This window comes from Hylobates moloch, unplaced genomic scaffold (genome assembly GCF_009828535.3).
Source record: "Hylobates moloch isolate HMO894 unplaced genomic scaffold, HMol_V3 SCAFFOLD_22, whole genome shotgun sequence".
NCBI lineage: Eukaryota > Metazoa > Chordata > Mammalia > Primates > Hylobatidae > Hylobates > Hylobates moloch.
This window is the reverse complement of record NW_026652297.1, coordinates 33,386,218-33,914,957: the sequence shown is the minus strand read 5'-3', so window position 1 is coordinate 33,914,957 and position 528,740 is coordinate 33,386,218. Positions and strand designations below refer to the sequence as shown.

General features: G+C 41.0%; 4 protein-coding genes across 21 annotated transcripts in view; 2 read left to right on the top strand and 2 right to left on the bottom strand.

Moving 5' to 3' along the window:
* The first annotated feature begins 13,222 nt into the window (after window positions 1-13,222).
* Window positions 13,223-140,097, top strand: KIF13B (kinesin family member 13B). Its single transcript, XM_032143565.2, has 36 exons — window positions 13,223-13,276; window positions 15,659-15,751; window positions 17,709-17,889; window positions 22,246-22,333; window positions 24,018-24,152; window positions 26,643-26,755; window positions 27,869-27,980; window positions 36,532-36,744; window positions 38,347-38,457; window positions 43,217-43,351; window positions 48,239-48,369; window positions 53,689-53,775; window positions 55,304-55,494; window positions 56,468-56,678; window positions 57,533-57,695; window positions 61,780-61,926; window positions 63,467-63,616; window positions 63,893-64,021; window positions 69,852-70,022; window positions 71,589-71,746; window positions 73,353-73,485; window positions 76,702-76,848; window positions 77,459-77,488; window positions 79,851-79,950; window positions 80,483-80,609; window positions 81,331-81,386; window positions 83,354-83,478; window positions 85,473-85,649; window positions 88,937-89,029; window positions 92,474-92,626; window positions 93,031-93,108; window positions 94,351-94,404; window positions 102,976-103,084; window positions 109,345-109,478; window positions 135,135-135,831; window positions 136,665-140,097. The coding sequence occupies exons 1-36, from the start codon at window positions 13,246-13,248 to the stop codon at window positions 136,925-136,927; spliced, it is 5,226 nt and encodes a 1,741-aa protein (XP_031999456.1). The 5' UTR covers window positions 13,223-13,245; the 3' UTR covers window positions 136,928-140,097.
* A 13,919-nt stretch (window positions 140,098-154,016) lies between these two features.
* Window positions 154,017-328,446, bottom strand: HMBOX1 (homeobox containing 1). Of its 14 annotated transcripts, XM_032143950.2 has the most exons (12): window positions 328,163-328,440; window positions 327,051-327,081; window positions 245,460-245,539; window positions 238,820-239,296; window positions 229,268-229,353; window positions 198,793-198,903; window positions 189,092-189,245; window positions 161,809-161,891; window positions 159,804-159,899; window positions 158,233-158,327; window positions 157,920-157,991; window positions 154,017-156,259 (listed from the first exon to the last, which is right to left on the bottom strand). In XM_032143950.2, the coding sequence occupies exons 3-12, from the start codon at window positions 245,480-245,482 to the stop codon at window positions 156,122-156,124; spliced, it is 1,335 nt and encodes a 444-aa protein (XP_031999841.1). In that variant the 5' UTR covers window positions 245,483-245,539; window positions 327,051-327,081; window positions 328,163-328,440; the 3' UTR covers window positions 154,017-156,121. The 14 variants fall into 14 exon arrangements, with proteins under 14 accessions (XP_031999841.1, XP_031999838.1, XP_031999843.1 ...); XM_032143947.2 differs by lacking the exon at window positions 327,051-327,081 and having other exon boundaries at window positions 328,163-328,446; XM_032143952.2 differs by lacking the exon at window positions 327,051-327,081 and having other exon boundaries at window positions 158,233-158,324; window positions 328,163-328,446.
* Window positions 328,447-328,478: 32 nt separating this feature from the next.
* Window positions 328,479-446,482, top strand: INTS9 (integrator complex subunit 9). 3 transcript variants are annotated; one of them, XM_032143945.2, is made up of 17 exons: window positions 328,479-328,968; window positions 358,852-358,979; window positions 369,341-369,401; window positions 373,005-373,067; window positions 380,228-380,367; window positions 382,620-382,706; window positions 399,861-399,981; window positions 401,026-401,160; window positions 416,832-416,943; window positions 419,479-419,659; window positions 427,272-427,332; window positions 433,120-433,291; window positions 436,132-436,256; window positions 438,162-438,329; window positions 443,035-443,133; window positions 444,096-444,233; window positions 445,816-446,482. In XM_032143945.2, the coding sequence occupies exons 1-17, from the start codon at window positions 328,960-328,962 to the stop codon at window positions 445,990-445,992; spliced, it is 1,977 nt and encodes a 658-aa protein (XP_031999836.1). In that variant the 5' UTR covers window positions 328,479-328,959; the 3' UTR covers window positions 445,993-446,482. The 3 variants fall into 3 exon arrangements, with proteins under 3 accessions (XP_031999836.1, XP_058289266.1, XP_031999837.1); XM_058433283.1 differs by lacking the exon at window positions 373,005-373,067; XM_032143946.2 differs by lacking the exons at window positions 328,479-328,968; window positions 358,852-358,979; window positions 369,341-369,401; window positions 373,005-373,067 and adding an exon at window positions 377,656-377,685.
* A 10,293-nt stretch (window positions 446,483-456,775) lies between these two features.
* The window catches only part of EXTL3 (exostosin like glycosyltransferase 3), a 132,514-nt gene continuing 60,549 nt past the window's right edge, over window positions 456,776-528,740 (bottom strand). Inside the window, exons 1-7 of one of the 3 annotated variants that reach the window (XM_032143943.2) lie at window positions 510,387-510,644; window positions 498,365-498,458; window positions 493,691-496,312; window positions 480,647-480,774; window positions 474,350-474,494; window positions 469,655-469,783; window positions 456,776-462,196 (exon numbers count right to left, since the gene is read on the bottom strand). In XM_032143943.2, the coding sequence (XP_031999834.1) occupies window positions 461,987-462,196; window positions 469,655-469,783; window positions 474,350-474,494; window positions 480,647-480,774; window positions 493,691-495,838 (2,760 nt within the window). In that variant the 5' untranslated portion in view covers window positions 495,839-496,312; window positions 498,365-498,458; window positions 510,387-510,644 and the 3' untranslated portion in view covers window positions 456,776-461,986. Of the gene's footprint in view, window positions 462,197-469,654; window positions 469,784-474,349; window positions 474,495-480,646; window positions 480,775-493,690; window positions 496,313-498,364; window positions 498,459-510,386; window positions 510,645-528,740 lie in introns of those variants that run through there. The other 2 variants (XM_032143944.2, XM_058433478.1) reach the window with 2 other exon arrangements.

The window sequence follows — 528,740 nt, the reverse complement described above, 5'->3', positions numbered from 1 at the left end:
AGGGACCCACTTTAGGAGGCAGTCTGTCCGTTCTCAGATCTCCAGCTGCATGCTGGGAGAACCACTACTCTCTTCAAAGCTGTCAGTCAGACTGGGACATTTAAGTCTGTGGAGGTTCTTGCTGAGTTTTTGTTTGTCTGTGCCCTGCCCCCAGAGGTGGAGCCTACAGAGGCAGGCAGGCCTCCTTGAGTTGTGGTGGGCTCCACCCAGTTCGAGCTTCCTGGCTGCTTTGTTTACCTAAGCAAGCCTGGGCAATGGCGGGCGCCCCTCCCCCAGCCTTGCTGCTGCCTTGCAGTTTGATCTCAGACTGCTGTGCTAGCAATCAGCGAGACTCGGTGGGCATAGGACCCTCCGAGCCAGGTGCGGGACACAATCTCCTGGTGTGCCGTTTTCCAGGCCCGTTGGAAAAGCGCAGTATTAGGGTGGGACTGACCCGATTTTCCAGGTGCCGTCTGTTACCCCTTTCTTTGACTAGGAAAGGGAACTCCCTGACCCCTTGTGCTTCCCGAGTGAGGCAATGCCTCGCCCTGCTTCAGCTGGCGCACAGTGCGCTGCAGCAACTGTCCTGTACCCACTGTTGGGCACTCCCTAGTGAGATGAACCCGGTACCTCAAACGGAAATGCAGAAATCACCCATCTTCTGTGTCGCTCAGGCTGGGAGCTGTAGACCGGCAGCTGTTCCTATTCGGCCATCTTGGCTCCACCCCCTTTTTTTTTGAGATGGAATCTCCCTCTGTCACCCAGGCTGGAGTGCAGTGGCGTGATCTCGACTCACCACAACCTCCGCCTGCCAGCTTCAAGCAATTTTCCTGCCTTATCTTCCTGAGTAGCTGGGATTACAGGCGTGTGCCACCATGCCCAGCTAATTTATTTTGTATTTTTAGTAGAGACGGGGTTTCATCATATTGGCCAGGCTGGTCTCGAACTCCTGACCTTGTGATCTGCCTGCCTCAGCCTCCCAGAATGCTGGGATTACAGGCGTGAGCCACTGCACCTGGCGCATTTTCTATCTTAATGTCGTGTGTTTCAGTTGTAAATATCTCCAAGTTTCATTGAACATGGAAACATTGTTTTCTTTATTGTTTTGGATGTGATTTTAGAGACAGAGGATGGTGGTGGAAGTGGTTTTATTTTCCCCATAATACTTCTTCGAGAGTAACATAGGATGTTTAAGAAAGATAGTATCTAGGGAACTCATGATTAAACTGAGAAATTTAATCATGAGTTTAATAAATGAATAAATGAAGTTTAATAAATGAATAGGAGTTAGCCTCTAGAGTCCAAGACAGAAATAGTCATGTATGAAAGCCTTGAGACTGAAAAATCGGTACCTGCGTCAGTCCTACGTGGGTGAAAGGAAGACCAGTAAAAGATGTAGTTGGAGACAGAGAAAGGGGCCAGATCACTTGAACAGCTTAAGAAATATTTGCAGAATAAGCAAAAAGCCTTGTGTTGGACATTCCTGTAAAGGAAGAACACTTTGTTCTTCAGAAGCTTATGGTCTAGCCGAGATGACATGTAAAAGTTTATTCTATCATGAGACAAACCAAGTGGTCCTACATAAGCAGTAGAAACAGTTTCGGCTTTATGTAGGAATTGGAGAAGGAAATCACTTTTGTATAGGGTTCATATGCATGGATGCTTGAGGGAGATAAAGTATGATCTGAGCCTTTCTCTTGTGGGTGGGCCTTGAGCAAGCAGAATTGCTAGGGGGAATGGCGTTACCTAAGTTAGGTATATGGAGGACAGGGGAGTGACATGGCTGTGTTGGGGGAGATGACGCCTGAGCCTCCAGTGGTCCACAGGTGGCACTGATAGGGATGTTGAAGGCTCACTACTCCTTTTCTTATTGTCAGTGAAAAGAGTTGAACAGTGAATCCAAGGCAGCTTCACATTCCTTGTGCCAGTTCCCAGCAGATGCTTTCTGCTCTCCGCTTAGACATTCCAGTGCTAGGGGAACGGGCTGTCTCTTGAAACAGTGTTAATTATGCTTATACTAAAGAAATAACCCACTTCTTATGATCCCAGCACTTTGGGAGGCTGAGGTAGGCAGATCACCTGAGGTCTGGAGTTTGAGACAGCCTGGCCAACATGGTGAAACCCTGCCTCCACTAAGAGTACAAAAATTAGCCGGGCATGTTGGTGGGTGCCTGTAATCCCAGCTACTTGGGAGGCTGAGGCAGAAGAATCGCTTGAACCCAGGAGGCAGAGGTTACAGTGAGCCAAGATCTTGCCACTGCACTCTAGCCTGGGCGACAGAGCAAGACTCCGTCTCAAAACAACAATAAAATAAAGAGATACCCTACTTCTGGCAGCTTTCCCCAGTAGATCTTACTGAATGCAGCCCTGGAAGTGACCTAAAACAAGTTAGCTTCCCTGCCAGGTATGAGTCCCCTCAGCTTTGAGGGTGGGCAGCCTATCTTCCTCTCATCTTACCCGCTCCAGCTACAGGCATTTCCGCTTCTTTCACTAGTAGAGTTTTCAAATCCCCCCGCCTCCTGAATGCTGTTATTCTCCAGTCATACTCTACTTTATCAATGTTGCTGTTAGAACGTATCCTTCAAAAGTGAATGGAAAATTCTAGATATTGAGGACACAACAAACAGGACTTTTTGTGATATTTGTACTTCTTACGGAGAGTTGACTGGAGTAAGCAAACGTTGAGAAGCTTTTGTTGTGAGTGTAGTCACTTTCTAAATTTCAAGTCAGCTCGGCTTCATTCCGTATATGGAAAGTACATTGGGGGAGGAGTGACAAAGAAAAATATCATACTCACCACACAGATTGTTGTTTGGTTGCTGGTAGTGCCAGCCAAGTTCAAAAAAGCAACAATATCATGACGTAGTATGGCTGTATTAGAATAAGCTCTTTGTGATGTATACATCCGTTATACAGTGGGTTGGGGTGGGGTCTTGTTGAAACAGAGATTCCAGATATTTCAGTTGTGAAGATTTCAGCAACTCAGACCTTTAGAATTAAAAGAGGTGATGGGATTTGGATTCAGTATTTGATTTTGGTAGTTGACAACAGTAATTGATCTATAACTTTCCATTCTACTGACATTGTTTTGTGTTTTACACGTATGTGATACTGTGTGGTTTACTTTTGGACCCAGTATCAATTTTTTTTGTGTCATGGACAGAAGTATTACAACATTTTCAGAGGTGATGAGTTTATAAAATTTCTTGTTCGTATTTTGGCATTCTAGAGATTACAGATATAATTTGATTTCTTTGTATGATGTGATTTGTTATTCAAATGAGAAGGGAGCACGAACCCACAAGCCAGATCAGTAAAAAGGAGGAAGAGGTTAGTTTATTCATAGATAACTGTCTTTATCCCAGATATGCAGCCATATTGTTTGTTGTTTCCCAAGCTACCTGCTTCCAAAAAAGCACATTCATCCATGGTGATCCACCAGGGCTGGGGAGGTCTCCAGTAACTAAACAGTCACTGTTTGGGAGATAGTAATTGTTGCAGGCAAGAATTATAAGTGGGTGCTAAAATTTGCAGGTGAAAGTATGATGATGAGAAACAGTGTTTAGTCTCAAAGTTTATCCCCCACATGATTCTTATTAGTTACAAAGGGAAAAATAGTAATTTTACTGTGGGAAACTTCATAGATCCAGCCTTGACCAAGTGATCAGAATTAACATGATCAGTAAAGGCACATGCACCTCACATGCCTCTTGGTAGAACGCACCAAGGAGGGCACAATGTTACTTCTGTGATAGGCTTGCCAAAATGCACAATCTGGATTTAGTCAGGAGGAAGCATTAGGCAAACCCAGATTGAGGGACATTCTACAGTACTCTTCAAGTGTCAAGGTCATGACAGACAAACTGCCCCAGGTTGGAGAAGACATGACAAGTATATGTAACACAAGGCCTTGGACCAAAAAAAGGACATTAGTTGGGGTAGTTGGCAAAATTTGGAAGAAGTTGTCTATAGGTTATTTAATAAACTGTGTTGATGGTTATTTCTTGGTTTTGGTCATTGTAGCTGTGGTGATATAAGAAACATTTGGTGGTTAACATTTGAGGAAGCTTGGAGAAGGGTGTACAGGATTTTTTTGTACTATTTTTGGAGCTTTTTGTAAGCCCGAAAGTATTTCAAAATAAAGTTAAGCAACAACAACAACAAAAATAATTCAACTCAGTTGAGAAATTACAGCTTTAGTGCTTGTACTTTGAGACATTTCTCTGGATTGGTCAGCAGCTGCTTTTGCTTCCTGAATCTCCACAGTGATCTGGATAGTTGAGGTTTCTAATTAAGGGATCTTGGGATGAATGAGACATGGCTGTATTGAATTGCAGCTACACTTTGACAAGGTTTTGTTTAATTAATTTACTTATTTATTTTTGTACAGGGTTGTAATTACATCTTTGGGTGTCCCATGCCTTTGCAGGTTATTTGAGCTTTACTGTCATAGCCACCAGAATCCCTAGCTGCAAACTTAGCTCTGTAATTAATTTACTGGTTTATTTCTGTTTTTATTATGATGATGTGAATTCAGGTTAATCCCATGGATTCTTCTGCTATGTGTCATGTGTTATTGAATTTCGTACTTGTTGTTTGTCTCAGGAAGAGTTGATATTTTTGGTATAAAAACATTTTATTTAAACTTGAAATATCGTACTAAATATATATTTTTCCCCTCAGAAAAGACACTTTGGAGTTTCTATAAATAAAATGAATAGTAAATGTACTATAAAGTAGAGTAAATGTACTCTAGCATAAGCACCAAGTGCTAACCTTTTATTAGGTAATCATTAGAATGGGAGAAATTAATACATTGGGAAATGTTAGCAGGAGCAGTCGTTAATGTGTAATTCATAGATTGTTAAGTCGAGAGTGTTTTGATCAGTGTGGGCAAGAACGTGGACTCTGGGAGTCAGAAGACCTAGTTTTGAATCCCAGATCCATCCTGCTTATTACAGGTTGAGTATCCCTTATCCAAAATGCTTGGGAAGTGTTTTGGGTTTGGATTTTTTTTTTTTTTTTTTGGATTTTGGAATATTTGCATAAGGGCAATGAGCATTTCCTTTGAACATGACCTTTTGAGCATAATGTTGGCGCTCAAAATGTTTCAGATTTTGGACCATTTCAGAAAGATTTTGGATTTTCACATCAGGGATGTTCAACCTGCAGTATGTGCTAGACGGGTTGACTTTTCTGAGCCTTACTTTTTGCATCTGTAAAACTGGAATCCTAATAGTACCTTGCAGAGTTATCGTGAGAATGGAGTCATGTAGCATGCAGTGCACCTGGTCTAAAGTGGGGCCTTTCGTCCATGTTGAATTCTCTTCTTACCTCCCTCTAGGTTTATAACAAAGCCACCTGCAATTGATGAGAAACTGCTTTGCTTATAAAGACAATAAAAAGATGATAGCATGTCAGTAACCTCTCCAGTATTTCAGAAGTCTTTTTTTTTAATTTTCAAAAACTTTTTTCTGTTTTTTAAAAAAATTTATTTTTTTATTTTAATATCTTTTGGGTACAAGTGGTTTTTGATTACATGGATGACTTATACAATGGGGACTTCTGAGATTTTAGTGTACCCGTCACTTAAGTAGTGTACATTGTACCCAATATGTAATCTTTTTATTCTTCACCCCTCCTGCACCTCCCCTCTTCTGAGTCTCCAAAGTCCATTATATCACTCTGTATGCCTCTGCATGCTCATAGTTTAACTCCCACTTATTGGTAAGAACATGCAATATTTGGTTTTTCATTCCTGAGTTACTTCATTTAGAATGGTGGCCTCCAGCTCCATCTAAGGTGCTGCAAATTGGGAATTGTGTTACAATAAACATACATATGCATGTGTCTTTTTCACATAATGACTTATTTTCCTTTGGGTGCATACCCATAGTGGGATTGCTGGATCAAATGGTTGATCTACTTTTAGTTCCTTAAGAAATCTCTGCCTGGGTGCCGTGGCTTACGCCTGTAATCCCAGCACTTTGGGAGGCCGAGGCGGGCGGATCAGTTGAGGTCAAGAGTTTGAGACCAGCCTGGCCGACATGGTGAAACCCCATCTCTACTAAAAATACAAAAAATTAGCCAGGCGTGGTGGTGCGCCCCTGTAATCCCAGCTACTCGGGAGGTTGAGGCTGGAGAATCACTTGAACCCAGGAAGCAGAGTTTGCAGTGAGCCAAGATCGCGCCACTGTACTCCAGCCTGGGCCACAAGAGTGTAACCAACATGGACAACACAAAAAAAAAAAAAAAAAAAAAAACAAAAAAAAAAAAACTGCATGCTATTTTCCATAGAGGTTGTACTAATTTATATTTCTGCCAGCAGTGTATAAGTGTTTCAGAAGTCTTTTTGTCAGGAAATTCTTCTACATCTCTTATTCCAGAGAAATTATTTTCTTTTATGTATTAGCCATGTTGGATATTACTCCAAAATCTCTTAAACAGGTATCACTCATTTGCTAGACTTTCTGTGGTGTTTTAATGTTCTTGTCAGAAATTATTTGATACAAATAAGTATTAAATTTCTTTTAGAAGAAAATCTTAAGAGACAAAGCAACAAAGAGATGGTCGAAGACAATTGGAAGCAAACATTTTCATGTACAGTCTCCTTTCAGGTTTCAGGCCCTGAAAGTTGAGTTTTGATCCTCTGAGAAGGGCCAATTATTATTGTTCCTATTTTATTCCAGTTTCAAAAATACTTTCCTTTATTCTTAAATTGTCTGATTTCAGTATTGCCCTGTTATTATGTAAGTGAATATCATCGTTTTTAGGAAGTTTAGAAAAGCTTGTCCAACCTGCCTTAGTTTGTTGTGGTGGTGTTCTGTTTTGTTTTAGGCTCTTAGTAGCCTGAAGCCATGGTCTTTAGTTTCTATCTCTAGTGATAAGCAGAAAAGAGGGATGAGGAAGGGGCTTTACTGGCCCAACCAGAAACAGAAACCATGAACCCATGACTATTTTCTCTGTTTTGGACACCCGGATTGTTAAAGAGGTATGTCTGCAACTTACCTTCAAATGGTTCAGGAAAAAATATATGTATGTGTATGTGTGTATTTATTCATATAAATCCTGGGGGGAAAGGGAAGGAGAAGGAGAAAAGCAAAGCAGTCATGGCAGTGTTAACAATTAGTGAATTGGCAGGAAAGGTCTATGGGCATTCTTTGTACTTTTTACCACTTTTCTCTAAGTTTGAAACTATCTCAGGATTACATTGGCTGTATACATTGAGTTATTTTCTTGTCCCCTGATGAGATGTCAGTAAGTGGCAGTTTCAGTGGGAGGAAGGTGGGAGGTTAGAAGTGCTTATGTGTGCAGAGAGGAATACGTAGTGAGTAATTCAGTAAGTACAGGTTGAGCATCCCACATAGAAAATCCAAAATGCTCCAGAATTTGGAACTTTTTGAGTACCCATGTAACACTCAAACAAAATGCTCTTTGGAGCATTTTGGAATTTGGATTTTCGGATTTGGGATGTGCAACTGTTAAGCATAATGCAAGTATTCCCACATCCAGAAAAAATACGAAACCCAAAACACTTCAAGCATTTTGGATGAGGGATACTCAACTAGGTTAATTCACTGGCAAGAAATTAGTGGTTTCTTTAAGTTAGCCTTTTTCCTTAGCCAGAATAGAATTCATTGTTTTGTAGAGGAGCCTGTAAAGATAAGAGAGTAATCTGTTGCTTTTTCAAAGCAGAGAAAACTACTTGGAACTGAAACCAGATGATAAAAAAGTAAAAGATTAAAAAATATATATTTATAAGACATACACAAAGATAAAAGCAAAATCTATAAGGCAGAAATATTAGGACTGTTGCAATTGTTTTCTGTGCTCAGTCTGCCTTCTGCCAGAGAGACACAAGTTGGCTATGATTAGCAGCCTATCTTACTAGGTAATAGACATTCATTTATCCTTTAAATTACTATGTGGCTTCAAAGGTAGTATTTTATATTCTTACTGTGAATTTACATAATGTTTATTATTTTACCCTTCAAAAAAAGTCTTCTAAACTAACTATTTTTTTTTTTTTTTTTTTTAACTTTCATGTCAATGATGACATCTGTTTTGGGAGCTCAGGGGCCAGCCGAAGGTAAGAGATTTGGTTTGTTATGTGATGCTTGTTGTTATGTGCATATTGTTGAACTCTTAGAAGTTTTCTTCTCAAAAAGGAAAATATTTTCTGTCATTTTATACAAGTAATGCAAGCTGTCAGCCTACTCACAAATCTGAAGCCATTTATTGGCATGGGAAGGGCTGGAGGTTTATGGAAAAGCTGTATTTGCACTTTGACCACTTCTGGCCGGTCTCCTAGCAGCTACAACACAGATTCCTTTTGTGCCATAGATTGGCTCAAGACTGGTAGTTCCAAACTGTGGTCAAAGCCGACTCATCGTCTCCGCTCCCAAGACAGCTAGGGATGCATTCCCGGCCAACAGAAACCTGCGTGGCCTCAAGCCACCTCCATAGATTGGCTCAAGACTGGTAGTTCCAAACTGCGGTCAAAACCGACTCATCCTCCTGGCTCCCGAGACAGCTGGGGGTGCATTCCCGGCCAACAGAAGCCTGCGCAACACAGCCGCCTCAAGGGAACATGCTTTCACCTCTGTCTCTTAGGGAATGTGGAGCCCTGCTTGAAGTGGGCACAAAGTCTGTTTCTTAACTGACCATGAAGTTACTTGGAACTTCCAGGAAATTTACATTTCCATCTCCATTCTTGGGGTTTTGTTTTTTCTTTAGAGTCCGTGGCTGAATTGTAATTCAGTTCGCTACTATTTTTGCTAAAATGTGTATTATAGACATGGCTGTTTGGGACTCTGACTTTTTAAGATCATTTATTTATTAATTTTTTTTTTCCCTAACCACAGGGACTGAATGACAAACAGAAAGTCACCCTGTCAGTATAAAGCATTATTGTGAAAAAGCCAAATAGGGCACTGGTTTCTTTATATATGTAAACTTTCTCTCATCTTTTCTACTGAAAAGGTGCTGGATTATTTTCGTTTTCTTATTTTTATGTATATTTTTTGAGATGGAGTCTCGCTCTGTCGCTCAGGCTGGAGTGCGGTGACGTGATCTTGGCTCACTGCAGTCTGCCTCCTGGGTTCAAGCGATTCTCCTGCCTCAGCCTCCTAAGTAGCTGGGATTACAGGCACCCATCACCACACCAGGCTGGGTTTTGCATTTTTGGTAGAGACGAGGTTTCACCATGTTGGCCAGGCTGGTCTTCAACTCCTGACCTCAAATGATCCACCCGCCTCAGCCTCCCGAAGTGCTGGGATTACAGGCGTGAGCAACCGTGCCCAGCTTTTTTTTCATTTTTATTGGTGGAGAGGCTGGAGGTTGCAGTGAAGATATGAAGGAACCATTGCCTGGTGACTTAAAAATTGTTCATATTTTATTTAATTCAGTTGCATGTTTAGAGAAAATGTTGTGTTGACTAAAATACATGGGCGGTTAAACACCTCAGCTCTGGGGAGAGGTGTACTTGTCGAACAGGGAGACCTTGATTTTTCCTTTATGCTTCTATGTTATTCAAATTTGTTACAGTGTTTACTTGGAAAGAAAAGGCTTGTCCAGTTTATGAAATCTTTGCCTGGAAGTTACCTATAATAATTTATGAAATTGCTAAGCCTTAAAGAGGACCATTTAGTGCTGTAGTAAATAAAAAGTATGTGTTTATTAGTCCCCAACTTTGTGCCAGTCTGTGGCACTTTCATATTCGGGAATAGAGCTTGGCTAGCCTAGTGGTGCAGAGGAGGAACCTTAGAGCCAGACTGTGGGCTGGAATCCCAGCACCCCAACCTGCTAGATGCAAGGCACTTACCTTCTTTGTTCCTCAGGTTCCTTTGAACAGTGTCGAGCACACAGGCTTAGCTCCATTATGGTTACTTTGGTGATAGCCTCTCGACTCAAATTGGGAATAAGAAATGTCACTGTTAAAGAAATCCCTAAAAGAAAGACAAGTAAAAAAAAAAAACCAATAATAATGGAGAGGAGAGTGCCATTTAGAACCTATCTCTGATAAATATACAGTCGGCCTTCTGTATCTGTGGGTTTCAGATATGTGGTTCAACCAACCACAGATTGAAAATAGTTTTTAAAAAACTATGAAAAATAATACAACAATAAAAGTAAAAATTTAGGGCCGGGCACGGTGGCTCACGCCTGTAATCCCAGCACTTTGGGAGGCCGAGGCCGGCGGATCATGAGGCCAGGAGATCGAGACCATCCTGGCTAACACGGTGAAACCCTGTCTCTACTAAAAATACAAAAAAAAAAAAAGCCGCAGGTGTGGTAGCGGGCGCCTGTAGTCCCAGCTACTCGGGAGGCTGAGGCAGGAGAATGGCGTGAACCTGGGAGGCGGAGCTTGCGGTGAGCTGAGATCGCTCCACTGCACTCAAGCCTGGGCAACAGAGCAAGACTCCGTCTCAAAAAAAAAAAAAAAAAAATGTAAAAAGCAGTATAGTATAACAACTATTTACATAGCATCTACATTGTCTTAAGTGTTTTAAGTAATCAAGAGATGATTTGAAGTATATGGGAGGATATGTGTGGGTTATATTCAAATACTACACCATTTTATATAAGGACTTGCACATCTGCGGATTTCGGTATTCATGGGAGGTCCTGGAAGCAGTCCCACTCAGGATACTGAGGGATGACTGTATACACATGTGACGGGGCTTTTGAAGTGAGAACTAAGCTTACAAGAATCAGGATGGTTTTTACTTAGCCTTATTAAGAACAGAATTAATTAAATAAAATTATGGAGATAAGCGTGGAAAGCTAGAACAGGAGAAACTTCGTTTGAGCTCCATGTTTTATTTAATCCTACTCTGTAATAATTCTCACTATGGGTGACACCTGGAGTTTGCAAGGCAGCTCCCCCCAATTTGATGCCCAGTCCTTTGGGGCCATCTTCCATCTTCCTCCTTTTGCTCCTCTCTGTTTGAAAATGGCTTAGTGAGCCACCACTGCTGATAGATATACATTTTAGCTTTGGAAAAACATGGAGGGTGAGCAGTGTGTAACACAACACTGCAGCTGGATGACGTCTTCTGTGCCCAAGGGCTCTTAGGGGCTGTCAGCCGCTGGGGGTCTGCTTTCACTTCCTGGCCTCGCTTCCTCCTCACAGCCCCATCCAGGGAACACGTGTCTCCCCTGCCTGCTGTTTCACACAGAGACGCAGGTGTGCCGATCCTCACCTGTCCAGAGGTGCTGAGCCAGTCGTCCTCTCGGTTGCTGCCAGGGTTATCTGCCTGCCCCTTTAGTTGCCCTCCTGGTACCTCCCAGAACTGCTCACTGGCTTTGCAGCCTGTGCTCTCCCTGCAGGCCCCCACCCTTACTCCCATCAGTTTCATCGGAGCTATTTTTTCAGGAGTTTCTCAATTCTGATCCAGGCACAAGCAAGCACTCTTTGTTTCAAAACCTTGTTCTTTCCCCCTTCTCTCCCTTTTTGGCAATTTCCCCACTTCCCCCATCCCCTGTCATTTTGAGTTAATTTTAGCTGGGTGATGGATATCAGTATGCATTCTTAATTTACCATCTTAACCTAATTTTCTTTCTTAAAAGAAATTAACCTTTTAGACTTCTGGTCCGGATAATCTTGTGAGTTTACACAGAAACATTCTCCTGCCAACACCAAAATTATAGCAGAGACAGATAAAATATTTTAGAATGTGAAAATCATGTCATCAGACTCAAAAACAACGTATTTAGACTGGGCATGGTGGCTCATAGATGTAATCTCAGTACTTGGGAGGCTGAGGCTGGAGGATTGCTTGAGGCCAGGAGTCTGAGACCAGCCTGGGCAACATAGTGAGACCCTGTCTCTACACAAAACTAGGTAAACACAACAACAACATATATAACTTCAAGGACCAGCAGTAAGTGAGGGCTGAAGTGACATATTTCCAGGGCTTTGGAATCAGACCAGGTGCCTGGAGGTGATTGGAAGTTCAACTCTTGCCGACTAATGGGGGCACTGGTGTGTGGTTGGGGACTGGAACCAAGCTCACCACGTGAAAACTGATTTAGGTGAGCCTTCTCTGTGAGTGAAGGCTTACAATCAGTTTTTGGCCACAAACATTGAGCTAATGTCTGTGTTAATAGGAAGGGATAGAGACATTGGGCCTTGAGAAGACCAAAATCTGGGCTTCAGTAATGGAAATGACAACATAAACTAGTCATGGAAAGGTAGCCATCAGGAGAGGAAAAAATAAGCAATCATGTAAACCATAAAATAAACACTCCTTGCTAAGATGTACCTGCCAACTAACATGCAAACCATCATCAGAAAGCATAGCAACAGACTCCCAAAGTGGGAGAATGTGACAAAATGTGAACTGAGATGCATTTTAAACCAATTGCACTTAAAATCTTTACGGAGGTAAAATCACAAAACACAAGTAAGTAGATTTGAAACTGACAGAAATCAAAAAAGTGAAAGATGCAGTCAGTGAAAAATTTGCCTTTGCTTAGTTGGTTTAAAGAAAAAGAAATAATTAGTGAAAAGAAGCTTTTCAAACAGTGCAAAAGAACTATGTGGTATTCTAGAAAGTGGTGATAAGGCGAAAGATCAAAACAGGTCATCTGTAAGATCCCACCAAGTAGCATTTCAATACAGATTGTTCCTGCTTTTTATGCATATAGTTTTTTGGTACAAATATGGAATCATACTCTAGACTTTTATAACTTTTTCATTAACATAAACTTTTTTAAATCAGTAAGTCTTCTATACCCTCAAATCTGTACTTGCACATGGCTGTGTCATAATTTATTTAAACATTTAATGCTATTTTAAGCTATTTTGGACATGCTGTAGTGAGCATCTTTAAATGTTATTTAAAAAATATCTTTGACTACAAAAATAAAAAATTGAAAAAATATAAAAACATAAAACAAAGATCACTAATTTCACTGCAAAAAAATAAATTTTATAGCTGTAACTGTGTGTGTGTGACTGTAGGTGCATGTGTGTGCAATAGCCATTTTATTACACATTTTGTTTTGTAACCTCTTTTGTCACTTACCGTTGTGAATAGTTTTCCATGTAAAATATAGAGTCATATCACCTATAGGGTGTTTAGTTCTCATTGTAAGCCTCTACATACATAATTAATTCCCATTGTATGACAGTAAGTTGTTTTATTTCACTATTATGACCAGTTTTATCAGTTATGGTTTATAAGTAATGTTAAGGTTTTCTTAATACACACTTATGTTCATTTTCAACAGGTGTTTGCTTATGATCATTGTTTCTGGTCTATGGATGAATCTGTTAAAGAAAAGTATGCAGGTAATAGAATCCAGCAGCCTGTCAACTACTGATGGTATAGAAGGAGGTGTTCAGTATTTTTTCCTTTACACGATTGCTTGGCAAACTCCCCAAACTGTGTGTTTCCTCTGCTGTCACACCACAATAACAGTCATCAACACAGAAGATGACTTAATGTGACCAAATGTTGGGGGGGTTTTCCCTGCACCCCAAGCAGCAGACACTGGCTGGGCATCCTCTCAGTTCCGATGCTCTCTACCTGGGGACGGCGTCAGCTCCACAGACTGAGGGCTCAGTCCCACAAGACCGCTCCCTCCTTCCTACCAGCGCAGGTCCAGGCCTCTAGAACTTCTGACCTACTGGTTTCCAATTAGGGTTCCCACAACCTCCTCTTTGGGTTTGATTAATTTCCTAGAGCGGCTCACAGAACTCAGGGAAACACTCGTGTTTAGGGGTTTATTATGAGGGATTTTCTTTAAAGGACACAGGTAAACAGCCAAATGAAGAGATACAGAGGGTGAGGTCTGGAAGGGTCCCAAGTGCAGGAGCTTCTGTCCTCATGGAGGTGGCGCGGCGCCCTCCTGGCGTGTGGATGAGTTCTTACCTTCCTGTTTGGCCCTGTATGTTTAGCAATCCAGAAGCTCTCTGAACCCTGTCCTTTTAGGTTTTTATGGAGGCTTCCTTATATACGCATGATTGTCAACTGATTAGAAATGTGATTGGACAAAAAGCGTATGATCTGAACACAACACGTCCTGTCTGTTCAGACTTTTCTTGGCCATTCTGTGTAGCATTCCTTCCTCTAGGATATGAGGCAAGACCTTGTGGAATGAGAAGCTCTTGACCCACAATCAGATGAGAGTCTTGCCTCCAGCAGGTGAAAGGAGGGCAGGAGATCAGATAGTTTCCTGAGGCCTAAAGTGCCCCAACGATGTAAAAGACTGCAACAAGGGTTAATGAGCCAGGAACCGTGGATGGTAACCTACATCTATATAATTACCATAGGATATATATGAGTACGATAGGATTATTTTGCATAACTGTAGAAAGTACAGACAGCACCCTCCCGTGTTTGCTATTAGAGTTTTTAATGTTGATTGGAAAATGGGAGATTCACTGTGTGCCATTCTTGGTATATGTTGATGAAATTCTATGACTAGCACACACAGTGGCTATTCCACGCTCACACGCCCAGCTCTTACATGAGGCCGGGAGCACAAGGTCGCCACTTTGATTGCCCTGGAGGCCTGAGACTGGGCCGGAGTGACAGGATGGCATAGTAAAAGAAGCGGAGCACCGGCCAAGGAGAAAAGGAACCCTAGGCTGCAGGCCCAGCCCTGCTCCTTACCGCCCCTGGGCCTTTCAGTAAATCAACTCACCTGTCAGAGCTTCAGTTTTCTCTTTTTAATGGAGAGGAATATACCATATTCTCTCTAAATTTTCTTTTGGCTCTGGAAGTCTGTTACTCTATTATTCTTCTAAATGATGACTGTCTCAAGCCACATCTCACCACAAGTTTAGGACTACAGTGACAGCCTTTGATTGCCTATATTCCTTACTGCTTTTGTCACCTGTTTTTTAACAATCTCTTTTAAATATTAAGCATCATATTGTTTTGGCTTCTGTTATGAGAAAGATGAATATTATGGCTGTTTTGAAGTTAAGATTCATTTGGTCTAAGTGGCCCAATATCAGAAGTATAAGTTAACTGGTATAAAAAAAAAAAGGAAGTGAGACATAATGGAATATCCTTGCCATAACATAAAAGCATCCAGTTCTTCCATGTGGTATTGAGACTAAGTGAGGTAGGGTGACTTGTCAGATTCACATTCGATTACTGAGTAGTGATATATCGCATTTGGCCTGTCGGGGAGAACTTGACTCTGTTCTTTATGTCCATGATTGAAAGCTGAGGGAAATTTCCAGGCTCTGACTCCCTGTCCTAACTGGTATGTATTGTAGATCCTGTAATTAGAAATTGTCACTGAGGGAAAGGAGAGGGGGTTGGTACATATGATTATTCTAAACTCTGGTACCCACTGAATAAGAGCATTGCCTGAGTGGTAAATAGTTAAGTCCAGGTACACCTGGTCCCAAGTATAAATTTCAGATATTTATAATCATTGATTATAAAGTGAGCAGCTCATTGGCTCTGCATTGCAGGGGATTCTTAGTAGTGTTTATTTATTCAAGTATGTAGTACAGGGAGCTGATTTTCCCTCATGTGCTAACTAGAAATAACCTGGAAGGCGTAAGCCTTTGGGAGCATTCGTCAAATTTAAAAATCTTGTTTGGAGATAAATAAGCAGATTATACATTTTTGAGATTTTTGTTTTTGTTTTGTGAATTGTTCACATGTAGTTTTGGCTTAAAATATCTTTTCTCTTATTCTCTCTCTCTCAGGTCAAGATATTGTTTTCAAGTGCCTTGGGGAGAATATCCTGCAGAATGCTTTTGATGGCTACAATGCATGTATCTTTGCCTATGGACAGACTGGTAATGTTAAATAACATGAAATCACATAAACAACCATCTATGAAAGAGAAAATAGAACCATGTTTATTTTACTGAGTAACATTGCTGATTTATTCCTTGTTGTTTTTGCTTTCAGAAAGTACTGTAGATGTTGAAGGTAGTCAATAACATTATTTTAAAATGAGTGTAATAAAATTAGGATTGGGATCTTTTATCTTTACTGATTTGTCTCACAAGGCACTGGCAGGGTTGTTTTTCGAAAAAATACAGAGCTATGACTGTTGAACATATTACTAGCCATGCCTATAGATCATGCTTTTTTAAGGCTTTCAGAATCATAACAGAGAAAATACCAAAAAGAACATACTTGTTAATATCTCACCAGTAATAACTAAGAAGCTTTTTGGCTTTTGAGTCTCTGTGGTCAAGAAAAGAAAATCTATTTGAAGTGAACTAGTTACTTTTATAAGAGTAAAGTATACAGCTTGTCCAGCTAGAAATGTTCTCACAGAAGAATGTGTTGGATGTTTTCAAGAAGCCTCATGTGTCGTGTTGAAAGGGCAGAAAGCTGGGGCCAGGCGGCGACAGCTCCAGTCCTGCTTCTGCAGCTGGCCAGCGGAGAGACCTGGGCAGTTACTTAACCTCTCTGCCCTTCATCCTTATCTGGAAAGGCTGATGATCATAGACCTTCTTGTAGGGTTGTCATAACGAGTTCCCATGTGCAAACTTTTTACAGAAGTCCTGGTACTTAGGAAATGTGGCACATTAGCTTTAGGTATTATGATAACAATAAAATGTTGCATGACAAAAGCAGCAACTTGTAGGTTAAAAGCATATTTGCAAAAACACTGCTACTAAAAACAGAAGGAATTATACTTAAGTGTCAATAGTTACTGGTTTTTGGGCAGTAGGACTATGGTAATTTAAGTTTTTCTATTTTCCTGTGTTTTCTAAATTTTATTTAATATATATTTCTTTTACAATGGAGAAAATATTTTATTTTGAGACAGAGTCTCGCTCTGTTGTCCAGGCTGGAGTGCAGTGGCACAATCTCTGCTCATTGCAGCCTCTGCCTCCCAGGTTCAAGTGATTCTTCTGCCTCAGCCTCCGGAGTAGCTGGGACTACAGGTGCCTGCCACTGTGCCTGGTTAATTTTTTTGGTATTTTTAGGAGAGACGGGGTTTCACCATGTTGGCCAGGCTGGTCTCAAACTCCTGACCTCAGGTGATCCACCCACCTTGGCCTCCCAAAGTGCTGAGATTACAGGCGTGAGCCACTGCATTCAGCCGAGAAAATAATTTTATATAAGAAAAAAGATTATTCTTTAGTTTCCACACTATAGTGAAAGGGTAAGTGAGTTAATTTGCTCTGGGGTCCACAGGGAGAACCTATATTTTTTGTGCTGTGATCACTGGTTGGGAGCAGGCACGATAGTATTAAGTATATGGTTCTTTCAGCTTATTTCGGAAAACTTTTAGACCTCACTGTTTCTCACTTGCTTTAGATATTTTCTTAAAGTATGAGGATGATTAAATAAGTTTATTTTTCTTTCTTTCTTTAGTGGGAATCTCAGTTGTACCTCTGCCTCCCGGTTCTACAATCTCTGCCTCTTGTCGGATACTAGACAGCACGTCCACCCGGCTATTTTAGTAGAGACGGGGTTTCACCTTGTTGCCCAGGCTGATCTCGAACTCCTGAGCTCAGGCAATCTGTCTGCCTTAGCCTTCCAAAGCGCTGGGATTACAGGCATGAGCCACCGCACCCAGCCTATTTTTCTTTCTAAAGGACATTTGCTTTTCACTTTCGCATGTGCAGTAAGAAAGCTTCTGTACTTATTATTCTCATTATATTTGGGTGTATTTCTCACTGCATTTTGGCGTTTTGCTAAGTGTTTATAATTTATTATGAGCAACAGAAAGAGGGTTATGTATTTAACGTCTCAAAGAGACAATAGTAACTCTGATTTCCATTTTTTTAGGATCTGGAAAATCTTATACCATGATGGGCACAGCTGACCAACCTGGATTAATCCCAAGACTTTGCAGTGGACTCTTTGAACGAACTCAGAAAGAGGAAAATGAAGAACAGAGTTTTAAAGTAGAAGTGTCCTACATGGAAATTTATAATGAAAAAGTTCGAGACCTCCTTGATCCCAAAGGGTAAAGGACTTTGAGACTTTAGTGTTTCAGCATTGTGAACTGAAACAGACTTAAATTGGCTTAAGTGCAAATCTTACTGTTTAATTTTTTAAGAGGGTCTCGCTCTGTCACATAGGCTTCAGTGCAGTGGCATAATCATAGCTTACTGCAGCCTTGAACTCCTGGGCTCAATAGTTTTTTTTTTTTTTTTGAAACCCAAGAAATTTCAGGTGGGATTCAGCTCTTTGTGGGCTGTGAGGTGAGGGAGAGGCATAATCAGAGAGATGAAACGTGGTCTTTAGGACAGTGAATTTTTAAAGATTCTCAGGAACAAAAACAAGTGCCCATGATTTCATGGCACAGACTTGTAAAGAGAATTGGATTGGAAGTCTTAGGAGGCCTTCACAAATTCTGGTTTGCCTCTACAGCTGTAACTGAGTGAGGAAAGTGCACAGTATCTGGAAATCTGTTCATTCCACAGAGAGTTCTTCGAGTTCAGATGTTAAGGAAGCGCAACAGTGGAGAAAGATGGAGATAACGACCACAGCCTGTAGCTTGTTGATGTAAAAACAGCACTAGGAAGGTCAAAGAGCCAAATAAGCTGAGGCCTATAGAAAGTTTGGAGGACAACAGGAGGACATTTAGTTTTGCTGGATGAGGAAGATGATCAAGGAAAAGAGGATCTTAGAGGCAGTGAGTCATAGTGACTCTCAGTGAAGAGCAAACAGAATCCTCAGCTCCTCTCTGTTGTCAGTTTTCCTTGACCAAAAATAATCTTTAGGATTCTCACAGGGAGATTGAATTGATGCTCAGTGCTTCTGTACGAACTTTACTTAACAAACATCTATTGAGTGATCATTACATACCAGGCACTATGCAAGAACTCACAATGTGGACAGAATGAGAGTTTTGTAAACAAATAATTAAAATACAACGCTATCTGCTTTTAACTTGTGAAGAAGGCTGCTACAAATTAGAGAGCAAAGGGACAATGACTTATCTTGCCCCGAGGAGAAGGGAAGATTCCAGAGTGTACTTGCTTGATAACATTTGTGCTGAGTGGGAAGTTGGTCCACTGGGAAGTTGGGTGAGAACTACTCAGAAAGTTGGGCACTTGTTTTTGTTCCTGAGAATCTTTAAAAATTCACTGTCCTAAAGACCACGTTTCATCTCTCTGATTATGCCTCTCCCTCACCTCACAGCCCATAAATTAATCACTTTTGGAGAATGATCCAGCAGTTCAGTGTGGTCAGAGAGTAGGATGCACAGAAGTCAACATGGAACAAAAGGAGGCCAAGATGGAAGGATCGCTTGAGCCCAGGAGTTTGAGGCTTCAGTGAGCCAAGATTGTGCCACTGCACCCCAGCCTGGGTGACAGGATGAGAGATTCATCCTGTCTCAAAAGAAATTAAAAATAAAAAATGTTCCAAAACAAAGAGGCCAGAGAGTACCTTACGGCCCAGGTACCCACATCCTACTTAATATTATACCCCTGTATATTTTTTTCTTTGTTCTGCCTTGGAGACTTTTTCTTGGACTTTGACCTCTGCAAAGATCATCACTTTTCTGAGATCCAGCCCAGACCTATTCTTTCCAGAAATTCTTAGCTGACTGACTTCATACCTGTTCATTCTTCTGCTTAATCCAGGGTGCTTGTATGGCATCTTTTCAACTTATCTGCACATGTACAGTCTTTAGTAATTTATCCTGTGTTTGTCTTGGGTTTAGGTTAGTAATTAACAGCTTACTTACGATAATTCCTTACAGTAATTAACAGTGAATTCTGAAGAGCTTCGGATTTGCATAGCTCAGGATCTAGGTCCTCTACTTGTTACCTATTGAGCAAGTTTCTTAAGCTTTCCAGGCCCAACTTTTCAGCCTCGAGGGAACTTGAAGAGGGAAATGATAGGATACAATTATCTCAGAGGGCTGTTATGAAGATAGACTGGGATGATACACCTGAGGTCTTAGAACATTTGCTGGCGTACAGTAAGTGCTCAATAAGTGGTAGCTGCTGCTGTTATCTCTGCAGTGAAAATTTTTTGGAAATTTTTTTTTTTTTTTAGTTTCTGAAGATTCAAAGTAAATGGATTAAAATCTCTAAAGGTGATCTCATTTCAGTCAAAGACCATTTGAGAAAACTTCATTTTTTATTCACGTACTAATTATATTCAGCATCTAGTATATAGTAATGTAATTATGTTGTTTTACTCAGGAGATAATAGAGGATACATTAAGAAAAAGGAAATAAAGGAAAAAGGTGAATAATAGAATATATCGTGGGGTGAGAAGTAAATCAAATATTCTATATCTACTTTATCCAGTTACATGGTAATAAGTGACATTTTTAATGCTTGATCCTAGGGTACTATAGATTTTAGATTTAAGAGTAATTTCCTTATCCCCTGATTTTACTGTTTATATGAAGGGTTATTCTAGAACTATCCTCTTCTTGCTCTCTTTATTATGAGTGTTAGTGATTGAATGTGGTTCAGCTTCTGTGCTAGTCATTCACTGTATGTGTTCAACATTTCTTCCCTTCCTCTCCTGCCTTCTTAGTTACTAGCACTCGCTTTCCAAATGACGGAAGCTAACACATTTGGAGTCCTCACTGTCACCTTAATCTCTCTCATCTTCACTTTGTTAGTGAAGTCTGTTCATTCGCTTAGTGATTCTTATGTGCCAGGACTTGTGCGAGGAACTGCAGACTCCCAAAATAATTAGACATTATTCTTGCTGTTCTAGAGGCCAAAGTTTATTATAATACAAATGGATAGAAGTAAATTAATTCCTGCCTAAGGTGAGGATAAGGAGAAGCTGACTAAGAGGTGGTCAAGAGCAGATTATAAAGGAGCATGCGTATCAAGCTGAGGAGTGTGCACCTCTCTTCATAGGCATCAAAGAACCACCAAAAAACTTGACTCATTGGTTGGGCACGGTGGCTCATACCTATAATCCCAGCACTTTGGGAGGCCGAGGCGGGCGGATCACCTGGGGTCAGGAGTTCGAGACCAGCCTGGCCAACATGGCAAAACCCTGTGTCTACTAAAAATACAAAAATGAGCTGGGTGTGGTGATGGCACACCTGTAATTCCAGCTATTCAGGAGGATGAGGTAGGAGAACCGCTTGAACCCGAGAAGTGGAGGTTACAGTGAGCTGAGATCCTGGCACGTACTCCAGCCTGGGGGATACAGCAAGACTCCATTTGGGAAAAAAAAAAAAAAAACTTTAAGGGTTATAATTTATTACTTATTTTAAAAAAGATTTTGTGTAGTTCAAAAGTGGACACACATTTGTGGTTTAAAATAAGGATAAACAAAAATATAAAATGAAAATCACCAGTAACGTCATCATTAACACTCTTTTTTATAATTTGATTTTTAATTGACAAATGAGAATTGTATATGTTTATGGAGTACAATGTGTTTTGATCATGTATATATTATGGAATGATTATATCAAGCTAATATATCCATCACCTCACACACTTACCATTTTTTTTGTGGTGCAGACATTTAAAGTCTACTCTCAGCAATTTTGAAATACACATTATGTTACTGACTATAGTCACCATGCTGTGCAGTAGATCTCAAGAACTTACTCCTTCTAACGGAAACTTTGTACCCTTATTTTTTGGTTTATTCTTAATATTTTTGGCTTATATTCTTAATATTTTTGGTTTATATTAAGTATGCTATCTGTGCTCTACATTTTTCTCAGATGTCCTTTATGGGTTTATTAGATCCTTGTTTGCTAAGAGGGGTTTTTTAAAAAAAAAAAAAAAAAAAACAACTTATGAACATTTAATTTTAATTTTATTGAATCTTTTTTCATGCGTTTATTGAAATGATCATACTTCCCTCCTCCGCCCCCTTAGGCTGTCAATGTGATTAAAGTGTATGGATCTTTTTTCCAATGGTTGATAGCCTAAAAGCCCTGAGATAAGCCCAGTTTTGTATTTTGAAATCATTAGATTCAGTTTACTGTCTTTCGTTTGTCTTTCTTCATGACTGAGACTGGTCTGTAGTTTTCCTTTCTTGCACAGTTAACATTTACTGAGTTTCTGCTCTTTGTACCACATTCTGTGTAAGACAAATAGATTGTTCATATTTATTTGACTCTGCATTCTTTGTAGTGAGTAAATAGACATCCCACAATGTACCCTTTTGAGTGATGTGATATTTAATCACATTATAAAGTTTTCTTCGCAGTGAAGATTTTAAAGTTTGGTTTAAATTCTTCTTGGATCAAGTCAGTTGGTTTTATTTATTTGGGGTCTTTCTTGAATTCATTGTATATTTTTATGGAGCAGAGCTTGAGTCCTTTTTAAAAACAGGCTATTGTTAAAAAAAAAATCATTTGTTTTTCATGAACAGAAGCCGTCAGACATTGAAAGTCAGAGAGCATAGTGTGTTGGGACCTTACGTCGACGGACTTTCTAAACTGGCTGTCACAAGCTACAAGGTAACAACATCCTGTGTGTGAACTGCTTAAATTTAGTGTAGTAGGGTGGGGCTCTTTTTTTTTCTTGGCTTAATTTGTTATTTTTAAAATTGCATTATACAATAGCATCACTTAATAAATCACTTTACAAAAATCCTAAAAATGAGATAGTTGATCAGAGACAGGTGAATAAATATAGACTAAATAGGATGAGGCTTTTAAATGAAAAGTTATCAGACTTAGTGAATCTAAAGTGGGTTTGGAATCAATCTAGAAAATTGTGAATTTTATCTTTTGTTGTTGTTTTCCCATTCTGGGGCCCACTTATACTTCCTTTTGCAGTTAATGTTTTTACTTTGAGGCTTTTTATGTATCATGTTGAATTTTTTTGTAAACATTATTCTTATAATAGAAAATTGTGATTTTCAGTTTTTGATGATGTGTGTCAGTTAGGATTGTGTTCAGTTGCACATAACATTAAAAAAATGTAACAGAGTTATTTGAAACATGGATTATTATCTGTTTTGTCCATTATATATTCTCAGTGTCTGAAAAGTACCTGGCCTATGGTAGGTGATTTCAGTATACATTTGAAAGTATGAATGAATGAATGGTGATTGAAACAAGGCTTTTCATGGAAAAGAAATATGGAGGTAGATTCTCCAGGGCTGATATGGTGGCCCCAAATATGTTATTAGGGACCTAGATTCCTTCCAGTGGTCAACATAGAGAGGTGTGGTAATGTCCTTATTCCCATAGTTCAAGATGGCTCTTAGAACCAACACGTGATAGCATGCCTACTCCCTTAAGGAGAATTCCCAGATGGCCTATTTTAATTTTAAATCTTATTCACTAAAATGTCATGTGGCCAGAGTGAGCTGCAAGGGCCTCTGGGAAATGTAGTCTCTTAGCTTGGCCATATGTGCCAATTTGAAGATTGGGCTGCCTTATTGGAAAGAAGTGAAGACTGGGTAATGGGAAGCATCTAGTCAACTTTTGCACATACCATTTTTCTCACTCCTCATTAAGATCCTTGTAAGGCAGATGGGTGTCATAGCTCTGCATTGTTATTAATACAATTAAAATCCAGATTGGTTAACTGTTTTAGAGCTTATAACATTAAAAAAAAGAAAATCCCTTGACCTTCCTATTGTATTTTGTTGTTTCTCTTTTTTAGTAGTAGTAGCAACCAAGTGGTAAATCAATGCAGAAAATTAGTCTCTTGAGGTTCTAATTTTTAAAACCAGGTCTGCTAAGATAGTGGTAGTCGGTGATATGCCTATATGAGGGGACAAATGACACAAGTTATTTAAGTTATTTGTGTTGCTTATTTGTATAATCTAATTTGTTTTAACAATAAATTTGTATTGCTTCTGTATTAAAGAAATTAAGTTTTTTCAAATTTCTGTATTAGATGAGGGTTGATGTGGCATACTTGTTCATCTCGTGTGACCAAAGGTGTAGCTTCTGAACTTTGAGTCAAAGCTGCCACCTCTGTACCTGTAGCAAATGATGTACTTTGAGTTTTCAGAGACAGTATTGGCTATTGTACTCCATGGGGCTCAATATTCATTGAGAAACAAATGTTAACTCCAAATGTTGTTGACTAAGTAGCAAAACTTGTAATGCATTTTGTAGTGTAGCAGGATTTTAGTGTGTATTACACAAGTAATGAAACGTGGGTCTGTGACTTGTTTCCACTTAGGATATTGAGTCGTTGATGTCGGAAGGTAACAAATCTCGCACAGTTGCTGCAACCAACATGAACGAGGAGAGTAGCCGATCTCATGCAGTTTTCAAAATCACCCTCACACATACTCTCTATGATGTGAAGTCTGGGGTAGGTGTTCAGATGCATGACCTGTTTTTATATTTCTAAAGTGGATTGTGGTTTTGTTTTTTTCCTCTTCTGGTGTTAGATGAATTAAAGTCCTGGCTAGACTTGTGTATCAATGAGGACTCTGGAAAAGAAACAGAAGCCCCTCTAGGTCAATAGAAAGGGATGTCACGTAGGGAAGCAGGTGATTCCAGGGATGCTGGGACATCCGAGGAGGACCAGGTTCTAGACTGCCTCTCAAGGAATAACTTTCTGAACAGCACACATCTGGCTACCGGGGTGGTGCCACCTCTGAGGATACCTCTAGAACTCTGAGTTCCAGGCATACCCATAGCTGTGATCCAGGAAGCAGGAATAGAGAAGTTGCTTCTGTCCATGCTGCTGCCTCGTAGCACCCTGGAACCTGGAGAATGTGCTTGCATTTCCCCAGTCCCGCTGCCAGCAGAAAGAGCCAGAAAGGGGCAGCAGGCAGCCTCTGCTCTACTTCTGCCTTCCAGCCTCTAGCAAGTGTATCCTGAGCCTGGGCGGCCAGGGAGTCTGAGAAATGTGGATTTAAGCTTCCCGTCCACTCCCACTAAAGGAAGGTGGAGCAGAAGTTAAGTGCACCGATGGCCCACTGTCTGCCTCAGCAGTTTTTGAGTTTTAAACTGTGATGGCTAAGCATGAGCCAGTGGTAATGCTCTCGCTTGCCCAGGCACTGTGCCTCACACCTGTAATCCCAGCACTTTGGGAGGCCAAGGTGGAAGGATTGCTTGAGCCCAGGAGTTGGAGAATAGCCTGGTAACATAATGAGACCCCATTTCTACAGAATATTTGAAAATTAGGAAAGTGTGGGTGGTTCATGCCCATAGACCTAGCGACTAGGGAGGCTGAGGTGGGAGGATCGGTTGAGCCCAGGAGCTTGAGATTGCAGTGAGCTATGATTGCCCCACCACCCTGGGCAACAGAGCAAGACCCTGTCTCAAAAAAAAAAAAAAAAATTCTAGCTGATTTAGCAGAGGTTCTTTTGCAGTGTTGCCTTCTGTGAAACACTGTTAGAAGGAATAAATGACACTGGGGAAATTGTACTATAAAATCACTTGCTTTTGTAGAATAACTTTTTGAGTGGTTGGTTTTGAATCTGGTGAAGAGTAAACCCAGTTTGCATTGCAAACGTCTCTGTTGCCTAGTATATTTGCATTTTCCCTCTTTTTATGTGAATTTTACATATTTTATTATGATGCCTACCCCCTAGTGTGTCCATTTCAAATACCAAAAGGTAAAATAATCACCCTGGCAAAGTGCTATATTTTGGCAGGATTTTCATCTGCTGAAAGCATATTTTTCTCCTTTTACCATCACAGCAAGATTAGTGTAACAACAAAAAGTTCTTTGTTTCTTATTTCCTTTTCAGCATAAAACAAAAAACATACTGAAGACTTTTTTTTTTTAAACTAAAAGTACTTTTGATTTGGGACGGTGAATATCCTTTTGTTAACAGCATGTTTATTTATGGAAATGTCTATTTTAAAGGAAAGCTTTAAAAATGATTCAGTCTATAGATTTTGGTGTTGGTTTCCTACATTTCTTATGTTGCTATTGAAGTACGAAGTATGTTACATGTATGTGCTTGATAAGAAAACACTTTTGATAAAGATATCTATATATCTGTATGTATATAATATCTTAATTAGAAAAAGATGTAAGTCTAACACCCAACATGAAATGGAATTATGTATGAATAAGATGTAAATGTTACAAAATGTTTTGAGATTTTGAGGGGTTCTTCTATTGTATAAAGGTCAGATTATTTTTTTTTTTATGTCAGAATTGCAAGTGTTTTGTCTCAGGATTATTGATAAATATCCATGAAATTTTAAACACAGTTTCCAATAATAGTAAAATTTAAGTCTTAGAAGTACTTTTGTATACTGCTCTGGAAATTTCATTAGGCACCCTTCAAAATGGCCCATTTTGGAGGCACTGTTTTTCTGAGATAATTAGCTTTCATCCTGGCTGGATTAGTAGAGTTTTATAAATTTTCTGTGTCTCCACCATTAGATTGTACAGTTTTCTTACAGTGTGTTATAGCAGCACAAAATAATTTTGAAGTAACAGTAAATACTTTTAATAAAGGGTTTAGATCATAACCCATTTAGTTGTGACAGAACTGCTTTTTGTATTGTTTTTTAAGAGACAGGGTCTCACTCTGTCACTCAGGTTGGAATGCAGAGGTGCAATCATAGCTCACTGTAGCCTGGAACTTCTGGGCTCAAGTGATCTCCCACCTCAGTTTCCCAAGTAGCTGGGACTATAGGCACACGCCACCATGGCCAGCTATTTTTTTTTTTTTGTGGAGACAGGATTTTGCTGTGTTGCCCAGGCTGTTCTTGAAATCCTGGGCTCAGGTGATCCTCCTTCCTTGTCCTCCCAAAGTGCTGGGATTACTGGCATAAGCCACCACACCTGGCCCTGTGTTCCTGTTGATTAGTATTGATTGATTTTCCTTTGTAGACATCTGGAGAGAAAGTGGGCAAACTGAGCCTGGTGGATTTAGCTGGCAGTGAACGAGCAACGAAGACAGGCGCTGCAGGGGACAGGCTGAAGGAAGGGAGCAACATTAACAAGTAAGTGCTCTCGAAGCTTATTTTTATTGCTTTATTGATTTAATAGCCAATAGGGGAACATCTGTGGTTATTAAAATAATAAGGTGATTTGGAATTTTTTTCTGGTATTTTCAGTGGGCCTGGGCTCATTTTAGGTTTTGTTGAGATGCCTGGTGGGGCCGAAGAGCACAGCCTCAGTCAGGTCAGGGTTTCTCAGCAGTGGCCCTATTGCTGTTTTGGGTCAGGTAATTCTTTTCCTGGGAGGGGTGATCCTGTGCTTTGTTGAGTGTCTAGCCGCATCCCTGGCTTCTCCCCACTAGATGGCGATAGTAGCTGCTACCTCTTCCCCCACCCCCAGGTGTGTCAACCCAAACTCACTTTCAACAACCGGCAACCATGGCTGTTCCCTGTGGGGACACAGTCACCCTCCAGTTGAGAACCACTGGTCTAAGCTATAGAGAAGATCAAAGATAATTGGTCTCTCAGAGTGGAACTGTTGATCTTGACCTGCGTGTTGCTCTTTGAACAAACATGTACTAACCACATTGAGCTTTTCCTTTACTAAACACTGTCGTGCTTGTCCAAGTCCAAGACTCTAAGACTTTACAAAGTAATATTTTGTTTATCAGTTCCTTCATGTGGGCTCATTTTAGGTTTTGTTGAGAAGCCTGATGGGGCCGAAGAGCACAGGTCGGGGTTTCTCAGCAGTGGCCCTATTGCTGTTTTGGGTCAGGTAATTCTTTTCATGGGAGGGGTGATCCTGTGCTACGAATAATACGAAGTAATATTTTGTTTACCAGTTCCTTCATATGGACTTCACATTTTCTCCCTCAAGCCAAATTGTTAGCTAATTATGGGTAGGAAGCTTTTCTGTCCTTGGATCCCAGAAGGACACATAGGAGTCATAAAGAAACCAAATGGAGATGATAAAACACTGTCACCCAGATGCTATCCTATTATTGAATCTCATATATACAATTTTTGCATTGTACTATGGTTTAATTATTGAGTTTCTGGCTTCCTTTCTTAAAGACACATGCAGGTACAAGGGCATCTTGGTGTTCAATCTGTGCTAAAATGTGACATTTGATATATTTCATTTTTGTAATTATTTCGGTTTGTTGCACCATGCAGGTCCCTCACAACCCTCGGTCTGGTTATCTCAGCTCTTGCAGATCAGAGTGCTGGCAAAAACAAGAATAAATTTGTTCCATATCGTGACTCAGTTCTCACTTGGCTGCTCAAGGTAAGTTTTTTTTTTTTTTTTCTTCCTGGCATAGTTTTGGTGGTTGGCAAGAAGGAAGAAAAAAGAGTAGACTAGTAATCCCTTCCAGGTATCATTTCCTCTATCGGTGTGCAAATGTATAATTATTAGGCTCTTACGGTAATGACATTTTTGATGGAATAAACATAGGTTTTTTCCTAGCAATTCACATCCCAGCTTACTAGAACCTGGATGCAGTGGGGTTGCCAGATGCACACGGAATCACATGATTGCTTCTGGAGATTTGGGGGAGTAGAGAAAGGACCTCCTGCTAATCTGACCACTGTGTGAGTCATGGAGGAGGAGCCTCCGCTGGCCTCACACTCAGCTGGGCCACCCTGGCCTTCCACAGACTCCTTTTGTTGGGCTAACATTTTGGAGCTTGTTTTCTGTTTAACTTCAGGACAGTCAGACCTTGGTTTCGGTTTAGCTTTACTCAGGATGGCTTTAATTTGCTTTTGGCTTCTTAAAGGTGTTGTTAGAGGCTACAGAGTAGGGCACACAGTCATTCATTAATCGATTGATTCAGTATGAACAAGAGCAATGGAAGTGAGAAAGAAGAAAGCCACTGTGCTGTGGTAGGAGGAGAACGTAACCTCCATTTTAAAACAGAGGAAAACAGAGGGTGCTTCTTGCCCTCTCTGGCTTGTAAGGGAGATAAGATGTGCACACACAATATTAGAACATGAGTTTGTGATAGATCCATGACAGAGATGGTGATAACATGTAACAGGAGTCTGGTGAAAAAAGAGAGACTTATTTCCAGCTTCCTCCAGTCTTCCAGAGCCCCTTTAGTCTTCATAAGGTGGTGTGGTGAGTTGGATATCGGACTGGGAATTAGAGGATATAAGTTGCAGTGACAATTTAACCCATTTATGGAGGTGTCACCTCAATAAATCCTTTAATAGTCTTTTTTTTTCTATTTTTAAAATGGAGAAATAATTTTATGTGCCCTGTTTAATTTTGTGATGTTTTATTTTCTTATTGATCAAGAATTTGTTGAACACCTGGCATGCGTTGCATTAGGGGTTCAAAATACTAAGATGAGTTCAACACGGGCCGCCCCAGTAGCTTAGCAGAGGACATAGTTACTGATTTAGTCCATAGCATGTTTAGAAAAAGGCCTTTGTGAAATGAAGTAGGGGTTTCTCCTGGTTTCTTCCTCCTCTCAAGAGTTACTAGTATTCAACTTTTTAATTCAAAACTCCACACACTATTTGAATATCTTTTGTTAAAATAAAACATTCTTTACCTAAATGTCAGTATGTTCTTTCTTAAATGTAATGCTAAAATTCAGTAAATTTTCCACAGTAGAATATCAGGTCCATTACTTCCTTTGGCCAAAATGCGGACTGTTAGAAATTTAAACAAAAGTGTAAACAAGTTGTGATAATTAAAATGACTTGTAAAGGTTCGTCATGCAACCTCACAAACATCAGATAGTAAGGGATAATTATTAGGAACAAAATTAAAACACCTTGGCCCGCCGTAAAGACAATTCTAACCTTGTCTTTTAAAATAGAACATTATTATTCAGATTTTGTTATTTGAATCACTGACGTCAGCCTACCTAACTAAATACCTCAGTACTTTACCCTAAAAAAAAAAAATTTACTTTTCCTTCCTGTCTCAAACAGTATAAGAACTTCTACTTCTGTAAGACTAACAAAAATGTCTTGTAGTTTTTTTTCTGTAATTAGAAAAACAAGCAAACTGCAAAATTCAAGACTTTGAAGGATGAATATAATTATTCTTTTTCATAAAAGCCATTAAAATGATAGAGTAAATAGATATCTTTAAAAAACTGGTGAATAAACTTGCAGTTATATAGGATATTAAGTCTAGAGATCTAATGGGCAGTCTAAGGACTATAGTTAATAACATTGTATAAAAAAATTTGCTAAAAGTATATTTTAGGTGCTCTTATCACGAAAGATAACCACATAATGTAATGGATGTGTTCATTTGTTTGACTGTAGTAATCAATTATATTACTATGTTTACATATATCAAACGTGCTCTACACCTTAAACATGTATTAAAAAAAATTTTTTTTAAATTGTTTCATTACCAAAGGAATTTTTTTTTTTTTTCTTTTGAGACGGAGCCTCGCTGTGTTGCCCAGGCTGGAGTGTAGTGGCGCAGTCTCGGCTCACTGCAACTTCCACCTCCTGGTTCAAGTGATTCTTCTGCCTCAGCCTCCCGAGTAGCTGGGATTACAGGCGTGCACCACCACACCTGGCTAATTTTTGTATTTTTAGTAGAGATGGGGTTTCGCCATGTTGACCAGGCTGGTCTTGAACTCCTGACTTCAAGTGATCCACTCGCCTCAGCCTCCTAAAGTGCCAGGATTACAGCATGAGCCACTGCTACTGGCTAGGAATTTTTTTTTTTTCTTTTAATTTTTAGTAGAGATGAGGTCTCACTATGTTGCCCAGGCTGGTCTTGAACTCCTGGCCTTAAGTATCCTCCTGCCTTGGCCTCCCAAAGTGCCAGGATTACAGCTGTGAGTCATCATGCCTGGCCTCTAGAAGAAATCTTGAGAAGATACTTCTTCCTCAAACTTTCCACAGAAACATTTCCTGATCATATATTGTCCTTGTTTCAGTGTTGCTACTTGAGTCCATTTAAAACAACAAATATCTTTTGTTGGCAGGGCGTGGTGGCTCACGCCTGTAATCCCAGCACTTTGGGAGGCCAAGGTGGGAGGATCAGCTGAGGTCAGGAGTTCGAGACCAGCTTGGCCAACATGGTGAAACCCCATCTCTATTAAAAATACAAAAATTAGCTGGGTGTGGTGGTGCATGCCTGTAATCCCAGCTACTCGGGAGGCTGAGGCAGGAGAATCGCTTGAACCTGGGAGTCAGAGGTTGCAGTGAGCTGATATCGTGCCATTGCACTCCAGCCCAGTGACAGAGTGAGACTCCCTCTCAAAAAAAAAAAAAAAAAAAAAAAAGCACCAACAAACAAGAAATATCTTTGGTTAACTTAATCGACATAGTGAAAATGGCATGGGTAATCACTGAGTGGCTTCGTTGGCCTGGAGGCAGGGAGCCCCTGTTGTAGGAGTATCTGGTGCCATGCCAAGGGCTACATGGGTATCGTCTCCTTTCCTTCTCAGAAGGGAAATGGTGGTGTTCCCAGTGGTCAGATGACACAGAAGTTGCAGAACTAATGAATGGCAGGATCGGGATTGGAATCAGCGCTGACTTGACTGTGCAGCTGTTTTTGCCAAGGCTATGCTCTTCTTATCAAAGGTTACTTTCATTATTACCAGTCCTTGATAGAAAATAATGAAAAAAACTGTTCACAGTACTTGAACTTGAAGAATGAAACCATAAACATTTTTTAAAAGGTCACTTAATCTGCTGTTTGGTTAATTTAGGTCATAATTGCAATTTTCATGTATTAAAAATAAGTCATGTGTTTACTGAATATTTGTCATTATTTTTTTCCTTAAAAATGTTTGTGATTGGCCGGGCGTGGTGGCTCACACCTGTAATCCCTGCACTCTGGGAGGCCGAGGCAGGCAGATCACGAGGTCAGGAGATTGAGACCATCCTGGCTAACATGGTGAAACCTCGTCTCTACTAAAAAATACAAAAAAATTAGCCCGGCGTGGTGGTGGGCGCCTGTAGTCCCAGCTACTCAGGAGGCTGAGGCAGGAGAATGGTGTGAACCTGGGAGGATCAGGCCAGTGATCCAGCCTGGAGACAGAGTGAGATCTGTCTCCAAAAAAAAAAAAAAAAAAGATCTGGCTGGGCATGGGGCTCACTGAGGCCTGTAATCCTAGCACTTTGGGGGACCGAGGTGGACAGATCACCTGAGGGCCAGGAGTTTGAGACCAGCCTGGCCAACATGGTGAAACCCCATCTCTACTAAGAATAGAGAAATGAGCTGGGAGTAGTGGTGTACACCTGTAATCCCAGCTACCTGGGAGGCTGAGGCAGCAGAATCGCTTGTACCCAGGAGGTAGAGGTTGCAGTGACCAAGACTGTGCCACTGCACTCCAGCCTGGGCGACAGAGTGAGACTCCATCTCAAAAAAGAAAAAGAAAAAAAAATTATATGATCTTTTTTTTAATGTCATTTGGCCTTCACAGAAGATCGTAAATAGGGGCAATTTTTTTTTTTTTTGCAAAACATGTTCCAGAGCTTAAGCAGTTTTCCCAGAGCTCCCTCCAAATTGGTTGAAATGCAGATCCTTTTCCTTTAAAGTGGGTTTTAGGTCCCTGTTGCTTTTTCCTTCTTAAATTCTTGGTCTGACTCACCCAGATGCTAGTTTGACATGGGCATATTTCCTGTGTTTTCCAACATAATTTCCATTGAACTTGTAAAATTGCCCATCTTCTATAACATTTTCAGTTTCACAGAGTCTTTTTTTTTCTGCCTCATATTTGCATTGTAATTGTGTTGTGCTCTTAATGTGTGTAGTATCTGAGAATGAGAGAAGCTGTGGCTTTTCTTGGTGATTTGGTCTAGGATAGATGTGGGTGCTCTTCTCCTAGGGAGGATGGAACAACCATTAAATGAGGGTTACGCATTCGCTGAGTGGTCACTGGAGAACTATTTCATATTAAGATGATTTTTGGTCCTCTGAATAGCCATCTAAATGTGGCCTCTTAACATGAAGTAACTTCTGGTAATGAGTGCTCAGATAATAAGTATCTTTCTAATTCATCTCCCTCTTGTCGTTCCTACTGTCACCTCCCTAATGAAGGCCACTTTTCATCTGTCACCTGGATGACAGTCATCTCCCTCGAGCTTTCTTAGTCCAGTCCTTTCTCCATGGTTAGGTTGCAGCATGTTTCTACATTAATACTTTTAACCCTCAGTCTTTTCAGTAACTGTCTCTAGGCCCTTAGGATAAAGTCCAAGTTCTTTTTTTTCTTTTTTGTATAAACAGGGTCTCACTATGTTGGCCAGGCTGGTGTTGAACTTCTGGACTCAAGTGATCCTCCTGCCTTAGCCTCCCAACGTGCTGAGATTACAGGCGTGAGCCACTGCGCCCAGCCATAGAGTCCAAATTCTTTAATGGCGTGTGACTTACAAGGTCCTTTATGAGCTGACCCCCTTTACTTTTTATTGTTCATCTCATGCTTCTTGGTGTTACAAATTCCAGTTAAGTGATGAGTGTGGTCTTACCTCTAGGACTTTACTCTTGTTCCACTTGGAACATGCCTTCCCCTCCCATCTCTTCAGTCTCTCCTCCCTCCTCTCCCCTCTCCCTTTGCCTGGGTAATGCTTCTCTATCTTTGGGTCTAAAGTGTCACTTTCGGTGAGAGTCTTCCTTAACCTCTCTCCTTAACAGAGATTTGGCCATATTGTATTTATCCCTATCATCTTAGTTCCTGTTACATAGTATTGCTTACCAGCATCCTCCCTAGTGGTGAACTCCAGGAAGAGTTGAGTGAATGAGTAATTTCAGCTCTGTTCTGAATCAGCTCTGTGACCTTTGAAAAGTCTGTCGTTTTCCTGGGTCTCACTTTCTCATCTGTAAAATGAAATAATTGGATTATATGTCTTCACAGAGTTATTTCAGCTTTTAAAAATTCTGACCTCCAAAAGTAAATTCTTTCCTATGACTATTTAATTTGCAGTTGCCATCTTTGAAACAAACCTCATCTGATTTGCCTAATTAAACAGTTAAAGAGTAAACAAGACACTTTCTACTTTCTCCTTGAATGAGTGCCAGTTCTTTTGTTGTGATTTCCTTTTTGCTGATGGCATGAGGTCATTTTTAACATAAGGGTATTGTTGCTCCATGAACAAGGGCTTTTAAAATATCAAGCATTTGTTGTTTGCCAGGTTTCCTTTTCTCAGCATAAATTGGAGCACAATATACATGCTTTTCTCCTTTGGTAGTTATTGTTACAAATCCCCTTTCAGCTGAGAGCATTTGCCGTTCACGTGGGCTGACAGTGTGCAGTGGTTCTCAGAGGACAGTGCGATGCTGCCAGTGAACCAAACGGCAATGAGATTGAATTCCTGTGCTCTCGTTATATCACACTTGAATTTCATTCATGTGCATGGGACTCTTCATGAATTTTTTCTGGAAGTTGCCAAATCTGGAGCACCAGCTTTGTGGGATTAGTGTCTAGAAGTGAAGAGCAAAGCAAACAGTCATGGCTTTTACCTCCTAAATTAGTTATAGTTCTTTCCATGTCATGCATTAAATTATATTTTCTTCAATAATATAATTAATTTCTTCAAAATTATAATTATGTTTTCTGTGGAAAACCAAACTTTCACTGGTATATGAATAAGGGACATATTGTCTGTGATCATATTGACCTTTTAATAACACCTTAGGAATCATTTTGTTTCTGAAACTAGGGCAAGATAATTTGGAAAGATGTCAGGTCACCTTATTTAATCTTCAGGCCTGAACTTTCTCTGTGTTACCAAATGTGTATTGTGGGCAGCTGTTGGGGAGTGGAAATCATGTTGGACTTGAAGGCAGAATCTAACTGGGCTAGGATATTGTTCAACTTACCAGTTCTAGATTTTTAGGCAGAGTGCAAGATTTAACCTCCATTGTCCGAACAAACCTGTTTTCTCACCAGTAAAACCAGGCTCTGTGATAAATTGAACTCACAAAAGGTGGAGACCTAAGTAAAATAAAGTGTGTGCACAAAGACTGGGGAAATCACAGATTGTTCCAACGCATTTTCGTTGTAATAAGATTGGAAAAGGCCGGGCGTGGTGGCTCACGCCTGTAATCCCAGCACTTTGGGAGGCCGAGGCGGGCAGATCACGAGGTCAGGAGATCGAGACCATCCTGGCTAACACGGTGAAACCCTGTCTCTACTAAAAATACAAAAAATTAGCCGGGCGAGGTGGCGGGTGCCTGTAGTCCCAGCTACGCGGGAGGCTGAGGCAGGAGAATGGCGTGAACCCCGGAGGGCGGAGCCTGCAGTGAGCCCAGATCGCGCCACTGCACTCCAGCCTGGGCGACAGCGAGACTCTGTCTCAAAAAAAAAAAAAAAAAAGATTGGAAAAGCCTTGTATCTTCAAAAGCAGTTTTCCATAGGTTAATGCTGCCCCAAAGTAGAGTTAGCTTTCTTATGCTCTAGTGAATTCCCCATTACTGGCCTGTTGGAGTGTTCCCTTTCATCTTGAGAGTCTGTCATTCAGTGACATTCTGTTCCTGAAAAGAATATATTCAATCTTTTTGTTTGTTTGCTTTGATAATTTGTCTCAGCCTGGGTTGGTGTCCTAATATATGAGTAGTTACTGTTGATTGTAACAGATTACCCCCAGAATGGAACAGCTGCAAACAAGTCATTTATTGTCTCAGGGTTTCCATAGGTCAGGACTCCGGGTGCATGTGGCTTAACGACGTGGCTCTAGCCTGGTTGTTTCACGTGGATATAATTAAAGTGTTGGGGATGGGGGGTTGCTGTCATCATTATCTCAAGGCATGACTGGTGTCTGCTCACTTACATGGTTGTCAGCAGGGTCCAGAAGATCTCCTTCCAAACTCGTGCCTGTGGGCCTCTCTTCAAAGGGCCGCCTCACTTTACGGCAGCCCGTTTCCCCCAGAGTGAAAGAAAACACCTGAGACAGAAGCCACCATCTTTTTTGAATCTACCCTTAGAAGTGACATGCCATCACTTTCATTCTTTGGAGACCGATGAATAAGTCCTGGCCATCCTCAAGGGAAGGGGAGAGTACTAGGGTGTGGGCGCCAGAAGGTCGCCTGCATAGGCAGCCTTGTCTGTGGTGCAGCAGAGCGCAGTGGGCTTAATGCCCCAAGTCTAGTTTTGTGCTTGAGTTACATCTCTATTTTTAATGTTCTTAAGCAAGGGTTGTTTTTTCATTCAACTGGAAGCCAGTCAGTCCTAAAGCCATTTCACTGTACTTAGCAGTTGGAGTATCACGAAGACAGTATGTCTTCTCAGGACCATTGTCTGAACGGTGGAAGTGCTTCTGTAGAACTTGCAATCTTAGTAGCTTTTGAAGTGCTATCAGAGCGAAGAAAATGAAGTTGCTTTAACATACTTTTTTGTAAGACTATAATTGTACCTTATGTTTTAAAAACTTTACAAGGTGCTTGATAGCTTGTAATAGCAACTTTCTGAGCCATTATTAGGCTTCACGGAGACTCCCAGTACAGGGGGTTGTGGAGGAGTTTGCCAAATGAGTATCATGCTTGTTCCTCTGAGGAAGATGTTGGAGGCATTTAAGGAGTCCTTTTTTATTCCGAGTAGTCTGTGTTCTTGTGGTATCATCTTGCCTATAAAATAGGGCAGATGGCTTAGAATTAATTTTTATTAAACCGAAATCAAGGTAGGTTTCACGACATTTCCCTGTCCTTTATCAAAGGCTAAAACTCCCTCTTTTTAGTACAATGGCTTGGCAGAGAAGAAACAGCACAAGCCTCGAGTCTGTACACCTGCATTTTAGCCCTGGCTCTGTCGTTGAATGTGTTTGACCTGGGAAAATTGTTCACCATTTCTGATTTCAGGTTTCTCATATGATGTCTTCTTCCAACTTTAATATGCTACTCAACTTTCTGTTTTCTCCTGTAGGACAGCCTTGGGGGTAACAGCAAGACCGCCATGGTGGCTACTGTGAGTCCTGCAGCTGATAACTATGATGAAACCCTCTCAACTCTGCGGTATGCAGATCGAGCCAAGCACATTGTTAACCACGCTGTGGTGAACGAGGACCCTAATGCCCGAATTATCCGAGATCTCCGGGAAGAAGTTGAGAAACTCCGGGAGCAGCTGACCAAAGCAGAGGTAGGAGGCACCACTGCGTGTGCCCTGTGAGTCCAGAAAGAGGAGTTAGCCTAGAGCTTGAATTTTCTTCCCCTGGGCTGTGAGGGATGAGTACTCTACTTAAAATTTGTGGATTTCTTATAGCAGGAGAACTTTGGGATGAGAAATAAAGGAAGGTTGTCATATTAGGACTCCAAAGAGGCTTTACAGATGTTAAAAAGATTGAACAGGAGCAAATAAAGAAAATTGAGAAAATGTTTGCATTTCTATTCAGGCGGCAGACAAAAGAGAGGGGTATAATGGAATAGGAAAGGAAGAGAGATGCTGGAGACCATGTGTATATAATTTTAATTTTTGTGCAGAAAATGATGGAGAGCAGGATTTTTGTTGAATCTCATTTGTTACCTGGTAGAAGTCAGAATGAAAATCTTGAATCTTCTACACCTTCATAATCTAGCTTTTCCATGTTGTGGATTAATTACGTTTGTAGAAAATATTTTATAGTAGAAGTACCCATGTATTTAGTGTTACTCTATTACAGCTGTCTTCTGTGTATTCTGTAATGGGTAATGTTGCATTAATAAATTTGAAAACCTACCAACTCTGACCTGCAATCCCAAGTGCTCATCCCTTTGGGAAAGTGGAATGAAATATCAGATTCAGGATTCCTACTTTTTTTGAGATGGAGTTTCACTCTTGTTACCCACGCTGGAGTGCAATGGTGTGATCTCGGCTCACTGCAACCTCTGCCTCCTGGGTCCAAGTGATTCCCCTGCCTCAGCCTCCTAAGTAGCTGGGATTACAGGCGCACGCCACCATGCCCAGCTAATTTTGTAGTTTTAATAGAGACAGGGTTTCTCCATGTTGGTCAGGCTGGTCTTGAACTCCTGACCGCAGGTGGTCTGCCCGCCTTGGCCTCCCAAAGTACTGGGATTACAGGCGTGAGCCACCGCACCCGGCCAGGATTCCTACTTTCATTAGCATTTCTATTCCCACAGTTACTCAGCACTATGGGGCTCTCTTTCTGGAATTTGCTTTCTTTCTCATACCTGTTTTCTGGGAATAAATCAGTAAGAGACATGGTCAAGATGATTATCTTGATCATATTTTTACCTATTGAATTTTATCCTGTTTTTATAGGAATAATTTTATAGTCCATGAAGACTGTTGTCTCCTTGGTGCTAATAACACCATCCAGTCTGCAACATGTACACATTTAGTCTGTATATATGTGGATAAATTCCTGAAGTCATCAGTAAGGGCTAGAATGAATCATGTGTCTGAGTGTAGATGTATAACCTGTTGGGATTTTAAAAATAAACCCTTAGAAGCTTTACATTTTTGCATCCTTAAATGTAATTATATCTTCACAATAGAGTGGCAGAAAAGGAAAAAGCCTTCTTTTTGGGCATATTTTGGATAACTCAATGAGTTTGTGGTCCTCAGAACAGTTGAGGTGCTGGGCCCAGGAAGGCCCATTGTTATGTTTCAAGTAGATGTCAGACCTCAGCATGACATTCAGCCGAGAGGAGGCAGATTGTTACTTTTGTCCTATTAGAGTTGGCCACTTCTTTTTCCAGGGTGTCGTCTAGACATTTCATGAAATAAACATTTTGCTTGTAGGCAATGAAATCTCCAGAGCTAAAGGACCGGCTGGAAGAATCTGAGAAGCTAATCCAGGAAATGACTGTGACCTGGGAGGAGAAATTAAGGAAAACGGAGGAGATTGCACAGGTTCGTGTTTCCTGATGAGAAAGTTCATGAAACCTCATGGCAGTTTGCACAGTGGGACACATAGTGTTTCTGGTTCTTTTTTGATCTTCAGCTTGGCTGATGGCAAATCTCACACTATCATTAGGAATCTGAATCTAAGAGAATCTATACTTTGCAAAATTAATTTGAAGGATAAACAGGATATAATTGCACTTGATCGTTTATGTAAGAATAATTTTTTAATATCACTAATCTTTAAAAAAAAATTTAATGAAATAACTCCTTTGTAGCCCCTGGCTCTTAACACCCCATTCTATTAAGTGCTTTGGAGACCTAAGGAACTTCCTGAAATTACAAAATTAATCCAGTGCATGTGGCCAAGAAAAAAAAAATACTGCTAATAGATATTAGGCCATGAACTTCTTGGTTCCATGCGAAAACCCAGTGAAAGTAATATGAAATTCCTAAATCTGAGGTGACTCTCTCTCACCATTTTCTAGTAACAGTGCTAATTATGAAATCTTAGGGTGGTGGCTGGGTGTGATGGCTTACCATGTAATTCCAGCATTTCAGAAGGCCGAGACAGATGGATCACCTGAGGTCAGGAGTTTGAGCCCAGCCTGGCTAACATGTCAAAACCCTGTTTCTACTAAAAACACAAAAATTAGCTAGGCGTGGTGGCACACACCTGTAGTCTCAGCTACTTGGGAGGCTGAGGCACAAGAATCACTTGAATCCGGGAGGTGGAGGTTGCAGTGAACTGAGATTGTGCCACTGTACTCCAGCCTGGGTAACAGAGCAAGACTCCGTCTCAAAAAAAAAAAAAAAAAAAAGAAACCTTAGGGTGGGAACATTAGAATTCGTCTAGGAAGATCTAGTTAAGTTTAGCATTGGGAGAAAAAGTCTGTCTGCCTAATAATAGATTTACACTGTGGCTTTCCTGTTTCATGATTTTCCAACTTCTGTTTTAGAAATACATATGGTAATGTGGAGCTCAGGACCCCATCTAACAGGCTTTTCATGATCAGACAACTCTAATAGTAGTGATTAAATCAGTCTTTTATTCTTTTACTTCTACTCACTGGCCCTAGTTTGTTCTTTTGTAGCTAAGAGCGTAAGTGTCCCACCCAAACACAGTAACTGGTGATGGCAGTAACAGCCAGCGTTTATTGGATACACTTATGTATTCAGCCCTATGCTAAGCACTTTTAACTCCAGTACTTGATGTAATCCTCTCAGTAGTCTTACAAGATAGGGACTGTTACTACCCAAGTTGTTCATCTATTTAAAGTCATCTCTCTGCCTCTTCCTCTTTTCTAAGTTAAAATTCTCTGTTGTTTTTAAACTGTTCCTTGTATTAGAGAATATATAGAACTTGCTCAATCTGTTTTCACTCAGTAGATTCCATCTTGAAATGTGCTCTCCAGAATCAATCTGTATATCAGATGTTGTAGGATGGTACTGTTGTTACTTTGCATAAAGTGGGTGTTATATTAGCACAGACTGGGATTAAAATAGATTTTAAAAACATTTTTATTGCAGACATTTTCAAAGTAGATAAAAATTAGAGAAGAGTATACTAAATCCACAGGTACCCATCACCTGGTTTCATTAAAGATCAACATATGGCCAGTGTTGTTTTTGTGTCCCTATATTGGCTTATCTTAAAGCATATCCCTCAAATTATAGAGAAGAGATCAGTGTATAAACTGTTTCTGATTACATATCTCCCTGTGTTTTTTATAAATTATAAGTCATTCTAGTAATTGTCCAGTTCGGAAGCTACTTTGTCTGAGCCATTCTGAGCTGCTCCAACAGTAAACATTTGTTGTCATGAGTCGTTGTGCTGATAGAAAACAGGGCAAGTCTAAGTGAGCCTGCATCTCGGGGAGCTTTAGTGTTGGCACCTTTTCTTTTCCTCTCTCAGGGGTCCCTTTTGGGGGCACTGCCTGATTTTATTCAACAGCTCCTTCAATGCCTTACCTTCCAGAGCTCCCAGGCTTTAGTGCTGCTGAATGTTTTTCTTTGCTCATTGAAAAAACCTGGTCTCTTGATCACTTACCTCTTCCTAATCCAAACTGCTATCTTCCAAAATCTATTTCTGACAGTAGAGCCACAAAGTGTTAATAAGTCTTCTAGAAGATGACTTGAGACATGTCAGTTGACATGGTCCATGGTCAGATAAATTTGGCAATTTCCGGGCAAACCGAATTCAATGAATTTCTTTTTTGAAGGACTTCTCACATCATTCTGGGGGCAGTTGCAAATTAGCTGGGCTCTCCATGGGTCCTCCGGGCTCTGTAACATCTTCCTGTGGGGTGCTAGCCCTCGGATGGCCCTGCCACAGAATTCCCTGCACCCTTTGACCCTTACATCATACAGTACTTTACCATTGTTTAATTGTTATGTATAGTTTTAGTCCCTATTGAGTTTGTAAGTTCTTAAAAGACTGTATCTTTTAGTGTTGTATGCTCAGTAATATTTCTGCATAAAAAGAACTCAAGATGAGTATTTTATAATTCCAGTGCCATATCTGCTATACCACATTGTCCCTTTTTATCTTTTATGTTCCCATTAAAAGATACACACTTAAGTGAAATCAAAACCTTGAGATAGATCAGGGGTTGACAGACAATGCATGTGATTTAAAGCTGGTCTGCCACTTGCTTTTATAAATTTTTTTGTTGTACAGCTGTGCTCATTTGTTTATGTATTGTGTATGGCTTCGGCAGCAGGAATGAATAAGACAGAGACCCCATGGCCCACAAAGACTAAATATTTACTATCTGACATTTTATAGGAAAAGTTAACCAACCCCTGATTTCAGAAGCAATATTTGATGATATCAGTAAACTGTATTTTATCATATAGTACTTTGTTATGAGCTGATTCCTAGATGTTACAAACATTTGTAATTTTTTTAGATGATTTAAAACTTTAGTTATTGGTGGCAAATGCAATAATGAATTGACAGTTTTCCACCATTATGTCTCTTTTGGCTTAGACAAAAATTTTGTAGTGTTTTTACCGTTATAGAATCTCAAATGACAGAAACATGCACAGGGAAGTAGCGTAAAACAGTGATAACTAGGATAACTTAGAGAAAGGTATAGGTAGTTACTTCATCTTATGGACGTGAGTCTTTATCAAGGAGAATCAATTCTTGGAATTGAGTGCAGAAAACTCTGATGGTTAGTGTTAAATGACTCAAAACTTCTGAAAGAACCCTGTAGTTCTTTTTGTTAGAACTGGATTTAAAGACTTGATTTGAAGACCCAGGACCAAAATACACATTTCAATTCTGTGGTAGTATACTTCTAGGCAGGATATATTGGCTGAGTTGCAGTGATTGTATAAATTACGATGGCATGCCTAGAAATAGCAAAATTGTGAAGCTTTATTTTAATTATGCTGCAAACTTACTGTGTGTCTCTAGTTAAATGACTTAGTTTGTCTTGCCTTTCCCCAGAATCAGAGGTCTTGGGTGATTGACTCATTGCTACTTGCTATTTACCCATAGTTGAAGATACCCTCTCCAGCCCCGACTCTACCCTAACCACAGAGCATCTGGTTGTGAGATCCACGCCATACCCTTATGATGTACAGATGTTTGTATATTGTATGGGTTCAGAGGCAGGCACAAAAAAGGAAAGGCCCATTTTATGAAAATAATGCTTGAGTGCATATGCAAGTTTGTTTGTTTTTGGATAAATTCACCACACTGATGTTTTGAGTGCTTGCCATGTGTCCTTCACTGTGCTAAGTGCTGGGAACACAACAGTATATGAGATAGGATCCGCACACAGCACACAGTCCCGTGTGAGAGAAATGGCCCGGTAAACAGTTACGAAGTAGAACACGTCTGCTCCAGATAGAAGAAGGAGGTATAAAATCTTTTCAGCTAACGAGAACACAGAGAACGTTTGTTTTGTTTGTTTTTTGTTTTTGGGTTTTGAGATGGAGTCTCTCTCCGTCGCCCAGGCTGGAGCGCAATGGCATGATCTCGGCTCACCACAACCTCCACCTCCCGGGTTCAAGTGATTCTCCTGCCTCACCTTCCCAAGTAGCTGGGATTACAGGTGCCTGCCGCCACACCTGGCTAATTTTTATATTTTTAGTAGAGATGGGGTTTCACCAGGCTGGTCTTGAACTCGTGGCCTCAAGTGATCTGCCTGCCTTGGCCTCCCACAGTGCTGGGATTACAGGCATGAGCCACCACACCCAGCCCAGAGAACATTCTTAGCACTTTCAAGGACCTGGAACTTGTTTCATGCAGTGCCAGGTTTGACAGGAGTGAGAAGACATGAAGCCAGAGGGGAAGCAGGCCAGATTGAAGGGCCTTGTGATCTTTACTGAGGGAGTTTGGCCTTTATCCTGATTGGGAGATCGCTGAAGATGTCAGGCAGGAGAGTGTACTGATCCTCCTTTGCTTTTAAGAAGGATCCCGGTTGAGGAAAGTGCACACACCTTTGCTTATATATACAGAGTTATATGAGATGAATTCAAGACATTAGATATTTTCAAAAATGAAAACTGAGAATTCACTAGTACAATTAGTTACTATATGTAATAGACTTTATTTTTCAAAATAAAATTACAATTAACAAAAAAACATATAGTTTGGAAAGAGAAAAATGCAATAAATCTATAATGCCATAGCCTAAGAGAATATCTTTGAATTGCAACACTATTGAATAATTGTAACATTGTAATGTAAACACTTGGATATCTCACTGCCTCAATAGCTGTGAAATTAATACTTCTCTGATAACATTTACAGGAACGACAGAAACAGCTTGAGAGTCTTGGAATATCTCTTCAGTCTTCGGGAATCAAAGTTGGGGATGATAAATGCTTCCTTGTGAATCTGAATGCTGACCCAGCTCTGAATGAGCTTCTGGTGTACTATTTAAAGGTGAAGTAATCTGCTTTGCTACTAGATTCTTGTTACAAAATAGGACAATATTTCACAGTACTTTAGTAAACTTGGGGAACCATGCTTACTCAGAAGACAGCAAAAAATTACGGAACCATCTTGGGTTTCTGGGCTCAGTTTTCTTTTTTAGTCTTTGATGCCATTCAACCGGACAATATAAAAAAAGATACTCTGATATTATTTCCAACAAGATAAATAGCTCACCTACCATTATTTAATGTGATTTGTATCAGGGAATTAAGTAGATAACTTTAAAAATGGATGACTTTGAAGACTAAATGATTCATTTAGTAAGTATACGGAAGCTTTTATGGTTTATGTGAAGCACATTCTTTTGTAAGCAGTGTGTTAGCTCACAAGAAAAAAATGTATAAATAAAGTTCTTAGGACCAGTTGGTATGAAATTTATGTTTCCAGTAACTCTTAGGAAAAATTAAAAATTTGGGTTATCAATCTATTAAAAAAAAAGAGAGAGTATAGGTTACTTAGAGACTGAGTGAGTCAGAGCACAGAACAGAAAAGAAAACAAATATTGGTATCCACTGAAATCTATAAAACATGGGCTATATTAGTAAGGTAAGAGACAACTTCAGCATAAGCCTGAACCCTGAGACACCACACAGATTCGAGGAGTGCCCAGAATGGGCTGTGTCAAGCCCAGAGCACAAATTACTTATTATATATGATGGACTACACGACTCTAACACAGGGTTGATAACTGTTGGCACACAGTTTCTTTCCCCTCACATGTGTGGGTTTAATGAATGTGACCAGGAAAGTAAGGCTAACAAGCTATGTGGGAAACAGCTCTAAGAGAATTGTGTGGTTTCATTTCAGAAAAGCCTGGAGAGATCCTGGGGCAGTGACTCTGTGTCATTTTGAGAAGCCCCGTTGTTAATAAGTATCTTATATGATGTGTTGTCATGCTGTGAGTTAGGCTGTGTCTTTGATGCATATCTTCATGTGTGCATGTCTCAGGTGTTGTGGTTCAGTGGCGGCAAAGCTGGGGTAGGAGGGAGTGACCTCTCTCTCTAGTGTACGGCCAAGCCCTTTGCCCCCTCTAGTCTAATTCCTTTGTAAATGGAGGGAAGTGTCTGGCTACTTTGCCAGGTTCCTGTGAGGGTTGGAGATGCAGAAGCACTTCGTAAACAGAAGCACTATACAAATAGAAAAGATCCCACATTCCGCTTTTTTGTTTGATACCTGTATGGTTTCTTATACACATATTATCCTTGCCTATTAAAAAATGATGTATTATTGGCCAAGCGTGGTGGCTCACACCTGTAATCCCAGCACTTTGGGAGGCTGAGGCGGGCAGATTACTTGAGGTCAGGAGTTCAAGACCAGCCTGGCCAACATGATGAAACTCTGTCTCTACTAAAAATATAAAAGTTACCCAGGGGTGGTGGTACATGCCAATAGTCCCAGCTACTTGAGAAGTTGAGGCAGGCCAATCGCTTGAACCTAAGAGGTGGAGGTTGCAGTGAGCTGAGATCATGCCACTGCACCCCAGCCTGGGCAACAGAGCAAGACTCTGTTCCAAAAAAAAAAAAATGTATTATCACATTACTTACTTTGCCTCTGAACAGTGCTGGTAGCATTTCTGAGTTAGGATGTCAGCTGGGGATATTCATATGAATGTGACCAGGAAGGTAAAGCTAACAAGCTGACTATGTGGGAAGAGATGCGATGTTAGAATAGGACCTAAATATTCTGTCCTTTTCTCAGAACTAGAAATTCTTTTTCTTTCCATTGTAGTTCAAATTGGAACACACAAACACACACATCAAGAAAAAACTCTGATTCATATCTGCTCCTTGACTAAAAACTTAAACAAAGAAGCTGTTTAAAGATGTTTGGAGAGTCATCAAATGTTTCTGGTCATCTTGTGTGGAGGTATTTGGGTTCTGTTTCAGGCTGTGTGGCCAGCCCTGTTTGGCTGAGTCTGAGGCAGTGTTGATTTGTTGATTGCCCAAGCTAACCCCACAGCAAGCATATCTTCAAGACAAAGCACATTCAAAAGGATGATCTCAGTCCAAGAACAGTTTTAAGGTGGAATTTGGAGGCTGAACATTTTTTATTACTTTGCCTTCCAATTCAAAAGTCAGTTTAGATGTTGGGCAGATGACTTCACGTCTCTGGATGACTTCAGCCACTCCATGTGTAAGTGAAGGCATTGGATTAAAACATCTCCAAAGTTCTTTCTAGTTCCAACTGTACAGTTCTCTTACTCTTCTAGAATATAACACCCCCTTTATTTATCCTGGAATATTTTATAGTAGCATACTTCAGAATCATTATACCCATCTATCAATAAAGAGACTGAGATGCTATCCCTGCTTAACTTTATCTTATTTTGATTACCTGGGCACACAAAAGGAAATGATTGTGCATTTATTTTTATATTTTTTTAATGCCTACATATGCCAGGCCTTTGTTAAGTGCTTGGAATACAAGATGGACAGTAAACCCACAGTCAGTCAGTGTCATGGAAGGAGTTAAAATACGGCAGAATGACAGTGGCTTTTTCCAATTGTGAGCTCAGGAAACACCTCTCTGAGGATGTGACTTTAAAAGCTGAGATAGAAATGATAAGAAATGACCCATATCAGGATCAGGGGAAGAACATTTCAGACAGAGGAAACAGCTAGTAAAAGGCAGTAGGATGGAAATAGGCTCAGTGTGCTCAAAGAACAGATGGGAGGCCGATGTGGCTGGCACATGCTCTGTGAGGGGAAGATGGTGAGCGTGAGGGTCAGAGACAGGCAGGGACAGGTTGTAGAATGCTTTGTAAGCCTGGGTAAGAATTTGGGCTTTATTGGAAGTTCAAAGAGAAGCCACTAGAAGGTTTTAGTCTTAATTTTTTTTGTTGTTTTTTGTTGTTGTTGTTGTTTTTGTTTTGTTTTTTTTTGAGGCAGGGTGTCATTCTGTCATCCAGGTGAGAGTGCAGTGGTACGATTATGGCTTATTGCAGCCTCAGTATCCTGGGCTCAAGTGATCTTCCTGCCTCATTTTTATTTTTATTTTTTTGAGATGGAGTCTTGCTCTGTTGCCCAGGCTGGAGTGCAGTGGCGTGATCTCAGCTTACTGCAGCCTCCACCTCCCAGGTTCAAGCCACTCTCCTGCCTCAGCCTCCCGAGTAGCTATGATTACAGGCATGTGCCACCATGTCTGGCTAATTTTTTTGTATTCTTAGTAGAGACGGGGTTTCACCATGTTGGCCAGGCTGGTCTTGAACTCCTGACTTTGAGTGATCCACCCACCCCAGCCTCCCAAAGTGCTGGGATCACAGGTATGAGCCACCGTGCCTGGCCACAATTTTTTTTTTTTTTTTTTAGTAGAGACAGGGTCTCACTGTGTTGCCCAGGCTGGTCTCGATCTCCTGGGTTCAAGGGATTCTCCTGCCTTGGCTTCCCAAATTGCTGGGATTACAGGTGTAAGCTACCATGCCCACTCTTAGAAGGTTTTAAATAGGGGATGATGTGCCAGCTGTTGTGGCAGGAGTGGAAGGGCGTGGCATGCAGTGAAGACACAGTAGGAAGTTCCTGTATCCACAGGCAAGAGATCCTGGAGGCTGAACCTAGGATGTGGTTGTGGAGGTGCGGAAAACAAGCTTATTCTTGATAGACCTTGTAGGAAAAGTCTGTAAGATTTTCCCTGACTGACATGGGGTGGGTATGGGCTTGTAAGAGAAAGAAAGAGCACTCAAGAATCATATCTAAGCTTTTCAGTTGACTGACTGGTGGTGGTAGTGCCATCCATTATTATTGGAGAAGGAAAGAGACTTCTGTTGGGTTAGGGGAGATGGGAAGAAGAGTTTAGCTTTGGCCCTTGTTCCCTTTGATATATCTTCAGACATCCAAGTTGTGTCAAGCAGGCTGAGTATGCAGAAAATAATAGTGGCTGAGGCTGGGCACAGTGGCTCACACATGTAATCCCAGTACTTCAGGAGGCTGAGGTGGAAGGATTGCTTGAGCTCAGGCATTTGAGATCAACCTGAGCAACATAGTGAGACCCTGTCTCTACAAAAAAAAAAAAAAAAATTAGTTGGTCAAGGTGGTGCCTGCCTGTGATCTCAGCTACTCAGAGGCCGAGACAGAGAGATTGCTTGAGCCCAAGAGGGTGAGGTTTAGTGAGCATGGATAGTGTCTCTGCACTCCAGCCTGGGTGACAGAACAAGACCCTGTCTCAAAAAAAAAAATAAATGAATAAAAAATAAGTGACTAAGACTGCGATAGTGGTTGTGGAGGTGGGGAAAAAAAATGGAACTAAAGTATGTAGCTCTAGGGTGGTGATGGAGATGTAGTTTATTTGTAGATGGCATTTAAAGCCGTGGGTGTAGGTGAGTTAGTCTAGGTCAGGGTCAGCCAATTACTTTTCACAGGCCAAATCTCGCTCCCTTCCTGTTTTTGTTTCAACCATGCCTGGCTTCATTTGCTTTTAAAAAATCTTTTAGGCCAGGCGTGGTGACTCACGCCTGTAATCCCAGCACTTTGGGAGGCCAAGGCAGGTGGATCACTTGAGGTCAGGAGTTTGAGACCAGCCTGGCCAACATGGTGAAACCCTGTCTGTGCTAAAAATAAAAATGAGCTGGGCATGGTGGTGCATGCCTGTAATCCCAGCTACTCGGGAGGCTGAGGCAGGAGAATCGCTTGAAACTGGGAGGCAGAGGTTGCAGTGAGCCAAGATTGCACCACTGCCCTCCAGCCTGGGGGATAGAGTGAGATTCTGTCTCAAAAATAAAATAAAAATAAAAAAATATTTTAGCAAAGGTAATAGGACAATATAAGAGGGCTCAGTGTAAACGATTTCGATTGTGTACATGTAAGAATACAGTATTAATCGGTGAATTTGATTTTTTCTTAGGAACATACATTGATAGGGTCAGCAAATTCCCAAGATATCCAACTGTGCGGCATGGGAATTCTTCCTGAACACTGTATTATAGACATCACGTCAGAAGGCCAGGTTATGCTGACTCCTCAGAAGAACACCAGGTAACATACTTGAATTAGTGTTTATATCACAAGAGTTTTTCAGAGGAAGAAAGTACTCTAGTGGCGACAGTGGCCTTTGTTGCTTTTAAGTTGACCACATTAAGTAATCCAGTTGGTTGGGTGGGCCCCTTACATTTAGCTTTAATGTCTCTCACACCCATTCCTTCCTCTCTGTACCCACTGTCATGGCCTTACGTATTTAGGCCCTCATCAAGTCTTGATCAGAGCCCCTGCCAACACCATGAGCTGCCTCCTGGTTCACTCACCACAGCCCTAGAAGGCTTTCCTCTGTTTGTGATAGAAAATCCTTTATAGCCCCCCAGTTTATCTCCTCCTCCTCTGTACCTGCCAGTCCTTTGACCTGCTAACTCCTGTTGGGTCTGCAGGGTTAAGTGCTGCTATGATCTCCTGTGGGGAGGTCCCTGTTTGGTCTGAATGCAGTGCCCTTAGGAGGTATCGGACCATCCCCCTGTTGTGGCAGTGCTTCTTACTGTCTCCTTGTGGGCTGTGAACTCTATTACCCCATTAGACCGTGAGCTGCTTGAGGACAAGGGCCTTTCTTTTTTTGATTCTCCATTCCTGGCACATAGTGTGAGACTAGTACACAGGAACTTAATACGCCATTGAGGAATGAAGGGGCTCCACATTTTATGAATGACACGTTTGTCACTTTGTTTCCTTCAGCTATAGAGCTGTTATCCCTTTATGGAGTTGGAAGTATAACAGTCTGTAACTGTTACAGACAGTGGTTAACTGAATTATGTTGACCTTTCAAATGCTGATTTGTTTCATTTTATGATGTCAAAAAATCATTAATATCACTGATTTTATCCATAAAGTCTTCAAGTATTGAGACACTATCAAGCTCTGGGGAAGGATCAAATGAGAAAACAGGAGCAGAAGCTGGTGTGGCCCTCACAGCTGTGTTGTGCTGTTCTCTAATGAGGCCATAAATAATCACACAGAACCCCAGCTTCAGGCAAGGGTTCTCCAAGACCAGGATGCAATAAGACAGAGTAGGCCACATCATCGTTTCATTTAAGCGCAGGCGAAAACATGGTCACCGTGCCATCCAAAGAATACCCTTCTCTGAACCAATATGAGTGACTGCTACTTCTTCACCAGTTACAGCGTTATTCTGTTCTAGCCTGAAGCCATGGATACAATTTTGTGAAATACCCATTCATAGGATTACTCCCACTTTCTGACAGTACCCAGCATATGTGGAACCCCTACCTCCTTAAATTCTCTCTGAAGTCATCCACCCAGAGCCAAAATCTTAAAACAGCTGCTTTTTCACACTGGCTCCCTGCCTCCCTGCCTCCCCTCCCCTCTTCCCCTCTACCCTCTTCTCTGCCCCACTTCCTTCCCTCCCCTTCCCTTCTCCCGATCCCTTCCCTCCTTTCCTTCCCTCTTCTTGACAGGGCCTTATTCTGTCACCCAGGCTGGAGTGCAGTGGTGCAGTCATAGCTCACGCTCACTGCAGCCTCCAAGTTCTGAGCTCAAATAATCCTCCCACCTCGTCCTCCTGAGTAGCTGGGACTACAAGTGCATGTCACCACACCCACATAATCTTTTAAAAACTTAGTTTTGTAGATACAGGGTCTTGATATGTTGCCCAGATTGGCCTTGAACTTCTGGGCTCAAATGATCCTCCCTCCTTGACCTCACAAAGTGCTGGATTACAGGCATAAACTACTGTGCCTGGCCAAGATCCAGTTACTTTTAGTGTGTAAAAACCTGCATCATGAATGAAATCTAGATAGGAAATAAAATTTTGCATGTATGCATACACATAAATCACGAATACTATATCCCCAGGTAAATGCTCCATAGTTTTACAGAGTTTAAAGAAACTAAGATACTCTAGGTTGGGGTGATTGGCATCTCTTACAGAGGGAGTAGAAACCCAGCTGGGCTTGGATTAGAGTAAGAGTAGGAGGATGAGAGGAATGGGAACCTTTATCCAGGTTGTAGGACTGATAGGGGCCTGCATTTGGAGGAAGAGTCGATCATGTGTAGTGTACAGAAAATAAGCCTTTTCTTTTTTTTTTTTGGCAGGAGTTAAGAGGCCTTCCTTGTGGGAGGAAGAGCCTTTAAAGTTAAAAAAAATTGTACTTGATATCCTGTATCTTAATAAACGAGTCCTTCAGCAGGAGAGGGGCACTATGACACTGGTGTCCCAGGAATATCAGTGTTACCATGCTATGCATACTCTAATTATTTCCTGCCCTTCCAAATTCTTCCCTTAGTGGTATTCTACCCACCACTTCTGTTGAATGCCATTTTCACGATAAGCAGCACAGTAGAACTGGTAAATCTTCCTTATATTGATAGGATGTGATCATTTTCCTTGCTATGGGAAGTTACAGAAGACTTTAATATAGGTCTCATTTCTCATTACTGATATCAGGAGACGTTTCTAGAGTCTGGTTGTTTGGTTCTTTTCATTCACGTAGATTGGACATATTTGTTTTTGTTGTATATTGCTACCATCTTTTCATTATTGGCTGTAATGGTTCCCTGTTTACTCCTTAAATATACTATGGAACAAATTTAGAACTTTTAAAAATGGAGGTTATTTATTGATCTGTAATACTTCATACCATAAGCATCTTAAGTAACTACATAGCACTTGGAACTTTGAAAAATGGGGGATAATAATCTATTATACAGGCATATGTTGGAGACTTTGCAGGTTCGGACTTCCACAGTGAAGCAAATATCATAGTAAAGCAAGTCACCCAAATTTTTGATTTCCTATTGCATATATAAGTTAGGTTTATACTATAGTCTACTAATTGTGCAATAGCATTATATCTTAATATACATTCCTTAATTTAAAAATACTTTGCGGCTAGGTGCGGTGACTCATGCCTGTAATCCCAGCACTCTGAGAGGCTGAGGTGGGCAGATCACTTGAGGTCAGGAGTTCATGAGTAGCCTGGCCAACATGGCAAGACCCTATCTCTACTAGCCAATAATCCCATCTACTCAAGAGGTTGAGGCAGGAGAATCGCCTGAACCTGGGAGGCAGAGGTTTCATTGAACCGAGATTGCACCACTACACCCCAGCCTGGGCAACAGAGAGCAAGACTGTGTCTCAAAAAAATTTTTTTTAATTAAAAACTTTGTTGCTAAAAAATCATTGGAGCCTTCAGCAGGGGGTAGCCTTTTTGCTGCAGGAAGGTCTTGCCTCCATGTTGATGGCTGCTCACTGATCAAGGTGGTAGTTTTGCTGAAGGTTGGGATGGCTGTGGCAATTTCTTAAAATACGACAACAGTGAAGTTTGCCACATTGATTGACTTTTTCTTTCAAGAATGATTTCTCTGTAGCATGCGTTGCTGTTTGGTAGCATTTTACCCACGGTAGAACTTCTTTTCAAAATTGGAATCAGTCGTCTTCAACCCTGACGCTGCTTTATGAACTAAGTTTCTGGAATATTCTAAACCCTCTGTTGTCATTTCAGCAATGTTCACAGCATCTTCATCAGGAGTAGATTCCATCTCAAGAAACCACTTTCTTTGCTTATTCATAAGAATCAACTTACCCACTAATGTTTTATCTTGAGGTCACAGCAGTTCAGCCACGTCCTCAGGCTCTACTTCTTATTCTAGCTCTCTTGCTATTTCCACCACACCTGCAGTTACTTCCTGCCCTAAAGTCTGGAACCCCCCGAAGGCATCCATGAGGGTTGGACTCCTTCCAAATTCCTGTTAATATTGATATTTGTACTTCCTCCTCTGAATAACAAATGTTCTTAATGGCATCTTAGAATGGCGAATCCTTTCCAGAAGGTTTTTAACTTAGTTTGCCAAGATCCATTAGAGGAATCACTGTCTATAGCAGTTATAGCCTTGTGAAATGTATTTTTTAAATGATAAGACTTGAAAGTGAAAATTCTTGATCCATGGGCTGCAGAGTGGATGTTGTGTTATCAGGCATGAAAACAACATTCATATCCTTGTACATCTCCATCAGAGCTCTTGGGTGATCAGGTGCATTATCAATGAGCAGTAATATTTTGAAAGGAATCTTCTGAGCATTAGGTCTCAACAGTGGGCTTAAAATATTCGACAAATATCCAGGCTTTGTTCCATTTACAGAGCACAGGCAGAGCTGATTTAGCATAATTCTTAAGGGCCCTAGGATTTTCAGAATGGTCAATAAGCATTGGCATCAACTTAAAGTCACCAGCTACATTAGCCCCTAAGAGAATCAGCCTGCCATTGAAGCTTTGAAGCCAGGTATTGACTTCTCTTCTCTAGCTAAGAAAGTTCTAGATGACATCTTCCAATAGAAGTCTGTTTCATCTACATCAAAAATCTCATCAGCAATCTTGCTGCAGCTTCTCCATCAGCACTTGCTGCTTCACCTTGCACTTTTATGTTACAGAGGTGGCTTCTTTCCTTAAACCTCATGAACCAACCTCTCTAGCTTCCAACTTTTCTTCTGTTGCTTCCTCACTTCTCTCAATTCATAGAATTAAAGAGAGTTAGGACCTCGCTCTGGATTAGGGTTTGGTTGAGGGAATATTGTGGTTGGGTTGATCTTCTATCCAGACCACTGAACTTTCTCCATATCAGCAGGAAGACTGTTCAGCCTTACCATTCATGTCACTGGAGAAGCACCTTTAATTTCCTTCAAGAGCTTTTCATGTGCACTCACAGCTTGGCCAACTGTTGGTACAGGAGGCCTGGCTTTTCGTCCTTTCTTGGTTTACGATGTGATTCCTCACTGAGCTTAATTATTTCCACCTTTTGAGAGATGCGTGACTCTTTCTTTCACTTAAACAGTTAGAGGTTATTGTAGTTATTAATTAGCCTAATTTCAATATGGAATAAAGTGACCCGAGCAGAGGGAAAGAGTCAAAACCCATACTACATTTATTAAATTTACCATTTTACATGGGTGCAGTTGACGATGTTCCAAAAACAATTAGAGAGATGAGGTCAAAGGTCCCTGATCACAGACCCCCATGACAGATGTGAAGTGAGCACGTGCTGTTTGAAAAGTATCTCCCATAGCCTTGCTTAACAAAAGGATAGCTACAAACCTTCAATTTGTAAAAAATGTGGTATCTGCAAAGCACAATAAAGCAAAGCGCAGTAAAATGAGATGTGCCTGTGCTTTGTACCGTAAACATTTTAGGTGAATCAGCAAAGGAGTAAATGCAAATATTAAAATTCACCAAGAACAGGTTGTATTTGGGGGAATTATTGTTTTCCCTAGTAACTATATCTCTATGTTATTGGGAAATTAAAGCAGAAGACATGATACTGTACTCATCATTCACATTTGATCTCTTCTCCTTACAGGACATTTGTAAATGGGTCATCTGTCTCCAGTCCAATACAGCTACACCATGGGGACAGGATATTATGGGGAAACAACCATTTCTTCAGGTATGATGTTGTTCATGTCTCTTAAGGAGATTGTTGAAGATTGCTCTGAGATAGAAAATACATATTAAAAAGTAAACCTATCTCTACAACAATTATGTTATTGTGTGTGTACGTATATATTTGCTGCATGTATATTATATATGTGGGGGTGTGTGTGTGTGTGTTCATTCACTGTATATGGTCTGAACCCTAGGGACATATAAACAATATACTCTGGAAAAATACTGAGTTTACCTACATAGTTTTTCCCTTTTATTTCCCACTGGAAGATGATTCTTTTGCCGTGTGGTGTAAGAATTTATTAATGTTTCTCTGACATGTTTATCTTTTTATTTATTTTTTTTTTTTTACGGAAACGTAGTCGTGGTTTTAGTTTCTTTATCTATAAAATAAGGTTGATATTTCTTTTAGGAATTCTTTTCAGCTCTAAGTCATGGCAAATTTTACTGTGATGGGTTAGACAGATCATTTATTTCCCTGACAGAACCAGAAATCTAAAGGAACATGGTTGTTAGTGTTGGCTAAGCCTCTCAAAAAAAGTCATGGCTAAAGTCTGGTCACTGTCTTGGCATCTCTCTTGGCCATGCTGCATTGCCGTCAAAGTAGCATTCAGGTATAGGAAGAAAAAGGAGAACTGTAGCTGCACTAGCCCTGACTGTCCTGTTCATCCAGAAAAACAGAGAAGTCTTCCCAGAGTCCCCAGCAACCTTCTCCTTCTGTCTCCTTTGCTAGAATTTGCCTCTTAGCTGCAAAGGGGGCTGAGAAAGACTGTGTCTCACCTGGGGCTGTACATGTGGTTTCCCAAACAAAATTGATGTTGTGTTGACAGGCAGGCAGGCTGGATATTGTAAAAAGTTAACATCCTGGTCTCTTGTTAATGTCACTGGTCAGTGTGCTCCAGATGTCATACTGACTTTTCTGTAGCTAACAGAGATCCTTTGCCATGGGCCAGTGATATTTTGGTTACTGAGAAAAGGGTAGATGGGCACAAAGAGCATGGAGCATTTTTTTCTTTCCTAAATTAAATGTCACGTAAACTGCTTTGCTTTGTGTTCAAAACCCTCATCGTTTGGATTAAGCTGATCTTTCCAGCTTTAGTTCTAGTGTGCTATACAAATTTTGAATATCCCGTTGTTTACTCATTTCTCCAGAATATGAACGTTTCCATTTTCACATCTTTTCCCACGCTGTTCCCTGTACCCTGCTTTCTCCTTATCCGTGAAGACTCAGTTCAAATGATTTCCTCCTGTCGTACCTTCCTTTATCACCTTGCTCTGAAAGCATCCTTGGCTTTCCTTTAACTCCGAGCTTGTCACAGGCATGTGGCCTAGTGTCACACTTTCTGTTGTAAGTTTTCCTGGCACATGAGTGTCTTATTTCTATGACTAGATTATCAACTTCCTAAGTACAGTAATTGCATTGTACTTACATGGTGTCCATTTGGCTTCTAGCAGATACCAGTACTAATGAATGACGTGAATAAGTGCCTATCTTAACTTCAGAAAATAATACTCTTTTCCCCCCTAAGACTCAATTTGCCTAAAAAGAAAAAGAAAGCAGAACGAGAGGATGAGGACCAGGATCCCTCCATGAAGAACGAGAACAGTTCTGAGCAGCTGGATATAGATGGAGACTCCTCCAGCGAGGTGTCCAGTGAAATTAACTTTAATTACGAATATGCACAGATGGAGGTCACCATGAAGGCCCTGGGCAGCAATGGTGAGCAAGTCAGGCGTGCACTTGAGAATCGGTTCCAGTTGGTAGAGGCTGAGTTGGGAAGATCGCTTGAGCCCAGGAGTTCCAGGCTGCAGTGAGCTGAGATTGTGCCCGTGAATAACCACTGCTCTTTAGCCTGGGCAACATAGCAAGACCTTCTCTCTTTAAAAAAAAAAAATGGTAGAGTGTTAAAAATGTTTATGATTGGGGACTTTTAAATGTTAACAAAAAGGAAAACCTTTATGTTGCTATTCTCTGTATTTTGTGTCTTCGGCTTTAATTTATATTTATCAAAATGTTCTGCCTTAATGTGCAGTCAGATCACTTTGTTCTCATGGATAGAATCTCTCTTGTTTATTTTATTTTAATTTTTTGAGAGAGAGTCTCTCTCTGTCGCCCAGGCTAGAGTGCAGTGGCACGATCTCGGCTCCCTGCAACCTCTGCCTCCCGGGTTCAAGTGATTGGATTCTCCTGCCTCAGCCTCCTGAGTAGCTAGGATGACAGGCGTGCATGCCACCATGCCTGGCTCACTTTTGTATTTTCAATAGAGACAAGGTTTCGCCATGTTGGCCAGGCTGGTCTCAAACTCCTGACCTCAGGTGATCTGCCCACCTCGGCCTCCCAAAATGCTGGGATTACAGGTGTGAGCCACTACGCCCGGTCAAATCTCTCTGCTTTAGAAACTTGCCTATCATTGGCTTATGATTGTATTTCTGGAGGATTCGCCATGTCTTAGATTATGTGTAGAACATAGAATAGACCTGCTTTTTCTGCAGGGAAGATGGTTGAGGATATGTCTGAGAATAGATAGCAACATGAGTGATTGAAAGTCAGGAAAGCTAAGTTTATGCCAAATTGTCTTTAAAGTATTAGGTGGTATAGTTAACATGACAGACAACATTACCATATAGAACAACATTTGAAGTTTATTATGTTGTAACTCTCGATCATGCCTCTTTTTTAAAAATGTGTTTAGATCCGATGCAGTCCATATTAAACAGCCTAGAACAACAGCATGAAGAAGAAAAACGATCCGCACTGGAGCGCCAGAGGCTTATGTATGAGCACGAATTGGAGCAGCTCCGGAGAAGGCTGTCGCCTGAGAAGCAGAACTGCCGGAGCATGGACAGGTTTTCTTTCCACTCACCCAGCGCTCAGCAACGCTTAAGACAGTGGGCTGAGGAGAGGTAGGTGGCCCAGAGGGGCCTGTTAACCGTATAGCTCAGGCTCGCCAACCTCTAACACACCTAGGGAAAGTGTCAAATGGAAACATTGAGATGGTGCTTACAAAAAGAATTACGTTAAAAGATAAGTGTTACAGCCAAGAACCACTTTGCATTTGTTTTTAAAAGGGGAATTGCCCATTTATATTGCATTATTTAAAACTGTTGATGTTAGGTGCTGCTCCATTTTCAGTTGGTATGGCTTTTGGATTTGGATATAGAAGTACACTTGATCATTGTATTATGCTTTAGGTTCTGAAGCTTGGGTAGATGATTTTTAGAAAAACAGAAAGTTGGTTATCTGGACTGATTAGCTCAGGTAGGTAAAGCATGGTGCTGATGAGATGTAGATTGCAAATTTGGTCTCTGTATGGGCTAATTAGCATTGCATTGAAATGCCTTATCCCATGGTTGCAGACTGTACTTCACTAACCTCATACTATTTAAAGTTTGGTCTGCAGGCAGGCAGCTTCCCTTTCACCTGGAGGTTGATAGCAATGTAGAATTTCAGGCCTCCACCTCAGACCTGCTGAGACAGAATCTTGAGTTGATGAAGATCCCCTGATGATCTGCATACACGGGCACTGCCCTTATCTACAGCCGGCTTGCTGTGTGGCTGCATGCCAGTGCATATCATGTAGTTCAGGTTCAAGCGCGTGCATGGGTCAGTGTCAGCAACACAGTCCCTGCGTGCAGACGACCATGGAAAAGCTCAATTCACACTTTGGCAGTGATGTACTACCACTGTATGATTTTCTGACTAGCTGCTTTGTGTTAATCTATTCCCTACCTCTACTGCTTCTTTATTTATTTTTTAGAGAAGCAACATTGAATAACAGCCTGATGAGGCTGAGGGAACAAATTGTTAAGGCCAATCTGTTGGTGAGAGAAGCTAATTACATTGCTGAGGAGCTGGATAAAAGAACAGAATACAAAGTTACCCTACAGATTCCAGCCTCCAGCCTGGATGCCAACAGGAAGGTAACGGCAGTTACTTGAAAAAAACAGAGATCTCATTGGATAAGATCGCCTGATGTTTCCTGGTGTTATTTAAGCTTCAGATCCCTGTCTATGCCTGCCCCAAGTCCAGATCCTTTGTCCTCCTTGCTTTTGGGTAGAATTGACTTCCTTTCCATTCTCTGCCTTTGAGTGTATGTATATTTTATCTGCTAGGGGAATATACTCTCCATCTCACCTGGCCCTGACATTTCATTTTACTCAACTTTCTTCCTTCAAATCTGTTTAAATTCTTAGAAGTCTTTTCCGATTAATCTTCCCCAAGTGTCTTTTTTTCCTCCCTTATGCTGCCACTCTACAACCCCTTCCCCACAAGTTAGGTGTTCGTTTTGCTTATGTTATTTTCTACTTGGAATAGCTTGCTCTGTAAAACTGCTCATTAGTTGTGTCATGGTGTCATGTATATATTCAGGATCATACTTTTTTTGGTATATAAAATGTGGGGGGAAAGTCCCATCACAATCTTCTATCTTTGCCATTCAGTTGGTTTTTTTCCTTCTTTTTTTTCTTTGGAGGTTCTTTTCTAGCTCTTGATCACATTCATACATAATTTTTGATGGATTAGGTAGAATTTTCTATTCAGATGAATTTTTTGGTGGTCCATGTGTTCTGTTTATCCTACAGTAGTCAATACAGCAAAGATCTAATTGATCCGTCTTGGATATTCTATTTTTTTTTTTTTTTCCTTTGAGAGGGAGTCTTGCTCTGTCACCCAGGCTGGAATGCAGTGGTGTGATCCTGGGTCACTGCAACCTCCGTCTCCTGGGTTCAAGCGATCCTCCTGCCTCAGCCTCCTGAGTATCTGGGATTACAGGTGTGTGCCACCACGCCAGACTAATTTTTGTATTTTTAGTAGAGATGGGGTTTTGCTGTGTTGGCCAGGCTGGTCTCAAACTCCTGACCTCAAGTGATCCACCTGCCTTGGCCTCCTAAAGTGCTGGGATTACAGGCGGATATTCTAATTTGATAGCAAGGATTACATCTTTCTTTCCCTATGACATCTTAGCATTGAGGTCAGTGTTTTGTACAGGGTTAGATATTTAGCAAATATGATTCTTAGTATTTTGAGAAAGGTATTATAAATATGATCATTACAGATCATTGTTTTTGTATACTCTGTATGTATTCTGAAAAATTTTACTTAATTAGAACACTAGTATTTGTAGGGCAAAGTCTGGGTACAGTAGGACTCACCAAAAACCGAAGAGGAAGGCCAGTCACAAGGAAAAGGTTCAGGGCCTAGTTTCTTCTTGAAGGCTGAGAAGTACAAGATCCTCTTTGATTTGATAGTGTACGAGTTGAACAAAGCAGAACAGGTTTTTCCCCAGTAAGCATGACTGCAGCGCTTTTCTCCATAGCCTGTTCTGGGCTTTGTTGAAAGGGGTGGCCCTGCTTTGCGGTAGCCATGTCAACACCCAGAAGAACTCACGTCACCTGGCATCTCTCCTTACTTAGGCTGAGTCTGTAGTCGTTAATGCAACAGGCTATTTTTTGGTATTTGAAAACTTGTTTAATGTCGTGTCCATTCTGTGAACCCTCTTCTCTGGTGAATCTTTTTCTTATTTCCAATTTTGCAAGAGGGCTAAGTTATGGTAGCTGCACCGTATTGCCCGTTGCTATTTAGTCCCAGGTCCAGCATTCTCCCCCAGGAAAGCTACTACCCACACAGGTCACAAATGGGATTTTTGTATTTATTCACTGGCTGGCTGAATATAAGGTAGGAGGGCCTTTAATTTAGACTGTAAGATGGCTGGGCGTGGTGGCTCATGCCTGTAATCCCAGCACTTAGGGAGGACAAGGTGGGTGGATCACCTGAGGTCAGGAGTTCGAGACCAGCCTGGCCAACATGGTGAAACCCCATCTCTACTAAAAATACAAAAATCAGCCAGGCATGGTGGTGGGCGCCTATAATCCCAGTTGCTTGGGAGGCTGAGGCAGGAGAATCGCTTGAACCGAGGCAGAGGTTGCAGTGAGCCGAGATTGGGCCACTGAACCCCAGCTTGGGCGACAGAAAGAGACTCTGTCTCAATTTAAAAAAAACACACACACATTTTGACCATAAGAATTCTCAAATGTTTGTTTTATTATTTAAATTTTTTTTCTTAGAAAATGATTGCAGGCAAGATGTTAATGAAACATCAGTGTATTTCAAAGTTACCTTCAGTTTTAAGTAGAACATTTGAAAAATTAAGCCAGTAAACCTAAATTGATTAGATAACCAGTAGATATGTCTCCCTCGGGGAAATGTGTAGGGGCTTTTTTTTTTTTTTTTTTTAAACTTTGTGGTTTTTAAAAGTTCTAAAAATTTTTTCTACATTAAAAACACATTGCTCAAGTTCTTCTACTCTGAAAAAAATCCACATTGCTCTTATAGGCTGGAAAAACTTCAGAGCATACTTTTCTTTGGGGGGGGTGAGATTTGCATAACAACATTATTATTTTATTTAATTTTATTGTTATTATTATTTTTGAGACGGAGTCTTGCTTTGTTGCCCAGGCTGGAGTACAATGGCGCGATCTCGGCTCACTGCAACCTCCTCCTCTTGGGTTCAAGCGATTCTCCTGCCTCAGCCTCCCGAATAGCTGGGACTATAGGCGCCCACCACCATGCCTGGCTAATTTTTGTATTTTTAATAGAAATGGAGTTTCACCATATTGGCCAGGCTGGTCTCAACTCCTGACCTTGTGATGTGCCCGCCTTGGCCTCCCAAAGTGCTGGGATTACAGGTGTGAGCCACCGCACCTGGCCAAACTTTACTATTTTAAAATGAACAACTCAGTGGCATTTGGCACGGTAATAATGTGGTGTGAGCACTGCCTCCATCTAGTTCTGTATGATCTTAATAAGAAACCCAAACAATGCATATTTGGAAACTGGTATCATTAATTTCTTCCACTTGGGTGAATTGGGGACTTTTCAGTTTACTCTTTTAAGTGTTTCATGTTTTATACCCCATGAAGATGCCATCCATTACAATAAAACAAAATTCACCCTCTGAGAGGTAAAGGGACGTTCTTCCCCATACACTGCAGCAAACTTTCTCTCTCTCCCCATTGATACGTTGTGGTCATATGGTGGCCTGGATAAAACACTTTTATTTCAACTTGCTGTTAAATGTGGTCTTTGGGTTTTAAACTTAAAATCATTTCCAACTACAGTCAAAATTTAAATGTGGTGGCTCATGTCTATAATCCCTGTGCTTTGGGAGGCTAAAGCAGGAGGATCACTTGAGGCCAGGAGTTCCAGACCAGCCTTGGCCATATAGCAAGACCCTGTCTCTATGCAAAACAAACAAAATTAGCTGGGTGTATTGGCATGCACTCGTGGTCCTAACTACTTGGGAGGCTGAGGCAGGAGTATCACTGGAGCCCAGGAGTTCGAGGCTGCAGTGAGCTATGATGTGCCACTGCACTCCAGCTTGGGTGACAGAGTGAGATGCTGTCTCTTAACACACACACACACACACACACACACACACACACACACACACACACACACACACATATATTTATTTTTGAGAGTCTCATACTGTCATCTAGGCTGGAGTGCAGTGGCAAGACTTAAGCTCACTGCAACGTCTGCCTCCTGGATTCAAGCAATTCTTGTGCTTCAGTCTCCCAAGTAGCTGGCATTACAGGCACGTGCCACCACACCTGGCTAATTTTTGTATTTTTAGTAGAGAGGGGTTTCACCATGTTGGCCAGGCTGGTCTTGAACTCCTGACCTCAAGTTATCCACCTGCCTTGGCCTCCCAAAGTGCTGGGATTACAGGCGTGAACCACCATGCCCATCAACTTCCCCCCAAAAATTTTTAATGTAAGTTTATACTTAAACTGAAGTTTATAAATAGATTTTGATTGCACTTGGGTATGAAGGTATTATGTTATAGCTTGTAAGACTTTTGGGAAGCTTTGTAATCAACAGATTAAAGGATGATTGCCATTTGAGTTTTGGTGTGATGACATTTGACTGATGGGGGTGGAATTTTCAGCTTTGACTTCCCCGCTGCCTGTGTGTTTCTCACGGTCGTTCTTACTCTCTTTACAGCGAGGCTCTCTTCTTAGTGAGCCTGCAATCCAGGTGAGAAGAAAAGGAAAAGGAAAGCAGATTTGGTCTTTGGAAAAACTGGACAACAGGCTGTTGGATATGAGAGACCTTTATCAGGAGTGGAAAGAGTGTGAAGAAGATAACCCAGTAAGTTATTTAAGAGAAAATCACTTAATTGGTAATTATGGAAGGAGCTAAGCTGGGATGAGCCTACCCATTTCAGGGGAAAATTGTTCTTTTTCCAAAATTATAATCTTATTTCTGGAGTAAGGTTTATTTTAATCCCCTAAATTGTTTAGCAAATTAACAATTTTAATAATCTCTCTTTCTGGTATCTTCTTTTTTCTTCTCATTTCTGTCTTTTAGATTTCTAGCAGAATTCTCCACTTTCCGTTCTGACTTCTGTTGGTGTGCGGGTGTCTGTCTCCTGTGCTCTCTGGGAACCTCTTTAGGACAGAGGCCAGGCCTCATTATTTGTCTCTCCTCCCATTGCTCAACCCGTTTAACCTTGCAGATAATAAACCTACAATATATGTTTTGTAAGTTGAACGTCAGTGGTATCTTAATATTTACAATACGAGGAGCATTTTTGAAGAAGTTTTGATCATAACATAAATGCCATAAAGCTATACATTGGTACTCTGTCCTCAACTTGCAGGTTTTCTTACTTAGATCAGCCGTGTACTCATATGTATTTAAAAAAGAAATGCATATTACGTATGTCTGAACATATTTTCATTACCGTTAGACCTGTTTCCGCATAGAGTTGTTTACTTCCTTTGCCTTTTGTTTTGTAAAAATGATTTTTCCAGATTGTAATCAATAAAAATGTTTCTTATCGTTAGGTGACGTTTTTGCTTAAAACATGTTTGTCCCTTTGGTACCCCTCTGCTATTTCAACTTAGAAATAAAACAACAATAATAAATACTAAAGAGCCACTCCCATAAGGGCTCACCTTTCTTTTTTTTTTTTTTTTTTTTAGACAGAGTCTCGCTCTGTCACCCAGGCTGGAGGGCAGTGGCACGATCTTGGCTCACTGCATTCTCTGCCTCCTGGGTTCAAGCCTGCCTCAGCCTCCCGAGTAGCTGGGATTATAGGCACCCACCACCGCTCCTGGCTAATTTTTGTATTTTTAGTAGAGACAGGATTTCACCACATTGGGGCAGGCTGGTCTCAAACTCTTGACCTCAGGTGATCCGCCTGCCGTGGCCTCCCAAAGTGCTGGGATTATAGGTGTGAGGGCTCACCTTTTATTAGCAGCAGTTGTATCTGATGACTTGCTAGGAATAAGCAGAGCAGATAAGACTGTCTTCCCCAAAAGAAAGGTGAAGTGTAGTTTAGCACACTCTACTTCTTTTTCTGGTCAACATATATTGTTTATTTTGTGGCAAGATTTCCATGTAAAGGAGAATAGCTGATAAAAGTAATGACCTGTTACTGGGATCGCTCTGTCATGGGTGGAGGATGCTGACCTCCATTGTGAATGGGAATGAGGAAGAGTATGTGTGGGAGTAATGCAGTGCTGTGCTTTAGCAAAAACTTTAGAATGTTTTACTCTTAAAAAATACAAGAGTCAGGATGATGAAAGTTAAGTTTAATGACCTAGAGTGCATCAAAAAGCAGTAGGTTGAATGCGTTTATTGTAACTGGTTTTTCTAAAGTTGTATGTTCTCAATCTCTTTACAGGTAATACGATCGTACTTCAAACGTGCTGATCCATTCTATGATGAGCAGGAAAATCACAGTCTCATTGGGGTGGCCAATGTCTTCCTCGAGTCTCTTTTCTATGATGTGAAGTTACAATACGCGGTTCCCATCATCAACCAGAAAGGAGAGGTTGGTTTTCTCTTCCTGCCTTGTTTCCTGTAGAGAACAGTTTAAGAAACAAGAGGGTGGTGATGGGATATTGTTGCTATTTTTTGTCAGTAACGTGTCTTATTAATACCTTGTGTTTCCAAGGACTCTGAGGGCAGAGTAACTGTCAGAGACTAGGCCTCTAAATTCCCATACAGCATTAACCTGACAACTTGACTGTAAAAGAGAAGAGAGGTCATCTCGAGGGAGCACGAACCAAATCTGGAGAAATGTTTCTGCCTTCCCCCATTGCTGCAGGTGGCAGGTCGGCTGCACGTGGAGGTGATGCGAATCAGTGGTGATGTTGGGGAAAGGATCGCAGGAGGCGACGAGGTGGCAGAGGTCTCCTTTGAGAAGGAGACCCAGGAGAACAAACTGGTGTGCATGGTAAGTCCCATCTTCATCCTAGTATTACGTTGATACAAAAATCATTGCAGTTTTTGCCATTACTTTTAATGGCAAAAATCACAATTACTTTTGCACCAACCTAATAGCTGATGTTGAGAACTGCAGGTCTTTAGATGGTAAGTATTACGTTCCTTTTCAAATTTTGGAAGTAGAGCAGAGCCTCCCCCACTCATGATAATGCAAAATCGCCTCCTCCATTTCCAAACACCTGCTAGTGAGCCAGACCTGCTGGTGGCTGAGAATCCCTGCAGGAACCAGTTCTTATAAAAAGAAGGTGCTGGGGGACAGGAAGTAAGCAAGGGGCGTAGGTGCAATGTACAAGTGAGAAGGAGGTGAGGTGAAGCGAAGAAAGCCTAAACCTGACTCTTAATTCATAGCTCATCCTAGAAGCAGTCCTCTTTCTCAGTAAACATTTCTAGAATCGAAGCTGATGTTGAAGGGAATAAGTTACATGGCAGCCACAAGGTAGCAGGAAGCTGGAGCTGTTGGAGTCGGACTGCTTTCTGTAAGGCTTCGTGTATATTGAGAGGGCTTCTGGTGGAATCTTAATTCACTGAAGGGTTCATTTTTATTATATTGTACTTGATTTCAGGGCAGCTCCTTTGAGTCATGTGATGATCAGAGATAGAGACATAGGGTTGATGACCCCACAATGGCCCATTTTAAAGGTGATGGACTAGTAAATGCAACTCTCAAATATCACCTTCTGCTATTAAAGTAAAATAACATACAAGGGCACTTCTCACTTGGGACATTTATCCTTATTATTGAAAAAAAGTAGTACATTCCGAGTAATATGGGTTTCTTAAAATGAGATTAAAATACCATGTTTTTTAATGGAAGATCTCAAACATACATAAAAGTAGTGAGAAATGTGTTACCGATCCCCATTGACCTTTGCTCCACAATTATCACCTGTGGTCAACCTTGTTTCATTCATACACTCAGCCACTTCTGTGCTGCCCGCTCCCTTAGCACCCCAGGCGCACCCCGGCATCATATCTTATCTGTGAATAGTTCAGTGTGTGTCTTCAAAAAATAAGTCCTTAAACCGGTATAACCATAATTGTCAAAATTAGTAATTTGTCAAAAATTAATAATTTCTTGATATCGTAAAATCGTCAGTTTCCTTAATTGTCTTGGTTGGTGTGTCTCTTGGGTCCGTTCAATCTTTAGGCCCTGGTATGCTCGTGCTGTCTGACTTGCTTGCTTTCTCTTTTTGCCTCTCTCACTGAACCTGCAATTCATTTATTGTAGAAACTGGGTTGTTGACCTGCAGTTTCCCATAGTCTGGATTCTGCTGATTGGTGTTACTTAGCATGTTAAGATGCATTTGCTGAAAATTGGTAGTTAGGTATACAGGTGTTACCTGGGGGAGGGAGGCAGCCAAGGTGCTTTGTAGGTGGTGGCCTGTGTTCTTCCATCAGGAGCCACATCTTGTCTAGTTGTTTGTCTTTGAGGGATGATCAGCCACTGATGATTCTTACCTAGATGCATCATTTTGTTAGGAGTTACAAAAGAATGGTGCAATAATTCTATTGTCATTTCATTTTTCTCCAGAGAAAATCTTCCTATTACCAACTGTTTTGCTCTACAGAGATAATTTGTATAGAAAAGGAAGGATAAATGTTCCATCTCTCCCTTTATTTACAATTTTTATTTATTTTATTTTTGAGGCAGAGTCTCGCCCTGTCACCCAGGCTGGAATACAGTGGTGTGATCTCAGCTCACTGCAACCTCTGCCTCCCGGGTTCAAGCGATTCTCCCGCCTCAGCCTTCTAGGTAGCTGTGCCACCATGCCCAGCTAATTTTTGTATTTTTAGTAGAGACAGGGTTTCGCTATCTTGGCCAGGCTCGTCTTGAACTCCTGGCCTCAAGTGATCCACCTGCCTCCTCCTCTCCAAGTGCTAGGATTACAGGTGTGAGCCACCATATCTGGCCTAATTTTTAAAATAATGAATTGGTTTTCCAAAATGTGACAAGTTAGTTTTTTTGTCCTTAGTCTTAACAGCATGATTATGAACTCTTGGACTTAACCGTATTTGGTGTGTGTCTATCTGTTGCATTCACTACCTGTATTTAAACACAAATGTTGCCATCTTTGGCCAGTGGGAGCCACTTCAGTTGGCCCTTGAGTCTTGTTGTCATAACTCTAACCTTCCTGGACTGGGGTAGCTTTCTTGTTTTCTGGTGTGATGAATATTCTGATCTCATCTTGTGTATTTCCTGTCCCAGACCTGGAATCAGCCATTTCCCAAGGAACCTGATTCCTTTCAGTGGGAAGTGGTTTTTAGAGACCATATACTGGCATATAATGGCCTTTTATGTAAAAAGGATGAGGACAAATAAGCTATATGACAATAAATAGAACACTGGTAGAAAAACAAAAGAAACCAGCCTGGAGACAGTTAAGATATCATGGGTGATGAGTATAATTAGCCCCCAAAGAAGTCTGGATTTGTTTTTTTGTAACAAGGCTATATGCACATGTTAACATCTTCATGTTTTCACTGATATGAAGTAAAGTTTGTATATTTAAAACCTGGGCGCAGCATCAGTGTCTGCAGACATTCCTGGGCTCCTCTGTCTTGAACAGCTGCAAGTTGAAGTCTGTGGTATTCTGACACCTTGTGGTAGTTTTAGTTTTTGTGTGCAAAAACTTTTTTAAAAACCCCACAAAACCCAAACAGCCTGTGTTCATTTCTTATGGCTGATAGTCTTCATTCCTGGCAGTTGCATTCCTGAGAGGTTGCCTGTAGATGAGAGTTCAGCATATGAAATCTTGTTTCTTGTCTATTTTAACATTAAAATTGTGATTAATTTTGAATGGAAAAAAAGGTATTCAGATGGAATTTAGTCACAAAGAAGTATGTATTGAACATGTATCTACTCAATACCTGTCACAGGGCCAGGCATGGTGGCTCACGCCTGTAATCCCAGCACTTTGGGAGGCTGAGGGGGGCGGATCACAAGGTCAGGAGATCGAGACCATCCTGGTTAACATGGTGAAACCCCGCCTCTACTAAAAATACAAAAAAATTAGCCGGGTGTGGTGGCGGGTGCCTTTAGTCCCAGCTACTCGGGAGGCTGAGGCAGTAGAATGGCGTGAATTCGGGTGGCGGAGCTTGCAGTGAGCCAAGATCGCGCCACTGCACTCCAGTCTGGGTGACAGAGCGAGACTCCATCTCAAAAAAAAAAAAAAACAAAAAAAAACCAAAAAAACACGTGTTACAGGTCTCTTTCATTTCATTTCATTTCATTGGTGTGGTCAGTCTCACCCCTGTAGAGTAAAGTAGCTACTGGTATTCCCATTTCACCTAGGAGAAAACTAAGCCTAAGAAAACTAAGAATTTAAGTAATTTGAGCCAGCACACAAGCTGATAAGTGGGCAAGATTTATTTTATTTATTTATTTATTTTTGAGACGGAGTTTCGCTTTTGTTGCCCAGGCTAGAGTGCAACGGCATGATCTCAACTCACTGCAACCTTTGTCTCCCAGATTCAAGTGATTCTCCTGCCTCAGTCTCTCGAGTAGCTGGGATTACAGGCACGTGCTACCATGTCCGGCTAATTTTTTTGTGTTTTTAGTAGAGACGGGGTTTCTCCATGTTGGTCAGGCTGGTCTTGAACTCCCAACCTCAGGTGATCCGCCCTCCTCAGCCTCCCAAAGTGCTAGGATTACAGGAGTGAGCCACTGCACCCGGCCGAGATATTTATTCTATTTATTTGATGTAACTCCAACATCTTGTAATCTTCCCAAATGCCATATTGCCACACCTTAAATAATATAAATATTTAAAAACATTTAATGAGAAAATGATGGATTTTAAAAACTTTGTGGAAAAATTAATTGCAGAGTACTGTTTGCTCAGTTTGGTTTGGAAGAATAAAATATGTCAGCCAATCTGTCTTTCATAGCCTGTCAGGAAGTAGCTGTCTAGGTGTTTCAAACTCCTGTTGACATCACAGAAAAGATGAATTATAATGGGGGTTCCTGTTTGTTGCTCACCCATTATATGTCTAGTATGGAAGAATATAAAATTATCTGGTTTGTGTAATTTTGTGTGTCATCAATACTTCCTGAAACGTGTTTTTGTTTGTTTGCTTGTTTGTTTTTTGAGACAGAGTCCCTCTCTGTCACCCAGACTAGAGTGCAGTGGTGCAATCTCTGCTCACTACAACCTCTGCCTCCCAGGTTGAAGCGCTTCTCATGTCTCAACCTCCGGGAGTAGCTGGGACTACAGGCATGTGCCACCACATTTGGCTAATTTTTGTAATTTTAGTAGCGTTAGGGTTTCACCGTGTCGGCCGGGCTGGTCTCAAACTCCTGACCTCGAGTGATCCTTGGTCTCCCAAAGTGCTGGGATTATAGCCTGAAATGTTAAGATTATGTTTGTGGTTTCTGAACTACATGAACTCTTATGTCATATATTCAGATTTATTTTCATTAAATGTATTTACTGGAGGTAGATTAAATCATACAACATGCAGAAAGTGACCAGGTGAAAAATATGATTTATGATTAATGCTCAGTCATGTGAAAATTGGTTTAATCAGTTATAAAGTCAGAATTTAGCTTAACTGACTTCAGGATTTCGTTTTCTTCATAGTAGGAGAAGTTTTAGAATATTGCAGTTTATCACCAAAACTCCAAATTAAAAATCAAACCAAGCCAGGCATGGTGGCTCATGTCTATAATCCCAGCATTCTGGGAGGCTGAGGCAGGAGGATCACTTGAGCTCAGGAGTTCAAAACCAGTCTGGGAAACATAGACCTCATCTCTACTAAAAATAAAAAAAATTAGCTGGGCATGGTGACACACACCTGTAGTCCCAGCTCCTCGGGAGGCTGAGGCTGGAGGATGGCTTGAACCCTTAAAATTGAGACTGCAGTTAGCCATGATTGTGCCACTCACTCCAGCCTGGGCAACACAGCAAGACCCTGTCTCAAAAAAAAAAAAACCAATCTAATGCTGCCCACCAAAAGAAATATTAAGAATATTTGGCTGCTTAGAAACTGTTATAGGTATTTCTTCTGGGGCCTTTGGGTCTGATTAGACATGTATCTCCAGTTGCACTTTGTTACAACCACACCCTGCCCTCCTGGTCCAGAGCACGCTTCCTTTGATACGCCTTCCCCCCAAATCTGCATAGAGAAGGCTTTCCGTAAACGCTGCAGAAAATGGTCAACATTCACCATCTTCACTTCCCTTCCTTCTCCCCCCACATCTTTAAATTATACATTTCTGGTGCTTTTAAGTTCCCCCAAACAATGTTGTAGTATTGTGTAACATTTTCAGTTGAGAACCTTGTTCCTTTTTATACTTTAAAATATCAAATCCGTGTTTTGCTCTTTCCTTGATATTTGCTGTTTCTTGGCACATACACTGATTTTGTTCTTCATTCGCTGTGCCTGACAATCTTGTTCTGTTCTGTGGCATATCCATGGTTAGCCAAGTTCGTATCATTGAAGAGTGCTGATGTTTGAGATCTTTCTTCATCTGAATTAATGATGATGATGATGCTTATATTCTGAGAAACTAACATTTAAATGTTCTTAGACTTTACAATGTCCACTTCTGTAGTCAAGGTCCTTGTAACCCTGCTTCCAGCCTCTCACTAAATATAATAATTGCTACCACTATTTCCCAGATGCAGAAGTCCAGTCTCAGGGTGAAAGGGATTTGGCCAACATAAACATCATAAGCACCTAAGTTAGTGACAGAGCTGGGACTGGAACCTGCAGCTCTGACTCTGAGTGCTTGTTGGAACCCTCGGATTTCAAAACACACAGCCTTCTTTTTCCTTCAGGTTAAAATCCTCCAAGCTACTGGGTTGCCACAGCATCTGTCCCACTTTGTGTTCTGCAAATACAGCTTCTGGGATCAACAGGAGCCGGTGATTGTCGCTCCTGAAGTGGACACCTCCTCCTCTTCCGTCAGCAAGGAGCCGCACTGCATGGTTGTCTTTGATCATTGCAATGTGAGTTTGTTTTCCGGAGTAGGTCAGCATTTAGATTACTCATGTAAAAACAAAACAGAAAATTAACCTTGTTTCTTTGAATAATTGTGCCGGTATATGTCTTGGAGCAGTTTCTGTAGAGTGTGGGGATTGATTAAAAAGTGTCAATGCATCTATACTCCTCCACAACCCAAAGGTGACTTTTGCATGAGAAGCAAACACATATGTATGTATATATGCATATTCTTCTCCAAAGAAAATCTATGTCCTATATTAGGTTACTGGAGAAATGATCTAAAACAGTTAGAAACTTGTGTTTTAGAGAAAGTGAACATAGGTAACAGAGAAGAACTAACTTTATTGACCACCGAATGTTCTGTGAAGCTCTTTGTTATTCTTTCATTTGGATCCTCACCATAGTTATCTTTGTTGATAGTGCATTTTTTTGTGTTTGTTTTGTTTTGAGACAGAGTCTCGCTCTGTCACTCAGGCTGGAGTGCAGTGGCATGATCTTGGCTCACTGCAACCCCTGCCTCCTGGGTTCAAGCGATTCTCCTGCCTCAGCCTCCCAAGTAGCTGGGATTACAGGTGCTTGCCATCTTGCCCGGCTAATTCTTTTGTATTTTTAGTAGAGACAAGGTTTCACCATGTTGGCCAAGCTGGTTTCAAACTCCTGACCTCAAGTGATCGGCCCACCTCAGCCTCCCAAAGTGCTGGGATTACAGGCATGAGCCACAAAAACCAGCCAATAGTGCGTTTTTTGTTGTTGTTGTTGTTGTTTCTTCCCAGCTGAAAACACAAATCAGAGAGGTCATTTTGCCCAAAGTAGTTCTTCACTGGTTTGTCCATGGCTGGTGACCAGCAGAATGTGGACTGTTGGGTCCCCAAGTCTTTCTTGCTCCTGCACCACACTTGATCCATTTCATCTCTTTCAAGAGAGAGGCCTCTTTCTAATCTGTTTAAAACCAAAATACTTCACTACATTAAAGATAGATAGAGAGGGGGAGACAACAACAGAGATAGGAGATTCTGTGATTTCTTTAATAAACTGTTTTAGAGCTAAATCCTAATTGCAATGTGCTATCTTATAATAAAGATGGACAGGCTGGCAGAATTTTCACAAATTAGGTCTTTTTTTGGTGCTAATGATTTTATTTCCTTACTCTCCTAATAGAGATAGTTAATTTTCTAAAAAGTGGGGAAAAATGTTTTTGCAGCACACTACCTTATTGCATATAACTTTTATATCAACACATTGTAGATCGGTGTTGTAACACTTTATACAATTATGCTTTTAAAAATAGCTCCCAAAATATTGCTAACAAAATAGAATGCAAAGGTGGTCTTACATACTAGACTTTTGATGTGAAAAGTTTTAAAAAATTCAGATTTATAGTTATGTTTAAAGTCAAAAACCTTTTGCCATCTGAGCATCCATTATGGGTTTTAGATGATAGTTCTGTATAACTAAAACTTTCCATTTTCTATTTTTTTCCCTGATATAATTAAGTATGTGACGTCTGGTATAAACAATCATAAGATTACCAGAAAGAGTTTGCTCTTCTGTAATTAGCTATTGTGTTTCAGGAGTTTTCTGTTAACATCACCGAAGACTTTATCGAGCATCTTTCCGAAGGAGCATTGGCAATTGAAGTATATGGACATAAAATAAACGATCCCCGGAAAAACCCCGCCCTGTGGGATTTGGGAATCATCCAAGCAAAGACACGTAGTCTTCGGGACAGGTGAATATTAGATGTTCATCTGATTCCATTTATGTATATATGTAATTTTTTTTTTTTTTTTTTTTTGAGACAGTCTCATTCACTCTGTCACCCAGGCTGGAGTGCAGTGGCACGATCTTGGCTCACTGCAGCCTCTGCCTCCTGGGAGTAGGCAATTCTCTTGCCTCAGCCTCCCGAGTAGCTGGGATTATAGGCATGCACACCATGCCTGGCTAATTTTTGTATTTTTGGTAAAGACGGGGTTTCACCATGTTGGCCAGGCTAGTCTTGAACTCCTGACTTCAAGTGATCCACCCACCTCACCCTCACAAAGTGCTGAGATTACAGGCATGAGCCACCATGCCTGGCTAGATTCCATTTATAATTTTTAAAAATTGCTAGAGATTAGTACTGCCATTTATAGAGGTTACTATTTTCTGAGCATGACCAGTGTTCCCTGGAGGGATGGCAGTGTCTCCAGGGTATTAATCACACAATTAAACTTCCTTAGGGAAGTGGACTGCAGAGAATGATGGAAGAAAGTTCAATTTGTAGCTGGTTAAGAAGAAACAGTGAAATGAATTTTGGAGAACAGTGACTTACCGTTATGAATTACTTTTAATTAATCAGCTGTAGAGAGGATGGATCAAGATTCACTCTAGTGTTGTCTTTAGCTCATAGCTCGGAGTGGCATCAGTGTTGGAAAGAGGTAGGCTTCTTTGTGGACTTAAAAGGAAGCATTAAAAGGGACTGATGAAATTGCATATGTTTGTGCTTTTCATCTAATTATAGATGAAAACCAGATTTTCTTTTTCTTTTTTGCATTTAGATAGTTTAGCAAATACTAAATTAGAAAGTAACATTTGAGATTTTTTCCTTGATTCTCTTACTGACCTGAGAAAAATACTTGGCACATCACTGAAGCATATGGCACTACCTTTGTCTGTCTACGAAAAGACAACCCTGTTGTCTGCACCCCTGTCAGGAGTACATGTGCAGGTTGTTTACCTGGGTATATTGTGTGATGCTGAGCTTTGGGGTATGATTGATCCTGTCACTCAGGTAGTGACCATAGTACCCAGTAGGTAGTTTTTCAACCCTTGCTCACTTCCCTGCTCCCCACCTCCTGGGAGTCTCCAGTGTCTGTTGTTGCCATATTTTTGTCTGTGAATACCCAGTGTTTAGCTCCCACTTATAAGCGAGAACATGGGGTTTTTGCTTTTCTATTTCTGCATTAATTTGCTTAGGATAATAGCCTCATGCTGTATCCAAGTTGCTGCAAGGGACATGATTTTGTTTGGTTGTATTTTTTTTATGGCTATGTACTTGCTGCTTCTGTACATCCGATTCGAATTTCCAATTTTTGAGTAATGGCTTTGAGATAGATTTGTCATTACATCTTTTTGAACAAAGTAAAGGAGCCATTTCTAGTTCTGATATTGTGAGTTTAACTTTGCTTTCCATTATTCTTGCCAGTATGTACATGCATGGTACTCGCTGAACTACAGATCATTCTGAATTACTCTGGAGGTCATTTTCATTGTTAATTCTTATGTGCGTAGGACCCTAAGCTGCCTGTAATGAAATAGAAATGTATGATTTTCCAAGAACTTCGCCTATTTCCTAGATGGAGTGAAGTGACCAGGAAATTGGAATTCTGGGTTCAAATCTTGGAACAGAATGAGAATGGTGAATACTGCCCTGTAGAAGTGATTTCTGCAAAGGATGTCCCAACAGGAGGAATCTTCCAGCTCCGGCAGGTAACAAGATTGTGAATGTTTATATTAGATTCTTTGGTGCCAGAAAGCTTAATATTGGCTTCTTTTTAGCGGAAATGTTGGCAATAATGAAATCTAGACTGGCCAAGTCCATTTCTTACGTTAAAATTCTCCTATCTCGTGTCACAAGTATTGCTATTAATTTTTTTTTTTCTTTTAATACAGTAGAGAGACAGAGATCTTGCTTTGTTGCCCAGGCTGCTCTTGAACTCCTAGGCTCAAGCAGTCCTCCCGCCTTGGCCTTCCAAAGTGTTGGAATTACGGGTGTGAGCCACTGCTCTCAGCCAAATATTGCTATTTATAATATTTTAAAAACCAGTTCTGTTAGTGTTAGATAAGAAAAAAATAAACTTTAAAGGAAAACTTAGAATTGATTTGTAGGACATAAACCAAACATATCAAACAGCTTTAGAACATCTAGGAAGACAAGGAGAAGCTATGTGACATGCCAGAAATAATAAGCATTCAGACTGTAAAATGCTTGGGCTCAATTCTGGCTCTCTAGTGTCCTAGCTGTCTATCCCTGAGCAAGTTCAATAACCTCTTGCCTTTGCCTGTTGTGTAGACATGATGATAACACCACCTTCATAGGATTACTGTGAGGATTAAGAGAGATGCATGTTTAAAGCACAGGGCCTGACATGCCAGGTGTTAAGTACACGCAGCTGGGTAGATACACATGCCAGAAGCCACAGAGCAGAGAAGAATATGGGAGAGGCCACTTAACCCCACATGCATCCACAGAGTCTGTGCTGCCAACTGTGAGAGGGAAATTTTTAATTTAATTTGTATATAGGATTTGGATTTTTTTTTTTTTGCTATAATTTAATGCATTGTTTCGGAGACTGCCATATTCTGTGAGTTTCCATACTTTAAAACAGTAGTAAAATACTAGAATCGCTCTAGAAAATGAGTGTAGAAAGCATTCAAAGCAAAATAGAGAAAATTAAAGGAAAGAGAACATTTGCTTACATGCTGAAGTTTCCGAATGTTTTAAGAGGAGTATGATGATAAACACTTGTTCTCTGACCCCAGCAAATAAATTTTAGCAAAGTGAAAGGAGATTAGTTTAAATGAAAGCATGTGTTATACACATAAAATAGAAATCTTAAGGGTGTGAAGAACATCTTTCTCTAGGCATCCGTTAAAAAAAAAATATATCTTCTTCGAAGCCTTAGAAATTCATCTACTGGAAGGCAAGACTGGATAATTTATGATTTAGTGTAAATTGGATATTTAAGTATTTGTCATACTTCTGAAACCCTTTACTAAAAGTGTTCAAAGAAATGTTGGTTTATCAGGAAAGGGCTTTTTGAAGGATATGCCTCTTTACCTTGATGCTGAAAAAATCATGCAAGTTCTGAAAGGATTTTTCTTATATGATGGCAAAAACCGCAATTACTTTTGCACCAACTTAATGGCAAGCATAAAGACACAGAGGCCATAAATTAGGTCCATTTGGATAGAAAGTCATATGGAGAAAGAGCTGGAAAACAGGAAGAGAAGAGGTTGCAGAAGCTTGTGGCAGCTGGTTTCGGAGGGCCTTGAATGCTAGACTCATTTGAATGTAATATGTTTGAAAATTGGGTTGTATTGTTCTTGAACAGGAAGGTGGCAGAGGACAACTGATTAGCTTTAACCATGTGAAAAGTGCTGTTTTTGTAGAAATAAATGGTCAAATATGAGCAGTGACAAGAAGTTCTGTCTAATAGTTTAAGTGTACTTTTAAACGTTTTTCTGTGGAACAGTAAACCACTGCCAGATCCTTTCTCTCCTTTTCTTCCCTCTCCTTAGGAATCTTCCCTTAAAGTGCACACGTCACCCTTCACACTTAGGCACAGATTCAAAATAGATCACTTTGGAAAGTGCTTAGGCAAACTAAGCAAATAAAAGGTAGCTAATTGAAATGACAAAACTGTTTAGGCTATTAAAATATTTTCTTTAGGACTTTTCCCACAAAATATCTGAGGCTTAGTCCTTGATGATATTAAATCAGAAAACATCTGTATCCCAACCACTCAAATGGAGCTTGATAGGATCAGTGGTTGCCTGAGCTGATTTTCCTGATCATGCAGAGCTCTTGGGAACTAAAATCTGATAGAAGAGGGCAAGAGTAATTGACTTGCAATTGAACATTTAAATTCCATTTTTCAAATGCTATTTTACATTTCTAAAATTTATAAACCAAGTTTGAAGTCAGTAATTTGGGAATACTGTGAATTCTCTTTTAAAATATTACTTCATTGTAAATATATACCAAGTCTCACATGATAAACAGTCTAAACAATCATATTTACTGATTATTTTTTATAATTATATATTCATATTTATATTAATGATATATACTGCTATATCAGTAAATTATATTTTATATATTTGTATACAAATTTTATACATATTTACTGATATATTTACTAATACTGATTTTTTTATATTTACTGATTTTATATTTATATTTATATTTACTGGTACTTTAACATGTCATATGTTTTTCTACAGTAATACTTTAACAACTGTATAGTGTTTCATTATATGTTTCACAGTTTAAAGTTATTGTTTTGTATAAAGCAAATAATAAAGTTATTGAATGTATAAAATATTACACATTCAATTTGTGTCTTTTTTTGTTCTTAAAAGTGCTTAAGATTTTTTGTGTATATGTATGATTATTTACTTAGCTCTCTAGAAAGTTGAATGGCTGGGTTAAAGGAACTTATATTTTTAAGTCAAATTGCCTTGCAGAAAACTTGCACCAATTTAAATTCCCACTTACAGTGTATGAAATTGTTTCATAAATGTAGGACATTGGAAATTCCTCTTTTAAAATATAATTGGCAATTTAGGAAGTGAAAATACAGGTGTATCATGCTTTAATTTAATTTGTATTTATTTAATTATCAGTAAGTTGAACTTTTTTATTGGCCAACTGTTTGCATTTCCTTTGTTAGAATTTTTTAATGTTAGTTCTTATTGAAAGAATATGTAAACATATATTTATTGTGTTTTTTAGCTCACTTAAAAGGGAAATGATTTTTCCCTATTAGTTTTTAAATTTGTATTTTAATGCTTAACAATAAGGTGTGGTTACAGTGTCTGAATTAAACATTTTTCTCAACATCAGCCTGTAGGGGTCTCTCTAAACCAAATTTTTGGAAATCAAGAAACTGATTTTAAGACTCTAAATTGTCTGTGACCCAGGGGCAGTCCCGGAGAGTTCACGTCGAAGTGAAGTCGGTGCAGGAATCTGGGACTTTACCACTGATGGAAGAATGTATACTGTCTGTTGGCATTGGATGTGTCAAAGTTAGACCGCTCAGAGCCCCCAGAACACATGAGACCTTCCATGTAAGTTTCTATACCTGTTATGTTCTTCTTGAAAGACAAAATCAGACCAGAGTGCCTTTTGGAACCTGTACGAAAACTGCTTTCTGTGAACAATTCTTTCCATGAATCTCTTTGTTTACCTTTGCTGTCTTTTTTTGTGTCTTGCATTTTCGTGGAATCACTGCATCGGACTGTATTACTGGTTTTGCCCTGGTGTAGGTGGCAAGCTGAGGGTTAAAACGTCTCAGCCTCCACAGATTCCACAGTGCCTGCTAGTGATTAACTCCTCAACATCACCCCACCCCTCTGGAGAAACCCCCTACTGGCTTGTAAAGTCTATTTGCCAGCAGGTGTTTGATTTCCCCTGGCGAGTGGGACTATAAACCCAGCAGGGAGAGCATTGCACTGGTTCCTGAAAAGGTCAAATGAGTGTGCTTCACTCTTCTGTGAGCGGCTCCAACTTCCTGACAACTGTAAAACCCAGAGTGAGGGTGTGGGTAGGTGGGAGATGAAATAGTATATTAATTCAATTGGAAAATATAAATTATGGGTAAGAGTCAGAATGTGTAGCATAGCCTGATTCTTGGAGAAATCAATAATTCAGTTCTATTAATGTGTTTTTTTCTTTTAGGAGGAAGAGGAAGACATGGACAGCTACCAGGTAATTTAGCACCTGTTAATCTCATCTCAAATAAGCATGATTAAAGTATATAATTACACATTCCTGGATCTGGCTATACTGTTATTTAAGGATTAAACAATTCATACTGATTTTTTTGTTGTTGTAAAGTAAAACAGAATAGGGAACATTGAGTGTTGTTTCATAGGCCGTAAAGTGTGTTAGGAGTGGGAAATCATTCATGACTGAGATCCTTTTCCAAACCTGGAGTTCCCCAGCCAGGCTCCCTGAAGATCCGTTTCTCTGGATGCTCTTCCCTGGACATTTTCTCTCCTGAGTGAGTCACTACTCGTTGCCCCTATTATAGTTGTCTCATTCTGAGCTTCAGTCAACACTAGGTGTTTTGCATTTTTTTTGTTTGTTTTTGTTTTTTTGTGTGTGTGACCCTGTTGCCCAGGCTGGAGTGCAATAGTGCGATCTCGGCTCACTGCAACTTCCCTCCTGCCCCAGCCTCCCAAGTAGCTGGGATTACAGGTGCACACCACCATGCCCAGCTAAGTTTTTGTATCTTTACTAGAGATGGGGTTTCACCATGGTGGCCCAGCTGGTCCCGAACTCCTGACCTTGTGATCCACCCGCCTTGGCCTCCCAAAGTGTTGGGATTACAGGCATGAGCCACCGCACCTGGCCGAATTTTGCATTTTTTAAGCAGATCTTTCTTCCCCACTTCCTGGAATCATACAGCATTTGGAATCTTTTTTTTTTTTTTTCCTTTCTTTTCTTTTCCTAACCTCCTGCAAGACTTTGTTTCTGTCTGTGCAGTTTCATCTGTTAGTCATCGTTCAGGACTGTCAGGGCTCTTTGGAGCCTGATTATGTCATCTGTGTAGTCACTTTCCTGGTTTTGCATCATTCTAATTTGATAGAAATGTCTGCTTTCCTATAAGTCGCTGATAAAAACACTGTATCAGATAGGGTTAAATACAGAGTCCTATGGCATAACAATAGAGAGTTTTTTCAAGCTGACATTAATCACTGTTCTTTGATGTGATATTTGAGTCCTCTGTGATTTCACTGAAGTAGATGCATCGCACGTTTCTCCATCTTGTCCACAACAATGTCATAGGCTATTTGGTTAAGTGCCCTAGTAAAGTCCAGACACACTATATCTGCAGCATTCCACTGACCTACCCAGTCTTGTAACCTTATTAGAAAAGGAAATGAGGTAAGATTGATATTCATGTAGGTGTTGACTGGTGGGTTGTTATTCTGTTGATGACAACCCCATCCCCTCTTTCCCCTACCTGTCGCCCCACAAAATGCACAAAAACAAGTGAGAGAAGCATTTACATGTTGTTGTCTTCAAGAGCCTATGTTGACATATAGAAAGTAGAAGTTACAAAAGTTGAAAGATTCTTCTGATTATGCTAAGGTATATAAATTGAAAGTGGTTTTTTGTTTGTTTTGTTTTGTTTGTTTTGGAGACAGAGTCTTGCTCTACCACCCAGACTGTAGTGCAGTGGAGTGATCTTGGCTCATTGCAACCTCTGCCTCTCAGGTTTAAGTAATTATCTTGCCTCAGCCTCCCAAGTAGTTGGCATTCAAGGTGAACACCACCATGCCCAGCTAATTTTTTTTTTTTTTGGAGATGGAGTTTTGTTCTTGTTGCCCAGGCTGGAGTGCAATGGCATGGTCTCGGCTCACTGCAACCTCTGCCTCCCGGGTTCAAGCGATTCTCCTGCCTCAGCTCCCAAGTAGCTGGGATTACAGGTACCCGCCACCACGCCTGGCTAATTTTTGTATTTTTAGTAGAGATGGGGTTTCACCATATTGGGGAGGCTGGTCTCGAACTCCTGACCTCAGGTGATCTGCCTGCCTTGGCCTCCCAAAGTGCTGGCATTACAGGTGTGAGCCACCGCGCCTGGCCAATTTTTTATATTTTGAGTAGAGACAGGGTTTCGCTGTGTTAGCCAGGCTGGTCTCAAACTCCTGTCCTCAAGTGATCCACCTGCCTCAGCCTCCCAAAGTGCTGGGATTACAAGTGTGAGCCGCCACGCCCAGCCATATTGGAAGATTATTGAGTCCTATTTATGGGTTTTAGCCAGCAAAGAGACCTTTTAGAAGATTTTTGTTGCAGGTGCTTAAAGCTCTACCTCCAAGCCATTAGAAATAAAACTGGTTCTGGATACGTGAGAATGCCCTTTCTGTTCTAGAAAATAATGCTTTAAATTCTGAAAATAGCTGTTTTGAATGATGGGTGCAGTCAACTGGTGGTAGCAATAAAGAAATTATTGTATACTACCTTACCTTTCCAAGGCATAGTAGAGTAAGGTGAGATAGAGCATCAGTTTCAGATAGATTATCTTGACATTACATTGAATATGATTTTCCTTGCTTGCTTCCAGGATCGAGATTTAGAGAGACTTCGTAGAAAATGGCTAAATGCATTAACAAAACGTCAGGAGTACTTGGATCAACAATTGCAAAAGCTTATCAGTAAACGTGGTAGGAAAAACAAATAGAATATTTTTCTCCTCTGCAAATCAATGCATAATTAATTATTCTCCCTTTGTAGCCACATCAGTTAAGAACCAGATGAACACATCAGTAATGGGGATGGCAGGAGCAGATGAGTGTTACTCTTTGTTTATGTCATATCCTTTACCCAGCTGTCATATCTTGGTGGAGGTCTTCCTCCCACTCCCCACAAAGAAAGAGAAAATACAGTGCAGAAAGCATACATGGTTCTTCAAAGATAACGTAAAGGAAGGTGGTAACTTTTCTTACCCAAAGGGCTCAAGTCCTCTGACTCTGGACCAGTCACTCTTGTGCGGTCCCTCTGTAGGCCTTCCAGGAACTGAAGATGGCCTCTCTGCAGGAGCCCACCTGACCTCTCTAGCTGTGGGTTAGTTTTTTATCACTGGGGAGCACTTGTGAGCTAATAATTGAAATATAGGCAAATCCAGTCTTTACGCAGGACAAAAAGATAAATGGCAAGTGAAGTTTTGGCATTGAATCCTCATTCTTGATGTTCTAGATAAAACAGAGGATGATGCTGACCGCGAAGCGCAGCTTCTGGAGATGCGGCTGACCCTAACTGAGGAGAGGAATGCGGTGATGGTCCCCTCTGCTGGCAGTGGTATTCCAGGGGCCCCAGCAGAATGGTATGAACCCTGTGGTGCATCTTGTGAGGTCTGAACGCTCACCAAGCCGCTTGCTTTTAGCTTGAATTTTGCGTGTGCTACGGTTAATGGAAGAGTCATAATAGCATGGGGGGAAATGTTGTTTAAATTAAAGGAACTGTTAAATTATTTTCATGAGTTGAATAACTATGGCCTAAAACTGTTTTATTAAATAATGTTGTTATTGGCCAAAGTCATTAAGATTTCTGAGAACTTAAATCAATATTTAATACCACTGCACTTAGCATTAAAAAAATAGTTAATATGTTAATTACTTGGGTCATTCCCTTAGAAGACTGTTCGGTCATAAGAAAATTGCATCTCCACGCGATTTTGGTTTTGGTGCTGGCTTAAACTGTACTGTCAGCAAATGTTCTGTGCTACTTTATAGAAATTAAAAATAGTAAATTTAGCCAGAGGGAGCCCTTAAGTATATCATTTTATAAGAAAGTAGGTTTAAACAAGAGAAGTTCACTATAAACAGGTAGAGTCTTACAAGGCTAAGTTCAAATGTCAGGGTATGAAGCAGCAGCTACAGTGGAGGCTTTGTGGCCTCTCTGTTTCTGGATTAGAGTAAAATCAGGGCCAGGGTTATTACCTCTTTGCCCTGTAACAGCCCTGAATGCCATTAAGGCTGTGTTCCTAGGTGCATGCCACTGAGAAAGTAACCTGATGCAGATGCCATTTGTTCTTCATGTTTTAGGACCCCAGTACCTGGGATGGAGACACACATTCCTGTTATATTCCTGGACTTAAATGGTAAGTTAGGAGGTGTGTTCTGAAGGCTTACCTCTGAAAATTTAGTGCCTACATAACATGTAGATTCCAACCAAGTGCATCGTGAGGCAATTCTGTCCCCCTAAGGCTAGAGCCAGTTTGACGTATGTCCATGTCTCCTGGTTGCAGATGGACTGATTTGTGTGTCATAGTCTCATGTTTATGACAGTAATAGGCATGCTTTACCATACTCCTCACCTCTCATCCCTGCAGCTCACGGTGCCATGTGGATGCTCTGCTCTCCTGGTGTTAGGATGGTAGCAGTGTTTTTCTGTACTGAAAATATTTTCTAATTTATTTTTTTTTTATTTTTTTGAGACAGAGTCTTGCTCTGTCACCCAGGCTGGAGTGCAGTGGTGTGATCTCAGCTCACTGCAACCTCCACCTCCCCGGTTGAAGCGGTTCTCCTGCCTCAGCTTCCCGAGTAGCTGGGACTACAGGCTTGTGCCACCACGCCCGGCTAATTTTTTGTATTTTTAGTAGAGACGGGGTTTCACCATGTTAGCCAGGATGGTCTCGATCTCCTGACCTCATGATCCGCCTCCTTCAGCCTTCCAAAGTGCTGGGATTACAGGCGTGACCCACTGCGCCCGGCCTCTTCTTTAATTCTTGGGGAAAGATTTCTCTCTGGAAAGGACGAATAACTAGCAACACTTATGAAGCATGTTTCCTTCTTGTGGTGTTTTCTTAGCATTATCTAATAAATATCTCACTTTTTCTAGGAGTTCTTGTGCCATTCATCCCTGTATTACCTGTTTTTTAAAAAAAAAAAAACTCATTTTTCTGTTTCCCACTCACCACCATGTAAAATATTTTGGGCCTGGATACATTTTACATATATTCTGCCGGTAGGAGTTCTGCCTGTAGGAGGGAAAATAGAAAATGGAAAGGTAGATTAAGGATCTAAAAATAAGTTAAAAGTCAGCAGTTAAATTCCTAACACATCTGCAGAACTATGTATTAACATTAACACTCCTTAATAGATGAGTGTGGATGTCCTCCGTGGTTTACTCCCACCTAGCTGACAGTGAGATGCAATCTCTGAGGCATTTAGGATCTCCTGCCACTTAGCTTATTTAAATGGAAGATTTTTCTATGCATAGAGTTAGAGAATCATACCAAATAATACAGCCACTGTCTGTTTGCCTGATGGGGGGTGGAAGGTGTTTGTTTTTTAATGTTTGCCACAAGTCCTTATCCTGCTGTGATGTTCTGAACTCGGCACCCGAGGGTGATTCTGGCCTGTTCTTCTGTTAGACTTCCTATGTAGGTGAGGTGCTTGTATTTGGGTGCAGGCAGGGATGTGCATAAGAAAGTGAAAGACAATAAGCTTAAGGAAGACATGTTAGTCTGGGCATTTGAGGGGATCATCAGGACTTTGGTCAGCATGGTACATGTTCTCAGTCCCCCCATGCCCACCTCCTAGAAAAGGAACTTTGGAGGTCTGCCCACGAGCTCCAGGTGAAGGGGAGTGGGGAGGGCCAGGCTCAGGCCTGAGGAGCCAGGGGGCCATGGTGCAGTCCTACCATTTCCAGCCCATGCAGCCAGTGGAACCTTCTGCTGAGTGTCGCTGTCAGGTGCCTGGAATCACCCTTGCTCATTTCTGACTCCTTCAGTGCACTAAATGGTAGGGAATTTGTGTTATAACCCGGTCACTGACATTGATGAGATGACCTTGGGTAACGTCTTAGGTATCTTGGTTTCATTTGCCTTCCCTATAAAATAAGGCATAAGTGTAGCAGATTGGATGAGATCATTTTTTGAGGCACTTTCTTATCTCTAAGATCTGTGAACTTTTAAGTGGTCATCTTCAGTGTCATGTAAGATTTCAGAGCAAAAAGCAAATGAAATTTGAAGCAGAAGAATTTTAATAATCACATTGAAATTTAGCTGGTACTGGTTATCCTTGAAAATGATCTCAGTATTTAATGGAACTTCTTTGCTTTTAGCTGATGATTTCAGCTCTCAGGATAATCTTGATGACCCAGAAGCTGGTGGATGGGATGCGACCTTGACTGGGGAAGAAGAAGAGGAGTTCTTTGAATTGCAGATTGTGAAGCAGCATGATGGGGAGGTAAGGAAAGTGTAACTTGGAACGATCAGATGAAAAGTGGTTTCCTTAACCTCTCCTCAAGCTTTTTGAAACAATTAATAAGGTAATCATGCCAGTGCATGTTTGTTTTTTAATGTTTGCCACAAGTCCTTATCCTGCTGTGGTGTTCTGAACTTGGCACCTGAGGGTGATTCTGGCCTGTTCTTCTGTTAGGCTTCCTACGTAGGTGAGGTGCTTGTATTACATTTCTCAAAATACATAAAGGAAAACCTTTCATCATGACTTCCAGAAGAATGGAGCTTGAACATCATATTACATCCATTCACCTTTTCCTTCCTTTCCTGGTAACTTGTACTGAGCTTGTGTGAGCAGTTCAGATCAGCAGCGGTCGGGAGCTTGAGGCTCTCTCTGTTCCTCAACCAGTGAGAGATGGAAGCAGGGGCTGCGAAAGTGCGTGGAGGTAAAATGGCACCAGGTTTGGGATTTGCTTTGGGATTTTTTTGTTTTGTTTTTGTTTTTAGATGGAGTCTTGCTCTGTCACCCAGGCTGGAGTACAGTGGCAGGATCTTGGCTCACTGCAGCCTCTGCCTTCTGGGTTCAAGTGATTCTCCTGCCTCAGCCTCCCAAGCAGCTGGGACTATAAGTGTGCGCCGCCATGCCTGGCTAATTTTTTTTTTTTTTTAGTAGAGATGGGGTTTCACCATGTTGGCCAAGCTGGTCTTCAACTCCTGACCTGAAGTGCTCACCTGCCTTGGCCTCCCAAAGTGCTGGGATTATAGGTGTGAGCCACTGCGCCTGGCTGGGATTTGCTTTGAAATCATTTTGTAAGGACTTTTTAATTTTTAAAAAAAATTTTTTTTTATTGAGATGGAGTCTCGCTCTGTTGCCTAGGCTGGAGTGCAATGGTGTGATCTCAGCTCACTGCAATCTCTGCCTCCTGGGTTCAAGTGATCCTCTTGCTTCAACCTCCCAAGTAGATGTGAGTACAGGCGCATCCCATCACGCCTGGCTAATTTTTGTATTTTTAGTAGAGATGGGGTTTCACCATGTTGGTCAGGCTGGTCTCGAACTCCTGACCTCAAGTGATCTACTTGCCTTGGCTTCCCAAAATGCTGGGATAACAGATGACAGACATGAGCCACCGCGCCCGGCCAGGATTTATTAAAAAGGAAAAGAATAGGTGAAACAATGTGGTGACATCTTGATTTTAATGGTTGAATCTGAGTGATGGGTATCTCACAGGAGTTTATTTTCTAATTTTGAGTATGTTTGAAAAATTAAGAAATATATTCAGGAAGGAAAGCTGATACGTGATATTTGAGGACACGTCATTACTTAATAGTGTCCCTAAGAAGCGAAACTTGAATCTTAGCAGTGAGGAGTCAGTCCGACACAGCGGCTGTGCATTTTATAGAATAGTGGGCCGGCACCCTTCCAGTTCAGCAGGGTCAAGCGTGATAAGGAAGGGCCAAGGAGCTATTGCAGATTAGAGTAGACTAGAGAAACGTGACAACTAAAGGCAGTGTGTGGTTCCGGGATGGGAAAATTGAAAAATTTGAATATGGATTCTATATTAAATAATAGTGTATTGCTGTTAAATTTCCTAGATGCGATATGCAACTTACTTGAAAATGGTTTAGCAAAAGTAATAATGTGTGTGTGTGAGTTGTGAGAAAAAGAAGCAAAAGTGGCCAAATGGTAGCAGTTGGTGCATCGTGATGAAAGGGGTACAGATCACTCGACTGAATTTTTCCAACTTTTCTTGACATTTGAGCATTTTTTAATACAAATTTTAAAAGTAAGCCAGCCAGGATCATCATGCTCTGTACTTTTCAGGCTAAGGTGATTGTGGCCACACTGTCACACTCCATTGTCTTTTCAGGGCAGCTGTGATACTAGAACTTTGCTGGTGACTGGCATGTGCCCTTTCAGCCTGAGCCAAGGTGGTTTCCTTGAAAGAGTTTTCATGTTTCTGGAGAAGAGAGAAATCTGTTTCCTCTCTGTCTTCTCTGCAGGCGAAAGCAGAAGCCTCCTGGGACTCCGCAGTGCACAGCTGCCCTCAGCTCAGCAAGGGCACGCCTGCGGATGAGCGGTTGTTCCTGATCGTGCGCGTGACGGTCCAGCTCAGCCACCCTGCTGACATGCAACTGGTGTTACGCAAGAGAATCTGTGTCAATGTTCACGGCCGGCAGGTTAGTCTTCAGTGGAAGAAACGACTCTAACCACAGTTGCAACCTGAGGGTAGGGCCGTGCAGTGCTTGCTCTTAACTTCTGTCCAAACAGGCTCCCAGAAGCACTGAGCTTTTCTTTTCCAGGTGACTGCTGCTGTCCTGTACCCATGCTTGCTTCAAGCCCCAGATATGTCACTTGCTCCTGGACAGTATTCTTACACTGAATCTTTCTTAGGGTAGATTCACAAATCATGGTTATTCTTTTGGGTACCACACAGCCCTGTCAAGGGCAAGGTCAGTGGTTTGGTTGTTGCCTTTTCATCTGGGCCCTGTCAAATGAGGAGTTTCCCTCTTACTCTGCTCTTTCCAGACTTTTTTTTTAAGACAGAGTCTTGCTCTGTTGCTCAGGCTGGAGTACAGTGATGCGATCATAGCTCACTGCAGCCGTCACCTCCTGGGCTCAGACGATCCTTCCACCTCAGCCTCCCCAGTAGCTGGGATCATAGGCGCGTGCCACCACATCCGGCTAATTTTTTGTATTCCTTGTGGAGACGGGGTCTCGCCATGCTGCCAGGGTGCATTCCAGACCTTTTACCTCTTGCAGTCTTTGATTTGTATATTTGGCTTTGAGATAAAAAGGTGAATAAGAAATGAGCCCAGTGCAGTGGCACGCACCTGCTTTCCCAGCACCTCAGGAGGCTGAGGCAGCAGGATTACTTGAGCCTAGGAGTTTGAGTCCAGCCTGGGCGATGCATCTCAAAAAACAAACAAAAAAGAAGTCTGTGTCCTTAAAGAGCCAAGTTGATCTGCGTAGGTAGATACGTAACAGGCAACTACTCTTGGCCTGAGCTGAGCACGTGGTGCAGGTCCTCATCACTTGTGGTGAGAATGCAGGTAAGAGAAGGAAGAATTCAGCCCCAGGGAGTCGGGGTGGTGGGGGCGCTTCAGAGAGCAGGGCAGCATTTGAACTGGGACTTAGAGAGGAAGGGCTTTGGCCAGGCAGAGCAGGAGGAGATGCAGCTCCGTGGATAGGAGGAAATACACATGCAGAGAGAGTGGGGAGGGTAGGGCAGGACGGGGCAGGATCAGGGACCGCTAGGAGCTCCATGTGCTGGGGGTCCTGCCTGTGCCAAGGAGCGTGGCTCTCGCATAGTTGGAGCTGGATTATGAAGGTCCATGTGCCATATGAAGGGGTTTAGTACAAAACTTCTAGGTAAGAATTTAAGGCCAGGTGTGGTGGCTCATGCCTGTAATCCCAACACTTTGGGAGGCCGAGGCAGGCGGCTCACCTGAGGTTGGGAGTTTGAGACCAGCCTGACCAACATGGAGAAACCCTGTCTCTACTAAAACTACAAAATTAGCTGGGTGTGGTGGTGGGTGCCTGCAATCTCAGCTACTCAGGAGGCTGAGGCAAGAGAATTGCTTAAACCTGGGAGGCGGAGGTTGCGGTGAGCCAAGATTGCACCATTGCACTCCAGCCTGGTCAACAAGAGTGAAACTCTGTCTCAAAAAAACAAACAAACAAACAAAAAAATTTCTTTCTGTTACTGGTTTTGCAAATATAAGGATTTGGGAGATTGCGTCTGGGGATCCTTTTAACTGTCTTATCTCCCTTTTTTGAGGCATTCTCAATACACTGACTAAAACCAGTACAGATGAAAATCTTTTCATTTAAAAGAGCACAGTCATGGTTGACAGACTCCTAGATGTAATCTCCACCCCTAAAAATTAATCTTTAGTTCTAAATGTCACACTGATATCAATCTTTGAAATGAAGACTGGTGGTAATGCTGTTAAAATTGCAGCTCTTTAGCTTGGCAATCCAACATCAATAAAATCCAGGTCACGGGGTTAGCTATAGATGTATATGGTGTGCTCCCATTCACTCTCTCTGTCTTCCTTTTCTCATAAGTCTGTGAGGGTTTGAAAAAGACACACTGCTCATGAGGAGCATTTTGAAGAGCGATTTTCCATTTCAGAATTAGACATCCTGGTTGCCAGGCCCTGGGACTGACCTGGCACAACCACCGGCCCTACAGGGTCCTTGACAGAAAAGGTACATTGTATAGTTGCCGCATGTCGCTTGGTTTTTGTTTCTATTGTAGGGAAATAGGTTGCCATATTTTTATTTTTTTCCTGGTTGAAATGATGTGGAAGTATTTTTAAGGCATGCCATTTTCTCTCTCAATTTCAGATATTTCATTCCTAAGAATGGTCATGTGGAAGGCTCTCTTCTTCTTTATAACAAGAATAGGACCTTCCACATGACCCTAATACACACATGTCGGCTTCACTAATTCCATACAAATGGAAAACCAAAAGGTAGGATAATAGTAGCATCTACATCTCCCTTCACCACCCCTAAGGACAGCGATCTCTATACCTTGACTTGTGTAATTAGCCTTGGCTCAGCACTGCAAGGCTAAAGTCAAGGGAGAGAAGTGATGACATAAATGGTCTCTCTGCATTCTGAGATGCTATATTCTTTTAAAAATGTAAAGATCATTGAATATGAAATAAATTACCATTAGGTAGGTTTGTGAAATGATGTATAAGACCAAATAGCTTGGCTTTGGTCTTTTCTTGGGGGCTTCACGTGTTTCTTTTGTTCCTTTTGCATGGGGAGAAAGCTCGGTGCCCATTTCATGTTCTCTCCCCTTTACCTTTGTTCCCTGATGGTATTCTGCTCTCATCCCTGCTCTCTTCAACCTCTGCAGGGTGTTCAGTCTTAACAGCATCTTGAAATGAGTCATCTATGCATTAATTCAACAGTTCAATTCCTAACTGTGCAAAGAGCGCAGTCAGCATAAACAATGACCGTGCACTCTTAAATCACTCCTCATAACGATCTTGCTTTGGTCAAGAATTTAATGCCTGGACTTGTCAATATTCATGGTACAAGATGTCCATCGTGCTGGGGAGAAAAAAAGCGTAAGCATCACCAGTCGTTGCTTCCATCTTAGTTAGAAGAAGGTCGTTTTATTGTGTGGAAGTCAACAAGCTTATATTTCTGTGGCATTTAAGCACCGTTTCATCCAGATGCCTACTGCCAGTTTACAGACTTGGTGGTCTGTATTTTTCCTATGTTGGTGTAGGACCTGTCACACATGGTGAGCATCTAATAAGTTGGTTTCGTACCATAGGACAACGTTGAGGAAACTGTACTTGGTGATTTCACTTGCTTATGTTGGAAACCTGCTCTGTTTTCTTTTGGTTAGAATGAACCAATATTTTCCATGCTGTCTTTTGTTAATGTAAACTCAATTTTTCAGGTGGGAAACCTTATCTTCTATTTTGTTTTTCTCTAGGGTTTTGCACAGAGTCTCCTAAAAAAGATGTCTCATCGAAGTTCTATTCCTGGCTGTGGAGTGACTTTTGAAATTGTCTCCAATATTCCAGAGGTGAAGGATTTACAATTTGCATTTACTAAAAATAAACACTTAAAAAGAGCCAACTCCCTGAAAAGTGACCTACTCATGACATACATATGAAGTGAAAGTGTATGTTTAGGGAAGCTGTAGATTTTTAGAGGAATTTTCTAATATCAATTCATAGTAAAATGTACTTGTGGCTTTCAAAGTTCTAGTTTTAGTATTTTGTTGAACTTTCTTTTGAAAAGCAAATCAACACCTTTTTACACAGAAGATGACAGAAGAGAAACATATTGTACCCAGGAAGGGAGGCAGCACAGCATAGAGATTCCAGCTGGATCCTGAAGTCAAACAGAAATCATGTTTCTGTTACTTATTAGCAGAGTGAACTTGCATAAATTACTCTGAGCCCATATTTTTTTTTTTCTTGTCAAATGGGGTTAGTGATACCTTTGCACAAAGTGTTTTTAAGGATCAAATGAGACAATGTGTACCAATTGTTGTGCATGTGCTAGAGAAAATGTTATTGCTACTATTGTTGTTACCATGATTATTATTTTATTCGTACTATTATTATTTCTCTTTCTGAACTAATTGAGATATTCAGAGGATTCAGAGAAGCAGAGCTTAAATTTATCCCTGGTACAAGCTTGATGGAAGATGTGGCTTATCCGTACTTCCTGATAGGTGATTCCTGAATTAGACATGTATTCATTCACCCAGGTACCAGCACAGCTGGGAAATGGGGCATCCCTTGCAGGGCCAGGAGAAGTGAGGGTCCTAAGGGAAGGACTCTGTGAAAAGAGAAAATTCCTTGTCCCACCCTCACCCTCAAAGAGGGGCTGTGGGCAAGGGGGTGGAGATTTCACTTCCTCAGGGTTGGAGAAGTGGGGGTGTGAGACATCAGAAGATGCCCCTCCTACCATGCCATCAACACCACCAGTTCCCGTCATTTCAGGGCTTAGGATTTGCGCATTGACACTGTTGAGTATTTGAACAATAGGTGAACAGTGTATATTTTAATACAGAGATCAGCTTTTTTTTTTTTTTTTTTGAGACTGAGTCTCGCTCTGTCCCCAGGTTGGAGTGCAGTGGTGTGATCTCAGCTCACTGCAACCTCTGACTCCCGGGTTCAAGTGATTCTCCTGCCTCAGCCTCCCTAGTAGCTGGGATTACAGGCACGTGCCACCATGCCCAGCTAATTTTTGTATTTTAAGTAGAGACAGGATTTCACCATGTTGGCCAGGATGCTCTCAATCTCCTGACCTTGTGATCTGCCCGTGCTGGGATTACAGGCGTGAGCCACCATGCCCGGCCAGAGATCAGCTTTTGGAAAAGAAAAGTATTACACAGTACTTAGGCTTTCTTTTAGATATCTTGTGTTGCAAAATGCTTTTGCCTCTCAAGTCATGTTGGATAGTAACTAGTTCTTTTCTGGATCTTTAAAGTGTTAGACTTGCATAGTAAATATTAACCATCTCATTATTTAATTTGGAGTTTGTAGAACATTTAAAAATTAAGCGTGTTTGCAGAGTTAGTCGTTAAACGGTCTTGGGTCTTTAATAGATTGCTCTGTGTGCTTCATTCACTCTTGTTTGTAAGATTTAAAACAAGTATACATCTATGTCTAGCTAGAGACTTACTGTTTACTTTGTGTATCTAAACATTTTCTATATTTTCCAGTTGTTTCGGATCTTGTCTCTGTAAATCTCTTGAATGCAGTTGAGAAACGGTGATGGCTATAGGAAACTGTTTTCATTTCTTCCTTTTCTCTCTCCATTTCCCCTCCCTTTTCCTTCTCTCCCACTTAGTTTCTTATGCCTTTTTAAAGTGCTTTTATTCTCCAGGCAATAGGGTTTTAAAAGGAAAGAAATATGGGGGGCGGGGGGCAGGGATCAGCTTGAAGATAAACATAACCTCATGTGATTGTGCTGTTAGTTAGCTAAACATCCAAGCTGGCAAACGTTGTTTCCACATCATCAAATCCTGATGATAAAGGCACAATGAAACATAAAGCTGATTGTGTAAAGACTAGACCTAAAAACAAAATAAAAAGATCCCTCAATAGGCAAGTTTCATCTAGACCTAAAAACAAAATAAAAAGATCCCTTAATAGGCAAGTTTCATCATGAAAAAGCCCCAAAAGTTCCTTGGGTTCGATATCACAGAAGTCATTAGGGCATCATGGCCAAAAGAAGTGGCCCAGGCCAGAGACAATTCCTTTCTCCTTATAAAATTAGGATAACGTCTGTTCCCTTCAGGCACTGAAAGTATTCTGTGTTGGGGTGAAAAGAATATCCTACCAGGAGACGGGAGACCTAAGTTTCTAGTCTTGACTCTTGCTAATTGTGTGGTCTTCCTCTTGTCATCTAGGAAATGAGGATGATTCCTTCTTTTCATGGTTATTACGAGGCTCAGATGAATTACTGTACAAGACAAAAGTTTTTGTGAACTTAAGCCGTCTTACGAATCCTCCCATATTTTATCTGTTCTAAGACTCATTTAAATTTTTAAAAGTATCTTTGAAGTAGAATGTGTCTTATAATTGATGGTATCTTAAAATTAACAGAGTTTGTTTTCCCCTCAATCTTGTTTAAAATATTTTGTCTTACAGTTGATGGCATTTAAGATGCAGTGGCATATGGATATACATTTTGTAGTTTTGGCATTATTATGAGAAATTTACAAGTGAATAAAGTATCTGATTTTCCCTGAGAACAGTAATTTGTTAAGAGCCCACTTTGCTTGAAATAAGTAAATACATTAATAAAGCCTCTTTCTGACTGTGCACCTCCCATTTGTATGCACAGCCAGCTCACATCCCAGGATTGGGGATGGGCTATACCAGAAAGCTCAGTGTAGGAGAACTTACCTAGATAACCTCTCGTTGGTCGGCTCCAGGCCTTTGGCCTCTGCCACTTGAGCAGAAGATTGAACCAATTATAGAAGCTGCCATGTTCTGAATATGTCAGCTACCCTGAGCTGCGTGGCGGCAGGCGCTGAAACCCTATGTCTACTATCTTCTCCCTACCGGGCCTCCTCCCCAGGAGGCAGTTTGATTCCCACCCCGTGTAGCATTCACCCCAGCCCCTCTTCCCTTTCTCTGTCCCTCAGGAGTTCCAGGGCGGGGGGTAATGTTCCTGAAATACTGTTTTTATGGTGGCTGCATTTCTGGCTGGTTAACAAAATCCTTTCTAACCAGTCATTGGTTTTTTGCAGTGGGAATGTAGTAGAGAACAGTTTTGTTGAGAATGCGCTGTGTTTCAGCTGTGCTGTGTTTAAATTAACCAGCCTTTCAAGTGGACCTAGTCACCAAATCACCTTTTCATTATTTCCTTGGAAAAATGCATTGGCGTTCCAAAGCTGACCTTAAAATGGAATTTTGGAATACGTTCTCTGTGTGTGTGTGCGCACGTGTACGTGTGTGTTTGTAGATCAAGAAGCTTTTATAATGTATAACTTTCTACTCCTCAGGATGCCCAGGGAGTGGAGGAACGGGAAGCATTAGCAAGAATGGCAGCCAATGTTGAAAACCCAGCTTCTGCTGACTCGGAGGCTTATATTGAAAAGTACCTCAGGAGCGTGCTGGCTGTAGAAAACCTCCTGACTTTGGATCGTCTGCGCCAGGTTAGCCAACCGTGTGGATAGGGCGGGCAGCAGAGGCCCTGATGCAGGCTGAATCTGTGTTTGACTCTGTAATTCACACTATTGTTGCACCTAACATTTGAAGAGTTCACTCTAATGAACTGTGAATAATCCAGTGATTGTAATTGGGTCATTCTGTCTTATGAAGTAACAGCCTTTATTTAATTTTAAAAATCTGTTTATGGGTACATAGTAGATATATGTATTTATGGAGCTCATGTGCTGTTTTGATACAGGCATGCAGTACGTAATAATCACGTAACAGCATTGTTTAAATAGCTAGGAATGTCTGCATAGATGGGGGATGCAAGTCTGCTGTACATGGTGTTGCTTTTGCAGTGTGTCTCTTACATGTCTTTTTCCTCTGTATGTTTTCTGATTCACAGGAAGTTGCGGTGAAGGAACAGTTAACAGGAAAAGGGAAGTTGAGCAGGAGGAGTATCAGTTCTCCAAATGTGAACAGAGTGAGTGTGTGGAACCAAGCTCTGTGCTGTGCCTGGGACTTCTCTCCTCTCCTCTTTTCTTGGGTAACTCTTCTCCACCCGTCAAACGCCATCTCCGAAACCCTTCCCTTGCCAGGACTGATGTCAGGGCCCCTGGTCTCCACCCCATTGGGTCTGTGCACCTCTGCCCCTGTTCCTACTAATATTTTAGGGGAAGTAGCAGTTAAGTACCTTTCAGGTGTTTCTTATCTTCCGATCACCACTGCCTAGCATAGACTGAGGTGTTCCGTGAATGTTTGTTGAACTAAACCCAAACTAGCCAAGGGCCCATGGCAAGCCAATGCCATTTTCTGGGCTTAAATTGTTTTTAAGTTGAGGAGGAGTCTGGATTAGGTTCACAAACCAGTAGTTCACAAGACAGCCAGGGTGGTGTCCATGCGTCAGATACATGGGGTTGTTTCATAACAATGGCTTCAGTTTATTGTTGTTTTTAAAAACATAGATATAATTTATGTGCATATTGAACATGGGAATAATCCTTCACAAAGAACTAGGCTCTTGGCCCCTTGATTTATTACTCTTTTCCTCATATTTGATGAAGATGTGGATATGAAAAATGACACTTTGCTCCTAACTTCACACCAAGAGGAGTTACAGCACATGCGCTGTGAGAAAGGGCAGATGACCTTGGCCTTAGTATCTGAGAGAGGAGAGAGAGCGATAGGAGTTTCATGCTGGACGCCACCAACCATCTCAGACATTTAGGAAGATCACTTTAACTCAAGGCAGATAACGTCTAATTTCTTCAGAAAATGTTATATTAAAATACACTGATATATGCAGAGATTCAATATTTGGGATCTGATAGTTGAAATAGTTTGTGAGTTTATTTACAGTTGCTACAAATACCCAGAGAAAGGAATCATAAGCTCAGGCCATGGTAGGATAACCAGTAACCTGGTATCTTTCACACAGAAGGGCTCACCCAGTGCGACATCTCTTGTTCACGTCCAGCCGGTTGTGACCTCAGTGTGAACTGAATATCCAGATCTTACAGAAATCTCTCATCTGAAAATTGTTCATAACCAATTCAATGTTTGTAATGTCCCAAAGACCACTAGTGTGCAGCCTTCGTCATGACAACCTCTCTGCTGCCACCCAACTTTGACGTTCGGTTGACTGGGTTGGCAAAGACTGGCATTGCCTAGACCACATTTATGTTCTGATGCATAAAGAACTAACCCCCCTTTCTTTCTTCTTCAGTTGTCTGGAAGCCGACAAGATCTCATTCCATCATACAGTCTAGGCAGCAACAAGGTAGGTGTTTTAACTATTTCTATCAATGTTTTAAGTCCCATTTCCCATTCAGCTTTCATCTTCTCAAATCTCAGGTTATTTTTGCAAGCCAGAATTTCCTCTGCTCATCTGTATTATGTGAAACTTACTGGAAAGTGTTTTAGAGTTCATTTCTTTTAATCTGCCAATTAAAATAAAGTTTATTAGACTATGACTACTGGGGTTGAAAAACAATTTTTCTGCTAAAGCTTGTACTTCTGTCTAAATTTTCTCTTCCTATTTCTGTCAGAAAAGGAACTCCAAATTAGATTTTTTTTTTTTTTGAGACAGAGTTTTGCTCTTGTCACCCAGGCTGGAGTGCAATGATGCAACCTCGGCTCACTACAACCTCCACCTCCCAGGTTCAAGCGATTCTCCTGCCTCAGACTCCCAAGTAGCTAGGATTATAGATGCGTGCCACCACGCCCAGCTAATTTTTATGTTTTTAGTAGAGATGGGGTTTCGCCATGTTAGCCAGGCTGGTCTCAAACTCCTGACTGCAGGTGATGCACCCGCCTCAGCCTCCCAAAGTGCTGGGATTACAGGGTGAGCCACTGCACGCGGCCCAAATCAGATTTTTGTAGTGAAGTACTGATGTATGATGATTGAAAATGTATGAGGAATAAGAAAATTATATCAAAATGTTAACATTATTTGTGAGAAGAAAGAAAAACAAGGGAACAGAAATTTTGTTCGCTGGAATTTATTTACATGTAGTAGAGCCTTCCCTGTTTAGCAGAGTTTTAAGCATGGAGAACTCATTCTTTTTAAAAAAGGTTAGCACTCCTTGAAACCGTCTTACCTGGGCACCACACATCATAGTTTGTGCCTGTCACTTTTGAGGGGTCTGGTTAGATGTTGGCACTGCCATCTGTGTGCAGCATGCCCCATGTTGCTTTGCAGCCCTTGAGGAGGTCAGTAGTGGCTGTGGTCTTATGAGATGGTCTGATGTGAGGGAGTCATTTTCAAATCTACAAGGCAGTGTGACAGAGACAGACAGAAGATTGGCTGCTTCATGATAATTCTTAAAGCTGGGTGGGGTTCATTATGCTATTCCTATTGTTAATTATTCTACACTTTGCTTTTGTGTATGTTTGACATTTTCCTTACAAAAACTTAAGAACCATGAAGATGAAGTTGATGCATTAATTAGATTGCGTTTTGTTGTTTTTGTTTTTGTTTTTGAGACAGAGTTTCGCTCTTGTTGCCCAGGCTGGAGTGCAATGGCAGCATCTCAGCCCACTGCAACTTCTGCCTCCCAAGTTCAAGCGATTCTCCTGCCTCAGCCTCCCCAGTAGCTGGGATTGCAGGCATTCGCCACCACGCCTTGCTAACTTTTGTATTTTTAGTAGAGATGGGGTTTCACCATGTTGGCCAGCCTGGTCTTGAACTCCTGACCTCAAGTGATCTGTCCGCCTTGGCCTCCCAAAATGCTGGGATTACAGACGTGAGACACTGCTCCTGGCTGTAGACTCTTTTTTAAGATCTAGATTATTAGGAGTTTGCCTACACTATGATACATGTATATGTTTATAGACATACAAATTGCTGTCCAGCTTATCTGTTCACTGAAGCCCTGCGTGGACACGGGTTTCTGTAAGTGTGCTGAAGTTTAATGCTTGTACTCTGCCAGTGATAGGTTTGATTAGCTGTAGCTTAGCATCACTTGTGATTACCTGAAGAGAGCAGAGTTTTTGAAAATTGATAATGTAAGTAAAATATCTTAAGGAAAATATAAGAAAAACATGACTTCCTGTGCTTTTGTGGGAAATGCATCTAACCCAAATCTCCAATTATAAGTTCCTTGAAAGGGGTGGCCAAAATTATTCTGTTTTTCTTCTGTTAAGAAAACTCTGGCTAGGCCTGTAATCCCACCACTTTGGGAGGTTGAGGCAAGTGGATCACCTGAGGTCAGGAGTTCGAGACCAGCGTGTCCAACATGGTGAAACCCTGTCTCTACTAAAAATACAAAAATTAGCTGGGCATGGTGCCAGGCGCCTATAATCCCAGCTACTCGGAAGGCTGAGGCAGGAGAGTTGCTTGAACCTGGAGGCAGAGGTTGCAGTGAGCCGGGATCGTGCCACTGCACTCCAGCCTGGGCAACAGAGCAAGACTCCGTCTCAAAAAAAAAAAAACAAAAAAAAAACTCTGCCTAGTTTCCTTATTTTAAATGGATACAATAACAGAAAATAATAGAATCTACTTCAAAGAAAAGTACTGTCTCTCACGTACACCAGAAAAATAGAACAAAGGAGCAGAGACGCGATTAGAACCGAGCCAGGGCACGGCAGAGGGCGTAGACCCCCCACTGGCTTCACACAGGGCTCACAGGAGGCTGCAGGGCGGAGGCCGTTCTTAAGCCTCCCCCTGAAGGATGACACTGAGGTCCACACAGGCAGGGAAGGAGCTGAAGGAACACTGTGAGCAGAAGGATCTGTGTGAACGAAGGCTTGGGGATGAACCAGCTTGCTGTGTTCTTGACAGTACTGCGGTGGGAGTCAAGCTCAGGGTGTATGGGCCGGGTGCGGTGGCTCATGCTTGTAATCTCAGTAGTTTGGGAGGCCCAGGTGGGAGGATGGCTTGAGCTCAGCAGTTTGAGACCAGCCTGGGCAACATAGGGAGTCCCTTTGTCTGCAAAAAAAAGTTTAAAAAATTAGCCAGGCATAATGGCTTATGCCTGTAATCCCAGCTACTCGAGGCTGAGGCGGGGGACGATCACTTGAGCCCGGGAGTTTGAGGCCACAGTGAACTATGATTGCACCGTTGCACTCCAGCCTGGGTGACAGAGAGAGACCCTGTCTTCCAAAAAAAAAGGAAAAAAGAAAAGGAAAAAAAACCATCCTGGCTAACACAGTGAAACCCCATCTCTACTAAAAGTACAAAAAATTAGCGGCGAGTGCCTGTAGTCCCAGCTACGCGGGAGGCTGAGGCAGGAGAATGGCGGGAACCCCGGGGGGCGGAGCCTGCAGTGAGCCGAGATCGCGCCACTGCACTGCAGCCTGGGCAGCAGCGAGACTCCGTCTCAAAAAAAGAAAAAAAAAGTAGAGGGAGTCTGTGGGCAGAACCCAGAGAGGCGGGGCCTTATTTTTGGCATCTTGACGTCATGTCCAAGGAAGGGCAGGGGAGTTGGACATCATGGAAGGACTTGAAAACAGAGCAGTAACATGGCCACATGTGAATTAAAAAGTTTGTTTTAATGGTCCAGCTGAGCCCCACCCCGTCCCTAGCTGTGGTGTGTAATTTTGCATTAGGAACCTATATGGTACAAATGTATGCAGTTATCAATGCAAACACAGGGAAAGATGGTTTTGAGTTGGAGAGTGGAGGGACCGGTTAGGGGAGAAATAGCCAGAGAGATGAGGAGAGACACAGATGGGTTGGAGAGGGGGACTCTAGAATCCTGCAGAGGCCAAGTACGTGAGGGGCTGGAGTGAGGGGACTTGGGTGACATCGGGTTTTGGACAGCAGTGTATAGGTCCGAGAGATGAACTATAGGGCAGGCTTGGGGAGGAAATGATTCAGTTCCATTTTCGAGGGTCTCAGGTGTCCGAGTTGAAGCCAGGTTTGGGAGCCTGAGGGGATAGTGGGGACAGTGTGGGGCCAGGTTGGCTGGGGAGCGCCAAGGCAGTGGTGACACTTAGGGCCATGGCACTGAGGTGGTGGCGCCAGGGAGGAATGAAGACAGGGCCAAAGGAGTCTCAGAAGTCCGGGGGAGGAGTGTTTTAGGAAGGACTCCATCCACATGCTTCAGAGACAGCATGGGGTGAGGATGGAGGAGAGCATTTCAGGTGCGATGCTGCAGGGCTCATTGTGTGCCTGTGCAAGGTGCCTTCCGTGGAGGGCTGGGGGTTAGCAGGACAAATCGTATTAGGCAAATAACTGTGATGTCACACAGTTGTGCTAATGCTTCTGGACCTTCCTACTTTTGGTTCTTGGTTCCTTGGGGTCCCCGAGTAACTTAGTGAGGACGTGGGAAGCGAGAGGAAGGTGGTTAGGTTCTAAAGACAAACTCATAGTTTGGCCTAATAATACTTGGAATGAGGCCAGCCTGCTTCCCATTCCTCTATTTGTCGATGTCCCTACATATGAAAAGTGGAATTGTTTTTGCTGAACTCCACCAAGATTGAATTGATGAACTAATCTTAAAAAAATAGTTTGCTTAACTATTCCAAATGCGAAATTCACCATAGGGCCTAAAATAAATCACTCTTGGGATAAGTCTTTCAATTAAAAATATAAAATATGATCCCTGATTGAAGTAGTATTTCTATTTATTGCTATTGGGTGTTTCATCATTATTGTACAGATATTTTCTGTAGGTATAATTAAACCTTAGCAGGCTTTTTATGACTGTTTGCCAAGACTGGCTGAAGTTGAGGTGCAGGATGAATTTCGGCGTGTCGTTGGTCTTTCCACCCCAGAGTCAGCTGTACATTGAGGTCTTTTGCAATCCGACAAACGCTGTTGAGACAAAATCTTTTTTGTTGTTGTTGTTGGTTTTTTTTTTGTTTGTTTTTTTTTTTTGAGATGGAGTCTCGCTCTTTCGCCCAGGCCAGACTGCAGTGGCGCTGTCTCGGCTCACTGCAAGCTCCGCCTCCTGGGTTCATGCCATTCTCCTGCCTCAGCCTCCCGAGTAGCTGGGACTACAGGCGCCCGCCACTGCACCTGGCTAATTTTTTATATTTTTAGTAGAGACGGGGTTTCACCGTGTTAGCCAGGGTGGTCTCGATCTCCTGACCTTGTGATCCGCCTGCCTCGGCCTCCCAAAGTGCTGGGATTACAGGTGTGAGCCACCGCGCCCGGCCAACAAAATCATTTTTATTTCCAAAGTTATTTTAGGAGAAATTTTATTTTTAAGAAGTCAGTAAGGTTGTATGTTTGTCATCTTTTGATTGGAGTTTTTGAAAAATTAAGATTAGTCAATAGTGTGAACAAATACCCAGTTAGCAGAATTGAATTTTGTGTTGGCTCCATCGCCTTCCTGAAAGCCGTGATGGTTTCACGCAGCCCTGGGAGGAGCTGCCAAGCATGAGTCACTCCTCTTCCAGCTGCAGTGAAAGCTGCCTTTGGACCCGAAATGTCACTGGCCCTTCTCGTTATTTACCTTTTTGTCACTTTCCTGATCAAAACCAGACTCATTCCCAGAAAACCCAAAGAATTTGTATTTGGCAGAGGAGCAGGAGTGGGAAAAACTGCAAGGGTCCCTGGGGACCAAGTCAGGCCCTCCCCGGAGCCTCCAGTGTTCTTACCTTGTCCACTTTGCCCCGAGCATGGTGCTGGCTACCACTGACTTCAGTATCGACTAGGATTTTATCTCTTTGAGTCCGCCTGCGAGGACAAATGTGCCCTAATGGCAATAAAGCTGGGTAAGGATACAAAACAAAGCCAGCTTCCCTCTTGTGTAACTGTATCATGGCTGATTCTGAAGTGTGGTAGACATGCAGGATGTTGGAGACAGATCAGAGATTTATCTTTTTCGATTTCAGGTGGAGGGGTGTAGATTACTGGAGAAGTAAAACAGGGATATCATACTCTTTCACTTTTAGACCTGAGTTACTGAGAGAGCCAGAAGTTCCAGCGTCCTGCAGAGTCCTTTTTAGTCCATGGTCCTGAGTTCATCTCCCTGTGAAGTACATTCAACTGGGTTGCTTCATTTTTCTTTTTTCTTTTTTTTTTTTTTTTTTTATCTACCCCAACATTTTAGTAAAGGGAAGATAACTCTAGGACAGCTAAGCATATACAATGTATTGGGAAGATAGTCATTGCATTGTCCCTGAGGAACAGTGTTTGTAGCCGGACCCTGAACCACAGGTTTCACCTCTGTCAAGAGGATGGAGGTGTAGTGCAGGAGAAAAATCGAGTGAGTAATTCCAGTGGAGCGTTTCCGCAGAGATCCGTAGGCTTCAGCTGGAGGAGGGAAGCGCATGGTACCCAGTTTAGCATCCGCATTGGTTGCTCCCTCTGAAGCAGAGCCTCTTCCACCCCAGCACGATTTGAGGTCCCTGTCTCAGGACAGTGGGATCAGAATAGGTGGGGTTGGAGGGGAGCATGTGAGGTTCCTCAAAGGTTAAGATGACTGTTCAGGTAGAGGGCAGAGTGAGCCGTGTCTCTGTTTGTCATGCTCTGCAGGGCTGGCAGGATCTATGCATTGTGTATCTTTCAATGTTCTCACTTTCAGTATTTGAGTAAATGATATGGAGTTACTGTTCTGTTCTGATTGGGTAGTGCCTGCTGGGAAGAACTGCCCCTGAAGCCATCGGGGCCTGGGTGTGCCCTTGGGGAAGAGGTGGCACCTCCATGATTTGTCGCTGGCCCAATTCTACGTCAGGCAGCCCCGGTGCCGACTCCAGATCAGCGGCTTAGTTTTCCTTAGGGACAGACCACAGCCATATCAGCTGCCAAACAAAGAAAATCTAAAATGTGAAACTAAATACTCTCAAATTAAGTAAGTTGTCTTCAGAATAGCCATGTGTGAGCTCACCACTGTACACAAAACAGGTGGCTTTTCTTCCTCTGAGAAACTCCATGGAGGGCTGATCTTAGTGTTCAGTCACCTGATGGTGATATCCCGGGGTATACAAGGCCACAGCTTCCCAGACAGATCATAAAATGTGAATGCAAAAATTAACAAAACATTCAAGTATGTAAATCAGCGTGTGATTCATGGGGATGCCAGCGCTCCTCCGCTGAAGTATTTCAGAGCTTACATTCTCGATGATCACGTGTTGCTGTCTCCCTTGTTCTCCTTGCTTCCTAATCAATCCTGACCATCACACCATTTTTAAAAAGGATACCAAGTGCTGAGAGAGTTCCTAGGGAAAAGTGGCATTCTCTGAGGTGCACAGGACCCAGATCATTTAGGGCTTATTGATTTTTATGATTAGTACTTAGGTTGCTGCTAAAAGCAGATGGGTTTCCAATACATTTCTGAAACCTAAGAGGCCCTTCCTCCACAATCCATCTTCAAGAGCAGTGGAGAACTCACTGTCCCCATTCCGCTGATCAGGCAATTAGTAAAGAAAACTTGCCAGGCGTGGGGGCTCACGCCTGTAATCTCAGCACTTTGGGAGGCCGAGGCGGGTGGATCACCTGAGGTCAGGAGTTCGAGACCAGTCTGACCAACATGGAGAAATCCCCCCCCCCCCATCTCTACTGAAAATACAAAATTAGCCGGGCATGGTGGCGCATGCCTGTAATCCGAACTACACGGGAGGCTGAGGCAGGAGAATTGCTTGAACCCAGGAGGTGGAGGTTGCAGTGAGCCGAGATTGCGCCAATGAAACTCGGTCTCAAAAAAAAAACAAAAAAAAACCTTGAGTTAATCGTTAGGATTATTCATCTGTGCAGCACTAGCTCAAACTCATATTACACACAATTATTAAACTCCAGTGGTAAAGAAGTCAGTGATTATCAGGGGATCAAAGGAAACTTAAAGCATTTAAAAGATTTACGTCTCATCTCTTACCAGTTTTAGTACAAGCAACATTTGGGGTTTATTTCTTCCCTAGATAGGGCTGAAGTTAAAAGTGTTTTGATGATATCACTGTTTTTATGGCTCACCATGAATTTTGGAATGGTCTTTTAATCCATCAACTGATGAAATGTCTTTAATGGGAATTTACAAATAAGTTGAGAATACAATAAAATTTGATAATTCAGAGACTTCCATCATTGAGAATTTGTAATTATTTGACTTGGGTTTGACTGTAATTTATCTTTAATATCTATTTAAAATGAGAGATTTGGTAATATTTACTGTTATGCACTATATGTGAGTCAGTGGAAACACAGTCTGGGAGTAGAGAGAAGAGACACCCCCTGACTCTAGAGTTGTTCGTGGGTTTCTGTGGAGAACTGAATGAAAGAGGGTATCTTGAGGCAAAAGAGCAGAAGTGGTCTCAAAGCAGAACCAAAGGGAGAATTGCAGAAGGAATATATCTGTATTCTGTGAGAGGCAACAGGATGCAGAGTAGAAAACATGTTAGGACAGAGCTTAATGGGAGACTGTAAACTGCAGAATGGAGGGGCTGTCCAAATGTGTGTGTGTGGGGGGTATCATTATTTTTGTTGTTGGGGAAATTAATAAAATAAGCAGGATGACAAGTAGAAGAAAAGTGCTGGTCAGGCATGGTGGCTCACACCTGTAATGCCAGCACTTTGGGAGACCAAGGCAGGAGGATTGCTTGAGGCTGGGAGTTTGAGTATGAGCAACATAGTGACATCCCATCTCTACAAAAGTAATAAAAAGATTAGCCTCATGTGGTGGCATGTACCTGTAGTCCCCACTGCCATGGAGGCTGAGGCGGGAGAATTGCTTGAGTCTAAGAGTTGGAGGTTACATGCGCTATGATGGTGCACCCCTGCACTCCAGCCTGGGTGACAGAAACTCTGTCTCTTAAAACAGAAAGAAAAAAGAAAAGTGCTTGTGTAATCAAGCTAATATTCAAAGGAGCTTTAGTAATATGTAACAGTTTTTTTCTTGAGTATCTGTAACTTTTTTTATTTGGTTAATTGAATAGCTTGAAACAAAATTGCCAATTTTGTCTTTACTAGGGCCGGTGGGAAAGTCAGCAGGATGTATCCCAAACCACAGTTTCCAGAGGAATAGCTCCTGCCCCCACCCTCTCTGTTTCTCCCCAAAATAACCATTCTCCAGATCCAGGTAAGTTATCTTTTCACTTGTCAATTACTGTCAGAAATCTGAGCATCTTTCAGAAAGTTTAAATTAGGATTTCCTGCCACGCAGCCACTGTTCTACTAGATAATGTCCATCGAGTTGTTTCATTTCTCCTCTAAATAGGTTGAGTTCCATTGGCTCTGGAATGTTGGATTGATCTTGCATTGCTCTGATATATACCGCCTGATCATGATGTGTTAGCCTGTACATTGCTGGAATCTCTTTGCACCTCTTTGTTAAGGACTTTTGTGTATGTGCTCTATAGTAAATATCTGTAATGTTTTATCTTCTCATCTTCATGTGTTTGTTAGGTTTTGTTATGATTGCATTGGCTTCATAAAATGACTTGGAAAATGTTTGTCCTCGTTTGTTTTTTTTTTTTCCTGGGAGAGTTTATGTAAGATTGGTATTACCTCTTCCTTAAATGTTTCATGAAATTCCCTAGTTACATGATCCAGGCCTGGAATCCTCTTTGTGGGGAGATATTAAATTATGACTTGAGTTTCTTTTTTTCTGAGACAGAGTCTTGGTCTGTCACCCAGGCTGGAGTCTGGTAGTGCGATCTCAGCTCACTGCAACCTGCCCCTCCCAGGTTCAAGCGATTCTCCTGCCTCAGCCACCTGAGTAGCTGGGATTACAGGCACCCACCACCACGCCCGGCTAATTTTTGTATTTTTAGTAGAGATGGGGTTTCACCACGTTGGCCAGGCTGGTCTCAAACTCCTGATCTTAGGTGATCTGTCTGCCTCAGCCTCCCAAAGTGCTGGGATTACAGGCGTGAGCCACCGCGCCCGGCAAGTTTCTTTAGTATGGGAATATTTAGATCTTTGTGTCTCCTTTTGAGTCACCTATCATAGGTTATATTTTTTTCAAGGAGTTTCTTAGTTTATCTAGAATATTAAGTTTATTTTCATAAACATCACTTTACTTTTTTTTTTTTTTTTTTTTTTTTTTTTTTTTTTTGAGATAGAGTCTCACTCTGTCGCCCAGGCTGGAGTGCAGTGGTGCGATCTCGGCTTGCTGCATCTTTTGCCTCCCGGGTTCAAGCGATTCTCCTGCTTCAGCCTCCTGAGTAGCTGGGACTGCAGGCACGTGCCACCATGCCAAGCTAATTTTTTGTATTTTTAGTAGAGACGGAGTTTCACCATGTTAGCTAGGATGGTCTCGATCTCCTGACCTTGTGATCCACCCGCCTCGGCCTCCCAAAGTGCTGGGATTACAGGCGTGAGCCATCGCGCCTGGCCACTTTACCTTATTTTTTAAATACTTACAGGATCTCTTGTGATGTTCCTTCTTTTTATTCTGATACTGATAATTTTTATTGTCTGTTTTGAATACTTTTCTGACAGGTTTATCATATATATTAATATCAGAACCAGTTTTTGGCTTTAATTTTTCTATTGCAATTGATTTTTTAACTTTTTCCTGCATTTCACATATTTTAGTATGTTGTGCTTTCACTTCCATTCTATTCAGAGTATTTTAAAATTTCCCTCTGATTGCTTCTTTGATCCATGACTTATCAACTAGCATTAATTCTTTTTTATTTTTGGGGGTAATCTGTATTCTAGATTGTGTTCTATCTTGGTTAATATTCTGTGTGCACTATTGTGTTTGGGGACATGATGTTCTATGTATATCTAATTAGGTCACTGGTTTATCGCCTTGTTCAAATCCTCTGGATCTTTGCTGATTTGGTGGAGGCCTATTCTATCAGTTCTTGAGAGGGCATTAGATATCCAAATATGATTGTGAAAATTATCTGTATTTCCCTTTATACCAGTTTTTACTTCATTCATTTAGAAACTCTGATAATTAGGTACACACACATTTAAGATTGTTACATCTTCCTGATAGAGTGGCCTTTCTATCATGAAATGTCACTTTTATCTCTGGGAATACTCTTATCTTGAAATCTCTCTTACCTATCATTTATGTATAACTGCATCAAATTTATTTACTGTTTGCACGATGTATCTTTTTCTCAGCTTTTAAAATTTTAGCCTGTATTTGTCTTTAAATTAAAAGTGATTGCCTTGTAGACAACATTTGGTTGGGTCCAGTTATTTCCCCCTGAATCTCATCTCATAGTTCCTGCCCTTTAATCGGCATGCTTCACGAACGCTTCCAGTGCCTCCCATTCTGGTCTGCCATGTTTTTATTGGTTTTCTACTTGGCCATTCTGTTTTTTGTTTCACTGTAACTCCTTATTTACCTTCTTTTGGGTTAATAAAAAAAAATTAGTATCTCATTTTATTTCCTTTTTGCTTTTTTGGACACCTGTATTTGTTTGCTAAAGTCTTTGCTCAGAAACCCTACTTGGCATCCTTAACTTACCAAATCTGCTTAGAGTTCATATGATGTCACCCCTCACCTCACAAATACAAGAACCATGCAACAGTGTAAGTCATTGGCCTGTTCCTCTAGGCCCCTCATTTTGTACTGTTGTTTCATCTTTTACATACATAGGTATTACAAACCTCACTTTATGACATTATTCTTTTTGCTTTAAAATAGCCACTTGTAGGCCAGGTGCGGTAGCTCCCACCTGTAGCCCTAGCGCTTTGGGAGGCCGAGGTGTGGATTAGTTGAGACCAGCCTGGGCAACATGGCAAAACCCTGTCTCCACAAAAAAATACAAAAATCAGCCGAGCATGGTGGTACACACTTATAGTCCCACTACTCAGGAGACTGAAGTGGGAGAATTACCTGAACCCGGGAGGTTGAGGCTGCAGTGAGCCACAATTACATCACTGTGCTCAGGCCTAGGCGACAGAGTGAGATCCTTTCTCAAAAAAAAAAAAAAAAAAAAAAAAAATGAGAAAAAAAAAAAGCTTGGGCTGGGCGCAGTGGCTTATGCCTGTAATCCCAGTACTTTGGGAGGCCAAGGCAGTGGAATCACCTGAGGTCAGGAGTTCAAGACCAGCCTGGCCAATATGGTGAAACCCCTGTCTCTACTAAAAACAAAAAAATTAGCCAGGTGTGGTGGCAGGTACCTGTAGTCCCACCTACTCAGGAGGCTGAGGCAGGAGAATCACTTGAACCTGGGAGGCGGAGGTTGCAGTGAGCCAAGATCACGCCATTGCACTCCAGTCTGGGTGACAGAGTGAGACTCTGTCTTAAAAAAAAAAAACACAAACTAGTCTTTTGAGAGAATACAGAAAAAATGGCTAATCTTTTATGGTTTTTTTTTGTTTTTTTTTTTTGTTTTTTCAGATTATTTCTGGCAGTATCCAGTCTTTCCTGAAGGTCTTATTTTAATCTGATTTTATTTTTTTTTAGCCTGAAGAATATTCTGTAGGTTTTGTTTGTTTGTTTGTTTGTTTGTTTGTTTTTGAGATGGAGTTTTGCTCTTGTCTCCCAGGCTGGAGTGCAGTGGCCCGATCTTGGTTCACCACAACCTCCATGTCCCGGGGTTTAAGTGATTCTCCTGCCTCAGCCTCCCAAGTAGCTGGGATTACAGGCATGTGCCACCACGCCTGGCTAATTTTCGTATTTTTAGTAGAGACGGGGTTTCTCCATGTTGGTCAGGCTGGTCTCAAACTCCAGGCCTCAGGTGATCCACCCACAGCCTCCCAAAGTGCTGGGATTACAGGCGTGAGCCACTGCGCCCAGCCTAGTATTTCTTAAGAGTACAGTCCTCCTGGAGAAAAATGCTCTCCTTTTTTGAAAGGGCCTTTATTTCACTGTTTTGTTGTTTTAAGAATATTTTCACTGGATAGAGAACTCTTGAGTTGGAGGTTTTTTCTTTTAGCACCTCAAAGATGTTTCCTCATCTCCAGCCCCTTCTTTTCTGCTGAGAATTCAGCCATCATTTGTCACCTCCTACTCAGTGTGGTATCTTTGTTTAGTTCGCCTGCTTTCAGAAGTTTATCTTTGTGGCAATTGTACTATGATCTGCTTAGTTATCGTTTTCTTAGTATTTAACTTGCTTATCAAGTTATTGGATCCGTAAGTTGATGTTTTTCAACAATCGTGAGAAATGTTTAGACATTATTCATTGAAACTTTTCCCCCTTTTTCTCTCTTTCTGCTCTTTCTGAGAATCTAATTACTCATAGGTTAGATTGTTTAATATTGTCCTACAGGTCACAGAGGCTGTGTTCTTTTTTTTTTTTTTTAAATCTTTTAATTTTATTTTTTCTAGTTGCATAAATTTTTCTGTGATTTCCAGGGCTCTGTTAAGCACATCCAGGGAATATTTTCATTTCAGTCATTTTTTTTTTCTTTCAGTTCTAGAATTTCCATTTGCTACTGCTTTTCTAGTTTTAATTTCTCCACTGATGTTCCCGGTCTGTGCACCTGTCAAGACTGTATTCTCCTTTGCATCTTTGGATTTGGTTAAGAAAGCTGCCTTAAAGTCGTTGTCTGTTAAATCCAGTATCTAGCCATCTCATGGTCTATTTTTATTGATTCCTTTGTTGACTGTGGATCATATTTAATTTTTACCAAATGTATTTGTATATATCCATGTGATTCATACCCCGGTCAAAATGTAGGACATTGACATGACTCCAGTTAATTCCCACTCCCTGCGGTCAGCCAGTGTTCTGATGACTACTTCTCTAGATTACTTCTGCAGTTTCATAAATGGAGCCATATGATGTATGCCCTTTTTGTATCTGTCTCTTTTGCTTACCACATGTGTTAAATTCTTACAGATTGTTGCTTGCATTAGTCATTTATTTTTTATTGGTGAGAAATACTTCACGACCATGCATTGTGTTTGTTGAAGAAACCAGGTTCTTGTACAGTAGACTGGTACAGTAGGCCAGGTTCTTGCACAGCAGAGTCTGTTCATTCTTACGTTTCCTGTCATGTTCCCGTGAGACTGTTGAAACACAAATCTATCCCCTGTATTGCCTGTGAACTGGTAGTTAGAGCTAGATCCTTGATTCGATTCAGCTGATTTGAGAAGGATGCGTGTGATTGGGTGGGTGGGTGTGGATGTGTGATGGGGAGGTTGGAGACACGTAATGTCTGATGGTCTCATTTAGTGATATGTGCGGCCTTTGATTCATTACTGGCTAGATTTTTACTTAATGAGGGATTATCCTTACTCTAGAATGTTAGTTTAATTTGATACAGAACTCTAGATTGTAATTTTTTCCCTAATCTTTGAAATAATTGCATCTTTTTGGATCTTTATTCATCTTAAACCTATTTTATTTTCTGTCTCCTCTCTTATTTTCTCGTCCTTGTTTTTGCCTTGCTGTAAATAATTGGACTTTTCTAAACTGAGGTATGATGTATCTCTCGGCTCGGTATAGCCATCTCGTTGCTTTTTTATTTTTCAGTGGTCACCCTCATGATTACAATGTACATCCTTAACTTTTTGCTGTATACTTACACTTAATATTCTGCTGCTTTATGTAAAACGTAGAAACCTTACAGCTGTATCCATCCATTTGCTAACTGAATTGCCAGTAAGTTTGGAATCCTTTCAGGGTTAGTGTGGAGAAGAGATCTGGGGGGGAGTTGTGTGCATCTGTTGAGGCAAATGTATTCCTTAAGGTGACTTGCTTGTTCATTTCTAAACGTTGTGTGAATACAGCTTTTTATCACTTATGACTTGGGATTAGATTTTACTATAAATTAATAGGGGGAAGAAATCTTAGTATATCATAAGTAGACCTGTCTGTACCTCTGATCCCAGCCTTTGGAAATTAACAGCAGGTAATTTGGAAATTAACAGCAGGTAACTTACGTTTGTAAGTTGTTCAGGGTGTCTCTGCCTGACTTGTAACAGACAACTCAAACACTACCCTTTACCCTTTTCCCAAAAGGTCAGTTTCATCATCTTCCTTCAGTAGTTATGAAAAATTAGATTGAATAAGACGTAGTCCCTGACTTCAAAGAGCTTAAAGTCTAGACAAAGAGCTATACATCTGTGTCATTGGCAGTGTGACTTAAAAATCAATCCCATTTTATTCTTGGGCAGAAGTGAATGCTTCTGCCAATTAGTGACAGGATAGAGGTGAATTACTGTTCTGATGCTGATAGGAACACTGCATACTAGAGTATTTTGGCAGCACCCCAGTTACTGCTATTTAATTGAAAAAGGGACATTACTATGTTTGAGGGAAATTACGTAAACTACAATAATACTGTGTTTCTCTAATATTTTTTAAGGATACCTTTGGTTTTTGTTAGATTTGCTGACAAGTGATGTCTGTCAAATGTACAGGAAAGAAGATGTCTATGTAATTGTATTTGTTTTATCTTTTTCCCCTGTAATATGGGCAGGACTCAGTAACCTTGCAGCATCCTACTTGAATCCCGTCAAATCCTTCGTGCCGCAGATGCCAAAGCTCCTCAAGTCTCTCTTTCCCGTCCGCGATGAGAAGAGGGGCAAGCGACCGTCTCTCCTTGCACACCAGGTAAAAAGCACCGAGAACGCAGCCGTGATCGTTTTTCTAATAAACCAGCACTCTGTGTTGCGCCAAAGCTGGAGGTGGAGGCATGCCCTTGTGGGTGGGGGCTAAACGAGGTGTCTACACCCAGAAACAGCTGTCAGTCATTTCTCCTCCACTCTCTTCAGAGATAACAGAGCTGTTTAAACTTACGGACACACTCCCTCCTTTCTGCTTTTAAACAGTGCCAAGGACACTGCTAATGTGGTTTATGGTAATATCACTTAGAGCAACAGTAGTAAAATTTATGAAGTGCACTTAGCGTTGTGTATTGCCAAGTAGAAAATGTAATTCTATTTTTATTTCTTGATTTCATTTGTTTTTTCAAACAATTGTATATCATGAGTGCCCTTCCCTCTCAACCTGTTTTCTTTACTATGGATAACCTGTTCTTTTACTGAAAAGTGATCACCTGTCTTACTTCCTTTTTTCTTAAAACTCTTTACCCAGCTCTAGGGTAAGTGTTAGAGCAAACACGAAAAGGTTTTCCAAACAATCAGGAAGCTGCTCTTATGCAATAGTGAATGGGAACCCCATTGGAAATGCAATTTCCAGCCTTATATAGGTGTTAACTCAGCAGAAAATGATAAATGAGGATTTATTTATACTCATTCAAAAACACATACAGGGCAAGTTCTGTTGTCCAAATAGGTCTTTTGACATCAGCTTCTCCACGTTCTTCTAAACATTCAAGTTGCAGTAATCCAGGTGAGTCGTCTGAGACTTAACTAAAGAGTTTTCTAAGTGTATGAATGCATATTCAGGGGAGAAGGAATTAGTTTTATCAGGCTGCCATGCAGGTATGTAATTTTTAAAAATCTAGCTTTATATAAGCATATAAATAAGCATACACATACAGTAGATGAAAAAATTAAAACCAAGATTTTGCAGCTGTTTAAATTGTATTTAGACACATGGCGGGGCTTGAGAGTTACTGAAACGAATCTATGACCGTAGGAGCTAAGTCCTGTGGGGACTGAGGTAGGCAGTGATTATTTTTCCCAGTGCTTTTTTTCCCCAGAGATCCACCAGAACTGAACCAGTGGGTCGTCATTGTGTATATTATTCAGTTCTAAACTTCTGCATCATTGTTTCACAAAGTGTGATTCATGAACTGTCTGTCAGATTTATCAAGGGAGCTGTTTTAAAAAATAGTTTCTCAGCCTGCCCTGGAAACCCATAGCTAACTTGGAGAGACCTTGTAATCTGCATTTATAAGTGCCTGTGGTGATTCTTATTTTTATTCAGTGAAGTCTGCTATCCAGTGTTTTCAGTTGCTGTTTGGTGAAGACAGAGTCATGTAGGTTGAAGGAAATTAGAATCACGTTGGAAGTCATGGAGTCAGCCTGCCATCATTACTATTCTCCTTTAAAGCTATTTTCAGTTTTCCATGTAGCAAGTCACATCACCTGCTACCTGTAGAACTTACTTATGCTCTTACTGTTTTGGCAATGAGTGATTAGCTGTCTCTGGATGTAAGAGGAACAACGTGTTAGAAACAAATGTAGTGATTGGAGAATAACTATAATTTATAATGCCCAGGTTAGAGGTTACCTTGAAATATATAGAAGATTTCTTAAGCAATTTTTATTCATTTACTCCAGTCTGTTCATTTATTGTTTGAGCACACACAAACAAAGGTTTGGGAAAACTGGCCTCGTACAAATACTTTGTGTTTCATAAAAATATAAAACACATGGCTGAGTGCGATGGCTCACACCTATAACCCCAGCCCTTTGGGAGGCCAAGGCAGGTGGCTCACCTGAGGTCAGGAGTTTGAGACCAGCCTGGCTAACGTGGCGAAACCCTGTGTTTACTACAAAAATTAGCCAGGCATGCTCCTGTAGTCATAGCTACACAGGAAGCTATGAGAATTAGAATGAGGCTATGAGGCATGAGAATCGCTTGAACTCAGGAGGCAGAGGTTGCAGTGAGCCAAGATCATGCCACTGCACTCCAGCCTGGGTGACAGAGTGAGACTCTGTCTCAAAATAAATAAATAAAAATAAAAATATATAAAGTATATAAATCTAAAACTGGTCTTGATGAAGATACCTGGTAGTAGAGCCAGGACATTCCAGTTGGTTTGTAAGAACTCTGCTCCTTGGAAGGCATTTCCCTTTTCTCAGGGTGGCCAGGGAGCTCGCCCTTGCCCACACTACCTTGTCCTCATCCTGCAGACTTGGCGTCAACATAATGCTGGAAACACATCTCCAGGCTTCAGTGCAACTTCCTTCGCCTGACTTCCCTTCCCTCTGTCCTCGATCCTCTCCTGGGACTGTAGATTCCATCAGGTCTTTACATCCAGTGCCCAGAGCTCCAACCGGGGTGCTCTTTTTTGCTTTTAAACCTGTTTCCTTCCATGCATAAATCTCATTCAGTTCCGTCGCTTTAGCTGTTTAAACACAGTAGCCAGAACGATCTTTCACAGCCTTACAGTCGTCAGTGGCATGACACCTTCCAGTGTCTCCCACTGAAAGGAGTGAAATGTGAATTTCTCACTGTGGCTCACAGTGCCCGGCAGGGCCTGTCCTCTGGCCTTGAATCTTCTTTCTTCTTTATTCGCTCACCAGTACTAAGCCAGATAAGTCGCCTTTTTAGCCTACGAGCATGCAAAGCACCTTCAGTCTGGAGAGCTGTGGCACTGGCCCTGCCACCCACGTAGACTGCTTTTCCCAAAGGCCTCCCATAGAACATTCAGGAAAGGCCACTCCGAGGAAGGACGTCTGAGTCTAGAATGGGCTTTCTTGAACAGCCACACCAGAACACCTTCCACCATACACGCAGGCACTACATTACCATTTCTTTTTTTTTTTTTTTTTTTTTTTGCGACGGAGTCTTGCTCTGTTGCCCAGGCTGGAGTGCAGTAGTGCAATCTTGGCTCACTGCCGCCTCCACTTCCCGGGTTCAAGGGATTCTCCTGCCTCCCCCTCCTGAGTAGCTGGGATTACAGGTGACTGCCGCCACGCTTGGCTGATTGTTGTATTTTTAGTAGAAATGGGGTTTCACCACGTTGGCCAGGCTGGTCTTGAATTCCTGACCTCAAATGATCTACCCGCCTCAGCCTCCCAAAGTGCTGAGATTATAGGCGTGAGCCACCACACCTGGCCCATTTCTAACCTTTTTATTGGGAGTTATTGTTAGGTTTATATGTTTATCAATTATCCCTCTCCACAATATTCCTTGAGGGCAAGGCTTGTTGTGCCAGAATGGTGCCTGGTACATAGAAGATGCAAAATGTCTATTGTTTGACATGTGAACAGATTATAATAATATTATTTTAGAGACAGGATCTTGGTCTGTTGCCCAGTCTGGAGTGCAGTGGTGCCATGACAGCTCACTGCAGCGTTGATCTCCTGGGCTCAAGGAATCCTCCAGCCTCAGTCTCCCAAGGAGCTAGGACTACAAGTGCACTCTACCACGCCCAGCTAACTTTTTAAAAATTTTTATTTTTAGAGACAGAGTCTTGCTGTATCGCCCAGGTTGGTCTCGAACTCCTGGGCTCAAGTCCTCCCTCCTGGTATCCCAAGTGGCTGGGATTATAGGTGTGAGCCACCATGCCCAGACTGTACCATTAGATTGTGGGTCCCAAGTGTTACTCAGTGGTAGACAGGACTGTGTTTACAGCTTAGAGGTGAAAGAAGCGTGTCTGAGTGGGGTTTGGAGGGATGAAGACATATTTAAGAACCTTCTTTCCTAGGTTGGTGGAAGTGCTAAAGAACATTTCCAAAGGAGAGAGAAATCTTAGCTTTTCATTTTGGATTTAGTTGATCAGAGATGCTCTTGGTTATCTCATTTTCACTGACCATCTCTACTAAAGCTCTGTGAGAAATAAATTAGAATTGTAGATGATAATGTCAAGAAAACTGTTTTTCTCACTTGGGTCACACTTCAGGGTACAACAAGTGAAGCATACTTTAAATATGCTTTGAATATGCTTTATGCTTTCACTTGTTGTACTCTGAAGTGTGTTTCATCTTTGAAAAAGGGCATTTTAGTGCCTGTGGAATTGCAAATAACAGGAAGAAGAAAAATACTGTATTGGCTAGACTCCTGTAGTGTCCCTCATTTTTTAAAAATAGTAATCTTTATTATAATGGGAGTTCCATGCACTTGAAAATCAGATTTGATACCTACAGTGTGAAGTTTGGACTTTTAAAACAATCTCTACTCCCTCTCCTGGGGGTCCTACAGGAACCAGATAATCAACCAGTCTTTGCCTCAGAGTTTGTTCTTACCAGGAAGTAAAGGGAGTGGGGAAGATTGTATATGTGAACCACCCTGCCCAGCAAGACCCTATTTTTAAGGTGTTCAGATTAGCAGATATTCTTTAAGTAAGCATCTTTAATCCTTCATGGGCACTTGAAAAACTAATAACCATCATTTTGGATGAAGTGAGTATTACAGCCTTTAAAATATGTAATTTTTTTTTTTTTTTGAGATGGAGTCTCCCTCTGTCGCCCAGGCTGGAGTACAATGGTGCAATCTCAGCTCACTGCAACCTCTGTCTCCCAGGTTCAAGCGATCCTCCTGCCTCAGCTTCCCGAGTAGCCGGGATTACAGGCACCTGCCACCATGCCCAGCTAATTTTTGTATTTTTAGTAGAGACAAGACAGGGTTTCACCATGTTGGCCAGGATGGTCTTGATCTCTTGATGTCATGATCCGCCGCCTGCCTTGGCCTCCCAAAGTGCTGGGATTACAGGTGTGAACCACTGTGCCTAGCCAAAATATATATATATAATCTTCTTATATAAATATTTGAATAAGTTTATTATTATGTAGAAGTTTTATTTTCCTTTTTAAAATTTTTTTTTTGTGACAAGGTCTCGCTCTGTTGGCCAGGCTGGAGTGCAGTGGCGTGATGATAGCTCTCTTAGGATCTTTGTTCTCTCAGACCTCCCCCGTCTTAACAGCTCTAGATGAGTCTCCCACATCTCATCTGGGAAATACTTCGTCATTCTACAGTTGTCTCGCCAGGGTCCTCCCTAAAGTGAGGAGTCCAGAAATGAGAGAGTTCCCCCTGGGCTTGCAAATGGTGGAAGTGTTTCCTTCCTCATCTAAATGATGGCCTCTACTGACGCAGCATAGAACTGCGCTTGGTTGGGCTTGTTTTTGAAAGGTGTTAGCTCATTGTGCTGTTGGTCTGGTAACATCACCAGGTTTTTTGTCTGTTGATCCTCTTGTCACTGTACTACTTCTCTTTTATTATGTGGACTAATTGATGTGTGAAAATAATGAGGAACATCAGATTCATTCTTAGAATTTTTTATCTTTGATATTGTTTTAACATTCCCAGGACATCAAGATCTTTCTGAGTAATTTTTTTTTAAATGCATACATTCTGGCTGTCCACACACTTCTAAAGCTGTAATCTCTCTGCATTTGAGACTATTGAAATATTGAACATAATAAGGCCTAAGGCAGAGCTCTGTACCCGGAAGTAGACATCACTTGTCAAGCCACAGAGAGACAGACCAACGCATTTCAGTTCCAGGTAGCCGGTAACTACCTTCTCCACTCCGCACTTCTCCCTTTTTCTACCAAAGAGTTTCTGGGAGACTGTGTTATATACATTATGGAAATAAAGTGGCCCTGCAGCCAGGGCCTTCCTCTGTGTCACCAGTCGAGTAAGCCTGAAGCAGAGTGGATGTTGATGACAGTGGCTGGACTGCCCTGCGCACACACTGGCGTGGCTACGGCTCTGCGTGAGGCATCCAGTGCTGTACTTCGCAGCACCTTAAAGAAATACACAAGTACCAGGAACCTTCCTCTCTGTTTTGAGTCTTGTGCTTTATTTTTATTTGCTAGTGCCTGTTAGTGCACCAATTTCAATAGTCTTTGACCATTAAATGATTGTAAAATAAGCAGTATCAGATATTTAGATGTTTAGATAACATCAAGATAAAGTCCAGAAAAATACAGGTCCATTCATATGCCTAAAAGGAATCTGGATCAATAGTACAATATAGGAAGGGGGAAATAGTGATACTAATATGGCATAAAGACTTAGATAGTTAATGTCGCTTAAGGGTTATAATGTGAAACAGCACAAAAACAAAACACCCCGAATGGTTTGGGGATCGACATGGAAACCGAGCAGGTCATGTTTAATAACACACTTCCTGAAACCGTTTGTCTCCCATTTCCCACCTGTCATGAAAGAGACTGAAACTGCTTTTTTATTTTATTTTATTATTTGAGACTAGGTCTTGTTTGTCACTCAGGCTGGAGTGCAGTGGTGCAATGATCGCTTACTGCTGCCTTGAACTCCTTGGCTCAGGTGATCCTCTAACCTCAGCCTCCCAAGTAGCTGGGACTAAAGGTGTGTGAGATGATGCCTGGCTAATTAAAAAAAAATTGTTTTTTAATTGAGACGGGTCTCAAACTCCTGGCCTCAAGTAATCCTCCTGCCTCAGTCACCCACATATGTTTTTATTCCAGTTTAGCTTGGAGACTTAAAACTTCTCTGAACAGTTGTAATGATGCAGAAACTCACACTATTCCTATCTAAACAAAACCCCAGCCCCCAACCTGGGCTCTCTTTGATATTATTAGATGACACTTAGATTACTGTACTTGGTTCTGGATTTATTACTACTAGAAATGCAGTGACCAGTTGGAATTGTTTCAGAGAATAACATCAAAAATGATTTATGAGGAAGGATTAAAGGAGTTATTTATAGCTTCACCAAACAATGACTAAGAGAGCTGACTATGTAAGCATTCAAGGGATACCAGCACCAAGGAGGGGAAGGATTGTTAGGGATGGTTTTGCTAAAGCAGTGGAGGGTCCTAGGGCCATAGAAATGAAATTAACAGAATGGTGACAGCTGACAGTGGGAAAATGGTTTATAGATAGCAAGGTACTCTTTTTTTTTTTTTGAAACAGGCTCTTGTTCTGTCGCCCAGGCTGGAGTGCAATGATGCTGTCACAGCTCACTGTGGCCTCAACCTCTTGGGCTCAAGGGATCCTCCCATCCCAGCCTGGCTCTCTTTAAAAAATAATAATAATAAAATAATAGGAATTTCTGTTACCTAAAAACAGGAAGTTAGACTGGGTGCAGTGGCTCACACCTTTATCTCAGCACTTTGGGAGGCCAAGGCAGGCAGATCACTTGAGCTCAAGAGTTCGAGACCAGCCTGGGCAACATAACAAGACCCCTGTCTCTACTAAAAATTAAAAAAAAATTATGTGGGTATGGTGACACACACCTATCTCAAAAATAAAAACAGAAAGTTTATGAGAATATAAAATAATCCAGGTAAGGACTGAGGAATAGAATGGGTCCTGTTTTTACCAGTCATTCCTTATATTTTGTTATGTTAAGTGGAAAAGAGGTACAAGTTGTGTAGTGAAGGAATGATTATTATCAAAAAATACTTTTAATTAGAGTGTCCTTGACATTTTCAGATAAGAATGTTCAGTTCCCTCCCTCATGCAAAGATACACAGACCCATAACTGCAGAGAAGCTTTAATGAAAACCTGGATGCTTATTAACCTGTTCTTTGGAATCAGCAGGTTCTCAGGTGAAGATGTTATTATTTTCCTGTTACTTTATCTTAATATTGTTTATCAAATGGAAATGAAAAGGTTCCTGGATCTTTTTTTGTAAGACAAAAGTCAACAGTTTATTTAGAAAGTTTAAAAACAAAGATATTCTTATAATTTACAAGATCTTTTGGTTTGAACATACTCATAAGGACTTATGTTTCTCATTTTTATGGAGATTTGTTTTTGTTTGTAATCAATTTCTGTCTGAGTTCCAGAAATGCAAAAATACTGCACTGAAAGAGGTGGCAGCTGACAAAATTGCTGTCTTTGACCTTCTGATGCAAGTTTAGTAACTAATCTGGAAAATAATGAACTGCAATTAATGAAATCTGTACTCATATTCAAGTGTGTTTCTCAGACGGCACATAAAATAATTGAAGGAACTTCCTGCTCTCTAATTAGTTAGATTGAATTAATTTGGCATAATAGCTTTTTTTCATGTATCTAGAAGTTTGTGTTCAGATGAAGCTATTTATGTACTTCAAAGTTAGGAACTGTAAATGGCATCTTTGATGAATCTGGAGAATTAAAGAGTTAATGGTCAGATTTAATTTCCACTATCAAAAGCACAGTCACATTGCTGGCCTGTCTTGATTTATGTGTCTGTCCCTTTTGGTTAGGGCTGCCTTATCAACAGCAGGGATATTTTTCTCCTATTTCAACATAGCCTCACGTGTGGTAGGTAGATAAAGGCTTGTGTAGAAAGAGCACCCCCCTGCCCATCTCTGATGTTAATTGAAAAGATGTCTGTATAATTATCCATCTTCCATTACTGTGATTCTTCCTTATATAAAACAGGGAGAAACAAGCACAAATACTAACTCTTACCTTGTACACAAGGATGATGTTTTGAGCTAGCCGTACTTCTTTGATTAAATGAGTTATATAAACACGTATCCTTGTGTCTCAAGTAAAGGTTCAACATCCTAACTAAAAGAAGAAAACACTGCCGGGCGCGGTGGCTCACACTTGTAATCCCAGCACTTTGGGAGGCCGAGGCGGGCGGATCACGAGATCAGGAGTTTGAGACCAGCCTGGCCAACACAGTGAAACCCCATCTCTACTGAAAGAAATACAAGAATTAGCTGGGCGTGGTGGCGGGTGCCTGTAATCCCAGCTACTCGGGAGGGTGAGGTAGGAGAATCGCTTGAACCCGGGAGGCGGAGGTTGCAGTGAACCAAGATCGCACCACCGCACTCCAACCTGGGTGACAGAGCGAGACTCCGTCTTAAAAAACAAACAAAAACACATCTAGGCCTTGTTCCCAGCGTTCATTTTTCTTACACTTTCAGGTTATTTAAAAAATAACATATATGAGCATTTTCTCTGTAGTTTAATACCACCCATCTTAAGCAGCTATAGATACAGTATGCTGTATTTCATTTGTTCTGGAGTTAACAAAGAGTTTTTTAAAAAAAATTCAGGGCAACTGATTTCTGTTTAGTTTAGGGAGGAGTTTTTAGGCACTCCTGTCATTGTTATAAGACTCTTATCACTCTTTTAGTTTTCCAGAATTGCAGCATTGTGCTGTCTCGCCTTGCCCCAGGCATTTGTAGGTAATATAGTGGACATACTTAGAGATGTCAGAGTTGTCTTCACAATCAGGTTTAGTAGCTGATCTGAAAAATAATGAAATACAACTAAAATTCCCTTCAGCAAGTAAGAGGATTTCTGAGGCAGTAAAGAAGTCGATTGAAGAGGTGCATCTGCCAGCCATTTTTTAGGAATGGGCTTCATTTTATTCTCTAGACCAAGTGTTGCCATACTTTATTTTATAAAGGGACAGATTGTAAATATTTTAGTATTTGCATGCCATGTGGTCTCTGTCAAAACTAGCCACAGACAGTATTAAACAAATGAGTCTGACTGTGTTCCAGTAAAACTTGATAACCTGAAATTTGAATTTTACATAATTTTTATGTTATGAAATATTCTTTTGATTTATTTCAATCATTAAGAATGTAAAAGCCATTTCTTATTTCGTAGGGCATATTAAGCTGGTGACAAGCTGGATGAAGACTTTTTTTTTTTTAGACAGGGTCTTGCTCTGGCCCAGGTTGGAGTGCAGTGGTGTGATCATGGCTTATTGCAGCTTTGACCTCCTGGGCTCAAGTAATCCTCCCATCTCAGCCTCCCAAGTAGCTGAGACTACAGGTGCATACCACCATGGCTGGCTAATTTTTAAATTTTGATTTTGTAGAGACGGGGTCTCCCTATGTCACACAGGCTGGTCCTGAATTGCTGTGCTCAAGCAATCCTCCTGCCTCAGCCTCCCAAAGTGCTGGGATTGTGTGTGTGAGCCATCTCACCCAACAAGACCCTATTTTTAAAGTGTTTAGATTCGCAAACATGCTTTAAGCATCCTTAATCCTTCACGGACGTTTGAAAAACTAATAACTCATTTTGGATGAAGTGAGCGTTAATTTCTTTTAAAATATATATGTATAATTTTCTTATATGAATGTTAAATCAGTTTTAAGTATTATGTAGAAGTTTTTTTTTTTTAATATTTTTTTTTCTGACAAGGTCTTGCTCTGTTGCCCAGGCTGGAGTGCAGTGATGTGATCATAGCTCACTGCAGCCTCTAACTCCTGGGCGCAAGTGATGCTCCTGTCTCAGCCTCTCGAGTAGCTGGGACCACAGGAGTGTGCTACCATGCCTGGCTAATTAAACAAAATTTTTTTGTAAAAATGAGGCCTTGGTATGTTGCCTAGGCTGTTATGTAGAAGTTTTTAAAGTAAACTGGCTAGATACTAAAAATCAGAAGCAATGTCTTTTCTGGTAACTCTGGAAATATTAGTATTTAAGATTTTATTTATATAATACTTAGAATAAGTCAGACTATAACACATATCTGATGTCTTATAGACCACATGAATGGTGTCATTCACTTATATCCAGTGATAAAATAATTTACTTGTTGATAGGAAAAATAGGCCTTTTAATTTTTTTGTGTAACTGAAATTAAATAGGAATATAAATGTTAGACCTTGAGTGCCTAGTTTTGAGGAACACAGGGACTAGTTTTGCTCACGCTGCATCCCCAGTGCCTACCACAATCTTTAGAATGTAGTAGGTACCTGGTACATATTTGCAAATGAGTAAATTAATGAAATCTTAGGTTCTTTGTTTGAAAGAAAATGGAATTCATCCTGGAATGAATGACTTGGGACTGATTCAGTTAATTCAAAACTTGTGATTTCTAGATCAGATGAAATTATTGACTGTTTAAAAATGTACTTTTAGTAAGCCAACTTAGAAATATCTAGGAAGACCAGACACAAAATTCCAATGAAGTACTTTACAAATGTGCCGAGAGCTTCCAGTGTACCTGGCGCCACACCAGGAATTTTAATGCGCCATCTCAACAAGACTGAGTTAGACAAGCACCATGCAATAGGTATATAATGCGAGCCATGTATGTAACTTACAATTTCCTAGTAGCCACGTTTAAGGAAGTAAAAAGAATACAGGTCAGATTAATTTTAATAACATTTGTTTAACCTAGTGTATTGAAAATACTGTCATATCAACTGTAGTATAAAAAAAGATTGAGATATTCCCATCCTTCTTTCTGTACAAAGTCCTTGAAATCAGGTGTGTATTTTACATTTCTAGCACATTGCAATTCAGACACTAAAGTTCCGTCGGAAATACTTGATCTGCATTTAGAATTCATAAAATTTATGGTTGAAAGAGCAGACCCACATGCCGAGGCTGTTCTAAACATACTTAAAAGCATTCCAAGGCCGGGCGCGGTGGCTCACGCTTGTAATCCCAGCACTTTGGGAGGCCGAGGCGGGCGAATCACGAGGTCAGGAGATCGAGACCACGGTGAAACCCCGTCTCTACTAAAAAATATAAAAAATTAGCCGGGCGTGGTGGCGGGCGCCTGTAGTCCCAGCTACTCGGAGAGGCTGAGGCAGGAGAATGGCGTGAACCCGGGAGGCGGAGCTTGCAGTGAGCCGAGATTGCGCCACTGCACTCCAGCCTGGGTGACAGAGCGAGACTCTGTCTCAAAAAAAAAGAAAAAAAAAAAAAAAAAAAAGCATTCCAGTGTTTAAGGTTATACTTTATTAGTTAAAATAGAAAATGGACTTTCTGAGTCACGTTAGCCTCATTCTCAGTGCTGGGTCACCACCAGTGGCTGGTGGCTGCCATTTCAGGGCTGCTGCCCTGTTGGGGAAACGGGGAGGGTGCACACCTGTCTCAGGTTACAGAGCCTCGGGAGTGGCAGAACTGAGCTTTCCATTGAGAAAGCACGGTTAGATGCTCAAATGTGACCGTAAGAGATTTCACTGACAGTGATTAAGAGTAACCAAGTCATTGTATTTGTGGAATGAATGAATCAGTAGAGCATTTGCAGGAGGGACGGATCGAGCCGCAGAAATACACCATGCAGGACCTGCCAGCATTTCCCTGTCTGCTGCAGTGGGAAACCCTGGCAGCTGCAAGGTGGAGAGCGACATGGTCACTTTTGTTTTTCGGAAAGCTCCCTCCGGCTGCAGTTTGGAAAGTGGATTTGAAGAGAATGGAGTTAGAAGATGCTATTCGAGTGTGGGTAGAAGCCTCAGCAGGGATTGTTACGTGGGTCAGAAACCCACGGTCGCCTTCTGGTGTTGAGTCCTTCAAGGCACTGCTTGGAGGGGCATGTGGCAGGCAGGGGCACAGTGGCTCCAGGGTCGGCAGCCACCAGCCTGCTTCCCCGGTGACGCCGCTTAGAGAATTCATGTGGATGGGATCACCTGCTTGCAGATAGGTGTGGAAGCCCAGAGGTGATCAGGTTTTTACACAAAAGTTAGAATGCCAAGCCATGCATTTAAAATAACTATACCTGCCAGATGGACAAAAGTGTTGGTGCCGTTATGGCTCACGTATTCTATCCAGATCAGCCTGTCAGGGTCTGGAGCCTCCAGGCGCACAGGGTGGCCACATGTCCCGGTCACTGAAGGCCTCACATGCTGGAGGCTGGTTCACAGGCTCCAGGCCAGGGCTGGACACGTTCTCCCCGCTCACCTCCCAGAACTCTTCATTTTCCTCTCTTCCAGGCCGCTGGTCAGGACAACCTTAGAAAAGTGTTTCTATTGATTAGATTATTGCTGAGGTTTAATGTTTGTTTTTTTTTTGTTTTTTTTTTTTTTTTTGAGACTGGGTCTCACTCTGTCACCCAGGGTGGATTGCAGTGGCATGATCATGGCTTACTGCAGCCTCGACCTTCTGGGCTCAAGCAATTCTCAGCTCCCAAGTAGTTCGGACTATAGGTGTGCACCACCACACCCAGCTAATTTAATTTTTGTAGAGATGGAGTTTCTCCATGTTTTCCAGGCTGGTCTCGAACTCCTAGGCTCAAGTGATCCTCCTGCCTCAGCCTCCCAAAGTGCTGGGATTGCAGGCGCGAGAGCCACTGCACACAGTGTCTGATTTGTATCCATTGTATGTTACTTTTATCGGAACATTTTTGGAGATTAGCAGGTGTTTCCTTATATGTCCTAGCTCTGCTTCCTTTTGTTTCTCAGGTTTTTCACACTTCAGCAGCAGGAAAATGAAAGATTGGCTACTAGCTATTTGTAACAAAAATAAATCTTACATATCTTGTATATTCCATTAAAAAGTAATTTTCTATACTTGGATTTAAGTCATTGGTTAGTGTTTAAAACAAGACTTAGAGGATTGTATTAGTTTAACCATCATTAAAAAATGACATTTAAGAATTTTTGAAATTCAGGGTAAGGGGTGATTGTTAGCCATGAAAGGTTTATTTTCAAACAAGAAAAGGTATGCATCAGAAAATTCAATGTTGGGGAAGTTCTGAAGTGACTATTTTTTTGCTTCAACTGGGACCTCTTTTCCCCTTTACCTCCCCTGATGCCCACATTTCAGAGTCTGTTCTTTCCCACATTCCTATGTAACTGTACAATTTAGTCTTCTTTAGGTCACTTGCTAAGTAATTTATGCATTTGTTCATTCAACAAACACTGAGCTACTGTTTTATGTAAGGAAATACAAAGATGAATGAGCTGTAGTCTGTCTCCTTCCAAGAGCCTGAAGTTTAGAGAAGCCCCTTTAGAGCCACAAAAGCAGATGAAGAGACAGTGCAGGGTGATGTAGATACCGTCACGTGTGAGTGTCTGCGGATGACACAGCGAAGCCAGTGGGCACTGCTCCCTGCAGTTGCAGGAGAATTCGATCATGCATGAGCAGAGACTTACAAATGAATCGGTATTCACTAGGTGGAACGCGATTCCACGGGGGTGGAGTGGCGTGAGGAAGGTTCTGGAAAAGCCATCCATTGAGGGAATTCTGAGTGGCCTAGTAGAGCAAGCAAGGCAAGGTGTGTCCCCTTGGAGATTTTGTATGTCAGGTCAAGGGGTTAATTTTATTATTCTTGGCAGAGGGGTCTCCAAAACAGCTTTTATTCCAAGTTTTGAAATTCTGACCTCATCTCCCATGTGTTCATGTAGAATGTGAAAGCCAGAGTTAAAACACAGTGCAATATGATGAGAGCAGTGACTGGCACCTTTTCCCTGAAATATTTCTAAGCTGTTCTGTTGCCTGTAAGCTACTCATCTGTTCAGTTTCAGCAACGCTCAGTAGACAGCATGATTGCAGGTTCAGCCAGCACTTGAGAACTTAGTCCTTTTCCTTCTCTGTCACTCACTTACAGGGCAACATGAATACATTTAACCATTAGGTAAATGCTCTCTGAGCCTCGGTTTCTGTAGTGTGAAATGTAGATAATTATATTCACTTGCCTCATGGGACTTCTCCTTAATATTTATAGCTGCAAAATACTTCACAGTCATTTTTATTAATAGTTACCAGATGTGTCGTAAGGATTAATGAACTTATGATCTGAAATGTTTTGAGCCCCTGAAATAGGAGGTGGCTGCCTGCACAGGGGAGATGTAGAAGAGCATAAAGGTGCAAACAGACACACTTGAAAACTTCAGCTGTTACATGTGAAGGACGATGGCACAGTTACGATTTCAGTATTCTTGGTGGATATATTTGGCATCCTTAAAAAGGTTGCTGAACTCATACCCAAGGCCTGTGCCAAAAGCCCCCCTCATGTGGCATTCACACCCGTTCTATTTATGACCCCTTCCTCCTCTGAATCCTCTCTCTTTTTTTTTTTTTTTTTTTGAGATGGAGTTTCGCTATTGTTGGCCAGGCTGGAGTGATGCAATGGCACTATCTTGGCTCACTGCAACCTCCACCTCCCAGGTTCAAGCAATTCTCCTTCCTCGGCCTCCCCAGTAGCTGGGATTATAAGCATCTGCCAGCATGCCCTGCTAATTTTTTTTTTTTTTTTTTAGTAGAGACAGGGTTTCACCATGTTGGCCAGGCTGGTCCCAAACTCCTAACCTCAGGTGATCCTCCTGCCTCAGCCTCCCAAACTGCTGGGATTATAGGTGTGAGCCACAGTGCCCGGTCTCCTCTCTGCTTTTGAAGCTTCCACTCCACTGTCACATTCCCTCATTTTAGTGATTTGCTCATGTGTTCCCCACCAATCAGGTTGCCCATCTGTTGAGAGCAAAGCCCATGCCTCTGATGTTGATGTTGCCCGAGGCACCTGGTGCCATGCCCGCCGCATGGTAGGACCTGATGCAGTCTCTGTTGAACTGAACTTTTTTTTTTTTTCAAGGGGGCTACGTAGTTTATTGTAGTTCATCTTTTTTTTAAATTTTATTATTATACTTTAAGTTTTAGGGTACATGTGCACAATATGTAGGTTTGTTACATATGTATACATGTGCCATGTTGTTTTGCTGCACCCATTAACTCGTCATTTAACATTAGGTATATCTCCTAATGCTATCCCTCCCCCCTCCCCCCACCCCACAACAGTCCCCAGAGTGTGATGTTCCCCTTCCTGTGTCCATGTGTTCTCATTGTTCAAATTCCCACCTATGAGTGAGAACATGCAGTGTTTGGTTTTTTGTCCTTGCGATAGTTTACTGAGAATGATGGTTTCCGGTTTCATCCATGTCCCTACAAAGGACATGAACTCATCATTTTTTATGGCTGCATAGTATTCCATGGTGTAAATGTGCCACATTTTCTTAATCCAGTCTATCATTGTTGGACATTTGGCTTGGTTCCAAGTCTTTGCTGTTGTGAATAGTGCTGCAATAAACATAAATGTGCGTGTGTCTTTATAGCAGCATAATTTATAGTCCTTTGGGTATATACCCAGTAATGGGATGGCTGGGTCAAATGGTATTTCTAGTTCTAGATCCCTGAGGAATCACCACACTGACTGCCACAATGGTTGAACTAGTTTACAGTCCCACCAACAGTGTAAAAGGGTTCCTATTTCTCCACATCCTCTCCAGCACCTGTTGTTTCCTGACTTTTTAATGATGGCCATTCTAACTGGTGTAAGATGGTATCTCATTGTGGTTTTGATTTGCATTTCTCTGATGGCCAGTGATGATGAGCATTTTTGCATGTGTTTTTTGGCTGCATAAATGTCTTCTTTTGAGAAGTGTCTGTTCATGTCCTTCGCCCACTTTTTGATGGGGTTGTTTGTTTTTTTCTTGTAAATTTGTTTGAGTTCATTGTAGATTCTGGATATTAGCCCTTTGTCAGATGAGTAGGTTGTGAAAATTTTCTCCCATTTTGTAGGTTGTGTGTTCACTCTGATGGTAGTTTCTTTTGCTGTGCAGAAGCTCTTTAGTTTAATTAGATCCCATTTGTCAATTTTGGCTTTTGTTGCCATTGCTTTGGGTGTTTTAGACATGAAATCCTTGCCCATGCCTATGTCCTGAATGGTAATGCCTAGGTTTTCTTCTAGGGTTTTTATGGTTTTAGGTCTAACATTTAAGTCTTTAATCCATCTTGAATTAATTTTTGTATAAGGTGTAAGGAAGGGATCCAGTTTCAGCTTTCTACATGTGGCTAGCCAGTTTTCCCAGCACCGTTTATTAAATAGGGAATCCTTTCCCCATTGCTTTTTTTGTCAGGTTTGTCAAAGATCAGATAGTTGTAGATATGTGGCATTATTTCTGAGGGCTCTGTTCTGTTCCATTGATCTATATCTCTGTTTTGGTACCAGTACCATGCTGTTTTGGTTACTGTAGCCTTGTAGTATAGTTTGAAGTCAGGTAGCATGATGCCTCCAGCTTTGTTCTTTTGGCTTAGGATTGACTTGGCGATGTGGGCTCTTTTTTGGTTCCATATGAACTTTAAAGTAGTTTTTTCCAATTCTGTGAAGAAAGTCACACCTGTTCTATTTATTGGTAGCTTGATGGGGATGGCATTGAATCTATAAATTACCTTGGGCAGTATGGCCATTTTCACGATATTGATTCTTCCAACCCATGAGCATGGAATGTTCTTCCATTTGTTTGTATCCTCTTTGATTTCATTGAGCAGTGGTTTGTAGTTCTCCTTGAAGAGGTCCTTCACGTCCCTTGTAAGTTGGATTCTTAGGTATTTGATTCTCTTTGAAGCAATTGTGAATGGGAGTTCACTCATGATTTGGCTCTCTGTTTGTCTGTTATTGGTGTATAAGAATGCTTGTGATTTTTGTACATTGATTTTGTATCCTGAGAGTTTGCTGAAGTTGCTAATCAGCTTAAGGAGATTTTGGGCTGAGATGATGGGGTTTTCTAGATATACAATCATGTCATCTGCAAACAGGGACAATTTGACTTCCTCTTTTCCTAATTGAATACCCTTTATTTCCTTCTCCTGCCTAATTGCCCTGGCCAGGACTTCCAACACTATGTTGAATAGGAGTGGTGAGAGAGGGCATCCCTGTCTTGTGCCAGTTTTCAAAGGGAATGCTTCCAGTTTTTGCCCATTCAGGATGATATTGGCTGTGGGTTTGTCATAGATAGCTCTTATTATTTTGAGATACGTCCCATCAATACCTAATTTATTGAGAGTTTTTAGCATGAAGGGTTGTTGAATTTTCTCAAAGGCCTTTTCTGCATCTATTGAGATAATCATGTGGTTTTTGTCTTTGGTTCTGTTTATATGCTGGATTACATTTATTGATTTGCGTATGTTGAACCAGCCTTGCATCCCAGGGATGAATCCCACTTGATCATGGTGGATAAGCTTTTTGATGTGCTGCTGTATTTGGTTGGCTAGTATTTTATTGAGGATTTTTGCATCAATGTTCATCAAGGATATTGGTCTAAAATTCTCTTTTTTTGGTTGTGTCTCTGCCCGGCTTTGGTATCAGGATGATGCTGGCCTCATAAAATGAGTTAAGGAGGATTCCCTCTGTTTCTGTTGATTGGAATAGTTTCAGAAGGAATGGTACCAGTTCCTCCTTGTACCTCTGGTAGAATCCATCAGGTCCTGGACTCTTTTTGGTTGGTAAGCTATTGATTATTGCCACAATTTCAGAGCCTGTTATTGGTCTATTCAGAGATTCAACTTCCTCCTGGTTTAGTCTCGGGAGGGTGTATGTGTCGAGGAATTTATCCATTTCTTCTAGATTTTCTAGTTTATTTGTGTAGAGGTGTTTATAGTATTCTCTGATGGTAGTTTCTATTTCTGTGGGATCGGTGGTGATATCCCCTTTATCATTTTTTATTGCGTCTATTTGATTCTTCTCTCTTTTCTTCTTTATTAGTCTTGCTAGTGGTCTATCAATTTTGTTGATCTTTTCAGAAAACCAGCTCCTGGATTCATTAATTTTTTGAAGGGTTTTTTGTGTCTCTATTTCCTTCAGTTCTGCTCTGATTTTAGTTATTTCTTGCCTTCTGCTAGCTTTTGAATGTGTTTGCTCTTGCTTTTCTAGTTCTTTTAATTATGATGTTAGGGTGTCAATTTTAGATCTTTCCTGCTTTCTCTTGTGGGCATTTAGTGCTATAAATTTCCCTCTACACACTGCTTTGAATGTGTCCCAGAGATTCTGGTATGTTGTGTCTTTGTTCTCATTGGTTTGAAAGAACATCTTTATTTCTGCCTTCATTTTGTTATGTACCCAATAGTCATTCAGGAGCAGGTTGTTCAGTTTCCATGTAGTTGAGCGGTTTTGAGTGAGTTTCTTAATCCTGAGTTCTAGTTTGATTGCACTGTGGTCTGAGAGACAGTTTGTTATAATTTCTCTTCTTTTACATTTGCTGAGGAGAGCTTTACTTCCAACTATGTGGTCAATTTTGGAATAGGTGTGGTGTGGTGCTGGAAAAAAATGTATATTCTGTTGATTTGGGGTGGAGAGTTCTGTAGATGTCTATTAGGTCCACTTTGTGCAGAGCTGAGTTCAATTCCTGGGTATCCTTGTTAACTTTGTCTCATTGATCTGTCTAATGTTGACAGTGGGGTGTTAAAGTCTCCCATTATTATTGTGTGGGAGTCTAAGTCTCTTTGTAGGTCACTGAGGACTTGCTTTAAGAATGTGGGTGCTCCTGTATTGGGTGCATATATATTTAGGATAGTTAGCTCTTCTTGTTGAATTGATCCCTTTACCATTATGTAATGGCCTTCTTTGTCTCTTTTGATCTTTGTTGGTTTAAAGTCTGTTATATCAGAGACTAGGATTGCAACCCCTGCCTTTTTTTTGTTTTCCATTTACTTGGTAGATCTTCCTCCATCTTTTTATTTTGAGCCTATGTGTGTCTCTGCACATGAAATGGGTTTCCTGAATACAGCACACTGATGGGTCTTGACTCTTTATCCAATTTGCCAGTCTGTGTCTTTTAATTGGAGCATTTAGCCCATTTACATTTAAGGTTAATATTGTTATGTGTGAATTTGGTCCTGTCATTATGATGTTAGCTGGTTATTTTGCTCGTTAGTTGATGCAGTTTCTTCCTAGCCTCGATGGTCTTTACAATTTGGCATGATTTTGCAGTGGCTGGTACCGGTTGTTCCTTTCCATGTTTAGTGCTTCCTTCAGGAGCTCTTGTAGGGCAGGCCTGGTGGTGACAAAATTTCTCAGCATTTGCTTGTCTGTAAAGGATTTTATTTCTCCTTCACTTATGAAGCTTAGTTTGGTTGGCTATGAAATTCTGGGTTGAAAATTCTTTTCTTTAAGAATGTTGAATATTGGCCCCCACTCTCTTCTGGCTTGTAGAGTTTCTGCCGAGAGATCAGCTGTTAGCCTGATGGGCTTCCCTTTGTGGGTAACCCGACCTTTCTCTCTGGCTGCCCTTAACATTTTTTCCTTCATTTCAACTTTGGTGAATCTGACAATTATGTGTCTTGGAGTTGCTCTTCTCGAGGAGTATCTTTGTGGCGTTCTCTGTATTTCCTGAATCTGAATGTTGGCCTGCCTTGCTAGATTGGGGAAGTTCTGGATAATATCCTGCAGAGTGTTTTCCAACTTGGTTGCATTCTCCCCGTCACTTTCAGGTACACCAATCAGACGTGGATTTGGTCTTTTCACATAGTCCCATATTTCTTGGAGGCTTTGTTCATTTCTTTTTATTCTTTTTTCTCTAAACTTCCCTTCTTGCTTCATTTCATTCATTTCATCTTCCATCGCTGTTACCCTTTCTTCCAGTTGATCGCATTGGCTCCTGACGCTTCTGCATTCTTCACGTAGTTCTCGAGCCTTGGCTTTCAGCTCTATCTGAGCTGAAGTTTTTTAAGTGGAGGGTGAGAACCAAAGTGGCAGTCAGTCCAGTCCCTGAATCCATTTCAGCAAATATTTAATAAGCATCTATCTATTGGGTTTTTCTAATCACACTGGGTCCTGAAGGAAAGTGTAACTTGTTTGCATGTTCTATTTCAGAGGGCAGGAATCATGTGATTTTAGAAAAGGTTTCATGTTAGGCGCTTAACATCCCATTCTTGGGATATTAGCATTTTTAGGCTTTAAGGGGAATAAACTTCACCTTAGTGGAAACAGTTGTTCCCCAATCTTGTCCACTTTAGGTAAGATGTAGCTGAAGAATGCAGGCATTTTGGAGTTTGAGAAATGTTTTTTCTGCTTTTGTCATGAAATATACCCTTGGACACCTTCCCATTTGTGGGGACATTAAATACCATAGGGAGAAAAGTGAAGATACGAGCTCTGGCCTGCAAGGACTGCCTGGCAGTGTGGGACACGTGCTTGAGCCTCACTTTCTTCTCTGGGAGGTGGCGGTAGGTGGGGCTGTGGAGAGCAGCAGCGGGGACAGAAGGAGCTGAGTGCTGGGAGGGGCGCAGAGGGGAGACTGTTCTGGTCAAGGAATTGAGGTGGAGGCCGAAGGTCTTGTTCTTCAGGCCTTGTCATGTGCAGTGGCCTAACTGCCACCAGGGGACCCTCCCTCATTCTGTCCCATTGGCTGCTCACATAGTCTTTAATGCACCCTGGTCCTAGCTGTCCTGGCCTCAGACCACCCCAGGAACTCCCCAGTGTTTGCAGGGTAAAGTACACATTCCTTTTATTTCCTTGGTCCTTCCACCTTATTTTCCTTTTTTCTTCTTTGACACAGGGTCTTGCTTTGTTGCCCAGGCTGGAGTGTGGTGGTGTGATCATAGCTCACTGCAGCCTCCAACACCTGGGCTTAAGTGATCCTCCTGCCTCAGCCTCCTGAGGAGCTGGGACTACAGGTGTGCGCCACCACATCTGGCTCCAGTCCTTCCAGGTCTTTAAGCCTGATTGCTGTGTTTCCTCTCGAGTCCTCTCCACTGTGCCTTTTCTCAAATCCTGCCAGTGCCCCCTTACCTTCCGCAGAATCAGTTCCCTCTTATACTTTTCTTCCAAAAGCAGCCCCAAGGCACGAGTGGTCATAGTGGTGCCCTTAGGTGAAGCGAGGCTATTCCATGCTTGTAAACATGGTGAGCACCCTGCTGAGCGGGCTGGCTTCTTCGGGACTCTTCTCCCTACGGCTGGAGTCCAGACTCCCCAGTAGGAAGGAAGGCCTGGGCAGTCCGGCTGCGTGCCTGCAGGCTCTGTCTAGAAGGCCTGACTCCATCGAGGCCTCAGGTGCCCAGACGCACAAGAGCCAAAGCACCAGGACTGCTGAGGGCTGGGAGAAGGGAGGCGGGAGAGGTGGAGTCCACCCCTCTGGGCAGTTGAAGTTCAGTAACCGAGCAGCCACCAGCTGTGCCCTGTGGACCCAACAAGGAAGAAGCCCTACCTGCGGCTGTCCTGGCAGAATGGAGCCCTCGTGAGAGCCCAGCATGTGAGGCCAGGCCCGGTTCCTGCAGTCGGGTAGGGGGAGGGGAGGGGCAGAAGTGGCGTGTTCCCAGCTTCTTCCGGGATGAGCACATCTGCTCGGCTGCTTCTGTGTCCCACAGCCACTCCGCAGCAACAGAATGATGCTCTGGTTCCTTCTCTCCCCCAGCCTTCCCTTTTCCTGGCCTGATGATTCTTTCCTCTGTCTCTTTAATGTTCCCTGGCCCATGTGTCCACAAGTAACCAGGCCCTTTCCTGTGGCTCTTATCTCCTCCCCCCTGCTCTGTCGCTGGAGTTGCATTACTGATCTGCCTCTTTGGACTTCAAATATTCTTCCGGTCATGTTGTGTCCCTGCCCGGTCAGTCTCTCTGGCCTTCAGCTGTCTTCTTGCTTTGCTCAGGACTCAGTGGGGACCCCCTTCGTCTCCTGAGTAGGGTTAGTTTCCGATGCCCAGGGCCTCCTGCAGATCTGTGCCATCTTGGGCTCTGGGTTTGTGCTCCAGCCACCCTGGCCTCCTTCCTCCTACCCTCCTGTGACTATACTCCTTCCTCTCCCCAGCCATCAGAGCCTGGCATGGCTTTCACCTCCTGCCGGAAGTCTTTCTGTATCTTTCCTGTCTCATAATGCTTGTCTGTACAGGCCCAGTCCTCGGTTCACATGTGCATATGTGATTGGAGGGAGGGAGGGAGCGTCGTGTGTGTAAGTGCACCACGTGTGTTGGTGATCTTGGCATGCGGCCTGTTTCCCTGGCTGGGGGAGGAGCCCCTTGCTGGGTCCCTTGCTCCTTGGAGGGTATGGAGCCTCTCACACTTGCAGACCTGTTGAGCCGATTCCCCTCGGGCAGGTCCTGGCCCTCCAGCCTGTGCAGCGGAAGCCTTTCTGCTACCCCTGTTCTGTCCTCTCGACCCCTGACCTGCACACTTGCCTCCTCAGCCCGTGCCCCGCATCATGGTGCAGTCAGCCGGCCCGGACATCAGGGTGACCAGGATGGAGGAGGTGAGTCTGTCGGGCCGCAGGTGGCCACCCCACCTACAGCGAGCGGGTGGCCCTGATGCTGAAACTGTTGAGTCCACACCCACAGTTTTTGATGTTAGCATTCCTGTTTTGGTAATTAGTTATAATATAGGTCACTGCCTTCTCCTTCTCTATTTTCCTTGTTATACTTTTCTGTTTTCAACTTGTTAATCATATGATTGCTAAACTTTTAGGTGCTTGACTGCTAATGTGGTCTGCTGCCTTAATAGCCCACAGCTAGGCAGAGGAGATTTCTATAAACAGAACAATCTCCTTCTTCTAAATGTTTGCTTAATTCTCAGTTTTACATTTCATTCTAATTCATGATATCAGCGTGAAAAGACGAATGCTAAGCTGTGGAGAAAATAGTCTCTTATGATCTCCCACAGATCAACAGCACTTCTAATCTTATGAATAGCAAATCTATTTTCTCCCACTGTGCTTTCATTCTCTTAGGAAATGCTGTATCTTCTTAGGAAAATTTTCTTTATTAAAACAGCAGCAACAGAGGCACAATAATTAGAAAGAATATTCAGATCTCCATGAATTTACTTCTATCTGAATGACCCTTTTACCCCACTGCACACTGGGCATTCACGAATTTGCTGTGGCCGGGATCGGGGTGCCCCCTCCCCTGGGAGTGGTGCTGGTCTCTTCGCTGACGCAGGTTTGAGTGTCCCCGGTCAGTGGGATGGTCAGAGCAGGTCCCTTGCCAGTGAAGGCAGCAGCTTCTGTAGCTCATCATGGTGGTTTTCCAAGCTTGGGCTTTTGCAGACATCTCCAGAAATGTCTCCTTCAGTGGCAAGGGTATAATCCAGAGATGGCATCTGGGTTTCAACTCACAAATCAACTCCAGTCGAGTGGGGACGGGGCCTGGAGTGCCAGTCGGTGCTTTCCACCATCCTGCTCCCTTCCTTGTTGACACTGCAGCTCTGCCCCCAATTCCTGCCTTTTTGCTTAGTGCAGCCTTGGATAAGGGCTTTCCCCTCTGAAGGCCTGCTGTAGAATAATGCGATGATCCTTCCAGCCCAGCCCAAGCCAGTGACTTACGTGGAAGCCAATGGGATGATGATACTTGCAAATCTGAGGCATGCAGCTGGCCTTATCCTGGGACGGCCTGGCCTGGGGAAGTGACAGTGGCTGGCCTCACCTGGGGTGGGAGCAGGGAACAGAAGCCATTTCAGGACCCTGGTTACCATTCAGATTCCCGGCTGTCATAGTTTTGCGTATTCTTCCCTGCTGGGTCAGTGATATTAAAACTAAAATAGAAGAGAATAAATAAAACATGGACAATGTGCAAAGGAAAAATGATTGAAGGATTGCCTAATCTTTTAGAGTATTTGTGCTGGTGACAGTTATTGATCTATTGGATTGAGTAAATTTTGCAGCCTAGAGATTCATCACAAAAATGGGCTGTTACTCTCAAGAGGTGCTGTTAATTTCATACCCTGAAAGTGTGGCTGGTGGGGAAAAGAGGGCCCCTGGAAACGGGAATATAAAGGACAGTTCCTGGGAAAACGCATGATTTATCAAGCTGCTGAGGTAAGCCAAGTAACTGTAAGAGACTTATAGATCTTAGCCGCTTCCCCGTTCAAATAAATCCCGTATTTCAAATGGAAAATGACCATTCCTGTAATATAAATAATTTTTCCGTAAATATCGGAAAACATATTTCTTCTGGATAGCAGTGCTCTCCACCCCACCAATCTCATTCCCTGTTCCTGCCTTCTCCTTTTCTTTGGTCACTGTGAATAGGAATAGAAAGATGATCTGGCAGCCTCTTCACATGGCTTCAGTTATAGCCGAAAGAATACCCCGGAAACAATAGGATTTGGGCAAGTTGTGGCTGCTATCCCCCATGAGATGTGGGCGTTGCGTGTGTGTGTGTCCTCTGCCTGGGTGACTCAGACAGAGTGACCGACATGAGGAGAGCCGCTGGCCTCACTTGGTGGCTTCTCCCTGGGGGCTGCTTCCTGGCCTCTCTCCAGGGTCCGAGGCCCCCCCAACCCCTGACATGGCACCTGCTTTCCATAGCAGCCAGAGCAGCAGCCTTGGAGAGAAAGGGCCACGGCCCACAGGGAGCCTTCGCCCCCCTCCTCGCCCCCCTCCTCGCCCCCCTCCTCGCCCCCCTCCTCGCCCCCCTCCTCGCCCCCCTCCTCGCCCCCCTCCTCGCCCCCCTCCTCGTCCCCCTCCTCGCCCCCCTCCTCGTCCCCCTCCTCGTCCCCCTCCTCGTCCCCCTGCTGCCTTGCTCGGGATGCCCAGCCAGGCTGCAGGCCCGTGGCTCCTTGGTGGTGCCTGAGCTGGCCAGGCTGTGCTGAGTGTGTTTCAGTCCTCCGATGAGATCATTGTTTAGGTTTTGCCGGACAAAACAGTGCTCTTCTGGTCACTTTAGTGACTCAGTCTCTTCGTGAGGTTGGGGGTGGGCGGGGGCTTTGTCTCCATGGGAGGAAAGCTAACTAGCCCTAGCAGGGTTTTAGTGTGCACCTACTGTGTGCTGCCCTCTGTGGCGAGGGGCCTTGGTCTTTGTAGCATGCTGGCCCTGCATGGCAGGCCCTGGATTCTATTCTCTATGAAAGGTAAAAAGTAGATGGGGCAGGGGCTGTGGCCACGGTTAGTGCTCTTGAGCCTGGGCACACAGCACAGGGCCTGTGGGGTGCACCGTTGGCCCCTCAACCTTTGTCACTTTGGAAGCCAGGGCCATGTAGCCCTAAGTGGCAGAACCAGTGTGGGAACCAGGGCCTGGCCAGGTCCCAGCCATGTTCTTTATTTATTTATTTTGTGGAGATGGGGTCTCACTATGTTGGCCAGGCTGTTCTTGAACTCTTGGGCTCAAGCGATCTTCCGCCTTGCCCTCCATAAGCCCTGGGGTTACAGGCTGAGCCACTGCCCCTGGCCTCATGCTCTTTTCCAAGTCAAAGCTGCCTGTTTGGATAGTTTTGGAAAGTTTTCTGTTCTCAGCCCCTGCTTCCCCCTGTCCTGCTGCAGGCTCAGCCAGAGATGGGCCCTGACGTGCTGGTGCAGACGATGGGGGCCCCGGCCTTGAAGATCTGCGACAAACCCACCAAAGTGCCTTTCCCGCCGCCTGTCATAGCTGTCACAGCGGTCACCCCGGCTCCGGAGGCACAGGACGGGCCCCCCAGCCCCCTGAGTGAAGCCTCTAGCGGGTACTTCTCCCACAGCGTCTCCACCGCGACCCTGTCGGACACCCTGGGCCCCGGCCTGGACGCTGCGGCCCCGCCCGGGTCCATGCCCACCGCCCCTGAGGCCGAGCTCGAGGCGCCCATCAGTCACCTCCCGCCGCCCACGGCCGTCCCCGCCGAGGAGCCCCCTGGCCCCCAGCAGCTCGTGAGCCCCAGCCAGGAGCGCCCCGACCTCGAGGCCCCGGCGCCCGGCTCCCCCTTCCGCGTCCGGAGGGTGCGGGCCTCGGAGTTGCGCTCCTTCTCGCGCATGCTGGCCGGGGACCCCGGCTGCTTCCCGGGGGCCGAGGGGGATGCGCCGGCCGCGGGCGCCAGGGGACAGGCCCTGGCCTCTGATTCCGAGGAAGCTGACGAGGTCCCGGAGTGGCTCCGAGAGGGCGAGTTCGTCACCGTGGGTGCCCACAAAACGGGCGTGGTGAGATACGTGGGGCCCGCCGACTTCCAGGAGGGCACGTGGGTCGGTGTGGAGCTCGACCTGCCCTCAGGTGGGTACCGGGCACTCCGAGCTCCAGGGTGGTGCCGAGGGTCTCGGGAAGCAGGAGCGTGGCCGGCCTGGGAGGGGACAGGGTCCGGGCAGGAGAGGAGGGGCCGGGAGGCAGCGGCTTGGCTGAAGCTGCAGGAGCGGCTGGGCCTGCAGGGGTGAGGCTGGGGACAGGGCTAGTCCCTGGAGACGGCATGGAAGATTCCTGATGAGTTTGGCTACAAAGATCCTGTACCCATCCCCCCATCGCCATGGCTGTTCCTGCTTTTGTTCCGGTCTCCCCCGCCCTCTGCACTCCCTGGGCTCTGTTTTCTCATCCTTCACCGTAGAGCATCTCCCCTTTGCCGTTCCAGGAGGCTATTCCTCACCCCATCCGGACACATCTCGCTGGCCTCTGACTCGCCCTTATTTGGCAGTTTTGCCAGTTTCCATTTCATAGATTCAGCAAAAGAACCATTCTCCCGCCATCCAGCCCAGGCCTGGGTCCAGATGGAGAAGGGTCTGTTCCTCCACGGGGCAGGCCAGTCGTGCCTTAGTGGCTGGCCTGCACCTGCGCTTCCACAAGGCACTCCCCAGAGCCTGTCACCTCCTACCTGAGGCTGCAGGACTGGGGCTGTGCATCCTTGGTCACCACTGCTCACTGTCCTGGGAGGCGGTCACCCCAGGCCCTGGCCATATTCATTTAGCCAGTCAATGGCCAGTGTCCGAGTGCTGGCTGTGTAGGGCCTGTGCCGGGGGGTGGCAGTGTGGGCACATGGCCTCTGCAGAGGTAAGGGAGGTGCAGGGGGGCGTCTGCAGCTGGGCTGCCCTCCATGTCACCGTCTCCTTCCCCCGCAGGTAAGAATGACGGTTCCATCGGCGGGAAGCAGTACTTCAGGTGTAACCCTGGCTACGGGCTGCTGGTCAGGCCCAGCCGGGTCCGCAGGGCCACGGGCCCCGTGCGGCGGCGCAGCACAGGACTCCGGTTGGGTGCCCCCGAGGCCCGCCGGAGCGCCACCCTCTCAGGCTCCGCCACCAACCTGGCCTCGCTGACAGCTGCCCTGGCCAAGGCCGACAGGAGCCACAAGAACCCTGAGAACCGGAAATCCTGGGCCAGCTGAGCCGCTGCCTTAGGGCGAACTCTTCTGGGGGTGCCCGGCCCCTTTTGAGCCCTGCCAGTGACAGCCCTGGGGAGCCAGGAGCCCGGTGGCCCCTTCCCCAGGGGCAGGGCAGTGAATGCTTTTTGCACGACACAGGGCTGGTGACCTCCCTGGGCCTCTGGAAGCTTTGTTTCTTCTGTACCCGGGTAAAGTGGGGGCCTCAACTGTGCCTCCTCAGGTGGATGGAAGGTTCTGGGTGCCTGCAGGGGCTGGGGGATGCTAGGACTGAGGCCCTGGGTGGTGCAGCACCTGGTCATCTCGCTGTGTGCCTGTGCCTGTGCCTGGGGCCTTATGTTGCTCTTTCTATCATTTCCATTCTGGTGGCCCCACTAATGTCTTAACCTAAACCATAATTGTAACCAGTGCCTTTCCTCCCCACTGGAGGGCAAGCCCCCCACCCGCCCAGGATGTCCTGGCTCACTCCGCAAGCCCCCCAGCCTCCCACCCTGGTCCCAGGTTCCCGCAAGTGCCTCTGGGGGACCCCGCAGCCTCCCACCCTGGTCCCAGGTTCCACAAGTGCCTCTGGAGGGCCCTGGGCTCTGGCAGATGGTCCTGGTGCCCTAGACGCGGGCCGAGGGCCTGAGCCCCCCCATCCCTCCTCTGCCAGGGTTTCTTTGTGGGTGTCTTGGCATCTTTACACCTGGAAAGCCTCTTATGTTTGCCGTTTATTCCCTTCACAGAAGGCTTGGAATGTATTTATTTATATTTATTTTTTCAAAATCCGAAATCATTTGCGAGCCGCAATCGTCGTCTGCCTGTGCGTGGGGGCCCAGGGCCTGCCTTGCACGTTGCAGCCTCTCTGGCCATTGCAGAGCTGCTGACCTCCTGCCCAGGTAGAGGGTCCTGGGGACGGCAGAGGATAAAGCCCCCTCCTTACATCCCTCTGTTGCGGATCCATAGTGGCCTTACTCTTAACTTGGATGAGAGCAAAAACCTGGGAGAGTGATGTGCTTCTGTAGTCGGTGACAAAGGAAGAGGCATTGCTACTTTATTTGGTGCACTTTTGGTTTCTAGGAAGGTCTTTGGGTCATTTTAACTTCTTGGCAATTCCCAGACTCTCAGAGTGTGGGGCTGGGGCCTGGCGGCTGGGCTGGTGCAGGGAGCGTGCTGGTTTGTCTCCAGACCCTCACAGCAGCCACGCCCCCAGGCCCACCCCTGCATGGTGCGGGCGGGACAGCCGGAAGCTTCCGGGGTGGCCTCCACCTCCTTGCTGGGGCACTTCTGCTCCTGGAGCCTTTGGTGCCAGGTTTGTGGGATGGGGGTTAGCGTCTATGTGTGGAAGGCCACCAATCTAGGGACAGGAGTCCTGGGTCAAGATTCACACAGCCACTCTTGGAGCTAGTTCTCACATGTGGACAACACCTGGGAAGCGCTGCAGAAGGCTCTGGTTCTCTAGGGACTTGTAGTCTCCATGGTGGGCCTGTCCCAGCCCTGGCTGCGAGGACAGGTTGTCTTTCTCTCCCCAGGTGGTGAGGGACATGAAGGCCAAGGCCGGGCTGGCAGAGGGCCCGGCTCCAGGGCTCTCCCTGCCCTTAGGCAGTTTTGAGGGAACCCTGTGGCACCTGTCCCTGGATGAAAAGCTGTCACCTCTGCCTTGCCCTTTAACTCAACCCGCTTCCCAGCACAGCGGCTTTCTTTTTAAAACCTGTTTCACTGAGAAGTTTGTTTTTGGGTCCGCTGGTGTCACTGTGGCCTGGGTGAGAGGCCAGCACTGCTGTTACCCTGAGGGGGAACGCCTGGGCCGCGTAGTGGGGACGCTCTGGGAATGTTGGCGGACGGGCAGTGTGGGTGGGACCTGGCACTTTGTGGTGGCTGAGCCATCCACCCAGCAGCGGCCTCCTGTAGCGCCGTCTGGGGAAAGTCCTGGGGGACGTATGTTGTGCTTTTTACCATCGGTTTGACTTACAGTGGAGTAGAACGAGCCAGAGTTCCTGACTTGAGCAGGTGGATTTGGGCCCAGGCCCTGTTCACTCTTGCTTCTCGGTGCAGACTAATGTCAGCTCGTGGCTGGGAAAGAGGGACGTGCAGTGATGTGGTCACTAAGGCAATGAGCTCCACCGGCCCCGGGCCAGCACTTGGCAGGCAGGAGGTGTGGTCTCGAGAGTGGCGGGCCAGGGTGGGCTGGGCTCCGTCTTCTATCTTCTTTTCTTGCCTCCCTGACCAGCAGACTCACCTCCCAAGAACGCCTGTCCACCCGCCCGCCTTAGGACTCCCGGTGCGCTCCTGGAAGGCCCCAGGAGTGGCACCCTAGTGTGGGTCGGCCTGCAGATGGCACCCAAGGCCGGGAAGGGCAGTAACTACACACACGGCGCTGTCAGACATGGGGGTGGGGGATGCTTCTGGGGGCCCTGCCCCCCCATTGTGTGCCCAGAACATCCCTGGCCCCACCCTGCCACTTCCCTCAGGCCCTTATGAAGGACTGAGGCTCCAGGGTGAGAAGGCTCACTTCTGCCCCGGGCACTGCGTCCGGCAGCAGAGGGGACAGGGGGCAGGTGTGTGACTGGGTTCCTGGGTACCCAGGCCTGACCAGAGGGAGCGGGAGGGCAGAGGTGAGGAGGGGGAAGGCGTTTCTGGGCCCAGCAAGGTTCAACAAGAGAACGGAGCTGGGAATGTGACTGCTGGAGCCTGAGAGGTGGAGGAGTTCAGATCCCCCGTTACTTCCTAGCATTTTCTCCTCTTGCCTTAAAAGTTCCCTGTATGTGAAACAGGAAGTCCTGAGTGTTTGTTGGTGGCTGTGCGCACGCACACAAGATGGGAGTCACCCTGTGCTTCCTGCCCAAGATACTGACCCATTGAACCGCAAAGCATCTTTCTCTGCAAAGTCCGTGGTGCCTTCCTGGTGGGCTGCAGACACTAATGGTGTTGGGGGGTCTTGGAACAGCTTCTCTATGTGTGCATTCATGTAAATGCGAAGAGTTCACATGTAAAGAAGTGACTTTGATTCCGTGATTATATTGATTTGGTACACAGTAAATGGGAGTTTAAAAAATCCAAAGACTCTAATGACTTGTAAAGACTCTAATGATTTGTATCATGTAATGAACTAAACCACCTGTAATTTTGTACCATGTATGTCTTTCCATCAAATGACCAACAGCTTCTCAATAAAACCAGACGATTTCTCACCTGCATCATGTCCGAGGCCAGTCTTCTTGCTTCTCCTTCCCCTGACCCCGACACGGGGTTTTGGGGCTCCTGGCAGGCCATCCTGTCATGGTGTGGCCTTGTTCTCAGCAAAGGTGGTGGTGGGGCTTTTCCAGACTGAGACTGGGAGGAGGAGGATCGGGGAACAGCAGCAGGCCGTGCTTGCCTCCTCAGCCCATGGACTCCAGAGGCCGAACTCTTCATGATTTGGACTTAAGAGCTCAGGGAGGCCCCCCGGTTCCGAGTCATCTTTCCTTGTTTGGACTTCAGCCCCTTACAGAAGCCAGGAACCATGGAAACTTTCAGGGGCCCTTCGACCCCAGGTAAGTGGTGCTACTGGGAGACAGGTGACCTGGTAGGGACTGTCCTTGGCTGTCAGGCATAACTCCACTGTCTGCCGTGACCTTCGTGTTAGTCCCCACACTGGACCTCCCCTCTCCCCTCAAACTGGGGTGAGAGGACTTTCCCCTGCTACAGAGGTGGGCAGCCTCTGGTGGGGGGGTTCTGTAACAAGGTGTTTTGGGAAGGGGGGGGATCATGGTTGTGGGGCTGACATTGGTGTTGCCTGGCCCTGCTCGCTGATGAGGCCTGCATTTTGCAGCCACCCCGCCCAGCTGTGCCCAGCGTGGGCCTAGAACGGTACTGAGGATGCTGGGTCCAGCCTTCGAGCCAGGGAAGATGATTTGGCTTCCTTCCATTCGCCAGTAGATTCCCACTCAGCCACAAGGCCTCAGTCCAGTACCAGTGAGGGATGCCGGCAGCCAGTGCACGTTCCCACAAGGACGCAGAGGCGCTTGTGGCCCCGTGTAAAGCTTTTCTTGCTGTGCCAGTGAATCAGTCGGCCCTTGGATATGAAATACACTTGCAAGTGGAGGGCTCAGCCACTCCGAGGGCTGACCAGAGCTGTCCATCAGCCAGCACAGCCGGGCAGGGCTGGTTTACATTCCTCAGTGCAGAAGAATGCTCGGAGACAAGCGCTACCGAATAATGACAGAAATTTGGCAGCAGGAGATGCCCTGCTCTGAATGAGGCAGGAATCTGAACGTAGAATTGATATAGCACCTAGAGTGGATCTTATTTTTCAAGCTGCTACTATCTTGCAACTCAATGAGATGCCTTTGTTTGCCTAAGGCCGTGTGGTTTTTTCAGTCACCCAGACCCTGAAATGGGCTCTAATGGATGTCACGCCCAGTTCATTCCTTTCACTGTCAGTCACTTAACTAACATTCACATACTTACCCTGTGCCTATCCTCATGGAGTGTGCAGAAGCAAGTTGTCCTGATGGGTGCCATGGTAGGATGGCACTGATGCACCCAGGAGGGCCTGGGGGGTTGAGGGAGTCGGCCCTAGAGTGCTCTGAGGACACAGGGCAGTCGGGAGATGTCTGGGCTATGTGGTGCGCATGGAGAAGGGTTGGGTGGGCTGTGGGAAGGTTGGTTCATCAGTGCTTCTGATCTGGGCCAAGAAAGGGGAACATGGGTGGGGATGTCCTCAGGGCTGGCCCCTACCCTCACACCCCCACCCCAAACCCCTCCTCGCCTCTACTTGGCAACTTGAGCAGGGTTTGCGGCAGCTGAAAATTTTGCATAATCTTTTCTCATGATGCATGTGAAGAAGACACACCCTTTGTGTCTTAGGTTTCCTCTGAGAAGGGAGAGGGAAGCCGGGGCACCTTGTCCTCGAGTCCTGCTTAAGAATTTGATGCCAACCAATGGAAGCCTTTAGAGAAAACCAATAATGAAAGCTTGGCTTTATTTACCGTGTTTTTTATTTACTGCTGAAGGTGCGGCCCCAAGAGAGACAGAGCTCTTTTAAGAAAATGAGGTTCAGGGCGTGGCCTGGAATGGAAGAGAAAAGCTGCATGGGCTTCAGCCGCTCAGCGTTAAGTCAGAGGCTGCACTCCCAGTGTGGGGAGAGCTGCTAGGATCCTGATGGTTTTAGGGGCAGCCAGATCTTTGTGATCATGTAGCTTGAAGATGGTGGGGAGAAGGCAGGCCGGGTGGGCATGTGCCATACTGAGGGTACAGTCTGGGGACTCCCAGAAGGCACAGTCTCTCCTGGTGTCATCTAGACACGTGCCAAACACAGGCTGGAGGGTCAGGGAGTGGGACGTATAGAGGGGCTTTCCTGGCTCAGTGTTGCCCTCTTACCCAGGTGGCGTGCAGCAGTCCGCGTGAGCCTTCCCCAGTCACTTTAAATGCACAAAGGGACCACTGTTCAAAATGGAACACTTCCTTCTCTTTGTTTGGGTCGATCACTTCCCAAATGATCACTTTGATCCAAAGAAATCCCAGCCAGTCTGTATTCAGTTATACATTTTATTCTCTAATAGGTACAATACTAAAATAAACACAAATTAAAAAAAAGTTTTATTAAAACAAAACTGTACAAAAAAGCAGTATACTACATTTTAATTACAGAACAGTCTACTGTCCAAAAGGCACTAATCCAGAATAGGAGATACAATGATACAGGACTCATTTGAACTATTTTATTCAATACAATAGAGCGCTTGTTTCTTTGACCATTTACATCTAGAAACAAGGGCTTTTTGCTACAGCCATTACACATTGTTATAAATATGAGTCCTACGGGTGAAGGTGCAGTATCACTCTCCCTAGAGGAGGTTCCCATTAGTGGGACCACAGTGGAGCTCAGAGGCGGATGGCAGCAGTGGGTGGGGCCTGGGACCTGCCAAATGGTTGGCCCGTCAGCCCCTGGGCACCCGGAGCTTGTCTTTCAGCCTGGCCTCTGGTGGTTGGTTTCTGGCCATTACTGGCAGCCACTTTCACCCCCTCTTGTGTTTTAGCACCGGCAAAGTGGGTTCTGAGAAGCTCCAGGTAACTGAGGCTGGAGGTGTGGGGGATGAAGCGTCAGCAGCGGGGAGGCATTGTGGTAACCTGATCTGAAGAAAGGCAGCAACTACTCGGGAGAGGGAGACGAAGCCCGGGGACAGCTGATGAGCTGGGCTCTACAGCCAGGCAGAGCCACCTGCTGCTTTCTGGGCAAACTTCTGGCCCCAAAATATGAGGGGCTGTTCCAAAGTTCAGAGAGATCCTGTGTGTCTCTTCCTGGTGACCCAGAAGTGACATCGGATCATCTTTTGTCTTGGAAGCTGATTTTTACGAGTGGGATTTTGCTTCCCAGAGGGAAGTCAACATACAGGGACCAGCCTGAAGTGGGGGGAGCCCTTTCCCTCCCTCAGTCCCACCCCAGGAGTACAAGCGGCTCCAGGCCCCAGGTCCCACCACACCGCGTACGGGAGCCGAACTCTGTTGGCTTACCTGTGTTTGGTGGCCAAGACACCTCTAAGCCCCATGTTTATTCTGTAATGGCCTCTGGACCTCAGGAAGAGAGATACTGCAGCTTTCCAAACAGTGTCATACACATATAAGACAAAGACAGGCATCTGATGTTAACAAAAATAAGTAACAAAGAAATAGGATTAAACCAAATCTCTTCTCACAGCATCCTATACTACATCCTCCTTCTGCTTAGCAGAAAATTGTACGTACACAAAAATACAAATACACAATTTTGTAGAACAGTCTGATTTTAATATATTTATATATATTTATATTTATACGAGTGGCAGGTTAGTTCATTATATAGAGCTTTTTGCACTTTTGGCTCATATGCAACAAGGCTTATAAATTCAGCTTCAGCTTTCATTCAGGTTTTATAGCTTTTGAACAATTGTTTTCACATTTAAAGCAGCATCCAATTTGCACTAGGAGTTTGTGGTGATTATAGGAAAGACAGGGTCAGGAGGTTATCGAAGGGGCAGGGCGGGGGGGGATACATTCCAGTGTGTGTGGTGATGGACGGAGGATGCCGTGGGATAGAGCTTACCATGATGACCCCTTGAGGTAGACTGAACACCTTACAGCAGACTCAAGACACAGGTGTGACTCGCCCTCAGGGACACATGGTGCACAAGATGAACAGGGACCAGAGGAGACGCCAAGGGGAAACACAAAGACTAAGACACACAGCAGCCAAGGCAGGGAGGAGCGCGCTGCCCCCACGCCCGTGTGGCAGGGATCCCGCATGGCCCATCTTAGAAACTCAACTATTTGGTGGATGCTAAACACTTCAGGCAATCCCAAGGCATCTGCTCCAGGGTATCCGATGAGATTACAGCTGTTAAGCTTGCTTTCCATTTCATAACTTGCTGTGCAGCTAGTTACCACCCCCATGCTGAAGAGTAAAGCAAAGCTGCTGTGGTTCGGCAGTGTAATCCACCCCCAGCACTCTGCTCGCGCTGGAGCATTCAAGTCTGGTTATGTGAGAACAGACTAGGACTCTCTTGCTGCCTCTAATTGCATTTCACTGTCACCCTCCCCAGTGCTCTGCACTCTCACATTCATCTCTTCCCTAGATAATTACAACTAGGGTAATCAACAAGCACTTGGTAGAACCTGCAAAAATAGCATCTGGAGAACCAAGGGATGACGAACTGCCAATGGTCCGGTTTGGTTTACATGCTACAGAAAAGCCTCATTCTCATGATCACCACAGCACTGTTCTCCCATTCGATCACCTTCGTCAGCCTGCCTTCCCTTCTCTATCAGGTTACAATTCCATTCCACTGGCAAGTTTGCCCATGTGTCAAATATGAATACCCAGTGTTTGGGTTATTACATTGTCTGAACAAAAATGCTGGATTATTAATGAAAATAAAGTGCCTGGGTATGGATTGTTCCATGTTGCAAAACCTTTTAATGCACCAACAAATCATCTCAGCGCTGCTTAGTGATGTGATTTGAACAGAGTGCAGTCACAAAATAATCTGTCGTACACCCATCACAGAATAAAGGCCCCATATTTAGGTCAGACTTAAATTATTTTTTAAAAAAGAAACACTCTCACACTGATTTCCAAAGACACACTTTGGATCTGAACGCCCGACTGCTGGCTTTCCCAAGCCCTCGTGAGCAGACACCCTGATCCCTCTAGTCTAGGCAGAGAGGGCTCGGAAAGGCAGCTGGGGCTCCGGTGGCTCACGCTGGCAGGTGAGTCAGCAGGCTCATGAGCTAGGATGATTCGACGCTTCGCCCTCTTGGATGTGGACACATTTCCAACTCCTACCAAAGCCAGAGCCAGAATGCTGCTCTGAGGCTGTCTTGCTCTCCTGTCTTCTTAGTGGCTACTGAGATTTCCCTAAGCAGACTCTTAAATTCTCTATGAACCAAGACCAAAACCACATAAACAGAAACAGCCCTAAAGAAAGAAACACTGGAAAACAGTGACGAAGCCAGCCTGATGTGGCTGTGAAGCGATCTCTCCCGCTAGCTTGTCCCTGCCTTGTTCTGCCTGCAGAACGCCAGGGACACTGGAGAGGGGCAGCCGCCCTGTGCCCACCCTCAAGGGCCAGTGCAGAGTGGGGAGGAATGGGGACAGGGCATAGGCCGACTCTCTGGCAGGTTCCAGAGGTCTGTAACTTGCTTAGGCACTTAAAAAACATAAACAAAAATTTATCCTTGAAAGGTACTGCATACCCAACGTGACCATGGCCGTGGAAGGCAGGGCGAGCCCGGGGGGAGGTCATAGAAGGCTGTGGGCTCTTCCAGGGGAGGCAATGACGACGCACATGGCGTCTCTCGGCAGGGGGAGTGTCCTGCCTTGCAGCCAGGGTGTGTCTGAAGACACCAGTGCTGTGATGGCTCAGGGGCCAGGGACTTGGCCCAGCAGAGGCCTTCCCGTGACTGTGCTCTACAGCCCCCCGGGGAAGTGGCTAGAAGAGGCAGGGATGGGGAGGCTCCTAGGGCCTGATCTAGATGCCCGCCATGGGTCGGGGAGGCACAGGCTGCACACACTTGCTTTCTAGAGTCAACATGAGGCAAGTACTAGGAAAACAGGAGGCCCTTCCGAGTGCTCCAGCAAAAACTGAGGAGCAGTCAGGGGACGCCCTGCCCAAGCTCCCAGTGCTTCGAAAGAAAAGCTCCACTCCCCCACCTCCAGAACTTTGGTTTTGGTTTCATGGTGCCCATTTTCAGAGATGCAGTATTAAGGGGATCACCGATTCTAACATAATGAAATGTGGTTTTCAAGGCAAAAAACAATGCTGCTTGAAAGCAGCCACCGCTGAGCGTGCGTCTTCATGCAGCCCACTCTTCTCTGTGCCTGCCCACCGTGAATCTGGTTTAAGAACAAAAGAGTTCAATGGAACATCACCAGAGTGGCTGCTGCTTACATTAGTATAACACTAATGTCATTCTGTGTTTGGGCTTAATAGCTCCAGCGAATGATGAGGTGGAAAAATGACTCTCACGAGTTTATGCTGGGATCTTAGTTCCAGTAACGGAAGGAGAGGTTTCTGTGCTCAAAGGAAGCCACAAAACATGACTGAAATTGACTCAGCCCAAAGTGACAGGAAGTTGAAAAAGTCCTAAAGGGAAGAAGGAATAAGCCTTGAAATACAAATTCTGTGACTTGTCACTGCCACAGACACTGGTTTGTGAGAGCCATGAGTTCCTTCCGAGGGAGGAATCAAACTGCTCCCATTCCAAAATCCCAATGGCACTGCAGCCACCACCAGATGCAAAATTTGGACCGATAACAAAATGCAAGGCACATAAACCTTTTCTCTTTCAAATTAAGGAGGCTTTTCGGGGATTGGAGGTTGGATAATAACGTAACTCTGTACCTATTACAGGTAACAGGATCCAGGGAGACTCTCACAAGGACCAGTCCATAGCTGTGGCCTTGCTTCTGAGGTGGTTCCAAGATGCCCACGACAGGGCAGCAGATCAGAAGAGAAAGACCATGAGAGAGCCAACCCCTAGAGGACCACTTATGTTTGATGGAAAAGAGGTAGACAAGGGGAGGAAGGAAGAAATGTGGAACTTTAGTTAGCTGAGTCCTCAGGTCAGCTTGGCACCCATGTCCCTTGTTCAATGTCCCTGACAACAGTCACCACAGTTCCACGTGAAATGTGGCAGGACAGGAATCAGACCTCTACCTCAAAGGAGCTCATGCCTTGGCTGGATTCTGGGTTCTAGAAAGTTCTTACGCTGACCCCAAATCAAGATATGTCTCCAGCAACTGTTACTTCTTCGCAGTCAGGGCCCATGAGGATCCAGGGAGGCCTGAGGCAGAGCAGACATTGATCTAATTCCAGAACCCCAGACCCTCGGTTTCTAGAGAGGAGGAGGGGCCAGCTGAGCAAGATGCTCCTGAACACAGCAAGAGCCCCGAAGGAACGGTCAGGGAAGCGCTACAAGAGCTGGAGAGAGAAGATGGGAAGCGCAAGAGGGTTTCCTGGTCTCTGCCTTGGCTAACTGCAGGCAAGGGGTGCCGGAGTTCAAGTTCCCCTCGGCCACACAGGCTTACCACCCTGTCAACCACTGCGGCGCCTCCCTGCACGCCTGTCCTCATCACTGACCAAGGAGAAAGACTCTGGAGGGGCCATAGCGTCCAGACCCTCACGGAGGGAGTTCAGCTCACAGAGGCAGGGGTGATGCCACAGTGTACCTCGGGGGCTACCTGGCACTGTTGCGTGAGAAAACAAACCAGGTTAGTGTTCAGAGAGGGCAGACCATCCTATGCGGTCTGTTCTTTGAAGATGAACGTCCTACTGAAATGAAAGAAATGAGGGGAGACTTGCCTTGCCAAGGGCGAGGTGACTTGCTTGGTGTCGGGTCATGAGGCAGCACACATGTCCAGCACGGTGCCCAGCACACAGTACGTGCTCAGAAAACATGGGCTGTATTGACTTTGGGGGCTCGGGAGACCTGTGCGTTTGTCTCTGTAGTATTATGATTTACAGTGGTGGCATCTTTAGTTTTCTACGAGAATAACTTCTGGGGTTTTGTTCAAAAACTACATATTTCATGGGTAAGCACTGCCTCGATTTTCACTGATTTTGGTAAGCTGAGTTATGGAAAAGGGTGGGGGCTGCTGGTAAAGGAATATATGGTTGGGGTTTTCTGAATCACCAAGAGTGGCCTGCAGAAGCATTTGGGAAGGGAGGTGTCTCTCCAACTTCAGTTCTTTTGAAGTAGCACCATCCCTGAAGCAGCACCTCTAATACCTTGATCCCTAAGACAGGGGCTCCATTAGAAGGTTTTAACTGTGGTGTTAATTTTGTTTTCTTTGAGTGTAGGTGGATCATCAGAATGTTCTGCTGACGGTTTTAATGCATGTCTCACAAATCATAGAATTAGACTCATCCAGTCAGCTCTTACCATCTCTAAGCTTAAGACGGATTCTAAATTCTAATGGAGATAGTCATCTTTTAGCAGCTGGGAAAATAGGAAAAGGAATGCTCTACTCTTTGGGGTCATAAATCTATAATCATTCCAGTTGTCATAAAGACAGGATCCCAAAGAAAACAGTTTCAACAACTGCACGCATGGATCTTGAATACAGGTGTGCAAGGGCTGGGTGGGAATGAGGTTGCTTTCAGAGCCTATACGAGGAGGGAATACTGAGGGAATACTAGATATTTCTTTGTAGGTATTTTGTGGGGAATGAAAAGATAAGATTCCCAAGCCCTAAGAGCCTTTCCCTAAATTCTCTAGGTGTGTGTATTTTCAGGGAAGAGGAAAATTTTAAATCAGCAGCCTACTTCAGCATTCTCATGAAACTGAATTGCAACTAGCATTTCAACTAGGTTAGGATTCCTTTTGGTATGTGGAGGGGGAAAGATCTGTACAAAGAGAAGCAGCAAAATATGAAAAAAGGCCAGAGCTGTATTCTCCCCAGTGGCTAGCCTAACCAACCCTGGAGTGTCCAGACCTAGAAAAGAAAAGGCTCATGGTCCCGGGCTCACCCAGCACAAGTGTGAGCCTCAAGGGCACGAAACAGCTTACAAAAGGCCATTTGGCACTATGTCTGGTGCTGGTATTCTTGTAGACTCATTCTTGATCATATAATTGAATAAAGACCTCTGCAAGTGATGGGGGAGAAAAAACAAACCCACATTCTAGGGAAAGGTGAGTTGGTGACTCAGCAGCTCCTGTCTAGTATGACACTTCCGGAGAAGAGTAGGGGGCCATGGTCAGGGACTGTGTACAGCATCAAGCCCACATGATGCCCCGTGCGACAGGGAGCATGGAAGAGGAGGAAGAGTGGGAGGGAGAGAACATAGACTTGAGTGCCGGGGAGACACTCACACTGGCACAGCAGAACAGTGGGGAAGATTCAGGGCAACAGCAACAGCGGGAGCCTGTAAGGGGTGTGAGAGGAGCGCACAGACACGTGTCCCGTGCTCCAGTAGCTTTAGAATGTTGTGAATAGTACTCCATTCACGCCTCCACCTGTTTAAAGCCTGTGTTAGTTATGTGTGTCCTGTCATGTTGTCTGCTTTGAGTCTTAGGATTCAAGGAGGAAACCTTGATTCAATTTTCTGTGAACTTCTGTTTGGGAAATGCTTTCTGATAGTGACGGCAATGGAAATATCAAGCAACCAAGGGAAATCTGAAGAGCCCAGAGAGCCCAGCAAGCAGCAACGTCCTTGAGTCAGGCAAGCAAGGGCCTGGAGCTGGCCAGACTATGGGCTGGAATGCACTGGGGGCCAGTCAGAGGGGCTCCTTCTGGGGTCCTGACTGTGGTTTCTGCCAGAGGTGGAGCAAGTTGGAACTGGATGTTGAGTGAAGTTTCAAAGAACTTAGAAGTCAAATGGGGAACAATAATCAAAGGCTTCCATTTTGAAGCTGAAACAACTCCAAATTCTGCTGTTTCACTTAGGGGAGAACACGAGCACCATGTCATTATTTTAGTTTATGGAGCTGCTGTTCCAAATGTTCTTGGGAGCATTAGTGCTAAGAGGGAACAGGGGATGGGAGCGCTGCCATTTCCAATCACATGAAAGACAGAAATTCTTTTAATTATGACCATGCCAATCTACAGCCTGCTAAAACAGCTAATTACATGTCAGGAGGACACTCAGTCATTCAGAACAATTGCCATTATATTTTTATATATTCATTCTATGCTACCCCCCTCAATTACCATGGTTACAATTTGAAAAGATTCAGTCCAACCTTCATTTGATCACAGCACACCAATGTGAATTTGAGAGTTAATTATGGCTATACAGAGCCACTCTTACTTAAAAGAAAATGAAAATGGAGTCGAGGGAGCCGGCATCCCAAGACTTCTCAAGTGCGAGCTGGGGTGTGCATGCCCACGCCAGCCACACTGACCAACTGGAGGGCAGCCGAGCAGGCACGGACACAGCTTTCCAGACTGGGGCCGACCAACCTGCAAACCTGCCACGTGAAGGGTGTCAGGAGAGGAGAAAGGCACGGCTCCCCTGCAGCTGCACCCCTCTGGGTGCGGTTACGGGGCTGGCTGATGAGACAGACAATGGGTATGGCATGTGGGTAGTAAACTGTCTCATGGTGTAAAAATGCTTGTCACATTTCATGTGAACAGAATCAACTGGAAAGTTCTGCCACAAATGTCATAGGAAGAACGACAAAAAAGAGGTTCAGTGATTCACATGCCTATAATCCCGAGGCATCTACGTCACTGAGATAAGAATGGGCAGCCGGCAAATCTTCCCTCCCTCCCCTCATGTAACTCTTCCCGTCTTGATTTAAAACAAAGCCAGTGTTAGAGGAGACTGGAGTTTTCAGATTGTTGGCTTTCTTTTTGCTGCCATTTCTATTCCTCACCAAGAAAGAATAATAAAGGTAATACTGAAACTTTCAATTTACAAGCTTCCAGGTTTGAAAATACATAGATACGAACAAAGTTACCTTTCAGAGATGAGTGAGTCATCCACTGGCCCTGCAAGATCACAAGACAGTAGCTTATCACTTTCAATTTATAAGTGGAATGGAGAACAGCCTTTCCAAACACAACCTGTGAGAGGAGTTTCTGTAATCAGAAAACTGACTTGTTGGCTTGTATCTGAGAAGCCTTTCCTATCACTAGTATGATAGTTCTCTGGAGAGCTGTAAGGAAATCCTTCTTTTAAAGTGGCGGTCATCTTTGAAACCAAGCATGCATAAGGAAGTAGAGCACAGTACAGGAAAAGAAAGGCCCTCTGCTCTGACCGCACACCACCATAACATCCTGACAGATGACCTGGCCATAGACAGCTGCCTCTCCAGGAAAACCTTCCACTCATCAGGGAACACTAGACTGGATAACTCAGGTATTCCTAGGTGAAGTAAGTCAGACAATATGGAAATGAAAAAATAAAAAGAGGGCTTTCAGGGCACACAGCTCAGTTTGCCAAATTCAACATGGCTGACAACTGATCCCCAAATCCCGAGTAAACACCTTTGCTATTTAATGAGCACAAGCAAAAAAAAAAAAAAAATGGAATGCCTTATATGTGTCATTCCCACCCCTGCCCCAGCATATCTTCCCCACCCCATCCCACACTCCCCAAAGATACCACCAGCAGGAGCTGGGCAATGTGCCCAACGTTCACTTGGGAAATCCTGACAAATCAATCCGGCTCAGTAAAGCTATAAATGGATTTGGCTGGTCTCAACACAGCCCCAATGAATACAGTAGTAAAACATTACTAATAATCACAACAAAATGACAAAATCTATCATCACTCTGACATGATTCAGATCACAGAGACTAACACAGAAACCAACGCACAATGGTGAGGGCCAGGGTTCTTCAATGTAGTGTGCTACTGAGAACAGGATCATCAACAAGAAAAATTATTGCCTAAGAATCTGTTGGGACACACTGGGGAGAAAATACTCTGGTTGTTCTCTGAACAACAAAAGACAAAAAAACAATTTTAAAAGGCAGAGCCACAAATTAAATGGAAAGACTGCTTGTAATCAAACCCTTCTGAAGACCAGAGAGTAAAGACTTAATAAGAGTTCACATTTGTAGGAAGGGGAAGGGAAGGAGGGAGGGAGAACATCTGTGGGAAAGGGATCATTTCCACTGTTGAGGGCAGAGATGATGATGCTGGTCAGTGGAATATGTAGCTGGTCAAGACAGGGAGCAGTGTTTGTGTTAAGAGATGGACCACATCCAGCTACTTCTCCCTGCTGTCACAAGATTAGAAAATTCCAGCAAAGTCAGCTGAAGGCCTAGTCAGTGGGAAACAGAAGAGGAGCTATTCACAGGATGAGGCTGGAGACTCTTGATTCAATGAGTCTGTTTATACTTGGTGCCTGATGGTTGATATCCAAGGGAGAAGTTTCTAAAGCCAGTATTTCTTAAAGACAAACGTTAAACAGGCAGAAAGGAAATAACTATATTGGTGAATTCTTCAGTCATCTCCTTTGAGATAAAATATATCTGGATACATGGACCTAACATAGGTGGTGGTGATCACTGAACTGGCTGCCACCATAAATCTACCAAGAACTAGAGAACTGGATGTGCACACTTCTGCCTTAATTATTTTCTTCCTGTCTGCCCCAGGTTCCTTCTTCCTGTGATGGGCTGTGGGAATGTGAATATGGGGGTAGGGTGAGAAGACTGCCCTTGTGAGTGACAGGGGTGGGGACTGTCCAGAGTCATAAGTGAGTGGAAGGCAACTACATTTATTAACCACTTAAAGGATTGTGATTTTGATCCTTTAAGTGCTATAAGGGCACTCCAACATTACAGACTTTGTTGAAACAAATCAAAACATTTGGGACTGAATAGCACTGAAGGGCTCAGATAAGAATGCAGGGTGTTGCCCTCCCCAGCCTTCATCCACTGTTAGGGTTATCGACAGATGGGCAGAGATCTCATCAAGATGACCCATTTTAAAAGGTCCCTGTGTCAGTGTTTTTAAAGTTTGGAAAGTTTACCCATCTGACCATAGTAATTCAATTAAGGTGTCTTTAAAGAAATAACAAATTATATGAATACCCGTTGGCAAGTTCCCCCACACCCCACTTCAAAGGACCTTTGAAAGTCCTCCTCGACTCCCTGTGGGGGGTCCCCTGGGGCCTGAAGGAGAGAGTGAAGTACAACAGGAGGGGCAGAACAGCCAAGAAGCATACAGTGTGAGTTTTTAGAGCCTGGCTGCTTTCCCTTCAGTAATAAGGAAGTTTAGGGTTTCTATTTTAATTCCACCTCTAAAACCTGAAAAAGCTTAAGAGAGAAATACACTACCTAAAGACACTAGAAATTTAACAGCAGCAGTGCCATACACCATTACAAGAACCAAGGTGACCTGGACAAGATGGCACAATTGAACTTGTTGACAAACAGAAAACTAACAGGTTTAAATCTAGGCCCAAAGGACGTAAATTCTCACTCTTGGTGAAAAAGCAAAAGTGACATGTAAGGCAGTGGGTCTTCAGAGCAGCCAGCGCTCTTCTCCAATGACAAGTACAACTGTGGGTGGAAGATGCCTTCCGCCAGTTCCCACTGAGCTCTCCAGGACATTCTCCTGCAGTGGTAGAAATATTCTTTCAGTTTTACCACATTGCCATATAGGGTCTGGTACTGCCCTTCATGGATGTGAACTTGCCTTTATTCTCTGAAGCTTTTTTTCTCCCTTAAAGGTGTTAAAACAATGAAACCTTTGAGTGCATCTACAGCTATCTTTGTATTTCTTTAGAAACTGCAGCTGTCTTAACAGTTTGAGTCTGTTCCTTTAAAAAGACCAACAAGTACAAATGATACTAGCAATCCCATGATAAAGAAGCTATCAATTATAATAATCTCCTTACAATCAATCATGGATGTGGCTTGTCAGAGCGGATTTTTTCTCTGTCTCCTTGTACTTTCTGATTCAATTGAGAATAAGCAGTCAAAATTCCACAAAAATGGGAATATGTTACATTTCCTCTAAGCAAAATGAAAGAGAACGCAATCTCCTAATTGAAATAAAAAGATAAACCAAGAAAGAATATGAGTTGGTGGGGCGGGGGGGGTGGTGGTGGGAGGCTCATTCCTGAGAATAACAAATGCTACTCTTGAATTTGTTGGTTCAAGTAATATAGTAAAACAGAAGAGACGGCTCCACTTTACTTCAATGCTTGGAAGCTGAAAAAAGTACATATATTTTTTCCCCCTGAAATCTATGGACAAAAGCAGGACCAGGCCCTGCATATAGCTCTTTAAAGTCACAAACATATATAAGGTGGCACTTTCATGCCCTCTCAAAGACTTTCCTCACACTCACATAAGCAGGATTAACAGATAAGGAAATGATGCAGTCAGCGTGTGCCTTAAGTGGAAGGAGACCAACTAGAAACTGGCGGATATTCAGTATCTCCTCAATGAAAAAGGGAAAATTGAGGAAGGTCATTCAGTCTCTCTCTCTCATAGTTTTAAGTTGAATACATTTGGTGGAGGAGGATGGGTGAAGAGGTAAGGAAATGGCACCTTCCTTTTATCTTAGAAATTGTTTTCAGGTAATGGACAAAAAGAAGCCCTGCTTAACATCCAGCCCCACATGCCCCTTTAAACAAGGCTTCATTATACACAGGAGAGATGGAGCGAGGCAGAAAATCCACAGCAGTTGTGCCTCTTTCAGACGCACCCTGTGCTGCTACATTGAAGGCTCTTTCCTCTTACCCACAGTGACAGTGTGTCATTTAATCGGGATGCCAAGAGATCATTTTCATACAAGGCCAGCAGATGTAATTTTCTTTGATGCATGAATAGTTCATCATTTTGCTACTAGTTGACAAGGTGATCACAGGGTGACTTTAGAACGCAAGTTCACTGTTTGGTATTTTGAGTTCTCAAAATGAAAAAAAGATTTATCAAATATAAATATCTTTAAAAAGTAACAAAAGTGCTACATATGTGATCAAGGAAAAAAATTCCATTAGTTACTGCCGCTTAAAGTAGATTAAACTTTACAAATATTACCACATCCATTATCAATATGGCTTCCAATTATTAAATAAATTGCCTGTAGCAATACAGCTTTTCACACCTCTCCAAGGACAGAGTAAAGAGAACAGCAAAGCAGTCCCATCGTGTTCTCATACAGCCACAATGTGAGTAGGAAACGTCCCCTGCTTTTCTCTGCTCCTATCTGGGCAAGTGTCTGCATCTGTGATAGGCAGCACAACCCCACTACGAAGTCCTCTAGTGACCTCTCAGATTGAGAGGGCTTCCGTTTAATGGATACAAACACTGCAAGTTTTTTCACTCTTTTTTGACCTTAGCTCCATCCTTGAAAGACTTTTTTGGTAGCAGGGAAAGGGGACACTGACAGGAGGCAAAGCAACTTCCACGATGACCTCCAAAACTTTTCCAGGCAGGCACTGCTAACTGTGCCGCGGAATGTACAGTGGTTCTGAAAACTGGACTTAGCATCCATTAGACATTCAGCTCATATTTTTTTTCCAATGCTCTCAAGCTGGGTTTTTTTTTATGACTTTTGGTTTTTGTCTTTGTTTTTAATCATGGTCCCAAAGGCAGAAGGCAGTATTTAATCTACTAAGTCACACAGCTTGTGAGAGGAAAGGATGTCTGTGTCAGGCATGTTAACTTCAAACAAAATCTGAGATCGGCTTTTTCCATTGACATTCTTAGCACAGCACCCAAAGAAGTATAATCTAGCCACAGTGTGGCTATAATGAGGCACGGCTTATTGCAGCTGGAAATCAATTATCCTCACGCTGAGGTGGGGATTCTAGTGTTCCTTTGACTCTGCGGATACTCCCCAAATGGTGTCTGTCATTCCTGTGCCACGACCTCAGCTTGCATCCTATCAGTCTTGGGGAAGGAAAAGGGGGTACAAACTAGTGTTACAAGAATCTAAAGGTACCCAAGATTTTACACGTAGTCTAATATTTGAGAACTGAGGGCTATCTAAATACCTGGAAGCACTTTCTTGGAATGCTAAGACGGAGCAGCAAGATTTTCTAGCCTCGGGGGCTGGGAGAGGGAAGTTTGGTTGGTTGGTTGGTTGGTTATTATTTACTGGGAATTAATACTGAGAGAGTATATGCAAAGGCTGAGGGCACCATGCCATCTTCACAGAACAAGACCCTAACGGCTACCTGACATACAAGAAACTGCAAGTTATACTGTAAGAACACATGTTAAGGACCGAGGAAAGTCTGCTAAGGTGCTACATCTAAACTAAGTTAACTTGTCATGTTTAACCTCCCTGATCAGTCATCATCCAGGGCCTCTGTCTTGATTTCGTTGGCTCCTTGTCGGGCCAATGCCAAGATAGTGTGGTTGACTGCTGCCATTTCCACAGCTAATGAGATGGGGTCTTGGTGGTCACTATGGCTCGTACTGTCATCCTAGATGTGCAGAAATAAGAAATGTTATTAGTGGATTGGAAGAATTCTTTAGTCACAGAGAGACATGCTGGGGCAAGGGGAGGCAGAACATTCGTGGGAGGAAACTGGGGGAGGGGCTCATGATAAAATAGAGGTAAATTGTATTTAAGTAGACACTGAATGGATATGGGTCCAAAGATTTTCAGTTGATAATTTTATGATTCAACAAGTAAAAAGCACAAAAAATGTTTTTCCTCACTGAGAATTCTATTCATTCTATTAATAAGATTGCTGGTGATGATGATCAAACCTGCAGTGATTGATATAAAACCAACAATTTGGATCTTTCTGTTTGTAACAAATATAGCACTAATCACTGAAGGCCATACTAGTGAGCTATTAAATTCCAGATTGCTGCTCTTACAAATAGATTATTAGAATTCATGGTCCCTCTCTGAACTGAGAAAACTAGACAGAACTTACAATTACATCTTACAGATAGAAAATGCATTTTTGTAAAAAAAGAAAAAAAGAATTCTCAATTACAACAGGACACGTGTCATTGCCAGAAATGGCTATGGGAGAAAGGGGAGGAAGGTGTTGAGCTCTCCTGCTGGAGGCAGCTGTGCAAGGGGAGCGGCAGGCGTCTTACCTAGAACAAGTGTGAAGCTGTCCTCCCCGCGCAGCTCAATGTGTTAAACAATAAAGCTGTGAAAGAAGCTGGCATTGCAGGATGTACGTCAGGCACTGAAGATGGTGTTACAAATAAGGGGTACGTTTCTCACCTGTCATCTTCAGGGGAACTCTGTATCAAAGAGCTTTGGAAAGGGTAAGTCCCTTAAGGAAAAAAACAAACAAAACATGGAATGTGCTGCCCTTAGGGCATCTGTAAAAAAAGATGGAAATGATCCATCTATGTGGGTAGATTGAAAAATAAGAGGAATGTTTCCGAACAGAAAGACTTACAGAATATTCTCTTGGGGCTATGAACTAGAGTCCTAAATGGAAAAAAATGGTAGTTCTTTGGAAGTGTGGACATCATTGTTTCCTTCTGATGTTTACAGATTAGTTTTTAGAATTTACAAAGGGATCAGCACACACTTGTATGCATTCTAGGTGTGTGGTAAACAGAGGCTGTTAAAGAACACATTGGACTATATGAGCTGTCTGGGGGGCAAGAAAAAAGCACAGACCCCAGAAAAATGAGCAGAAGTTTTCTTGCTGTGGTCTAAGGGAAGGTACCATGCGTTCTCTGCATATTCCAAATGGAAATTTAAATCCTATCAAAATTTTAATGAAATCTGTCAACATCTATGTGGGGGTCAAGGAGGGACTCCCACGGTCTTAGTTACTGAATTACTCCATGCAGTGGCTACAATTAAATACATTTTCCCCAAAAGCAATGCAGAATAAATCAGGGTGAGGTGAAGAGTCATGCAGGTATTGCACTTATGAGAGGATGCATGTGTCAGTGTGCCAGAGACTCTGGAAGAACCACTCCTTTGGGCAGGAGGGTTCCCACTGCAGTGGGGCCAGAGTGAGTGGGGCCTTCCATCGTGCCCTGCGTTGGTACATGTTTAGGCATGGGGTCCAGCTGCCCCTAGTATTTCTCAAACACTGAGTGTGTGTCGTGAATGGTGTAACTTGCTTGTTTGGATCAGATCCTCCTCTCTTCTTCTACCTTCTCTGCTTCTCTGCCTCCCTCTGAACTTCTTCCCTCCTCCTCCTCCCCATTGCGTACTTGCCAAGTATCCTGTTGTATGACAATAAATCCATGTGGGTGAATAACGATTTCTCACAAATTCAACAGGACAACTGAATCTTACCACATTCCTTTCAAATTACATGAAATCTAACTAGACACAGGAGCAGAGTGGAGGGACAGTGACTGTTTCCCCTCCCCCACCCCATCAGCCACACCCATGGAACTAAGCTGTCCCACTATCCCCCCTGCTCAGGCACCAAGAACCTCGCCCAGCTGCGCAGGGGCTTACCTGCTCAGAGTAGTCATTCCCGTCGACATCATCACTGTTTGAGTGGCCTCCTGGACTCTGCACATCTATCCCATGACTCTCCAGGATTGCTGCTTCTTCGAAAAAAGCAAATAGATCCCTAAATTATCTGTTAGCTTATCACAATGGCTGGAACACTGAATGAATTTTTGTGCTAAGGAAATTAGAATGTAATTAAACAAGAACCTATATTTCTCTACATTTGTTTCTTTTAGACTGTAAGATGGATGAAATTCAACTGCATGTAGGTCAGGGGAGGCACACATTTGCCATTCTGGGGTCTCTGCTGCTGTGCATGTTAGGCGCTTCATAGATACTTGCTAACTAACTAAACAGTCTTCCTATCTTGGGGTTCTATAATGAGAACTGTACTAATGAATAAAAAGTGTATTTACAAAGGAAAGGAAAGGAAATGCATTCTATGCCCATACCACGCTCAATGCGCCCGATCTCATCTGATCTTGGAAGCTAAGCAGGGTCAGACCTGGTTAGTACTTGGATGGAAGAAATGAAATGCAATTTTAGAAGCTAAAAACCAACATCCCACCTGACTCACCAACTTAAATTTCTTATTTATTACTGTTACAGTTTTGAATGGGAAAAAATCCTTTATTTCTTCCTTTTTCAGCTGTATTCATAGTTCCCTCCAGGGCACTTTTGGCATTTTTGTTTTCTCTGTTCAGTTTTATTGAAATATAATTAATAAAAATTGTATATATTTATGGTGTACAGAGTGATGTTTTGATATGTGTATATATACATAAATGACTACATCAAGAATTCATATTTCTTAAGTGCTCTTTATCTCCGCCTTCTGCTGCGTTCCTTGTCTATTAAGTCTCTTTCATTCCAAACCATTAATCAATTGTTTCCTAATATCTAAGTCATAGTCCAGTAATAATAAAGCAATTCTGGGTATTACATTTCCTTTCTCAAGATCTTACAAGTATCTTTCAAATGTACCACAAGAGCAATCAATTGCTCAGGGGCCATGTCTAATTCTATATTCTAGAACTTTAAGAACAATGAGTTTTATAAATAATAATGTCATTACCATTACACTACAAATAGTGTAAATAATACTAACTGTGGTTTATTAAAAACACAATGAAAGACATTAGGGCAATTTTTGTTAGGCCTAGAAGTTAGGATCCAGCATGGTGGCTCATGCCTGTAATCCCAGCACTTCAGGAGGCCGAGGCAGACTGATCACCTGAGGTCGGGAGTTCGAGACCAGCCTGACCAACATAGAGAAACCCCATCTCTACTGAAAATACAAAATTAGCCAGGTGTGGTGGCGCATGCCTATAATCCCAGCTACTCAAGAGGCTGAGGCAGGAGAACCACTTGAACCCAGGAGGCAGAGGTTGCAGTCAGCCGAGATCGTGCCACTGCACTCCAGCCTGGGCAACAAGAGTGAAACTCCGTCTCAAAAAAAAAAAAAGAAGTTAGGATCCTTTAGACTTGCAGTTTCTAAACTGAAGTTAATCTTAATATAAACATGACGTTCACAACTGCTGCACAAGAGAAAAGCAGCCTCACTGATACATTACCAATATTGGCTCTCCTCTTGATCTCCTTCCTTCTGTTAGCAAACCAATTATATACTTTCAGGGAGGTAACTCTTTCCAAATCTGACAGTTTTTTACCTGTGAATACATGCAATACAATTCAGATAATCTATATCTGGGATCCAAGAATAAACTAGTTTTAAGGGCTAATATTTTTATTTTGTTGTTTTTGATTACATTTATTGCCAAAACTATAGATGCAGAGGGATTTTTAAAGTATTACCTGGTACCATGTACACACCCCAATTATTGAATGAATAAATATGCAAATGAATACAAAAACAGCAACTAGTAACACAACATGCTTCAATTCGGAAAGCCATACATAATATTAGAGAATTCCACAAAGTCAGTTGGCTAGGGTGTCAGATCCACGTTCATGTGACAGTACTATGGGGGCTTCATTTAATTACCATTATTGTATCAGAATAAGTTATTCTTTTTTTATTTTTTTGAGAAAGGGTCTCACTCTCTTACCCAGGCTGGAATGCGGTGGTGCAATTATAGCTCACTGCAGCCTTGACCTCCTGGGCTCAAGTGCTCCTCCCACCTCAGCCCCCCGGGTAGCTGGGACTACAGGCCCAGGCCACCATACCAGGCTAACTTTTGTGGTTTTTGTAGAGATGGGGTCTCGCCATGTTGCCCAGGGTAGCCTCCAACTCCTGGGCTCAAGTGATCTGCCCATCTTGGCCTCCCGAAATACTGGGATTACAGGTGTGAGCCACCACAACAACCCAAGATAAGTTATTCTTTATCAAGTATCCAGACAACAGAAATTTACTTACATCTTTAAGGCCTTATGTTAACTAATTACCTGCTGGCTTAGGACAGAGGATATTATACATGTTTTCTTGAAGGCTGAAGGCCACTATGACTGTCCATTATTCTAACTGGGTTGGACTACATAGCGCAATTTACATTGCATTTTAGATTTACCATCTTTGAAGTCCAATGTGATTTTTTATGGATAGTACCATGCTTGCCAATACAGACCCCCCTGTAACAATCCCTCCTCACCTTTCCTTTTGTTTTTCGGCTATTAATCCACAGTGGGTGAAGAAACCAGAAAGCAGGTTTGTTAGGGCCTTGATGATACGGGGGCAAAATGTTCCAGGGAGAGTTCAAGTTTCTGCACAGCTTTAGGGCTGGGACTTTTGGCATGTTTGAAACAGGGTACAGATTCCTTTCACTTGTGTGTCACTGGAGCAGTTTGTAGGGTCTACATTGCTAGAAGTCTGGCTTCTGGGTGAGGGAGAATGAAGGTCTGCTTAATTTCTATAAAACATTGATACTTTTGTATGTAGCCTTTAGGCCAATCAAAATAACTGGCCACATGGAAATCAACTGGATCTATTAACTGAAAATGGTTTATGTTTAACAAAATCTGTAAAATGTGAAATAATATTTTAGCACAAGGAAGAAAATACATTTGAAATATTTAAGTGGGTTTGTTGACTTTGGAACAACAGGACTTCAAAATGGTACTGCCCTAAATTTTTCTTAGCTAAGTAGAAGTCATCTCAATGTGGAAAGGAGATAGAAATTAACTAGAAAAAGAATTCTTTCCCCAAAGAGAAATATAGCATTTTACAATTTTTAACAATTGTTTTAAAAAATTCTATCTTAATCTTATATTGACAAAGCTTGCTTAAATATTTAAAACTTTAACATTATTTCATATCTTTTAGCTAAATTCTTAGAAAAGGAAATCTACACATTAAAAAAATAGTAATTTCAAGGTCTCATATCTCATGTAGGGTCACTCCTTGAAAACTCTCCTATGTGAGCATTTGATTTTGAGTACCATAAAAACATCCCTCAGAAGTACTGTGTGAGCAGGACAGGGCACTGGCCACCTGCGGAAGGATGGCACAGACTGAGCTGGGAGCACCATGCCAAGGCACGCATAAGATTAAGTGTCCTAGATGCCAATCTGTAACCAAGCGCTATGCTGCACCGCAGAGCAAGGCTGTGCCTGCGACCTTACCTGGCTTCTGTATAACTGCATTGCAAGCGTTTGCGATTTCTTCCCTCTTTGCTTCATCTGGGTATTGATTCTCATTGAAGTAACTGCAGAGGCAACCGATACAGACACAAAGTTTTTATTTTTCAAACATACTCTCATTAAAACACTAACTCATTGAAAAATATATTCTGTAAGATGCCACACTCAAGTGTCTACATCCAGGCTGTCGAATGAAATGTTCTGTGAGAGCAGAATCTTCTATGCTGTCCGGTATGGTAGCCACAACTCACAAATGGCTACTGAGCACTTGAAAGGAGGCTAATGTCAGGGATGGAATTTGAATTTTATTTAATTTTAACTAATTTAAATTTGAATAGCTCCATGTGACTACTGGCTATTATATGGGACAAAACAGGTCTACATACTGCTGTGCTTCATTAAAAGATGTCATTGATATAAAAGTTATTTTTGATATGTGTGACTGATTCAAGTCACGGAGCTATATTATTTAGGCACTGGTAACAATAGGACTTTTTTTATTGTCCAACTGTTTGTAGTAGCAAAAATTGGAAATTACTCAAGTATCCATCAGTAGAATGGCAGAACAAATTATGGGATATCTATACTTATACGTAGCTATTTAAAACTAGTAGGAAAAAATAAGTTAGAGTTCTGTCCACTGACCTGGAGGGATGTTTATGACATATTTCTAAATGAGGAAAACTATCCACAGAATAATATTGAAAACACCATTATTTTCAATATTGGTATTATACCAATAATAATATGAAAATACCATTACAGAATTTAAAAATTCCTATGTGTACATAAGTTTGCATAGATGAAAGCTGGAAGACTACACAGTAAGCTTAAATACCAGTTACTGATTTGTGGGGAGGGGGCTTAGTGGGAGGAGTTTAAACATTTTCATTTGTTAAAAATATATGTATTACTTTTGTACTTTTTAAAGTACAATAGTACTTTAAAAAAAGAATAAATTTACTGAACCCATCCTTAGAATTCTCAGACCCATCAGACTGCATGTGGGAATAGAATGCTTATTAATGCTACTTTTTCAGTCACCCATGAGTTTAAAAAAAGAAAAGGAGAACTTTCATGGTTTGAACTTGGAAACTTCCAATCAGGAAATGGACCCCTGTCAAATTCTAGCACCTACCATTTCTTCAGGGGTTTCCCTTTCCACATAATCCAGCCTTTCTTATGCCTCCAGCACTCCTGTCTGCACTGGTGGAAATGCCATCCTACTGTGAATAGCACTGGAGGCCCCAGCCCTTCCTGAGGATCACCTGCAAACCCAGCTCCTAACACTACTCCCTCCTCTCACTGCCCACTCCTCCTTGGAGGGCATGGCTTCACTGCAGTTATTTATCTATTTAACTTCATCTGATGCAGTCCTGACTCACAGCAGCTGCCCCCACCTAACCACCTTTTTCTTCTGTAAAACTTAAGTCATATAGCTATATCCTCCCAGTCTTGTCAACTGCCACCCTCCACCACGGTCTTCTGCTTTATTTGAGCATCTCTTCCTGCGTGATTTTCTCCTATCATTTCTGGGACTCCAGTGTTCATACTGAGGATTTTTCCAAGTCACTACCCTCATAATCGCTCCACTTTCACATTTCTAATGGCTTTTGTCTCTGCTCTATGCCTGTTTACTTAGGCTGAGATGCTCTGGATTAACTCTGAGAACTAACAGCATGGCTGTCACCTATGAGCCAGTTAGAATGGCAGAATCTCAGACCCCACCTCAGACTTACTAAATCAGAATCTGAATTTTAACAAGATTTCCAGGTGACCTAAATGCACAGGTCATAACTTCTGAGATATACTGGATGAGTTCATTTACACAAAATTTAACAAAAACAAAAAGCAGATACTAAGTACATAATATGTGCTTGTCACTGTGGGTAAAGAAAGATGATATAGTTTCTGACTCTGAAGTGTTCACAGTCTACTAGAGAGAGACATGTAAGTCAATACCCTGTGGTGAAATGCCATAGGATGTATGGACAGAGCACTGAGGGAGCACGGATGAAGGCATATTCGGTGTTGTTGGCAGAAGCTTGGAAAGGCGTCACTGAGGAGTGCCATCTGAGTTACATCTAGAGAATGTGCAGGAGGTTGCAAGGCAGAGAAGAGGAGGAAGAGCATTTTATATAAAAGGGAACAGCATGTGCAAAGGCAAAATGGTAGATAAAAGCTTTTGAGGACTCTGGGCATAGAGAAGAGTTAAATGTGGCTAGAACGTGGGGCTTGTACAAAGCAATGATGAGATACTGGCCTGGAAAGGTGGGATGGGGCCAGCTTGTGAAGACCCTTGTCTGTTCCTTAAGAAGACTTCATACTGAAATAAACGGGGTGCCTTAGAGGTTTCCAAGATACACAGAGATATACTCCCATCTGTTCTCTAGAAAGACAACACTTTATCTTCAAGGCTTAACCCTTGGAATTCTACCTCCATGATCTTAAATTCTGAAATTCCCCAGTCAACTTTGTATTTACCTATGCCTCCTCTTCAAAATAATTTGTTCTTCACTTTCTTTATTATCTCTAACTGCTTAATCCCCCCACCCACCAGTTACAAAAACAAAAACAATCTCTGTTTATCTCTCCTCTTTGGGCTTCACCTCTCATTTCTTAGCCTGAACTCCATGGCATGCGAAATCAGCAACTTCCCTTAGGAAAAACTAGATTGTTTAGCTTTTCTGTCCTTCCACCATACCTGTCCAGCCAATCTCCTACCCTGCAGAAAGCAACTTCCATTTATTTTCTTCCATCCTTCTCTCAGGGGACCAAGTGTTCCTGGACAAAGTCATAAAATAGGGCCAATTGGTTTTTTTAATAAATCCACATTTTTCAACCTTAACTGGGACCCTCATTTCTGTTGGGAATTCTATTGGTCTTTTCTAACCAATTGCCTTTCATATCCCATCTTTTCTGCCCCACTTACCTGAAAACTTTATACTCTCTTACCCCAAGCCCTCAAACTGACCACTGTCACTTTTTGCAGATGACCTTGCTTTCTCTCTTATGAAGATAGAGATTATTTAATATGAGTTAATTGCTTGGCTTCTCAACTTGTACACTGTTCTGAGCATTACTCATTCATTTGTCTTATGGCAGAGGAAGATGCATGCATTCTCCTCCTCTTCAAGGTCAACTTCTCCGCTTTTGTCTTTGACCTCATTCCCCTTCCTTTCATTTTCTCAACTCTCTCCTTTCTTTCCTGCATATCTCATCTTTTCCCTGTGCCCATACAGTGATCTTACTTCACTGTTTTTATAATACATATTTCTTCATTATTGTGTTCTCTGAAGTCAGGATGCATTTTAAAATTGGTGGTGTTTTGTCTCCCTTACTGGTACGTCAAATAAGGTGTGTCTTACAATCAAGGCCTTCTTAGATTTGATGGGATACAGTAGTTGCTAAGACCTATGGGTTCCTTTTAAGCAATAGCTCTTTGGCCAGTGTACCTCATTGTGACATCCCTTTTCTTCCAAGTGACTGCAAAGCCTGTAATGACACTGTACCCCCTCCAATGCCTGATTAATATTCCTAAAGCACATCTCTAGTCACTATCCTGTTCAGAAATTCTCAAAGGTTTATTATAGAGGTGTTCAAAGTCCCCCCCAAACAACCTCTACATCTTTATCTGCTACTCCCATATAAGCATGCTGCCACCTAGGAAAATGGAATAACTCTGTAAACTCCTTGCATCTCTGTGCCTTTCTCTTGCAAGTACATCAGCTTTTTGCCTCCCCCACCTCGCAGTGCAAATCTTATCCATCTTTCAGGGTACAGCTCAAATATCACCTCTTGGCCAATCAAAGGTATTTTCTTTGCCCTACGAATCCCACCGCACTTCATCTGTTCCTCTCTTACATATCTTTCATCTTGTATTATAGTTATCACTGTATACATCTGTCTTCTACTACACTGAAAACCACCTGATGCCAGGGTACAAGTCTGACTCATCCTCACACACACTCCTCACTAATGATAGTGTTGACGAGTCAATAATGATAGACAAAGGCACCACCAACCCAGTGTGGGGGCCTCCAAAAGAAATGGATCTCACAGTAAATGAACTGCTAACAAGAGAGGGCAAAGAGGTATTGCAAAACAGATCTTGAAGGGTACGTACTAAGGGGTTAGCAATGACTATCTCCAAGAATCGAGAGTGTTGGGGATGGGGGCAAAAACAGGAAAACATTGGTGGCAATTAAGAATGATTTTCACTTTTTCTTGGAGAAATAAGAAAAAATTTTTAAAAAATTGACATTCTGCCTTATATGCTTCTCTGTTGAATTTCTGAAATAAACACATGCTATTTTTATAAATTACTTTTTAAGAAGAGAACTTGGGGGAGACAGTACAATATTTAAGAACTAGTTTAATGATCAGTACAACTCTGTAACTATTTATGTTTGGAAAGTGTATTTGGACCAGCTAGAAAATATTAGGATTGTGATTTCTGTTCTTGTGACAAATAGATAAAGCCATGCTATCTCTGGAAGCTAAATTAGAATTCACAATTATTCATGGTATATATAATTTTTTGTACTGAGTTAAAAAGGTTTAAAATTAATTAAATTTAATTAAAGATCAAAATTAATCTGTATTTTTAGGATCTAACTATATAAAATAAAGAAGACCAGAGTAAAAAAGGAAATCAGTAACTTTTTCCAAATCAAAGGCTAAAGAAAATAAGAATTGATTCAATATGGTTTTAAATCTCTAAGCCTGGTAACTAATTAATCCTTTCTTCTCTATTAAAGACCTGTTATTTTTGTAATTAAGAAATGTAGGCCTATTAAAAAGTATGAATTTTCATTCAAACGTGCTACTGCAGCTGGAGGTGTATACAAAGGACTGTTAGCACAACTTTCTTCTTTCTCGATTTCTGTAATGTTTCAATGTTTAAAAAATATTAATTCAAGATATACAGTATAATCTAAACTGATAAAATGATATTTATAGTACCTTATGGTAAATATTTAAGTTTAAAAAGTAATAAGATTTTTCACTACAAAACTCTTAAAACTTTTTGTGAGAAAAGACACACAATATCGATATAAGTAGAAAAGTTTTTTGAAGATAAAGGTAGACCAGGAAATAAAATAGCAAACAACTATGTATTACATGACTATGCATAAGGCATTGTACTTCAGGGGTATGAGTAATTTCAAAATATGGGCCCTGATTATGGTTCGAGAAGAAGATATAAAAAAGCTAAATAGTAAAAGGAGTCAAAACATAACTGTGACAAAATAAAATGCATCTAGCTTCTAATTAAGTATAAAACAACATGTTAAATTCAGAAAAGGGTGATATCTCTATGGACTGGGCTGATCTGGGAAAGCTCATTGAATTGGGCAGGCTTCTGAGTGGTGTGCAGGCTGCAGGCATTGGAGAGGCAAAGGCAACACTAACAGTAAAGACGAAAATATAAAGGCATAAAAACTTAAGACATACTTGAAAAACAGAAGGCAACTAGTGATGTGATCTGATTACACTACAGGGCTTACATAAGGGTGGTCATACACCCTGGTTTGCCTGAGATAGTGCTGTTATCTTGGATTATTAACAAATCTCATCTTAATCCCCCAGAGCGTCCCACTTTGGACAATAAATTATATGGCCACCCTAGGACCACACTACATTATATACATATCTGAATTTAATGTCAACTAAAATCCTCTGAGTCTCTTTCACATGTGCTCTGACAAGGAGGATATAGTAGTTGCTCAGAAAAAAAGGAAGCATCAAGAGGAAGATGGCTATAGTTTCTACCTACTCACAAAAGGAGGTATTTAAGCCCAAAAAATATGCGTGGCATATAATAGTAAGTATCTAAATCAACAGATGGTTGAATAAATGAATACATTAGGGAATAAATGAATGGGAAAAGGAAACAAAGGTGAAAACAGAAAACAGAGGTTTCAGTTAAGACTTTTGGTAAAACTCAGACTATCTCAGGAGAAAGTGAGGATTTCGCCATTTTGTACAATTATCTTCTCTAAGTACATTTGGTGGTTTTAGCCTAAGATATTTTTATTTGTGTTTATTTTTGATATTTGTGTTCATTTCGGAGCTATACATAACCAAAATGAGCTGCCAACGAAGTCGGGAAATAGATCTAATAACTCTGATTTTGAATATACTGAATTAATCATTCATTTTAATCACCTAAAAATGTTGAGTCCTAGTTTATACCGGGCAATTGGCTAAATGGTGGCAAAGGTGAACCAGACAAAGCTTCCCCAAGTAGTCACCAAGAGAGACAGGTGTGTAAAGATATTATGAAGTATTGTGAAAGAAATCGTATTAGTTCTATGAATACAGTACTGTGGTAGCAGAGAGGAGTGTATATTTGGGCAGGGTCTTGAAGAAAGAGCAAGGGTTTTCAGGGCAGAGAGGGCGGGTACAGGGAAATGCTGTCAGGCAGAGGAAACAACACCATGTCCAAAGGCAGTGAAAGAGTCACGAAAGAGCTTACAAAGTTCCGAAAATGGGAAGGAGTTTAGTGTGGCTAGAATACACAGTGTATGACAGGGGGTTGTGAAAGGTTGGGTCCAGATTTTAAAGGGTATGGAGTTAACTTTCTAGGCAACTGGGAGCTGTAATTTAAAGCAGAGGTATTCTAAGATCAAACTTATTTTTATAGGGCAATATTTCTGCTGATACTAGAGGCAGAAGCCAGTTAGGCAGCTATGACGATGGCTGTGGAGAAGGCCTCAAGTAGACTGAGGCCTGGACATAGAAAGGAAAGGTGAGATTCAAGAGATGCTTTGGAATGGTGATAAAACACATTCAAGACAGCCCTAGGAACGGTTCACACTGTTATTCACCTTCCAGCATTTTAGATTATTTTGAAGGACTAGAAATTTCTGTTACCAAATGGATAAACTGTAGGAGAACTTGGCTGTTGGGCTCTAAAGGGGACCTGTTTCTGAAATGAAACTCTGGAGCTCAAAACATACTTCTAGTCCATATGAAATGTATATAGCCCTAAACATTTTCTAAGACAAAACAGAAAAGAAGCATAAACAGAAGTCCACGGGTAGCAATAAAAAAGTGATAAAATAAATCCGGAGGGCACTACACTTTTACAAAGGACACTGTCGGCTGAGTGATCAGTGAACGTCTTCACAGGGAGAAACCAAATGATCTTTTGCCAGACAATGACAGCAAAGAATTAAAATGAAAAGTGGCAAAATAATTTACACGAGATGAGAAACCATAAGCTAGTAACAAATGGAAATGTCCTTGAACCACTTTCATTTCAATAACACTGAAGTCTATAAAAATTGCAGCCAAATAATTCCTCCTTTTGTGTCTGCGTGAGCATATAGAAAAGACAGAGACTGACTCTCCAAGCAAGGGATAATGCCATGTAAATGAACATGTTCTTCTGTGCCTTCATGTGAACTATCTCTGCTAAAGAGATATTTAAACCTCACCATTTCAGTTATCCAAAATAAGGTTTTAGGATTGCCAGACATTTCCCACTAACTACAATTCAGTGTGTATTTCTTCATCACCAAGTAAACTTACTGGGCAGTGGGCAGGAAAGGCCTGCTTTTAGAAGAAAGATTACTCTTTCAGAAGAAGGAAAAAAACCAGCTTTAAACATACTTTAGAACCTAAGTCCCATCTCCTATTTGAGAGTATCTATGTGGTAAATGATCTCTGGAAATAAACAAAACAATTTACATATCTAACCACCAGGGACTGGGTAATAAATAAGAGGATGTTCTTAAAATGGATTTAGTCAATGAAAATCATGTTTTCAAAGATCATATAAGTGAGAAAGTATAAAACTACATATCTGGCATAACCATCTTTTGTTTAAAAAGATATGTAGATGTATACATAATACACAGAAAAATGACTAAAATGAAATATGCCAAATGTTAACAATTACCATATTTGGATGGTAGTATTAAGAGGTATTTTAATTTTCTTTATATTTTCTTGTGCATCCCCCAATTTTATATATTAAGCATGTGCTAATTTTATAATTTGGAAAAGCATTATTTGAAAATAAAGTTTGCTGTCTTAAATTATCAGCAAAATGGAATTAGATTAAAATTATTCTTAAATAATAAACTTTAGCCTATCTTAATGCTAACTTTTAGCAACAAACCAATTTGTATTTTAAAAGTTTGTTTTGCAAACACACTGAGGTATAACAAACAAAAGATGTTCTATACTAATGTTTTTTTACAGATGAGCTTATTTTTAACTCTGCAGACTTAATAAAATAAATAATGTCTCTGTCCATATCAACCTTTTAGAAGGTGTGAGCATAAGCTAAAATATAAATGAGTTCTGTTACAGAAGAAGCTGTAACTTTTCACGACTTTGCAGCATCTTAAGGTTTTAAAATAGAACAGCCCCTGAAAAGAGAAGAGAGTTCTAAACGGAAAAATTAGTACTGGCCTAGGAAGTGATTCACATGAGAAAGTGAATTCTTGAAGCCTAATTTACAAATGCCTATGGAATCGCATAACACAGCTCATTACACATGGATTTAGATGTAACACAGAGCAGATCTGACAAAGAATCAAAGACCTTTAAGCTGAAACCTTCTTTATTTTGCAGGGGAGGACATGAACTTTGCAAATGAGGAGCCAGAAAGAACTGACTTGCTCAAGGTCACATGACCTATAACTCAGGTTTCCTGACTTATTAGTTCAGTGGCTCAGGAACAGCCATTACTCAGCTAAGACATGGTATTGTTTCCGACTTCATTTAACATATGTAATGAAAATCTCTGTATCAATGGATCACCTAGACCAAGTTACTGTTAATGTCACAAGAGTTCTCGGAAGCAAAGATGTGATGGTATCAGAAAGAAACTCATGATAGCCCAAGGACCACAGTTACATCTCATCTAGCCTTGCCTTTTCCTCTTTGGGAAAGGAAATCTAATTGCTCTGGAGACACAACCGTAACACTGACCTTCCTTTTTTCCTGAGCAGAGGAGAATTAAATAAACCCTGGGACTTCTCACTTGAAACAACATCAACACCCATTAAAAGTCTGTCTACTGCACAGTTAACCTATCTTAGAAGAGTTAGTGCCTCTTCAGACACTAGCAAAGTTTCCAAATCATTATCAGGATGGTAGGATGCTTTTCTTGTTTAAAAAAGAAAAAAATGCATACATGAGAATAAGAATTATGGACACCATGTAAGAAATGTGCCCTCACATAAAGTTTTCCTTTCCCCAGGCCCTTCACTGCAAAGGCTCTATGTTTAAATGTTTCATTTACTTGCAGCATGCTAATTGCCACTAGACCCCATTTGCCAATTGATAAACAGGTGTCAAGCATAACACTGGATTTAGAAGGTGAGTTTTTAGTACACTTTATCCTATTACTGAGCCTTTGAAACAATACAGGCTATCATTTGTCCTAAAACATGCAGCCTTAAATGAAGTCCTACCATATTAGAGGTTTGGTGTGAGTCTTATTACTATGTAACAATTGGTTATCCTTCTAATGTGTATTATCTTTTAATCATGTCTATGAAGACCATGAAAAGAATGGAGATAATTTTCTAGAGGTGTCACAAAAACAGTAAAACTGACAAATTCGAACCAACTTAAAGAAAAACAACTGAGAAACAGTATTTCTCCTGAAACATGTCTTTTGACTACCACTGAATTTAGCAAGTATTTGCTTAGCCCTCCATTTTATTTAAATAAGAAAAAGAACATGCACAAGAGGGCACTGTTTGGTTTTGCTAGTCTGTGGATTTCCTAGTTTCCTAATGAAACGACCAAATGCAAGTGACAACTAAGGTCATACCAGTGGAAACAGTGGTACCTAAGTCCCATCTCCTATTTGAGTAAACTGCACTTAACCAGTTCACAAACTCCTAGGGCACTGGCAGTGGTATACTCCTTCCTGCATTTGCTCCACTTTAGCTAGATGGCAGCTGCATCTTGCTTTCTCTGTTTTGTCAGCCTTCACTGGTAGGAGGTAGGTTTACCAAAGAGGTTTGTAAGGTGACCTAGAATTAAGTTTCTTATTCCTGGTGTACAAGGTGTCCCAAGGCAGGGAGCCTATTCTTTTTTTTAAAAGTGCTGAATTATAAACTGGTCACTTACAAACCCGACACGACTGACCAATAATTATTATAACATGGAGATCAACAGAACAGGATTGATAAGGATCAATCCATTGTTTTTTTGCATGGTTTTTCTTATGATCAATACTATGCTTCTGCAAAATGACTACCTCTTGCTAAAAGGCTATTGTCTATATCTAAAATGAGAACTGGTCCTCCCAGGGATCAATCCAAATTCTTTCTCTCAACAAGCAGCAAACTAAGCATGGAGAATAGCACAGATTCTTTTAAGAATCAGAGGTGCATTGGTCTGGGATTATCCTGATATGTCTCTGAAGGCAGAGGGAGAAACACAATACTTTGTACACATGGGTACTTATTACTTTTTCTTAAACCTAGACTTTTACTTCTTTTTTCTTAGGTTTGCTGCTGTTTTAGGTGGGAGTCAATCAAACTACCAGGATATAGATAAATGAGTCCTTAATTGCCTTTGTTTGTTTATTTATTTATTTATTTTATTTTGAGACGGAGTCTCACTCTATTGCCCAGGCTGGAGTACAATGGCGCAATCTCAGCTCACGGCAACTTCCGCCTCCCGGGTTCAAGTGATTCTCCTGCCTCAGCCTCCCAAGTAGCTGGGATTACAGGTGTGCACCACCATGCCTGGCTATTTTTCTGTATTTTTAGTAGAGACAGGGTTTCACCATGTTGGCCAGGCTGGTCTAAAACTCCTGACCTCAGGTTATCCACCTGCCTCGGCCTCCCAAACTGCTGGGATTACAGGTGTGAGCCACCGTGCCTGGCCCTCAATTGCCTTTTGAAAAGCCAAATTAATTCTGATAACATTTGACCAAAAAATGTGCTACTTATATTAATACTGACCAAGCTGGAAAGTTATCTTACCAATTGTATACAAGCTAAATAAATTCCTTTACAGTCACACTGCAGAGCAAAAATATTTTGATGACAAACCTAGTAAGATGATGATAATTACATAATAGTGTCAAGAAGGACAGAAACATAGCTTAATCTGGCCTTTTAATTTAATGGATGACATGTCAAAGTAGGAACCAATTAAATAGACTATTTGGATGAGACACTATTATAATCATGACTCCTGGGTTTTCAAAGTATACTCTACGACCACTATTAGATGCCTCCTACCACTGAACTAACACAGTCCATTCGAGTTTCCTCAACCAAACTTGGATATTTACCAACAAGTTCAGATCCTACCAACTGAGATCTTCAAACACCAAACACATATATAAGCCTCTGTACATGTTGTGAATGTTTAAAACAATAATGATTTCTTAATGCCATTAAGGCCAGAACCACATTTGTCTTGTTAATTACTGTATTGCCCAGTATCTATTACAATGATTGGTACAAAGTAGAAGCTCAATAAATATTTGCTTGAGTTTTTGAAGGCTCACTAGTTTTCTGTGAAGATTTTCCAATTCGTCTATAAGTTGATCTCCCTTGGTATTAATGTTTATAATATGATGCCTAGAATTCTGCTCTGGGATGAATCATATGCTTAATTGGTCACTCATTATATACAACACCAGTATTTACCTAACTGTGCTTCATTTATTTGTAAACTGCGGCCACAGAACATTGTATGAGGAACATGGGGTCTTTTGCCCTGTTTAATTGGCTTGGGGACTAGAGAAATAAGGGGTATGCCATTTGTACAAAATGAAACTGCTAGCAAAGCATCTCTATGAGGATAGGGAAAAATTTTAATCTGCCTCAAAAACATCATGATAATTTCTCTTCTGGCTATTTCTGTTTGACCAAAAAGGAACCAGGAAGTATAATTTGCCAATTTTAAAATGCATTTAAGCACAGTTCATCTTCTTACTGGCTATGAGAAATGGATTGGGATAACTTTACCTGTCAATAAGTGGGAAAGTTTTGTTGTTTTTTCCTCAAATAGTCTAATGGATTGAAATGAGGTCATGTCCAGGCTCCTGTTGTCTATATAAATGTTAAGAACTGCCTTCTATTTGTAGAGAGATACAGGAGGTGTAGTTCATTATGTTCCCCCCAAGTCATTCCATATGGAGTATAAAAGAGGATAAACTCCTTTTAAAATACAACTTCCGGCATAATTAATTCCAAAATTTATAGTGTATTCTTCCAGCATGTTCTCTTAGAACAGCAATGACATCAGAAGAGAGAGGAAGGAAGACCAGCTTGCCAGGGGTTGCGGTGATGGCAAAACAGCCTAAGGGAGGGCGGAGTGCATGTTTTACATCCTCGTTCATTACAGGCCAGGACAAACATCACATTTTAAAGGACTCAACTCTGCTCCCACAAAATGTTTTTTTAATGGGTGAGAATGATATAATGTTCTAAGGAAAACAACACTGAGGCATTCGAAAGTAATTTTCCTGTTTTTTGAGTCATTTTGATTGGATCACTTTAAATCTTTTGATTATTATTATCAATCATCAAATTGATTTGAATGCCTTACGATTTTAACAAAATTAGAAAATACTGCACTACCATATCTCCCACCTTGAGTCTAACATATATGGTGGGGGAAAGAGGGTGGTAACATTTTCTAATTTTGTTAAAGTTATAGGATGTTCTTAAATATTCAATCAAGTTCAAGTGACATTCTGTAATATCAGACTTTACACACAGCACTATGCCAGCCTATAGACCAGCCGAGTATAACCAAACCCTAGCCCAAAGGAGCATAACAACTGCACCACTGAAATACCAAGTAAACTTTACTTAGCAGATGGTGAAATAATTCATTCTGGCAAAGATATTGCCCAAATTTTCATCCTAGCAATGCACCTTTATAATAGAAGTCAGTTAAAGAAAAACTGAATTTTATAATTTTTGTTAACAATGTACCTGTGTAACACAAATCAGCAGGAAAAAAAAAATTGATCAAAAGATTTTTTTTTTTTCTAATTGAAAATGACTGGAATTTCAAGATGTTTCCTTCATCATGTAGAAAGGAGAATCTTATTTAGGCTTCTGTCTTTAAGAAGGAAGGCTAGAAAGATTTTTCAAAACAGTTTCAATTTTTTAATTCCCAGGATGTTTTACAAATATTAACAGAAAATCCACCCCCCTCCTCCCATCCCCCAAAAAGTTTGAATCATTGGCATTAAAGAGTTATTACTTCTGTTTTATATCTGGGAGAAAAGTGGCACCAACCCCAAAAACCAATTAAGAAAAATGTTTTTTGGTTATTAAAAGAACATACTTCACATAGATACAAATAGGATGCTTTGAGAAAGACAAATGTTGCAAATGTCTCAACGTAAGGTCATTCCCAATCTGGCTGCAACCTACTCACTCAGCCTCATTTCCCACCCGACTGAGCAGACACTCAGCAGCCTCATTTTTCCAGCCTCTGTGCCTTTGCACATGCTGCTCCCACTGCTGGCCATGTCATTCTTCCTCTTCTCACCCCATTGAAACTGTACCACTCTCCAGGACCCCATTCCACTGTCACCTCAGGGTTTCCTTTCTTTGCACCACTCTCCTGTGTCCTTACTGTACTTGGTACACATCTCTTGTGTGACATTTTTAACCTGACTCCTCCAGTGGACTGAGCCTGCCGGGGCTAGGAGCTAATCTTTCCATACTCCTCAGCACGGGCACAGTGTTGAGGAGCAACACTATTAGAAAAGGTATGTTCCTGAAGCCATACCAAAGTACTCCTATTAGATAGGTGTGGTTATTAAAGTCATTTATAACAAGCAATTTCCATAAGGACACATAGCTGGTGAGTAAGGGGGTAGGGCCTGGAGCACCAGTTGTTCTAACTCCAAAGTCTGTGTTTTTAACCACTATGTCATCAGAAAAAAAAAAAATGACAAGAGAAAAAACGTACAGACTATTAAATATATAAGGTAAATTATTTATTTATTTCAATATTTATCTTTGGATATTTATGATATTTATGGCTTTTTACATTGTTATAATAATATACTGTTTCTTCTTTTGCTTAACATTATTTCATTTACATTTTCTTCAAATTTACATAGGCCATATCTGTCATCTTACAATGATATTCTACTTAATAAATTCATCATCACTGACTTAGCCACTTGCTACAAAGCTATCAGAGTTGAATGTAAAGAAGCTGGAAAAACATTCGCTGAATTTCCTATCCAAATATAACCACCATCTTGGTCAGACACATGGGCTCTTTGATATGAGATATGAAGAAGATATCCTCAGCTAGTTCGCTCAATTCAGCAGCAACATAATAAAGAAGAAAATGAAATGTAAGTATTTTTGCAACTGTAAGGCACTGAAACAAGTTTTAGAGATGAACTGAAAAATAAGAGAAGGTGATTTCTTCTAAGCAGTAGGAAGGTGAGTTTTTAGTTTTCTCATTTATAAGGAAGAAGGAAGTAATTCTAATTACCTAGACTGATAAAAAGGTAGGTGAACAATAATTTCTTTCCATTTTCAGATTGCAGCAACCTCAAGATATTTCATTTCTATAATGCATAACCATAAAAACTGAGGGAACCACAATCCAAGCTGATTGCTAAACAAAGTATTAAGATAGATCATGAGAATATGCATTAAAACACAGTCCTGAAGAACTGCTCTTCTGCCAGAGCTTAGTTATGGACGTGATTTTGTTTTTTGAAGTTAGTCTGTTCATGTTGTTATGCTAAGAATCAGTTATTTTCCAAAGATTTAATTCTAGGGTGGGAAATAATTTCTTATCCAAAGCCACAGAATCTCAGAAAAAACAAAGGCTCTACACAAAAACAGGAAATTATTTAGAATCATAGAGTGATATAATTTTAATAACTTGAAGGACCTTTTAAGAAATTACATAACATTTACTAATTGATTTTAAAAATAGGTATTGACCGGCTGGGCATCGTCGCTCACACCTGTAATCCCAGCAGTTTGGGAGGCCTAGGCAGGCGGATCACCTGAGGTTTGGAGTTCGAGACCAGCCTGACCAACATAGAGAAACCCCGTCTCTAATAAAAATACAAAATTAGCTGGGCCTGGGTTGGCACATGCCTGTAATCCCAGCTTCTCGGGAGGCTGAGGCAGGAGAATCACTTGAACCTGGGAGGCGGAAGTTGTGGTGAGCTGAGATCACGCCATTGTACTCCAGCCTGGGCAACAAGAGCAAAACTCCGTCTCAAAAAAAAAAAAAAAGGTATTGACCAATTTGCTTTTTACATGAAAAAAAAAACAAAACAAAACTGGAACCTAATACTTTATTCAGAAAATATAAGATACACTAAAGCATATACTTCGGTTTTACATTATAATCAACAAAACTAAGAACAGAGTTGGAGGGTAGAGGGTGTGCTTAAAAGAAATAAGTGTAAAAGAAAAGAAAAAGAAATAGAAGTCTTTTTGGCACACTAAAGTACCAGAAGGTGAGGAAGAGAAAGATACAGAAAGGAGTTTAGGAACGAAAGCAAAATACTACTACTACTACTACTACTACTACTACTACTACTACTAATAATAATAATAATAATGGGGCCTAAGAGAAACAAGAAGTACAAAGAGAAGAAATTTGGGTTAAATGAAATAAGGACTTCTGTCTTCCTCATCTCTGTGTCCCAATTCTTAGTCTAAACCTTAGCAACAGTCAATAAATGTTTACCACATAAAAGTTAAGGAAGATAAAGGGCTGAGAAGTTCAATGAGTAGAATTATTCTTCAAATCATATTTTACGGTTCCCATAACCGTAAGGTCTCAAAATAAGCAACTTAATCTCATTTATTCTGTGAATGTAACCAAGTTAATTAGTCTCTTTGAATTACGGGTTCTTGATCTAAACAGCAAAGTGAACTAGATGATCTTTAGGGTCACTTCCTTATTCTTTGCAGTAATAGTGATCAAATACAGGTAAATGAAATCAAAGGAAGGCTCTCAGCTTACACCTCAACTGCTTAAATGGAATCAGTGGTCAGTAGATGCAATTTATATTTTTTTTGTACAACAAGAGCAAAAGTCACTTATTGTTCACATGACGCAAGCTGCTGTCCAAAGAAACATCCAGATAGGTTTTAATTTTTCAGAAGAGCAATATTAGAAAGGATTTGTAAGTATTTCTGCTCTAATTATTTCTCTGGCTAGGTGTAATCTTACTGACATTAGAAGGGTCTCTAACTCCATAGATTTCTGCATAAGTGATATAAATATTGGAACATTATACAAAATAATGAAGGATATAAACAAAATAGCATCACTATCACAATGCCATAACAAACTGAGGATACTGCTAAGGAAGAAAAACATGATTATTTTTGCATTTTGCAAAGTAACAGGATTCTCTTCAAGAGGTAGAGTGTTTTATTAAGAGGGGGAAATCCTACTAGAAGTTATTTCTTCGTTTTTAAATGACAATTAAGAAAGCCTCAAATTATATAAAGCAAACAAGAAGAAAAAATGTACTAAATGAAAACATATCTTCATGAAACGAGAGCAGAAGTGGAGAGAGCTTCCTGGGTAAATATTTTAAAAATCTCACAGTGGTTAATAAAGGTAATAAAAGAATAACAGGAAGTGACACTAGGAAAATAGGGCAGGGTTAATATTATTCAGAGATTGCTATAAAAGAACATAGAAGAAACTGATCTTTCACAGTCACTTGAAGCTTGAACCTATGAGTCTCTTTTGTCTTTATTTACACATATGAAAAGTATTACTACAGATCGTCATATCATCACTCAGCATAGTTCAGAGTCAGAAGACTAGGAAAAGGAATGTTCTTTGCAGGTCAGGGTTTTGATGACTGGCAAAACACTAGGCAAGTTGCACTGCAGTTGTCTGAACCACACCCAGTCTGCAGTTAAATATAGAATTTAGTTTCTGGAACTGTTAGTCTTAACCTTCACTGAAAAAATTAAAAGTAAAAAGGAGAAAGGAAAGAGACTGAAACCAGAGTCTATGTACTAATAAACTGTCCTGGGAAGAATTCCAAAATGCAGTAAAGACCAAGAAAATTAAATTACAGAAACCTCAAGCAATGTTCTAGAAATTGCTTTACAAGCTAATTTGTCTCTTCCATGCTAATTCTCCCAGGATGTATAGCATCCTTGAATAAAATCCACTTGGTTACTAGAGATGCATGTCTCTAATTCAGATTATATACATGTCAGGTTAACAGCAGTGACACCAAATTTAAAACTATGGTATAATTTTGGTTCGTTACAGTATTGTGGTTGTGATGCTATTTTTGTTCATGAAGACACACTTTTATTCTAAGACCTGATTTTTAGATGCTTAAATTTGGGGGAAAGAGATACTCTCAAGCTAAAATTTTTAATGCTGATTCCTTGCCTGGGAGAATATTTTGGATTATTTTTTTAAAGCTGTTTTGGAGACTGACAGGGGTTAAAACAACGAAAACAAAGTATTTTCCGTATAATTTCACAGGGTTCTAGGCTTTACTAATGATTTTGTTTTATATTGCTCACTGAAGATGAACATGAACAGAATTTAATAACAAAAAACATATTCAATATACTTATCCATAAGAAAAATAAAACATGCAATAGTTTTAATTACAAACACAAACAGAGGTATTCATTTGCCTTCATTAGCATTTAATTTGCATGTTCCTGGATACACCCAAATACAGGGTCATCATTAAGCCACTTTCATTAAAAATTATAGCAATAAGTAACCTTTCCACACAAATTTGGCCCCCAAGCTGGTACTATTAACCACTATATTCTATTGCTTCTACCTATCACTGCTAGGTATTCTCACATTTATTCCTGCATCCAGTCAAAGCTTTTTTCCAAGTTGTTGCTTCTCTTTCCTTCTTGTTTAGTTGGGTTGAAAAACCTATAAGGAGATTTGAAGGCTTACTTTACCTTCTTCCCTTGAGACTAGAATAGGTGCAATAGCCAGGTCTTATTCTTTTGTGTCCCAGTCACATACGCTAATGCTCCAGAGACACATCTGTTTCCAAAGATAAAGGAATATATAGCCCAAATTGCTGAAAGATTAGTAAGGGAAGACTACATTAGAAGTCACTCTCCTAGGCCATGAAGCCTCCAACACTTCTGACAAAACCTTCTCTTCAGATCTACTCCTTTCACTCTTCTCACCCTTAAATGTATCTATTCTTTCTATCCCTAGCACTTTGCCTCACAGCCCTTAAGTACTTCATTGAATGAATGAACAAATGGACAGTTAGGTTTGTAGAATCACATTTGAGCATGTAGAATCACATTATTTGCATATGCAGATATTTCAGACATACACTATAGATGACTTTTTTTCCCCTTGAAAATATGTAAACTACTTAAGGTAAGCCTAGGTTAGTGCTAACACACAGCAAATGCTTTATTAAGACATTTATACAGCCAAAAAACACATGCAAAGATGCTCATCATCACTGGCCATCAGAGAAATGCAAATCAAAACCACAATGAGATACCATCTCACACCAGTTAGAATGGCCATCATTAAAACGTCAGGAAACAACAGGTGCTGGAGAGGATGTGGAGAAATAGGAACACTTTTACACTGTTGGTGGGACTGTAAACTAGTTCAACCATTGTGGAAGTCAGTGTGGCAATTCCTCAGGGATCTAGAACTAGAAATACCATTTTACCCAGCCATCCCATTACTGGGTATATACCCAAAGGATTATAAATCATGCTGCTATAAAGACACATGCATACATATGCTTGTTGCGGCACTATTCACAATAGCAAAGACTTGGAACCAACCCAAATGTCCAAAAACGATAGACTGGATTAAGAAAATGTGGCACCTATACACCATGGAATACTATGCAGCCATAAAAAATGATGAGTTCATGTCCTTTGTAGGGACATGGATGAAACCGGAAACCATCATTCTCAGCAAACTATCACAAGGACAAAAAACCAAACACTGCATGTTCTCACTCATAGGTGGGAATTTGAACAATGAGAACACATGGACACAGGAAGGGGAACATCACCCTCCGGGGACTGTTGTGGGGTGGGGGGAGGGGGGAGGGATAGCATTAGGAGATATACCTAATGCTAAATGACGAGTTAATGGGTGCAGCACACCAATATGGCACATGTATACATATGTAACAAACCTGCACATTGTGCACATGTACCCTAAAACTTAAAGTATAATAATAATTAAAAAAAGAATAAATATTAGTCAATTACATATTTTATCCATTAAAATCTAGTCAGGTCCTCTTTTTAAAAACAACAAAATCCTTTTTAATTGTAAAAATTTTAAACCCACACAAATATAATAAACCCACAACCCCCTACATACCAGCTTCAACAATTAACAACCATTTTGCCATTCTTGTTTCATCTTTTCCCTGTTATAATCCCCAAATGCTCTTAAACAAATGGAAGGTTGTAACACATACTAATCTAGGGACATCAGACTTTAGAGTTAACGAAGCCCAAGTCCACAAATTAAAAACAATCAATATATACTCAAATTAAAATAACATTCTTCTTAGTTAATAAGAACTCAAATCTGTGAATAGCACTGGCTAAAGATCTACATGTGACTGGGACACTTGTTAGCTCTGTGGTCTTAGGAAGTTAGTTATTCAACCTCTTTGAGCCTTGACTGCCTCATTAGAAGAAGGAAAAACCAGGACTGCAGTGAGGATTAAATATGGAGGGTAAGTATACGTGAAGCTTCTAACAGTGCACTGAATAAATGCTTTTTTTTTTTTTTTAAAAAGCAGCCTGATGTAATTCATATATCAGAAACTTCACTTAAGGCATACAATTTAATAGTTTTCAGCGTATTCATAAAGTTGTACAAGCACCTCCACAACTGATTTTAGAAATCTTCATCACCCCAAAAAGAAACACACACCCCTTAGCCATCACATCCCCCACCCAACACCCCTATCCTCCCCTAGCCCTAGGTAACCCACTTATGTACTTTCTGTCTGTATAGGTTTGCCTACTCCAGATACTTCATATAAATGGAATCATACAATATTGTCCTTTGTGACAATAAATGTTTCTGGAATTGAATATTTTAAAAGTCAAATATGTGGAATACACAGTGGAATGAGGTCAGAGAAGGAGAAAATGCACATATATATGAATGATGCACCAAGACACACGCTAGGAAATATACATATTATTGAAGTGCTCTGGGTATGTTAAGAGGCAGGAAAACTCTGTGTGTGTGTGTGTGTGTGTGTGTGTGTGTGTGTGTGTACATGGTAGCAGGTAGGTAGTTTGTGGACAGTCTCCTCTGATTGCTTTATTTTCCTCATTTCCTTTCATGATGAGGAAAAGGTCATCATGAGAGAATGAGGATGGGGAGTTTGCAGAGAGAGAAGAAAGTGTGAAATAATCTTATAGGAGAGTGGGAAAAAATAAACTAGAAAGGTATAGTATTAATTCTGCTTGGCAGAACTAAAGACCCACTTCAGGTTAGTGGTCATGAATTTAAAATGAGATCAGTCAGCAGGGTTTTAAGTTTTTCTCCAGCCACATTTCGCTGCAAAAATGCAGGAACTGTATAAATGGATATATTTAACCAGAGTTTATTCACACTCATGGTTTTAACTGTACCTAATATATTGATGACTCCCAAATCTCCATTTCTAGTGCCACTAAACTCTCCTAACACAGAAATCTTGAGGTGACTTCACAGTCAAAGCATTAAACTAGAAGAAGCTTAGATGGAAAAAGAACACTGGTCTAACAATGGTTATGAGAAAGGCATTCTACTGTGTGATTTACACATATTATCTCAAATAATTCTCGTAACTCTTCTCCTAATAACCATCTCCACTTTATAGAAAGCTGAAATTCCCACAGATTAACATAAAGTGAAGCTGTGACTAATTCCTAAGTCTATGTGGCTCTGAAGTCCGTCTTTTTACTTCATCATGATATTTAACTCTTCATAAATGTGGCAACTGGGGCCCAGAGATGCTGAATGATTTGCCCAAAGTGAAAGCATTTTCTAATGGCAGGTACTGTCTCCCAGATGCTCTCTGACTATCACTATGCTAAACTCTTACATATTTCCTGCTTTGTCATTCAATGTGTAACTAGGTTAGATCGTTTTTCTTCCATTTTTTTTTTCTGATATCTATCACTTTTTATCCATTTTCTGTCCTTTTGCTTTTACAATATAGCTTAGGCCCTCAGCAGTCATGCATAGGTTACTCTAATAGCTTCCTAAGCTGGCCTCCATCTATTCCTCCTCTAATCTAGTGTTCTCCAACCTTTTTGGCACCAGGGGCCAGTTTCGTGGAAGACAATTTTTCCACGGACGGGGTGGGGGGTAGGGAGGGTGGTTTAGTGATGAAAATGAATAGAGTTCGAGCTCCTATGAGAATCTAATGCCGCTGCTGATCTCACAGCAGGTGGAGCTCAGGCAGTAATGCTTGCTCTGCTGCCACTTGCCTCCTACTGTGTGGAGGTCCACAGCCTAGGGGTTAACCGGGACCCCTGCTCTAATCCATTTGCATATGAGTTAGTCACTTCCTTTCTCTGAGGCTCTTATATATAAACTGCAAATAATAAAATACCTATAGTACAGAATTGTGAAGATTAAATAATTTTGTATAATTATCAATAAAATCAGTAACTGTATAGTAATTAAATTCCTATTCAAATGTAAGCTATTACTGCCTTAAGATTTATGAAGGCAGATATTATAACTTAAATATATTTTACATTTTATTTTACATTTATTTCCCCCGATTATATGCATGTAGTATGTGTTAAAATACATACTTGATTGATTTCTTGTCCATTATCCATACTCCCACCACTATTATCTAATAGACCAATCTAATCAGATACATCTCCTACATAAGGCCCGAATGCCAGCACTTACGGTATAATTAAGCACGGTGCTTGTTTAATTATAGAGTGCACAGTATAACCAAGTTCTGAATAATCAAAGTAAGAATGTTCCTAACATTATAATGGCTTTTCTCAGATTCTCTAACTCATGAACTTCTATCCCTCATCTGAATGCAGCCAAAATGTTACCACTTTGGTGTAGTTTTCCTCTTTTCTCTACATGCTCCTTTTGTCATAATAGCATTCACTTCTCAGTTCCATAATTACTTACATGTTAGCTCCCTCCCTGCCACCACACATTTGTGAGGGAGTACATTTCAGGGTAACCAAATTGTTGATGAGAGAAAGTTCTTTACAGAAGAATTCCAGCTGATTAATGTACAAGAAATAAACAAATTTCAATACAACAACTTGTGACTCCTTATGGAAAAAATGACTAGGAAACAATCGTCAATAAATAACAAAACAGTGATTCTCAGTCCAGCCTACACTTCAGAATCACTTGGAAACTTTTCAAAATATATCTGTCTAGGCTCTACACCCAGAGATTAAGATTCAGTCCATCAGGAGTGAATCCCCCTGATAGTTTGAAAAGCTCCTCAGGTGATCCTAATATGCATCCAGATTTAAGAATCAATGCTCTAAAACTATTAGGTAGATGGTTAATAGGGGATTTTTTAATAAGTGAATCAAGAAGTTAACACTGAATTCACTGATCAATCTTATGGTTACTAAAATTGGGGCTGTAGCGGTGGGTCATGCCTATAATCCCAGCACTGTAGGAGGCCGAGGCAGGTGGATCTCTTGAGCCCAGGAGTTCAATACCAGCCTAGGCAACATGGCAAAACCCTGTCTCTACAAAAATATAAAAATTAGCCAGGCATGGTGGCGCATGCCTGTAGTCCCAGCTACTCAGGAGGCTGAGGTGGGAGAAAGACCTGAGCCCAGGAGGTTGAGGCTGTGGTGAGCCATGATCATGCCACTGAACTCCAGCCTGGGCAACAGAGCAAGACCCTGTCTCAAAAAGGGAAGGGAGCTGATAAACATGTTCTAAAATTGACTGAGGTTATGGTTGCATAATTCTGTGAATATACTAAAAGGCATTCAATTGTACACTTTAAATAGATGAATTGTATCTCATTAAGTCTGTTTTTTTTAAATCAAGACAAATTTCTATCTCTATGCAAACATACAGAAGACTACAGTGTTTTATTTAAATCTTTCGATTTTATATGTCTCTTTTCCTTTGCACTGACAATCTTGGTTCCTAATAACTTTAATATGACTATTTGTTTTATCTGTACCTACATCTATATCTATACCTATCTAGCTATGTAAATAAAAATAGTACCTGAATAGCAATATCTATAATACCAAATTTAGTAGAAACAATGTAAGATTTTTTGGTGTTTCTTTTTATTCTTAAGCTGCTTCCCACTTAGGAAGTATAGTGAAATTGCTGTGTTATAAACACATTTGAGATAATTCTTGGGTGTTTAAGGCACTATTTTGATATACAGGTTTCATTTTAGTTATTTGTTAAAGATCACCTTTTTCCCCCTCATTTTTTCCCTGATTTTAAATTTTGTTTTATAATTATGTAATTTAGTTACAGGTCAAAACAAAGTATTTTCCGAGAAATCTAGCTTCTACCTCTCCCTCTTCTAAGTTGTTTCTCTTTTATTGATAACCATTTATTTTATGGTTTATTCCTCCATTTTAAAATGTTATAAGCAAATACATAAATGACAGCTTTGTATTATATACAATTGATTCTGCCTTGTTTTAAACTTAATGTTATATCCTGGAGATCACTGTATAGAGTTTTTTGTGCTTTATCTGCATAGTACTCCACTACATGGGCTTCAACATCCAATACATGGATGTGCTATAATTTATTGACATAGTTACTACAAATAGACATTTAGGTCATCTTCTGTATTTTGAAATTAGTAAAAACAGTGCTGTTATCTTTTCATATTTTTGCCAGTATATCTTTAAGATCCTTCTTTTTCTTCTTGAGATAGGGTCTTTCTCTGTCACCCAGACTGAAGTGCAGTGGTGTGATGATAGCTCACTGCAGCCTCAAACTCCTGGGCTCAAGCAATCCTCCTGCCTCAGCCTCCCGAGTGGCTGGGACTACAGGCATGCCCTACCACGCCTTGCTAATTTTTTGTATTTTTTATAGAGATGGGGTCTCACTGTGTTGCCTAGGCTGGTCTCAAACTCCTGGCCTCAAGTGGTTCTTCCACCTCAGCCCTCCCAAAAGGTTGGGATTTACAGGTGTGACCCACTGCCCCTAAGATAATTTTCTAGAAGTAGGAATGCCAAGTCAAAGGGTAAACTCATAGGTAATTTTCCTTGATATTGCCAAATTCCCTTCCATTAAGTTGTTACATTTTGCATTTCTACAAGTAATGAATGAGAGTGTCTATTTCTCTACAGCCCAATCAATAGAAAATGTTGCCAAACTTTTGGATTTTTGTCAATGTGATAAGTGAAGAATAGTATCTCAATGTAGTTCTAATTTGAATTTCTCTTACTATCAATTAGATTGAGCGAACCTGTCACTCAGGTTCATCCATGGCCACTCATTTACTCAACCTACCTCTGATACTGGGAACAGGTCCTCATCCGGCGATTTTTCTGTTTTTTCACTGTGTTAGCCAGGATGGTCTCAATCTCCTAGCCTCGTGATCCGCCCGCTTCGGCCTCCCAAAGTGCTGGGATTACAGACGTGAGCCACCGCGCCTGGCCGATTGAGCATATTTTCATATGTTCAAGGACCATTTGCATTTTTTCTCCTATCTTTAGCCCAATAAAGATAGTTATTGGTCTTTTAAGAGCTCTTTATTAGGGATAATAAAAGTTGCAATTTTTTTTTCCAATTTGTCTTTTACTTTGCTCAGCTGTTTCTCCCTCCAAAGTTTTTCTTTTAATTTATGTAATCATATTTATCAATCTTTTCCTTTATTTTTAGATTTTGAGTCATGGTTAGGAAATATTTTTCCCATTGCCAGGATATGAAGGGACCACTCATGTTTTCTTCTATTATTTATATGGATTCACTTCTTTGACTCATTTGAAATTTATCTTGATGTATGAAGAATGGAATAATTTTTTACTTTTTTAAAATTTCATTTTAATTTTTGAGATAGGATCTTACTATGTCACCCAGGTTGGGGTGCAGTGGTGCAATCATAGCTCACTGTAACCTCAAACTCCTGGGCTCAAGCAATCCTCTTAGGTCAGCCTCCTGAGCAGCTAGGAATGCGGGTGTATGCCACCACGCCCAGATATTTTTTGAATTTTTTGTAGAGATGGGGTTTTGCTATGTTGCCCAGGCTGTTCTCAAACTCTTGGCCTCAAGTGATCCTTCTGCCTTGGCCTCCCAAAGCTGAAATTGTAGGCGTGAACCACCATGTCCAGCCTTACTTTTATCTTATACTAACATTTGAGTAAGCCTTACTTTGCTGGTTTTACAGTCTATGCATATGTATTTATTTACCCATTCAGTCAAGGAAAAAAATATGTGTCATACTAAGGATAGGAATTTTGTATGTCATTTTGGAAAACAAAAAGTTCCATTTTTACAGAACAAAAACCATACTGTGTGACCTTCTGTACTATTAAGTATTTTGAAAGGCTTTGTGTGCTTTTGCAACTATTGGCATAAACCACATCCTCTTTCTAGTTGTGCCAGGTAACATAAAATTAAGCCAAAGATAACCAACTCCTGGATTAGATAAAGCCATTTATTAATTAAAATTAATGTTAAAAAACATAAATTAAGACTAAATAGGAGTCATAGGGTAAATGCTCAATATCTTTTTAATTAAAATTCCGTGTGATTCTGTGACTAATTCTAGTTGCCAGGAAAAATAAGAATCCCTAAGTCTCTGAGGTTCAACTCTGAAAGTACATTAGGAATATCACCTATTGATATTAATGTCATCAATTTTTAACTTAATTCTTTCTCATGCTGACATTTTGTGATAAATATATACTGGTATTTTCATGAACAGAACTAACTGGCTAAGTCACTAGCACAATTAGAACTTAGCACCAGGAAGAAACTAATACCTAAAGGAAAATGTACAGTATTGCAATTTAAGTTAGACATTATTTCAATTCTCATCTGCTGTGTGCCGAGTTCTAAAGAAATTTTCAAAAAGAATAAAAATTTCTAGATGAGAAAAGTAGAGCAGATTGTAAATGTCAGGTCTCCAGGACAATAATGTCTCATTTTTTCACTTTAATGACTCAAGCATATAAGGATTCATTATTCAATAAATGGTTTCTGCTCTTATCTATAATAAAGAGAGCAAGGAAAGGAATAGATGACAATATCAGTGGATAACCTATAGTCTCATTTTGGATACTGGATCTCACCTTCACCTTAAGCAAACCTATTAATTTCAACTATATCACATGAACAAAAACATCTGAATTTTGGCATTTTAAATCTCCCTCTCAGGTAGTGAAGTTCATGAGCTGGGAAATAATCAGAAAGTAGCAGGATGAGAGATGGTAAAAGTCTTAAATGACATATTGGCTATCAAAAAATTTCATTTTAGACATGAAGTTACAGCTGAGAGTTTGTGACCTAAACAAAGTTAGTTGGGTATAGGTCTTCTGACTCTGAGTCCAGTGCTCTGTCCAATATACCAATTCTACTAGTTAGGTCAGATAAGAAAAATGTACAGCTGGAACATTATTACCTAATTAAATATAAACAAAATTCCATTGAAACAAAATTCTGTAAACATCACTTACAAGTAGATGACTAAAAAGATAATTCTACTATAGGATCTATGCTAAGTATGCCAAACATTTCACAATCATAATTAATGTATACCATTTCAGATGGGAAAATTGAAGCTACGGTCAAAGTCAGGTTAAAAAAAAAAAAAAAACCACTGAGCACCTACTATGGATCAGGTACTGGTGCTAGAATGAGAGGATAAATAACTAAAACAAGGTCAAAAATAAGTATTTTTAACCTTTGGGACAAAGCTTACTTAGACCATACTCCTTATTAAAGGAAAGTTAAATCTCAGTAGTCTCCTGTACAATTATTCAATATTTTTGATGAAAAGAAGACTTCAAAGAGTTTTTCCAAAATATAATACAAAGATCTGAATTCAAAAAATATTTATTCCAACATTTCCTAAATTACTGGGGACACTATTATAAGTAAAATAAATTGACAGATGCTAACTCCAGCTTTATGAATTCTCAATGCTAAGATCACCTTATTTCAATAAATACAGCATTTATAATATTCTAAAGTACTTTTAGAGATAGAACCAAGATACCAAATTACTTGTTTGAAATGAAAACTGTCCCAGTCTATCCAGAGTTGATGTCTGGATAAGTCTGGGAGATTTTTCATAGAAAAAGGAGACACATACCTTTCCATAACAGCCAGGCACTCCTTTCTCCAGGTAAATCGACTCCCTCGTCGCAGTCGGAAAGTACCAGATGTGGCAGAGACTGGGGGAGGCGTTTGTCTCCATTCAGGGTCCTCTATTGGAATGGGGGCTGGTCTCATACTTAGTGTAGCGCCTGAAATAAACAAGACACTTTTAGCAAATATCTTGCAGTTTATTTAAAACAATATGATACCGATACCTACTTCCTATGGGACTAGGGAAGTATGGTCTTTGGCTTAGTGACAACTTAATCAATGTATCTTTCTCTGAAAAATTTCTTTTGAAATTGCTGCTTGATAGTTATACTCTTCGAACAATATACCTCAGATGTTCAGAATCTTTCATTAACCATTCAAATAAGTTATAAGCTTAAGGAATTTATGCAGGTAGGAGATAAACTTAAAATAACCCTAATTCTTGTAAACTCTTTTTTTTTTTTAAAGAGTGAAATACAGCATGAAAGAAAGTAAGATGATATTTGATGTGCTTTTTGTCTACTAACTAAATCAGGTCTCCATAGGTCTACCTGTTGATGCTATACTAGATTGTTACCTCCTGAACATAATAAAATTTCAATGAAAAATATCTATAATTGAGACATTTTACTAATTCAGATTACTCTTTTCTCAAATAGCTTGAACTGCCAATGATGCATTTATTCATTCATTCACCATTTATCAAATCCCTTTCAAGTGGCTTGCTCTAGGCTAGAAGCTAAGAATAAAACCAGGAAAGCAACATTGTCTCTGGCCTCCATGAACTTATTTCATAGACTTTCAATGTAACTTGGTATGCTTTCATAGAGTTCAGTCCCTGGCTACCCCACTCTTCCTTCACTTCTTACACTGTTAAATTCATCTTCCCAAAACATAATTATGATCATATCGGTCTTCTAATCAAAAACCTTCAAAAAAATTCTCTCTGCCTGTGGTTTAATTCAAACGCTTAACACAGGTCTAGAAAGACATGTTAGAACATGTAGGTTTATGCAAATATTAATAATATGTTAATTCTATGTTAATGAATATTAATAAATATTTATTTCTTCCAAATACTCTCTTTATTGTACCTTGCAAATAATACCATGGATAGCATTTCTACTTCAAGACTTACAGATCTATTGTAGATCTCCTTCTTAATAGCTACATCTTTAGATGTATTCTCTTACACAGATGTCCAAAATGTTAATCAATCCTGATTTTGCTTTTCAAACCTATTGTCCTGCAGTCTTTCCCATCTCAGTAAATAGATACCCACTCTTCAAACTGCTCAGCTCAAAATTCTCAAATTAATCTTTCACTTCTCTAATTATCCCACATACTACATAACTAATTCATAGGCAAGTTCATTTTATCTTCAAAATATTTCCAGTATCAGATCAATTTTTACTCCTTGCACTGCTACTACTTTTAGAACACGTCAGCATCGTCTTTCACAATCATGCTTTCCTGGGACAAGTTTCAAAGACGGCTCCTCACAGTAAGTCATACCTCTGGCTCATCATGCCCTTGAATCTGGGCCAGTCCTGTGACAGGCTGTTGAGCAAGAAAATCTGAACAATTCAAGGCTACGTTATAAGATGCTTTGAAATTTCTGCCTAGGTCTCCTAAAATGCTGGCTCTGGGGGAAACTAGTGGCCATATAAGAAGTCTGACTAAACTGAGACTATGATGTTGTAAGGAAGCCCAGGATAGCCATGTGGAGAGGCCACATGGAGTGAAAGATGCTCTGACAGTCCCCAGGGGCTTGTGCCAACTCCACCCAGGTGCCAGCATTTGAGAGAAAATGCCATGTTGGACACTGTAGCCACGGCAAACACCACATGGAGAAGTGCAGAAACCAGGTGATAGACAGAAACAAGGCCTCAGACATTCAGTCCCAGCACAGGAATGTGGACGTCAACCTCCAAGGTCCCTAAGGATCCCTGCCTCCTGGTCTGCACACCTCTGTCCCTTCCCACACTGCACCATGATTAGGCTGTGCGACCAACAGCATGTGGCAGTGATGTTATGTCACTTCCAGGATCAGAATACAGAAGACACTGTGGCATCTGCCTTGGATGCTTTCTCTCTTATTCACTCAAGGGAAAACTAGCTGCCATGTGAGGACACTCAGGTGGTGGATGGTGAGGCCCATGTTGTGAGGAACTGATGTCTCTGACCAACAGGCAGTGAGGACCTGGGACCTGTTCACATCCACATGAGTGAGTTTCCAAGTGGACCATCCGGTCCCAATGACTGCAGCCCAGGCTGACAGCTGGACGGCAACCTCTACAGAACTCTGAGCCAGAAACGACCAGCTAAGCCACTCCTGGATTCCTAATCTACGAAAACTATGAGATAATAAATGCTGGTTGTGTTAAGCTGCTAAATTGTGGGTAATTTATTGTATAAGAATAGATAACTAATAAAAATTATCACAATCATCCCCAGTTGTTTATTTCCCTTTATCCCCCAATACACTATTATTAATTATTCAAATGTATAAATTTGGCAGCAAAAAATTTCCCTTTAATATAGAGACTTCACTACTAATAAGAATGAGCATCTTTTCCTGTTTATTGACCATTTATATCTTTTCTTGTGAATTCCTATCTGTTGTTCCTTTTTTGCGGGGTTATTCTTCTTATGGGTGCATAGAAATCATAGCAATTGCTAGTCATATAGAATGCAATTTTTTTTCTGGTCTTTTGTTTTTAATAGTGTGCTTTGTGATCTTAATTTTAATATAGTCAAATTTGTCAGTCTTTTGTATTATGGCCAGTGGGCTTGAATATCACTCAGAGTATCTTTATATCTTTCATTTTGTGTTTCAGCTCTTAATATGTATGTGATTTCTTATAGCACGTGATGGAAAGTAAATATTTAACTACTTAACATTTCTACTTAAACAAGTAAGTTTGTCATCATATAAAGCTTTAGCCCACCCTAAAACAGAGTTGGCAAATTATACCAGCTGCCTATTTTTGTAAATAAAGTTTTACTGAAACATGCTCATGCTCACTCGTTTACAGATTGTCTATGGCTATGAATGCACTGGAGCAGAAGAGCTGAGTAGCTATGATAGAGATCATATAACCAGCAAAACCTAAAATATTTACTGTCTGGCCCTTTATATGAAGTTTGCCAACCCCTGGTTTAAAAACATTTCTGCTCTACCCAACATGAAACTCCAAACTGAAACCCTTCTTTAAACAATTTAAAAGGGTTTCATTCTGCCAAAATAAACTGAGAATTCAGTCTGGGCCTAATTGAAAGTTAACTAAATTTAGACATAAGCAGGAATTTCGGGGCTGGAGGGTTTCACAGTCTTATAGTGCTTTTCTGAAAACAAGTAGGGATTACAGCACAGCAAGAACTCTGGAATCTACCTAATTAAAATTATATAAATGTTATTCTATAGTAAGGGTGAAAAGGACTAAAACAGAGCCAACCGGTTATCATGGCCGATCAAGATAAAGGTAGAAATAAGACTCAGTAAGGGAATACAACCTCTTGCCCAGGGGCTGACCCTGGTAAAGAAAGAAAGAGTTTCAGGATGGAGGGTGGGCAATAGGTCAGTGAATTCCAGGTAGTAGGCCACATCCATAATTGCGGCATGCTCCTCAGTAAGCAGAGTGGTAAATGGGTACAAATAAAACAGAGAACAGAAAGAATCTTAACCAAGAGGTTGAAGGAAATAAGCCAACTAATAATGGTTCTTTCTTGGTATTGGGGTTTATTGTTAATATTATGCTTCTTTGTAATATTCTGTATTGTCAAGACAGTCTCAAGAACTGAAGGAAATTCAGATAAAATAAAACTGGGCAGGAAGGAAAAGGAAGAGGGGAGAGGAAAAAAGGAGAAAAAGAAGACAGAAAAGTAAGTAGTGGCCTGGTTATTTTGAAAGAAATCAAGGCCGGGCGCGGTGGCTCACGCCTGTAATCCCAGCACTTTGGGAGGCTGAGGCGGGCGGAACACCTGAGGTCAGGAGTTTGAGACCAGCCTGACCAACATGATGAAACCCTGTCTGTACTAAAAATACAAAAATTTGCTGGGTATGGTGGCACATGCCTGTAATCCCAGCTACTCAGGAGGCTGTGGCAGGAGAATCGCTTGAACCCAGGAGGCAGAGGTTGCAGTGAGCCAAGATCATGCCACTGCACTCCAGCCTGGGTGACAGAGTGATACTCCATCTTGGGGTGGGTGGAAAAAAGGAAATCAAGACAGTTTACACACAGAAGGTGAAAAATGAATAATCTTAAATTCATCAAAACACCTACTTTAAAACATAATATTACATTACTTTTCAGATTTTTTTCTGGCTCCTTTTTCTTTTTCAATGTAGCAGTAGTTAAAAACAGCACAAAAAAGTACTCTGGAAACACTCTATTAATAAACAGATTTGTTCTAGAAACCTTAGTTCATCTTGCTTTGGTTGAAATGGATGAAAAGCAAGAGCGAGTTCAAAATTACTGACTCTAACAGAAAAAAACACAAAGATACTAGAATGCAGGAACAATGTATATAAGCCTTTAAACTCCTCTGAAGTAAAATACAGGAATTCTGGGTTGGCTAAGGTCCTAACAGGAAAAGTGTGTTGTCTATTTCCTTACAGAAATGTTTTTTCCCCTCATCTAAGTTTCCATTAAAACAAAATTTTGCACTTTCACCTAGCAAATCTAAGCCCATGAGGAAAAAAAACAAAACAAAACTCTTTTCATAACTTGTTAAGAGATTTAAAAATTTTGGTAAGTGTTCTCTTACATATATGATAATGTTCTTGCTGATCAGGGTTAGCTCTGGGTGAGGGACTATAAGCACATCATTACTACGCCATCCATAGGCACTAGCCTCTCCAAAAGTAATTTCACATCTCCCCCCATGTCACACACACGTTTCCCTGAGATCTAACACTCTGCAAGTGAAGGACTGGACATTTCTTCTGATGACATTTATCTCATGTATTTGCTGCATAACCCTCTTGGCAAATTTTATTTAATTGTTTAGAAGCATGCAGAATATGCGCCACATGCCAAGAGGAACTCAGCAAACCCTGTCTGCTATAGTAATGTTTAAACTAGACAAGGGAAAAAGACTGTGAACTTAATTTGATCAAATAAAGGGACTTTTGATGTCAACCATGCTGAATTTAGCACTCACTTTTTTAAAAAAATAGGTATTTTCTTGTAAGTGTTTTCATAAGAAACAAGATAAAATGTATTTGATTAGTTTCCATCAGCCTATTTTATTAATATGCCTTGGCAGGCTTTCAGTTATGCTGGTAAATTCTGATGATGAGTCTGTTATCAGAGAACTACACTATATCAATTGGGTTATCAGTAAAATTAACCTAAATATCCATTCTATTATTTTTCTTGATGAGTCCACTTAAAGAGAAACTTACAAAAAACCAAAAGCCATATCCAACTGGATCCAGACTGAAGAGGTTGAAAAAAAGAACTTCTGCTGGGTGCGGTGGCTCACGCCTATAATCCCAGCACTTTGGGAAGCCGAGGTGGGTGGATCATGAGGTCAGGAGTTCAAGACCAGCCTGGCCAACATGGTGAAACCCCATCTCTACTAAAAACACAAAAATCAGCTGGGCATGGTGGCACGTGCCTGTAATCCCAGCTACTCCTGAGGCTGAGGCAGGAGAATTGCTTCAACCTGAAAGGCAGAGATCGCAGTGAGCCAAGATTGCGCCACTGCACTCCAGCCTGGTGGTAGAGCTAGACTCTGTCTTAACAACAACAAAAAAAGGACTTCACTCAAAGTATACAAAGAGAAATGCTCTAACGCCCAGCAATAGAGTCATAGAATATACAAACATTTTTGTTTTCTAAATGCTTAAATTTACAGAAGCAAAAAGAAAAAGTAGTTTTTCATTTTGTGACTTTTCTTAATTTTGCATTTTCTTCTCAGAATATATGTAAAGGGATCACACTATTTACATTTACCCTAATGAGCTATCTTTCCTAGACAGAAAAAAAAATTATGAAATAAAAGAATTACTTGATAAAAATCACTGACAACTTATTTTCTACCTTCTTCTCAAAAGCAGGTCTGGACTGTATAAACCTAAGTTTTTCTTCCTTTTCTTTCTTTCTTTTTAATCTTACAAGGCAGATTGATTTCTTTTGGTCTCTCTCCCCCTTCCTATTACACTTTATTTTTCAAATATATAATACAAGTACATAGTACAAAATTTAGAAAGACACATTAGGCTGTGTAGTTAACTCCTTACCCCTGTACTCCCAGTCACTCAGTTCCCCTCCACAGAGCTATTCTTCCCAGTTCCTAACACAGCTTTTCAGATATCTTCTATGCTTAGGTAAGCATATACATGTGTATGTGTATGTGTGTGTGTTCCCCTACATAAATATGCCCTTGATACTGTTATGTACTTTTTCTACTTATGAATTCCATATCACCTCATATAAATTTAATTCATATAAAGCTGCCTTCAAAAAGTAGTTACATAGCTCCATAAGATTCCATTGTACAGATGTGCCATTAATTTATTTAACCAGTTCTCAACTGAGGGACATCTGGGTGGATTCTAATCAGGTCTGAAATGACTTGCAATGAAGGATATGCTGTCCTATAAGCTAATATAATTTTAGTTCATCTTAACCAAACATAATAGTAGCTCCAAATTCTTTAGCTAAAATCAAAGGTTATTTTACAGTCAACAAAACAAAATCACTTTTATCAGAAAGAATTCTATGTGATATTTGCCTTTATAATAAAGGTGAAAATGCAAAGAAAAAGATAAACAAATTTCAATTGCTAATACCCAATTGCTGTTAACAACTACCAATTGGCAATTACGAACTTACCCTCTTATCTCTAGCTACCTTTACATTATGTCCCACAGAAAAACTTGACTGAGAAAACCAGTAGTTAGGATTTGGTTTTTAAACAAAAAATAGAAAGTACTTTTAAAAAGGTGACAATAATGCAAACTCACTGAAAAACAAATGCATATAATTAGAGGAACGTCTTAAAAGGAGGCACTATGTCCTTAAAGAAATCAGCTCCTAATTATCAGCTAGATGAATGCTGTTAGTTTCAATTCCCTAGTTCTACCTTCCTCTAATTTCCTGATACTGGTTTCAAGATAAACTAAAATAGGAAATTAGGACTAAAAGCTAAAATAAATAACAATAATTAAAAAAAAAAACAGCTTTGGAAGAACACTATCAGCCCAGTGCTAAAGCTGGACTCCTGTAATTAGTATTCCACAACTGGCTATCAGATCAGCTGCAACAATGCCACTGTGGCCCTAGAGCTGCACCTTAGTCCTCCTTCCTATTTCTAGTTCAGGGCTGGACTAGAGCCCAGCCCCGAAACTCCAGTGCGGGAATTTGGCCTTACCAGTTGATTATCCCATTTTGCAATCCCCATCAGAATAACAGATTCAATCAAGAATCATCAATGAATGCTAAGGCCATGGGTGAAAGCTGTTGCAGGAAAGGATATTCATCCAGGGGCAAGTGTCACCCTAAAGATTATTCACAAACTGCAAAGAAAAGATCTGGTGGTCACCATTTTAACAAAACCATCAAACTTGGCATATGAATAGTGCTACAACCTCCTAATGCTGACAGGTCTCTTAATATGTGGCAATATTAGGTAAACACTACCTACAAAGTATTTTTCTCCAGTGTTTTACTGCAAAAATTTTCAAACATACAATAGTGAATTTTTTAAGTGAAAACCATACTCATACCACGTTTTACTTTATCATATACCTATCCATTTCCCTAAATATAATTTCATTTTATTTTCCGATGCATTTCAAAATAAATTGCTGCCATTAGAACATGCCTCCCTAAATAATCTATGAAGTAATCTTGCCTAAAATATTCAACATGAATCCTAACTTCAGATTTTAATTCTAACTTCCAGCTTACAGAAATATAGAAGATAAAGAAATGAGATATTTGATAATAAAAGAAATAGAAAAATCCAGCATGTGGGACATTCTGTCAAATTACATGGCTTAAGAAGTTCACATCATTTAAAAAAAAAAAGTATGGGTGACTAGATTTAAGAGATATCCCAATTTTCCAACCTAAAAGAGATACTAAAGAAAGAGCTACAAAAGACATTCTTCTAATAGCTAGAGAAATGTGACTCAGACTGGATATAAAATGATAATATGAAATTATTATTAATTTTCTTAGGTATAATAATGAGGACTGGGGTAATACAGATTATGTTTATTCTTAGGAGATGAATGCTGAATACACACATATATAAATCTGTATTTATTTTATAGGAATAAAGCAAATGTAAAATGTTAATAATAATAATATATATATATATTTTTTTGAGACAGGGGCTCCCTTTGTCATCCAGGCTGGAGTGCAGTGGCACCATCTCCACTCACTGCAACCTCTGTCTCCCGAGTTCAAGCAATTTCCCTGCCTCAGCCTCCCGAGTAGCTGGGACTACAAGCATGCGCCACCACACCTGGCTAATTTTTGTATTTTTAGTAGAGACAGGGTTTCACCATGTTGGCCAGGCTGGTCTTGAACTGGCCTCAAGTCATCTGACCACTTCAGCCTCCCAAAGTGTTGGGATTACAGGCGTGAGCCACCGTGCCCGGCCAAATGGTAATAATTATTATATCTAAGAAAGAGTAAACAGGTGTCTACTGTGTTAGTCTTTTGAATTTTCTGTACATCTGAAACATTTCAAAGCAAAAATTGGGGGTCAGAATAGATTTTTAATATTATTGTAGAGGTTGATATGTTCTCTTCTGTTTCATCCTGCCTGGACCATTCGGATTGAGAAACTGACCTTTAGGGAAAAAAATCTTATCACATACTTACACACAGAAATACATCTCTATGACATTCTTTATTTCTACCTCAGAGCCAATGCTATTATTTTGCAATATTTCAACTAGTGATTTAGTCTGTGTGCAAAGGCTTTAAGGCTGCAGCATTACAGAACACAACCCAATCTTAAATTTACACATGAGGGCAGGCTCACTGCCACTTGCCTGTGTAAAGTATAGATTGAGACGGTCCCATAACCTCAGATTTTACTTTATAAAATCACCTGTTAGTATCTTGAATAGATCTTGCCTACTTCTTCCAACTCTAGACATAAATTTTTTGTCATCTTAGTTTTCTTAAGATTTCATTCTGCTTTCCCAATCTACTGCTGCTCCTGGGAGTCATCAGGGCAGCTGCATCCTAAAGTCCAAAGATACATCCATTACCCAGGTCATTAGAATTAGAAAAAAAAAATCATTAGCAGAGATCACTGGATATGGTACAGCATGAATTAAATAAAAATATTAAATTTACATTACTAATTCAAACAAGATTTGCAAAAAAAAAAAAAAAATACGGAATCTTACGTAGTTATGTAGTTGAAGAAAACAAAATCAGCCACTGAACATTCATGGCATTCTTTCAAACTATGGCTAGAAATATCATATAACCTGAAAGCAACAAGGTGTCTTAGGGGAAGGAGTAAATACGACTAGATAATATTAGACAATAAAATAAAATTTATTACAATCAGTGTTTAGCTTTACTGTTAAGAGTCTTTTTCTGCATAAAGCAACCATAGTAAAGTATGAAACTGTCTTACTGAACAAGTTAGCACATGGAGTCATTAAAGTAATTCATTATATCTGTCTTGTTTCAGATGCAATAAATAAAAGGAAATGCTATTTACCAGGGTTTGTCTTCTCAAGCTGATACCATCGGTAAAATGCTCTTTTCTTCTGTTCACTCAGGTCTGATCCCTGCTGCAACAGCCAATGAGAGATCCGGCTCTGACTGATACCTATGTAGAAAGAGAAATAGGTTTTGGAGGGCACTGAAATTACAGTGAAATTAATAAAGGTTCTTTTGGTTCTAGGTTACTGGGTGCTTTATTCTCTGTGTCCAGTCCATAAGGAAGTTGCAACCTGAGCAAACTATTATTGGATTCCTTTGTAAAGACTGACTGCACTGGCTAGGATATACTCAGAAATTATCTCTTAGACGTCAAGGCAGTTTATTAATTAAGACCCGACAATGGCCTCTAAAATTAATCTCTAAAAAAGGTCCATGAATCTGAGATAAAGAGATTCCTAAAGTAAAAGTTATTTGACAGAGTTTATTATATTTGTGCTCCTTCAATTACCACTGCTTTCCACTCCACCCCTAATTTAGAATAATAAGACTTTTAAAAGATATTGAGCAAAAAAGTCAAGTCAGCAAGTTTTGTTACTCATTACAGATATTAACCAAAAGATTTAGGGGCTAGGAAACAAAAGGTCATTGAAAATACTGTCTTCAGTAAGGTTTTTTTTGGCTTGTTAATTCATTTAGCCATTTTTAGAGTCATTACCATTAGTACAGAAAAGAATTAGCAGACTTTTAGAGTTATGTATGCTGCAATATGACCTCTTAAGAAATCTCAACAGCTAAAGACATTTTTCCAACACATGCTTTCCACAAAACTGAAAAGAATATAAAGCAGTAGTTTTCTGCTATCTCCAAGAAGCTCTTGACAGCAATTACTTAGAAATATAAAGAATCTCTACATCTGAAAGTAAAAAAGCAGGTCTAAAACTTACTAGTATGAGAATCACATGCTCATTCTGGTCATTCATAGCTATTCCAAAAAATGAATAATTCAGTACAAACTGGCAAAAGCAAGTAACAACAGGAAAGAGAAAACTGTCTTGTAAGTCCACAAGGCACTTTCCAAAAGACCATTCAGCTACCAGAGAAGGTTACCTATACCTAAAACCTCCCAAGGAATTACTGAGGGTAACCGAATATTACTGAATACCACCTGTGTCGACACCTGTTTAAAGCTATAATGCCCAACAGGAAGAGTAGCTATCATGAAGTAATCACACCCTCTAACATTAGAAAAAGCAGGAGGTCCCGGGATCACATTTAACTCATTAAAAGCAAGCCCCTAGAGTTTCACACACTTAAAAACCTATGTCAAAAGAAAATTTGAGGAAATCGGAGAGGAGAGTGTTAAAACAAAGACTGTGAAGCAAAGTTCTCTGACTGGAAACATCTTTCTTTTCTCTTTTTCGAGACAGGTTCTCACTCTGTCTCCCAGGCTGGAGTGCAGTGCCACAATCATGGCTCAACGCACCCTCTCGCCTCAGCCTCCCAAAGCACTAGGATTACAGGCATAAGCCACTGTACCAGGCCCCATCACATCCAGCTAATTTCTTATATTTTTCTGTAGAGACGGGGTCTCACAATGTTGCCAGGCTGCTCTCGAACTCCTGGGCTCAAGTGGTCCTCCTGCCTTGGCCTCCCAAAGTGCTGGGATTACAGGCACAAGCCATCATGCCCAGCCTGGAAAAATCTTTCAATTTCAAAAGGCAAAATTCAAACAGCTTTCCAAAACCTAAGTGATTATATTCTCAAATAATTCACACAGCAGTTTTCCAGGGGACTAAAGATTTATGTGATGTAGGCACTGTATGCCTCTTCTAAGAAAATGCAAATTATTCTGGATAATTAATTCGGCTTTCACCAAAAGTCTAGCTTCAGACATTATGGTTATTTTTTAATACTACTTTTCTTTTTCTCTTTTTTTTTTTTTTTTTGAAACAGAGTTTCACTCTGTTTCCCAGGCTGGAGTGCAGTGGCATGATCTCGGTTCACTGCAACCTCCACCTCCTGGGTTCAAGCAATTCTCCTGCCTCAGCCTCCTGAGTAGCTGGGACTTCAGGCATGCGCCACCATGCCCAGATAATTTTTCTATTTTTAGTAGAGATGGGGTTTCACTGTATTGGCCAGGCTGGTCTCGAACTCCTGATCTCAGGTGATCTGCCCGCCTCAGCCTCCCAAAGTGCCGGGATTATGGGCATGAGCCACCACACCCAGCCTATACTGCATTTTTAAAGGGTGAAGAAAACAACCACCATGAAATCAACATTGATTTTCATGTCAACAAAATAAAATTATTTTACATGGATTCTTCATATTGCTATCATACTACTCGAAACAGAAAACTTGAGAAAAATCAGTTAAGAAAAAATATATTATCAGCCCTGTTAACTGGTTCCAATATGAAATCTTCCTTAGTCAGATCATACATAGAACAAGCCTCAGAGCTCGCTAGACAACAGAACTGTCCAGGTTCTGGCTTTGGTATAGTGAGAGAAGAGGACAAAATCTCATCAAACGGACATTAGTTAAGTTAGAGTATATTTATATAACAAAACACTCTCAGGCTTTAATGTTTTTAAAAAGCCATAAAAAAACCCAGAAAACTACAACAAAAAAGCAGAACCAACCAAGCAAATAAAAAGCCATCAATACCAAGTGCTGGCAAGGCTATAGAGCATATATGATTCTCACACTGCTGATGGATAAAATGGCAGGGCCACTTTGGGAAATAGTTGGATGATAACTGCTAGAGCTGAACATATATATACACTGTGACCTAGCAATTTTTTTACTAGGCATATACCCCACAGAAATGTGTACCTGCTCAATAGTAGTATGTTCAAAAGAGACAAGAAGGCTCTTATAAACATTTCCATAAAACCCCCAATGTGAAACAACTAAATGCCCATCAATAATAGAATGCATCGGCCAGGCGCGGTGGCTCACACCTGTAATCCCGGCACTTTGGGAGGCAGAGGCTGGTGGATTGTCTGAGGTCAAGAGTTCGAGAACAGCCTGACCAATATGGTAAAACCCCATCTCTACTAAAAATACAAAAATTAGCCAGGCATGGTGGTGTGTGCCTGTAGTCCCAGCTACTCGGGAGGCTGAGGCAGGAGAATTGCTTGAACCCAGGAGGCAGAGGTTGTAGTGAGCCAAGATTGCGCCACTGCACTCCAGCCTGGGTGACAGAGTGACACTCTGTCTCAAAAAAAACCACAAAAAACAAAAAACAATAGAATGCATCAACTGTGATATCTACACATTCTGCTATAGACTACTATTCTAAATAGAAAAAGATAAACTACTGCTATATGAAACTACATGGATAAACATCACAAAAATAATGTTAACTGAAAAACCTATAACACAAACACACATGCACAAAAGTCATACATAACTATATATGATTCATTTTATATAAAGTTATAAAACAGACACGACTAATCTATAGGGATGGAAATCAGAATAGTAGTTACCCATGTAGGAGGGAGATGATTTCTGCCTGGGAGTTAGAATGAGGGTTTATGTGGTGACCAGCATTGGTCTTTATCTCGATCTGGAGGGTGGTTATATGGGTGTCCTAACTTGACTTTTAAGTGTCCATTAAGCTGGACAGTTTTCTGTGTATATATTTAAATTTTAAAAAGTCTCCCCAAAAATGTTCTTAAAATTCTATGTAGTTTCAGAAAAATGAAGTAAATGGATATGTATCAATATGGAAAGATGCCCATGAAATAAATGAAAAGGTATATATTTTTATGAATATACATGTTACATATTCTAAATTCTGTCTGTATAGTAACAAAAGCCAATATATAACTAAAGATATACAATATGAATTTAAAGTGGCAGATTCTTCCTACATTTCTATCTCTATATTGTTTTCTTAATCTTTCTATAAATATGCATTAATTATTTTTGGCTTTTCACCCTAAATACTACATACAGAGCTTTATTGGTTGTTTTACAAGCAAATAGTTGCAAAGAATTTCTGTCTTCCCCCTCCAATTCTACTCTCTGAAGTAAGCAAGGTTAGCTATTTACACATATGTTGTCCCATAATTTTCTCTATGCGTAATTATTACTTTAATAAAACAAAGGAAGAAGATGGTGTTATAGAATATTCTGTCTTGTCTTTTGTGTGAGGAAGAAATAAACAAGAATTTCTTCCCTCTAAATTTAATCTCAGTATTCATGTAATAAACGTAGAAAATAAGCAGGTAATTTTTCCAAAAGAGGTACTGTAAAAAAAATAAAAGCATAAAAGGACACATTTTACAGTGATTTTTCTAAGCAGCCTGTTAACAGATGGGTAAACCTCCTTGAACTCATGCTTCAAGCTGCTTTGGTCCTTCAGCTGAACACGGTCTCATAAGCCCTGGCAGCCTCTCGATATTATCAGCTTTGATACTTTTCCTCAGGAGAAAATTTCCCTAACTTTCCCCCTACTTCCCACTGCAGAAGAAAATGTCATTGCCCACAAGTTTTAGTTCCTCAAAACCTCATCTTGTCTACCTCTGACAGGGCAGAGGAAAAGAAGAAATTTACATATAACCTTCACACATTGAGAGACTAAAACTAAGCCCTGATTAATTTATTTCCAATAAGAAAGTTATCATGGTATTCAAAGGAAGAAAAAGCTTTTCTAGCCTCATTCACATTATTTTCTGAGCAGCTGCATCAGGCTACCTGTTCCTCAAACACCACGCTCCCTTCCACTAGAGGGCTCTCCACCACAATCCATTCTTGTCAGAATCTCCAATACCACAAATTTATGTTTAATTTTCCTTCCACTTCCTGAGGAGTGAAACTACTGACCACTCCCATCATCTTCCTCCTTGGAATGCTGGATACAATTCCAACACCACATCTTTTCAGTCGACTTCAGGGCTGCTTTGCCAGCTTCTTAGATGTTAGTAACCCTCAGGATTCCTTTGGTCATCTCAATTACCAATAACATTGATTTAAAATGTCATCTAAATGCCAATGACCTCCAGGGTACCAGACCATTCTTTCAAACCATCTGCTAGATAGCGTCCATGAGATTTTCCCACAGGTCCTCAACACAGTCAACTTAATTCCCTATTATCCTTAAATCTGTTCTCCTTCCTGTGTTCTCCATCTCAATTTTACTGTTCACTCTACTTTCCCCCCACACTCTTACATATTTACTAAATACAATCACTTTCTCTTCCTAAAATTATTTTCATGTTCTTTCCAATCCTCATTCCAGAAGTTTGGAATCTCAGTCTCTTTTGCCTGGACAATTGCAGTAACTATAAGAAAAAGAACAAACCATTTAAGATCCACAAAGTACAAAATTCTCATAAGCTCCTTTTTAATTAGAAGATCATTTCACAATTGAAAAAATGAAATTTCCTTCTTCAAGCAAGCTTCTACTTCAGAACTGCTATCATCTCTATAATTCGCCTTCCACAGTGCAAGCAGTTATGTTTAAATTTAAGTTAAAGCACATACATGCATTCTTTACAAAAATTCAAATAATTCATAAATGCACGCAGAAAAAATAAAAGCCCTTCCTCCATTCCCACCCCTTATTTCCTATCCTAAAGGTATCCTTATTTGGTGTGAATCCATCCAGACTTTCTCCATGCATTTAATAGAGAAAAATATGCATATATATATTTTTATATATATATAAATATGCATATATATATATATATATATATATATACAACCAGTTGTTTTAAAAACATACACTTGGGGTTATTCTACATATAATAAGTAACTTACTTTTCTCTAATATCTTAGAATGTTCTCATATAGTACATTATAAATCTTCATTCTAGTGGTTACAAGGTATTCTATACCATAATTTATTAAAACATGAATCTATTATTCGATACTGCAGTTGTTGTTAATGTTTCACTATTATAAATTATGATGCAATGACACTCTATGTATATCCTTCTGCAGACAAATAAATATTTCCCTAGGGCTGACTCACAGGAATGAAATTTTTGATTCATAGTTTGTGAAGAGCATTTATGTTTGTGACAAATGTCACCTAACCGTTCCCTAAAGAAGACTGTACTCTCACTCCTCTCCTACTTAGATAAAAAATGAAAAAAAAGACAAGACTGTACTCAATTTTATACTCTAACCGTAGTATAAGCATTTTCCCTACATTCTCACCATTACTGAATATTACAAAACTGTTTTGAAAGTCTGACTTTCTTTTTGTAAGCATAATACATGTCCATTATTTTAAAAATCCTAAGCAATTCAGATGAAAGGGGAAAAATTAAGAGAAAAGCGAATTTTAAAAACCACATACCCAAATTCTCACCCCTTAGATAAATACACTAATTCCAAGATCACTCCAAGCATATAGACATAGGACAGGTAGAAGTAATAACTGAAATGAAACCACACTATAGACAGAATTTTAAAATATATTTAAAAAGTGGTTTCAACACAGGATTTTTTTTTAACTGGAGTGAAAACAAAAGATCTGAAGTTTTGTAAATGTTTCCATAAGAGAAATGAGGTTCCCAAAAGAGTCCACTAAAGCAAGGTAAAAGCATTATACAAAAACATTGTATCATTGGGTTGCATCTTTTTTAACATATGGGCAATATTTAATAGTTCCAAGCTAAAAAAGCTAAGGAAATTAGCAGACTGTGGTAGCTAACCTCCAAAGGGACCTCCATCCTCCAAATGATCCTTTTGGTCTTACTACCTTTGTGTAATCCCCTCCAACACTGCATCAGGATTGCTCTGTGCAACCAACAAATGTGGCACAAATGATAGTCTGTGACTTTTGAAGCTAGGTCATAAAAGACATTACACCCTCTGCCTTCGTCTCCTTCTCTCTTTCCCACTCTCCCTCTCTCCCACTGCCCCACCCACACATACCTGGTTGTGGGAGAAGCTAGCTATGTTATGAAAACACTCAAGCAGCCCTATGGAGAGATCCATGTGACAGAGAACTGAGACATTTCTGCTAACAGCCAATGCAAGTGAGTCATCTTGAAAGAGGGTCTTCTAATCTCATTTAAGCCTCCAGATGACTGCAACCTCATGAGACCCCCTGAACCAAAACAACCTATCTAAGTTGCTCCTGAATTCCCGGCCAGTACAAATTGAGTGACGTAATAAAGGCTTATGTTACAAGATGCTAAGTTCTTAATGTTGCAACAGATAACTAAGACACATCCTTACACTCTAGTTCCCCCATCATATTCCAGCCTTTGCACCCAACTCCTCATATTTAGAACATATTTTTAGACAGTCAGCATTTACATTCTGTTCTGAATTCATAGTTGCCACAGCTGTACACTCACAGTTATAGATTTAAAGATTTAAGATTTACCACAGTTTCTTAGTTTTTCCATTCCTAAACTCTATTTTTGTTTTTGTAAAATATAACTCAATTAAAAACAGTAAAATTTTAAGTATATAGTTCAATGAGTTTTGATAAATATACAGATGCATGTGATAAATGTACATGATGATGCATGCTCAAATCAATTTATGGATTATTTCTATGCCCCTTGAAAAGTCCCTCTTGTTCCCTTTCCAGTCAATACCTAAATGCCTTGTTTTGTTTTGTTTGAGATGGAATCTCGCTCTATTACCCAGGCTGGAGTGCCGTGGCATGATCTCGGCTCAATGCAACCTCTGCCTCCCAGGTACAAGTAATTCTCCTGCCTCAGTCTCCTGAGTAGATGGGATTACAGGTGCCCACCACCACGCCTGGCTAATTTTTGTATTTTTAGTAGATACAGGGTTTTGCCACATTGGCCAGGCTGATCTTGAACTCCTGACCTTAGGTGAGCCACCTGCCTTGGACTCCCAAAGTGCCTGGATTACAGGAGTGGGCCACTGTGTCCCGCCGAAATGCCGAAAGTTATTTTTAAATATAACTTTGGTTATAGATTTCTTCACAGAGTAGTTTCTAACAGCACAGGCTAATTGGTGCTGTATTTTCCAACCCTTGTATGTTTGTATGTTTGTCTCCATTTTCATACTTTGAGGACAATTCTAGAGGGAAAATTTTGGGGGCCAGCTTTCCTTCAAACTCTCTTGAATTGGAGTGACATCAGTGAGAATAGTGAAGTAAAAACCTCTGAAAAGCTACTCCTCCATAAAAGCAACAACAGCAAAATCTGCTGTTCCATAAAAGCACTGTCAACAATTGTCAGAATCAACTTCTTCAGAACTTTAGAAATTACCAAAGGCTTCCAACAATCCAAAGAGCATTTATTTTAAAAAATGCTGAATTTTGGTAAGAATAGCATGTGACATTTTAACTTGGCCTCCTCCCATGCCTGTCATACTATCATTATAGCAGACTTAAAAACCAACATTACTGCAATCACAGTGAAAACCAGGTGTGGTCTAGTAGCCACTGGAGGGGAAAGGACAGGTTTGGAGTTCCTCAAAACACCCTTCTAAGAGAACTGTCATTATTTGACCTGTCTGGCAATTACCTGGAAATCTTTATTTGCAAGGCTTGCTTTATTTGACCTGACTCAAGATCTCACTCAGTGTGAACCGCTTCTCTCTGAGGAGGAAAGACAGATGTGAGGTAATTTGTCGAAAACAATCAGTGGCAATAAGTTAACACTGCAGCTGCCTGAGGCAATGACAACAACTGATGTGAACAAGAAGCTGACCAAAATATTTCAACAGAGAAGTGGAGGTATGAGATGTCCACGAGAGTCTTCAAAAAGCTATGACATATTCCTAGGAATCTAGAAGGTCATGAACTTGTATAGGGCTGTGCACATGTATAGGGCTATGAAGATGTATAGGAAAGACCCGTGAAGGCTTGAAGCTCTCACCTCTGGCTGACCTTGAGACCTAGTACAAAGAGAAAGTGAAGGGTTAGGCAGAATTATAAGCTGCCTGTCTGAGCACTAAAGGTATGCTCCATACACAGAGAGAGCCCCTTGACAAAAGCTGGGAGACTTATTGTTTCTAGAGATTTGAGGAAATCTTCACCTAATAATTAGCTGACCACTAAGCTGACAAAGAAGAGAGTTCAGCAGCAACATACCACAAAGAATAATAACTTTATAATGTTAAATCAGGAAATTCATTAAACAAACATCACCAACAACAGCAATAATAAATCCAAGGGAGGAAGGAATCTGATTTCTAGAGTTACCACATTACTTAGAATTTCCAGGTTTTAAAACAAAACTTATGAGACATGCAAAGAAACAAGAAAGTATGGCTCATACACAGTAGAAGCAGTCAATAAGAAGTGTCCTAGAAGAAATTCAGACACTGAACTTAGTAGACAAAGATTTAAATTAACCATTTTAAAGACTAAAAGAATTAAAAGAAACATGTCTCAGGAACTAAGGAAAGTATGAGAAAAACGCCTTACCAAACACAGAATATCAATAAACAGACAAAAATTATAAGAACCAAATAGAAATCTTAGAATTGAAAAGTATAAAAAATAAAATGAAAAATTATCTAAAAGGACTCAACGGTAGAGATGAACTGGAAGAAGAAATAATCAGCAAACTTGAAGACAGGTCAATGGATATGATCTATTATAAAGAACAAAAAGAAAGAAAGAATGAAGAAAATGGAACAAAGGCTCAAAAACCTGTGGGATACCATTAGGTTTACCAACATACACATAATGGGAATCCCAGAAGAAACAGAGAGACAAAAGTGAAGAATATTTTGAAAAAAATAGTGACCAAAACTTCCCAAATTTGATGAAAAACATTAATGCACACATCTAAAAAGCTCAATGATCTTCAAGTAGGGTTAACTCAAAGAAATCCACACCTAGACACATCATAAATTGTTGAAAATCAAAGACCAAGAGAAAAATCCTGAGTGTCAAGAGAGAAGTGACCCATTACATACAGGCAATGCTCAATATGATAAACAGCTAATTTCTCATCAGAAACCATGGGAAGGAGACATTAAGACATTTTTGGATGAGTAAAATTACAGAAAATATGCTCTCAGCAGATGTGCCCTGTAAGAAATACTAAAGGGAGGTCTTCAGGCTGAAAGGAAAGGACATTAAGCAGTAACTCAAATACACCTGAAGAAATAGAGTGACAGTAAAGGTAACTATGTAGGTAAATATAAACGAGAGTATAATTAAATATTTTGTGTCTACAACTCCTATTTTATTTATAAAAGAAAACGATATGATGCAATAATTATAATCTAAGTTGATGGGAACACAATATATAAACGTAATTTATAAGGCAAAAATTAACCTATTATAGAAGAAATGTTTTTCTATACTATTAAAATTAAGTTGGTATTAATTAAGTTGTCATAAATTAAGATGTTAATGGTAATCTCCACGGCAATGACTGAGAAAATAACTCAAAAAAATAGGAAAAGAAATGACAAAGGATTTAAAATTGTACATGAGAAAACTATTTAACACAAAAAAGAGAGTAATCAAACAGAGGAACAACAAGATGAAACACATATAGAAAACAAATGGCAAAATGGCAGGTATAAATCCTTCCTTATCATAATTAAATTAAATTTAAATAGATTAAAAACTCCAATAAGAAGACAGAGATTGGCAGAAACACAATCCAACTTTATGCTGTCTATAAGAGATATATTTCAGATTCAAAGACATAATTAGGTTGAAAGTAAAAGAATGGAAAAAGATATATCACATAAAAATAACCTCATACACCTTATACAAAAATTAATTCAAGATGGATTAAAGACTTACATGTTAGACATAAAACCATAAAAACCCTAGAAGAAAACCTAGGCATTACCATTCAGGACATAGGCATGGGCAAGGATTTCATGTCTAAAACACCAAAAGCAATGGCAACAAAAGCCAAAATTGACGAATGGGATCTAATTAAACTAAAAAGCTTCTGCACAGCAAAAGAAACTACCATCAGAGTGAACACGCAACCTACAGAATGGGAGAAAATTTTTGCAACCTACTCATCTGACAAAGGGCTAATATCCAGAATCTACAATGAACTCAAACAAATTTACAAGAAAAAAACAAACAATCCCATCAAAAAGTGGGCGAAGGACATGAACAGACACTTCTCAAAAGACACTTATGCAGCGAAAAAACACATGCAAAGATGCTCATCATCACTGGCCATCAGAGAAATGCAAATCAAAACCACAATAAGATACCATCTCACACCAGTTAGAATGGCCATCATTAAAAAGTCAGGAAACAACAGGGGCTGGAGAGGATGTGGAGAAATAGGAACACTTTTACACTGTTGGTGGGACTGTAAACTAGTTCAACCATTGTGGAAGTCAGTGTGGCAATTCCTCAGGGATCTAGAACTAGAAATACCATTTGACCCAGCCATCCCATTACTGGGTATATACCCAAAGGACTATAAATTATGCTGCTATAAAGATACATGCACACGTATGTTTATTGCGGCACTATTCACAATAGCAAAGACTTGGAACCAACCCAAATGTTCAACAACAATAGACTGGATTAAGAAAATGTGGCACCTATACACCATGGAATACTATGCAGCCATAAAAAATGATGAGTTCATGTCTTTTGTAGGGACATGGATGAAACTGGAAACCATCATTCTCAGTAAACTATCGCAAGGACAAAAAACCAAACACCGCATGTTCTCACTCATAGGTGGGAATCGAACAATGAGAACACATGGACACAGGAAGGGGAACATCACACTCTGGGGACTGTTGTGGGGTAGGGGGGGGAGGGATAGCATTAGGAGATGCACCTAATGATAAATGACGAGTTAATGGGTGCAGCACACCAACATGGCACATGGATACATATGTAACAAACCTGCACATTGTGCACCTGTACCCTAAAACTTACAGTACAATAAAAAAAAAATAAAAATAAAAATAACCAAATGAGAATTTGAGTGACAGTTAAATGTTAATGTAAGACAAAATAGACCTTAAGATAAAACTTGTTACTAGAAAAAAAAGACATAATAAAAGGATCAATTAACGAGGAAGATATAACTATAAATGTACATATACCAAACAACAGAGCCCTAAAATGCATAAAGCAAAAACTGACAGAACTGAAAACAGAAAGAGATAATTCAACAATAATAGTTGGAGATATCAATATACCACTTTCAATAATAGGCAGAACAAATACATAGATCAACAAGGATTATATGAACAACTATATGCCAACAAATTACATAATCTAGATGAAATGAACATAACTGTAGGAAAAAACTACTGAACCTGACTCAAGGCCCAGAAAATCTGAATAGAATTATATAGCAAGTAAAGATACTGAATTCATAGTTAAACATCTTCCCACAAAGAAAAGCCAGAATGCTTTACTGGTAAATTCTACCGCACATATAAAAAATAATTAAAGCATATACACCCATTAACAACTCTTCACAAACTCTTCTATAAAAATAAAAAAGGAAAAAACACTTCTGACTCAATTCCATGAAGCAGTATTATCCTAATATCAAAATCAGACAAAGACACCACAGGAAAACTACAGACAGGCTGGGCCTGGTGGCTGACACCTGTAATACCAACACTTTACGAGGCCAAGGAGGGAAGATCACTTGAGGCCAGAAGTTCAAGACCAGCCTGGGCAACATAGGAAGACACCATCTCAGCAAAATAAAATTTTAAAATTAGCAAGGCATGATGGCACACAACTGTAGTCCCCAGCTACTTGTGAGGCTGAGGTGGAAGGATCACTTGAGCCCAGGAGGTCAAGGCCGTAGTGAGCCCTGATGGTGCCACTGCATTGTAGCTTGGGCGACAGAGTGAGACCCAGTCTCAAAAAAAAACTACAGATTAACGTCCCTTATGTATGCAGATGTAAAAATCCTCAACGAAATGCTAGCAAACTGAATCCAACAACATATATAAATATAAAGGATTATAAGCCATGACCAGGTGGGATTTATCTCAGGATAGCAAGGTTTACTCAACACACGAAAATCAATGTAATACAGTCACATCAATAAATGACAAAATCCACATAACTATTTTAATAGACACAGAAAAAGCATGGTGAAATCCAACAGCCTTTCACGATATAAAATATTCAAAAAACTAAGAATAGAAGCAAACTTCCTTACCCTGATATAGGGTATCTATGAACAAACAACAGCTGACATCATACATAACGGGGAAAGACTGAACACTTTCCCTAAGATCAGGAACAAGACAAGGATGTTTGCTCTTGCCATGTCTGTTAAACATTGTATTAGAGGTTCTAGCTAGAAAGCAAGAAAAAGAAAGAAAAGGCATCCAGATTGGAAAGGAAAAAGTAGAACTACCTCTATTTGCAGATACATGATTTTGTATATAAAAAACCCAAAGGAATACACAAACACACACACACACACACACACACACACACACACACCCCATTAGAACTAACAAATGAGTTCAGCATGGTTGCAGAATATAAGATCAATATACAAAATAAACCTTATTTCTATCCATTAACAATAAACAATCCAAAAATAAAATTCAGAAAACAATTCTACTTACAATAGCATCAAAAAGAATAAAATACATGGGACAAGTGGATATCCACATTAATATAATGTTCACATCCCTTCCTCACATCATACATAAAAAGTAACTCAAAGTGGATCAAAGATGCAAATGTAAGAGCTAAAAGTATAAAATTCTCAGAAGAAAACACAAATGTAAATCTGCATGATTTGGGAATACGCAATGTTTTCTTAGCTATGATACTAAAAGCAAAAACAAAACAACAAAACAATATATACTTCATCAAAACTAAAAACTTGTGTGCTTCAAAGAACACTATCAAGAATGTGAGAAGACAACCTAGCCTCCACCTGCTGGGTTCAAATGATTCTCCTTCCTCAGCCTCCTGAATAGCTGGGATTACAGACATGCGCCACCACACCCAGCTAATTTTTGTATTTTTAGTAGAGATGGATTTCATCATCTTGGCCAAGAATGTGAAAAGACAACCCAAAAACATGGGAGAAAATATTTGCAAACACCCCATCTGCTAAGGGACATATCTGATAAGCGATTTATCAGATATAAGTTCACGTATACACAGTGCATTACTCACATGTGTGTACGTGAACTTAAAGAATTCAACTTATACATGAACTTATATATGAACTTACATAAAGAACTCAACTTATATATGAACTTAAAAACTCAACACTTCAATATATTATATAAACCTATATAAAGAACTCTTAATACTTCAATATAAAAAGTATAAAAAGATGAATAATCCTTTTTTTTTTTTTTTTTTGAGATGGAGTCTCGCTCTGTCACCCAGGCTGGAGTGCAGTGGCGCGACCTTGGCTCACTGCAAGCTCAGCCTCCTGGGTTCACGCCATTCTCCTGCCTCAGCCTTTCGAGTACCTGGGACTATAGGTGCCTGCCACCACGCCCGGCTAATGTTTTGTATTTTTTTTTTTAGTAGAGACGGGGTTTCACCATGTTAGCCAGGATGGTCTCAATCTCCTGACCTCATGATCCATCTGACTCGGCTTACCAAAGTGCTGAGATTACAGGCGTGAGCCACCGCGCCCAGCCAAATAACCCAATTTTTAAAATGGACAAAGGATTTGGCTAGACATTTTTCCAAAAAAACATACATAAATGACCAAGATGCACGTGAAAAGTGCATTACTCACTAAATCAAAACTACAGCAAATCAAAACTACAATGAGACACATACCACTTCATATCCACTAGGATAGCTATCATAAAGTGTTGGTGAGTATGTGAAGAAACTGGAAATGTCATACACTGGTGGTGGTCTTATAAAATGGAAAACAGTTTTGGCAGTTCCTCAAAACATTAAAAATAGAATTACCATGTGACCCAGCAGTTCTATTTCCAGGCACATTTCCCAGAGAATCTGTCCACTCAAAAACTTATCTACAAATGTTCACAGCAGCATGATTATTGACAATAGCCAATAAAACAATCCACATGTCCACCAACTGATGAATAAATATAGTATATACATATAATGATATATTATTCAGTTATGGAAAGGAATGAAGTACTGATGCATGCTATAACATGGGTGAATCTCAAAAACATTAAGCTAAGTAAAAGGAAGCCTGGCACAAAAGTTTAGTGTATGATTCCATCTTATGAAATGTCCAGAAGTTTGTCTGTAGGTATATCTACAGAGACAGAAAGTAAATTAGTGCATACCAGGGCTTGGAGGACTAGGGGACTGGAAATTACTGCTGATGGGCATGGGTTTCTATGTTAGACTGTACCTATACAAAAATTCCCACCATTTTCCTCTGTTTTGATCCAGAATTCTTATTTGACTTGGTGTGTGTTTTAAGGTTCTAGCTACTGCTTCACTAGTTTTTCTTATATTTTTATTTTTATTGTCTTTGCTGGGTTTTGATGGACAGAAGTGGACCAATAGTATCCCTCAATCTTCTAAAGTTTGCTGATTTAATGGGCAAAAATCCCCCCGATCTCTTGCAATTAAATTGTTCTTATTTAATATTCTAAGATGCTTTCATCTTTTCATATGTTTATTGGCCATTTATATTTTGTCTTGCATAAGTTACACACTGCTATCCTTTACAAATTTTTTATTAGCTTATTTGTCATTTTTCATAATAACTTGTAAGAGCTCATTTGAGATATCATCATAGATACCAATCTTTTGCTCTATAATGCTACAAATACCTGTCAATGTGAATCTTGTTTACAGTATCTTTTACTGGATATATGCTTAAAATTTTTATGTAGTTAAACCCATAAAATTTATTTTTGGGGTCTTATGTATTGCTTAGGAAAGTCTTTCCTATCCCAAAATAATAAAAACATTCATTATTTTCTTTTAACAGTAGTGTAGAATCTTTTCTCCAGCTTTAAAAAGTATATTCATTTAGTTGTTTATTCCATATGAAAACTGATTTTTGATTCCGGTATAATGTTGGTATCTATATTTATTTTTTCATTTTCAAACAATCAATGGAAAAACATTATTTCCTTACAGATTTGAAGAGCTTCCTTTATTTAAGCTAAATTTGCTCATCTCCAAGGATCTATTAATGAACTCTATCCTGTACAACTGATACATTTATCTGACAATAAAATGCCTCTGTTTTACTTACTCTAACCTTATGTAGTGTATTTTAATATCTGGTAGGGCAAATTTGGCCAACTCTTTCCTTCCCCCCGCTTTTTTTTTTTTTTGTGACGGAGTCTGGCTCTGTCACCCAGGCTGGATTGCAGTAGCACAATCTTGGCTCACTGCAGCCTCCACTTCCTGAGTTCAGATGATTCTCCTTCCTCAGTCTCCCGAATAGCTGGGATTATAGGCATGCACCACCACACCCGGCTAACTTTGTATTTTTAGTAGAGACAGGTTTCATCACGTTGGCCAGGCTAGTCCTGAACTCCTGACCTCAAGTAATCCGCCCACCTCAGTCTCCCAAAGTGCTGGGATTTCAGGTGTGAGCCACCATGCCTGGCCTTCCCCTGTTCTTTTTAAACAATCTCTTAGTTATTCTTATGTATTTTTTTCTTACAGATAAACTTTAGATTCATGTTGACAAAAACAACAAAATCCTGTTGTGATTCTGACTGGTATCAGAGAGCACAATGAACAAACTGGTAACCCCTGAGTTGAATCTGGCCGGTAGAGATTATTGTTGAGTCTGTGACGTAATATTTGTTTTTAAAATTGGTGCTGGAATTTTTTTTAATACAGGACTTATACATGGAGTACAAAATCCAAAAGGAACAAAAATAAGTCATCTTCCATCCATACCTTACAACCTATCCCCTTCTTCATTCCACTGGAGACATACAGTGCTGCTTTATTCTTTTATGGACAAATAGTACTCCATAGTATAGATATACTATAATTTACCTAGCTAGCCTCTACTGGTGGACATGTAGGTTATTTACAGCATTTTGTTATCATATAATATGCTGCAATAAATATTCTTGTACTGTCATCATTCTAGACATAAGCAAATATTTCTATAGGATAAATTCCTAGATAAATTACACAGTCAAAACTTTAAAAAATCCTACTCATACAAGAGTATGCATATCTTAAAGAATAATATATTTATCATCAAATTGAAATCTTATCTGAATCTTTATCAAAATATATCTTATTTAATTTGTTACATAAGTAGTGTCTATTTTGTGTGGAATAAAGGCAAAAATAGTTAAAAATAGTTACTTAACTGCTAACTATTAATAGTTGAAATGTATGTATCTAGAAGATGGTATACTATGTTCTTTCTGAAAATAGTGGTAATACTCTTATATACCGATATGGAATAATTTCCAAGTTAAAAAAAAGCTAGGTGTTGATTTGGCATAAAAGGACAATGGACATACTTATTTGCTAATAAATGCATACAATTTCTGAAGAAACTGTTACCATTAGTCCCATGTGGGAAGGGGATATGGCTGAGGAACACAGAAAGGAGATTTGGCATTGTATACTCTTCTTCTTCTTTTTTTTTTTTTTGAGACAGAGTCTCATACTGTCGCCCAGGCTGGAGTGCAATGGCAGGATCTCGGCTCGCTGCAACCTTCACCTCCCAGGTTCACACAATTCTCCTGCCTCAGCCTCCTGAGTAGCTGGGATTACAGGCACATACCACTACACCCGGCTAATTTTTTGTATTTTTAGTAGAGATGGGGTTTCACTATGTTGACCAGACTTGTCTTGAACTCCTGACCTCATGATCCACCCCCCTCGGATTCCCAGAGTGCTGGGATTACAGGCATCAGCCACCGCACCCAGCCAGCATTGTAGACTCTTCTAAAGGTACTTCTGAAGTTTGAACCACATGAATATATTTTCTAATATAAAAAGTAAATTTATTGTTCAAAAGTTCATTATCAAGTGGCCCAAATATATAAAAATTATGGTTAACATATTTAGCCTCAGGAAACTTAGCCTTAGGAAAGTCAATCTGGAGAGACATGAATGAAAAATGATTGCCTGTTGAAAATTAAGCAATTATAATGGTTAACGATAATAATAGAAAAACTTCTATGGCATTTACTATGTGCCATTTGAAACTTTACCAAAACTAACTCATTTAATCCACTCAAGAATCTGTTTAGGTAGGTACTGTTGTTATTCTTTCCATTTTCCAGAAGAGGAGAAACTGAGGCTTAAGACATTCAGTAATTTGGCCAAAGTTACATAATAAGTAAGGGATGGAAATCAGATTTTTGAAGCCAGGCAGTCCACCCTCAAAGTCATGCCTTTGACCACGGCACTGTATTTTCTCTATATACCAAATTGCTATGTAAAGAACAGTGGCTGTGTGGCAAAACAAACGCAATTAACTGCATGACTATTGGCAAATGAGTCAATCCCCTTAAGCCTGGGTTTTCTCATTTGTAACTGAGGAAGTTAACACCTGCTTCTCAAGTATATAAAACAGTTAGCATGGCATCTAACACCTGATAGTGTTAAATAAGTTATAGCTAAAAATACAAACCCTAAAAAAAGAGGGTTAGCTAAGAGGGTTCAGGCTAGTAAAAAGCAGAGCCACTGGCCATCTATAACTCACTTGGACAGCAAGATGTTGATAGGGATTCGGCTTAATGATAAAGCTGAAGACTGTCCTACAAAAACTGTTCAGCAATGGAAGGGCTTGGAAGCAAAAGACAGTATGTCTAAAACTGTCAAAGGAGAAAAAAACACTTTTAAGAAAACAGCAGGCCTGGCGCGGTGGCTCACGCCTGTAATCCCAACACTTTGGGAGGCCAAGGCGGGCGGATCACGAGGTCAGGAGATCGAGACCATCCTGGCTGACACAGTGAAACCCCGTCTCTACTAAAAATACAAAAAAAAAAAAATTAGCCAGGCGAGGTGGCGGGCGTCTGTAGTCCCAGCTACGCGAGAGGCTGAGGCAGGAGAATGGCATGAACCCTGCGGGGCAGTGCCTGCAGTGAGTGGAGATCCTGCCACTGCACTCCAGCCTGGGCAACAGCGAGACTCTGTTTCAACAAAAAAAAAGAAAAGAAAACAGCATATTCTAGTTCTTAAAATGACACAGAACATTAAATGAAAGATCACATTAAGAAAGTTTCTAAGAATCCTGGACTACATTTCTCATCAAGAACAATGATGAGCTTGGGGCAGTATTATATTGGCCTCGTACTTTAAAATCGACATTTTCAAAAGTAAGATGGTGTTCATGAATCTGTTTGGGAGATCTAGAGAAAGGCCACTCAATATTTTAAAAACTACTACAGGCGGCAAAATCCCTCATAGCTTAGCAAGTAAAAACTATGTTCTTTACTCAGGCATCACAAGGACATAAGGAAAGGGCCACTGCTGTATCTAAAGCTAATTTAATTTGGTTTGTGGTTAGTAAATCTGTTATTTTAGGCAACTGGCAAGAGAAAAATATTCCTGCCGTGAGTAAAATCATGTAGAAAAGTGCTGGCAATCTTTAAAGTATTAAGGACCTAATAATCTCTACTGTTCTATATTCTATTCTGCTGACTTCAGTACAGGGCACAAGCCCTAAGATCCAGGTAGTAAATTATGAGCAGTGTAAGATATTCACTATAATTTTAAAAAAGGCACATTTGCAAAGACATTTAAGAAGGAAATAATACCAATTCTACACAAATGCTTCCGGAAAATACAAGAGAAAGGACCACTTCCCAACTTATCTCATGAAGCCAATGTTATTATGATAACAAAACTATATAAGGACATTGTAAGACTAGAAAGAGCCGGGCGCAGCGGCTCACACCTGTAATCCCAGCACTTTGGGAGGCCAAGATGGGTGGATCACCTGAGGTCAGGAGTTCGAGACCAGCCTGGCCATCATGTTGAATCCCTGCCTCTACTAAAAATACAAAAATAGCCAGGTGTGGTGGCAGACACCTGTAATCCCAGCTACTCCGGAGGCTGAGACAGGAGAATCGCTTGAACCTGGGGCAGAAGTTGCAGTGAGCTGAGATTGCGCCACTCCACTCCAGCCTGGGAGACAGAGCAAGACACCATCTCAAAAAAAAAAAAAAACAAAAAAAACCAAACGAACAAACAAAAAACAAAAAAAGAATAGAAAGAACACAGGAAGTAAAACATAAACCCAGAATAATGTCCCTCATGAACACAGATGTGACAATTCTTAATATCACCAAATTAAATGAAATAATATAAAATGGATAACATATCATAACTGAGTGGGACTCTCCCCAGAATATAAGTCAATGTGATTTATTACCATATTAACAAGACTAAGCAAGAAAAACCAAGTGGTCATCTCAACAGATGCAGAAAAAGCATTTGATTAAATACAACATCCATCATGATAAAAACTATTAAAAATTATAAATAGAAAGAAGCTTTCCTTGAAAGGAATCCTGGTAAAGGGCAACTATGAAAAACTTACAGCTAAGATCATACTTAATGATGAAAGACTGAATGTTTCCTCCCTAAGACTGGGAACAAGGTAAGGATGTCTGCTTTTGTCACCCTATTCAAGATTGAACTGTTAGTGCTAGTTCAATAAAGCAGAAAAAGAAGAAAGAAAGACAACATATTGAAAAGGAAGAAGTCAAATTATCTCTATTCACAGACAACATGATTGTATAGAAAATCCTAAACAAAAAAAATTTTTTAAAGCTACTAGAACAAATAAATGAGTTAAGCAAGTTCACAGGTCAATATAATGAAACCAACTGACCTATGATACAAGAAACAAGGAAGCAGGCACCAAAATTAAAAACAATACAAATATAATAGCAACAAAAACATAAAATATTTAGAGAGGAATTTAATGCATACAAGACGTGTACACCGAAAACCACTAAAATGGTTGAGAGAAAATAAAAAAGACCTAAACAAGTGGAGAGATATCAAACTATGTTCATAGACTAAGACTTGATATGATTAAGATGTAAATTCCTAAAGTCAGATTGAGCTACATATTCAACACAATTCCAATCTCAGTACAGATGTGCTTTTTGTAGAAACTGAAAAGCTAGTTTTAAAATGTATATAAAAATATAAAAGACCTATAAAGTCAATAGTGATCTTGAATAGGAAAAACAACATTGGGAGGAATTATACTTTCTGATTTCAAGACATAATAATCTACAGTTTGTATTGGTATAAGGATAGACATAAAGACTGACAGAACAGAATACAAAGCTCAGAAACAGACCTTGCATGCGTGTCCAACTGAATTTCCACAGATAACGAAGTGATCAAATGGGGAAAGACCAGACTTTTCAACAAATGATGTTCCAACAACTGGATCTCCATAAGAAAAAAAAATGCCTCAACCCTTATCTCAATACAATAATTAACTTTAAATGGTCCCTAGACCTAATGTAAGAGCTAAAACTACAAAACTTACAGAGGAAAACATGACAAAATCTTTGAGACTGTTTAAGCAAATTTTCTTTCTTTTTTTTTTTTCTGAGACGGAGTTTCACTCTTGTTGCCCAGGCTGGAGTGCAACGGCGCGATCTCGGCTCACCCCAACCTCCGCCTCCCGGGTTCAAGCAATTCTCCTGCCTCAGCCTCCCAAGCAGCTGGGATTACAGACAAGCACCACCACACCTGGCTAATTTTGTATTTTTAGTAGAGATGGCGTTTCACCATGTTGGTCAGGCTGGTCTCAAACTCCTGACCTCCTGTGATTCGCCCACCTTGGCCTCCCAAAGTGCTGGGATTACAGGCATGAGCCACCGCACCCGGTCCTGTTTAAGCAAATTTTCTTAGAACACAAAAAGCAAGAACCACAAAAGAAAAAAAAAGATAAATATAACTTCATAAAAATTTAAAACATTTGCTCTTTGAAAGATATTAAGAAAATGAAAATGCAAGCCTCAGACTAGGAAATATGTGTATCTTATATTTAAGGACTTGTACCCAGAATATACAAAGAGCTCTTATAATAAATAAGGCAAACAACCTGATTAAAAAACAATAGACAAAAGATTTGACAGACATGTCACCCAAGAAGATACATGAATAACAAATGATCATATAAAAAGATGCTCAAAATAATCAGTCATTAGAAAAATGCAAAATAAAACTAGAGTGAGATATCATTATAACTGCACTAGAATGACTAAACTCACAGAGAAACACAAACACCAAGTACCAAAGAGAATGCAGAGCAGTAAGACCTCATTCTTTGCTGGTGGGAAGATAAAATGGTGGAGCCACACTGGAAAACATTTTGGCAGTTTCTTAAAAAGTTAAACGTATATTTACCAACAACCCCAGAATCCCACTCCTGGGTATTTACCCAAAGGAAATGAAAACATATTCCCACACAAAAACTTGTACACAAGATGTTCACGGCAGTTTAGTTCAAAATAGTCAGGCCCTAGAAACAATCCAAATGTCCATCTACTGATTAATGGGTAAGCTAATTTTGTTATATCCATTCAATGGATTAGTATTTAGCATTCAAAGGTCATAAATGACTGAAACATGTAACAACACTCACGAATCTTAAAAGCATCATGCTAAATGAAAGAAGCTGGAGACATAAAAGGTATGTTTTGTATGATTCCATTGACATGAAATTCTAGAAAAGGCAAATCAATAGTGAAGGAATGCAGATGAATGGTTGCCAGGAACTGGGGGTGGGAGAGCAGTATTTGACTGCACAGATGCATGAGACAACTTCTTGGAATACTGAAATATTCATATCTTGAATTTGGTAATGATTATACCACTGTATAAGTTTGGTACAACTCAGAAACCTACAGTCTTATGTAAATTTTATCTTAATAAAGGTGATAAAAACAAAGGAAAAAACAAATTTCCCCTGTACATCTCCAAGTTTACTTTGTGAGAATCAAATGATATAGTCAAATTTAGCTGAAGCTGACACAGTCTGATATTAAAAGTTTTCTTCTAAGCCAAAAGAATTTGAAACATTGCTTCAAAATTTTATAGGCCTCTCAGGTATCAAGGCCCTCAGCTGTAGTTTGGTTAGTGCAAGCGTCAGTTCCTTACTTAAGTAGATTTAGTAACACTAAATATAGTGTTACATCTTCCTGACAAAACTATTTGCAGCACTTTGATTTAAGGTCTCACTCTGAGTAAAACTTTTAAGAGTTAATAGGATAATTCTTTACTGCATAAAAGACCATATCTAGAATTTACAAGAAATGGCATTTATTTTCTCTTCAGAGCCTCTCTTCTGCAGGAAGTTATTTATGATATTTATGATATTGCTTTAAGACTGACAGACTACAGCTGAATCTCAGGTTTTGGTATTTTATCACACACAGGTACCTTCTGACTTTCTTACTGGGGTATCACTTCCTCTTTTTGTCATTTATTCCTGTATATTTAACAATTAACATATTTAATATAACAATTTTTAAATTACATTAGGCAAGAAATATTTCACACAACAATCAAAGGAACATTGTATCTAAGTACAGGCTTTTCCCCATAATCTTAGGAAACAAGAACTGGAGAGAAACAAAAATGATAATTACAGAATGAGGGAAAAACCACATCTGTGCCTAACCTTTACCAGTCATTGTCAGGGCTTGCGGTAGGATAGCATTTTTTAAAATACAGTTTCTACTTTATATATAGGTGAAACAGAGATGCCATTTTATACCTGACGAGTCTTCCTAGTATTTACACCAAAAATGTATACTCCTATGCACTGCATTTGAGATGACTGAAGCCCTGGCAGGACAAGGAATTTCAGTAACTGTAGAGAACTGATTTTCAAACAACAAAAAATATCCTCCGAAATTATTTTCACTCCAATTCCTCACTTAGCTGTCAACAAAGTAAGAAAATATGGGCATTTAGATGTGGAGAAGGCTGGTATTTTTCCTATGAGGGGAAAAAAAAAGTAACTTCATGTATTATGTTTACAAGAAAATAGTTTTCCAAAAAATTAAAGAAGATAGAAGGAAAAGAGATTAAAAAGTAAGGACTTTTTGAACCATGGAATAACATCTGTTCCTATTCCCCCGAGGCTGCAAAACAAAAGAAAATCCCAAAATGCACTCTGCGAAAACAATTATAACGTGAGTGAAGTACATTCAAAGAAGATTTGAAAAGAAGGTTTCTCCTAACAAAAAGAAAAACTCTAAACCTCTTCCATTTGGAGAGAGAATTACATCTTTCATGTAGAAGCCCACCCATTCTGCAGATCTCAAATTGGAGATCCACATAAAACTGGTAAAATCCATTAGGTAGGAATTCATAAAATCTTGTTAAATGAGCAAGATAATTATTTCTGGTTGTATTATAATAGGACAATTCCATAGTCTGTGACTTATATTCTATCAGCATTGCTTTACTAATATAGACAGAAATTCCACTTGTTTATAGCAGCTTTATTCATAATTGCCTAAACTTGGAAGCAACCAAGATGCCATCCAGTAGGTGAATAGAGAAACTGTGGTACATCCAGACAATGGAATATAATTCAGTGCTAAAAGGAAATGAGTTATCAAACCATGAAGAGACAGGAAGGAACGTGAACTGTATATTACTATGTGAAAGAAGCCAATCTGAAGCTCCACACTGTATGACTCCAACGATATGACATTCTGGAAAGGCAAAACTAGGGAAACAATAAAAAGGTTGCCAGGAGTTGAGGGGAGGAGGGGATGAACAGGCAAAGCACAGAGAAGTTTTTGGGCAGTGCAACAACTCTGTGTGATACTACAATGGTGGATACATGTCATTAAACATTTGTCCAAAAACCATAGAATGTGCAAAACCAGTATAAACTATGAACTTTGGGTGACAATGACGTGTCAATGTAGGTTCATTGACAGTAACAAAGGTACCATTCTGGGGCTGGATGGTGATAGTGGGAGAGGGGGGTGTATGGAAGGCAGCTGTGAACCTAAAACTACTCTAGAAAATGAAGTGGTTGTTGTTGTTTATTTTTTCTTAATATACTGAAACTTTAGTTGATTTTTAATGTCTGATCTTAAGTTCTCTGATTAGGGAATGTAATTCTTTACCTTTGAAAAGAAATTGCTATAATTAAATAGAATATGCAGTGGTTTTATCCTACATTTTAAAGATAAGTTAAAAAGGCAGTGATCTGAGTACAGTTGGAACATTTCTAAAACCAGTTCAGAACTTGTCTTTACACAAATTCTTATGTTTGGGGAATGAGAATCACTAGGTACAGGTAAGATGCACATCTGATAAAATGCATTTACAACTTAAAAACAGAATAGAATTTGACAGCTAGAAAAGATATATAGAAGCTGCTATGGTGGAATGTTTATGTCCCTCTAAAATTCCTATGTTGAAATTGTTACTTCCAAGGTGATGGTTTTAGGAGGTGGGATCTTTGGGAGGTGATTAGGTCATGTGAGTTGAATCCTTATGAACCAGAATTAGTGCCCCAATAAAAGAGGCCCAAGAGAGACCCGTTCCCCCTGCCACTACGTGAGAACAAAATGAAATGGCATGGCCTTTAAGTCAGAAAGCAGGCTCTCACTAGACACTAAACCTGGCTTGATCCTGGACTTCCCAGCCTCCAGAACTGTGAGAAATAAATTTCAGTTGTTTATAAGCCACCCAGTTCATGGTATTTTGTTAGAGCAGCCAGCTCAGATGGAACTAAGAAAGAACCTATTTAGTCAAAGCCCTTTATCTGATAAATAAGGAAAATGAGACTCTGGGTCACAAGGCTATTTTATGGCAGAAAGACCGGAACATTGAGATTCTGTTACTTCTTCATTATACTACTACATTTTAAGAAAAAAATATTATGGTAAATTTCTTAAAATTCAGAGGCGCTGTTTTTTCCTTCTTCTGTGTATTTATTTCTTCAGAGGACATGCATCCAATTAGTATATTTCTTTGGCTGATAAGCACTCATCAAGCTGTGCCCATTTACTCATTTATTCTGCATGCTTGATTTTTTTCCCAAAGGTCATTAAAAAAAATTATGTTTTAAGCATTCTTAAACAGCCTAAGAAAACATTTTACCCTGAAAGTGAATACAGAATACATGTGCTTATTACTAAAGCAAAGACTATGCTTACCAACCCACCATTGTTAGTGAGAATTTAGAATCTTGGCTGACCTCTTACAGAGGTAAAAATCCACCCTTGGTGGGAACAGCTGCGACTGTGAAAGAAGCTACAAATAACATGCTGGGAATTCAGCAGGCACTGTTATTATATCCTGTTTATACTGTCATTTTTCCTATCAGTAGGATATTATTTATACAGACCCCACCCATGAACTTCTTGTTTATCTTATTATAGAAATCCTCTGAATCTATAAAAAGAAACTTCTGTATTTGTTTCTGGAACAAGCACATGTGTTATAATTTTGCACCTCATTACACTTTTTATTTAGCATTTTCTTTTGTTATGCACCACTCGTTCTCATTTTTATCTCAAGGTTGACTTATTTCACATATTAGAGTTGAACTTAAATCTTTTTAAGAGAACTTGTAAGATTCAGGAGAACCACATCCTAAACCTTAAGGTAGATTTCATCAGGTACATATTCTTTGATACACTTGATTAATTTGTTTAAAGACAGAAAAATGCGTATATACACAGATGAGGTACTGCAGGGAGTGAGCTCTAGGTGACCAGAAGCATTCCATACTCAGACTCACTCTAACCTAAGTGGACCAATTATGAGGACAAGGCTTTATTCAGTTCTACTACCTCACTATTCTCTAGCTGGATCTCTTCTCTGCAAAGAGAAGCCTTGCCCCTGAGTTTAGGTTGATGGCTGGGCAGTCTGGGTAAAAAACGTAACACAATAATACACAAAAAACATAGGAGTTCAGTAAGTAGACCAACAGGACAATGAACCAATATGGTTATCAATCATCCTCATTCCCCAGGCCTGATATAAACAACTGAAGTAGATAAAGGAAAAATGCAAGTTCCTTAAGGGCAAAAATTCACACAGCATTTGTTGAGCAAATGAATTATTATTTTTGGAGAGGGCACACCACTGAAGAAAGTCACACTGGACAAATTTTCACACGTATAGCTTGCGTCAGCATCACCTGTTCTCCTCTTACATTACAAGGCAGCTAGGTAAACATGGAATGTTCAGAGTACCTGTACAATGCTAGACTCTTTGTGTAAGGAAAAGTCACTCTTGAAGAACATTGCTCTAAAATGCATAACTAAAATGAGTACTACACCTCAGGGTGATGAACTAAGAGTAATTAATTTCAGAAAAAAAGAGAGGTCTGCAAGGACTAAATTGGTCAAGAAGTTAAAATGAGGGTAACAACTGAGATAATCTTGATAAACAGAAATTCATAAGGCTGAGATGAGGAGGTGAAAGGTATCTTTGGCACAACCAAAACTCTGGAAGCATCCAACTGGCAGAATTCTGGGAATGGCAAATAGTGAAATTCAGCTGGGAGCATACTGAATAGGGGATGGCAACAAACAAGAAGGCTGGAGTCAGATTACAAGAAATTTCATTTTTTAGACAATGGTGAATCATCAAAAGATATCTGATCAAAGGAAGATGAACGCAAGCTTTTGGAGTAGAAATAAAGACGAGGAAGAGCAAGTTAGGGTGAGGCTGAAAATGGGGAAAGAAGTTTGTAACACTACCAAATCCCATAGATATGGCAGCAAAAGAAAGGTCCATGGGGTACAATAGATAATAAATGTGTAAATGTATTTTCAGTACTTGCTTGCAAAAACAGGAGATGATAGCCGGGTGCGGTGGCTCACATCTGTAATTCCAGGAGATCAAGATCAGCCTGAGCAACATGGTGAAACCTCATCTCTATACAAAGTAAAAAATAGGCTGGGCACGGTGGCTCATGCCTGTAATCGCAGCACTTTGGGAGGCCAAAGTGGGTGGATCACCTGAGCTCAGGAGTTCAAGACCAGCCTGGCCAATATGGTGAAACCCCACCTACTAAAAACACAAAAATTAGCTGGGCGTGGTGGCAGGCGCCTGTAATCCCAGGTACTTGGGAGGCTGAGGCAGGAGAATCGCTTGAACCCAGGAGGCAGAGGTTGCAGTGAGCTGAGATTGCACTACTGCACTCTAGCCTGGGCGACAGAGCAAGACTCCAACTCAAAAAAAAAAAAAAGTAAAAAATAAAAATTAGCCGGGTGTGGTGGTGCACAACTGTAGTCCCAGTCCCAGCTACTCAGGAGGCTGATATGGGAAGATCACTTCAGCCTAGGAGGTGGACACTGCAATAAGCCATGATCACCGGCCACTGCACTCCAGCCTCGGGAACAGAGCAAGACCCTGTCTCAAACAAAACCAAAAAAAAAAAAAAAAAAAGTAAAAACAAAACAAAAATAAAAACAGGATGGCATCATGATGACCATTACTGAGTGAGGTAATGCCAATCCACTGAAGTTAAAGTCAGTAGTTTACCAGTCTCCTAGAATAGCATTTCTCAAACCGAAATCATCTGGGCTTCTGGTTAAAATGTAAATTATGTTTCAGCACATTTAGAGCAGTATTTAGTATTTTTGTTTGTTTTTGAGACAGAGTCTCGCTCTGTCGCCCAGGCTGGAGTGCAGTGGCGCAATCTTGGCTCACTGCAAGCTCCGCCTCCCAGGTTCATGCGATTCTCCCGCCTCAGCCTCCCAAGTAGCTGGGACTACAGGCACCCGCCACCACACTTGGCTTTTTGTATTTTTAGTAGAGACAGGGTTTCACCGTGTTAGCCAGGATGGTCTTGATCTCCTGACCTCATGATCCGCCCGCCTTGGCCTCCCAAAGTGCTGGGATTACAGGTGTGAGGCACCGCCTGGCCAGCATTCAGTATTTTTACAATTCTAGCAAGCTCCCAGGTGATGTCAATAATGCTGTTCCAAGTACTATATTTTGAACAGCAAGATGGGAAAACCTATCTTTCAGTTTCCCTTTCCAAAAAAGGCAATACTATATTTAATGCATCATGTTTAACCCATTATGGCTTATCCCATGCCTTTAGATATGCTCAAGAAATGCTTTTTAAAGGTATGTTACTATGATTTGCATTAATTAAGGTTGGATGGGTTCCAAAGCTACTATTTTAAAAGTCCCAAATGATTCAAGATTCAGGGAATTCAACATACTAAGAAATGCCTCTACCTGAAAAAAAAAAAAAAAAAAAAAATCAACGTTGCAATGCTATTCTGTAACACTAAAATTTTGTCTTTTTAGTTTTAGGCTGGCAAACTGAAAGATACTATTGCTTCTAGTAATGGAGGCTGAAATGTAAGTACTGAAAGACAACATTTCTTCTTTTCAAAGTCCACATCAGTGAGTTTCACTAAAACCTGGTTGACTTGTCCTTACATTGCATTAAGAACCATAACACGGTCCTTGAAGATAAAGGTTAACAACATATTTTAAATATCCTATAGAAAAACACCTAAATACTACAATTAAACTAACACACTGTCCTTTGGTATAAGACTTCTACACCGAAGGACACCTTTAACTAAAGTATTTTACCATAAACAGAAGTGTCATTTATAAAAATATATTATTAGTGTAATATATTAAACACACACACTATAAAAGATTGGCTGATCTTAGATACTTGGGATGAAATGTAAGACTTCTAAACTCTGGTGTTTCATTTTTAACCAAATTAATGGCCAGTAACAACCTTTTAGGTAAATTAGCTTCAGTATGTATCATGGTCTAGAGAACAGAAATAGTATCTTTAAATCATAAGTTATTGTTGAAGATCAGATCCAAGTATTTCATTCTAGAAGGAAGAAAACCGAGGCATAGAAGCTAAAAAGCCCAAATTCACACAGCCATCTAGTAGAATGTTAATAAAACGAGGGGAGAATCAATTTTTATATCTATCAATATACAAAGTACAACAATGTTGCAACTACAAAATGTAGTTGAAAGAGTGTCCGGTTCTTCTAACGACTAAGGCCCAGTTACTTTTTTTAAGGGTCTTATAAATCACTGAGATCTAAGAAAGGAAGATCACACATTAACAAAGAAAAGACATCTGCCCCCAAATTTAAGAACTTCATTAAAAAATGCAATCTGAATAGAGAATGACACATATACACCACATACTAGGGATGGGGCTTAGGTGGGGGTGGAGAATGGGATAGGATATAAAGAACAAAGAGAAGACAATGGTAACTCTTCTCAGTAATGTTTCAAGGAATGCTTTTACATATGGAAAAGTGGTTTAAAAAACAACTTTCTTTACCCTCATGAATCATTTTTTAACTGGTATAATCAGGCATTATATTTGGAGGACTACAAAGCTTTTAAAAATATATAGTATAGAAAGCAGTTGGATGTGCATGTGTTGTACACTCTGTCACAATCAAAAGCAAACTATAGGAACCTTTTTTAGCCACAAAATAGGGAATTTTGTGCTTATTACAAATGCTATAACATTTACTAGCACAAGTCAAAAAAATCACCAGAGAAGTTCGGCGATATTGGAGACAATGGGTTTTAAATCACAGGCATACATAATTATGCCTAAGTTGACAGATCTGCACTGCAATGCAGAAATGCAAGCAATATTCCAACATCTGCACCAGAAGGCAGAGACTAGACATGATTCCAGAATAAAGGGCTCTTCAGCTCTTACCTGTTACCTGTGCAACAACTGCTTGGGAAATCCTCCGATTGGCAAGAAAGGCTTTGATTTCCTCTTTTATCACACTGCTGTCCCTCCTAACAAAAACAGAAGACAAGACCAACAATGTATGTTGAAGGTAGAAATCCTCATCTTTGCTAAAAGAAAGGTGAAGCAGAGAGGTGGGGAGAACACAGAAAGGACACAAAAATAAAGGGTAAACAGACCAAACTTGTGTGAAAATATGAAATTACAATGAACCAAGAAACACCAAATATTCAAGTCCTAAAACATCACACCATCAGACAGACGCTTTAGTGAAGACCACAATAGATATAAGTCTCATACCAGAGGATGGTTAATCGCATGCTCTGTATAATTCACATTAGGAACAAGGCTGTCATATGGTATATACAAAGTTTCATTACTGGGGAATGAATATATCTTACACAGACAGAAATCCTAGAAAAATAAAGAGCAACAACAACAAATTCAGTTGTGAGCAGATTGTGGGCTCGCATGTTAACTACACAACTGCATGAATAATGTTCATTTAAAAACCTTTAAAATGATTAAGGAGAAAGCAATCATCATTCTCACAACCGTAAAAATGTTAGCCATTTGAAGGAAGGCTTGCCCTTTAACTTCTTTTCCTGTATAAACAAAAAATTTAAAGTGGGATCGGTTGAATATAAAGTTTTAGTATTAAAAAGGCATTTATATATTTTGTATTATATATAAGAATACTTAAAACTACACAATATTCTGTGTCCTTGGGAATACATTATAGACCTCATTTTTCCTCCACTAAAATGCCTGTTACAAATTTTTACTTAAAGACTCAACAAATTCTCAAAAGACCAGACATTCACAAAAATGACAGTGAGTGGCAAGACTTCTGTTTTTCCACCAGAACAAGAATTAATAAACAAAAATTATAGTTAAACCCTTAAAACCGACCAATCTCTCTTTCAATGCTTTATTTTCAAAAGGATTACATAAACAGAGCAGTGGTTTCTGTTCAAGCTCAAAAGTAACATAGAATAGAGGTAACTTCTTATCTAACACAGGGGTCAGCAAATTACTGCCTATGGGCTAATTCTAGCCTGCCACCTATTTTTATACAACCTATGAGCTAAGGATCATTTTCACAGATGGACATTTGCAATAAATTTGACAACAGAAAATGCTAACAATAAACACACACTAAGCAAAATATTATCCCTTCCCCTGCAATTTCATTCTTCTGACCAGTAGGCCTCTATTTTTAAAAACTGTACCCAATTATTATTATTCTGTATTGACTTTTGTGAATAAAAATTTGTGGCTGTTTGTTTTCTGTCTTATATACGTCTCTACATTATATCCCTTTTTTTTTTTTTTTTTTTTTTTTTGAGACAGAGTCTCACTCTGTTGCCCAGGCTGGAGTGCAGTGGCACAATCTCGGCTCACTGCAAGCTCCACCTCCCGGGTGCAAGCAATTCTCTTGCTTCAGCCACCTGAGTAGCTGGGGTTACAGGCATGCAGCACCACACCTGGCTAATTTTTGTATTTCTAGTAGAGTTGGGGTTTCACCATGTTGGTTGGCCAGGCTGGTCTCGAACTCCTAACCTCAAGTGATCCTCCTGCCTTGGCCTCCCAAAGTGCTGGGAATACAGGCGTGAGCAGTAGCGCCCATCCTACGTCTCTTCATTATATCCTTAAATTTGCCTCTTGGCCAGTCTAAAATTTTTACTATCTAGTCCTTTAGAGAAGAAGTTTGCTGACTCCTGATCTGAGACAAAGGATCACGAAACCTTAACAATTGTTTTGTCAAAGAACCACAAACTCTTTCTAGGGGTTCACATCTCTCTGTAGACTATTTGGAGAAACTAAAGTATCCTATCCAAAAACAATGAGTTGTGATTTAACTCGGATGAGGGATTTTAGCTCCCTGATGAGTAGTTGTTACATGCTCTGTTGAAAGGACTCTGTTGTAAGACCAGGCTCCCTTTGGGGAATTCTGGAAAAAAACAGAGAGGTCATAGTGGTGCGTTTCCAGTCTGTAGCTCTACAGTATACTGCTGATCTATCAGCTGGAAATCCTAAACAAAAATATTCCTAAAGGAAAAAAATAATCAGCTGCCTAATGCAGTAAAATTTCTCATACTGATCTTAGATTCTGGTTAGATTCTTCCCAAAATGACTGTCTATATTTGAAATATTTCTTTTTTTTTTTTTTTTTTTTTGGAGACAGAGTCTCGCTCAGTCGCCCAGGCTGGAGCGCAGTAGCGCGATCTTGGCTCACTGCAAGCTCTGCCTCCCGGGTTCACGTCATTCTCCTGCCTCAGCCTCCCGAGTAGCTGGGACTACAGGCGCCCGCCATTACGCCCGGCTAATTTTTGTTTTGTATTTTTAGTAGACACAGGGTTTCACCGTGTTAGCCAGGATGGTCTCGATCTCCTGACCTCGTGATCCACCCATCTCAGCCTCCCAAAGTGCTGGGATTACAGGCGTGAGCCACCGCGCACGGCCTGAAATATTTCTTTGAAAAATATGCATTCACATTTTATTTAAAAATTGTGTATATGAAAAAGAAAAAGGTACAAATAAATATATTTAAAAGTCAAAGTAACTGCTGACTAAAATGCAGGTAATGTAGAACAAAAGCTTTCAAATGTGCATCAATAATCAGTGTACAAGAGATAACTTCAGCACTATTTCAATTGGCTTATATAAATAAAACAAATCATTTGGTTTCTTATATAACTATAAAATTAATCTGAAAATTTTTTAATAAAGTATTGCATTTCTATATATAGAATGATCTTCTAGGAAGATGAAGCTGAATTTAAGAGAATATTTATTCAGGTTAAATAAAAAATGTACTTTTGTGGGGGAAAAGAATTAAATGGGTTTTTTGACTACTAATTTACATTGTCATTTAAATCAATTTATTTTAATTAAATTCATCTAGCATTAAATCATACAGAAGAGATAACACTCAATTATTGAAATAGGAAATATCCAGTTTGTAAATTATTCACAGCCTTGCAGCACGATATTATTAAGGACTGCACAGAACAGAAGGAATCCCAAAAATCTGTCAAACAGTAGCAATTCACATTTTTAGATATTTGACAAGTTTCTAAGTGCCGATAATGTTTAAAAACAGAAATAGCCAGGCATGGTGGGTCACACCTGTAATCCCAGGACTTTGGGAGGCTGAGGCGGGCGGATCACTTGAGGTCAGGAGTTCAAGATCAGCCTGGCCAACATGGTAAGACCTCGTCTCTACCAAAAATATTTTAAAAATAGCCAGCTGTGGTGGCATACACCTGTAATCCCAGCTACTCAGAAGGCTGAGGCAGGAGAATCCCTTGAACCCTGGAGGCGGAGGTTGCAGTGAGCTGAAAATGTGCCATTGCACTCCAACCTGGGTGACAAAGCGAGACTCCATCTCAAAAAAAAAAAAAGAAAAAAGAAAAGAAATAAAAAACTCTCACTGCTTTACCAGAGAGCTTTTTCAAAAAGCAAAACAAGACTTAAAAGATAAGGTTGTGCATGGGCAAGTCATTTAACAAAGCTGGGCCCTGGCTGTATCATCTGATAAAATAAAAGAATTGGCCAGGTGCAGTGGCTCACTCCTGTAATCCCAGTTGCTTGGGAGGCTGAGACAGGAAAATTGCTTGAAACCAGGAGGCGGATGCTGCGGTGAGCCAAGATTGCACCACTGGGCAACAGAGTGAGACTCCATCTAACAACAACAACAACAACAAAAAGCATCAATACTCCCTTCACAAGGCTTTTAAAATTTGTCTCCTAGCAATGAAATTAAATATTGTGTGTATATATATGTCTGTAATACATAGAATCAAAAATCCATTGCAAAATTTTTTTTGAAATTGTAAAAATACTAAACATTGACTATTATTTTATGAAACTTCAGAAAGGTTCCCAAGAAAAGAAGAAACAAATGATCTGCTGTAATCATATAAGACCGAAGTAAACATCTGTACCAGGTACTTTAAGGTAGCATTAAAAGAGTTCTATACGCAAGCAGTGATGTGTCATTTAGTTGGTTTCACTTGGTATTTTCAAAATACTAAACGCATTCTATTTTCATTGTGTCCAATTCTCTTAAGTATTTTTAAAAGTTCCATTCTAGTGGGTTAGCTTTGTTGTTCAAACTTTGACATCACCCCCGTACCTCATTCTCTCTTCATTCAGCCTTCTTTAAGGACCTGCTACTCCTATTGTCCTCATTGTAATCTATGAAATCACCACTTTAGTAGTGTGAAAACTTCATTTACTCTAAATCTAATTCTCTCATCTTCTCCCACCCCTCACTTACTCTCTTCATCTGCAATTTTACATCCTCCTTAAAAAGAAAAAATCCCCTCCTTCCTCTCTTCTCTTATAAAATCTCACATTCTTCAAGATTTCTATGCCTCAAATCTTACAGAATTAAAGTGAAGAGCAGGCTGATCTTGTCTTTGATTCCACAGCTTGCTTACTTCAAGATAAGATACCCACCTGATTTGCAACTAACCAATTCAAGTCCATGTCATTGCCTCCTACTCTCTTTTTCAAATCATTGCCATGCTAGATTCATCTGGGTGATTTCCACACCAGGATGAAATTCTTCCTTCCCACTCTCCATTGCCATTATTTTTATAACTTGCTAAACTTTCACTGTTACTTATAGACCTTTCTTAATATCTGGATGAATTCATCAGTAATGCCTGTTTGTGAAATCCCCTTTTACTAAGACACAATTTAACTGTCATCTATTCAAAGACGTTCTCCCTGATCTTCAAAGCTAAAAAAGGTCTCTTCTTGCAATGGCTAACTTTAACATTTCAATACCACTACTCACATGCTAATATATTACATGCTGTTCTGTATTACAGTTGTTCCTAATCTTGTCTTATCTCTCCTACTACCCTGCAAAGTCCTTAGTCCTTCAGCACAAAGATTGTGCCTTATTCATTTATGGGGTTTGGATATAATAGAGCTTAATTTGTTCAACGAATGAACAATTCTGTAGTTGGAGATAAAAGGTTGTAAAAGGGAAAGCCTGATCTAGATAATTTATAAAACAGCTTTAAATTTTTATTCTTAAATAGATTTAAGCTTACCAAAACAGAAAGGAAAATAATTATTTATAGTAGTTCGAAATGACATTGCTTCCTTTTCTAGAACAAAGAATAATTAAAGACCACCTGTTTTAAAAGTGATATGCTTTAAGATCTTCCATATTTTCATAGTTAATATACACTGCACATTCTTTAGGATCTCTTAAAGGTAATCATCTATCTGAAAGACTTTCAGAGATGAAGCAACACCTGCCAAGACAGACTATTTCACACTTGGAAAAATACAATGATGTACAAATTTCTTTCATGTTTGAATAAAACCTATTCCCATACGTTTTCTCCGATGGAGACAAAGTATAACTTTAAATTTTTAAAAATCACTCAAAAATAAAAGTTACTAAATATGTATCAATAACATAGTAACTGGATATCATGACCATTTTGTCTTATCTACAGAACATGCACATCCTACTTAAGCAAGTAAAATACTTAGCCTATAGATAACCAACTTAGAATAAAGCCTCAGTTTTATACAAAATACTAACATATCATAAAATTTAGTACATGGGTGGTTAAGAATAATATCCTTACAGTATGGCATTATTAAATTCTGATAAGCCTCATTTATTTCATAATATGTACATAAAACACACATTAGTATCTATATGCTATTATATTAGCAGATATGTATACATACATACCCCTACACATATATTTATATATTAATAGATGCATTTTTAAACATTTAAACGTAAAATAGGTCTTTATTTTTGGCTTTAAAGTCCTTCCTAAAATGTTATATTCAACGATCTGTTAAATTCATATCGTAGTTTACCTTTTTTTCAACCTTAACTCAAAAATGAAAAAAGTGAAAATTACTTTCTCATTGTTTCTTAATGAGTTGATAAGGTATACAATTATAACTTGAGGTGTACAATTATAACTTGATGAAGTTCTACAAAAAAATCTCCATTATGAGCTGGGCGCGGTGGCTCATGCCTGTAATCCCAGCACTTTGCGAGGCGGAGGTGGGCGGATCACTTGAGGTCAGAAGTTCGAGATCAGCCTGGTCAACATGGTGAAATTCCGTCTCTACTAAAAATACAAAAATTAGCCGGGGGTGGTGGTGCACGCTGTAATCCCAGCTTCTAGGGAGACTGAGACATGAGAATTGCTTGAACCCAGGAGGCGGATGTTGCAGTGAGCCAAGATTGCACCACTGCACTCCAGCCTGGGTGACAGAGCAAGACTGTCTCAAAAAAACAAAACAAAACAAAAAACAAAAATTCCATTATGTATCTCGAAATTATTAGGAGTGAAGTTTGTGAAGTCAATGAATTATAAGATTTTTAAAACTACATCTTGTGTATGACTTGAGGAACGTGAACAAGCAAGAGGTGAAGCACACAGGTAGAAAAGGAAACAGGAAAGCACTCAGGTACCCAGGCTCCCCCACCAGACACCACCACTTCCAACGGGCTATAATATCACCATAGCATCTAGTGATCAGCAAGGGCAGTATATTCCTAAAAGGGCACTGAATACTCAGAAAGATCCACTGCTCAAAATATTTCTCTAACATTCCACTAAATAAAAATTCATGTGGTAAGTGATTGTTTTGAAGCAGCAAATATCATGGGGGAGGGTGATGTGAAGCCCATTAAGGCAATTCATACTTTGTCTTATGTTAATTAACCACCTTTCCTAAAATCTTATTAAAACCTAAAGACATGAAAAATTTATTTGGAGAGGCAATGTACACCAGTGACATATTGATAATAAAGACATAATTTAGGCTCTGCCACTTAATATTGAAGTTCTCTAGGGCAAAGTATTTAATTTTTGTGAATCCAGTTTCTCTGATCAACCTCACATCATGGTTTTAATGATTATAAGTGACAATGTCATCCAATAAACTTTCCCACTGATCCAAGGATTGTTATTATCTACAACCTGAGAAGCATGAGAGGGGGACAAAATGAAGGAAAGCAGGAGTGCAGCAGTGGGTGAGGGTGCAATGGCAGAAAACCAGAGAGATCTAGAAGGGCCACTGAGACCCCGAGATGATCAGGAGAACCCAAAGGGGCAGTTCTAACAAAGAAGCAGAGAAATGGAAAAAGATAAAGTGTCCTGATTATGCGACAAGTGGTAGTACATAAATACTGATAACAAAGTATAAACCTGTATATATACAGGATTTAACTACAAATCCCAGTCATTGCTAAATAGGTTTTCATTTATTTTGAGCATATATTTGAATTTAAACATTATGCCAGCCTATGAGTTAAAAGTCAAGTTTTCAGATCTTTATTATTCCAGACAATCTTCTAGAGACTTTTACTAATGAGTTTTCCCATACTTCTTGTTAGTCTTACACACGTTTAAGAATTAACTGTTATGTCAAAAGCTTATCAAAACTGATGAACAGCAACACCACCGAAAAAAACAGGTTGGCATCCTTTTTAAATTGTTGATATCCTCTCTACTCAGAATAATTAAAAGCTAATCTTGTTATGTTTCAATGAGCGAAGTAACTTTTACTTGCCCAAATTGTTCTCCCTCTTAATCTTAACATTAAATTCAAAAGCCACACCTGAACTTTGGTCACCTACTTTAACACATGAAAAAGAATTCAAAGCCAAACTGATCTCTTATATTTTTAACTTTAAAAAAAAATTAGCTGGGCATGGTGGCACACGCCTGCAGTCCCAGCTACTCGGGAGGCTAAAGCAGGAGAATCACTTCAGCCCAGGAGGCGGAGGTTGCAGTGAGCGGAGATCGCACCACTGCACTTCAGCCTAGGCGACAGAGCAAGACTCCGTCTCAAAAAACTAAACAAAACAAAACAATGACTTGTAACTGTAACTGCTGTATCAAATTATTCATTACAGGTACTGATATTATACTTCATTTATATTGTACCTGGAATCCAGATAAAATAGTTGATTTAGCACAGAATTTCATATAATGAAGTTGTACCTAAAAATAAATTCAGGACAGTTTGAGTATCTCAACACTGTGGTACTATTGGACAGATCTTCCATGTGGCAATATCATTATGTGTCACTATTATTCCATCTTGAAGTTTAAAAATCTTTAGGAAGAATTATAATGATACTTATAGGTACTATTTTTATTTCTGACAAATTCCTGTTACAGTTTCTTTCATAATCTACCGTAACTAATTTATCTGCAGGCTCTTTCCCTTCTACTGTAGTGGAAATCTACTGAAAACAATACCTTTATCATCTCTATTCCTAGAGGAGTTTTTACAAAACTCCTCAATTCCAACAAAAGTAAATAAACTAGTATGGAACTCAAAGTCTCCCAAAACCTGTATTGTCTAATAATATATTATTCTTATTACATTGTCTTACCCATCAGTAATTTTTATCAGACTGAAGACATGCCTTGCCTTTTCTACCCTTTACTATTCCCTTAATTTTAAATAAAGTTCCTGTATTTTAAAAACAAATGCTGTTCTTTACCATTTAGGTCAAGGTCACCCATTCATTAAACATATTAGGCCCTTAACATGTGCTAGGGAAAGTTCCAGATCCTGGAAGCACAATAATGGAAAACACATGGTGTTACCCTCAAAGTGTCCCAGGGTCCCTTGTGAAGCCTTTCCTAATTATCTCTGTTGAAAGTAGATTTCTTGTGGGCCGGGTACAGTGGCTCATGCCTGTAATCCCAGCACTTTGGGAGGCCAAGGCGGGTGGATCACCTGAGATCAGGAGTTTGAGACCAGCCTGATCAACATGGAAAAACCCTGTCTCTACTAAAAATACAAAATAGCTCAGCATGGTGGTGCATGCCTGTAACCCCAGCTACACGGGAGGCTGAGACAGAAGAATCGCTTGAACCTGGGAGGCGGAGTTTGTGGCGAGCCAAGATCACGCCATTGCACTCCAGCCTGGGCATACAGAGCAAGACTCTGTCTCAAAAAAAAAAAAAAAAAAACAGATTTCTTTTCTCGGTGTTTAAAACAGTAAGTTCTTACACTTATAAAAGACAGTGTGTGTGTGTGTGTGTGTGTGTGTGCGTGTCATCTATTGCTAAAAGTAGAACCTATATAATAGACACCCTAAATTATTTTCTTGATTGGAATGTTGAAGAGAAAAATTAAGAGTGTATATATTCTGATCAAGATAAAATTATCCCTCAGAAAAAGTACTTACAACAGATTTTTAAGGATTAGAATGTGTCTGTTAGTCAGAAATTAGCTATTAGAGTCATAGAGAAGATTAGTGTTTGATAAACAGAATGGAAAAGGCTTATCAAGCAGCAAAGAGAAAGGGCTGAAGTAAAGAAGAGAAAATTTAAATTAAAAACATAAAGCTTGAACTTTCTTTCTTTCATCTCCAAAGGTGGGAGAAGGAAGTTACAGTTCTTATAGCTAAGTAGCTGAAACACAGCATACTACTTAAAAACAATCTAAGAATACAGAGGTTTTTAGGGACTCTGAATAAGCAAAGTCACTAACCTCATTAATTCTTCCACTTTATCATCTACATCTAGGTCCTCTTCTGAGGCTTCAAAACTGTATGACCTCTGACCCATGCTGTTTGCATGGTAGCGAGTTGGTGACATCTTTCCATTGGATGTAGATAATCGCTCATTATTCTCCCTCCCATTTTGATTGGTAGTGCAAGGCTGTGGGGACGTATCATAACTGTTGCTAGGTGATGGGGACATTCCCGAATGCTGCGTCTGTGTGGAAGCTGTAGCTGTAGAGGAAGATGCTGGGACATTGTTGGTACTATTCCCATATGAACTTCCTCCATAGCTGGACCTTCTTCCAAACTTGTCACTATGCTCTTGATCAAGACGGTCCAAAGTTTCCAAGGCATGGAGAATTTCATGTTTAGTCATTCCAGTACGCCGAAGTCGCTGAAGCAGATCTATCTGCTCTATGGTAAATCTGGGTTCATCTGTATAATGAGACATGGTTTCCAGCAAACTAAAAAAAAAAAAAAAAAAAGATAAAAAGAAGTCTCTTTATTGACAGAGCACATATTATACCAAAGCACATATTATAGAGAATATGTGCTACCAAAGCACATATTATAGAGAATGCTCAGAAGATGCAATATTTCTACATAAGCTTCTTTATTGAAAATGAAGGTATGTCCCATGCTAGAATGATTGTGCCATGGCAAATGGATTGGTACAGATACTAAATGTATTAGTAGGGGAACATAGGTATAACATAAAACCTGATTTCATATAGCATACACTTTACATTTTCCTCAATTTTGGTAAATAACAGAACCAAAATTTTAGTTATGTAAATAATACCAAAACAACAGATTAGGTACAAGGATTGCACTAAGCCCAGGCTATGTGATAACTCAGAAGTGTTTTGCCCATCTCAAGTGTATTACTCTACATTACAGTATTAATGGAAAATTACTGAAAAAAATAGTTTGTATTATATTATTTACCAAATATTAGCTAAACAGACCTAGGAATTCTCTACAACCTCACTTAGTGAAAACAAATGATTTGCTAAGCTAAGTCCAAGCAAATGCTAATAACCAGCAAAAATATTTAAGTGGAAAACAGAGGTACATTAAAAAAAAAAAAAAGCACCATTTCATTCACCAGTTTTTCATCTCTGGTAATGCATTCTCTCTTAATAGCTACCCTGAGAAATAGATCTTTCGTGGTTGTAGCCAAACAATGCTATTCATTTTTCTTAGGAAATTACTTTTACATGTTTCCTTTAACTAGCACAAGATACTGCAGCACATCAGAAAATGTTTTCTTAGGGTGAATAACAATATTAAGAGAGTAGTCAAATACTGTAAAAATTCTCACTGCTTGAATTCCTTTGTTGTTGTTGTTGTTGTTTTGGATATGAAGTTTCACTCTTGTCACCCAGGCTGGAGTGCAGTGGCGCAGTCTTGGCTCACTGCAACCTCCACCTCCTAGGTTCAAGCGATTCTCCTGCCTCCACCTCCTGAGTAGCTGGGATTACAGGTACCTGCCACCAAGCCTGGCTACTTTTATATTTTTAGTAGAGATGGGGTTTCAACATGTTGGCCAGGCTGGTCTCAAACTCCTGACCTCAGTTGATTTGTCCGCCTCGGCCTCCCAAAGTGCTGGGATTACAGGTGTGAGCCACCATGCTCGGCCTTGAATTCCTTTCTTATAAGACCTGACTTTCCCATTCAAGATTTTTTAAAGTTGTAATCTCTTTTATTTTGATATTTATTGTTCTAGTGCCAAATATAATGCACGGCATGCAGTAGGCTCTCAATAAGTGTTTGCAGATGGAAACAGATGTCAAGAAATTTCTTCATCTTTCTCAAACAAACATCTGCTCTGGGCCAGTGCCCTATAGCTACTGAAGTTCTCACTGTTTCTTTGTCCTTCTACCCGAAAACTTTATTAACAGTCACTTCTAGGCAGGAACTGGGTACGAGTTTCACATAACATAATCTCATCCAATTCTCACAGCAACTCTCTGTGGTAGATGTTCTTTATTCCTTTCATTTTATGTTGATGGATTGATTGTTGAGGAAACTAAAGCTCAGTGTAGTTTTGTACTTTTCAAAAAATCTGAGTAAACAGTAGGAAAAAGATTTAAGCCTAGATCTTATTGACTCCAAAAGCACACATCATTCTCCTTTACAATACATTGCAGGACTTAACTGGAAACATGATTTGGGACACAGGCTATTCTACTCCTTTAAGTCTCATTTAAAGCCATTTAGATAAAACTACTCTAATTACTGATGAACCTAGGGGTACTAGTAATAGTTTTCTACATTTAAAATCCTTGCTCCATCTAGGATTTTTATTGACTTAACAAGTAGAAAAAATTGGGGCTTTATTTCATTCCAAGTGGACAGCTAGATGTCATACGTTTTTATTGAATATCTGTCTTCTCCTCCGATGTGAAATGCTGCCTTTATCATATACACGATTTCCATATGAATCTGCATTACCTTTGGATTGTCTATTCCATTTCACTGATTATCTTTCAAATCCTTTCAAAAATAAGTAGGGAAAAATCTAGAACTGTAGACGAAATCTCCCTAGTTTTTAAAACAAGCTCATTAAAATAAAACAAAACCAAACACACACATTCTGTGGACCTAAACATGTTGCAGGCCATTTGTGCCCATGGGCCACAGTATCTGCTCTACACCTACAAATGTTACGGTCTGATTTCTTCCAATACTCACTTGTAACAAGTTAGCCATCATTTTAAAAAGGCCTATTTTCATGATTATTATATTCTTTCTTGATGGCCTATGTTACCCCACAATATTTTGTAATGAAAAAAATTAAACATAAACATTATTATTTTCCCTTGAAAATGAAGTAGACCTGTTTGTTGCTATTTTCAGTCTTCATGTTATCAAAGTATTTCATAAAGCAATCTTACTTTAGATGACTTCAATAACTGTTTTATTATATGGACAAAAATCCCCATTCATAGTATTTTCCTATAGTATTCATATCAGAGTAGTTAGTTATCTGTATACAGTTCTTCAAACCATTCCTTGTATAGAGCAGCACTCTGTATTAGCATAAAACAAAAGTAAATTATATGAATTTCACTTATTACTGAAAAGTATCCATCCTAACACTTGAATTAGAATTGTCAAAACTAAAGATTTCACAGCATATGAAACAATCTAATATTTCGTGTCATTTCAGATTCATTGACTATTAGAACCACTTTTATTCCAAGTCATAAAAGGAGAAACAATAGGCCACCTATTTACTTTGTCTGCCTAGAACACCTCATTGTTTCCAAGCACATGTTCTTGGGCTATCACTTGCAATACCCCACCTTCTGGCCAGTGGGGTGAGCACACAAGAAAGCCAAACCTTGCTCTCCCCATAATTTTCTAGTCAGACAAGGGGAAAGATGAACAGTCACCATAACTGTGTTCAGTTGCAGGAAGATATTAGTCTGGTAAATTCCTCATTATACAGAAGCAGCTAGTTCATGGGAGGATGAAGCAGACATACCAAGAAACGTAGAACAGAGCAATGGACAAAGCTCTGCAGTGCTCACATCCCTTGTTCCAATAATCCCTAAGCCCCTGACACATCCCTGCTCTTCTTGCTGTTTTGTTTCATCAGAGAATACATTTCCCTTTATGTATCACCTTGTTCAAATTAGATGTCTGTGCCCTGCACTGAGAGTTCCCTAATGCAAACATAACCTAAAGCAAAATGATCCACAAGTACTAGAATGATCATTCGTATGATCACTACAAAGCAAAATGATTAAGAGCATAACAAACAGGATCAAAGCATGCATGTGACACTGAAGATACAATATTTTACTGAGAAAACGCTGGGACTAGAAGCTCTCCTGGATATTGAGAATAATGTTCTAATGTGTATTAATATAAACAAAGGCATATACTCTGGCATTTCACAATCTTCTCATAATTTACCTAGTTTAAGCATATAATCACGAATTTATGGCAGTAAATGACCTACAAAGGTCATCTAAGTCCATGATACCAGGAATTCTTTTATAACAGAAAAAGATAACATGTAAGAATTGATTTTCTTATGCACAAGGATTGTTCAGAGGATAAGGAACATCTTTCACTTTAAATTACTAATCTGAATGCAGACTCAGGCCAACAATAATTGAAAATGATGTGAGAAGAATTTCAACAATGTAGTAACAGACAATGTTTAAGGCATAAAAGAACAATTAAATTCAGGAATTATGGCTCAGTTCATAAACTGATATTCTAAGAAAATATCATACCATAAGACCATAATAATAACTTTTCACAATACATTTTATCCTGACTTGAATATGTACCTAAACCCTTCTTGGATAAGGCATGAGGTCCAGAATATACTTTCATAAGCTAAATTCTACAAACATGTAGAGCAAAGAAGATTAAAGCACTCACAAATAATTAATCTTGAAATCACAGAGGTAAAAAGGACATACTACCTTACTTGTAAAGCACCAACAGTAAAATTTTATTAGATAACAGCTTTTTCTTCAGCTCAATTCTGCTGTCTTTATTTTTATTATCTAGAATGACTAGGCAAAATAGGTTAGTTTTGTTTTGCATACATGATATTTACTGCATGCTAATTTAACACACTCTAAAGTCAATCACAATATTTTTATCAGAGAGAGAACTCTCCATCCTCTCAGGAATGTCACCTCATGTCAAACTGCAAATGTGAGTTACTGTCACAACTACTGGATTTCAAAATACATATACACTCAAGAGCTTAACAGACACTTTGGGAGCTTAGGCTGTGGCAGGGCTACTCTCTGTCAGTAGCTTCTCCAAAACCAGAGAGCTCAGGCTGCAACAGGCCTCAAAGCTTTTACACCTTGCAGGCCAGCATTTTCTAGCACTGAGGGGCCTTCTTTGTGGTCTCGGATCTCAGCTATGGTGGTCAAGCCAGCCTCTCCCAAGAACTGCTAATATAAAGGTACACCTCCACCTTTAGCCTTCACTTGAACACAGAGGCCTCCTTTCATCATAATTGAGCAAAGACACTTTAATAGCTTTGGAACACACTCATAATGTGGTTAATGTACCTCATCTATTGAGTGTATTCCTTGTGAAGTCTGTCCATGTTACTCTCCCCATCTTTAAGTACTGTGAACCCAAGAAAAAATTCTCTTTGTATGGCAATAAACACTGTGATTCATGAAATCATACTTTGATTATCTTATTTCTACCATATGTGACAAAAACCCAAGTACAAACATGCACATTTATAGAGGGAGATATAAATTAGGTGTGGAATGAGAAAACCGGAGACCATTTAGACAAAAATCATTCATCTAAGTAACATTTATTGAGTGCCTACTATGTAACAGATCCTGTGCAAGGCACAGAGGACACAACAAGGAACAAATCAGGCAAAAATTCATGGCTTCATGATGCTTACATTCATTTTAGTAACTATTAGACATCTTACTATTTTCAATAGCCATTAGACATCTTAACTCTCCTGAATGCATAGCCATCTATCTCAGAAACTTCTAGGCTTTGAGCAGTTAAAAATAATAAGTAATTTTATATTCAATTTAAAATTAATGTCAAAATTCAAAGTGGAAAATAGAAATGGTAAAAGAGAAGACTGACAGATTGAAAATAGCCATTAGCAAATAAATTTTTTTAAAAAGTGGGGAGGGAAACTAAGGCCCAAAGAGCTGAAGTGCCTTCCCAAGGATATAGCTACTTAGCAGAAAGTCAGGCTATAGTTCACATCTTCTAGGTCTGTTCCAGAAACTTTTTACTATATCATAGAATCTACTGGGGTGGGGGGTGGGGGGGAACTATAACGAAAAGCCTAAATAATAAGGAAAATCTCTCTTAATGTCTACTTACTGTATTATAGAACTGTCAACCAAAACGGAAGGAATTTAAGCAAAGTGGAGACTCCATCAAATTTTAGAAAATACTTATGCTAAAGGCACTCTGCATTCGACTCTAAAGATGCACTTAATGAGCTAATAGATACTCTGTCTTCTCTAATATCTGAAATTCCCGTAACACTTTTATTCAAAGGCCTATTTAATATGAACTGGTGGTTATAGTTCATATCCTAGCACAAAAACACTCTCAACATAATACCACTATCTCAATTTGTATTTTCTGCCTGACTCCAAAGAAAGGCTAGCACATTAGCTAATAGGCTTAACTACATTATCATGCCCCTAGCAGGTAAAGGAAAATGGTTAAGGTGCTAGGAGTTTTTACACAAAAGGCAACATGAAGGTGTATGCTTCCAGTAGTCTGCTTGTCACAAGGAATCTAATACTAGCTCTCTTCAACTGTTAGTCATCTATCTCGGACGCTTCTAAGCTTTAAGCAGTTAAAAATAAGTAATTTTATATTCAATTTAAAATTAATGTTAAAATTCAAAGTTGAAAACAGAAATGGTAAGAGAAGGCTGATAGATTTAAAAATTCATTTCTCACCACATGATCATGACACTTATTCACCTTAATGTCAAATAGGTATACCATTTGATTCATTCTCTAAAAAAATCTTTTCAACTCTACAAACATCTGTTGTCAAATCTGGATCATAATCATAATGACATCTTAACTTTACTAAAATGATTGTGAAGATAAAAATTAAAAAGGACTTGATACTTACACCACTGGAAAGGAACTGAGCATAATTTACATGAGGCGGATCAATATCCTTTCCAGAGATGATCTGCTTTATCTACCATTCTGTAGAACAAAGATAGAAAATTGAGAAATATTTATGTTAATCAAGTGCTGAATAAAAATTTTAATTATATAACTTATGGATATCAAAAGTTAACACTAGCTAATCATGTTAAATATTATATCTTCTGATTTGCATTCTACTGCTTTATTCACCATACACTTTGATCCCTTTCAATTCAGACACAGATCTTCACAAAAAATGGTATCTACTATTCATTGTTTAGAAGCTAAAGATCATGAAGACAACTTATTAGCTGGTTAAAACCATAGTTACAGAGGCACTGATTTCCATTAACTCTAAGATTATAAATTAGACAAAAGTTAAAAATGTTGATGTCAAAAACTCTCACATTAAAATACACATTCAGTACTGAATTATATTAAGCATGGCCAAAGTGTCCAACAATGACTAATGATATATGCAAAATGTACAAGGTAAACTTAGAAATCTTTCATATTTGTATATTCTTAATTGTAGCATTAATGAAGTTCCTGTTGTAGATAATTTTCTTGCTGACTTAAAAACAGGCCAGGCGTGGTGGCTCACGCCTGTAATCCCAGCACTTTGGGAGGCCAAGGCGGGTGGATCACCTGAAGTCAGGAGTTCGAGACCAGCCTGACCAACATGGCGAAACCCCAACTGTATTAAAAATACAAAATTAGCCGGGCGTGGTGGCACATGCCTGTAATCCCAGCTACTTGGGAAGCTGAGGCAGGAGAATCACTTGAACCTGGGAGGTGGCGGTTGCAGTGAACCGAGATCGCACCATTACACTCTAGCCTGGGCCACAAACACATTTTTCACTACCTGCTCAAATTCAGTTAAAATATACGAGGCACCTGCTTGCCCTGGCATAGACACAGGAACCGAATATGAGTAAGATATGGTCCCAACAGTAGAGGAGCTTAGGAGCTCATTAAATGGGGGAGGTGGGAAGAATAGAGACTAGGGACAAAAATTATAGACACGCCCCTCTCAAATAAAAAGTATAATAAAAAAAAAAAAGACTAAAAATACAACGTTTATATGAGTAACAATCCAGAAACTAATTTAGGTTAGAAAGAACTAGGAAGATTTCTTACAGCGAAATCTGGCTGTTATTTGAGGATTAGAATAAGACTTCCACAACATCAAGATGTAGAGGGAGGTGAGAATCAGTGGAGGAAAGATTCCAGGAAGAGGGAACAGTGAAAAGAAATTATGAGATTTATTTAGGGAATTAGTAGGCTTGTGTTGCTGGCCTATAACACAGTATGTGTGAGGAGTAGATGATCTAGAAGGGGATCCTGACCTTTATTCTGTAATCATGAGAACCATGCAGCATGTTTACATGTAGCATGTTTAGCATGTAGCATGCACCATGAATACAGAAAAAAGGTCAGGATCCCCTTCTAGAGGGGATCCTTTGACAACTTCCATGCTAGGAAGTTATCATCAAAGACCCTCATTTCACAGAGAGGAAAAGAGATTAAGTCACTGATACAAATTTATGTAACCATAAGACACTGAATTATGTCAGTTATATTTCAGACATAAATGGGCTTAAAATATTCTACAAAAAAAGGAATGTTCTAAAAACAGAAGACCAAGCAAACAAGATGTTATGAATTCTCTCAATTTCATAAAGCTCTTCTGGCAGAGGAGACAGATTATTTTTTTCTAATTGACAGATGTTTTCAAGTTATTTTAAAAACAGATCAGGAACTAAATAAAAATGGGTATTAAGATTACATCCACACTGAGTGCAATGGCTCACACCTGTAATCCCAGCTACTTAGGAGGTTGAGGCAGGAGAATCGCTTGAGGCCAGGAGTTTAAGGCTAGTTTGGGCAACACAATGAGTCTCTGTCTCAAAAAAAAAAAAAAGAAAGAAAAAAAAAACAAACTAAAATCACACTCATTCGAATGCCTATTATTTAAAAAAATAAACATAAAATAACAACTGTGGCAATAATGTGGAAACAATGGAATCCTTGTATATTGCTGGCTGAAATGCAAAATGGTGAAGCCACTATGGAAAACAGTATGGCAGTTCCTCAAAAAACTAAATACAGAATTACCATATGATCCAGCGATTCCACTTTTGGATATCTATCCAAAAGAAGTGGAATCAGGCTGTGTTCACAGCAGCATTATTCACAAAAGCCAAATGTGGGAATAACCCAAATGTTCACTGGCAGATAAATGGATAAATGAAATGTGATATATATACAAACAACGGAATATTGTCCCAGCCTTTAAAAGGAAGGAAACTCTGACACAAAAACATGAATGAAACTTAAAGACATGATGCTAAGTGAAACAACCCAATCACAAAAGGTCAAATATTATATGATTCCACTTACATGAGGTACCTAGAGTAGTCAAATTCATAGAGACAGAAAGTAGGATGGTGGGTAAAATGGGCAAGGAATAATGAGAAGTTATTATTTAAGGGTACAGAGTTTCAATCTGTGAGGATGAAAATGTTCTGGAAATGGATGGTGGTGACTGCTGTATACTGTATGTATTTAATGCCACTGAACTATATACGTTAAAATGGTAGATTTTATGTTATGCATATTTCAACACAATAAAAAAGTAGTACATTATAATAAAAACTTTATATTAAAAGGCATTAGGGATATAAATTTATGGATGCTGGATCACATTCAAGCACCTGGCCATAGAAAACAAGAAACCTATAAAAGAAAAAGAGAGGCCAGGCCTGGTAGCTCACGCCTGTAATCCCAGCACTTTGGGAGGCCAAGGCAGACAGATCATGAGGTCAAGAAATCAAGACCATCCTGGCCAACATGGTGAAACCCCGTCTCTACTAAAAACACAAAAATTAGTTGGGCGTGGTGGCATGCACCTGTAGTCCCAGCTACTCAGGAGTCTGAGGCAGGAGAATCACTTGAACCCGGGAGGCAGAGGTTGCAGTGAGCCAAGATCACGCCACTGCACTCTAGCCTGGCAACAGAGCAAGCTCCATCTCCCAAAAAAAAAAAAAGAGAAAGAGAATAAGTATACGATTATAAAATATACAGTTTATGACCAAGATATAACAGTTACAAAGACCAAATAACATGAGAGGTAATAAAGCAAAAATCTTAACTTTAATAATTTTGTTTTTAAAAGTATAAACATGAGTTATTTCAGTATACCTTTTAGAATGAACAAATATAGTTGGAGAAAGTTTAAAAAACAGAAATTTGATATATTATCAATAAACATAATTTTAAAGATAAGAAGATACTTTGTAAACCTTCTAACAAAGAAGTTTTTTGTTCCCTATGTCCATTACCATAATTGATCACAAACGTTGTAAAACAAAAGGTTTAATTTCATATATATAATTCAAACAATCTAGGGAAAAATGTACAAAAATAACTACTTATAAACTACAAGATAATCATAAATAACCCTCGGATCAAAGAAGAAACCACAAAAGAAATTATGATCCTTGCCCACACCTATGTCCTTGAATGGTATTGCCTAGGTTTTCTTGTAGGATTTTAATGGTTTTAGGTCTAACATTTAAGTCTTTAATCCATCTTGAATTAATTTTTGTATAAGGTGTAAGGAAGGGATCCAGTTTCAGCTTTCTACATATGGCTAGCCAGTTTTCTCAGCACCATTTATTAAATAGGGAATCCTTTCCCCATTTCTTGTTTTTGTCAGGTTTGTCAAAGATCAGATAGTTGTAGATATGTGGCATTATTTCTGAGGGCTCTGTTCTGTTCCATTGATCTATATCTCTGTTTTGGTACCAGTACCATGCTGTTTTAGTTACTGTAGCCTTGTAGTATAGTTTGAAGTCAGGTAGCGTGATGCCTCCAGCTTTGTTCTTTTGGCTTAGGATTGACTTGGCGATGCGGGCTCTTTTTTGGTTCCATATGAACTTTAAAGTAGTTTTTTCCAATTCTGTGAAGAAAGTCATCGGTAGCTTGATGGGGATGGCATTGAATCTATAAATTACCTTGGGCAGTATGGCCATTTTCATGATATTAATTCTTCCAACCCATGAGCATGGAATGTTCTTCCATTTGTTTGTATCCTCTTTTATTTCATTGAGCAGTGGTTTGTAGTTCTCCTTGAAGAGGTCCTTCACATCCCTTGTAAGTTGGATTCCTAGGGATTTTATTCTCTTTGAAGCAATTGTGAATGGGAGTTCACTCATGATTTCGCTCTCTGTTTGTCTGTTATTGGTGTAAAAGAATGCAATGGCAACAAAAGCCAAAATTGACAAATGGGATCTAATTAAACTAAAGAACTTCTGCACAGCAAAAGAAACTACCATCAGAGTGAACAGGCAACCTACAGAATGGGAGAAAATTTTTGCAACCTACTCATCTGACAAAGGGCTAATATCCAGAATCTACAATGAACTCAAACAAATTTACAAGAAAAAAACAAACAACCCCATCAAAAAGTGGGCAAAGGACATGAACAGACACTTCTCAAAAGAAGACATTTATGCAGCCAAAAAACACATGAAGAAATGCTCATCATCACTGGCCATCAGAGAAATGCAAATCGAAACCACAGTGAGATACCATCTCACACCAGTTAGAATGGCCATCATTAAAAAATCAGGAAACAACAGGTGCTGGAGAGGATGTGGAGAAATAGGAACACTTTTACACTGTTGGTGGGACTGTAAACTAGTTCAACCACTGTGGAAGTCAGTGTGGCGATTCCTCAGGGATCTAGAACTAGAAATACCATTTGACCCAGCCATCCCATTACTGGGTATATACCCAAAGGACTATAAATCATGCTGCTATAAAGACACATGCACACGTATGTTTATTGCGGCACTATTCACAATAGCAAAGACTTGGAACCAACCCAAATGTCCAACAACGATAGACTGGATTAAGAAAATGTGGCACCTATACACCATGGAATACTATGCAGCCATAAAAAATGATGAGTTCATGTCCTTTGTAGGGACATGGATGAAACTGGAAAACATCATTCTCAGTAAACTATCGCAAGGACAAAAAACCAAACACCGCATGTTCTCACTCATAGGTGGGAATTGAACAATGAGAACTCATGGACACAGGAAGGGGAACGTCACACTCCGGGGACTGTTGTGGGGTTGGGGGAGGGGGGAGGGACAGCATTAGGAGATATATCTAATGCTAAATGACGAGTTAATGGGTGCAGGAAATCAACATGGCACATGGATACATATGTAACAAACCTGCACATTGTGCACATGTACCCTAAAACCTAAAGTATAATAAAAAAAATAAAATAAAAAAATTAAAAAAAAGAAATTATGATCAACATAGCAACACACTGTCACAAAAAAGAGGATTATTCTTCATAACAAAAATCCAGGCCAGGCACAGTGGCTCACGCCTGTAATCCCAGCATTTTGGGAGGCCGAGGCGGGCAGATCATCAGGTCAGAAGTTCAAGACCAGCCTGGCCAACACGGTGAAGCTCCATCTCTACTAAAAATACAAAAATTAGCTGCGTGTGGTGGCGTGCGCCTGTAAGCCCAGCTACTCAGGAGGCTGAGGCAGAACTGCTTGAACCTTGGAGGCAGAGGTTGCAGTGAGCGCCACTGCATTCCAGCCTGGGTGACAGAGCAAGACTCTGTCTTGAGGGGAAAAAAAAAAAAAAGAAAAAAGAAAACCCAAATGACCCAACAAAAGCTGCATTCAAAAGTAAATGTATGGCCTTAAAGCCTTTAATATTTTAAAATTCATATTATTAATGTTTTAAAATTTACAGCCTAAATATTTTTAAAGGTCAAAAGAAAAAATAGTACTTAAAAAACTAGAATAAAATACTGTACACCAAAATAAGCTAGAAAAACGGAACTAAGAAATAATATTTGAAATTAATATAAAATGAAGCTACAGAAGGCATAAGTAAGTCCAAATGTTGGCTCTTTGAAAGACTATTAAATAATTACACAGAAAGTCTAATAAAGAGAAAAGAGAGAAAAAAGCTGGTAAGATTCAGAATGAAAAGAAAAATACAGCCATAGCACTGGGGAAAAAAAAAACCCTAAGAAATTATAAATGCAACTGCATGACAATTCATTAAAAACCTAAAAAAGAAAAACGATTTCCCAGTAAAATAGAATATATCAAAATTAACCAAAAAATAAATTATTTAGTCGAACCAAATAGAGTAAAATAAAGGTAATTAAGAATCTATAGAAAGAGGCATCAAAATCAGCTGAGTTCTCAGCAGACTTAATCTATTTAAAAAACATAATTCTAATAATACTAAACTATAGAAAAATACAGGAAATGTTCCAATCCATTTTATGAAGCCAGAATTATTCAATAGCAAACCTAACAAAGGCAGTATACAGAATGTACCATTTCACTTAAAAATTAAATGTAAAAGATCTAAGTAAAAACTCACATTAGACTAGAGAGTGCAGGACATATGAGAAATAATACAGTAGTCCCCCACTTTATCTGCTGTTTTACTTTGGCTTTCTGTGTTTTCAGTAACCTGCAGTAACCATGGTCCGAAAATATTACGTGGAAAATTCCAGAAATAAACAATTCATAAGTTTTAAAATTTGAGCCACTCTTAGTAACTTAGAAACCTCATGCTCCTCCTTCAGGGAATCCACACTGTAGACACTACCTGCCCCTTACTCACTTACTAGCTGTCTAGATTATCACACTGACTGTCCTGGTATCTAACAGTGCCCCTGTTTAAGTAATACTTATTCTACAGAATGATGGCCCCAAACCTCAAGAATAATGATGCTGGCAATTTCAATACACCAAACAGAAGCCAAAAGTGCTTCCTTTCAGTGAAAAGGTGGAAGTTCTCAACTTAAGTTAAAAAAAAAAAAAAAAAACATATGCTGATATTACTAAGAACTATAAGAAGAATGAATCTTCTGTGAAACTGTGAAGAAGGAAAATGAAATCTGTGCATAGTATACATAGTTTGATACCTATCTGCAGTTTCAGGCATCTACTGGGAGTCTTAGAATGTATTCCAGGTGGATAAGGGGAGTCCATTGTATACCACTATAATTTACGCAGAAATGCAAGAGTGGTCCATTTTTAGGAATCAACATAATCCAATATATCAACAAATTTAAGGCAGAGAAATTACATGATTATATCAATAGATGTTGAAAAGGCATTCAGTAAAACTTAGCAGCCATTTTAAACAAAAAACTATGGAAAAGAAGACTAGAGAAAAAAACACTGGTAAAAACATAAGACGGGCAAATATTATTCTAAACAGCAAAACACTAAAAGCATTTCAAATAAAATTAAGATTGCATGCACACACAATAAATATATAGAGAGAGTATGTGTGTAACTTCACTTTTATATGCATAAAATAATCTGTGGAAGAGATCCAGTAACAGTGGTTACTTTGAATGCAGAGTTGGGAACTAGAGAGATTATGGAGAGGAATGGGAAGGAAGCTGTTCATAGGAAGCTTTTTTAAAAAATTATTTTAACCATGTGTATGTTATTACCTATTCAATAAATCAAACGAATAAAATTAGGAATTAGAGTGAGAAGCCCACTAAATCCTTTATAAGTAAACACTGACTTAAAGTTTACAAGAAAAATGGTAAGACACAGAAAAGAATTAACTGGCAAAAATATTGGAATAAAAGAGAAAAATATCTTTTTGTCAATGATTTGGCAGAACAATGTCTAGAAAACTCAAGCAATTATACTTTTAAAAAACTGAAAATTAGCTGTGTGCAGTGGCTCACATTTGTAATCCCAGAGGCTCAGGACACTGAGGCAAGAGGATTGCTTGAGGCCAGGAGTTCAAGACTATCCTGGGCAATACAGCAAAACCTTGGTAACTTTCAAAACAAAACCCTGAAATGAAAGAAATTATTAAATTGAGATATGATACAATACTTTTAAAATTAAAAGTTTCTCTCATTGAGCAGGAAACACCTAGAAAAAGAATGGGAAAGAGATTTTCATTGATAGCGGTAGCCTTTCCCAATATTTATAAATAACTATATTGAGAAAGAAGCCAAAAAGTTTTTCCTTTTAATTTAAAAATAGGACCTAGGCTGGGCATGGTGGCGTGAGCCGCCTGTAATACCAGCACTTTGAGAAGCTGAGGCGGGCGAACCACTTGAGGTCAAGAGCTTGAGACCAGCCTGGCCAACATGGTGAAATCCCGTCTATACTAAAAATACAAAAATTAGCTGGGCATGGTGGCCCACACCTGTAATCCCAGCTACTCGGAAGGCTGAGGCAGGAGAATCGCCTGAACCCAGGAGGCTGGGGCTACAGTGAGCCAAGATCGTGCCACTGCACTCCAGCCTGGGCAGCAGAGCAAGACACTATCTCAAAAAATAATAATAATTGTAAAAATAAATAAATAAAAATAGGACCTAATAGAGCAGAAAGGTTTTGTTTGTTTTTCAACTTTTATTTCAGACTCAAGGGGTACATGTGCAGGTTTGTTACAAGGGTATATTGCATGATGCTGAGATTTGGGGTACAATTGAACCCATCACCCAGGTAGTGGGCACAGTACCCAACAGTTATTTTTTCAACCTTTGCCCCCATTTCCTCCTTCCCCCCTCTTGGAATCTCCAGTGTCTTCTGCTCTCATCTTTATGTGCATGTGTACCCAAAGTTTAGCTCCCACTTGTAAGTGAGAACATGCGGTATTTAATTTTGTTTCTGCATTAATTCACATAGGATAATGGCGTCCAGCTGTACCAACAGTGCCGCAAAGGACATGATTTTGTCCTTTTTTTTATGGGTAGTATCCCATGGCGTAAATGTACATTTTCTTTATCCATTTCACTGTTGATAGGGACCTATGCTGATTGCATGTCTTTGCTATTGTGTATCGTGCTGCGATGAACACATGGGTGCATGTGTCTTTTTGGTAGAACAATATATTTTCCTTTGGGTTTATACCCTCCACGCCCAGCCTATTTTTGGTTCTTTGAGGACTCTCCAAATTGCTTTCTACAGTGGCCTTGCCAACGTCTGTTGTGTTTTGACTTTTTTAATAATGGCCATTCTGACTGGTGTGAGATGGTATCTCATTGCGGTTTTGATTTGCATTTCACTGATGATTAGTGATAAGCATTTTTTCATGTTTGCTGGCTGCTTGTAAGTCTTCTTTTGAGAAGTGTCTGCTCATGTCTTTTGTCCACTTTTTAATGGGGTTAGAGCAGACAGTTTAAGAACTACTAAGAAAATCGTGCAAAAGAAGAAAACCAAAAGTGGACTTCTCTGACCAGATATCAGAAATACATTCAAAAGCCACTGTAATGAAATCAATATGGCACTGGCATAGAAACGGACACACAAATGAGCAGGACAGAATAAAGATCTTAATTATAGATTACCGCACATATGGCACAATGTGCTATCAAAGGTTACATTTTAATTCAGCAGCAAAGAATACATATTTTTTAAAATTATAATCGAAAAACTGGTTATCATCTAGCAAAAAAACAGAATTGCATTTTTATCTTACATTATATGTAAAAAATAAGTATCAGGCAGAATAAAGACAAATGTAAAAAATAAATCACAGTAACACATCTACAACAAAATTTAGAAGATGACAGGTCTTGTAGATATGCTTAACAAAGACCAGAAACTTCAAAAGATAAACAAAAGGTTAAAAATTTCCTATTATGAAAAAAAAAAAACTTAAGCAGTTAAACTGGAAAAAACATGACATGTAGAGAAAGAGCAGATCCAAGTTATCAAGTTTATTCAAAAAATACTCAAACGCACTAGAAGTCAAGGAAGTAACAGTTTAACAATGAGATCTACCACTTCAGTAAAAATTTAAAAGATACATCTTCAATCATACTACCATATTTCATTGGTCTAAATGTGATTATGACATCATTTGGAAAGAAATATTGTGATATATATTAAAATTTAAAGAACTTACACCTTTAATTTAGCAATCCTACTCCTGAGAATCAATTCTACAGAAATAAAAGTAACCACACATAAGGAAATATACACAAGAATGTCACCTACTTTCCAATTTCTTTTTTTTTTCCCTAGACAGAGTCTCACTCTGTCGCCCAGGTTGGACTGCAGTGGCACAATCCCAGTTCAACGCAACTTCTGCCTCCCGGATTCAAGCGATTCTCCTGTCTCAGCCTCCCTAGTAGCTGGAACTACAGGTACCCACCACCATGCCCAGCTCATTTTTGTATTTTTAGTAGAGACAGGCTTTCACCACATTGGCAAGGCTGGTCTCGAACTCCTGACCTCAGGTGATCCGCCCGCCTCGGCCTCCCAAAGTGCTGGGATTACAGGCGTGAGCCACCGTGTCCAGCCCCAGTTTCTTATTTCTACAAAGAGTTGTTTCAGTCAACACAGAAATGGCTAAATAAATTACAATATACTTTAATCAGTTAACACAAATCCAATCATTAAAAAGAATTAGAGTTTTATCAAGTGCTTTGGTAGAATTTATTTAATGCAGTGTTGATTAAAAAATAAAATGATATTTTAAGAAAGCATAATAAGGATCAGGTTTTAAAAAAGAAAACTACAACCAAAATATCCCTTTATATGTGTGTTCTGATATCAGTTTGCGTATCTAAAGGCAGACATACATATGCACACCTCTATGTACAAGGGCATAGAAGAAAATAATAGGTGGGCAACACGTAAAGGAACAGGGGTGAAGAATGGGTGTGCGTATAGGATATGGATCAGGAAGGATATGTGAATGGCCTCGGAAGCCAAGGAATGAAGGAAGTAAAGAAAAAAACAACTTGGGAAGTAAAGAAAAAAAGAGACTATACTTTTTAAAAAGTATATGGCCACATTTAAATATATACATGTATATGTAACAAATATATATATGCATATTTGATAAAATTATAAAATTCCTACCATCAGAAATGAACTCTGAATTACCAAAGGACTAGAACTGTCAAAATATTACATGAAGTCAAGTTGAGCAATGAAGATGCCTACCATCAGCAATGTTGACCTCTGAAGAAAAATATAATCAAGAAAAATCTATTAGGAATAAGAACCTGTCGATACTGTATTGCCAGAAGGTGGCAAGATGGCTCGTTCTACCCTAGTTTTTCTCTTGAATATAAAAAGTAATTACTGTATAAGGTACAAAAAAAAAGTAAACTTTGAAAGACATAAAATGAAAGGTAAGCTGGTCTCCCACCCCAAACTCCTTCTTTTCCACCCACACACCATACAGTTTCTTCTCATCCATCCTTCTTCATACATCTTTGCACACGTGTAAGTACATCATTAGGGTAAAATACTAGCAGAATAATTGTTGTGACAGAGTATATACATTTCAAGTTATGACAGATTTTGTCAAATCGCCTCCCAAAGAGGCACCAGTTTATACTCCCATCTTCGAAAAATGCTGCATTGTGAATCCAATATGTTAGTGGTGATTTAAAATTGAATTTACATTGTACAGCTTGGCATAGATCTGTTTCACTCAATAATGGTACACACAGGAAGGACAGAATATTTAAATCAGGGAAGAAAGAAATATTAAGAAGAATGTAACGCTTCTGGAAGAAAGCAAAGAATTAAGAAAGGGTGGTACAGGCAGCAAGCAAGCCATCACTGGGGGAGATGATAGGGAGATAACTACATAGACCAACTAGTAAGACCCTTAAGCCCAGATGTGGATACTAAAAAAGAATCCCCAAAAGTTTAAACACCATTACAGAGCCCCTTTTACTGCTCCTTTAGTCCCTTATACAGAACCCAATTTTACCCATCTAAAATATCTATAAAAATAAATCCAAAAAATTTAAAATAGAGAAGTATGCAATGCTCAGAATCCCATAAATTAGACATTATTGGTACTTTCAATTTACAGACGAGGATATGAACCTCCTTCCTGACTAGATATAAATTTTTAAAAAATACATATATACATAAATATAAAAATAAACACAACTCATAGAGGTAAAAAATATAATAAAACTCCAGCAGTATAAAAAGAAAAGTGAACATCCTCTCCCCTAAACTCTCAGTGCTACTGACCAAAGATAAATACCAGTTTCCTGTGAATCCTTACAAAAATAAAAATAAAGATACAAAATATGCATAGGCCTGCATATAGCTAACATACAACTCTTTTTTTAACTGGTGGTTCTTTAAAATCAGTTATTATGAAAATTTGCAAACATGTAAAAGAGCAGAAAGAGGAGACAGTTAATGAATGCTTATATACCTATCACCCAGCTTGAACAGTTAGCAAATGATGGCTAATCTTATATCGCCTCCTCTCCCTGCTCCAAGAGGTATTCTCAAGCAAATTCCAGGTATCAGATATCTCATCATTTTAATATGTAAAATTCTTAGCAAACGCCAGTATCTGATTTCTAAATCCAGGCTAGACATAGAAACTTAAAAAGTAGTTGGGAGAGTATAAAAAGGCTTAACCACTGAAAAAAAAAAGATGATAGCTACCAGAAGAGAAGAAAATAAAGTAAATGAAAACAACTATTTAATTACAGCTACACATAACAGTGACTCATCAAGAAGTTAAAGTCATGTTTAGGATCTTTGTTTTAAACAGGCAGGAAACTATGTTTTTTAAAGCTAAAATGACTAAAAGACAAGTTTACCTTTTAGGAAGTTAATCAGAAGGTGTTGCACTCATGCCAAACAGTTTTTCCCCCAAACAATAACCAATAAATGAGGCCTTACTATATTTAGCTGTGACTTGAGAGACAGACACATGGAGGGTCTGGGGTGAAGGATGGTTGGTGACACAAGGAAAACACGTACCATAGAAACAGGAATTAAAAATTATAATTAAAATATAAATCTCTCAAATAATGCCTCCTGATAGTTTAAAGTGGTAAAGAACAACTACTATCACTATTTAATGAACACTTCTTTGGGTCAGACACTCACAGGGAAATAAGTACTTTACAGTTAACAGCTCATTTAATCTCAAAATCCCTTCGGGTAGGTAATTAAGACAAGATACTACTTGCCCAAGGTCAATCAGCTAACGGACTTCCCCTGTCTTAGCAGAACTGTAGTTCTGCTATAGTAGGCTTCACCTTTCTCCAAAATGTAAGATTCAAATACTATTTGTTATCATTTCTCTGGAGCAAATGTTTACTTGTGATAAACACTGTGCACGAAGTCAAGCATCATTATGATTTGTGATTAAAGTTACATATATCATATATCATGGATATTTTTATTCCAAAAGAATTATTACATACAGTACTTGTCAAAAATTGATAGACCTATAGATACTCGTGTAGCCTTTCCTACACTTCCAGTGACCAGAAAGCTTATTGGAGAGTTTTACTGATAAAGATCTTCCTTTTATAGTTTCTAAAATTGTTTCCTGTAACTTCAACCTATTCATCTGGCTGGACTGATAAAGATTAAATTTTTTTCTTCCACAAGTCGGCCTTTTTAAAAATCAGCATAATCTTTGCAAATAGTCTCCATGTTAAATATTCTTAGTCCTGGCTGGGTACGGTGCCTAATGCCTGTAATCCCAGCACTTTGGGAGGCCCAGGTGGGTGGATGGCTTGAGGTCAGGAGTTCGAGACCAGCCTGGCCAACATGGTGAAACCTCATCTTTACCAAAAATACAAAAATTAGCCAGGCGCGATGGTGGGGGCCTGAAATCCCAGCTACTCGGGAGGCTGAGGCAGGAGGATCACTTGAACCCAGGAGGTGGTGGCTGCAGTGAGTCGAGATCATGCCACTGCACTCCAGCCTGGGCGACAGTGAGACTCCACCTCAAAAATACAACTAAATAAATAAATATTCCTAGTCCTGATTCCAGTTGGATATGGTTTTCTCATTTTCTTTCCTTTTCTTTTTTTTTTTTTTTTTTAAGATAGGGTCTTACTCTGTCACCCAGGCTGGAGTGCAGTGGCACCATCAGAGCTCACTGCAACCTCAACCTTCCAGGCTCAAACAATCCTCCCACCTCAACCTTCAGAGTAGCTGGGACTACAGGCACATGCCACAATACCCAGCTGATTTTTAAAATAAATTTTATAGAGACAGGGATCCAACTATGTTGCCCAGGCTGGTCTCAAACTCCTGATTGGGCTCAAGTGCTCCTCCTCCCTTGGCCTCCTAAAGTGCTGGGATTACAGGTGTGAGCCACCGCGTTCAGCCTGGTTTTCTCATTATCTTGACTGCCTTCTTCAGATGTGCATGTCAGAGTTTCTCTTAAAAAGTGGCTCCCCAAATTCAACACAAAACTCCTGCAGAGAGCCTAACCAGAGCAGAATAAAAGGAAACTATTAATTCTCTGGGACTATATTTTAAAATTATATTCAGTACTTTGTCTCATCACCACGTCATTTTTTTGTATATTAAATTTGCACATAATACCTGTGTCTTTCGCACATTCATTCAAGAAGCATTGATTAAACATGTATGATGCAACCACACCAGCTTCTCTTTTTTCCAGGCTTCCTTTTCCTAAACTCAGCTTTTGTTGTTGTTGTTGTTAAAAAAAAAATAGTCTTATTTTCACTTTTTCCTCTAAGCAGGCATTACTACTTGACATATTATATATTGATTTTACTTGTCTATTATCTATATCTGCTCCTAAAATATTATTTGGGCCAGGCGCAGTGGCTCACGCCTGTAATCCCAGCACTTTGGGAGGCCGAGGTGGGCGGATCATGAGGTCAAGAGATCGAGATGATCCTGGCCAACAAGGTGAAACCCTGTCTCTACTAAAAATATAAAAATTAGCTGGGCGTAGTGGCGTGCGCCTGTAGTTCCTGCTACTTGGGAGGCTGAGGTAGGAGAATCGCTTGAACCCAGGAGGTGGAGGGTGCAGTGAGCCGAGAACGTGCCACTGCACTCCAGCCTGGCGACAGAGCGAGACTCTGCTCAAAAAAAATAAATAAAATATTATCTGGAACGTAACAGGCACTAAATATTTGCTGAACTAACTCATGGATAGAAGAGGTTAACATGTCACATTCTTTATGGCTTCTGGACAAGAGGCTCCAGGCTACTGCCAGATGATCTTAGAGCTTTATCAACAAATACAGGTAATCAGAAAAGCCATATGACTGCCACATACCCTCTAGAATTTACTATAATAGTCTAGCACAGGAATTATAGGTCTTGATTACTTTAAAACACATGGTGGCTTTTACTGTTGATCTCAATTATGTTCCCTACCTTTTCCTATTCTAAAATATGTAATCTGAAATAGAAATACATATTTCTCTATTATTAATAGTGAGTAACTGGTAAACTCTGTTGAACTATGCTAGGAAATGTCAGAGAATACTTATCCCTAGGTCAGAGCTGAGCTACCATCTCTACCTCTATACAGTTGTGCCTCTAACGTACTGACTCCAACCATGATCACCTTCAAGCATAGTCAGTTTAAATGTCACTTCCCTTGTGGCTTCACTGTTTCAGAAAGAGTTGTAACTGTACAATCTGTGGTTTGACTTCAGATCTTCAGATTCATTTAAATTCAAAACATATATAAGGAGTGGCCACTGTTTATAATATACTACTTACATTCCCTTCTATGGAAATCTCAGAGTGCTCCACTCCCACGGGGTCATTACTGTTAAGTTACATGTGAACCTATTCCATTCTTCCTGAATTACAGTACAAATGTATTATATAGCAGGTAGAACTTTCTCTCCATGTTAGTTTAGTGCAATTGTTCCCAAACTGTGCTGTACATCAGAATCACATGTAAGTCTTTTATAAGCATAGAATCCCCAGCCAACTCTGGACTTACTGAATCCAAACTAGAGGTGGGGGTCCAAGAATATTTTTAAACGGCTCCTAAGATAATTCCACTTGGAAACCATCTACTGGTTGAGAGTACAAGAAAAATTCTCATGATGCAATGCCATATCTCCTGGGTAAAATGGAATGTCAAGGCATAAAGACACACACACTGGCATTCCAAGCTGAATACTTCATGAAATACATTTAATGATTTAATCATAATTGAAGATAAACTTGACAGCACTTAGGATATGCCTACTTCAAAGGAATTCATATATGATATTGGTGAAAGTAACTCATAAGAATTCCCAAACTAGTCTCTAACCTCTGTTGCTCTCATCCCACATAGTAATTACTTGCTCCAGCCAATCAGGTCCCTTAGCCCTTCTGAACCAGAATACCTTCCTCCCCTTTCTTTTCTACTGGCCTCAGGACAGCAAATAGCCTTTACAAAACTCTACTAGTACAGCACCACATATATATTTCTGTTATCCTGTATTACAATAATTTGTATACCTATCTGTCTTTCCCTACTAGAATGTGAGCATAAGAGCGGGGATTATTTCTTATCAATTGCTGCAGTCTCAGCTGCTACCAATGAGCTGGCAACAAGCAGTAAATAAATCTTTGCTTAGTGAAGAAATGAAAGAAAATGCCCATTTTGAAGTCTTACTCAAGTAAGATCATCTTAAGGGTTCCAGTCCTAAAAATTAGTACCAAAAGATTCTGTGATACTAAATTTAAAAATAACATAATTGGAACATTTTCCAAGATAATTAATAAGAATTTATTAAGTATCCACTGCAAGCCAAAATGCTAAAGTTACAAAGATAAATAGGCTTTGTTCTTAATAATCGGGTAAATAATATATGTTCTCAGGATGAAAGAGTTACCACCCTACCCTGTCACTGATTTATGATCTACATCACAGTGCCTTGCAGGCCAAACTCTGTTAAGCCTGTAGGTGCCCCACCCCTCCACCAAGGTGGCTAAAAAATACCAGACTGAGAATCCAGATCAACATCTCTATGTTGCTTAGCCCGTGACAGCTCTCCAGAGTTGACTCCAACATGAAAACTTAAAAAGCTGAGTTGCAGAGTCTCCTATCATCATCATAAATAATCTTAATGTCTGTGTAACTATTATTCAAAAAGGAAAACTATCTCCTGGACTAAAACAAACAAAAACTATTCCTACTGGCATACATCAGGAATATTTTCATGTTGGAAAATTAAAGTTTACTCATAGAACTAATACAGATGCCCTGATTTATTACTCAAACATTCATGTGGCTTTGAAACCTCTACTCTCTTTGCTTTGCAGGCAGAGTATAATAAACAATTACTAGAGCAAAAACTTGTGGTCTTGAGTTTCTGGAAGATTTAATGTCTTCATCCTTATTTTGCATTTCCTTTACTCCAGAAGTTTCCCAATCCTTAATAAAGGAAATATTACAGAATTGGAGAAAGAGATTTCATTAAGCTAGAATAAGGTAAATAATAAAATCTTATATTAAGCCAGAACTGAAATTAACGATCATGTTTTCCAGTCACATCAATTTACAGATGAAAAAAAAATCTGATCGTAGGAGCCAGAAACTCTGATTCCCAGGTTAGTGCTTACACTAATTTGCACAATAAATAAAAGCAAAAATTCCAAACATTCAGAAACTCAAGATCTACTAAATGCATGTCATTCAAAGGTTTTGTTAAGAGTTCAGAATTGTTATAAATGTGCTAACAGAAGCCTTCCATAGCTGGCCATAGACAAGGATTTCTTATAGAAGGGGAAGAAAATAAAATTTTAAAACATTATTTTCACAGAATATCATCTTTAAAAAACCTGTAACATGAGATAAATGGTATCCTCTCTATATAGGCACTTCTTTTATGCCTCAATCCTGCAAGACCCATGTATTCATTCATTTATGCACTCAGCAAATATTTACTAAGCAGCTGTTGCATGGGTAACTGGGAAATACAGCAATGAACAAAACAAAATTCCTGCTCACATGGAGGTTGCATTCTTGTGGTAAAAAAATTTATTTTCAGGTCATGATAAGTACAATGGAGAAACAAAAAGTGGGGAAAGAAGATAGGGACAGTAGATGGTAGGATAATGATTTTAAATAGAATGCTCAGAGAAAGTCTTATTGAGAAAGTAAAATCTTAATAAAGATTTAAATAAGGTTAGGTTAGGCCTGGCAAGTGGCTCAAGCCTGCACTCCCAGCACTTTGAGGCCAAGGAAGGAGGATCACTTGAGCTCAGGAATTCAAGACCAGACTGTGCAACATAGTGGGACCCCATTATCTACAAAAAAAATTTTTTTAATTAGCTGGGCATCATGGCATGCACCTGTAGTCCCAGCTACTCAAGAGGCTGAGACAGGAGGATCACTTGAGCCCAGAAGATTGAGGCTGTAGTGAGCATATTTGCACCACTGTACTCCAGTCTGGGCAACAGAGCAAGACCCTGTCTCAAATAAATAACTAAATAAATAAATAAATGAAATTAGGCAGCAAGCCATGTAGATATGAGGGACAAAGCATTCAAGATCAAGATCTCACAGCCTATCAGTTTCAAAGAAACCACAGGAAGACAATATGGTTAGAGCTGTATGAACAAAGTAATGTGAGAACATGAAATCAGGGGCGGAGGCAGGAGGGCCAGATCAAAGGAGAATCTACACTTGAAAATTTCTATGAAAAATATGAAATATTATCTTAGCTAACGTGGATTAAGTCAACAGTAGGGATAATCCAATTTAACAAGAGATTTGGCATGAATTGCTAATGGCAGAATTTCTGATAACAGGTTACTTGAGACATTATTTTTGGACAGTCCCAGCATCCACTAATTTGTACTTCAGAGTATTATCAACTACTCTTCTGACTAGCTTTGATGCATCATTAGTCAATTTACTAGGTGGTGAGTGCTGAAAGGAAGAAAAGAAGGCAGAAGATGAGAGAATTCATATGCTCTCAATTGCAAGAGAAGTGGAGGAGTGTTTTACTTTCCACATCTCAGGAGGATATGCTAATATATAATTCAGAATAACCAGGTGGCCAGTCAGATAGTGGTTCACAAGTAAAAGCTGAAGTCTAACAAATTCCACAGAGCCAACTTATCCTTTACCCAATACTCATAATATTGTAAGCAACTCAAGGACAACAGTTTCTCTGCATTCCTCAGAGTCTACTATAGAGTTATTTTAGGGCCTCACATTTTATATTGCCTTGCTAACAGACATAAAAATTACCTCAATTCATGAAAAAAGGCTCTCCATCTGAGTTGTGGAACATACATCTTTCTTACACACCTGTCTTTAAAAACCTGGGCTACACATAAGCATCACATTTTCTCTCTTATGTTCCTCAAGATAATGTATTCTACTCCAAAATGACAAGGGTTTATCTCAATTTTATCTTCTAAAGTATCCATATGCTTCAAATCCCTTATCCTGAATTGTTTTCCTCAGATACCTACTGACAAGCTTCTGGGTTCTCAAACTATAATGACAATTATAAACTACAATGTGCCATACAAATATACAGTGTTAATATTTGTATTTATTGTATGCAACCAAATATAACGAGGTCTCACAAAGTACCCATTGTACTATGGATTTATATGTAACTACAGGTGGCAAGACCTCTTCAATCTTTGGAATAATTTCCAGACTCAAATTGGCTTTAAATTCTTTTATGTTATTTCTAACCAGCATTTTTAAATGAGCTAAATTTATATCGCATGCTCTTTTTATCTGAGCTAAGACACATAAAAATAAAGATTTGAAAATACATATCAAACACTTTTTTTTTTTTTTTTTTTTTGAGACGGAGTCTCACTCTGTCCCCCAGGCTGGAGTGCAATGGCACCATGTCAGCTCACTGCAACCTCCGCCTCCCAGGTTCAAGCGATTCTCCTGTCTCAAGCTCCCAAGTAGCTGGGATTACAGGCATCTACCACCATGCCAGGCTAATTTTTTTGTATTTTTAGTAGAGACGAGGCTTCACTATGTTGGCCAGACTGGTTTCGAACTCCTGACCTCAAGTGATCCGCCCACCTTGGCCTCCCAAAGTGCTAGGATTTCAGGCATGAGCCACCCACCACGCCTGGGCAACACAATTGTATTAAGAATATCCCCTATGGGCTGGGCACGGTGGCTCACACCTGTAATCCCAGCACTTTGGGAAGCCGAGGCGGGTGGATCACCTGAGGTCAGGAGCTCGAGACGAGCCTGGCCAACTTGGTGAAACCCCATCTCTACTAAAAATATGAAAATTAGCTGGGCATAGTGGCGGGCACCTGTAATCTCAGCTACTTGGGAGGCTGAGGCAGGAGAATCACTTGAACCTGGGAGGCGGAGGTTGCAGTGAGCCAAGATCGTGCCATTGCACTCCAGCCCGGGTGACAGAGCAAGACTCCGTCTCAATAAAGGAAAAAAAAAAAGAATATGCCCTATGGATTTGATGATGGTTACACAACTGTGAATACAGTAAAATTCTTTGACCTGTATACTTTAAATTGGTAAATTGTATGGTACGTGAATTATATCTTATTAAAGTTACTTCAAAAAGTGGAAAAAAAAACATATTCCCCATGAAAGGCAGATAATAATGGACTCTTAAAATTCTGCCTTTATACTTTATGTTATGTCATATCCCAAAATACTGTTATTAGATAAATTCAAAATATAATTGATAGGTCATCATTTTAAACTGAAATTCACAGCTGGAAAAATTCATTCTTTACATGATAAACTAAAACAAAATACAAAAATCCTACACTAAGTGGTGCCAACTGCCCTCCTTAGCAGGTTCTTTTATTTATAACCTTCTCTCCAATCCTACTGCTATCTTACTTGAGATCTTCTCTTTCTGTTATACTAATGCAATGGTTTCCAACCACTCTCCCTACCTTCAGTCCTATTCTTGTTATACATAGTTAACAAAGTAATCTTCTTAAAATGAAAACCTGGGAGTTGGATAAAGTAAGAGATCACAAAGAATAAGACTGTAAGCAAGACTTCTGTATTTGACCTCAGGTTCTACCACTCGTTAGCAGTTTGATCTTGCACAAATTTCTTAATCTTGTTAAGCCCTCATTTCCTCTTCTGTAAATTATGGACAATGATATCTTCCTCAAGGGATCAGTATGAGAACTAAAGATACAGTAGAAGAAGCTCCTAAAGTAGGCACCTAGAAATGTTAGCACTTTTGCCTCTTTGAAAGTTTGAAGCATTAACCTTTCTAAAAGCTATCACATCTTTAGGGAAACCTCTTAAAGAGGATAAAGTCACACAAGATAGTATTTGTAACAAAAATAACAACATTGGAATGGCTTATTGAGAACACTTGCTTTTGTGTGGGGGAGTTTACTTGCAGAATCAAACTATGATGAGAAAGTTGTTTCCTAAATGAGCAGAAATCCAGAGCTAGGCAGGTATCTCTCAGCCAAGAACTGCTTGGATGAGGCTTGCTTTCCCCCAGCAACTGCAGGGACTCATTGTCCCAAGTTTCTTTCCAAAATTCAGTTTTTTACAGTGCCTCTAACAAACCTTTTAATTATTCTAATTATGAATAAATTACCATTTGAGAAAAAGAATCAAAGCAGTAGTTTCTAACCATCTTGAAGGAATTATCTTTTTCTTCCTAATAGCTGTGTAATCACTTTTGATGGATTGGAAACAGGTCCGACAAGAGGAAGAGAAGAAATGATTAGTGACAACTGTACACCTCTCTCCAGTGGGAATTTCTAAAAAATAAAATAAGGATGTAGTACTGGAGACCCACCAGGTTAAGATGTTTGATCCAATGGGAATAGTAATCCAATGTTTGGAGACTTTAGCTCAAGTTATTAATTCCTCTTCTAGTACCTCACAGAACAAACCACATTCAAAGGACGCCATGAATGACTTCAGACAGAAAAACTTTTCTTGGTAAGCTTTATTTTATTAATAATACTTAACCAATATCAATGATCATGCTCTCCTGCTCCTTCAAATAATGACCAGACTCTAGAAAGAATCTTGGTAGAGATCATGAAGAGAACATAACAAATGTCTGTATTTTCTGTTCCTAGTTGCTAAAATTCTAACAGTCTACACTTAATAATAAAAATCCTTGTTGGATTTATAGGATATAGTGATTAAATGAACAGAAATGCTGTATTCGAATCTCATGATTCTGTATGTTGTGACTAAAAAACATCAAGGTAAAGGAAACTCCAAATAAAGATTTCAGAAGACAGACAATGATGATATGCAGAACTGAATATTGTAAAAATCAGTGGACCACCTAGGGGCAATATCTAGCCTGTAGCAGATGATGAGAGACTAGAATATGTAGAAAGTCAGCGCTAGAGAAACAAGCCAAGAAGGCGTCTCTGTATGTACAACAGTAGAGGGCAGAAACTCCTGGCTTATGGGGCTGGATCAATCCTGTGGATGTATTTTGACCTACACAGTATTTAAAAGTTGGGAGGCTGCATATAAATATTGAGGCTTCTGTTTTTATAGAAGAAGAAGTGCAGCATCTGTCACCACTGAGTTTGTAATCCCTTATGTAATCCCTTGATATAGGACATGCACCTTTCAGTTCACCACAGGGCAGAGTGACAGTGGTCACCCCACCATCTCTAGACACCAAGTATCAACTCTCATTTATCATTGAAGGTTATACTGTGGTTTGTCCCATGAGACATAATTCTTTATACTTATGTCTCTGAAAAGTGTTAACAGGGTTCAGAGCATGCCACCCCAAAATATGTCACTTTGGCATATTGATTATCTTAAGGGCACTAGAAAAACAGCAGATACAAGAAGGCACTCTGACCTTCCTTTCCTTCCTGAAAGCAGAAGATAACATTTCCATGTGAAAGGTGCCCTCCCTGTACCAGGAGGAAGGAAGACATTCTTATCACCAGAGTCTGAGAGCTGAGGACAAGAGAAATCTGTACAAACAAACCTTGTTAAACTAACCCTTATCTGCCTAGTCAGTTTTCCACGACAAACTGCTCTAGCCCAAATCCCTTTGCCTTGTCATGTTTTCACAATTTACTACTCTTTGTCCACTCAGTATATAAGCTTTTGGTCCTCACTGCTTCCTTGAGTCTTCATTTTCTTGTGAGGGCTCCCATGTACATGTAAATTATTGAATACAATTTGTATGTTTTTTCTCTTGTTAATTTATCTTACATCAGTTTAATTCTTGGGTCCAGCCAGAGACCCTAAATGGACACAGAAGAAATTTTAGCTCCCCTACAGTGTGAAACAAAACAGCCTATTTTTTTCTCCTTATACCTAGTCCACTTATTCATATTGCCTGGACACTGCCTGAGCAATCATCAAATAAAATCAGATGGTGATGAAGCGGTTCACAAAAAGCAGGAGTCTAGAGTAGAAGCTAGGAATCAGAGACAAAACAAAAGCCAAAAAGTCAAACAAAGCCCCTCAGAGTTTAGTAACTGAAAAGGTAGCGGGATCCAAATTACAATGCAAACAACTTTTAACCTAGCAATTCCAGTAGTAGAGATTTATGCTACAGATACACTCATAAGCAAAATAATTTATGTTCAGTACTATTTTTTGCAGTATTGTTTGTAATACCAAAAGATCAGAAACACCCTAAATGCCACCATTAGGAGACTACATAAATAAGTTATAGTATAACCATACAATGCAACTATTAAAAAAATAAGAAAATTCGTTATGTGCTAACATGAAACAGACTCCGAGAGAAAAGAACAAGGATCTGAATATACACATGTCAGTTCTGAAGGAGCAGCAGGAGGAGGAAAGTAGGGAACAATATAAATAACTATATATAGATTTGTTTTTACACATGCATGAAATATTTCTGGAAGGATACAAAAGAAACTGGTAGTATTAATTCCCTCAAGGAGGAGAACTTAATAACTGAAGGATGGGGGCAGTAAGGAGACTGTTCCCTGGATACATTTTTGTGCCTTTTGAATTCTGTAGCAGGTAAAAATTATGTTTTAAAAATGTAACAAGTTGGCTGAGCTGATTCCAAATATGACTAAGAAATTAAGTAACTACTAGAACTGGTGTGGCAATGACCCCCTCCCTCCACATATATGCTATTTTGCCTTGTTCAAGGATGCTGGAGATTTCAGCAGGAACCTAGAGGGGGTGAAGGGGTGAGCAGAAGGAGACTGCACTGAACTAAGGACAATGGAATAAATGGCATGGTGTCTTTTTCCATCTGGCTCCTTGAACTGGTCTAATTCAGCCCAGCACCTCCGGGACACCCTGAAGACTGGCAGCTCTGAAGCACTAAAGACAGCATTTCTCACACTGCTACTATCCCTCACAGAGGACCCAGTAGCAGCGGCATTGATAGGTACCACACTGGGGTGGCCTGAGGGCGGATGGACTTCCCAAGAAGGCTGTAAGGAAAGAGTATTCGTTTCTATTCTTGAACACATGTCACATTCCATTCAAGGGCTCCTAGAAATACTGAAGAGGACTCTGAAAGGGCTGGGGGGTTTGTGTAAGCAAGAGGAAACTAAAAGTTATTCTCCATCTCTGTCTATAGGTGATGAAGCCTAAAAGCAATCAATCTATAAAAATGTAACAGTAATATGTAGAGAAGTAAAAGAACAGAAAACAATACTCTGGCAAGAGAGCCAAAGGAAATTCTTACTGAATTTTTTTTTAAACTTAGGCTACTGCTCACTGAACAGGAAGTAGAAGAGAAAAAACATGAGGATGGCTGGAAAGAGGTTACTCAAGGCTCTGCTGGGAACCAACACACTTAGTTATGCAGTACCTACTTTCTAAAGTGAAATCTTTCAACTGCTTTAAAATGTTTCTTTTCTAAGCCATTGAAAGCAATGAGATCATGTTCTTGATTAAGTGCCAGGTTTTTTTCCTCTGCAACCCAGATTGTTGAAGTTAAAAAGAAGAAAAATTAGAAAAATAAAAAAGTAAAGGTAAGATTTGGGAACAGAAAATAGAGAGGGGGAAAACATAAATATATTTTAATAACCTATTGGTAGAAAATTATGTAATGACCCAATATAGAGTTGTTTTGTTTTTTAAATTGAGGACATCTTGCCCTGTTCCCAAAATACAACAAAGTATTTATTTCAATTCAATTTATCTAACTGATGTTTTCCTATTCCATTTTATCCAGAGTTAACATATACAATCTCTTTATGCCCCACTGCACAAAATATTTATAAATACACAGATGAGCCATTTGTAAAAGATAGTTTGTGCTGAAACCATAGAGCTTTCTGAACCATAGAAAAGAAAAAAATGAGGACTAGCCTTAGGTAATTTTGGTTTACATGCTTTTCACAAGGGGAAATAAATAATATTCACTACTCTAAACAATGGATAGTAAGATAATTTCTAAGATAAGCAAAAAGTAAAATATACAAGAATTAGAAACTAAACTCCATCTTGAAATACAACTCCTGTAGGTTATAGAATAAATAACAATAACATGATCCATGTATTAGTATTATACTTTGTATCCACCACAGTGCCTTCCACCTAAATCACGAGCTATTTAATGTAATTTTATATGTGAATGGAACCTTTATACTTTTCAAAGTACCTTCACATTTCTCATTTGATGCTCACAATGCCCTGTTAAGTAGGTAGGGCAGGTTTCATTCAGTTTTACAATACTAAAAGAGACAGAGAAAAGTTAAGAGATAAATTACATATCAGTTGTAAGCCAGAGACAGAATGCAAGGGTCCGGAACTCCTGCTCCAATGCTTGTCCAAAAGATGTCTGCAGACCATTATTCCTCCACCTGCTCAATATTTATTATGCAACAACTGTGTTCCAGGAACTATTTTAGTCATTAGGAATACAACAGAGAAAAAGAACATATATATTTCTACCCTTAGGAAGCTTCCAGTGTAGTGAGAGTCATTACATAAATAACAATACAAATAAATGCAAAGTTGCACTTGTGATAAACATTATAATGGGGTATTGAGTGCTATGAGAGCATATAATGTGGGAGAGTTGACTTTGTCAGAGAGGTTGGGAAAGGATTCACCTTAGGAACTAATGAGAAAGCTCATTAACTAGTCTTTTAAAAAAATCTAAAACAGGCCAGGCGCGGTGGCTCACGCCTGTAATTCCAGCACTTTGGGAGGCCCAGGTGGGCGGATCACCTGAGGTTGGGAGTTCAAGACCAGCCTGACCAACATGGGGAAACCCCGTTTCTACTAAAAATACAAAATTAACCAGGAGTGGTGGCACGTGAATGTAATCCCAGCTATCAGGAGCCCGAGGCAGGAGAATTGCTTGAACCCAGGAGATGGAGGATGCGGTGAGCCGAGATAGCACCATTGCACTCTGTTTCAAAAAAAAAAAAAAAAAAAATTTTTTTTAAAAAAGATAAAGCTCAGATCTGAAGGATAGACATCATATAGACAAAGAAGCAAAGGGAACATCATGCATAAAAGACCTACTATGGGAGGGGCCAAAATACAAGAGATTTTTTTAAAAGTGGCCTGTTTGACACACTGCCTGATCCCCAGCTTACCGCAATCAGAGTGTGAGGTTAGGGCTGGTGTTTTTTAACAAGCTCCTCGGCCGGGCACGGTGGCTCACACGTGTAACCCCAGCACTTCAGGAGGCCGAAGTGGGTGGATCACCAGAGGCCAGGAGTTCGAGACCAGCCTGGCCAACATAGTGAAACCTCGTCTCTACTAAAAACACAAAAATTAGTCAGGCGTGGTGGTGGGTGCCTGTAGTCCCAGCTACTTGGGAGGCTGAGGCAGGAGAATTACTAGAACCCAGGGAGGCGGAGATTGCAGTGAGACAAGATGGCGCCACTGCACTCCAGTCTGGGCAACAAGAGCAAGACTCCATCTCAAAAAACAAAAACTAAACTAAACAAAAAACAAAGTAAGGTTTCAGTGACTCCTGCCCTATTCCAATGACTATTTCAGAGCATCAGAGATGTTTCACTCAGGAATACAGGGTGACTGAAAACAATGCAAAAATAGAAGAACCTTTACATCCATTCAAAAGCTGCTGAATTATCTGCATTCTAGAGGGTGATATCATTTTTTGTTCTTTCCTCTTTTCTTTTTCTTTTTTTTTTTTTTCTGAGACAGAGTTTTGTTCTTGTTGCCCAGGCTGGAGTGCAATGGTGCAATCTCGGCTCACTGCAACCTCTGCCTCCCAGGTTCAAGCAATTCTCCTGCCTCAGCCTCCCGAGTAGCTGGGATTACAGGCACATGCCACCATGACCGGCTAATTTTTTGTATTTAGTAGAGACGGGATTTCACCATGTTGGTCAGGCTGGTCTAGAACTCTTGACCTCAGGTGATCCGCCCACCTCAGCCTCCCAAAGGGCTGGGATTACAGGCGTGAGCCACTGCGCCTGGCTTCTTTTGTTTTTTTAAAGAGACAAACTCTTGCTTTCTTGCCCAGGTTAATCTGAAACTCCTAGCCTCAAACAATCCTCCCACCTTGGCCTCCCAAAATGCTGGGATTGCAGGCCTGAGCCCCCATCATTTTTAATTTAGAAAGGAAGAATTTATGAAGATGGTGCCATCTGCCCTAGGCTTTTTGGGGTGAACTGAATTTCCACAGATAGAAAAAGGCTACTACTCCAGATAAAGAAATGAAGCGAATGAAAAGATACCCCTGGCCAGGTGAGGTGGCTCATGCCTGTAATCCCAACACTCTGGGATGCCAAGGCAGAAAGGATCACTTGAGGCCAGGAGTTCAAGACAAGCTGGAGCAACATAGCGAGACCCTGTCTTACCAAAAAAAAAAAAAAAAAAAATTGCCAGGAGTGGTGGTGTGCGCCTGTAATCCTAGCTACTCTTAAGGCTAAAGCTGGAGGATCACCTGAGCCCAGGAGTTCGGGACTGCAGTGAACTATGATTCTATGATCATGCCACTGTATTCCAGTCTAAGCTAATGAGGAAGACCCTGTCTCTTAAAAAACTAAAAATAACAAAAAAAAGATACCCCTTGCTGCTCCATATGAGGGTGAATATTTTATTTTACCGCAGCCCTTCCTAAGTGGCACTTATTTCTAGAAATATCATTCCCATAATACCTGAAAATTGCAGAGGTCTTGTAGCTTACAAATCTTTAACTTTATACTCACAACAAATTCTATTACATTGCAAGAGCAGATATTAATTTTCTCGATTTTGCAGGTAAAACTAGCTGAGGGAGGTTTACTTGTGCAAAGTCACATTTCAACATTGCTCTTTGTTTTTAACATATAGATTCCTGACCAACATGATGTGGAAAAGTTATCAAAGTCTGTTATCTGAAATATGGAGAACTGAGTAGGCCTGCAATACCAGACATATAAGAACTCTAGTATGACAAATCGAAACAAAAGCCTGTTATCCTGGCTTAAATTAATAAAGATCTTGAGCAAGAGGTCTCCTGAGGCAGTCAAAAAGAGAAAATGACAGACGGAGATTCAATGAGGGATCTGTGATGACACCTAATAACTGAAGTATAAAAAAAATTATTGGTAAGGGAGAAAAAACAAAACTAAGTAGCATAATATACTGAGGGACAAAAATGAATAGACGGCAGACACGTTTCACCTTCAAAACTTTCTAATTTTTAAAGTTATTTTTCAGTTTTCTCCCATAAATTACCTTCAAGAAAACTTTGATGATCACACATTCTAGGTCTATGCTGTTCTTGGCCATAAAACATGTTTATTCTTCTCTTCCTTTTCTAATACAGGGGGGCTCTAAATGATAAAATAATAGTCTTGCCTTTGAGATTAAACCTCCACTTTGTGCAAAATATTATGGAAGATACAAAGAGGAGATCTCTAGTCTCAAGGTTAGTATTTTGGCAACACCAGTAGGTACTAAGAATACTTCCCAAGACTGTATTGAAGGAAATGTGTTGGGTAGCACCCTATTTTCGTAAACAAAAAGGACTTTTTTTAATGGAAGAACAAAAATTTCAGAGCCATGATGAAAGAATTCTATGTCACACAGAAACTGATCCAAGGAATTGGAGGCCTTTGGGTTATGAATCTATCTGGCCTATAGCAAGTACTCTTACGAGATAATAATGTTGTACACGTAAGAATAATTTTCCTTTAGGGTGGCATAAAGTAACAGAGATTAGGAATAAACATTAACTGCTAATGAGAAAAAAAGAATTTCAATGACTATGGATAACAAACAACGTATTACTACAACCCAAAAGATTTAGGACATCTGTACAGAAATGCTGACACCCACTTCAAAACCACTAGAACCAGCTTATGTCTCTTTTTCCATCCCAGCTATGCCACCCTCACCAGCAATCTCAAATCTTCCTTCCTGTCTGGCTGACTGGAAAGGTGGTGCACTGACAACTGAAAAATATACATACAGAAAGAAGATGATAGCTGATTTTTCTCTTTCACTCTTTTCAATACTACCGTCTTATATCCTGTACTACCTAAAATGAAGAACAATGTTGTACTTTAATTGTATTAATTGAACAAAATTCTATACTCCTGTTTTTATATTAAAAGTAGAATGAATATATATTTTTTTTAATCTTTCTTGCCCCCAAAACCCTCAGCACAGCTCTTTGAAAGTGGCTTTGGTTGCTGTTTTTTTTTTTTTAACCCTCTGTTTCAGTGGCCCTTGATGGAAAAAATATTCTTAACCTGTGTAATATAGTAAGTTTAAATTTATAATGGATGAATCTCTATAACCTAACTCTCAGACATTAAAAGGATTCATTTTCTCTGTGCCAAAGACAAGTGGATTTGTGAAGCCATAGAGTTCATCTCATTTGACATGAAATCATTCTCATGTTAGCTCAAAGTGCCTAATATGTTCTTGGGAACCACTTAACTATCTTTCATTTCTCACAGTGGATAATTACATGTTTTAGAGTACAGCTGAATCTCACTACAACTAAAAAAGTAAACGGTGGAAATTTCTAGGCAAAAAGTACTCTAATGGCCAGTTTTATTATTATTATAGTTTAAATGTATAATATAGTATATATTTATGTTATATATATTAGTTCATATTATTATAAATGATATTATTATTAGTTCTATATTTTAATTGCTCATGAAAGTAATACTGGTGAAAGGGACTGGTCTGGCATAAAACTACAGAGTATAACAGTGTGAGCAGTTATTCTCTTATGAGAAAAAAAAATGTGATTGCACCCACATTTGATTCCTACAGTCAAGAATCAGAGGGTTAAAATAAACTGGAGTTTATACATCTATTGAAACATTAAAAAATTTTATGCTTCCCTTAGGAGATAATTACAGTTAGTATTGTGAAAAAGAGACATCTTTTCATACTTAGCATTTTTCAAGGGGAGGAACTATTAAGGACCAACTATGTATAATAACAATGGTGATGATGATACATTAAATAAGAATAGCAAGAGCACTTTATATATATTTTCTTTTCTATTTTTTTATTTGACCCTCAATGTAATTCTAGAGAGTAGGCATCAGTATTACCATTTTACAAAAAAAGAAAGCCAACACTCAGAGAAAATAACAAAACACTAATTTACTAAACAGTATCTCTGACAAGTGTCAGAGTCAAGATTACATATTGGAGGTTCCTAAGCTCAGTACACTCTTTTCTATACTATACTGGAGTAATGCATTGCAAAATAAAGCTTATACCCATCTTACGGTGCATGTCCTTTTATAATGTGACCTTGCTGCTCTTCCATCATGTCTTTAGAAGTTTATAATTTGATAAAATGGAATTTATCAATATTCTCTTATTGTTCATGTTTTTTAGTTTCTAAGAAACTTGGCCTTAGCAAAGTTACATTTTCTTCTGTATTTCTTCTAGAAGCTTTATCCTTCCACCACTTAAGTTTAGGACTATAATCTACTCAACTTAATTTCTGTATATAGTATGAAATAAGAGTCAAGAAATGCTCCCCCTTACCCTCAAATGGATATCCGGTTCTTCCACCACCATTTGCTCAATGAATTACCTTAGCATATTCACCACAAATTAATGAGCCATAAACAAAAGTATTTCTAGTCTCTATTCTGTTCAACTGATCTATCCTATGCTAACATCACACAGTCTTAAGTTGTGTAATTCCTCTAATTTTTTTTTAAATTGGCTTATTATAGGTATTCTGAATTTCCATATAAATGACAGACTAAGCTTATCAAGTTCTATAAAAGCCTCCCAGGAATTTGATTGAGATTGGGTTCAATCTATGAACAATTTGGAAAGAACTGAAAATTACAAATTATTGAGTCTTCTGATCCATTAACATGGTATATATCTTAATTTATTCAGGTTTTCTTTATGTCAGCAGCGTTGTATGTTTTTCAGTACCAGGTCTTGTATACATTTATTATTTATTCTTCAGTATTTCATTTTTTGATGCCACTATAAGTGGCAATGTTATTGTGCTTTCCCTTTCCAGTTGTTCATTTCTAATATAAGGGTGTACAGAACTAAAAATGATTTATGTTTTTTTTTTTTTTTTTTGAGATGGAGTCTCACTCTGTCACCCAGGCTGGAGTCCACCAGCACAATCTCGGCTCACTGCAAGCTCTGCCTCCCGAGTTCACGCCATTCTCCTGCCTCAACCTTTCGAGTAGCTGGGACTACAGGCGCCCGCCACCACGCCCAGCTAATTTTTTTTGTATTTTTAGTAGACACAGAGTTTCACCATGTTAGCCAGGATGGTCTCGATCTCCTGATTTCGTGATCCGCCTGCCTAAGCCTCCCAAAGTGCTGGAATTACAGGCATGAACCACCGCGCCTGGCCAATTTCTGTATATTATTTCATGTATCCTGTGACTTTACTAAACTAACTTAATAATTGTAAGAGTTTTTAAAAACATAACCCTTAGGATTTTTTTTACAAGCACAATTAGGTTGTCTGTGAATAGAGACAGCTTTGGTTCTTTTTTCTGTAGTCCATATGCCTTTTATTTTCCTATTTTACTGGCGAGAAGCTATAGTATATTATGAATAGCAGCAGTACCTGCAGAAATCTTGCCCTGTTGCCAGTCCCAAGAGAAAAACATTCATTCAGTCTTTCACCATCAAGTACAATGTAGTTTTGGGTATTTAGTAGATACCCTCTATCAGTTTAAGAAAATTCTTTTCGGAATAGGAACAGCTCTGGTCTACAGCTCTCAGCCTGAGCAACACAGAAGACGGGTGATTTCTGCATTTCTGTTTGAGGTACCGGGTTCATCTCACTAGGGAATGCCAAACAGTGGGTGCAGGACAGTTTGTGCAGGGCACTGTGCGCGAGCCGAAGCAGGGCGAGGCATTGCCTCACCTGGGAAGAGCAAGGGGTCAGGGAGTTCCCTTTCCTCGTCAAAGAAAGGGGTAACAGACAGCACCTGGAAAATTGGGTCAGTCCCACCTTAATACTGCGCTTCATCAACAGGCCTGGAAAACGGCACACCAGGAGATTGTGTCCCGCACCTGGCTCAGAGGGTCCTATGCCCACGGAGTCTCGCTGATTGCTAGCACAGCAGTCTGAGATCAAACTGCAAGGCGGCAGCGAGGCTGGGGGAGCGGCGCCCGCCATTGCCCAGGCTTGCTTAGGTAAACAAAGCAGCCCAGAAGCTCCAACTGGGTGGAGCCCACCACAGCTCAAGGAGGCCTGCCTGCCTCTGTAGGCTCCACCTCTGGGGGCAGAGCACAGACAAACAAAAATTCAGCAGGAACCTCTGCAGACTTAAATGTCCCTGTCTGACTGACAGCTTTGAAGAGAGTAGTGGTTCTCACACCACACAGCTGGAGATCTGAGAACGGACAGACTGCCTCCTAAAGTGGGTCCCTGACCCCCGAGCAGCCTAACTGGGAGGCACCCCCAAGTAGGGACAGACTAACACCTTAATCGGCCGGGTACTCCTCTGAGACAAAACTCCCAGAGGAACTATCAGACAGCTGACTTTGTGGTCTCACGAAAATCGGCTGTTCTGCAGCCACCACTGCTGACACCCAGCAAAACAGGGTCTAGAGTGGACCTCTAGCAAACTCCAACAAACCTGCAGCTGAGGGTGCTGTCTGCTAGAAGGAAAACTAACAAACAGAAAGGACATCCACACCAAAAACCCATCTGTACATCACCATCATCAAAGACCAAAAGTAGATAAAACCACAAAGATGGGGAAAAAACAGAGCAGAAAAACTGGAAACTCTAAAAAGCAGAGCACCTCTCCTCCTCCAAAGGAATGCAGTTCCTCACCAGCAATGGAGCAAAGCTGGACGGAGAATGACTTTGACGAGTTGAGAGAAGAAGGCTTCAGACGATCAAACTACTCTGAGCTACGAGAGGAAATTCAAAACAATAGCAAAGAAGTTTAAAAATTTGAAAAAAAATTAGACGAATAGATAACTAGAATAACCAATGGAGAGAAGGGCTTAAAGGAGCTGATGGAGCTGAAAGCCAAGTATTGAGAACTATGCGAAGACTGCAGAAGCCTCGGTAGCCGATGCGATCAACTTGAAGAAAGGGTATCAGTGATGGAAGATGAAATGAATGAAATGAAGCGAGAAGGGAAGTTTAGAGAAAAAAGAATAAAAAGAAATGAACAAAGCCTCCAAGAAATTTGAGACTATGTGAAAAGACAAAACCTACGTCTGACTGGTGTACCTGAAAATGACGGGGGGAATGGAACCAAGTTGGAAAACACTCTGCAGGATATTATCCAGGAGAACTTCCCCAATCTAGCAAGGCAGGCCAAAATTCAGATTCAGGAAATACAGAGAATGCCACAAAGATACTCCTCGAGAAGAGCAACGCCAAGACACATAATTGTCAGATTCACCAAAGTTGAAATGAAGGAAAAAATGTTAAGGGCGGCCAGAGAGAAAGGTCGGGTTACCCACAAAGGGAAGCCCATCAGACTAACAGCTGATCTCTCAGCAGAAACTCTACAAGCCAGAAGAGAGTGGGGGCCGATATTCAACATTTTTAAAGAAAAGAATTTTCAACCCAGAATTTCCTATCCAGCCAAACTAAGCTTCATAAGTGAAGGAGAAATAAAATACTTTACAGACAAGCAAATGCTGAGTGATTCTGTCACCACCAGGCCTGCCCTAAAAGAGCTCCTGAAGGAAGCACTAAACATGGAAAGGAACAACCGGTACCAGCCACTGCAAAAACATGCCAAATTGTAAAGACCATTGAGGCTAGGAAGAAACTGCACCAACTAACGAGCAAAATAACCAACTAACATCATAATGACAGGATCAAATTCACACATAACAATATTAACTTTAAATGTAAACGGGCTAAATGCTCCAATTAAAAGACACAGACTGGCAAACTGGATAAGGAGTCAAGACCCATCAGTGTGCTGTATTCAGGAGACCCATCTCACATGCAGAGACATACATAGACTCAAAATAAAGGGATGGAGGAAGATCTATCAAGCAAATGGAAAACAAAAAAAGGCAGGGGTTGCAATCCTAGTCTCTCATAAAACAGACTTTAAACCAACAAAGATTAAAAGAGACAAAGAAGGCCATTACATAATGGTAAAGAGATCAATTCAACAAGAAGAGCTAACTATCCTAAATATATATGCACCCAACACAGGAGCACCCAGATTCATAAAGCAAGTCTGAGTGACCTACAAAGGGACTTAAACTCCCACACAATAATAATGGGAGATTTTAACACCCCACTCTCAACATTAGACAGATCAACGAGACAGAAAGTTAACAAGGATATTCAGGAATTGAACTCAGCTCTGCACAAAGTAGACCTAATAGACATGTACAGAACTCTCCACCCCACATCAACAGAATATACATTTTTTTCAGCACCACACCACACCTATTCCAAAATTGACCACATAGTTGGAAGTAAAGCTCTCCTCAGCAAATGTAAAACAACAGAAATTATAACAAACTGTCTCTCAGACCACAGTGCAATCAAACTAGAATTCAGGATTAAGAAACTCACTCAAAACCGCTCAACTACATGGAAACTGAACAACCTGCTCCTGAATGACTATTGGGTACATAATGAAATGAAGGCAGAAATAAAGATGTTCTTTGAAACCAACGAGAACAAAGACACAACATACCAGAATCTCTGGGACACATTCAAAGCAGTGTGTAGAGGGAAATTTATAGCACTAAATGCCCACAAGAGAAAGCAGGAAAGATCCAAAATTGACACCCTAACATCACAATTAAAAGAACTAGAAAAGCAAGAGCAAACACATTCAAAAGCTAGCAGAAGGCTAGAAATAACTAAAATCAGAGCAGAACTGAAGGAAATAGAGACACAAAAAACCCTTCAAAAAATTAATGAATCCAGGAGCTGGTTTTTTGAAAAGATCAACCAAATTAATAGACCGCTAGCAAGACTAATAAAGAAGAAAAGAGAGAAGAATCAAATAGATGCAATAAAAAATGAAAAAGGGGATATCACCACCAATCCCACAGAAATACAATCTACCATCAGAGAATACTACAAACACCTCTATGCAAATAAACTAGAAAATGTAGAAGAAATGGATAAATTCCTCGACACATACACCCTCCCAAGACTAAACCAGGAAGAAGCTGAATCTCTGAATAGACCAATAACAGGCTCTGAAATTGTGGCAATAATCAATAGCTTACCAACCAAAAAGAGTCCAGGACCTGATGGCTTCACAGCCGAATTCTACCAGAGGTACAAGGAGGAACTGGTACCATTCCTTCCGAAACTATTCCAATCGATAGAAAAAGAGGGAATCCTCCCTAACACATTTTATGAGGCCAGCATCATCCTGATACCAAAGCCTGGCAGAGACATAACCAAAAAAGAGAATTTCAGACCAATATCCTTGATGAACATTGATGCAAAAATCCTCAATAAAATACTGGCAAACCAAATCCAGCAGCACATCAAAAAGCTTATACAACATGATCAAGTGGGCTTCATCCCTGGGATGCAAGGCTGGTTCAACATACGCAAATCAATAAATGTAATCCAGCATATAAACAGAACCAAAGACAAAAACCACATGATTATCTCAATAGATGCAGAAAAGGCCTTTGACAAAATTCAACAACACTTCATGCTAAAAATTCTCAATAAATTAGGTATTGATGGGACGTATCTCAAAATAATAAGAGCTATCTATGACAAACCCACAGCCAATATCATACTGAATGGGCAAAAACTGGAAGCACTCCCTTTGAAAACTGGCACAAGACAGGAATGCCCTCTCTCACCACTCCTATTCAACATAGTGCTGGAAGTTCTGGCCAGGGCAATTAGGCAGGAGAAGGAAATAAAGGGTATTCAATCAGGAAAAGAGGAAGTCAAATTGTCCCTGTTTGCAGATGACATGATTGTATATCTAGAAAACCCCATCATCTCAGCCCAAAATCTCCTTAAGCTGATTAGCAACTTCAGCAAAGTCTCAGGATACAAAATCAATGTACAAAAATCACAAGCATTCTTGTACACCAATCACAGACAAACAGAGAGCCAAATCATGAGTGAACTCCCATTCACAATTGCTTCAAAAAGAATAAAATACCTAAGAATCCAACTTACAAGGGATGTGAAGGACCTCTTCAAGGAGAACTACAAACCACTGCTCAATGAAATAAAAGAGGATACAAACAAATGGAAGAACATTCCATGCTCATGGGTTGGAAGAATCAATATCGTGAAAATGGCCATACTGCCCAAGGTAATTTATAGATTCAATGCCATCCCCATCAAGCTACCAATGACTTTCTTCACAGAATTGGAAAAAACTACTTTAAAGTTCATATGGAACCAAAAAAGAGCCCGCATCGCCAAGTCAATCCTAAGCCAAAAGAACAAAGCTGGAGGCATCACGCTACCTGACTTCAAACTATACTACAAGGCTACAGTAACCAAAACAGCATGGTACTGGTACCACAACAGAGACATTGATCAATGGAACAGAACAGAGCCCTCAGAAATAATGCCGCATATCTACAACTATCTGATCTTTGACAAACCTGACAAAAAGAAGAAATGGGGAAAGGATTCCCTATTTAATAAATGGTGCTGGGAAAACTGGCTAGCCACATGTAGAAAGCTGAAACTGGATCCCTTCCTTACACCTTATACAAAAATTAATTCAAGATGGATTAAAGACTTAAATGTTAGACCTAAAACCTTAAAAACCCTAGAAGAAAACCTCGGCAATACCATTCAGGACATAGGCATGGGCAAGGACTTCATGTCTAAAACACCAAAAGCAATGGCAACAAAAGCCAAAATTGACTAATGGGATCTCATTAAACTAAAGAGCTTCTGCACAGCAAAAGAAACTACCATCAGAGTGAACAGACAACCTACAGAATGGGAGAAAATTTTTGCAACCTACTCATCTGACAAAGGGCTAATATCCAGAATCTACAATGAACTCAAACAAATTTACAAGAAAAAAACAAACAACCCCATCAAAAAGTGGGCAGAGGACATGAACAGACACTTCTCAAAAGAAGACATTTATGCAGCCAAAAAACACATGCAAAAATGCTCATCATCACTGGCCATCAGAGAAATGCAAATCAAAACCACAGTGAGATACCATCTCACACCAGTTAGAATGGCCATCATTAAAAAGTCAGGAAACAACAGGTGCTGGAGAGGATGTGGAGAAATAGGAACACTTTTACACTGTTGGTGGGACTGTAAACTAGTTCAACCATTGTGGAAGTCAGTGTGGCGATTCCTCAGGGATCTAGAACTAGAAATACCATTTGACCCAGCCATCCCATTACTGGGTATATACCCAAAGGACTATAAATCATGCTGCTATAAAGACACATGCACACGTATGTTTATTGCTGCACTATTCACAATAGCAAAGACTTGGAACCAACCCAAATGTCCCACAACGATAGACTGGATTAAGAAAATGTGGCACATATACACCATGGAATACTATGCAGCCATAAAAAAGGATGAGTTCATGTCCTTTGTAGGGACATGGATGAAACTGGAAAACATTATTCAGTAAACTATCGCAAGGACAAAATATCAAACACCGCATGTTCTCACTCATAGGTGGGAACTGAACAATGAGAACTCATGGACACAGGAAGGGGAACATCACACTCCGGGGACTGTTGTGGGGTGGGGGGAGGGGGGAGGTACAGCATTAGGAGATATACCTAATGCTAAATGACGAGTTAATGGGTGCAGCAAAACAACATGGCACATGGATACATATGTAACAAACCTGCACATTGTGCACATGTACCCTAAAACCTAAAGTATAATAATAAAAAATAAATAAAATAAAAAGAAAAAAAAAAGAAAGTTCTTTTCTATGCCTAGTTTGTTAAGTTTTGGTTTGCTTTTACTTTATGAATGATGTCTTCTGCATCTATTGAACTGATCAGTTTTTCTACTTGAGGCTGTTAATATGGTGAATCATATTGATTTTAGATTGTTAAAGCACTGTTACATTTTTTGATATACAAACCTTTTAGTCATCAGGTATTAAACTTTTATTTTTATACTGCTGGATTCAATTTATGTTATCATTTTCTAATATTTGTTAAGGATTTCTGCATATGTTTTTAAGGGACACTGGCCTACAGATTTCCTGTAATGTCTTTGTCTTAGAATTCTAGTAATGCTGGCCTCATGAGTTGAGAAGTGTTACCTTTCTCTTCTGTTTTCTGAAAGAGTTTATATGAAATTGGCATTCATTATTTCTTCCTTAAATATTTGGAAGAACATTTATTAATTCACCATTAAGCCATGCAGTTTTCTTTGCAGGGAAGGTTTTTAGCTATAAATCCAATTTCTTTAAAAAACATATTAAAGTGCACTATAGACTTTCATAGGGGTTTTCAGATTATTTCTTCTTGAGTGAGCTTTGATAATTTGTGTCCATCAATAAATTTGACCATTTATCAAAGTTGTCAAATTTAAAGGAATAAAGTTGTTCATAATATTCTCTTATTATTCTTTCAACGTTTGTAGATTCTGTAGTAATATCATCACTTTCATTCCAGATATTGGTAATTTGTGCCTCTTCTTTTTTTCTAGATCAGTCTACCTAGAGGTATATCAATTTTATTGATCTTGATTTCAAAGCACCCAGCTTTGGGAGGTTCACTGATTTTGTTGCTTTTCTATTTTATTGATTAATGTTCTTGTATTTATTTCCCTGTTTACTTTGGGTTTAATTTGCTCATTTTTATCTAGTTTCTTAAGCTGTAAGCTCAGATCACTTATTTGGCAGTCTATTTAGTTTACAGGTCTCTGAATCAAGAGTTGCCATACTGGAGGAACTGAACTTGAGAAGCCTTATTCACATAGGGACCTGATGTAGATCAAGAGATCATGGACTTGGACAGTGTGGTTGCAAACAGGTATGGCTTTTGGTATTTAGGGAGAGGATGAGTGTCTGCATGTGGGAGAAATATGAATTGCAGTGGCTAGAGGGTAGACCATGATAGATTATTTACATAGATCTCATAACTGCTTCTTTACAATATGACTTTGCCCTTCTTTCCATCAAAAAAAAGAGTATAGGATCTGACTGGACTTGGACCTGCTTTTATAAACAGAATGTGACAAAAATGAGGTTATATGACTTTTGACTATAAATTTGCGCCTCTGCTATCTTCTGCTTTTCACTTTCTTGGAGAGCTACACAGAGATCACCATGTAAAGAAAATGATCTAGTTTACTGGAAACTGCCTTGGTTCTCTGATTTAATACCAGATCTCCATCATCGGGGAGAATGAAGGCACTCCAAGCAATAGTTGGACATGTAGTTAAGGCCATTTTGCACCTTCTAGCCCAGCCACACCTCTGCCTAAATGCAGCTCCTGAGTAAGCACAGACAAAATCAACTGAATAACAACCCAACCAACCTTCAAAATCATGAGAAATAGTAAATTCTTGTTGTTTTAAGTCATGTAGTTTTGAAGTGGTTGGTCAGTCTACAAATAAACTACTAAGTACTGATTAAAAAAAAATAGATGAAAAGGTTTTGTTCTTGAAGGTTTGATAATAAGGGGAAAACATATGGAAGATTAAAGTCGACTGAAATACTGCTAACCCTACTTTTTTAAAACCACGAAAGTAAAAAGAAAAAAAAGATGAGTATGAGGCAGAAAAACTTAAATAAGGGCTTCCTATAATTTATACACTAGCTTTACACTGACTATCAGTGTCTACTAATCCCTCTCTTTAGAAAGCAGAATTTACAAGCCATTCTCAATGGTAGTCAGAATCACCCTTCAACCATAACTCAAATGTCATACTCCCACTTAAAATCTTGCAATTGGCTTCCTACTGTATATAGGATAAAATTTAAATTCCATCTCATGATCTATACTGCCTTATAAGATTTGGCATCTGCCCTTCACTCACCATTCCCTAGGCACAGTTGCCTTCTTTCTAATCCTTGAATACCCCAAGCCCATTCCTCCTTTTAGATATTTTAACTGTTCATTCTGCCTAAAATATTCTTTTCACATTTGATTCCTCCTTATTACTTAGGTACTAGTTTAAATGTCACATCAAAGAGACCTTTCTTGAGCCCCTAAGTTTAAAATACTATCATAACCCTGACTTATATGCTTCTAGCACTTACTACTATCTAAAATTATTTATTATATATGTCCTCCCAACCCTATCAAAGTAGAGATTGTTTCAGGCTCATTTACCGTTCTATCCCAGGATCTTACACAGTGCCTGGCACATAAAAGCTGTTTGTTTTCCTAGTAATTACATTATGTAAAGATAAGGTATTGGCTGGGTGCAGTAGCTCATGCCTGTAATCCCAGCACTTTGGGAGGCCATGGCAGGAGATCACTTGAGTCCAGGAGTTCAAGACTGGATTGGGCAACATAGGGAGATCCCATCTCTACAAAAATGAAAAAATAAGCTGGGCATGGTGGTACACTCCTGTGGTCCCAGCTACTTGGGAGGCTGAGGTGGGAGGATCACTTGGGCCTGGGAGGTAGAGGCTGCAGTGAGCTGTGATTGTAACACTGCACAGCAGCCTGAGTGGCACAGCAAGATCCTGTCTCAGAAAACAACAACAACGACCAAGATAAGGTATTAGTTTTGGACTTTCACTCCATCCCATTGAGAAAGGGGATGAGAAAGATCAAGCTCCCTATTAATGGAAAACTAAGTATTTTGAAAGGTACAAGTATTAGATTATCTAGTAGGTTGTCACACTTAACTAAATATGGTCTTCTCTAGTACAACCCCCACACTTCATGCTACAGACCAGGACTACGCATGAGCACAGGAAGCAAAACTAGTGTTTCCATGGACAAAGTTTAGACTATAATTGTCTTCATAGAAGAACTGAAAACACAATCTAAACTGTCACTATATAACTTTCTACATTTGTTATTTTTCAATCAAGTGAAATATATATTAGGTGTTGAAAAATAATCTAGCTAGATTTTTAAATCTCCTCACCTGAAATGAGATGTAAAAATTACTGTTAAGTTTAATGCAAAAAATCACTTTTTTAGTTAACATTTCATGCCAAAAGTCAACATGATAACAACAAAACAACAACAACAACAGCAACAAAGAGAGTTGAGGAGAAAGGGCAGACAGATCATTCCCAAAATGATTTCTGATGACTCTCTCAGTACCATGTCATATAATCATAGATCATTTACCAATCATTTATATTCAGAATACACAGCTAGGTGCTAGGTGACATGTTCCCTACCATCAAAAGTTTCACAACCTAAATGTTGAGATAAGACAAATATAGTTAACACAAATCAAACAATAATTTAAGGATGCACAGGCTAAATAACACATGGTATAAAAAACATATGTTACAACTGATTCAAAGAAGTGAATGATCACTGAGACTCTGATTTCAAAAAGGAAGATTTCAAAAAGGATATAGGAGGAAAGAAGGGAGGGAGGGAATTCCAGGGAAGTGGAATTGCTATAACAAAGATGCTGAGAAAGAAAAAAACACAAAGTATGCTTAAGGATATTGATTAGACTGGTTTGATTTAAATCTGGGGCTGGGAAAGGTAACAGTGAGGGAAAAAGACAAAGCCTAATAACCATAGTGATATTTGCATAATACTTCACTTACGTTATTTGACTACCAAAACAGCAGCACAAGAAAGGGTAGATTGTAGAGGGCCTTGAATATCAGGTCGTAAATATCTAGCAGCAGTATCTACATGTCTAAGATGGAATACTCCATCATCAAAGGATAAAGAAACTAGAGGCAGGGAGACTAGTTATGATAGTTCAACAATAAGCTAAAAAGGACCCAGGTTAAAGTGACAGCAGTGGGAACAGAAAGGAAGAAATTTGTAAGGCTATAGTGATAACTGGGGAAGGAGATAAAAAGGCTACCAGGTCTTAGACCTCGGTTACTAGGAGAAGGATGGCAGAATTGAGAGAAATATTTAAGTCCAGATGGGGAGGAGCTGTTTTTAGTAGTAAAGAGTCTGGTTCAGACATATGAGTTTGAAGCAACAGCAGCACATCCAGTTTCTAGAACCTCTATCACTCATTCCAAAGATAGTCTTCTATGCCCACCATCACCCTAACCAAGAGAAATATGTTTCCCTGACATTAGGCCCAGTGCCCTTCTTTCTCAAAAAGACTACTGATGTAGGAGGCAGAAATGAGGAGTGACTTATGATTACAGAGTATCCGTTGGCGGGGGGGTGGCGGGGGACGAGGTGTTAGAAACGTTCTGGAATTAGAGGCAATGGCTATTCAACATTGTGAACATACTAAATGCTACTGAATTGTACACACAGGTACAGTAAAAAGGATCAAGAGTGTGGGTGGCAGGGGATAGCAGTGCTTCACTTTAAAATAGTCAAGAGTGGGCCTCACAAATTTACTTCTCCAACTCGGAAATTTCCTCTGAGCTCCAGACATGCATATTCAACAGCTCATCAAACTCAAGCAGGTCCAAAGGGAATGCATAAATGCCTTTGCCATCTCTCTATCCCAAACAAATACAATAAACAATAACAACCATCCTAGTCCAACAAAGAGAAATAACCTCCAAGAACACTGTAAAAGCCAGACCTTGAAGCTATTCTTAGTATCTTACACGCTCTCATTCTTCCCCATATCCAATTCAAAGTCCTGTCAATTTAACATCCTAAATATTTCTGGCATTTGTCATCTGTCTCCATCAATAGCCATCACCATTGCCACCAGTACTACCCAAATGCAGGCTACCATCACCTTTATTTGATAGTCTTTATTCAACTTGCCTTCTCACTTCCCTTCTCACAATCATTCTTTACAGAGCCAACAAGAATGAGATTTTCCAAACATACCCTTCAATTTGCTTAAAACACTTCATATGCTTTCATTGCTCTTACGATGAAGATCAATTTCCTTAAAACTTGATACAAAAGGCCATGGGTAATCTGACCCCATTCCACCCTTTCATACTCATTTTGTACCACGCTTCTCAGATTTATTTCCCCAAAACTTTATTGGGGCATAAGAGACAAATAGAAATTATATGTATTTAAGGCATGCAATGTGATGTTTTGATATATGTATATATTGTGAAATGATTACCACAATCAAGCTAATTACCATATCCATCACCTCACATCATGTAGTTACCATGATGTACATTAAGTCTCCAGAACGTATTCATCTTATAACCAAAAGTTTGCACTCTTTGACCGACACATCCCCATTTCTCCCCCTGCAACCTACCTTTGGTAATTACCCTTCTATTCTATTTCTATGAGTTCAACTTTCCCTTCTATTCTATTTCTATGAGTTCAACTTCCAAAGATTCTACATACAAGTGAGATCAAGTGGAATTTGTCTTTCTGTGCCTGGTTTATTCCACTTAGCATAACGTCCTCCAGGTCCATCCATGTTGCCACAAATAGAAAGTTATCCCTATTTTCTCTTTGATGCAACAATATTCCTTGTTTTCTAATGAACAATTTTGCATTGTGCATATGTGTGTCATACACACTCTACATTTTCTTTATTTATCTGGACAGAACTTAGGTTGTTTCCATATCTTGGCTATTGTGAATAATTCTGAAATGAACTTGAGAGTGCATGGATAGTGACTTTATTTCCTCTGGGTATATATCCACAAGTGGGATTGCTGGATCATATATAGTCATTCTGTTTGTAATTTTTTGAGGAATTTCCATACTGCTCTCCATAACAATTGTACATATATGTAACAATTTGCATTCCCAATAGACCTCTCAGAGTTCTTGACTCTAATCATACCAGCTGATCCTTATACTTGTCAAATTCCAACTAATTACTGGGCTTCTGCTTTGATTGGTTTTCTCTTCTCTCTTAGACTGGTTAACTTCTATTCATCCTTCAGATCTTAGCTCAAGAGGTATTTTCTTGGGAAGTTTTCATTGACTTCCCATACTAGGGCAAACTGGTATGCATAACACCCTGCATCTTTTTTTAGAACAGTTGTTTATGGTAGTAGTAGTAGTTCCTTTTTTTTTTGAGACAGAGTCTTGATCTGTCGCCAGGCTGGAGTGCAGTGGTGTGATCTTGGCTCACTGCAACCTCCACCTCCCAGGTTCAAGTGATTCTCCTGCCTCAGCCTCCCAAGTAGCTGGGACTACAGGTGCACGCCACCACGCCCTGCTAATTTTTGTATTTTTAGAAGAGACAGGGTTTCACCATGTTGGCCAGGATGGGTCTCGATCTCTTGACCTTGTGATCCATCCGCCTCAGCCTCTCAAAGTGCTGGGATTACAGGCGTGAGCCACCACGCCTGGGTTTTTTTTTTCTTCTTTTTTTGAGACGGAGTTTTGCTTTTGTTGCCCATGCAACAAAATTCTCAACCTCAGGTGACTGCCCACCTTGGCCTCCCAAAATGAGTAGTAGTTCTTTATAGAAGTTGTTCCAGTGGTTACAATGGTTTGTTTGTACCTACCAAGTCTCATGTTGAAATCTGATCCTCACTGTTGGTGATAGGGCCTAGTGGAAGGTGTCTGGGTTGTGGGGGCAGATTCTTCATGAATGGCTTGGTGTTATTCTCAAGGGAGTGAGTTCTCACTCTTAGCACCTCCCTCTCTTCCTTCTCTTTTTCCTCCTCCTCCTCCTCCTCCTACCCTGCCATGTGATCTCTGCACTCAGGCTAGCTTTTGCCTTCCACCATGAGTGGAAGTAGCCTGACACCCTCACCAGATGCAGATGCTGGTGTCACGCTTCTTGTATAGCCTGCAGAACCATGAACCAAATAAACCTCTCTTCTTTATAAATTACCCAGCTTCAGATATCCCTTTATAGTAACACAAATGGACTACAAGTGACAAGTTTATTATTTTAAAATATATATTTTTCTTTTTAATTTTTGTGGATACACAGTAGGTATATACATTTATGGGTTACAAGAGATATTTTGATACAGGCATGCAATGCATAATAATCACATCAGCATAAATGGGGTATCCATCCCCTCAAGCATTTTATCCTTTGTATTTCAAGCAATCTGATTATACGCTTATTTTAAAATGTACAAATAAGTTATTTTTTACTATAGCTATCCTGTTGTGCTAGCAAACACTAGGTCTTATTCATTCTTTCTATTTTTTAGTACCCATTAACCATCCCTACTTCTTCCCTAACCCCCTACTATTCTTTCCAGCCTCTGGTAATCATCCAACAATTTCGTATTTTTTAATGGGTCATGTGATTAAAAACTCTCTGCCCCACAAAAATTGCTATGGAAAAACTTAAAACAGACTATTGAGTTCATAGTACTAAAACCTTATTTTACAGGCCAAGTGAGGTGGCTCACACCTGTAATCCCAGCACTTTAAGAGGCCAAGGTGGGAGAATCCATTGAGGCCAGAAGAGTGACCCCATCTCTACAAAAAGTTTTTTTAAATTAGCTAGGCATGGTGGTGTACACTTGTAGTCCTAGCTACTTAGGAAGCTGAGGCAGGAGGGTCACTTGAGCCCAGGAGTTTGAGGTTAACCATGATTGCGCCACTGCTCTCCAGCTTGGGCGATACTGCACCCTTGCCTGGGGGACAGATTAAGACCCCGTCTCAAAAAATAAAAAAATTTAAAAAGCTCTACTTTATAAAGTTTACCCCAGTCAATTACAGATTAAAGTTAACTATGCCTCTTAGCTAGATCTGGAATAAGTCATGAGGTTGTTAGAAGCATTCAGTTTTTTCTGGCAGAGGTATTCTCTCAAACTCAAAGGTAAAATTTGAACATTACAAAGATATTTAATACATCTAGTCCATCTACTTCTAAATGAATATTTATATTTTATGTATCTAAAATATATATGTGTGTGTGTATATATACATATATATATCTCCCATAAATAAATACATATATGTTTATCTCTAATAAAGTCACACTGCAGCCTCAAACTCCCGGGCTCAGGTAAGCCTCAGTCTCCTGAGTAGCTGGGACTACAGGCATATGCCACCATGCCCAGCTAGTTTTTGCTTTTTTTTTGGTATAGATGGGGTTTTGCCATGTTGCCCAGTCTGGTCTCAATCTCCTGGGCTCAAGCCATCTGCCTTCCTTGCACTCCCAAAATGCTAGGATTACATGCATAAGCCACCACAACTGGCCCAAGTTCATTTTACTCTAAGAAATCATTATTTAAAAAAAACCTGAAGCTGATGAAGTGTTTATGCTTTGAGTAAATAAACATCATTTAACCATCAAGACACCAGGTTTTAACTGTTTCTAATCTTTCATTTATCACAAGTGTCTAAAAGTAGTAGATTCAAGGTCACCAAAAATAACAGCTGAGAGAAAAGTCATTAGCTACTTTTATATTATTTTTAATACATTATTTTTAAAATATAAAAAAGCCTGTATAAGGATCAAATAAAAAGATTTCTTGAAATAAAAGTCTCTCATTAAAAAGACACAAAAGAAGCAACATAATGAGGAAGAAATGGAATAGATGAATACTTGTAAAATAATGAGAGAGATTTTTTTTTTCACTGCCAGGGTCAAAACCTCAAGGCTGAGTCTGTATTGCTGACAGGGTCAAGGTGGTTTGCCTGTAGTGCTTTACTAAAAACAACACATCTTATTTTCAACTATAGAACTCTATGTGCTTTCAAAACATTTTCCCCATTACCACCACATAACTGAGAGCAAACAATAATAAATATAGTGTTTGCCAATAAACAAAAGAAAGGATTAAACAATATATGGCTGCCATTTAAAAAGAACAAAACTAGAACTAAAGAACACCCTGAAGAAAAAAAATAGAACAGTTTTCTCTGCAACCAGGCTGATCAGATGCAAACCTTGGGTTATTCTTCCTTTAAAGTATTCTTATTCAGGAGCTAAGTTCTTAGTCACTGGTACAAAACACCCCCATGCACTCTGAACCACACACAATACACCAACAAAATGTGTACGCCTGTGTTCTACTAAAACCTGATTTGTGGACAATGAGATTTGAACGATATAATTTTCACATGTCACACAATATTATTCTTGTAATTTTTTAATTAAAAATTTAACATCATTCTTAGGTTATGACTGAACAAAAACAGATGGTGAATCCAATTTGGCTTTAGGCCATAGTTTATCAACTCCTAGTAAAAAAGAAAAATAACTAATAGGAAAGATAACAGGTTCTGCTCTTATATGTAATCTATAACTTCACTGAACTTCACTTTCTTCAACTATTAAAAAAATAAAATAAAAGAGGCTGGGCGCGGTGGCTGATGCCTGTAATCCCAGCATTTTGGGAGGCCAAGGCGGGTGGATCACCTGAGGTTGGGAGTTCAAGACCAGCCTGACCAACATGGAGAAACCCTGTCTCTACTAAAAATACAAAATTAGCCGGGCATGGTGACACATACCTGTAATCCCAGCTACTCAGGAAGGTGAGGCAGGAGAATCACTTGAACCCAGGAGGCGGAGGTTGTGGTGAGCTGAGATTGCACCATTGCACTCCAGCGTGGGCAACGAGCGAAACTCCGTCTCAAAAAGAAAAGAATACCATATACAAGAATCACCTCAAAACAGATCAAATACCTAAACATAAGAATTCAAATTATAAAATTCTTAGAACAGGGGAAAATCTTTATGACATCAGATTTAGCAAGGATTTCTTGGGCAAGACACCAAAAGCACAGGTAACCAAAAAAAAAAAAAAAAAATTAGGTAAATGGTATTTCATCAAAATTAAAAACTTATGTGCAGGGCCGGGCATGGTGGCTCATACCTGTAATCCCAGCACTTTGGGAGGCCGAGGCGGGCGGATCACGAGGTCAGGAGATCGAGACCATCCTGGCTAACACGGTGAAACCCCATCTCTACTAAAAATACAAAAAAAAAATTAGCCAGGCGTGGTGGTGGGCACCTGTAGTCCCAGCTACTCGGGAGGCTGAGGCAGGAGAATGGTGTGAACCGGGGAGGTGGAGCTTGCAGTGAGCCGAGATCGTGCCACTGCACTCCAGCCTGGGTGACAGAGCAAGACTCCGTCTCAAAAAAAAAAAAAAAAAAAAAAAACTTATGTCCAAAGGCCACTCTTTTGTCTAATGAGACAAAAAATAACCTACATAATCGGAAAATTTATTTGCAAATCATGTATATCTGAGATGAGATTATCCAAAATATATTAAGAACTACTAAACTTAGCAACAACAACAAAAAAACAGCCTAATTAAAAAATGGGCAAAGGGTTTAAACAGACATTTCTCCAAAGAAGATATATAAATGACCAATAAGCACATGAAAAGATACTCAAGGACATTAGTTATTAGAGAAATACAAATCAAAACCTCAGTGAGACACCACTTCACACTACGATGGCTAGAATTAAAAAAAAACAAAAAATACAAAAGAAAAAAATGTTGGTGAGGACGTGAAAAAGTGGAACCCTTGTATACATTGCCGGTAGGGATATAAAATGGTACAGCCACTGTGTAAACAGTTTGGGAGTTCCTCAAGAAGTTAAACAGAATTACAAGATGACCCAGCAATTCCACTTCTGGTGTACTTTAAAGCATCTCTAGATTACTTATACTATCTAATACAATGTAAATGCCATGTAAATAGTTGTTATACTGTATTGTTTAGGGAATAATGACAAGAAAAAAGTACTGGTATATATCCCAAAGAAATGGAAACAGGTGTTCAAATGTAAACTTTTTTGTTAGCTCCTGGTTTTAGCTCTTATTTCATAGCAATATCCATCAATTTGGACAATTTGAATGGATAAATGTGGCATATCCACAAAATGGAGTATTATTCAACTATAGAAATTAAGTAATGAGTCATGCTACAATATAAACCCTGAAAATCCTGGCTATGCAAAATAAGCCAGATCCAAATAGTAGTATGCTATGTGATTCTGTTTATATGAAATGTCCAGAATAGGCAAATCCATAGAAACCGAAAGTAGACCTGCAGTTGCTAGGGGATGAGGGCAGGAGAGAATTAGGAGTGACTGCTTAATGGGTATAATTTCCTTCTAAACTGAACCCTAGATTAAAAACTTCTGAACCAGAGAGTGGTGACAGTTGTGCAATACTGTAAATGTATTTAATGTCACCGAATTGTACTCATTAAAATAGTTAAAATGGTCAATTTTAGGTTATGTGTATTTACATAATTTTAAATTTTAAGAAAACAAAAGAACAAGTACAAAAAAGGGATAATGCCCATCCACCTGTAGGCTTTTTTATAGTATTACTTGATGTGTAAAGAGAGATCAGACACATAGCATCACTTTACTCACAATAAATTATTATTATTCCAGGAAACTATTATTATGCCACAAAAGTATGGTTGCTACCAAAGCACACTCTGGATAAATGAGATTTCACAGTAGTAATTCACAGAATATATTAGAAATAATATATTGTTACTCCTCTTCAAACACAACTTAATGTGTTCAAAGTCTCCATTACATATTAAGAATAATTTAAGAAAATAACATAAAATTAATGCCTGGTGAGTTAACTAGAGGTCTGAGAACTGTCTGAAATTATGTAGAAATTGTGTATGTGTATTACTGTAAGAATTCATAATTTTTAGATTTCAACGGTACCCAGGTTAATAACTACTGATAAGCCACAAAGAAAACATTAAACAAAGAACGTTTTGCTTCATTTCTCAAAGCACAGATTTGATTTTGCAAAGATAAAAGTACTTTAAAAAGTAGAATTCAAAAATAAAAGCCCAAGAAAGTGTCGTCCTATTACAGTTGTCCCTTGGTATCTTTGGGCGATTGGTTTCAGGACCACCCTCCGTCCCACCTCCCCACAGACACCAAAATCCATGGATGCTCAAATCCCTTATGTAAAATAGTGTAACATTTGCAAAGAACCTACGCACAACCTCTGGTGTACTTTAAAGCATCTCTAGATTACTTATACTACCTAATACAATGTAAATACCATGTAAATGGTTGTCTGTATTGTTTAGTGAATAATAAAAGTCTTATTATGTTCAGGACAGACACAACCTTTACTTTTTCTTCCCCAACTATTTTTGATCCATAGCTGCACAAATCCATGGATGTGGGACCAACAGATATACAGAACCAACCATATTTCCAGGCAAAATTTAAGTTTGGCCTCCTCCCTGTAGCTTTTCCTGATGACATTAGTTCATAATCGTCTCCCTTTTCTAATACTACTCTTCTAAGTATTACTTTTGTGATGGTTAGCTTCTTATGTACTCATTTGTTGATTTAGCATAATTCATCACCTTAGTATGCACTACCTTGATCCCAAGCACTTCTGCATATAGATCTTCTCTATCTCCATAAATGAGAAGCTACTCAACTGATAGAGCTTTTTATATTTTACTTATTTAGTAGCCCTATAACATAAAAGACAACACATAACTATTTTATTTTTATAAGCTTCCTATGTCTTTTAAAATTAAATATAAGCATGTTTTATGGTATATGTTCTGTACTTCAAATGAGGATGTGTATTTTGGAGTAATTTTGCAGTTATCATAACACTGAATAATGAATGAAACATATGCAATTATCAAATCCATCATTAAAGTATCTCCTAATCATGTTGGTTCATTTGGTCAACCATATCTACTAGTACTTTGTGGTACTATTGGTAGTATTCATTCTTGCCTATTTTACTTACATGTAGAGAAGCTTTATTAAAATCTTTCTCAAGTCTACAGGTTTCCTTTATACAGTATATTCACTGCATGACAAACTAAAAATAAAAGGTCATAATCCATCATCCTGATATCAAGTGATGGCCAAAGGTCTATGGAAATATTTTCGGTTTAGATATGACTGAGACAGGGTCTCACTCTGTTGCCCAGGCTGGAGTGCAGTGGCATGATCTCAGCTCACCACAACCTCTGCCTCCCAGGCTCAAGTGATTCTCCTGCCTTAGCCTCCCAAGTAGCTGGGATTACAGGCACATGCCACTACCACCTGGCTAATTTTTGTATTTTTAGTATAGATGGGGTTTTACCATGTTGGCCAGGCTGGTCTTGAACTCCTGACCTCAAATGATCCACCCACCTCAGCCTCCCAAAGTGCTGGGATTACAGGCGCGAGCCACTGTGCCCAGCCAGGTTTAGGTATGATTTTAAATGCTTATGAAATGTTTGTTTTAAAGATTTATTTATATCATAATGTTATAGTGCATTTAGTACCACTTATTACAAGTCATTCTGGAATCCATACAAGTTTTCTTATATTTTTTGTCTGGTTTATGTTAAGAGTATGTTATTCTTTAAGTCAGATATAAAGTAAAATAACAGATCTCTACTTAAATTTCACTTACCCTAGCTTCTCCACTATGATTATTTCATCTACTCATTGTTTTATAGAATGTCTGGTCTCTCAAAAGATAGATGAATACTTTTCTGACACTCTCCTCTAAAAAATCAAGGCAGATTAAGCACTTTCCTTCTATACCACCTTGAGCATGTTTCTATTATGGCAACAATTATACTGCTGGGCTCGTTTATATTCGTATCTCCTTCATCAGACAGTAAACCTAGCCACAGTCTCCAGCATAGTAGGTACTTAATAAATGCCCATTAATTTCTTAGAGGAAATATTTGGGTATGAGGGCACTATGCATAAATGAATACATGCTTATGCAGAATCATTTAAAAAGATAAATCTCATGAGATAATCTAATTATATAATATCTTAACAGTTACATCTTTTCCATTATGGCAACACAAAAAATTCTCATAATAAAATATATTTAAACTTCAGGCAAATACTGCCTAGGGTTTTAATTTATAAGCAAATATGAAGGGCTTATGAGTTTGGATGACCAACTGTATTATTCACAACTATATTCCAAGGCCCTACCATAGTACCTTGTTTATAGTAGGAACTCAATAGTGATTTGATAAATTAGTTAATAAAAACAGGTTAACGAATTTGATGCAGAGAGGCACAAGTTAGTAAATGGTATCTGGAGCTAATAAACAATTAATATAAATAAAAGGTTAACATATAAATTTGAAACTGGGTTGTCAAGTTTACCTGGTTGATGTAAAATCTTAGAAGAATTGTAGAAAAAAATGCTGTATCTGTCACAATAAATGTTCTTGTTTATTCATAAGCCAGCCCTGTGTGCAATACATCTCTAGGTCTAGCTATTGAAACACACACACACACACACACACACACACACATACACAAAAAACTTCGCTTGTTCTTTATAATATTTAGCATTTGAAATACATTTTTGACTATGGCTTTCATTTTAAAATTAAGGTATAACACTGATCTCTTGAGTATTCATTTTACAAAAGAATTTAAAATAGGATTTTATTGTTTTAGCTTTGCTTGTTATTGCTTAGGGCATGTGCAACAAAATTTGATTTATAAAAATACAAATTATATACTACCTTCCAAGGAAATGGATTTTGCCAAAAGAAAATAAAAATGTGTGTGGGTATTGTGTATTACTATGACATCCAAAATTATAAACAAGTCATTCAAGTTGTGGACATCTTACATCTTTTGCCTATACAGTTGGCCCTCCATATCCACGAGTTTTACATCTGAGGATTCAATCAACTATGGAAATATGCACCTAATAAACAATCCACTGTATTGTTTATTGAAATTATTGAAAATACAGCATTGTGCTATCTGTAATGCAATAAATACTGAGATTAAGTATAGACCAAATATTCAAAAAAGAAATAATGTCAATTCTACTCAATTTCTTCCAGAAAATATAAGGGAAGAAAACACTACCCAAATCATTTTATGAGGTCAAAATTATCCCAATAAAAAGGCCAGAGAATTAAATTACATGAAAATACAGTATTGTGTTGGCTATAATACAATAAATACTGAAATAAATACAGTCTTTTCCACCCATGGTTGGTTAAATCTGCAGATGCAGAACCCTTGGATACAGAAGGGCCATCTAAGGGACTTGAACATCAGCAGATTTTGGTAGCCAAAGGGAGTCCTGGAACCAATTCCCCACAAAACAAAGACACAGTCAAAAACACAGTATACAGTTAGAAGGCTAACTGCATCTGTTACTGGGTTAATCATTCACCAATGGAGAAAAATTTATGACACGAACACCGAGCAATCAATATTCTGTCACTTTCGTCTCTGTTTTCCTCAAGAAAAAGAACTTCCCCGTTTTTTAATTCCCTAATTTTCTATTTAGCATTGATAGTATAAAGAAATACTTTAAAAGTTGCTATAGTTATTTGGACGTCTTCAGAAGTTCCTGCTGTTTTTAAAACTGGGTTATGACTTTACACACTGAATACAGGTGTGTAAACAACTTTGATAATATATCATAAATAGCAGCAGACCTTATTTGTTCATTCATGTTCCAGAAAATGACTATGTTTTTGATGACAGTGATTCTTACTACTTTAAAATACTTATGTTAAATGAAAGGTGGGAAGCACTTAAACTTCATGTGCTGGTGGTAAAATGATGTTTACAAACTCAAATACAGCACAAACACTTCACGAGTTATGATTTTTTGATAATGAAAGAGGGAACATCATTAGAGACCCTACAGAGGTTAAAAGTACCAAGTAATACTATAAACAAGTCTATGTCCATAAATTCAGTAACTCCGATGAAATGGACCAGCTCCTTGAATACATACACTACCAAAAGAAACAACATGGCCAGGTGCAGTGGCTCACGCCTGTAATCCCAACACTTTGGGAGGCCGAGGCGGGTGGATCACGAGGTCAGGAGATTGAGACCATCCTGGCTAACATGGTGGAACCCCATCTCTACTAAAAATACAAAAAATTAGCCAGGCGTGGTGGCATGCACCTGCAGCCCCAGCTACTCGGGAAGCTGAGGCAGAAGAATCTCTTGAACCTGGAAGGCGGAGGTTGCAGTGAGCCGAGATCGTGCCACTGCACTCCAGCCAGGGCAATAGAGCAAGAGTCCATCTCAAAAAAATAAATAAATAAATAAAAATAACATGAATAGTTGAACAGCTCTTAAGGAAACTGAGTTCATAGTTTAAAAATATCACAACCAAGAAAACTGCAGGCCTGGAGAGTTTCACTGGCCAATTTGACCAAATATTCAATGAAGAAATAATGCCAATCCTACTCAATCTCTTCCAGAAAATAGAAGAGAAGAAATAATTTCCCGAATCATTTTATAAGGCCAGCATTATCCTAGTACAAAAGGCAGAGGATTAAATTACATGACAGGAAAACTACAAACTAATATCCCTGATGAACACAGATGAAAAAATCTTCAACAAAACTGTAGCCAACTGAATCCAGCAATATATGAAAAGAACAATACAGCATGCAAGGTTTATTCAGTATTCAAAAATCAATCAATGTAATTCTCCATAATCAAGACTAAATAAGAAAAGGTGAAGAAAAAGCACTTGATAAAAGTTAATATAATATCTTACTCATGACCAAAACTCGGAGCAAACTAGAAATAGAACCTCCTTAAACTGATAAATGGCATCCATGAAAACCCTAAATATATCATATTTAATAATGAAAGATAAAGTGCTTTTGCCTTAACACTGAAAACAGACAAGTCTGTCCATTCTAACCACTACTATTCAGTATTATACCAAAAGTTTTAGTCAGTATAATACAGTAAGGGAAAAAAAAAGCACAGATTGGAAAGGAAAAAGTAAAACCTTTTCTAGTCATACACAATGTGATTGTCATGTAGAAAATCTTAAGGTTTCTAGAAAAAAAACTCTTCAAACTAATGTATGAATTTAGCAAGGCTATAAGATACAAAGATAATATACAAAAATCAATTACATTTCTATGTATTAACAATGAACTAACAATCCAATAAAAACGTACCATTTATAATAGCACCAAAATCATAAAATATTTAGGCATAAGTCTAATAGATGAAGAATCTGAATGCTGTAAACGGACAGAAAAAATCAAAGATGATCTAAATAAATGGAGAGATATACAGTGTTCACGGACCAGAAGACTTAATATTGCTAAGATGTAAATTTTGCCCAAATTGCTCTAACAGCCAACACAATCCCAATAAAAATCCTAGAAGATCTTTTGGTATATATTAACAAGGTAATTCTTTTTTTTTTTTTTTTTAGACAGGGTCTTGCTCTGTCACCCAGGCTGGAGTGCAGTGATAAGATCTTTGCTCACTGTAACCTCTGCCTTCTGGGCTCAAGTGATCCTCTCACCTCAGCATCCTGAGTAGCTGAGACTACAGGCATGCATCACTAAGTTTGGCTAAATTTATATTTTGTAGAGACAAAGTCTCTCACTCTATTGCCCAGGCTGGTCTTGAACTCCTGGGCTCAAGCTATCCTCCCATGTCTGCCTAACAAGCTAATTCTAATATCTGTATGGAAAGGCCAATGAATGAGAATAGTAAAAACAATTTAGATTAAAAAAAAAAGTTGGAAGACTCATATTAACTGATTGCAAGACTAACAATACCGTAATGAAGATCGTGTGTTCGTAGAAAAGGCACAGACAGATAGATCAATAGAACAGAATAATAGAAAGTCCAGAAACAGACTCACACAAATATGGTCAATTAATATTTGACAAAAGTGTAAAGTCAATTGAATGGAAAAAGGATAGCCTTTTTCAATAAATGGAGCTAGAACACATGGAAATCTATATCCAAAAAAATAAAACCTTGCCCATACCTCAAATCTTCTACACACATTAACTCAAAATGGGTCACAAACTTACATGGAAAACCCAAAACTATAAAACTTCTAGAACAAAACACAGGAGAAAAACTCTGTGAATAGCATAGGATTTGCGACCCTGGGTTATATCCCATGGGTGATTCCTGACTGGCACATACTATTCAGTACATTTCATCCTCCTGGTTACAGTGGCAGGAATCATGGATGATCAGAAGGCCCAATACAAACAATGAAACTCATGGTGACATCTGCTGAGGGATTCTGGGGAAAAATTTCCCCTTACTTATAGGGCAGATACTGAAAATATGCTGTCTTCTTTCTTAAAGATATGAACAAGAAAACACATAAATCTGCTGACTGCAGTGGCCAACTTGAGAAAATGACAGCCAGCCTTAAGACAAAGTAGAAACTATAACTGCTGTCCAAAACAGTAGCCACTGGCCACATGTGGTTACTGGGCCTTTGAAATCTGGCTAGTCTGAATTGAGACATGTTGTAAGAGTAAAATACCAGTTTTGAAGACTTAAGAACATAAAATATCTCAATTTTCATACTAATTCCATGTGAAATAGTAATATTTTGGAAATACTGAGTTAAATAAAACCTGTTATTAGAATTAATTTTGCCAGGCATAGTGTCACATGTCTATAGTTCTAGCTACTCAGGAGGCTGAGACAAGAGGATCACTTGAACCCAGGAGTTCTGTGCTATAGTGTGCCAAAGCTGATCAGGTGCCCCCACTAAGTATGGCATCAATATGGTGACCACTCAAAGGAGTAGGGAACCACCCAAGTTGCCCAAGGAGGGGTGATCCAGCCCAAGTTAGAAACAGAGCAGGTCAAAACTCTCATACACCTGTGAATATAGCCACTGCACTCCACCCTTGGCAACAGAGCAGGACACTGTCTTTTTTTTGTTTTTTTTGTTTTTTTTTTTTTTGAGACAGAGTCTCGCTCTGTCACCCAGGCTGGAGAGCAGTGGCGCGATCTTGGCTAACTGCAAGCTCTGCCTCCCGGGTTCACTCCATTCTCCTGCCTCAGCCTCCCAAGCAGCTGGGACTACAGGCACCCGCCACCACGCCCGGCTAATTTTTTGTATTTTTAGTAGAGACGGGGTTTCACCATGTTAGCCATGATGGTCTCCATCTCCTGACCTTGTGATCGCCTGCCTCAGCTTCCAAAAGTGTTGGGATTACAGGCGTGAGCCATGGCACCCGGCCAGACCCTGTCTCTTTAAAAAAAAAAAAATGAATTGCATCTGTTTCTTTTTACTTCATAAAATGTAGTAACTAGAATATTTAAATTTTAAAATGTAATAGGCATTATATTCCTATTGGACAGAGTTGCTCTGGGAAGTTGAGAATGCAAAGTAAAACAATACAACATTACAACAACAACAAAGATTACTGATGACATCTTAGAGCCTCTGGATCAACTTTTGCCAGAAGTCTTACCTGTCTTTGCATTTTGTGATATACAAACAAATAAATTGTCTTTATAGTTTGTTGGTTTCCATAGAATTTGTTATTTTGCAACTGAACATATCTAATCCAGAAGTACTTCTATAGCCACCTTTGAAGAAAAAAAATATGTTCTGCACAATTTCCTTTGCAGTTCTTTCACTCTATTTGCATATGCTTATAATGCACTCACTGGTTTTTATAAAGCATTTCATTTCCATTATAGGTATTACAAGTATAACACTGTGTTCAAATAAAGTAGAATATATTCTAACAAGGAGGTTCTCACTGAAATAAGAAGAGCAAAAAAAGAAATTTTCACTGAAATGAAAACCACATATTTATTTTATTAATTCAAATGTTACCCTCTAACTTAGGTTAGGGATGTCAAATAGGCTTCAATGTCACATTAACTGTCGTGGCTGTCTGTAGTGCTGTGGTTCAAAGAATGCTAAGCTGAAGTTTATACAGATGTTTGTCTTGATCAAGACAAGTGAAGGCGTGTGTTCAGATATTTACTTACCTAGCAAAACAGTGCCTGTCCACAGTTTAAAGTGGGAAAAGATGATTCTGATGAGGCAATTTTTTTAAGTGTTTAATTAGTATGTTAAATTTCCCACTGGCCATTCTTTAATAGATGGGGTATCTATTTGATCCCACATTTACAATTTGATCCTTAAGTTACTAAATACAGATTTTACTATATAAGTCCCAATCGTTTTCTAATATCCTCTTTGACAATGCAGGTTTATAAAATTCTCAGTAGTTTTTCTGTAGATGAATATAAACGTAAACACTGAACTTACCCATCTAAAGTGGTTAGGCTGATTTATTTAATACAAAGAGGTTATCTCTTTTTAAAACAGATCAGGCCAGGCGCGGTAGCTCACGCCTGTAATCCCAGCACTTTGGGAGGCCTAGGCAGGTGGAGCACCTGAGGTCAGGAGTTCGAAACCAGCCTGGCCAACATGGTGAAACCCCGTCTCTAAAAATACAGAAATTAGCCGGATGTGGTGGCATATGCCTGTAGTCCCATCTACTTGGAAGGCTGGGGCAGTAGAATCGCTTGAATTTGGGAGATGGAGGTTGCGGTGAGCCGAGATTGTGCCACTGCACTCCAGCCTGGGTGACAAGAGTGAGACTCCATCCCTCTGCCCCCGCAAAAAAAAAAAAAAAAAAAAAAGAATCACTTGAACCCAGGAGGTGGAGGCTGCAGTGAGATCACACCACTGCACTCCAGCCTGGGCGACAGAGTGAGACTTTGTCTCAAAATAAATAAATAAATAAAAATAAAACAGATTAAAGGATCTCTATTCACTTAGCAGACAGTTACTAAGCATTTACTATGAGTCAAGAACTGTGCTGGGTGCTATGGGGAGAGAAAGAGAAATGCATGGTTCTTAACCTTATGCAGTTTACAGTCTAGTGGGAAAACAGACAAATAATCACAATAAGTTGTAATGTGTATTATAGGGAAAGTACAGAGTATTCCAGAAGCATGTAAGAAAATATCCTAACCTAACCTAGGGAAGTATTTAAAGTGAGACACAAAGAACTAATGGACATTGCCGGGTTGAGGAGTGGGGAAATGGGATGGTGAAGGGGAGGTGGGAGGGTGAATTCACCTACTTAGAGAGAATAGCATGTGGGGTAACGGGCAGGAAAAAGCTTGCCCAACTGAGAAACTTAAAGATTAGCTGGAACATCAAATGCAAGAAGAAAAGTAGTAATAATGTTAGAGATAAGTGAGTGCAAATATGTTGGAGAGTCTTACAAAGCACATTAAATAGTTTGGACTTTACCCTAAGGGCAAGGGCTTAAAAAGACTTAAGGAAAACATTATCCATCTTGCTATCCCATGGGGAAAGAGGGCAAGACCAGCACTAGGGAGTGTCATTAGGAGATTTTACAGTAACCATTCTACGCCATCACTGACAATGACTTGGATCAGGGTGACTATAGGAGGAAAAGAGAGAAATGGTGAAACGGTGATATTTGGAAACAGAATATAGAAGAGTTAACATGAAGGAAGTAAGAATCAGAGATAATCCTCAGGTTTTTAGCTTGAATAGGTGTTTGATCGTTGGTGTCATTTCCTACAATAAGCAATACTAGAAGCAGAGAAAACTTGAGTATGTTTTTTAAAGCATAAAAAGGCATCTTTGAGATGACTTTGAAACACCCCAAAAGAAATATCTAGTATAAAGTTCTCTCTGGAACTCAACAGAGAGGCCTAGGCTAGTCTGTAAGTGGTAAATGAGGCTATAAAGGTAGATGAGCTTGCTTACGGAGTATGTTTAGACAAGAATAGGGCCTGGAGCAGAGCTTTGAGGAACATGAAGGGCAAGAAGCAGCCCCCAAGAGAAGAAAACCCAAAACACAGAAGTATCAAAGAAGCCGCAGAAGCAAGTGTTTCATAAAGAAGGGATGATCATTGACAAAAACTGCTGAAATATCAAACCAGAAAACTGAAATTTGTCCATGAATTTTAGCGAAATTGTGAAAAAGAGTTTTGGAGATTAATGAGGGTATACACCAGATTCTGGTGGATTGAAAAGTTCATCAAGAAATGGGGGTGAGAATAGTCAATATTGTCTATAGATGAGAAAACAGAAACACGGCAGAATCTGGATGGGAAAGTGACGTTGAGGGAGCTTGTGTTTTCTTTTTAAGATGGGAAACACTCGAGATTCTTTAATACTAATAAGATGGAGTACCTATTTTTCATTAAGAAGCTTGAAAATGCCAGATATTCATATCCCAGCTTCCTTTAGAAATACAGTACAGATGCTCCTCAACTTAGCGTTAAGGTCACATCCTGATAAACCCACAGTAAGTTGAAAGTATTGTTATGTTGAATATGCATTTAATACATCTAACCTATCAAACATCATAGCTTAGCCTAGCCTAATCAAAATGTGCTCAGAACAGTTTCAGTACAGTGCTCAATAAATTAAATGAGATATTCAACACTTTATTATAAAATAGCCTTTGGTTAGATGATTTGGCCAAAGCATTGTGAAAAAGTAGCATATCACATATGGCCAGCTGGGAAAGAAGTCAAAATTCAAAACATGAAGTATGGTTTCTACTGAATGCATATCACTTTTGCACCATCATAAAGTTAAAAAATCATTAAGTCAAGCCATGGTAAGTCAGGGACCATCTGTACAGTTGTCCCTTGGTATCTGCAGTGGGCTGGTTCCAAAATACTCCCCTCTGCCCTCCCCCCGACCCTGCAGATACGAAAATCTACAGACGCTCAAATCACTTATGTAAAATGGTGTAGTGCTGGTGTCACAACCAGAAAGAACCCTCTTAAACAGAGATGACCACTGCAGCAGGGGCAAGTTTTAGGGGCAGCAGCAATAAAAGTCAAGCAGCAGCCGGGTGCGGTGGCTCATGCCTATAATCCCAGCATTTTGGGAGGCCAAGGTGGGTGGATCATTTGAGGTCAGAAGTTCAAGATCAGCCTGGCCAATGTGGTGAAATCCTGTCTCTACTAAAAATACAAAAACTAAGGCTGGGCGCGGTGGCTCACGCTTGTAATCCCAGCACTTTGGGAGGCTGAGGTGGGCGGATCATGAGGTCAGGAGATCGAGACCACGGTGAAACCCCATCTCTACTAAAAATATAAAAAATTAGCCGGGCATGGTGGCGGGCGCCTGTGATCCCAGCTACTCAGAGAGGCTGGGGCAGGAGAATGGCATGAACCCGGGAGGCGGAGCTTGCAGTGAGCTGAGATCGCGCCACTGCACTCCAGCACTCCGGCCTGGGTGACAGAGCGAGACTCCGTCTCAAAAAAAAAAAAAAACAAAATACAAAAATTAGCCGGGCATGGTGGCAGGCAGGCACTTGCAATCCCAGTTATTTGCCAGGCTGAGGCAGGAGAATCACTTGAACCTGGGAGGCAGTGGTTGCAGTGAGCTGATATCGTGCCACTGCGCTCCAGCCTAGGCAACAGAGGGAGACTTCAAAAAAAGTCAAGCGGCAGCATTCAGTGGTGCCAGCAGCAGTAAGCAAGCAACAGTACTGCTGTCCTAATCAGACTGCACCTGTGGTGTGGCTCTGACTATGGTTTCTGCCAAGGATAGCCCCCCCGCCCCGCCCCCGGTCTTCTCATTGTACAAGCCTGGCTGCAGTCTTCCTAGCAATTCTAAGAGCTTCCTAACATCTATTTAATAAATTTACTTCTAGGTTAAATAAGCCAAAATCAGTTTTTGTTGCTTCCAACTAAGAAACCTGACTGCTTAAGGACTTACAGTAAAAGATGATGTTCTGTCAGTGGTATAGTGGCAAATCAACTCCCCCAGTACAACCACCAGAATATCAGGTTTGAAACATTGACGTGGTCATTTAGCATCACTAAGCAAGTGAACTCTACAATTAGATAATTACTTTCTGAAACAGAGCTGAAGCAGAGTAAGGTACCCTGTCACTGCTCTCTCATTTCATTGGTCCCTGTGATTCTTTAAAATGAGCATGAATTTTACGAAGAATTGAAAGGTTCCCCCTTCAAAAACAAATCAGTAAGAGAAAAGACAAAGATTAGGAGAAAGTATCTGCAAAACATATTAATATATCTATAAAAGACATGTATCCCGAATACATACAGAACTCTTACAGTTCAATATGATGACAACCCAACTATAAGATGAGCAAATACCTGAATAGATATTTCATCAAAAAAATACGTGAATTGCCAATAAGCACATGAAAACATGCTCAATATCATTAGTTATTAGAGAAATGCAATCCAATACCATTCCCACTAGAATGGCTGTAATAAAAAAAAGATAGACAATAACAAGTGTTGACAAGGATGTGAAGAAACTGCAACTCTAACATATTGCTGGTGAAAAAGTAAAATAGTTTTGCAGTTTCTTAAAAAGCTAAACATAAATTACCATGCAAGCCAACAATTCCACTTCTAGGTACCTATCCAAGAAATAAAAACTGTTCCCCCAAAAAGTTGCATGCAAATGTCATATAAGCTTTTTTAAAAATATCCTCCAATCTGGAAACATCCCAAACAACCATCAGCTGGTGGACAAACAAAATGTGGTATTTTAAAACAACTGAATGCTATTCAGCAATAAAAAGAACAGACTATTGATACATGCTACGATGTGGATGAACTTCAAAAACATTACACTTAGTCAAAGAGACCAGAAACAAAAGGCCACATACTGTCTGATTCCATTTACATAAAATGTCTGGAAAGGACAAATCTGTAAACACAAAAGGTATTTTGGTTGGTATAAACACATAAAGCATGGTGGTTGTCTGGAGCTGGGGTTGGGGCTAGGAATAGGGATTAAGTATAAAAGAACATGAGGGTTCTTGTGGAGGTGATGAAAGTGTTCTGGGACTGAACAGGCTGAGGCAGGAGAATCACCTGAGCCCAGGAAGTCAAGGCTGCAGCGAACCATGATCACACCACAGTACTACAGCCTGGGTGATGAAAGACCCTGTCTCAAAAAAAAAAAAAAAGTTCTAAAATTGGATTGTGGTGGTGTTTTGCACAAGTTGGAAAATTTACTAGAAGTCATTGAGCAGTACACTTAATAGATTAATTTTACACCATATAAATTATATGTCAGTAAAGTTTGTTGTTTCTTTTTAAAAAAAGTTCTCAAGTCTCATTTTTTTGATCTTCATAGAAGGCCACTAAGGACTTTAGCAGGCAAGGCACCTGTAGATTGTTTGCAGGAGCTGTGTCTGGTGTGAAAGACAACTCTTCAGCCTAGCAATGACTCCTAATACTACACAGCATTTGTATATTCTAGGGCAGTTCTTCTCAAAGTCTGGTCTGTAGACCAATATTGATCCATGGGCACTGTTACTATCTGAAACTGGTCCATGACTAGATAGTTACAGAAATTGAGACTAAGTGTTTAGAAATTTGAATAGCAATTTGACAAATTAATATATCTCCTGAAACTGATATTTGGACTTGTATCATATTTCTTTGGCTATTTTTTCCACTTAATTTTTCTAGTTACCCATTTTTATTGTATTTTACAAAAGACACTATCAGCCAATGAGATTATAAAAATGTTGCGTTACCACAGATAGTTCAAAAAACATTGCTCAACAAAGTTTTCCCAGCATCCTACAATTGGCCGTCATATAGACTGGTAGGTCAATTATCTTGTCAAACTAACCTTTAAAAAATACATAAACATGCTTTCAAATGCCCCAACTACCCTGGTGGTACAATCAACATTAATTTTTTTTTTTTTTTTTTTAGAGATAGGGTCTTACTCTGTCACCCATCTTGGAGTGTAGTGGTGCAATCACAGCTCACCACTGGCTCCGACTTTGGCTCAAATGATCCTGCCTCAGCTTCCTGAGTAGCTGGGATTACAGGTGCAAACCACTACACGCAGCTAATTTTTAAAAATTTTTTGTAGAGATGGAATCTCGCTATGATGCCCAGGCTGGTTAGTCTCAAACTCCTGGCTTCAAGCAATCCTCCTGCATCAGCTTCCCAAAGCACTGAAATTACATGGAGGAGCCACCTCACCCGGCCACAAGGCTAAATTTTAAGTCCTTCTATATAACCCAGGTTTTTTTTTTAAGACAGAGTCTCGCTCTGTCACCCAGGCTGGAGTCCAATGGCACAATCTCGGCTCACTGCAGGCTCACTGCAACCTCCACCTCCCAGGTTCAGGCAATTCCACTGCCTCAGCCTCCCACATAGCTGGGATTACAGGCATGCGCCACCATGCCTGGCTAATTTTTGTATTTTTGGTAGAGACGGGGTTTGGCCATGTTGGTCAGGCTAGTGTCGAACTCCTGACCTCAGGTGATCTGCATGCCTTGGCCTCCCAAAATGCTGGGATTACAGGTGTGAGCCACCGCGCCTGGCCCATAACCCATATTTTAATAGATGTTCGCTTGTTTTTCCATTTTTATAAATAGACTTTCAAGTTTATAATTAAAAGATAAAAATTCAAGCTATATATAATTAATGTCAATTCTTCCCTTTCCTTTAATTAAAAAAGGTTTGAATTTGAAAAATAAATCTACTCTTTGAATTCTAATAAATTATGGTCCTAGGAAAGGTCCTATAAAACAAAACAAGACAAGCTAATTATATTTTCATTTAAAAATAACAGTACAAACCAAATATGTTCCTATGTCCATTTGGAAATTAATCCAAAACATAATATATAAATCAGTATATTGTAGGCTGGGCACAGTGGCTTACGCCTGTGATCCCACCACTTTGGGAGGCTGATGCAGGCAAATCACTTGAGGCCAGGAGTTTGAAACCAGCCTGGGCAACATGGCGAAACCTCATCTCTATAAAAAATACAAAAACTAGCCATACAAAAACTGCGATGGCATGCACCTGTGGTCCCAGCTAATCAGGAGGCTAAGGTGGAGAGGATGGCTGGAGCTGATGAGATGAGGTTGCAGTGAGCCAAGATCATGCCACTCGACTCCAGACTGGACAATAGAGCGAGAACCTGTCTCAAAAATAAAAAAGAAAGAAAGAAAGAAATCAGTATATTTCATATAGTATACAACACGATGTCCCAAATGTATGTCAATGAATTAAATCAGGCAATATAATAACCAAGGATACACATATACTCAAGAGATCTCTAGGAGAGGTGGTCAGCAAATAGCTGGAAGACTCAGGACAACAGCAGAACAGAAGCTGTCTAGGATCCCACAGACATGCTGAGATGCCTGTAGGCCTCTTAAGACACATAATCAGGAGCAGAGGCACATAACAAATCATTGATTGCACTAATCGTTTTCATACTACCTGGATGAGATGTTTACATAATGTACACTATATAATAGAGATAAACTTAATTACTGTTAAAAATCAATACATATCTACAAAAAGGAAGTAATTCAAATCCCAAGTGTCCAACACAAATTAGTAGTATTTGAGCACAATGAATTAAAATGTTTTAGCCACCTTTGGTAACAGGTAGTACAATGGAGAAAACGTAAAACTAGGAGATAAGTGACCTGAGTTCTACCCTGGCAATAAGACTTTAGACAAGAACATTTTACTCCCTTCATTTCCCTATTGGACACAAGTGATAAACTAGATTACTTCCGGTCCTTTCAAGAAATCTACATTACAGTTTGTTGATTTAAATACCAACAACGCAAAACACCACCACCACAAGGAATACACTGCCTTAAAAGGTTACTGTGCTTCTTCTAAAATGAACCCTATATATACGGTTCATTTGGAAAATAATCTTTCATTTATGCCTTGAAAAGAAATTAATTCCTGCCATAAAGCCATTTAATTATTTTTCAAATAATTTTGATAACATTTTTCAAAAATTTCGATAACATTTTCAATAATTTTGATAACATTTAACATTATAACTGACTTGCAATTTGCCATCTTGATCACTTTGGAATTACTAGTTTGATAACCCATTAAAAACCATCTTTTTCAAGGCCGGGTGTGGTGGCTCATGCCTGTAATCCCAGCACTTTGGGAGGCCAAGGCTGGCAGATCACCTGAGGTCAGGGGTTCGAGACAAGCCTGGTTCAATATGGTGAAACCCCGTCTCTACTAAAAATACAAAAAATTAGCTGGGTGTGGTGGCTAACGCCTGTAATACCAGCCACCTGGGAGGCTGAGGCAGGAGAATCCCTTGAACCTGGGAGGCGGAGGTTGCAGTGACCTGAGATCATGCCACTGTATTCCAGCCTGAGGGACACAGTGAGACCCTGTCTCAAAAATAATGATAATAATAATAATAAATCATCATTTTCAAAAAGCATTTACTAAGAATCTCTACATACATCATTATGTTTGAAAAGTGAGAGGAAATGGACGTGTAAAATTAAACAATGTTTCAAATACTAAGTATTTTATAAATGTAATGTAAGATAACCACACAAATACACAAAACAACTTTTTATACAGTGATTTTTCTTTTAATATGAGCCTGGAGGGAAGGAATTATTATATTTAAAAATCTCACTAACTAAGAGTTAACTCAGGCATGCTGCTACAAGTAATCTCTTATCCTTCTATAATCTTAAAGTTTCTCTAGATAAACCACCATCATTAGCAGAAAGTGCAGGAAAGAAGGGCTAACATTTTCCCCAAAAACTACAGAAATAGTAATTAACAACTTTAACAAGTCTATGCTAATTCAGCTTTAATCCTCTAGCTCTGAGAAGACTAACAATCCATTCAGGTTAGATTTCCCAATGGGTGTTGGTTACTAGAGAATTCATTAGAGTATCTAAAATGCCGGTTTCTGGACCTCTCTGATTAATCTCTGATTAAATTCTAAATAACATCACTTTTATTAGGCAATGAGTCAGCCTGCATAAATTCATGTAGCCAAAATTATGCATATATTCTGAAAACGCATATAATCAAAGCTGAAAAAAATGTGCTGGTAATATAAAGATTGGAAATGTGTTAGAATCAAGTCTTTAGTGAACATTGAGATGCTGGGTTTAAGTATTTTAAAGAAGTTTAAGAAATGTTTTGGCAAAGTGCAGGAGACTGGCTGATGGGGCTTAGTATATAAAGGCCCATATGAAAGTAATCCAGAAATACAGCAGACATCATGGAAGTTAAGTTAGTCTGCTTAAAACAGAGTTGTTAAATAGGATAAGGCCAGCTGGTAGCAGCCCTTGACGCATACACAAAAATATGATTAAGTACATTTCATGAAAGGAACCGAAACCTAGCAAAATAACTGAATCACTTCCAGATAGGCAGGGCTTCCTGATTATCCCAAATACCCAAAGATTTGTGAAGTTACTCAGCAAGGCTGATAAATCAAGAGTGAAGAGCATTATTATCTTTTGAAGGCTATAACTGGCATCATCACTGTCCTCCCTGATCCCCTCACAAATCCTGCCAACTTGGGGTAAAACAAAATTCAGCTGAAATCTAAAACTATATTATGCTTTTAGGCTTTTTGTTTTTGCTTCTCTCTCTCTCTGCATGTGTGTGTGTGTGTGTGTGTGCGCATGCCTGGTTTTTTATTTTGTTTTTCTTTTGGCTTATTTAAGTAGAAGTTTTCAGTGAACTTACTTTGAAAACAATTCTTTTCAACAACAATAACAACAACAAAAAAAACCCTTCAGTTCCTATTGCTCATGTAGAAGCTCTTGCTCAGCCTCCAATTAACCAACCATCATAATCAACCAATATTCTCTAGATTCCCCTTCTAAAATAAACCGACAAGGATGCTTATTAGGCTATTTCAAACACTCCACTGTGTGCCAACCAAGAGCAAGCTGGTTTATTCCCTTACTGTTTAGACAAGGTGTTCTTGCAACTGTGGAATTTGATTATACTATCTAACCTAACAAAATAAGAGTGTGAAGAGGCCGGGCGCAATGGCTCATGCCTGTAATCCCAGCACTTTGGTAGGCCAAGGAGGGTGGATCACGAGGTCAGGAGATCGAGACCATCGTGGCTAACACGATGAAACCCTGTCTCTACTAAAAATAAAAAAAATTAGTCGGGCGTGGTGGCAGGCACCTGTAGTCCTAGCTACTTGGGAGGCTGAGGCAGGAGAATGGTGTGAACCCGGGAGGCAGAGCTTGCAGTGAGCAGAGATGGTGCCACTGCACTCCAGCCTGGGTGACAGAGCGAGACTCCATCTTAAAAAGAAAAAAAAGAGTGTGAAGAATTGTTTCTATTAAAAGTCACACACACACACAAAAAGGTTAAATGTTTGGCACAATTTAAGATGATTTCCTTGAAAAAAATAAGAATGCTATTGAATTGAGTATAGGTGAGACTACCGTAAAAGATTTGGGAGAAATGGGCCGGGTGCGGCGGCTCACGCTTGTAATCCCAGCACTTGGGGGAGCCTAGGCGGGCGGATCATGACGTCAAGAGATGGAGACCATCCTGGCCAACATGGTGAAACCTCATCTCTACTAAAAATACAAAAATCAGCTGGGAATGGTGGTGCACACCTGTGGAGGCTGAGGCAGGAGAATTGCTTGAACCCAGGAGGCGGAGGTTGCAGTGAACCAAGATCGCACCACTGCACTGCAGCCTGAAGTCAGAGCAAGACTCCGTCTCAAAAAAAAAAAAAAAAAAAGAGAGATTTGGAAGAAATAAAATATTAAGATTTGACTCATAAATTATAAATGTCTTTAAGGTCTCCCTCCATTTAAGAAATAAAAACTGGAAATCATAAATGATACATTATGGGTATGGTTTATGCATGAAAAGCTGATGTAGAGTGTCAATCCACAGATTCATACACAAAGAAAAGGCGTTGGCCCTAAATCACAGTTTCTCACTCAACCCCAGTACTGCTGACATTTTGGATGAGAGAATTATCTGTTGGGAGGGGGAGATTTTGGCCTGTGAACTGAAGGATGTTTGGCAGCATCCCTGGCTTTGCTATTACCCACTACATGGCAGTAGCACCCCCATTCCAGTAGTGGCCATCAAAAATGTCTCCAAATGTTGCAAAATGTCCCTGGAGGGTAAAATCACCAGTTGAGAACCACTGCCCTGTAACCAAGTAACTAATAAATGCATGTATGTCTATATATTTTGATTAAAGTAAAATGTTTAAGTCATCAGTTTTTAACGCTTTTTACTATAATTAACCTTTTAAAATCAATTGATCAACTCCTAGTTCAAGTTAAGTCATTTAAGATGTCTTTTGCATACACAACAGGAAGAAAGACAAAAAATAATCCTTCACCTGATCAAGTGCCAAATGAGGTATCTTTGTACATGATGATAGTCCCATCTCATCCATATCTTTTGCTGAGATCAAGACAGAAGCACAGGATTATTGAGGAGGTTGGAGCAAGGAAAAAAGAAAGAAAAAGCAGCAAAGGGAAAAAAAAAGGAGATGCAAGAAACAATTCTCAGATAGTTGGAATAGTGGCACAAGGAGAAAGCTTATTACCTCTTGCCTTCTTAGTCCCATTCACAGCAATGTTTACCACAGGCCAATCTAACACCAAACAAGAGTTCCTACTAAAATTACTCACCCAGGTGGATAAATCAAGAGTGAAGAGGATTATTCTCTTTCAAAGGCCACAAGTGGCATCATCACTGCCCTCCCTGATCCCCTCACAAATCCTACCAACTTGGGGTAAGACAAAATTCAATTGAGATCTAAAACTGTATTATGTTTTTAGGCTTTTTGTTTGTTTTGCTTCTCTCTCTTTCTCTCTCTCTCTCTCTCTGTGTGTGTGTGTAAAAGAAAGCTTAAATGTGTGTGTGTGTGTGTGTGTGTGTGTGTAAAAGAAAGCTTAAATGTCCACTGGTGGGTAAATGGTTAAATTATACTTCATTTGTTTACATTTAAAAAGTGAGGTATGTCTTTATATGCTGACACCATTATATATTGTTAAAGAAAGAAATATAAGTGGTAGTATGACACCATCAAAGAGGAGAGAATACATTTGTAACCTGAAAGCAAAGCAAATTATTAACAGTATTTATCTTTTGGTATACGGCACATTGCATTTTGCATAACTGCCACAACAATATTTCCATCATACATACTCTTTGAGAATGTCGCCACTCCTCCCATCAAAAGGTGGAGTGGAGTGTTCCCCGCGCTCCAACACAGGCAGGCCTGCATGACTGCCTTCATGAGTAGAATGCTGTGGAAGTAATCCTCAAGTTTCCAAGGATAGGTCATAAAAAACAATAAGCCTGACTTCCTTTCTCTTTTGGGACACCTGCCTTTGGAGCCCTGAGGCACTATGTGAGAAGTCTGGCTACCTTGAAGCCACCATACTGAAGAGACCACACAGAGACAGGAAGATGCCTAAGGAGACATTATGTTTTCCCCAATGGAACAGTGGGCACATGAGTAAGCTAGCTCAGATGACTGAAATTACTGAAGCAAGCATACCCCATGTGCAGTACTGAGATCTGTGCCTCATGGTTGGGTCCTCTTTCTGATCCTATCAAAACCAAACTATGAGCTTCCTAAACGGTAGGCCTACATCTAACTCATTGTTGGCTAAATAAGTGGGAGTTAATAAATGAACTGTGAAAATGAAGGGTGGATGGGAAAGAATGTCATTTCTCTGATCCAGTACCCTCAGTACTAGATAGATTGCTGTCTAAGTTCTTGACAAGTATTATTGGCTGTAGCTGGTACCAGTGACAGGGGTACCAGAAATTTTAGGTTCACTATCTTCTGAGGATAAATTCAGTCCCCTCACTCCTGCCCCCTACCAGGGCCAAGTCAGTAGAAAATTCAAGGATCTTACACTTCAACTAGGAATCCAATTCATATACATAACAAGAAAACTAAACTATTTAGAATGTCACATACAAGTAAACACAAAAAGTTACAATAATGATTATGTAAATGCAGCTTATATGTGGAGTAAATGACTGGTCTAAGTGTGTCGAGGTTCACTGGGATACATCTCTTCAGACAGAAGCATTTAACTGGGTTTTAAGTATAAGGTTTTAACTAGTAAGATAAGGATATACAAATAAATTATTAAGTGGGTAAGGTGGCAAATGCCAAGAAACAAAGGCTGAAAATATACAGCAGAAAGAAAGGTAATTTACTCGAATGCAATATAGAAAACATCTTCTGGAATAAGAAGACATGGGAAAGGGAGGAAAGCAAATGTTAGCAAACCCATTACAAAGCACACGGACTAAAATTTGGCGCATGGCACAATTTGAACTAAGGTATAGTAACCTCTTAAATGACTTGATGAAAAGTTTGATAAAAATTATTCTAAGAGTGCTGTGCACCATGGAATAGAGTAGGGAAGTGGCAGGAAGGCCAGTTTTACTACTGCAGTCATCTCAACAAGAAGTAATGAGGATGACAACTATAGACAATAAAGGAAGAGAATAATCTAAGAGATGTTATGGGGTGAAAGAATTAGCAGATCACTGACAAATCAGGTGAGAGGAGGAGGGAGAAAAGTACAAAAAGAAAAGTACTAAAGGGAGATTTAAAGGCTTTAAATCTAGGAACTTCAAGACCAGAGGTAATTTTAACAAGAGAGAAAAGAATGATGGAAGAAAGACTTGTATAGAAAAAATTTTAAGGGGAAATATTACATCAAATGCAGCTAAGAGCTACAAAAGGAAAACTCAGAAGAAAATAAATACACAAAGAAAAAATAAATTAGCCAGAAAGGGATTATTTGCAACAAATGAGAATTCTAAAGATTAAGGAGGGGAGTATTACCCAGGAAAAAGAAGAACAGGACAACTAATAATAAGATAAGGTGTAACAACCACTACCCTAAGCACTTTGCAAATGTTGCCTCATATACTCACAAGAATCCTATTATGTATATGAATAAATAGTATTATTTATCTATGCCCAGTTTAGAGATGAGACACATAGAGGTTCACACAAAATTACAGGGTTAAGTAGTGGAGATCAGATTTGCACCTAGACAATATGGCTCCAAAGTTCATGTTTACAACCAGCTCAATATTCTAAGAGTAACTAAGACTCCAAAAAGAATGACAGACCTTAAAAGAAAAGCTGAGAAATTAATTCGTGAGGGCAAAGGTTCAAGAGGTGGCTGATATTCCAAAGTATATAAGGTTAAAAAACAAAAAAAAACTTGCTTACCAGATCCAGAAAATTAGAATAAAGGAGAACTTAATGACAAAAGGCAGGAATAAAAAAAGATTGTCTTCTTAACAGTTCATATATAAAAATACAGAGTTTAAGAAAATGAGCTGATGCCATAACCATAAAAACTAGATGTTTAGGGCATAATACTGTTAAGTACAACATCTAGAAAAATAATCATACTTACCCAAAATCTAGCCCATGTCACGATTTACTGACATAAGCAATCAGAGAGGATGGACATAGTGTTTTTTTGTTTTGTTTTGTTTTGTTTTTGAGACGGAGTCTCGCTCTGTCGCCCAGGCTGGAGTGCAGTGGCGCAATCTCGGCTCACTGCAAGCTCCGCCTCCCAGGTTCACGTCATTCTCCTGCCTCAGCCTCTCCGAGTAGCTGCGACTACAGGCGCCCGCCACCACGCCCGGCTAATTTTTTGTATTTTTAGTAGAGATGGGGTTTCACCATGGTCTCGATCTCCTGACCTCGTGATCCACCAGCCTCGGCCTCCCAAAGTGCTGGGTTTACAAGCGTGAGCCACCACGCCCGGCCGGACATAGTGTTTAATATGAGGCAGGCAAATATCAGGAAAGAAACACTCCCAATTATAAACAGATATTTGAGACTTCCACAGAACAAAGCATATAATAGGTTCTAAGTAGATATTATGCTGTCTATGCATTTTCCAAGCATTCTGAGGACTATACCAATTAGAATTACCTGATATACTTACGAAGGATATATATTCCTGGGCCCATCTCAGATTTTAGGAATCTGGGGGTAGAACTCAGGAAACAAAATGTTCTTTTTTGGTTGTTTGTTTTTTTTGAGATGGAGTCTTGCTCTGTAGCCCAGGCTGGAGTGCAGTGCAGTGGCGCAATCTCAGCTCACTGCAACCTCCGCCTCCCAGTTCCCAGTTCAAGCAATTCTCCTGCCTTAGCCTCCCGAGTAGCTGGGATTTCAGGTGCGCCACCATGCCCAGCTAATTTTTTAGTATTTTTAGTAGAAACGGGGTTTCACCATGTTGGCCAGGCTGGTCTTGAACTCCTGATCTCATGATCTGCCCACCTCAGCCTCCCAAAGTGCTGGGATTACAGGCGTGAGCCACTGCGCCCAGCCAGAAACTAAAATTTTAATACTTTTTCCAGGCAATTCTTCAGCACAAAAGTTGAGATCACTGTTTCCTTCTGTTGTAGCCTAAGTGCTTAGAACTCTGTGACTCCCCAACTATTTATCTCCTGTGGCTTTGTAATCTGACTCCAATCTTCTAGGTTCCTTAGTTGCCTATCCTTGACTTGTACTTATTTCTAAAAATCTTGGCCCTGGTTTGGTAATATAATAAAGACTTGGATATGGAAATTTTAGCTCTGAAGTCCATATAAACTCCAATACTGACATAGGAATAAAAAGCTCCAGTTCCTTTCACTGAAATCATGGAGCTTTTATTAAATATCACATATGGTGTTGACTGGACATTGGATTGACCCAGTATGTCAATTCTTTTGTTGCCAGATCTGCAGAGAACAAGATGCTCACTACTACAGACTCAACTATTTGAATTACTACTTATTGTCTCTAAAGTAAGAAGGCACAAATTGTCTTGTCAGGGATGAACGACATTTGCTAAGAGAACAGCTGTCACCATAGATAGAGGGTACCTATGAGAATGTTCCAGTTCCTAGAATAGTGATGAAATGAGTTCTCCTAAGATGTCTCTAGATCTTAATGATGGGACAAAAGAATGTCTACTTGATATGAATAAGAGCTTCTTTATTCAATAAGGGATAGTCTTTGATAGCAGCAATGAGGATCCTGATACAATGGCTTCTACATACTTTCATGCTTAGTAGGTCAGTGATCCAAACTGTAGAGATAGTACATTCATGTATCCAGGGCTACCTCTCATTCTCCTTCCTTAATCCTAGCTAGTCCTTATAGTCCTACTTTGTCATCTTTCTGGTTTGCCTGAGGTGACTAGAATAAAAAGCCAATCTTAAGTTATAGGAGTCTTTTGCTATTTCCAGCAAACTGATCCTTGCAGAAAAGGATTAAATCCAACTTATCTTTGTATCCCACAAAGTACCTCATCACACACTGCTAGACTTGACATGTTTAACTGAGTGCCTTGTTCAACCCCAACAAGAGAACCTTCCTCATAAAAAGCATCTAAAAGCTTAAGCCTCATATAAAAGGTGCTTTCCACCCTACCTCCCACCAAGGTCATGGGATAAGGATAGACATTTAAGTCATGGTGGTCATGCAATGCATTCAGATTTCTCTCTTACCAACTGAACTAAAAGAAACACACTGTCACCACCAACAGGTAAACTTTACTTGAAAGAACAGTTCAAGTCAACACCATGGCAAATCAAATCCACTTACCAGTCAGAGCTTTGGAGAAGCAGAGACTATGAAAAACCAGGGCAAGACAAACAGAACTGGAAGGGAGAAGTGAGAAAGGGAGATGAAGCAGACATGGAAGGAGATGCTGAGACAAGAAACCATTTATCACCAGAATGAGAGCTTGAGAGACCAGCTTCTCAGATTCCTAACGGTTCTCCCATTCACACAAGGTCTAGTCTCTCTTCTTCAACCCAAAACAGCTGAATCCCTACAACGCCTTCGAAGCCAAATGATCCCTAATTAAAGCATTATTTTTTAGAATGTACATCAAGACAAATAAAAAGCTAGAAACATAAATCCAAGGAGGAAAAAATAATTCTACCAGGAAAAAACTGAAATCACAGGTAGCCAAAAAGCTTTGTAAATATGAATCTTATGTATCAGGAAGTACCATCAATATTTATCATATTCCTGCTAATGAAACAAATTAAACTTTAATTGCTCTTTTTTTCAATGGAAATTATCACAATATTGACAAATGAAAAATTGTCTCAAAACCAGAGAAGACAAAAATCAGGTGATCTACCTTTATTTGTTAATACATTTGAAAATATTTTGTTAGCCTGTTTAAAGCAGACTTCTGTTGTTGTCTGTAATAATCGATAGCATATTGGATTAACAGCCTCATCTTTTAAGACAGGCTTTATAATCATATGGCTGATTAAGGGGCAGCAAAGTATAACCAACCCTGTAACTATCCTTTAACTTGTACCTAACAAAAATAGTAACTATAACCTCCCCTTTTATTCTGTAAAGATCCTTTTTCTGAAAATATCTTTGAACTAACTTTCTTTAAAGCTAGTTCCCTTGCAACAAGTACAAAATAAAACTATGACATATGCTGACAATTAACCTGACAAGTTTGCATTAACACTGTCAAAACCAAACTAATGTCAAAATAGCTGTAATTTTGGTTATCTAACACAGATTCTAACATATCCTCTCTAGCAACAAACATATCATGTAAGCCTTGAATTTATTTAAAATTCAAATCTTTTTTTGTTTGTTTCAGATAGAGTCTCGCTCTGTCGCCCAATCTAGAGTGCAGTGGCGCCATCTTGGCTCACTGCAACCTCCGCCTCCCAGGTTCAAGCAATTCTCCTGCCTCAGCCTCCTGAGTAGCTGGGAGTACAGGTGTGTGCCACCACGCCCAGCTATATTTTTGTATTTTTAGTAGAGACAAGGTTTCACCATATTGGTCAGGCTGGTCTTGAACTCCTGACCTCATGATCCACCTGCCTTGGCCTCCCAAAGTGCTGGGATTACAGGTATGCACCACCATGCCCAGCCTCATTTAAATCTTACACATTTTATTTGTGGACAATTTCAACGTTATCGTTAACTTTTACCAGAAAATTTTAATGGGTCCTAATATTATAATTCCTCGTTTAAAATAAAAAAAAACTAGCCGACCAGGTGTGGTGGCTTACGCCTGTAATCCCAGCACTTTGGGAAGCCGAGGCGGGCGGATCACCTGAGGTAGGATTCGAGACCAGTATGACCAACATGGAGAAACCCCGTCTCTACTAAAAATACAAAATTAGCTGGCCATGGTGGCGCATGCCCATAATCCCAGCTACTCAGGAAGGCTGAGGCAGGAGAATCACTTGAACCTGGGTGGCAGGAGAATCACTTGAACCTGGGTGGCAGGAGAATCACTTGAACCTGGGTGGCAGGAGAATCACTTGAACCTGGGTGGCAGGAGAATCACTTGAACCTGGGTGGCAGAAGTTGAGGTGAGATGAGATCCCGCCATTGTACTCCAGTCTGGGTAATAAGAGCAAAACTCTGTCTCAAAAAACCAAACAAAAAAAAAAAACTAGCCAATATTTAGATTCTCATAACAAAAACAAATTGGTATGTTTGCAATGTCAGGTTCATCAAAAAAACAAACTTTTAAAACAACGTTTAACTGGAATTTTTCATAAAAACTTTCAGGATGTGCCAATGCAACACTTAATGACAGAGATACATTCTGAGAAATGCACCATTAGGCAATTTCATTGTTGTGCGAACACCATAGAGTGTACTTACACAAGCCTAGGTGGTATAGCCTATTCTAGGCTACAAACCGGTACAGCATGTTATTGTATTTTTTTTTTTTTTTTTTTTGAGACGGAGTCTCGCTCTGTCGCCCAGGCTGGAGTGCAGTGGCGCGATCTCGGCTCACTGCAAGCTCCGTCTCCCGGGTTCACGCCATTCTCCTGCCTCAGCCTCTCCGAGTAGCTGGGACTACAGGTGCCCGCCACCACGCCCGGCTAATTTTTTGTATTTTTAGTAGAGACGGGGTTTCACCGTGGTCTCAATCTCCTGACCTCGTGATCCGCCTGCCTCGGCCTCCCAAAGTGCTGGGATTACAAGCGTGAGCCACCGCGCCCGGCCTATTACTGTATTAAACATTGTAGGCAACTGTAACACACTGGAAAGTATCTGTGTTTCTAAATCTTGGAAAAAGTACAGTTAAAATATGATATAATCTTATGGGACCACTGTCATATATTCAGTCCGTTTTTGACTGAAACATCATTATGTACTACATGACTGTATTACATAAGGCAAAAGAGTGAAATTACTGCTCCAATAATTGGTATCTTTCTCCTTAGCTATATTGACAAAACAACAGAACTTATGAAAAAGAGGAGAATCATTCAATCTTTGCAGTAACAGTTCTGTACCTTGATTTTGGTGGTTGTTATGCAATCTACACACCTGTGATAAAATGGCATCGAACTATACACACACATTGTACTGATGTCAATTTCCTGGTTTTAATATTGTATTAAAGTTATGTAGGATGTAACCAATAGGGGAAACTGGGTAAAAGGTACAGTGCCCTCTCTATTTCTGCAGCTTCCTGTAAACTATAATATGCCAAAAGCACCCTAAGGACTTGCCAGCACTTCAAGGGCTCACAATAATCCTATGAAGTAGGTACTATTTTTATCCCCAGTCTATTGATGGGGAAGCTGAGGTAGACATTTTAAATGATTTGCCCAAGGTCACATAGCTAGTAACTGGCAAAAACCAGGATTTGGACACAGGTGGTATGACTCTCAATTTTTTATTTATGTCAAAGTCTGAGGAGCCACTAAAGGATTACAGGCAAAGTATGGTTGACAATCAAATTCACATTTTATTTTGGCAAGGTAACTCCAACTAGGAGTTTAGAATGACCAATGAAAAAAAACTTCAAACAAGATTAGTTAAGAGACCGATGCAATAAACCAGAAATGATGAAGGCATGAAGTAAGAGAACATTAACAGAAAGAAATGTATACAAAATACAAAACCAACTTGACTTCACGACTGGATGAAGAGTGAGAACTTCATTCCAATTTCAAGGCTTGACTGACTACACACAAGCCAAGGACTTCAAGGACTTCATGTTTTAACAATACTATTACATTATCAAAATCCTTTTTTTTTTTTTTTTTTTTTGAGACTGAGTCTCACTCTGTTGCCCAGGCTGGAGTGCAGTGGCGCAATCTCAGCTCACTACAACCTCCACCTCCCAGGTTCAAGCGATTCTCCTGCCTCAGCCTCCCGAGTAGCTGGGATTACAGGCATGCACCACCATAGCCAGCTAATTTGTCTTTTTAGTAGAGACAAGGTTTTGCCATGTTGGCCAGACTGGTCTCGAATTCCTGACCTTAGGTGATCCGCCCGCCTCAGCTTCCCAAAGTGTTGGGATGACAGGCATGAAGCCACCACACCTGGCCTATATTATCAAAATCTTAAAGCAGATCAATTCAGTCTTAAGTCATCCCTGTTTCAGCAGCACCCACAGCATTTCACTTTCTTGCTATAAAAATTGTGACTAGATACAAATTAAAGTTACTGCCACTTGGCAACTCCACACTATTTAATATGTATACAGTAATGAGGCTACTAATATTTTCAATACACCACCATGTGGATCATCTCTGGACATAAGATAAACAAAGAAGCAGCCAGAGAGAATATATATTCAGCATGTGGAATTTAGTAAACATTTTTTATCACAATCCACACTCTAAATTTAAGAAAAACCTAAGTGCCCTTTGACTGGATTAGAATCATTTTACAACTTAACAGGAAGGAGTCTAGTGTCACCCATTTTAAGGGTGAAAAAGTTAAAATAATTGATCGCTTCAAAACTAAAATCAGACTATTGTTACCTTTTTTTTTTTTGCAAATGTTAAAAAAACACTATAGCATAAGAATCTGTCAAATACTGCATTAAGATTATAATAATCACTGGAAAAACTTAATGTAACTTCAACTTTATTACCACTATGAGGGTAAAAACCATGCTAAAGCCAGGGCCCTTCTAGGAGCTAAATGCTCTTGGAAAGTATCCAAAACAATGTTATAGTAAATTTCCAACTTGTTTCATCTAAGGTCAAGGAAAACGAATTATCTAAAGCACTGGATTATGTTTGAATACACTGCAACTAAAAGTTTTACATCAAATAATCCCATGGAAAAATCTTTACTCTGCACCTATGATGGGCCCTAAATCCAGGAAGGGCAATGTGGGGGAATTAGCTGCACCTAGGAATCCATGCTACATCTTAGTAATATTTTGAGAAAACTTTCAATATCAATAGCTTCCATTTTCAGAGAACTGTATTTTAACAAAATCTGTGAAAATAATGGTTTCGAATGATAATGAAAATCTCCTTAGCTTCTATAATGTGGACAACATATACTGGTTATTCTTTGGTTTCTAGCTTCAGTCAAAGTTCAAGGTCTCCTGCTATTTGTGGCTCAGATTCTTACAGGAGGCATGTCTGACAGATATACACCAATTTCATAAATAAATAAACATAAAGGTATTTTATGTGTGAGTGCATTGTGGGTGTACATATATGACACTCTAGACAAGCCATGCTTTTCATTCACAACAATGTTTTAATAAATTACAGTTCTACTAAAGTGGGAAGTAAAAGCCAACTGTTAACAGAAAAATCTAGCCAAAGAATAGCAAAGTGAGCTACAAAATTAATTCCAGAAGCCAAAGAACCAAATAAAGCAGGTTCACAAAACAAACAAAACCAACACATTTTCAATGAGCACTATTCGGTTTATCTATAAATGTTCATGTATTTAAAAAGTTGAGTGATACGCCAACTTTCACTTATGACAACATTCTACATAAATACCTAATTCCCAAGAGAAATAATTCAGGTTTAAAGAGCTGTATACAAAAATAAGAGAAGCAAGAGCTACAATGAAATTAACAGAAGTAAATGGCATGGGAGCCCTAAATGTGGGATGTACTGAATACAGTGTACAGGAGACTCAAAATGCACAAATTAAGCCTAAATATTCCCAATGTATTCAATATCTATGAAACAAGCAATAGAATTCCAATCAACACTTGCCACAAAAATTGCCATAAGCTGGTTGCTTCTATTTTTTAAATGATGTAACAATGACAGATTTGTTGCCACATATTTTGTAACTTACCAACACTGAGCTATTAAGTTTCTATTAGCGATGTTTTAACTGAGGATTTGGGTTAGAAGACTGAAATCTGTTTGTACAGCAGTGAAAACGAAGCCCCACTAAAGGCATTCAACTTCCAGCTAAAGGCTCCTTTCCTTGATGCATATTTGTGACCATAAATAGTGTTCACTAAATGCAGTACACTAAACTAGCAACAGATTAGTTAAAAGCAGCTTAGATTTTCAACTTCCCGTAATACAGGCAACATCTTTAGAAGCAATCACATTAAAATAAATGTGTCTTTCACAGTTACAGGATGAAATTTTAAGCTGGACAAGCACCCATGCCCTGGTTTTCTACTTTATTCGTAAACTATGACTCCCACATGCTGAGAATGTTTTATGCTTTAACCTGCAGTAAAGGCTTTACATCATTTTAATGCCCAGTACTTAAAATGCAACAGAATCACCCCCAACGAATGCTGGGAATATATTTGGTTTACATGTAATGATTTTGATCCCACTAGTAGCCAGAAAAAGTTTAATGAATGCTTTTTCAAGTAAATAACTTTGCGCTTCTATAGACAAAACAAAAAGAAATTTTGAGGTAAGGGTGGATGGAAGAAAAAACACTCGTGTTTTTCCAATTTAAAATATTAACAAACATGTTGGTTTTTTACTTCTAAAATAATTATTAAACATTAAAAAAAAACTCCACGACTATTATGCTTCAGAAAAATAAAACACTCCGTTAAGTAGTTATGTAGGATTTTTCTCTGGTTTTTGCAAAGTAGTGTTTCAAGTTAAGATACAAGCTTAAAACAAATGATTCTGAAAATCCTGGTCTATCACAAACTAATGGCTTAGTTTTGAGTCAACATATTGTATATTCTACATCTGAGATTTAGAAATCACATTTTTTTTTCTATTCAGGTCAATTGAAATATACATGCTACCTCACTCTTTCAGTCCCCCTTATCAGTGTGAATGACCAACAGCAAAAATTTCAAATCAATGGTTAGAGGACATACCATAAAATTACACACTCTATCAATGTGGTTTTCAGTTATCATAGAATCTAAAGGTCCCTTACTGGTGATAGGTGGCAGATTCAAGAATTGATAAGTTTGGGGAATATATTCAATTCTCAACAGTCGAAATAGAAATTATGCCAATTTCTTTATTTTAAAAATCCGTTACACTAAAAAAATTGTCACATAAGGATTACTGAAGAACTTCATAAGTACAAAATATGTGATCTTAAATTCTCCTAGTGTTATTAAATATTAAAAACTGTGAGAAATAAGAGATGTTGCAATCCTTGCCTTTTTAACTCTAATTGAAATTTGAAAAAAAATTTAGAATTCAAATTTCCCAACTTTGACTTAGAAACATAATTCAGCTAGATCAAGCAACTTAATTGCACAATTTTAAAATAAGTTTAATGCAAAGCACTGCAATCCTGATGTGATAATTACCTGCGGCATAAATGCAAAATAATAAATGCATTTAACGATGCATTTTATGGTAAAACCACAAAAAGCACAACCATATTAGCATAAACTAAATAAAAAGACATAGGCGGTATTATGTCCAACAGAAAGAGAAATGAATGTTGTACTAAGCTAAGAAAGGAAGGAAGGACTTAGGAAGGAAGGAAGGAAGGAAGGAAGGAAGGATAGAAGGAAGGAAGAGGGAAGTCAGAGGTTTCTATACCTGCAGGATCCCAGAGAAATGAGCTAGTCACATCACTCTACCCTATATGATACATGGGTGACTTTTTTTAAGCTTCAGCGTAAATAAAAACAGTAATCACTTTATACCATTCAACTTTACATAGTGTTATCTTTAATGCCAACTGCATTCTTCCCTTTACTCACCCAATGCTTCTTCACTGTTCCATTCCACCAGCTTTCAGGCAAATGCAAGACAGAACAGGGTGGAGTAGAAGAAAAATACAAGCAGCGCCTTTCAGCGCACCCCCTCTCCCGCAAATAATTTCCAACAGTTCCTCCTACTACGAAAATAAGTCGCCCTATCTCCAGATACACAACAGACATTCCGTCTCTTTAGTAGACACACACAGACGCGTACACAATCCAGCACTCCCGACCCCCACCCCAGGCCCCCCGAATCTTCAGCAATTATTCATCTAATTCACACGAAGACAAGATACCTCTACCTACTGTTTCGGGGTGAAGGTGGGTGGAGGACGCCTTTCAAAGTAGCCCCAATAGTGTAACCAAAACACGGTTCCGGAATAAAATATTAAGAAACACTTTTCCTTTCCCACCTATCTACCGACTTGAGGATGCAAAAAATCCATCTCCACATCACACCATCTCTACAGTTCTCGTGGCTGGAGTTTGGGGTGGAGATTCGTCCAGGGGAGGGGACGGAGGCGAGTGGCGGAGTGTGAGCGGGCGACGGGACACAAGCGAGTTGCTGAGCCCGGCTGCCTCGCACCACGTCGCCAGCCCAAACGCCCAGCACCAGGACCTCACGCCCGCCCCTCAGCCCAGGCCCAGAGCGAGCGAGGACTCGCGCGGTCTAACTTCCCATCTACAGACACCGCTCCAAGACGAGCAGAGCACACGAGTACACGTCACACAGTTTAAACACACTTACACACCCCAAACAAACCAACACACCTGCAAATCACCTCACAGTTTCCCGAACTCCACACCGGAGACCCCACCTCCAGGATTCAAACCTTCCGCTCATAGTAGAGGAAACCAGAAGAGTTGGGGGGCAGTCTATGCCTTTCCAGGACCGGCCCCACGAACTGCCCCACCCCACAGCCCGCGTCTGGGTCACCCGCTCGGAAGCCCCCTGCTTCCTCCCTCCTCTCAATCCGGCCGCTAACGAGACCCATCCCCAGCGTCCGCTCACTTCCTCCCCAAAACCCCTCCAAAAAAAATTGTTTTAAGTGAAGAGAAAGAAGTGAGGAAAGAGACTTGAGGTAGTCCGGCTTAAAAACCGCTCGACTCACCTCAGAATCCTCGCTGAGTTCTCTCCGCCCGGCACAGCCCCCTCCCCAACGTCCCAGTACGAAGGGCTGAGGTAGGGAGGAGGGAAAGCGGGAGGGGGAGGGGTGTCTTCCGCGTGGGGCGCCCTTCGGGAGGGGACTGGGGAGGGGTTGAGGCCGGCGCAGGAAGAGGAGAAGGGGGAGGGGAGGCCCCTATCTCCCAGTCTCCCCCTGAAAAACCTCCCTTGTCTCAATCACATCAGACTGACTGTCTTTGTCTGGCTGACAACCGCCATATTGATATCAACAGCCCCGCTCCCACCTGCTGCCGCCGGGCGTCCCTGGGAGTTGTAGTTCCTGCCTCCCCTGAGTAAAATTGCGGAGCCCGGCGCCTAGAGGCCCAAGGGAACTACAACTCCCGGCAAGCCGCGTGCCCATCCGCCTTCGCTTTGGGAGGAGGGGAAAGGGGAGTCGGAGCCGTTGGGACTACACATCCCAGAACACCATGGGCCCCAGGCCCGTAAGGGGGACATTATATCATGCTGGAGTGGAGAGGGAGGATGCATTGGCGGCTGGGATGAATTTGAGCTGACGGAAGGAGGCGTTCGGAGAGGAAAGGGAGGAAAATGAAAGGCGACCACAGTTCCCATGATGCCTGGAGGGGAGACTACATTTCCCATTATTCCCCTGGAAGGGACGTGAGGAAGAAAGACTGCAAGTCCCGCGATGCTCTCGGCTGGCAGGTGGCGGAGATTGCACCGGAAGACACTTCCTGGGTTTGAGGAGTTCAGTGACTGCTATTGAACCACCAAAAGTCCATTATGAAACTGGTGAGTCTTCGCTCCTAGGTCAGAGGGCAAAGGTGATGCTATACCCTTTTGGACCTCTTTTTTTCCTACGTTGGGCAGGGAATCGTCGCACAGGAGGGGTAGCAGTTATTGAGCTGGAAAGTGGAGTGGGCTAAGGAAAGCTGCTTTTTGTTGTTGGGAAGGTTTGAATTCCTCTCCCCCCCATCCCTCCCAGGAGGTCTTTTTTCGCTCGTTGGTGGGTCTTTTTGTTCAGACAAGACGTTGACTCTGTCACAGTCCTTCGCCTATGAACTCTGTGGGCTCTGTTAACCAGGTTTGGACGTCCTGGCTCCCACGTGAGGGTTATAATAGGCTGTTAACAATCCCTTTGCATTCGATTGGCGCTTGAGTATCCTGTCTCCCTACTGTTGTTGAGACCGGCTAGATTTAAGCAGACAGTAAAAAACATTCGGCAGAACGTCATCACTTATTAAATATCCGGTTATATAGACTCCTCACTGCCCTTGGAATTCAGGACGAGGTCAGAGGGTGGAGAAGTTGAGTCTTAAACCCTGCATGGGATTTAGATGGGCAGAGAAGTGTTATATGGTATTCCATTCTAAGACTGTAGGGACTGCATGAGCCCAGGCCGAATGAAGCGTGCCCGGTATACCTGAAGTCTTAACATCACACAGCTCAAGCACCTGGTTCATGGAGGGTTCTCAGACCTTTGATTTGAGCCATTTGACTCATTGTGCACACAAGTCTAACTAGTTTATTCCAACTCGATTCAATTAGTAATAACATAGTGTAGAAAGGCAGGTGTGAAACACTGTTTCTCAACCTTTTAAAACCCATATTCGTGCAGCCAAGTTATTGTCAAGCTTTACTTGAGGCAGGAGAATCGCTTAAACCCGGGAGGCGGAGGTTGCAGTAAGCCGAGATCGCACCACTGCACTCCAGCCTGGCAACAGAGCAAGACTCTGTCTCAAAAAAAAAAAAAAGAAGTTTATTTTTTACCATTTATGTAATTATCTGAACATGCTTTGCCAAACCACACAACCCACCCACCCTCGTCTTGATAATCATTGTGCTACAGGCATATACTCTGCAAAGCCAGCTGTTTTCTGCGAAGTCAGAGAAAGTATTAAAAGTGGATTCAATTCCGAAATTGTCTCCGTATAAAGCTGTTTATATAAGGGAAAGGATGCGGGTCACTAAACCTTGAGAATGGCAACTTACCCCTGGGTCAGTGTGTTACACATTTAATAGTGCAGAATTAAAAGTCATAGCCGTTGCCCTACAGAAGCATGCAACCTAAGAAGAAGACAGAAAAGTAAACCAAAGTTATTATTTATTTATTTAGAGACAGGGTCTGGCTTTGTGGGGCCCAGACTGGAGTGCAGTGGCGCCTTCTCAGCTCACTGCCACCTCCACCTTTCGGGCTCAAGCGATCCTCTCGCGTCGGTCTCCCCATATAGCTGGGAATACAGGCGCGCACCATTGCACCCTGCTTATTTTTTTGTAGAGATAGGGTTTTACCATGTTGCCCAGGCTGGTCTCAAACTCCTGGGTTCAAGGTATCTGCCCACCTCGACCTTCCAAAGTGCTGGAATTACAGGCATGAGCCACCATGCCTGGTCCGAAATTATAATTCACTGTGTTCATAGTAAAATAGAGGTGTGTTCAGGGTTTTGGGAATTCAGAGAACAGAGGATTGGGGAGGTCAGGGGACAGCTTCTTGGAAACGTGGCTCTTGAACTGATAAGAAGGATAAGTAAGGCAGGGCCTTCCATGAAAGAGGTCAGCTTATAGGAGCATAAGAGCTTGGTACCTTATTGGCTAAAGCATGGACCCTGTGTTCTCAATAAAGAACAAATTATATTTAGTGTGTTCAGTTTAAGAAGGCAGGGAAGTGTGAAATAGTTTTTCCCATAACAACTCATTAGTGAGGGTATCAAAAAGCCAGGGTTTACTTTACATATATTTTAGTTTGCTCATAAAATCCTCCTGCTTAATTTATTTAGAAATACGAAACCGGGGAAAAGAAAAAAGTAAAAAAGTGGAAAATTATTTTTTCCGTTAAGAACCAAAGATGTCTCAGAGGAAAAGGAAGTATGCTATTGATACTCATACTCCCTCTTTACTTTGCAACTATGTATTACATACTAAAATTTATTTGGTAGTTGATAGATAAATATAATTTAGAATTCCCATCAACATACTAAAAGCATTGTTGCTCAGTAAGTTATTGGTGTGGCATGCCTCCCAAATGGTTGGAATAAGTCCTCCCGTGGCCTAAAAGTTTTAATTTTGTGTACTGCTTAAGAAATATGTAATAGGCTGTGTTTTAAATTTATAATTATGAAACAAAAAATACATTTTGTTTAGCATTTTCTCATTTTTGAGATTCACTTTCCAGAGTACCCTTCCCACACACAATCTATGACCACCTCTTATTGATTCTACTTCCTAAATGAAGCTTTCTTAAATAGGTTCTATTTCTCTCCAGTCCAACTAGAATACTGACTTTGTAATTGGAATTCAACAAGACCCCTTATCGGGTCTCCCTGCATTGAGTCTTAACCATCTCAAATTCATTCTTTCCTCTGCATCCGGAAGTTGTTTTAATTGCAGAGTTCCATGAAACCCTCTCAGTATCTTTCTTTGCCATTAGGATAACTTCCTACACTTAACTTGGTTGAATATGTTCCATTTCCTGCCTCACTCTTTTTTGCCTGGCTAATTTCTTCATATATTTCAGATCTCTGTCTAAATAACATTTCTTCAGGGCCTCCTTGAATTAAGTACCCCTGTTATATGTTTGATGGCATACTACTTATTTGTAGCACTTGTAATTATTGGCCTGTGTCTGTCCTCCCCCATGTAGATTCTGTGTAAATAATTGATAAATAATTTCTGAAGGTTTATCAAGGTCTATGGATACCCTTGAGAAAAGATTAAAGGGTGAAATTAAAGAGATTACAATAAGCAGTAACCATTGAAGTAAAAAATGAATGATTGCTACCTTTTATAAAGCAATTATTGTGTGCCAGGCAATGTGCTAAGTATTTGCTATATAGTTTCCCATTTAATCCTTTGATCCAGGTGACAGTATTCCCATTTTACAGACGAAAAATGTGAGCTTCAGGCAGGTGAAGTAAGTGGCTTAAAGTTAGCATGGATTAAAAATGATAGAGCCAAGATTGAAACCCAGGTTTCCCTGTTATTTAGTGAGGGTAAGAACTCTAGCACCCTGCACCATGCCTAGGTTATCTCTTAAAAAAAAAGAAGGTAGAGTGCATACAGAAAATGTATTCAAGGCTATTTTTAAAAATTAGCTTTAAATGCAAGTGTGGTTCAATTAAGATCTTCAGGCCAGATGCAGTGGTTCATGACTGTAATCCTAGCACTTTGGGAGGCAGAGGCAGGCAGATGGCTTGAGATCAGGAGTTGTAGACCAGCCTGAGCAACGTGGCAAAACCTGTCTTTACAAAAGATAGAAAAATTAGCGGAGCGTCGTGGCATGTGCCTGTAGTCCCAGCTACTTGGGGGGCTGAGGCAGGAGGATCACTTGCGCCTAGGAGGTCGAGGCTGGAGTGAGCTGTGATGGCACCACTGCATTCCAGCCTGGGTGACAAAATGAGACCCTATCTCAAAAACAAAAAACAAAAAAAAGTTTTTAAGGTTATTGGTTAAAAAAATTTTTTTTTAAGTTTGGGAACTTTCTTGATGAGCTAAAGGCCCCCATATCAGAGCATACTAATTTGGGGCTGAAGTTAGTATTTTTTATATTCCAAATTTAGCTCCTGTGATACCATTTATAATTCCCTAACTTTGCACATCACCCTCTTGGTGGCTTTTCACACACCCACATGAAAACAATGGATGCCATTATAACATAATACTTGGATATCTCCTTCTTAGATACCAACTTAGAGGATTTCAATGGCTTTCTGTATTTATAATATGCAATATTCAGGCAGCTTTATTTAACTGAAGAAAACTCATTGGCATTTTCAGTTAACCAGAATCATTTTAGAAAGCAGAGGAAAATTAGAAATATTATCTTTTAAATTAGCACATTTTAGAGCATGTTCTGTTATTTGTATAGATTAAGCCTAATTGGGTACCCTGATAGCCAGTTCAGCTAAGGATAGAAACTGGAATTCACAAAGGCCCTTACCGAAAGAACATGGAACAAAACATTCTGAGCACATTGACAGAAATTAAGTTTGAAACATCATGCCCAGGAACCCAGTCATTTAAATAGATGAAGATTCAAGCGAATAAAATAGTCCAAAGCAGTTCAAGAATGCAGCCTGTGTGTTGTACTTCCTACAGATAGTACCTGAGATGGAGAGAATCTTTTCTGGCTTATTCAGTCAACAAAGATTTATTATGCAACCACAGTATACCCTTGGCATTCACAGTTTTAACGCTTTCCATTTTAACCATTACATTTGACCCCTGTGACATGGAATTGTTTATAATTTTGCTGAGACACAAATTTGAATGTGACTTTAAAATTAATGCTAATCCTTTCTTTGGGAGGGGCCTGAGTGCCTCAGAATCCATGGCGCTCTGCAGAGGCCAGCTTGTTAAAAGTCTTAAAGGAAGGTCATTTAAATGCTTGTTATACTATACTTATTAAATTTGAAGGAGAAAATTACATGCTGTAGTTGTGTTTACAAATTTTAAAACTTGAGAAGGCCACGAAATACATTCTTCAGTGGTCTTTGCTCCTTTGTTCAAAATGCTGTTTCATTTCTACTGGCTCAAACTTTTAACTTGCCATTTCTTCTGGGAAAACAGATGGAGCAAAGAAATGAATTCATGGACTGCTCCCAGTGGAAGACAAGTAAAACACCGAGTGCAATTGTAGATTATGTAGAAAATTGCTTGAAAGGGGCAAATCCTGCCCCAAGGTCAGTTTAAGAAATCATTAGAAAGGGGCGTGGTTAATCCTCACCTTGGATCTGAGAGTGTTGCGTTCTTCCTCCAATTTACATGGTTGTAGACTCCTGTTGGCTTCCTAGGTTGTACATGAAAACAGGAAATCTCGGGCTATAAATTATAAGCCCTCAACGTTTTACCGGTGCTTGATTCAACTATTGCAGTACAAATTGTTAAAATGTCAGCTTGACTTCACTGTCTTTTCTGTTTTTCTTTGCTGGTTGATAAGAGTGCCCTCCTGTGTCTTTAGGATGTAATGTCATTTCAAGCTTTTCAAAGGTCATATTTTATCATAACCTCAATAGGTTTTTTCCTTCATGATTTCCTCAAACTCTGAAAAGCTGCGTGTGACATAAGGCTAAGTTACATACCTTGCTCAGTAATGCTTCGTGATAAAGATGGATGTTTTACTCTTAGGCATTTCAGAGTCCAAAATTATTTTTCTGAAGATTAAATCTTTTATACTTAACAAGGCAAAAAAAATATATCGGGCCAAGCACAGTGGCTCACACCTGTAATCCTAGCACTTCAGGAAGCTGAGGAGGAGGATCACTTGAGCCCAGGAGTTCCAGACCTGGGCAACATAGTGAGACCCTGTCTGTACAAAAAAAATTAAAAATTAGCTAGGCCTGGTGTCTTGTGCCCATAGTCCCAGCTACTCAGTAGGCTGAGGTGAGAGGTTTGCTTGAGCCCAGGGATTTGAGGTTACAATGAGCTGATTGCACCACTGCACTCTAGCCTGAGTGACAGAACAAGGCCCTGTCTCCAACAACAACAACAAAAAAAGATACACTGATGACAGACTTTTGGTAGTAATAGTTGAATTGAAAAAAAAAAAAATCTGGCTTACCTATGGTCAATCAGCAAAGCCAGAAGACTGTACTAATAGAAGTATTACAGCATTACTCTTGCTATAACCACAGTACCACAGTAGCATATTTGTTTTGTGACTGGTTTGCTCTGAGTACTCATATCCCTCTGGCATTTGCTCTGATGTTCAGCAATATTTAGTTAACAGTTCACAAGGGCCCAGGTTGCAGCATGGCCACCAAGTCATTCCACATGGAAAATACACTCCTGGTTTGCTGAACACCAGCAGAGGTCCAGGCATAAACCAACCCTCAGGTCTCCATCATTCATGTATTTACTCAACAAACCTTCTGAACACCTCCTCTGTACCAGGCGTTGCTCAAGATACTAAGCATATTGCAGTGAACAAAACAGATTTATCCCCAGCCTATATGGAACGTGAAGCCTAGTGAGTTTACTGTCCAGTTCAAATAGTATTACATTGAATGTCCTGATTAGAGATACCCTTGGGCACAGGCTCAAATATTTTTGTTACATGTAATGGTCAAAACTGTATTTAATTGTATCCAATAATATACTTTCTGAAAATTTTAACAGGTAAGGCCAAATTGCTCACTAGTTTTCCATTGTACAGGTAGTAAATGAGAATGCATTTTCCCTACCCTTGCCAATGATGCTGTTTCTTTACTTTTACTATTTGTCTTCCAAATGTAGCTTTCTTCTTTGATCTATCCTCACATGCTCTCAGTCTACTATAGACTTCATCCATGTTTAGTAAAATGTCCCTGGAGTAGTGATTGCAGACGTGGGAAGATGTACCAGAAAGGGGAACATATTTCTTCAGATAAAAATATGGTGCCAGAAGAATCTTCAAAAGGAAACTTGTAAAAGATCTATGGTGTTGCTTTGGAAATGCCAGTGCATAGATGTAGGAATTAAGATGATGGTACTATGAGATCAGACAGATTGGAGAGGCAGCTGGGGAAGTGTGGGTAGATGGCAGAGGAAATCCCCTATACTCCCCAGGAAAGGGAAGGCCAGTGAGAGGAAGCCTGGAGTTGACACATCAGGCAGGGCTAAGAAAGGGGTACATGCCAGAAATTTGCAGAGATCACAAGAAAAGGCAAGAGTAGGAACAGAAAGGACAGGAAGGGAAATAGAGAAGACCCTGCAAGAGAAAGGCGCTGGCTTGAAAGTCACAAGTTGCTCAGTGATAAAGACTAGTAACTGTGTGGTGGGAACTTTACTGTGAGAAAAACAACAGATTTAAATGGCCCCTGATTTATCGTGAATTTGAAGGAAATGCCTCAAAGATTTAAAATGTTTAAATTTATTGAAACGACATTTGAGGCCGGGCGCAGTGGCTCACGCTTGTAATCCCAGCACTTTGGGAGGCCGAGGCGGGCGGATCACGAGGTCAGGAGATCGAGACCACGGTGAAACCCCGTCTCTACTAAAAATACAAAAAAATTAGCCGGGCGTGGTGGCGGGCGCCTGTAGTCCCAGCTACTCGGAGAGGCTGAGGCAGGAGAATGGCGTGAACCCGGGAGGCGGAGCTTGCAGTGAGCCGAGATCGCGCCACTGCACTCCAGCCTGGGCGACAGAGCGAGACTCCGTCTCAGAAAAAAAAAAAAAAAAGCACATTTGAATGAACTTTAGCGCTCTCAAAGATAGGTAATCAGACAAATGATGTTCAAGAAAGCTATTCTTTAATAGGTATTGTAAAACTAACACCTTTTTTGGCTTTAGGGTAGTTTATTTCTCATCACTGGTGTTTGTGAAGAGGTGGGAGAGGTGAATAATAAGATGTCTTGCATAATCCATTTCTCAGATTTATGGCTTAATCAGTCTCTTCTTCTAAATACAATATGTCTACATTTTTCTATGCCATTAAAATAAAGGCAAGCATAATGAGATATTCTAGCTTTATAAGTTTTCTTTCCTCTATTTTTTTCCAGCATGTGGAAATATGGGTAAAAAGCAGTAGTTTTAATATGTAAATGATATTATTATAGTTACCTTTTTTACATTGTTTAAACAGCTTTTTTGAGGTGTAATATATAACATGTAAAATTCATGCATATAAAACAAAATTCAGTGACTTTTAGTAAATTTCAGAGTTGTGCCTCATTCACCACGATCCAGATTTAGCCCATTTCCATTACTCCAAAAAGATCTCCGTTACTACCTCCAGGCCTCGGCAGCCACGAATCTATTTAATTTCTGTCTTGGTAGATTTGCCCTTTCTGGTCATTTTATGTAAATTAACTCATTTGATATGGGGTCTTTTGTGGCTAAGACATCTTCTTTCATTTGGTGTAATGTTTCTGAAGTTCCTTCATGTGGTAGCATATATTGGTTGTTTCTTTTTTCTTGCTGAATAATATTTTCCTCTATGGGTACTCTGCATTTTGTTTATTCCTGCACCAGGTGATGGACATTTGAATTGTTTCTGCTTTTTGGCTGTTATGACTGTGTGAACATAAGTTTTCATTTCTAATTTCTCCATGTTTTCACTTCTTTTGCTTGCATGATTGTACTAGCTAGACCCTCCAGTACAACGTTGAATAGAGGTAGTACAAGCAGGCATCATTGATTTGTTCCTCATCTTAGGAAGAAAATATTCAGTTGTTCACTCCTAAATATGATGTGAACTGTAGGTTTTTCATAGATGCCCTGTATCAGGCTGATGATATTCCCTTCTATCCAGCTTGTTGAGTGTTTTTATCGTAAATGGGTCTTGGATTTTGTCAGATGCTTTTCCTTCATCTATCAAGGTGATCATGTGGTTTTTGTCTTTATATTAATATATTACTTTAATTGAATTTTGAATGTTAAACCAGACTTGCATTCCTGGAACAAATTCCACTTGATCATGGTGTTTAATCTTTTGTATATGTTGCTGGATTTGGTTTGCTAACATTTTGTTGAGGATGTTTGTGTACGTGTTCATCAAGGATATTGGTCAGTTCTCTTGTGATATCTTTGTTTGACATTGGTATCAGGTAATATTGTTCTCATAGAATGCGTTGGAAAATGTTTCCTCCTCCTTTGTACCTCCTCTATGTTGTACGAGAGTGTATGAAGAATTAGTATTATTTCCAATTTAATTTTTTTTTTTTTTTTTTTTTTTTTTTGAGACGAAGTCTCACTCTGTCACCCAGGCCGGAGTGCAGTGGGCAATCTTGGCTCACTGCAACCTCCACTTCCTGGGCTCAAGCAATTCTCATGCCTCAGCCTCCAGAATAGCTGGTACTACAGGTACCTGCCACCACACCTGGCTAATTTTTGTATTTTTAGTAGAGACCGGGTTTTTCCATGTTGGTCAGGCTGGTCTCGAACTCCTGACCTCAAGTTACCTGGCCGCCTCGGGGCCTCACAAAGTGCTGGGATTACAGGCGTGAGCCACCGCGCCTGGCCCAACATTTTTTTTTAAGTTAACTATATAAGAGGTTTTTTTTAAAAAAAAAAAAAAAAAAAAAAACAGTGATGGCCAGGCACAGTGGCTGACACCTATAATCCCAGCACTTTGGGAGGCCAAGGCAGGAGGACCATTTGAGCCCACAAGTTTGAGTCCAGCCTGGGCAACACAGTCAGACCCTGTCTCTACAAAAAAACAGTTTTTTTTTTTAGCTGGATGTGGTGGCACACACCTGTAGTCCCAGCTACTCAAGAGGCTGAGGTAGGAGGTCCACTTGAGCCCAAGAGGTCGAGGCTACAGTTAACCATGATCGCTCCACTGCACTCCAGCCTGAGCAACAGAGTGAGACCCTATTTCAAAAAACAAAAACAGTTAAATGATTCCCTCCCACTCTTTCACTCTTTATCCTCCTTTCCAGGAGCAATCTCAGTTATCAGTTTCCTTTGTATTTTTCAAAGATATTCTGTGGATTTTCGTACATGTATATAGTTTTCATCCCTATTTTATTTTTTACAAAAATGATGAGATATTATCCACATTGGTTTGGCATATTGATTTTTCTTTTTTAAGTTAGAGATGTGTCTTTAAGATTATTTCATATAAATATCTAGAACTACCTCATTTTATAAGACTGCATACCTATACCTAATGAACAGAATCTGCATTTAACAAGATCCCAGTTCTTTTGGTTTCAAGATACTTTTCTTGTGAACAATGAAATATTTTCAATACTGCTTTCAAATGTTTTTAGAAAATATTTCTAACACACTTTGTATTTTCATTGCTTGTAGGAAGCATTTAGAATTGTGGATATTTGCCTGAAAGATACTGTTCCACCACCTACACCCTCCCCCAACTATTTTAAAAATCATTCATGATTAAGGTTTAGGGCATGGTTTTTGTTGCTGATTTAAAACATAATTATGAAACTAGTGTCAATATATCTCAAAAATACATTCATACTGTTGCTAAAAGAAAAACCAGTTGCATAGTGTTCTGTTGTTTAAATATACCATAATTTATCTAACCAAACTTCTATCAATTAACATTGTTTCCAGTCTCTTGCAATTACAACTCACATTTTACAGATTATCTCCTTTCTGAGCCTCTTAGGGAGTACATCTGTAGCATACATTTCTTCTGGTGAAATTGATGGTTCAAAGGGTATATGCGTTTTTTATTAAGGTTTATTGCAAAAATGCTCCCATAGAGATTTATCAAATTGCAGTTGCCAGTAGCATATCCTAATGCTTACCACTACAAAGTAATGATCAAACTTGTTTTTTTCTCACTGAAAAGTGAAAAAATATGTCATTATATTTTAAATTTGATTTTTCTCACATTATGTATGCAATGTGGAGCATATTTTATATATTTATAAAAGCATTTGTATTTCCGTTTCCTGCTCAGTTCTCTTCCTCTTGATCTATTAATATTCCAGTAGTAAACTATTTTACCCTATGTAGTTCTGGAGTATATTTTAATATCTGATAGTATTTGTTCCTGTTCGTTGCCCTGTGCCTCAGAGTTTTCCAGGCTGCTCTCATTTATTTTTTTGTATAAAACTTAGATTTTTACATTTTGTATAAATTTAGAATTATTAGTTCCCAGTAAAATCCTTTTTGTGTTTTTATTGGGATCAGGTTGAATTTATAAAATTTAAGGAGAGAATTGACTAATTTCTTTTACTATATCATTGAGTCTAAGAATAAGACATGTCTTTTCCTTTATTTAATTCTTTTTTTAAATGTTTCTTTGTAGCATTTTAAAACCTTTTGTTAATATAGCTTTTAGATATTTCTTGTTAAATCTATATCTAAATACTTTATCTTTTTGATTGTTACTGAAACTGAAATCTTTTCCTGTGTGGTTTTCATATAAGAAGGCTATTTATTTCTTGTGTTCACTACACAGGCCCCTTGTCGAATTTTAATTTTTAATACCTTTTCCAGTTGATTCTCATGGGTTTTCCAAGTGCATAACTTTGCAGATTTTTTTTTACACTTCATTTCTTTCTCTGATGTAATTGCAGTGGCTTATACATGCAGAATGATTTGGAATAGGAGTTTTGGTAGTACGCATCTCTGTTCTATTTCTGATTAGAGTGGGCATGCTTCTTAAACTTAACGTCACTGCGATACTGATTTTTGGCTTGAAATTTTTATATATTTTAATTTACATGCTGTAGCTGGCTGCTTTCTTGTTCCTTAATTTTCTAGTCATTAGTAAAGTGAGACTCTTTTACATAGCCTAACAATAAGTTATTTTTCTAAAGAGAAAATGTATGTGTGTTTTATTGTGTGTCCTAGGCAGTTAATTATATCTTGTAAGCCCTTTCCAGACTTTTGAGTAAACAATGGATTTTATAACTTAAAGTCTTAGGTGGTGCATAGCAGACTCATAGAAGTAATAGATTTCTACACATGATCCTAGCCAAAACACAGGGAAGAAATTAGTAATAGATTTCTATGACCTTAAAAGAAAATTGCAAGGTTTCCTTGGAAAACAGAACAGCCAGAAATAGTTTCTCTGTACTTCAGAGATAGGCCTGATAAACCCAAGAAATGTAAACAATCAATCTGTTAAAATAAACATAATGGCCACCCACACACCCCCCAAAAAAAAATCTCTGTAGAAACAAAAAGGGGCTCAGAGCCCTAGGTGGTGGCTTATTTTTAAATGGTTTTCGATTGAAGCTATGTATCCAGTAGGAGGAAACTGTTGATGACTATGTTGATGACTGTGTGATAGTTATAGCTAACAGATAAGAGAAGCAATAACAAAAATCCATTGTTTGGCTATACAATTGAACAAATGTTATTAAATGCCTATCTTGTACAAAACATTCTCAGTGCTCTGAGACATAAAGATAAATAAGACATAGATCCTACCTATCAGTAACTCACTATTGAACAAACTGTGTATATTCAATGTATGTGATTGAGAATATAACGTTTTGGTGATAGCCTTTGATACAGGCAGTGGGGACCTATGTAAGATTAGGATTATAGAAGATTAATTTCATCGGGGTGGGTAGGGGGAGGGAGAGCATCAGGAAGAATAGCTAATGGATTCTGGGCTTAATACCTAGGTGATGGGTTGATTTTTTGCAGCAAACCACGATGGCACACATTTACCTATGTAACAAACCTGTACATCCTATACATGTACCCTTGAACTTAAAAGTTGAAAGAAAAAAAAAGATGAATTCCAATGGGAGAATCACAGTTCCCTGGAGAGGCAAAATCTGAACTGACTTTGAAAAGTACTTTGATAAATATTTTCAAGAAGGAGTGTTATGTGTTATTACAAGTAGAAGGAACAGTTAAAGTAAAAATAATTTGGAGAAGTTCCATTTCCCCAGTGATGTATGTGTACAATTTATTATGTATTTTTTTGCTTTGTAGTGCTCTGTAGCAGTGTGTACAAAAATGGATACATTTCCCCCTGATGACATCCTCCTATTTGGATAGTTCAGAATATCAACTACTGATATGGTTGATGTGTCTCCACGCAAATTTCATCTTGTAGCTCCCATAATCCCCAAGTGTTGTGGGAGGGATTGGTGGGAGATGGTTGAATCATGGAGGCGCGTCTTTCCTGAGTTGTTCTCATGATAGCAAATGTGTCTCACAAGATCTGATAGTTTTAAAAAAGGGAATCTCCCTGCACAAGCTCTCTCTTTGCCTGCTGACATCCATGTAAGATGTGATTTGCTCCTCCTTGCCTTACGTAATGATTGTGAGACCTCCCCAGCCATGTGGAACTAACTGTAAGTCCTCTTTCTTTTGTAAACTGCCCAGTCTCTCAGGTATGTCTTTATCAGCAGTGTGAAAACAGACTAATACAGCTACTCATGAAATTAGTTTCATTTGATTGGAACAACAGATCACTATAAGTGGGGCAGGGGCAGACCTAATAAATGTCTTAGAAGGGAAAGTTAGGCAAATTGAAGCAAAAGCATGGTGGGTTTTACTACAAGACTTAGTGGTTTGGACAGTAAAGAATAAGAATTATGGGGGTTTTCTGTTTTCCAGGAAAAGTTTCAAGGAAGTTTAAGAGTTTAAAGTGGCTGGGCGCAGTGGCTCATGCCTGTAATCCCAGCACTTTGGGAAGCTGAGGTGGGCGGATCACGAGGTCAGGAGATCGAGACCATCCTGGCTAACACAGCGAAACCCCATCTCTACTAAAAAAAAATACAAAAAATTAGCCGGGCGTGGTGGTGGGTGCCTGTAGTCTCAGCTACTCAGGAGGCTGAGGCAGGGGAATGGCGTGAACCTGGGAAGAGGAGCTTGCAGTGAGCTGAGATTGTGCCACTGCACTCCAGCTTGGGTGACAGAGCGAGATTCCATCTCAAAAAAAAAAAAAAAAAAAGTTTAAAGTATGAATTTTTAAACATGTAGAGCCTTTAATTTTTTCCCTTTGGAAATCTGGGACCAAGGAATTAAAAGAGTTTTATTTTACACAATTAAGAAAAACTGGAATGTGAAATCAAAAAGTATGACTTCATTGCAGTTACAGAAAATATTTAGGAAAGTGACATATAATCAAAACAAGAAGAATTAGGGAGCTTAGCAAATGCATCAAGCAAATTCCAAGTGAGAATTACCTACATAGGAGAAAAGATATTTTTTAGCACTTTACAGAAGACCTTGGAAGCAGTAACAGAATTCACAAATATACCAGAGGGCAAAAGGCATCCCAACAATCAGTGGGACCAGTTGATGATATAGTATGAGAAGAATGCCCAGATATGAATAAGGAGGGAACAGAAACCTTAAAGAATTCCTTGACTTTCATCTCTGTTGAGGATGAGATAGTCGGCCGGGGGAAGGGGGGATCCTCTTCTTCCAGAACTGATAAATACGTATTGTCAGTCACATCAACATGTTGAGTATAGACAAATTACTAGAAAGTATGTTGCCGTCCTCAGGGTGCTTGTTTGGTTTTAGGTATACTTTTCATTCAGTTCAACTAGCATAAACTTCAAGCATACATACAGCTTGGTGAATTTTTACCTATATATGCATCCGTGTATTCATGATCAAAATTAAGATCCAGAACGTTTCCATCAACTTTGTTTCCTTCCCAGTCAATAATTTTCCCTCCAGTTGACCACTATTCTGACTTACATCACTGTGTCTCACATTTGCCTATTCTTGAACTTCATTTAAATGGAACTATACCTTATGTCTCATTTGTGTCTGGCTTCTTTAATTCAACATTATGTTGACCTGAAAGTTTTAAAGGGTGAAATTGTTGACTATGTCACCTGTCTGCAAATAGCAACTTGTTAGAGGACTGGCAAACTGCCTTTCATCCATAAATTCATCCATAAATCCATTATGGAAAATCTATCCATAAAGATAAGTTACCATCTTTATGTGGGGTTCTTCAGGAAACCTTAAGAAATTCAGCCTAGTAAAACCTATTTGTGTGCCTGGCCGGCTGCTGAGATTCAGTGGTAAACTGTCAGGCAATATAGTTGTTTTTCAAAAGAAATCAATCTGACTAAAGTAATGAGAGTTCTTTCAAGGAACTAAGTAAAAGAAAGCTTTTATTTTTTTTTAACACATTTTTAGAAAACTTTTCTCAAAATAAAAATAACTATTACAGAATCAATACATATTACTGTAAGAAAAAATTTTCAGAATATACTTCTGAATCCTGAAAGGTATAAAGAAAAAAATAAAAATCACCTGTAATCTCACCACCTCAAATAATCAGTCATTATGGTATACCTGCTAGGATGGGTGTGTGCAGTGATACCTTCTGTGTGAGTCACCCTAAAGCTGTACACCAGTTAGGATTAGATTCAGCTCTGAGTGACAGAAAGCCTGAAGTAATGGTGGCTTAAACAGGATAAATGTTTACATCTCTCTTGTGTAAATGATATGCTGAGTTAAATAGTCCAAGGCTGGTGTGGCAGGTCCAGGCTCTCCTGATAGCTTGTAGCGCCACCATCCACATGACATCCATGACTTCCTCTTTGTGATCCAAAATGACTACCAGCTCAGGCCATCATATCACTATTCTAGCCAGTAGGAAGGAGGAAGGGACAAAGAAAGGCATGTCCTCTCCCTCTGATACTTTGAGAAAGTTGTGTACACTACTTCTATTTATACCTTCCTGACCAGCATTTTCTTACATGGCTACATCTAGTTGCAGTCAAGTCTAGCAAATAGTTTTTATCCCAGGTGGCCATAATTACAACTGAGACATGGATTCTAATTTAAAAGGAGAAGAGACATATAGATAATGAGAGACAATGCTCATAAGCTTTTTCATTTGGAACATTTATATAGTTCATTTTGAATATGTTTACAGTATAACATTGTGTGGACATATTCTACTGTTGAACATTTTGGTTTTTATTCCCTACTGTCCCACACAGTGCTGATGAAAACATACTGTTTAGATTTTTTGCATCCATCTAGTTACTGTATTTGTTTATTGTAAATTCCTAAGTGGAATTTCTTGTTCAAAGATTATACATGTACATTTTAAACTCTGATACAATATTGCTTTTAGGACTGCTTTCGTTTTTACCCATAGAGTAAATGAGAGTTTCCATTTCCCCACAACTTCATCTTTGGCTTCTTTGCCAATGTATGGACTGGGCATTTTATCTCAGTATAGTTTTAAATTACACTTTTATTTCTTCTGGGTTTCTGTTTTGCATTTCTGTTACATCTTTGCATATGTTTTTTCACTTATTTGTATTTCATGAATTAACTGTGCTTTTTGCACATTTTTCTGTTGGAATCTTACTCATTTGTTAGAGCTCTTTGTATATTAAGGATATCAATTTTTTGTCTTGGTTTTATAAATACTATTTTCCCAGATAATCTTTTACCTTATTCAAAGTAGTTTTTCTCATAGAAAAGTCCTTAGTATAAGTAATCTAGTCTATCAGTATTTTCTCCCAGGATCATGGCTTTAGGATCATGCCTTAAAAGTTCTTTCCTGGGTCAGGCATGATGGCTCACACCTGTAATCCCAACATTTTGGAAGGCCGAGGTGGACAGATTACTTGAGCCCAGGAGTTCAGGACCAGCCTGGGCAACATAGTGAGACTTCATCTCCACAAAAAATACAAAAATTTGCCAGGTATAATGGCTTGCATCTGTAGTCCCAGCTACTCAGGAGGCTGAGGTGGGAGGATTCCTTGAGCCCAGAAGGTTGAGACTGCGGTGAGCCGTAATCACATCACTACACTCCAGCCTGGACAATAGAGTGAGACCCTGTCTCAAAAAAAAGTTCTCTCCTACCCCAAAATTATATTAAATATTTCCCTAAAATTTTAGAAATTCCTTGCTCAGATTCCATAATAAAGATTTTCAAAGAAGTATTTTATCATGGACGAAGGTAAACTGAAAATCAAAATTTAACTAGTTCCTCCATTGTATGGCTCTCCCTTCTGCCTAATCTATAGGATCAGCATACATTAGTAAAGAAGCTACTGCTTCCATTCTCTCCCAAAGTCTCTACCAAATGGTAGAGGCAAATGGAAGCTCTTTCCTTTGCTGACTCCTAACTTATTACTGGTGTGACTAGTAAGAAGTTTTTCCATTGAAAAGCCTTTTCTCGGCCCTAGTACTTAGCCAGTCAGCCTGGTTTTTGTGCCTACATAAATGCATGTGAATCATAACCCAGAATGAAGTAAGTGATTAACAAATGTTCACTGTCTTTAAAAACGTAATTTATCAAAAGCTGTTTGGAAATCCATTTCTTTGAAAATCTGAAGTGACTAAAGGGGTGTAAACTTCTCCCCACCCCCAACTCTTGATCCACACAGAAGCATATTTGTTCAAAGATTGAAACTAGGCGTGCTCTCGTCCTTGCTGAAATGTATTATACCAGGCATCTTCCCCCTAAATATAAAACACTTTTTTGTCTGCACTGAAAGTCTGTTGAGTTAAGGAACCCCTTCCTGATTGTCTTCACAGTTGTGACCAGGAACTCCCTAGTATTTCTGCTCTATTCTTTATGATTGATTTTGATGTCCAGATTTGTCTAAACCTTGAAACTTGAACCATTGCATTTATATGTGGTTTGAAGAGAGAAAAAAAAGCATATTTCTAACATGCTAGAATAAATTCTTAGCTTACTCTTGAACCAACATACACTAATAAGTCTCCCTTCTTGATGCTGATCCTCTAGCCATTTACAAGTTTTACCATTTTGTTAACCATTTTTCTTTTTTGCCAGTTGTCATTGTTGCACATTTTCAGCAATTTATATAAATTATATTGTCCTTAAAAACTTTGTTGCCAATAGAACTTCTCTGGTAGTGACTCTTTATTCAAAAAAAAAAAAAAAAAAAAAAAGACAGAGAAAAAGCTTTTTTTCTGATTCTAAAAAAAAAACTGGTTAATGTTTAAAAGAAGTAGTAGTCAAGGATACAGAAGTATCTAAGTAGAAAGTGAGAGTTCCAGTATGATCAACCACTCGCCCCTGTGGTAACTACTTCAGTCAGTTTGCTGTGTGTGCTTACAGTCTTTTATACATACATATATATATGTAACAAACAGAGTCACATATATAGTTCCATGAACTTTTTTTCATCAACTGTAATTACTTCTTAACGTGTATTAAGTGCTCGTTCCAGATAGCCAACAATATTGGTTCCGAAGGCAGCCCCTACCTGTTTTCCTTTCCTCGCTCTTAATGGTTTACTATCAACATTTCCACCCTTCCTGCACTTCTGTTGGGGAAATTTTGCTTTTTATGGCCACCCTCTGCTGCTTGTCTCATTTTCATGGAAAGCCAAGTAGAGGACAGGATGAGTGTGAGGGAGCAGCCCTAAGAGGCAGTTACTCAGCTGTGTGTGATATCTAGCCACTCTTCAACCAGAAAGTGGCTTTTCTGTGTTCACCATGCATGCTACAGATTTTCTGCACAAGTGGAAAATTATCCTTCTCTTTTATCCAGCTGTGTAGTCAGTTTGACAGTGAGTATGATTGGCACATTTAACAGCTCTCCTGTGAGATGGAATCAAGACACAAAGTGGAAGAAAGTGAAAGATTACCAAATAAAATTGAAATGTATTTATAGAACTCTGATTGTTGGAGGGCCTGGCCCAAAATTCCTAGCAGGGGTAATTTGCCTCCAAATTAGGCAAATTTGGCTCAGTGGAAGCCAGCATCTCAGAATGGGGTAATATAAGGTAGGGATGCTCCCGGCCCCTCTGGGAACCTTATATGCCCTGTTAGGCCATGGAGTGTCTCCTAGTGAGCTGCATTTACTGATGGCAGTGAATGTTTATACTTGGATGTGTTGAAGAAGAGAAAAGTTTACAAGCTCTGGAAGAACAGGGTTCCTTGTCTCTAAAAGAAACATTTAGGCTGGGCATGGTGGCTCAGACCTATAATCCCAGCATTTTGGGAGGCCAAGGCTGGTGGATCACTCGCTGGAGCCCAGAAGTTTGACACCAGCCTGGGCAACATGGCAAAACCCCATCTCTATTTTAAACTTTTTGAAAGAAAATAATAAAATATTTCTTTAAAAGGAAGCATTTAGATGATGTTGAAATTAGTTCCAGCTTGTGCATTGTATAGTTTTTCACATTTTCAGAAAGTCAATTTTTTTTTTTTTTGAGAGAGAAGTCTCAATCTGTAGCCCAGGATGGAGTGCAATGGTGTGATCTCTGCTCACTGCAACCTCCGCCTCCTCAAGCTATTCTCCTGCCTCAGCCTCCCAAGTAGCTGGGATTAAAGGTACATGCCACCATGCCCAGCTAATTTTTGTATTTTTAATAGAGATGGGGTTTCGCCATGTTGGCCAGGCTGGTCTTGAACTCCTGGCCTGAGGTGATCCGCCTTGGCCTCCCAAAGTGCTGGGATTACAGCCATGAGCCACCACATCCGGCCCAGAAAGTCAATTATAAAGAGCACAGTGTCACAAACGTGTTGGTGACAGGTTATATAAAAGAGCAGTTTTGACTGACCCAGTGAAATGGTGGAATAATGAGAAACAACATTTTTGTGTTAAAAGAAAGCTTAAAATAATCTAGTTAAATCTCCTCATTTGTCAGATGAAGATATTTGAGACCCATAGAATTTAGGGATTCATTCAGGCTAACATCAATGTATCAGCAAAGTTAGAACTAGTACTTTATGCTGATGTCAAATGAGATATTGGATGATGTGATACATGGGTTGGTTAAATAGAAAACGGAAAAAATTGATGATGTCATTTACAACTTACTTCATTAACACTATTGCCTGTTTAAAAAAAAGTTTCTTTATGACTGTGCAGTTCTCTCAAGCAAGAGTAAAGAGCTATTGGCATCAATTCAGCCTAGAAGTTATAGGTTACAGTACAGATAATTAAAGGCAGTTTCAACAGCAAAACTACTTTACAGTAAGAGAATCTTCTCACTGTTTTTGAATGGAAAGGAAAACCAACAAAGAAAATTACTGCTTATGATGGATTGCAGGGCAATTTAATAATTTAATTTACTTGGAACCTTTATTGCATCAGTCAGCTAACTAATCCTCTTTGTTCAGAACCAGATTATAAACTCATCTGCATTCATACCAGTTCAAAATAAGGCCTTTTAGAGTATACCACCTTTGCAAAAAATAATATGTCTTTAGGTCTCTGACAATGCCTTTCATACTGTGTAACATGGTGTGTATGCTGTGTTGGCTAACTGTACTGATTCCGGAGCTCACTGTCCAGGTTCAAGTCCTGGCACACTTTCTTAGAACTTTGGGATCATGTGAAAGTTTTATACTTCCTATGCCTCATTTTTTTCATCTGTAAAATGAGAAAATAATTCCTACTTCATGGCATTCTTGGGAGGATTATAAGAGTTAAAATATAAAGTTCTTACAGAGTACCCGATACCTAATAAACACTATAGCATAATAACTATGCATATTTTAATTACTTTAAACAAGACTAGAGAAAAGAACATAGATGATGTTTTAGTCTATGGTTTCTTTTTTGCAAAAAAAACCAGACTTGTTACCCAAAGTCAGTTCACTAAAATTCAATTAAATTTTTTTTTAGGAAGTTCACAGTATTTCATACTGCTTTTAAAGATTTTTGTGAGATTAAGTTGGCTGGCTGTCATTTGGTTTGCATAGCCTTTTTTTTTTTTTTTTTTTTTTTTATATATATCTCAGCTCACTGCAACCTGCACCTCCCAGGTTCAAGTGATTCTCCTGTCTCAGCCTCCCAAGTAGCTGGGATTACAGGCACACGCCACCACACCTGGCTAATTTTTTTTGTAGACGGAGTCTTACTGTGTCACCTAGGCTGGAGTCCAGTGGCACAATCTCCGCTCACTGCAACCTCCACCTCCTGGGTCCAAGCAATTCTCCTGCCTCAGCCTCCCAAGTGGCTAGGATTACAGGCACATGCCACGACGCCCAGCTAATTTTTGTTTTTTCCGTTGAGACAGGGTTTTACCATGTTGGCCAGGCTGGTCTTGAATTCCTGACCTCAAGTGATCCACCCGCCTTGGCCTCCCAAAGTGCTGGGATTACAGGCGTGAGCCACTGCTTCTAGCCTAATTTTTTGTATTTTAGTAGAGGTGGGATTTCACAATGTTGCCCAGGCTGGTCTCCAGCTCCTGAGCTCAGGCAGTCCAGCCACCTCGGCCTCTCAAAGTGTTAGAATTACAGGCATGAGCCACCATGCCCGGCTGGAAAGCTGATTTTTTTCTTCTTCTTTTCTTTTCTTTTTTTTTTTTTTTTTTTGACAGAGTTTCACTCTGTCGCCCAGGCTGGAGTGCAGTGGCGCGATCTTGGCTCACTGCAAGCTCTGCCTCCCGGGTTCACACCAATCTCCTGCCTCAGCCTCCCGAGTAGCCGGGACTACAGGCTCCCGCCACCATGCCCGGCTAATTTTTGTATTTTTAGTAGAGTTGAGGTTTCACCGTGTTAGCCAGGATGGTCTCAATCTCCTCACCTCGTAACCTGCCCGCCTCGGCCTCCCAAAGTGCTGGGATTTACAGGCGTGAGCCACTGCGCCCGGCCAGCAGATTTTTAAAGTATTAGATTTGCTGAAACCTTAGCATAATATGATTTAATCTTGTTAGTAATAAATGTAACATTCAAAATGCATATTTCAAGATTGATAACTAAGAAACTCCCAAGGACTATATACATCAGTGAAAGGAGTACTAGGAAAATTTCATTTGTTTGCTCCTGGGGTCTGTAAGGAAGCTCGTCTCCGCAAGGAGCTTAGGGCAGTGCTTTGAGAGTGTTAAGAGTCTGATGTGTATGCCCTCCTTATAGTACAGATATTTAAGCTGAGAAATCAACATAAAATGGTCTCAAAATGGTGACATTTATTGCGGACCGGCCCCAACCCATTCCTCATAGAGTTCCCACAGAATTCCCACAAAGCCCTACTAAAAATGAGCTCACCATGCAAACTGAAATCCACCATGAGTTAGGATGAGTAGTCATAATAAGACTACCAAGAACTTCAGAAAATCGTGTAACATGGAGACTCTTAATATGTGAAAGTGATTTAAAGGCATGTATGAAGGAATGCAAACCTTTGAAAAGAATAAGATGCTGTTTTCAATAAGGAAAGAGGACTTCTAGATTTGAAAAACGTCACTGGGAAGAAAATTTCAGTATTTAACCCATTGGTTAAATAGCAGATTTGACACCACTAAAGAAAGAATTAGCAAAACGTAAGATAAATCTGAAGAAAATACCCAGAATGCACTATACATAGCAAAAAAAAAAAATATGAAAGGATAATTTAGTCACAGGGAAGGGGGAGTCAAATGAAGCATTACCACATGCATTTAATAGGCATTCCAGAAGTAGAAACTAGAAAAAGAATGGAGAAAGGCCATATTCAAAGTGATCATGGCTGACAGTATTTTTCACAGTTGTGAAAGACGAGTTCTTATGTGTTAGAAGCATAAACCAAAAGGAAAGTAAGTTATACCTCATACCCGTGCACATCTTTTTGAAAAATCAGAGCACCAACAACAAAGAGAATATTTTAATAGCATCTTAAAACACCAGCTAGACTGACAGCAGATTTCTCCCCAGAAATCTTTGTAATTCTGTCAAATTTCGCTTCATATATTTTGAGGCTACATTGCTTGTACATAAGTCACAGTTATTATATATTACCAGTGAACTGTTTATCATTATGTAATAATCTTTGTCTTAAAATCTATTTCCAGGTTTTCAAAAATTTTACTTATTTTTTTTTTAGAGATGGGGTCTAGCTCTGTTGCCCATGCTGGAGTGCACTGGCATGATCACAGCACACTGTAGCCTTCAACTCCTGGGCGTGAGCAATCCTCTTGCTTCAACCTCCCAAGTAGCTGGGCTATTTCTAAATAGGTTTCTAGGTTTATTTATAAATTGTATAGATACATCCACTTTTTTTGATTTGGTGAATCATTGTCTAACGTGGTTTTTTAAAAATAAAATTTTATATCTGCACAGTTAAAAATGAATCAAATATTTTTACAAACTGTAAAAACTCTCAGTCCCCAGTTCCCAAATTTAAGAGGTAACTTTTTTGACTCTGCTAGTTACCTTTATATTTTTCAATAATATGATTATACTGTTATTTCTTGATTTTCAAGTTTTAGTTATTATGATTTTTTGTTTTTATTTTTTCTTCTGATTCTCTGAGATTTTTTTACTATGAAAACTGACTACAAGTTGAAGCTTTGATTTTTTTTTTTTTTTTTTTTTTTGAGATGGACTCTCACTGTGTCTCTGAGGAGGGAGCGCAGTGGTGCAATCTCAGCTCACTGCAACCTCTGCCTCCTGGGTTTAAGCTATTCTCCTGCCTCAGCCTCCCGAGTAGCTGGGATTACAGGTGTGCACCACCACGCTGGGCTAATCACTCAAGTGATCCACCTGGCTCAGCCCCCCAAAATGTTAGGATTACAGGCATGAGCCACTGCATCTGGCCAAGTTGAAGCTTTGATGTTTTATAACCAAGATATGTACAACAGGATTCTGTATCTAATTCTCATGCACATGAAGACAAATGACAAATTTCTTGCACTAGATGAAAGGAATTTCAAAGAGAAAAGAAGTTAATATAATAATATAATGCACTGTTCAGTCCCATCATTAAAGCACTGTGTTATGATTTAATTCTCATTGTTGCTGTTTTTCTCAGTGGTACATAAATAAAAGATAGATGTGTTTTAATCATATTTTAGAGTCAATGAATTATTTGACTTTTAAAATAGTTATTATTTAACAATATTTTAACCAATTTATTTGCTCACCAATCCTTCTTGTATCCCATTTCTTCTGAGTTCAACTCCCTTCTTCCTGAAATATAATCTCGAGTATACCTCCTTCAGTGATGGTGTTGAAATAGTGAATTCTTAGTTACTATTGGTCTGAAAATTTCTTAACTTTACTTCTCGACAATGATGGTGTTGGAATTATGGGGTAGCAAATTACCTTAAAACCCCAAAGATACTACTCCAATTGTCTTCTGGCATCTGTTGTGTGCCACCACAACTGGCTGATTTTTTTTATTTTTTGTACAGACAGGGTCTCACTGTGTTGTCCAGACTCGCCTCGAGCTCTTGGCCTTAAGTTATCCTCCTGCCTCGACCTCCCAATGTGCTGGGATTATAGGCATGAGCCACCATGCCTGCCCATAATAAAAGCTTTTTAATGAAAATAACAGAATGAGAAATATATACACTAAGTATAACTGATAAAATTTTTATTCAAAAAATATAAATAATGTTTATCTTAGCCATATGTAACTTTCAAAACCAGTTTCCACTTATTCTATGAAAAAAAGGCACACAGGGAAATACAGATAGTATAGTAGTCACTCCATACCCACAGCAGATGACGTCTAATACAATATAATTGCTGTGCAAGTAGTTGTACATTGCTTTTTGTTTGTTTTTGTTTTTGCTTTTTGAGACAGAGTTTTGCTCTGTCACCCAGGCCAGTGTGCAGTGGCATGATCTCAGCTCACTGCAACCTCTGCCTCTTGGGCTCAAGTGAGTCTCCTGCCTCAGCCTCAGCCTCACAAGTAGCTGGGATTACAGGCACTCGCCACCATGCCCAGCTAATTTTTGTATCTTTAGTAGAGACGAGGTTTCACTGTATTGGTCAGACTGGTCTTGAACTCCTGACCTCAGGTGATCTTCCCGCCTTGGCCTCCCAAAGTGCTGGGATTACAGGAGTGAGCCATCACGCCCAGGCTGCATTTTAAAATTTATATAACTTTTGCTGTATTGTTATATTTTATTATTTGTAGTTTTATCTTTTCAGATATTTTTCCATTTGTAGTTGGTTGAATCGTGGGTGCAGAAGCCATGGATATGGAGAGCCAACTGTAGATTGTGATCACAGAAAAACCTGTAGCTTTTTAATTAAGTAGAAATAAAATGAACATGAAAGCACTGCTATGTGCTTGTTAAGCTAGAAAAAAATAAAGAGTATTCTATACTTACTAGTGGATCTATCTTCCTGAAGAGCAGACCAGCAAAATGGGAACTATTTATAAAATTGTTCATTCACTTCACCTAGTCTTAGGGGATACACATGTATAAGATGTTAGTGAATGCCGCTGTAGAATATAAATTACTCCATCCAAACTTAGATGACCTCTTCAGCCCCTTAATGATTTTATAACTAATAGTAACTAAGAGCACTTACTGTGTATCAGGCAGTGTATCCATTCATTTAGTCCTCCCAGCAACTCAGCTACAAGGATAGGTTCTATTACTGCACCTTAACAGCCCAAAGTTAAGTAACTTTCCCAAAATCACACATTAACACTGAGTGCAGCCAAGATTTGAGCCGAGGCAGTCTTACTACAAACTCCCTACTTTATATCATTGCACCAAACTACCTCTCAGAACTAAAGCCACTTATCAAATAGTTAACTTTCCTTGGTTAGGGTCATTTAATTACCTCTACATGGCTACTACTAGGGTGATAGCTGCATTTCAGTACAGATTCTAAATGGTTTTGAATATAATGCTCATGGGTTTGAGCAGTGAAACAGATCTTCTGATATATTACCAATGACATTGTAAATAAGCGCAGTCTTTTTTGGAAAGCATTTTGGCAGATTGAAAAGAGCCGTAAAATACTCATCTTTTTTGACCCAGTTAGTGCTACTTCTGGGAATCATCTTAAAAAATAGTCCAGTATGGAAAAAGACTTATGCACTAAAGTGATTACCACAGCCATGCTTGTGATAGTAGAGTGACAGGAAGCATCCCTTAATGTTCAACAATAAGGGAATGAATGACCAAACAAACCATGGTATATTTACTTAGGCCAATAAAAATTGTCATGTAACATGAGGAAAACATAGTCATCAAGAGTTGAAGCAACACACACAGCAGTGTGAATACTAAAATTACAGCTTTTCAAATATGAAAAAAGATGGAATATAAAAATGATAATCAGATTGGTGTGACTGTGAGAGGTGACAGTGTGCTGGCAGTCCTCACAGCCCTCGATCGCTCTCGGCGCCTCCTCTGCCTGGGCTCCCACTTTGGTGGCACTTGAGCCCTTCAGCCCACCGCTGCACTGTGGGAGCCACTTTCTGGGCTGGCCAAGGCCCGAGCCCACTCCCTCAGCTTGCAGGGAGGTGTGGAGGGAGAGGTGCGAGCGGGAACCGGGGCTGTGTGCGGCGCTTGCGGGCTAGCTGGAGTTCTGGGTGGGCGTGGGCTTGGCGGGCCCTGCACTCGGAGCAGCCGGCCGGCCCTGCTGGCCCGGGGCAATGAGGGACTTAGCACCCAGGCCAGCGGCTGTGGAGGGTGTACTGGGTCCCCCAGCAGTGCCAGCACACCGGCGCTGTGCTCGATTTCTCACCAGACCTTACCTGCCTTCCCGCAGGGCAGGGCTTGGGACCTGCAGCCCGCCTTGCCTGAGCCTCCCACCCGCTCCATGGACTCCTGTGTGGCCCGAGCCTCCCCAGCGAGCACCACCCCCTGCTCCATGGCGCCCAGTCCCATTGACCACCCAAGGGCTGAGGAGTGCGAGCGCATGTGCGGGACTGGCAGGCAGCTCCACCTGCAGCCCCAGTGCAGGATCCACTGGGTGAAGCCAGCTGGGCTCCTGAGTCTGGTGGAGATGTGGAGAACCTTTATGTCTAGCTCAGGGATTGTAAATACACCAATCAGCACCCTGTGTCTAGCTCAGGGTCTGTGAATGCACCAATCGACACTTTGTATCTAGCTGCTCTGGTGGGGCCTTGGAGAACCTTTATGTCTAGCTCTGGGATTGTAAATACACCAATCAGCACCCTGTGTCTAGCTCAGGGTCTGTGAATGCACCAATGGACACTCTGTATCTAGCTACTCTGGTGGGGCCTTGGAAAACCTTTATGTCAAGCTCACGGATTGTAAATACACCAATCGGCACTGTGTATCTAGCTCAAGGTTTGTAAACACACCAATCAGCACCCTGTGTCTAGCTCGAGGTTTGTGAATGCACAAATGGACACTCTGTATCTAGCTGCTCTGGTGGGGCCTTGGAGAACCTTTATGTCTAGCTCGAGGATTGTAAATACACCAGTCGGCACTCCATATCTAGCTCAAGGTTTGTAAACACACCAATCAGCACCCTGTGTCTAGCTCAGGGTCTGTGAATGCACCAATCGACACTCTGTATCTAGCTACTCTGGTGGGGCCTTGGAAAACCTTTATGTCTAGCTCAGGGATTGTAAACCCACCAATCAGCGCCCTGTCAAAACAGACCACTCGGCTCTACCAATCAGCAGGACGTGGGTGGGGCCAGATAAGAGAATAAAAGCAGGCTGCCCCAGCCAGCAGTGGCAACCCACTCGGGTCCCCTTCCACACTGTGGAAGCTTTGTTCTTTGGCTCTTTGCAATAAATCTTGCTACTGCTCACTCTTCGGGTCCATGCTGCTTTTATGAGCTATAACACTCACCGTGAAGGTCTGCAGCTTCACTCCTGAAGCCAGCGAGACCACGAGCCCACCGGGAGGAACGAACAACTCCAGACGCGCCACCTTAATAGCTGTAACACTCACCGCTAGGGTCCGCGGCTTCATTCTTGAAGTCAGTGAGACCAAGAACCCACCAATTCCGGACACAATTGTAGATAATTTTATTTCCATAATTACTTACTGGTTTTGTGCCTTAGTCTCATAACCCTCAGTAGATGATATGCTGCTTGGTGACAGAGGCAGAGAACTGGAATTGCACAAAGAGCATCGCTGGAGGCCACAGGGTCTGGGCCCTTTGCAGGCGCCTCCTGTACGAGTGTGTGAACCTCAGGCAGCCACTCTGCTCCCGTGCACTCAGTTGACCCACGGTGAGCAGTGCAGTTTGGGAAGCATGAGTGGGATCTTTGGAGTCAGAGGGACCTCGCTGTGCATCTCCAGCTCTTCCCAGAAAAGCTTCTGAAACTGGGTAGAGCTCAACCTTCTCCAAACAAATAAGGCAAATGAGCTCAGGGCCTGGCACCTTTCGTCAGTGCGCTGAAAATATTTGTTCCATTCGGTGGTAGCCGTTAGAAAACATTCCTAACTTTTCTTTGGCCTTTGGCCTGTAAGGACAGTAACAAATGTAAAGTCTTTCAGCGAACTTTCTTTGATGAAATCTTTTGAGCATCAGCTTTTAAAAATTTTACATATTCTTCTGTTTTCTGGTGTACCTTATCCTTCATAATTTAGAATTAAGGAGGAAGACAAAAAATATTTTGTCATTCAATGTGGCTGGCTAAATTGTCTGTTTTGTTTTAATCACTTTTTTTTCTGATTATAAAAATGTAGTAAAAGCTCGTTGCTGAACTTCTGGAAAATAGAGAAAGCTGAAAGAAGAAAATTGGACAATAATCTTCCCACTCAGAAATAACTGTTACATGCATCTGATTTTATTTTCTTCCATGCTTTTCTGAATATCTGATTTTTTCTTATTTTTGAAAGGAGAAATATAGGAAAACTTTTCCTGGAACATTTGCTATATTTGGAGCAAGTTTAACATGATGCTTTGTGTTCATTTTGAGATAGCTTATCTTTAACAAATAGTTCTTAGATGGGGATAAAGACCAAGTAGCAATAGGGAACCAGATGGAGGGTGGGGATAGGAATATCTCTGTCTTAATTAGGAGGAAAAAATTTTCTGTAATCCTGATACCTATCCAAGAAGGAACTTACATAAAGTGTAATTACCAAAATCATGGATCCTAGACTTCTTCAGGACAATTGCAGTTTTAAATAATTTGTATTGTTTTTGTCGTAAGTGCATTGTATCTTTTCAGACCATGAGTTGTGAATTTTGGTTTGGCTTGGTAAAATATAATCATCATACATAAACTTGGAATGAAGAAGCAGCTTGCAAAATACAACTTCTTGGCTCTTGGCCTGACCATTTTTAGAACATGCAGTTTTCAAAAAATTATCAGTTCCTGTAATGTCCTCTGGAGAAAAGTGGAAAATTCATCCACTGTAAAGATAGAACCAACAGAGCAACAAATACCTGGAAAGACTCAGCCTAAGTGACTGAGGCCATATGGGGCTGGGCATTGATGGAGCTTCACTCTCACTCGTGCTGTCCTTGTGCTTAAATCAGGAGAGGGTCGGGCGCCATGGCTCATGCCTATAACCCCAGCACTTTGGGAGGCTGAGGATGCGGGCGGACCACTTGAGGTTAGGAGTTCGTGACCAGCCTGGCCAACATGGTGAAACCCCATCTCTACTAAAAATACAAAACAATTAGCCAGGCATGGTGGCAGACACCTGTAATCCCAGCTACTTGGGAGGCTGAGGCAGGAGAATCGCTTGAACCAGGGAGGCGGAGGTTGCAGTGAGCTGAGATCACACCACTGCACTCCAGCCTAGGCAACAGAGTGAGACTCCGTCTCAAGGGAAAAAACAAAGGAGAGAATGGACTTGATAGTGGATTCAGCACACCGTTCCCTTCGTTTTCTGGGCTCTGTTGCTCAAGGGAGGGCTTTAAAAGTTGGGGAAAGGGTCGTCTTCGGAGCAGCAATAGAATTATTAAAGGTGGCAGAGCATGTCCCATATAGATAATTTTCAGTGTGGCAGATCTGTCACTGCCACAACATTGAGGAGAACATAAGAAATGTTTCGGGTCAGTGTGTTGTGTTCACTCTCCTTTGAAGACACCATTGTGGCTTGTGCCCCTTTGACTTCTGAGCTCTGCCGCCACAGGCAAGAGATTCCTACTTGTCTGGAAGTAGGTTCCCACACTCCTGCTTAGTGTCTGCACATCAGGGAAGTCACTTGTCCTTTTGAGTCATTTCTTCTGACAAGACTGAGCATAAACCTTTACTCATGCTTGTTAGCCTTTCTAACCAGTTCCTCTTTGAGGAAGGTCACTTGTTTACAAGGGGAGAAAACCAAACCTAGAGCACAGTTTGAGTGTCCAGCTTAGAGTTTCATTGACATCCACAGCTTTAGACAGTACTTACATAAAAAGGGGAAAATGATAATTCACCAGTGTCTTGTGAGAATGGAATGAATAACCATAGCCTTGAAACCTTCTATTTTGAATAACTGTGGCCCATGTAAAACCGGGCTTGCCTTGGCACCCTGTGAAAAGACAGACGGGTGTGATCTGAGACTTTTGAGTATTTTGAACAGCTAGGGAAAGTAGTCCCCAAGCAGTAAAAGGGCGGAAACCACATAGAAAGTTAGCTGAACTTAACACGCTGGTCTTATGAGAGAAGATTGTCAGTGTTATTTAATTCACTTTACTTTGTAGGATTCTTCTGTAATTGATTACTGATCAAAGTGATTTAATTTTTTTCAGTATTGCCTGTCAGGGCACCCAACCTTACCATGCAATGTGCTCAAATTCAAATCAACCACCATTATGTTGGACTGCGGACTGGACATGACTTCTACTCTCAATTTCCTTCCTTTGCCACTTGTTCAAAGGTATGTGCTGGTGCAGCCAAAGATAAAATGAGCTTTAAGTTTGCTGAAAAATGGTACCATTAGAATGAAGGTAACTAGTACCTAGTATATTGTTGTAAGTTTGCTTTGTTCCCTTAAAAATGTTCTTTATCAAAATAATTTCCTTTGGCTGAGCTGATGGAAAGTGTTCTATCGATTTATTGATTGGCTTCTTTATTATAACTTCTTCTGAGCTTCTGTAAAATGTTCCTGCAACTGCTCAGTACAACTGAGGTCATGTATATTTCATCTTTCTTGCTAATTCACATAAGAGCTGGTAAATGGTCAACTGATGAGCCCAAGAATTGAATTTTAGAATTATTTAGCAGTCTTGGCAGAGACTTAACAGCATAGAGTCTGACATTTCTTTTTGATAGGCATCTGTGCATTATTTTCATACTAAGTCAACTTTAGATTTAGAACCACATATGTAGCCCAAGTTCATATCTTAAATGAGACAGATTGCCTCAGGCCTACAGTAGCACTGTTTATGCTTAACTAAGACTTTGCCTTAGGAAATTGGTTTCCCAGCATACTACTATTTAGAAACAGTTTATAAAAGAAGTGGCTACCTTGTTGAAGCAAATATACTTACAGTAGCAAAAAGTGATACCACATACAAGATAGGATATGGAAAAGCTATCTAAAGCAGATTTAAGAGCTCAAAAGCATAGTAAGCTGGGTAAGCTTTCTAGTTTATCTCAGTCATTCCTGAAGACATCACTGAGTACAGTGATTATTCACAGTGATAACCCGATGAACCATCTAGAAAAATTATCATCAACTATTGATTTTTCTGAGATAAGGGTTATAGTAAGGTGGTGTGAGGATAAGGTCAGAGGTAATTCCAGATTACATTTTATGCAAAGCAGATGGAATTCAGTTATAATTACACCCAGCATTTAGAAATACATGTGCCACCCACAGATATTGCCCAAAAACTGGATTGGGAGGAGCTTGTTTACATGACAATTGGTTATTTCCTAATAAAATAGCCTGATATTATTGTCTTTTTCCCCCAGAGAGCAAAATGTTTGTTTGTTTGATGTTTATTAAAAATCTGCTCTGTTCTGGACCAGAGGATTTAGAGATGAACAGAATGACCTACTTTCCCTCATGGAACTTAGTCTATCAGGGAGAAAGGCATCACACGATGAAGATTTAATTACACTTGTGATTAGAAAACAAGTATATATATATTTAGGATAATTACTTTAAAAATAAAATCTAAGATATGATGAGAGATTCCAAAAGGGACCCCAACCTGCTCTGTGGGGTCATGAATTTCCTGGGTGATGAGAACTGGACAAGGGCAGACAATCCCAGCTGCATGTTTTCCCCTTCCTGTTCACTCTCACCCTTACCCAGTTCTGCTGTTCTCATGGTCCTGGCTCAGCACTGGAATTCTCTTTCCCTCTCTTCCCCTTCCCATTCTTTCACTGTCAGAGGGAAGTTCTACTAGGAGAATGGTTAGCTATCCATACGGTTTCTTAACAAAAGATGTCTCCTTTTGCTCAGACCGGGACACAGTTGCCTAAAATGGTATTCCTGACCCCTTCTATCCCCTCAGCTGCTTTATTTGTCTTCGTAGAACTTATTACGTTATAAGTACATATTTATTTATTGTCTTTCTTCTCCACTACATGTAAGTTTCATAAAGGCAGGGAATTTGGTTCTCCATTGTATCCCCACTGCCTGGAACTATTCTTGGCATGTGGTAGCTACTCAGTAAGTATTTGCTGTATAAATGAATTGCTTTATCTTCTCTGGATTCTGTACTAATCACTTTTTCAGAGTCCTTTTACTATTATAATTAACTAATTAATTAAATTATTATATCTTTGCTTTGTCTTGGACTTTTCCATCTTGATTGTCATTTAATTATAATCGTTCACTTTTAACTTAAAATTTAAAAAACAATTTTTGACCTTCTCTCAACTCCTTTTTCCCCTTCAGCATTTCTAAACCCTGTCCAGTCTTCACTCTGCCCACACCACTCCACTAGAACTTCTCAGGTCCCACATGACCTCCATTTTATTAGATGTGATGGGCATTTGTCAGTCCTCATCTTATTTGACCATTCAGCAGCACTGACCTCCATGATAATGCGTTCCTGGTTTTCCTCTTACCTCTGTGACCCTTCTTTCTCTGTATACTTTGGAGATGTGTTTTCCTATAATTGGCCGTCATGTATTGACATCTTCAGTGTTCATTGCTTGGCCATCATATTCTCCACTAAGGGCATTTAATAAATGCTCAGCACTATTCATAATAGCAAAGACATGGAACCAACTTAAGTGCCCCTCAGCAGTGGACTGGATAAAGAAAATGTGGTACATATACACCATGGAATACTATACAGCCATAAAAAAAGAATGAAATCATGCCCTTTGCAGTGACATGGATGCAACTGGAGGCCATTATTCTTGGGGAATTAACACAAGAATAGAAAACCAAATACTGCATGTTCTCATTTGTAAGTGGGAGCTAAACATTGGGTTCACATGGACATAAAGATGGCAACAATAGACACTGGGGACTACTAGAAGGGCTAGATAGGGAGGGGCCAAGGATTGAAAAACTAACTCTTGGCTACTATGCTCACTACCTGGGCGACAGGATCAGTTATACCCCAAACTTCAGCATAATGAAATATAACCAGGTAACAAACCTGCACATGTACCCTATGAATCTAAATACAAGTTGAAATTATAAAAAGTAAATTGCTCAGAGCTGCAATAACCATCCAAACAGCAACTTACAAATGTGTATCTTTAGTTAGTAACTCTTTTCCAAGTTCTAGATTGATGTGTCCAAAATGCCTACCAAAAATTTTTAAATTAGCTAGGCATGGTGATGTGTGCTTGTAGTCCTAGCTGACTTGGGAGGTTGAGGCAGGAGGATCACTTGAGCCCAGAAAGTCGAGGCTGCAGTAAGCCATGATCATGCCACTGCACTCCAGCTTGGGTGACAGAGAGAGAGAGAGAGAGAGAGAGAGAGACCGTATCTCAAAAAAACAAAAAACAAAACAAAACTCAACATGCCCTCAAACTTTTTTTCATGATCAGACTGGGTCCAGAAGAGGAAAATGTATCCTTCCAGATAGGGTTTTCTTCAAGTTCCTATCTTAGTAAATGGTATCCATTTATAAAAACCAGAAACCTGGGAGTTAACTTTGATTCAGCCCTCCTCCTCACTGCTCCATATTCAGTCTTTGATTAAGCCTTGACACTTTTACCTTCTAAATAGTTCTAGAATCCAGTCACTTCTCTTCAGTGCTGCTGTAGTCATTCTCGTCTTTTATAGGTATCATTACTAAAGCCTCCTCACCAGTTTCTTCAATTCTCATCTTGACCCTGTCTCAATTAAGAGTCATCTTGTGTGACTTTTTACTTGAAATCCTACAGATTTACAGAAAAGCTGCAAAAATAGTGCAAGCAATTCCTAATTGCCTTTACCAATTTATTGGCATTTTAACAAATTTGCTTTATCATTTCCTCTTGATAGGTATACACATAATTTTTTTCTGACCCATTTGAGAGTGAGATGCAGGCATGATGCTCCTCACCCCTAAACGCTTGAGTGTATTTCCAAAGAGCAAGGACATCCTCTAACATAACCATGGTACAAAAATCAAAATCGGACTTGTAATCCCAGCACTTTGGGAGGCCGAGGTGGGCGGATCACGAGGTCAGGAGATCAAGACCATCCTGGCTAACACAGTGAAACCCCGTCTCTACTAAAAATACAAAAAATTAGCCAAGCGAGGTGGCGGGTGCCTGTAGTCCCAGCTACTCGGGAGGCTGAGGCAGGAGAATGGCGTGAACCCCAGGGGGCAGAGCCTGCAGTGAGCCGAGATCATGCCACTGCACTCCAGCCTGGGCGACAGCGAGACTCTGTCTCAAAAAAAAAAAAAAAAAAAAATCAAAATCAGAGAATTTACGTTGATAGTATACCAGTGTCTAATCTGTATACCTTATACATATGTCTGCACTTTTACCAATTCATAATTCACTATGAAACTCATTATAGCAAAAGAGAAAAATGGTAATTTCTGGTCCAGGATCTCATCCAGATCCCATCCACATTGCATTTAGCTGTCATTTCTTCAGACTCCTTTAATCTGGAAGACTTTCCCAGTCCATCCTTTATTACCTTGAGGTTTTTAAGAGTATGGTCAATTATTTCATATAACGACTTTCAATGATGTTCCCTCATGATTAGGTTGGGGTTATTGTTTTTGGTAGGAATACCATGCCGATGATAGTATCTATTATCAGAAGGCACATGGTTCCATTTTCCCCACAGTCATCTTTTAGAAGCACAAATCTAATCTTATCTTACTTGTTTAAAACCTTCAGTGGTTTTTCATTGCTCTTAGAATAAACACCACACTCATCTCAGTGTATCAGGCTTCACGCCTGCCCCTTCAGTACCTTCTTTATACTCTGCCTCTTGTTCTTTGTTTCCTTCTATTAAATAGTTTCAAAGAAATCTTCTGACTCCTTCCTCAGAGCAGTCACATGTATTGTTTCTCCAGCTTGGAAGACTCTGTGAGATCATCTATGACTACAGTTTTGATGTAGGAAGGACATAATGGCGTTCTAGCTGGATGGGGACTGGGAGGGAGTGTCTTGGAATCTGCTCAAAGTTCCATGTGAATAACCCTCATGGAGGGTGTTCATGGTGAGAAGGACTGAAGGAACCTGCTGGGCTGTTCACCATGGAATACTACACAGCCAGAAAAAGGAGCAAAATCATGCCCTTTGCAGTGACATGGATACAGCTGGAGGCCATTATTCTTGGTGAATCAACACAAGAACAGAAAACCAAATTCTATATGTTCTCACCTGTAAGTGGGAGCGAAACTTTCTCTGTTCCTTCAGGCCCTGCCCTCAGTTTCCCCTTGACTCTGCTCCTGTCCAAATGTCAACTCAGTCCTCATGTCCCCAGGGAAATCTTTTGATGCTGCCTCCACTTGTCCCCATCAATTTGCATGCTGACTGGATTCATGTGCCTTGCCTGCTTCCTCAGGAGGAGGGAGTGTTTTGCTCACAGTCCTATCGCTGGCACCTAGTCCTATCACCAGCATCTTGACATGCAAATAAAGATTCCTAAGTTAGTGAGAGAAAAGATGAACACCTCACTTGCCTGCAACACTGCACCTTGTGATGAGGCTCTTCCCTGTTTCCTTCTTCTTGAAAGACCTCCCCTACCTTCACTTTCTAACTCCTATTTTCTGCTCTACCATCTCACTGCAAACTGTCAAAAGTGCCCTTTCTGTGTGAACCCATGGCACCTCCTGCGTACCCCTGTCAGAGCTCTTATTTTATTCTGGTGTAATGACTCTTTCCCTATACTAGACTGCAAACTCTTGAAAGGAAAGGATTGTTTATTTACTATCATTCCAACAGTTTGCACTGAGTATTAAGCTTGTTAATATTTTTTGAATAAATGAATGAATGGACTCATGCCTCTTTCACTGTTATTTTCTGATTATAAAAGTAGCACATTTCATACCTGGATGTGGTGGTAGGTACCTGTAGTCCCAGCTGCTCGGAAGGCTGAGACTTGAGCCCAGGAGTTTGAGTCTGCGGTGTGCTGTGATCTCACAAGTGCTTTCCAGCTTGGGTGACAGAGTAAGACTCTGTCTCTAATAAAAATAAAAAAGAAATTGTGGCCGGGCGTGGTGGCTCACGCCTGTAATCCCAGCACTTTGGGAGGCTGAGGCGTGGGCAGATCACAAGGTCAGGAGATCGAGACCATCCTGACTAACTCAGTGAAACACCGTCTCTAACTAAAAACACAAAAAATTAGCCGAGCTTGGTGGCAGGCGCCTGTAGTCCCAGCTACTCGGGAGGCTGAGGCAGAAGAATGGTGCAAACCCAGGAGTTGAGACTGCGCCTGAAAACAAAACAAAAAAAAAGAAATTATGTATAATGTTCAATCTTCTTTTCAGTATTTTCCTAGGCAATAGATTACTTGTCTTAGGTTATTTTGCTTTTAATGATTACAAAGTTCGACTGTGTAAACTTCTTAAACAAGGAGATAAAGATCTTTCCACAGAAGTCTTAGAATAATTTACCTATTTTTCCAAAATAAACAATTACTTTAAAAATAAATCTTTCATATATTTTTTTGACTAAAAATTTTAATGGTATCCTTTTTTCCTAAGAAATGTTAGTAAAATAGTGGGTGCAAAGATGTGCTCTTCTATAATCATTTTTTTTGGTATCTTTACCTCCCATATTTTATTAGATTTTCTTTCTTTCTTTCTTTCTTTCTTTCTTTCTTTCTTTCTTTCTTTCTTTTTTTTATTATTATACTTTAGGTTTTAGGGTACATGTGCACAATGTGCAGGTTTGTTACATATGTATCCATGTGCCATGTTGTTTTGCTGCACCCATTAACTCGTCATTTAGCATTAGGTATATCTCCTAATGCTGTCCCTCCCCCCTCCCCCCACCCCACAACAGTCCCCAGAGTGTGATGTTCCCCTTCCTGTGTCCATGAGTTCTCACTGTTCAGTTCCCACCTATGAGTGAGAACATGCGGTGTTTGGTTTTTTGTCCTTGCAATAGTTTACTGAGAATGATGTTTTCCAGCTTCATCCATGTCCCTACAAAGGACGTGAACTCATCCTTTTTTATGGCTGCATAGTATTCCATGGTGTATATGTGCCACATTTTCTTAATCCAGTCTATCGTTGTTGGACATTTGGGTTGGTTCCAAGTCTTTGCTATTGTGAATAGTGCTGCAATAAACATACGTGTGCGTGTGTCTTTATAGCAGCATGATTTCTAGTCCTTTGGGTATATACCCAGTAATGGGATGGCTGGGTCAAATGGTATTTCTAGTTCTAGATCCCTGAGGAATCACCACACTGACTTCCACAATGGTTGAACTAGTTTACAGTCCCACCAACAGTGTAAAAGTGTTCCTATTTCTCCACATCCTCTCCAGCACCTGTTGTTTCCTGACTTTTTAATGATGGCCATTCTAACTGGTGTGAGATGGTATCTCACTGTGGTTTTGATTTGCATTTGTCTGATGGCCAGTGATGAGGAGCATTTTTTCATATGTTTTTTGGCTGCATAAATGTCTTCTTTTGAGATGTGTCTGTTCATGTCCTTCGCCCACTTTTTGATGGGGTTGTTTGTTTTTTTCTTGTAAATTTGTTTGAGTTCATTGTAGATTCTGGATATTAGCCCTTTGTCAGATGAGTAGGTTGCAAAAATTTTCTCCCATTCTGTAGGTTGCGTGTTCACTCTGATGGTAGTTTCTTTTGCTGTGCAGAAGCTCTTTAGTTCTTTCTTTCCTTCTCTTCCTTCCTTCCTTCCTTCCTTTCTTTCTTCTTTCTATGGAGTTTTGCTCTTTTTGCCCAGGCTGGAGTACGTGGCGCCATCTTGGCTCACTGCAACCCGTGCCTCCCAGGTTCAAGTGATTCTCTTGCCTCGGCCTCTCAAGTAGCTGGGATTATAGGCACGCACCACCATACCTGGATAATTTTGTATTTTTAGTAGAGACAGGGTTTCACCATGTTGGCCAGGCTGGTCTCGAACCCCTGACTTCAGGTGATCCACCCGCCTTGGCCTCCCAAAGTGCTGGGATTATAGGCGTGAGCCACCATGCCCAGCCATTTTATTAGATTTCTGTGGAAAGATCTCTGTCTCCTCGTTTACTAAGTTTACACAGTCAAACTTTGTAATCATTAAAAGCAAAAAAATAAGTCCCTTCCCCTTTGGTAACTTAAAATTTACTCTTTATGGTTTATTCATTAACTCATAATATTTTCATCTCTATAGTCAGCATCCCTTTGCCATGTGGTGACGTATTTGCATCCCTTTGTCATTGGCACTATTGTCACAATGTGGTCATGATTTCCTTTGAGCATTCAGTCTCATCTACTAGCAGTGACTCTAACGCAAAGTAACCACCCAGGTATAATAGGTGACCTTGATGTTATTAAAGAATGTTTTCCAGGACTTTAAACCACAACACCTGAAAATTTTGCTTTTTAAAAAATTAGTTCTATTCTGATAAGCAACTTACTATTTCTAAACGTTTGTTGAGGACAACTAACTGCATCTGTCATCTGATTTGTGTGGGTCTGATGGGGAACAGACAGAGTGTGTGTCCTTTGATCCAGTTCTCTTTGTAAAGGTAAGTAGATATTTACAACCTTGTTTTAGAGAGTTAACATGCATGAAATGAGAACAGTGTACACATTGTCTTGTCATTACACTTTTATTGGAATGCTTGCTTTCTTAATCTGATCTGATAGCAAATATATTTTTCAAGAAGCAAGAAGTCTTCAAAATATATGACTATGAAATGAGATGGGAATTAAAACAACTAATGGTAATAGCATATTTGTCTGAAAAGTTACAGCAGAAAACTCCCAGAGTTTATTTAAAAAACTTTTTTAAAAACTCCCAGTGGCATGATCACGGCTCCCTGCAGCCTTGACCTCCTGGGCTCAAGCGATCCTCCCTCCTGGGCCTCCCAAGTAGCTGAGACTGCAAGTGTGTACCACCACAGCCTGCTAATTTTTAAATTTATTATAGAGACAGGGTCTTACTATGATGCCCAGGCTGAGCTGAAACTCCTGGGTTCAAATAATCCTCCCACCTTGGCCTCCCAAAGTGCTGGGATTACAGGTGTGAGCCACCGCACCCGGCCTCCAGTAGTGATTTTCATTCTCTAGTATGAAATCAGTATTCTCACTTTTGGGTAAATAAAGGCAAAATGTAAACAGTCAATCTAGATAAAGGGTATGTGGGAGTCCATTGTATTCACATCCTTGTAACTTTTCTGTAAGTTTGGAATTAATGTCAAAATTATTTGCACCAACCTAATAATTAAAACTTACCCCCACCCCTGGCCGGGCGCAGTGGCTCACGCCTGTAATCCCAGCACTTTGGGAGGCCGAGGCAGGCAGATCATGATGTCAGGAGATCAAGACCATCCTGGCTAACATGGTGAAACCCCGTCTCTCCTAAAAATACAAAAAATTAGCCAGGTGTGGTGGCGGGCACTTGTAGTCCCAGCTACTCAGGAGGCTGAGGCAGGAGAATGGCATGGACCCGGGAGGCAGAGGTTGCAGTGAGCTGAGATTGCACAACTGCACTGCAGCCTGGGTGACAGAGTGAGACTCCTTCTCAAAAAACAACAACAAAACAAAACAAAACAAAAAAAACTTACCCCCACCCCCAATTCTCACTTTTTTCTGAAAATAGATGCATTTATATTTTATTCAGGTTTTTAACCATTTCTAAAAGATTGACAGATATTCACATATTTATGCTTTTGTGTTGACTTTCGTACCTATCATCTAATTACAGACTTAGCATCTGATCAAATTATTTTGGGAAGAGGAAGAGGGACCTTAGAGATACTTGGTTTCTGATTCTTTTAGTCCCGCACCCTTACTTTGCCCTTAACTTTTGCATCACAGAAGTTAATTTTGTAGTGAGTGCTGAAATCCTTTTGCCATCCAACTTGGAATCCTGTTGGCTTTTTCTTCACACATTGCCTTGGTCATTAAGCTTTTACTTTTACCAGCATACTGTTTTCTCTCCTGAGTTATTGGCACTTTCAGCTTCCATTATATTTCTTCTGGTCAACTAGTAGAACACAGTTAAATCTTGAGATTACCAGTAGTAGATGATTTTTTAATTCAGATTTTTAAAATGTAACATATACATGAAATTGACCTCATCTGCTAGAAGCTGTTCACTTTAGACATGGTGTCATTTTGTAACACTTGGGAAAACTAGCTTCATTCTCAGGATTGGAAACTCAAGTCACAGGTGACAGGTGACTAATCCACTTGTAAAGCTGTGAACCCAAAGCATGGATTGGACTGGAATTCCGGTATTCGTGTTTGTTGTGAATGCTGATGGGTAGATAGTAGGGCAGTGTTCTCATCAGAGCTCCTATCCTCTCTGCATCTGTTTTTTCATCTGCAATAAGATGATGCCTATTCTGCCCTGTCCTAAGGACTGTTGTCAAACACATGGTAAAGAAGATGGGGTGATTGGACAACTATAAAAGGCTCTCATGTCTCATCTTTCTTTTTTCTTTGTTATTCTGCATAGGATTCTTTTAGTTTTTCCAATTTTCCGGTAAACTATTTGACCTTTTAATATCCTATTGCCACATAATTTTTAAGCTTGATACAACATGGTTATTTCTCTTATTTTTGATTGGAATTTAGGGTAAGAACTACTGCCAGTAATTTTAAACTGTTCTTAACTTTATGGAGACAGTACAGTTACCATGAAATCATTGAGGATTATAATCTATTTAGGTTAATTTAATCTTAATCTTTTGTTTTGCAGTCCCAGGCTGTCCAGTCTTCCTGGCTGGTCCCTGAAGGATGGAAATGCTTTCTTGGACAAGGTAATGTCTAAGACTACAAACTAAAGCCTGTCTACACCCAGTGGAAAGCTATCTTCTCATACTCTGTAGTAGTGTGACTGATGGCTTTTTTTTTTTCCTCTCTGAAAAACCCCAAGATCTATGCTAGGGTCTTCAGAACATGGTAACTACTGTTTTTAAGCATGTTTTTAGAGAATGTCACTGTTCTGATTCAGATCCATTTTGCTCATGTGTAGAAATCTAAGTACTTCTGCTGCAAATACCTTTTATCACCACAGAAAGAAAACTATTATTTCTAGAATTGCAATGAGTGTTTCAAAGACAAGGCTTTTTAAAGAATTCAATCCAGTTCATTTTGTGATTGCAAAGAGTAAAACCTTTTTTTAAATAACTTTAAAATCCTCAAGTAGGTGGGTTTTAAACTGCTTCTATCAAGGGTCAGATCAGGTAGGGCTCTATAAAAAGCTTGGGACTTTTTTGGGTAATGAGAGGCCACAGAAGGTTACAGAAGGACAGTGGCATTGTCAGATCGGATCACTCTGGCCACTGTGTGGGGAGCGGTCTGAGGAGCAGAGTGTTTGACTTCCTCGGCAGTGCCTTCTTGTGCAGGGGACAGTGCTCTTAGGTAAATTTGAGTAGTAGGTCTCCCACACTATGATCTGTGATCCTGTTTCAACCTGTCCTGATAGCCTAGAATGGACAATCTTTATAAATGATTAAAAGAAAAAAAACGGTTCTAGGACTCTGGGATTTGGAGTCCTATTATGACTTTAATGACTGACTACGCCTAAAATAAATGGCTTAAATTACTTCTTTCTCTTTGAGGCTATTAAATTTTTGACATTAGGTTATCTTCTCAGTAATTCCTTCTTCGGATCAATAGTTAGTTAACTTAATAAATGAAAGACTAAAGCTACCAAAAATGTTACAACTATAAGCTAGTCAAACTTTGTACTAAAATCAGAGGTATAGGAAGGTTAAAGACTGTAAAGCCCCCTCAGGCCACTTCTTAGTCCCCTAAATCATTCTTCCTTTCCTAAGTTTCACATGTGAAAAACTAAAGAGTTTAAAGATGCTTGACATGATTCATCTAAATAAGGCATTTTTCTCTTGTAATAGATACTGTTAAATAAAGAGGTGCCCTTTTTGCAGAATTAATTCCTGTAACTTCCCCCTAGCCTCAAGTACAAGCCAAATGCCTAATTTGACACCAGATTTTCTTCAGAGCTGACTGTAAAATTATGTGACATTCAGAAACCCGTGTACCTGATTTCAGCCTGAGTCTCCTGCTGGCTATAAATCATTGTTCCCTGCAAAAGGCTCCGAAGCATCCCATTACCAGCACATTGTGAGTGAAATGACTTGCATGTGTATGTGGGAGTATTTCATTAGAAGGGAGTGGTGAATAAAATACAGTGACATTGTAAGTGTTTGGAATGGCAAATATGCTTCTGCAGTCCAGGAAGGATGAGAGCCTGTGAGGAGACTTCATCATACGCCCTGTCTTGAAATGTAGCATTATGGGGAAGAAGATTACATAGCCCATTTAAGACCAGGCAAAGCTTTGAAATTTCCCATGATTTGTCTTTAATCATTTTTAACCTCATCCTAAGGGAGTGGGGAGTCTTCTCCCATTAAACGTAATTGCTCATTTGTTTTTAGCTGGCATGTACAATGTAATTAAGAACTGTGTTCAGTCTCCTTTCAGCTCAGCCTGACACTAGTTAAATGATACTCATCTAAGGAGAGAAACCAGAGTGTACAGTGGAAGGCAAGGGGAGGAAATTGTCTATCAAGGTTCTGATAGGAGACTTATAAAATTCAAAAGGACAGTACTATGTAGTCAATGCCCTATTTTCAGATAAAGATTGAGAGTAAAATCATTCAGACTCTGATGTGTAAATATAGATACATGTATATATGAGGATATGTACAATATATGTTGAGTGACTAATGGAAACATAATAGAAAAAAATTACAACAGTATCTTTCCCTTTCTGGAAAGAGCAAAGGAAACTGTCAATCACATTCTATCTTTTACTGGTTTCAGTGTAAAGTCATAGGTAGCTTTAACCTTAATGGTGCAAAAAATTCACTGTGGACTTCAGTTTAAAGTCAATGAGAGGAGAAAGTATTAGTGGCCTTCAGGAGGCATCGTAGCAGACCCTATTGGTAGCCAACCCATATCTCTCAGACTTTGCTATTTCACTGTCCTCTGTCATAATTCCAGCTGCCAGTATCTGTATGGCTTTGCCTGAAAGTTTTTTCCTGAGGCAGCACAAAATGCAGGAGTTGGTATATAAACATTGCAGCCCCATTGCTCCTCAGTGGGATAACTCAGAGCTGTCTGTGTTAGACCATTTCTGAGTTTCCCCATGGGGATAAGTTCTAGTTGCCCCAAGTTGTATGTGGCTCAGTACCATTATCTGTCACCTTCCTTTGCACTGATCACTTCTCCGTTCTGTTTTCTCAGCACCTCCCATATAAACTACCTTCTCTCAAACTCTTTTCTCAGGGTCACCCTGTGGGGGAAAGACAGGTCTATTAAATTTGGTGGGTCATGGGTGGGGTGAGAAGTTGGACTATATCTATTTCTTTATACATATGCTTTTTTCTTTTGAATAAATACATTTGGTTTATAATGCTAAATAAATGGTATGTTCTGCAAGGAAAAACATTACATTTGTGGTGGCGGTGGTGGTTTTGGTGGAGGTGGTAGTGGTGGTGGTTGTGGTGGAGGTGGAGGTGGCAGTAGTGGAGGTGGTGGTGGTGGTGGAGGTAGTGATGGTAGTCGTGGTAGTGGAGGAGGTTGTGATGGTGGTAGTGGTGGTGGTAGATGTTGAATCCCTGTTTCAGGCTCTTGACTCTCCCTCCTTATGTCCCCCTTTCCTCCCAACCCTTGGTAGGTGAAGACTGTTGTGGGGTGGGGGGAGGGGGGAGGGATAGCATTAGGAGATACACCTAATGCTAAATGATGAGTTAATGGGTGCAGCACACCAACATGGCACATGTATACATATGTAACAAACCTGCACGTTGTACACATGTACCCTAAAACTTAAAGTATAATAATAATAAAATTTTTAAAAAAATTAAAAAAGAAAAAAAAAGAAAAAGCTTCTAAACAGTTTATGTAGGGCCGTGACTCCTAACCTGACAGCATAACAGGATCACTGGAGGTGCTTGTTATAAACACATATTCCATGGCCTCATCCTCAGTTTCTGATCGATCCCTTCAGTCTTAGATAGGGCCAGGGATCTTTTATGTAATCCATGTCCCCACATAATTCTGGTGTTGCTAGTACAGTTTGCATACTTTATTTGGGAACCACTGGATTGTGGGTTATGGGATCTGCACATACCCATGCATGGCTTTCTTGAAGAGGTATCAAAAAATGTGCATTCAAGTCCTGAGTCTGCAACCAAACAGCATTTTACCCTTAATAAGACACTTGGCCTGCCTGAGCCTAAGCACAGGACAGTCGGCCTAATAACCTCCCAGCTTCCCTCCAGCTCTAGTAGTCTATGATTCTTCATGAAAAGTTTTGTTTGGGGAGTATATTTCTTTGGTCCTCTATCTACTGGATATCTCTTCCTTGTATTTTTCCTTTTCATTTCTTTTAGGAGCTAAAGGAGTGCTCGGGTCATGTATTTGTGGATTCTGTGCCGGAATTCTGTTTACCAGAGGTAAGATTAAGGTGAATCTTATTGTAGAAACAAACCTTATTATGTAATTGCTCAAAATGAAGTCAAGAAATAATTTTAAGAGGCTTAGCTTCCTGTTTTCAAGTTTAAATGAATCTGTTATTCCAGACACATAGTTACACAGCCAAAATGTGATCATTTAGCAGCTTTTTATATTGTTTGTAAATCATTTACTTCACTCTCTTCTTCCTATTTCCGGTTCTTTCTGTAATCCCCACTAATACTCCTACTAGGGCATAGTTTTGAGCAAGGTAAAGAAATAACTCAAGCCTTTTAGTTTTGTGATTCTGATGCCTGTGTGCTTAGGTTAGCCATATGTGTCCTGGTCTTGCTTTATGGTGGGTAATTGACAATTGCTATTATTTAGCCAATGCCAGTAAACTGTAAAAATTCTTGCTGACTTGAAATACCATACTGAATATTGTTTGAAATTCATAGATTCTGAACTGAGTCATAGAAAACAATCACTAACATATTATTATCACAGTGAGACTTGTTGTGAGGGTGCGGGGCCAGTTTCATCCTTTCAAAGGAAACTAAGATCAGTTTCTATTTGTTTTCAAGGCAGCTAATCTCAGCTGAGAGGCCTAATCCCCAGAGTAGCCTAGGTGCGGTTCTTAACAGACATGTGAAATGTGGAAAGCCGGAGCTGCTCCCAGGTTCATGAGAAGCTGCCATTCTCTTTTTTCCGTATGCCCAGTGGATCGCAGTGCCTGTAGAAAATAGTTCCACAAATTCAGGACCAAAGAGAAAAAGAATTTGGAGTGCAGTTTCTCTGATTTTTGTTTTCTCTTCTTCCTTCTCTTTCCATTTCTACACTTTGTTTAATATCCTGTAGATCAACATTTTTATCTCTCTTGGAAGTATGTGTATGTGTCTTTGAGGGTTCCTGAGCAAACAGAAAAAGAAACACAGACAAACGTGGTAATCGAAGGTGTCAGATAAGAGAGAAAGTTTGAGATTTAGTAGTAAGCATAAAGCTGAAGGAATCCACGAATCCAGAGCTCTCCCTCTCACCATTAACCAAAGTCATTTTGTCATTCTCATTTGTCACTTAGGAATTGGTAGGGCAGGTCCCCATCTGTTTGAAGATTCCTAATCCTAGGTGCTACATTTGTTTTCAGTTGACCATGTGTGACACTGACTACTGCAACCTTCCATTTATGGACATCACTGTAGAATTTATGAATTGCTGTTCTGATGGCTTTCTGACTTGCTCTATAGGGTGCTCAGCTTTTAAATTAGACAGTTACCATTCTGCAGTTCATTTTTGCCAAGCTAAAGGATTATTGATATATTTAGGGTTCTAGAGCCATGTACATTTTTTCAGGCAAGATGTTAGGGCACAAATTAGTAATAGTCACTGTTTTAAAGTAGAGCCAGGTCTTGTATGATTGGAAAAAAATGGGAGAGTAATGGAAGCAGGAGAGAGGCACTTATTATAGCCCAGTCTTCACTGACTTGTGGGTGAGCCACGCAGCCAAAGTCCCAATCCTCATGAAATTTACAAACTAGTACAAATAGCTTAAATATCTTTGTATCCCAGTACAGTACGCAACCAGTAAATGAGGGTTGTTTTGATTGAATTTATGGTCTGTAGAACCCCAAGTGTTTGTATACAGCAGTTTTAAAGATAGAGTAATCTTTATTGGATTCCATTAAGTGAACATATGTAAATAAATATGTGAGTACAGTTGACCCTTGAACAATACGAGTTTGAACTGGGAAAGTCCACTTACATGTGGAGTTTTTCATTTTGGCAATTTGAAAAAACTTGCAGATGAACTGCATAGTCTAGAAATAGCAAAAAACTTAAGAAAACATTAGGCATGTCATGAATGCATAAAATATGTATAGAAACTAGTCTATTTTCTCATTTACCACCATAAAGTATACACAAATTTATTATAAAAAGATAATTTTATTTTTGAGACAGAGTCTCGCTTTGTCACCTAGGCTGGAGTACAGTGGTACAATCTTGGCTCATTGCAACCTCAGCCTCCTGGGTTCAAGCAATTCTGCCTCAGCCTCCCGAGTAGCTGGGATTACAGGTGCCCACCACTATGCCCGGCTAATTTTTGTATTTTTAGTAGAGATGGGGTTTCACCATGTTGGCCAGGCTGGTCTTAAACTCCTGACCTCAGGTGATCCACCCGCCTCGGCCTCCCAAAGTGCTGGGATTACAGGCATGACCCACCACGCCTGGCGGATAATTTTTTTAAATTGGTTCTATTGCCCAGGCTGGAGTGCAATGGTACTATCTCAGCTCACTGCAACCTCCACCTTCCTGGCTCAAGCCATCCTCCCACCTCAACCTCCCAAGTAGCTGGGACCACAGGTGCACACAACCACACCCTGCTAATTTTGTGTTTTTTGTAGAGATGGGGTTTTGTCTTGTTGCCCAAGCTGGTCTTGAACCCCTGAGCTCAAGCGATCTGCGTCAGCCTCCCAAAGTGCTGGAATTACAGGTTTGAGCCACCACGCCCGGCCAAAAAAGTTAAAATTTACCAAAACTATGCACACCAACATTTACAAACCATACGTGACAACGATTTGCACTCAAAAGAAACATAAACGAGCATTAAGATTCAGTATTTAATCACATGCATAAAACTGTGGTACAGTATATAACTTCATAGCTACCTCCTGTTGCTGTTGTGGGGAGCTCAAGTATCCGCTTAAAACACCGTGTGATGCCAGTCATCTCCATGTGAGCGGTTCCCTTCTCCTGTAAATTGCATATTGCAGTAAAGAGTGATCTCTCACAGTTCTCATGGATCTTGTATCGTGTTTAATGCAGTACCGTAAACCTTGAATAACACCATGGGACCCATACGAAGTGTCACTAGTGATGCTTGAAGTGCTCCTAAGAAGCAAAGAAAAGTCATGACATTACAAGGAAAAGTTGAAGTGCCTGATACATAGATTGAAATCTGCAGCTGATATTGCCCGCCATTTCAAGACAAATGAATCCAGCATAAGGACCATTGTAAAAAAGGACCATTGTTTAAAAAAAAAAGAAAAGGGAAGAAGAAAAGAAAAGCAAAAGAAAATACATGAAGCTATCACTGTAGCTACACCAGCAGGCATGAAAACTTGTACTTCTTGTGAAATACATTTTTACCTTGTATTGAAAATGCAGCTTTATGTGGGTGCAAGTCTGCTGTAAGAAAGGCATACCTGTAGACTCTGATGTGATTCAAGAAAAAGTGAAATCATTATATGACAACTTAAAGCTAAAGGAAAGCTTAAAAAAAGTCAAGATAACAGGAAAAGCAGCTTCCTCCAGCCAAGAGACAGCAGACAAATTCCTAGATGCCATTAAGAAAATCATTGAGGAGAAAGACTATCTGCCTGAACAGGTTTTTAATGCAGATGAAAGTGTCCTATTCTGGAAGAAAATGTCACAAAAAAACATTTATTAGGAAGAGAAGTGAGTTCTAACACTTAAGGCAGGAAGGGATAGGCTAACTTTACTGTTTTGTGCAAATGCACTTGGGTTTTTTATCAGGACTGCCTTTATCTATAAAGTGGCCAACCCCTGATCTTTGAAGAAAAAAGATAAACACCAGTTGCCAGTCTTTGGCTTGTACAACAAGAAGGCCTGGACGGCAAGAACCGCTTTTCAGGATTCCATTGATGTTTTGTCCCTAAAGTCAAGAAGTACCTTGCCACTAAGGGACTGCATTTTAAAGTTCTTTCAGTATTGGACAATGCTCCTGGCCACCCATAATCCCATGGGTTCAACTCCAAAGGTGTCAGAGTGGTCTAATGCCGTAAACACACCATCACTAATTCAGCCTCTAGATCAGGAGGTCATAAGAACCTTTGAGCCTCATCACACACAGTACTCTATGGAAAGGACTGTCAACTCTGTGGAAGAGGACCCCAATAGAACATCATGAAAGCCTGGAAGGATTACACCATTGAACCTGCCATCATTGTTACAGAAAGAGCCATGAAGCCTGAAACAATAAATAAATTCCTGCTAGACAAAACTGTGGCCAGGTGTTGTACTTCACAGGATTTAGAACAGAACCAGTCAAGGAAATTAGGAAAGAGATTGTGGATATGACCAAAAAAAAAAAAAAAAAGTGGGAGGTGAAGTGTTTCAAGATATGGAGCTTGGAGAAATTCAGGAGCCTATTAACACACCAGAGGAGTTAACAGAAGATGACCCGACCAAGATGAGCGCTTCTGAACCAGTGCCAGAAGAAGCAGTGCTGGAAAACAAATTGACATTAGACAGTCTGGCAGAAGGGTTCTGATTATTCGAGACTGCTTTTGATTTCTTTCACAACTTGGATCCTTCTGTGATATGGGCACAGAAACTAAAATGGTGGAAGAAGGATTGATACCATATAGAAACATTTTTAGAGAAATGAAAACATGAAAACACCAAACAAATTACGACGTGTATCTGTAAGCACTCCGAGTGTGCCTGCTTCTCCTGCCTTGCCTTCTACCTCCTACACTTCTTCCCCTCTGCCACCCAAGACAACAAGACCAACCCCTCCTCTTCCGCCTCTCCTCAGTCTGTTTAATGTGAAGATGACAAAAATAAAGACCTCTATGATGACTCACTTCCACTTAATGGATGGTAAATGTATTTTACTTTTACTATCACTAAAGTACATTTACTTTTCCTTACGATTTTTTTTTTGAGATGGGGTCTCACTTTATTGCCCAGCCTGAAGTGTGATGGCACAACCATAATTCACTGCAGCCTTGACCTCTTGGGCTGAAGTGATCCTCCTGTCTCAGCCTCCGAGTAGCTGGGACTACACGTGTGCAACACCATGCCTGGCTAATTGTTGAAACATTTTTTGTAGACACAAGGTCTCACTATGTTAACCAGGCTGGTCTCAAACTCCTGGCCTCAAGCAGTCCTCCCACCTCAGCCCCCCAAAGTGCTGGGATTATAGGCATGAGCCACCACATCTGGCTCCTTATCATTTTCTTAATAACGTTTTCTTTTCTCTAGCTTATTTTATTGTAAGAATACAGTGTATAATATATATGCAAAGTATGTGTTAAATATGTTATCAGGAAGGCTTCTAGTCAACAGTAGGCTATTAGTAGTTAAGTTTTGGGGGAGTCATAAGTTATTTTCAACTGTACAGTGGGTCAGCACCCCTAACCCCTGTGTTGGTCAAGAATTACCTGTATATAAATGTGGTTTGGATGTTAAATTTCTCAGAGGAAAAATGTTTTATGTAAGCATACACCCTTGATATATACCAGCAGAATAATTTTTTATTTTTCATAATTCTAGACTCTGTGGGCTGGTTCTTAAAGAGAAATTTCAAGTTTTCTCACCCAGTTTCTATATGCATGAGGACTAATGGTGATGATTTTTAGCTTTATTGTTGCTTCAGTGTGATTCGCATTGTTTTCCTCTGGATCTATCACTGTGCTACTCTGTCTTAATTTCCTTATTTGTTTAAAAATGATGCTAGGGGAAGTAGTGGAGAGTAGGACCAGCAAAGAGTTACATGGTCCTTCATGAGGAGGACACTGTCTTGCAAAGGCAGTGCACAACTTGGGGTGAAGGTTGGGATAGTTTGGCTGTTCATTAGGCATGGTGTTCACACAGGCGGCAGTACCCTGGCACTGAGTGGCTTATGACCTCTGCTGGCATCCTGTCCTCGGGGGCCAATGCTGCCTGGCAGCTTTATTAAATTACTCGTTTTATTTGTAAAGTTACTCAGCTGGAAAATACCCATCGCCAGAGTGGCACCCTCCCTCTCTTCATCTGCTTATGTCACATCATCTTTCTTATTTCTTCTTCGTGGGGATGTATTTATCTCAAGGACCCACCTCTTAACCGAGTCACTTGCTTTTCCTTAGTGCACTGTATATTTCCCAGGGTTAGCTCCTCCACGGTGGAGGGCCCTGTGAGTGATGGGTTGTCTCTGAACCACGGTGTCTGACTTCTCCCAGAACATGCTGCTAATAAAGCTGCATTCCTTCAACAGAAGCACACCAAGGCTTGTTAGGTACTGGCTGCCACAGGTGGGAGGAGACTGAGGAGTCACACAGGACAAAGTGCTACTTTGAGGTGTTGTGTATAGATTGTGAACTGTCATTAAGTTACACATATAGACCGGGCTTGGTGGCTTGGTGTAATCCCAGCACTTTGGGAGGCTGAGGCAGCCAGATCACTTGAGGCAGGGAGTTTGAGACCAGCTTGGCCAACATGGCGAAACCCCATCTCTACTAAAAATACAAAAATTAGCCAGGCATGGTAGGGCACACCTGTGATCCCAGCTACTCTGTCTCAAAAAGAAATAAAAATTTAAAAATTGAGTTACACATACAATACTTTGGGAGTTCTGAGGAAGATGTGGTTTCTTTCATCTGAGCAAATCAGGAAGACCTAGTGGAAGAAGAGGATTGCGTCTTGACAGATTGGTAGGACTTAAATATATGGAAAAATTTTAGGAGTTTTCCTAAAATTTACCCAAACTTGGATAGCCTTTTCCCTCACATGCTAACCTGTCTTTTCTCCCTTTTTACATGACCTTAGTGATGGACTTAAAAGGGCAGATCTGGGGTTAAGATTAGGATGGAAGGTGAAAGGATAATTTCCTTTCATGACTGCCACTAAGCTTTTTGGAGGGGCTCTATAACCAGCACTAAACTAACAAAAGTTACCTCAGAAGAAAAAAAAAGAAAACAAGTTGTCTCTCCATCTGGCTTTTGAAGAGCTGGTTTCTGTGTGCTGAGTCCCCATTGCCCATTAATCTATAGCAATGGGGTGTTATGTTCTAGTGTGTGCTTGCTGCCTATATGCTGCTCTCTCTGCTTGCAGTTACCTGGTTTCACTTGCCTGGCAGCAGCTGCCGACGGGTCGTGCTGTCATTTAACCTCATAAGTCTAATTCAGAAGAATTCTGTTCTAGTAGAATCAGAGTGCTGCCTCTGTGCTGGCTGTGTTCTCACTGCTGGCCATCCTGTCCTGCTACTTAATGTCAGTGTAGAAAACCTCTTCAAATGAGAGAATGGCAGTGTTGCAGGAAAGCCATCGTTATTCTGCAATACAAAAACTACTTCTCTGCATTCTGACAACATCGTTTTTTCATCACATTATATTGATCGATCCCTGAACAGATATATATCATTCCCTCCCTTACTTTTCAGACGGAGCTAATAGATCTGTCTACAGTAGATGTGATTCTCATCTCTAACTATCACTGTATGATGGCGCTGCCATACATCACCGAGCACACCGGCTTCACAGGCACAGTGTATGCCACGGAACCCACTGTCCAGATCGGCAGGTAAGAGGGTTGATTCTGATCCTGCTAGGATGTGGCTGCGGAGCTCCTCCCTCAGTGATGACGCTATCACAGTATTATACCAGGGCTGGTGGTTAGTTCCTTCTGAACAACTAACTCAAAGAACAGGCAGGAGTAGGCGACTCTCTAGATGAGGAATGTTCATTGGAAATGCCTAAGGATTGATGGTGCAAGTAGCCTTCTTGGTCTTTTTTCTTTTAAATTAATTGGAAGGAGTTCATGGAGACAGCTCCTCTGTACAGAGGATACTAATTAGGGGAGGTAATGTTTAGAAAGATGCCACAAAGATGCAAGGCAGAGAGCTTCAGAGGGAAAGAGTGTAGCATCTTTAAGAAGAAGAAATTTTATTGCTTTACTTTCAAAAATTCCCCCTTTTTGTGGTTTGTTGTAGACTATAAATGGAGACAGCTTGTAGAAAATACAGGATGGATAAGTAAATAGATGGTTAAGTTGTCTCTGCTGTTGACAGAGTGAAACTGAGCAGTCTAGGAGTAAAACTGCAGTTTTCCTTTGACTCTAAGAAGCCTCTGCCATCCCTTTCTCTGCTTCTACTAAGCCTTTGTGACACAGGTGGTTACCACAAGTAACAATAGTATCATTTAGTGAGAAATTAGGTAAAGAAAATTACTCCAGAAAAAAAAATTGTCAATTTATTTTTTTTGAAATAAATTAATAAGTACGGTATAAGTTGAAACTGTCAGGTTCCAAAATGTGAGACTTAAGAATTGCTATAGACTCCTAGGTTGGATTCTAGAGTCTTGCAGATGAAATAATGTGTTTTCTTGTTTTTATGTCAAACCATATTACCTGCACTGTGTATGTAACCATTAGGGAGCTGAGCAAGGGCTCTCATAGGAAAGTAAAACACTCGAAGTGATGCATTGGTTTCAATTGAAAGGATAAGCTAAAAAACTAGCCTCTAGTCTGGAAAAGTTAAAGCAGTGAGGATCAGCACACCAAACTGTTCCTATGAAAGCTACATCCAGGACACCAGTGAGCCTGAATCACAGGTCTTGAGATGTTGAAACTAGCACTCTTCCTTCAAGATGGAAGGAGGAGATGGTATTAGGCCAAAATAAATAAATTAGAATTAAATGAAGTTGTTTAGCTTTCAAATGCTAATACATTAATGGCTTACCAGTATGTATATGTTAACTTGGAAGGGATGTAAGTCAATATGGATCACCAATATTAGATTAGGAATGGAGATTCAAGGTGTTAAATCCATTTCTAGCTTTGTGGTCATCCTCTGGCCATCAAGAATTCCCGCAGTTCTCTGTCCTGTGAATCCCCAGAGCCTGTGTACCTTGATCTAACTGATAGCGCAGCATTTCTTAGATTCCTCATCCCTGGTTCTGTGGTACTCCAGCTCATCTCAGAGAGAGGTAGCCTTCTGCATTTAGCAGCCTACTCCATTTGTCCTTGGAGTATTCTTCCACATGGAATTTTGCTAATTCCTGAAACGTATCAAGAAAACTTATTTTATCCATTTAAAATGTTCATTTAGGCTGGCCATGGTGGCTCATGCCTGTAATTGCCCAGCACTTTGGGAGGCTGAGGCAGGTGGATCACCTGAGGTCAGGAGTTCAAGACCAGCCTGGCCAACATAGTGAAACCCCATCTCTACTAAAAATACAAAAAATTAGCTGGGCATGGTGGTGTGTGCCTGTAATCCCAGCTACTCGAGTGGCTGAGGCAGGAGAATCCCTTGAACCCGGAGGCGGAGGTTGCAGTGAGCTGAGATTGTGCCATTGCACGCTAGCCTGGGCAACAAGAACAAAACTCTATCTCAAAAAAAAAGTTCGTTTAATATTGTCATTTAAAAAAAACAGTCCTGCCCACACCCTGCTGTGTCACCAAAATTAGATACTTGACAGTCATTTAACTTCTCCCTAAATATTTTCAGTAACATAAAGGTAGAGATCTTAGAGTGAGAGTTAAAACAGGCTTGTGTATTTCTATGATTAGAGACAAGAAACGGGCCAGCCTGGTTTTAAAAGTGAATTAAATTATTTAAGTTCAGAATTTTTAGCATGGAAATGCAATAAGAAAGTGAGGATTTTGTTTAACTTTATATCAAATGGTGATCAAGTTTATGTGCAGCAGAGAGGAAGATGATGATGAGATGGTGTAGGGGGAGGTGGGCAAGTCATTTTTCCTGGCCAACTGTTAGAGTATGGGGTGTTTCTCTAATTTTTTAATGGGTGTTCCTCACTTTTTTTGTTTAAACTCAGGCTTCTCATGGAAGAGCTGGTGAATTTCATTGAAAGAGTGCCAAAGGCTCAGTCTGCCTCCTTGTGGAAGAATAAGGACATTCAGAGGTGAGGAACAGACCACTCTCTTCCCAGAGACTATAGAGCCAGGTGCTTTGCAAAGCAGTCTCATTTGATTTCTTCCTCTATGCTTAAACAATAATTTGGTTATATTAAAGATTCTCTTTTTCCTAATACACAAAAGGGTTATATTTGATTCAACCAATGTTTTTTGAGAGGCAACTGTGTGCAAGGTGCTATGCTGGGTACTGGAGTTTTTAGGAACAATTGGCTCTTGAGGTGGTCAAAGTTTAATGGAAAATCAGATAACAGGTCAGTTAACAGTTTGCATGGCACGTCTTAGAAGAGATGTTTGCCAGCTAGGCGCGGTGACTCACGCCTGTAATCCCAGCACTTTGGGAGGCCTAGATGGGCAGATCACCTGAGTTTGGGAGTTTGAGACCAGCCTGACCAACATGGAGAAACCCTGTCTCTACGAAAAATACAAAAAAATTAGCCGGGTGGTAGCACATGCCTGTAATCACAGCTACTTGGGAGGCTGAGGCAGGAGAATTGCTTGAACCCGAGAGGCAGAGGTTTCAGTGAGCCGAGATTGCGCCATTGCACTCCAGCCTGGGCAACAAGAGTGAAACTCCGTCTCAAAAAACAAAAAAAGAGTTGTTTGCCCACAGTGCTGTAGGCACTCAGAAACTGAAGAACCCTGCTTAGGAAGGCTGAGAAGGACATTCCTTAGGAGATGACAGTTAAGATGGGTCTTGGAAGAAGAAATGGACTTGTTCCTATAGCAGAGGTTGAGAAGAGAAGTCCAGGCATGATGTCATGGGACATAGTATATTCAGGGAACAGTGAGATGTTCAGTGTGGATTAGGGTGAGTAGAGAGGTGAGAGGTGCAAGTAAAGGGGTGAGTTGGAGCAAGAGAATGAAGATTCTCATATATGAAGTTTGAGTTTTATATTGTTGAGAATGTGAAGTCAGCCAGTGGAGGTTTATAAGGAGGCAAATGACCACATTTGTTTTGGGGAAAGTAACTCTGGAAGCAGCATAAAGGATGGACAGGAATGCAGAGACAGGCGGGAGGACCAGCAGTGTGACTGCTGAAACCCAGGGGAGATGACAAAGCCTTGAGCTAAGGCAGTATCCGTGAGCATGAAGCTGAAGTCTAACTTCAAAGGAATTTCTGAGATAGAATTGAAAAGAACTGGTAAGAGTTGTAAAAGAGGCTGTAAGTAATTAAGAAGGTAAGAGGAGAGCTGAGTGGAAGCCAAGGGACAAGGAAGTTTCAGAAAATACAGGTTGTTGTTCGTCTCAGATGCTGCAGAAATATCCAGTAAAATGGAAATGAGGCCCTTGGCTATGGGAATGGGGAAGTCCTTAACAATCCCAGAGAGGTGAGTTGCCGTAGAGTGCTAAGTCCAGAAACCAGGCTGTAAAAGATGAAGTAAGGAGAAATATGGTAGAAGCAGCAGCTTGATTCCACTTCCATGTTCTCTTATTTAAATTGGCAACAGAGTACCCCTGTGGATGTTAACACACTGGGCTTTCTCTAACCTTAGCAATTCTGCCTTCATCTCCAGGCCCCATAGCAGCCACACCTTCTGATGGTGGCATCAAGTCTGGAGCAAAAACTAGTCTTTTGATTTCTTTTTTTTTTTTGAGACTGAGTGCAGTGGTGTGATCTTGGCTCACTGCAACCTCCGCCTCCAGGGTTCAAGTGATTCTCCTGCCTCAGGCTCCCGAGTAGCTGGGACTACAGGTGCGTGCCACCACGCCCAGCTAATTTTCATATTTTTAGTAGAGGTGGGGGTTTCACCATGTTGGCCAGGATGGTCTTGATCTCTTGACCTCGCAATCCACCCGCCTTGGCCTCCCAAAGTGCTGGGATTACACGTGTGAGCCACTGCACCCAGCATAGTCTTATAATTTCTTAGGCAGTTTATGTTCCATATGCTCCTCCCCAAGTCCACTTTTTTCCAGTTGGCACTGGTTTCCCTTTCCCTCTAGAACAGCGATTTATAGTCATCTGCTCATTTCAACATTAGAATGTCTTAGTTTTTACAGATCTTCTTTCGATTAAAATATAAGTATGTAGCTAGAGGAATACACTTTCTCTATAGTGACTATTTTGGAGCTTGAGCATGAGTCTCCTCCATGCAATCCCTTGGTACACGTTATTTATTTTAGTTATGTAACACTTGTTGTGTGCCAGGCACTCTTCTAAATGTGTTATTTAATTTATTTATTCATTTAATGAATAGGTAGGTAGGTAGTGGTGTTACTACTGTTTTGTTTTTTGTTTTTTGTTTTTTGTTTTTGTTTGAGATGGAGTTTCACTCTGTCTCCCAGGCTGGAGTGCAGTGGTGCAGTTTTGGCTCACTGCAACCCCTGCCTCCCAAGGTTCAGGCGATTCTTCTACCTCAGGCTCCCAAGTAGCTGGGACTACAGGTGAGCGCCACCATGCCCAGCTAATTTTTGTATTTTTAGTAGAGATGGGGTTTCACCATATTGGCCAGCCTGGTCTTGAACTCCTGACCTCGTGATCTGCCCACCTCAGCCTCCCAAAGTGTTGGAATTACAGGCAGTGTTATTACTTTTTTACATGAGAGAAAACTGACACAGAGAGATTAAGTAACTTGCCCAAGGTTGCATAGCTGGTGAGTGCAGGATCTGGATTCAAACCCAGCCAGCCAGCTAGCCTGGCTGCAGGGTCCATGCTCCTAACCCATCTGCTGGGCCACCTCTTGTGCACACACACATGCCTCTTCTCATGTGCGTGTGAGCCACTTCTCGTGTCAGGGGATGAGGAAGTATGCTTATCTATGCACATTTTCTCCTGTGTTTTAAGGATCTTTTGAATGTCTGCTTCCTTCTTTGGGGATGTATGGTGTGGGCGTGGCTTCACATTAGGAAACATTTTCTGGACATGTGCATATATAAGTCTTCGGTGTGTATGTGAATGGCCTCCTTGATCTGACTGCCCTGGTGCAGTACCACATTCTTGTTCCCAGCTCCCTTTTCTCTTGCCCTCGGTTCTGATACCTCCCTTCTTTTCTTTTCTGTCTCATGTGCCCACTGGACTGGACAGGACCCCAGTTCCCTACGTCTCCCTCTTAGAAACCTCAGGACTTTGTTTTCTTTCCCATGGAACATGCGTGCTCTGGCTTCCCTTCTTCCTCTTAAATGTAAACACTTTATAGTGTTTTGCCGCAAATAATTTTGGCACACCACAAATAGTGTTCTAAAGTCAGTATTTCTTGGCCAGGTGCAGTGGCTCAGGCCTGTAATCCCATCACTCTGGGAGGCTGATGCGGGCAGATCACTTGAGGTCAGGAGTTCAAGACCAGCCTGGCCAATATGGTGAAACCCCTATCTCTACCAAAAATACAAAAAAAAATAGCTGGGCGTGGTGGCGGGCACCTGTAGTTCCAGCTACTCAGAAGGCTGAGGCAGGAGAATCGCTTCAACCTGGGAGGCAGAGGTTGCAGTGAGCTAAGATCACGCCACTGCACTCCAGCTTGGGGGACAGAGTGAGACTCTGTCTAAAAAAAGAGTCCATATTTCCTGACTCCCAAATCTTGGGCCAAGTCTTAGGAAGCCCCAAATCCTTATTTCACCTTTTCTCTTGTGACCTTGGGCAAAATCCTCAGCATTTTGCCTTTGCCTCCCATTTGGCCACACAAAAGAAGTGCCACCTACATTAGGGAGAGTATGAATGAGGCTAAAGGAGGAGAAGGCTAGGGAGGGGCCTGAAAGATATTTCCTAAGATGCAGAGGACATCTCCCTTTTTAAAAAAAATTTTAAGTTCTGGGATACACGTGTAGGACATGCACGTTTGTTACATAGGTAAACATGTGCCATGCTGGTTTGCTGCACCTATCAACCCATCACCTAGGTATTAAGTCCTATATGCATCAGCTGTTTATCCCAATGCTCTCCCTCCCACCGCACACTCCCTGAGAGGCCCAAGTGTGTGTTGTTCCCCTGCCTGTGTTCATGTGTTCTCACTGTTCAGTTCCCACTTAAAAGTGAGAACATGCGGTGTTTGGTTTTCTGTTCCTATGTTAGTTTGCTGAGGATAATGGCTTCAGCTCCATCTATGTCCCTACAACAGACATGATCTCGTTCCTTTTTATGGCTGCATAGTATTCCATGGTGTATAGGTACCACATTTTTTTAATCCAGTCCATCATTGATGGGCATTTTGGTTGATTCCGTGTCTTTGGTATTGTGAATAGGGCTGCAATGAACATACACTTGCATGTATCTTTATAATAGAATGGAAATATCCCTTTTAAAAGAAGCTGCTAGTTGAAATATATTTGCCCACCTGGTGGGCAAAAATCAGAAACTGTTGAGACTAACTTGGTAGAGGAGCAAGGAGAGTAGTAATTTGCACTATTGGAGAAGCCCATCTTTGATTCTCACCCTGGCCAAGGATTGTGCTTTGAATTTTGAACATGAGGTGAGCCATAATTATTGGTAGAGAAAGGGAAGAGTCTAATTATTCGAAGACTTACTGAGGTGTGAAAGAGACACTCCATAGCTGTGTCCTCTTTTTCTCCTAGATAAACTCAGCATAAATACTAGAAGTGGTAGAAGAATTTGAAGAGCTTTTTTTTTTTTTTTAAATTTTTTGAGACAGGGTCTCACTCTGTCACCCAGGCTGGAGTACAGTGGTGCGATGTCAGCTCACTACAGGCTTCACCTCCTGGGGTTCAAGCGATTCTCCCACATCAACCTGCTGAGTAGCCGGGACTAGAGGTGCACACCACCATGCCTGCTAATTTTTGTATTTTTTGGGTTTCACCTTGTTGGCCAGGTTGGTCTCAAAATCCTGACCTTAAGTGATCCACCCACCTCAGCCTCCCAAAGTCCTGGGATTATAGGCATGAGCCACCATGCCTGGCCTGAAGAGCTATTTATTCTTTAATTGGCATCAAATGAAAGAGTTCTTTTGAAATATTCACCTAGAATTTAATCCTGGACCAGAGTTCTAAAAGTGCTGCATTTGGGTAATGTTTGTACTAAGGGATTTACATCACCTTTAGATTTCTATCACAAGCTAGTTGATATCTAACGTCCCAAACTACTGTAGCATGCTACATTGACAAACGCTGCTTTTTGCTATCTAGTTCATGGAAATTTTTCCCATTATATAGGCTCTATCTTCCCTGTATGTTTTCGTTCTTTTTTTTTTTTTTTTCTTCATTCTTGTGCTTGGCCTGTCCAGGTCTTCCAAAGTAGGGATCACAGGTCCACAATGCCTACAGGGCTGAGGAAAGTACACACAGGAGTGAGATGGGCTGGTGGAAAATGTGGACCGGTGACCACACCCCTCTATAGGGGCAGCTGACTCGCAGCTCCAGCGATCGTGGCCATATGGGAATGTGAGCCCACAGCTGCCAAGCCTTCCTTAGAAGCTGAAAGTCTAGATGCTGTAAATGTGACTTTTAAAAAATCTTTTTAGAAATGTTGGCTTCCTACATTAGAATAAAATCCTGTATGATCTGAGCAAAGTAACTCTTAGAGAGGTACTTTGAGAGGTACTCGATTTGAGGCTTGAGCCCCTAATTTTTGAATTATACTATATATAGGCAGCCTCAAAGCAGATCTTGTCAAGTGCCTAGAATTAATACATCTTAGTAGCTTACATTACTAATAAAACTATCAACTAAAGAAAACAGTAAATTAGAAATTTTCAAACTCGTCAAAAGAATCTGACAAATTCTCATAAATCATTTGAAGTTAGTTTGAATTAGCATTTGATTTATTATTAGTACACGTACTAAAAAAAAACTATTACTCCTACTTTCTGGCAGCTGTATAACTTCCTGCCTCAATTGACAGTGCTCCTTGAGATTTATATCAAAGAAGTTAGTCATCCTTCTTCCTAACTTTGACATTGCAGTTTACTCTTGAAAAAGAGATGGATTTTGAAGGGAAGGAAAAGGAGAATCCCTCACAATATAATTTTGGGTCTCTGACTTTCCCACACTCACTTAAGTTTAGGTTTTTAATGGGAAAATATAAAGCAAGATATTCCACTTAAGAAAGTAACCCCACCTCTAGTACTTTTTTTGTATAAAGCTAACATTTTTTATAAGATTAGAAATCTACAATTACAATAAGGATAAATCATTATAAGATATTGTCATCCTCATGCAAGCATTAAGCAGTGAAGCATTGATATATTCTTGGCTGAATTTTTATGGCAGTTTTTAATACTTACAACTTAAAATGTGGCTTCATACCTTACAGAAGACTTAAAAGAAAACTGGCTGGGCGTGGTGGCTCATGCCTATAATCTCAGCACTTTGGGGGGCCAAGGCTGGTGGATCACCTGAGGTCAGGAGTTCAAGACCAGCGTGACCAATATGGTGAAACCCCATCTCTACTAAAAATACAAAATTAGTCATACCTATAATCCCAGCTACATGGGAGGCTGAGGCAGGAGAATCGCTTGAACCCAGGAGGTGGAAGTTGCGGTGAGCCGAGATCGTGCCATTGCACTCCAGTCTGGGCAACAAAAGCAAAACTCCATCTCAAAAAAAAAAAAAAAAAAAAGACTTAAAACCATGCATGTTCAAGTTGAAGTTCCTCTGCTCTGACGCTCCTTGGGTATGCATACAGGAATTTATCAACTATATGATAGGAAGAGAAGATAGAAGTGTGTGCTTGGAGGTCAAATAGACTGGTATTTGAATTTCAGATCTGTTTCTTGGTAGTTGTGGCAACTTATTTCTTCTAGGCTCTGTTTCCTCCTTCATAAAATAGAAGTGATATTAACAATAGGATTGTTGTAAGGACTAAATGAGTGGTATGATTAAGTTCTTAAAACAATGCCAGTCACACAGTAGGTGCTCAATAAATGCCAGTGTCCTTGTCTCTTTTAATAAGATAAGTGGCTTACGTAATCTGCTTTTGTTAACTAGAACACATCTGTCTTCCGCAGCCTAATTTACCTTCAGACACTGCCTTCCTGACGAAAGCAAGGTAGCTAAGTGGACAGAAGGAAAACTGTTTTCAAATTCCACTGTTACCTGTAGTTAGTTGTCACTGTCACTCAGACTCTCAGACTCAATCTCCTTTTCTGTAAAATAAGAATTAAATTATCTCTAAGTCCACTTGTGTTAGAGTTCTAAAAGATGTCCAGAGAGAGGCTTCTTAAGGCAACCCAGAGGGAACTAGTTCTGTTTTTTCTGGCTTTCTAATTTATCAAAGTCAAGTTCTCAGAGTCTAAATGTTTCATAAGTACTTTCTAAAGGATTTCATTGTTTTGCTTTGTTCTTACCACACTTGAGTGCCTGATGAACTTCTTCATCAGAGAGCGGCAGTGCTTTGACGGAGTAATCACAGCTGGTTGGGCTTTGCGATTCCGGTCACTTCACTGTTTCATTTCACTCGGTGTTGATTAGCTTATGAGGGACTGATTCATGCTGACCAGACTCCCAGGATGTTGAGTGACAAACAAAAATCCCAATTAATCACTTTAAAGTAAGACCTCTGACTGGCTCCAGAACTAGAGTGGCTCCTCTATCCAGGACACTCTGTGCTGGCCAGGAAGTCCACTTAAGACCTCAAATTATGGATAAGAAATTTTCCATGAGCATAGGATTAGAGCAAAGATAGTTGAGTTGCTCTCAAGAGTCGTTCCTGTCATGCTTTGGTAGCCTAAGCAATTGCCATTTTTTAAGCAATAATTTGATCTAAAATAAACATCAGAGGTTATAACCTAGTTTCTGGTTAATATTGAAACATACTTCATTCATTTTGAGGCTCCACAAACTCCATATGGGTCCTTATTCTGCCAACATACCCAGTCTACCCTAGCCCCCACGGGCATGTTAAGCCCTTTGCTGTGATGAGAGTCAGGTGGGGAACTTTCCTGATTCCTATCTTCTTTGTATTCTGTCCCTACATTAATTTGTTCATTCATTTATTCATTCAACAAACACTTAATGCCCAGCCAGTTTTTTACTTACCACCTTCCAAGTGGTCCTTCTGGACTTAGAAGTTTTAATATTTAATAAAAACACAAAAATGTGCTGCTTTTGCTGGCAGAATGAGGGAAGAGGCCGCAGAGCTTTGGCATCATGTCAGAGCCCTGGAAAGAAGTTCATCAGGCACTCAAGTGTGGTAAGAACAAAGCAAAACAATGAAATCCTTTAGAAAGTACTTATGAAACATTTAGACTCTGAGAACTTGACTTTGATAAATTAGAAAGCCAGAAAAAACAGAACTAGTTCCCTCTGGGTTTCCTTATCCTTCTTATCCAAAATCTGCCAATAATCCTAATGGCTTTAAATGGCTCTATAAATGCCTCTGTGTAATTAGGACCTCAAGTAAGCATAAGGAGAGTTTCTGGGAAAGCTAAGTTAGACAAGATGTGTTAGGAGATAGAGGAAGCACAACAAAGTAACTAAATATCTAGAAAGAATAAAAGAGGATGTCAGCAAAAGGACTTTGTGAGCAGAAATATGAAATTAAGAGAATTCAGACTTACTTGTTGAGTAACTACCAAATGCCTGGTATTATAAGTTTGTAGCAAAACGCCCAAAAAAGTTTAAGATTTAGTCGCTCTACTCAAGGAACTTGTCAAGCAAAAAAATAGATGCTAAATGGCCAGACTTAGGCTGGGCTAGGCAGATTGAGTAGGGTTTAAATGAGGAAAAAGAAACCATTTCAAGCGGGCAAGAGAGCGAGCAAGATAGAAGTCCTAGTCTTTTGTAACCTAATCACTGAAGTGACAGCCCATCATCATCTTTGTCATGTTAGAAGCAAGCCACTTGATCCACCTCACACTCAGGAGGAGAGGATTCTACAAGAGGGTGAATCCTGTAGGTGGGGGTCACTTGGAGCCATGGCAGAAGCGCCTGCCACAAAACCCTGAACAGGGCAGGTCAGACTGGACCAGAGGCAGTGGGGACAGCTTGGCTTTCCTCTTCCGGGTTACCTCTGAGCTCCTCCTTGATTTTTTTCACCACCTTTCACAGTTAGAGGGCTCACCTCTACCCAAACATGGTGCAGTTCAGATGGGACACGTTGATAATTGCATTGCTGGTTCTTTTCTTTCCTGGGATAACAACTGAACTTTTTTTCTTTTGAGTGTCAATTTATATTGGGCACTGTGTTCAGTGCTGAGGAGACAAAAATGAAAAAAGTGTTGCTGTGTGAATCATATGATACAATAGGAAAAAAGATACATGTTACTCTTTTCAGTGGGTATTAATAAAATACAAAACAAAAGGCATATTTAACAAGACTGTTCTTCTAACTACAGTGTTCTATGGATCTGATTAGCAAAAATCATCTGTAGTGAAAATTTCTCTATAAACATGCTTTCTTCAGTTTTTGTAGAACGTAAGTTTATGATTTCCATGCCATTTACTTTAAAAGGAAAGATGGGAAAGATTCAGGCTGAAATATACCTGGATCTTCAGGAGCCTTTTGTTTTGCTTAAGTAAATTGTGTCCCTACTTGAAACACCAGTAATTTCTCTAGAAATAAGTGCTGGGTTGTTGAGGACAAAAGTTGTAGATGCTTTGCATCTTCATGCTTTCCACTTTCCCTTCTAAGGGCTTGGTCAGAACGCTGCTAGTACCCAATAGGCTGAATATAAGACTGTTTCATCTCCAGCACACACTGAAAACATTAAAGTGACCAAAGCCTCTTTTTGAGCAAGGCTGTTCCAGTTCTTAATCTGCTGAATTTTCACAGGACGTTGTCCTAGATGGAAAGGGGAGGCTGTGCTGGGAAGGGCCATCAAGAGAAGACAGAGCTAGCAGGAAGGAAAGCCCACGTGGTATGGTGTTCTGGGTAATGGCAGTACTCGTTGTCAAATAATGGGTGAGGAAAATCACAGAAAGAAAGCAGGTGTAGTTTTGGCCTTGTGTGTGACTTTCTGGTCAGCCTTTAAGAGAAATGACTGTTGCAGGGCCCTGGCAAAGCTGGGGACAATGTGAAAGAAATTCAGCTGAATGGAGAGATGTGCTTGGGGTTGCAAGTGTTATTCATCATTATTCATCACGGTCCCTGCTCTCTAGCCACTCCCATGACAGCCTTCCAGCTCTGGCATTATTAAGTCAAGAAACTCTTTGGCTCCTACTGGGCCCAGAGTGAGAGGTCTTCATTTTCTGTGCAGGGCGACCCCAGGAGGTTCAAGCCCCGGGGCTGCCTGATCCTGAGAACTCAAAGGAGGAGTCAAAGCTGGGTAGAACCTTGGGTTTTTCCTTGAGTCCTCTCAAGTTCAGAATCGTTGCTTCTCATCAGAGTCAATCACCCTGGGTTGGAGTCCACTGTAGTATTGTAGGGAAATGCATGTGCTTCTGGGGCTATGTTGGAGCAGGGCTGGAGACAAACCTTGACTCAGCATCTCTTCTGCACCAGACACTTCACATGCATTATATTATATATCATTTCCCCATTGCAGAGAAACTCTCAAAGGAAGGTAGTATTCTCTCCATTTTATAGATGAGGAAAACTGTGGCTTGGAGGTGAAGAGCTAACTTCCAGATGTAAACCTAGACTTGTCTGGTTGTAAATTCTCTTTTTTCCATTATTTCCCAGTGCCTCTGAGAGAGATCTCTCCTTCCTCAAAGCAGGCAGTCGTGAGTTATGGGGATGTGGAGGTAAGAGATGCAGGAGCAGCAGCCCTTGTGGTGGCCTCAGTCCAAAGGGGGCTTCTGTGCCACTTCCCTGTACTCCTGCCAGACTCAGGGCCAGCCAGCCTTCCCAAAGAGCACGTGAGTGAGTACCTGGCCTAGACTGGGATCACAAGATCTGAGAGAAAGTGACAAGTGTGTCTAGGTTTTAAGCAAGAGCAAGTAAATGTTGTCCACTCAAAATGTAGAAGACAGAGGGAATTAGGTAGGTGGGGTGCAGGCAGGCAGGGCCTTGCACTAGAAAAGCCCAGTATGGACAGTGCAGACAGAAGCAGCACCCAGATAAAAAAGGGCCTTAGGAAGTCATGCTAAGAGCCTTGGATTTTATCCTCAATGTATGGGTGAATTATTAAAGTTGGGGGATGGAGGAGAGTAGGTGTGCATAAGATCTTGAGATTTGCATTTGTAGTGTATTGTTGAGGCCCTTCTGGGAGGGAAGGCCAGCCTGTAGGCAAGGATGACTCGAGGCTTTTGGCATCCTGTTGCCCTGTACTGTTAAATTTTTCTTAGACTTAAGCACAGTGTGAACAGAAGCCCTATATTGTGTGTGTCATTCCCCTTATGTGACTGAAGTCCTGAGACCACAGTCACTGCTCAGTAAATGCGTATAGAATAAATATTGCAAAACCTAAAGCAGTTCACTATGTGTACCTAAGAAAGTGAATAAGAAAATCTTCATGTATCTGTTTATGTAGAAGGTAATGAAAATGGATCATTGATATTTTGTTACTAAAGAAACAAGGATAAAAAGCATAGGAATAATTTGATCTATGTGCTACTCTGGTTAAATCTTAATTCAGTGTTTGCATTATTATGGCTGTATAAATGCAATTCACCGGCCATATAAGGTTATTAGGATTATTTTTTCTATCTTGTGCAACTTTTTGTTTTCCCTTGAGTTAATTACCTTGTCTTCTTATTTGTCTAGTTGTTTTATGTACCTATTGTCTCTATACTCTTTCCCTACTTGTCTGTCCTCAATATGTTTGTAAGTGATTAAATTTCTCCTCTACCCTCTTAGGGTGTCCAGTTGTGCCTAAGAACTAAACTGACATAAAACAGGTTAACAGAAGAAAGGCACACACATTTTATTAAGTTACATACGTGTAAGAGTCCACACAGGAGAATGAAGACCCAAAGGAGCAGTTAGAGTTGAACGCAGACACCGAGTTGGATAAAGAGCAGGACATTGGGAAAATGTGACAAGGGAAGGGGACTTGGGCTAGGGCAGTCAATTGGGTGGAGAAGTGACTGGGAAGATCAGGGTTTAACAAGGTTTGCTGGTACAGGTTTTTCTCGAACTCCATTCCCTTTCCCTACAGATAAAAATGTTACTTTCCTCCTGCTATACGGAGGACATCTTCCATATGGGGATTTCATCTCCTTTCGGGAAGAAAAAGAGGAGGTCAGAGAGCTCTTCCTGCACCTGCGTTTTTCAGGTGCCTTTACCTCAAAATAACCTTTATGCTGAAGTGGCATATTCTGGGATGGCATATTCTGCCACCCATCATGTTCAGTCTCCATAGGTATTCTGACAACTTTTATCTCCTTGAAAAGTCCTCTCCCCAGCCTTCTCTCTTTGATGTCAGCTGTCTTGGGCCCAATGCCATGGCTTTCAGCTGAGGATTTTCCTCACCATTATCCTGAAGACTTCTTTGCTTCTTTATTCTGTTTTCTGGATCTTCCTTTTTCTTGTTTACTCCTTCATTTTTCAGGCCACATCCTCCAGTAACTCCCTGACAAAGAGCGTGTGGGAAGTAAATTTTCCCACACAAAGAGTGTGTGGGGAGTGTATGGGATGTGCAGTAGATCTGCACATCTAAAATTGGTAGAAATAACCCTCAAACTATTTGATAGAAATCTACATTAGATATAATTTTCTCTTACAATGTTGAAAACATTATATTTTCTTCTAGCTTCCAGGAGTGCTGTTGAAATGTCCAATGCTATTTTGAACCTAGATCTTTAGTTTGTACCTCTTGATTCCCATATGATAGCTTTTAGAATCTTGTCGTTATTCCTTTAGTTCATGATGTTGGGTCTTACTAAAGCAGTTTCATTCACGTGCTGAGTACTTAGTGGGCCCTTTCAATTTAGAACAGGAGTGGCAACTAAGGCCAGCACTGTTTTTGGGCCAGATCTGGCCCACCACTGTTTTTATAAAGTTTTATCAGAACACAACCACACTTGTTTACATATTGTGTATGCTATTACATGGCTAAGTTGAATAGTTGTGGTAGAGACTATATGTGATCTGCAAAGCTTAAAATATCTGCAGCCACTTATGGAAAAGGTTTGCCAATTCCAATTTAGAAAATTAAGAATTTTAATTCTGGTTTAAAAAAAAAGTTTTCTACCCCCATTTTCTGTGTTCTTTCTGCAACTCTTGCTATTAGATGCTGAACCTCTTAGATTGTCATTTAAATATTTTTCTCTCCTCTTTTCCATCTCCGTTTTTCTTTTTGTTTGTTCTTCCTCAAAATTCCCTTAACTTTATTTCCCAAGCTTTCTATCAGTGTTTCATTCCTGCTGTAATATTTTTTTGACATCAATTCTTCTGATTTTTAAATTAACCTTTTTATTGTAATATAAAACACAGATATTAGTCATGCCCATAATCCCAGAACTTTGGGAGGCCACGGTGGACAGATCGCTTGAGTCCAGGAGTTTGAGACCAGCGTGGGCAACGTGCCAAAATCCCATCTCTACAAAAAATAAACTGAGCCAGGCATGGTGGCACGCACCTGTAGTCCCAGCTACTTTGGAAGTTGAGGCAGGAGGATCACTTGAGCTCAGGAGGTTGAGGCTGCAGTGAGCTGTGATTATGCCACTGCACTCCAGCCTGGGTGACAGAGCAGGACCTTGTCTAAAAACAGCAGCAGCAGAAAAAACCCCACAGATATCAAAACACACAAAACTAATATATTGCTTAATAAATTATTATAAAGCAACCACTCTTAAAGCCACCCCCCGGTCAAGGAAGAGAACATTCCCAGCAACTCGAAAGCTCCAGTCCAATCACAGCCCCCTCTGAAATATTGCATGGTTTCAACCCATTGGATGGTGGTGGTGGTTGTTTCAGCTGGAATTGTCCCATCTTTGAACACTGAAAGCCTTGTCAGGTGTTTATATGGTTTGCCTGCATCCCCACCCAAATCTCAACTTGAATTGTATCTCCCAGAATTCCCACATGTTGTGGGAGGGACCCAGGGGGAGATAATGGAATCATGGGGACCAGTTTTTCCTGTGCTATTCTCGTGATAGTGAATAAGTCTCACAAGATCTGATGGGTTTATCAGGGGCTTCCGCTTTTGCTTCTTCCTCATTTTCTCTTGCCACTGCCATGTAAGAAGTATCTTTTGCCTCCCGCCATGATTCTGAGGCCTCCCCAGCCATGTGGAACTGTAAGTCCAATTAAAACTATTTTTCTTCCCAGTCTCAGGTATGTCTTTATCAGCAGCGTGAAAATGGACTAATTGTCCCCTGGGTCATTTATTGTGACCCTCATAGTCTTCTATTGTTTCCTTGCTATCTGTGACAGCAGGATGTTTAAGATTCCTCTTGTACATTCTCTGCCCTAAATTACCCATTTCTCCAAGAAACCCTGGTTTCTCCAATGGGAGGTGGAATTTTAAGATCCCATTTTAGTTGTTAGCAATGCTCATTGCTACTAAATTGGTCATTGTTTCTAGTACTCTTTGGAGAACAGAGCATATATATTTCCCCCTACTTTTTTTTACACTTTTACCATATCTGTGTTGTCAGAATATATATTCATTACATACTGTCCTCCCTTTTAACCTTCATTTAGTCTGTCAGCTACTAGTAACTGTATATTTAATGCTCACTACTGGCCCATGCATACTGATGTTTCTGTCATCATTCTGATTGTCTGAAACTCAGTCTTCAGTAGATTTCTCAGGATGGGATCACAAGAACAATATTCCCTGAGTTCCTGCATGTTCATAATTGTTTATCTGTGATCTTTGGCCTTGAAAGTCATTTTTGCTAGATATATAGTCCTTGGCTTGCATTTTCTTTCTTTGAGTATCTTAAATATGTTCTTGTATTTTTTTTATAATATTAAACATTGCTGTTAAAAACACTGATAAAATCTAATTTTCTTCCCTTGTAAGTCACTTGCTCTTTTCCTAGATCCCAAAGGTTTGCTTGTAGTCTAAATATTTTCCCAGAACATGTCTAGTATTCATTGTTCTGGGTCAGTATTCTCAAGAGTGCACTGTGTTCCTTTAGTGTGTAGTTTCATGTCTCTTTATTTCAGCAATTATAGTATTTAGTAATTGAATATTATGAGTGTTAATTTTTATTCTCACTTGGTTTTCTGTTAGGGACTACTATTACCCTTATGTGGCATCTTGCTTATCTGTCTTCAACATTTGTTAGGCTCTTTTAAATTGTTTAAATCTCTTCATTTCTTTTTGGTATTTTTTGTTAATCTACTCTTGTGTTTCTGTTACAGGTTGAGTGTCCCTTATGTGAAATACTTGGGACCAAAGTGTTTCAGACTTCAGATTTTTTCCAATTTTGGAATATTGCTGATTGAGCATCCCAAATCTGAAATCCAAAGTAACGCAGTGAGCATTTGAGCATCGTGTTTGCACTCAAAAAAGCTGCAGATTTTAGACCATTTCTGATTTCAGGTTTTCAGATTTGGGATGCTCAACATGTAGTTTAGTCTTCATTTCCAAAGTGATGTTTTCTTTTATTTCTAATTCTTTATTGAGTTCTGTCACCTCATTTATAAGCTTTGCTGGTTTTTCATGTATGTACCTCTTTCATGTTTGTATAACTTTTAAATCTTTTTAGCTTATTTTGAAATTCTGATGTATTATTGGCATGCTTTCGCTCTCTATATGACATTGTGTTTCTAATTTCTAACAGCTCTTTTTATTCTCTTAATCTTTTATTTTGTAGCAATCTCTTCTCATTTCTTAGTTATACTATCTTATTTTTCTAACGATAGTAAGGACAAGCTGTTCTTAAAGTTTTCTTCTACCTGCCTGATTTATTTCTTCTAATTTCCCTGCCTGCTTCTCTGCCCCCATTTGAGGCCTTTATTATTTTAGAGACTTTTCTCAAATGTATGGTAGTCCTTGGCTATGGGCTCATGTTTAAGAGTTGGACAATTAAAAAACTAATTAGAAAGTCTGTGTGCCATGGGTAGGGCTTGTTCAATTCCACACTTTAAAGTAATGTGATTGAGCTGTTTCTTTGTGGAATCCTCTGCATTAGAATCTTTTCATTAATTTTTTTTTCTTTGAGGCTGATCGGATTCTTCAGAGAAGATTCTTTTAGCCCCCTACCTGGGGGGTATAAGCTTACTCATAGTGCTTTGGCAGCCAAATGAGGAGAGGAACATTGTTCCTCTGAATATGCAAATTTTTGTTTAGGAAGGCTGCCTCAGTTGATGGTTTCCCCTAGTCCAGGCTTTCATTTTTACTCTCTCCAGAGAACCACCTCTGGTAGCATGCCTGAGAGGAGAAGGGACAGCTGCTGAGCTACATGGAAGGAATGAGGAGATCTGGAAGGTTCTGATTATCTCGTCTCTTTTTTCAACAGTTCCTCTTGTTTTTAGGTTGATTCAACTTCCTAATATACCTGTTGTTTTCAGTTGCCATACTTTTTGTGGGTTCTGCAGTAGAAATTAAACGTTTGCATTGAACTTTCCTGGGCCTACGAAGTCAGTTATCATTTGTCTGTCTACTTTCTAAAATGCCTTGCTATTGTCTCTTCTCTCATTCTCTTTGTCTTAAGGGTGTGTGTGAGAGTGTGTGTGTGTGAGACAGAGAGAGAGAGAGAGAGAGTGTGTGTGTGTGTGTGTGTGTGTGTGTGTGTGTGTGTGTGTGTGTGTATGTGAAGCCCTGTTCAGTGTTGTTTCAGGAGAGAGAAGAGAGGCTAATGGCATGCATTCATTTCACCCCAGTACTTGGACCTGTCTTGTACAGTGAATGTCAGGGAAGTTACTCTTCAGGTCTCCTCCTGATGTTTTGGAGCAAATGATAAAACGTTTTTCTGTTGACACATTTTGGGCAACATAGCAAGACCATGTCTCTTATTTTTTTTAAAAAAAGAAATGGCTGGGCGTGGTGGCTCACACCTGTAATCCCAGCACTTTGGGAGGCCGAGTTGGGCCTGTCACAAGGTCAGGAGATTGAGACCATCATGGCCAACATGGTGAAACCCCATCTCTACTAAAAATACAAAAATTAGCCGGGAATGGTGATGGGCACCTGTAATCCCAGCTACTTAGGAGGCTGAGGCAGGAGATTCCCTTGAACCCGGGAGGTGGAGGTTGCAGTGAGCCGAGATTGCGCCATAGCACTCCAGCCTGGTGACACAGCGAGACTCTGTCTCAAAAAAAGTAAAAATAAAAACAGAGAAATGATCATAAAGGAATCCTATGAACAATTATATGCCAGTAAATTAAACCATTTGGATCAAATGGACAAACTACTGGAAAGGAATGCTGTAGAACATGAAGAAATGTTCACCTGGTAGTTGACATTGTGATCCATTTGCAGGCTGTTACCTTCTCCTCTCAAGGATGCAGTGGAAGTCTCAACCTGGAGAAGATGCTATACAATGCAAGAGGTGAACTCTGCCCTTAGTAAAATCCAGCTGGTGGGATATTCTCAGAAAATTGTGAGTATTCATATTACATTTCAGTCATTCATGAATGCTTTCCATTCATATCGTTGTTTGTTGTTTGGAAGAATCCTATAGTTACGTTTTTAAAGCCATTCCATTGCTGAGGATCCAGAGCCTCTGTTCTTTCCTCCATTCCGCGCAGGATTTTATTGGTGCTCTTTCCCCACCCTCACATCTCAATCACCAGCCAGCATTCGATTGGCCAGTGTGCAGGGAGTCGGGAGAAAGGCGTCTCATCCTGTTCACATTAGAACAGTGAGCACCACTTTATAGATTTTGGATGGGTGAAACGGGAAAAGAGAAGAGTTTGCCAAGTGTGACTTTTGAGCTCTGACCTAAGTGATAAACCTTCCCATTTCTTCTTGTCATCCGGTGCCCAGAGCTACTCAGTACCGAACAACAAGGGCCTAACACTTAACTGAAAATGAAACAGGAAAGCCAAAGTGTGTGAGTCTTTGGTCTGTTTGGTAATATTTCATGTCTCCCTTTTAATGTGTGAACCTTGAGTGCCTGGGGACATGGAAGAGAGCTGAAGCTCTCAGGTGACAAGTAAAGATTATAGGATTGCTTTCTTTGTCTGCCAATTGGATCTCCATCATCTTTCCGTTTTCCTTAAAACTTTCTAGTTTATTTTATTGATTGATTGACGGAGACAAGGTCCCACTTTGTTACCCAGGCTAGAGTGCAGTGGTACAAACATGGCTCACTGCAGCCTCAACTTCCTGGGCTCAAGTGATCCTCCTGCGCCGAGTAGCTACTTGGGGACTACAGGCATGTGCCACCATGCCCAGCTAATTTTTGTATTTTTTTGTAGAGACGGGGTTTCACCATGTTGCCCAGGCTGGTCTTGAACTCCTGGCTTCAGCCTCCCAAAGTGCTGGGATTACAGGCGTGAGCCATTGCGCCCAGTCTCTGGTTTACTTTAAAATAATTTTTGTTTTTAAACTGAGGATATTTCTGTTGTTTTTCCCTGCAGAATTACCTCGTGTGACTGTCACTCTAAGCTCATTGCACGTTCTTACTGTGGTTCTCTTTTAGGAGCTTTTTGGTGCGGTCCAGGTGACTCCTCTGAGCTCTGGCTATGCCCTTGGGAGCTCCAACTGGATCATCCAGTCTCATTACGAGAAAGTGTCTTATGTCTCTGGATCCTCCTTGCTTACCACACACCCCCAGGTAATTCCAAATTCTCTTCTACCAACTCAGCTTTTTGGTTACTTAACTCAAATTCAGAATGTATCCAAGGAACCATCAGCCATTTTTAAATCTTCCAAATTTGGTTTTCTACAGATACTCTTTAGCCAAAGTAGACTATTTGAGTTTCAACATTTTGGCCTACAGGTTTCTCTGAAATAGTCCTGCTACCTTGAGGGTCACCCCTAGGATTCTGAAATCCCCCAGGCCTTCCAAAGACCATAGCCTGATGTGGGACACAGATGGTTATGCATTTACTCAGCAGATATTAACTGTTTAAAATCCTTCCCAAGGGCCAAGTGTCAAGTGTCATGCACCCATCTGGGTATTGGGGATTCAGTGGTGACCAACGGGCAAAGCCCGTGCCCATGGATCTTATGTTGTAGGGGAGTTGATGATGTTGGGGAGAGGATGGTATATAGTAGGTAAACAAAGTGCGTGGTCATTTCCGATTGAGATACAAGTACTGAAAACAGTAAAGCAGGGTGATTTTCAGAGTGATGGAGACTGGTTTAGACTGGATGCCCAGGAAAGCTAGTGGGAAGATCTCACTTGAACTGAGACCTGGAGAGATAAACCATGTCGGCTGGGCGCAGTGGCTCACACCTATAATCCCATCACTTTGGGAGGCCGAAATGGGATAACTGCTTGAGCCTAGGAGTTCAGGACCAGCCTGGGCAATATGGCAAAACCCTGTCTCTACAAAAAATACAAAAATTAGCCAAGTGTGGTGGCACACGCTGTGGTCCCAGCTACTTGGGAAGCTAAGGCAGAAGGATCGCTTGAGCCTGGGAAGCGGAGGTTGCAGTCAGCCAAGATTGCGCCACTGCTCTCCAGTGTGGGTGACAGAGTGAGATTCTGCCTCAAGAAAAAAAAAAAAAAGCCAGGTATGGTGGCTCATGCCTGTAATCCCAGCACTTTGGGAAGCCAAGGCGAGTGGATCACTTTAGGTCAGGAGTTCAAGACCAACCTGGCCAATATGGTGAAACCCTGTCTCTACTAAAAACACAAAAATTAGGTGTGATGGTGCGCACCTATAATCCCAGCTACTTGGGAGGCTGAGGCGGGAGAATCACTTGAACTCGGGAGACAGAGGTTGCAGTGAGCCGAGATCATGCTGCTGTACCCAGCCTGGGTGACAGAGTGAGACTCCATCTCAAAAAAAAAGAGAAAGAAAAAAGAAAAACAGCGGAATTAGCCACATAAAGCTGTGAGTGTTTGTATTACAAAGGGATGGCCAGTGAAGGGCCCCTAAAGTAAGAATAACCTGGGCATGTTTGAAGGGCAGAGAAGGCTATTGTGGTCGCACCATGGAGGTCAGCAGTGAGGTCCAAGAGAGTGGCAGACACCATGTCATGTAGTGCTAGCAGGCTGTGAGGAGGAATTTTGATTTTATTTTAATATGGAGAGGGAAACTATTGGAAGGTTTTAAGTTATTCATTCCAGTCATATTTGGCAAGAAGCCCAGCACCTATAAACATTGTTATGAATGTGATACTTACTCCTTTTTAGGTATTTGTAAATAATTTACTGTTCATTTCCTGAATGTTGGTTATTTCTATGTTTGTAATAGGGAGTGGGGGAACATTAGTTAGCTGTTGAATGGGTATATAGATACATTAGGTAACTTGTGGAAGTCCATATTACATTTATTTATCTACATCTATTTACAGAGAGAGAAAGAGAGAGAGAGAAGGTCTTGTTCTGTCACCCAGACTGGAGTACAGTGGTGTAGTCATAGCTCACTGTAATCTCAAACTCCTGGGCTCAAGCAATCCTCCCAAGTAGCTAGGACTGTAGCCACGACACCTGGCCTATTTATTTATTTTTTTACATAACCTCAAATTTTTATTGTCTTCATAATAAAACCAAAAATGAAGCTAAGAACTGGATCACTTGGCCTTTTCTCTTTTTATCCCTTCCCAGTTAAAAATGCTTGTATCTTTTAGTAGCCAGCATTCTCTTAGATCTGCAGTTGGGCCCAACACTTTAGCACAATCTCGTTTGTAGTTTTAGCCTTTTTCCAGAAGAATGGCTTGGTCTGCCTACATAGCCACTCCTTCCTGCCATTAAGCCACTTTCCCTCGGCATACAGATCGTCTTTTCCCTTCTTGTACCAACGTCACTCTGTGGGGTTGGTGCTAACCATGCTTCTTACACAAAGTCCAGTGGGTTTGAAGAACATTCACCATGTTAGAGCACTATCAGTAAGGAAAGAAAGAAATTATTCATTTTTTAATTACAAATAAAAATTGTATATATTTATGGTATGCATGATGTCTTGATATATGCATGCATTATGGAATGGCTAAGTCAATAATTAACAGACCCCATTTTAATACAGGGAGAACCATGCTGTGCTCTAGTGTTGAATAATAGGATGTCTGAGCTGCTATTCTGTATTATTTCTTTATACCTTCTTTCATAGCCAAGTTTCATCTCAAGTTCTAGAGGGGACGTTGCTATTTTTTCCTGCATCTGGCGGAATTCTGGGGCCTTCCTGGTTATTGAAATCAAAAGCCCATCAATGTCACCATCATCTGCTTCATTGAATCAAAAATTTTTATTGGCAGCTTCTATCATTCCTGATATGTTCTTCCACAAAAGACAGAAAGATGACTTGGCTGCCAACTCTTGCGATTTGTCCTGCTTAGTTCAAAGCCTTTACAGTACTATTGATGTAATTTCCAGTAAGTTATTCTTACAAGGTCCATAAATTTAAAGGGAAAATAATGTCTTGAAAGTAATGAGAAACATACATAAGTAATTAATTTTAATTTCTAGCTGGCAACCTGTGTTATATGTAAAAAAGAAAAAAATTAGATTTTTCTCTACCCACGTAATTGGATTCTGTATTGAATTGGCAGGGATGAGAAAAGTTTTGGTTTGAAAAACTTGATAGACTAATGCAGATGTTAGCAAACGGTGGCCTGGGCACTAAATGTAGCATCCCACCTATTTTGGCATATAATATTTTGTTGAAGTGCAGCCACACCCACTTGTTTATGGAACGTTTATGGCTGAATATATACCATAGGCTGGACAGGGTGGCTGATGTCTGTAATCACAGCATTTTGGGAGGCCAAGGCGAGATGATTGCTTGAGCCCAGGAATTAGAGATCAGCCTGGGCAACATGGCAAGACCCCATCTCTACAAAAAGTTTAAAAAAAAAAAAGCCAGGTGCGGTGGCATGCGCCTGTGGTCCCAGCTACTCAGGAGGCTGAGGCTTGAGGATTTCTTCAGCCTGGGAGGTTGAGGCTGCAGTGAGCCATGTTCGTGCCATTGTCCTCTTGTACTCTAGCCTGGGCAACAGAGCAAGACCCTGTCTCAAAAAAAAAAAGTTATAATGGCAGAATTCTACTTTAAACGTTACAGCAAACTTTGCTAACCCCTGGTCTACTTGAGTACAATGTTTACTAACTAGGAAGAATATCAGAGGCTGCTGTAGAATTCTGATAAACATAGGGAAATAAGGCTTTGGATTAAGCCTGAGGCAGTAAGAATGGAGAAAAAAGTTAAAACATTGGCAGGTCTTTCATGCAAGAAACATTTGTTGAATGCCCACTGTCTTCAGAAAAGAAAGAATAAAAGTTACAGATCTTATGTCTGCATGACATTGAGAATGGTGTTAATGGCCCTTCCTGTTAACAAGGAAGAGTTGGCAGAGGGACGTTTGTTGCAGAAGAGGGTAGTAGGTTTCATGAATGTGAATTTGAGAGAACATTAGACAGATGGAAGTATGGGGCTGGAACTGGGATGTGGAGGCAAGTCTGGAGACAAACTGGAGGGTTGTCACGTTTTAAAAATCTAACCAGGCACGGTGGCTCACGCCTGTAATCCCAGCACTTTGGGAGACCAAGGCAGGCAGATCACAAGGTCAGGAGTTCAAGACCCCAACATGGTGAAACCCCGTCTCTACTAAAAATACAAAAATTAACCGGTGTGGTGGTTTTCACCTGTATCACCTGTAATCCCAACTATTCAGGAGGCTGAGGTAGGAGAATCGCTTGAACCCGGGAGGTGGAGGTTGCAATGAGCCGTGATCACACTATTGCTCTCCAGCCAGGGCAACAGAGAGAGACTCCGTCTCAAAAAATAAATAAATAAATAAATCTAAATAAAGGGCTGAGGGCCAAAGACTGATCCATAGGGAACTTTTACCAACAGACAGTGGAAGAAGGAAAAATAGTCTTGTGTAAGAATGGTTGGAAAGTTAAAGGAAAATTGAGGCCAAAGAGTGCAGCTTCCCAAAGGAAGAAGGAAGAGAACTAGCCTTTACTGAGCATGAGGTCTCAGTATTAATTTTTTAATTGATTTGATATTTAGCAACCATGCTGAATTCTCTTAATTCTAATAATCTATTGATATTATCTTGCAAAGAAGTAACAGTTTTCTCACCTCTCTTCTAACCTTTGTGTATTTTATTTTTCTTGTGACTGAGCCCTATAATACTACGTTGCACAGCATTGATGATAGTGGACACCCTTGTCTTGTGTAAGGCTGTAAAAGGAAAGCTTTTGTAGTTTCTTCGTGAAACATCACGCTTACTGCACCATTTTTATTTGTCAAGTTAAGGAGTGTCTCCTTTATCCCCAACTTTCTGATTTTTTAAAAGTCAGATATAAGTGTTATACCTTATCAAATGCTTTTGAGCATGTAAGATCAACTTTGATTTCTCTCCTTTGTGACCATTAATGTAGTGAACTGCAGTGTTAGCTTTTCTCACATTTAAGCATCCAGTATTCCTGGGATAAATCTTGCTTGATTACAATCTATTCTGTTTAAAATACTCTCCAGGAATGAGTTGGTGAATATTTTATTGAAGTTTATAATCTATAGTCATAGGTGAAAAATGGGCCCATACATTATTTTCTTGTACTACCTCTGTTTGTTGGAAACCAAGGTATATTAGTCTCATAAGGTGATTTGGAAGCCTTTCCCTCTTTTTCTAATGTCAGAAAAAAATAGGTAGGGATTATCTTTTCCTGAAAGTTTGGTCAAATGTTCCATAAAACTGTCTGGACCTGGATTACCATTATTGAACTATATTTTCTGGGCCAAAATTGTGCCAGAATTTTGGCAGAGATTTGTCCTTTTTGCTTAGGTTTTCAAAATCATAGGCATAGAGCTATTTATAATCCTCTTTTATTTGTTTAACCTTTTTGTGTAAGTCTGTTTTCATTCTAAATTTTATTTTCATCATCATCTTGATCAGACTTGCTAGAAGTTTGTCTGTATTATTGATTTTGTTCAAAAAATAAGTTTTTGCTTTTAATTGTTTTGGTTGTATTTTCATCCTTTGTTCTGCCGTGTATTTCCTTCCTTCCTTCTTTACTTCGGATTTACTCTGTTTAATACTAAGTGTGTTTCAGTGTTTGCTTTTCCATAAATGTATTTAAAGCAACCGGTTTCTATCTTAGTATAATTTTACTCTGTTACATTTTTGATACGCAGTGCTTTGTCATTCATCTCTATGTATGTCATTATTTTCTTTATAATGTTCATGATTTAAATAACCAAAGGTTATTTTACAGTATAATTGTTTGTTTCTAGTCCGTCCAGTCTGATTAGACATAGGATTAGAGGAAATTTTTTTAAGCATATGTTTCAAGATTCTAATCTTTTGCATTATAATAAACATATCCTGATGGACTGAAATTTGATCAGTCTTCCTTTTAAGCACAATCTATTTTTGTAAATGTTCTACGTGTTTTGGAAAAGAATGTGTATTCACTGTTGGGTAAAATATTTCTATATTTGAGTTTTTTGCATTATTCAAGTCTTATATCTTTGCTTAGCTACTGATTTCTGAAGAGGGTGTGTTGTTGATTTATCTGTTTCTCACTGTAGTTTTACCAGTTTTTACTTTTTTATTATTTCTAAGCTCTATGCTCAGGAGTCCATATATTCATGATCACTGTGTTTTATCAGTCAGTGATTCTTTTTATCAGGATGCTTCGATGCTTTCTTTTTTTCACTATGAAAACTGCATTAAAAGCCAAGAGGCTTTTTCCCGTTTCATATGTGCCTGGATTTGTTTTGTTTTGTTTTGTTTTGTTTTTTTGAGACAAGGTCTTGCTCTGTCGCTCAGGCTAGAGTACAGTGGCGCAATCTCGACTCACTGCAGCCTCTGCCTCCACAGTTCAAGCAATCCTCCCACCTCAGCCTCCCAAATAGCTGGGACTACAAGCACATGTCACTGTGCCTGGCTAATTTTTGTATTTTTTGTAGAGACAGGATCTTCCTATATTGCCCAGGCTGGTCTCAAACTCCTGGGCTCAAGCGATCAGTCCACCTTTGGCCTCCCAAAGTGCTGGGATTACAGGCATGAGCCACCGTGCTTGGCCGGGATTTTTTTTTTAATCTAGCATCTCTTGGTTGATGAGCCTGTTTATGTTTCTTGTGATGACTATTGTAGTTTTGCCATCTTCTTTCATGTTTTTAGTTCATTCTTTTCCTAGTCCTTTCTTGCCTGCCTTTAGAAGGGTAAATTTCCTTCTGTATATGTGAAAATGCACATTTTATTTTTATTCTTCTGAGTTATTTCTTAGTTTACTTTTTCTGTGACTATCTTACTTATCAGTATCTGTATATTTCCTCCCAAAGCCACACTGTCCTCATCTCCCCTATCTTTCTCTCTTCCTTTGCACACCATACCCCATGCTGACCATGGTGAAACCATCTAGAATTTTAGTTCTGGGTCATTTAGAATATACATACGGTGGTGAATATATTCCTTATTGTAACAACAGTGATCTTCATTGAGATATATTGTAAGTTTTTCAACCTTAGTTTCCATAAACAGGATCTCATAACATCCTGCTAGATTGACTTTTCTTCTTCCAGGAATGCTTGGGGAATGGGAATCTAGAGGGTCTTGAAGTGGTAAGCCTATGAGGCCTTGAATTATTAAGAATGTCTTTAATTTTTTTCTCACATTTAAATGATAGCTTGGATGGATTAAAAATCAAAGGCAAAAATCTTTGATAGGATAAAGCTTTGGAAATATGACTTCATTTTCCACTTGTATTGCTTGTTGTCATTAAGAACCCTGAAGCCATTTAGATTTGCATTCCATTATATGGGATCTGCTTTTAGAATTTTCACTTTAATATTTGTAAGTTTTACAATGATTTCTCTTCAATGTATGTTTTTCCTGTGAATGTAGTAGCATCTGTGAGATCTTCCAATTTCCTTTGACTTAAATAAATTCTTAGTCATATTTTAAATTACTTACTCCTGGTTGATTTTCTTTTTCTTTTTATGGAATTTCTAGTATATAGATACTGACACTTCTGTGTATTGCATGTCTCTTTTCTTGTGTATTTCCCGTCTGCTTCATGAAGCCTCCTGGAAAAAATCTTCCAGCTCCTGAATTCATTCTTAGTCGTATTCATGCTGCTTCTCAGCCTATGTATTGAACTCTTCATTTCCACAACTATGCTTTTGTTCACAGTATTTCTAGATGTTTCTCTTTATACCTGCTCATTTTAATCACCCTCTGTGTATTTTTGGGACATTTTAATACATATATTCCTACTCTCTGCTTCACTAATTCTCCCTGTGGGGATAGGTTTTAGCTCACCATGTTTAGTAGATGCTGCCTTCCTTGATGGTCTTGTTTGATTCCCTGTGAGCTCTTCTTGCTGGACCCTCAGGGACCCTCTTCTCATACCACTGCTTCAGACATTGTTTCTCCTGAGTGTCTCCCTTACTTGTCACCACTTTGCCCTTGTGGTGTGAGGGAACAAGCAAGGAGTGGCTTGGTGTTCTGTGAACCTTCATCCCACTGTTCTGGCATTTCCTTCCTCACGCAGTTGGTGGGGGGTGGTGTTGAACCTTCCACAATCTGCTAACTGTAATATGGAGGAAAGAAAAAAGGACAAAGGGTTTTTACCCAGCCTCTCCTCCACCCGCAGTAGAGGCGATTGCCTGCCATTTTGTCCTCATTCCAAGACCCCTAGTTTCCCCAGGAATTTATTCCAGTTTTCATTTAGTTTCTCAAATTTATCAGCTGCCCTTGCTTCTGAGTGTCTCTGTCCTCTCAGTTTAGATTTTGGGAGTGTGGCAGAGCATATTGGCTCACGCCTGTAATCCCAACACCTTGGGAGGCCAAGGTGGGAGGATTGCTTGAGCTCAGGAGTGTTCAAGACCAGCTTGGACAATATAGTGGGACCCCGTCTCTACAAAAAATCAAGAAAGAAGCTGGGCATGGTTGCACACACCTGTGGTCTCAGCTACTCGGGATGCTGAGGTGGGAGGATCGCTTGAGTTAGGGAGGTTGAGGCTGCAGTGAGCTGTGACTACACCACTGTTCTCCAGCCTGGGCAACAAAGTGAGACCCTGTCTCAAAATAAATAAATAAAAATACAAATAGATTCTGGGAGCATGCCAGCAGCTCATGCCCATGTGTGGTCTTGTCAGGAATTATAATAGACGTCTTATTTTGAAATAATATTATTTTCTTCTATTTCTGATTAGAAAATTTGAATTTGTATTTATTGTAATAATTTTGGAAAATACAAAAATCTCAGAGAAAAGATAAAAACTGTATGAATCCTGACATTAAGAGCTATTTGCAGCCTGCTTTTCTACTCTTTCTGATGAACTGTATAGTGAACTTTACTTAGGTCATCATGGATTCTACCACATGACATATGATATCTGTCTGGTGGTCTGTCATGTGGATATACCATGAAATGTTTAACTCTTCCACTGTTGGACATTTAAATGGCTTAAAACTTTTTTCCTTAAAAAAAACTTATTTCAAACAGTTGTACAGTCTGCCCAGAAAAAGGGCCCAGGACACAGTTTAAAAATGATAATACTAATAGAACAAAACAAGCAGCACCTGTTGGAAAGATCCCATAAATGTATTGGCAATAACTAGCAAGCACTTCTGATTATTGAAGCTGCAGCCTTTCTGGCCCTGACTAATCAAATGAATGGATTTGCTTGTGACCTGCAAACCTGTATTTGAATACTACATTTTGTATTATGTTGGTTTGAAAAGGCAACTTAATAGTCATATTATTTCAATAGCTTCTTGGCTACTCTGCCTGACTTGAGGGGTAGCCTCGAGTTTTAGATGTGAAATTCCCCAGCATAGTATAGCAAAAGCTACATATACCTAGACATTAGGGCTTGGTTTTATTATTTACTTACTTTATTTATTTATTTTTGAGACAGTCTCACTCTGTTGCCCAGGTTGGAGTGCAGTGGCATGATCATGACTCACTGCAACCTCAAACTCTATGGGCTCAGATGACCCTCCCACCTCAGTCTCCCAAGAGCTGGGATTACAGTGCACCAGCACATCTGGCTAATTTTTTTTTTTTTTTTTTTTTTTTTATAGAAACGGGGTTTTACCATGTTGCTCAGGCTAGTCTCGAACTCCTGGGCTCAAGCGATTCACCCATCTCAGCCTCCCAAAGTGGTGAGATTACAGGCTTGAGCCAGGCCTGGTTAGTTTTAGAAATTTATCTATAATAGAATGTGACACTGATGTCCTTACCAGTTTAAGATTTGAAGTATGGAAAATTGTAGGGCATGGTAGAGTATTTTGTTGTTACTCTTGGCCGTATGTTTTCATTCGTGTTTAGGTTTAGTTTATTGTTTTGATCTTTTCTCATCTTTCTGACCACAAAAGAGACCTGGAAAGGTATCCATCCTACCCCTTTAGCTCTTACCTGAAGGCCTTGAAGACTCTCCAACACTAACGCCTTGGTCTCTGTTCTGGAATAAATTTGGAAAACCAAGCACAGCCAGTCAATGGGCTATTTCCTTCCCGTATAACTTTTGGCCTTGAAGCTAAGACACGTGGTTCTCTGGTTTCTAAGCCTCCTTGGGTCTATGAGGGAGAAGGAGAGGAGAGATTATTTGAAAGCAAGGATTCCACAGGGGGATGTCTGCCTTCAAGCAGTGGTTCTTAACATTTTGTGGGTCATTAACCAAAACCCTGATAGTAAGAATCTGATGAGAACTATTCCAAAAAAAGTAATAAAACATTTATGCACATTGACACAGACTTCGCTTTTTATTTCTGGGGACCCTGAGTTTATGGAGTCCTCAGAAGCCCATTGTTATTTATCAGGTTAAGAATCTCTGGCTTAGAATTTTGGAAATAATTTGTTTAAGAAATGAAATAAAAGAAAATGAATTGGCATTTTCCACCCAGTCATTCCCTGAGCTTATGATGTTTTATTCTTCACTGTGGGAATTCCTTCTTATCTATGGGGTTGGAAGGCGGTGGTTGGCCTATGAGAAGGTCTCCTAGAGCTAGCACAATTCCCACACCTGTACTTCATGATCCTTTTCCCTTTGAAGGTCAGGGGAATGCTCCTATTGGCTCATTTTCTTGAGGTCTTAAAGACTCTGGCACTGGTTGGGCCTGGTGGCTCCCGCCTGTAATCCCAGCACTTTGGGAGGTCGAGGCAGGAGGATTGCTTGAGCCCGGGAGTTTGAGACCAGGCTGGGCAACATGGTAAAACTCCATCTCTACAAAAAATACAAAAATTAGCTGGCCCTGGTGGCACACACCTGTGGTCCCAGCTACTTGGGAAGCTGAGGTGGGAGTCTTACTTTAGCCCAAGGAGGTTGAGGCTGCAGTGAGCTGAGATCACGCCACTGCACTCCAGTCTGAGCAACAGAGCAAGATTCTGTCTCAAAAATAAATAAATAAGTAAATAAACAAAGACTGGCAGTAATGTAGTTTCTTAAATCTAAAGAAAATATCTTAAATTTGGATTTCTTGTATCAAGTTTTTTGTTTTTTGGGTTTTTTTTTTGGTTTTTGGTTGGTTTGTTTGTTTTGAGACAGAGTCTTACTCTGTCACTCAGGCTGGAGAGCAAGGGCATGATCTCCTTTCACTGCAGCTTCTGCCTCCTGGGCTTAAGAGTTCCTCCCATCTCAGCCTCCTGAGTAGCTAGAGGTATAGGCACACCCCACCATGCCAGGCTAATTTTTTTGTATTTTTTGTAGAGATGGGGTTTTGCCATGTTGCCCAGGCTGGTTTCAAACTCCTGGGCTCAAGCAATCCACCTGCCTTGGCCTCCCAAAGTTCTGGGATTATAGGCGTGAGCCACCGTGCCCAGCCGAATCAAATTTTTAAGAACTAAGGCAGTTGCTAGGTAGGTTTGTTTTGTTTTTTGTAATGTTTTCTTCCCCCTGAATTTCCCCAAATGTTTTGCTGTTTCTGCAATACTATGCTCTGATCTGGAAGCTCTACAGTAAAAGTTAAACCTAATATATTTGGGGACTAGGGTGGCAGGTAAGCTGAGCTACTAATAGTCCATGGATCAGTTGGAGGTTGGTCCCATGAAGCAAAGAGGGGGAGACTGGACAATTTACTGGCCCTCCACCTATTTCTTTCCACGCTTGCTATCTTGTTTGTCTTATCTGGCTGTACAGCTTCTCTCTGCAGAATATTTCCTTCTCTCAGAAGTAATGTATACCATTTATTTGCATTTGTTTAGTTGTTCATTCATTACCTCATGTAGTTAGTGATATTTCCTAAACCCCTACTTTGGGGAACAGAGTAAACTAGGCTACAGGATAAACATGAAATTTACAGAAGTTATAATAGGGGGAGAAGATGTGTACATGCAGAACTTTTCTCCAGGGTGCAGGTGATCAGTCAAGTGGATCTCCTGCTTCCATCTCCTCACCTGCTATGACATTATAATTTGTTTCTCTCTGTCTGGACTGCTATAGGGGCCTTAAAAATGTTCTCTGTCTGTTTGCTCTCACCCACCTCCTTTAGCAAAATCTCCTGTAATTGCTGTTACCAGAATGTCATTTGCTGCTTCAGACTGTTGGCTCCTCACTGCCTTCTCTGTCAGTGGGCATGATCCTGACCTTTTTGGCCCTTTACCAGTTGCACTGTCTTTACTCAACTCCTTTCTCCGGCCCAAAGTACACTCTCCATTCTGGCCAAGTAGATTCATTTGGCATATGCACGCTGCCTCACCGTGCCCATGCCCTCCCCACCTCCTGCAGTGGGCATGCTTCCCCTCACCTTCCTGACTCCCACTGCACTCTTTCCCAGTGTGAAATTCTCACGTTTCCTACCAGACCATGTTCTTTTTATGTATTCATCTATTCAACAAATGTTTGTTTAGTAAATGCTGTATGCCAGGCATTTTGCTAGGCAACAGGGAAACAAAGTTCTTGCCTTCACGGAGCTTCAGAGTCCTGTGGTGGGACACAGACAAGTAAATAGTACTTTCAGTTTGGAGTGACCAGTGCTGAGATAGAAAGTATTAGATGCCCCAGGGCACATGTTAAAAGGACAACTTGGTATGGGGAAGGGAGAGATGTCCGGGAGATGTTCCAAAGGCAGTGAGTGACCCAGGCTGTTGAAATTGAGTCTTAAGTTCCTTAGCCAAGGAATGAAAGAAAACTGGAGCAAAACATCATCTGCCAAAAAGCCATGTATTACTGACCTCAGCACACCAATGTGGCTGAGTGAGGCCCGAGTGGGGCGTTGCTGGCTAGGGGTCCCCGGCTTGCAAAGTGACCAAGAAGAAGAATCACTTGTTTGTGACTTTCAACTTTGTAAGGTATTTTAAGTTGGTACTTGGACAAGATGGCTTTTTCTTTGTGTGTGTATTTGAACAAAATGTTCCTGTTTGCAGCACTCAGTGAGTGGTCATTGACACCAGTAATCTATATATTTGCCCTTTAGTGGTGAAATGGAGTTGTTTGAGGTGTTAGCTTGGTTTGGAGTGTCACTAAAAGCCTTTTAAGCCTGCTTCATCACAGTAGCCCTGGGAATCAACGAGAAATGTCTCTGAGTTAAGGGCTAAAATTACAAACATCCAGTCTGATCTGATTATGAGGTATCTTAGAATGGTTCCAACTCGGCGACACATTCGACATTCGTACTGTAGCACTGCCTCTGTTTGTTTGTTGGTGGTCATTTAACATTCAAAGGAAGAAGATGCTAATGGCCAAGGTTCAGAGATAATGTTTTCAGAGTTTGCTCTGTGTTATATGTTTTGTTTTGTTTGAGACAAAGTTTCGCTCTTGTTGCCCAGGCTGGAGTGCAATGGCGTGATCTTGGCTCACTGCAACCTCCGCCTCCCGGGTTCAAACAATTCTCCTGCCTCAGCCTCCCGAGTAGGTGGGATTACAGGTGCTTGCCACCACGCCTAGCTAATTATTTGTATTTTTAGTAGAGACTGGGTTTCGCTATGTTGGCCAGGCTGGTCTCGAACGCCTGACCTCGTGATCCACCTGCCTTGGCCTCACAAAGTGCTGGGATTACAGGCGTGAGCCACTTAGCCTGACCTGTGTTATATATTTTTATCTGGATCAGTAGTTCTTTTGTTTTATTTGAGAGGGAGAGAGTCTTGCACTGCCGCCCAGGCTAAAGCGCAGTGGTGCAAACATAGCTCACTGCAGCCTCAAATGTCACAGTTCAGGTGTAAATCAGTAGTTCTTCATCTTTTTGGGGTCATGGCTCCATTTCACCACCCAGTTAAATTTATGGAAAAGTATACACAGAGGCTGGGCGTGGTGGCTCACGACTGTAATCCCAGCACTTTGGGAGATCAAGGCAGGCAGATCACTTGAAATCAGGAGTACAAGACCAGCCTGGCCAACATGGTGAAAACTTTTCTCTAGTAAAAATACAAAAGTTAGCCGGGCTTGGTGGTGAGCACCTGTAATCCCAACTACTCAGGAGGCTGAGGCAGGAGAATTGCTTGAACCCAAGAGGTGGAGGTTGCAGTGAGCCGAGATGTCACCACTGCACTCCAGCCTGGGCAACAGAGCTGTCTCAAAAAAAAGAAAGAAAAAAGAAAAGTTTACACAGGCACACACAGAATTGTATATACCATTTTAGAAGGTTCCTGGATCCTCTAAAGTCCCTCATCTCCCTTCAGCCCTCAGGATCATTATTGGTTCATTCTAACAAGGTCCATATAACATGGTTGCCATTTTAAGCTAACTGTGCTACCCACTGATGCTTGGTTCCTTTCTCACCATTCTGGTTTCCTTGCAGTTGATAACTCGCACACGAGAAACAATCTGAGGCCCCTTACACATCTGCCGCTAAGAATCACTGTCCTGTACTTCCCTTCCTCTCTTCTCTGGAAACAATGGATGCATATGTATTTGTTGGAGAAGTACAAATAGATGAGTTCTGCCCAAGCAGAGAAAAAGCTCTTACATACTTGTGTGAATATACTTGTGCAAATAGAAAATAGAAGCTATTCACACATAGCTGCCTTTACCGCTGGCCTTTTTCTGTTTCCATATTAAATGTTTTTCAAGTTATAAAGCTGCTTATAACATAAGACCAAAATTATGTTATTTAAAAAATAATGAAGCTCATGTATCCATGCTTATATATAACAGAAGGTGAAAGGAAAATACTCAAGGCACAGCTACTCGGAGACCACAATGCAGATGTTGAGACTTTACTATTATTTGGAATTTTATTTACTGCGAAATTGGGTGGGACAGAAAAAAGAGGGGTAAGCCTTCTTAGTAAACTGTGTTGCTGGCTTTTTTCTTCTGACAATCCACTGGGTATTTTCAATGGAGATGAGGAAAGGATGTGTTTCAGATGGAAACTTTTATGAGCTCTCCTGTGAGCTCTCCAGCTTCTCAATCCATGGGCCCTCATTTTGATTTCTTATTTTAATCCTAATTTATTTAGAAAGGGTAATATTTTTTGAAATGCTTTGAAAACAATCAAAATTAAATTCAAGCTGTGGTGAATAAAAATAAAAACACAGCATCCTAAGAATCACATAGTAGTGTGCCCTGGGAGTTCCTAGTTCACAAGCAGATCGTGGATGTTAACCTATGAGACTTACAGAAGTCATCTAGGGGAGATGGGTCAAGAAATAGCCCCATTTTATAGGAAACCCTGCTCAGAGCTGTAACTGAGGTCACGAGGCTGGTCATGGAATCGGGAGTAGATTTGACCTTCTAGTTCCCAATCCAGGTTGTTCATGGCTTCTATGCCACTGGGACTTAGTGTAAATCTCCTTAACTCTTTGAGTCCTAAATTCCATATTCCCATAGTGTATGCTTATTTCCTGTGTTTCAGAGTTATTTTGAGAATCAAATTCTATAATGCATGCTTCTCAAAGTGTGATTCCCCAGGCCAGCAATGGCAGCATCTCCTGGGAAGATGTGAAAAATGCAGATTCTCAGGCCCCACCCCAACCTGAATCTGAAACTCTGGGAGGGGCCCAACAATCCGTGTTTTAGCACACCCTCCAGGGGATTCTGACTCACAAGAAGCTTGAGAACCACTGATGGCGTGTGAGATAGCATTTTGAAAAGACGAAAGCATTACAGAAATACAAGCTACCTTGTTTTAATGGAGGTAAAGTGTATATATGGTAAAACACAAAGATCTTAAATCTGTAAAACTGAATTTTCATATAATCACTGCCCCAGTGAAGATACAGAACTTGTTCATCCCTCTGTAAAGCTCCTTCTTGCCTCTTCCCGTCAGTCCCCACCCAACTTAGGCAGCCAGTGGTTAAGGACAGACTATTCCTTAGAGAACATAAGAGAACTCGATGATGGGTTAAACGTAGAAAGAGCAATGTCTGTGTTCTCGTATTCTTTCACTATTTGTAGGTAATGTTCCTTTTAAAATTACTAACCGTATTTCTGTGTTCTTTTTCAGCCCATGGACCAAGCTTCTCTCAAAAACAGCGATGTTCTTGTTCTGACAGGGCTTACCCAGATCCCCACTGCAAACCCAGATGGAATGGTGGGAGAGTTCTGCAGCAACCTAGGTGTGCAACCGTCTCTCATCTTACGTTGGATGATCTATCTTGCATTTATTTTACAATAATAAATATAATATTTTACAATAATGGGTGACGGAGTGCTTACAGGGTAGCAGTTGTCAAAGGAGGGAGGCAGTACATCTTTGCAAATAATAGCACAGAAAAGAGTGTTACACTTTGAACTCACAGCAGCGATACAGTGAACAGATATATATGTATGAATGTTTGTTTGTTTGTTTGTTTTTGAGACAGAGTCTTGCTCTGTCACCCAGGCTTGAGTGCAGTGGCATAATCTTGGCTTACTGCAACCTCCGTCTCCTGGGTTCAAGCAATTCTCCTGACTCAACCTCCTGAGTAGCTGGGACTACAGGCGTGTGCCAACACACCCGGCTAATTTCTGTATTTTTTGTAGAGAGAGGGTTTCACCATGTTGGCCAGGCTGGTCTGGAACTCCTGACCTCAGGCCATCCGCCTGCTTTGGCCTCCCAAAATGCTGGGATTTCAGGCATGAGCCACAGCACCCGGCCGAACAGGTATATTTTTTCCCCACTAATATTTGGTTGGTTTTATTTTTTCTTCTTTTGAGGAAAGGCTAAATTAAGAGAGGTATGGGGTATTTTCTACCTGGAAGAAATTTATTTTCCTTTGGATATAACTGTCACTAAATCTGGAAGTTCTTGCCTCTCATTTAGACAAATAGGTTGGTTACTGTCTTAGTCAGTTTGGGCTGCTGTAACAGAATACTGCACACATTAACTTCTCACAATACTGGAGACTGGGAAGTCTGAGATCAGGGTGCCAGCATGGTGGTTTCTTGATGCAGATGACCACCATTTTGCTGTGTCCTCATGTGGAGAAGAGGGGAAGCTCTGGTGTCTCTTCCTCTTCTTCTTCTTTTTTTTTTTTTGAGATGGAGTCATGCTCTGTTGCCCAGGCTAGAGCACAGTGGCATGATCTTGGCTCACTGCAACCTCTGCCTCCCAGGTTCAAGCAATTCTCCTGCCTCAGCAGGAGTGTGCCCGGCTAATTTTTGTATTTTTAGTAGAGACAAGGTTTCACTATGTTGGCCAGGCTGGTCTCGAACTCCTGACCTCATGATCCGTCCGCCTCGGCCTCCCAAAGTGCTGGGATTACAGGTGTGAGCCACCGTGCCCTGCCTCTTGTCCTCTTATGAGGGCATGAATCCCATCCTGGGGCCTGCACCCTCATGACCTCGTCTAAACCTAATCACTTCCCAAAGTCCCTGCCTCTCTGTACCATCACAGTGGGGGTTAGGCCTACAACATGAGAATCTTGTGGGGGACGCACACATTCAGTCCGTAACAGCTACCAAAGAGGTGTTAATGAGCTCAGACCTTCAGCTCCAGCAACTTTAAGTGATATTACTTCTGCTCTAGGAAGAAGAAGTGGTCATCTTCTTATATTTACATGGAAGGCGCTGTTCTTAGAAATTAAACTTAGCCATGCTAATAAACATAGTCTGTTTTTGTTCTTTGATACTAATCCAAAGGTAATTTATTTGTACCTTAGAAAAATAATTGGACTAATCTCAAATAGAGTCTTGGTTCGTATGTTTGTTTATAATCTAGAATCATAGACTCAAAGAACTTTAGGCTTGAAAGCAACCTTACATTTAATTCAGTCTCCCAAAGTGGGGTCCACTAACCACATTCCTTAAGACCAGTGGGATTACTTATTAAAAATGCAAATTTGGGGGCCCTACCTTAGACCTAGTAAGTCAGAATCTCTGGGGAAAGGAGACATCCAGAAGAAAAGTTGCATTTTCAACATATTCTCTGGCATTTTCCACGCAAACTAAAGCTTGAAAATTACTGATCTCGTTCATTCTTTTCACGCAACTGATGCAGAAACTGAGGCCAAGGAAGGTTGTAGTGGCTTTCCTGTGTTCCTGTGGGTTGGGACAAAGGTAGGATTTGAGCCAGGCTCTTGAGCTATGACCAGCGATGTTGATTTTCTCCACTGTACCCTACTCTAGTACCATAATCTAGTAATAGCAAGTCCACCAGCCTTCAAGTTACAGCATCTAGGTGAGCCTAAGTACTTAAAGTATAGGGGATTTTCCTGCAGACAAACGTTAATGAAAGAAAATACTACTAACTCCTGCAGACAAACGTTAGTCAAACAGAAAAACTCGGCCTATTTTCTTATAGGTCATTCAGCCATGGTCAGAGACTGAACAGAGACAAATCCAGCAAAATTTTGAGCAGGATCTAAAACGGGAAGGAGCTTGGAGGCTCTGTCCTGAAGCTCAGCTGCCATTGGTAAAAACCCAAACCCCTAATCACATGCTCTATTCCCAGGGACCTAGATTAGACAATGATGAGAAAATCAGTATCAGCCTATAGCGTCCCCTGCTTTGATGTGTTCTTCAAAAGAAGCAGCTTATTAGACATGTGAGTAAATCATAAAAACAGAAGTAGGAAAACAAGTGCAAATCTTATTTTACAAGTTACAGTCTATCTTTATAACACTGCGCTTTTGACACGATGTTTTTCTCTCCTCTGGCATCCACTTTTCTAGCTCTGACAGTCCGGAATGGAGGAAACGTGTTGGTTCCGTGCTACCCTTCTGGAGTGATCTATGACCTCCTGGAGTGCCTATATCAGTACATTGACTCAGCCGGGCTCTCCAGCGTCCCCCTCTACTTCATCTCCCCTGTGGCCAACAGTTCACTGGAGTTTTCCCAGATCTTTGCTGAGTGGTATGTCAGTGGTTTTTTTCTACGAATTTTATTTGATTCAGTACATTCAAGCAGTAAGAATAAAAATAATCCTGTTTTTTCTCACATTACTGTGGAAATTTCATTTTGTTGTTTTTCTGTCTGTGATAAGATTGCATTATTAAAAGCCAAATCTGTTGTATTGCTAAGTTTAGAATAATAGTTGTCAAAGAGGGAAGAATGCAAGGCAGACTTACCTTAGCCCAGCACTTTCAAAACTGGTAACAAAAATCTTATATACTTATCACATGCCACCCTCTGTCTGTTACTAGGTGAAATGACATTCTAAAAGTTAAAAAAATTTTCAAGCCCAAGCTCGTGTTGTCTAAAATGTATAGTGCTAAATCTGAGAAAAAAAACTAGATTTTTAAAAATTGCAATAGTATGATATTTGACAAAATTTTATTACATCAGAAAATTGATCAAATCCTAGAGCTGGCAAAATATGAAACAATACGAAATTAGTGAACCTTTTTAGAGTTATTTTGCATGTTTGAATGTAACTCACCTGACCAAAAATAAAGGGAGAAGTGGGAAATAACTTTTACAATATCCCCAGTGGTGCCTTAGAATGGTGCTTCCCAAACGTTCTGGGACTGTGACACAGGCAGACTGGGCTGCATTTAATCCCTTTTAGTCATGAGGTAGCCAGATAGACACAGCATGTACTGAGTTTCTAATTAAAAAGGAATTTGTACATCATCGTCTCATGATATATTCAGTTACACTGCCCCCAACCCTTGCTTTTGTAAAGTACTTTTTTCATTCCCTTCTGTGGTCTTTTCTCCCCGCTGTGTTTAGACTCATACAGGCGTCTCTATCCCATGTACAAATTATTCTTCTTTGTCACGTTTTTTTTTTTTTTTTTGAGACAGAGTCTTGCTCTGTCGCCCAGGCTGGAGTACAGTGGCACAATCTCCACTCACTGCAACCTCTGCCTCCTGGGTTCACGCAATTCTCCTGCCTCAGCCTCCCAAGTAGCTGGGATTACAGGCACCCGCCACCATGCCCGGCTAATTTTTGTATTCTTAGTAGAGAGGGGGTTTCACCATGCTGGTCAGCTGGTCTCGAACTCCTGACCTCAGGTGATCCGCCTGCCTTGGCCTCCCAAAGTGCTGGGATTAACAGGCGTGAGCCACTGCGCCCGGCCCTTTGTCACTTTTTATTGGTACCCGGTGAATTTTATCCTTTGTGAACAGGGTCTCATTTTTTCCAGCAGAGGAAGGTCATCTTGAGTAATGAGCAGTCTACCCTCAGTGTCACTTGCACATTTAATCAGTGTGCTCTGAATTTCTGCTTCCAGATCCTTAATAAAAATACTGAAGAAGATACTCCCTGGGCCAGCCCTGTGGGCTTCTGTGGTTGGATCCCAGCAGGGTGTGCACTCTTCAAGTCCAGTTTTCACCCACCACATATGTTTTATGTTGTTGGAATATTTTATTTGACAGAAGCCGGGAATACAAAAATGAGAGGAGGTTGTTTTTTGTGTTTCTGGTTTTTAGATATTTGTTAGTTTCTAATATACATGTAATATGTGTTTACCATAGGAAAAAAATTAAAATTACAGAAGACAGTAAAGTTTAGTAGGCTGAGGCGGATAGATCACCTGAGGTCAGGAGTTTAAGACCTGTCTGGCCAACATGGTGAAATTCCGTCTCTACTAAAATACAAAAATTAGCCAGGCATGGTGGTGGTGCATGCCTGTAATCCCAGCTACTTGGGAGGCTGAGGCAGGAGAACTGCTTGAACCTGGGAGGCAGAGGTTGCAGTGAGCCGAGATCACACCACTGTACTCCAGCCTGGGCAACAAAGTAAGACTTTATCTCAAAAAATAAATAAATAAACTGACCCCATCATCCTGCTATCCAGAAATAACTCACCACTCTTAGCATTCTGATGTATTTCTTCTTCCTATATCAGTATCATACTGAATGTTTAATTTTGAATCCTGCTTTTAAAAATTAAATATTAGATTAAAGCATTATCAAATCTTTAAGAACATAAATTTTACATGACTACATTATTACGTCATTTGTACATCATTTATATATGGTATGATCTGGTTAATTTTCTTACTAGATGGAAGGGCTTTTCCCAGTTTTTTTGCTTTTCTTAATAAATGTTCAATTAATATCATTCTCTGTGTATATGATGACATCTTTTGCTTTAGGTAAATTACTAAAAGTAGAATTACTGGAACAAAGGGTATAAATATTTTTTAATGTTTACTATCTGAATCTAAATTGCTTTCCAGAAAGATTTTTCTATAAATTGGTCTCTTTGCCCATTTACTTATTAGAGGTTTTGTACGTTTCTCATACATTTATTCAAACTCCTTCTATATGTATTAAGGATATATTTATGTAGAGTTTTTTTCTCATTTTGGCACATTTTTGTCTTTGGTTTTTTTCCATTTTTAAAATAATAAACTTACTACTTTGGAATGATTTTAGATTTACAGAAAAGTACACAGATAGTACAGAGGGTTCCTGTATACCTCTTACTCGGTTTCCCCTAATGTTAATGTCTCACGTGGCCATGTTCATTAGTCCAAATTTTTAAAATAACAGTACTTTTTTTGTTTTTTAAGACGGAGTCTTGCCCTTGTCTCTTGTCGCCGAAGCTGGAGTGCAATGGTGCGATTTTGGCTCACTGCAACCTCTGCCTCCTGGGTTCAAGCAATTCTCCTGCCTCAGCCTCCTGAGTAGCTGGGATTACAGGTGTCCGCCACCATGCCCAGCTAATTTTTATATTTTTAGTAGAGACAGGGTTTCACCATGTTGGCCAGGGTGGTCTCAAATTCCTGACCTCAGGTGATCCACCCGCCTCGGCCTCCCAAAGTGCTGGGATTACAGGCATGAGCCACTGCGCCCACCCTTAAATAACATTAGTACATTATTATTAACTCTGAATCTTTATTCTGATTGCACCAGTTTTTCCACAAATTTTTTTGTTTTTATTCAGGATCCAATCCAGGGTAACACATTGCATTTAGGCCTTTGACTTTTTTTTTTTGCAAGAAGTTTTTTTTTAGTTTTTTATACTGATAGTTTTAGTCTCTTTTGCAGTTTCTTCTGTTAATACTATGTTTAGAAAATTCTTGCCCCTATAGGTGTCACATGGCTAAACATACTTTCTTTCAATTTTATTGTAGCTTCTTTCTTTTTTTACATCACCCCTTAACTATTTTATCTGGAATTTGTTTTAGTATATAGTATGAAGAGAAGCATTAATTTCATTTTTTCCCAAGTAGTCAAGTACTTACCTGTCCAAGTACTATTTATTGAGTAATGTTAACCTTTTCAGCTGATTTGTATTAATGCCGTATGCCAGACTTTCATATGTACTAGGTTTTGTTTCTAGACTATCCTGATTGAGTGACCCATTCATTCTTTGGCCAACATGATGCTAATATATTTTAATAACTGCAGCCTCACTTATAATTGTAGTCTGTGGTAAAGTACATTTCTCCATTATTTTTCTTAGAATTCTTGGAGGTATTTTTGCTTACTTATTTTTGTGGAAGAATTGTGGAATCACTGTATCAGTTTTCAGAATATCTTCTTGAGTCCACAAAACCTATAAATTACAGTTTGCAGTAGTTTTCCCATGGTGAGACATGGGATGTGTGTCTGTCTTTTAAGCTTTTCAAATATTCCTCCCGTAGACTCTTAAACTCAGTGATCATATTATTCTTGTTTCCATCGACAGTTTTATTTACTTAAATCCATAAACCTTTAAGTGCCAAAGCACTGAGGATACGAAGAGGTCCCTGACCTTGAGGAATCTGTACCAGGAAGGAAGAGGCAGCTGTGTAAAGCTCTTACCACTCGGAAATAATCTGATGGAGATATATACACACATACCCACGCGCACACCTACATATATCTGTATGGTATTCAGAGAAGGGGGTGGGTGGTGACCCCGTTTGGGGGTTTAAGAAAGGATTCTGGAAGGAGGTGCTCCTGAAGAATGACCAAGAATCAGCCAGACAGAAACACTATTTAAGAATGAGTTGGGTGGTCTGCCGGGGGTGGTGTGTGGGTGGTGAGGATAACACAGGCCAAGACAGATGGGAGGTTTGAATGGTTTGGTTTGTTCAGAGAACTATCCATAGTTCTTTATTGTTACAGTATGAAGTTCAGGATGGGGAGTGGCAGGGTGTGAGGCTAGAGGGATCCTGTCCATGGTGGGGATTCATTGGAGGATTCTAAGCAGGAAATGAACATGATTGTATGTGCATTTTATATAGAGCCTTCTGCATTTATGTGAAGTTTGTTGGGAGGTGGTGGGAGGGGGTGCAACTGAAGTACAAGACAAGAGTCTTTGCAGAGGTCGAGGGACAGAAGACTCCAGTCTCTACCATCCTGGAGGAAAGCAATGCAGGAACCGATTTGAGAGGTGATTAGGAAATACAATGGGCAGGACTTACTGGTTACTTGATATAGAAAAGGTAGCAATCAAGATTGACACCGCAATTTCTAGTGTAGTAGATCGTGTTGACCCCAAACAAAATAGGTTCTACAAAGGAAGGGTAGGTTCATACAGCAAGGGTGGTTAGCTTAGTTTGTTTTTGTCCCTGGGGGCATTGACGGTGCCTGAGGCAGGGGATGTGCAGGTGAAACTTGTCCAATCCAAAGATCTGAGAAGCCCAGGCTGGAGTCACAGGTTGGGGTGTCCTCAGCGTTGAGGTAGTTGAGTGGCTGGGATTGCCACAAGAATGAATGGGATTGTCTGGGGAGAGGATTTCAGGTTAGAGGAACAGGCAGTGGGGAAAGGATGGACTTAAGTAATGCCTGCATTTTTGGGGTTGTTAGAGAACAAATATTTAGGAAAAGTGTGAAGACAAATTGTTAAAGAAGTAGAAAGAGGCCGATCAGGGTGGCTCACACCTGTAATCCTAGCACTTTAGGAGGCCAAGGCAGGAGGACTGCTTGAGGCCAGGAGTTCGAGATCAGCCTGAGCAACATAGCAAGACCTCATTTCCACAAAAGATTAAAATATTAGCAGGGTATGGTGGTGCACGTCCATAATTCCAGCTACTCGGGAGGCTGAGACAGGAGGATTTCTTGAGCCTGGGAGATTTCTCTGTGTTTCTGTTTCACTGTGCTGTTCTCTTTCATGCAGCCTTGCTGTAAAGCACGCTTTTTCCCTAAATAAGAAACTCAAGTTACCAAAATGGATAGCTGCTAGCTCCAGACTTGCATTAACTTAGCAAGTCCCTGCCCCCCACGCCAGGACCACCACAGCCTGTTCAGAGGGTTTGGCTTCCTCTCCTCTTTGGTGTTCTGAATGGGTGCTTCACAGCCTAGCTGCTCTGTGCTCAGCCCGGACTGCTGTCCTGGGCTTACTCCCTGCCACTCTGGTTCCCTGGCTCTGTGCTTCCCGTTCTCAGGGGTTCTGCTCTGGCTTCTACATGGTCCTGCTTTGATGCCTACAGAAGCCCAGCCTCTTGCTATCCAGTGTCTGCCCTTGCTCCAAGCTAAGGGGCTTGGTTGTTTGGGTTGGTTTTGTTTTTGCAGAGGATGGAGATGCGAGGGAATAGCTCTTGAAAGACCTCTCTGATCTTTTGTGGGGTTTGGAGTGTTGGTTGGTTGGTTGGTTGGTTGGTTGGCTGGCTGGTTGGTTGGTTGGTTGGTTGGTTGGTTGGTTGGTTGGGTTTTGAGACAGGCTCTCACTCTGTCACCCAGGCTGGAGTGCAGTAGCATGATCACGGCTCACTGCAGCCTCAACCTCCTGGTCTCAAGTGATCCTCCCACCTCAGCCTCCTGAGTACCTGGGACTACAGGTGTCACCATCATGTCCAGCTAATTTTTGTACAGACAAGGTTTCATCTCGTCTGAACCCATGAACTCCTGGGTTCAAGTGATCTGCCCGCCTTGGCCTTCCAGAGTGGTGGGATTACAGTCCTGAGCCACAGTGCCTGGCTCTGATCCTTTGTTGAACAAGCAGTGGAAGAGTGTGCAGTACCTGAGGTCTGGCCATCAGGGAGCAGGAGGGTCTGTCACATTCCCAATTAGAGATGATCCTAGAAGCGCCATTTATTCTTCATTCTTCCTGATAATCTGGTATACACAGATCTCCTTTTGAACTCTAGCAGCTACCCCCAGAAGAAGCAAACTCTAATCAGGTCCTTCAGCCTCTGTCTTAGAAAGGGTGTGGGGCCCTGTCTGCTGTGCCTGCATGAGGATTCTAGAGCAGAGCATGAAGAATCTGTTAGCAGAACTGGCCTAAGTGTTATGTAGGTGGGCTTCACAATCTCTAACATATTGTAATCTCTTCTGTATCCCTAATCTCTGCCTTTAATGCATGTAGGATAATGTCCTTTGGAACAATCAAAGTAAGTTTAGAACCAAGCTCTTATATTTGTCTCCCTGAGCTAGAAATAAATACAGAACTAGTGTCTATTTAGATAATATAAGGTAACCCTCCAAAAGCACCTTGCTCTTCCATATTTATATCTTCCAAGTAGGGTATAAAGTGATTTTTTTAAACCAAACTTAAACGAAACTAAGGGTAGGAAAAATTAGATATAAGGTATTAATACAAAATCCAAGCCCTGAAGTCCTGAGCTCCTCCCCTCAAAGTAGTGACTTTTTTTAAAATATCAAACCTGCACAACACCCACATATATTGATTTATCAACTGTAAACTTTTTGCCACATTTGCTTTATCCAGACATCTCAGTATTGTAAAGTCATAACTGACTAGGAAAAAGCAAATGTAAATTACCAAAAACATTCACAGTGTCTCTAGCCTGTGATCCTTTGTTCTTCTCTAGTTGGAGTTAGCAATGCTGCTGTTAAAAATAGTGCGAGGGCCAGGCACAGGGGCTCACGCCTGTAATCTCAGCACTTTGGGAGGCCGAGGCGGGTTAATCAGCTGAGGTCAGCAGTTTGAAACCGGCCTGGCCAACATGGTGAAACCCCGTCTCTACTAAAAATACAAAAATTCGCCGAGTGTGGTGGCAGGTGCCTGTAATTCCAGCTACTTGGGAGGCTTCGGCAGGAGAACCGCTCGAACCCAGGAGGTGGAGGTTGCAGTGAGCCAAGATCGCACCATTGCACTCCAGCTGGGCAACAAGAGCGAAACTCTGTCTCAAAAAAAAAAAAAAGTGCATAGACAAAAACAGAAGCCATGTCTCAAGGTGTAGATCACTTTCTTTGTGAAATTGACCACACTAAATGCAATATGATATCATGGATTGGATCCTGGAATTAGTTGATTATCATGTCCTGATGTTAATTTCTTAGTTGACGACTGTGCCAGTCATATCAGATGTTAACTCTGGGGACATAGGGTGAAGGGACCATGGGAACTCTGTACTGTCTTTGCAGCTTTTCTTTAAATCTAAAATTATTCCAAAATAACAAGTTTATATTTTAAGAAAAAATGTATTGAGAAATTCTAAAGTTTAAAAAAATACAAGATACATCTCTTCTCTAGGCACTGGCTTTCATTCACAGTGAAATTCACTGGCGGGAAATTTTTAAATAAACTTCAGTATTTAATATTTGCACTGCTGCCACTAGGTGGCAACAGATACCACCGTATGCTCTTCCTCACATGCTGATGTGTTTTTCCTCTTTAATAGGCTTTGTCACAACAAACAGAGTAAGGTGTATCTTCCAGAACCGCCTTTTCCTCATGCAGAGGTAAGAAAACAAAATCACTGGGACATGGAAAAGAAGAAATGTGGATAACCTGATGCAGATGCAGACAGCAGGTCGTTAGATAAAATAGATCGCTATTGAAACCTGTAGACCCCTTTGCCTCCCAAGTAAGACACAGGGAAGTATTTTAACTCAAGCTTCACTTGCTTTCCTCCTATTAACACTTTGTATTGCACACATGGAGCAGCCCTTCCCCGAAATGCTGGGGACCACAGAATTGTTTCAGACTTGGGATTCGGGAATATACTTACTGGTTGAGCATCCCAAATTTGAAAGTCTGAAATCAAAATGCTCCAGTGAGCATTTCCTTTGAGCATCATGTTGGTGCCCAAAAAGTTCAGATTCTGGAACATTTTGGATTAGGGATGCTCAGCCTGTACTATGTTCGTGCAATTCATAGCCTGCTTCTGTTCTACTGCGCATGATGAATTGTATTTTGATACATAATACTACCTTTTTAAATTGGGTTTATGTATTGTCAGAGTGTTCTTTCCAATTATATCAGTTCATGTATGTACATTTTTAATGATAAAAATAACATTTCAGTTCAAAAAATAAAAGGCTTCTTCCTCCCTCACAGAACAAATGGGTGTTTTCTATATAGCTGAATACCCAGCTTTGTTGTCAGGTTCTTTTCACCCAAGGGTATATTATGAACATTTTTCTGTGTCTCATGTTATTATTGCTGTACTACCATGAAGCTAACAGACAATAGTTACTCCCCATTTTTGGTTATATTTTCACTCAAAGATTCTCTAAATTGGTATCACCACCTTAGAAAACTGACAGTATCGGCCAGGCACGGTGACTCACGCCTGTAATCCCAGCACTTTGGGAGGCCGAGGCAGGTGGATCACGAGGTCAGGAGATCGAGACCATCCTGGCTAACATGGTGAAACCCCGTCTCTACAAAAAATTAGCCAGGCGTGGTGGCAGGCACCTGTAGTCCCAGCTACTTGGGAGGCTGAGGCAGGAGAATGGCATGAACCTGGGAGGCAGAGCTTGCAGTGAGCTGAGATCACACCACTGCACTCTAGCCTGGGTGACAGAGCAAGACTCCGTCTCAAAAAAAAAAAAGAAAGAAAACTAACAGTATCTGCTAAAGCTGAACAATGTACTCTATGCCTCCGCAGTTTTGTTCCTAAAGTATACATCGAACAGAAGTGCATAGAGATGTTACCAAAAGACATACACACAAATCTAGAATTTGGTCAGGTTCAGTGGCTCACACCTATAATCCCAACATTTTGGGAGGCCGAAGTGGGAGGATCACTGGAGGCCAGGAATTTGAGACCAACCTTGACATCATGGCAAAACCCTGTCTCTACAAAAAAATACAAAAAATTAGCCGGGTGTGGTGGCACATGCCTGTAGTTCTAGCTACCCTAGAGGCTGGGGTGGGAGGATCACCTGAGCCAAGGGAGTTCGAGGCTGCTGCAGTGAACTGCAATCGTGCTACTTACTGCACACCAGTCTGGGTGACAGAGCAAGACCCTGTCTCCAAAAAAAAAAAAAAAAAAAAAATCTAAAATTTTTGGTAATAGTACTGAAATATACTCAAATTCTCATCAGCAATAGCATGGATTTTGTGGTATACTCACACAGTCCCTTACATCACTGTGAACAAATAAGCTCCAATTATATGCAGTGTAGATAAACTTCACAAACATAATGTGAGTGAAAGATCCAGATGTAAAAGAGTAGATATGGTATGATTTTATTTATATAAAAGTTCAAAAACACAATAAACTGATCTGTGGTATTAGATGCCAGTGTGGTAGTGATCCTGGAGGGGAGGGGACAGTAGCGACAGGAAGGGGACAAAGAGGGATTTCTGAGGAGCTAGTAATGCTTTATTTCTTGATGTACACGTGTTCACCTTGTAAAAAATCCATCAAGGTGTAGAGAGTTAGATAAAAGGAAACAGTGAAGGCTGGAATGAATCCTGTGCTGTTGGATAGAATTGATGGTATTGATGTGAACTCCTATTTTCAATATATGTATATAGACACAGAAAGAAATACACTTGTGCGTGTGTGTGTATACGTGTGTCTGTGCACATACGCATCTTCCAGCTCTGGCCACAGAGAGGGCCTGGGAGCAGTGACATGCCACTAACTGAGGAACACATTTAGCTCCCAGATGTTGGTTTCTAGATACCATTCTCCACTAAAAGGAACCAGGCCTCTTTGGAAAATACAAGATGAGGCTATAAGATCTTGCTGTATGCTCAGAGAATGATGGGGACATGTCAGAAGCCACATCTGAGATCACTGGAACATCAAAATAAATAATGCTAGTAATGAATATAATCCACTGAATGACAGAAACTCCCGCATCCATAGTGAGGTAACTGAGTACGTAGGCAAGAGGGGAAAGTTCTTCCAACAGTAAACTCACATAATTAATGTAGGAAAGAACCTTAGAATTAGAAAATCACCATTTGGCAGCCACCGCAGTAATAATTTATTCCTGCAAGAAACACCACTGGGTGCTAAAACCAGTGGGTGAAAATTTCATGAAGAACTAGATCATTTATAGTCCCAAAAAGTATGTCCCCACAAAAGTCATGTTTATTACAAAGAGAGAAATAGTAACTGGAGTTTGGACAAACCTGACATCTATGCAGTCAACGTTAACATCACCAGTAATTGGACTAATTGACATTGTGTGGCTCTTAACGCAAATTATTGAGAAGACAGCGTGATTCTGTGATCCTGCTGCTAAAAATGCCTCACCTGAATCTAATGAGCATTCAGACCCAAGTTGAGGATGCTCAACAAAATAACTGACCTGTACCCTTTGAGAATGTCAGAGACCTGGAGGACAAGGGAAGACTGAGGAGCTGCCGAGAGAATGAAGAGATGTGACAGACAGATGTACCCCCTGGCCATGGGCTGGATCTGGAAATGGAAGAAGAAAGATCTAGTCTGTTTGCTATTAGGAGCACTGATAACAGTTGGTAAAGTCTGAATCGGGTGTGTAGATGAGAGGGGGCAGTGTTGTGTCACTGTTCATTTCCTGCTTTTGATGGTTGTACTATGTTATAATACATCCATGTTAACTGCAGTTACCTCTCCTCATTTCTTTGATTGTCATATTTATAACCCCTCCTTAACTAAGGCAGATAGACTGTTTTTACGTAGAGCATGTCAGTGCAGATAGATATGTTTAGGGATTTAGTTGTTTTGTTTTAGAGTTAACTATTTAACACATATTTCAACAAATGTCCCGCTAATTACTTTAAATGTAATTGCTATTTTCATACTGTAAAGGATAGGTCTTTTATGAACCAGGACGCCAAGTAGAAGGTTTTTTTTTTTTTTTTTTTTTGAGACGGAGTCTCGCTCTGTCGCCCAGGCTGGAGTGCAGTGGCGCAATCTTGGCTCACTGCAAGCTCCGCCTCCTGGGTTCACGCCATTCTCCTGCCTCAGCCTCTCCGAGTAGCTGGGACTACAGGCGCCCGCCACCACGCCCGGCTAATTTTTTTGTATTTTTAGTAGAGACGGGGTTTCACTGTGGTCTCGATCTCCTGACCTCGTGATCCGCCCGCCTCGGCCTCCCAAAGTGCTGGGATTACAAGTGTGAGCCACCGCGCCTGACAGAAGGTTTTGAAGAAGTTATTTTTTGGTCCCTGTGGTCTAAATAGTATTTCAGCAGCCAGGGTTTTTGCAAGCTGTGTCAATGCCATAGTGAAATACAGGCTAGAAATATTATAAAAATGTCAGAAAATTAAGTGTGGCAAAACATCTTGTGGTGGACTTTGCTCTTGAATGTCTATTTTGCTTCCTTTGCAGTCGGCCTTGCTGTAGAGCTTGTTTTCTAGGAGTGTGATCACATTATCACTCACGCACCTGTCACAGATGACCTGGTGCCATTTAGAGTTAGGAATGTGAGTAGACTGTGGTTGCACCATGAGGGTTCCTCAGGTGCACTTGTCATTGTTAAGGCATGAGGGAGTCAACCCTTGGTCTGTTACCGTTGCCCATGCAAAACGATGGTTCCACCCTTTGTACTGGTAACAAATTACTGTTCAGAATTCCTGCCCCACAGCTTCATTTCTACTGGTCAAATGCAGTAAGTTGGCTAGAAAGGTAGATCCAATTGGCAAGAAATGATGAATTTATCTTAGTTTCTGTGCATTGATCAGTAGAGCTACAGGAACTATAGATAATGCTTAAAAGTGACTTCAGTGTGCGGAGACCTGCTGCTATTCTTAGAATCACATTCATCATCTTGACATTTCTGGATACAATAGACCCCTTTTGACAGCCGCTCACCCATTTAACTGAGACAACTAATGATTTTGGCCATATAGGTTATAAAAAGAATGTCAGTTTGACTTGCAGACTACCTGGAAGGAAAGTGGGAATTCGATGTTTGCTCCGGCTTTACTGTTCATATTCCATCCAAGCATGTGACAGCTGATGAAGATCTCCGGGATAGTGTTAGTGTCTTCCTAATACAACCAGGTCTCTTTAATTAAAGATGAGGTCTTCAAGGTGAAGAGAGTTTGGCTTTTGTTTGGGGTATGTCCCATTCTGGCCACATCCCCACTCTTAGGGTGACTTCATTTGCACTTCAAGGTGTTGCCCAGGGCCCTCTCATGCACAGTGTGTGGCCACAGGATTGAGCCTATCACAGGCCATTGCTTTATCCATGAAACAGCCTCCCAGAGCAGTGCTTCCTTTGGCCTGGTTGATATTTAGGGTCTGTGAAGTCTGGGTGTCTGCCCTCTGGATGCTGGGGTGGGGCAAGGAGGCCCGGTCAACAGGCACAGTGTCTAAGACGTTACAAGATGCCATCTAGTCGTAACTGTCTTTGCTGTTGCCTTGAATGGGCCTGACTGGGAAATGATTGTCAAGTGTTGTGCTGCAGGGGAGACTCTTGGTTCAACACATACACTTGAAAGAAAGCTTTGGGGCTGCGGGGCACCTGCCTTTTTTTTTTTTTTTTTTTTTGAGATGGAGTCTCACTCTGTCACCCAGGCTGGAGTGCAGTGGCGCAATCTCGGCTCTCTGCCAGCTCTGCCTCCCAAGTTCACGCCATTCTCCTGCCTCAGCCTCCCAAGTAGCTGGGACTGCAGGCACCCGCCACCACGGCCAGCTAATTTTTTGTATTTTTAGTAGAGGCAGGTTTCACCATGTTAGCCAGGATGGTCTCTATCTCCTGACCTTGTGATCTGCCTGCATCACAGTTTTATCATTCACCTGCTGAAGGACATCTTGGTTGTTTCCAAGTTTTAGCAATTAGGACATTCGTATGCAGGTTTCTTGTGGACATAATTTTTCAAAATATCTTTCGATGTGGCCGTATCATTTTGCATTCCCACCAGCAGTGAATGAGCGTCCTTGTTCTTCCATATCCTTGTCAGCATTTAGTGCTGTCAGTGTTCTGGATTTGGGCCATTTTATTATAATAGGTGTATAGTGGTATCTCATCATTTTAATTTGCAGTTTCCTAATGACATGGTGTGGAGCATTTTTTCATATGCTCATTTGCCATCTGTCTCCTCTGATGAAGTGTCTGTTCAGGTTTTTTGCCCATTTTTAATAGGGCTGTTCATTTCTTTTTGCTGAGGTTTCGGAGTTCATACATTTTGGGTCACAGTCCTCTCTCAGATGTGACTTTTGCAGGTATTTTCTCCCAATCCATGGCTTGTCTTCTTTGTTGGTATTTTGGATCCAGTCCCGCTCACCCTCCCGTACTTTGTTCCCTCTTCAGCCTAGGCAGGCTCACATCTCTTTGTATTTTTTCTATATTTTCCAGCTCATTCAGACCAATAAGCTGAAGCACTACCCCAGCATCCACGGAGACTTCAGCAATGACTTCAGACAGCCCTGTGTGGTGTTCACCGGGCACCCTTCCCTCCGCTTCGGGGACGTGGTCCACTTCATGGAGCTCTGGGGAAAATCTAGTCTCAACACCGTCATATTCACGGGTAAGTGAAAAAAAATAAAAAAACAAATCGGTTCTCTCCACTGAGGCCATGAGTGAATGCACCTACAAGGTAGAGACCCAGGGAAGGATTTTGCAGTGAGACATAAATACCAACATTGTTCTACTGTAGGTACCAAAGAATGAAGAAACCACAGAGAAAAAGTGAAGCAGCATGTGCCATTGGACAGCTGGGCATCCAGCGAGGCCTTCTTGCCTGTGTTTTCAGATTTCTCCAAGACAGAATCCAGCTGAGTGCTTTTTGCTAGGATATCGTAAGCCATTTCAAGAAGTGCAGTGATTCATTAACGGTCTTGTTTTACCTAGAGGTAGATCTTTCTCTTCTGATTGTGGTTTACTCTAACTATGGATTTTCTTCTGGAGACAAATCCCTCAGGGGAAAAAATTCCTTTGATAAGGTCAAGTAGAGTGTTTACGTAGATAATGAGGGTCTCATTTTATCAGTGTAGCTTGCCCAGCCCTTTGAATGCTAGGTCTTTTTTGCTTATCTGTGATAAGCAGAAAAGGTGTAAATTTTTAAACCCTCTTTTTTTTTTTTTTTTTTTTTTTTTTTTTTAGCTCATCAGTCGTCATTAGTGTTAGTGTATTTTATGTGCAGCACAAGACAGTTTGTCTTCCAGTGTGGCCCAAAGAAGCCAAAAGCTTGGACACCCATGGGTTAGGGTCTTCAGTCGGCCTTGGGTTTTAGAAATCTTACAGTCTATGAAGAAAAAAGAAAAGAAAAAGAAACCTCGATTTGAAATCCGGCCCAGCTTGCAGTGACCTCAGCCAGTTCACCAGCAAGCATGACTGTCCCCATGGTAAATGGGACTGTCAGTAGCTACCTCTGTGGGTCACTCTGGGCACCAGGAACAGCACCCGGCACATGGCGGCTGTTGGGAAAACGTCGTCACCAGCTCCCTTCCTAGCTTTAGGAGCTGGGAGTCCAGTTACACCAGAAGCACTGGGGTCAGGGACACTTCAGCCCTTCCCCCAGCTTTTATTTGTGACCTAGAGGCCACCAGGAACATGCCTGTGGTCAAACCAAGTTGGGTTTATTGCCTCATTTCAGCAAGGGGAACACACACCATGGATAAAAGCAAGGTAAAAAGACCTTGTAGGACTCAGGCTGGTATTTGGTGATGCACGGGTGTTCGCGGAGGTGAGGTGTCACCCTGTATTGGGTGGCGTCAGGATGCAGGGTCATTCTGCGATGGGTTTCTTAACTCATTCTTATCTAGAACACAGGGAGAATAGAGCTGGCATAGTGGGAAGTTTGCTTATGCTGTGGTCAGGACAGTTCTGTGTTCCGTGTTCAAGATGATTACAGAGGGGTCTTTGGCCGGATCCGTCATTGTCAGACAAGGTGTTGGTGTTCCAGGAAGTTGCGTTCACACAACAGGAGGACACATGGCTTTGCTGTGGGTGCCAAGCAGGCTCTTGCTGATACCAGGCCAGGCAGAAAGTGCCAGGAGAGGCCCCAGTCACCAGGACTGCTTTCCTCTTCTCGGGCCCGCTTTGGGCTAAAGGTGGAGGAAGTTGGGCCACAAGATATTGATTCACAACACCCAGAACTTCATAGCTGCCAAGATTTCATTAATCAGAAGGTTGTCCAGAGAATGTCCTACGTAGTGGGGCTGAGGTTGGTGTCTCCTGCTCCTGCTGCTGAGTGGTGACTCGACATTTGACATGACAGTGGTGACAGCATCTACACAGCACAGTAGGGAACCTGGCTTTAGTACAAATGTTTCTTCAGCTAGAAGGAAATCAGGACTGTGTGATTTCCCGTGACAACTCTGGGTAATGGGTTTGCATTTAAACTGGTTTATGGGGCTTCCAGGGCAGAAGTTGTGTCTGGGAGAGGTTGGGGCCACCTTTTTTTTATTCTTTTGTGACTCCTGGATACATGAAAAGGGGGTCAGTATTCTCAGAGAAGCACGATCCACTGGAATGGGCATTTACGTACCTGGCAGCTCTGCCAGTTTGTCCTGACAACAGTGGAGACGTCTGTGTGTCTGGTGTGCCTAAGCCAGGGTTCCTCGTCGCTGGGCACAGACTGTGCTGGGAATCAAAGTGTCACATCAGGACGGAGCGAGGTCTTTTAGCTCAAGGTGGGCAGCTCCCTCGAGTTGGGGGAATGTTCCCTGCCAAGCAGGCTGCAGCAGCCCTCGGGAGACAGGCTGAGCAGAGGGCAAGGACTCTTCCCAGTCAGAGGGGCTGGGCCTGCTGGGAAGCATCACAGTCTCAGTCTACAGACCATTCACGGGCCTGGGGGCGGGGCCGTGCGCTTGTCTTCCGGGTGCATCTCACACCTGGACGTTAACTCGGAGCTGATTCTAGGTTCCCGGGGTCTGTGTCAGGCCTCTCCACTGTGAAGTCACTGTTTTTCTCATTGTATTAAATCAGTACCTTGTGGGGGACTCTTTGAAACTATATATGTATTCTGTTCTCCCTGAAAATGGTATCTAATATTTTTAGCATTTATTGATGATTCTCATCTGAATAAGTGGTGAACTGTAATGGTTGCCAAATGGTGGTTTTGGTTTTTATTTCATCGTTTCTTGGCATTTCGTTGTAAAAAGAGCTTTCTTTTCTCCCCCACATACGTATTTCTCCCTCATTTACCTCATCTGCCTCTGCTGAAGCTTGGAGCCCACCCACAGGGTCCATCCCAGCCTGCCCCTCCTTCCACAGGGCCCCTTTGACCTCCGTCCCCTGCGTGTGCTTTCTGGCTCCCTCCTGACCCCCTGACTGTCTGTGGGCCCTCAGCGCCCCAGTCGCCGTCTGGCTCGGCAGCTCCTGTGTAGTCTGCATTGTAAGATTTCTTTCTTGTACTTTCCCTAGAACCAGACTTCTCCTACCTGGAAGCCCTGGCTCCTTACCAGCCGCTGGCCATGAAATGCATCTACTGCCCCATCGACACCCGGCTGAACTTCATCCAGGTGTCAAAGCTGCTTAAAGAAGTGCAGGTAATGAAGGACACTGCTTGTGCCTTCACATAGTCATGTCACCTTGGTGTGGCTCATGCTTGTGTGGGGTGAGGGGAGAGAGCTCTAGCTGCGTTTGATTCTTGTCTTCAATTCTCACGCATCTGCAGAATGCTGGGACACATGCCAGCCCCCCTCCACACTGAAAAGGAGTGGTCTTTATACCCTGACCGCAGTTTCCATTCTAAAGAAATCAGATGTGGAAGGGAAAGAAAACCATTTGTGTCCGCTTAAAAGCAAACCCTCTCACCCCTGCCAAAAAAAAAGTCATTCTAGAAACATACTCACTAAGCTGAGACAGTTTAATTGAAACGCATACTAGGGCCGTGTCGCACGTGTAGGCTGGTACCACAGTGTTGTTGGCTTTGGGTTTTATGGTAGTTTTTGGTCATTTGTTCACTTCACATTTTCTGCCCTGGAGAAAGGGAAGAAGTAGCTGGGGTGCAGTGTAGACCAGGAGGAGCGCGTAGCAGGAAGGCAGGGCCACGGAACCACTGTGCTGGCTCAGCCACTGCTCACTGGGTTTCTGGCTCTTGAGAATCGAGAGAGGAACTGGAATTAGCAAGGAGGACAGCTGACACCGGCGAGGAAGAGTTCTCCCTTTCCACTCCCTGGTGTTCCCAGGAGTGAGATGAGGGCCAAGGGGCCCAGCACAGCACCTTCAACCTCAGGATGAGAGAGGCCCTTTCACAAAACTCTAAGGCAGGGGAACAAGAAACAGAGAAAGCCAGAGAACCCCAGGAGAGCCCCAAGAGCAGATTCTGGTGATTATTAATGTGCTTGCTCAACAAAGAAAGAATATTGGTACTCTCTAGGTGTGATGAAAGCAGACAGCAAACGTGGGGCCTGTCTGCAGTGATTCGCTACCCCACTGTATGCTTATCCACATGTTAGAAGCAGCAGTGAAGGGCGTGTTGCTTTTCATTATTAACTTCAAGTCCCAGAACCTAAACCAGCTCTTGACGCCCCCCCACCCCCCCCCATCAGGTGCTAATCCTGGAAACTGGAGGCCACTTGGTCTCCACTTGAGGTGAGGAAAACCTGAGAGAAGCCATCAGGCTGCAACTGTGGCATGAGATGCTTTGAGACAGGTCAAGAAGAGGAGCAAAGGGCAGTTTGGAGGAGAAAAGTATTAGCCCTAAGGAACAGGTGCTTCTGGAAGCTCAGCCCGGTGAGCCTGGTGGAAAGCCATATTCAGCAGGGAATTCAGGGCTTGGTCCAAGCTCTTAAGTGGAAGCAGGGACGACACAGTGCCCCTGTGGGCTGCCAGCGTTCCTTTTCACTTGGGTGATATTTGTGCAAAATAAAAATTGGTTTGCTAATCTTTTTTTCTCAAGATAACAAAAAGAGACATATTGTTTAAAAAAAAAAAACAAAAAAACTCTGCCTCTGCTTCTTGGTTGTACGCTGTGAGCACGTGACCTGAGCAGTGCCCACTGCCTAATACCAGTTGACCTGCAGATCCAGCAGAAACTCCAAACCCACAGCGCCAGCCCAGCACGAAAAGCCACAGCTCTTGGTAATCAGCAAAGAGCTTATAATAGCAGGCATATGGGAATGTTAGAGAAAGACTGTGCCCCGAGGAAGTCCAGAGACCGCTGGGAGCAGACACATAGAAGTTACCATGAAACTTATGTAAACAGTAAAAAAGATAAAACAAATTAAGCTGAGGCAGTTCAGGGGGTTCCGAGATGTTTCTTCTGCCCCAGTGCCTTCATGTTCCCTCTCCTGTCTACGGTTCACTGGGCTTGAGAGGATGAAAGTTCACCTTGGCCTGGAAGTGGTGAGCCTGTGATGGTGGGGAGTGGATCGGGGTCAGGAACGGGCCTTCCGCAGGGGCCACTGTACTTCACACCTGCTCTCTCGCCTGTCCCATTGGTTCCTCAGCCCCTGCACGTGGTGTGTCCCGAGCAGTACACCCAGCCGCCCCCAGCCCAGTCCCACAGGATGGACCTCATGATCGACTGCCAGCCCCCCGCCATGTCCTATCGGCGGGCTGAGGTTCTCGCCCTGCCCTTCAAACGTCGGTACGAGAAGATCGAGATCATGCCGGAGGTGAGCTGTTCTCCTTCCTAGGGTTAAAGTAGAGCTTTCCACAGAGGCTCTTGGAGATCATGCAGGGGTGGCCTTCTTTTGGATTTATGTCAAGTATGAATGAACCAGGCTGGGCGCAGTAGCTCACGCCTGTAATCCCAGCACTTTGGGAGGCCAAGGTGGGCGGATCACTTGAGGTCAGGAGTTCCAGACCAGCCTGGCCAACCCAGCCCGGCCAACATGGCGAAATCCCATCTCTACTAAAAATACAAAAAAAAGTAGCCAGGTGTGGTGGCACACATCTGTAATCCCAGCTACTTGGGAGGCTGAAGCCTGAGAATTGCTTGAACCAGGAGGTGGAGGTTGCAGTGAGCCGAGATCACACCACTGCACTCCAGCCTTGGGCAACAGAGTGAGACTCCAAGTATGAATGAACAAAGAACATGGACCCTTAAGCAAGTAACTGGGAAGAGGGGGGATTTTCAGGGCCTTCTTGTTTTTCAAGTAATAAAATAACAGCTGTTAGTCAGGACTGCTCCTTACCTAGCATTCAGGAGTGTGACCCCTGGGCCACATCACAGGTCAGAGCCCTGGGAGTGGAGATGCTGACACCCACTCTGTCCCTAAATACCATAGGGTGGTGACTTTTCTCTTCCTTCCTGGACCTCAGTTACGAGTGAGTGTGTCAGAGTTCGCTGAATTCAGAGGTAGATGGGGGAGATAACAGGAACCAAAAAATAAGGATTGTAAACTTGGTTATTTATATCCTCTTGAGCATACTTGCAAGTTTTGGTCTATCAAAGTCTAAATATTTTATAGGTCTGTGAACTCTTAGCTTCAGTTTTAGCAGGGAAAGAGCCAAAGCATGCTGTCCATGTTGAACAGCTGTGGCATGCTGCGCTTGGGCCGCTCCTCTGAGAGGGAGACAGAGAGGGACGTGGCCTCTCCGGAAAGCCGGCGTTGAGGATGGCTGGAGGCTACCTCTGGCTTCCTTTCACCTCTTGAGGCAACTTGAATGTGTTTTCAACAGACAGGAAAAAGAAATATAAAAACTTACTGTTAAAACCAGTGTGCCCAAACTTCTTTTGGAGTTTGAGGTTCAGAAATGGCCTCCAGACCTTGGGTTGGAGGTCTCAGCTCCTGAATGTGACTCATTTCCACAAGCCTGGAGAGGCTGCTAGGGACCACCAGGTGCCATCTTTATGGTTGTTTAATGTTTAATATGGTTTTATCATTTTGTTATGATTTTTTCACTTTCTCTGGATGTCTCTGGATTGTTTTTGTCTGGTATTTTACAGGGGCTGGGATTGACGGCCTTGGTTTAGATTTCAGCTCTCTAAGCCAGCATTCCTTAAACCTTTTGGTCTCAGACATCCTTACAAATAGAACTCCAAAGAGCTTTTGTTTATGTGGGTTATGTCTATTGATGTTTGTTATATGAGAAATTAAAACTAAGACATTTTAAAAAATTCATTTAAGAATAATACAAACCTGTTATATGTTAACAGAACTAAGGGATAAAGACAAAAGCAAAAATCAGTCCCAGTGCCAGGGATAAATGTTAAGATTTTGATGTATTTGCCTTGTCTCTTCACTGTGTGTGTGCCTACTGGAATCACACCTCATACACTGTCTTTTTCACCTAACAGTAAGTACATTATATCATTTATTTCGGCCAGGCATGGTAGCTCATGCCTGTAATCCTAGCACTTTGGGAGGCCGAGGCGGGTGGACCGTGAGGTCAGGAGTTCAAGACTAGCCTGGCCAAGATGGTGAAACCCCATCTCTACTAAAAAAAATTAGCTGGGCGTGGTGTCACGCACCTATAATCCCAGCTACTTGGGAGGCTGTGGCAGAGAATTGCTTGAACCGGAAGGCAGAGGTTGCAGTAAGCCAAGATCATGCCACCACACTCCTACCTGGATGACAGAGTGAGACTGTGTCTCAAAATATATATATATATTTCAGCTGGGCACGGTGGCTCACACTTGTAAACCCCAGCACTTCGGGAGGCTGAGGCGGGGGTGAATCGCTTAAGGTCAGGAGTTCAAGACCAGCCTGGCTAACATGATGAAACCTTGTCTCTAATAAAAATACAAAAATTAGCCACAGGCGTGGTGGCAGGCACCTGTAATCGCAGCTACTCGGGAGGCTGAGTTTACAGTGAGCCAAAATCGCACCACTGCACTCCAGCCTGGGCAACATAGTGAGACTCCGTCTCAAGAAGAAAAAAAGATATTTCAAAAGCTTCAGCTTTAATGGTTGCATAATGGTCTGTCATAATTTAACAGTTCGTTTTTTCATAGATTTTTTTTTTTTTTTTTTTGAGACGTGGTCTCGCTCTGTCGCCCAGGCTGGAGTGCAGTGGCACGATCTTGGCTCACTGCAAGCTCCACCTCCCGGGTTCATGCCATTCTCCTGCCTCAGCCTCCCGAGTAGCTGGGACCACAAGGCACCTGCCACCATGCCCAGCTAATTTTTTGTATTTTTAGTAGAGACGGGGTTTCATCGTGTTAGCCAGGATGGTCTCAATCTCCTGACCTTGTGATCTGCCCCCCCTCGGCCTCCCAGAGTGCTGGGATTTCAGGCGTGAGCCACTGCACCTGGCCCCTTTTTTCATAGATTTTCATTTCTGGTTTTTCTGTATTATAAATAACACTTTTAGGAGCATCCTTTTACATAAATCTTTGTCCATATATGTTTATTTCCATAAGAAAATTTTCTGAAATTAGAATTTCTGGGTCAAAGATTATGAACATCCCTTTCTGGCTCAGGGCTATCTATTGCCAGCTTGTCCTCTAGAATGAGTGCAACAGTTTATACTCCCACAGCAGAGCTGGAGACAGCTCTTATTTCTGCCTCCTTGCTAATATTGGATGTTGTCCTTTTTTAGTTATTTTCCAATTTTATTCAAGTCTTTTCCAGTTATATAAGTATACGCTGACAGCTAATTTTAAATTGTCTTTTTTTTTTTTTTTTTTTTGAGACGGAGTCTCGGTCTGTTGCCCAGGCTGGAGTACAGTGGCATGATCTCGGCTCACTGCAAGCTCTGCCTCCTGGGTTCACGCCATTCTCCTGCCTCAGCCTCCCAGGTATCTGGGACTACAGGCACCCGCCACCACACCTGGCTAATTTTTTGTATTTTTAGTAGAGATGGGGTTTCACTGTGTTAGCCAGGATGGTCTCGATCTCCTGACCTCATGATCTGCCCGCCTTGGCCTCCCAAAGTGCTGGGATTACAGGTGTGAGCCACCGTGCCCAGCCCTATGTCTTTTTTTGAGACGGAGTCTTGCTGTGTTGCCCAGGCTGGAGTGTAGTGACACAATCTTGGCTCACTGCAACCTCCGCCTCCTGGGTGCATGCAGTTCTCCTCCCTAGCCTCCCGAGTAGCTGGGATTATAGGCACATGCCACCAATCCTAGCTAATTTTTGTATTTTTGGTAGAGATGGGGTTTCATCATATTGGCCAGGCTGGTCTCAAACTCCAGTCCGCCCACCCGTGGCCTCCCAAAGTGCTGGGATTACAGGCGTGAGCCACTGCACCCAGCCAAATTGTATGTCTTTGATCATTAATGGAGATAACTGTCTCAATCCAACTTGCTACAGTGATTGCCTTTAAAATGGACATTATGGCCAGGCACATTGGCTCAGGCCTGTAATCCCAACCCTTGGGAGGCCAAGGCAGGAGGATCACTTGATGCCAGGAGTTCAAGACCAGCCTGGGCAACACAGCAAGACCCCCATATCTACAAAAAAAATAATAAATTAGCCAGGCGTGGTGGTTCATGCCTGTAGTCCCAGCTACTGGGGAGGCTGAGGAGGGAACATCACTTGAGCCCAGGAGGTTGAGGTTGCAATGAGCCATGATCACACCACCACACTCTAGCCTGGGCAACAGAGGGAGGCCCCATCTCAAAAAAAAAAAAATAAAGACTCCTTCAGAGTCATCTTGGAAGTAGTGCATGGCTTCCCAGGGAGAGTGTAGAACGCCATCCCCAAAGCTCCCACCCCAGCCTTGTGAGGAGGGGCCTGTGTGTGGAGGAGGCCTGAGGTGAAGAACGGGATCTGGCGCACACCCTGCTCCTCGGCAAGGGCCACTTCAAGCTCACCATAGGCCATTTTCTTATTTCATGAAACAGGCCTCACGTACCATTTGCCAATCTGCTTAACTATTTCCTAAGCTGCTTCCTCTGCCCGTTTGGTATTGATCTTCATGTTTACATAATGGCCTCTTGCATGTTTTTGTTTTTAAATGAAGGTGGTTTGGCTAGGTAGGGGTCTACATGTCTTAAAAACCATGCAGCTAAACCCAGCAACAGAGCACCTAATAAGGTCAGGCTGCACGGCAGGGCACCCAGCAGGTGCAGGTGGTCGGAAAGACACACACCGCCCCCCGCCCCAGGTAAAGCAGTGGTTCCCACCATCAGGAGAAGTCAGACTTTCAGGAAGCAGAGAGCTCCCTCAACCGCCATGCTGCTGTCCCCGTCCTTCCTGCCACTGGTCACCTGGAGAGGGGATGAGGGTGAAGTAAAGGCCAGAATGAATGAAAGGCTGCACTTGGTGTGTCACCTGCCTGACAGGGCAAGACTCCATCTCAAAAAAAAAAAACAAAAACAAATTGTTTACCTTTAAAGTTATTTTGTCTTTTTAGACTGCAGTGATGTAAATACAGATTAAAGGAAGAGTAATGGTCATCATTAAAGGCCCCTGCACCCTTTGCTTTCAGCTCGCAGATTCACTGGTGCCCATGGAGATCAAGCCTGGCATCTCCTTGGCAACTGTCTCCGCCGTGCTGCACACCAAAGATAACAAGCACTTGCTTCAGGTAGGGGGTGCTGGGTGGGAGTGCAGGGGACCCTCTCCCCAGCAAGAAACCAGACCACCTAACAGATTATATTTGAAACAGCACTTCATATGAATTCTTGCTGAAGAATTATTTCCCTGGCCATGTACCTCAGAGAGGCTGCTGTGCCCAGAGATGAGGCCGCACATCACCCCAAGGGCTGCCACAGGCACATTCCGTTGGGGAGCGCTGCCATGTGAGGCAGGGCTGTGGGGAGACGTGCAGGGTGGCGGGTGCAGCCCTGCCCTTGGGGGCTGGAACCGGAGGGCACCGGCTGGAACCGGAGGGCTGTGGCTGCCTGAGAGCCTGGCCCTGCCACTGACCCACACACAGGTGGGTGGCACTTCAGCTCCAGGGCAGGCACTGTGTCTTAAGAATTCCTTTCAGATCTGGACTGTGTCACCTTTATGCCATATGTAGAGTTGCTCCTCGCTACCACTTAAAGTCTATTAGACCCTGTGCTGGGTCCTTGACCCGCCTTGTCTTACTGAGCCCTCAGAATTCGCTGCCGTCATCATTTCATAGGCAGCTTCTCTAACCTTGGCCAGATGGTGGCAAAGCTGGGGTTTCCCCCTTTGGTCTGATCCCACAGCCAGTGTGCCCAGCCACGGGGTCATGACTGTACCTGCAGCACGACACAGTGTATTGTGGAGAATTTACTCAGCAGATACTGAAGTGAACCACCTGAAAGTTTAAAAATGGATCTTGATAGAAGGCAGAGATCTTAGCGAATAAGGTGTTGGTTGGCTGGACAGTTGAGCATTAGAGCACGTGGATCTGGGGCTCCCGGCAGCCAGGGAACCTGAACCGAGCGCCAGCTGAGGAAACGGGCCGGGGCTCTATGGCCTGTGAGGACAGGATAGTCTCAGGCTCTCAATGTGGCCTGCGGTGGCCCCTGCTGCTCAGAGGAAGCTCATGAAAGCCACTCTTTGCTTCTGCTCTAGCCCCCTCCTCGACCCGCCCAGCCCACGAGCGGGAAGAAGAGAAAGCGGGTGAGCGATGACGTACCGGACTGCAAAGTCCTGAAGCCTTTGTTGAGCGGTTCCATCCCCTTGGAGCAGTTCGTGCAGACCCTGGAGAAGGTGAGCAGATTTTGCTGGCGCCGTGGAAAGTCCACACGTGGCAGCCTTTCCCTGGCTCACTATGGCCCCCTGGCGGCAGGGAGTGGATGTTGCTGCTTGTCACTTAGTCCCCACTGTCCTGTGGCATCTGCTTGGTCTAAGGTCCTGCTGGGAGACCCAGGAGAAAGTTAGAAAGCAGAGTGAGGAGTGCCCCATCCTTCCTCCCAGCACAAGGTCACCAGAAGGCCTCTCCAGACTGAAGAAAAAGCTGCTTCCACACACAGATGTGACGAGTGGGGCAGGTTGGTGAGGCCAGGACAAAGAAGGACCCGGCCCTGCCAGAGTCTAGCGCTTCCACAGTGACTCCTTGCTGTCAGAGGGGAGCCAAGGCTCCAGCTGAGTGTCGGGATTTGCAGGAGGCAGTGGGGGGAGCGGGCACTGGCCCTTCCCCTCTGTCTCAGCAGCCCTGATGGCTGCTTCTCCCAGAGATGAGATTTCTTGACTATGATTAAAAGAAAAAAATCTAACCTTAAAGGTTGTAATTTTGGCTTCAGTCACAGGACTTCAGAGATGACTTTATTAGGATTATAGAATCTTTGATAGGAAGGAGAAGGAATTGGCTAAAGGTAATACTGTTCATGCTGCTGCTTGCAAGAACTGCAACAAATTATAATCATTACAAGGAAGGAGATTTCTATGAACTTTCTATCCAATGTAAATATCACACTTGCCAACTTTCAAATCTTAAAGGCTTTCCCTTTCCTAGGATTGGTTTTCTCCACCTGTCTTTGATTTTCCCGTAGGGAAGAGGCTCTGGCTGGGTGGTTACGGCTCTCTTCCACCCTCCCCCAAGACCTTGCAGGGCTCCTGGGCCCTATCGATGGGCCTCAAAGCTGGACTTTTTAAAACTTAAGATGAGGACCTTCTGCCTGGCCCAGCTTCTATGTCCTGACCCAGTGTTCCACCCCAGCATGTCCACCTCGGCTCCTCTCTGCAGAAGGAGCAAGCACCTGTCCAAGTCCCTAGGGGAGCCTGCAGCCATGAAGTACAGGTGGCCTCCCCACACCGAGACCCTTCACCTGCTGTGTGTCTGTTTCAGGCACATGCCTCCTTTCCACGTCACGCCTAATTTGTAAGGAATTTCTGTCAGCATTAGCAATAGCTGAGAAGTTTGCACTGCTGCCTTCTCTCCTTCACTCAAGAGGGCTCTGCCAAGTCCCACAGGGGTATCTTGGTGTCACCTGGCATTTTCCTGGGAGCTCAGACAGCTGAGACTTAGGAGGGAGCTTTGTCACCAGGGAACGGCATGGTGCAAGCAGCTGAGCGTCCCAGACTCCTGAACACACAGTGCTTGGATGTGCCCTCAAAGAACTCACAAAAGCTTAGGCAGGTTGTGGAAATTCTGTTCTGTTTTGCATGAGATTTTGCATGTTTAGGGTCTCTTTTCAAGTATATGAATCACTATCATAGGCCTATGACTAGTCTGAAGAATTGTGTTGAGACGTGTCAGTTTCTAGAAAGTTCGGTCGAGTCTGCCAAGTGTCGTTTATAGAGCTCACAGCTGCAGTCCGCCCACCCCTCTCTCTCTTTTCTTCTGGAGCAGCATGGCTTCAGTGATATTAAGGTGGAGGACACAGCCAAGGGCCATATCGTCCTGCTCCAGGAAGCTGAGACGCTCATCCAGATTGAAGAAGACTCGACCCATATCATCTGCGACAATGACGAGATGCTCAGAGTGCGACTGCGGGACCTTGTCCTCAAATTCTTACAGAAGTTCTGAGTGGGCCATCTGAGCCACTTCCCTGAAATCCTGCAGTCCCTCACTGGCTGCCCTCACAAGCCACCTGAGGAGTGGCATGAGAGGCCATTAACCATGCCTTTGTGGTGTCCTCTGGCTTAAGGAGTGAAGAGGTGGCTCTTGAGGGAAATGGTCTGGACTTATTCCCAGCACTGTTTCAGGCAAGAACTTTCCCTTTCAACTTCAGGCTCATTTTCTTCTCAACTCTGGCTCTCTCGAGGAGCTGGAGGGTGGCAGAAGTGGGACAGGAGCAGTGTTCCAAGAAGCTCATGGGGGCCAGGGAGGCAGAGGTGACTGGCTGGCGGTCTCACATGGGTCCCAGGCCTCAGGCAGGGGAGCCGGCCTTTGGCTTCGTTTACTTGCCTACAGTGCTGCACCCAGTAAGATGATCCCAAAAGATGGTAAAGTGAACCCATCTATCTGCATTTTCTACTCTCAGCCCATTTGTTAATAAAAACTTATTTTTATATAATTAGCTGTCCTCTGTCGAACCTACAATCTATATATTGATTTAGTAGCTGGAAAAATATGAAAATATACAGAACAGCATGAACTTAGAAAACACCACAGCAAATTGAATTTTGATGTGTATGTTAAATCATATACCTTGCACTGTTTATAAAACCACAGATCTGTTTCTCCTTACACTGCATAAGAAGGTGCTCACCTTTAAGCTGTGGCTGCACGGAGAGTGATGCAGGTCGGTACACCAGCCTCAGGCTCCACCTGCACCGCGTCTCCCACAGATCCTCCGTCTCTGCATTAAACCGGGCGTTACTCACGGATACCCTCAGAGCCACTGGTCATAGGAAGCTTTCAGAGAAAAGTAACCTCACAAAAGATGACTGCTTTTGAAATGCATAAAACCAACAGTTACCAGGTCAGATAGCATGAGCTGTGACACCCCGGCCAACTTTGCGAGTATTAAGAACAAGTCTTAGCCCTGGCGGGCCATGCTAGGTAGGATGCCCAGTGCAGGCTGTTCTTAACCATCTTGTTGGAGTGATTGAAATTCAGTCAGAAGTCAGTCCTCCAACTCGGCTGACAACTAAACAGCACACAGGGATTTAGTGACCCAATAAATACATAACATGAACAGCTGCAGAACTGACTGCTCTGGCTTTATGGCGCATTATCACTCCTCTTGGAACGATTGTATCGCTGGGAATGAGTGCTTCGCTAAAGCAGGGGAAAAGACTACTTCATGTTTGCCATCTCCAACCTTGCCAAACCTGGGCACGGGAATGCTTAAGTAGGTTTCTATTTTCCAAGGTTTGGGTCCACTCCAGTCAAGGGATAGGCTACAGAATAAACAAGAGGCTTCCAACCATGGGGCAGGACTGACATTACAAGAGATGAATGTGCCATGACTATGAACATTTAGTTTTCTTTTTAGAATTGCAAATAGACATCCCAAGCAGGCATACTTCCAACAGAACCTTTGAGAGAATCAAGTGAAATTAAATTTTAAAAACATCTGAGGGCCAGGCACGGTGGCTCACGCCTGTAATCCCAACACTTTGGGAGGTCAAGGCAGGCGGATCACAAGGTCAGGAGATCGAGACCAGCCTGGCCAACATGGTGAAACCCTGTCTCTACTAAAAATACAAAAAAAATTCGCCGGGCATGATGGCACACATCTGTAATCCCAGCTACTGGTGAGGCTGAGGCAGGAGAATCACTTGAACCCAGGAGGTGGAGGTTGCAGTGAGCCGAGATCATGCCATTGCACTCCAGCCTGGGCAAGACTCCATATCGGGAAAAAAAAAAAAATCTGAAATGCAAAAACAGTGTAAGCTAGAGCTCAGGAGAAACCAAAAATGGTTATTTTATTTAAATGTCCTAGCAATGCTATCTAGGAATGATGGGATCTGTCAAGCCTGTCTGCTGTGAAAGGGCTTGATCAGAGAGCCCAGTGCTGGTCCCTTGAGGGGGGTTGCAAAAGAAGTGAGCAGTAAGAACAAGTGAGTCAGTGGGTGCCCGACGAGCAGGGTGCAACTTAGTAGGTTTTAATCAAGGCATCACCACCCACTTAGTGGCAGAAGTCAGAGGCAGGAAGCAGCAAAGACTCATGCTTTATAAAGAGCAGAGAGAAAATCCAGAGCCGGCCTTTCCAGGTATGAGAAGAGTAGTTATGAGTAACTGCCTAAAGTTCAGGTATTTGGATATCATGCCATGTTGGTTAGAAGACTCAAAAGAAGTGGCATAAGTGGCAGATGTGGCCTGGCTCTATCAGAGATGCAGCCCACCGACATTAACTGACATTGACTGACATTGACACCAACCTGGCGAAGACTCTGACATCCAGAAAAGTTTGTACTCAAACCCAGTGGAATCCTAATGATTAATTGAAAAAAACTTAATAGTGCAGAGACCTCATATTATTTAAGTCTTAGTACAAAGTGATATATTAGGTATCTATTGCACAACAAATTACCCCAAAACACAGTGGCTCACGCCTGTAATCCCAGCACTTTGGGAGGCCGAGGTGGGCAGATCATGAGATCTCATCCTGGCTAACACGGTGAAACCCCGTCTCTACTAAAAATGCAAAAAATTAGCCAGGCGTGGTGGGCGCCTGTAGTCCCAGCTACTTGGGAGGCTGAGGCAGAAGAATGGCATGAACCCGGGAGGCGGAGCTTGCAGTGAGCCAAGATCGTGCCACTGCACTCCAGCCTGGGCAACAGAGCAAGACTCCGTCTCAAAAAAAAAAAAAAAAAAACCTGACGTTTCTCATCCCACTGTTTCTATGGTCGGGAATCTGGTGTGGTGTGGCTTAGCTGGTCAACCCTGGCTCAGGGTCTCCTCTCCACACGGCTGCAGTCAGGTGTTCGGTGAGGGAACAGAGCTTAAGTAACTTTCCACAAAACAGCCAGTGAGTGACTTCTGCCTTACCGCAACACCGTGGGTGAGTATCAGGTCAGCAGCCGGCCAGGAAATGGAAATCTGTCTTTTAGACCATTGCTTTTCAAGTTACATCTACTCCATCTCTCCTGATCCCTGGAGAGCTTGAAGCTTTTGGCCCTCACAGTTGTCCTATAAAGGAGTTTCCAAACTGTAATGAAGTAGCAACAGAAACAAGAGTGAAGAAACCTTTAAACCTGCATAATGACATATTAACAAGAGCCAAGCAACCAGTGGGAAGGAAAGGAGGACACTTTTCCTCTGGCCCTGAGTCCAGTTTTTTTCCTGCAGCCAAGAGTAATAGTCAATGCTGTCTCACTGCTTTATGCCATCTATAAGAAGGTAGACAACACTTATCTTTCAAATGCACTGCAGTGGGACTACACATAAATAACAGTAGTCTTCAGTGACAATTCTGGAGGAAGTCACAGGTAAATCCTGGAGACCAGCAGTGCCGAGCTGAGCCAGAGGGCCAGTCTCACCGTAGACTTGAGCCAGCCTCCATCAGGAACTGATCTTCTAAAGATCAAATATCAGAGTCTCTACTGCTCCTTGGCAGCCCATTATGGGTTTTAATCACATCACAAAACATTATTACATTATGGCCAGGTACACTGGCTTACACCTCTAATCCCAGCACTTTGGGAGGCCAAGGTGGGTGAATCACAAGGTCAGAAGTTCAACTACACCTGTAATCCCAGTACTTTGGGAGGCCAAGGCGGGTGAATCACAAGGTCAGAAATTCAAGACCAGCCTGGTCAAGATGGTGAAACCCCGTCTCTACTAAAAATACAAAAATTAGCCAGGCATGGTGGCAGGCACCTGTAATCCCAGCTACTCGGGAGGCTGAGGCAGAGAAATGCTTAATCCCGGGGAGGGGGCAGGGGGATGGAGGTTGCAGTGATCCAAGATCACACCACTGCACTCCAGCCTGGGAGACAGAGCGAGACTCTGTCTCAAAAAAAAAAAAAGAAACTTACCTATCTATACACGCACACACACATACACACACACATACACACACACACACACACACACACATTAAATGTAAACTTTTGAGTCATAGGACCACAGATCTTTGAAAGGGGTATATTGGCCGGGTGCGGTGGCTCACGCTTGTAATCCCAGCACTTTGGGAGGCCGAGGCAGGCGGATCATGAGGTCAGGAGATTGAGACCACGGTGAAACCCCGTCTCTACTAAAAATACAAAAAAATTAGCCGGGCGTGGTGGCGGGTGCCTGTAGTCCCAGCTACTCGGAGAGACTGAGGCAGGAGAATGGCGTGAACCCGGGAGGCGGAGCTTGCAGTGAGCCGAGATTGCGCCACTGCACTCCAGCCTGGGCGACAGAGGGAGACTCCGTCTCAAAAAAAAAAAAAAAAAAAAAAGAAAGAAAGGGGTATAAACGCCCATCTCCTTAGGCATGTAGAGTATTTCTTGCTTCTCTTATGTTGGCTTTGCAGGCCACTGAAACAACCCCCGTGTAATGGTGTTTGTGTTAGCAGGATTTATCGTTTACCTTTCTCTACAATAAACATTCCTAACCCATATGTAAGCCTCCCTGATGTAGTTATCAAATCAATCACCAGTAAAAAGTAACTTAATTCTCATACAATAAATTCTGAGTTACCAAACACATTATCAATTAAAATGTTTGCTAACATATCGTTAAATTATCCAATATAAGTTTTTACTCTAGTAACTATTTACACTTGCTTCACATACTTTGGAAATAATGGACTTTCATTTCACAAAGCCTTTCCCAGTCATCAGTAAGCACCTTCCAGTCATTAGTGGGCATTAGTCGGCACCTGCTCGCATATTCGGTGTGTTGTGCTGTCTCTCCTGGCTTTAGCTCACCATCACAGATAAGCATTTCTCCCAGACTTACAGCTAGAGAGGAGCACATTTCCAGGACCATGAGCACCCTGGGGGCAGGGTCTGTTTTTTCCACCTTGTCCCAGCATGAGGCTTGTGGAAGAAGGTAAGGAAAGAAAATTTCAGAAATATTTAGGAATTACAGGCCAAAACATTTCCTGGTGGGTCAGTTTTTTAACTGCAATGTTCTAAACATGGGAACCTGCACATAAGTGTAAAAATCCCTATCATTTAGCCCATGCTTTAAAATAGTTACTTGATTCAGTGGGCAGCTTCCTGATGAGACGAATCAGAGGTCGGTAACTGTGGCCAACAAGCCAAATCTGGCCCACAAGCAGAGTTGTTAGAAAAAAGATGCAACAGAAATCACATGTGGCCCACAAAGCCTAAAACATTGGCTGACCCTTTACAGAAAAAGTATGCCAATCCCTGCTCAAGTGTTGTGTGTTGAAACATTTCTGGAGTTTATTCAAGTAAAGGTCAAATAATGGAATGGCGATGTAACAGCTCCCATCAGACCTGACCCTCCTAGAGGTAAAAAAAAAAACTATAAACTCCAGACGTATGTAGTTAGGTAAGTAGGTAGACAGAACAACCTACCACAAAAAAACAATTCCATTAGAGATTTTATCACCCTTGTAATAATTATTAAAACAACTAGACAAAAAAAGTAAAGTCATAGATGACCTGAACAAAACTGTCAAAAACTTTGACGTAATTGATACTTTTTAGAATACTTGCTCTACAGCAGCAGAGTGTTTACTATGAAAACCATATGCTAGGTGATAAATCTCATTACATCTAAAAGGACCGAATGCATACACAAAACCTTCTCTCACCACAATGGAATTAAATTCAAACTCAACAAAGTATTTTGGAAAACCACAAATATTTAGAAATTAAACACTTCTAAAATAGCTCATGGATCAAAGAAGACATCACAAAATGAATTGGAAAGTATTTTGAACAGAAAATTAAAGCTCAAAATGTATAGGATACTGCTAAAGTAGTGCTTAAAAGTCATTGTATACCTTTAAATGCTTACAGAAAAAAATGAAAGGCCTAAAATTGATCTAAATTTTTACCTTAGAAGACTATAAAAAGAGCCAAATAAACCCAAAGAAAGGAATCATAGAAATAAGGACAAATGAACAAAACAGAATAGAGAAAACTAACAAAGCCAAAAGCTGATTTTTGAAAACATTAGCAGAATTGATACAGGTCTCATTAGACTGATCAAGGAAAGACAGGACCAACTGCCCATATGGGCAGTGAAGAAACTTTGGTTATCACTACAGATCCTATGGATATGAAGAAGACAGCCAATCAGAAAGGAAAAGGGGGGTATTACTAAAGAGCCTACAAATATTAAAGGGATAAAAAGAATACCAACTTATGCCAACAAATTTACCACCACAGATAAAATGGAAAATTTCCTTTGAAGACACACATAGACAAAGCTCATTCAATAAGAAAAAGAATTTGATATTCACTTAAGAAATTAAATTTATTATCTTCTCACAAGGAAAACTCCAGGCCTACATGGTTTCCCTGGGAAACTATCAAACATTTAAGGAAGAAATAACACCAATCTTGTATAACCTCTATCAAAAAGAGGAAGGGGGAATACTTCCAATCCCTTTTAAGGGGCCAGCATAACTCTAATACCAAAATCTTACAAAGTCATTACCAAAAAAGAAAATGAGGTAAATCTCTCTCATAAACATCAATGAAAAAAGAAAAAACAAACTTAACCAGCAACCTGAATCCAGCAATACACAAATAGGATAATATGACATGACCAAGTGGGGTTTATCCCTGGAATGCAAGGATAATTAAATATTTGAAAGCCAATCTAATTTATAACAGAATAGAGGAGAAACCCCATATGATCATTTCAATAGATACAGGAAAAAAGCATTTGATGAAATTCTCTAACAGCACTCAGCAGACAGGAATAAAAGGGAACATACTCAACCTGATAAAGGTCATGTATGAAAAACTTAATGGCTCAGTGAAATACTATAGCTTTTCCCCAAATATTTTGAGCAAAGCAAGGTGCCGATCCATACTACTGTTCTATAGTGTTCTTGGAGTCCCAGTCATTGCAGTAAAATGAAGAGGAGAAGGCAGGCAGGCATACGAACAGATAAAGCAGAAAGCAGAAAGGTAGGAAAGAAGTAAAACTGTTTTCAGATGAGACTTTTTACATAGAAAGTTCTAAGAAATCTAGAAAACTACTGGAATAAGCTCACAAGACTGCAGAATACAAGGTTAGTATCCAAAAGTCAACTGTATTTTATATATTAACATGTTTTTGAGAGAGAGTCTTGCTCTGTCACCCAGGCTGGAGTGCAGTGGCACAGTCATGGCTCACTGCAGCCTTAAACTCTCAGGGTCAAGTGATACTCCCACCTCAGTGTCCTGAGTAGCTGGGACCATAAGCACATGCCACCGCATCCAGCTAATTTTTTTTTCTTTTTACTTTTATAGAGACTCACCTTGGTTTCCCAAAGTGCTCGGATTACAGGTGTGAGGCACAACACCTGGCCAGAAAATAAAATGTTTGTAAAACAGCAACTTCATTCATAATAGTGTGAGATAACTTTTGAAAAGATGTGTAAGATCTCTACACTAAAAGTCTCAAAACCTTGCTGATAGAAATTAACGATTTGAATAAATGGAGAAATACACCATATTGATAGATTAGAAGACTCAATACTAACATTTTAATTCTGCCTATTGATTTACAGATTTGACACAATACCATCCCAGCAGACAGCCACACCACAACCTAACCCAATGTTTTAAGTAGGTAAAGGATTTGAATAAACATTTTTCCAAAGATGATACACAGATGGCCAATAGCACATAAAGAGATATTCAACACTGGTCATTAGGGAAATGAAAATCAAACCCATGACCAGGTACCACTTCACACCTACTAGGATGGCTGTAACATTTTTTAAAATTTTTATCAGAAAGTAAGTGTTGGGAGAAGTGGAGAAACTGGAACCTTCATACACTGCTAGTGGAATGTAAAATGACACAGCTGCTATGGAAGACAGTTTGGCAGTTCCTCAAAAAGTTAAATACAGAATTACCATATTGTCTAGCAACTCCACTCCTCTATAGATACCCAAAAGAAATGAGAGCAGGGACTCAAATGTTTGGCCACCTATGTTCTTAGCAATATTATTCACCACCTTAGTAACCAAAAGATGGATGCAACCCAAGTATCCACCAACAGATGAACAGATAAACAAAATGTGGAATATACACACAATGAAATATTATCCACCTACAGAAAAGAATGAGATTCTGATACATGCTGCAACGGGTGAACCTTGAAAACATGCGAAGTGAAATAAGCCAGACACAAAAGACGACGTATTTTATGATTTCATTTATATTCAAATATCCAGAATAGAATCCATAGAGAGAGAATAGAGGGTATCAGAGGCTGGAAGTAGTGGGGGAATGGGAAGTTATTGTTTAATGAGTACAGAATTTGTTCACGATGAAAAAGTTTTATAACTAGCTAGTGGTGAGGGTTACACAATATTGTGAATGTACTTAATAGAACTAAATTGTACACTTCAAAATGGCTAACATGGCAAATTTTATATTTAAATTTTTTTAATCTGATAATACCAGGTTTCTTAGAAGAGACTGGCAATATTGAGATGAATTTTATGTAAGCATAAGAGCTAATACCATAGAGCTAATTCTAAAATTTACAGAGAAATACAAAGTAACTATAATATTGAAAGCAATATTGGAGATGAACAAAGTCGGAAAGCTACATTCATCAAGACAGTATGGAACTGGCACGAGGATGAACAAAGCAGTGTAACAACAAAGATGGCTCAGAAATAGAGCCCCACTTCTATAATGACCACATTTTCAACAAAGGGAAGGGCAAGTCTTTTGAACAAATGGTGCTGCAATGCCCATATAGAAAAAGTATTAGAAACCTGACCACTGCCACACACCATAAACATTGAGATGGATCTTTAATTACAAGAGCTAATACCATAAAGCATTTGGTGAAAAACACTGAAAATATCTTCATGATGTTGGGTAGGCATAGGTTTCCTGGGTCACAGAAAGTAGTAACAAGAGTATCGTATCTCCTCAAAATTGAAAACTTCTGCTAATCAGACGACACCATACAGAAAATGATTAGGCAAGCCACAAGTTTAAAAAGTAATTTACAAAACATACCTGACAATGGCCTAGTGTCCAGGGCAAAAAATTCCTGTAACTCAGCAATAAAAAAGACTAAATACATGCATACAATACTATTCATTGAGAAAAGAAACCGGTTATCAAACCGGGAAAAGATACAAAAGAACCTTAAGTGCATATTACATTACATGAAAGCAGCCAATGTGAAAAGGCTACATGCTGTATGATTTTATGTGACATTCTGGAAAAGGCCATAGTGTGAAAACAGTAAAAAGATCAGTGGTTGCCAGAGATTCAGAAAGGGAGGGAGGGACCAATGGGTGGAGCACAGGAAGTTTTTAGGGGAGGGAGACTGTTCTGTGTGACTGTTGTGTGTGAGACTGTAATGATGAGTATGTGTCATTACATATTTGTCAAAACCCATAGAACATACAACAAAATGAATGAAGCCTAATGTAAACCATGGGCTTGAGTGAATAATGTGTCAACACTGGCTCATCAATTGTATCAAACCTATCACACTAATGGCAGATGTTAATAAAGGACAAGTGAGGGGTGAGGTGAAGAAAAGGAAAACTCTTTGTACTTCCCATGCAGTTTTGCTGTAAATCTGAAGCTGCTCCCCCCCAAAATCTATTAAAAATGTAGGAAGACAGCAATTCAAAAAAGGACAATCCAGTTTTTCTTAATGGGCAAAAGATGTACACAGATAATTCACAAAGGAAATATATATAAATGGCGTAAACACATGAAAAGGTGCTTAAATCACCAGTCATCAGGAAAACGCAGAATGAAATGATAAGACACCATTACTCACCAGAATGGCTAAAATTAAAAAGACTGACCAGACCATGGATTGGTGAGGATGTGGAACTGGGAGTCTCATAATTACTGGTAGAAGTACAAAATGGAATGATTGCACTGAGAAAAGGCCTAGATGTTTCTTATAAAACTAAACATGTATACATCTACCATATTACCCAACAATTCCACTCCTAGGTGTTTACCCAAGAGAAATAAAAATCCACAGAAAGACTTGCACATGAATGTTCACAGAAACTTTATTCATAATATCCAAAAACTGGAAACAGCCCCAGTACCTATACAATAGAACGGACAGATTTTACTCGATTCATACAAGGGAATACTAAGCAATAAAAAGTAACTAATCACCCATCTATGCAGCAACGATGGATGCATCTGCAAAACGTTATGCTGGGTGTGTAGAAGACGGACACACACAAGAGTAGAAACTGTAGGACACCATATGGAAAACTAATCCAAAATGAAAAAACAATCAGCATTGGCTATGTCTAGGGATGGAGGACGTGGGGACTAGGAAGAAGGAGCAGGAGGGGACTTTCTGGGTTGATAGTAGTGTTCCATATCTTGAGAGGAGTCTGGGTTACACAGGTGTGTGCGTTTGTCAGAACTCAAAAGAATGCACACTTGCCGGGCGCGGTGGCTCACGCTTGTAATCCCAGCACTGTGGGAGGCCGAGGCAGGCGGATCACGAGGTCAGGAGATCGAGACCACGGTGAAACCCCGTCTCTACTAAAAATACAAAAAAAAAAATTAGCCGGGCGTGGTGGCGGGCGCCTGTAGTCCCAGCTACTCGGAGAGGCTGAGGCAGGAGAATGGCGTGAACCCAGGAGGCGGAGCTTGCAGTGAGCTGAGATTGCACCACTGCACTCCAGCCTGGGCGACAGAGCGAGACTCCGTCTCAAAAAAAAAAAAAAAAAAAAAAAAAAGAAAGCACACTTAAGATGTGTGCATTTCAGTGTGTACGTTTAAAATAAAGTTTACATTAAAAACACAAATATTGACCTATAATGAACAGTTGTATGCCCATGTATTTAGAAGGAAATGCATTGATGTTGCCAGTTTACTCAGAAATGTACCCAAACAGTGCACCATGAAAGGATGAATGGAGGGATGGGTGAAGGGACGGGGCATGGGTAGATGGGACGCTCCAAGGCGGGTCCAGTAAAATGACATAGACATTTATGCCCTAGAAATGATTTCAACATTGCCGTATGTTTGAAATTTGGGACCAATCATTTAAATCAATAGAATGTAAGTAGTTTCAGTGCTAACATGACAGTCCTACAACAGGACCAGCAGTTGTACTTTACTTTTTTTTTTATTTTTATGAGACGGAGTTTCTTGTCGCCCAGGCTGGAGTGCAATGGCACAATCGCAGCTCACTGCAACCTCCGCCTCCTGGGTCCAAGCAATTCTCCTGCCTCAGCCTCCTGAGTAGCTGGGATTACAGGCACGTGCCACCACACCTGGCTAATTTTTGTATTTTTAGTAGAGATGGGGTTTCGCCATTTTGGCCAGGCTGGTCTCAAACTCCTGACCTCAGGTGATCCACCCGCCTTGGCCTCCCCAAGTGCTGGGATTACAGGCATGAGCCACCGCACCCAGCCTGTACTCTTTCATAAACGTGAAGACAGATGAAGAAAGGTAAAACAATTTGCCTAAGCTGTGATTTCTAAGTGACCCTCTTCAGTTTGTCAAAGCATTCATTCATGAGAAAACTATGGAACTCCTGTGTTCTCGAGAGGCTGCAGTCTGGTGTGGGAGGCAGGGCAGTGGCCAGCACACAGCATGGTGAGGCAACAGAGCATGGGGGCTCTAATAAGAGGTGGGCAGGGCACTCAGCCAGGCGCTGGTGCTCAAACCTAGTGGAAGGCAGAAAGAGCCATGAAGAATGGACACTATTTTACTCCAGTAATCGTTCATTTTTATTGTGTCAAACAGTGGACTCTACATATATTATTTAACTTTTAACATATGCTTAAGAGATGGGCACAACTTTTGCCACCGTATGGTGGGATTAAAGCCTAAAATATTAATAGATAACTTGCTCTCCACCAGTGTGATGGGCAACCCAGGATCTGCACCCCGTCTGTTCCAGGGCCCAGACCTTTACCCGCTACATTCTCCTTTCTTCTTTTCGGTATCTTCATAACATTCTAATTTTTTTTGTAGAGATGGGGGTCTTGCTATGTTACCCAGACTGGTCTTGAACTGGCTTCATGTGATCCTCCCACTTCTGCCTCACCAAATGCTGAGATTAAGACGTTAGGCACCACACCCCACCATCAACATTCTTCTTAACACATTTTTGTAAACCTTGTGGAGCCTTCCACTTCAGTGCGGATCCCATCAACAGCTAACATTTACCACCTTGGCTAGACCATAAGTCCAAGACACAACTCGACAGGTATAGACTCAAAGCAGACATCATATCTCTGTGTATAGGAAGACGCATTTTCTACAGCCTCATGCCACCTTCTCAAGTCTCTCTGGTCCCAGGACAATCGTAACATGGAGATGGATGGCTGGAAGAATAGGAGCTTGACAGACCCAAAGAGGAATGCCCCTCAATGACATCTCGCCCATCAGCTGCTGCAAACCTGCCTGATCAGTCGTGAACCCCACTTGAGGAGGGACACTGACCGTTAGGTCTCACCCATTCTTAGGACCGAAGCTGCCACCTGCAGAGCCCAGGAGAGGAGCCCTCGCCTTTACCCCTTTTCCCTTCTCCATTCTTCTCCCCGAAGCCCACAGCTCAGTGACCTCTCCTGAGGAAGCCTCTGATCCCACAGCCAAGCACAAGTTCTAGGCCTGTGGGCACCAACAGGATGGGGCTCTGCAGCCGGGGAGTGTCAGCTTGGTGCAGGTACAGGTGCCTTAGTGACCTACAGGCCAGGGGCATGACCTATGGACCGAATGGAGCCATTTACGGTGAGGCCTTGCCTGTCCTGGGATCGCAGGCACACACAGCTCCTCACAACCACTACACACACACACACACACACACACACACACCACACTTTTAAATTCCCATGAAAAAATTAACTTTGCATATATGGGCCACATGCCCTTCCACATCCTGCTTAAAGCACCTCAATAGCCCCTAAGTTCCTGTTTAGTCAGAATGACTTGCCCTGGAACCAGGCGCAGGCAAAGCTGCCCGTGTGAGTGTGAGTCTGTTCACCCATCTCTGGTCCACAGCCCACACCAGGGCCTGGTCACACTGCCTCCCGTCGTCTTCTGCGAGCGGGCCCAGCTGGCAAACATAGGTGGCAACCTGGAATCAAGCAATCAAGCAGGTGCCTTCTCTCAGGTCACTCTTCCATACCTGCCGAGGAAAACCACAAAAGACCTCCAAGCTGCTTGAGTTAAAGTCTCCATTTATTTTTATTTTTTTACAAAAATCCAATGTAAGACCATTGTGCTCGTGACGAAAAGGGGTGGGGTGGATGGACGTGGCACGGATATCAAAGCTTCCCCCTCCAAACCAGGAGCTCCCCACTCCGTCCGGCACAGCTCCCAGAAAGATCCCATCCTTCCGGACAGGACCCCAGCTGGTGAGCCCTGGCCTGAGGCACAGTCCACACGGAGGAGCACTGCCCAGGGAGCCAGCGCTCACAGCGGCCTGCAGAGCCCTGGGACGGCGTTACAGTAAGACGGCCCAAACTGGAGCAGCAAGCCGGCCACTCAGAGAACGAGGCGGTCCTGCACCCTGCGAGCCAGGACAAGGTGGCCAGGGGCAGCCCACAGACAGCCAAGAAGACCTGGGGTCTGTGGCGCTGCTTTCCCGTCTCTCGCAAGTCACAGGTTGGCGGCTTTCCCATAGTGAGAAGCACCTGACCAGTGACACCACAGCCGCCTTGCCGCCTCTCACTGAGGAGGGCGTGCCCCTCAGAGCCTGTCTGCAGTCCTTCAAGCCAGTGTTCCTTTCAGGGTCAAGGAGGGCTGTCCTTGTTGGAAGCGCCGGCACCACAGCCCTCCCTGCAGCACGTCTTGGTGTCAGACCACTCAGCCCTTCTTAGATCCACCAGTGACATTCGGGGCCCAACAACCTGGCTCCACTAAAGGGACAGGCCCTGGCCTTACCACACAGACGACCTTTGCTCACCAAGTCCTGCTAAAGGGGGTCCCACCACACAGACGGCCCTGGCTCACCGAGTCCCACTGAAGTCAGTATATGAGTTCCTCACATTAAAAGAAACCAGATAAAATAGCAGCCACAATATAGCGCCACACACCACACTCTTTGGCTCCCCGACGGAAGAAGGCTACTGCTAAAAGGAATACAAGTCAGGAGTCAGGTAGAGGGCAACTAGAAAGTTCTGAGGAAGGGCATCCGACCCCCACTGCTGGGAACATAACCACACTGCCTCAGCGGGGGAGCTACAGGCTGATGCCAGGGGGAACCTCTGGAAACACAGTCCTGGCGGCGGCTGGGTCCGGTTTGCCAATAGGGAGAGTTCCCTTAAGCCGAGCTAGCCCTACAGGTGGGTGGGAGCTACACAAAAGAGCCCAGCTTCAAAACAATACTTGAAGAGCACCCACGTGGTACGGGCAGGTCAGAGGAGAACGTATTCCGAGAAACAGAAGCACAGGATGCCAAGGTCTAGGGAAGACGGAACTGGCTTAAGGCATGTGCATGACCAGGACAGACCTGAGCTTTTGTTCAGTTGCTAGAAACCTTCCAGAGTCAACTCTACTTCGAGAAAGCAGGGTTCAAGAAACAGACGTCATGGGCTAAATCCCTGACAAATGCTACTCACACTCTCCTAGGTTCCCCTACTGCTACCATGACCCAAAAAATTAGCTTATTTCAGTTTCAGCCCAGGGAACAGAATCCTAAGCAGGGAGTGGAAAGTGGTAACTTGGGTTGTGAATGCCTGTTAGATTCCAAGGCTGGATGTGAGCTTACACAGCAAATCACGGCCTCCCATTGTTCTAGCACATACCAAACCTCAGGGGGTCCTACAGCCAAGCTAACATTAGGGGTCCAAAAACCACAGATAACACAGGATGGGGCTCCAGACAGAGGCGGGGGGGAAGGTGAATTTCACCAAGGAATTATCCCAAGGCAGGCGCCTTGCTGTAAAACTTCCCGGCCAGCCGGGTGGGGTCCTCGAAGGACACTGGCTTGCTCTACACCAGGGAGAGAAGGCTGACCTGCAAACCACTTCAGACCACAGCAGATGTGCACCCTGCTGATTTCCTGTCCAGTCCAAGAGAGAGCACTTCAGAAACGCCTGAGGCCCACAGCACATGTGTTTCAACAGAAGAGCAGGACAGAAAGAGCCATCTGGGAGTGGCGTCTTCGGGCCCTGTTCTTTCTCACTCTTTGCTTCCTCATTCTCTTTCAAACAAGAGAGAAATGGGAGAGCAGGGATAAGTACTGAGGCAAGCCTGGCCTAAAGATAAATCCTCAAAAATCGCTGGCCCCAGCAGCAGGAAGCTGAGCAGCCCACCAGGGTCGGGCGCTCCCAGGGATTCACTGGGAAGAGAATGTGAGTTACAGGTTGCTGACTGGCAACAGAAAGGGTAAGGAAGAGACCTCGTCCAGGCCCTTAAGAGGGCCAAGTTCATCCCTTTCTGGTTTCTGCACACAGATGGCGCTGGGAGGATGGGAGATGATCTTTAAGGATAAGCCAGTGACACAAGGCCAGAACCCATCTCCGCCAGAATACAGAACAAAGGAGCCTGCGCGGTCCCTCCTTTAGAGAGGCAAAACTTACACTCCCCCAGCCAAAAATATATATGTATGCAAGTGTGTGTGCATATATTTATACACACACACATATATATAAATAAGCCTTGAATGGCAAATCTGCAACTTTCTCTTTTTAAATAATCATAATAGTTGTTATTGAATTTAAAAACCACGAACCAGCTGTCCTGGGCGTATGAACGGTGTGAGTGACTCTGCAGAGTCGCCACAGTCCTCAGTGTAAGCTATCAGTCAGTGCCCTGTGTGGGGAACCCCGGGGCCTCTGCCCAGGGCTCCAGGCCCAGTGTGGCCGACTTCTAGATAATGGCAGCGGTTTCCTTCCACTCTTCCTGCTGCCCCTTCCAGCAGAGGGTCTGGGCCACCCACCCAGCAGATGTGCCCAAGGTCCTGCAATGCCTAGGAACCTTGGGAGCCATCTTCCTCCCTCTGCTCATCCTCTTCCCCAGACCTTGCGCTGCCCCTAGATGAACTTGAAGCACTTGGTCTTGTCATGGGGCAGGCGTGTCTTGAAGAGCACAGAGTCCACCCTGAACTGTGTGTACAGGAGGGGCATGTAGCCGTACACCTTCACGAAGAAGTTGATACACTTGTGCCGCTCGTGGAAGTGGGAGTCATCGTGCGACAGGGCCTGAGGGCATCCTGGGCATCGGAATGTCCACCGTGAGGTCACCTGGAAACGGGAGAGCGAGACAGAGTGGGAATCCCAGCTAATACCGGCAGAACCCTTGCAGCTGAGCCGATCCCACACCCCCATGTCCATGGTGAAGACGCTGATCCCCTCAGGGGCAACATCCCTGCAGAGCATGGCAGGAGCCAGAGCCCGGCCCCAGGCCTCCTGCCTACCAGGTGTCTCCAGAACATCGTCAGGTATTCTGTTGAGATGGCCTACACTTCTCAGATGCCAAAGCCTTAACGTGTGTAGCGTCAGCTGTCTCAGTAAGTCTACTCCTAGTATGTACTTGGTTGCAGAGCCATAGGTAGGTACCGAGTTATTTGTTTCATCAATGTTTTGAAACAAAATATTGAAGACTACCCAGAGGGGCTAGTCAAATCATTCTTGAATACTGTCCATAAAAAAGATGCTTAACTACATTTAAAGCCATGGGAAAGTGGCCATACTATAGTCTAGTCATATTATTATTAATTAGAAAATGTCTAACTAGAAAAGTATGAAGACGGACAGCTTCATTACAATGTGGCAGGCCGAATGGCATAAAAACCCCTCAGAACACCTGAACATGCAAGAAGAAATACAGAAACCATCTCTTTAAATACAGGGCTGAGCCTGTAATAAGAAATGAAATTACCTGGTGATTAATCCCAGCACTTTGGGAGGCCAAGGCAGGAAGATTGCTTGAGCCCAGTCGTTCAAAACCAGCCTGGGCAACAAAGCAAAACCTCATCTCCACAAGAGATAAAAATATTAGCAGGGAGTGGCAGCAGGCCAGCTATTTGGTGTAGTCCCAGCTACTTGGGAGGCTGAGATGGGAGGCTGCTTGAGCCCAGGAGTTTGAGGCTGCAGTGAGCTATGACGGTACCACTGCACTCCAGCCTGGATGACAGTGAGACCCTGTCACTCACTCACATACATACATGCATGCATGAATAAACAATGAATAATGAATGAATGAATGAAATCCTCAGAGGCCAAACAATGAAAAAGCAAATCCTGCAAGACAGCCATGAACTTGGGTTTTAAATGGGCTGGAGAAGCGACACCTGCAAAGCGGGCTGGGGGCCTTTGGAAACACTGGCTCCACGGAAGGGAGCATGGAGGGAAGCAGGGAGGGGAGGACGCCACACAAAGAAAGATGGGGAAGAAGTGTCTTTAAATTTATCTTCTACTTCCTTTTCGTTTCACCTAAGTCTGATCTTTTTATCCCATTTCACTGAGCTTTAATAACTATGATTCTCATTTTCAATAGTTCCATTTAGGGCTCTCCAATCTGTTTGTTCTTTTTGGAGTGATTTGTTGCTTTTTTATGTTTTCAGGTTACTAATTTTAAGCCTGTTTTATAGTCTATCTAATGGCTTTATTATTTGAAATCCTTGGAGAACTATAACCTGTTTGTTTTATGTGTTCACTCTTGCTCATGATCAGCTGTTTCCTTGGTGGCTGATTGCTGACTTTACATTTCAAGCTCATCTTCAATGACGCTTTACCTGTGTGTGTCCTATGTGGCCCGAGGTGAAGAAATTTCTCTTTTTCTTAAGTGGGAACTTCCTCTGCTGAGAGTAATTCCTCCTTATAACAGATTTTTGGTTTTATTTTGTCAAACAGTCCAAGGGTATCGATGACTGGGTCTAGTTTTCTTTTTTGTTTTTTTTTCCCTGGGGACTCCCTATATTGCCCAGGCTGGTCTGGAACTCCTGGCCTCAAGAAATCCTCCTGACTCAGCCTCTCAACGTGCTGGGATTACAGATTGAGCCACCTCATGTGGCCCTGGGTCTAGATTTCATAAAGAATGAGTCCCTAAGCCCATGGAGGCTCAAAAGACTATTTAACATTCTCAACCTACACTTCCCCGACAACATGTCAGAGTTAAGGTTAAAATAAACAAGGTGCGTGTCATCTCCCCGGGGCAACAGGTAGGAGATCTCCATTCTAATTCTCCACCCTTAACAGGCTCTACACTCCTTCACAAGAGTGATAAAATCCAACCCTCTAGACAGCTAAGGTGAGAGCAGCCCCCCATGGTGGCCTCAGTGACGCCACCACGCTTGCCACCCTAAGTTTTAGTCCTCCCACCTGCTTCCTTTCTGGCAATTCTCTTGCCTTTTTATTAGCTCAACTATACACTGAAAAAATAAGTTTGTTACTTACAGTGATCAAGTTTCCAAACTACCTAGTCCACTATATTACAAAACCCAAAAATTTACTGTTAAGTTTGTTTTTTTTTTTTTTTTTTTTTGAGACAGAGTCTCGCTCTGTCGCCCAGGCTGGAGTACAGTGCGGTGATCTCGGCTCACTACGAACTCCGCCTCCCAGGTTTACGCCATTCTCCTGCCTCAGCCTCCTGAGTAGCTGGGACTACAGGCGCCTGCCACCACACCCGGCTAATTTTTTGTATTTTTAGTAGAGATTGGTTTTGGTGTGTTAGCCAGGATGGTCTCAATCTCCTGACCTCGTGATCTGCCCGCCTCAGCCTCCCCAAGTGTTGGGATTACAGGTGTGAGCCACAGCGCCCAGCCTACTGTCAAGTTTTTAAAAAGCAGACTGCAAATCAAGTATATAAATTTGAAATATAAAAATAAGGCCACATGTGGTGGTTCCCACCTGTAATCCCAGCACTTTGGGAGGCCAAGGTGGGTGGATCACTTGAGCTCAGTTTGAGACCAGCCTGGCCAACATGGCAAGACCCCATTTCTACTAAAAATCCAAAAAAATTAGCTGGGCATGGTGGCACATGCCTGTAATCCCAGCTACTGTGGAGGCTGAAGCAGGAAAATCACTTGAACCTGGGAGGCAGAGGTTGCAGTGAGCTGAGATCGTGCCACTGCACTGCAGCCTGGGTGACAGAGCAAGACTCCATCTTAAAAAAAAAAAAAAAAAAGAAAAAATACATATATATGTATTTTTACACACGTATGTGTGTGTATATATATATGTATGTATAAATAAATAAGTCACCACGATAGACAGGATACCAGAGAACCAAAAGAAATAAGCCAAAAGTTTTAGTACTTTTGATTTCTTTCTGCATGTCTATCTTTTCCCAAATAATTTTTAAATTTCTATTATAAATTAAGGGGAAATGTTTTAATTGAAAGACATATCCCATAACTTAATAGGGGAAGAGTAATCATTTTGTACAGCCAGTATGCGCTGTCAGAGCCCAGATCCCAGAGTTTAAACTGGGAAGAGACACAGGCCGGTGCTCGAAGGGCGGCTCCCCTCAGAACCGAGTCTCTGGGCAGCCATGACCTCCATAGGTCCCCCTCCAGGGTCCCACCTGTCTCCTCACTTCTCCCCTCACTCACTGCTGCTCTCTTAGAACCCTTCGCGGTCACGTCAACACTGAGTTATTGCTCTTCCACGGTTCCCACTGGAACAGGATGTAGGGGTCAGGAATCTGGGGAAGGATGTTCTCAAACAGCATCTATGTCCAGTATTCCATGGGGCTCTCACTGGATCTACAAACCTTTCTTGTCATCCCAGACACCAGAATCCAACCCCAGGAGAAATGCCCTTTAACCTGCACATTACTCCACGTGACACAAAAAGTGACTTTATAACTGTTGTTTTCACGGAAGCAGTGGTTTCCAAATGTTTTTAATCATGTAATCCATCAGTAAAAAAAAAAAAAAAAAAAAAAAAGAAACATTTAAGCCGGGTGCAGTGGCTCACACCTGTAATCCCAGCACTTTGGGAGGCCGAGGCGGGCAGATCACAAGGTCAAGAGATCGAGACCAGCCTGGCCAACATGGTGAAACCCCATCTCTACTAAAAATACAAAAATTAGCTGGGCGTGGTGGCGCACGCCTATAGTCCCAGCTACTCAGAAGGCTGAGGCGGGAAAATCACTTGAACCCGGGAGGGAGAGGTTGCAGTGAGCCGAGATTGTGCCACTGCACTCCAGCCTAGCAAAAGAGTGAGACTCCGTCTCAAAAAAAATAAAACAAAACAAAACAAAACAAAAAAACCATTTAAGACTGCATCCCCAATATATTTGTAAATATATAACTGTGTTACATAATAAAACATGCAAAAAAATTAAAAAGAATGAAGGAACTATAATATAAACTGAAGTCTGGATATTTACTTATTTAACCAATATCGTGGATCACAGTTTACATGGAACATTCCAGTTAACTCAATCTAAGAGAAATATTCGTTTTATGCTTAGTAACAATGAGGAAAATCCGTGATAGATGCCAAGAACCTATATTACCCCAGAGAACCAAGACGTTCACTTGCATTTCAGCTTCCTTACCACCTAAGCCATCTGTTTTCTCAAAACTTTACGGGTGATTTTTCAATCTCTTATCCTGAATGAAGCCTATTTACATTCTGTGTTCTCCTTGCAAAAGTAGTACATTATTCAAAGAAATAAGATGACATTAACTCCCCATTCGTTAGTCAATATTAAGATATTAACATTATTGAAAGAACACTGCCAATCATACAAAGCAGTCAAACCTCCCTAACTCAAACAAGGAATAGTTTGACAGTAAAAATTTGAGGTATTTAAAGCACAACAAAAAAATTACTATTTTTGAACATAAAATAGTACATATACCTGATACCATTAAAATTAGGTAAATAAAATATTTAATTCAAACTAGTTCTTTATTATGAAGTAAATAATTAGACTCATAAGTTGAAGGAATTACTAAGAGTTTGAAAATACTCTTAATTTCAGCCTTTGAATTTGAAAAGTCATCCCAATCTTGAATTCTTCATATATTCCAGAAAGATGAAGAAAATTCACAGAGGATACTCAGTTTTGAAGTTTTCACTTGGTAAGAATCATGTGCACCATGTCCAAATTACTTCCACCTGCACTGAAGAGATGGCTTAACTAATGAAACACTGGCCTAATAATGCAGTAGACAAACACACTTTAACAAAAATGAAAAATTCCCCATGTCTGTGCCTGCTCAGGTAACTGATGCTATTATTAGGTACCTAATCACTCAGCTACTTTAAATTTTCATGGACCATGTCTTCTGGTCTACTAGAGGGGCATAAATTGATGCATACATCTTGACTCAAGTCCAGTCCCTGGCTACATAAGAAAGGATATATAAGGAATAGAAAATTGGACCCATCATTAATTGCTTTCTAAAACCTTTGCCTCCCTACCTCAAAGTCTACAAAGTCTTTTCACTGTTTAATATGAGACCTACCACTGTACCTGGAAAACATACTATTTTTATATAAATACTTGTGACTATTGTTTTTCACAGTTAAAAAAAATTGATACATTATGTTGCTAATTATTCTTCTCTTGTGAGGCTTTAGCAGAAGTCTCGGCAACAGAAGAAACCCTGGGACAATCAGGAGTGACGTTCTACCCAGGGGACACAGTTGGCCTCCAAATGCATTTCTTTGTTATGCTTTGCTGCATGGAACCAGCGTCCTCTGGTGGCCACTCTGCTTAGCACTCAAGCTACGACTTCTTTCTCACTACAATGCCCAGGCTGGAGTGCAGTGGCTATTCACAGACACGCCCATGGCACATTCAGCCTTGAACTCCTGGGTTCAAGCAATTCTCCTGCCTCAACCTCCTGAGTAGCTGAGACTACCAGGCATGTGCCACTACACCCGGCTTCTAAAGATATGATTTCATTATCATTATTAGTACATGCTGGTGGGCACTTAGTCTAGAACACAATTATTATTATTTTCTTTTTGAGACGGAGTCGCACTCAGTCACCCAGGCTGGAGTGCGCTGGCATGATCTCAGCTCACTGCAATCTCTGCCTCCTGGATTCAAGTGATTCTCCTGCCTCAGCCTTCTGAGTAGCTGGGATTACAGGTGCATGCCACCACGCCCAGCTAGCGTGTGTGTGTGTGTGTGTGTGTGTGTGTATTTTTTTTTTTTTTTTTTTGAGATGGAGTCTCGCTCTGTCACCCAGGCTGGAGTACAGTGGCGCGATCTTGACTCACTGCAACCTCTGCCTCCGGGTTCAAGTGATTCTCCTGCCTTGGCCTCCTGAGTAGCTGAGACTACAGGCGTGTGCCGCCACACCTGGCTAATTTTTTGTATTTTTAGTAGAGACAAGGTTTCACCGTGTTAGCCAGGATGGTCTCGAGCTCCTGATCTTGTGATCCACCTGCCTCAGCCTCCCAAAGTGCTGGGATTATAGGTGTAAGCCACTGCGCCCGGCCTAATTTGTATATTTTTTAGTAGAGTCGGGGTTTCACCATGTTGGCCAGGCTGGTCACGAACTCCTGACCTCAAGTGATCCGCCCGCCTCAGCCTCCAAAAGTGCTGGGATTACAGGCGTGAGCCACCGCACCCAGTCGAACACAGCTATTTACTCATGGCAATGTCACCCATGAAGGTAAACTTATTCCATAAAATAATATGCCTTTTTGATAATAATGAAAATAAGACCTCATTAGTTTGTTGACCCTTCTAAGGACATCAGGTATAAATCTCTTACTGGAATTTAGCATTTTCTTCAATTATGAAACAGACAAACACAGATGAAGCAGTCACAAATATTCATTTGAAGTGACAGATTCTATAGTATTATTGGTTCTAATAACATCTGCTTCTGTAAGGACTGAGCTATCCTAACCCTTACCAGCATGCTCTAACTTGCTGACAGAGCCCGCAAAGATGACAGGAAGGGGGTGGAACCAGGCTTTCTGTGCACTGAGTGTTTGTGTTAATACCTCCAAGAAAAAAAAAAACAGAACAATACCCTCAGAATTCTAGAAATTCTGAGGGTATTTTTGGTTGTGGGCAAATAATTTATATAGTACTTATGTGCCAGGCACTATTCTTAGAGCTTTACACATATTAACTCAGAAATTCTTAAGTTTTTTGTTTGATGGACATCGCCCGTGCCTCTGGTTTGGCAATCTGGTCAAGACTGTGGACTCCTCAAAGTACTGTTTTTAGATATATAAACTACAATATATAGGATGACAAAGGAAAGGAGTTACAGTAAAACACAGTGACACACATGCTCTTTTCTTAACGTATTAAATAACAACATCTAGGGGAAAGGGAATAACTCGTGAATTCAAAGCAGTAACAAATACAAATAATACTTTTTGCAGACATTGCAACAAAGGTATTGTGATATGAAGGTATCAGTGATTTCTACTGGTGACAAATCAGTTACTACAAATACTCTTATGAATTATAGACTCTTTCATAATTGAAGAAAATGCTTTATTCCAGTAAGACATTAATAAAAATAATGATGCAACATCTTTCCCACCCAAGTTCCAAACCTTCTGATTTCTATCCATTGCCCTTAGGAATGAAGGACCCCTGTAGTAACAACTCATTTAAGCCCACAGACAATCCTTTGATGAGGTAGGTAGTATCATCCCTAATGTACAAATGAGGACTCTGAGGTACAGTGCAGTTACGTGCTGCACTACTGCAAAACAAGTGAAGTAAACATGCATGCATCCACAGCCCCACCAGTGGTGGGACCTCACCTTGATGGGGGGCTTCCGAGTGATGTGGGAGACAAGGAAGTTCATGGCAATGTCCTCACAGTTGATGTATTCATCCACCATGTCCCGGATGGCCTGGGGCATCACGTAAGAATACAGGTAGGCATAATACTGTCAGGGGAAGAAAAAGAACCACATGCTCTGTTAGAAGACACAGGTTGTTGGCTTTCAGCCAAAATATGCATCGATGGAGGAGCGGTGTGGGTGTGGCAGTAACTAGGAGGTATTACTGGCACTTAGGGACTGGGGCAGGGGATTCGAGGCATCCTGTCGTGTGGATCTTCTGCAATGAGGAATTATCCCATTCAAACTGCCATCATCACCCCCTTTAGTAACAGAATGTTGTATCATCTCTCTGGTACCGCAGTGATTTTGAAATCAATACAAAGATTTGTCAAACTAGGTCAGATGCTGGTTCAGTTGAACGCTATTTTATCTCTAACAATGGCAAAAAAAAAAAAAAAAAAAAGATAAGGGAGAGAAAAAAGCCTGGTTATTTTCTCAGACCTCAATAAATCACAGAACCATGAAACACACAATCCCTCGCCGCCTCCTGTACAGATTCTTGAGTCTGGTCAGTACTCGCCATCGGCCCTGGCTACTCCCTACTGCCAACCACCTTCGTCTCTTGCCTGGATTCTCCACATCGGCTCCTAAATATTCTCCCTGCTGCCATATTCTTTTCCCCATGTGCTAGTCCCAGTAAAACTTTTTTGTAACACAGAATAAATGTGCTAATTATCTTATAACAAAGTACTTAAGAGTTGGTGAACTTAAAATAATGAATTGTACTTTTTTTTTTTTTTTTTTAACAAAAAGGTGATCCAGGCTGGGCATGGTGGCTCATGCCTGTAACCCCAACGCTTTGTTTGGGAGGCCAAGGTGTGAAATGCTTGAGCCCAGGAGTTTAAGGCCAGTGTGGGCAACATAGGGAGAAGACCCCATAGCTACAAAAAAATAAAAAATTAGCCAGATGTAGTGGCATGTGCCTGTACTGCCTGCTACTCAGGAGGCTGAGGTGAGAAGATCACTTGAGCCTGGGAGTTCCAGGCTGCACTTAGCCATGGTTGTGCCACTGCAATCCAGCCTGGGTGACAGAGTGAGATTCCGTCTCAAAAAAAAAAAAGAGTAATAAATAAAATTTAAAAAATACACTTTTTAAAAAAGGTAATTCAAATTTATTGACCCTTTAAATGGCCAGTGACTGTCCTTAGTATGCTGATGAGACTATATTAACACATGTCTTAAAAGAAATGACATTTTAACAATAAGAACTGCCTTTTAATAATAATTTTTAAAAAACTGATGAAAGCATTATCAGAATAACTGTTCAGAGGTATTTCCATCAGTATGTGGTTTTGCTGTCAAAAATGATTTATGTTGTCCAGGCGCGGTGGCTCACGCCTATAATCCCAGCACTTTGGGAGGCCGAGGCGGGTGGATCACTTGAGGTCAGGAGTTCGAGACCAGCCTGGCCAACAGGGTGAAACTCTGTCTCTACTAAAAATACAAACATTAGCCGGGCATGGTGGCACATGCCTGTAATCCCAGCTATTGGGGAGGCTGAGGCAGAAGAATTGCTTGAACCCAGGAGGCAGAGACTGCAGTGAGCCAAGATTGCACTACTGCACTCCAGCCTGGACAAAGAAGCGAGAAGACTCCATCTCAAAAAGTAAAGAAAAAAAAAAAAAGTTTAATTTAGAAACAGACCTGACTTGCTATAACACACAGTATCCAATCAAGATTTTCAAAAACAATAAAATATATTCAATCCTACTGCTTTCACTAAAATTTAAGAATTTAGTGATTACATTATTTTAAAATTTTGTTTCATCATTATTTCAACCTTTAAAAAATATCTATCAGTAATATACACATGCATAAAATTTATAAGTAAATATACATATATATTAGGTACAGGTCTAAAAAGTGTTATTGACAGGCACTTACGATTTAAAAAAAAAAAAAAAAACTTGACAGCTGTTGATTAGAGAGGACCAATCTAACTGCTTTCCTGGACCAAGCAAGTAAGACAAATGAGGGACATTTTAAAGAAATGGGTGTAGGCAGGGTGCTGTGGCTCACGCCTGTAATCCCAACACTTTGGGAGGCCAAAGCAGACGGATCATGAGGTCAGGAGTTCAAGACCAGCCTGACCAACATGGTGAAACCCCATCTCTACTAAAAATACAAAAATTAGCCAGGTGTGGTGGCATGCTCTTGTAATCCCAGCTACTCGGGAGGCTGAGGCAGGAGAATTGCCTAAACCTAGGAGGTGGGGGTTGCAGGGAGCCGAGATGGTGCCACTGCACTCCAGCCTGGGCCACATAGCAAAACTCAATCTCAAAAAAATAAAAAAAGAAATAGGTATAAGAAAAACGAGGTGCCACAGGCAGGTGAGTGCATGAAGGCCCCATCATGGGCCCCAACTACAGTAGCAGCTGCCATGAAGCCCCAGCCAGGGCCTTACAGGACCTGATCTTCATTTGTATTGCAGCTCAGGTCTTTTTGTGAAATCTTATGATTTTTAGAAGTTGTCAGTGCATAGGACAACACTAGAGGGCCCAAAAATCTCTCTGTAAGCCAACTGAGGCTTGGGCGCTGCTACTCTGTAATCTTCTTTATAGATTTTCACACAGGAAAAATACTGAATTTCATTAAGTAAATGATTTCTTGAAAGTAGAAGTACCTGACCATTCATGGTTTTAAAGAACAATCTGAATCTGGGAAGGCAATTCAGAAGATAAGTACATCTTCAACGTATGAGTAGACACTGCTAAGATCAGTGGCTCCTTCTTAGCTGAGCAAGTGTGAAAATCTTGGCCAGCTGTTGTCACCCTAATCCTCTGACTCTACTTGCAATCCCCAGCCCAAACAAGGCCCACTGAAGGAAAGGAAGTCCTGAGGTGAAGTGCAAGAATGGGATGAGTGTATCAACTTCACACATTAAGTTTTTAAAAGAAAAAGAACAGCTGAAAGTTTAATAACTGCTTAGGCTGGTTCAAAATGTCCCTATATGTCAGGCACGGTGCCTCACACCTGTAATCCCAACACTTTGGGAGGCTAATGCGGGCAGATCGCTAGAGTCCAGGAGTTCGAGACCAGCCTGAGCAACATGGCAAAACTGCATCTCTACAAAAAATACCAAAAAAAATTAGCCAGGTGTGGTGATGTGTGCCTGTAGTCCCAGCTACCCAGGAGACAGAGGCAGGAGGGTCACCTGGGCCCAAGAGGTGGAGGCTACAATCAATGAGCTGAGACCCCACCATTACACTCCAATCTGGGCGACAGTGAGACCCTGTCTTAAAAAATTAAAAAAGTCCCTATAAAAATGAATTTTATTGTTCTATTTGAGGTGACTGGCAAGATGCCACCATCTGAGATGGGAGATATGTAAGGGAGAAAAGACTTCAAGGAGCTAGGGAGAGACGGTGAGCTTTCCTGGGAAAAGTTTACCTGAAGTGTCTGAGGGACAAACGGGAGATATGCTGGAAACAATGAAATATACAAACGCAGACCTCAGCAAGAAAGGCCGAGGCTGGAACACAGATGAGGAAATCACCAGCCTGCAGATGCTAAGAAAAGCCTCAAAACCTTGTGTGTGAGAGAGAACACCTAGGGAAAATAAGAAGAGCAACACAGGCTAGACCCTGGGACACTTCACCATCCATGCAGAGAGAGTGGTGGGAGGGTCTTCCATGAGAACAGTGAAGGCGCCAGAACCATGGAGGGCGTGGATGCAGACAAAGAGAAGGAGGCAGGTGCCACCATCTTTGGTGACTGTCAGGGTACGATGAAAAGGCTGGTTGATGGCAGCAAGACAGACGACGGGAGCTGCAAATGAGACTTTATGTGACAGCTGGGAGGGAAGTGTCATTGGTAAGCAATGAAAATGTTCCCTACACCTGCCCTGTGCCAAAGCACAGATGTGGGGAAATGAGTGCCTCAAAGTCTACAGGAAAAGGCTAACGGGAGCACTGTCCTCAGAGAAGACTCAGGGCACAGAAGAGGTGCTCTGTGTGGTGGGCAGTGGGAGTAATGCCAGGGCAATCTTAGAACAGGGATTCCTCAGGGCCCGGGAAGACCTCAGGAGGGAGGTAGAGAGTGGCACTCACGGACACAGAAGGCAAACCACATACAGCACTGTAAACTTTCTAGAAGCCACATCATCAAAAAGTAAAAAGAGACAGTAAAAATCAATAATTGTATTTAACCCAGTAATCCAAACTAACTGCATTTCAAGATGCAATCAACATAAACAATTACTGAGCTATCTGACACCCTTTGTTACAAGTTTTTGAAAGCTGTTGTGCACTTTACACTTAACAGCACGTCTCCATTCTGACCAGTCATGCAGTGTTGAAACTGGAAGGTATTTGAGGTGTCATTTAGCCCAGTGCCCTCAGTTTTACAAAGGGAGAGCCAACACCCAAAGATAAAGTGGTTTCCAAATGGCCTATGTGCAACTGTACAGGCAGCCCTCTCATCTTGACTTTTTATCCCAGCGTTGCTCTAAGCATCTTGATCATTGTCTCTAAAAATAGAAAAAAACTCACTTCTAGCACAAAAGAAACATGTAAGAAGCGTTAGGAGAGCTAAGCTGAGGGCAGCATTCCACTACCACACAAAAGTGAAACTCTCACCAAGTCAATGCCATTATTACCAGCTTTTTCTTACCTTGTGAAAGAAGGCAGCACCTGTCAGCACCATGGACAGCTCACAGGAGTAGTTGGAGTTGTAGAGCCAGGACTGATGGGGGATGTCCCATGCGTGGTAACGGCCAGGGAAGCCCACGATGCGGTCCCGAGCTTCTCTCCACACCCTTGAAAAAACACAAGTGCATACACAGACCTGAGTACAGAGCTCTAGGGTCATCAGAAGTGTTCACAGTTATTGCCTCCACCTTACAAGCTCTGGCCTTTAGGCTTTTACTTCTCGTATCCTTTCAAAATAAAACAAAATCAACAACAAGCCAAACAGGATAAAAGCAAATAAGGTACCATATTCAGCTTCCTTAATAAGCACCTGCACATTGTCCCTCTAGCAGTCAGCATCCTCCAGCCCTTCCAGAAAGAATAAGCCGTAAGTTTGGAAAGGGGATCTCCAGAATGGGGTATGTAAAATAATCTACTAAGGAGGGCTCCAGAATGGGGTATATACAATAATCTACTAAGAAGCAGAAAGATGATATCAATTTCAATTCTTTTTTTAGCTTATTTAATTTCCAAGAAAGGGCTGGGCGGGGTGGCTCATGCCTGTAACCTCAGCACTTGGGAGGCCAACACAGGAGGATTGCTTGAAGCAAGGAGTTGGAGACCAGCCTGGGCAACATAGCAAGATCCTGTCTCTACAAAAAAAAATTGTTTGTAATTAGGTGGGTATGGTGGAGCACACCTGTACTACCAGCTACTTGGGAGGCTGAGGTGGAAGGACTGCCTGAGCCTAGGAGTTCAAGGCTGCAGTGAGCTATGATTGCACCACCTCCCTTGGCCTGAGCAACAGAGCAAGATCTGGCTCTAAAAATGAATGAATGAACAAGCATTTTCTAAGAAAGGCTTTGTTTTTAATAAGCACGACATATTAGTTCAGTAGGACATGTATGTAATTTACATATATTGCACACTTTTCTTTCACAGAGAAGGAACATAATAAAAAGGTTTAGAGAGCACTGGTTTAACCACAGAAGACTACTGAACTGCACCACTCCTAATTCCAAATTTGAGCAGGGCTGAGGGAGAAACATGTATCATGAGAAGTGGCCTACAGAACCATACAACTGAAAGCTTTCATTAAATGGAAGAAATAAATGGAGAATTCAGTATGTTTCAGTAGAAACTTTTATATCATCTCCAAATTTATGGGTAAAGTAGAACAAATAAAATTGGTCCCCAGTTTCACAGGATAAATTGGAGAACTGAAAGCGTTTAAGCTCCACAGAACCTGACAGGCCTGCAGAAGGGCTGCCAGAGATTTAAACTGCCTGCAAACTCCCTCATCACTTACATGGAACTTCAGTTCCTAAGACACAGAAGATTTTATTTCAAAAGAGTTCCTCTCCTAGTAAGTCTGGAAGCATCTAATCTAATCCAAAAGATGAGAAATCACAACTTCTATCACAATGTAACAGCCTTCTAGGTGGGTTTTTTTAGACAACTGATTTTTTTTTTAATTGTGGCAAAACAAACATAAAATGTACCATCTTAATCATTTTTAAACGTATGGTTCAGTGGCATTACGGACATTCACAGTGTTGTGCAACTATCCCCGCCATCCATCTCCAGAACTCTTTCATCTTCCCAAACGGAAACTCTCTCCCCATTAAACACTAATCCCCACTCCCACCTTCCCGCAGCCCGGCAGCCCCTAATTCTACTCTCCGTCTCTATGAATGACTACCTAGGGACCTCACATAATGGAACCACAGTATTTATCCCTCTGTGTTGTTTGCACTTCTGTTACAAATAATGCTACTCTGGCCATTCGTGTATTCCTTTCTGTATGGACACATGCTCTCAAGTCTTGGTATACCTTTTCTATCTGTCCCTTATGATTGATTCTATCTGCCTCTTTCTTGGCTACCTAAGTTGAAGTGAGTCCAAATCTATCTTTGCCAGAAGAAAGAATTCTTAGACTTACCCTTTCCTTTGAACTTAGGTCTGTTTCACTCCCATTAAGGTGAAATAAGCAAATTGGGGAGATTAATAAGAGAAAGGTTTTGGATCAAAGGATGCCCAAACACATGAGAAAAGGGTCAGGGTAGGAAAAGGTTAGGATGTATAGACAGCGATGATAATTCACCAGCTCCATTACCAGAGGCTAAAAATCTCAAACATGAATGACAGCTAAGAGACACATGAAAAGGCTTCCCATCATTCTCTCACCACCTGCAAATCTTCTGGAAAATAGCACGGGCAAGGTAACAAGTCCCTAAATCAGGGGCTTGGAAGCTATGTTAATGCCAGCTATGTTAATAAGCTTCAAACTCCTTAAAGCTGGGCTCCTTATCAAAATCATTCTTGGATCTAAGGGTTGGCAGTTCTCCTGTTAACACCCCACGACTATGCTCACCACACCAGTCCTTTGGCATGCTCCAAACTGCATCACGCTGCAGCATAAACACACTCCCTACTGCCCGCCCCCCACCACTACCACCTGCAGCAGCAAAGATCATGCCTGGAGTTACCGCATGGCTTCTTTCCTTTCATAAAAACAAGTGGAGAGAGTCAGTTACTTATTATCGTGTAAAAAAAAAATACACCTCGGTTTACCAGGATTTTTTTTTAATCACAGCTATCAACAGACTTGCTTCAATAATACACTAAGCAAGAGGTCAGAGGAAATGTGAGAGGCTGGGAGGGGGAGAATAAGAACAGATGTTCTAATTTTTCAGAAATGTGTCATTCTTTACAGATGGATTTAAGACAGATGAGCAATAAAGCCACTGCTCCTTTCATCTGAGCATCTGCTCTTACAAGCCTAAGCCAAAGGCAGCCCCAGAGCCAGGTAGGTCAGGTTAGGCCTTCAATGAACAGAATAGAAGCACAGAGAAAGAACTCTCTATCCTGGATCCACACTTAATTTGAACTAGATCGCCAAAGAAATCTACTCCAGTGTTTTGTTTTGTTTTAGCTGTTGCCCAGGCTAGAAGTGGCATGATCTTGGCTCACTGCAACCTCCGCCTCCCGGGTTCAAGCAATTCTCCTATCTCAGCCTCCTGAGTAGCTGGGATTACAGGCACGCGCCAACACGCCCCGCTAATTTTTACATTTTTAGTAAAGGCAGGGTTTTGCCATGTTGGCCAGGCTGGTCTCAAACTCCTGACCTCAGGTAATCCACCCGCCTTGGCCTCCCAAAATGCTGGGATTACAGGCGTAAGCCACTACACCCAGTCTCCAGTGGTTTTCAAATGATGTGGGGAAGAACTAATTTTTTCCCCAAAATTATTATAGATTCATACTTTGGTAAAATACAACAAAAATGAACTGCCTGGTTTCTTAAATATGACATCCAAAGCACAAGCAACCAAAGAAAACGGACCCATTGAACTTCGAAACATGAACCCTGTGCTTGAAATAATACCATCAAGAAAGCAAGAAAATAACCCATGGAATGGGAGAAAATTGTGCAACTCCAATCTCTGATAAGGGACTTGCATCTAGAATATATAAAGAACTCCTATAACATGATAATAAAAAGACAATCCTGGCCTGGTGCGGTGGCTCACGCCTGTAATCCCAGCACTTTGGGAGGCCGAGGTGGGCAGATCACCTGAGGTCAGGAGTTCGAGACCAGCCTGACCAACACGGTGAAACCCCATCTCTACTAAAAATACAAACATTAGCAAGGCACGGTGGCAGGCGCCTGTAGTCCCAGCTACTCGGGAGGCTGAGGCAGGAGAATAGCGTGAACCCGGGAGGTCGAGCTTGCAGTGAGCCGAGATCACGCCACTGCACTCCAGCCTGGGTAACAGAGCGAGACTCTGTCTCAGGAAAAAAATAAATAAATAAATAAATAACAATCCAAACAAAAATGGGCAAAGAATGTGAAAAGCCATTTCTCCAAAGAAGATATACAAAGGCTAACTGATCAATAAGCGCATGAAAAGATGCTCAACATCGTTGAGAGAAATGCAAATCACAACTGTATGGCCGGGTGCTGTGGCTCATGCCTGTAATCCCAGCACTTGGGAGGCTTGCTCGAGGCCAGGAGTTTCAGACCAGCTTGAACAAGTGAGACCCCATCTCTACAAAAAAAAAAATGTAAAGATTAGCCAGGTGTGGTGATGTGAGCCTGTAGTCCCAGCTACTCAGGAGGATCACTTGAGCCCAGGAGTTCAAGGTTACCACATGCTAAGATTGCACCACTGCACTCCAGCCTCAGCAACAGTGTGAGACCCCATCTCTGTATGTGTGTGTATACACACACACACACACACACACACATATATATAAAGTTAGTTGTCACTTTACAATGACTAGGACGGCTATAAATTTTGAAAATGGAAAATAACAAGCGTTGACGAGGATGTGAAGAAACTAGAACCTTCATACACTGCTGGTGAGAATGCAATATGGGGTTGCCACTGTGAAAAACAGCCTGACAGGCTCAAGATGTTAAAGCAGCTATCATAATCCACCCACATTACTCTTAGGTATACACTCAAGAAGAATGACATGTTCATACAAAAACTTGCACATGAAGGTTCACAGCATTACTCATAATAGCCAAGAAATAGAAATGACCCAAATATCCATCAACAGAAAATGAATGAAGAACTGGTACTTGGGCTGGGCACCGTGGCTCACGCCTGTAATCCCAGCACTTTGGGAGGCCGAGGCGGGCAGGTTGCCTGAGCTCAGGAGTTCAAGACCAGCCTGGGCAACATGGTGAAACCCCATATCTACTAAAATACAAAAAATAAAATTAGCTTGGCATGGTGGTGGTCCATACATGTAATCCCAGCTACTCGGGAGGCTGACGTGAGAGAATCGCTTGAACCCGGGAGGCAGAGGTTGCAATGAGCTGAGATCAAGCCACTGCACTCCAGCTGGGCAACAGAGTGAGACTCCATCTCAAAAAAAAAAAAAAGAACTGGTACCTGCTACAAGATGGATGAACCTTGAAAACATCACGTTCAGTGAAAGAAGAGAGTCACGAAAGGCCATGCATGGTTCTATTTCTAGAAAATGTCTAGAATAGGCAAATATATAGAGACGCAAAGATTGAGTGGCTACCTAGGACTGAGGGGTTTGGAGAAAAATTGGGAGTGGCTGTTAATATGTACAGGGTTTCTTTCAGTAGTGATGAAGATTTCTAAAATTAACCATGGTGATGTTTGCACAACTCTGAATATACTAAAACCACTGAATTGTACACTTAAATGAGTGAATTTTATGGTGTATGAATTATATTGAAGAAATGTTGCAAAAAAAAGAACTGCAAGAAAAATAATCATATACTTGGATTTCATAGTAAATGTCAAATTGCTTTACAAGTTTCTGAATGCTTACTCTCAATTTTTGTACTCACCTCACCATGAACAGGTAACAAACTGTCCCTAAACCAACATCCCAGTCCCTGACATACTTGGAGTAGCCTTCATCTACTCCATCCTCTTCCCTGCAGTGACCCTCAAAAGTGGGATCCTTCAGCAATTCCTAAGACTCAAGAAGGCAGGAGAGTTACAGGCCGGGTGAAGGTTGGGAGTGTGACAAACCTGCATTTGAACCCAGAGCTCTACTGCCACTTTCTAGCTTCTACGTGGTTCTGTTCTCTTCTATCTCAATTTACTCCTATATGAAATGGAGACAGCTACAATTTATGTCATCAAATTATAGAAGGATGAATGAGATGAGACAAAGTCCTAGGCTAGTCCCTGGCACACAGTACGGGTTCAACATATGTTTAGCATCATCATCGTCGTCGTCATTACCACCACCTCCTTTTCCTCCTCCCCTTCTTTTTCCTTTTAAATCATTGCTTCTTACACCCTCCTTCCCCCAAATCTTTCTGGGTCCAGGATCCTGGCACTGTTCCGTTGCTCCAACACACAGCAACGTGTCACTTCTGCATGCCTGGGAGTTATTTCCCATTCCTCCAAAAACAAAACCTTCCTATTTCCTTTAGAGAACTACCCTACCTGTTGCCTCTAATCTATGCCCATGTGGTTTGGATTTAAGGATGATACACCTGCAGCACCAGGAGCAGGCAGGTAACCAGGGTCTGGCCAATCAAAGAATTCCACCCTCCTGGCCACAGAGGAAAGGCCTGTGAGAACAGAGCGGAGCCTACAGATGAAGAGAGATAGACTCCTCCAACGCCATCTAGGAGCCTGCATCCAGCCACATCCTACATCAGCCCTGACTACCTGCAAGGGGTTCTCAGTTACCATCAGCCAAGAAATTCATTTTGCTGCCTAATCCAGGTTTTCTGTCACTTGCAACCTAAAGTTTTGATTGGAAATTAGTCTCTCACCGGAACCCAAACATGATTTCGTCATGGCGGAGGTGAGCATCGTCATCGATGGACAGGATGGCCTCTGTCTCAATTTCATTCCAGGGTAAGAATCGGTTGTTCAAACTGTTCTTCTCAGTACGGACCACCTGTGACAAGGAAGGAAAAACATTAAAAATGAAGGCTGTGTTATGGAAGGCCAAACAAAATCTGTATTTAGGTCCAAGGAGACCATGGCTGGACTTACTGAATAATTTTGCCTGATGTCCGCGCTTGTAAAATCTAGCATATGCCTTTCAGGAATAAAAGCTGCCTTATACTTCAACAAACGTATATGGATTTACCTTTTAAGCTTCATTCATTTGTTAGCTAATTTTCTTGTGAATCAAGCAAAAGCTGAGGATTATTTTACACACACAATAAACACGATGTAGGGAAATTAAAAACAACTCTCCCAAGAGAACACAAGGTGGCAGAGTGGATCTGAGATTCCAATGGCTATGGAATTCCCAGCATGCTCGTTAATTTTAAAACCTAACTCAGAAACCTCATGAGTCTGTCACTTCTGACTCCAAATTCTAATGCTTTTTTGGGATATAAACCCCAAAAAAGAGCACAGCCCATCTGGTGGAGATTAATTACTTCACCTTTGCAATTCCTACCTACAATGCTGACTACTCGTACACAAACTTTTTCTTTCTTTTCAAGGTGTCATGTACTCAGTACAACAGTTTCTGCGTCTTCAGCAAATCCCAATTCAAAACACATCTAAGTGATTCAACATATAAGCAAAGCAGTATTTCCTTCATAAAACAGAAACTGGTGCTTCAAACAGTACAACTACATAATAAAACAATTTTTATTTAACCATATCTAAGTATAGTTTACCTACAAAGTGGGTGGGTAGCTGTGTTATTCACCTTGCCACCTAATACTCATATAAATGATGACCAGAGCCAGTACTTGGATGGCTCATTTTATTCTTAGAGTGTCTTTGTCTAATTAGTCCAACCAAAGGGGAACCATTATTTTGTTCTCAAACCCCAAAAACAAAGAGCATCTCATGAAGAACAATCTTTTTAGAATGCCACGAAAAATCACCTTACTTCCAACAGACTGTTTTACTTGTACTGAGGACAACCTCTACCTGGCATTATGAATTAATTGCATCCGAGGACTTAAATTTATGAATGGTTTCCAAGGAGCTCTGTGACCTACTAGCATGTCTCTTCAGCTTCAAATACCTTCTCTTCCATCCTCCCCCCTGGAGGTCCAGTCCAGACGCCTCTTGCCACATCCTCCTTGCCAGGGGAATCATTTATTCTATGTTCTTAATGTAGAGCCCTCATACTTCAATTAATTCATTCTAGCACACTTAAAATCCAATTAATTCAGAGCTAGAAGGGCTTTGGAAACTATAGCGTCTAACTCTCACTTTACACATGCAGAAACTGAGGCCCAGAGTGATGTCATACAACTGGCAAGTTGCAAGAGCCAAAACTCTAATTCATACCTTTAAAAAAAAAAAGTGAGTTCTTGACGTCTCATCACTATGTTCCCCCCAGGCTGGTTTGGAACTCCTGAGCTCAAGTGATCCTCTCATCTCGGCTCCAAAAGTGCAAGGATTACAGGCATGAGCCACCACACCCGGTCCTAACTCATACTTTGATTCCAAACCCAGTCCTTTTCCTGCTAAACTTCTGTTAACTTTATAAACTTCTTCAAACCAAAGCCACCATAGAAAACGCTTTTTTTTTTTTTTTTTTGAGATGGAGTCTTATTCTGTCACCCAGGCTGGAGTGCAGTGGCACAATCTTGGCTCACTGCAGCCTCCGCCCTCTGAGTTCAAGCGATTCTCCTGCGTCAGCCTCTCGAGTAGGTGGGATTACAGGTGCCTGCCACCGTGCCCGGCTATTTTTTTGTATTTTTAGTAGAGACTGGGTTTCACCATCTTGGCCAGGCTGGTCTTGAACTCCTGACCTCAAAATCCGCCCACCTCGGCCTCCCAAAGTGCTGGGACTACAGGCACAAGCCACCGCACTCAGCCTTTTTTTTTTTTTTTTTTTTTTTTTGAGATAGAGTCTCACTGTGGCCCAGACTGGAGTGCAGCGGTGCGATCCTAGCTCACTACAACTTCCACCTGCCAGGCTCGAGTGATCCTCCTGCCTCAGCCTCCCAAGTAGCTGGAACTACAAGCAGATACCACCATGCCTGGCTAATTTTTGTATCTTTGTAGAGATGAGGTTTCACCATATTGCCTAGGTTGGTCTCAAACAAATGATCTCATGGCATCTGCCTGCCTCAGCCTCTCAAAGTGCTGGGATTACAGGCATGAGTCACCACACCTGGCCTGAAAATGCATTATTAATCTGTGTACCATCAAGGAAAAACAATGTTGCCAATTAAGAAGGCATGTGAAATTGATGATCCCTTGTTTACTTGATTACAGAACTTAAATTTTTTTTTCTTTTAAGAGATGGAGTCTTGAGTTGTCACTAGGCTGGAGTGCAATGGTGCTATCATAGCTCACTGCAGCCTAGAACTCCTTAGCTCAAGTGATTGATCCTCTTGCCTCAGCTCCCCAAGTAGCTGGGACCTACAGGCATGTACCACCATACTTGGGTAATTTCAAAAAAAACTTGTAGAGACACGGTCTGGCTAGGCCTCAAACTTCTGGTCTCAAGCATTCCCCCTCCCTCAGCCTTCCAAGAAAAGTGACTGGATTACAAGTGAGAGCCAACACTCTTGGCCAGAGCTTTCTTTAAGACTTCACCTCAGCCCCAGAGGAGTTCCTGCCCAACTCAAGACAAAGAAGGATCTGTAACAGATTCGCCACCACAGTTAACAGATGTCCAAGCCGAGCAACAGACCGAGAAATCCACCTTGCCCTGCAGCATGTCTGACCAGCATAAATATCCCCAAGTGTACAGCCCAGGGTATCCTAAGCTCAGACTCCACAATGACAAAACGAAGGACCGAGTGAGGCCTAGGTCAGACGAGAGAGCGGCAAGGAGAGGAGATGCCAAGTGCTCACCTTAGCAGCTGTCGGTTCCACTCGCCAAAGGGCAGGAGGGTGGCAAGAAGGGGCCGGACTTGAATGGCAAGCTCAGCAATGGTAAGAGGCCATCCATTGTAAGACATATCTCAACTTCAGAGATTGCAAAATGTAAAATAAGGTCCGCCTTGGAAACGACGGCATATGGTAGCTGTTCACAAACTCCCTCAACAAACTCCCCTCGAACATTCAAGTTTACCTAACACACCTAGCGTTCACTCAGTACACAACTGATTCTGCCAATTCAGCCAAACACAGTTCCCCCTCACACAGCTTAAAATGAAGAAAAACCACTTCAGTTCTTGAATATTGGCTTGTAGATTATCAGTTTTGTGGGTTAACCTTCAGGTGGATTATCTACGGCACAATTAGTAAACCAGGAATATAGCAAGGAGCTTCAGAGTTCAAAGTGTGAGGCGAAGACCAGCAGCACACACCACCGGGGCCTGCAGAGGTGCAGGCACACCCCAAGCCCACTGAGTCAGAATCTGCATTTTAACATGCCCCTGGGGGATTCCTGTGCACATCAAATGGGGAGAAGCACTGGTACAGAGGGAGAAGGCATGGCTTTGGAGCCAATCAGAAAAGCTTGGGTTCAAATTCCAACTCCTCCTCTTACTAGACGTGTGTCAGCACCCTCTCTGCTAAATCAACATAGCACCACGCTGTTTGCAAAATCTGAAGTTACTTATCTGCCAAACTTGACAATCCTATAAACAACCTAACTCTGCACCTGAAAATGAAAAACAAGAAAAACTACAATGATTCGATATCTAGATCATATCCAAAATTATCTAATTTACAAACAACCAAATCAAGAGAACCTACTTGTGCTTTAGAAGACTTAGGTGGGGTCATGGAGCTGGAGGTCAAATATCAAAAGTGTTTTGGCCTAGATTTCACACTAGTTTTTTTTAGTAAGTTTATTAAAGTCCATTACTTAGATATCAAGAAGCAACAAGAGAACAACTACTAAGGACTCCAGGAACACAGGGCACCTGCCACCTCTGCTCACCCTCTGAGCACAACTGCTCTGGGCTGGATGACAACAGCTGTTCAGGTATAGCAAACTGCATTTTGACAATCAGAACAGCAATCAGAATAAAAGGGCCAGGCATGGTGGTTCACGCCTGTAATCCCAGCACTTTGGGAGGCCAAGGCAGTCGGATCACCTGAGGTCAGGAGTTCAAGACCAGCCTGGCCAATATGGCGAAACCCCATCTCTACTAAAAATAATTTTTTAAAAATCTAGCCAGGCATGGGGGAGGGCACCTGTAATCCCGGTTACTCAGGAGGCTGAGGCAGGAGAATTGCTTGAACCCAGGAAGTGGAGGTTACAGTGAGCCAAGATTGCACCACTGCACTCCACGCTGGGCAACAGAATGAGACTCCATCTCAAAAAAAAAAAAAAAAAAGAAAAGCTGTTAAAGATTCACAGAAACACAACACCAAGCACTACAGTTTATTTGTGGTTAGCTGACAAAAGTAACTGCAGTCAGTAAGTCAGCTTTAAGAATTCGGAGCAGTGGTTCTCAACCAGGAATGATTTTGCCCCGGGCTACGTGTGGCAATGTCTGAAGGGATTTTTGGTTGTCACAACTGGAGAAAAGGGTGCGCTACTTGCATCTAGTATCTAGTGGGCAGAAGTCAGGGATGCTGCCAGATCCTATAGTGCACAAGACAGCCCCCACAACAGAGAATTATCTGACCCAAAACGTCACTGTGCCACTGCTGAAACACCCTGATTTAGAGTCAACCTGCAGGAGACAGTAAACCAAACAGCACTTGGAAGACTAACTATAGTTCATTACCTAAGACGTTTCCCTTTTCCCCATAACCACAAAAAGATTTCTGTCTTCACAAACTTTGCAAACACCAACTAAAACTTAATGGGTGGAAGAGTAAAAGTTTTCTTCTAACAGTTTTGCTTCAAAGCTGCAGTGCTTAATGGCTAAACAAAAGCTCAGCAAACCAACTATTATCCATTCTGGCACCAAAATCAGAAGAACAGAAAGGCTCAAACATTTCTAAATGCAGGCCAGGCGCGGTGGCTCATGCCTGTAATCCCAGCACTTTAAGAGGTCGAGGCAGGCGGATCACACGGTCAACAGATCCAGACCATCCTGGCCAACATGGTGAAACCCAGTCTCTACTAAAAAATACAAAAATTAGCCGGGCGTGGTGGTGTGCACCTGTAATCCCAGCTGCTCAGGAGGCTGAGGCAGGAGAATTGCTTGAGCCCTGGAGGCAGAGGCTGCAGTGAGCCGAGATTGTGCCACTGCACTGTGGCCTGGGTGAGAGAGCGAGACTCCATCTTGGGGAAAAAAAAAAAAAAATTTCTAAATGCAGACTCACAGATCAGCACGGCCTCTAAGAATCTGAGAAAAGACAGATCGAACATAAAAGAAACAAGTCAACCAGAGGGACTGTGTCATGTTTAGGAAAGGTTCTCATTTTTGTTGATGTTGTTTTGTTTCAAATTAAACCAACACTCTTCCCTCAACCCCACAATACTGGCTATTTCTCCATGTTACTACAGCATATTGCTATTAGATGCCTTATGATTACACCTTAGTAACTTGCGAACAGGAAGACTCACTTTCAAGTGATTGCTTTAATTACTAGTATGACATTAATCAAAATGAATAGACCATAGTGCCTGGCAATATAGCAGATGTTCAACAAATGTTTTATAAATGAATGAATGGGCAGAAAATAGAACATAATTTAGCCCTGCCATTCTATTTACAGAATATGAAATAAAGACTTGAGAAGTTTCTAGATCAAAATTATAGGTAAACATTCAATATCTTTAATAATCTTAAAGAATGATAGAGAGGAATTAGGAAACCTCTTAGTATTTAGTGTAGTTTTCTATAGCAAAAAAACCCATCTACCTCCATCAAGCCAGGAGCAATGCCCACTCTTTGCTTGGCTTGTCTCACACACAGGGCTCCCTGACGATGCCTCGCTAGCTCTTCTGCACAATATCATTCACGGGACCCTTGACCTTCTCCCATCACAAAGGAAAAGGGACAGCAATCGTGGCCTAGAACCTGCCACCTATGAAATTTGGCCATTTAAATACACTTGAAATGCCCTTTTTCAGATTACATCCAGCCTAGCCAAGCCCGACAATCTCCATCCTCCAACAAAACATATATGCGTACATAATACATCCCTATAGCAAATCCATATCTGAGAATGAAACTTAACATCAAGCCATCACACAGGCAAGAAAGGAAACAGCAACTGACCTTAGTTCTCCATCATCCCCTTCCTCCAATTTAAAAGAGGAACCATCAGAGAACTCAGGAATCAGGAAAATGAGATCCAAGAAGAGGCAAACAGTCATGCCCACCTAACTCAGGAGGACCTAGGTAACAGAGCTTGAAGTGAGTGGGGAGGGAGGTGAGCGATGGGGAGGGAGGTGAGTGACAGAGAGAAGATGATAGAAAGAGGACTACATCATCATCATCATTATTATTATTATTATTGAGACGGAGTCTTGCCCTGTCACCCAGGCTAGAGTGCAGTGGCACGATCTCGGCTCACTGCAACCTCTGCCTCCCGGGTTCAAACGATTCTCCTGCCTCAGCCTCCCGAGTAGCTGGGATTACAGGTGTTGGCCACCTCACCCGGCTAATTTTTGTATTTTTTTTCCTTTTTTTTTTTTTTTTGAGCAGAGACAGGGTTTCACCATCTTGGCCAGGCTGGTTTCAAACTCCTGACCTCGTGATCCACCCATCTCGGCCTCCCAAAGTGCTGGGATTACAGGTATGAGCCATCACACCCAGCCGAGGACTACATTATTTACGGGATTCATTCAATAAACATCAAGTGATGGGGCAGAAAGCAAGAAAATGCAAAGGAAGGAAAGAGAATAAGAAGGTAACAGTGCACTGGTTTTCCATTTATAACTTTACATAGGGATGTCATACAGTACAAACAAAATTGTACATGTTTTAGATGAGACAAGTCTGTTTTAACTTATAAGAGAAAAAGTTGCCAATGATCCCAGTGCAAGTGCAGGTAAGAAAGCCTAGGTTAGCAGGTCAACAAATGAGAGAATGCAGATAAAGACCATCCACAGTGCCTAGCACACAGAAAATGCCCAAAAACTGTTAACAATTATTATAACATGATATTAGCAGTCTCTATTTTAATTTTCATACATTTTACATGTATATTTCATATTCTGTATTTTAATTTTTATACATTTTCTATATTTTATACATATTTTTATTTAAAAAAACAAGTTTGTGCTTCTCCAAAAAATTTACACGTGGAAAAAAAGAAAAAAAAATACATATCTATTGTCAGAAGTCCTAAGACCTGGGGCTGGTGATGGCTCACACCTGTAATCCCAGTACTTTGGGAGGCAGAAGTGGGCAGATCACCTGAGATCAGGAGTTCGAGACCAGTCTGACCAACATGGCAAAACCCCGACTCTACTAAAAATACACAAATTAGCCAGGTGTGGTGGTGTGCGCCTGTAGTCCCAGCTACAAAAGAGGCTGAGGTACAAGAATCACTTAAACCTGGGAGGCGGAGACTGCACTGAGCCAAGATCACACCACTGTGCTCCAGCCTAGGAAACAGCGTGAGACTGTCTCAAAAAAAAAAAAAAAAAGTCCTGAGCCCTTGTTCTAATACAGGTATCAGTTAGTCAAGTGACCTGAAGCAACAGAATTCTTACAGTCTCAGATTCCTTACTTTGAATTAGTAAAAAGAGTACACATACACTAAGAGGGGAAGACATTACCTAAGAATCAATTTGCTGCAATTAGTAAATTATGCAACATGACTTTCCAGCAATTCCTTTAAACTTCTGTATTTCTTGCTATTCATTTTTGGTTTGGGGTAGCCTTGTTTTATATAATTTTCCTTTGCAGCCATACAGCCCATTCGCAAACAGAAACCCACAGCTATAGCCACCAAGTTATTAAGTAAAATGTTGTCAAAGAGAAAAACCCCCCAGATGTGCCAACTCCTAGTGAAGTGCACCAGACCTTGCATAGTCTTGGACCTGGAGAAGCTGGACAAGGTTTTTCCTGCTGCCTTCACCTAGCTATCACAATTTTAGGAAATTATCGTCTCATTCGTTCAAGGGATATTTTTAAAAGTAGAGTGGGCAGAGATAAAAAATACAGCTTACCAACACTTTAAGGAGTAAGCCCTGAGAACGATCTCCACTCTCTTGCCTGAGGTCTAGCCAGAAGCCAAGCCTCTTAGCCTGAGAGGCGGAGTCCCCAGCCAGAAAGTTCCTGACACCAAGAGCACACACTATAGATGCAGCTTCTCTTCCAGTCTTCCCTTTTCCCTAATAGACTACTGGGGAGAGGATGAAAATAACTCCCCTGGAATGATATTTATATTACCCAAAGAACTCTCCCTGTTCAATTTGAATATCAAGGGCTGGGAGAGAGGGAAAAGGGCACTGAAAAATAATCTTGTATCTCTTTTTTTTTTTTTTAATACAGGGTCTCCCTCTATCACCCAGGCTGTAGCACGGTGGCACCATCACAGCTCACTGCAGCCTTGACTTACTAGGCTCAAGCAATCCCCCCACCTCAGCTTCCCAAGAACCTGGATTACAGGCATGCATGATGCCTGGCTAATTTTTTCTATTTTTTTGTAGAGACGGGGTCTCCCTATGTTGCCCAGGCTGGTCTCAAACCCCTAGGCTCAAGCAGTCCACCCACCTCAGTTTCCCAAAGTGCTGGGATTACAGGCGTGAGCCACTGCGCCCGGCACTACCATTTTCATTTGGAAAAAAAAAAATGGTGCATTCTGACCTCATCACTTCCACAGAGACCTTGCAGTCTGCAAGGATGTGTGCTATGCTGATCTCTGAACTGGTTCTCTCCACCACCACTCCTCGCCTAGGCTACTGCAAGTCTTTTTGCTTCTGCTCTTTTCCCCATAGTTCCATAAAAATCATGTGCCTCCTCTGCTCAACACCCTCCAAGGGCATCCTAAGGCAGACAGGATAAAACCCAGACTTCCTAACCACGACCTGCACTGTCCTGCACCTGCTGGTCCCACTGCCTTCTCCAACCTCCTTCAAACGCGCCACCCGGACGCACTGGGCATTGCTTCTGGTGCTTGCCATTCCCCACACATCCCTCCAGAATTTACGTGGCCTTCTCTCTCGCTCAGGCTTCTGCTCAAATGTCACCCCTTCTAAAAGCCCCCTTCCAAGGCACCCTGCGTCAATTAGCCATACCCTTTATGAAGAAGAGAATGAAAACCTAAGACTCAGGGATGGGCTGCCAAGAGACTGTCTCAGCAATCAGTGAGTATACAGTGTGAAGGGAAGCAGTGCCTTGAGTGAGCTAGACTACACTGTTAGTAACTGAAAGATGTCCCTTTCCTAATAGCCCACATGTTACAACTCCAAAAGGACAGACTCTAAAACAGCCACCCTACTTGCTATTTTCCAGAGTATAAAGCAGAGTAAGGAAGATGTGTAAACTGGTCAGAGTAAAGTAGTAACTCAAAATTTTTAATGGGACTATCTATCAAGAAGGGATTACTTGGCGTTTCTGCCTCCGGAAGAGTTCAGTAAGCTCCTGCCAGACCCAGTCCTCCCTCAGATGACAACTATAACTTCTGCACAAAAATACCAAAAAAAGAATTTCCAGAAGGCACTAGAGAGTGAACAAAAGACAACCAATTATGGAGGGGTGCTAAAATTCAGAGGGAGGGAATTACTGACACAGGGATAATTACTGTTGCTTTTACCCTGAGAGTAGGCCAGACTTGGTACCAAGAAAGACAGCTAAACTCTCATACAAAACCCATGGTCTTTCTGGCCTGTAAAGGAAACGTATAAGGTAACCACAGCCCGTAGAAAGAATGGAGAAAATTCCAGACAGGAGAAAGCCAGAGAGAGGGAGCTCCGACTTCTGCATAGAAACTGCCCTGTCTCTGGCCCACCCCTAAGCCATGCATGCTTGGTGCAGGCTGTAAGCAGAGCAGCTACATATAAAAGAACTCAACATGAGAGTGGCCATTCACGAGACAGGGCTTTCAGTCTGAGTCAATACAGCTAACCACCTACTAAAACAAAAATATCAACACTTTTGAGAATAAAAATCTAAGAAAACCATGCTAAGGCATACCACAGTCAAACTGCTGAAAACCAAATACAAAGAAAAAATTTCAAAAGTAGCCAGAGAAAACCACACCTTACATACAAGGAAACAAAAATTTGAAAACCACTGATAGATCCTCAGAAACAACAGAGGCCTAGAAACAGTGGAACATCTTTCAGGTGCCATGAAAGTGGTGGTCCCCAACATAGTGGAGAGTTTTTCAAAACGCTAGGCCTCAAATCCCTTGGCATAATAATACTCTCTAGTTGGCTTTCATCAGATATCTTTGTTGTTATGCTCCAGGAGCTAAGGGACCTGATCCATGTGTTTACAAAATACACAAGAACGAGGGAGAGAGCAGACACCCACCATTGCCCATTTGGTAGTCCTACCCCAATCAACAGGAGACCCACTTCAACTGGTGGCACTTCTCCCATCTCTCTGCAATTCCTGTCTCCTTGCCCTGCCACCATCCCATTTGTGCTGAAGTTCTCTTTACACAGAGCATTTGAATCAGGAGTGGTCAAGGGTGGTGGCAATAAAGATCACCTTCACTCTAAGCTAGATCTTTTTATGCAAATAATTATTTAGAAGAATGAGGAATTTTAACATATAAGTCCTATGGGGCACCCCTAAGACAGTCCTTCTCCACCTAAAATAGCTGGGGCTCAAAAGACTTCACAGCCCACAAACATCCAGCACTTATGCCTGTTGCTTAGTGGGAACCTAAGCATAAGAGGAGCCCGTATTGCCCAGCACTTTCTGAAACGGCACAGAGGTTCCTGGGTAGATTCACTGATGCCTGGGAACAACCTTGGTGCTAAATTTATAAAAATTAAACTTAGCATATTGAATTGGCTATATCTACATCTAGACAGAAAACCCACTCTGAGGTGTATCACAGTAGTGTCATTTTTCTATAGCAGAGAGAGCTACCAGTCTCTTTCTAGCTCTGATAGCTGGGTACATCCAAGATGTCAGCAACTTCAACTGCTGCCCAGAACACCTGCCTCTCCTAGATAGAAAGCACAACCAGAATATTTACAAGATAGAGTGAAATTCTCCATCTGAAGCTACTTCCTCTTTTTTAAAAGGACCAGAAAAAAAAACTTGTATTGCTAATATGAGAAAGCTGTTTAGAATGGCCTACCTGTAAAGTTTCTGGCATTTTCCAATTAGGTATTATTGCGATGGGCTGCCCAATAGTCAGGACTACTTATTTCCCACCAGAGTTTTTTAAAAAGGATTCATTCTGGTAAGTTCTCGATGAATTTCAGTCAACTTAACTGGTGTGGCACCAGCTTCTCTACATCCCTATCAATCAAAGAAAACTCAGGAAAAATGGAAAACAATGGCTGCTCTATTTTTCTACTATTTGAGGAGCATCTATCTTTCACAGAGCAAATGCTTTCTTAATTTCAATCACATAAAGTTGTAACAGAAAGAAAAAAGTGAACTTTGAGAAGTCTATTAAAAAAATTCCCTATTTACAAAACTTAATATAGAAAATAAACTAGGATAAAAAGGATTTATAACCCTACAGTCTTTGAATAGCTTCTGATTATAAATTCAATTAAATAAAAAAGATTAGCAGCAGTAAGAAAAAATTTCAAGCAAAGAGGTACTTTGCACAGAAGGAAGTAGGCAGTAACAACTATGACACAAACAGAAATGATGTAGAGAGGATACAAGAAGCCTTTATGAGTGAAATCAGTTAAAGCTGCCCAGAGCATAGGCAAGACAAACATACTGGCTTCCATCTCCTTTAACATTAAGGGGTAAGAAGGAATCAAATAAGTGAGCACCTTTCTAGAATCCTTAGTTGTCTTATCTTGGATTCCTCTTTAATGCTGAGATCAAAAAAGCTAATTATCAAAGATCACAAAATGACTACTTAATCCCAGGTCTGTATCACTCCAAATCTCATACTTATTACACCATGCTGCTGCTTAGAAAAATAATTCAAATGAATTGGCTTCCCAGTGAAATACATTTTTTAAAAACCTAGACTTCTAGCAATGTGCAGCCCATCAGACCTTTTGCTACCTTTTGCCGGGAAGTCACTACATACGCGGCAGGTTAAGTAGTTGGCAGTCTGCTTAAGACCTGCTCTAAGGCTGCACATTTAAGAGAGATGGTCACCATCTCTCTTCTGAAGGTGGATAAACTCCTCAGAACTAAAGCCCTGTCCTGCATATTTAGCTATTATTTTTCCTGTAAAATACAGCACCTAACCATGAGATGGAGTAAAGAATGAGAAAGAACCTACAAGACACCCTGGAAGGTTCAACTGGAGTTGGTTCTCCAACTCCAAAATATCAAACCCCAACTCCAGTCTTCCAAAAGACTTCTATGAATACCTGGAAAATGACACAGGCCTTCCTAAACCCTTTGGGAGGTGACTAAAGCTGCCACTTCTGGAATCAGACATACTACAGCTCAGCTTCTCCATTACTCACCATGATCTTGGGCAAATTCATTAACCTAAGCTTCAGCTCCCATATGAATAAGCTGAAGAAACAGTGATAATGATGTCACAAAATGCTTATTATAGTGCCTAGAGGCTAAGTGCTTCCTAAATGGTAGCTTATCATTATCATCATCATCTTGTTATGACATGGAAGAAGTCTATGGGATAACCGACAAGGTTTTGTATATTGAATATACAATCAGTTTCAGTTTTGGGGATCCTCGATTTAGGAAGTGAGTAACAGCAACAGAACTACCAAGGCTTGAAAAGGCAGCAAGCAAACCCTTTGGGAAGAAAGGAATCTATATAGGTTTTTCATGAGTATGCATGTATTCTCCTCTGCTAGAAGTTATGATTGCTAAAGTGAAGGAAGTTGGAAAAGGGATTAAGAGTGAAATACTATTTCATGCACCAAAACGAACTATTCGTTTCTCTATTACCATGATGGGGACGCCAATGTCAGGCCACAGAAGGTCCTCTGATGGCAGCTTGGGAGAATTCCACACCACCACGACCTTGTTCAGGTAAGGGAGGCCATTCAGCCTCTCTAAAGAGTTCATAAGCACTTCCTCCCGCTCATAAGTCAACATCACCACCGTGAACTGCTCTCGGGGAACATTGCCTCCAAGCGCTGCCTGAAACTCCTTGCCAGAACCCCCAGCTCCACCACCAATAGGCCGAAAGCCAGTCCCTGAGCCCAAGAATTTGGCCTCTGAGGGCAACACAGGGTCAAAGGGAGTGTGAGGGAAAAGATGGAAAGGCCCTGGAGCACAGTTCCAGCTGCGGTAAAAGTCAGTGACAGTCAGAGTGAAATTGCGGAGGTATCTAGGTGAGGCGTAGGGCGGCTCCGTCTCCACTGGCCCCAGGTCCAGGTCCCCGTTGTCAGCCATGTTGGGGTCGGTTCCAGCCGCCTTGCCTGAACGGTGGGGGATCTCAGCTGCCGCCTCTTCCCGGATGGGAGCGGCTGGGATCTGGATGCGAGTCCTAATCATAGCCAGCACGGTATTAAAAATGCTGTCAGCAGTGGAGAAATAAGTCTCCCAGAGAAAGCGGCCTTGCCGCCTCATAGCCAGGAGGTCACTATCGGAGAGGCTTCTGAGCAGGAAATGAACCTCGGTAACACGAGGCTTGGGCACCACCAGGGCTGCCTCGTTCCACTGCAGCATGTCCTGGTACGGAAGCTGGACCTGCTCCCCCAGCACCACCGGGACGGCACCGACTTCCAGGGCTTCGAAGAGCCGTGTTGCACACCCAGAGGAAATAACCAAGCGAGGGTCCCCGGGGGTAATGATGAGGGCGAAGGTGGACAGCTTCAGCAATTCCAAGCGGTCCTCCCGCTCCCCACACAGCGCCCACTCAGTCGGCAGGCTGAGTTTGGGCTGGTTTTTGCAGGTGAATTCCACCAGGACCTGATCCAGCTTGCTGTCCTGCACCGCCTTCAGGGTGGCAATGATCCGGTCATCGTAGTCGGCGGGAGGGTCGCCCTCCATTTCCTCTTCAAAGGAGCGGGCCTCCTGAAGGCTAGACCTCAGAGACTCAATCTTCTCGCCCTGGAAGGTGAAGAGATATTTCCGCTTCACCGGCACCTGCGGTGGGATTTCCATGAAGTTGGGCTCAGACATGGCATGGACCAGCGGTGATACGACCAAGTCAAAGCCAGGTCTGTACTGGACAGCATAGAAGGTGGACTGGGCCACCATGGCACGGCCAGTACTGACGTTATATAGGAGGTTCTGGGTATCTGACTTACGTGACAGATTGATGATGACATGGTTGTGTCCATCTGTCCGCCAGTGTGGCAGGGAATACAACTGCTTCTCCAGCTCAGCAGGCCGCAGCACCACCGGCTCCTGCATCTCTCCCACTAGTATCACGTAAAGGCAGGCAATGTCTGCATTTTCTGTAACATAAATGTTAGCTCGTGCTGTCGCCTGAAAAGCCTGCTTGACCAAGGGATCCAGGTAGCTGCCAAAGACAAACTGGTCACTGTCATAGACGTAGACTGGGAAGCCAGAGGTGAGAGGGCAACGAGAATAATCAAAGCAGTTGTGCAGCCGGCAGCCCCGAGTGGCCTTTGGGGGAGGGAGGCCAGCATCGTCCTTCTCTGGGAGCAGTCGGATGGGCAGGGACAGCTTGGGCTGGTTCTGGGCCATGAGCTCCTTGTAGGAATGCTCAGTCTGGCTGATGACATTCTTGAGCTGGAGCAGGTCCTGCTTGGCATTCTCAATGCTCTTCTTACAGGCTTCGATCTTCAGATTCAGCTTGGCGATCTCGCTGTTCAGCTCTTGGCGCTTGGCCTCCAGCTGCAGGAGCTCTTCACTCACCGACTCCCGGATGCGGCACAGATCCAGCACGTGCTTCACCTCGCACAGCTCGTTCCCCACCCGGGGGCCAAAAATTCGCTTGCCTGCCTCATCAGCCTCATCCAGAGTGGTGAGGTAATAGTGGGCGATGAGCGGGAAGAAGACCAGGATGACAAAGAGCGTGAAGCTGAGCCACGTGAGGCGGATGCGGTTGGACCAGCGCAGCATGCAGGTCTGACCTCCATTCCCCGCGCCCCCATTCCGCAGCATGGTATAGCCTGTCATGAGTCCTCTGCAGCCTGCCCCCCAGATCACGTCGGGTCACTCGCCATAACCATGGGTTGCTATTCCACAAAACGATCTCTGTTTCACTGACACGTTTCCGGAAGAGTTAGTGCGCTCCCTGGACAAGGCACCAAATAAAATGAAAATTTCATTTTCCTCAGCTGCAGCTGAAACGGTCTCTGACCCTATTCCAGCAGATTTTAAGTTCTGGCTGTTGACCAAAGAACATGTCCTTAATCTTTATCAAACGGTAAAAGGTGCCACATTCTTGCTGAGATGAAAGGGAGGAGGTACCTGATGATGAAACCCAGGAAAAACACCCTGGAATCAGACAGACTTTTTCAACTGCCATAGCTCTTGTTTCTTGGTTTTGCTGACCAACAAATATGCATAGTGTCTATTCACAGTTATACAGTAATGGGTTATAACAGAAATAATGCCAGCTTCTTACGATGCCTTTGCCAACAATCAGGCCTGCAAAAGAAAGAGAACCATGTCAGTCTTGAAGAAGTTTACGTTCAACACCCCTGCCACCATACATTTCTAGAAAATGCTTAAATCTTAGATGGAACAGTGGCTGGAACGCTGGTTGTGTCTCAAAGAACATTATAATGACAATGCAGAGATGTTGTTTGCTGTTTGGTATGGGTATTTTACTTGGGGTAATAAATGGATAAGTGCCCCAAAAAGCTGCAGTTTACAACCCCTCCCCACTTCTTATTTAACTGGATCTAGAGCGGCATTACAGCCCTATAACACGACGACCAACTAAATTCATGGGACAAAGATGTCCACGGTCTTTTCTTATCCTGTTCTACACCTGGGCATCATCTTTAGATGAAGAGAAATACCTTCCTAGCCAACCTGGGTAGTTTATGTTTACTCCTAACCTGTAAGTCTTCTTTGGAAATACTTTACAAAAAAAGACTCTGAAAAGCTCAATTTGTTCCATGTAGAGTTGAAAGGGTTGAAGAGAACTCTTTTGATCTTTATCCAGTAGTAGATGCAGTAATCCTGAGACAGAATGTATTTCCCAGTTTGCTTCTCATTTATCTTCCATTAGCAGACATCATGTGCTCTTTCTTAAAATATAAATAGTAACTTGCTCTTTTAGAAAGAACACTATACTTAGAAATGAGAGGCATTCGTTCTCCTTCTTTGCTGACATATTTGCTATCAGACCTCGGTTTCCTAACCTTCTAAAATGGAGATAGGTGCACGGAGACGGCAATGCACCACGTTGCTGTGATACAAAGTGCAGTGGATGGGAGGACGCTTGTAGCGACTCAGTCCCTCAGCAACACTCCCAGCCCTGCTCTCTCACCAAGCTTCACTGCCACTGGCTACAGAGGCTTGCCACTTGCTTTCCCTCAAACTCAACACAGCTAGAAGCAAATCACAATATTCTCAGCTAGAAGCAAATCACAATATTCTATGCCAGGGAATATTCCCTGTTTCTTTTTTTAATTCTTCCAAAAAATATTCACCATACTCTTAACAGAGCTAAGACATGCTAAGTACAACTGTGGGAGAGTCTAGGATGTATAATCCTTGACCTCATGGAACTTCCCTTACCCTAAGAGATAAGATATAAACACACAAAGGTACACGTAGCATAAAATGAGTAGGACTTCACAGAGGCACAACCACTTTCTCTAGCTTCTACCTCTGTCAAAGATGTTTAACTATTAAAGGTGTAATAGTCTTCTCTCCTTTTTACCATTTTTATAAACATAATTTTAACTATTTTTCAGAATAAAGATTTCTTTAAACATTCTAACATTTTTTCAAGTAACATTTGATTTCATCATAACATTTGATATTAAATTTTAATGTCAATAAATTATAATAACAATTTCTAAAGACAAGGGGATATTAGGCCGGGCATGGTGGCTCACGCCTGTAATCCCAGCACTTTGAGAGGCCGAGGCGAGTGGATCACCGGAGGTCAGGAGTTTGAGACCAGCCTGGCCAACGTGGCAAAACCCTATCTGTACTAAAAATACAAAATTAGCTGGGTGTGGTGGCACGCAGCTGTAATCCCAGCTACTCAGGAGGCTGAGGGAGGAGAATCGCCTGAAGCCGGGAGGCAGAGGTTGCAGTGAGCCGAGATCACATCATTGCACTCCAGCCCAGGGAACAAGAGTGAAACACCATCTCAAAAAAAAAAAAAAAAAGAAAGGAAAGAGGATATTAGAATCGGCTAACAGCAAAGAATGAGAGGAGGGAAATGATGGTCTGAGTCACTTTGTCCATTAGAAAGAACACCTGACAAGACATCAGACCTAAAGTTGATGATAATATTACTAAAAGGTTTAAGTATTTGGATAATCTAAACTTAGATAATTAGCAGCTGATCAAATGCTCAAATTTACATTATCCTTGTGATTCATATGTTTAAATCTCTTGCTTTCAAAAGAATCTTCTTTGCACTTATGACCAAATTGTAACAACGAAACAACAGAATGGAAGAAAAAGAAAAGAAGGCGTAATCACAGCAATCCAGCTGACTCATTCCTTCCTCACCATGTGTTTCAGGACCCTTCCTTCCTCTGACTTGTGTAGCATTACACCTCAGCACACGACTTCTTGAAAGAGTGAACCTCCAGGGCTTGCTCTCCTGATTAAAAAAAAACAAACAACAAAAATAGAACAGTGACATACTATTAGAAAAATAATACTGAAAGTGCTATTAAAGAACCTATTTACTGTCCCCTATGAAAAGATTTCTCTTATGTATATGAGGTCACCAAATAATTTACTGTCCAAACAGAGACTCTTTGAAGTGGAAAGGGAGACTATTAATAAATACACTGGGACAAGAAGTATACACGGGGACTCTCGCAGGCAAACCGTCCAGACAGACGTTACCTATTTAAGGGGGCATAAAACCAAACACTAAAATATGGAAAAGTCCTTACTTGTTGAAAGTATATGCTGAGATATTTACAGATGAAATGATATACCTGGAATTTGCTTCAAAATCAACAGGATGAGGGTGGCGGGGAATGTTTGCAGGTAGAAACGAACCCAAGATCGGCCGTGAGCTGACTGCTGTTGACACTGAATGATGGGTACCCATGGGGGCTTATTATATCAGGCTCTCTGCTTTTGTCTAGGTTTGAAATTTTTCATACCAAAAATTCAAAAAGATACTACATACAGAGTCTAAACAGAGGTTATTAAAAAGTCATTTGGAGACTGACTATACTTAGTCTAATATTTCTAGTGCTACCAACTTACATATAAGCAGAGCTGAGAGTAGAAACAAATGTTCTCACAGAAACCAGTAATTCAACAATGATTCAAAAGAATGCATCCCCACTAAATTCCCATCTCTTTTACTGGAGCCAGGCAAAAGCATCATCCATGTCCAATAGCATGAGCATTCCTTCCTAAACAGCTAATTAAATTATTTCAAGCACAAAAGAAAAAGGATACCCTCAGAATCTCTTATGTCATTCTCTGGAAAATGACAATAAACATATCAGCCTCTAGAAATAAATGTCACTGAAACAATGATAAGGAGCAACCTTCAGATTTTTTTTATTCTATATACAATGTACATGTCTAATTCATTCTCAGTCACCTACCACAGCATTTCATGCTTAACTTGCCAGCTGGCCTCCATTCCTGCCCCTCCAATGCACTCCATACACAGTAACCAGGACCATCTTGAAACGTGAGGCAGACCACGCCTCCCCTCTCAATATTTTCAAGGCTGCCCACTGTACTGCCGGGCCCCCCAGACCCATCTCAGTTACCATCGCTCTTCCCCTTGCCCTCTCAGCTTCAGCCACACTGGCCTCCACTTACCTCCTCGACTGTGCCAAGCTTCTCGCTCTCAAAACTTTATGCCTGTTTTGTCTGAAATGTTCTTCCCCAGGCTTCTGCCTGGCAGACTCTTTCTCATCCTTCAGGCCTCAACTTTCCTGGCATTTCCATTTAAAGTTGCCTTTCTTACCCCCTGATGCTCTCTGGCACCGACCCACTGATTTACTTCCTAGTATCTTTTAATTTATTAATTCCCTCCCTTCCCTACCAAAGCCTAATCCTCAAGGGAAGGAACACTTTGTGCTTGGATCACTGCTGTGTGGCCAGCACCCAGCCCAGTGTCCAGCACACTGTAAACACTCTATAAATATTTGTTAAATAAATGAATCGTATCACTGATCACTTCCTCATCCTACAAACTCTCAATTCTCCCCTGGACTTCCATGAAGCTGTGCTTTTTTAGTGTTCCATCTACTTCCCTGACTCATCCTCCCTTTCTGCTTTGCTGGGACCTAGGCCTCCTACCTCGTACTGAAAGTGTTCCCCATGGCTCTCAACATAATGTTAATGAATCCATTAACAAATAATATATCGTATTCAATACATTATACACTAGAGAGAGAGAACTTCAGAGCCAGGAGGCAGCTGGATGGCCATATGGACCTGCAGCTAGACTACCTGGCTCAGGATGCAGCTCAGCCTTGAGAATTTGGGAATGTTATATAATCTCCCTGAGCTCATTTCCTCCTTTGTAAAGTGAGGCTGAAAATCTCTACCTACCGCCAGGGTTATTGCACAAATTAAGTAAGATATTATAGATGGAAGAAAAAAAAAAAAACGGGAACATGGCGGGAACATGGCGGGAACATGGCGGGAACATGGCTAAAACAGTGCTAAGAGGAAAATTTATGCATAAATTCTTGCATTGAAGAAAAGTCTCGAATCAATAACCTATACTCCTCCTTCAAGAACCCAGAAAAAAACAAAACAAACCTAAAGAGCAGAAATCAACGAAATCGAAAACAGAAAAGCAGAAGAGAAAAAGCAAGAAAACAGAGAGGTTTGTCACTGGTTTGAAAAACCTACAAGAATGATAAAGAAAAAAGGGAAAAGACACAAATGTCCAAAAGCAGGAATGAAACAGGGGCTATCACCACAGTCCCTGCAGGCTATAAGCAACTCTACACACTTCAGTGAAACAGACCAACTCCTTGGAAAACACAAAGTACCACAACTCATCCAATAGGGAATAATCTGAATTAGTTTTATAACTATTAAGTAAACTGACTTCATACTTTTGAAAATCCCAGAAAAGAAATCTCCAGTCCCAGATGGTTTCATTGAAGAATTCTACTGAACATTTAAAAAAAAAAAAAAAAAAAACACCTATTCTACACTGTCTCTTCCAGAGGAAGGAACACTTCCCAGTTCATTTTATAAACCTAGCATTGCCCTGACTAAAGCCAGACAAAGACAGTAGCAAAATAAAGAACACCACAAGCCAGGCGCTGCGGCTCATGCCTGTAATCCCAGCACTCCGGAAGGCTGAGGGGAGAGGATGACTTGAGACCAGCCCTGGCAACACAGTGAGACCCCCATCTCTACCAAAAAAAAAAAAAAAAATTTAAATTAGCCAGGCATGGTCCCAGCTACTAGAGGCTGAGGTGGGAGGTGAGATCACACCTGGGTGACAGAGCAAGACCTTGCCTCAAAAACAAAAACAAAAAAAAAAAAGAAAACTACAAAAAAAATCTCTCATGAATATAGGCACAAAAATACTTAACACAATATTAGGGATAAAATTCAGCGATATATAAAAAGAATCCCATTATATTGCATTTAAGTAGGGAAGTCTTAAGTATTTTAATATAGTTAATCCTATCCAGAAGCATAAAAATTCTCTCACTTACACCTTCATTTCTCCTATCAAAGTGTCTTGCATTCTCACCCATGCTGTGCACCTCATATTAAGTCGGTCTGCATTTTACACTTCCTGCCCATGTCCTCTCCTAGTTCTCTTTCTCTGACCCCTTTTCACCGCTCCCCAAATGTAGCTGTTCCTGCAGGCTTGTCCTCAACCTCTTCTCTGTCTTCACCTCCCAGAGCTTACCAATGAGCTTCGGTTAGCCCCCTGATTGGCTGACTCTCAAATTTACTTTTCCCATCTTCACCTCCCTCCTGATATCCTTTTTCCAGTGGTCAGCAACACAGACATCTACACCTCAAAGGTCCAATGGCAGCAAGCAGCACATCTTCTATGACTAGAACAGGATCATGACAGTGTCTTCTCCCAGGGGAAAAAAAATTAAAATAGATGTATACAGAGATTTATCATTCAGATTGTGGCCAGCATTCTACCTTTTACTCTTTTCCCTAATCAGACATTTTTGCTGACAAATGCAAAGTAGAAGTCTCCATCTGCTAGCTACTCACTGGAGGGCTGAACCAAGCTGTAGTCCTGGAAAGCTGTAATGTAATCACTCCATTCGAGAGTCTGAGAGGTGGGCTGAGAAGAGCTCAGAGTTCCAGTCCAGAACTGTGCATGTGCTGGTGTTCCCCTTCACCTTCTCGCCCCTCCACCTCCACGTACCAGGGCCCTCCTCCTCTCACATCCCTTATCACAACAGCAAACTGCGATTATCTGCAGGAACATTACTCACGGCCTTGCTTTCAGGAGTTTGTTGATATAACAACCATCCTACGGACTTGACTTTTCTCCTTGAAAAACTAAAACACTGATATTGAAACTTCCCATCGCGGATCTGGGATATGTCTCTATTTAGGTCTTCTTCTGCATCTTTTAATAAAACTGTATAATTTTTTTATACGCAGAAAATTATCAGACTACAATGCAGCTCCAAAAGAAAAAAAGTAAAACTATACTGAAACATTCACCCGGAGAGACAGGAGGCGCGACGGGGAAGATGGGAGTCGCTGCTCCATCTGGCTATTATGCCTTCCACGTAGAAGTATGGAGAGAGAACAGAGCGAGAAACAGAGAGAGAGAGAGAGAGAGAGAGAGAGAGATGCTAGACGCTTTCCAGATGTTCCCAATGAAACCTTCAACGGCCTCTAATACCTTCAATAATTATGATAATAGCTAACAGGTATTGAATGCTTGCTGTATGCCAGGTTAAACCTATTACCACATATTCCTCAACGCACTCACTTAATCCTCACAGCAATCCCGTGAAAGTTCCTGTTCCGTACACAAGGAAACCAAAGCACAGAGGCTAATGAGCCATGGGTCACCCATGTTACGTGGTAAAACTTGAATTCGAACCAAAGCAAGCTGACTGTAAGGCTCATACCTTCAATGCCTTAATTATGTTACACTGTCTATATTAATTCAAGGAACAGTGCCAGCAGGCACACACACATGCCTATCATGTGTATCATTTTTACATCCTCCATATCACTGCTACTCCGCTGTAACCATGAATAATAATTACAATTGACACACATAATATTCCTCTAAAACCCAAAGCCAACGCTATATTCAAAGTATTTACCTGCTAAAGAGAATAGCAGACTCAGAACAAAATATGTTTGCCAGTGTGCCTATGGCCCACCTGTATATCTGTGCTTGTAGTACTATTTTCTCTTTTTCATTTAGGTCAAAATGGGCCCACAAGCGGCAGAACTCCATGACAACCCAGGTACGGGTTCTACAGAGCTGTCTGCATGCTGCTGCCATTGCTGCCATCACCAGGAGCCCTTCCAATTAGGTAAAGGGAGTTCTCCACAGGAAACCATTTCAGTGAGGTCGCTGAAAGCAGTATTTCAGAGGATTGCTTTGTTTTTAAGTACTAACAACCCAAAAAAACATCATTTCCTGATTTCCTAACTACAGGCATGACAAACAGCCTGTCAAGGCAAGACAGTACCTAGTTCGTGAAGTCAGGAAGTATGTTAATAAGCACTAAAACACATTTCCCAACGCTATCACTGATTTGTGTTCTGTTTAAAAAAAAAAAAAAAAAAAGGCACTTCCTAGGGAAGCTAATTGTAGATAAAGAGTAAGCTGTAAGAACTACATGTAGACACTTCCCAAGTTACAGGAGACCAAGGCCCTATGTTTTTCACAATCCAACGACCACAGTGGTTTCTTACTGTATAACTTAGCCTGCATGAAAAAAGGGAAACAGAACATCCTCAGCAATTAAAAAGCAAAATGAAGTGTGAAAAACTGGTTGTGCCTTGGCCTACTGACTGGAGAGTGAAGATTATGATGCAACCAGAGAACCAGAGTTTGAGCCACCCTTATTACAGGGCTGTTTGAAAGGGAAAACAATTTATTCTTTGGGCTTAAGAGCAGATTTCTAAATCCCGAGGTGTTCCACAAATGCCACTAGCAGACAAATCACAAAATACAAAAGGAACTCATCAATAAGTGGTGAGCATTCCTTCCGCTGCTGAATATATAGATATTAACAAGGAAAATGAGGCCGTTGATTACCCCAAGTCATCGGTTTACTTGGCAACAAACCTGAGCCCAGAAGTCTCAACTCCCAGGATAAGTCCTCAATTTGAAAATTATGCCATTGCCTTATCTGCTTCCCTTCCCACCAGTTTGCTAATGTCCCACAAATCCAAATCGTATTGTCTTACCAGTCAGTTTAATTATGTGTAAAAATCAGATTCACCACTTAAGAATTTTTTCAAATAACAAACCGGGGCCGTGCTACATTAACTAAATCAGAATTCCTAGGTGTGGGGGCCAAAACTCCTGCAGTTTGACAAAGTTCCCAGGTGATTTTAATGCAGAGCACATGACCCTAACTCCAAAACTACTGGTCTAATGAAGAATTGATAGTAATGGAGATTCAGATTGATGGCAGCTGAATCAATGTAGACAGCTAAGGAAGACAAACAGCACTATCCCTTAGCTAATGCAGAAAGTCCAAACTATAATGCATTACACACCCTTGGAAGATGGGGAGGAGAAGGCTTTTTCATAATTGCTACTGATTTACATTTACAGTGTGCCAGGCACAGTACTCTAGATAACACACTTCACACATATTATCTCATTTCATCAGCCACATGGGAGTACTGTCATTTCCACTTCACCGATGAAGCAGTGGTGTATAATTGAGGATAGGAAACTTGTTCAAGGCAATACAGCAACCAAGTTACAAATCCAGGTCCGTATGACCTACAGCCCTGTATACTGCTTCTTGCTTATCTACCATTTGTTTACTTAGAGGATTCATTTTGTCTTAATTCACTTTACAATCATTACATATTACTTTTGTAATTAAAAATATTACCTTGTTGCAATCTTTTTAAAGAACACCTCATTACATTTCTCAATAAATAACGTGACATATCTATTTGGAAAAAAAAATAAAGTCAGATTACTGCATGACAAATCAAATCCAAAAATAAGTTCCAGATGGATTCAAGAGTTAATTATAATAAATGAACCATAACAAGAAAAGGAAAACATACATGTAATTTCATCTCAAGTACAGCCACTTTTCCAGGAATCCAAGCAAAAGTAAAATACAGAAATGTTCAACAGGTTCAACTATATAAGAATCAAAGGATTCTATGTATTCAGAAGGAAAAAAAAAGCTTAAATTTGATTAAAAACGGGGAAGCCTGCGCAATATGACAGAATTAAAAGAAGGCAATCAACAGTGGTCAACGGATATAAACAAAAAGTTACACAAAAAAGGGTTCAAGTGATAAACATGTTTATATGTTTAACCTTCCTAGCAATCAAAGAAATACATATTTCAAACAAGATACCGTGATATTTTCCACTAATAAATCAAAGAATTGTAAAATTATAATATCTGGTGCTAAGCAGGATCCAGGGTAAACATTCTCACACTTGGCTGCTGGGATTGCAAACTGGCACACCTTTCTGGAGCACAATTTGGCAGTAATAAAAACACTGAAACTGTGTCTATATTCTTTCCCTATAATTCTATCCCAGAAATTATTCTTAAAGAATCATGAGTGAGAAAAAAGATTTAACTTCCAAAATGTTCATACTAAAACATTAAAATAAAGTGATTAAAGTACAGTACAACTCTGAACTATGCTGCCTGCTACAATGTGGCAGGTACTCTTGTGTTAGTAGAAAGGTAAACTAAAAAGTAATCTGCCATTTGTAAGAAAAAAACCTTCAAAATTTTCTTATCTCTAATTCAGCAATTTCACTTTCTAGGAATATATTTTAGGTGAGCAAGATTTGTATATAAAGATGCAATCACCTCATTATTCTTTATCATGTATATAAAATATATAAATGTCCAAGACTAGGAGCAAGGTTAAACAAAGTGTGACTGTCACTGATATGACTATGATACCATTAGGAAGTTTTTCAATGGTTTTAAATAAAATGAAAACATATTCACAATATAATGTTAACCAGAAAAATACAGATTCCAAGCCATATATGCAGTATAACATGTTTAAAATGCATATGTGTATATTTCTGAATAGAAAAACAAACAGAAGCAAAAACACCAACAGAGGCACTTCTAGATTGTGAAATTATAGGTGATTTCTGCATTCTTCCTATCTTTCTCACTCTCCCTCCTAAAATGAGATGCATCATTTTCATAAGGGCTAGGTAGAGATGTAGAAACAAGGTTTTTAAATAAGGTCTTCAGATGGATTTTGTTAACTTATTCTCAGAACAGTCAACTTAGTATGCAAGTGCCTAGAGTATAAACTAATCTCTCTAACGGTTTCCGCTTCTCAAACACACATGATTTTTATTTTATGCTGTGGAGGCATACAATTGATATCGTTAGTGCCCTGGGCCTCCCTGAATGAGATAAAGAAAGTGAAGCAAGTTTGCTAAGCCATACATAAATCAGGGTTTTTTCTTTTTTTAAGAGACAGGGTCTTACTATAATGTTGCTCAAGCTGGTCTTGAACTCCTGGACTCAAGGTGATCCTCTCACCTCCGCCTCCCAAAGTGCTGGGATTACAGGTGTGAGCCACCGTGCCCAGCCTTAAATCAGCTTATGACTCGGGCATCCTCCTTCACCCTTTGTGGGTGAATTCAGCTTGAGATGCTTTACCATCCCATCATCATTACCATCTTTCTGATTCATCAGGTCCCCTAACTTCCCAATTCCTCGTTCTTGACTCATAAGCTCCTTGTCCTTTGTTAACTCATAAATTAAGGGGTTAGACCAGATGACCTCAAAGATCCTTTTAGACTCTAAGCCCTCACTGACAATTGCCTTGCTCCCAGGAAGCACAAAAACATGTTTTACTGCGGGGAAAATTTCACCACCCTATCTACTCAAGGCAGCAAGGCCATTCCCAAGACCTCCTTCTCGTTTCACCTCCAAGATTTCAAGCACAAGACTTTCCTTTAAAGACCCCCTTAATTTTCCACAGACTTCATTAATAATTTGGGGTCCCATCAACTATTTTCTCCATTCGAAGCTACTGTGCTTTTATATTTTACAGCTCTATTTCAGAAACAAAGGAAGCTGGATGCAGCGGCTCACGCCTATATCCCAGCACTTTGTGAGGCCAAGGTGGGTGGAAGTTCAAGACCAGCCTGGCCAAGTTGGTGAAACCCCATCTCTACTGAAAATACAAAATTAGCCGGGTGTGGTGGCACACACTTGTAATGCCAGCTACTTGGGAGGTTGAGGCAGGAGAATTACTTGAACCTGGGAGGCAGAAGTTTGCAGTCACCTGAGATCATGCCATTGCACTCTAGCCTGGGCGAAAAGAGCAAGACGCCATCTCAAAACAAAACAAAACAAAACAAAAAAAACAAAAAAAGAAAAAGAAAAGAAGCCATGCTGGAAAGAGTAGGTCAAAATTGCTAAAAAAACATTTAAAAGCAAGTTGGAAAAGAGGCTTGAAAGGGAAAATGGTCAAAAAAGCAAACATCCAGGACGTTAACCATTAATATTATTGACCAGTCTAAAAAGTATTGGACACAGCCAAATGAAGGAATATACCAAAGGAAAGGCATTTGTGTGAGGGGTGGCACTCTAAGTCAGGCACCCGCAAGCGGCAGCTGCCTGCTTTTGTAGATGAAGTTTCACTGGAATACAGCTTTGCTCATTCGGTTATGGATTCCGTTTGTATGGCTGCATATAGTAGGCATTCTTATATATTATGTATACGACGCTTTCACTCTCCCAACAGATTCTACAGTTCATCTTCCTATGGCTCCACTTCTAGACTTTTAATGGGTCATTTGGGTGCATGTGAGTAGTATCCTACACTGCACTTTATGGCCTAAGTGTGGGAGAGGGAAGTATGTTAGTAATGAGTCTCCACATTCCTCTTCTATTTTCAAGATCACAGGTTTTTTAAATCCTGCTTCTCTTCTCCCTAGTAACATCACCCAAGAGGTCTGAATGATTGAAAATTTAAAAGGACTGTGCAACTGGTTCAGGCAAGAAAAGAAAAGATGAAGCTTACAGGTGAGCCCACCTCTCTGTCCCTCTTGAGCTCACAAACTCTCTCTGCCTGGGCTATGCTATTTCCATGAAATCTCCAAACGTGAAAAATCCTTTCTTCCCTCTTAGTCAGCTGCCCTATCATTGAAAGTCTTCGAAATGATAGTTGCCAAAATGAAGAGGTAACAAAAATAAAATAGAAATATGTTAATAGAAGTTTTCTGAGCTAAACTTAATAACCAGCGAATGGAGTAGGCAGTTTTAGGACGTTATGAAAGGTCCTGGTTTCATATTCCTTGCCTCACTCCAGAGTAACATACAAAGGCGCTCGAACCTTTACCAAGAGTAGGTCTGATGAGACCTTCATTTTTCTCCTAACACCTGAGTCTACATGAGGGAATCCCTCCCACCCTCCTCCAGAAGACCACCAGTCTCAACTGAGACAGGGACCCCGCATCACTCCTGCAGCCCCTCATCCCCCATAACCCTCCAATCCACAGCTGGCCTAGGGCCCTGCAGAAAAGAATCGGTCTCTCTCTGACATTCTTCTGCTGGCTTCAAACCACCCTCTGGACTTGCCCTTTCTCCTAGAAATACATTTCCCGTGCTCAGCCTGGCCCCTGACTTACTTCTCTCCAAACTGTTCACTTAAAATCTTTTTACTCCGAGGTCAAAACTCTGAGGCCTAATCACTGAAAGATCCCAACTACACACCAAGTATTAACAGGGTTTTCCCCCACTAGAAAAGCGAGAAGTGGAGGGATACAGACGTACGCCTGTCAATCATTTTTTAGGTAGGTATGCCCCTCACATCTCTGGATATTAAGCACGTTTCCTGAAGTCTGAAGAGCCACAATTCTGACTCTTCCAGAAAGCACTTAGGCTAGATTCTCTCATGCTCGTGAGTTCTTATGATTCCTCCGGCTCCCCACAGGCAAACGAATGGGAAATTCCCACAGGATAAGGTATTTTTAACACATCAAATAGCAGTTTAAGAAAACGGTTTTTCTTTCATCACAAAATATTTCAAAGTCCCTCTGCTAAACAGCAAGTAGCTGAGAAGGCTTCGCTTCGCTCCAGACTCTGTGCCCCGCAGTTACTATCCCAGCACACAGGTCACAGCGATAGTCACTGTATCAGAATGCAGGACTCACTGCCGAACAAAATACAGAAAACTGCAGAGTCTGCATGGCTGCAACATACAAAGCCTTTAAAAACAAAAGAAAGCACGGGGAGCTCGGCCAGTAAAAATGAAGCTACCTAAATCGGTCAAAGAATAGGACAAAGTGACAAGAAATGCTAAAGACGACTCTTAAGTAAATCACATATGGGGGAAAAAATGGACATGTGGTGGTGTTCTGCGCTTCCTCCTCCACCAAAGGAGTCGAACCAAGAGGACTTGATCAAGCTTTTAGAGTTTTTAAAAAGGGAAGAAAAACAATCCAGGTTGCGGGGAAGGGCGGGGGTGGGGTGATGCGGGTGGCGGGGGAGGGGCAAAATCCACAAAATTTAAGTCTTCTGAGAGCCATACAGATTTTATTAATAAAAGGAGCCGAAGCTCTTGCTCAATGTGGGGAAGAGAAAGCAGCACCCATTAGCAGCCGGGCAGCCCTGGCTCGCCTCCGAGGGGCTCGGAATAGGTGCTGTCCCTCGCTGGGCTCGGAGCTCCGCCGCGCACACACGCCCCGCGCAGCCCAGTCCGGTCCAGCCCGTACAGCGCGAGGCCGGCTCTAGGGGAGCTGGGCCTGGGAGCCAGGGTCCTGCAGCACCTGGACCCTCGGACAGGAAGCGGCTCCGACTGTGGCTCCTGAAAGGAGGCGAGCCCGGCAAAAAGAGCCAGCGGGGAGGGCAGCAGGCGACTGCGTGTAGAAGCGGGGGGCAGATGTGGGAAGGTGTGCACAGGAAGGGGTGGGGGTAATCCGGCGCTACGCCTCTGCCGACAGAAGATGCTCCGGGCCAGCAGCAGGAGAAACGCCGCGGGCCACAGAGGGTGGACGGCTTCAGGGAGCAGGGGAAACTCAACAGCTGCAGCCGAGCGTCCAAAAAAAGGTGGAGGCGGGTCCCGAGCAGCCCAAACTGGGGCGAGAGAGGGCGTGTGGGGGCGGGGAGGGGGTGCCCTAACCCAGGGACCCGTTAGCCCTCCCCGCTGCCGGCCGAGGGCTTGGCGGCCTCTCCCCGGGCCCCCGAGCCACCGGGCAGGCCTACTCCGCTCGGAGGCTGCACGCCTCCCGCCGCCGGGCAGCAGCCTCCCCAGGGCACGGCGGACCCGGTCCCTCCCGCCGCGTCCCCAGCGCTCGGGGCCAGCCCCGGCAACCTCCCATGAGCCCTTCCGGGTGCGGCCCCCGCTCCTCCGGCTCACGCGCGGCCAGCAGTCCTACCGGCTTCCAGCTCAGGGACCCGCCGCTGCCGCTGCCGCTGCCTGCGCGAAAGTCGGCGTCCCAGAAGCCGCTCTGGCTGCCGGCCGCCCGCCTTCCAGGCCGCGCCTGATCCGCCGCTCCCCCTGCCGGCCGGCAGCCATTTCCGACAGGCGACTGCGGAACTTGCCGAAGGGCGCCGCGCCGGAAATGGCCGAAGCCGGCGTTCGCGAGCGGGGGCGCGGACGCGGGCGCGCGCTCGCCACTTTCCCGACCGCGTCCGAAGACCGCCGAGGCCTCCCGCAGCGCCGCGGTGACACCCGGGTCAGGGGCGCGGGGCCGGGCGCCGGGGATTGTGGGAGGCGCGGGGGGGGCGCGCCGGCCGCCTTCGGAGCCCCGCCACCCGCGTCCTGCAAAGGCCGCCGGGCCCTGTCGAGAAGACCCGACCGCGGATGGCGGGGAGGATGCTCCCGGCGGCGCGGGAACCGGGTCTGACTCCCGAGCCACCGCCGCTTCTGCAGGGGCGCCGGCCCCGGGAAAGTCAAGTCATAAATCCCTGAATCTAAAACTCCATCCTCAGAGAAAAAGGCCTCCAAGGACGGGCGCCGTGCACGGCAACTGCCCGCAGTTTTGAAGCCCTTTGACTTTTCCTAACAAAGACAAGGCCGGACGGCTTGGACGCTTAGGAAAATCCTGGGGCTTTGCAAAAACAACAGGTTAATCTAGTCGTGTGGGATGATCACCAAAACAAGACAGGAAAGAACACCGTGTCAATGCTGAAATGCCAGCCCCTGTGAGCCCCAAAGTGCACGTTTTCCACAGTCCCAAGGAACACGTGACTGTGTGTTTCCACACTTGCGAAGTCAGGACGAGACCCCTTGGATAATGGAACAGCGGATGGGGGTGGGAGCAGGCACCCTACCTGGTCACCTGCTTAACTTAGAAACCAGCTTTTAAAACCTGTAACTGCAGTATGAGCTACGATCAAATTTGTCTTAACGTATTTTTTTTAAATGTTTTTAATACCCAGAACACAGGGCTTCTACTCCAGGGTTTCCTCGCCAGGGAACCCCAAACACACAGGACCTGGAGAAGCCGGGTAGAGCTGGCTCCTGGCCCTGCGCTTGGGTGGTCGGCTGCCTTAAGAAGAACTGCACCCCAGAGATAGGCTCGCAGCTGCCGACCTTATCCACTCGCCCTTCCTGCGGGAGCCCAGGCCCAGTGCTCCAGCAAGGAGGCTGAGAAAATGCTGAAGACTGATGCCCACCGGGGACAGCTTGGGCTAAGGATAACGTTTGCAAAACAAACCTTTAAAAACCCATAGCAACCTGTTTCCTAGAGCACACTCTTCATCTCTCCACCCCCAAACTAGTCCCGACTCGGATCCTCCTTTTCCTATCCTCTTTCTCTTGCTCTCCCCTCTCCTACTCACTTTTCCTCTCCTTTCCTCTTGATTACTATAAACAAATGCTTTCCAAGTCTTACCGCCATCATATGTGTACATATGCAACCCTTACTGTTACCAATTCGTTGAAGTCAAGACAGGAGGAGGCAAAGTTTAAAAATCAGAAGCATTGCAGGAAATGAAAATGGAGTGAGTGTTGCCTGGGTATCATAATTTTTTTTTTTAACAGTTCCTCTACTTGGCTCTCCTCCAAAGTACGCGGCCTCAGCAGGCAGGGGCTTGGCAATGTGGGAGGAGACACCACAGAAGACAGGAGAGAACTACCAGGCCTTGGTTCATCTCCACACTGGCGAGAGAGGACGTGCAGGTACCTGCTACCTGTTGGACTCAGTCTTTTACGTTGGAGTAACTTAACACATTGCTGCCCTTAACTTTGACTTACTTGCTGGCCAGGCACAGTGACTCATGCCTATAATCCCAGCATTTTGGGAGGCCAAGGCAGGTGGATCACGAGGTCAGCAGTTCGAGACCAGCCTGGCCAACATGGCAAAACCTTGTCTCTACCAAAAATACAAAAATTAGCTGGGCGTGGTGGCGCGTGCCTATAATCCCAGCTACTCGGGAGGCTGAGGCAGGAGAATCACTTGAACCCGGGAGGCAGAGGTTGCAGGGAGCCTAGATCGCGCCACTGCACTCCAGCCTGGGCAACAGAGCAAGTCTCCATCTAGGGAACAACAACAACAAAAAAGATTATGAAGCTTTAGGAAGAACAGGGATATTCACCTGCTGCTGAGCCCCCATCCGCTTTGATCTTGTGAGCCTGCACTCTGCTGCTCCCCTCTCTCAGTCTCCTCTAGCTCCTGTTCCTTCTCCTACCTTGTGTTCTCTGCCAACGATATGGGGCTACTTTCTTTTTTCTTCCTCACACTCTCTTCTTGCTAATTTCAACCAATTTCGCTGCATCATCTCCACCTGCAAGCTGGTCCTTTACAGCAGAGCTTGGGGCCCTGCTGCCCAGTAGCACTCTGGACACCCTCACATCATCATCATCATCCTATTTTTATTTATTTTTTGGAGACAGGGTCTTGCTCTGTCGCCCACACTGGAGTGTAGTAGTGCGATCACGGCTCACTGCAGCCCCAATGTCCCTGGGCTCAGGTGTTCCTCCCGCCTCAGCCTCTGGAATAACTGGGACCATAGATGCCTGCCACTGTGCCTAATTTTTGTTTTTTGTTTTTGTTTTGAGATGGAGTCTCACTCTTTTTGCCCAGGCTGGAGTGTAGTGGCATGATCTCGACTCTCTGCAAACTCTGCCTCCTGGGTTCAAGTGATTCTCCTGCTCCACCCTCCCGAGTAACTGGGATTACAGGCATGCACTACCGTGCCCAGCTAATTTTTGCATTTTTAGTAGAGACAGGGTTTCACCATGTTGGCCAGGCTGGTCTCGAACTCCTGACCTCAAGTGATCTGCCCACCTCGGCCTCCCAAAGTGCTGGGATTACAGGCATGAGCCACCACGCCCGGCCTAATTTTTGTTTTGTTTTTTTGTAGAGATGGGGTTTCAACCATGTTGACCAGGCTGGTCTCAAATTCCTGAGCTTAAGCAATCAGCCTGTCTTGGCCTCCCAGAGTGCTAGGATACAGGCGTGAGCCACCACATGGGGCCTTCACACCCTATTAATATATACTTTATGATACTTAATTGCCAGGCAATAAGCTAAACCCTTTTATTCACTGTCTCACTTTAATCCTTACGGGGAGGTATCAGCTGCCAGATAGGGAGCTAAGACTTCAAGAAGCTAAGTAAGGTGTCCAACACCACACAGCATGGAGCAAAGGACACGGGACTCCAAATCTTCCTAACTCGTGAGCTCATCTGGCTATCTCACCAGGACCTTAAATTTAATATATCCCAAACTGAACTCATCTTTATCCCTTCCCACTTTGCACTCCTCAAATGTCCTTGTTTAAAATAGTTACCTTTATCTTTCCTAACCCAGAAACAAAACCTGGCATCATCTTCGACTTCTCTTTACCTTCACATTCAATCAGTTTCCAAGACTTAAAGGCCTTACTTGTAGGATCTCTACCATTGATCCTCTACAGTTTCACACCTACATCCCATTCTCATTCCCAAATCCCCATAACTCCTCTCCTGGTCCATCCCTTAACACTGAAATCCTGGCTTGGCAAATATGGTCACATTCACAGCAGCTGTCCTCAAGAAGGAAGCCAAGGCAACAGTATGCACAATGAAGTGAGTCTTCACTAATCTCTCCATATTTTGACATTTTACGGCACTTATTATCTCTACTTTGTATTTTGAAACTGAATCCAAAATAGTTTTGCATTGTTGTTTAATAGTCATGTATGTAGATTTTTTTGTTTTGTTTTTGGAGACAGAGTCTGGCTCTGTCACCCAGGCTGGAGTGCAGTGGCGTGATTTTGGCTCACTGCAACCTCTGCCTTCTGGGTTCAAGCAGTTCTCGTGTGTTAGCCTCCTGAGTAGCTGGGAATACAAGCATACACCACCATGCCCGGCTAATTTATTTGTAGTAGAGATGGGGTTTCACCATGTTGCCCAGGCTGATCTTGAACTCCTGAGCTCAGGCAATCTGCCCACCTCAGCCTCCCAAAGCGCTGGGATTACAGGCATCAGCCACTGCACCCAGCCCCGCCAAGTGTGTAGATATCTATCCACTCCAGAAATTAGGAAAAGCAGGATGCATTGAACCTTTGGTACGCAGCAGCAGGAGCCTGTGGGTCTTCTGTCTGGAGCACAATCACAAGGACCGAGCATCAGCAGCATCCACTGTCATTTCAGCTCCAAATTGTAAACTCCCAAAAGAGAGACATCATTGGCCCAGCTTGGGTCACGTGTCCACCCCTTTAATCAATCAGCTTTGGCCAAGCAGCAGGTCATCCTGGTCCAAACATCACAGTTGGGGGCCTCACCTGTAAATAGAGCTTGTTCCCAAAAAAGAGGGAGGCACACACCATTCATTTGTTTGTTCATTCGTTCAATCAGCAAATAGTTGAGCATCTATAGAAATATATGCAACGTTCTATTATGTACGCAAAATGTATAAAACATGGCCCTGCCCTCACACCATGAAAGTTACCACATAAAAAGAAGTCACCAGATAAAAAAGCATAACAGTATTCATAAGTACTCATGAGTGACCATCAATTCAGTTATACATGATGGAAGATAATTCACTATACCTAGTATAAGCCACTGGCGGTAAAAGTAGTTAGCAGCAATGTGTACGTGATCAACAAAAGCTCACAGCAGCACCATTTACACAAAAACAAAAGTACCCAGATGTCGATCAGAGGTAGACCAGATAAACAAAATATAAAATATAACACCACACAATGGTTCACACCTGTAATCCCAGCACTTCGGGAGACTGAGGCAGGCAGATCACTTGAGGTCAGGAGTTTGAGACCAGCCTGATCAACATGGTGAAACCCCGTCTCTACTAAAAATACAAAAATTAGCCAGGCACGTGCCTGTAATCCCAGCTACTCAGGAGGCCAAGGCAAGAGAATCGCTTGAACCTAGGAGGCCAAGGTTGCAGTGAGCCGAGATCACACCACTGGCACTCCAGCCTGGGTAAAACAGCGAGACTCCATCTCAAAAAAAAAAAAAGTGTATATGTATAGTGAATGCATGCACAGAATACTTTACAGCAATAAGAATGAGTGTTCTACAAATATACACAATATTGCTGACTCTCCCAATGTTAAACAAAAGCATCCAGACACACAAAAATGTGTACAGTATATGATTCCATTGATAGAAAGATTAAAAACAGGCAAAATTAATTCACCTTTATGGAGTCTTAAGTAAGGGGAACAAAAGGGGCCATCTGGGCAGTGATAATGCTGTTTCTTGAGCTGGGTGCTGGGTTCACAGGTGTGTTCAGTGTGTCACGCTTACACTTCTCATACATCTTTTCTATGTGTATGTCATCCTTCAATAAAAAGTTTTTTAAAAATAAATAATTGGGCTTGCGTGGTAGGCTTACACCTGTAATCCCAGCACTTTGGGAGGCCGATGTGGGAGGAGCACTTGAGTCCAGGAGTTTGACCAGCCTGGGCAACATAGGAAGACCCTGTCTCTACAAAAAATTTTTAAAAGCCTGGCATGGTGGCACACTTAGGCGGGTAAGGTGGGAGGATCACTTGAGCCAGGAGGTCGAAGCTGCAGTGAGCCGTGATCACACCACTGCACTCCAGCCTGAGTGACAAAGCGAGACCATGTCTTAAAAAAATAAAAATAAATAATTGGCACTCAAAGAAAGACACCTTTAATCTCCCTTGAACATCAGCACCATGATTATCCTGGAGTTGCCAATTATTCCCATACTCCCCACCTCCTCCCCACCACCACCACCATTATGCCCCCTTCTTAGAGACATAAGACACTGGAACCTTTGGAAGGAGCCACTATATTTACCGCATGACCTCCTCTCCTCTGGTCCCAGCCTACTGGACTTCTCACCTGGAATTGTGGGAACTGAGTCACATGACAGAGAGAGTGCTTGATCTATTAATTTACACAGATTTGGGAGAAAGAATTTCTGGGCATGTGCACAGTGATAAGCCCAGAAAGCTGGTCTGCAGAAAATAGAAGCAAATAGAGTCAGCATAGAGAGGGAAACAAACAAACCCACCAGAGATGGAGAAGCCTCAGAGGCTGTTGACATTGACCTCTGGTACCCACATGTCCCAGGTGACACTGGGTGTCCACGTGATTGCTTACGTAGCCTTACTATTTAAAAAATCTTCATAATCCCAGCACTTTAGAAGGCCGAGGCAGGTGTATCACGAGGTCAGGAGTTCAAGACCAGCCTGGCCAACATGGTGAAACCCCATCTCTACTAAAAATACAAAAATTAGCCGGGCCTGCTGGTGGGTGCCTGTAATCCCAGCTACTCAGGAGGCTAAGGCAGAGAATCACTTGAACCCAGGAGGCGGGGGTTGCAGTGAGCCGAGATGCCGCCACTGCACTGCAGCCTGAGTGACGAGCGAAACTCCGTCTTTAAAAAAAAAAAAAAAAAAATCCTCATTTACTTAAACTAACATGAATACGTTTCTGTCTCCAGCCACCAAACATGACCCTGCATGTTCTTCCCTGGAAGAAAGTAAGTAGTTATTTTGTTTGTTTGTTTATGTGGAGACAGAGTCTCACTCTGTCGCCCAGGCTGAAGTGCAGTGGTGTGATCTCAGCTCAGTTTTGGCAACCTCTGCCTCCTGGGTTCAAGAAATTCTGCTTCAGCCCCCCGAGTAGCTGGATTACAGGCATGTGCCACCACGCCCAGCTAATTTTTTGTATTTTTAGTAGAGATGGGGTTTCGCCAGGTTGCCCAGTCTGGTCTCGAACTCCGGAGCTCAGGCAACTCGCCCGCTTTGGCCTACCAAAGTGCTGGGATTACAGGCGTGAGCCACTGCGCCCAGCCCCTAAGTAGTTATTTCAGAGCCAGACTCTTAAACACTTTGCATGTGTCATCCCATGTGCTCCTTTAATGACCCTAAACAATAAGGACCATTATTATTCTTTTGTCACAAATAAGAAAAATGAAGCCCAGGGAGGTTAACTAATTTGCCTAAATCACCAGCCTAGTAAGTGGTGGTGCCAGGTTTTGGACCCTGACAGTCTAACTCCAGAGTCTGAAACTTTACCAGCTGTGCTCCGCTGTGGTGCAAGAGAAATGCTGACCATGGCAATGTGAATTGTCTCCTGCATTAGTAGATTTAACAAAGGCATTTGATTTGTTAAATGAGTTCAAATATAGAAATGATACAAAAGATCGGCTGTCTAGAGAAGCTGGTGCACACATTTCTTTCACAAGGGAATTATCATTTGAGGTATACAAGCCAGAGAAATGTAAACTGCATAGAGTGTGACAAATATGCCAAACAAGTCTGTGTTCTCTTACCAATGAATTATTTTACAGATTTCAGCAAATGCTCTCTTGGGGGCCCCCACTGATTGCTTATTTTTCCCCATGTGTTTAATATCCAGAAGGGGATTTGAGTCCCACAGAAAGAGAAACTGGTGATAACAGTTACTTCAAGTCTCAGAGAGGGAGGTGCCTGAGTCATTTTCCATGTTAATGGCTGCCAGCTCCACAATCCACTCAGCAAGCCTTCTAGATCAATCCCAAACAAGCCATTGGTGACCCCCAGCAATCTTCAAAGGGAATTATCAGTGATAAGTCAGATAAGAACTTAGTCTATTTGTAAGGCCTTGATTTTAAAAGAAAGTGCTGACAGCCACTATTCAAGATCTTTTCTATATATAAATGACTGAGCAATTTTGCGGCTTATAATTAGAACAATGCATGACAATTTCTAGATTGAGGTTCCAAGGTTACTCTTCTCTTTGGTCTATCAGTGCCAAAAAGCCAAAAGGTCATCTTCTAAGGCTCCAGGGATAGCACTCATTACCCTGATAAATGGCTCACTCTGGAAGTCCTGGCTTTGATGTTACCTTTTAAAAGTGGCTGGTTTTTGCCTGGCCAAAGGTGGGGCCATTTGGGTGGCTCACAGATAATTTGTGGGAAGAACACTGAGTTAATATCAGTTTCAAGACAAAACACATTTTATTGTTAAAAAAGTATTTGTTAACTCATTACCTCATGTCATAGTATTCTCTGCCTTGCCATGTGGCTGTAAAAAAAAATAAACATTCAAGTTTCACATTAGAAAGCTTAGCCTGATTCAAATCTGTTATCTGTGGCTGGGCACTGTGGCTTATGTCTATAATCCCAGCACTTTTGGGAGGCAGAGGTGGGGGGATCACCTGAAGTCAGAAGTTTGAGACCAGACTGGCCAACATGGCAAAAACCCACCTCTACTGAAAATACAAAAATTATCCTGGTGTGGTGGCAGGCGCCTGTAATCCCAGCTACTTAGGAGCCTGAGGCAGGAGAATTGCTTGAACCCGGGAGGCAGAGGTTGCTGTGAGCCAAGATTATGCCATTGCACTCCAGCCTGGGCGACAGAGCAAGAAAAAAAAAAAAAAAAAAAAAAAAAAAAAATCTGTTATCTGCGTAAGACACCTAACCTGTAATGACCAATTAAGACTCAAATTAGCTAGCACCAACAGCGGGTATCAAAATGCCATCAAAATTTTCTAAGCTTGCACCTACAAATGTTCCCTAAGGCAAGCATAAAGGCATCTAACATTTACCCTAAATTATGCCAGTGAGTAGCAAAAATGTGCTCAGTTAGACGCAACATGTCACAACATGGTCTGACTGTTGGAAGAACTTAGTGCAGTGAGAGCTATACCCAGAGGAAAGAAGTAAAATTAGGCAGAGTGTTGATGGCTAAGTTCCAGTGTCACATTTATATACAGCTCAATGACTCTAGAATTGTCCTCACACCAAAAAAAAGTTATTCATAGATTCAAAAAATCAACTGCTCACTACTTTCATTTAAAAATGCCTTGTGTGAACAAGGCGTTCCAACTGAAAACTGGCAAAATTTATAGAGGTTCTTAAAGAACATCAATTAGCTTCTTAGTCAACCAATTTGGCTGTAAAATCAAAACTGAAAGTGCAATTTCCAAAACTAATTATGCTAAATACTTTTAAATATATATAACTTGATAATAACATTTGGACTTTATGTATGGAAAGAAACAGTAGTTTCCACCAAAGGAATTTTCAAAAGAAAAATATATATGTTTTAAACCAATTTATGAAGATCTGCAATAAGATTTTATTGAAGAGAAAGTTTTCCCCTATTTTCCTAAATATTACTCAAAATTAATTCTCAACCCAAAAGGTGACAGCATGACTTCTAGTAGGGTCCAAGTCAATCCCAGAACACAATAATAATTGATCCCTTCCCCAGCCCAAGCCTTCAGCCTTGCAAACACTATGCCATAGATCAAAAGTGGAAACAAATGAAAATGTGACCATATTTCTACAAATCCATCAATTTGGAGGGCAAAAAACTAACAATCCAAAGCCCATCTCTAATGGATAGTGTTAGATATTTCACCCTCATGTCAAAAGAAACATGTATAATTACATCATCTAGGTTACTAAGAAAAGCATATCTTTAAAGTGAAGAGGTAATTATTTAGAAAAAGGATACTTGACATAAATGATGCGAATACTCAAAAAATATGTTAAGTATCTGTGAAATGTATTAACTATGAAAGCTCTTTAAAAGCTCATGCTGAGCCTTGTATTACTTTTATGTACATTTAACCAGGCTTCAATAATGCTCTATTTATCTTTATTTCATTAATTAAATAATAAACATTTAAATTTTTTTTTTATTTTTTGAGATGGAGTTTCGTTGTTGTCCCCCAGGCTGGAGTGCAACAGTGTGATCTCGGCTCACCACAATTTCTGCCTCCCGGGTTCAAGCGATTCTCCTGCCTCAGCCTCCCAAGTAGCTGGGATTACAGGCATGCGCCACCATGCCTGGCTATTTGTATTTTTAGTAGAGATGGGGTTTCTCCATGTTGGTCAGGCTGGTCTGGAACTCCTGACCTCAGGTGATCCACCCACCTCAGCCTCCCTAAGTGCTGGGATTACAGGCGTGAGCCACCACGCCTGGCCAACATCTAAATATTAGTAGGAACACAATAGCAAAAAAAAAAAAAAAAAAAAAAAAAACCACAAAAACTGATACATTAAATATTTACCAACTCTGTGGCTTCCTTCCAGCTCATGAGCATAATTTTATAAAATTGCTATCTCTATGTGTCAACCATTTCAAGTCCTTCTTTTTCACTTACTTTGAATGAACTATTATGTTTCTACACGACCCTCACAGTCATCTTGAAAGTTACTGGAGCATCCTATGGTCTAGCTCAGTGATTCCTGAATAACAATTTATTGACCAAGCTAGGATGAAGTTTTCATCAGTCCACAGTTAAATGGGAAAAGCACAGACAAGTTGTGAGTTTTTAACAAAGTTGAATGATTCAACTGAAAGGATTAGACTTTATTCTGAGATTATGTTCTTCTCCCTTTTTTATGTTAAAATGTGTGTTTATGAAATGACCGTGGTGGTGGTCAATGGCAGCTTTTTCTGTATCTTTCTCACTCAACAAAACACTGAAATATACTAATTTTGGTATCCCCTACCGAGTTATTTTGTATTTTACTGGCCTATTAAATCTAAAAGTCTGGTAACTATAATACCAGTCTAGCCTGTCTAACAACACATATATATTAAGGCATACACTTCCCCCCAACTTCACCCCCACAATACAGAATGTTTTTGGGGACTCCCATGGCAGCCAGCCTCTGAAAGGGCCCCCAGTGATCCCTGCCCCCTGGTATTCACACTGTTATGAAGTCTCCACCCACACCCTAACTAGGATCCATCTGTGTGGCCAATGGAACACAGCAAAAGTGATAGTATGTCACTCCCAGGATTAAACGACATGAGGCATTTCAGCTTCCATCTTGGTTGCTTTCTGCTTCTTAGATCACTCTGGGAGAAACTCACTGCCATGTTGTGACAACACTATGGAGAGGCCCAGGTGAGGGACTGAGGCTTCCTGCCAACAGCCACATGAATAAGATTGGGAACAGATCCTCCAGCCCCAGTCAAGCCTTCAGATGACTGCAGTCTCATGAAAGCCCTGTGCCAAAACCACCCAGCTTGATGAAATAATCTGTACAACAAACCCCCGTGACACAAGTTTACTACAACAAACCTGCACATGTACCCCTGAATTTAAAAGTTAAAACAAAACCACCACCACCAACAACAACAAAAAAACACCCAGCTAAGCCACTTCTGAATTCCTAACCTACAGAAACTATGAAATAATGAATATTTGTATTTTCAAAATTAGTGGGGTGTGGTGCCATGTGCTTATAATCCCAGCTACTCAAGAGGCTGAGGCATGAGAATCACTTGAACCTGAGAGGCAGAGGTTGCAGTGAGCCAAGATTGTACCACTGCAATCCAGCCTGGGCAGCAGAGCGAGACTCTCTCAAAAAAAAAAAAAAAAAAAAGAGAGAAGAAAAAGAAAAATTAAAATTAATGTGTAGAATATTTTTTAAATTAAAATTAAATAAATAAATATTTGTACTTTCAACCATCAAGTTTGAGGTAATTTGTTATCAACCAATAGATAATAAATATAACCCTTTTATCCTATTTCAGCCACAAAATGAACATCCCTGTAGCCCCCCAGGGATGCAATGTGGTGCAATGCAGAAACTGTATTTATGGCTGAGTTGGAAGAGAGATCAGATCAGCAAAGACTGTGATCTCCTTTACCCTGGCTTTAGTTTACATACTCTGACTTTTATCTTCTCTGTTGCTTTTTCTACTTTTCTTGTATTGACCAGGGTACTCAGTAAACTGAATAATCCATCTCTAGCAAGGGAATCAATCCTGCAAGTTTATATGCTTAGAAGAATTACTTTATGTAAATATGGTGTTTTATGAAATTTTAGAAAACTGTTAAATGTCTATTGACAGAATCCCTAACCCCAGCTGAACAAATCTTTGCTAGACTCATCCGTAGCTCAAAAGAGGAGCAGGTCTTATATTTCACTAAGAAAATAGAAGACAACAGATATGAACTCTTTGAAATGCCTTCCTTCCACCTTTATAAGTATTGAGGTGAAAACTATTATTTTAGTAGATGCTAGAGTTCTTAGGGATGGAAAATGCCTTATTTAGGAAACTACTTTGAAATGACATTTGAAGTACGGAAGAAGAGAGAATGACTTAGAATAAAACTCTGAAGCAAAGAGACAGCTAGACAGATCTATATTTTTTAAAATCCAAAAACATGGGGACTGGAGGAGAGGAAATGGAGGTGGATAAGAAGAGATGGGGCTCAAATAACAGTGTGGGAGGCTGGAGCTGCGGGAGAGAGTTCCCAGTGATAGGGGAGCTGGAGAATGTTTAAAATAGAGATATCTATTGTTGGAATTTTAAGTTATTTGTGTTGCTAAGGATATAAAATCCCCTAAGCCTTCAGTAATATCTGTCACATGCACAAATGCCTTATGTGAGTGATTTGGGGGAGAATTAAGAAAAAAGATTGCGAGGGGCTGAGCTCCACAACTGGGTCAGCAAAGAACCAAGAAATGAGAACAGCCACAGAAGTTCAGTTACAAGTAAGATAAAGAATTTAATGGAAGCAGAATCTCAAAGCCAAAGAAACCATAAGAAGGAGAGCTTCCAGGAATTCACAGAAATCTTGGATTGAGTTTCCCAATGGATACAGAATGGGGACTTAAGCCAATGTTACTTAAATCTCAGAAAAGAATGTTGCCTTAAGCTGACAGCTGAGTACATATTCACTGATTCTTCTTTCATCTCTTCCGGCCCTTGACAAAGAGATGTCCTTAACTCCTTTCTGAAACTAGGTGCTCCATTTTTGAATGTGATCTAATATCCTTCAACTCTTGCTTGATCAGTTATTCTCTTTGCTACATACATGGTCAATATCCTCCTTACTATAGGGTTTTACCCCCATTCTGCTTATAAATAGGCTCAGTCTCAGGCCTGGGGAAAATAAAAGAATAACTCAGCTCAAGCTACCATCATCTTACAACACGGGCACTGAACCCAGAAAGATTTAGATTCGAATCCTTGTTCCACTATGTATTAATAGTAGAAAACCCTGGGCATATTACATAACCTTTCTATACTCTCTCCACTACAATTTCCTCATCAGAACATGGGGATAATAATGGTACCTACCCATAGGAGTAGTGTAAGGATTATCCCAGATAATGCATGCAAATTGTTAGTTCAGGGCCTGGTATACAGTAAGCCTTCACTAACATCAACTGCTGTCATCATCATCATTTGCCCAAATTCTTGAGTCATCTCAGGCTGGGCGCGGTGGCTCATGCTTGTAATCCCAGGACTTTAGGAGGCCAAGGTGGATGGATCACCTGAAGTCAGGAGTTCAAGACCAGCCCAGCCAACATGGTGAAACCCCGTCTCTACTAAAAATACAAAAAAAATTAGCCAGGTGTGGTGGCAGGCACCTGTAATCCCAGCTACTTGGGAGGCTGAGACAGGAGAGTTGCTTGAACCTCGCAGGCGGAGGTTGCAGTGAGCCAAGATCGCGCCACTGCACTCCAGCCTGGATGACAAAAGCGAAACTCCATCTCGAAAAAAAAACAAAGTCATCTCTTCTCTACTGTCATTCACTCTTTAATCCCTGGGGGGGCTGGCTGCTGTCAATCTATTGAAACTGCTCTCGTTAAGATAACCAGTGATCACTTCTAATATGAGGTTATAGAAAAAAACAAATGAAAACACAAAATGAAAAAAAGAACGAGCAACTTCCTAATTCATTATCCCACTTAATCTTTCAGGCCTTTGGAACTCTTCTTTAGAACTTAACAGACCTAGTCACTCACCTTCTTGAAATGGTCCAGTCTTTGCTTTGCATGGTATTGCCTTTCCCCATCCTTTCTCTTTTCTTTCACTGAGTCTTAATTCTCCACCATCCCTTAAATGCTTGTGTGCCTGGGTCTCCACTCTTAGCCATCTTTTTATCACTAGGTGAACACTTCTAAGACTTCGGCAACCAAATCTCTATCTTTAGCCCAGATGTTCCTTCTGAGCTCTTGAGTCAAACTGTCCACTAAATTTATTGTCTAAGGTTTTCACAAACTCAGTCATCCAAACCAAATTTATACAGACTGTTAACTAAATCATTATTTTCTCTCCCTTCCCCAATTCTTTCCCTTCCCTAGTAATCATTTTCTTTTTTTTCCTTTTTGAGATGGAGTCTCGTTCTGTTGCCCAGGCTGGAGTGCAGTGGTGTGCTCACTGCAACCTCCACCTCCTGGGTTCAAGCGATTCTCCTGCCTCAGCCTCCCAAGTAGCTGGGATTACAGGCGCATGCCGCCACACCTGGCTAATTTTTGTATTTTAACTAGAGGCGAGGTTTCACTGTCTTGGCCAGGCTGGTCACGAGCTCTTGACCTCAAGTGATCCATCTACCTCGGCCTCCCAAAGTGCTGGGATTACAGGCGTGAGCCACCGCGCCCAGCCCCTAGTAATCATTTTCTCAAGTTTCCAGCTTGGACTGGAATGTCATTGTTATAGTCTAGCCAGGAGTCCAAGCTGGGAACATGAGTTGTTATCCTTGTATCTCCCTCACCCAGCATGTCCAACTGGCTATCAGGGCCTGACAGTCCCACCTCAGAGTCTCATGGCTTCCCTAAGTCCTGCTCCATCCTACATGACCCCAGTGTATTTCGGAGTGGGCTTTAGAGTCACATGGGCCTGGGTTCAAATATTAACTATGCCATAAACCTACTAATGACTATTTTTGGTCAAGTGACTTAACCTCTCTGACTTCAGCTTTTTGTGATAATTAAATGAGATATCATATGTAAAATAGCTGGCACACAGTAAGCACTCAACAAACATTCCGCTGCATCCCCTTCCTTTGGGTCTCCATCGCTACCTGGTGGAATGCAATATCTACCTACTTGGTCTATCTTGTCCTTTCTCCTCCTAATTGCCCTAATTTTTCTAAAATAAATAAATAAATAAATCTGGTACTATCATCGCTGGCTTTAAAACCTTCAACGTTTTCTTTTTCCTATGGAATGAAGTCCCAATTCCTTAAAATAAGTTGTAAGTTCCAGCTGCCTTTCTGGTCCCTGTTCCTCAAGCCCATTTACTCCAAAACATTGGCTTTTTGCCAGCCACTTCATGTACATACGGGCTTAATCTCCACACATGCAGAGCCCTTTGGCTAATTCCCTTCCCCACACCAAGTTCTGTCCAATTGGCAAGAACCTCAAGGCCCACTTCAAAAACTATTATATAAAGGGTGATACCTATTCTTAAGTGGTTCAATTTTTTTCTTTTTTTCTTTTTTTTGAGAGAGAGAGAGGGTATTGTTATGTTGCTCAGGCTGGTCTTGAACTCCTGGGCTCAAGTGATCCACCCCCATGTCAGCCTCCCAAGATGCTGGGATTACAAGTGTGAGCCTCTGCACCTGGCCTGGTTCAATTTTTTAAAACTATTTTTTACATATACGCAAACATAGGCCAGGCACCATGGCTCACGCCTGTAATCCCAGCACTTTGGAAGGCCAAGGCGAGCGGATCACTTGAGGTCAGGAGTTAGAGACCAACCTGAAAAACATGGTGAAACCCCATCTCTACTAGAGATACAAACATTAACTGGGCATGGTGGCAGTCACCTGTAATCCCAGCTACTCAAGAGGCTGAGGCAAGAGAACTGCTTGAACCCGGGAGGCAGAGGTTGTAGGTGAGGGGAGATGGTGCCACTGCACTCCAGCTTGGGTGACAAGACTCTGTCTCAAGAAAAAAATAAAAATAAATAAATAAATAAATAAAATATGTATATATATACACACACACACATACATAATATACATATATACACACACACAAAGGAAGAGAAAGAGAAAGTGCTAAAACGTGGATGTGGCAAAACACCAAAAATTGGTGAATCTGGGTAAAAATAATTTCAAATGTACAAAAAACTTGCAAAATGCTATATAATTCTGGCAACATTTCTGTAAATTTGAAAATATTTCAAAAGAAAAAAGAAAGGACGGGCAGGGTGGTTTGTGCCTGTAATCCCAGCCCTTTGGGAAGCGGAGGCAGGAGGATCGCTTGAGCCCAGGAGCTCAAGATTACAGTGAGTTATGATCCTGCCACTTCACTCCAGCCTGGACAACAGGGCCAAACAACTAGCCTATGTTTTAAAAATGTCAGTGTCGTCAAAAAAAGCAAGGGCAGAAGAAGGAAAGGAGGAAGAGAGAGAAGGGGAGGGGGAAAAGAAAGGAAAAGGGAGACAGGAAGAAAGAAGGGGAAGCTGAAGAAACGTTCAAGATTAGAGAAGCAAACATGAGAGCTAAATGCGATGTGTGATCCTGGATTGGATGTTAAATTGGCATTTAAAAAACTGCTATAAAATACATTACTTGGCTGGGCACGATGGCTCACGCCTGTAATCCCAGCACTTTGGGAGGCCGAGGTGGGTGAATCATGATGTCAGGAGTTCGAGACCAGCCTGGCCAACATGGTGAAACCCCATCTCTACTTAAAATATAAAAATTAGCTGGGCGTGGTGGCATGTGCCTATAGTCCCAGCTACTCAGGAGGCTGAGGCAGGAGAATCGCTTGAACCCAGGAGGCAGAGGTTGCAGTGAGCTGTGATTGTGGCACTGCACTCCAGCCTAGGGGACAGAGCAAGACTCCATCTCAAAAAACAACAACAACAACAACAACAACAACATTATTGGAACAAGTGGTGAAATTTGCAAATTGACTATTATATAATAGCATTATAACAATGCTAAATGTTTTGAATTTAAAAGTTATTCTGTACTTATGTAAGAGAATGGCCTTGTGCTTTAAAAAATTCATGCTAAAATATTTAAGGGCAAAGGATCATGATATGTGCAACTTTAAAATGTTTCAGATAAATAGTCTGTGTTCATATATGTGTCTACAGAGAGAAAAAATATAGCAAAATGTTAACAATTGATAAATCTGTATTAAGATTTACCACTTTTACAACTTTTCTGCATGTTTGAAATTTTTTCAAAATTAACTTTTTTAAAAAATATTTTTTCTGAGGCAGGGTCTCACTCTGTTGCCCAGGCTGCAGTGCAGTGCCAAAATCACAGCTCACTGCAGCCTCAAATTCCTCGGTTCAAGTGACCCTCTCACCCCAGCCTCCCGAGTAGCTTGGGACTACAGCCATGTACCACCATACCCAGCAACATTTTTTATTTTCTATAGAAACAGGTCTTGCTGTGTTGCCCAAGCTGGTCTCCAACTCCTATCCTCAAGCAATCCTCCCACCTCAGCCTCCCAAAGTACTGGGATTACAAGGGTGAGCCATCATGCATCGTGCCCAGTGAAAATAAAAAAATATTTTTACAGAGCCACCTCAGATAGAAATAATGCCTTCTGAAAACCAAAAAGCACTAATGACAGATAGTACAACCACTATGAAGAAGAGTTTTGAGGTTCCTCAAAAAACTAAAAATAGAACTACCATATGATCCACCAATCCCACTGCTGGGTATATACTCAAAAGAAAGAAAATCAGTATATCAAAAAGATAGCTGCACTCTCATGTTTACTGAGGCACTATTCACAATAACCAAGATTTGGAAGCAACCTAAGTGTTCATCAGTAGACAAATGCGTAAGGAAAATGTGGTGCGTATACACAAGGGAGGACTATTCAGCCATATAAAAATGAGACCCTGTCACCTGCAGCAACATGGATAGAAACAGAGGTCATTATGTTAAGTGAAATTAGCCAGGCACAAAAAGACAAACTTCACGTTCTCACGTATTTGTGGGAGCTAAGAATTAAAACAACTGAATTCATGGAGATAGAGAGTAGAACAACAATGGTTACCTGAGGCTGGAAAGGGCAGTGGTGGGGGAAAGGGGGGATGGTTAATGGGCACAAAAATATAGTTAGAAACAACGAATAAGATCTAGTATTTGATAGCACAACAGGGTGACTATAGACAGCAATAAATTTTTTTTTTTCAGACAGAGTCTCGCACTGTGGCCCAGGCTGGAGTGCAGTGGGGCGATCTCAGCTCACTGTAAGCTCCGCCTCCCGGGTTCTCACCATTCTCCTGCCTCAGCCTCCCAAGTAGCTGGGACTATAGGCACCCGCCACCACACCTAATTTTTTGTATTTTTAGTAGAGACGGGGTTTCACCGTGTTAGCCAGGATGGTCTCGATCTCCTGACCTTGTGATCCACCTGCCTCAGCCTCCCAAAGTGCTGGGATTACAGGCATGAGCTACTGCACCTGGCCGACAGCAATAATTTATTGTACATTTTAAAATAACTAAAAGAGTATAAATTGGATTGTTTGAAACATAAAGGATAAATGTTTGAGGTGACAGATATCCCCCCAAAAAATCAATGAAAGAAATTGCAGACACAAATAAATGGAAAGATGTCCTTTGTTCATTGAATGGAA

What these genes read in the sequence shown, in the direction of transcription:
- KIF13B (XM_032143565.2), top strand. Translation starts at nt 13,246, where the DNA reads ATGGATGAATCTGTTAAAGAAAAGTATGCAG. An exon ending in GACCTCCTTGATCCCAAAGG is followed by an intron (nt 17,890 to 22,245) that starts GTAAAGGACTTT and finishes TTTCATGAACAG; the next exon opens with AAGCCGTCAGACATTGAAAG. An exon ending in AAGACATGGACAGCTACCAG is followed by an intron (nt 77,489 to 79,850) that starts GTAATTTAGCAC and finishes GCTTGCTTCCAG; the next exon opens with GATCGAGATTTAGAGAGACT.
- HMBOX1 (XM_032143947.2), bottom strand. Translation starts at nt 245,482, where the DNA reads ATGCTCAGTTCCTTTCCAGTGGT. An exon ending in AGTTGTTGCACAGGTAACAG is followed by an intron (nt 198,904 to 229,267) that starts GTAAGAGCTGAA and finishes CTTTCTACATAG; the next exon opens with GTATCAGTCAGAGCCGGATC. An exon ending in TGCCTGGCTGTTATGGAAAG is followed by an intron (nt 161,892 to 189,091) that starts GTATGTGTCTCC and finishes TTGCCTCTGCAG; the next exon opens with TTACTTCAATGAGAATCAAT.
- INTS9 (XM_032143945.2), top strand. An exon ending in TGCTTACCACACACCCCCAG is followed by an intron (nt 401,161 to 416,831) that starts GTAATTCCAAAT and finishes GTTCTTTTTCAG; the next exon opens with CCCATGGACCAAGCTTCTCT. An exon ending in AGCTGCTTAAAGAAGTGCAG is followed by an intron (nt 436,257 to 438,161) that starts GTAATGAAGGAC and finishes TTGGTTCCTCAG; the next exon opens with CCCCTGCACGTGGTGTGTCC.